Source organism: Gavia stellata, chromosome 14, assembly GCF_030936135.1.
Source record: "Gavia stellata isolate bGavSte3 chromosome 14, bGavSte3.hap2, whole genome shotgun sequence".
Lineage (NCBI taxonomy): Eukaryota > Metazoa > Chordata > Aves > Gaviiformes > Gaviidae > Gavia > Gavia stellata.
This window is the reverse complement of record NC_082607.1, coordinates 16,239,230-16,778,023: the sequence shown is the minus strand read 5'-3', so window position 1 is coordinate 16,778,023 and position 538,794 is coordinate 16,239,230. Positions and strand designations below refer to the sequence as shown.

Genomic DNA, 538,794 nt, shown 5'->3' with positions numbered 1-538,794 from the left:
ACTGGAAGCAGAAGTGCAAACAAATGGCACACAACTCTGGTGGCTTTTGTCCCCAGAAGCATATCTAAATAGATGCCTGTTGTGGGCAACAGAACTTAATTAATGCAGCTGTGCTTTTTAATTATATGTTTATCTGAAGATTTGTCTTCTCTGTGGGTTGTTGCACCATTACATGTTTCAGAATTCTCCTTTTGGTGTCTATCTGCTTTTGAAATTTCTCTTGCTAAGAAAATGAGGTAAAATTGTGGCTTTCAGGTAGGGACGTAAAAGTAGTTTTAAACTGTTTTCTAATTCAGACAATCTCTAAGGTGACTTTTGTCTTTATCTTAGAACTACTTGTTACAGAACTCCTTCCCCCCACAGCTGAGATAAAAATTATACTTCTAAATTTCAACGTGAAACTTAAAAGATTATGAAAGTATTTTCTAGTTCTGAGTTAAGGAAGTAATTTTTCATTATCTTGATGCTTCATTACTTTCATTTTGCTCTTGTGAATTAAGAAGTGGCCACAGGTGCCTGTAATTGCAGGATATAGCCCAATCCTGCAGAATTGCATGATCAACTTTATGTAGGACTGCTCGCATCCATTTTGCGTGTCCTGCACAGACTTAATTAGCCCTGACAGCTGAAGTATTTTTCTTTCAGAAGGGGCATTCCTTGTAGCCTCAAAATAAACTAAACTAGTAAAATACCTGAATGGCCTCTGAAAGGGCTTCGGTAAGAAATAGATGAGGTCCATAGTCAAAATAGTATGCATGAACTTAGTCACTCTTACTGCTGCTAGACAACAGGTACCCAGACTTGGCCATTGACTGATTAAAAGCTATGTAATGTCATTTTAAACTCGAGTGATAGCTATCCCATATGACCAGTTATTTTGCCACTAACCAGAATTGACTTACCTGTCAGTATTAGCTTGCACTGCACTATAGCTGGTTGATGCCTCCCTTCCTGCTGTTGAAACAATACCAAAAACTTCTTAACAGTATACAAGTTACTGAGAATTTAGATTGACTTAAATCTGGAGCTTCTTTTAAATATCTTGGATGGAAGAAAAAACTGTATTGCTGTCAATCACGTAATTTCAGGGTGCAGTTGTTGCAACTTACCATGGCTGTAACGGACGAAATCATCATGAAACGTTTCACTGTGTGTACACTGTCACAGTTCAGTACAACCTTTATTTTCTGCAGTGACTTTGAAATGTGATTTTTTTTTTTTTTCTGAAGAAAAATGCACACTTAATACTGTAGAGAAGTGAGACTCTGAAATGAATTGTAAGAAAGGTGCAGTATCTCAGTGTGGTGGAGCATGACAGCATGTCACTTTATTCTGTTTCAGCAGCTCTTCAGAGTTTAAAGTCCCTCCTCAGGCTTTGCTGAGAGAAGACCCCCTCATTTTGATGAGATACAGTTCTTTTTGGTCACCTGTCTGCTAGCTTCCAGAGATGATGAAATGAGGGAGGATAGTATTTCCATCTTGATCTTAGTATGAGCATGTAAGTATAAATTAATCCAAGTGATTAGATGGGTCCAGTTGCCCATCTGTTAACATTGGATGAAAAGGTCCTGGGTGCCACAGTAACTGATTGTGGTATGTTATCTCCAGCTGGGTACTTCAATCACTTGTGTGACAGTTAAAATGTGAGAAGAGGGTGGATTTCCAGGGGTTCTGTGGTAATAATTTGTAGCTCTGTAATCTTGTAGTCCCAGGATGCTTATAACCTAAGAATATAAAGCTCTGAATGTTCTGCTAAGAATGCAGAATAACATCTTGCTTACCTGACTGTTGTCTTTGCCAAGTACTTGGCATCTCAGAGAATCGGGTCTGAAGTAGCTGTGGCGTTCGAGAGTTCTCACATGTTTGGGTTTTTTCCCTCTTTTCTTTTCACACTCTTATTAGAACTAATGACACACTCATTTTGTGGAGGGAGGAGGTGTTTTTGTCAGATTCTTGTCTTTCCCTGCAATATGCTGTATGCTTACCCAGGGAAGTGATGGAGTCACCATCCCTGGAGATATTTAAGACATGTAGACGTGGTGCTTAGGGTCATGGTTTAGTGGTGGACTTGGCAGCGTTAGGTTTACGTTGGACTTGATGATCTTAAAGGTCTTTTCTAACCTAAATGATTCTATGATTCTATGAATTTGTATGGGATACCTGTGGCATTAGTCAAACAGTTGGAATTTTAGTTAAACCTGGTCTTGCCAATTTGACTGTTGGCCATTGTGGCTACTGCTTTGTTTTACAGGAAGTCATCTACAGATTATTGGGTTCAGATAGATAAAGAAGAGTAACAGACTGCTAAAATCATGCATTCTTATTAGTGCTTTTTAAAAAAAGAATCAAATCTACTTTTTATTCATAGATAAAAAAATGTCAAACTTAAAAGCAAAATAGACAAATGGGGAAAAGCTCATAGTTGTATGGCTCCATGGTACTGAAGCTGTCTATCTAGGTGCTTTGTACCCACTGTAATATGAATGTAATCAATTTACACTCTGTAACATTAACGGTTTGCTTCCATGGTGACTTTTTCTCTAAAAAGGCTTAGAAGGAGCACTGAAAGTCTGATTGCAATAGGACTGTAAACAATAGAGAACATTGTTTTCTAATATGATTTTAAATATGAAGAAGAAAGCTAGCTGCCTGACAAACCTGTCTAATTTTTGTGTGTGTATCTAATGCCATCCTTTGTCTCTGTTAAGATATTATCTATTTTTCTTTATCTGGGAAACTGATTAAAAGATGGATATGGGGTGGTTACTAAGAAGAGCAAGAAAAGCCTTTGCAAGACTTTCCTGGGCTTAACTTTTAGTTCTCATATTGTGGTTTGAAACCTGTGAAGATCATTCTCTGGGGAAAAAACAAACCAACCAACCTGCGTGAACTTATTCATATGCATTTACATCAGAGTGCATATACAATATAGAAACATAAAAATGGCAATATTTACTATTCATCTACGCTGAATGGCCTGATGCCACTTCTTTTCTCCTAACACTCTTTCAGCTTTGAAATCAGTTGATGCATTGGTCTATAAATATTAATAAACCTGACTGTTTTGGGGGGCTCTTGAAGTTCATTCTTCTCAGCCAGATTTTCATGGTGAATATTGTTAGATTTATTGGTTTAATGTTCTTTAACTTACTGATCTTGCAGTTCTTGGGCATAGGAAAGACAAGTCAACATGCAATTTTCCATTTAAGGATTGCAAAAATAGTTTATTAATCTACCAAGGGCAAATCCTAGTAATATTCAAAGCTTGTCTATTTTGGCTATTAACTCTGATTAATCATACTTGCATTCTCTCTCATCTGGCTAACTTTAAAACATTTCCAAATTACAAATTAATTCTTCAATTGAAAAAAAATAAATTGTAATGTTGAAGCCTTGAATATAGATCATAACCAAAGCAAGGGGAAAGTGGGGTTTTGTAATTTTTTTAAATATTTTTTTTTTTAAACTTTTTTGGGGGAGAGGTGGGGGTATAGATTAGAGTATATGGCACTGCTTAAATTGAGTTTTTGGGGTTTTTTTCCCAGGTTCTCTGCTAATAATATTGCTAAAATGCACTTTTGTATAGAAAACTGTCCTCTGTACATTCTGTATCTACTTTCCACGATGTTTATAGAGATTTTTCTGAAGTTGTGAAGGATTTACTGAAAGCTGCAATGCTGGTGACTGATGCTGTTGACTTCAAGTTTTCATTGTATTTGAAAATAGTTATGTGCATATTGAAGTACAGGTTGGAATTAAAATTGATGACATAGCAAAGATAGTCTGATGAAACTCTGTGGTATCTTCTTCAGAGCAGAGGGATTCATATATAGGGCTTGTGTACTCACTGTTCACGCAGAAAGTACAAATAAAGTGGCACATGTTAACTGTTCTTTGTGACAGAAAGCAAACCAGTCCCTCCCTCCTTAACTACTGTGGTTTGTTAGCCACAAAATCTGATCAGAATTGTTTCATAGGAAAACAATTATTTGTTGTGAATGTTATAACCCAAGATCGTTTACTGAAAGCTGTCTGTCGTTAGTTTTGATTTCTGTGCCAGAGGATTTTTTTATATATATGCTATATACTACATAGCTGTGGGCATAGGAAGTCTAATCACTTTTGTTGCCAGCAATAACCCTGAATCTTCTGCTGTCACCCTCGGTACCCATAGCCATGTTTAAAATCCCTAATAGGATTTATAAGCTGACAACCCACCATGCTCTTACAGTTCATCATGCAGGCACCTGTGCGTCACTATTATAAATCCAGATCTCATTTGCTACAGCAGAAGCAGGTATGCTCGAGGATTCCAGAAGTTGCAGTGATGCACACCAAGACATGCTGCACCAGCAAGGACACGGCAGTGGCAATGGCTTTGCAATCACCAGTGTTTGAGTAGGCTGCAGTGAGGACACCTGCCAGCCTGTATACACTGTGTTGTCCCTGAACCAAATTTGCCTTCTGCAATACTGAAGTTTCAGGTGTAATATTATGAAAATTCCTTTTTCCCCTTGGAATCCAGCAGAAAAATGCTGAAAACCTGAGAAGAGAATAGCTGGCGTAAGGATATACTCCTCAGTGTTCAGAAAGTCTCCTGCAGCATCTCAGGGATATAAACTGCCTTGTTCATCCCATCTAATGCTCATCAAACGATTATGGAAGTTGATTCTCATCAAACACTTACAGAAGTTAAAATTGACCAAATGTTAGCATCCCAGCCTGTTTCTGTAGATACTGAGGGATGGAGAGGGACCGATGAGGGCAGAAACATTGCATGTCACAGCAAGTCTTGTCAAACTGTTGGAGACATTTAATTGTTGTGGAGTCTGCAACTGAGAGGCTACAGAATGTAACTGCAGAACTATTGCTCTTGTGGTGGTTTGCCTTCACTTCAGCAGCCTGCTTGTGTTTTTTGTCTGTTTTCACCCAAAGGTGAGTGACAGTGCAGTGTTTTGCAGCAAAACAAATTGAAATGTTGCCAGGGACCTTGACCTGTTGTGGTGGTCGCTTGTAGTAAGGACTTACTGCTCTCTGGATAGCACCTAGAAGCTGCAGGGGAGTTGATGCTTATGCTTTCTGAATCACAGGATCTTGGTGCGCTGGTCTGCTGTGCTTTGGACTTCTGAACTTTCCCAGTGAGTCGTGTTGCAGCAGTTCATTACTGAGGTAACAATCGCATGGATGAGTTGTCGTACCTCCTGCCAAACAGCTACCTGTCTGTCAAGTGAGGTCATGTGGTCACAACAAAACACTGCATGTTCTGGATCTCTTATTATCCCTCCTTAAACATTTCTTCATTTATCTCTCAAGTGTATCAAGTTTCACTGCAATGAGAAAGTCTCATTTGATGGCCAAACACTGTTTGGGCACAAGCTGAACGAAAATTTCCACACTGGCAAAACAAATTGATAAACTTCCTTTACTAAATTGATAGGGAAAGATGGCATTGGCTATGATCTTGCTGTTCTCAGCCCTCTCTTACTACTGGCCTGAACTGTACGCTTGATCCAAACATTTCCTAGTACAGAAATAGAATTTGGTTTCCTGAGATCCTTTGTATGTGCTCCTAAGTATCCTGTGTCCTACTGGATTGAAAACATATTTTTCACCTCCTTCCAGAACATTCATCTCTTATAAATGGTTACTCTGGTGCTGAGATCGAATTGAAATTCAACTCCACATTTCTGATCTGAGACCTCATTTCGCGCTCTTTTCTACATGCTGCAGTGGCTTCCACTTGGCAGCATCACTGGTGTAAAAACTCGTTTCTCATAATGTAGACCACATTCCTGAGGCTAAAGTGTGATCATTCATCTTGGCTGTAAAGTATTTCTAATGCTGCTTCAGTTGAAGTACCTGTTGTATTGCCACAAAGTTTCTCGAAGAAAGAAGATTTATTGCTGTAGCTGAAAGTTAGAAGAGTTTGACCACCAATTTTCTGTGATTTTAACGGAAGGTAAGCAACTCACCCATGGGTGTTGTCACTAGAGGGAGCACTGTAGTCATCGTACTCCCCTTTGAGACTACAGCTGCCAACGTTGCTTTGCTACACACGCTTTCCTTTACTGTTATGTCCTACTAAAAACGTATTAGGGGGATTTTCTGCTTCTCTTACGTTGTTTTTGAAGGACGAATGTGTCTGTTAAGAGCTAGTTTTACAATAATAACATTGCCAGTGACTAGGGAAAAAATTTGCTTTTCCTGTTTGTGGTGGTTACTAATTCCTGCCTGGTACTGCTAATTGCAATTAAAAGATGGAAGTATATTCCTGTTTAGTGTTAACTTTTGTATGCATACTGTATTGCTGATCTCTGTTTCAAATCCAGCCTTCCTCATGTGGGCTGAGAATCTTGCAGTTGAAAATGTTAAGCAATGATAGAAAACAAGCACTCAGCTTTTAATGCGCTAAGTCTCATAATGCAGATACCTGTCTGTCCCTGGGAGGCACGGGAGAGAAGATGTAGCTTGACTACCTTTTTTTTTTTTTTTTTGAAGAATAACTTCTGAATTGGGCTTTGGGGCTTCCTTTGGAGCAAAGGAAAATACTGCTTCAATGGGGGCTGTTCTGTAGTTAAGTCTTAATTTTTTTTCCTCTCTGACAATTATTGCTAGCTTTTAAAAAAGCTTACTAACACAGCAGAGAACATGTGAGGAGTTCTCCCTGGAATCTCGGGTTCGTTCTGGGAAGTGAAGCTTTTAATGGTCCTGTGCAGAATTAGGAAGGCTTTCAGCACTTGTATGTGATTGTGCAGATATGCTCGTGACTGTCATCCTCTTCTATCTCTGTGTCAGTAGCTGTCATAAAAACAAAATGCAAAAGGAAATACAAGTTCTAGTCATCAAGTGAAATTCTTATTTAGTCAAATCTTTGCTCAGTGTATGGCTTGTAAGGTCTTTGGTTTAAAATTGTCACATTACTATGGTAGAGAGAGACTTTCTCACATTCAGCTGGGCAACTGCTGTTGGCAGGCCTTGAGCGTGCTGGCTGGTTGCAGGGTGATCTGAGGCAGCTTGCTGGAAACAGCGTGTCTGGCCCTTGTGTTAGCCATACTCCCTTAAGAAAAAGCAGGATCTTCTCACTTGTATGTTCTTTTCACAGAAGCGTCACCATGCAAATCCTATGACCCAGCGACATTCACCTTCACAGCATACTCGGCTGCTGTTTCTTCAGTGTTGGGAGAACTGACGTCGGTGGGCTAGTATTTGTGAAATCCTGGACTTCATAAGGACATGCACTGTGTTTCTCCTGATGGCTGCAGCATGGCCTTGCAGGAAGACTGGATGCTTCTAATCATATCAGTTGGCTAAATAGTGCCATCTGAGTTTAATAAGCTGCATTATACCAGTATATCATCAAAATCTAAGTTGCCTTATGTCTAGCAGCAGTATGCTGCTTCTGCTGTGGAGGAGTTGAGGTGGCTTGGTGCTCAAATGCACTTTTCCTTTGAAAATGGGGAACTGATCTGAAGGGTTCTTAGTTCCACTGTGACCACAGTGTAAAGTTTCTTGTGAATGCTTTGCTTATTCCTCCTTATTGATGGCTCGTAAATGGGGGAAAAATACAGAGCAAATGGTCTGAAAGCTGCGGTGCCAAGTTCAAAATAGCACTTTAACGTCTGTATAGATGCCTGTCTGTAACGTGGCTCCTGTGAAGATACGTTTCCTACTCAGGCTCTCGGTAGCAGATTCTTAAGTCGTTAATTCCAGGATACCTCCCCTAGGGAAAAAGTGTTCCCAAATAATCTCGAAAGGAGGGAGTGAAGTTTTAAATTATGATTACAGAGTAAAGAGCTTCAAAATGTGACATATAGCTGTTAATGTCTACATAGGTCTCTTAACTTGTTTTTCTTATCACCTAGTTCCTGTCTATACTTCCTAAAACAGAAAGTAGCAAGTACAACATGGCAGTTCATCATAGGAGTTGCTGAAAAGATATTTTTAATTCATTGTAGACCCTCCTAGTTATTTAGGTAATTCTTTTATCTTGGTATTTGTTTCCATTCTTAGTTAGTTTAAAGTTAGATTTAGTCCTTGCTTTCTTTGTTCAGTGTAAAAATAAATAGATTAGTCACAGAGTTTTGTTTCATCTTCCATTGTGCATAGTAGGAGCAAAGGAAGAGCTGAGACAAGTTCATTTTAGCAGCTGGTCAATTTTCATGTATGGACAGCTTCTTTCAGACATAGTTTAGATCACTTTGTAGGTTTGATGTCTCTTGCATTCAAGAGATATCTAAAGGTGTAATGTGTCAATGATTGTCTTGAGGAGCACTAGAAGTAAGCAGGAACTGTTAATGACAGGTGTATTCTTTGAGCGATAAATGCTCCACATGCAGGACAGTTTTGTGCATGTCCAAAAGTCTTGTACTTGACCTTTTTCCTAAGCCAGAGCTTACTGTTCGCTCCCTGGCGGGTACTTCCCAGCAAGAGCAGTATGAGCTGCTTAGCAGTTACTATAGATTGGTTTTGCTTAGGACCTCACAACTCTTGGGTGGTTCTGCTTGGCAACTCCTCTCTGCTCTACTAGAACACAGAGCAGCTCGGGGCCCTTGCCACCACATCCCTTCATTAACACTGCTACATTGTGGAGAATCTAACTGCATTCTCAGTGTAAACCTTGTGTTTTCCAGATGGCTATGTGATTCGTAGTATCACAAATGCTGCTGAGCAGAGCAAAAACGTTGTGTGTGTGTGCGTGTGTGTTAGGAGTGACTAAAAGCTTGTGAGTTATGGTGCTGACTATGAGACTTTCACCATACAGTCACAAATACATTTATTATATTCAACTAACAACTCCCTTCTGAAAGCATAATTGAACACTAAAGTTGATCAAATTGTTATGTATTTATTTAATGTTCTTTAAATCATGTTAGATATACAGCCAGGTCTGCTTTTGAAATAGTCTAGTAGTATAGGGATCCGGGGCCTATCATGTCTAGGACTGGCACAATCTTTTGCCCTGGAAAATTACCCTTTGTAGGCTGGAAATGATCACTCCAGAAACAATTTATATTGACAGATTAGGTAGACAGATAAAGAGATGTGCATGCGTCTATGCAAGTATTTAATTTCATTAAACTCAAGGTGAGAAAAAAAGCATTATGGTGTTAGCAAGACTTTATGAAGTTTGAAAGAATATTTTTTTTCCTGCTTAACATTTAAATAAGGTGAATTTATTTACCAAATAGAAAGTATTCACAGTGTGTGTATGACTTATAAACATGTCGCTCAACAAATCCATGCACTTCCTCCTGAAACAATTTAGATCGTAAAACTGTTTGTAGAAGTTACAAATGTTAGTCAACCGAAAATGAAGCAGTCTAAAATCTTAGTACAAACCCATTTGTGTACTGATAAACCCATTTGCAGACTGATAAAATGAGTGTAATTTATGGTCTAGATACCTTATTGGCATATGTATTAAAATTCTGGTATATGTCTATTTTTCTTAGTATTGCATTAGCTGTAATTTCTATGTAATGCTTCAATTCATTTATATATTTGCACAACACAGTATCAGATAAAAAAGTGCCAAAATGTGTATAAGGAGGTCATCACTTTAGCTTAATTGCGCACAAATTTCCTGCAGACTCTGATGCTTAAGACCAATAACGAGACTGCTACAGCTAGAATAAACGCATTAGCCTATAAATTTAGAGCTTCTACCTGCTTTGCAAAGGGAGAATCATCTCTAAATGAGCCTAGTAACATTGATTTGTGATTAATCATTTTACTTAGTGACTCATCTATGATCACAGTACAACAAAAATGTCATGTTTGCTTAGTGGCATTAACTCCATTTATCTTCTCTGCATTCGGAGAATTGCCTTGTTGTCAATGTGGGACTGGGAATATAGCTGAACAATATTGTTGTTAAAGGACTTATGATGTCAGTTTATCTAAAGCAGAGTATAGACAAAAGAGAAAAAAATAATTTACTTTTTTTTGGTAACTGTTCCCTTCCTTGAAACTTAATTACTCTACTTGGTCAAGCCAAACTATTTGCGGTAATGATCTTGCATCTGCAAAACAAAACTAATTTAGCCTTGAAAATCAGTATTATTTTACTTGCTTCTGAATTTTTCTTAAGGCCATCTCTGCAAGTTAACAAGCACTTTTAACTCTACTTTTAAGACTATTTTGCTTTACATTTTGCAGAGTGAACCCAACCCTTGCTCACTACTAGAATGTTTGGCTTTGCCATGTTAGCACTGCATTTCTAGTTGCATGCCATCAGAATGGTTTTCTAAAAATGCACTGCTAAAGAGTGTTTATGGAAAGTGATAGTCATCATCTCTAAGAAAACTTTTCTTATTTGCTTTATGTTAAGAAACAGTAAACCCTTGCAGCACCCCCTCCCCCAAGAGAAAAAAAAAGTCTAAAAGGAGCTATACTGTTCTTTGCCAAGGCTTGCATTGCTCAAGAACAAGAATCAACATGTTAGGATTATATTTTTTTTTAATAGCATCCCTTATCCAACAATGTTTTAATCGCGAGGCTCTGCCTCCCTAGTCCAGCAGACAGAGCACTAGGTCTGGAAAGGAGATGCCTAATGTCTCATGGCTCATGTTTTGTTCTTTTGCTTTATCTCTTGGCAGAGTGCTTTGTTGCTATTCTTCTTTACTATTCAGCTGTTGTGCTGGAAGTGAAGCTGCTTTCTTCAGGCTTCTCTCTACTGCAGTCAGCATTGCAGCACCACAATCTTAACCAGGGCCTCTGCTCGTTACCAAAAGTAAAGACTGAAGGTGAGTTGTACTTGTACTGTGCTTCAGAATAATAGAAATGCCCACTGAGAAGATGCCTGGAGAAGGATGGGGGTGTTAAGAATAAAAAACATTGTAAAAGTTTCCCAGTGAAACAAAACTTAGAGTTGGATGATTGCTTCTATAATAATTGGGTATTGTGTTTCATGACAGAAGTTTAGAAAGGGTTTGCTGGGGTAAATATTCCCTGATTAGGTAGTACTGATGATTATTCCAATATTGGGGAAATAACTATATAGTCTATATTTAAGCTGGTTTTGTGCCATGTAGTAGAGCAGACAGAGGGCAGAGTATAATTCATGTCTTCTGACATGTAGGAAATATCAAAATGAAATAACAGACTGCATAATGTAGGGCAGTACTGAAAAGAAAAAAAAAATGTAATTACTCACTAGACAAAGATTGTTGATTTTGTTTGGGACTCTAGAGAGATGTTCTTGGCAAAACAAAACCTGGCATATGCAGAGCAAGCCACTTCTGTAACTGAAGGTTGAAAAAGGTTAAGTTACAAACACTGATATAGCTAGATGCTGTCTTATCCAAAATGATATTTTTGCTGGTCTATGTATATTGCTAAGGTGATAAAAAGGTTGATGTTGAGTATCAGATCTGAGAAAGGAAAAAAACAACCCAACAACCCTCAGAGGAAACTTTGGTTTGAAAAGCAATATGTACAACCAGAAGGTTTAGTGAGAATGAAGAATTCACACCTGCCCTGTATAGCCTACTCAGTGTCTAAAAAGTCTGAGTTAGATCTCTGCAACAGGAAATTACTTCAAAAAAATCATTAATACTTGCATGCAGGCATAAATATAGCTGGCCTCTGGTTATGGATTTGGAGGGTATGCGTTCAGGGTTTCTTCTGACTATGGAAGCTGAAAGTTATCTTTAAAGGAAGAGACACACTCCTACAATTTCATAATGGCATCAGTGAAGCTTTAATAAAAACACTACCTACAGTGAATGATTGCAACCTTGGATAATACATCTGGAGAAGGGCATGTCAGTGTGATGAAACTTGAATTTAACAAAGAGCCAAGGACTTGTTGCTGCTTCTGTGGTAGTGTTGGGTTTTTTTCTTTAACTTTACAACTGAGACAGCCTGCCTCTGTGCAATTTAGTGATGATCAATGTGAACATGCTGGAACTGTTTACATGAAGTAAGCTGAATCATTCAACCTAATATTCATTTGTTTGACTAAAGCTTCTTTAGAACCACTTGTGATCTGATGACTAACGTGGCACAAAGATGCTAATGCTCAGTGTATACATAAATCATTAACTACTTAATTTGGATTTGGAAACCTGAGGCAACAGAATGCTCCATGGAGAAGCAGCTATATTTATCTCTCTCCATCCTGAACCACCTGTCTCCAGAGACCTGGAATGCATTAGAAAAATGAAAGTAATGACTGCACTAAATCTAGGTCCTCTGTTACAGAAGAAAGCAACAGTTTTTACAAGCAGAAAAGCATGGAAATCTAGGATCTGTTCTGCTGAGACAAGAAAAATTAACTTAAGCTGGAAGATCTAGTAATCTAGACAGATTTTTTCAGTACTGCCAGAAAAATAAGTAAAAGTTACAAAGAATCTGAGGCCAGCTATAATTTTCTTAAAGTTTTTTTAAAAAATATTTTTGGAGGTGGTCTAGGTAAGAGTGCTTGTGGAAGAGAAAAAGGAGTTTTGGTCTCTGTTTAACTCCATACGGTAGGATTTGATGCTTTAAAGTCAGACCTGAAAGCCCCACTTCAGCAATATTTCAGCCCATTCCTGAAGGCATATTTAACTACATTTCTTCAGTGAAGTGTATTGGCACTGATGAGGGAAATGTATCTTCCAAACTGATAAGCTCACCTAGCTAGATGCACATGATGTGAACAACTTCCTGTCATTCAGAGCCGACTTTTCCTCTTCTTGTCACTGTTATCTTCTTCCTTACCCATGGTTATTTATTAAAGAGCTGTGTCCCACTGACTAAAATACCATAAAGAATATTATTGATATTGGAGCCTAATGGAACATGTGCAAGGGATTCTGTCTTTGTGTTGGTGCAGGGCAATAAACTTCATAAAGGGAAGTTGTCAGATTAGTTAAATTTATATCTATAAATTGGCAGTGAGAGAGAGAAGCATTACTTAATGACATCAGTGAAAGAAGTCCATCCTCTGAAGCTTTTGTTTATCCTGTGTTACTTAAATAGGGTTACATGGGTGTATTTAAGTATGTTGCATACAGAGAGCACCAAAGCTGCTTCTGTACCGAAGCTGGTTGCTCCTATGTTCATTCCCACGTGCCCGTGTGGTGTTGCCCCCCTTTATAGAGGGGAAAACTGAAGATGCTGTGAGCTAACCAGGATCCTGCCATGTGTTGAACAGAGCGGGAAGCAGGACCCTCCAACCTTCTTCCTGACTTATTTATCGATTCCTTCTTTAATACTACAGTGCTACCACATTGGACCTTTTCTTCTTCATTTGAGTTGTTAATTTGATTCTCTTGTGTAAAGAGTATAGTGAATGAGAATCTACTGGCATGTTGCCAGCTTTTTTTTTTTTTTTTTTTCCTTTTTTGAGCCATGTTGTCACTGTGTGTTGTTAATGATGAGTGTGACTGTTTCAGGAACAAGTATTTGTTTGGTATTTCAGTAGTATGTTGTTTAACTGAGTGGAAAGCTTTGTCCACCAAATGTGAACATTAGACAGGTTTTCTATTTACTAAAGCAGACATTTCAAAAATTATTTTATTTTAAACATCAGGTGGACTCACTCATTCTTAGAGAAGCATTACTTCAACATAAGCTGTCATTAAATATGTAAGTGTTTGATCTGTCCTAGATAAAATGTTTGCTTCCTCTTTAAATATATAGCATCTAAACCCTTGTCTTTTACATCTTTATGGTAATACAAATTTGTAAAAGTGATATGCAGAAAACCCACAAACAGTGTTGGAGGGCAAACAGGAATTATCACATGCTTCAGAGAAATCAAAATCACTTCAATATAAGGATTTTAGCAGTGTGCTCTTATTTAGCTTAAAAGCTGTAAAGTGAAGTTTAAGGGGCAAGTCAATTCTCACAAGGACTTGTTTTATTTAATGATATAGAACTTGGAGATTACTTGTCAGCTACATTAGTTTTTAAAGTCTGCTTTTACAGTGAAGATATATATACTTTGGAAGAAATAGTTCTTTTTCAGGGATAGCATTTTAATTTTATTTCAAATATTGAGTGAAGAAAGCTGCAAAGAATTTAGTACAATAAACTATTGCTATGTCCAAGACAGTAATATAAGGGTTTTTTGTTTTTTGCAGTTGCTAATAGCAACTTATGTGGCGAACATAAATACAGCAATTTAAAAGGACACTGTGGTAATGTGAATTTCTTCAAGTAGTTAAATACTAATGTCTTTCCCCACAACATCAATGTCAGCTCTGCTCCCAGTCAGAAAGCAAAGGACAAATGAACTTACCATTTTTATTTGCTTTTTTTGAATGGAGGGGTTTTCAGAACACTGACAGTAGCCAGTCTAGTCAGTAATTTTAACTTGATTTATTTGAATTAGTGAAATCTTCAGTAAATACATCTCAGTACACTTCTTAAATATTTCCCCAGGGAGATTAAGCATCCATTTACTTTAACTCCGCCAGTGCTCACACACTTTAATTGCGGTGCCCGACAAACTTCTCAAGAAAGGAAAAGTGAAGAAAGAGGAAGAGAAGGTCACTCATGTATAGAGCTGTTGCACTGAGTGGGAGCACTGGCTAGCACACTTCAGTTGCTCATCTGAATGCCAGGCAAGTGTGTCCGTACAGCAGGAAGCGTAGCTGAATCATTTACACTACAGATTTCTTTTGTGTGTGTGTTGATCGGGAGAAGTATTTGTCTCCTGCTAAAGAACTTGCCTTTCTGTGTGGTGTTCCCAGCTACTTATTGTCTCTGTGTGCATGTAAGAGTGGCTGCGTTCATGTCACATCATTCCCCTTAATCTGTGTTTGGGGTGACTAGTTAATAGGAAGAATGTTTAAAGCAAAACTCTAGATAGGAGTCCCATGCATAGTGTCAATGGAGCACAGACCTGTCAGAAGAGCCTGGTAATAAAATTGACTAATTGTCAATGTACATCCTTGAGGTGGAGTTCTACCCATGTTAAAATTGATGCCAATAGTGTAGTTGATTTTAGCCTTGGGTTTATTTGCTCTTTGCTGCTGGTAACCATGGTATGGCATGCATGTTCTTAAAGAAGAGTATGTACTGTTGTCTCAGCTTGAGGCTTTATTGCAAAGGCTATGGAAGTTGTCAACAGGATTTTTCCTACCCACAGCAACGTCTGGACTTGGCAATGCCAAAATGGAAATAAAAGGCCTGTGCTCTGTCATCCTCCTTCATCTCTGCAGAATCCCCCGCTAGCTCTCTATAAGCCATCCCAGTTGAAATGGCAGACACAAGTACAAGTAACCTCCCCCACCCCTGGCATCACTGCCCTCATGAAGATAATCCCACTGGGCAAATGTCTTGGACACTTCTTGACCCAGAATTATTTGCCAGAGTTTGCCTTTAATTCTTTGTTTACTGCCATCGCTGCTTCTGTTGTCCCAGGAGTTCACCCTTTAAAGAAGCAGTCTCCTGGCTTCCTGGGACTTGCCTGTTCCCTGGTAAACTGAGCAACCCAAGTAAAGAAAGTAAGACACACTAAAGATCCCTTTTGAAACAGAAACAAGTTGCTTAAGAAACAACTCTTCCAGACTGGGGGCTTCTCTATCAATGTCACATGCTGCAGTGCCCTCTGACTTGCTTTTGAGAGGCATGTTTACAGACTGGCTTCAAGGAGTGAGGAACCGGCCTTGCTGATTCCGTGTGCTAATGTAATTGTCCTTGAGACGTTGCTTGGCTGCGATGTGCTCAGAAGTGTCTTCTCATGCCCTTTTAGTGTTTCTAAACAAATCCAGGCTTAACTGAGAACATCATTCTCTACCCTGGTAAAGTTTCTGAAAACTTTACAAAGGGAAAGGTACGGTCAGTATTTTGAAAGTTGTATGTATTTTCTGCTATAATTAGGTAGAATATGGACATAGCATTATAGGTTCAATTAAAAGCATGTCAATAAAAGGCAGTTGTGTGCTACATTAAAGATTCTTTTGTTGAAAACTGGCCTGAGTTATGACTGTTTTATACACATTAATTTGCTTTGTACATACAGAATGGAGCTGATTGAACAGCATGATTGTCTGACGAGAGCTGAAAAGCAGCACTTGCTGTAGGTAATTTAAATTGAGCCCTATTATCATTTACGGATTTATTCTGCTTAGAATCAATAAGATGAAAAAGGGTCTGAAAGCTTTACGCTAATGCTAATCACTTCTGGGTCAGTAACTCCTTGTGTTTAAGTTATGTATTTCTTCCCTGTATTCACAGAGCTGCTTGGAAAGTGAAATATTTAAAATATCTTCCACTGAAGAGAATCTTCCCACCTCTTCTACTTCACAGAGAATTCGGCATTGATAAATACTTTGTTGTACTGAAAAAGTTCCTTGAGAGGGAAGAGACACCAACCAAAAGGACAAAAGAGATGTTCTGGAAAGAAGCTCAGCACAGAGTGCCCTGAAAATTTTGTTATAAAGCAGCATTCTTGGTGGCTGGAGATTTAACTTGACGCTAGGATGCAGAGCGAAGCTGCGTTTGGGTAGCTGCAGTCATTTCACTTTCTACTATAGCAACAATTTTGTTCCTGGATAATTTATCTTCTCAGGTTAAAGAGGTATCACTGGACTCAGCACAGAAAAGACAAAAGGGAGGCCAGAACCAAGATGATTTTGGTATAGTGATGCAATTGAGAGAGAACACAATGAAAGGAATTTATATATATCAAGCAGAAAAAAAAGATAAAATGACCCCAAAAAATCAGCTCAAGAAATTTAGTTGTCTAGTAAGACGTTCATTATTGGGGCAAGGGGCAGAGGTGTGCTGTGCTGAAGGGTTGTGTTTGGCAAACTGGAGGAGAGCTGAGAAGTTCTTACGAGGAAGAAAGCTAGACACAACATCACTGAGCAAGGAGCCATGGTGGAGTTCCCAGTCCTCCAAACTTCCTTTGTTCCTTTTGAAGTTCAGGAACTGGTGCTCAAAGTATGGCTTAAAGAGAAGGTGAGGAAAAAAAAAAGACAGACCCTTGTTACAGTAAGAATATCTACTGCGTTAATTCCTAATTGTGTCATTTATTGGCTATGTGGTAGTGGATAGACTGCATCCCCTGCAAAGAGGCCAGGAAGGGTAGTAAAAGAAGTGAGCTGAACTGGATCTCTTTAGGAATTGGATTTGCAATGCCATGACAGAGTTTACCGCCATCTGAAATCTGTGACTTTTCACACAGCAGCGGAGAAGAGATGATGTATAAGTGATGCTGCTGTGAGAAAGGCTCCTTGAGTCCTGGGTCTGCTGTTTCTACTGACTCGGCCCCTCCCAGCTTTGCCAGGGAAGATCAGTTCTGCGAGTTGAGAGGGGGCCCAGGAGATGACTTCTGAAATGACTTATGTCCGAGATTGAGCTACGGCAGTGCTGAGGGTCAGGACTGGGGTGGCCCTGTAAAGTAGCAGGGTGAGCGATGCTCCCTAAGGAGACTGTGCTTTGCAGCCACAGCAAAGCGTGGCAAAAGGTTGAAAAGTCTTGCCTAAGGTGTGTGGAGCTGCAAGGGCACAGTCAAAAGTAGAATTAGTCTTCAAGTCCCAGGTGAGTGTCCCGGCCTCTGCACCCTGCTGCATCTCTGTTCAGATACAGGAAGGTTAGTTCTGAGTGATTAAACCATCAGCGCTATTACAACTATAGTCCATTGTGTATACCACTGTTGGAGCCGATTGCCAAATCGTTGTTATTTTATCAATGAAGTGGCTTTCCCTCCTTATACTCAGTTTCCCCAGATACCTGAGAGTACTACTTCAGAGGTTTAACTTTTTTTAAGTGTTTTAAAAAAACATGTTAAGCTTGTATTAAAATGGGCTAGAGCAGCTAATACAATCTCTTGCAGTAAATAGCTATAAAAACATCAAAGGTTTTGATAACTGTTAGCTGTATATTCTATAATGCCTATTGTATTTCCATTTTGTTAGTTCTATTTAAAGAGCAGTATTATCATGCCCCATTTCCTGTTAGATGGTTCTATTTGTCTGCTCTACAGGAGGCAGGAGATTTTAGGTCCAAAAGAAATTATCTCTCAGTAAATTACTCCTAACTCCATTACGGAATACTGAGCACTCTCCCCTTACTGTGTGAGCAGCTTGAAGAGATAACATTGCAATTTATTTATTTGTTTTGTCCCACATATATAGGTGACACACGAACTCATCTGAGCAGAGATGGTGATAACTGACAGGTACATTAGATCAGTCACATATAGCAAAGTTTACTTTGATTATGTAGTCAGTGTCAAGATGTACAGTAGCTGATGTCAGTTTGATCTCTCTTACGGTATATAATGGCTTGTCTTTTTCATGGTTGAATGGACACTAATTTTTGTCTAATAAGTAAGCTATCAGTTGAGTGTTTTAGAGAGTAGCCAGAGTTTTTTATCCTTCTGAAAGGGAAACCATTCGTGAAATTATTTTAAAATTTGTTTGGATTGCTTGTTGTATTCATTTTTCTCCTTCTAAAGTCCCCTGTTTACTCAAAGGTACTAAAGGTACGATATTTTCTAAGGACCTGCTGTGAATCTATTGCATTGTGTATGAGACCTTTCCATATTGAAATAGTAGCAGAGAACAGAATATTTTCTGTCTGTTTTGATGTATAGCTACCAAACTGCAAAGTCTGTATGTAACACGTTTTAAACTTTAAAGGGCGAGAAAAACAATGTTCTGTTATTACAACCCCCATCCTCTCCCCTGTGAGTAATGTAGGAATTATCTACAACTGTAACTTTGTAGGTTTGTTTTATTATTATTATGCAGTCATGATTTCAGTTGAGTTGTATTTATGAAAATAACTTATAAAAGTACATTTTGTAAGGCATAATGTAACTGATTACTACTGGACTTTAAAAACCCCAAACAACCAGAACCCCAAAATAACGCTTGCAAGCTGTGGAAGTGAAGGGTGATGTTCTGGGTTGTCTAGCATGGCTTAGCTTCCTGGCACAAGGGCAGTTCCAGGGGAAACAGATATTTACAGTGAATAGTTATTTAAAAATTTTGGGGAATATGTCAATTAAAAAAAAAAACCCCAAAAACAAAAAAAAACCCTTTCTGGCTACTACAAGTATGGTAGTAATTATTAACATCTCTGAACCCTGTACCGTTAACAGTGTACGTCAGCGGGACCGGAAAGACTCAGTTCACTATGGTTAGATCTTCTCTTGTGCTTCTCACTGACAGATTGAGCTGGTTTAGCTCTAATGAAAGTGATCCATGGCTCTTATTCAGCAGGGTGCTGAGGCCTTTGATGCCTGGTATGCATGGAGCTAGGTGTTTTCTTGTTTTTCTTGTTCTTTTGTTTGTTTTCCAGTCTAGAAATACGTCCTCATTTTAAATCATTACTAGTGTATAGGAACTTCCCATATAAAGCACTGTTTTGCTGGGGATGCCAGGAAGATTTAACAGTGAATGGAGACGACCTAGTGAAATGCAGAGTGTGAATAACTAGTTTTTAAGTAGTAACAGTGGGGATTTTGAGTGTGCTTTTACATTTGCTACAATAATCAAAGCTTCCTTTCATTGTCAGGTATGTTATCCTTAGGTATGCACGTCTAAGTCTCACAGGACTGGGATTTGTACAGACATCTGAATGGCCTGAACTGTTTTTTTATTTCTCCAGTCAAAGTCGTCTTCCACAAGCAAAACTGCTGAACACTTTAGTGTTGACGCTGTGAATAATTTCATGTATTTGACTGCAGCATAGACATGCATGTTTGTCTTAAATGTTTTCAAGAATAACTGTTCTTGAAACGGCACCTTCATAAGGTAAAATTCTGTAAGAGTCATTAGTAATGGCCATGTCTGTGCTAGAAACAATACATGAGGTTCTTTCCTGCCTTCTCTTGGACTTGGGTTGAGAAATTGAGGTGCAGATTGAGTTCTTTTTAAAATTGAGAATTTTGTGTGTGCTGTAGTAATGCCTGGAGCTGCTCTTTTATTGTTTTCAAGGCCATGTCTTGGCAGTCCTTAGCACTTGCCATCCACTCTGCTTGGGGAGGGTATTTGCTTTATGTCCAGGGCTGGGTTCAGAGCAGTGTGCTCGCTACGGTGCCAAAGCAGAAACCCTGCTGTGGAGCTGGGAACTGAGTATGGATCTCTTCCACCTGTTCCTCCATCCTCCAAATGTAGACCCCTCGCTCCTTTGCTCTCTCTCTTTGCTTAGCTCTCTACAAAGAAGGTGAACGCTTACAGCACTGCTGCTAAGCCATCAGTTGAAAACTTTATTGCTGCAGTCAACAACTTCTCTACTAGTTCAGTTTGAGAGAGCACTAAGAGGCAAGACATAGATGTTCTGATAACTTAGTGATGGGAGTGTCTCCAGGCTCTTCTCATACATTAACATTGCAGCCTGCTTCACTTCTCTTCCTATATTCACTTTGGGATATATATAAAATCAGGCTATAATAATGCTGTCCTTTTTTGTCTTCTTTCAGAAACATTAATCCCGTGATTTTTTATCAGTACAAAATAACCCTGGAGATAGGGCAGTCTGTGGATCAGCTTCTATGAAACTAGAAAACTGAAATTATTTTGTTTAATTGCGTGTGAAAGTCAACTTTTGTCAAAAGCTCTAGCTGTGACTGGGTACTTACAGAATGCAATGTATTCTTTTCTTTAGCAGATCACCTAAATACATTTTACTAGCAACCCTTTTGAACCAGATGAAACTGTAATTCAAGCTGTCTTGTCTGCTTCTGCTTTAGTTCACAATAATGTCACTGCGCTGCTCACACCAAAGACTTAAGTTTTTATCTGTAACAGCTACATCAGGTATTTTGTCCTAGTTTTTCTGCAGATCATTACTGATAAGGTAGGCTTTCTAAAATAAAAAAACCCAAACCAACAAACAGCAATCCCCCATTCAGTATATATTTTTAATGTAAAAGTTTTGTTACTCCATCAGTGTGACTTTGCAAGCTCATCCCAATCTTCCAGTGACTTCCCGCCAGCCATCACAGAGCAATTCTTCTCCAGCTGGAATATAGGAAATGTTGCTGCAGCCAGCAGATGAAGTTAATTGAGAATATTACGTTTCTTCCAGGAATTGTGCCTTGGCGTACTGCTTCACTGAACATCTTCCATCCTTGAAGGTTAACCTCACATTTTTTAGTAAACCAGATATGTTAGGGGGTGGGGGACAGCATGGCCCAGGGGTGAAGAGAGGACAAGCAGCTGGGAGAGCTGGCTTCTCGGGGGTGCTCTGCCGCTGCTGTGAAGTAACGCGTTAGCTGCTTTGTGCTGTGGCTCCTCCATCTGCAGCGGGGACAGCCCTATCCTCAGGGCTGCACGGGGCAGGAGGGGCGTCCGGAACAGCGTCCAGACCTGGAAGTAGCGTAGAGGCAGTGAACCGACAGGTTCTGTATGGGCAGAAGGAACAGCCTTAGCTGAAGTCAGGTATTTCTTAAGCCATGGGGAAGTTCCAGGTGCAAAGCTGAGCTTGTGACACATCCCTTCTTGTAAGTACTCATCACTGCACTGGGTGCCCGTGCCCAGGCGCTGGCGGCGGGGCTCTCTGAGGAGAGCTGAGGGCTGCCCTGTGCCGGACACGGCCGGTTCCAGCCGGTTCCTGCCGCCCCACCGCCGGGCACAGCTGAGCCCCTCAGCCACGATGGCGGTGCCTCGGGGAAGGCGCGTTCGAGAAAGGGCAGAACGCTGCTGGTCGGCGAGGGCTGAGGGAAAAAGTGTGAGGAACAGCCCTGCGACACCGAGGGCCGGGCGGGAGGAGGGCGGAGGGGCTCCAGGCCCCCAGCAGAGACTCCCCTGCGGCTGTGGAGGGACCCGGGGGAGCTGGTTTGCCTGACGGGAACTGCAGCCATGGAGGGCCCCCGCTGGAGCAGGGGATGGTTTTGCATAGATCAATGCAGGCTGTAACACAAGCTTGATTTCTTTGTAATCCATATGTAGAGCTCCTTGAATATAAGGTCTATAGAAATGCCCTGTCCTTAGCTGCATTTTATGCAATTTGGGGGATTGTATAGCTCAATTAAGTGAAGTACAGGTGGCACACACATCATCACATGCTTCTTCCTATGTGTATTTTGTTCATACAGCCTCCTGGGAAGCCACAACTGAGACATTTGCTGGTAAGTATAATTACATTGCTAGGGATACACTAAGCACAATCTCTCTCTTCCTTTTTTTTTTCCTTTTCTTTTGGCAGTCTAGCCTTTTTCTAGTTGTGATCCATGGTATTTAATGACAGGGTTGAAAAATGAACAAATTGTTAAATATCTCAATAATAGCAAAAAGAAAAAAAAAAGTTACGCCTTGGGGGAAAAAACATCTGAAGGTTGGGGATGTTTTTCCCTCATCTTCCTTTTCCTTTGATTTCGGGCATCTTTTGCAGGATGAACAAGTGGAGCAAAATTACCACCTGGCTGGAGGAGAGAAGAATTTTTACAGAGAAATTCTTATTTACCTTGTTTAGATTAAAGTCAGCAGATCTCTGTCCATGTGGCAGTGCATGTGGATTTATAGTTCAGAATAAGGAAAAAAAGTAACATCCCACCCTATGGTTAGCAAATTTGCAGTGAGGACCCCGTTGCAAGCTGGTGGTTTACATCTCATATAACTTGAAATAAAGGAGTCACTCACACATTCATAATCAATACAATTACTTCTACTTTACATGAATTAAGTAATTTGTATGGCATTACTGTTTGGGGCATTTGTATCCCTATTCAGAGCACTTCTTCAGTATTTCAACCCCACTGATGGTAAAGGCAGGTGCATGCCAGTTACCCACAAAACCAAGGCAAAGCTCTATGGGGAAACTCTTTTATGTCCATCTAGATTTGAATTTGTAGTCCCTTTCCAATTACTGTGCTAATTGTTTAAGAGATTGCTAGACTAAAAAAGTTTTTAATCACTAATCTGTTTTTGAAAAGAACTTATGGGCTCAAAACCTGAACTACATACTTCTTAAATTAATTTTCTTCATGAATACTTTTTTCTCAATACAGATTTGTGAGTCAGAACACCCTACTGTGCTTGTTTCTTTGTCTTTTCTTCAAACACCTGGCCTATTATTCTCCTTTTTTCCCCCCACCAAAATTGCTCTTTCTTTGTAGGCAAGGTTCTGATGATATGTCACTGGAAATACGGAAATTTACCCAATGTCCTATGTTATCAGAACTGAACTTGCGGCAGAGAACAAACTTGAACAAACCTGGCAATTCAGCCAAATGTAAGCATTCCAGTAGAAATATTTGTCAACATTTCTTGAAGAGATACCAATATGCTGCAGAATCTTCCAACAAAACACCTCAAAAATTGTGGCATGGAGGGTAATGTCAAGAGGTTTAATTTGGAGATGGAGATTTTTTCACAGTGGGCTAGTGGCTGTAGAAGTGAATGGGGGGGGTGGTGTTTTCAGATCTTCTGTGCTGCTTTGAAAATCCTTCCCTACATTTTTGCTTTCGGGAAAACCAGACAAACCCAATAAAACATCCAGGGCTCCAGGCCTGCTTTAGTTGAAACCTATGCCAGGAAACTATCTTCATGGCACCCACGGAAGAATTAGGCTGCAACTCTTCTTTATTCAGAAGAGAGACGTAGGGTCAAATCCTGCAGTCTTAATCCAGATCAGTATAGGCTTTGCCTAAATTAGGACTAAAGAATTCAGTGCATAAGGAAAGATAAAGTGTCGGAAAATAATTGCAATGTTCAGTGTGAGCGTAAAATGGCTGGCCTGTTTAGAATGTGGGATGCTGTTCTCCTTGTTGCCCTGAGAAAAGCTAGGAAAGTAAATGACCCTGCTTGGTTCGTGGTAAGAGTGTTGACCCACGTGTAGTTATGAAACTAGGCTGAAGGTTTTTCAGTTAAATGCTCCCCAACATTTTTTAAAATGTAATTTTAATTCTATGTCCATAATAGCTTGTAATTAAGCTACTATATTTAAATTTAAAATAGACTGAATAAGTAAACCTTCTTCCCTTGGTGTGATATTTCACTGTAAGATAGTAATAATTAACATAAAAAGCTTGTTGAGTTTTGGTTACAGACGCACTCTGATTCCTAAGCTGATTTCAAGTGTTGTGCTGCATATTTATTTTCATAATATCATTAGCTCTTACAGCTGGCTTTTCAATTCACATGAAAGAATGGAAATTTCTTGGAAGGATTCATTAAAGCAGAAAAAATTAAGGCAGCTTAAAGAAAACCTCTCTGCATTTCAAACTAAAACCAGATGAAACATCAGTAAGCTGTATTCTCTACCTGTACCCATTGGGAAATGCTAATGATTGCAGACATCATCATCTGCCCAAATGGCACAGGAACGGCAGCTCCTATTTAATCAGTAATGTAACAAAACAGGCAATGTATTTACCTTTGCAATTCTGTTCTGTATCAAATAGGATACAGTAGCTTGAAGCCACAGAGCCATGCATAAATATACACCAAAGTGGAGACTGCCCCTGCCTCAGTATGACGATGTCAGGAGAAACAGACCACAGCTGGCGGTGGCAGGGGACTGGTACCAAGCAGGTACTTGGCTGTGGTTTCAGTAGGAGAGGAGGGTGTCTGGGAGGAAGGGTGCCTTCTTGTACCTAATTCTTGAGAATTAGGAAATAGCCACAGCACATGAGTCTTGCTAGGGTTTAGGAGCCAACCCGGCTGTCAACCCTACAGTTCCCACAGTGGCGTTGAAGTGGCTGTGTGTGCTGGGTAGAGGCAGCAGCTCCTAGCTCTGGCATGAGTTATATGCAAATGAGTGAAGTTACTTGCCTCTCTGTGTTAACTGCTGTCCCTGAAATTATTTCTGTCCATAGCTGTTGGAAAATCTTTGTTAATAGATTAAAGTTATCTCTGACGTAACTGCTGAAATGAAAGGAATTTTACACCACTCGTGAATTTGACACCCCCCCCACCCCCCCCCCCAACGTGAGTGAGATCTCTGTGGCCAATGATGAAGACTTTGGTGATTACATAGGACCTACTATTTCATGCAATGTATTAAAAGAGCCTTCAGCAGTTACTTTTCACTTGCTGCTTCTGGTGAATTTGTCTAGGAATATAATTTGGCAAAACAAGTTGTGGATGCCCCAACCCTGGAAATGTTCAAGGCCAGGTTGGACGGGGCTTTGAGCAACCTGGTGTAGTGGAAGGCATCCCTGCCCATAGCAGGAGGGGTTGGAACTAGGTGATCTTTAAGGTCCCTTCTAACCCAAATCATTCTATGATTCTGTGAAAAATACCTAGGTTTTATTTTTATTGCAGGGTTCATTTCTGAATGGCTCATGGCAAATGCAGAATAGTTTCTGCTACTTTAAATGAAACAGTGACACAGCCTCCTTTCCTGCAGAACCTCCTTGCATTGCAAGAGAGAGGCACTGATGGCAAGGAAAGATGCCACAGAAGCTTGTACAGAATAGAACGCGAGTTGTCTAATGACAGTTTTCAAGCCATTAACCTACTTAAAAGGTTAATTTGGAACAAAACTCAGTGCTTGAGTGGATACCATGTTGTGCTGCCACTTGGCAGTCTGGGCTGTGAGAATGGATTGGTGGAGGCAAATAGCTGTTGTAGAAAAAACGCACTCAAACTTTGTGTGAGAGGTCCTGGTTACATCACTTCCCAAGTCTCCTGCTGCTTGACCCACAATGCAGGCCCAGTGTAACTTGGGTAGAAAGCTTGCTTTTCCTCACAGTAAAATACCACCACCTTCTCCTACCTGTGCTATCAATGAGATTTATGAACCCAGAAATACTTCCAGTCTTGTGATAGGTTATGACTCAAGAGCAGAGAAAGCTATTAGTATTTTAGAGCAAATAATGGAAAACTGATCTGTCTGATCCAGCAAACTGCTTTCTCTCCCATGTACCTACATACAACCTCAGAGGAGTCTACAGAAGCAGCAGTTGGGTACCTGGAGCTCTGCGCTCAAAACTCTAGCCTTGAAAACATCTGCATAATCTTAAGAGTACTCCCAGAACTGCCTTGAGAAGTATGTTCTAAAATATACAAAATCTTTTCAGTGTAAATGTAAGTGCTTGAGAATAGTCTTGAGGAACCAGGCACCATCAATAGAAGGGTTCCATGTTGCCCCATCAACCCAGGGCTTGCTTGGACTGCAGCTACAGATGTGGGAAAGGTAATCTTCATGTGTAGTCACCTGTTGGCCTTTCTTTTGTAATTGCTAAGCAACAATTAGCACATGTATAACTCTACCATTTGCACAGTGTCATGTTTGTTTAATCAGTCCTCACAACAGCCCTGTGAGGTAGGCAAGTAAGCTGCAGAAGGAGGGTTATTACTTACCCTCACTTTACACTAAAGCATCAGACCTATAGATGAGATGATAGTTGTTCTCAGTCCCATTTCCTGGATGGGGAAGTTCAGCAAAAACTTTAAAATGACCTGTCTGAGGCCAGAAAGGGAGTCCAGGATTTTGATGAACTGTAGACTCCTGCTCAGTAAGGCCTCTGTTTTCACACATTCCAACATCAGTCCAAGGAAGAATTTAACACTTCACATTGAGTTTTCACTTAAATTCTGAATCTACTCAAGGCATGAAATGTCTGGAAACATACAAGTAATCTGTTAACTTACTGGTCTGGTAAGATGTGCCACTAATCACTCTAGAAGTATTCAGCAACCTCATATTTACAGCAATGAGCTACTCATTGATATGTATATACATGCATAGAGAACCACACACAATTTACTGCACATTGATAACCTACTTTCACAGGATACAGTTTTCATATACAAAGGTTAAACTTTTTAATTATTAAAACATTGCCACCCTGAACATAAACATTTATTTTTTTGATGTTTGAAACAAGGTACTCTTTATACAAACCTAGTTCTGCATCAAAAGCCTATGCTGAAAATAGTCCCTATCTCATTCCTACTATGTCTGTCTAAAATGCAAGATTTCACTGGCATTTACACTTCAACATGAAGCATGCTCTCACAATTAATAACTGTGTACTGATTCTTACGTCTCAAGTACTGCATGTAAGAGTTCCTCCTGAGAAGTGAGTTAAGAATTGCTTATAAAACTGAAGTTATTCCTACAAAGAATTTTGAACCTTTGGACTAGCACCTGGTGACTTCAGGGATTTCAAACCTTCAGATTTATGTTCGCCTGAATTACAAAGATGAGATAGTTCCTGCTTCTATTTTTGTAGTGTCAGAAATGATACAAGCCAATTTACTACCTGATTTCATGTTGTAATGAAGGAAACCAATTTTTAGCGGGGTTATTTCCTTTCAGTCTGTTACTGAAGATGGAGGAACTACAGCTCTGTGTGTGCGTGTGTGTGTTTTCTTTCTTTTTTTAAATGTGTGTCTCTAATGGGAGCTACTTACTAGAGAAGGCATTCACTTTCCCCTCCGTGGCTGTAGTCTGTGGGAGAGCTCCTAACAAAGTTCTTTGTTAGTGTTTGTAAGACTGGAGATGAGGTTTAATTGAGGGATTTGTGCTGAATGTTCTTTCGCTTTGAGTCTTAGTGCTGCAATGCTTGACGTTTTCCTTTCAGCTGCTGCTGGATCAGTGAAGGCAGTAAGAGCAGGGTCTGACGGGGGTCCAGGAGCTTTCATTAGTACTGAAGCTGTTGTCATGAGAGGATTTAAAGCATTGAGAAACCTGTATTTGAAAGAAGTCAATATTATCCAAATTAAGAATTGTTTTGGAGAACAAGTGCTTACTGAGTTACAGCTTCCCCCACCCAAAGCATTAGAAAAAAAATGTGCCAAAATTTCCAATTTCTTCCAAATGTACATTTTGTTTTCCAGAATGTATTTTAACATTATTTTGCAGTACAGTGTCTTGCCCTTAAAAAAACAACCAAAAAACCCCACCCCAAGCAAAAAAACCCACTTTTAACTAAAATTAGTAAGAGAGATGATCAGACATGGCATGCAGATACCTAGAACAGAAACCATTTGCTTAACTCCTAATGCTAAATCCTTTCTAAACAAACCTTGGATGCTGTAGATCAGCCTGTTCTGTGAAAGCAATAAACCACCTCATAAAAAGACCCATTTATGTGGCTGTTTATGCAGCCAATTTGTTCAGACAAGTTATTCCATGTGAAAAGCGGCATTTGTCTATCTGTAAATGTGGAACTAAGATACGGGCTATAATTTCAGCAAGAGCAGAGCCCTATCTTTTTTATATATATGTATCTCTACACACACACATACACTACACACATGCTTTTTTCCTGTCTTATGGGGTGCACTAGAGCAGCAGCAGCATTTTGCTGATTAATTTCAGGTTGCCGGGCAAGAAAGCCCAGACAGCAGGTTCGGCTGAAATGAGTTGCTGGAGTTCTAGGTGTCCAACTACAGAGAAAGAAAAGGAGGCTAACTGTGGGCTTGCTCTATGTGTTGAGAGCACATCACCTGCCAAGGGAAAAGGACTGGCTTCTAGCAGGACATGTAAGAATCAGGAAGATCTCTCTCTTTCTCTCAGTCTCTCCCTCTAGAGCTGTGTCACTCTTGCATATGTAGCCAGGCTCCTGGTCTCCTGAGTAGTGTCCAATACCTTTACTCTGTCAAATCACCTACAAGCCATGTCTGTCTGCAGTCACATCTTTACGGTGTATGATGTCAGTCTGTGAGATAAGGGTGGAGCTGGAGCCACCTAGATTACAGCAGTCTGTGTGAAGACTAGAGTTCAATGAGACCAAAAATTTCAGTAAATGTGCACAATTGTTCTTCAAAGAGCAATTACATGTTAAGTTTTTACTAGCATGACTTAAAACTAAATCTTGCTATTCCTAATTAAGTGATCCTACACAGGAACTAACCCCATTTTAGTAAGTTTATTCACCAACGGGAGCATGTTTATTGAGAACATGCGAGTATCAAACTAATAAAAATGCAGCATTTTTTAACAGTTTCAAGATTTAGAAAAAAATTTAATTCTATACCTTCCAAAATGTGGATTTAAAATAGGATTTCTGAAGAGAGAAGTCCAGGTAAGGCTGCTGAGGCCAAATGGCCCTAAGGTTGAAGGACTAAAAGCTGGAGACATGGATGGCACAGCCAATGTTGAAAGAGGCATTGACCTCCACGTGTGATCTAGGAGGGGAGAATGACTCAGTGGAACATCCAAAAATAGACCAAGTGGGTGCGTTAAGGAGAGTCCTGGAACAGTCCCCAGAATTTCATTTTTTTCACGTTTCCTCCACTTTGCCCTTCTGTTTTGGAACCAGACCTTCAATAAGAAATTATAAAGGCATTAGCTGAACTTACTCTGCAGTTTGTCTTACCAGCTACTACTGCATGCAGTGATACAGGCGGCAAAATATTTACTGTTAAACCAAACCCCACTTCTTTAATATTAAAGATCCATTCATAAATGGATAAATTCATAGTCAGTTTATTAAGAAATAAATCAATTATAAATACTGTAAATTTGACTACTCTATAGCTCTGACTGAATAGTCCAATATGTTTTAAAGCCACTGCAGTATATAAACCTATCACCTGAGAACTCATGATCAGTTATTAAAAATCATCATTCTTCCTTTCATAAGCTATTTATTGAAAATTAAATTTCAACAAAGCCATTCAAGAGGTGGCTATTTCTGTACAGATACCTCAGGAAGCAATTTAATTATGACTGTAAGAGTAACTAGGCCAAATATATGGTGTGTGCTTTTTATCTTAATAGCTAGAGCATACATTTTTATACAGAGGATTCAAAAGTAAAACGAGAAGCTTTTGTTATCTACCATGAATGCAAACAGCATATAGTTACATGAAAGTGATTAACTGAATTGCAGTGAAAGCCAATACTAAACTAGAAAATCTAGTAAGCAGTATTAGAACAGGGTATCCAGCTGTTCCTAAAAGGGCTTTAGCTAGTACTGGTTTTGTGTAGTAAGCTGTTGAGTATATTGCATCTTCAAGCCTGACTAGTCATTATTTTAGCCCATTAAACATCTTTTAAAGACTTCAGTCAATTGAATCTACAGATCAGAAAACTGACTCTTCACACTGTTATTCTTTAGCATTCACTGAGCAGAACCTTTCAGACCCAGGATGGCAGCAGAGAATAGAGTGAAGAGCATCAGCTCTAAAACAAGGGAGAAAGGACCTAAACCAAGGATATTTAAAAATGGATGCTGCCGAGGTTGAACACTCAACATCCGAAGGTACTCAGCTGCTCGCGTCTTCTAGCCCCCTCTGCAGTGGAGGCCACTGAAGGTGGATTCTGAACTGGATCTGGATTTGGAAGAAAGGCATTAGCTGTGGCCCATAATCTCATTCAGCAGTCTTGCATATACTGTTGAAATGAAGCGAGCTGCTTGCAAGCACGTTCTATGTATAATACTTGAATGCACTAATCAGGATTCAGTATTTAGTAGCGAGTGGTAACACAAGGAACAAGAGTTGTTCGAAAGACCAGTTTCTGTCCTGTACAGAATTACGACTTTCTGAAATTTACTTCTGATTTAGGACAAAGGTAAACTTCAAATATGAAGGTCTTTTACTGTACAATGCAGATAACTTCTTAATAAGAATCTAGCAAACCCACTAAAACAAACTGATCTCAGACATGCCTTATAACCATTTCCAGTGATGTGACTTACCTTCAGGTACTTAAATAATATTAAGTGTGTTTAGAAGGAAAGCCCTCCACACCAGGGTGCTGATACCCAAACCCATGCCGCAGCCTTGCTGTCCTGAGTTTGGTGTTGTTCCTACATATGTCAGTAACAATTTACTCTTTTCAAAGCACTCATTATGGGGTTCTGGGGAGCCAGCTGAAGAATTACTACTCTAGTCCTTTCATTGCATATATTATCTTTACACTGGGAAGTTGCTCCTGGAGGAGGGATTCATACCCCTCAGGTTATGAACATAACACAGAATTATCTCACTGTACAGCCAGTCGGCAGAGGGAGGTGTCCTTAGAAGAAAAGTCAGAACATCAAAATTTTGAAGTTGGTACTTAAAATTCTTGAGTGCTCTGACTCATTCTTTGGCCATTTCTCCAGCAACCACAGGCTTTAAATGACCAGATGTCTTACAAAGGAATATCTGAACCGGTGAAACACCAGATAGCTATACCTGCATGATGGTGAGGACTAGACACTTGGTCTGTATTAGTCCAAGACAGGGGTCTGGTAAGGAAATTGAACTCGATTACTGGGCTCAGATTAAATCACTGTTAACCAGTAATCCCAAATATTTGTGTGTGGAGGTTAGCTGAGATCTCACACGAGAAGACCAAGAACTCAAAGGTGTTAGTGTTTTCTATGAAAATAAAATCCAATTAAAAAGGCAGTGAACTGTCTTACACTGCAGATACGCAGATAAAGCCTCTCCTAAAAAGGATAAAACGAATCCTGCAAAGGTATTAATTTCCTTACTAAACCTTAGCATTGTTCTTCAATCTATTCTTCATAGAGAAGCCTAACATGAAATGAGATGTGTGCTTTTCTGCTTTCTCTGTCCTAAAGTGAATCCATTTGATCACTCAGACATGCACTTTGACTGCAAAATAACTTTTGTAACATTACAGGTGATTTTGGGTTTGCAACCAAACTTATTTAGTCATCTCTCAGATTTTGTATTTATCAAACTGGAAGGAAACAGCAGCATAGATATCTAATAATTATCTTTGGAAAAAAGCTGGCTTTCAGTTCCTTACTGGTACAACCTCGTCAATGCAAGTGATAAAAGGAGCAAAGGCATGCCTCATACCTTACACTGACATGACAAACAGCTTTCAAAATTTAGTGCGTACATTATAGTCATTATTCAGATTAGTCATCTTGAACCTTTTGTTAAGCAGTTTTCCTTTGCTTCCAATAAAAGGCTTAACTTGCCTTTACTCTATTTTCAGACACATTTGAAGTGTGAAACTAAACATAACAGAAACTGCTATACCAGTCTTAAGATTTTTATGGTATGACTGTGTATCAGTGGTAAAATACTTTGGAAAAAATGCATTACTTAATACTCAAAGATGACTTTTAAACCATCAAGTTTGAATTATATGCTAAATATTACCCAAATTATTTTTGTAATTACTAGCACCACACACATCTGACAAAAGAAATTTAGGTCTTTTAAAAAGGTGAGCATGTGTAAAATTTGATAGCTTTCTTGCTGTAATTTTCTTTAAAAATATATCCTATTTAATTGATGTAATAGCTAATGATGATAAAAAGACACATAGATGTGACTAACTGTATCATGTTTCTGCTGTAGCTGAATACAGGATCGTAATCAGAAAAGATGACAAGGATGCTTAGATCAGTTATATTTGTAAGGTAATGTTTTAACACTGATGCAGTTTATGGTACTGAAATAGTCAAGTAATGTTTAACTCCTCACACTAAGAAAATAAAATATTCCTCTAACAACTTCTTATTTTCCTCCAATCCTAACAATATGAATTATGAGAAGTGGCATGGCAACTACAGATGCAAATGCTATTGAAAAGCATCCCAACATGGCTTCAGATTATGAAAAGGTTTTGCAGACTCTCAGACTACCCCTTTCCAAAGGTAAGGAAGAATACAAAGATTCTTGCTGTCGTCTCCCTTCCTCTATACAAGCAAATAATGGGGGGTGGGTGAGGGGGATCTCTTTGAAGTGATGCTGAAATAAGGGTAAGTTCATGGGCAATTTATTTTTTCTTATTTGTTCATTTTCATGCGAGACCTAAAACGGAAGAGTGAGGAACAATGTAGTGGCTGGTACCCATTTCAGCGGGTTGATGGAGGGTTCTCCCCAGAGAAGCAGACCTCAATTTGAAAACACACTGAGGTGAAGAAATTGTTTGATTGCATTTGGTAAGATTAGTTTCCTACATTTACGCTTGAGTAAATAAAAAGATACCACTTTTCATGTCAGCTGGTTTAGCCAGGTACCATGAGAGAGGCATGGAAGTCTTCATTTCACACAGGACACTATACAGAGCAACTGTGAGCATGGGCATATGAGGCAAGTATTTGGGAATTAAGATAGCTTAAGTGCAGTACATCACCATCTGCAGAGTAGCTGTTCCTATGCATCCTCTTCCCTGCAGGCTAAGTTGTCCCCCCGTCCTGTCCCTGTCCACCCCCCAGCCCCGTCTACCACAGGACAAGAACACATACACAGGCAGAGGCACTGGAAGTTGACCCGAAGCAAACTGTGCTGACTCTGTGCTCGTGCCCAGGAGACCTGTGTTAAGATCTGACAAGGAGTAAGGAGGTGCAAGGAACAGCTGTCTGCTGTTCTTTCCATCCACTGGGGATACATCAGCTCTGCTGTTTCGCTTGGTAATTCCTTTTTGACTCCATCAAACCGAAACATTTCCATTTCTTTTAGATGAGTCATTAGGAGAAGAGTTCCTCTTTGCCATCTACCATTGCACCATTCCTTCACAGGTCAAATGGACTACAGAGCAAGTACCCCACGAAGTGAGTGGGGCAGTAAAAGGTAAGTTCACAGCTTTTCACCCATGTCCTTTTCACTGGTAAATGCCATGTGTAATTGCCAGATCATGGGGTATTTCAGTGACTAGAGGTTTTAGTGATTGTTGGTGGTAGGGAGAGGGGAGGGCACATAATTTCCTCCAAGTCCACAAAAGCGAGATAAAAAGTGCATCTAGGTATTCTCAGATGAGTCAATTACAAAGTACCATCCATACTTCTAAGGCCTCTTCTGAAGATGGTGCACATTAAAATAAAAAACTGAAAAACGTACAGCTTTACAGATGTTAGCTAGTGCGAACCATAGCAGATCCAGTGACTGAAGTAATGACAACATATAGAAACAAGGACCTGGCATCAACAGTAACAAAGCTATGCAGGAGTAAGTAGGGCTGTCACGCTGAGCCGCTGCACCAGTTCTCAGTCTTTCACCAGTATGCACATACCCAGAGCTGCGCTGAACAGTGGTTCAGTCAATATCTGATATACAGCACAAGCCAAGTTCAGTACAATTGTAATTTTGAGCTTAAAAATACTTTGAAAGCCTTCCCACCTTTCAAAACAACATTTTTTTTTAAAAGCTAATGTTTCTGTATAAAAAGGGATTTCTAACTTACACAAGAAATGAATCTAAACAAGCCACTTCTTAAGAGGTATTGTTAAGTATGAGTGCTTAGAGTCAGGAAAAGCTACTAGGGTCATTCATAGTTTAAGAAAACTGCAGGCTACGAGACAGCATCTCTTTCTGCATGCTGAAGTTCTACGAGTGTTGCTATTGTTACAGCCCAGCTAGGCCATGAAATTCTCCTGGACAGTGACTGACCATCATATGAATGTCAAATTAATCTTTCATTTGTTTCAACCAGTCATTTAGAAGTGTGACCGTCTCACTGAGCTAAGTTAGAGCAAGAGGAGGGTGTAAGCCTCTCTCAAGCCTAGGTAAGTAACTTAGGATGCCCCGCAGAACCCCTCATTTGCCGTAAAGCATCGGACGTTTTTAACACCGTTTTTCTAATCTCAAAACTCAGGAGACAGTGCCTGCCGTTCGACCCAGGAAGACGGCAGCAAACGCGCGTGTGAAGTGCAACCTGGGAACGTTTCTACCACGCTGTTTGTTTTCCCGTCGCTGAGGTAACTTGCCAGTTTCTCTGTCCTTTAAGAACTAACCGAAACGGGCGGCCCACGGCACCCCCCACCGCTATTAACTTCTCGCCCAGCTGAGGAAGGGAATAAAGCCTTCTTTTCAACAGCTGCTCTCAGCCCTCCCGGGGCGGTTCTGAAACCCGGCGCCCAGCCCCCGGGGCGGCCGCGGAGGGTCCCTTGGCACTGGCGGCTCTACGGCCCCGGCAGCCCCGCGCCGCGGCACTCACCTGCACGCGGGCTTCCGTCAGGTCCAGCCGCAGGGCCAGCTCCTCTCTGCGGGGGCAGCACACCGTTAGCCGCCGCGCTGCCTCAGCGGCGCCCGCGGCCCCGGCCCTCCGCCCGCCCCCTCCCGCCGGCGGCCGCTACCTGGTGAACACGTCGGGGTAGTGGGACTTGCGGAAGGCGCGCTCCAGCTCCTCCAGCTGGAAGGTGCTGAACGTGGTGCGGTACCGCCGCTGCTTCCTCTTCAGCGGACCCGGCGCCTCGCCGCCCGCTGCCGCCGCGCCGGGCGGGCGCCCCCCCCGCCCCGTCGCCACCGTCTCCTCCGCGGGGGCGCGCGCTCGGCCGGGCCGCGGCGGCGCCGCGCGCTCCTCGCCTGAGGGGAGAGAAGCCGGGAGTTACCGGGGCGAGCGGGGAGCGCCCCGTCGCCAGCCCCGCCGCCCCTCACCGTGTCGCCCCGCGGCGGGGCCCCGGCCCAGGATGCTGTCGATGAAGTAGGAGGTGAGGAGGTGCAGAGCCGGCGGGGCGGCGGGAGTCGCGCTCTGCATAGCGGCGGGCTGGCGGCGGGCAGGGCCCCCGCGCCGCGCCGGGTTTTATTGGCGCGGGCAGCGCCCGGCTCCGCGCCCCGGCATTAGCATTTCATTAGCGCGCTGGCGTCAAGGCCGGGGGTGGGACGCGCCGGGCCCCGCTCGCCGCGCAGGGGCCGGGCCCGCGGCGGCCTCCCCCGGGGCGGGCGGGCAGAGAGCCGCCCGGTCGGGGCTGCCCCACCGCGAGGCCGCCCCGCGGCCGGGCCCTGCCCTCGGGCCGACACCGCCCGCCGCCCGCTCCGCTCCGCCCCGCCGCCGGCAGGCGAGCCGGCGATAACTTTGCGAAGTCTCCTTCGAGGGCGCGGGCTTGGAGCGGCTGTGCCGAAGTCGCGCCGGTGCCCGCTGGCAGGCGGGAGAGCCTCGCCCGGCCCGCCGAGAGCTGCCGCTGCCGGGTCGGGGCTCGCGTTCACCCCCGCGCTGCTGCTGGGAGGAAGGCAGCAACAAGGCGTGACGGCACCTGCCTGAGCGCAACGAGTGCGAGGGGGAGCTCGCTGGGTTACCCAGAAGGAGAAGGATCACTAGGGTTTCACTCTGTTGCTTCTGCTGAACTTAAACTTGCTGAATTCACCTTTTTAAGATTGACCTTGCAAAGTGCTGTGCGGGGAAAATGCACAAAACCACGCAAGACCGAGCCTTTTTTTTTCCCCCTGGAGATCTTTAATTCCATTCCTGCTAGAATTCTGTTGTTGGTGCTGTTACAGCAATGATTCCTCAACGGGAGGTCTGGAAACTGTTTTCCTACACAGACTTCCAGCAGTTCTGTGATCTTGCTATGGTGTACTGCTAGAGACTGATATAAATTAGATGACAAAATGACTTGATCCTGAGGTCTAGATTTTGGGGGATGAGAATAAAATACCAGTTTCTAGGGAGTCTCACAGAGAGTGCAGAAGCAAAAGGCTTGAAAAAAATAAAATCCAAAAATTGGTGGCTGAAAGCTGAAGAAATGAGGCATAGATTTAAAACTCTGTGTGTTTATAACTAACCTTTGAAACAACATAGCTGGTGAAGTTCTGGGTTCTCTGCCTGTCTTCGCATCAATGCCGGATGGTTTACATTTTAGCTGAAGACATAAAGGCTGTCAGTGTGGAGATGCTTCCTGAATCTGTGACCTGTCTTATACCAGATGTCTGGCTGAGTAATCTTTTGGTTCCTTCTGGCATCATAGTCCACAAACAAATGATTTTTTCCTTTCATCCTCCTCTCCTCTTACCTCACTGAGGCTGTGTGAGTGCTTTAGTGCTTCTATCTTTGGTTACTGACAGACCTCCTTCTTGCTGTCTCACTGCTATGCTGCAAGGCTCTTCACTGAGTCAGCCCTCAACTTTATTCCTTTTGCTACAAAAATTGTGTTTGGCCTGAAGCAATACCTTCGTGAACCCATTCCTGCAGCACCTTCCATGAGAAGCTTTGGGAAAGCACTTACTGATGCTAACTTTTGAAAAAGTAGGTTGCCTTTATGAGAGATGGCTATATTTAAGGGTAACACTTACAGAAAGTGTTTTTTTACACAGAGTTTTCTTGACCTTTCCCAGATTCTTGTCCTCTTCGGATCCTGACCTTTAAGCTTCAAACCTCAGACTGCCTTTTCTCTTTTTGGCTTTGTAAGGTCCTACTTATGTTTGTGGAAGCATGTCATCAGAGGAGAACTAAGGTCACAGAGCCCTATAATAGTGGTAAGTGCTGAGGGGATCACAGGAAGGGAGAGGGAGGTCATGTAACTGAACTCCTGCATCCCCACACATGGCTGTAGTTTTCAGCTGGGGCCATTTTAGAGGAGTGGGGTTTGGAAGTCATCTTCCCTTTTCAAGATGTGTGTGGAAAATACAAGGTCCATCTGTAGCCTTTTGGAGGGGCAGGGAGCTGGGCAAGTGCACCCCTTAAACTCAGAATGGAGAGAGAAAACATTTAGTCTTTTCCATCTGCTACGAGTTTACCTGGTGTACTGAAGGAAAACAGCATACCCTGTGTTACGGACAAAGGCTTCCTGCTGCATAAATTCCCTGGGTGGTGTGGGCCTTTGGCTGAGGGAACCTGACACTGTTTCACACAAAAGAGCTTACGTTAAGTATATGTGGTTTTTTTCCCTACATATCAAATAAAACGAAATACATAATTTCTCCATGTTCACATACGGTCAGGTGTGTATTTCCTATGGTTTTAAGTGACTGTACCATAAATTTGCTTTTACTAACAGGTAACCAGGATGTGTGTGCTATAAGTAGTGGCAGTATTGTACATGTATTGCCTTTGCCTTTTGGGAATGACTGTAAGGTGCACTGGTCCACAGAGTGGCTGAAAAATCTGTCTGAATCACATCCCTAGTGCTTTTGCTGAGTGCAAAAGTTTTCGAGTTTGGATCCCAGGACACTTCTTCAGTTGCTGCGTTTGCTTCTGAGCTGTTTATTGCTAAACCATTCTGAATCGCTGGTAAAGGTAGATGTGTTTTGTGCTTCAAAAGTAAGAAATGAACATTTGGGAATTATAAAAAATTAAAGTAGATAAACTTAGCATTTTTAAATTGTATATTTTTCAGAGTATGCACAGTCACCTGCAATAATGGAGGGATGCAATTCAGTTATAGTGGAAAAAATTTCCTGGTATATCACAGGGATATTGGGATGTGGTCTGGGAGTAGTACAGTGCAGAGGTCATAGGCCAGTCCTGTACAAGTCTAGGTTAAATCACTAAAGTTTACTAGCTATGCCTAGTACTCTCTCTTAATGAGAGAGTGTGTGTCTGTGTGGTTGTCTATGCTATGCTCCTTGACCAAACGGGCCTCTTTTCCCTCCCCTGCCTGCTCTTCCTTATGTGCCTCCAAGAATTCTCTATTTTCTAACAAACTCCCTGATAGTTCAACATCTTAGAGCACTGCCATTGTTTTCTCTGCTTGCAAGTGTATTTTTAGCAGCTTTTGGCTTCACATATCGAAGACCTTACCTGTGTTCAAAAGCTTAGGGACTCATTTGTGGTGGAAAGAATAGTGGTTCTGTGCATACTATGAACCAGATGTCTATAATACAGTTTCTTTCAATTTCAGAAAACAGGATTTGAGCGATCTGATTTCCTCTGGCCACAAGAAGCTTTGTCAGAACTTTATCAAGGAATCTGTTGGTTGTGGAATACTCTGTGATATGCTTCCTTCCCAGATTACAGTTGCACACACGTCTTTGCCCAAAGAGAAGGCCCTGAATCTTGGAGAGCAGGCCCAGGACCTCCAATGAGATCTCCCAGAGACAAAAGTGACTAAGTTTTGTTACTTTTGCATTCCAAACAAACCAAATCCAAGAACAACCCAAACAGCAGATAAAACACCATTATCTCCTTGCTAGTTGTTCAGCAACAGCCATATGATGCAGGCTGATTTTTGCAAAAAGTATTTTTGTGCATAGCCCTCAGCAGAGCTGTTTATTAGGAAGCTGGTTTTCTTTCTACAGTTGTGTTTTATTGGTATTTCTTCTTTTGAAACAGAGATAAAAATAGATTATTTTTTTTTAATATCAAAAAATAGCTGGATGAGAAGGTCAGTCCTATTTTGTGTTTTTGTGCATCACTCCAAGATGCTTCATTCTATTAGTTGGCAGTTTTCCAGCACTCTTCCTATTTTATGATTAAGTGAATAATGTTACACCTGGAAATTTTTGAGGATGAATATATTATAACCATTATTTCTAGGATACAGTATAGTCTTCCTTTCATCTTGTATTGTGTTTGCGTGGCAGGGTTTTAGTAGTGGAGGGGCTACAGGGATGGCTTCTGTGAGAAGCTGGTAGAAGCTTCCCCCATGTCTGAAAGAGCCACTGCCAGCTGGCTCCAGGATGGACCCATTACTGGCCAAGGCTGAGTCCATCAGCGATGGTGGTAGTGCCTCTGGGATAACATATTTAAGAAGGGGAAAAAAAACCTGCTGCACAAGAACAGCAGAGAGAGGAGTGAGAACCTGTGAGAGAAAGAACTCTGTAGACACCAAGGTCAGTGAAGAAGGAGGGGAGGAGGTGCTCCAGGTGCCGGAGCAGAGATTCCCCTGCAGCCCCTGGTGAAGACCATGGTGAGGCAGGCTGTGCCCCTGCAGCCATGGAGGTCCACGGTGGAGCAGATATCGACCTGCAGCCCGTGGAGGACCCCACACTGGAGTAGGTGAATGCCTGAAGGAGGCTGTGACCCCATGGAGAGCCCACACTGGAGCAGGCTCCTGGCAGGACCTGTGCCCCGTGGAGAGAGGAGCCTGTGCTGGAGCCAGTTTGCTGGCAGGACTTGTGACCCCGTGGGGGACCCACGCTGGAACAGTCTGTTCCTGAAGGACTGTACCTGTGAAAAGGACCCACACTGGAGCAGTTCGTGGAGAACTGTCTCCTGTGGGAGGGACTCACACTGGAATGGGGGAAGAGTGTGAGGAGTCCTCCCCCTGAGGAGGAAGGAGCGGCAGAGACAAGGTGTGATGAACTGACCACAACCCTGGTTCTCTGTCCCCCCTGCGCCACTCGGGAAGGAGGTAGAGAAAATCAGGCATGAAGTTGAGCCCGGGAAGAAGGGAGGGGTGGAGGGAAGGTGTTTTTAAGTTTTGGTCTTACTTCTCATTACCCTACTCTGATTTGATTGGCAATAAATTAAATTAATTTTCCCCCTGTCAAGTCTGTTTTGCCTGTGACGGTAATTGGTGGGTGATCTCTCCCTGTCTTTCTCTTGACCCATGAGCCTTTCATTGTATTTTCTCTCCCCTGTCCAGCTGAGGAGGGAAGTGATAGAGTGGCTCTAGTGGGCACCTGGCATCCAGCCAGGATCAACCCACCACAGTTCTTTTTTGGCACCCAATGTGGCACCCAGACAATGGGACTCATTTTCTCATAAACTCCTGGGCCAAGAAACACGGCATTGAGTGGGTGTATCACATCCCCTATCACCCACAAGCCTCTGGAAAGATTGAGCGATAAAATGGACTGTTAAAGACTATTTTGAGAGCATTGGGCAATGGGGCATGGAAACACTGGGATATAAATTTAACAGAAGCCACTTTGCTGGTTAACACCAGAGGATCTGCTAACTGTCCCGATCCTGCCCAAACAAAATGCCCTACACACTGTGGGAGGAGATAAGGTCCCTGTAGTGCACTTAGGGAAGTGGCTGGGGAAGGCGGTGTGGATTGCTTCTCCTGTGGGAAAAGGCAAACCTATTCGTGGGATTGTCTTTGCTCAAGGACCTGGATGTACTTGGTGGGTAGTGTGGAAGGATGGGGAGACCCGGTGTGTGCCTCACGGAGATTTAACGCTGGGGGGAAAATAATCTGTGATGTGAGTTGTATGTTGTAGGAAGTGATGTAGCAGGAATGACCTGAACTGATGAAGAGTGAGTTTCGCAAGGAACCAGACAAGTGCAACAATGACCCAAACCAAGCTGGTGCTGGTGCCCAACAATTGAACCTACTGCTTCTCCTGTCCTGAGCACCCATCTTGACAGGAGGGGCCAAAGTCATAGCTTGTTCTTACGAATATTTGGAGGAGTGGAGGAAGCCCATGGAATGGGAGAATAATACCTATCTGTTAAAGGACAGGGGATAGTAGTTAATGAGGATGTATAAATCTGTTGGGTATAAAGATTGTTTAAGTATGTAGTATAAGTTGTAAGTGTTGGTAAGAAGGGATTTCAGTAATGAGAACTAAATACAGTGGGATGGTTAGAAGATACATATATGTATTAAATTATGTGGGACCTGAGCATGACACAAATAGTATGGAATAAGGCGTGGAGATTGTATTGGATCTGGCTGAGATGGAGTTAATTTTCCCCCTAGCAGCCCTCATAGTGCTGTGATTGGTAGCTAGAAAGGTGTTGATAACACACCAGTGTTTTGGCTACTGCTGAGCAATGCTCTCATAGCATCAAGGCTGTCTCTCCAACATTCCCCCCACCTTCACCCCAAAAGGCCAGTAGCCTGGGGGTGGGCAAGGTCTTGGGAGGGGACATAGCCAGGACTGCTGACCCAAACTGACCAAAGGGATATTCCATACCATATGACATCTGCTCAGTAATAAAAGCTAACAGGAAGGGGTGGGTGGGGGGGCATTCGTTATTATGTTTGTCTTCCGGAGCAACTGCTGCCTGTACTGAAGCCCTACTTCCCGTGAAGTGGCTGGACATTGCCTGCTGACAGGAAGTAGAGACTAAATCTTTTGTTTTCCTTTGCTTCTGCCTGCGGCCTTTGCTTTTGGTTTATTAAACTGCCTTTATCTTGACCCATGAGTTTTTTCCATCTTATTTTCTCCCCTCCCTGTCCTGCTGAGGAGGGGAGTGATAGAGCGGCTTGGTGGGCACCTGGTGTCCAGCCAAGGTCAACCCACCACACATCTGTATTTTTGGATGTCCTCAGGAAAGTCACATTTACACTTCTGACTGGACTTTTGACTTGGTATTTTGGAGTTGTGTTGTGTCTTGTCATGAGCTGGACAACCTGTGTTGTAGTTGCTGCCTAATGCCATTGAAAAATACCCTAAAAAAGTGTGATCTAAATGACATTTTCATGATTTCATGTTTAACCAACCTTGTTGCTAGTGCTTTATTTGTTTTCTTTGGTTCTCATACAAAGTAAAATGTGACAGATGAATCATAAAGCTCACCTTGTCCACAAAGTGTTTAAAAGCTGAAAGGAAGCATATGTGTATGTTTGTGGGTGACAGCAGAGTTGAAACTGCATGAGGGGGACTGGTATTTGCTGTGCTTGATATGTTTCTTGGTTTGTTTTAAGGTCACATTGATTATGTGCATCAGCGTTCTTTATAGTGCTTTAAATATATAAATATAGTTTAATGAAGTTAAATATTTAGGCTTAGAAAACAAAGCCTGTCTATATTTATATTGAAAGAAGGTTCTGAGATAAAATTTATATTTGATGAGGTTAAAAGGAAAAACTTCTTGAGGAAAGTCTAAGGAGTTAGTATGACAGCTCAGCATGGATCTTTATTGGCTTGAAGAAAGAAGATCACTGCTTACTGGGATAAAGCAGAAGTGATTCCAGTGAGAGCTCTGAGTCAGCCTTGGTTGATGTTCTAGGAACCAGATCCTGAAAGATGCTGAACATCTTTAACGCCAATGTACCTCTCCAGATTGTTTCATATTTTTATTAATACAATTGATATCTCATTGTATTTCTGTTTTACACAGCTGCCTGAAGATCTGGGAGAACCTGAAGATCAACACCTCTCTTTCTTTTTATGGGATCTAGGTTATGTGTGGCAATCCTGTAAATACTGTGGAACTGCGAGACTGAATGGTGTGGGACAGCCTTAGTTGGCATAGCTAGGTTCTCTCAAGCCAATTGATACTTATTATACCAGCTGCACTTGAGTGCCGTAACTCTTTTGTAATGGAGTCACAGTATGCTGGTTTCCCATTTCAGTTAATAACTTTTGAAAATAATGTAAGTGCTTTTTGCTGATTAGGCATACCTGACTGCTTGGAAAAAAATGTGTGCACAACACATGGCAAAACAGCTTTCCTTTCTGTGCTGCATATTCAAGAGCACAATAAAATATTAGTTGGAAAACAAATGAAATAAGAATTGGGGTATTGCTGGCTAACTCTGGAGAAGCCATCGTGTTGAGATGGTGGACGCTGCTGTCATTGTGCTCGTTCTGACCAACCAGCCTGGAACAGATGCCCTTCCATTTTGTCCCCATCCAAATCCGTTTGCAGTCTTAATTTCAGATCTGTTCTTTTCTCCCTCTGCAGGCCTTTTATTTTATGCAGGCAAATAAAGTGAGAGCCTCAGTCTTCCCTTTGGTTCGTGAAGGAGATTGGTCGTGAAGGGCAGGCATGTAAGAGGTTGTATGAGGTTCCTGTTGAAATTATATGATAAAAGTATTGTGAGAGAGACCTTGAACAACCTAAACATACTGCACTAAGTGTTCTTTCAGCAGCTGCTGTAATGCACTATTTCTCAAACCCTCTAGGTGAAAAGTGAAGAGCTCTCTGCTGCGTGGATACCTCTGGCAGTGCTGTTTTGTAATATTTACTGGGTCTGCTAAAGTCACCCCTTTTGGGGTCACAATTATATGAGGTTCTCGTCTTTTCTGGAAGGTAAAGAATGTATGTTTTAACTTCTAAAAATTTCTAGACTTTGCATTTATGGAGGAAAACTTAAAAACTTGGTAGAGCCTAGGGGCCCACAAGTCCAAGGATAAATAGAAACAACTCAATATTAATTTATTTTTTCTTGGCATTCTTAAGACAAAGTGCCAGATAATAGATTAACAAGCCAGTTCATGTCTCTGTTTAAGGGTTCCTTTTTGACTCTTTCTGAGGGTTGTCAGTCCTCTACCATGGTTGCACATTCCTAGAGCAAAGATTACTCTTTTTTTCCAAATTACTTTGTATAGTGGCTAACTGGACAGAATGTTGGACTAGACTTGGAAGACCACGTTCCTGCTTTCTTTGCTGGCTCACCAGGACAAATCACCATATCTTTATGCCTCATTTATTCATATGTAAAATTGGAATAGTCATACTGCCTTTGCTAAGTATTGGAATTTGCTAATAAATTATCGCTGGGAAAGCTGAGTGTAGTTAAAAAACTTCATAGTTGATATTTACCCATTAGTGATTGTAAAGTGGGTTGTACCCATGAAATATACACTTAGCATTTTACCTTTTTAACCCCTAAATACAAACTTGGGTTTGCTTCAAAAGGAGCACTGAAAAATCTGTTTCTGATTATTCTTTTTCTGTATATGAGTTAATTATCAATACTACTTCAGAAATGAATCTTTACCAGATGGGTTCTTCAGCATTGTTCACGGCTATTCCTTAACAGCCGAGAAGTTTACTACTAATCAGATGTAGCTGTAGTGAGGTTTCTGCACTGTTTTGTGGATTGCTCTTCTGACTCATTCATGTCTTTTTAAGGATCGGAGGGCCCGCATTTGGTAACAGGGTGATTTGGGAACCCCCTCCGCTGGATTTATTGAGGTATGGAGTCTGCCTGAGCGCGGGGGGTTATTGCACACCTTTCTGACCGCAACAGTTCTGCTTCTGATTCATAACGGTGCAATGCGAGGGGAATCAGGCCTGGTCTCCATTCAACTGAAAATGCGTCATTCTGAACTGTAGCACGGTCGGTAACAGCAAGCACCCGGAGTCTGCCACTGCTGGAGTTTGTGACAGCTGCTGTCAGTATCAAAGGGAAGTAACTGTGGCCTGCAGCCAAGCTGACCTCTTGGGACTCCACAGGGATATTAGAAACAGGAGGGCACCTGTTAAATTAAATTGTGAAGAGCTTGTGACTTGGTTCCACAGATTGAAAGGATGGAAGAGATACTGGCAGTTATTAGTCACTTGGCTTCTTTATTTTATGTACCAGTTCTGAACAGCAAAGGCTGTATAAAATTAATCTGTAGTTAGCTCTGTGGAATTGAAATGGAGTGAATTATCAAAAGGAAACAACTAAGTGGCTAAGACCTGAGCTGAGCAAACCCCTCATCTGCGTGTTGGAAACTAATTGTGAATGATGGCGCAAATGCAGCCTGGATCTGAGCAAAGAGTTAGATAGCTACAGCCAACTAACCTTATTCAAGAGGAAGGTAAGTGTGAGGCAGAGGGCTCAGTTCAGTTCTCCTCTCCTCCTCTTCCTAGAAAATCTGCATCTGGATTTAGCCCATCTTTATCCAGCAATGTGTAAGGATATTTAACTTGCTGTGTTTGATACCAGTGGTAACAATGGTGTAGTTAGAACTGCTATAGATGGGAAGTCATTGGGCTTAAGCACCTGCTTGATTGCTCCACTAGAATGGGATATTAGCTGTTGCTTTTAACAGGGGTGTCATCATATTTCAGCAGCAACCTGTAACTGCCTGGATTTAAGATTAATTTCTAATCATTATAACTATTCAGTTTCATAACAGTAGAACCTAAACAGAGTTTTCGTGATTGGGGGGGAGGTTGGTAGGAGTGGGAGGGGGAGAGATGGAGAAGGAAGGAATGACCAGGGAGACCCTCTTATACAAAGAGCTTGTTACCTCTTTCTCTTTGCCGAAGAAGAGGTTTAGGGGGAGTTTTTTTTAGGGAGCTATTTTCTGATAGTGTTTTAATGAGAAATCACTGTACACTGCAGTTAAAAGCAGTATGTGCGGTTAGAAGGATGTCGTTTTCCTCATCTGTCCACTGCCCGTACACGCATATCCAATATGGTTGGAAATGTTTATCAGTTTCTTGCAAACATCCTATTCACACTGCTGCGATGAAGTTGCAGGTTTCTCTCCATCAGGATTGTCTTGATTTTACCAGCCTGTGGCATCACTCTGTGTGTCTGTTCCTCAGGTGAGCTCTGCAGCATCTGCTGGCTTTGAAGAGAGCTCTGCACAGTGTGGATGTGAGGCAACACCTTTCTCAAAGCAAAAAACTGGCCCTTTTAATTGTCTGGGGACCTGTGTGCTGTATAAAAGCATTGTAGACTCCCAGCCTGAACTTGGTCATAGGTAATGACAACATCGAGCTGCTTCTCTATACCTCTTCTTTGGAATGAAGAATTTAAGGAAGGTGAACTCTTTGCTCCCTCTTGTGGTAGATGTAGAAATGTGAAAAAAGTTTGGGGAAAAACTGCCCGTAACACTGAGGGAAGTGGAGTGTCTACGTTTCCCTTAGCACCTTGTGACAGAATTAAATGAGAGTTTTGACATTACCTCAAATGGCATGAAAGTAAAAGTTCTGAGATCAGAACACAGCCCTGAGGCAAATAGCTTTTTAAAGCAAGGCTAAATGCTATACTGTATTGTAGCTTTCAAACAGCCAGGGAACACAGAATGGTGAAATACAGTTAACATATATGCTCTGTTGATTGATTTTTACATATGCACATGAAAGAACAGCTTAGGGCTATTTGCCTAATACTGGTTAAAGTTTTTGTGTCACCTCCTGCAGATCTTCATGCCACTTGGTGTATTTTTTCCTTTGTATGTTCTTGAGTCTTATGCAGGTTTGTAATCCAATAGTAGAAAATGCATTCATTTTGTGCCCTGTTAACTTTCTTGACCTTAGAGTGTACAAAACATTTAGATAGAAGTTTGAAGATCCTTATCCCACAGGTGGAAATTATGTGCATTATTACTCTAGCAATGAGAAAAGGAATAGCAATAGAGAACAAGAGCCCACATTACTGCAGGTTACTATACGCTGTGTTTTCTTGGACTTCATAATACCGTTTTTGATAATGCTTTTTTGCTGGAAATGTTTATGCATTACAGAAGAATTTACTTTGTTTCTTTTTTTTGCCTTTATAGTGGAGCAGTATGCAGTGTCATCTGTGGGGCCAGGAGCCTGGTTTGAAGGGGACTTCACTGGCAATGCATAGTAAGCTTCATGTCTTTGCAATGGGCTGCAGTGTTACTGCGTGCATGCATACACGTGGGAGCATCCAGAGCCTCCAGGACCCCCAGATACTCTGCAGCAATGAACTGGTACAAAGCCTAACCTTGAAGATACTGAGAGGCAAGTGAGGAACATCAGACAGGTGAGCAGTTATGTAGTGGTTACAGCTGATGAGTTGCGTTACCCAGTTATAACAAAAGAGAGAGACCGGTCTAGTTTATTTATACAGAACATAACACAATAGAATTACTGCCTTTTTGGCCCAATAATAGTTCAACTGTTAAGCAATGATGGTATCACTGCCTAATTTTTTCACCTAATTAAAAAAATCTGCAGCCCTGTTTGGTAGGGGAAGACCCTCTTTAAACTGCCTTAATGTCAGCTGCCTCCTTTGCAGTGTTCAAATGTGTGGTCCAGGGTGTGAAAATGTGTTTCAAGCAGAACAGCTGCCTGTGGGGGAAGTGTTTCGGCCAGACAGACCTGCTTGGCAGCAGTGGATTATTTTCCTCGAGCCTTCTGATTTCCAAACTTCCTCTGGAGTGTTTTGAGGGAGGCATCTTGTTTTGCCTGATGTTACAACAGGGAAGCCACCTTTTGCCACTGCCTAAACAGTAGTATCCCAGGCTAATAACATCCTGCAGGTTATATCATGACTTGCCCTCTCTGTTGGCCGTAATTATATCCATTTAATGTCTGCAACCTCCAATATCACCAATAGTCTTGTGGACAATATGAACCCCTGGTGTTGGCTAGATGTAGCATGATTTTGAGAAGGTGGTGAAAGATTTTAACATTAATGAAATGCTCTGATTTTGATGTGGTTCTCTTGTCAGTTCCAAACAAAATTGCTTTGCATGTCCCTTTGCTGTGGTTTAAAGAATTTGAGTTTGCTGCAGAATGAGTATGTAGGTATCTGCAGTTTTACTGTTGGCATAGAAAAAAAAAAAATCCAAGGAATCAATAGTTGCTTTATCTGGATTAGAAGCTGGGCTTTAGGCCTAAATTGCTCTAAGCAATGCAAGCACTGAATGAGCCACCAGGACTTTTATTTTCAGGGAGTACAAGCTGTTGTAAATGTGGAACATCCTGAACTCAAATATCTTCATGTGACATGTCAGTCAAACATGTTGTCCAGGGTGCACTTAAGTGGGTAGGTGTCTCCTTTCATATTTTTCCAAGGTGTTGCTGTCATGTTGCTGGGGATCTGCAAACATAAATATTTCAGTGGTGTAAAGTTTTGCTTAATGATGGGACATGTCTCAAAACGTACATAAGATCTGCTGGAGTATTGATTACTTAAGCCATTTCACTGCATGAGCAATAGAGGATGGATGCTTGCGCTGAGAAGTGGACAACATGCAGAAGTGGTAGACAAAAGATCTCACAGGGAGTTGGAGCAAGAAAACACAATGAAAAATGTTCTACTTAATTAAAAAAAAAAAAAAAGGGCAATGAACCAGATTAAAGTTAAATAGTTATCCGTGAAAAACCTGCCTCATGGGTGCTGGTGTGTGAGCTGCTGTTTGCCGCTGTGGTGCAGTTGTTCCAGCGGTGGTCAGTGTCAGAATGTGCTAACTACAAGTTGAAGCCTATGGGACAAATGTGTTTCTTTCTCTTCATCCTTAAATGCCCTCAATGCTGATAGCTCCAGGCATTTATACCTCAGGAGAAAGGTGCCAAACGGTTACAAGAGCGGCCTGGAAACCCCTGAGATTACAATAAATAGCTGATAGCATGAGTTCCTTTTTGTATGCTTTCTGGTTTGGAGCTGTTCAGGATACGCATATGTGCACCGCTCTCAGTAACTGCAATGGATATGTCTCTCTTTCCTCTTTAAAATGAAACCTGAGATTCTGATGGGATCATGTGAGTCTAGTAATTGGGTCTTTAAAACAGACCCATGAAATAGTGCAGCACTTGCGGTGAGTTATGGGAGGGCTGACAACGCTTTAAAAAACGTCTCTGTCTTGACTCTTGCTGCCCGTTTCCTCATGAACCCTTACGTGTACTGCTCTCCTTCCTAGTACAGACAATAACGTGATTTTTGTCCCCAAAGTAGCCCTGTAAAAGGGGAGGGTGTTGTAATTATAGAGAAATGAAGCAGAGATTTATTTTTACATTAACATGCAACATAGTATATTTTATCCTGTTAGGCTGTTTCACAGTCTTCATTAATGGACTAAACTTGCTGGTTTGTCTCTTTATCATGTTGATAGACCTGTTAAATGAAACCCAGAGAGATCAGACAATTTAGTCCTGTGGCCAGTGGCAGCTTTTCACAGAGGTGATTTCTAGCTGGGTTGTACGTGCCAAATGTCCAAGCAGCTTGTGCTTATCAGCATCCATTATACTTTTTGTTGACTCGAACCATTAATAACCTGTCAGATTAGGTAATTAGGCTGTCTCTAGTAGCCAGGGGAAATTGTTTTTCCCTAACTGATGGTATGGGTTGTGCAGTTGTGCAGATAAGCGCTTGGTCAAACAGCAGTTCAGGCGATTTTTAACTGGCCTTTGCTGATGAATGCAGAAGTAGTACTGAGACACGAGGGGCAGATAACAACAGAGAGGCAGGCACTAAGAAAAATAACCTGCCCCTTTCAGAACTCTCTCCAAATAAGACACTGATTGTGGTTCTGATTCTGCAAATCTGCTGCGTGTAGGAGCTCCATTCTTCTGAATTAAAATTCATGTCAGACCTGGGGGAATTAAAGGGATTCTCTCTAGGAGGTGTCATTTTACCTCCATGAGCAAAGCTGGCTACTGCTAGTACCTACTGCTGCTCTGAGATTCTCTTTGTGCAGTGACCTTCTCTCTTTGGCACTGATGGAGTCTGTTGTGCCCAGGAAATGCTTCAGTGTTTAGTAGATGCAGGAAAGGTCTGTTTATTCCATTGAAGCTGGGATTCCAATTCTTAGGTGAATGACATTTACCTATTTCTAGGAGCCATCAATCCTCAGTGTGAAAAGGCTGAATGTTGTGGCAGCATCCATCAAACAGATGTGTCACTTCAGTTATGTGAAGACTTTCTGTTGAAATAGACAAGAAAATGAATTTTCCTGAAAAGCCATTTGGGTTTTCTATGATTAAGGGCTTAAGTTCTTGAAGCTTAGTTTCTTCACTTGAGCCAACTGGTAAGATGGGTGCAAGAGTTGCAGAAGCTACTTTATTCTGCAAGACTGGTAAGATGAATGAATTCCTGCACAGAAAGGCCTTTTAAGAGAGAATCCAACTTTATCCCCCCCCTCAAAAATATCCCCACTCCTCTGAATTGGAACGATGTTTGGGAGGGAAGCAAGCCAGCACACAAATAGCGATTCCCCAAACCTGATTGTACTGTTGTGACAGATTCCCACAAAGGGCTGTGAGATGGCAGCAGTAACGTGTGCTCAGCTGCCCAGTCCTCACAGTGACACTGAGCAGATTAGTTGTGCTTGGGTGTAGGGGAGGTTCAGGAGGTGGAGGGACGGAGTGGCAGAGAGCTGCAACAACCTCTGCACGCGTAAATGTTACAGTGAATGTCTTGAGAGAGATGACTTGCTTCTGGTTGAAACCCACCTGCGCATGCCCATCTTGCACCCCAGGTGAGTGGAGTGGAGTTGATCTGCTAGCCAGCCTGCCTCTGTTGAGCATTGTGTTGTGAGACCAGATGCATTACAGAGATTTGTAGCCAGGGGTCTGCCATCCTTTGCCAGCTGAGTGACCACTGATATATATGTGGCATAAACCTAATCACCCCAAAGTCAAAGTACTTCCTGACAGGCCAGCCCTGCCCAGGATATATAGTATAGGAGAAGGAAAGCTCCCTCCTCCAGTAAGAAGTCCCTGAAAATGGGGTATGTCTCACCAGCGGGTTTTCCTATTTCCCTGATGCCTCCTTGGGAGATGTACGCAGGGCATCTGCCAGGCCAAGGGTAGGGCTGGTCCTTGCCTTGCAGATGTAGTGTATGGACCCTAAGGGGAGCCAGGAGTTTCCTGCTCAGGTGCACATGCATCTGTGGCCAGGGGATTACCTGCTTTTGCCCTTTTCTGCAGCCCCTGATGGGATGACAAAGATCTCACTTTTAAATGTCACGGAAGAAATTTTGCTGAACCTCTGGCTGATAAAAACAGATGCATTTAAACTTTATCCTTTTGATTTACTGTCTGAACTTCTTTGGTTATGGGCTCCAATGCAGCATAAAGCATTTACTGTGGGTTCAGGGATTGGAGACAGTTGATCTCTGGACAACGATCCATTAGAAGCCAGCTTTATCCATCACTCTGAGATGGGTTAAGCCACTGCTTGGTTTATGGAAGTGGCTGGATTGAGCCTATTGAACTTTACACTTAAAACAAGATGGAAATCCCCTTGCTTTGAAGTTCAGCAATTGGAGTTAGACTCCAGCAGTTCTTATCTTTTACTTTAGGGATGCAGTTGAATTTTCGGTGTGGCTTTTCTTTAACATAGTTATAGGCTTTGACCTAACCCAATTTAAACGCAGCCTGCATTCCAGCTTCCTTTGCCTTCCCTCCTGCCCCCTTGTCATGCTTAGGCATGTACGTTCTGGGTAGTGCCAGCGCCTCTCTATCTTCAGCTGAACAAGCACAACCACACTGTTGTAAAGCTCCTTTGTCCCCTGGCTCTGACAGTGCACTAGTACTGTTCCATGGAGTGAATGGGACACCTTCCACCTTCAGATGAGAGCTCCATGGGGACTTAGGCAGGGTTTCGCCCTTCCCCAGGCTCCACAGCCCCTCTCCCTCTTGCTTGAGCAGCTGCCCACAATTGCTGGAAGCCCTTTATTCCTCTTGGCCCTTGTCCTGCTCTGCCCAGTCTTGTTACACTGTGATTCTCCTGGGCTTGCTAGTAGTCGTCACGGTCTGGAGAACTTGATCGGGTTTGTCTGGGGCAGTATTCCTGTTTCAGGGAAGCCCCAAGGAGTTTACTAGAGACACAACAGATCTCTGATATATTAGTAACACTGCCTGTGGCTGTTTGAGACCAACACTGTTGCTGAGATGGTGAAAGTGCATATAAAGGGGAGTTGAACTTACAGAATACCATTGCATTTAATGAAAATGTTGAATATGGGGATGTTTTTGTTCATCAGTAACGGGAGAGATCAGCTGAATTCAGCTGACTGAATTTAACAGCCTGAATACAACGAACTTGGTGCAGGGTAAACCTTAAGGTACACAAAGGCAAGGAGTGGCTTGGAAACTCCTTACTTCCAAGGTAATGGCCACAGATCAGCTACCTATAGTTGTCAAACAGCCATAAAAGTGCAGAGCCCTCTCCAAGTCTCCTGTAATGGGAGAAGGGGAAGGAAAGCAAGAAATATTGTTAAATATTGTTGGCCTCAGTAGGTGCTTGGTGAGTCGGGTCATTTGTTGGCCTGGCAGAGAATGGGTAGCAATAAATGAGAGTCCACTTTTTTGATACCATGGGGCAACTGAGGTTCTTAAGTGTTTTAACTTCCAGGCTGGACAACTTTTCTTCCCATAACATAGTAGCGCTCAGAGAAATTGTGAGAGGGAGGGAGATAAGGAGGCACTGTGGAGTGAGAGAGCAAGAGTCACGCTGGCTGGAGGGTGGGGGCGGGAGGGATGGAGTGGGGTTCTCCGTACAGCATGCTCTGTGCTCACAAGTGATTGCTTTCTGTAGCTCACTAATGCCATGCAGTATTAGTGAGCTGTAAGATCTTAAGTTCGCACCAGGGCTTTGACGGATTACGAAAGCTCATGGTGGATTCCCCCAGCGCTGCTCTCGGCTTCACGGCGGCAGCAGGCAGGCGATGGAGACCTCAGACAGCCCGGGCTCCCACCCTCGCCGTTGATGCGGCACGGTGCTGGCCCCGGCTCCGCTCTCCTGCCCGGGGCCGCGGGGGAGCCGGGCCCGCCGGCCGCGGGGTGTCGCCCGCCGGCCGCGCTGCCGCTGCTGCGTGCGGCGGAGGGGACCGCGGCGTGCCAAGCCCCGGATAGCCGCCGAGCCGCCGTGTCTCCAGAGCTGTCGGCGCGCCGCCTGTGGATTTGTATTTTGGCAGCGTTAAAAAAATTGTCGCTGCTGCTGCGCACCGGCTTCTTGTGATTGCGGGAGCTTCAGTCTCCAAAAGCTTTGTTACTGTTTGCTGCATCATCCCAGAAGAGCAGCTGAGATGAGCTTGTTTCAGACATCAAATATTGGCAGTAGCTAAGAAAAAGCAAGAGTAAATGGACGGAGGGCAAGAAGGGAACTTCAGTTTCCTTCCCTATCTAAATGACTTGTTACTCCGTCTGTGTGAACACTGTGTTGTATCTGGTTTCTACAGGAAGTCCAAGGAAGAAAAAGGCAAAAATAACTGGTCTAGTAGGACCCAGGTGCGAATCTTGCATCAAATTTAACAGGACCATATGAATAGCTCTTATAGAGGTGACACCTCAGACTGAGGGTGAACCCACTGGGCATCCAGCCAAGCAGACACCAAGGGCAGGAAATAACGTCTGAATCCCAGAAGCATCTGGCTGTAGATAGCACCAAGAGGCTTTGCGTGTGTATCAAATCTATTTTCAAAAATCTCTGCATTTCAGGACACTACTCATTTTTAAAGGTGACTGAGCAGTCAAGGTCTCAGCATCCTTTTGACTTGCTGCAGGAGTCCAGCATTCTGAAGGTGTGTGACCCCAGCAATTTCTGCTGATTGGTGTGAGGTAATACTTCCAGCCAGCCCTTGCTCCTCTGCAGAGACTGCATCACTTGTAGCAGAGCAGGCAATGATTCAGTTCCTGAGCCCTCACAGTTCACAGCCCTGTGTTGTAGCTTAAACCACCACTGGTTCCAGCCTGTGAACAGGTTACACTGGGAGCTGCAGCAGCCGAAGCCTCCAATTCACAATCTGTGTGGAACTGGCTGCAACAGCTGAAGAGATAACCTTTCTTGCTGGTTTATATCTGACCTCTTCAGCTGCTGCAACTCAGTCTGAAAGTGCTTGTGGATCAGAGCCCTAAATCCATATCAGAAAGAAACCTGAGGTTTCAACTTGGTGCCTCCTCATTCATGGGTAAAACAAAATGGAAATCTGTTTTATTCCTTGTTTGCTCCACTGAACAACTGCTCCTATCCCATGGAGAGCAGCTTCTCTGAAAGGTTTCTGTAGCTGAATATGCCAATAGAAGGTATTTCTCTCTTCCAGTAGGCAAAACAGCAAGGTATCCCTGGAGAACAAGATGGCAGAAGAGTTGCTGTCCCCTGACAGTGTTAGTTGACACAAACTGGTGAACAGTTTCCTTTGTTTTGAACACTGGGGATGGATTTGGGGACCCCAGCAAAAGTTATTTGCCCTCAGTTCTAGTTAGCAGGCTTGTTTTCCTTCTGTCATAAGAAATTTGGGTCCTTTAGACTGAGGAACTCTGCTAAGAGAGTCCTTGGCTACGACCAAGGTACAGTAGGATGCAACCCAATGCTCTATTGCAATCCTCTTAACTTGCAGTTTGCCACTGTTGGCACCGAGTTGGCTGTCTGCAAGGCAGCTACAGCAGGTACTCTGATGACACGTGCACTGCACGCTTTTGAAACAGCACTTCGTGCTGGGAACTGCCTTTCGTCTTGTCAGACATCAAATCTTGCAGTCTCCCTCAGGTGTATGGCAGATGCATTATCTTCCCTTTCAGGTGAGGATTCTAGGCAGAGAGCTGGACTGATGTAGAGCCCGGAATTAGGGTCTATACCTTCCTTCCTGCCAGGGTTCAGACCCTTTGCCACTGCAGGCCCCGGGTTATGTTTACAGCAAGACTTTAGGTAGTGTCACGGTGTGCAAACGCTTCTGTTTGCTGAAAGTGAAGTAGATTTGACAAGCAAGGAGTGGAAAGGACAGGAATAATGAAGTCGGAGTAGTCTGGCACTGCAGTTGTGTTTAGGCACACAGGTCAGGGAAACTGACCTTGTACTAAGTGGGAAGTAGCTCTGTGGGACAGGATGCTGAACAATGTGGTTTTTCTTTATGGAAGGCCTCACTTTGCCTATTTCATTGCCCTCCATAGTTTGGCAGTGCTTGTGGTTCCCTTGGTAGACTGTCTAGTCCCCTGGCTAACTATCCATCATTTTGCTCTCCTACCAATGTGGCTGGGAGCTGCCATTTCAAGTGGGTTCCTGTTTCATCCTGGATAATGAAATTGCTAATATGCTGTGGGTTAATAATGGAAGATTGGTGAGGAGGATTATAAACACTTCCCCTCAGTGCCAATGCTTTAAGGGAATGAAGGGAGTATCCTCCAAATGCAGCGATGGCCAGATAAGTGACTATGAGAAAAGAGCTTGTGCCCTGCCTACAGGGAACTGGCACCAGTTTATGGAGGATTGCACCCCATATGTTCCTCTGGCTTGCTAAAATGAGCCCACACTGTATAGCTAACCCAGCTGTGAAGAGACAGCTGGTTTGCATGCTGCCCCCTGCACCATCAGCCACAGGTCCAGGTTCTCCTCATCTCTGTGTTATCTTTATGACCCATGGGTGTGAGGCTGGACAAAAGTCAGGCAAAACAGAGCTAGACTATCTGATCCAGTAGCAATCTGCAGCACTAGTTTCAGGTCAGAACCAGATACTTTACTAGAAAGGTGCAGAAAAGTGTTTAACATGTGGCCCAAGATGTTTCCGTGAGGGGAAATCCCAGAGAGAGGGTCAAGATACCAGTGAATTGTCACAACATCATCTCATTTGGGAACTGGCATTCTCTCTGCTCTTGGGTGAAGTAAGATTCTCCTGAGATGGTCATAGTTTCAGAGATGTATGTAAAACTCACTAGAGTTATTTTGGCTTTTTTTTCCTGTGCCCATTTCCAGTGCACGTTGTCAGAAACTTCTCTCAGCCTGCTGCTCAGCCAGGTCTCTTGGAGAGCTTTGGAGGAAAAGCTACAAAAATTCTAGGGGACCTGAGATTAAGACTGAACCTAGAACCTAAATCCTGTGTGTTCAAGGCAAAGAAGATACAAAAGATGGTCACTTTTTACTGTCTCGGTTTACTTTTCCTATAGCTTGTGTCTTGATCCCATTGCAAGTAAGACAACAGGATCAGTCACGGCATTTCCATGGCATGAGGTTCAACAAGGCCAAGTGCAAGGTCCTGCATCTGGGTCTTAGCAACCCCTGGTATCAGTACAGGCTGGGGGATGAAGGGATTGAGAGCAGCCCTGCAGAGAAGGACTTGGGAGTACTGGTGGATGAAAAGCTGCACGTGAGGTGGCAATGTGTGCTTGCAGTCCAGAAAGCCAGCCATATCCTGAGCTGCATCAAAAGAAGCGTGACCAGCAGGTTGAGGGAGGTGATTCTGCCCCTCTACTCCGCTCTGACGAGACCCCACCTGGAGTACTGCGTCCAGCTCTGGGGTCCTCAGCACAGGAAAGACATGGACCTGGTGGAGCAGGTCCAGAGGAGGGCCATAAAAACAGTCAGAGGGATGGAACATCTCTCCTCTGAGGACAGGCTGAGAGAGTTGGGGTTGTTCAGCCTGGAGAAGAGAAGGCTCCAGGGACACCTTATTGCCAGCTTTCAATACCTAAAGAGGGCTTATAAGAAAGATGGGGACAAGCTTTTAGTAGGGCCTGTAGTGATAAGACAAGGGGTAATGGTTTTAAACTAAAAGAGGGTAGATTCAGACTAGATACAAGGAAGACATTTTTTATGATGAGAGTAATGAAACACTGGAACAGGTTACCCAGCGAGGTGGTAGATGCCCCATCCCTGGAAACGTTCAAGGTCAGGTTGGACGGGGCTCTGAGCAACCTGATCTAGTTGAAGACGTCCCTGCTTATTGCAGGGTGCTTGGACTACATGACCTTTAAAGGTCCCTTCCAACCCAAACCATTCTATAAGTCTATGATTCTATGATTCCTTCCATTGCCTCATCCACAAGATGGAGCTGGAGGGGACAACAAGGACCAGAATTTGTTAATGTGTATTTTTAGGAAGTTGGTTTGCCACAAAGCAACTGTTAGCACAGTTGAAACAGCAACAGGGCTTGGAGAAGATGGCAGAGACAAGAATCATTGACAGACCAATAGGTTACCCATGGACCCTGTTTCTTCTTGGCTTTTTACTGAGAGTTTTGTGTTGTGACAAAAAGCACCACGCTCTAATGCGTGCAGCTAGGAGCATCCTGCAGCATCCGATATTGAGTGCCAGAGTATAATGAAGCATTGATCAACTCTTCTCTCCAGCACAACGTGCCCTTACATACTGCCATCCTGAAATTATTGATTAGCCTGGGGTCCGGCTGATCTTGTGTTGAAAGCTATTTTTGTGCAGATATTCAGAGAATCGTCTTGCTCTTTGGGAAGGAGAGCCACCTTGCTTCCCTGGACACTGATTTTTTTGTACCATCTGCAGCAGCCAGGAGCATGCAAAGCTTTGCTGATCTTGTAGGGTATCTGGATGTGTTGGACCCCAGGATGGCCCAGCACCTCTTTGGAGTAATTTCTTATTTCCTAAAACCTTCTAAAACAACTTCGATGTTCCTGTATTATGCCTCAGCTACTTTCTTCATCCCTGAATGATCCTTTTGTATTAGAATGATTTACGTTGCACATAGCGCAGTTGAAGTGTGGCTTCTTTGCTTCCTTAGCCTGCCCTGGAGTAATTTATTTTTAGAGACTACTATACCTTCCTATAGCTGCAAACTTCTGATACATATTGGAGTCAGCTTCGCTTGCCTCTGGTGTAAGCACAGATCTGAAACGTAATATGTATATGAACATTTTTTGTTACTTATGGTGTTACTTGGGATTTTGGAACCTGTGGCTACTGAAGATGCACTTTGTTTCCTTTTTCCTATCCCCCGAGCAATAGGTGCAGATTTTACTGCATTGCACTAAAACAATCCCCCCTTTGTTTATTCCTGACCAGAACTTCAGCATAATTGATAGAGACCATGCCCAGAAAACGTTAATTGTGTTTGATATGTTGGGACAGGAATTTAGAAATTGTGTTGATACTCACAGAACATGTGATTCAACAAGAGTCCTCCACTGAAGACAACAGGCTTTGCACTAAGCCAGAGTATGTAATTATTTACATGCTCACACGAGTGCTTTGTTCTAGGTTGTTTCCAGTCACTTGGAATTACAACGTCCTTGTCTCTTACCAGTTTGCTACAGATGCCCCAAAATGCATGGTTCTAAGATATCACAGATTTCAGGTATGTCGGTTGCTGTGTGAAGCTTGTAGTGCAGTTCAGTTTCTGCAAAGCTAAAAGAACGTCTATAAAATGTCAACAGGAAAAAATTATCCTTGTCTTGCGTGACATTTTGCTTAGTTATAGCATTTCACATGTAATTCTACGCATACCTCTGTAGCTTAGTTTTGCACTTTTCATATCTCATCAGAGACTCACACACATGCTGTTTTAGAAGCATAGAATGAAACATAATAGGAAAGGACTTACCTCTTAGTTTAGAGGGTGATTTATTATCCTAGTCTATTTATATTAAATTAAATTGCATTATTACTCTCTCTTCTCTATTGATTACCTTCTCGAGTGTGTCTAAAGTGAGCAATTGCCATGATCTTCCGACTCACTGACATCTGAAAAGAGAGAATTCAAACACCCTTATTTCAGGCTCTTTTGCTTAAATATATTTACGGAATTTTGTAGCTTATCCGTTTTTCCCCCTCTCTCCCCCCTGCCCTTAAGTTCATCTATCTATATGTAACTATGCCTGCTTGCATTGTGTATTATGAAAATACCATGCAATGTGGGTTTCTTCACTGTAGGCAGAAAATGTGCAGCTGACAAATGAATTGGTCAGACTTGTGCAAGACGAACAGACAATTTCTGGATTATTACAGCTTCCAAGAGCTTCACTGCAAGTATGTTATCACTTGTTCAAGATTTCTCTACCTATGCAGTTAAACAGATCTTGATAAGGCTTGTCTGTAATTTCACTTCTTAATGACTCTAAATAACATTACACCTTGCGATCTCGTTATCTATGAACGATGGTATCCAAAAGTCTTTCTATGCTTATGGAAATTAAAACAACAGTAATGCCAAGTGTATATGCAGGTCTCGTTTTACTGGTTTTTATCTCAAGCTTTGAACATTAATGCAGTTCTTAAAATCTGGAAAAGCATGACAATGAATTTTGCATTCTGCTTTTTGGTGGGTTGATGCGTCCCTCTTTATTAATCAAAATTAGTTTATTTACCCCAGTTGTAGCTCTGGTAAGTTGGTTATACTTAAGTAAATCCTCTAATATCATGTCCTTGCAGGTGCAATTTCCTGCAATGGGAGTATTGCTGTTGACTTGGTTGGAGGCTGGGGGATGGAGTGAGGCCCTTGGAGGCAGTCACTAATCTCTAGGCATTCCTGCAGCAGAGAGTAGTTATAACACATAGCACAGGATACATGCATGGGTACCCTCCGTCACTAAGGGGAGCTGTTTTGTAATGGAAGTCAGTTATGAAAATGAAAAAATGGAGCTAACGTTTATGCTGAGAGAAAAACTGACTATGATCTAAATTTCATTTTTTCTGGAAATCTATCTTACATTGAGGTCCCTTCGCTGTCAGGAAGCCAGCAACCCCTTCACCCTGCAGCAAGGCAACAGGAGCTCACAGGGGCTGCACCTAGCTTGATGAAGGCCAGGTCTCCCCACTGTTAATTTCACATGACTTTGGAAAAGGCTTCTGACCTGTTTCCCTTGTGAATAATGACATGAGTTCATGCCTCAATTTTTTCTTTGCACCTTGTCTAGACATTTATACCTGTGAACAGGGAGTGTTGAGCTGCCACCAAGAAAAAAAGGAGAATTCTTATTTGGAAGAATTTCATAGTCACTTTGTGCAGGCAGAAATGAAGACATGAAGGCTGTGGCAAAGGAGAGTCAGACCTAGAGATTGTCTTGAGCTTCATGAAAATGATCAGACAGAACCCTTCCCCATCGCAGAGCACTGCTGGCACGTCTTTGGTATGTTGTCTGTGTTCATCAACTAAAGGGTTTGCCCTAGGCAGCCAAGCAGCACAGGAGGGATATATAGGCCTCGACCCCTGCATCTCTGCTAGTTCCCCTCTTTGTCACTCTGAGAATTATATGACATGTCATTTTCTGTCAGCTTCTTTTCTCCTTTGTGAGCGCTGAGGCAAATAATTAATCTAGCTTGTTTTAGAAAATGTCATTTTGCTATCTCAATAAATGAGCCTGGCTGCTGTATCCCTCTGAGCCATTCAGGCTGCTTCACTCATACCACCCCATGTGCCTTCTGGACTTGAATTTTTTATTATTATTTGTCTGAACGTCTTGCATTATCTTTTATTTATTTTACCCCTTTGTTTTTATTCTCATTTGTTCACAGCTGATAACTTCAATCTTGCCAGTCATCAGTGCCTGATGTTTTAGTGTCTGTATGCCTCTAGAGCTCTCTATAGCTTTTTATCAGTCTGTATTGTCCTTCTTTTATGCCCAAGGAAAGCTCACTTAGTGAAGCATGTCCTTACCATTGAGCCCAAACCAGTCCCTGCACATGGTTGCACACCACAGAACCTGCAAGCCACTTGTCTCTGTCTGCCCTGAGAGTCCTGTGCAGTTCTTGTTTCCATCCAATTTGGTTAGTTCTCAGTGGCATGGAAAAATGTTTTCAGCATAGCAATATGAAGAACTTGCATCTCACGAGATCATGATCTCATGTTCAGAATGGCCCTCTGACCCCTTAGCAATGCAAAATGCAAAGTCCAAGTCTTGACATTACTTAAAAGACACAAGAGCTAAGTTTTCACATGAAGATCCATGAAAACTTTGTACATTTGCTGCTCTGCTATGGCTTTGTTCAATAACTTGGAAGGCAGTTTAGCAGGTGGTACCAGTGAATCAGTAGCCTCCACTGATGGAAGATGACACGCAGGAGATAAGGAAGAGGAGAGAAAGGACCAGGCTGAGGAAAGAGGTAGGTACCAGATATGGAAGCCAGAGTTTATCTATAGACAGCTTTTAATATCAGCACTGGTTTTGGTAACATCATTCAAAGGGCAGGAAGATGGATGGGATTAGGAGCTAGTTTCAAGGGTGAGAGAATCACTGGGTGAAACAGAAGGCTTAGGTCCTGTGAATTTAAAGCATGAGGACTTTGGTAAATGCATGACTATTATTTGCACTGGATCTGTTCCCTGTGCCTATGGAATCAGATCCAATGGCTTTAGTGAGGGACTGAATTTGGACTGGATTTTGGCCATGCTAGTCCTGTGGATGAGGTTAGAGAACAGTGGTATTTTTTCTGCAGGGAGCTGTTCAAAATGCACACTTCACCCTGCAGAACCTTTGCCGAGTTTGGTTCTCTCCCCGCCCCCCCCCCTTATGAGGTGAACATGTCTGATCTGGAGTCACTCAGAGACAATAAACATGGAATCTTATGAAAAACTTCAGGAGCCACATTTCAAAGTAGATCTGCATCTTACCGAGCCTGTAAAAGACCAAAGTGTGAGTAAAGGATTGAGAAGACAGAGTGAAGGTAACTATATTCAGGGAGGTGATGGCAGGTGAGGGCTCTGTGGGAGGAAGAGAATGAATTCGTATTTAAGGATCTCTCTGACACTTCATGGCCTGATCTGTGGTGGGTCTAAGTTTAGAGAATAGTTAAGATCTGAGGAGAGGGGAAGCAGATAGAGGAAGTGTAGTGCATAGAGAATGTACTACCCTGGAGGATTTAACTCAGTGGTAGGGAGTTATGGTGCAGCCAGCAGCTGACAGCTTAAAGCAAGCCAGCTGGAGGGATCTGAGTGAACTATGCCCAGAGCAGTAACTCATTAGCATCAGCGGAAAGACAGAGCTATGTAAGTCTGTCTTTCAGGTGAAAAAGGTGTTATCTTCTAGCAATGAAGGGTTGGCTGATGAAGAATTTCTGTTTTAAAAGCTCTGCTACTGACTAAAATTAGTTCCTCTCCAGACTCAGCAATAACGGGCGTCTTCCGAGGGCTTGTAAGGCAGCCTGTGAGAGTAGGGCCAGCATCAGCCTGATTCTCCTGTTAGCCCGCAGTAAACAAGCGAGCTCTCCCTCGTCCCAGTTAAGCACGGAGAATTGCAGACTCTGTTCTCTGGGGGAAGCGGGGACTCTTCTGTCCCTAGGCAGTGGAGATGCAGAAAGCTGTGAAGAGCGCAGGGGGCTGCATCTATGGCCAACCATCCTGGCATAACGATAAGGTGCTTGGCTGGGAGGTACACACAAAAGAAGGTAGGATCAATCCCCTCTAGTATTGCTTCCTCAGCCATGGCTGCAGTAGTTTTGATTCCATTTTTAGAGTAAAAAGGACCAGGTGTTTTCTAGTTCTCTCTTTCTAAGCATTTCTCTTCCTGAAGAATCACTGTGAACAGCTTAGATGAGAGTACCTTTCCTCACAGCCTTACTTTTTTGAGGAAAACTGGGTTGTTTTATACTGTTAACCCAAGGTAAAATTCTAGCAAAAATTAAGGTGTTGCACTTTTAATGTGAACTAGTGGTCTGAATACATCCTTAGCTCTGCCACAGTCTTTAACCTGACTGCCCTAGCCCACGGATTACAGACTGTATTAGCAGTCTTGAACAAAGAACTTATCTGTGGTGTAACACAGTAGTTAAAGATTTTGACACAACTTACGAAGAAGGAGGCACCCGTCAGAGCTCTCTTTTGCCTTCGCCTGTTTTCCGATGTTGTCTCCTGAGGCCCTCCAGCTGCTGGGCTGGTGGCAGTTACAGTGCTTGCACACTCAAGGGCAAGGCAAGATCCATCTGTCTGCTACATAAAGTTGTGCTCTTACACAAGACAATTCTGAGCTTCTCTCAGCGGTGAGCATGTAACATTTTCCAGCTATTTTCTGACACTATGTTTGGGTATGTTTTGGGTGGAATAAAGAATGGGCTGAAAATTAGATAAAAAATTTAGTGGAAAATGCCTTTCTCATGTTGTATCTTTCATTAAAACTTGCAATTTTGAAGGAAAAAATAGTGAGAACAGTGAAAATTCTGTGTAGTCCACGTCACAAATCAAGTACAGACTGGTAAGAAAGAGCTGACACAGAATATTCCTGCTCATCTGAAATCTATGCATCTGCTTTAGTCAAATAGACTGAAATATCCAGCGTAGTAAACTTTCCCTTCAAGTTTCTGGGTGAGAAAATAAGGACTCGTTTGTGCAGAGTGAAATATAGTGCCTGACTATGACTGTGACCAGGCAAAAGACCTAAATTCATGAGTTTATTCCTGCGCTGTTCCTCACTAGCTAAATCCACAGTGTCATACACTCGGAATGTATGTGAGTATCTCAGCTTTCAGTATGCCAAGAATTAGGCCAGTAGCTGCTTGTTCTTCTGTGTATAAGCACTTGGCACTGAATACATTGCAGTACTCCGGGCTATCCAATGTAACGGGATTTCCATAAATTTTTTTAATGCAGATTTCAGAAGTACAATGTTTAGCTAGTACATCAAATGGATCTGACTGTTTCCCCAAGTTAAGGACCTGAGGCTGAGCAAACAGATCATTCTTAGATGCTGTAGCATCACACAGGGACAATGTAGCTCCAAGAGCAGTAACTGAAACACACAAGTGGTACAGAAATGAGATGTGAGGAACTGAAAAATAAAATAAAAACGCAATGTGCAAATTCAGACCATTTGCTTCTGATCCTACATGAGAGGTGTTTATACTAGGACTGTTTGATGCTTAGCGATGATGAGGCACAGTGTGACAGGAGAATTAGGAGCCATGAGAAGGCTGGATGCACAGCCACTTGTGCATCTGTCAGGCTGACCCCTCTAAGTTACTGCTGATGCTGTTAGTATTGTCTCCAGCTTGCTTCATTCCACCTCTGCATGGAGATGGGCGGGGGGTTGCCCAGTGCAGATTGGTAGCATGCACAGGCCAAGTTTGTCAGTAGGGGGAAAGTGATATATTTGCTAATTTGCTGATCAAACAAAATTGATTAAAATGTTTGAAGAGCTACCCAAACTTTCTGAATAGGTTCAGCCATTTGTTGTCATGGCAGCTTTTATTGACTGGCCTTATTGCAACGTCTTGCCTAACTGGACAGTTATAAAAAATATTCCATGGAAGTGATGAGTTATGACTCTTTTTGGGTGAGTTGAGGTTTCAAGGATGATTTTTGTTCCATTTGCAAACATTCTAGTGCAAGAACACACACAAAGAAGTTTCTCTTCTGATTGCTCATTTTGGAATTACATGGCTTGCTTTGCGTTAATGAGGGCTTTCTAATCTCTTGTAAGCAGTCTTATTTATGGACAAGCTGTGCTCCATGGATCTTTGTCTTTCCTCAATGAATATAAGCAAGGAGTGGAATTGGACTAAATTACTTGCTACAGCATCTTTTTCTGCTTGTTAATAATGGTCTATCAATCATTGTTAACAAAAGCTTATGAGATAGCTGGCTACCTTAATGTGAATGTGAAGTTTGCCAGCTTTTTATTACCTGTGTTATGTACATCACAGCAATTTGTTGAGTTACTCAACTGGAGCGAAGAATTTTATGGCAAGCATTGAGATAGAAATATTAGAGCCAGCATGTGTAGGAGCAGGATACAGTTAAATGTTATGCCAATATACAAGTCATTAATTTGAGGTTACTTAACACAAAACCACTGAGAATAAACTTTATTTATATGAGAGAGGTTTTGGGTTTTCTTTTAGGGAGAAGGGTATTTTATTGAAAAGTCAGAATTTGTAAACGAACATTCAAGGTGCCTTTGGGGAGGCAAATAAAATCTGTTCTCTGATTAAGCTATAGGGTGGGAGACTTTTTTGAATATAGAATTTTAATCATGAAGAACTGCTAAGGATGACATGAATAATACCTGCTGTGACTTTTCCTGGATCTCTTCACTGACTCTATCATAGAAATCTAAGCAGTTGTAGTCAAAACTTAGTAAATGAGAAAACCAAAGTTTGGAGATGACTGTTTTTTGTACTGGAATATGGCTGATGTTGTCTCAAGCGGGAGTGAGCTAAAGCTCATAGCAGAAGCAAAGAGACTAGATGGAAAGTGGACTCATTTCTATTCTGTTGAAATAACAATGTAGTTACAGGAAATAGGGCTTATTCTCAAAGAAGGAGACAAAGGAAGCTGTCAGGATGTTGTCGCGGGAGATGGGAGTCTGAGAGATGAGATGAGAGTAGGAGTAGGAATAGCCTTCCTGGAGGTAACTGCTGAGGTAACGTGTATTCTGTTTCCTTTTTTATTGACTGGCATCCTTCCCGTGGAAAAGTCGCTAGGAGGGGTAAGATGATGCTGAATGTAGCATCCCTAAAGAAGGTAACAAAGAGGAATATAAGCAGGGAGTCGGTGCACCCGATTCACTGTCACTGCCATCCTCTCTGGTTTTAGGCCATATTATGATAGGACTCAGAGATGGAGGGATGCCTGAGACCTGCAGTGCTTCCCTTCTGCTTGGGTCAGAATGTCACAAGTAGTCAGAAGCACTTGTCTCTCTCATCCTACTGGGTTGATTAAATTAGTCCTCCTCAAATGGATGGCTGAACTCCCAAGGACCTGAAGACAAAGCCCATAGCTCTAGGTCTCACCTGGAGTTTCTGGCAGTTCTTGATGCTCAGCATTTACCTGAGGATGGAACAATAAGATCTATAGTTGAAATCTAAGAATGGTGCAAGCCCTCTCCCAGTGATGGAGTGTCTCCTTTCTTGTCCATGCCTGCCCTTGCTTGGTTGAGGGAAGACTAAGCCTTACATTAAACTACTGCATCCATCTTGACTATTGTCTTAGTACTCTGAATGTCAGGCCAAACTGAATAGTGGAGAATATCTGAAGCTTTTATTTGATTGAGACCTGGGACCTCTTTTTTGGTTTGTCTCTTGAGTTTTCTGAATTTTCCTCCTGGGGGACCACTTCTAAGAATATTTAGAGTTTCTTAATCCTGGAAGTTTAAGAAATTCACACAAATATGGGTAGTCTTGGTATAAAGAGGGAAGAAAAGGAAGCCATAATCTAGCTTCCCATGAACTGGAGACAATTCTTCAAATTACAGAACCTCTGGATTTTGGGGGTACTTTTGCCATGAGTCCCAAATTGTTGACCACCTCTGCCAGGCTGTATATCTCTTGAAGATTAAGCCAAATCTAAAGTAAGCATTTATGTTTGGTTTTTTGTTTTTTTTTTTTTTGATGCTCAATTTAAACAGCTAAAATTTTGACCTAAACATTAAATTAAAACCTCGGCATCAATTGGATCGTGTATGTCTCTGCATGATTGCTTTTATATTAAGTGGTTTACATGCATGCTGTTATTTATCTTGACAGTGGGTTGATGTGCATATTAATGAGACCAGGTGTTAACTTCATGTTGTTTCTTTCCAACTAAGAAAATCTTTATATTAACTTAGGGTTTTTTACAAGTATTTCTTGTAATAATTATATGATTATACTTTGTGCATCATAATGTTCCAACATCATAACTCTCTCATTTTACTCTTTCCCTTCTTCTGATTCTCTTGCTCAGTTGTAGATGAATCGAACAGGGAATGATAGCAGATAGAGTTCAACGTAAGCTGAATACAATGATATTGAAGAACCTACCAAAATATCAATAAAACCAAATAAAGCACTGAGAGCTCAATCCCAATGGAGCCAGTACTCTCTAGCCCAAAAGACAATGTAGGTGTATTCTTGGCTCTCCTTGACTACCCAGCTTCATAGCTGTTCAGTCATTAAGATGACTTTCCTTATTTTCCCTAGTGTCAGAATATGGTACCAGCTCATGTGGAGCTGAAAAATGTTGCATTCAGGTTTCTGAGCTTGCAGCATGGATAGCTTTTATTTGTGACCTTTTATTTTAAAGACAGGTAACACTGTCAGTGATTTAGGTATGTTCTTGGACTTGTTGGAGCAGGCTAGGTAGAACATACAGCTAATCCTAGGAGTGCAAAGACACTATCAGGTTGCAGAACTGCAATTCAACTGTAACTCTTGCAGTGCTGACTTCATCCTTTGCTTGCACATGAGGTTTTTGGGGGCTTCTAAAGCTTCATTTGCCTCAGTTGGAAAGCAGAATTCAGGTGTATTGAATGAATTCTACAGAATTATGCTCTGTACAGCTCTGGCTTAGCGTGGTGAGCTTTTAGTTAGCAAAGGGAACAAGAACACCACTTATGTCTTGCCTGAGAAGAGCTCCTTGGATATGGAGGGACATAAGAAACAGGAGGGATTCTTCAAAATCTGAGCCACACAAAGCAAAGCTAACCTCTGAGGAGCTTAAGAAGGCGGCCTGTATTTCATAAATAGACCTAGCCCCTGTAAGAGTTCAATCTCAATTGCTTTGGATTTTGGGTTCTATAGAACTCTGCTTGTGATACCTGATTATTCACACATATCACAGTACTTGCCACAAGAACATCATTTATCTGCAAGGGTTTGATCCTTCAAGATGCTGGATTTCATGCCCCAAATCTGGTCAACAACTTTGGTTTTAGTTCTGAAGAGGACTTAGGCATATGCTGAATGTAAGTATATTAAGTTCAAGTTGAATAAGAGCAAAATGCTTCCCATCTTGCAAGTTTATTCCCAGGCCAACTAATGGCTCATAATGGACATATTAATCCCTGCTTATGTAAAGTATTTGGATTGGCCCTTTAGAATAAATATCTTGGTACGTTTACATCCATCCTATTTAATTATAGGTTTTAAAGGATCAGTACAAGAAGTACAGAAATAAATATGTCTTTAAAAAGAAAAAAAATTTAATGGTATTACACTTATTCAGTTCAATTTATTGCATATTGCCAAAGGACATTGTATATATAGCAAGTGTGTGTACTCAGGTTACAGAAATAAATTGATTTGTTAGTGTTGCTAATCTGAAATGGATGTAGAACACAAACATATTTTAACAGCAAGCCAAGATACAAGCAATGAGTTATGAATTATGTTTTTAAAAACGTGTTTGTTTTTCCTTTTAATTTGAAATTATGAGCTTAGTGAGCACTTAACTTTATGTCCAGTGTAGTTACAGGTACTAATGGCTTCATTTGCATTATGTTAAATCATTACATTAAACTCTCACTCAAGCAGATCTTTTCATGGGGAGTCACTAGGAGTTCTTGTGTAAGGGGACAGGACCAGAATTTACAACATGTGGGATTTGCCATTAAAATGTTAGCAACTCCTAATGGGTTGGGGCGTCAGCTGCTCCCTAGAAGACAGGTTCTTTTACTATGGTATGGGGTGAGTCCACGTAAATGTTTTGATAGAGAAGAGGCTGTGAAGGTGGTCAAAGAAAGAACAGAGAGCAGAAGGGCTTTGTGGAAATAGTTGGTGAGTTTTTTCAATGGTGGGGAGGAAGTGCTTGTCTATTTTTGTCAATGTTTTGAAAAATGTCATCAGTTCTCAAGGACTGTCAGCAGGTTTGTGAAGCTGGCACACTGGAGGGTGATAGAAAGAGAGCATTTGGCCTGTTCTTCTCACCTAGAAACCCTGCTCCTCTCGCCAACCCCCCGACAGCTGAGATTTCACTTCTTCACAAGTCTGTGAGAAGGGAGGAAAAGAACCAGACCTGGAAGGGGCCTGCTAAGGTCTGGCCCCAGGCATGGGCACAACATGCAGTTGCCGAGGGCAGGAAGCAAGCAGAGCAGACGGTGACCACTCTGCCTGCTCTGTTGCACAAAGCTCCTGGCAGAGCACTGACCCTTTCAGCCCCAGAGTAGCAAGGGGACCCTGACTCTCCAGAGCCTGTGGTTTGCATTAGAGCACGTGTGGCGTTTTCATGTAGCATCAGGATGCAGGCATTTCTCTTGAACAGAGATCCTCTGTAGGCACAGCAAGCAAAATTTGAGGCCTGACAGATTTACTGACACGCAAGAGCAGAGTAATTGGTCAACTCATGTACCACAGGCATAGGGATGTCTGAGCTGTGAATGTCCAGATGTGTGGTCACCCTGGAGGGCAGGCGGAGGCTTCCCAAAAGACTGGACTTCAGTGCATTCTGCACAGCTCAGCACATGGCTCAGTGGCTCTGGTAGGAATGGGTGGATGTGTGGCAGCTGAGCTGGGGATCTTTCTGGGGTTGAAATCCAGACATAAACTACAGCTATTCCTGCTGGCAAGACAGAATTTGTGATGTCCTGGACAAAACTGTGTTTAGTATGGAAAGGACCCGTTACTACTTCAGCTGGCTGTTCTCCTTGATTTAAACTGAAGCTCCATGTCATGACTGGGATTTCCTCTGTGAGTCCAGGTTTTCAGGGAGGTCCATGTGTAACCAGGGAGACTCCAGCAAAACCTGCAAGAACAGAATTCTTTTGCTCTAAAGTTATTAAGCTAATGAGACCCTGTAGGATGGCTCCAGGACCCAAGGGACAGAGCAGGAGGAAAGCAAGAAAGCTGATGTAAAGTTGTGGCCAAGGCAAAAGGAGCGTGATAAGTTAGGTGAAAGTACAGTTGTGTTGCCTTGGCTGCTGCAAGCTTGAAAGATTAGCAGATCAGTGTATCCCAGCTGGGGAGGATGAGGAACAAACAGACTTGTGAGTGGGCTTGTGAGGTTTGGAACCAACTGTATTAGGTATAAAAGTAAGAGTTTATCTCTTGGATTTGTAAAACTCTTACAGCTCTAATTGAGGACTAGATGAGAATTTGAACTTTTAGAAAGACTTGGGGGAAAAAAAAAGGTTTTCTGGGAATGCAGTACTGCTACTAGGACACAGATCTTTCACTGCTAGGGCAGGAAGTCCTCAAGGACACAGCTACAGAGCTGGTTGGGTCCATTACCCATGAAATGATTTTCCCCAGCCCAGCTCTGGCAAAGGTTGGGATGTTGATGGGCCCTTTGCAGGCAAGCAAACAGGATCCTAAGCACTGTCAGGCAGGGAATGTTCTCAGGCTCCATGGAGGTGAACTCTCGCTGTCCTGGGCTTGTAATGTCTGAGAGAATAAACCTTCGCTACAAACATAAGTTACCTTTTTCTGGGGGAATTTCTTGGATGGGATTGCTCATCAGTTGAGTACAAAAAGACCTCACCACTAAGTTCCAGAGTGAAAACAGCTGTTCACCAGTTTTAGGTTTTTTTTAGAGAGGTCTCCCAAATTTATGCCTGGCTCCTGCTAGAGTGAAGTGCTCCTGATACCAATAGTAAGCCATGCACCTGGCCTCAGATTTGTGCTGGGGCTACTGTGTGTTGTATATGGTTCTCAAAAAATCTGTTAAACTAAAGCATGGCATCTCTGCCTTATTCCTTAGAAGCCCATCTTGTACTTTGTGAGGTGTTTCTTTGCTATAAATCCCAACCATTGAGATGTCTGTAGCTGACACTGGGTTTTGAAAGACAGCAGAGACAGATTAGGCCTTTCTTCAGAAATTATTTGTGGTTGAGGATGGGGAGAAGAAACAAATAGCACATACTGAATGTGGGAGAAATAGTACACAGACCAAGGGATTCACTATCTGGTGCAAGAACACACACCCAACCTAAAATGCTTTTAGATGTAGTGGCAAGTTAGTATTATCACTGATTTTTACTGTTGCCCAACTTTTCTCACTGTATAACTCTGCTTCCAATTATCAGTAGCTTTTCAATCCTGTCAACATTGGGTTGAAATTCCTTCACCTTCATTCCACTTTGTCAGTGTTTGATTCTTCTGGGGTGTTATGAGTGTGTGTAGTTCTCTGGATATTGAGTTAATCACGTACTCACTGTCATTCCACTGAAGTCATCAGAAATGAAGTTACCCTTTGATTATGGAGAGGAGTGTGCCTTTTCAATGCTTCATTGACTCTTGCATTGCTGACATTGAACCATAAGGCTGTTAGGATGTCTTATTCAGAATGCCTTGGGGAAGGATTCTGGTTATTTTTATAAATACCCTTCATTTCTCCTACTTTTGAAACACTTCCTTGTACAAAATATCCCTTCTCTGTAAAAACCCACTAAGTGGCCAGCCAACAAAATTTGCTGCCATCTGCAGTTTTTAAGTGGCTGAAAGCGTGGTTAGTACATGAGCTCCCAGGGGAATGTCACAGGGGTGAGGCTGGTGTGGTAATTGCTGACCACGGGTAAGACTAAGGATGATTGCTTGGAGGAATAGTAACAAGAGATTGCTGCTCACAGCCATCCACATTTGCTCTCCTTTGCATCTTGGTAATGAGCAATTAGGACTTGCAGAGCAGCTTTATTTGTTTGCCCTGGTTCATTCAATGTACCAGGGTTAGTCTTATCTCCTGCCTTCTTATGGGGTCTTGAAGTTTTCAGGTAGTTGCTGTTAGATTTTTGCTGCCTTGGAGGGTTTGGAGGAGCCTGTTAAATCACAGTATGACTGCAGAAGAGCTGGAAGCAGCACAGTGAGGCAGTCATGAGATCTAGGACAAGGAAACTAACTTTATGGTATTAGTCCTCACTGGAGAGTATAGCTGAACTTCCAGCTGTGGTCAAGGTTGCTTTCGGGATGGCAAGGCCCTGCAAAACAGGTTTGTGATCCTGATTCTGCATCAAGATGGAGATTCTTTTGTTCGTCCTGCAGCAACTCCATGTACAGTGACAGCAGTGGGGCCATTTCAAAAGGTTGGGATTTATACATAGATATTTTGCTTTGAATCAAGTTAAATTTAACTAAAGGGAATTTTCAAGCTGGGAAGTTCTGATTAGAATTAGGCCCAGTTTTTCAAGCCTGGTGTTTATTATAGCTATGGTAAAATATCTTGGATGGTTCTTGTATGCCATGTGAATTCTTGAACCTCTGAGCTATAAAGTCACCATACACCCTACCTCTAAGAGTTATGTAAATATTTCATAAAGAAAAGAACAACAATAGGAGATTGCATCTAATCAAGCATATAATGCCTGATTTATGTTTAAACATAATGTTGCAGACTCGAAGAATAATTTCCAGTGTTAATTACAAAGTGGACTAATTTCAACAGAACTGAGTTGGTCCAGAGAGATCTTGGTGCTTAAAAACTATCCTGATAAACAGACTTGAAACCCTCTTCTGAGCTGGGTAGAAAAAGGATATGTCTCCAGACTTTTCTTTTCTCTCTAGATTTTTCTTTCCCTAGCTGAATTAGCAGATAAGATGTCTTGCTGGTTTTGTGATAGTGTGCAGCTGGCAACTTCTACTCTTTGCTGTTATTTGAAATACTGCAAAGTGAAACAAAATGACTTGGGGTTGAAATAAGTAGTTCAAGCCAAAACAGATTGTTACTAATTATTGAATATATATACATATACACATTTATATATATATGTAAAAAGTTAAAAAATAATATATTTTTTTTTTAAATTGCTTAGGTCTACCTAAAGTATTTCTTCTCTCCCCAGCTGAACCACTGATCTAAAAAGATCAGTTATTCAGACTTCTCTATTGGTGAGGGATGTTTGCCTTTGTCAGATCGTCAGGTTTGTAACGAAACTGTGGTATACTGTAATAGCTTTTCTTTGACAGTTCCCCATTAGGGCTCTGTTTTACCAGGTGTCTTAGAAACCTGACTTTTTAAATTTAACTATCCTGTGTTATCAACTTCAACCTTGACTATAACTTCACCACACCGTTTTCCAGCAAAAACTTGAATTTCAGAAAGTATCTTAAGGCACCTGCCTTGCTTCCCCTTTAGGCATGTTTGGTTTCTCCTCTGACTCAAATCAGAAAGGGAGGGGGGGGAATGTCATAATTTCTCCTTCTGTTCTCTTTTAGTAACCTTTTCATCAAACATGAGGAGCTGCATGTCTTTGTGCTTCAAATAGTGTTATCCTTAGGCGACGGTTAAGTAGAAAAATGTGTTTCTGCCTTGAAAATCTTATCACCTTGCTTTCAGATTCTTCACTTTCCTTGTATCTGTCTGTCTGTGTATCCTTTGTGACTGGGCATGTATTATAACAACATTATTTATGTAAAGTACAGGAAAAAGCTGTACATTAAGAGTTCAAAGGCAGATTGTAATTCAATAGAGATCAGGCATTTCTTTGATTGCAGCTGGTTTGAAAAATGAAAATTAAGTGCAAATAATCATCATTTCCTGCCCTCAATTATTTTGAAAAATAGAATAACATTTATGTTTTAGAGATTGATTTTTTTGTTTTTAAATCTTAAAAATATACTTAAACAGGCATGGCCTTTAGGAAACTTTTTTCCCAAATGTGTGGCTTCCAGTTAATTTGGTATAGGGAGGACACAGTCCTGGGTGTATTGCTGCTTCTGCAGGGAAAAACAGGTTAAGAGCTCTTGGGATACCAGAGGCCTCCCCAGGCCCTAAGTAATGGAGCAGTCTTTACTCAGATGTAGCTGGCTGCAGAGTCAGTCAGTCTTGAATGACCTGAATAGAAAAGCTATTTATTTTGCTTCTCCAATCTGCCCTCTGAGGAGAAGATTTTCTTACACTGCTTGGGTCTGAGCAAGGGCTCCGTAGGTTCAGACACCTCAGGACACCCAGGGGTGGTGGGGCTGTGAGGATGAGGGGCGCTGGGGTGAGAGCAAGGAGGATGGAGTAAGAGGACTGCTGGGCTGCCGGAGGAGAGCAGGACCCTGCATCTCCCCAGTGCTGAGCAGGGTGTGAGAGGGGAGGAGATGTAGGTGTCATAGTAATTTTTTTTTTTTTTATCTGAGCCAATGCGACGTTGATGGGGCTGATTTCAGTGGGTGCCATTTGGGTTGATGTGGGATGTTTCACATTCCAGGTGATGTTCGTGGGGCCTGTGTACCCGACTGGGAGATGATGGGACACTCCAGCTTCTTTAGGTTTACCTACCTGCCCCCAGCAGGGCAAGCCCAGAGGAGAAAGCAGGCACTTCCCCTCTGGGGCAGAGCCAATCCCCAGGAGATTTCCCTGGCTGTTGCTAGAATAGTGGTAGATTCATCCAGTCTCCTGCACAATTTCTGCATGGTGGGAAGCCTCCACTGAGTATGGCCAGAGGTTACACATCTCTTGCCATGTTCCTCTGAATTTTGCCCCATGGCTGATGCTGAGGGGCAGTTTGTTCCTGCAAAACATGGGGTAAGATTTCCCCTTGGTAAGCAGGCACTGGGCAGGAATCCAAAGTAGCTGGCAATGCCTTAGTACCATGCATCTTACAATTTCAGCATCTTCTGATCTAGCTTTAACACAGTACAGAGGAGGGTGACAACTGGGTACATTCTGCACCGGGACTGTCATCACTCCTTGCCCCAAAACTAAGGACTTTCGCCTATGAATACCAGAGCAGTATTGAAATAAGGAATCATTTAGCATTGAGAACCTCCTGCTGCCTCTGTTTCTCCATTCCTGCACCAAATGAAGAGCTGTCTAACTACTGTATGATGGTACCGTGAAATATTGAATTGGGGAAGCATTCCTAATGTTCCATCAGGTACTGTAAGCAGCACAGCAAAATGATTAATGAGACCTGGCCCTAGCTCTGTCAAAGCTAGATCTGTTTGGCTGCACAGTGTCTTCTTTTTTGGAATATTCTGCTCAGCAGCATGTTGCCATACAGACTTTTCAGCAAATGAGTAGCAGATGGAGCAGTGACACATTTTATCTTGCAGCAGCAGGGACATTGTATGTGCTAGGAGAATTCAGAGAAGTTAGTTTCATGCGAAGTATGTGATGAAAGAAGAGCTGCTGATCGTTTTTCTTTCTCTGCAAAATTGCAGATGGACAAACAGAGAGGAAAGTGGTTGTCTCAAGCACAGCAATAACAAAGAATGAAATGTTCAAGAAGTTAAAATTAAAACCCCTGCTATGGCAAAGACATACATCTCTGCCTCCTGTGCCCAACTGTTGCACCATGGCTTAGTTTTTGTTTCAGATAGTATCCTTTCAATCAGGGCTTTACAAATTGGTAGGTAGAGCTACTGTTCTTTAAATCCCAGATGCTGCCTGTCATCAGAGAGCAGTTAATCCATATCCTGGGCCTTGTATAAATGGATTCCTTCACCCCTCATAATGTATAGCAGATGAGACATTGAAAGTAAAATCTGAAAATGAATCTGAGCTGAGACTGAGTTTCAGGATTGTTTGGTTCCTGGGCTCTGCCCATGTATGCCTTTTCCTCCTCTAAGCTCCATGCACCATAATGTTTACTAGGATACTTAGACTGGAAATTGCTGATTGTGAAGTCCAAGCCTGAGGCTGGATCCTGAAGCTAACTAGACTGTGAGAAAGAGTAAAGCAGACATTACAAAGCAAGGTCTGTGTTTGTTCAGACAACATCTAACTCTTGAAGATGCAGTCATTGTCTGAGGTGCATGTAGGGTTTAACCTGTGATAGTCCTTGCAGTAAGATGATTTTTTTTTTTTTCTCTATTAACAGACATGTAGGGGGATGATTTCTGTCTGGTTTATGTGGGCAGTGCTTCCCTCTCATTTTCACCCTGATATTCATGCTGCGTCCAGGTGTTTGGCAAGTACTTTTTTCCCAATGATTATATTGATCTGTACGGAGAAGGCATATATAGTTGGCAGCACGCTGTGTGCCTTGCTGTTTACCAGGTACAAGGCACATCCATAGATGTCAATTTGCTGTCACAGTGCTATGCAGTATTGGTGGATTTGGGCCAATGCATGCAAAAAATGTCTCAACCCTCCCAGAGTCTAACTACTCTTGAGATAGAGCTTGTTCAGATGAAGAAAGTGATGTGACAAGGTAGTGGTAGGAGCAGGGAATGGGTCACAATAACCCAACTGCCCCTTTCAGTCCTTTATCCCAGTCCCTGTTGTGTCTTCTACAATAATGAATACCCTGTTTCAGTGCATGACATAAGACATAATTCAATAGTCTATTCTCCTCACTTGCCCTACCCTGTGACATCCTTGAGGCACAAAGGGCTGTGACTTATAACAATAGACATATCAGGAACCACGTGCTGATGTGCGAGGTATGTCGTGCTGTGCAGAGAGGGAGATTGCTGTCAGCCAGAGTCAAGCCTGACACTTCTTGAATTTAAAGGTGTGACCGCACTGCATCACCAGAGTCTGTCTGAAGTTGGCAGTGTGAAACATGGTGACTACCAGGAGAGGACAGAAGATAGCAGGAGTGGGACATGCATGTCAGCTCTGAAGCTTCCCAGACAGTAAGGATGCCATGGTGGGAAAGTGCCTTCCCCCTCTCCAGCCCAGAGGCACAAACATTGGCCACAACAAATTACCAGTCCCAAGTCCTTTGGGACAGAGGATCTTTAACCATCTACTGCTGATCTTTCTGCTGATTGTGGTCTAGTAAGAAATAGTTGGATGTTTTTTCATAGTTGAATGTTTTGTTAAAGCACCCAGCTCTGCACACAGACAGCAAAGTAGCCAGTGTGTCTACCAGATGCACATGAATGAGCTTAGTGGCCATGAAACCTAATAGTCCTGCTACAGCTGGGTAAAGTTTAAATAGATGTTTGCAAAGAACCTCAGGCCAGCGCGTAGCAGCAAATAACAAAACTTTACTGAAGAGTGTCTGATCTATATGCTAGTTGTGAGTGCTTTTGGAATCAGATCAGTTGTCATATAAAAAGTTGGTGGAGAGGAAGAGATAGCCCTTTTCATCCATGTGAACAAAGTTTAGATGTGCTCTGAGATGTACTTGCTGCTCCTAAGCCCAGATCCTCTACTAATTCTGGGCAGAGCTGCGGAGATTTCACAGTTTTACCAGTGCAGCAGTTCACCCGGTTACTGCTTCCTTCTTCCAACTCCACTGGTGCCAGTGGCCCCTCCACAGTGTCTCTATCTGTATTAGTAAATTTAAGCCTGCAAGGGAACTTTCATGGGACGTTGTTCTCTGCACTGGTACGAAGCATCACTCATGCATCTTCTTCCCAACACTGATGCAAATGCAGAATACAGGAGGGTGTTGCATGTTACAAAGATTTCCTGAGAATCCGCTCAGGTCCACTGCTTATAAATAATGTAACTCTTCTGAGTGCATACCAACGAAATCTTCGTGCTGCCCCATCATGTGTGCTTTCTTCTCCCTTCTTTTTTGAGGCGTGTGTAGGTATAGATACAGATCTGCACTTGTACACCAGCAAGTGATCAATATGATGCTCAGATATGGGAAAATTGGAAGTGATCACCTGTCAGGGTTGTTACCTTGAGGTGTGTGAAGGACATGTTTGAGAGATCTAAGTTAAGTACATGTATTTTTGTGTATGTGTTCAGTCCCTTAAAGAACAAAAGAAAGAGCATTTATTCACACTTAGTGTGGGTTTTGTTTCTGAATTCCAGCTGAAGAGAATAATGGAGCCAATCTGACCTCCTTGTTGGTAACATGCAACAATGATGCTCTAATGACATAAGCACATAAGTCCAGATATTTTCTGCTCTCCTCTCTCTTTCCTGAAGATCAAAGACCATCTAATGACAGCCGTAACAAGTGTCCCATAGTGATTGAGCTGCAGATTTTAGTGTTTTGCCAACTGAAAACAATCAGACTTTTTACTGCAGGAGAGAAAGGGAGGCAGAGTGGAGAAAAGCACATTCTGACAACAGTCAGCAATTCTACAATGCTTAGATGATCTGCTGAAATACTGGCCCTGTCACACCTGGCTGGATTGGGCAGAGCTGTAACAAGAGGACTTGTTTTCCCTTTGAAATCTTTATGGTTTTTTTTCTTTGTGAGAGAGAATAATGAGGCAATTGTTAGCACACAGAGCTTTTACACCAAAGTAAGGAAGATATGGGGGCAAAAGCTTTAAATTGCCTGTCAATTCCCTGGTATATTCTGAGAAGTCATTTCTGAGGCTTCATTCTGAGACACACATTCAATGTGGTTAGGGAAGGTCCCACTGCGTACTTCAATCACCCGCAAGCCTTTTCTGGGACACTGACTTTCTGGTTGGATGCTAGATGCAGACAGCCTCACAGAGCATGAGAGTGGGAGGAAAAGAGGGTGCTAGAGGCACACGTTGTTGCTCTTATTTATTTGACATCTAGTGGCTGGAGACCTGACTGATATGAAGAGCTCCATCATGCTTGGTTACAAAGTGGTACCTGTGCTCCTCACACCCTGCCTCTAGGCTCTTCCTCACTGAATGGTATTTTAGACTTCAGAGTTGGGGGAGCTGATTTGAGTAGCGGCAGGTCATCACCCTAAAAGAGCGGGCAGGATGAGGAATTTGTATGCAGAGATGGGGTCTGAAAGAGGAGGGAGCAAGTGCCCTGTTCTTCAGGGAGAGTGGCAGCTTCTGGGTGGTATGAAGAGAGATGTGTGTGCCTTCTGGGGAGGATGGGGAGGTTGAAGCTGGTATCTGTCACAAATGACAGGAGGGATGGGAGTGGGTGTTGTTGGTGAAAGATAAGGATAATTGGACTTCAAGCAGTGATGGCCTGAAATGCAGACTTTATTAAAAAAGCAGCACGTCTAAAGCAGCATGAAGTCCCCCCTGTATGATGACCAGGGCGTGGGGGAGAGGAGCACGTGCTGCATAAGGCTGAGGCAGCCTGAAATCAGTCTGTGAGCTGTCAGCGTGGCACTTAACTGCAACTGAAGACTCCAAGGTGGTGCCTAGTGTTTTCATCAGTGCTTTGCAATGGACTTCATGCCTACTTTACAGGTAGATAATCAAAATATCAAAAAGCAAGGTGCTTTACCCAGTCGCCAACATAGCCAAGATTACAGCCTTGACCTCCACAGTCCCAGCCCCATGCACTTCCCCATTGGCAGTGCTGCTAATAGCTGGACAGTTCAGTTTTAAGTGCGTGGGATCCTGTTGTGTATCCAGCGTGCAGAATGTGAGGCTGCACACAACAAATCACAGTTGTCTGAGCAGATGGAGGGGCAGTCTCCTTGCTGCCACCGGGAAGTCTCCAGAGTTAACACAGGCAGAGGCATTGCACTCTCTCATCTCTTAAGTTACAGCCTGGAAAGCAAACCACTAGAAACCCTCCTCTGATCGTTATGTCATATGTGCAACTCCTTAATTAGGCAAAACTCTCACCAAAAGACTTTCTCCCTTCCCTTTCTTAGTGTAGCCTGTCCAACCATCTGCTGGGGAAAGACAATTTGGTAAGTGATTTACAAAAATATGAAGAGGTCCCTTTCTACTGTTCATGAGTAACTCTCCTCCAGTGCTATGGTGTCTGAAATCCTCTGCAAAGCTGACTCCTAACATTGTCACTGATGTCTCTGGCATGGTTGGGAGGAATGAAGGATGAGCTTTAGCTGAACATTAATCTCAGATTAGTCTGGTTTAGTAAAAAAAAAAAAAAAAGGCAATTGCATAATTTCTGAAAACCAAAGGGAGACAGAAACCTATTCATTTAGATGTAAATCACTTTAAAGTGCTGCTCTGGGTTGAAATTTAGTTGGTGTTAAATTTGTCAGCTTAAAAATGCGGAGAGAGGGGGAGATGGGAGGGGGGAGACAGAGAAGGATTGCAGGACTGCTTTCAGAACTCCTTTATAATCCTATATATTTAGAACGAAGTGAAATCCTACCTTGTGGTAGTACTACAGATTTGTCTGAAGGAAGAGGAGGGAATATTTGCCTTCCAGTGCTTGCTTTGAACTTCTGAGCTTATTAGAGCTCTGAATCAATATTCAGTGCAATTGCATTACCAGTTGAGTGAATTTGGATTTTTCATTCAAAGTGATTATTTCCCTCCCTCTAGCTGTCAGAGACATTCTTAAATACCCTTTTGCTCCAGACTGATCAAAACATCAGTGGAGCTTTGTGAAGTTTGGACCTGCTACTCAGCACCAGATTCATTAATCTTTTGGGTTTCTGACAGATGCTAACTAAAAGCAGCTGTATGTTAAAACTTTCCTTTAGTGGTCAACACATTAGGAACTGGGAGGAATAACAGAGAATATATTATGTGTATATATGTATAACTGAGACAGATAAAATAGCTAGAAAATAAACTATAAAGCTACAGCCTGACATAATTCATTATAATGTTTGAGGAGTATTTAACAGTTTAATTTTCATAATGATTCTAAGTGTTTGTTCTGACTATTTCTAATAGATATTCACAGAGAATATGAAATTTAGCATTTTATATGCCGGTCTGGAATTAATTTGTACAAAATCCCTGCAGTAAAAAATAGTTTTCTTTAATACTCCAGGCACAGATGCTGCCAATTCTTTAGAAATTTCCACGGTTACCAAGAAAAATTGTATGTATTATGAGACAAGTCTAATAGATCATAGAGTTAGTCACTTAAACCTTCAGGAAACGCATTTATTGGGGCTTAATCTGTATTATTAAGCACTCGTGAGGAATTCACTATTAAAGCATAAATCACTGTCACTGATCTCTGAAAAGCAATGCATGCTGACTGTCATCTCTCAGTCTTCACTGTATGGAGAGCAGGCAAAACATGGGTTCAAAGTGAAGTCTCTTGGGAGTAGTCTGCATGGTCAGTCCTTGTCCCAAGCATCAGAACTGCTCACTTTTGGGTGAGTTTCTGTGTTTGCAGAAAGGCTTGGCCATAAGGCAGCAGGTGGGGCCAGGCTCACAGCCTGTTCGGTGAGGAAATGTGCTGTGGAGCCTGCCTGGTGGGCACTCTTGCATGGCGGCCAACATATCTCTTCCTAAACACTAACGTCCTCCACCCTGTGCTGCACGTGTGATATGACGCCTAGCCACGAAGGGGATGGGCTCACCATAACCCACGAGAATGTGCCTCCATCAACAACCCAGTGCTGTTGCTCATTATCTCTTGATCAGTGTGACAGGGGACACTGCCAGTTGGACGTGTGAGAGGCAGGCTTTTGGTCAGATATTCTGGGTTGGGGGACAATGTGCAGTTGTGAACCTTACTAAACACTAAAACACACTTCCTTGGAGCCAGGGACTCACGGTTGGCCTCACAACACGTACAACATGCCCTACAGCTAGGGTACAGCAGAGCCTCTTATGGACAGGAGTTTTTGTGTTTCAGACCTCATTCTGTGTTATAAAGACGTCATTTCAGTATTTGGAAGGCACCATTCCCGGAAAGCTGGGGCGCCATTTCCATGAGATTTTTAGTTATAGATAACCAGTAATTTTAAACCTAGGTGTTAATGAAGTATTGTATGTCTTAATAAATGTATTTGTTGGGAGGCGTACTGAGCTCTGGTCCCCTTGGACTTCTGTGTGTTAAGGAAGAAGCGATTTAACTTTTGAATATGAAGAGGGGTTTACAAGAGCAAGTAACTGGACAGCACTAGGCAGTAAATGGCAGTGTGAGCTAAGGACAAAATGCTTTGACCAGTGTGTCCTTTTGGACAGCCTTATTGGCAGGACGTGGCTCCTATTTGACAGCTGTCAAGGACAGCATAACAGGGAAAAGCCTTACAATTCTGTTTGGCAACAAGCAGACGTCTTCAAGAGGGGCAACATGGTAAATATTTTGCTGCTGGTCCATCCTGAAGGATGGAGATTGGCATGTACGTCGTGGCATTCAAACAGCACCCTGAGTGATGCTGGAGTTCTGTCCGTTAGGCATTTCATGTAAGTCATTCTTCTGATGGCAGTTTGATTTCATTCTTGTTTGTTTTAATACACTGTGAGTTCAATTCTCAGTTGCGCTAAAGTATTTTCCCCTTCTTTGACAGCATGTCAGAGGCTACAAAGTATGCTCTTATTAAACGCTCTTAGTATTGTCAGAATGACATGAAATGTCTTAGTTTGAGTGAGGAGAAGATCTTTTCTTGGTGCAACTTGATGCTCAGAAGTCACAGAAGTAAAGTCTGCTGAAGTAAATGTTTCTTTTCAACAGTGTCTGGAAAATAAATATCTAGCGTGATCACCAGACTGTGGCTGTAATTCACATTTAATTCTCCCACAAGATCCGGGGAATTGGAGACAGAGACTGAAAAGACTATTAGGTTATCTGCAGTCTTCCATCTAGAATCTTTTCATTGACGAATAGTAGGATTAAAATCAGTCTGTTACTCCTCCTCTATACACATTTCCTACAGTCTTATTAAATCTTCTTTTAGGTGGCTTTGAACAGAAAGGATAGAATTTATTATTTAAAAGAAAAAGGCTGATTCAGAGTTAGAAAGTATAAAACTACGTAATGTAAAAAATGGATGCAGACCCCTATGTCAGTCTAGTTTCAGATCCAAAGCTGTACTTCTACTCTTTCATCTTTCACAAGAAACACATGGTTTAACCTGGTAGGGATGTAATATATTGACATCAGTGGCATGTGTATAACTGAGATGAATTTGATTCCGCTCCTCATGCCACTTCTTTCTTCAATCTGTATTTCACTTGAGAAACTTGATTTGGTGTCAGAGTTGCATGTTGTAAAGGATCCTAGCGTTTTATTGCTCCTGCCTAGATGATATTACTAATGTTTCAAGGAGTGCTGTAAAGCATGAAAGCAAGACATAAATCTCTAAAGGTAGCCTAGCTGCTGTAAAACTATAAAATAAATGCGAACCTTTTGCATTTTCTGCAATCATGTTAGAAAAGAACTTGACTGATTGACTGCTAATTCTGCTGATTGAAAATGGGGGACAGACTCATATTAGCCAGATGAAATCTAACAGGCAAGCTACCCCCTTGTTCTTACAGTTGTGCAATGTAATAAGGAAACATAGAAGGAACTAACACATGCCTAGTTTTTTTGAGCTGACACTGGGCTATCAGTTAGAGCTGGCCAAAAGGCAGATTTTCCATGTTGTAAAACAACTTTTTTTTTAAACTATATTTTGTGTCAGTTTGAATCAGACTGCTACCAAATATTTTGACACCTCCTGTGAACTGGATATCCCGGCAAAATTTCATTTTGGAAATGCTGAAATATGTCATTGTAAGTTTACTCCCCTTGGCCCACGCTGCTTTTGGGCAAAATGCATTTCTCTCTTTCGGTATCACCGCTGCTGACAGAAGCCATGAAACAGGCAGGAGTAGTTGGGGGTCTGGTGATCTGGGGCTTGTTCTGTGCGACAGGCTCTGAGCCGTGGGCCCCGCAGGCTCCGTGGCGTGGGCCAGGCACATGCCAAGGCAGTGCCACTGGTGGCCCAGGCTGCCCTGCTCTGTCTCCTCCCCTGCTACCCTTCTGCCCCTTGTTTATTCAGGTTGCTACTCTTGCTGGCTCTGGTCTTGCCTGTTTGTCATTCAGGACCCCTTTTTGTGGGAAGTAGTCTTGGTTTCCTGAATGTAGACCCGTCCTCTGCAAACACCCTCAGTATCACCTTGGCTTGCCATGGTCCTTGGTTTCTGTGGCCCTGAGTTGCTCGAGTATACTGAGCAAGTTCCTCGTACCTCTGCACTTAATTGCAGCCTAACTTTAATCGCTGGATCATCTCTTTGGGTTGTCCCAAGTCAGTCAAACCTGTTTTGAAAAATGTATTTTGCCTTCATTAATAGAGAGTATTTTGGATTAAATTGGTTTCTACGGGAAGTTTCTGTCTACCTCATTGTGTGCCATTTCTAGGATTAGTATTAGTATTGCTTTAAAACCTGCTCTACTTTTGGGAAACTTTCTTTCCTGTGGACCTTGTTCCTTGAAATCCCTTCTCATCTCAGCCTCAGGTTCATCTTCTGTGCTTTGTATTATTTGCTTGGCTGTTTCCGCTGACATTTTACACTCCTTTAAGAATTAAGGGTTGTGGTACACACAGTTCTGCTTTCATTAATGTAGATGTTGCCCTGACCTTGCTAGGTGACCTGCAAAGTCTGATTTCCATGACATTATCACCTCCACTTGTGCCCATCTGAAATGTGCAGCCTGGCATATATTGCAGCTGGAGCTAAAGGGAAGGTCCCGAGCTGCAGCCCTGCGGTTGAGACTGAAATGTCTGAACAGACAGGTGCTGCACTTCCCCTGACTGGTTCAAGGCAGAGATATTGAGTCCTTACTTCCCTGGACATGCTTGGACAGCTTATATCAAAACAAAAAACCCCCAAGACAACAAAAACACCCAAAAAACATCCTAAAGTGATGCTGGATTACTTTTGGCTCATGCAACGTTAATTACATTGGCTGGGTGGTTTGGAATCTAAAAATTATGATCTTCAATCTTTAATGAGAGGCATCCCCGCCAATGACAAAAAGCAGGGAATCTGTTCACAGGTTGGCAGGTAATGGCAGGTTGACTTAAATTCTCCTAAGTTACTGAAGGATTCCAGTGCCAACCTCAAGTCATGCTCCCCATCCCCAACTGCCGCCATGCACCATCAACCTGGCCTGCAATGTATGCCAAAGGCACTAACTCATCACTAAAAAGAATATGAAAATTATCATTGAAAGGGAGTTGTAAAATAGTAATTTGCATGTTATTCTGTTTTCCTTTTTCATTTTGTTATTTGTTAGATAGTGTTGCCTGACACATTAGTAATAGTCACTGTTAATGCTTCACTAATTGTGTCAGTCTCTTCCCAGGAGGAGACACTGTAATCTTGATAAGGTGTTTCAAAATTGCTGATGATGATTTAAGGTGTGAAATCAAAATATTTCATTTACTGTAATATGACATCTCATATTCTGGAAGTGATGACTTTGTGAGTACTGTAAACAATATGAAATGGGGAATTATTTTTTCCAAATAAAAAGGGGGATTTGTCCATTCTTTTCCAATCTGCTAAAGTTGGTAGTTATGCAACAATTGAAATTACATAAATCGTCTTGATCAAACTAGTGCTCTTCAACAAAAAAAATACCTTCCAGTAGTTTCAGGACTGAGTATTTCTAGGAAGTTACATAGCTGCGCAGAACAGTTTTGAGTCACTGTAAAACTGATGACTTCGCCTCTGTTTCCTCTTTGTTTGAACCAATGCCAGAGGTTGGCAGTGTGCAAGGTGCAAGAGCTAGTTGGCTGGAGCTTCATGTAGATAATCCTGCAATGTAGTTGGGAGGCTGGGGAAAAGAGTAGAAATGGCAAGATTTCTCTCTGCCCTGCCATGAAAGATGGACACTTGCCATAGGACATGACAATTTGCTGTGTGGAGCTGTTGTAGCTCTTGCTAAGCAGGTGTTGCTCGATCTGTGCAGCAGTTTGCAGCCATGTCCTTGGATGTGCTCCTGGCTATCATTTGTATTTTCATGCATTGGAGATGCTGCTGCAGCTTTCACTTTTTGGTCTGCGGCCGAAGTTAGTCCAGAAACCGAAGCCAATAACAGGGTGACACTGTCAGTAAGCTCCCTGCCCTTCTAAACACTGTAGTGGGCATACTTTTGCTGGAGTCAGCCTTAAAAAAACCAGCCCCCAAAACAACGAAGAAAACCAACACTACCCCCCCACCCCCGATCTTGTCTTCATTTGAAGACGTATGTGCTTTGTTTCTCTTGTGAGTGGGGGGCTCTTGTGACACTCAATGTCTTTGGGCTGGCGCTGATCAGAGCACTGCTGCTTTGCTTCCAGGACCTGAGCTAAGACAGGTATCTAACCTGGGTTAGTACCTGCAGAGGTAACAGTGCTGCTGGGTTGACGAAACACTAATGGCCCACGAGCTGTGTTACTTGTCTACAGTTCTCTGGGTGGGATTTAAGGTATTGACCTTGTTCTTGTGGCTCATCTGTCTGAGACGTTGCTCCCCTCCCTGTGCTATGCTGTTTTAAAAGAGGATGGCCCACTGGAAGGGTGTTTTTGATGAACGTCACAATTCTTCGCTCTTAAGTTGGATGGAAAATGGCTCTAGCTTTAAAGTAAGTTTCAGAGCACGTGTTTTCCATCAGGTCTTGCAGTTACTCTTTTTAGGTACGGTGGGAATGTCCTGAAGAAAAATACTTCCCTTATGTCTGCCTACCTTCTGGAAGAATTTCTCTGGCTCTTTCCATTAGTTTCCCAGGCCTGGGCCCCAGTCCCAACAGGGACACTGTGCAGGGGGGATGCTTTGCATTCTGCACAGTTAGAGTTACCTGCTATTTCCTCAGCTTTAGCAATAAAAACGCATACAGTGCAGGAAGAAGCATTTAATAGGGAGCCTGACTAGTAGCCAAGTTTAGCAACAGATAAAATCACAGATGAACTTGTTAGAAGTTTCATTATTTTATACACCTGTGTGCTGGTATCACGTGATTTGTAATAAGCTTTGGATTGGAAGCACTAGTCTCTGATTAATAAACCATGAAGAGAGTGCATACATGTTTTTTTGTTGTCGTTGAAATTAAGGCATGAAATATGCATCTTTTAAAGCAGAAACTTGTGTGTGAAATAAAACTACAGAATCAGAGGGACTCTCATTACAGCTATGGTTTTGTAAGGAGTGAGCTGCTTCTATGGAACAATGTGTAGAGGATATTGTAGTGAAGAAGGTATCCCAAATGGTAAAGAAAATTAATGTCAAAGAAAATTATAGTAGTGTGAAGTGATATGAAATAGAACGAGAGTATTAGGGTATAAAACTCAATGGAGGTTAACGTTTGAGCAAAGAAGAAATATTGTTGCTGAACTGATGTTGTCTTTCTCTCTCCTTCTTGGCTAATCTTATCAAACTTGTTGGCTAACACCGACTGAAGTATATTCATAATTAATAAGTCTGTGGTCTGTTTTGTCTGTCAAGTTTGATATTTTGTAAATTCCTCTAATCCATTAAAACTGGGACTTTGGTGTTTTGTAAGCTGTGAGCCCTGAATCTGTCCTGCTCTGTGAACTCTTCTATTCCCTCCCCACTGTGGCTAGCTATGAAGGAAGCTGAACTACTTCGAGGTTTAATCAGTGTGGCTAATAGCTTATAGCAAGTGATTAATTAACACAGGATCTGTCTGATTTACATCAAAACTTGTGAGATATTTTCCACCTCTGGGTTTTTGGGATCACAGTTGCCAGTTAGCATGTCTGCTGGTTGGGATGTCAGTTCACGGTGGCTGGTCTCCGTTTGGTTTCCTTGGGACTGCTATCAGCTTTGTAGACCTGGCTCACGCTAGTGAAGCAGTAGTCTGCTATGCCAGAAAACAGGATGGCCTGCTGCTCTGCGGGATGTTGTGGCTCACCTGGGGAAGCAGAGGGGAGACGGTGCAGGGTACTTGCCTTGTCATGGCTGACACAGGCACTCTGCTCAATGGGAGCTTTTATTTCCTGGAGTTGTCAATCTGGAATATTTTGTGAACACAAAATCCTCTCTAAAAATCCCAAACAAACAAAAAAAATACCCTTAGGACTGAGGCAGACCCAAATTGCAGAAATAAATTACGCAGAGTTAGACAAGCATAAACATTTTTTAAAATGACACCAATGTTAGAGAAGGGGGAAAAGTGCCTAGTTTTGAAGAAATGAGAATTCATCTTAAGGGTCTCTGATAATAGACTTAGGCTCAGCCAGGCACGGTCCCAGGCAGCTTCACAGATACCATGTTCGCTCCCTGCCTCCAGGCTGCCTCTCATGCTGTTCTGAATGCGGTTGGGGACTTCTCCTCTCTTCTGCCCCTACGATATTCAGTTTCTGGCTTTGTTTGATAACTAGGGGAGGGCTGCTTTTATAGCTCACCATAGTTGCTGCAAGCAGTCATTTGCTGAAGGCTAGCTACAAACACCCTTCTCACCTTTGGGGTGGCTGAACCCTAACCAGCTGTGAGTAGTCCCTTCATGGAGAAGGTCATCCCAGGTTGGAGTAGGCTCACAATCACTGGCTTGATTCTGTTCTCTTCTGCTGACCTGCCCCTCAGTCAGATGGTGTCCTTTCTGGCAATGTGCAATGAAGGGGTCATTTAATGCAAATGGAATAGACAACATGTGTTGGAAGTGGAAGGAGGATGTAAGCTCTGCTTTTTCATGCCACTGTATTCCCAAGGGCACTACTGTGATTTTTAACTTTTCTTCGTAGGTTCCTTTTTTGTTTAGCTTACCCCACCTGCTACTGATTGTTGTAGCTCTACCTTTAACCATGTGCTCTCTGACTTTGGCCTGCAGGTTAATTTCTCTGGCAGGTTTGGCTGAAGATACTTGAAAATAGTACAAATTGCTATCATCACAGTCTGCTAGGACGTATCTGAACCTTGGCTCAGGTCTGACCTGAAGATAAGAACAGAAGGCTGCAGAGCTACGGATGCTTAGGAGCAGATGGATCTAACTTCAGAGTGGCATTTCCAACTAAGATAAGCATGATTGCTAAGAAAGGAGAACACTTAAGACTGCTGGACAAGGTTGCCATTAGGTGATAAGGTGCAAAGGCCAACAACAGCTATTGTGCTTGTGCTATCTAATGATCTGTACTCAAAATGGCACAGAGAAAAGAGGAAGCTAAATTTATTCATCCAAGATAAGACAATCCAGCTGACTGACAATGGCTGCCACCCTGAGCACTGCACCTTGGATGTGGCAGAAAATGAGGTAGGCTGAAGAACGTCAATTAGTGTGAAGTGGGAAGGTAGGGGTGGAAAAGGGAGAGGGGACAAGACCTAAAGACAAGGTGTGTCTTTCCAGCTAGAACAGTCAAGAGAGGAAAACGGGCGATTCCGATGTGGGAGAGGTATGGGTCAGTGACACAGGTGGCATTTTTTGTATGGAAGTGTAATTTCACACCATTCCATGCTGGATTTGGCCTAAGGTTTTTTTCTTTAGTCTTAATACAATATTTTTTAATTGGTCTACTTGGCTTTAATTAAACTATAGCACTTTTATGGCCATATATAGAGCACTAATGTGGATAGAAATGTTCCACTGAAAACAATACCTGTGCATGAGGTGGTTTGCTGTGTGTAGGGTTGGCCGTGCCCTCAGGGCATATTGTGAATCTGGATCATATAGAGTCAAATATGGACAGGTATTGAAACGTGTGAGAAGCAGAGCAGTGATTTGGCCTGGTGGGTGATGCACTGGCCTGGGAGCAAGGAAACTCTGCTTTTCAGCAGTGCTGTGCTGGGACTCATGAATTCATTACCCTTTGCATCTTTTTCCCTCTCTCTGTTGGTTTTGTCTGTTCACACAGCAAGCGATTTTCTGTCCATTGGTGCACAAAAGAGCCTTGACCTTCACTGCTATCACTGTATGATCCCACTGGTATAAATAATGCATACAGTTTTTAACAGCCCTACCTACAGCAGTCAGCAGAGATGGGCACTTTTTTAAAGCCCAAAGCATGCTAAGATACCTTCACTTAGATGGGAAGCTTTCCAGAGAAAGAAGCTGATGTGCTACTGGAGTAAGTTACGCTTTAGTAATAACAGTGGATCCATATGAATAATTTCAGAACCATAATAGGACAGTTTCGCTCTGGATCCAAACCCAAGATGTGCAGCTCTGTGTCAATTTCCATTTAGTGCTGCTTTGAACTGGACCCCAGGGTCATTACATGTGGTTCTGTCATCAGATCTCTGTAAAAATGCCATGTATAGTATTAATTTTGGTAGCAAACCTATATCATCATTGTTTAACCTCAGTGACTTTCCACAGAGAACTGCTGAAGGGGGGCTGCCCAATTTGCTTCATGATTAAGATCAAGGCTAGTAACAGTGCAAGTCTATATGCGCGCGCGCGCACACACACACATGTGCGTGTGTATACACATTTGTATAATAATCCAAGGCAGATATCTCATGAGTCAAGAAATTCAGAGAATAAAACCCATCGCATTTGTGTATCTCAGCTGGCACAGTAGTCAGTCTGGGAGATCAGCCCTTCTTGCCTAATACTTTCCAGAGGCATCTTTGGTTATTTTTGCTGTAAACCCTTGTAATCACAGGGAAGGGAAAGGAAAGCAATGGCAATTCAATCTTACCCGTTAGTATTAACAAAGGGTCAAGGGCCATTTGCAGGTTGCCTGCAGCTTCAGTGGCTTCAGGAGTTTGTGCTGCAAATGCTAGGCCTGTTCTTTAGCAGCTGGAGATGTAAACATACAGCAATCGAGCATTTAATTTAACTTTGTGGGGCCGCATAACTTTCAGATTCTGAGACAAATTGGCTGCTATTAAAGGGAAACACTGATGTTTAAATATACATTCATTCCAGCGAAAGGCTGGAGGAACTTTTTAATATTTATGGTGCAATAATTGATCTTTTACTACTGTCAAAAGCTGTTAAAGACTTACCAGCTTGCTATTTCAGCACCATATGCTCTATACAAGTTCCTCACCATGTGTCTTTCCTGCACTTTAGGGGAAGAACATTTGTTAGAATATAAAAACAGAGAACACTTCTTCAAATGGTAGTGCCTGTGTAGATGTGTGGGACTTTAGCATAAGCCCTCATTTGTATCCAGACCTCTTGAGTATGGAGAGGTCTAGGGGATGTACAGTTGGGTCTTTGTGTAGTGAAGTGTGGTAATAGTATTTTGTTGGAAAAAAATGTATTTGAATTTGCTTTAATGTTGGCCACAATAACGTAATGCAGTGCTGTTGTGAAGGTACCGAACTGCAGCCTTGGAGTAAAGCAAATGTTCTTTGCACTGGTACATTCACCTCATTTAGCTTTTATTGTCACTGCTTAAGTCCTGATCTTGCATCTTGTGCCCATTCTTCCTGGAGTCTTACCTCCCTCTTGCCCATGTATAAGGTGTAGTGTGATGGTGGGAGGTCCCTGGGGGCCCATGAGGCAGTAAGAAACAAGGTCTTCATAGACCACTGAATATACCTGAAATAAACCCTTTACTTCTTGCCTGAGTTGCTGCATGCAGATTGACACGCAGAGTTGAGGGATAAACGAATGTTACAAAATACTATGTGCCAGGTTAAGTCTTCAGCTGTTTGCTCTTCTGTAGAGCTCAGGCGTTAGGGCTTATATTGGCCAGTTAGAGGTCTCCTCTGGTAAGGAGAATTCAAGTGGGGCCAAGTCAGTGTAAGCAGTCCCTGTGGTATCTCACCTCACAAGGCCAGTGGGGAGGGAGTTTGTACTCTGCAAGTCTCAGCCTGGGAATATATGGAGCATGTAGGTGTCTGCATTGAATTTTTGCCTTCTAGTGGAGTGCAGAAGAGTCTCAGAGGGCTTCCCTGTCACCTGAGGATGTTTCCATCACAGTCCCTCTCTGCCAGCCTCACCCTCATTTTGTACATCAGAAATGCTTAATTGAAATAAAAAGCATTGAGAAATGAGTGAGAAAGAAGCAATAGTAGGGGGGGAAGAAGAGTTAATTAAATTGGATTTCTACTTATTGTATAGTGACTTTCTAGAGAAAGAGGGATGGAACGCGTTTCTGTAGTTCATTAAGATCCTGCTTAAAGGGTCAGCCATACAATAGCCAGTGAAGAGAGGAAGAAGCCGAGCCTTTGGTGAGTCTTGTGTCTGCTCATAAGATAATCATGGTCTTTCTAAAGACCCTAAATTATTGAAGAATTACAGGCCTCCTTCAGTGGTGGCCCTGTGCCATTCCCCCACCTGAGAGTTTGGGCTGTGTCCATTTCTTGAAGGTATGTAATTTTGCAGTCCAAGCTTGCAAAGTCTGGAGCAGAAGAAAAACGCATGCAGATTTCGGAGCACCCTCAGCTGCTGCCTCCACCAGGAGGGTCCTTGCAGGATTCAGGCCAAGACATCGGTGGCTGGGGCTCTTCATAGACTAAGGCCAGATGGAGCTGTTATGGATGGCTAATTGGATTCCTACCTCAAGGAAAGCTGGGAGGTGTGAGGCACTCAGTTCCCGTTGCTTTTTATCTGTGTGATTTGGGCCCATTTCTGTTTCAAGCTCCTGGGAAAAATCCCTGCCATAACATCTCAGGAGGAGGATACTGTGGCAACCTTAACTCTTGCTTTCTTGGCTGTGCAGCAGATATTGTTTTGCCTTATTATGAGACAATTTTTGAAGATTGTGGAGCTTTTACAAATCTGCTTGCTCTCCACAGGGAAGGAGAAAAGTTCTGGTGAATGGTAGTGTCTGCCCCAGCAGCTCCATCAAACTCAGAGCTCCTCTTTTAGGTGAAATCACAGCCCTCCTTCATTTTGCTGATCTTTCATCAGGTTTTTTTCCTCTCCCTAACCTCCCAGTGACCTGTTCTCTCGGAGAGCATGTAAGAGCGTTTATAGACCTCCTGTAAGTTAGCAGTGCCTTTGAAGACTAGGATGTTAAACTATGATCTCTTTTTCCTGCTGTTTTTCCTCTTAACCTTCCTCTCTGATTTTAGTCGTGTTCTCTGGATGCTGGTTTCCTCTTACGCATAGCTGGCTGTCAGAGTCAAGAGAGACTTTTGGAAGCAGCCTGGAAGTAGAAGTTACTTAGGGTAAGCTTCCTGACAACGGTGTGCTGGCTGGTTTTTCAAAGTCATGTTTTGCCATGAGGACTGTTTTGAACTAAATTAAATTATCTGAGTGTGAAACAATCTAGCATGATCCTTGATGGATAGCCCAAGGCTGGCAGTGATGGGGGAGGTGTAACACCCTCCAAAACTGCTACGTGTGTGTGTTTTTATATTCACCTGTAATTGGATGAGGTTTGCTTATATGCAGTAAAACAAGATGAGGGAAAAGCTCTGAGAAAAGGAGTAAAAGGAAAGGTCCCAATACACCGGTGTTTGTGGACTGCTTTCTAACGAGACTGGCAAGGCCAAAAAAAGTAGAGAAATTTGGGAGAAGTTACCATGGCAGTTTTGCTTCATGTTAGTTGAGGTAACACCTGACATGAAGACTGATAGGCTTAAAGCTGCAGCATCTGTGTGCCTGGCGTAGTGATGTGGTGCTGTAAGCATAGGGCTGGGAGCCAGGACACCTGGCTTCTGTATCCAGCTTCTCTACTGCAACCCTAAGGATGTTACTCACCCTTATGCTGTTATTTCTCCTCGTGGCTCTTGTCTGCTTCATCTGCTGAGATTGTTGACTTTCCTCTGCAGATGCTGTCCCTTGTATTTGAACAGCATCTGACACAATGGGGCTTTGCTTCTTATTGAAAGATTTCTTAGGTTCAGTAATGATATCTGATGCTGAAGAAACGCCACCCTTGAGTAATTTTGATTTGGGGGTGAGTCAAGCTCTGTAATATTCCAAAGGGTCACAACAAAGCAGTCAGTCCCATCCCTGCTTCCAGTGGAAGGAGTTTGGGAATGCAGGATGTAGTCAGGCACCACATTCTGGATCTGATGGCCTACTTTGGACAAATGCAGGTCTTTTACAGGCACTTGATGGGGAAGATTATTCAAGACCATGGCATGATTCTGGAAGAGAGCTAAGTCCATCTCTGAGCAGCCAGTGAACCTGTGGTGCTTGGCTGGAAGGTGGCAGGTTCAGGTTGGAGTCCCTGTCATGATGGACTTCAGGTTGGGTGTCCAGCACTTCAAAGAAGCATCTTGGATGCTGATCTGTTTCTGTTTTTCATAGCAAAAGGCAGAAACATGGAACAACTGCTGCATAGGTACATGGTGTGCATAGTGGAAATGTTTCTTATTTGTGGTTCACAGCTGTGATTCTTTCCCACCAGTCTTCAGAGGCATGTTTCTCTTTTGTCTTTCAGAGAACAGAGATTGAAGACAAAAAGAACTTGGGAAAACAGATAAGTGATCAGCACAAATAGTCCAGTGATGCTTTTATCACATGGTATGGACTCAATCTCAGACTTAGTTGTGTATAATGTGACTTGAGATCCTAAAGACAAAGCCAGTGCCCCCTAGATCGTGCATTCCTTATGCAGCTCCAATAACTTCTAACATCACAGGGAGATCTAGAAATCTGTCAAAAATGCAGGACTGAGCCTTATTTCACTGTAAGTCCTTTCTGCTAATAATTTAAAATGTCAGGCAGCTGCACGTTTGTGTAGGTAATGTATCAATGTATGTTTCAATAGCATAGTAAAATATTTCTCAGCAGTGTGTAGTGAGGGGGGACTTTAGCTCTTTGTGCCCTTTGACTAGCTCTGTTTCCTCAGGAGGCTACACATTTTTTACTTTGTTTGAGGACTTTTTTCCCCCAGAAATGGAGAAAGTGTCGACAAATCTGTGCAAGTGTGTTGAAATTAAGAGGTGCTACACAATAGTCAGAGATCACAAGCTTAATTCATTACTAATTAGGTTGCATTTCGGTACAACTCAATTGATTCAGTGTCTCATTCATTAGGCAGAACAGGAAGAGGTCTCTCCACTGAGTGCCCCACTGCAGGCACTGCCGACAAGCCCTTGGGAGGCACTAAGTAAACTCAGCTCCTATGGTAATCACCAAGATACTTCTTTACATCCCACATGGTCATTGATATTTGGAATTGCTGACTGAAAGCAGTGGTGCTAATTCAAGAACACGACACCACAAAGCAAGGCAGAAGCCATGCACATTTGGCCCATGCTTTGCTAGGGAAAGAAAAAGGTTCATGACACTATCTTAAGAAAATAATTGTCCTAGATTATAAGCTTGAGAGCATGAATTGTCTTTAACCTGCTTTTTCTGTATTCTTTACCGGGTGCCAAGATGGATATAGCGAACAAATTTTTGTGTAGGGTTGACTGACTTCTTATTTGAATTACATTAGGCAATAGAGATCTGCATAGGACAGGAATAGGAATAGGAGGTTTTTTGCCCCCCGAATATATTATTTTCTCTTATTAAGTAAAGTTTGTGGTGCTTTCCTTTTTTCTTTGCATGCCTTAGTATGACTCTGTCTCCTATATACATTTGCTCTTGCCAAACTTGTCAGAACTTAATATCTTTTTGAATGTTTCACTTTTAGCTGAATTTAATTTAAACTGGTCAACAAGTTCAGTAGTTCCTGGGTGTGGGTGGAGAGAGGGCACGAACAGTGCCTGACTTGTCTTAGGAGATGAGACTAATAAAAAATTTCATATTTTGTTTCCTGCTCTCAATTAATAATGTTGCTCATAAAAGAAAATCTGCTTTCTGAGAAGTATTGTTTTAGAATTTAGAACACAGTAGCGAGTATGACTCCCCAAGGCAATTGTTTCTTTCTTACAACTTCTTAAATATATGTTCCTAGGATGGTACTAAAATGAAGTAGAGAATTCACTTTAGACAAGGTATGAGATGATGTGCATAACATAATTACTATGGAAATTGCTATAACCAGTACAGCTAAGTATGAAGTTTGTATCTTGCCTTTGGTAATTTAGGTTTCTTTTTTTTCACTAGATTTTATGATCCTGAATTAGATTCAATTGCAAAAAAAAAAAAAAAAATCAAAAAAGAAAATAACTGTGTGCAGTTCTTTTAAAAAAAGGCAATAGAAAAATGATACCTCAGTGTTCCACCTTTTTTTCCATCAATGAGCTCTGTTACATTTGCTCAGTCTTGTAATATGTTTCAAAACTGCTGGTCCTGCAAACTCGCTCTGAGGTTTTAAAAAATGAAGGTTCTGTGCTCCTGTGCCCAGAGCATCATACATAATCAGGAAAAACTAGTGGAAGTGGAAAGAAGAGGAATTTTGGCGCTCTCATGCTTCTAGCACTGAAAACATGCCTTTTGTTTTATATTTTTTCCTCAGAGCATACTTTTTCTTCTGGACCAAATTTTAGCAATTTGTTTATTTGGAAAATATGACCAAGGTTTGGTGCTAGAAACACACTGAGTCCGGGCTACAGCTGTGGAATGAATCTCAAGAGTGATGGGAAGCAAGCTTTTTCCTCACTCTTGTTTCCAGAGTACTATAGTACATTTGGTTTTATCCAAAGTCTCTGAAGCCCATGGGAATGTCACTGATGTGGTGGGCTGTGAAACCAGCACTGGCATTGTATCAGTAACTGTACTATGAACAGATTTGGGGTTTACATCCAGTATTAAATTTCTACCAATTGACAAATCCAGTGTATTAATTTTCATCTGTTCAATACAAAGCTTTCTTGGAACTGATGGTGAATTTATTAAGACTGGTAGCTGGCCTTTGTTTTTGCATCTGTATTCTCATTCCTAAAAATACTGGCTTTGTCTGTCGATTGCAGGAGGGGTTGACTTTGAGATTTGGGAACTGATAAAATCTGTTGTACAGGACAGAACGATATTCCTACCACTGCCTTGGGGGAAAATTTGAGCTAAAAGCTGTCTGGTTTCTGTTCAAGGGCAGCAATCAGATCTATGGTATTTATTTTTGCTCACTGCATCTTTCAGATGTACTAGTAAAACCCTTCTCTGTTTAGACGTCTGGTTTTTTCTCATTAACTTGATGAGCCACGATGCTCCATTCATCCCTTTCTCCCATAAAGAGCTCTGTATCTCATTTTCCTGCTGCCTCCTTTTCATAGGATGCATGCTTATCTACAAATTTCTACTCCTTCCTAGCCTAAATCTCACCTGAAGATTAATTTCAGTCTGCCCACAGTAAGCAAAGTAATAGCAATCTTTGTGTTAGCTCCTCAGCTGGCAGATTTAATCATGGGCTTAAATTTTTTGGAGCCTTGAGTCAGGTTTGACTCTGGAAAGGTAAAACTGCTGTGCTGAGATGCTCTCAGGTAGGCAACATCAAGGGCTGGTATAAAAGGACTGTTAATTTTCTAGGTATTTTAGATCACTTGTGTCTTTGTTCTGATGGATTTGAAATCTACAGCAATTAGAATAAATTCCTTTATTTCCCAAAATTAAACCTGAATTTTCCCATGTACCATTCCATAAGGGCAAGATTTTACTGTGAAGATTACGTGAATATCTCTCTCTTTCACACACATACTGAAGCAGGTCTCTTTCTCTTATAAAACTTGATAAAAAGGACTATTATTACCCTTGCAGTCTTCAATGCATTCTGCACTTTCTTAGTTGGCTCAAATTCCACTTCTCTAATCCTTTAAAATTCTTCAAGGACAGACTGGGGAAGAATGGATAAGCATCTACTATTGTTGTGGTACTTTATTGTTCTGCATGAAATGAAGCCTTGCTACCTTCAAAGACCTAGTCCTTTTCCTTTCCAGGGCAGTGGCTCAAAATATTTTAAGAGGGACATTTTTCTGTTTAACTGTATCTGTGCTGTGCTGGTAACATGCAACACAGTGAGATTCCTCTTAAAGGTTTGTTGCATACCACATTTGGGACAGGATGTCAGCTCTGCACCGGTCCTCGGTAGCATCTGTAAAAATGCCTGCCACTAAAGTGACAATAATGGATGACAAGATAGAGCTGGGAGGCAGCAGCAGGAGCTCAGTAGTCTTCTCTGCCTTCAGTTTCCTTCTTTTTTTGCTTTGGGCTAGATTCTGAACAGATGAGGTCCAAACAGGATGGAAATGTTGCTGTGTGGGAGGGTTGAGAGGGAATGGGGGAGACATTAGAAGACACTGCAGGGGGTGTACAGACCTGGGCTGTCCCAAGCTGAGAAGCTCCAGGTGATGGTGGCTGAGCTAAGGCTACCTAGGTGGAGTATGGGCACAGGCGGAGACATGCCGTCCACCCATCCTCCTGTGGCCCATCACAGCTCTGAGGCTTCAGTGGCTTTGCCCCCAGTGTCAGCGAACCGGGAGCTCTGTACTGGAAGGTTTGGGCTGGGTCTGAGAAACCTGTCCAGCACCCGCTCAGCAAGCACTCGCTGCTGGTCTCTCCACCCTCCCAGGGCCAGCATTAGGCTTCTCAGTGCTATCTCTGCAGTGCTCCTGTTAAGATCCTGAGCGGGGTGATGGGCACAGGGGATTTTGGAGCACCAGTGGGTCTTGCTCCCTGACTAGGGCTGATGGTGCATCGGAGGCTCAGGAGCTGAGCTAGCAGCTCTGCCCAAGGACCTGAAGCCTAAGTCTATACAAGTCTTTGGGAAGTGTTGATCCAAGACTAGCTCTGCCGCTATGAATGGACCGGTAGTTGAGAAATGTAGTACCAAGTCACTCATCATCTCCTGGACTCCCGTTGCCCTCTGCTTTGACCATTCTATACCTTCACTGACTTCAGAGAAGTTACTCAGAGAATGAAGTCCCGTAACTTTGCGTAGGATTATCTGTTACTCTAGAGATGAGCATTTGTTCATTTATTCACCTCAGGATAGATGCTAGACATAAAGGCTGGTACTCCAAGATCTATCTGTGGTCTCCACAAGACATGCTGTTTTAATGGAGCCCTTTGTGCCAAATCAAACCTGGAAGTCTCCTCCTTTTTGATTTTTACCAGTGTTAAGTAGTGCCCAAGGGGGATTCAAATCACATCAAGCAAAGCTCTGGGCTGAATTCTTCCGATGGTCCATCACTGCTAACTGATAAATCTATTACATAAGCAGGAAAGCCATGTGGGACAGAGGATGTTCAACATAAGTTGTATAGATAATCCATAAACACTGTCCTGCTGGGAAACAGAACAGAAAACACTGCAGCTTTGGCAATGAAATATCTGAGGATAACACACCAAATCCTGTAATTAAATGACTTTTAGTGTTCCTAAATGTTATGTTTCATCTAGAGTTCCTAAATAGAATTAATTAGAAGCTAATTAAAAGAGCCTCCTGCTTTCTTTCAAAGTATCTTTCTGGTATTGATTATAGTGAGTTTATCTACTCACAGAGCACCATGAATCACTCCCCTGTTTAAGAAAAAATTGATTACTGTTCTAATACTTATTGAACACCTATAACAGATGTTTAAATCTCTACAAGCTTGAGATAATTAAAATAATAAATCTATGCTCATTTGACAAGACTGTTAGCAGGAATCAAAGATATAAATAATCTAGTGGAGCTGTGAGACATTATTCTGCCAAGTGTTATGATCATGTTCTTATGGAAATTTCAAGACTGATTCTACAGTCCTTATTTAGACAATGCTCCCATCAGATGTTGTTGCCATGAATAAGGCAGCGCTCAGGACTGTACAACAGCAAGGACCTCAAGAACATGGACTTCCACCACAGCGCTTAGCTGTCCTTGCCTATATCTTCTAGGAGAACTGGACGCAGATCTCTTTTATCCTTTTCTTAGCCTATGTTTTGCTTCAGTGAATGAATTATCTGTAGTAGTATGTGGGCACCTGCATTTGCACTAGCGCTTGGCTGCCAAGGTGTGTCTCATAGGCTGGGAAATGTCACCTTATACCTAGCCTAGGGGCAGAGATATGGTGAGAGGAGACTCAGCTTCCATCTCCCTTCCTTTGCAGCAGCAAACCTACATCTCCTGTTTCATCAGAAGGAGCCCCTGTGGTCTCCAGCCCTCCAGGAGCGAGCTGACACAGCCCCAAGCTGGGGTGCTGTGCAGAAGAATTCAGGAGTCACTGGGGCCAAGAAAAGAGGTTGCGCTCCTACAGCCTGATAATCGGAGCACTCCTAGGACAGGGCCGTGGTATGTCCCTGACCCAAGGCTTTTGTATCATTGACTATTTTGTGTTCAATATCTGAATGGTTCTTGAAACAGGAACTGAAAAGCATCTCTTGTTTCTTCCAGCTGAGTACCTGAAGGAGACCCCAAACCAAGGGACACTGCTAAAATACTGAAACTTCTTGACAATGGTGAGGATGTACCTGTGTCTCCATGATATCCAGCACTCTGGGAATCTCTTCCTTTCAGCTTCTGAAGGGGTGCTGAGATCAGCAAAGAAGTACCTGTAGGTTAGCTGTGGCCTTGGATAAATCATGAGGTGTAACCCTGCCATGGCCTTGCTGGCTTGGCTGGCTATTGGGCGGTAGCACTGGGGTTGTACATGTTATGTTTTACTCCCCAGTGCCAGAACCAGAGGGATATTGATCACTCTCATTACACCAAAAAAGTTAGTGAATTATCTCTCTGGCTACTGAGAATGAAAGCACAGGCAAGACAGAACATTGCACAGGCAGGAAGACAATGCCCAGCACCTCTGTGTACATGGAGAGAAGTTCCCATGGTGGCTTCTCTACCCACGGGCTTGAAAGTAGTTGGTTTTAATAATTTTGTGTGAAGCCTATGAAGAGACTAGCATGATATAAATTATTCTCCCATCCACCCAGCCCCTGACCAACAAGAACATCTAGCAGAGCTGATGAAGGCCAGGAGAAAGACACATCCATGGGGAAGCTGAACAAATGAAGAGTGATGTTCATCCAAGAGGAACCTCTAACACTGTAACACTGTCTTTTTATAAAACAGCTATGGGACTAGAGGTCTTCACAGAATCACTAAGGTTGGAAAAGACCTGTAAGGTCATCAAGTCCAACCATTAACACAAAAAAACCCCCAAAAAACAAACCACCACCAAAAAAACCAAAAAAACCCCACCACACACTACCATGCCCATCAAGCCACGTCCCACAATGCCACGTCCACACGTTCCTTGAATACCTCCAGGGAGGGTGACACCACCACCTCCCTGGGCAGTCTATTCCAGTGTGTTACCACTCTCTCAGTAAAGAAATTTTTCCTAATATCCAGTCTGAATCTCCCCTGGAGCAACTTGAGGCCATTTCCTCTTGTCCTGATTCACATAGTGAGACTGGTATGACAATAACTAGACAAGGAAACAAAAAAAAAGACGTTTTAAGAAAAAACATTGTTTGCTTTCATCTCATCACAGTGGTAGCCTTGTAGTTAGTTGTAGTTAGTTGTGACGTTCTCCTGTTTTCAGACTAATGAGTACATTAAACCGTGTTTCATATATAATTTCTGGCACCATGTCAGCTTCTTAAGATCACTTGAAAGGGAGATCAGTGGGAAGAATGCTACAGCAGAGCTTGGAAAATAACTTTACAAATCTCTCTCTTGTTTTTCCTCTCCTCCAACCTGCACGCACTCCTGCAAGAATCCTGGCTGGCAAAGGAGACGGCAGCGCTGTTAAAACTCGAGGCAATGCCAGCCACGCGCTTTATGAGTGGGTCGCACTTTGTGGTGTGAAGTGCTCAGCTCAGTGTTGCAGTTGCACACACCCTTGTTTGGGCCTGCTAAGTCCCTGGCAGCATCTCTGTTGTCCTATGGCTGTTTGCTTTACTGTGATATTTGTGCTCTCAGGTGCTCTATTTGTGCTGCAACTTGGTGCGTTTTTTTTTTTTTTTTTTCTTCTTTCCCCATAGCTCTGTTAGCAGAAGAAATCTACCAGCACTTCATTCATCATGGTTTTTTTTCTTCCATGGCAAATATATAAAAATAAATAAATCTTTGTCAAGGGAACTCTAATGCTATGCTCCTATGTGGATAATTATTACTTCCCTGTCAGCAAAAGGTTATAAAAATTTTTCTTTTGGGAAAATGCAGTAGAGACTTTTTTCCTGGCAGGTAAATATTGTACAGATGTTCTTCTCTGGATAATACAGCTGAAATGCTCCTTGTAGGATAACCTGACATAAATACTTCTGTTAGGCTGATTTCTCTGTCACTGAAAGACTGTTGACTGTTTTCCTAGGAGGAAAAAAAGCCTTCTATGGTTTCCTTCTACTGGGAAAACATTATTCAGGCACCTGGTTCGGCCAGGAAAATACAAATAAAAAATGCTATTTTTTCTGTTTAAAGGCATCAGAGTCTTGGTTCAGAAAAGCTGTTAAACACATGCTTAAATCTCTCTGTATTTACAGGGACAGATTCTTACCTGCTCAGCTACACAGCAGGGATTGCTCAGCTAACCAGTTTCTTTAGTGCTGGGAGTACAAGTTCACAAGTGAAGTGGAAGATTTACTCGCTGAGTGGAAGGATTTGCTGCTAGAGCCATGGTTTAGCTGACGCGGGCAGCACTTTCAGCTGGCTTGGCTGGATGGACTTTTTCCTGGAAACAGCTGTCTTGCACTGAATCATCCCAGGCAAGTTATCTGAGGGAAGCATCACCTTCTGGAGTGTCTGTGGTGGGGGAAGATGGAAAGCCAAACCTTGCCATGTTCTAAACCTTCCTACTTTCTGTCCCCAGCTGCAGCTGGACGGTGCTGCAATGCCCAGCCCTAAGCCCCCACGCTTAGGAGTGTCTGGAGGCAATGGCAGGTGGCACAGTCTCTGTTTGTGCCGTGGTCCCCCTGTGTAAACACTGTATTTTTTTTGGGGGGGGGGGGATTCCCTGTCTCCATCTCTAAACGTGAACTGAAGCTGACTTAGTTGCCTTGTGTCAGACATCACAGCAGCCAGAAGCAGAGGGGCCCAGAAGAGCATGTTGGTCTGGGGCAGCGTGCCTGCGTGTGGTGGCTGTCGTCTCCGACGCTCGTTTCTGACCCTGGTTTTGTCTAAACTTGTAGAAATATATTTCAGAAGGTGTTTTTTTTTTTTTAATATTATTCTCTTCCAACCCTTTTTTCCTGCTGGGGGGGGGGTGGAGAGAGTGCTTTGGGCATTTCAGATACTTTTGACTTTCAGCTATATAATGAAAGCGTTTGAGATGAAAGAGTAGGTCTTAATTGCTGACGTGAATCAACGTGCTGCGCATGATATGTGTACAGGAGAAAGAGAGAGCTACTCAAGAAAATTACTGCTTTTCACCCTCTTAATTACTGCTGCTCTCAGGTCTAGCCTGAGGTCTGAGTACTGTTTCTCAGCTGCTTTGTGTCCAAGACAGAGTAAAACGGTTCTGAGAATTAAGAGGAAATGGAAAATTATTTGTAGTTCAGACAGGTCTAATTTTGTCTCATTCCTTTCTGTCAGCCTGCCCCCTCCTTGTGAACTACCCGTGGAGTCACGCATGCAGATGGGTGGTGGCATCTCTGCTCTCACAACAGAGCAGAGCAGCTGCATCTGCTCTGGGGAGATTGCTGCAGAGCTGGACTGAGCAAATTTGACATTGTTTTTTTTCTGTAGGACAAAGACTTGGGTGTGAATTTGTGAAAACTGCTGTCAAAGGTGCTCTGCCTCAGCCATGTGTTCTGGTGCTCAGCGAAGGTAGTAGTTGCCCCAGAGGAAAGTTAAAGCATGCTGCTTGCTCTCTTCACCATGGAGAAAGAATAGTGTGAGGAAATTGGGCAAATGTTAAAGCCAGTGGAGCTCACCTAAGGCAAAAGTAACACACCCTGGATGAGCCATTTCCTGGAAAAGCAGACAAAACAATAGCTTGTTTAAAGGAATTGGACACACTGCATGGGTCTCATCGTGTAACAAAGATATTTCTCTGTCCTCTCATATAATTTTTGGTTAGTTGGTTCAGAGAGAGGGAGGAAGTGCTGAAATGGTGATCTTTGCGCAAAGGCACAAGCAGGAGTGAAGCGTGCAGAATTAGGCAGAGGGCATTTGAGCAGAGCAGGCAGGATTCCTGAGGCTGCTGGGCACATGTGGTGAAGACAATGACATGCTTGAAAAGGAAGTGGGAAAATTAGCCTTTAAAGAAGCAGCATGCTAGGGAGAGTGCGGGAGGTTGATGGAGTCATATTGCTTTCGTATGAGTACAAGGAAATAAAATCCCTGGAGGCATTGGTGCTGTAGGGACTAAGAGGCTGTTGAAGCAAATGCTTCGGAGGGAAAACACGGTGTTGATGCAAAACGTAAGTATGAGTTTGAGAGTGACCATTGCTAAGAGGAAGCACAAAGACACCTGATGGGCACAGGGACTGGGAATAGGACATGGGAGTTCCAGTTTGCAGATTCTTGCTCCACCCCCAAAGCTCTGAATGAATATAAACTTATTCCAGACTCGTATGTCCTCCCCTTGTAAGATCTGTCTTCTCTCTCTGCCTTTCTCACGAGGAATACCTGCCTGCAGACCAGTATAGATTTTATCTATGAATCCCTGACGATGTAGCATCTTTACTGGATTAACCTCCTCCAAACCAGCAGTGACATATGGGAGACTGCCTCGTCCCCTCCAACTCATTTGAGTTGTTACAAATGAGTAAAGCTGAACTTGGAGGAGAAAAACACCTCCTAAATTTCAAGCAAATGGGGAATTCAAAGTAAAAGATTTCCCCAAGGTTTACGCCATTACTCCTTTGATGGGAAGTCACAACTAGGAGTTGTTCAGGTGCCGGGGGATGTATTTAAAGTACAGCTCTGCGCAGTGTACTGTGAAAGAGGCCTGCTAGCATTACTGTTTCTCATCGTCTATTAATGAGAAATGTTTGCTTACAGAGCAAGAAGAGCACTCCGACTGTCTGCCCAGCATGATACCCTGACCACCAAAATGCAGGGTCACCTCCCTCTTGCTTGTGTGTGACAACCCCCCTTTTCAGAGCTAGGCTTGCACTTGAAATCAACTTTCTCAAGGTAATTGTAGTTCATAACTTGGTTTTGGAAGAGGCGTTCAGTATTCACATATTTCTTTTCAGCAGTAGATGGCAGCAATTTTCTTAGTCCTAATTGGATAAGATCTATACGTTAATTACTGTAAATTAATGTATTTTAAAAGATAAAGACTTCAATTGCCCTTTTCAGCAGTCATTATTAACTAAGATGTCATCCCTGCTGTTCTCCAGTCAGTCCAGTGCTGGGCAACTGCAGAGACCAGGGCCTGAGCCTGAGCCTGCCTGTCCTGTGCTTGTCTTCTGAAAAGCCCAGCCAGCACCAGGGATGCTCCCTGCCTCAGCCTCCCCGCTGGCGAGGCAGCGCGGGACCAACAGCCAGCCGAGCTGGCCCCCCGGCCTCTCAGCCATCGGTGGTGCCACCAGGCACCAGCAAGAGGTAGACCAGCCTCCAGCTCCTTGGGGGTTGTACTTTGGGGATAACACAGGTGTGGGAAAACGTGGGCCCACATCCTTGCCTTCATCTGGGAGAGCAAGTAAATAGCTTGGCAAGTAATGAGGTACAAAAAAGCTATGATGAATGACTGGTTAAACAAAGTCTGGAGAAAAAGAAAAGAGCAGAAATGATCCGGCTCAGAAATAATCAATCTGTGTGTATTACTCTAAGCTGACTTTTCCCCCTCGTGCACGCTGTACATGTATTTCCAGAAGACGGTCATTAAGAGACTCATTTTTAAATTAAATGTTCGTGATCAGTATAAAGGTTTTCAACAGGAGATAGAAAGTGTGAGAAATAAATTGAGCAACATTGCTACATGAATCTAAAATATAATGGCTGCTGTTATGTGTGCATAGAAATAATGATGTTGAAATTAGGGAAGCTTCATCAACTTTAAAAGAATAACTGATCTCCAGTGGACAGAGAGAAAACTGATTTTAATGATTGTTTTAAACTAACATTTGGTGTAATAAATGTTTAATGCATTTGTTCTAAAACAGCATTAACTGCAGTGCCATGTCTTATTCATGGCACAAGCACTGCTTCTATTCAGCAGTTTCTCTATCCTTTCTGTCTCCCAAAGTCTACAGTAAGTTGGGATTCTTAAAGCTGATGATGTGTTTCAGAATGTCTGATAAATATACCCCCCACTACTGCTTTTGATGATGTGTCTGGTTGATTTGGCTGTGTCATGTGAAATACAAGTGCAAGGCCAAGAATCAGACAAATTTATAATTGGGTAATTGTGTTAAAACCATATTAAGCTCTGCTCACTCTGAAACATTGCAGGAATTATGACCTGCAGCTTTGCAGTCACCTGTGTTCCATTTCTGGTTGTGTATTAGGAACCCATCTGCTATTTCACGTTTAAAAATATGCCTGTGGTATAATACAGGCAGGTGAAGGAGACTGACCTGCCCAAAATCAGAAAGATAATTAGAAAGGGATGGGCAGGGGGGAGGAGAAGGATCCTTGAATAACCTGGGCATTGTCACCGTCACAATCATTGTGGACAGCTGACCTCTCTAGCAAGGGAGATAAAACCTTTTCCTTAATCATTAAAGGAAATCAGGTGTAAGATCTGAGCTTGTGGGAACTGGTAAAAATGCTCTTGCCTGCATCTTGGATAAGTGTCTGGTTCTAATATTATGCTCTTTATCAAAGAAGAACAATCAAGGACTGGCTACTGTCCTCTAATGCCACAAGGAGCTCCTCCATCACTGTTTTTGCTCTTTTACTCTGGCTGCTTTTGTGTTCTCTTAAGTGTACTCAAAGGGCGAGAGTCCTCATGGGACTGGACATTCACTAGTGAAGCTGTTTGTCTACTTCCAAGTGCTCCTTTTGACCTTGCCCTGTTTCCCCTGCTAAAACGATCACGTACACAGGGAGCAGAGCTGATGTAGAGCCACCTTTATGCCTATATAGCAAACATCCTGCCTTTTTCTATGGTAGCAGGGCCATTTCACAGCAAACTGTTGCCAGCAGAGAAATGCAGGCAAACAAATATCCCTGTCCACTTCCAGCGGCTCTCGCAGACTCTCCAGCTTAGAGCAGGGAGGTGAGCAGGCGGCAGCCCCTGCGGCACAGGGCGAAGGGGCTCATTTAGGAGGAGGTGGCTGGGAGGATGCAGAGCAGGAACCATCTGCCAAGTGGGAGGAGAGGGATGAGCTCAGGCACTGAAATGGCTTGTCCTGCCACTTGTACACAGCTGCTGCGAGCAGAAAGCAGCAGAGGTTGTGAGGACCAGGTGTTGTGCCAAAGTCAATTAGGTGCTTTGATTTTCACCTTCCAAGTGAGATTTAGACTTCTTATTTATCTGCTTGATGCTTCCGAAATGTTCTCTCCTTGACGACATTACCAATACGGGCACTTGCATTTTCTGGAAACAGACCATTGAATACCTAGTACATTCTCCCCAGGGCCTGGATTGGAGTGATTTTGGTCACTGAAATGGTTCATGCTTTAAAGTGACTGTTACATGGGGGTGTGGGGTCTGTGCTTGTCTTCTCCATGACTGCTCAGCAGGCAGGTTCCTCCCTGGAGTCCTAAGCTTTTCTGTCCCTCGCTACTGCGAGCACTGTAGTTCTTTGGTATGTGTGTTTTTTGTGCTGTTTTTTGACCATATGTAGATGCTGTGAAGGGTTTGTTTGTAGCTTCATGGTAAAGGTTGCACAGGGATCTGTGACAGCAGGGACCAGCTCCCTTTGTCGGGGATGAAATGTAAGCGCTGTCATTATCAAACATGCACCACGCTCTCACTGAGCGCAGGCTGCGTCTGCTGGGAAGTTGAAAGGCAATAAGTTTGCATTAGACAAGTAAACTTGCAATATGAATTCCCCCTCTCTGAGATCCCTATATCCCTCATGATGCAGTGCTTTGAGCAAGGACTGTCATGTACTACATGGCTGTGTAGCTTATCACAATAGCATAAGCTGGCTGGCTCGGCTGATGCCTCTAGATAGCAGCATGAAATAAATATTAATAACACGGCAGCCTCCCTGCTTACTATATTCCTTCTTATTACTGCTCCTTTGCAGCTGGAGAAATGGATGCAAAATCATCTCCTCCTTTCAAATAAGGCTAGAGCTGAAAGTGAAAAGGGGCCAAAAAGGGCAGCTGAAATAATTACAGGCATAAGGGGACTTTCATTTGAGGCAATATTAGGCAAGATAAAACCCGCTTAATTCTAAGAGCAAACTAATAAACAGGAGTGTGACAGAAGGACGTATAATAATGAATGGCACAGAGAGGGTCAACAGGGTTATTCCTCACTGTGTGTTTGCAGTATACAAAAGGGATGCTCAGTGAAACTCAAAGGTGACAAGCTTGAAATGGATAAATTAATTCTTTTTATACTGTGCAAAACCTAACCTGTAGATCTCAATTCCACAAGATCCTGTGTTGTTATAAGATCTACTTAGATACAAAACTGGTGAGGATTTTACATGCCACACTTGTTAGATCTATTCAGGTCATTTAAAAGCAATTTAACTTCATGTTTTAGCTAGAAATTAGAAGAGGCTGTGTTTCAGAAGCAGAAGCAGGCAACTTCCTTCAAGAATCTTGTAAAACATAAAGTGAAGACTATACCAAGAACAACATTTGGCTTTCAAAACTATATGTCTTTCCCTTATGCCTGCTACGAGGTGCTAAGCAGGGTAAAGGTTGATGAGGCTTGTTAAACCATGTGCTCCAAAATGACTGTGCAGGCTCAGAAATGCTGAATTTGCAATTGTTTTTTATACTTCCCTTGGAATCAGCTAGCTTAAGAAAGCAAGGTCCCTGTTTTGTTCTGATATAGCAAGTGTTTTACTCTCTTTATCAGAGGAGATTGTGCCTATCTAATGGAGAGCGTATTTGACTTATATTTGGGGTACAGATGATGAAATTCTGATTCCCGAGGCAAAAAAGAACCTGCCTTTCCTCTAGTTCTGCTCACTTGATGGAGTTGCCAAAACTCACCCTTTCCCCTGTTGGAAAGGGAGCTGACTGGAAAATCTGTGCTGAATGCAAATGTACTGTACTAGGTGGATTTTTTTTTTCCACTTTTATGATTGTTGTTGCACTTGATGTTTATTTTTGCTTTCTAGTACTTGCTAGAAGATTCTCACCACTGGAACAAAAGTGATGGAAATATTTAATGCATGACATTATTTATCGTTAGATATTAGTGGAAGTAGGATAAATGACTGCAGATTTTACTTTGTTCTAAAATTGATTACATCTCTTTTGCATGCTTCATATTATCTGGGGGGATTTCAGTCACGCATATGATTTCGTTATCTTATGGCACTGAGTCGTACCTGCGACGGTGGAGCCTGAGAGAATTGGATAGGTTTAGTGCTAACTCAGCAGAATAAGGATGAATCCCATATAGATGGAGAAAAGTAGGTCGAGCCACTTGATGCAGTTTGCATTGACTCTGACAAACCCAGGGTTAGATTCTGATCTCGGTTACGTTAGCACTGACTCCACTCAATAGTTACCAAGGAAATAGCCAGGCCTACCAGGTGTATTCATCTAGGCAGACAAAAACTATTGCATCCTTTTGGCCTATTGGTTTAGGTGATCATTATCACATGTTCAGTAACATGGACTACCAGACATGAGACATCCTGGACAGATGGCCACTGTGCATGTTAAGCAACTCTGTAGCTCAGATAACTGTGCTGCATGGACTCGCTATGTCCCATGTGGAATATTGTGAACATACTGCTTTGGACTGCCACTGTTGGCAAATCTGGACTACAGTCTGATTCAAAGCCCTCCTCCATCAACAGCACTCCAGCAGTGCAACTGGGCTCTGAGTCTGGCCATTTCTAAAGGTACCTCTGCTGTTTGATAATGTTGATAGGCAATTCCTCATTGCACTGAAAAGCAGAATTGATGGCTGTCTTCTTACATGTGGAGGACCTGATTTGCCAAGAGCATAGCCAGTAGTTCAAGGGAAGTGATTATCCTTTTCTGCTCAGCCCTTGTTGGATGGCATTTTGAATACTGTGTCCAGTTTTGGGCCCTTCAATTCAAGAAAGACCGTTGTGAGTTTAGCAGAGGGCCCCCAAGATGACTGGGAGCTGGAGCACTTGCCCTGTAGTGAAAGGCTGAGGGAGCCAGGTTTGTTCAACCTGAAAAGAGATGGCTTTGGGAAAACCCTATAGCAGCCTCTCAATACCTGTGAGGAAGCATCAGAGAGACAGAGCCAGGCTTTTCACAGTGGTGTGTGGTTGAAGTATGCGAGACAGTGGGCATAACTTCAAATAAGAGTGGATATAAGGGAAGCCTTTTTTCCCCATGAAGACAGTGAAGCTGTGAAAAAGAGGCCCAGGGAAGTTGTGCACTCTCTATCCTTGGAGTTTTTCAAGACCCAACAGGATCTTGAAAGCCCTGAGTAAACTGGTCTGATCTCATGGCTGACCCTGCTTTGAGCAAGGGGTTGGACTAGAGACCCGAAGTCGCTTCTAGCCTGAATTATCCTATGGTCCTAAGTGATTTACATTCCTGTAGGGTCTGCAACCCTGGGAGTCTGTGTCACAGGGGGCCAGGCTGTGCTCGGTGGAGGGCAGGAATCTGGTCCTGTCCGGAGGATCTGTGGCATTTGTAGCTGTGAGCTGTGTAGGTGTGAGCTGCTAACATCTCAAAAGTCTCTGGTCTCATACCTGTGGTGTCACTAAAACACCAGCTAACGTGTAAGAAGAAAGGCTGTACATCCTGACCATATATTGCATAAACCTTATTCCTAAATCTTCTTTCTGGGGTGCATCTTACGCTGGGGGTCAGAACCATTAATACGTCTGGTGAATTTTTCCCTGGAGTGTTTGGTACTAAATTATTTCCAGTGACGTAACACCTTTGTGGCTGAGAAGACACAAATAATGATCCGGAGATATTCACTGTAAACTAGCAGTTTATTTAGCTTCATCCCATTAATACAATTCAATTTGAGATGATGATCACTGATCACTGCACAGCCTCACAGGAATGCCTGGGCACTAGGTAAGGTAAAAAGTTTATTTTCTCAGACAGGGTTTGGACGGATGCAATAAAACTGATTCCTGTCTGTCTCTGGAAATTTCTGATGCGATCACTGAAATCCATGTGTAAACCAGTAAAGAACCTGGTCCTCCAGTTTATTTTGTGTGAGGAACTCTAGCTGCAATACTAGTGGGGTGCTTACTCTTAAAGCTGTTGTAGAGCTAAATTTGGTCAATGAGACTCCTTCAGTCCCATAGAGACCTTTGAACAGAAAGTTATTTTATTTTCTGTAGCTTTTTTTTTCTTTTGTAAGGGGGAAGTATTCCCACAGGTGCTTAGGAAAATAAAACAAGAACTAGATAAAGAGGAGGAAGGCAAAATGCCAAATGTCTCAACCAATCCTGCTTAGTACTGAACACGGGCATCTATTGAATACAGAAGGCAACAGAAATAACTCCAGTGTTTGTTCTACAGTCAGCTAGTTTACACAGAGGACCTGCAGGGGAATTCAGTGTGCTGGCATTGTTGGCCATTTTAATTTTCAAATGCAGCTGAATGATGAATTTTGGTCATCAGTCCCACTAACATTCTTACTAAATACAAATGAAGTCATTCAAAGGCCTTGGGTTTGCATCTAATTATTAAAATCACTGAATTGGATGCCACTTTTCACTCCCAGTTTTGAACCTTTTGCTACACACGAGTCATGTCACCCAAAACAGCCATCCCACAGAGCATTCATCTAATCCATCTGGTAGTGCAAATAGTTGAGGGACTCAAAGTAACAAGAAAATTGTTTACCTTTCTAAATAGGATACGGAATGACTTTTTTGCCTCTTTACAGCAGCTCAAACATTTACGCAAACTTGTTAAGCTGCTTAGAGAGAGGACTGTTTGTCCAGGTAATGCTTCTTTCAGTAAGTTAAGCCGCAAGGAAAGCAGATGCTTGACTTCAAGGAATTTGGGGGATTCTGGAGAAATTGGCTCTGGGAGAAATTTAACTACATTAATGGAGAGCTGCTGATTTTTTTCCTTCTCTGTCTTTATTTTGAGCAAGTTATTCCCTCTCTACGCAGATGGGTCTGTGCAACACCCATAAGGAAGTCATTTAATTATGTAAAGCTGCTCCAGGTAAATATTATTTACAGATGGCTGAAAAATCTTGGATTATACTCATTTGCCAAGAATAACCTCCTTCTTTTCAGTCTTGGTGGAGAGGTGGTTTTAGTTGTCATCAAGGTAAGCTGCAGATTGTATACTCCTGTCTGCATCTTTTTACCCATTTTGACTGTTTTCTTTGTGATTTTTAAATGGTAACCCTGCAGGCGCTGTGCACATAATTGAAGTAAGCAATCTGCTTGTTTATCCCTGTTTTCCATTAATTAGATATGTGCAATCTAAATTTCCTACTGAAAAACATGAGATGACATGCTAAGGGGCCAAATCTGCTTTCCCTCACGAGGCTGAACTGCCAGCGTTAGAGGAGACGTCTCCAGAGCAGGAGCACAGCAGTGTTTGTAGCCATCTCAGCTTGGGCTGGACAGTGAGCGGAAGGCGAACAAGTCGCACTGGAAGAGACTGGAGGAGTAACCCGAGAGGCCCCTACCCTCAGCAGTGCCTGGCTGAGCCTTCATGTCCCTGGGATTTGCTGCAGGCTGGATGTGCTGGAAGGCGAATGCACGTCCAGAGGACACCGGGAAGCCATGGCGTTGTCCCCGGGCAGTGTGAAACAGTGCTCCAGGAATTTCACCGCCTGCCTGAGCCAGGCTCGCAGCTGCGTTGATGTGGCTCCCGGATGCTTTTCTGTAGCCAGGTTTCTTTTTTCCTACTTTCTTCACTGCTGACCTAGTGGCTTGAATCTTCACTCTTATAAATAACCAAGGTGCAACCCCTAACCTGAATAGTTACTTCTGACCTACAGCAGCCCAGGTAAGGCCTAAAGGTACTGCTATTTGCTAAGGGATCCCTGTAGTCCCCAGACACAATTTTATTCCGAAATGGCCCAGCTCTGCAGTGGCCGCGTATTCAAAACGGGCTAGTGATCAGCTGTCAGGTTCAGCCAAGAACTGGAGAATCTGCCAAAAGTGAACTTCCTAAGAAGAAATCGAAGAGATCTTCATGTAACAGGCAAAAGCAAACTGTTTTCAGCCTGCCCACAAATGAGACGAGAGGAGAGGGAATAGCCTCAGCGCTGGGTATGCAGAATGGCAGGTAGGTGGAGAATTTCATAAAGGAATGGGTCAGTGAAAATTGAGCTCTGATTTAAGTCCTGAGGCAATCATAAAGAAAATCTTTGGAACTAGAAGAAACTAGTCCTGTTTTTTGTGGTTCTTCTGTTGCAGCAAAAACCCCAAACTCCCAAGGTATTCTGGTGCCCCTGGAAGTGATAGGAGATACTCTCTCCTTCTCAGTTTGTGCAGGATCAAGTGCTGTTTTAAGCATCCTAGCTGTTGTAACTGAGTATCCTCCCCTTGGTCACCGGTGTCTGGGTGAAGAGCCTGTAGGGAGGGGTCTCACCCATGGAGCAGACCTTGCTGCCTCCCGGCAGAGCCGGTGGGCTCGGACACTTCCTCTGGATCCACTGACAGACAAAGCTGAGCATGCGCCTATGTGCTTTGTGAGCTCGGGCCCACCGCTTTTTACTGAAAGGGATAAATAAGTGGTTCTTTGAAGCTAATGGCCTCTTTTGTCTGAATATATATACCATAATCCCATTGCAATCCTGTAACAACCTCCCTGATGTCAGACTGGCCTTGTACACGCTCCCATTAATTGAGCTATCGCATACTAACTCCCTGCGCAGCCCACACCCTCGCCTTCCCTCTGTTGCTCTGAATCATTTTTCTTTTGCTTGCTTGTTGCTTGCCTGCAGTGATAGGTGTCTGCCCTTTTGCTCACTGGGAGTCTGGCAGTAAATCATACGTTTGCTTTTTTTTTTTCTTTTTACATTCTGGAGCAGCTGCTCTGTTTAGTTTGAAGCAGAATAAAAGACCTATAAATGGGGAGAATCCTGAAGGTAAGTACTTTACTGTGGACTTAATGTCAAGGTACGGTACACATAGTAGCTTTTACAGGGACCATTTAAAAACTGTTATCCACTGTGTATTTTAAGGGCAGGACATAATTCAGACATCTGATTGACTGCCTTTGAACGTTGATTCTTGCTCTACAATTTTTTTTTTAATAAACCTTGATCTGAGAACTTTTGAGAACATCACATATTGTGTTCATCACCCTTAGTGGATTACTTCTGCTGTCTGAGTTGCATCAGATTTGTGGTGACAATAAGGGAGAAGAAGGAATGGCAAGGTCTATCAGAGGAGCAGCGGAAAAGTCACTTCTGTAAATTTGAGGACCGCTTAAGTATGGTCTTCCCTTTTCACTGCAGAAAGTGTTATTTCTGATATTTCTCCTGGTTCTGATTACTCCAGGGAGGACATGATTCAGTGATCTCAGATCCTTGCAGAGACCACGACCCTGTCTTAGTCCCTCTCTCAGGAATGGGGAAATGACAGCAACCTCCAGGGTACCCTCGATAGGCAAAGCATTGCCATTCTGAAGCACTGAGTCCAGGGATTTAACACAAGGATTTAGGAAGGGAACTGGACTTGAAATGTACTTCAGAAAGCTGTCAATCAGTGGTCTGTAGCTTTGAAGTCAGACTTGCTCTTGAATGTATTGTTTCAGTAGTCTTTAAACTGAGTCTTCCTCACAGCATCTCTAGTAAAATTATGGTGCTTCCTATAAACCTTTTCCTGCCCCTGTTCCCATCTGCCCCCAGACACACTCTCTGTGTTTCCCTTGGTGTTTGCAGAGGTCAGTGTTTGACCAACTCTGTCTTCATCCCTCCAGAGAAGTGGTGTTGGGTTTGTTGCATGGGGTGGAGTGTTTGAGCAGCTCCTACAACCTGAGGGCTTTTAATGAACAACCTCTCTGGGGCTCTCCAGATATGCTGATCACCAGAATCCTCCCCAAAAGCATGATTTTCACCCAATTTTACACCTAATCTGCTTCCACTCCCCCTCTCACAGTCATGAGAGATGCTGACCAGGGTTTCTCCACTGGTATGCACTCTATGCTCCACTTTTCAGTTGTTTTTATCATGTCCCCATCACACCACCATTTCACACAGATGCTTTGACTCCTCTTCATGCTGTTCCCTAGCTCAGCAAAGAGCTCCCTGTTTCCCAGCCCCTGCCCTTTTCTTGAGTCTTGGGACATGTCCCCCTCTCAGAAGGTTTTGGACCATGGTGTTTACACTGCAAAGGGTGTTTCTTTGGATCTTATGAAGTGCTTGAAGTCAATGCTGTGACTCTACTACTTGAGCTAAGGCTATCTCTGATGTGCCTGCTCCAAAGCTGTGGTTATTTAAATTCCAAGACAACTGACATGTCTGCTCTGCTCAGGCGACTGGTGCCGTACATTGGTTTCCAAATAGTGGCTTCTTTATTTTGGAAGTACAAGAGGTACGTCTGGCGCTAAGCAGTTCGATGGAAGCTGCACACTGGAGGTTTGATGGAGGTGGAGGCTGGGCAGCACGGTCAGTATGTGCCTGCGTGGAGCAGACATACCTATGTGCTTATCTTCCCCGTTTTCTGCCAGGGAATATTAATACTCAAAATAGAAATTAAGCAAGTAGTTTCAGTATGCATGTTCTGTTTCCTTTAAGACAGGGTATGACTCTAGTGTGTTTGATATTTCCAAGTACTGGCATTTTTACATAGGTAAGAAACCTTCAAGTCTGATATACACTAAATGGCTTCTTACAGAAATTCAAGCCAATTTTAGAATATTACCGTGTTATCACAAGCCAAAAGCATTGGCAATCAAAGGTGTTTTTGAAGCCGTTAGCTCTAGTTCCACTGACTTGTTTTGGTTTTTTTGTCTTTGATAACACTCATTGCTTTTGAGGAAATGAACTCACCGACAGCTTGGAGGGCAGGACTGGCTTAGGCGTAGTGAAAAAAACCCAAAATGCTGTATCTAAAGCCACTGTTTAGTCTTTGAATCTGAGATTAAATCATATCCCTTTATTTCCATAAATGTTTCTCTTCGCAGATGTACTGGGAGAGGGGAATTCAGTGCCTTAGAATGCATGGACAACAGAGGATGACAAATCCTGGAAACGAATGTCCTGAAAAGTGTTTATTACCAGGATTTAAAACAGGTAAGGCTGGAAAAAGTATTTTAGCATATCTGTGCTTTGTTGACTGCTGCCAGTATGTTTGACTACTTTTTTTTTTTTTTCCTCATCTTGTTCATAGGATAGGGTCACTGATGCTTAAAGAGACCTTGAAATATTGACATCAGAATTAAATTACTGATGTGATAAATTAGAGGACTACTCGAACAGGTCACGCTGGAGCAGCCTGCCAGGTGAACGGGTGGATGTGCAGGTATGTAAGTGTGGAGTACGTTTTTCTTGCCAAATGTATTTCATGTATGTACACCTCAGAAAAACAAAGGAACCTCTTTTCTGCCAAACACTATATTGCGTGAAAGCTAGAGGATCTTTATGCCTATGTTTGCCCTCAAAGTGAAGCGGGGGCTTGAGAAAGGGTCTTGGCACGTGTGCCTCTTCGCCATGCTTCTGGCCTCTGAGGGCTGTGCTCAGAGGAGCCAAGCCAGGCTCCTGCAGCTCCTCTCTCCAACCCTCCGCACCTGGAGCTTGGCATGGGCTAGCCTAGCTGGGAGCTGTGCTGCTGCGGCGGCTATGCAGCGCGGGTCATTTAACACGCTTGGCTCTTTCTACACTCTCTGGCAGATCCATCAGTGACTGCAGCCTGTGAGTGTGCAGAGCCAGGGAGCAGACATAAGTGGGAAGAGCGATATTCTCCTTTTCTGCATGTGAGGCTAGCCCGGTGCTTCTGCTTGAGTTGAAGCCCAGTTATCTTTTTGGGAAGCAAAAGAATCAGACTCTAGAATTTAACCTTGAACTTTACATTTTAATAACGGTGCTGGTCAACTTGAAAGAGAGACACTTGTTTACAGTATGATCCAGGTATGTAGGTTTAATACATGATTTATCTATCCGTGAACAAGGATATGAAACAACACTTAAAGTTGATTATTATTATTTTTACCACATTTCTCCCCTGCCCTGAAACTCCATTTCATTTTCATCTGAAACAACGTTTTTCTTTTCCTTTTGCCAACTGACCTGGAAAATCCATTATTCAACTAAATCTAAGCTACCCCAAATATGTGTAGCTTCTGTCCAGAAAAGTAATTTGCCTTTTTTTGCCATCAGTCCAGAGTTTCAGACCATTTTTTGTACCCTTTCCTTCATTGTTATGATTTGCTCTGTTTTGTGGCCTGAAATATGATAATCTGAGCAGAACAGAAATGCGAAATAGGATGATTTTTACAACCAGATTTAAAACGTCAATTGTTTGCTACAAACACAAAGAAGTAAACAAAGTGCTATATTAATTTCTTCTTTTCTAGAAGCACCAGCAAAAAATGGAGAGGGGAAAAGAAATCTGTAATAGAAAAACATAGAAGACCAACATCAGTATTTGTTGATTTCTAGGGTTTATTTCCTTTTTAAACTAGTTTTTTCAAACCATGCACTTGCAGAAATTTGCATTTTATGAGAACAAAGTTACAAAATATGATGAGATCGTTTTAGGTAACTTACCTCTTTTTCCTCAGCTTGTGGCATCTAAAACTAACCGTGCTTGTCATCTTCTCAGTAATTTCTTATCATTGAAGTTAAAATATAATCTAAGTTTGCACCAAATGAGCTGTTCCAAGATGAGTTTGCCAAACTGTGTATTGCAGTGGGATTTCTGCAGTTATGATTAGATACTGCCAAACAAAAATGATCTGTGGAGTACAAGTGAATCCAACGTTGATTAGCTTCTCTAAATCCCGTAAGAGGTTAGAAGAAGCACAACTTGCATTTCATCTTTTGTCTCTGTCTGTGCCAACCACAGTTTTGCTGGTAGATACTGCACAACTGAAAGGGGTTGAAGGGAGGAGAAATGAGGGGCTGATGGAGGACTTTTCTGTTATTAGGGACTGATCTGCTTTAGGACGTTGTTGGTGCTTACCAGTCAGAACTGCTGGATCAATTGTTTGTGTAGCTATGTCCCATCCAGAAGACAGAAATCACTACTATGAGAGTTTGTGTGTGTTAATTATTTTTACTCCTTCCCCCCACCCCCCGTCTTTTCCTAACTGATTATTGGTTTTCCCACTAAAAAGTGAAATACACAGCCAAAGGCAGCATTTGTCTTAGTCTTGTCTGAGAAATTCCTAATGGGAAATGGAAGCATATTTCCACTATCTGTTAGTGGATTTTACATTCCTCCTCCGCAAACTATTCTGCACGTGAAAAAAAGCTCTCCATTTGAACAGTTTCCCTAACAAGCTTCATAGCTGTTTGCTGGATTAAGGCAAGGTTAGGATTTGTATCTGATTGTAATTAATCCCAAACAGTGCTTCCATTTCAGCTGTTGGCCAGTCAAGAGAGACAGGTAAATAGTCAATATGCTGTATTTTTTTACTCTTTTACAAAAATAGAATGCCTACTGCATGAAGATGTTGCCTCCGCTGTAAGCGTGTTGTGTTATTCTTTGGGGAAGGGAATTCTTATTTTCCAATCCATATACTTATGCAGAGCAGTCACTCCTCTTACACTCTGTACATGCAAAATGCTTAATAATTTTATCGTCAGCTTTCAAGCATAAAAGTGAGAAAGTTACCCTATTCCAAACTTAACTACTTGCTTATGTTGTTGGTATCAAATAAGATTACTGCTTGGAAGACAGTGCATTTATCTTTCACTTGAAATAACCCAGGAGAATGTCAGATGCAAAATTATTTTTGAAATCTTGGCATTTACTGCTGCTTTACACTGTCTGTGTGCAACTTCAGTCAACAGCAGGGACATTATTGTGTGAGTCCCTTCAACTGAAGGTAATTGGCACCCTATTAAAAATCCCTCTTTGCAGAGCTGAACTGGAAATACGTTACTATGCAGCTCTGTGTTTATCTCCTGACAAGTGGTGATCAGAATCATGGCTGCTGCCAGCCAGGCAGGATTCTCTCCTTGTCAGTTTATTCCTTCCTGTAGCTAATCCTTCATCCGGTCTTATCCAGCCGCTGATGTCCTCCTCATTCCTTTCGCAACAGGCTCTCTTTGCTTTGGCTTTTGTCCCGTGTAAACGCAGCCCTGCCAAGTCTCTCTGTGATGAGCTCCCTTCCGTGCTCTGCTGTTGCAGCATCAGCATCTCACACCCTTGTGGATCAGCGTTTCTGCCTCTCTCTGCTCCAGCAACGTGGGTGCTGCTGGCAGAGCAGCCCATGGAGAGCGCGGGGTCCTGGGCAGCGGGATGCAGTGGGGCTGGAGATGGTGGATGCAGCAGGGGGGTGGGTGATGCTCTGCAGCATCTGCAGGTTTGCAGCCCTGCAGGTCTTTGTCACCTGGTCTTAGGGAAGCTGGATGCTTGTGCCTGGCTGCAACGGGGTTATCTACCAGCTTTGCATCACTGCATGCTGAAATTAATTGCTGGGAAGGGTTGATGGTGTTTTTGGAGAGATGGACTTAAGCTTTCAGCCTTATTTCCTCTTGCTTATGCTGGTCATTGCAGGGTCTCTTCTGAGCCAGAGCATACACACACACATGCATAGTTTCCACATGTGGCCGTACTTCCCAAAGATCAGACCTGAGTCTGTGCTGCTATATACCAAAGACTAGACATAAAGTCAATAAATGGGACTTTACACAGCTGTACATTCTCTCATCCTGTCATCTTCCCATTCAGGTAAAAAAGATGTGAGAATCATGTAGATTCAGAAGCAGAGGTTCGTGGCAAGACTGGGGGTCTCCTGACCACAGTTACGGATGATGGCCCCTTCTGGAACTAGCCGTGTTAGTGGTACGGTTTATTAGGGCAATTTATGCCCCCCAAATTACCCTATTCCTGCTGGACACTGCACACTTTGTACCCCAGCTCTGCCAAGCAAGCTGCTCAGGTTGGAGCTCTTTAATTTCTGCTAGTTAAAGTCAAAACAAACCTATCTTATTTGACTGAAGCAGGACAGAGTCCAAGGCACCCTACCAGCAGATCTGCTGATCCTTGGCAGGCGAGAAAAGAGCAGCTGAGAGGACTGCCTCTGCTGGTGGCAGTCAGAAGAGGATGTTTGGCCACAATCTAATTGTAAGGGATGTGGGTGAGTCCACACGTAGATTGATTAAAATTGATTAAGAAAGTGTGTCTGGGGACTTTTCCCAAGCTAACTGAAGTCAGTGGAAAAGAGTCTTTTTCACTGAATTCTCTGGCATTGGATTAAAACCCTAGAATACCCCACCATGGAATATTTTGATTAGCAGAAGGAATAGAGAGATTTAACAAATCAAGAATTGGATAACTAAATGGGATTCGAGGTGATACATTCAGTTCCTGGCTCTCCACAGAGTTCCTGCTTGACATCGCCCACATTCATCAGTCTCTTTGGACATCCCTTCGTAGTATGGACAGGTATGACAATGTGAATAATTTCCCTCTCTTCCATTTTTATCAGTGTCCACTGCATTATTCTCTGTTCTTTCTGTGTGTGTCTACAACACACAGTATACCTGGGATCTCTTAGCTGGGGCCCCAGCCTGCTTTATCACACATATTAAAAAAAAAAAAAAGGCAGAAACAAAGGCCAAAACAGGTCTTATTACTTCTTTAGTGGTACATCAGGAAATATTGTAAGGCTTGGTGCATGGCAGGCTGCTCCTAGAGTTTCTCTAAAGGCTGATCTCTTCTGCTTTGTATTCATCCATTAATACCACGTTCCTCTTTTCACTCCTACTGAGCCTACCTAAAGACTGACAGCTGTATGTCATATTACTCTTGTCTGTGAAATGGATTATTCTCCACAATGGGCTGAGACAAGATCAGAATAAGGGAAACAAAATTAGTTTCAAAAAAATTCAGTCAGTGGTATATTTCCCTCTTTTTTATGAATAATGTATACATTCATATAGTGTAGCATAATAATTAAGGGTTTTTGACTTATTATAAAATGCTGAAGAATGTCTAATGATACTGCTTTATCCATTTAAATTTCAAATATAAATCCAAGGTATCATTAAATACAGCTCCACCTAACTGTATATTTCAAAGTCTATGGGATGTTTTATTTCTAGGCTTTTCATCTTTTAATTCAGCTAAAAAGTGACTTTAGTAAGTGACTTGATAAATAATTTAAAAAATAGCACTTTTACACTGTAATCATGCCAGGAGAAATGAAAGAGTAGCTAAGTGTCAGAGGTTATAAATTGCAGCAAAGGTATTAGCATCTTGGTGAAGAAGTCTATGTCACACAGAGAAGCAAGGTCTCCTGGCAACATATTGACTCTTTCTAATTAGTTAAAAGATTTATACAGGCAGTAAAAATGGGCTAATTTATTGATTTTTGTCACATTCCTGCATTACAATAGTTTTGCTCATTTACTGTATGTAAGAATACCTTGCGTGTGCCTGAGCCCTCCCCATGGCTGGGACTGGGAAAAGTCATCGCGTTTGATTGTTCTTGGCCTCACCTTGCAGAACAAAGCGGCTGTACGCTGTTCGTCCCCGGCAAAAGAGGTTTTAAAGGATGGTTATACTCAGAGAAATGACTAAAAATGCTGCTACTGTTGTTGTCCCTGTATGACATCTGGTTCAGATTTGCTTTGTTTGCAGGTAACAAGACAAGGTTTCTAATTGTCAGCTCTGCATATGCAATAAAGACCTCAAAGCAGAGCCGAGTGTTTTCTTGGCTTTGACATCAATAATTGCAAAGATGCTGACACTGATGCGTAGCTGAGGTGGGCCGTGTGTGACTGAGCAGGATCTGGCTCTTCTCAGCTGCCCTGGCTCGGGGGGAGGATGCTGAGGGGACGCTAGCTTCTATGGTTAGTGTCTCCCGAGGAAGAAAAGACGTTTTCCTGTGACTGGCTGGACGCTGCTCGCCTGTTTAGGTTATGAGCTTGTCGCTGCTGTGTTGTTCAGTGTTTGCAGCCTTGCAGGGGTCACGTGCAGGAGTGATGATTGCACACCCTGTGACACAGCACAAGTCAGTCCAAGCAATGGCACTGTAAAGTGGCGTTGCTTACGTGAGCGTGAAGTGCGCTTGCAGAAATTTGGCCCATGGTTTTGCTGCCTGTATCGCAGTTGCCTCACAAAACGGGGTCCTCCTATGAATCTGAGCAAAATGCAGAAATAGATTATATTCTGCGTGGAGCTATTCTAAGATATTTAAAAGCGAATAAAAAGCAGCACAGGGAAACTAAAAATAACACTGCTGAGCTGTAGGAAGCATGGATGTGCCATGTCAGAAGCAGAAATGCAGCCAGAGAGGGCACGAGAAGAGTTACTGAGTTAGGGAAGAGAAACTTAACCTGGTCCAGTTCAAGGCAGTCTGGTTAAACTGGTGCTAACGATGGTATGAAAATGTGCAGTGGGTTTGAAAGCGGCTTCTCCCAGTTTAGTGCAAATGCTGTATAACCCCTGGGATGAGCTGCACCTCTCTCCGCTGCAGTGAAACTGATGCAAGTCACGCAGGCAGCCCGAGGCCAGAGCAGCGTTTGAGGACAGTGAGAGGAGCGGGAGAAGGGCACCGGGGCTGGGGCTGTGCTGCCCGGGGCGCCTTCCTCTGCCCCCCCAGGGGCCCTGACCCCAGGCACGCTGGTACCAGCGCGGGGCGGGTGCGGTGCCGCCTTGTCTGGTCTGAGCCTTGCCAGGCCAGGTTTGAAGGTACCGGTCCTCCTTATATTCCTACAGCCCTTTGCTGACGCTCCCTCTGCTCCTCAGGACGTTCCTTGGCCGTTTCTGCTGCCGAGTGGGGGCCGACGCGCCTGGCCCCACGGGCCCCTCGCTGGTGCCGACGGCCCGTTCCCCGTCTGGGTTTTACGGGGCACTAGGGGCTTTGGCGGCGGCATTTTGCCACCCCAGCCCGCGGTGCAGAGCGGGCCCGGCGGGGGCTGGAAGCACAGCGCTGGCAGCCGGTGCGGGCCGGTGGGGAGGCCCCGGGGCCCGCGGCGGTGCCCGGCTGGGGGCGGTGGGCGGGCAGCGGCGCGGCGCGGCCGCCAGGGGGCGCTGCGGCGTCTCGCTGCGCGGGGCGGGCGGGCGCACCTGCCGCGTGCGGGGCCGTCGGCGGCGGCGCGGGGGGCAGCGCCGTCCCGCTCCGCTCCACTCCGCTCTCCTCCCCTCACAGCGGCTCCGCCGCCCGGCTGCCCCCCAGCTGCCCCGCCGTAACTCGACGGGGGACAGCGCCCGCTCCTCCGCGGCGGCGGGAAGCCGCGCTCCGCGCAGACTGGCGGCCCGCGCCGCCCCCGCAGCGGCACCGCCGGCCGCAGCGTCCACTGCCTCCGCGGCAGGGGCGCGCCCGCAGCCCGCCGGCCTCGGACGGGGTCGTGCCGGCATGGAGACCTAGAGGGGAGCCGCCGAGGAGGTAAGCCCTGCTGCGCAGCGCTTCTCGCGGCAATTGCCTTTAAAAAAAAAAAAAATCTTCCCTCAAAAAAAGAAAAGTTCGGGTGTAGTCACTATCCCCTCGGTGCTGCCCCCGCCGCGCGCGGGACGGGGCTGAGGGGCGGCTGCTGCCGTGTCCTTCCCTCAGCCCCGGGGCGGCGGTGTCGCGCGGAGCCGGGGCGGGCGGAGGGAGCCTGGGAGCCCCAGTGCTGCCGGGGCGCTCCCGAGGGGCTCCGGCTCTCCGTCCCGGGCGGGCGGCCGCGCCCGCCGGGTGCCGCCCCGCCGCCGCCGCGCGGGTCGCGCTCCTCCCGCAGCGCGCGCGCGCCGGTCTCCTCAAAGAGCGGCTGCTCGTGGCCGGGGCCGTCCGTGTTGGCGCGGCGGCTCCCCGGATCGGGCCCCGCGGCTGTGGAGGCGCCAAAAGTGTTTTCTCTGGCGAAGGGAGATCCTCGGTTGGTATCGAGGGGCTCTTACTCAGCGCCGCGAACGCGCGTGGGGCTTCCCGGGAAAAGTGTTACTGCCGGGGATTTAAAATAAAAACACGCGAGGACTTGGTTTTTGGGATGTTGCAGCTTGGCGGAGCCTGTTGAAAAGGTGCCGGTTCTTTGGAGGCTTGGCAGCTCTGAGGTACCGCGGTGGCATCCTGAACGTTGGGCGACTCAGAAATCTTTAGCTGCCTCTGAAAGTTTTGTGGTAATAAGGCTTCTCTAGTTTCATTTGGGGTCTGATGGAAACCTGCTGAAGGGCACGAAACCTCTCTCGAGCACTTGATTAAGTGGCTGTTTTTAAAGAGCCTGTCCCTGGACCGCTGTCTCTGCTAAGATTCAAAGAATCTAGAGTTTCTGGTGGAAAATGCTGTAAGCTGCAGTTTCTCAAAGTTAGGGTATGGTCTGTTTGGGCAACCTCTGCTCCTGCTGGGTTAAGACTCACACATAGGTTTGTACCATGAGGAAAAACCCATCCTGGCAGGAACTGGCACTTTCTCGTGCTCCTCTGCAATGTTTATACTCTCTTGGTTTTATCCTGATTATTTTAAAAAATATTTTTAGAGCGTGTGGGGGTTTGTAGCTGTTAGGATACTACCATCGGCGTGCAGGTAGCTTTGAGGTTTTCCAGAGAATTGTTAGAGGTCAGTGCAAGGCGAGGTGAGCCGCTGCCTGCACGGTAGCGGGGAAGGGTGGTGGGGAAGGGCTGTTTCAGGGTGCCCAGGCATTGTGTGAGTGTGGCTGCATTCACGCCCGAGAGAGGCACTCACCCCAAACGCTTGCTGTCGGTGCTTAAAAGGGGACGTTATTTCTTAGCAGGGATAAAACCGTACAGCTGCCTGGCAGTCTGTGGTATCTGTCAGATATATCAGCTGTAAGAGCAGGTGACTGCCTGCCCTGCTTCTGCGTAGTGCATGGGAAGGGGCTTCTCTCCGGAGGGAGGTAGGAGCGGGCCAGCTTTGAGGAGGACATGGTGGCTGAAAGGCTTTGCTCATGCCAGAGCCGCGGCAGGAGGTAAGTCTGGGGAGGAGGCTGTTGGACAGTGAGTCAAGTTCTTGCTTTGCAATAGACAAGTGGCTGAGGATGAGACCGAGGGACAGGCTGGGATTTGAGGTTTTGGGCTCTGTAAGCCAGTGGGGTGTAATGCATGCGCAGCGCACATGAGAAGTGAAGACTTCTGGCAGTTCACCAAGGCACAGGCGGTGCTCGTCAGGATTTGGCGAGTCTGTGGTTAAGCAGGGGTTGTAATAGGTGATGTGCAGGATGGCTTTCCAAGAAATTACTAAAGATTGCATCCTACTGAGGGTGTTTCTCTATGCATAGGAGACCTTTGCAGTGGGAGGACTGGGGCATGCTTCGACCTCCCTGCAGAGTGCTTGTGTTGCTAGGCAGCAGCTTGCACCTCCAGTGTGCTCCAGATCTGAGTTTGCGAGGGGAGACCTTCCTCTACAGAACTAAAGCTTTCTAGCTGGTGACCAAGGATGTCAGAAATCACATATCCTGTGTGCATGGGTGTTCATGTGCTTCTGGCCTGCTCCTGGGTACCGGGGAGGGGTGGTCAGTTGGGAACATGCAGGGATGCTAGCTGATAGCCAGACTTCCTTATACTCACCGCTCTGCTTGAGCTGCAAGTGAGCACAGGGGAGAGATAGGAGTCTTTGGTTGTTCCATTTGTAAGGCTCAAGAGTTCTCTGCAGACCACTATTTTACTTTCACAGTACCTGAAAGCTCATAGGAGGTATGTTTTCAGATTGTTTGGTGATTGATGCTTTAGCAGTGAAATGGGGGGGGGGGGAAGGGAGGAGGATTTGCTTGCACAAGAGGTAAGAAAAAAGACCAGGTGTGCCGCATTAATACACTTAGCCAACTTTAGTCAATATTAGTGGATGCCACACAATTGCTGGAGCCCCTGTGCATACATGGCGTCAGCCAGCTTTGTCTGAATTTCTTCGTATCTCGCAGAGCAGAGCGATGGAAAGCCTTTTAATCTCCAGGGCTGCCAGTCCAGTGGCTGCACTTCGAAGCAGTGCCGTAGCCGAAGCTGTTGGAAACCAATGTGGGGGGACTGGCCACTCTCCAAACAGAAGTCAGACCAAGAAAGAGCCTGAGAGGGTCAGGAGGGATTCATAGGCTGGCGGGGAGAAGGTGAGCTCAGCAGAAGGGCTGTTCCTGTGGCACAGATCACTTCTGATCAGGCAGGGACTGGCAGTGTGGGAGAGGGAGGAGGAGGTTTCCTGGTTTGATGGAGGCTGGAGGCCTGGGCCTCAGAAGAAGCTGGGCTTTGCAGCCTTAAGCCCAGAGGAGGCTGCAGAGGAGTGAGGAAGCGGAGGCAGGTACGAGTGTGCTTGCTGGGCTCAGGATCTCATGCATGTTGTGCCTTGCCACCGTACGATAGGCTCAAGCCATGGAGGGTTTAAGAGTGTGTGTGCCTGGCGGTGTAGCTGCTGGCTTCAGTTCCCCGCAGAAGTAACGGGCAGCTTGTGTATGGAGGCGGTGCGTGTGAGGAGCCCAACAGAGATGCAGGTAGGCTGCTGGAAAGCAAGGGGGAGGAAGTGGGGACAACATGCGAGGCCTATGCCCCTCGGGATGCTCTGCCTGCTTGGTGATGGCAGGAGCATCCAGGTGAGGCTGTCTGGCTGGGATGGGTCTGTAAAGGGATTTGGTTTGTTTGCATAGGCAGAGTAATTTGTTCTGACTGTCCACAGCTGTTTCCTGGGGAGAGAAGGATACGTATTATGCAGTTAAAGCTACAGAGAACAGTGTCTTCTATGTGGCATTGGGAGAGAGAGGCTGTTTGGTCCAAATGTTGTATGTCCTGGGTTGAGATGCCCTCATGGGGCTGGAGGTGGAGGAAAGGTTCCAAGGGGTATGTCTGTGCCCTGTGCAGCCAGTCATCCCTGCTGGCTGAGGTGGGAAGCTGTCAGGGGTGGCTGGGGCTGGTGGTGATGTTGACCTGTGCATCTGAGGGAAAGGGCGGAGAATTTGTACTCACAGTAAGAAGTACAAATAAAGCATTTATAATGTATGGACTTTTCCTGCTCTCCAAAACATTCAGCCTCTGAGTAATCTCTCACTTCAAACTAAGGCTCAAGCTGAAAATATCAAGGGATGCTAAATCGTGAACAACTATTAAACAGCCTTAAAGGGCTGTATGGGAAACCGTGTCTGCTCTCTGTTTCTAAGCCTTCCTCAAACAATGTGAGTCTGAGCTATTTATCAGGAGGTCTTTAGTGCTGGAAAGGGAGGTGAACATTTAAACTGTATCACAAAATAAAGAGGCACTTTAAGAGGCCATTTGCTTTTCAGGGTGTCCAACTAAAAATAAATCTTCCTTTAAACAGTCTTGAAAAGAAGACAAAGGGAAGAGATGTTGCCCTTGCTGAAAATAATGAGAATCATTTTGCTAGCTTTGATGATCAGGGTTTCCTCTGGCATCTGGTACTTGACCTAGGTAAGCCCCCCTTGGAATCGGTGGAGGACTGAGGGTTGTGTTATGTTCAGTGACTAAGCTGGTGGGAGAGAGACTGCGTGTTAGAAACTTCTTCAGGGTTGTTTGGCTAGTCCTTTCCTTTCCAGTACCTTTCCACCCCAAAAGCACTACAGGAAGAGAGTTCCTTCCACCCCTCTTCCCACTGCTCTATGTAACAGTTAAATTAACAAGGTTGTCTATTTGGCAGAGCAATTCCAGGGTGCATAAACTACATATTTTAATTTGATTTTGGCCTCCTCAGAACATAACCCCATTGCTTACAGGATTTCCACAAAATATCTGGAAGTAATATTCTATAAGCAGTTTCTCATGATTCTCAAATTCTGGAGGGTTTTGCTTGCTTGCTTGCTTAATTAAATTCTTATTTTCACCCAAACAAATCTGGCAAAATACATATAGGTAAAGGCTAGCCTCTGGTTATGTAAGGGAAAAAAATCCTCATCAAGAATATGTTTATCACTTTAACGTACTATGAGATGGTGCCAAGTACAGTGAAAGCAACTTGCCTTTGCTGACAGCGAAGTGCCCTGTCTCGCTTCCCTAGAACTGTTTTTTCTAAGTGGAAAACTGTGGAATAGTATTTTATAAGAAGCGTAACAGCTGGTATGTCATCTTTTTCTGTTAATTCTACCTTCTTTGAGCATTATGTATTAGTTAGGGAAGCATGTGGCCATGAATGAGATCAAGGAATGAAATTCTAAGCACATTGCATGCGAAGTTGTGTTCTCTCAGTGCTTGTTTCATTAATGTGCAGGAGCGAATGTGGACCAGATTTGCTGTGAATAGTGCAAATACTGTTATTGTGTAAATATTGCAGAGGTATGAATGTAATATAGGAGCAGATATAAAGTCAATACGGCTGACACTTGTAACAACTGCAGTCCATCTTCTATGTGGTCCCAGAAAGAGGACTATTTTAAGATGCTGTAAAAGCTGTTTCTCTATAAAAGCAGGGAATGTTTCAGCATGCAGATGGCAGCCCAGTCTAAAATCTAGTTCTGTTTTGTGCTGAGTACCTCTGTAGCGAGCCTTGAGGAACACAAGGGGAACGAGAGAAGCAGCGTAGGGGGGAAGAGAAGGGATATGCTATCTTTTGAGACCTCTCTTTGAACTGTCTCTCTCTCTCCATTTTTAATAGCTTTTCTACAAAAGCTGCTTGGGGAGCAAGGTTGGTGTGAGTATGAAAGAAGAAAAGCATCTAATCTTTTGGCTTAATAATGCTCTTGCGTAGGCTGCTGCGAATTGGGCAGAATTCCTTATTGATGCAAGAGCGGTGAGCGAGTTTTGAAATTGGTGTGGGTGAGAATGGACTTTTCTGATCTCTTTTAATCTGTAATGTCTTCTCCTATTGTGGTTGAGGCTCTGTAGAGGAGACCTGTGATCACTGGCAAGATTGTCTAAAGCACTTAGGAGGAAAAGGCCATGACCTGAACAGTGGTGTTTGCTCTGGGTGTCAGTCACTGAAGAGCCAGAGTCAGGTGAAGCCGTGGGTTTTCTGGAGTTTACAGGGTTTATGAGCGACTCCGAAGCCTAAGAGTTCTGTCAGCAACTTGGTTTTTTTCCTCCAGAGAGCTGAAAAGCAGGGTTCAGAGTCCTTTTTTCCTGAGCGGAGCTTCTCCACAGCCCAGGGCAGGCTGGCTGGGCTGGGTCTGAGAGAGTAGCCTCTGAAGTTCATCTCGGCCCCAAACTCTGCCCTCCTGAGACAGCGCCCAGTGGCCTTCTTGGCGTTGGGAAGCATAGGTGGTCATCCATGGCTGGAACTCCTCTTTCCCCTCCGGTGCCTGTGATTACTGCTGTGGCTTACTCTGCTTTGGAAACTGTCTTGCTGTAACTGCGTCAGCTCTAGGAATTAGGCTGTTTTAAGCTGATTCTTAAAATCACTCCCCTTTCCCCAGTACTAGTGTACATGTTTAGCTTTCCAAGAGTTGACCGTCTTCACGTTTTCTTCTCTCCCCAGCTGGCTTTTCTGTAATCTTCTAAGCACTTCTGTAAAGTGGTAAGAGGCTAAGCCCCACTCTGTAAACCTAAACCCTCTGGATCTGACAGTCTTTACATTGCTGTACTTCACATTGCCTGAAGTACTGTATTGATTAAACCACAATCTGCAGAAGTAAATATATGTAGAATATTAATAGCTCCCACTCTAGGGGAAAAAAAGGCTGTAAATTAATAGATCCATTATGTTGACCTCATAAACCTTGAGGGCTTGAAGTACAGCTGTAATCCTCCTCCCATAACACGTATTTCACTTTCAATGTCTGTAAAAGGCCTGGACTACTCAAATTTAAAAGCTGTAATACTGGACAAGCATATCTATATATCCTGGGACGTGTAGTTAGAATATTGCAAAGCTAAGGCTGGAACAGTAGTTCTCTGTAGAATCCAGGGCAGTGCTGAATCAGTGCATCATTGATGGTGCAGCTGGGCATGAGGCTTAAAAAATAATAGCTAACTTTCTCACTCCTTTGTTGTTTTTATTGTTTCTCCTTACAGTTGCCTTCTGCATTTCCAAGTGCAGGAGTTGCTGCAATAAGGGAGGAGTATGATTCAGGGATTTAAAATCCAATTTGAAGATACAATGAACTTGAATTCTGTGTGAGTGAGTTGCTTAGGGAATCAAGGTCAGTGTGTGGTGTGAGCTGATAGTACTCGATCTGCTAATCAGTGCCGAGTAGTTCTAGTTCTTTTGGTTCACAAATCTGTTAAGATGGGCTGCTTGGGTTTTTGTTGAATTTTCTTAGTAGAGATTTAGGTGAGTGCCTGTATTGCATGCTCATCACTAACCTCTCTGGTTAGCATTTTGATTCTACAGATATTGGAATCTTTATCTGTATTTGGAATATTTTAGGGGATTTTTCCATTTCCTGCTCTTCATTTTTTGGCCATAAATGAGGACCGGTTTAGCCAGCTATTGGATCAGAAATTTCTTGCAGAAAAAGGTTCTTGTGTTAATGCTCGCAGGGTTTTCTCTCTACGGGGCAAACAAGTAGTTTGCTCATAGTGTCGAGTCTGATTGCTACTTTAACATGACTAAAATCACTTCTACTCTTTGCAGCTGGAAATGTTAATGGGAGAAGTTGTTGTGTGGAGGCCATCCACAGTTTTTTTTTTTTTTTTTGTGCCTGCCACTGAAGCCTGTTTTTTTTGTTTTGGAGTTACACTGTAAGATGCCTTCTGAAGCTCTAAGATGCTGCTCTTGGTATCTTCTGTGGTTGCTATTTGGAAGGTATTTAACTTTTTAATGGAAGCATTACAATCTTCCAAGCAAAACCTCAGTGTTAACACCTAAGTTTACCCCCTTCACATCACAAAAGACCTGTGGGTTTACAGTTTGTTCCTTTTCTTTCGCACCCAGACAGGCACCCTGTGGAGGAATCATTACAGATTGGTGTTATGACCTTGTCAGGTGCTCTGTGTATTTAGTTGTGGTTCCCTTTGCTTCCTGAGGATAATAGCTTGGTCTTTGCTTGTTGTATTGCTACCACACAGCTGATGCACTGTTGAGCCAGTAATAATCCCAGACATTTTAGATGTTGTCTTATTGTTGCTGGTTACTTTCAGTTCACGCAACACAAACACTGCCAGGTTCCCTCCGTGCTTACCCCAGTTTTAAATTTCTCGTAGAATTTCAGCTGAACAAGGAGAATTAGCCAGATGTGAATTTAGTTAAGGACCTGAGCCCAGTCGAGGCTTAAATCTGGCAAGGCAAATGCCGAATGCACGCTGCCTTGTAGAATTAATGTTCATTGCATATTTAGACAACTTAAGTGGCTGGTTATGATGGTGAAGATGCACAGTGAATTAGGCAAAATGAAATAGTCTTAGATGCTCATTGAGCAACAGAGCGAAGAACGCTGCATGACCCATATCAAGTAGAGCTGAAGATACAGTATTTGAACTAGCATGCATCTCTGATCTTAAATATATATTTGTTTGTGTTTGAGGTATCAACAAAATGGGGCTGGTGCCCGTTGTGGATTGCTTCCATCCAGTATATTGTATAGACTGAAAATCTTTCAGTAATAAACAGCTCAAAGTTTGGTGTATTGGCAAAAGAAGAGAAGACCAGAGAGTGAGTTCATATTAAAATTGAAAACCTTAAAAAGTGGAGTGGGGAAATGATTTGAAAAGAAATGAACAGAAGTCACCATCTAGCATACTGTAAAGACAATGAAAGAACTACTGTTGCCATTTCATCCTTTGTGTGAGGGGAGAGAACCGTAATTTATTTCCCTGAGATTTCTGAGCAACAAAACCTTACAATTGGAAACCACTAAAGAGGTGGGCTGCTGTTTTTAATGAGCACCTTCTGCATTGTGGCTTCTGTGGAGAAACTAGAGCCTACAGAGCCTCATGGTGTGGCAGCAAATCTCAGGCTGTGCACAGACGTGTGCCTGAGTGCACACATGCACCACTTTTCTTTCCTTGCTTTCTCTTTAAAAGGAACACTGTATAAACAAAGCTCGTGGTAGAAATTAGAGCAAAACTAAATTATATCTAAAGCAGGAACTTGGGAATCTCAGTGCTGGGTTTTGTGCAGAATATTAATGCTTCAGTTTCCTTCCTGTTTCTAAGTGCTTTCTTCTAACCTTGTCACTTGAAATTCTTTTGAATCTTTATGTGAGTTGAAGTGGATACTGGAAGGATAGCAAGCAGTACACAAAGAAAATGCAATACAATTTCCCAAGCCCTGTTTTCCGAGGAGTCAGAAGAAAGAACCAAGTTTGTCAACACAGGTGAAGGGCATTAGGCAGCATATGGGACTCAGGGTTTCTGTTAGAGGAACAGAATTTGTGCTGCATTGCAGCCTGGTCCCCTTGTAGTTGCTGGGCGCTTACAACAGACTGGGAAAGCTGCCTGAAGTCTGTGGTCTGTAGCATCGAACGGTATGAGGAGGGAAAGGGTGGCCTCGTGAGCAGTGGAATGATTGAGAATAAAGTTGTTGCTTCTCCTACATTTCTCTGTCTGATGGTAGCAACCTCCCTTTACTAATCTCGATACAAACGCAACCTGGCAGGTCACAACACGGGCTGGATTAACTTGTTGAGCAATCTTTCAGCCTTCTCAATAAGCACTTCATTTTGTGTCTCTCTTCCCTCCCCTCAGTGATCTTGGGCAAGTTAGCTGTAATTGGTATTTCTATATCCTTATTAAGTACGACGTCTTCTTCACTCTTCTGGGAATGATGCTAAACTTGGTTCCCCTCTTGTGAGGTGTATCCAGTAGAGTACTACGTTCTTACTACAGCCATGAGCCCCTACTCACAGCTGCTTGGAGTTGGCAGCGTCAGAGTAAGCAGCTCCCTCAGGGAAATGCTGCTCAGTGCCTGTGAGGGGAAAGTTTGTAAAATGACAAAATCAGCCCTGCTTGGAGGAAAATGCCTAGATTATAGAAAAATGGTATTGAATGTTAACTGGTTTATCCCATCTCATCTCTCTTCAAGCTAGCACAGTTTTATACATGTTCTTCATCAGATCATAGGCACTCTCCCATACATTTATTTCCAGAAGTGCTAGTAGGTCTAGCACAGGGTTGTCTTGCATCTCTAGTCCGTCCCACTGCTTGATACGTGAGCGAATGGCCGAGAGAAGGGAGTTGTGAGGCTGGTCCTATTGGGAGACATGATGGGAGTCTTGGCAGGCTAAGCCCCAGAAATCTCCTCCTGAGCAAATTTAGAGACTTTGTCCTGGACACGTACAACCTTCCCTCTTCTGGCTGCTCCACATTCTTCTGGGGGAAATACATCTTACACTGTACCTTGTGTTCTTTGTCAAATTGTATGTTAAAGAAATAATCTGTGATACGGCAGTTTGAACAGCCTTGTTGCCTATAGCTGTCTGCTGTTTCAGGACAGTAACCGCCTGACCCACTGGTCACACTGGTGCGACTGATCCTACCTCCTTCTGGTTGGATTTCTAGGATGGTGAGGAAGACGCCTCAGACTCTGACGTGTATTTTCATGCCACCTTCAGTGGGGTTGCGTCAGATGTGACAAGCTGAGGCCCTGGGCTAGGCTGTGAATGACTGGGTGGTGGAGTAGTTTCTTGCCCTTTTCCTGCTGTATTTTCCTAATTTTTTTTTTGCAGGTACAGAGACTGACTGTCTTGGTGAGGCCAGGGCTTCAAAAAGCAAAGCTCCTATCAATGCTGACAGAACTAAGAATTTTCCCCTCTCTCTAGCATCAGTGTTGGCCAGCAGAACTTGCTTTGAATTTTTAAGTGTATTTAAGGCAGCATAGCTCATTTGGGGTGGGAATAGAGCGACCCACATGAAAAAAGACCTAGGAGTTACATACTTCAGCTGTAATAACTGAAGGGAGGAAGGTGGAGAAAGTAATTTGCAAAGCTACACTTGAAAATCATTCTAGCATAACATCATCATTACAATTATCTGTCAAAAGATTTAGTTCAATTACTTTTTTTTTAAGCTTTCTTGTCAAGATGGCCTTGCTTGTTTCAGGATTTGGGTACTCCAAGGAGAAGTTAAGGAAGAATGAATACTAATTCCGCCATTAACCACTGTCAGACAGCCTTCGGCACGTATTATTCCTAGAAAACTCCTTTAGCATCGTTATCGTGGGGAATCAATAGGCATAAAGTGCCCACGGGAACATAGAATTCGGGGGTGTGTGTGGGGAGGGTGGGAAATCCACTGCCTATTTATAGCTTGCAGTACAGTAAGGTGAGAGGGGGAAAACTTCAGTTGTAAGTGGTAATTGAGAAATAATTGAATAGCAGTATAATTGCCATTATGTAAAATATTATACATGGTTCCTTACATTTTATTCACACAACAGTAGGCTGGTAGTAAAATTACAAGGGAAGAATATTTGATGTAATAAACTCAAATTAAACTGAATAATTTTCAGCGAACTGCAGGACGTTGCACCCTCTTACTGGTTTATCACATTGAGCAAATGTTCAGAGCTGCAGGGGTCTGGGCTGGTCCCGAAGTTGAGGGTGCCTCTGAGCAGGCTGGGTGGGCGGATGTGGTACAGTGTTTAAGGAATGGTTCTGTTTTGTTGGCCTTCCTTTTGACTACAAATGCAGGTAGTTTTGTGCATTTCTGTTTGAAAGAAACTGGTATAAAATATTTGCTGAATCTTTTGGCACAAATAATAATTTCATACTGATTTAGATAACTGCCCTATTTATTTGAGAATAAGGGTCCTGATCTAAAGTCCGTATGTGATACGGAGATGAATTCCTGTAGTCTAAATATATCAAGCCACTTAAAGGCCTGTGACTGCAAGCTAAGCCTATATTTGAGGACTCTAGCTTATAATTAAGCATCTCTTTCTCATTTAGAGAGAGAGATGGGCTTTGCTGAGTTCAGATTCGTTCTACGTGGTTTTAAGTGCAGATAAGGAGCCTCAATTTGCTCTTGCTATGTTTTCTTGAATGACCTCGTACTTGTAAATGGAGACAGAATTAGTTCTAGTAATTATATAAAATTAAAATTACAATTTTAAACTAGATTTTTCTTTTTTTTAAATGTACATAATAAAAAGTAGGTAGTAAAGTTCACAGGAGAGACTAATTTTATATTTTTAATAAGAATCCTGAGACTTGCATTCATTGATTTCTGAATTTTGTTCACCTGTCTTTACCTCATTTTATAGGACAAATCTTTGGAATAGTATTAATTCATTGTAGGAGCTTTTACAAGGTCACCAGTAGGAAAATAAGGTTGCTAAGAGAAATTGCATGAATAACCTACTCTTTGTCTTTTCCTGAACAATGTGAAGTTTTTTAAGTGTGTGGTCTGTTTGTAGGAGCCAAAACTAATCATGACTGTCAGGGTCTCCCCCTTAAATAACATACAAAAATCTGCCAGATTAGACGTATACTATTTTCAAATAAACAGTTAAGTCTTGTGGTTTTTTAAGCAAAATAATATTTTCAAAGTGTCATTTAAAAAAACCCAACCCTTTTGTGTGATAGTCAGAGATAAATTATTCATAGACAGTTACTTTGAACCATTATGTTTTCCTACCTCTGCATAAAAATAAACCCAGAAGTCACTAGATTAAGCCATTGCCCTGTAATGGTTCTTTGAGAAATGTTTAACTGTAGCTGCTGCTTTGTTGTAGTGAAGAGCTGTGATTCAGACTTCATACTATGTTTGCATTTCAGCTGTCACAGAAAGTGAAAGATGAAGCCTCTTGTTCTCTTGGTTCTTGTGATCTGTACTGTAGTCAGCATGAATTTGAAGCTCGTGTCAAAGAGAAATTCTGGTAAGTCACAGAAAAATATTTTTACTTTTGAATCTGGACCTAGTGCTCATGCAATCAAGCATTTTAGACAGCTGCTTTTTGTTTTGTATATATACTTACTGCTCTCTTCTGCAAAAAAAAAGTCATAACCAATATGGTTTGCTTACCAGATATTACAGCATGAATTTTCTCACTGTAATGTTCTGTTGATGTGACTTTAAGCTATTTGAAAATGTCCTTATGTTTTCTTTTTATTAAAAAAAAAAAAAAGAAAAAAAAAAGTTGATCTGATTGAAAACCCACAAAGCTAATCATGACTTCAGCATTGTTTTAACATACCATCTTTTACTCATGCTAAGGGATTTTCTTAACTGTGGATGTGGTTTGTGGTAACTTTTAAGTCTGGATGATTTTTTTGTACATTAGAAGGGCATCTTCCAAAAAGTCATGCCAACCATATGTGTGATCAGATGTAGGGTTAACTGGGAAGAGCTTTCCTGGGTAGATAATCTCTGATTGTTCTGGCAGTGGAAGGGAGTGGGACTTGGTTTATGTTTACATCTGCTTTTGAAACCCGCTAATAGTAACAGAACACTTCAAAGCATCATTAGAGTATCTCCTTCCAGGATAGACAGCTGATCTGGATAATGTTTCATCTATATTAGAGCCTGAAGTGACTTCTAGTCCATGCAGCTCTCCAACCTCAAAGGGAATGATTTCATGAGACTGCCTTTCTCAAGTAAGCTGCGAGTTTGGAAGGGCTTTCGGCAGACAAGTAGGTTAGCTGCAGTGTTGCTTAGTGTTAGTCTGCTAGAGCCTTGTGTATGTGGGCAGGTAACTGATGCAGGATAAATGTACTTTTAAACTTAAACGTGTTAACTTACTCATTTTTCCACACTAGTTGTGTGCTATACATACAAGTGTGAGGGCTTCCATTGATCTTACTGTCCTCAATGTCTTCAGTCAACAATTTTAGCAATGCAGGTACAAACAGAAATTACGGACTTCAGTTGGTGTGGTCAGTTTTAAGTTTAATTTCTGCATTTCTTGAAAATGGAGGAGAAAAGTTATTCGTCCATCTGTTGTAAAGAATTAGATGTCACATCCCAGGCTAGGAAGTGTTAAACTGTGGGAACCACCAGATGCTGGGCTGAATTATTTCTGCTGGGCTACAAAGTATAAATGAATGTGGCTAAATCGAACTAGTCTACAGCCTTTTGTTGTGGTGGTTGTGCTGTGAGCCCTGTAGCCCTGTTTGCCCTGGTGAGAGCAGTCACGGATATCGGGATTTGGCTATAGTGGAGCTTGATCTAAACTCTGCTAAGCGCCGTGGTGTTCCTGTTTTTTGAAACTGCTATTACTGGCCTGGATGGGAACCCCTATGAGATCCATAATCTGTATAATTGAGCAGCCTTGATTCACTGATGCCAGGCAACACCACCTGCCTGCAAGGAAGGGCCTTTGCTTTTCCTTTATCAGAAGTACACATCTGTACAAGTAACATGCCTGTGGTTATGGCATCATTCAGCTGGTTGTTTGCCTTTAATTATATTTTAGTGTTGTGTTTTTTTTTTTTAATCTGCTTTCTTTGACTCTGCAGAATATCTTGTGTTATTGGCAGCTGTTACCAATTCAGGTTGAGTACTGGTGGGAAAAATGCTTTAATATGTTAGACTGCCTATTGCTAAATATAACCCACTAGTGGATAGCTGGTGGTTCTTCTTTGCATTTGATTGAGTTGGCATATGTTGAGTATAAGATGAAGGGGAAAAATGCGCATAAAGTAAAATTATAGTTTCTTTGCAAATTACATGATCATGGAATTGGTTTTCACCTTTAATATTCATTCTGTCATACATGCTGATTTTTAGGTTGCTGTGTGGAGCAAACTATTGATTTCTTTTTTTTTTCCTTTTTCCACTATGTTGTGTGTGAAATACATTTTCTGTTTCTGTGATTTCAGCACTTGGAGCAAAATTGATAATTTGACTCCCTTTCTGAAAGGGGTCTTCAGATATGAAGGACTGTTGTTTGATTGTTTGGGGCTTCACTAAGTGTTAGATGTTGTGAAGGAACAGATGCTCCAAAGGCTTCTGAACTTAACTATTTGTATTGTTGTTTGAGTTCAAGATCAGAGATAGTGGATGGATGCAGCCAGGCAAATGCATGAAGAAACAATGAGATCATGTTGCTCGATAGGGTGACAGTAGCTGTAGCATGCTGGTGCTGTAATTCAGGGTCTTTTTTTTTTTACCGGTGTCTTGATAAAGGAGAGTGGGAAGGGGAAAGTAATGTAATGGTTATTTGTGGGCAGCTGCACTGCAGTGTAAACAGCAGGATGTCTGAAAGCAGGAAGACTGTTTTAGCTGCAGATGAGAGCGAGGTGGGGAGTGGATGGGGTGCCCAAATGACACCCTGTGGACAGGATCTCTGCAGCAGTGTTCTGGATGGATGCTGTAGTTTTGAGTCTTGCCGGCTGTTGGTATGGGGATGTCTAAGCTGGTGAGCGTCCTTAAAAGGCGAAGAGAAATGGTGCAGACAGTTATGTAGAGCTGTGTGAAGCAGTGCACAGAAAGTGCTGACACTGATGATAAAGACAGATTTGGGCTACTAGGGCAATAAACCAGCAAAATCAGGGTATCGGTGTCTTTGCTGACTTACGTAGTCTGGCATTTTTCCAAGCAATACATAGAATTATTGCATGAATGGCCAGAATAGTGATTAGTGTTAAGTACAAGAGCACTTACGAAGTTGACTAGCACGTGTGTAATATCATATAATAGAATATATCTTGTTCAAGGGGTAGGGAGAATCTCAAGAGAGCTGAGCTGAAGAGGACTTGGGGTGGAGCAATGAGAAGGTGTGGTGGTGTCTTCAGGTAAGGCAAAAGCATCACTAAATCCGAGGCAGTCAAAAGGGGGACAGAATGTCCAGAAGGGCATTATCAGTGAAACTGAAGTTGCCTTAAAGAGAACAGAGGTTTGGCTAGGAAGGCATCTTCAGAGGGTGGTGGGAAAATACTCCTTTGAAGCCAAGGAGTGGAAACCCAAGGGGAGAAAGTGGAGGATGAGAACACCAGACAGCAAATGCAGACAGTGCACAGGGGCCGGACAACAGGCAAGAGTCATTAAAGAGAGGTCAGGAATGGAGGAGCTAAGATGTCAAACAGAAGGTGATGAAATGGTGCTCCAGTTGCAAGCATAGAATTAAAGTTTGCTGAAGAAACAGTCCTCGTGGAAGGGGAGAGAAAAACAGAACAGAAAGAGATTTGTCTCATGTCCTTTACTTGCCCTTTGTTACAGATTCAGGTGTCCGTATTTCCATTTGGAGAAGACAAGCAGGAATGCATGTGAGGGCTACAGATAGGTTTTAGAGTACCTTGCAATGCTGCAAAAATTACACAGAAACTTGTAGCAAGACAAATTTGTGTGGCTGCTTCTCACTTGAGATGTGGTGCCAGAATAATTAAAATGGGTGAGCTAATTTAATTATGCTAGTCAGATTCTTCGTTACTGGCAGCAACTTCCAGATGCTCTAGAAGAAATCTGTCATGTCTACAGAGTAATGATTGCTGTTTGTGGTGGGAACAGAACAGTTTGCCTTAAGCATCTGTGTGAATGTAATGTTGACTTAAATTTCGCAAGCATTTCTTAATATTAAGAAGCTTTTCTGAAAGCTGCAGGTAGTCCTTTTTGCCTGCTTTAAGAAGTAAAACTGAGCAAACAGCTAATGCTGGGACTGCAGTTCCAGCAATACCCTAGAAAGGGTATTTTACAAGTGGAGGTTATACAAATAAATTGAGGATGTGGGAGCTGCTAGGTTCCCAGCTGGTAGGTGATTTCCTTTTAATCTGATTAAGTGACTTCTTTTCCCAAGCCCTTTGTATATAGTGCTTTGAATAATCATAGCAGGGAATATAAAACCAATTTAAAAAATCATTGCATTTTTTAAGCAAAAGATTTTTCAGATTATAGATTCTGTTTGACTTACTAGACATAATTCTATTAGTGAATAATTGATGCCATTTATTGTTGCTGTATTTATTTGCTGAGCTGAAATACCCTGTGTCAGCATGCTAGAGCTCCGCAGGGCATGCCAACCTTGTGTGGAGGAGCATGGGCAGACATGCCCAAGGTTTCTATGAGGCTGCTTGGTGTCGAGCTGGTAGTAGTCTTTCTGCAGGTTAACAAGACTTAATTATCTCAGGCCTGGCACCAGTATGTCCTCCAAGCTACAGAGCCAGAGTCTCGTGTTGTCTTCTCTATAGTATGTCAGATGGATGTGCTCTGGGATTCTGGCCTTCCTTCTCCTCCTCTTTATTTTGGGACCACCCAAAAGGTAGTCATATGCCAGATGAGCAAGTGTGTCTCTGATCCCTCACGCACCCCCTCATTCTCCACCTGCATCCAACTTTGTCACCAATGGCTTGGGAGAGAGAGGGCTTGACTTAGCATCATGCCTTGCTGTGTATAGGCATAGCCAAATTGTCTTAAATTCTTTCACTGATGTTGCAGTGGTTGGGACGTAGTGCTTTAACACATTCATTTAAAACCTATTGGCTTGATATTTCATGCCTTTTAAATGTCACGCAACAACTTACTGTGGTCTGCTATAGATGTTTCAGGAGACCTTCACTTTCCTACTAGTTGTCACTGCTCTAGCCTAGGATTTCCCTCTGCTCCCTTCCGTGAAGCTCACCCTTCCTGTATTGTTGCCTGATCACTTTGGCCACGAAAACTGTGACATACATGGAAGTGGAGGTGTTTGTACGTCAGAGGTGACTCATGGATTTGTGCCTGGTGGGATATCCTAGAGGAGCCTAACTCTTAAAAGTCTATTGCTCCTGCTGGAGCGGGCCCTAGAGGAGCTGCAGGATGAGCGCTCACAGTTGCCATTTGCTTTTTGTTTGCAATTGCATCTGCCTGAAGAGCTGACTTCTGGCCCTGATGTAAAATGCATGGCTATGAGCCCTCCTAATTTCTGAGATACGAGTGATGCAGAAGAGGCTTTCAGCTTTTACTTCCTGCCAATAACGTGCAGACATAGAGGAAATGGGAGCTTGGCACCACTAATGAGCGCACACTGATCTCTTATTTCTCCCAGATGATGTTAAGTTATTCACAGCCCCAGCAAACAAAAAAAAAGTCAAGATCATCGTTGTTCTAAGCTGTCATTGGTGCGGGAATGTACAGTCCCTTTTGCATATGGTTGTGTTTGCTCACAGGTTCACGGCTGCTCTCCATCTGTTCAGTTTGGATCAGCAGGAAGTGAGGAGTCAGGTCTCGGGGGGCTACCAGCAAGTAGGCTGTGAAGCACCGGTAGTCTGCGCACCTCATTATGGGAGTCTCAGCCTTGGTTTCCTCTCCTCTAGACAGAAAGTGGCATTACAGCTAGACAGACCTATTGGGGAGACAGCTGGCGGTATTTAGACATTCTCTTTGCTGGTGGGGAGGAAGGGAAATGCATAGAGAAGAACAAGAAAGGAAATAATCTGCTAGAGGTTTGGGGTTTTTTTAGTAACCTCAACCTGACAGGGCTTAAATATTGAACTTACTTAAACACTCAAATTTTTAGATATTACACTCGTTTAAAATGAGTTCATGTATAATTTAAACAATTAAAATATTGAGCTGATACTTAAATATTTAAGCTAGACTCCTTTCCCAAAAGGGAAACCACAGTTGTATCTGAATAAAATAAATGAACACAATTAAATTGTTCCAAACTGCAGTAAATCACAAAGGTAGGATCTTTAGGGGTAGGAGGAAATAAGCAAAGCATGAAAGAAATGTCATTTCCTCAGTTAAAAATCTGTAATCTTCCACTTTTGCAATGGGCATCATGTCAGCTGTTTGGATATCTGTTCTACATCTAGCTGCAGCATGTAAGAGTTTATTAATAATATCTGAACCTCTAGTAGACATACCGTCATGATTGAGAAATCTTCCAGCTCTATGCCTTTAACTGGATAATACTTTTTCCCCTCCCCAAAGTGGGGCCTTTTGAAATGAAAAAACTAATGTATCAAGGCATCTTTGCTTTTTTTTCTTTAAGATCCTAAATAGAAATTAAGAGAGATCTTAATTTCATTTCTAGCATGCTCACTTTGAGGGTGTATGTCCTAGGTTCGTGTCCTTACTCTGAAACTGACTGTCCTGAGGGACAGGGAAAGTTGTTCTGCTGTGTTTTGTTTTTCATCTTGTTCATGAAAATATTTTTGGAAGCTCTGTCTTACCTAATGTTCAAATGAAAGTATAAATAATACAGCCGCAAACTTACCCAGAACACAGTCTTCAGGCTCAGCATGTTCACTAGTCCTACAGATGAGTGTCTGCTCAGTTTGGGACATCTGTTGGTGACACAGAGGCTCGGAGGTAACTTAGGGGGATACGGACCTATAGGGCATCTGTGATGTAATGGCTTAGCTTTGGGTGAACTCCTGACCAAGAACAGTTCTGAAGTGTGCTTGGGTTTTTGTAACCTGAATACGTCTTTAAGGAAGGTTTTACAGACTGCTGTATATATTTGAAGGAACGTAAATAAGGCTCCTTAGATTGAACTAGGTACGAATATTAATACACATTCTCATATATCTGTCCACTGAATTTAAAGAACTTTTTCTGCTTCACTTTCAGAACCTTGCTTGTTGTTTGAAGTGCGTTTCAGTTTTAAATTGCTAGTCCCTGTGACCCATTGTATCAGAAACTTCTTTTTACTTGTTTTTGCCCTGAATGTAGCTGTGAAAAGTGGCAAGCAGTAAAATTGTGAGGTAGGAGATGTTGGGATCACTATGAGAAATAGTGAGAGAAAGGAGAATTAAGGTGCATTTTTGGTTATTTTTTGGCATTTAAGTTTGGAGAAGTTGGTTTTACAAATAATAAAGGAAACATCAGAGGTTTCCCTTTTCCAAGAGGTGCAGAGTTAAGTATTTCAAGTTGTTAACTGGTGAAGAAGGAAGGAATTCTTTTTAGTGCAGTGCATGTATGTGCAAACATTAGTATATAGACCTGCGTGAGATTGTTGTGGTACTGCTATAACTTGCTAAAGTAGAAATAATTGCCTATCTATGAGTTGAATGCAAAATTGATCTGAGCTGCAGTGTCACCTCTAGAGTATACATTTTATCACTTTATTAATCTCTAACCCTTTCAAATCCAATCGATTCTTTCCTACAAGAAACATGATTAGTACTTATAATACATACTGGTATGAAAACATACAGTGCTCCGCTGCTGAAGACAAAGACTTAGATGAAAGTTAAGCTTCTGACCTGAGCGCTTTGCTTTTCCGAGACACGGTAACCAGGCTGCCCGTGCCCACCAGCCTCTGCCATCAATTCCTTCTCGCTTGCCCTCCCCGTGTGAGGCAGGAAGGGAGGCAGCATGAGGGTATTTGTGTTAGCTTGACTTGCTTTAAACCTCCTCCACCTTTGAGATTCACAAAACTGTAGCTCTGTTGTGCTGCATATGACCTATGGAAACTCACCCCCAGTCACTTTTTTTTTTTGAGGAAGGTATGTTGACACTTCAGTTTAAGACAGGTACAGTTGGTTTGCAACTTTGAGGGATCAGTATTCCTTTAAAAAGGTATCTACTGAGACTTCTGCATCCATTATTCCAGATGAGAAATTACAGAGTAATTGGATAAGTAGGAGACTGTTTGATCCAGGCAGCTGTAAGCATTGTTTGCTGTTTTTTAATAAAGAAACTAGAGGCAATAGCAGTACCTGGCATGAGCTTTTTGTATCTGGTTATCTCATTTCTTTTGATGTAATGAAGTGGGAGGAATGGGAACCTGCATCAGACCCTGATTGCTAACCTGACCTACCAGCCCCTCTGGGACAGGAGGCACCAGTGAATCCCGAGGGATTCAGCTCCCCTTTCAGTGAACAGGCCTGAAACAGGGCAAAAGGGAAAGCCTGAAGTTGCCAAATTCCTTTCTAATTTTTAAAGTACAATATTTTTTATGTCACTCTTGCTTGTGTCTGGGGGACATGCTGCTGTTTAGTCATCTGGTAACCATGCATACAGTTCAAACGTTTCTTAGGGCTGTGTAGCAGAGGCCTTGAAACATGATGGTAGTATTTTTTTTTTGGGGGGACTTCAGTATTCTAATTGTGCTTTGTTACCTTGGCAGGGCTTTTTTTAAAGTCTTATGGGACTATTTGGTGTTTTTAGTAAACATCTGCTACCATGATATTTAATACAAGTGCTTCTTGTCTCTAATGTTTGCATCATAGTTATTCCCATTTTACAGGTGGTAGAAAATCATCCAGAGACGAAGCAATGTTCAGGTTGCCCAGCACACTGAAGGTGATGTGGAGGAATAACACAAATAAAATGTTTCTGTCTGTTCTGTTATGTTGCTAATGCCTTAGGCAAGGATGAGGAAACAAGTACTCTCTCCTAGACAAGTGTTGAGGCTAAAATAAGCATGTGTGTAGAATGTGCTTTTATGTCCTTGGATACATGTGCTAGGGAAAAGTGTTTGTAATTTCTGTTATTTTTCAGTAGAAGATAGTAAGTTGTGTCTGCAAGAAAGGGAGGAGGAAGAGGAGAGAGATTATACTATACCAGGTTTTGTGCACTAGTTTTAGGCTAAGAGCTTTTGCCTTTGAATGTTAAGTCTGTTGTGTGTATTGGCTATAAGCTGTCCTCCCAGTCTATAGTGGGGGGCACGGAATAAATGCTTAAGACTGTAAAATAGCATATGGAATACCTGAGGGACCATGAGCCTTAGAGATGCCAATCAAGTCTCTTGGGTAACCAAGTTTATAGAAAGCTGTGCATATACTTACTCCTCTGACCTGAAGAACATTTGTTGATTGTAAACTGCAGCGACTCTGCAGTCAGTCAGCTGTGTTTGAGCCACTCTGGGCTCCATCTGTGCTTACCTCGTAGCTGCCTTTAGATTTTTAGCCATACCAGGAACTGGAGTTCTGTCATCAGATGTGTGAATAGCTTAAAACAGGTTTATCCAAGGACACCTCAGTGTATAGTCTAACCAGATGTTCATGTTAGTTTAAAGAAATGCTGGTCCTTTCATCCCACTGTACAAATACATATAAAAATTTGAGTGCAAAGTTGTTTCACAGACTTTTTTTTTTAATTATTTTTTTATTATTTGAGAGTTAATGGATATTGTCTGGTATTTTGAAGATAAAAGTGACTCAATATTTGTGAAAACTGATCATATAGCAGATCAGATTTTTCACAAGATAACAGGAATTGTTTGTTCTTGGATTTAAGCATTATGTTTTTGTTTTCCTGATGTGCTCTGTGACACTAAGGCTATTTGGATCTATGTGCAGAGCCACTTCATGCATGCTTTTGCTGTCTTACATGCTCAGCAAAACATGGATGTGGGTGGGCCTGGAAGGGGAGGCGTAATGTGACATATAATCATTCCGGTGTCTTTGAGCTAATGGTAAAATGCAGAAATATAATCAAATTCTCCAGAATAGGGCTCATCAGAATTTCTTTTTCAGTGACACAGTTTCATTTTGAACAGTAAATTCCCCGAGATGGGTACATTTAATAAGCAATGGAAAACTGCTGGAACTTGAATCAAAGGCAGGATTATTCACAGGCTCTGTATCTGTGGGGCATTCAAGAGTCGCAGCTGAAAGCTAAGACTTCTGAGGTCCTTGATATGGATGTCGGATGAAGAAGCTGGAAGACTTTGAACACATAGTGGTCAGGACCCTACTGTTTATGGGCTTCCCTGCTGGGAAGCAGTTGGCCATGTCAAATCTCTCGGGTTGCCTGCAGAGGGGATCAAAAAACTGAGAAGGTGAGAGTGCTTTAGTGGAACCAGGTCATCCTGCAGGTTTCCTTGGCTCCCAGGTTGGAGGTGGATCTATGGCCATCAGCACTGCTCTCTGGCAGACCTCCCTGGTGAAGAGGGACCACCTTCTGGACCTGCTTCTTCCTCTCTAGTTGCAGGCTCCTATTACAGACTATGTTTTGTTGAGAAAATAAATCAATTTTAAAGTATTTCTGAAACCTGTTTGTTCTGGTACTTGTGGTTTAGAAAAGCAAATTTGAAACTCCAGCCAAAAAAATAATTATTGTAGATTTGAGCCCTTGAATCTATTACTTATTTTTTATGTGACCTTGCAAATCTCGTCCCATTGTATAAAGCCAGAGAGGTGTGAATAATGGTGTGGTTTTAGACAATCAAAAATAAAGGAGGAGATTAAGATGTGTATCACTAATGACTTTTTGGATGTAGTATTTCCATTCAAAATGATATCTGTAATTTTAGGCAAATCAGGGGACTACGGTGGAAGCTGCACTTCAGAGCAGAGCGTGTCAGCTTTATTGAAGCAGATTGAAAGCTGAAGCTTTTTGGCTGACTTCTGATGTAGGTCAACATAATTCTTATTCACTGTGACTTTACATCATATTATTTACAGCATTATGATTTTTTCATCTGGATTGGGTGATTAAATTTGCTCTTTACCATTCAGTGTTTATTGCAAATGGTTTTGTTCCAACTGCAAAACATGCCTCTGACTTAGTGCATGAGAGATGAAACCTAACTCCAGCCACCTGGGATGCCTGGCTGCAACTGTTGTGGACCTTACACAGGGAAACTGTAAAGCTCAACCGATGAAGAAAGGATCTTTATTAAATCCTGTTTCAGAAATGTCTACAAATTAACTGTTCCATTTGCTGTCCTTCATAAAGAGCTGTAATTGATGGCATTCTCTGAAGGACACAGATCCCATGTGGACAGTTGGTTGTCCAGCATGCTCTTATGTGAAGTCTCTTGCAGAATGTGTCACCGATATGCTTCATCTTGTAGTAAGGAAGACCCTTGATGTGCTATAGTAATTAGTTGTTGTCTTTTGGAACAATATCCCTTTTTTTTTTTCCCCAGCAGTGAAATGCTGGGTGCCTTTGTCATGAGAACTTAAAAAATACAAATTCCACAGTGTGATTGTAGACTGGCTTGGTAATGTCAAACCAAGTTGAAATGTTACATTAAGTCTCTTATCGGTGTGTAAATATGAGCATCCTCGAGGGAGGCCAGTGTTTTGTTTGTTGGGGGCTGCTGTGTAAAAGCTCTTCTGTAATAGTTTCACTGCTATGATTGGAGTTGGCATGTTTTTCGGGTTTGTGCAAAACAAGCGCATCCTTTTCTGCATGTAGGGTTGCCCTTTCAGAATCATGATGTGTAATAAACTTGTAAAAATCAGATCTCCTTTAATGGTTTTATTGTGCACATGAAAGTCATGCATTATCAATGTAATTACTGAGATAATTTAATACTCATTCTATGCTTTACTACAGCGCTTTCCAACAGGGAGCTGTAAAAGGTAATTTTGATCTCCTTAAACTTTGTTTAGGTTATTAAGAAATATTTTTACTGGCAGAATAGGGAATTCTATTTTTGCATAATCTAATAGCCCCTTAAGGCTCACCTTTTAAAATCGCTTCAGTCAGATAAGGGACGAGATGGGAGCAGTCAGTCATCTTGCTAAGTGTTCAGTGATTCTTGGGCACGCAGCATCTATGGTTGGCGATCCCCAGCTGTGGAGCTGTGCAGCATTTGGTGATAGTCAGTGTCGGATTTTTCCAGATGACTGGGAGGTGAGAGGGAATAAAACCATCAGAGGTCTTGTGTAAGCATGGTACTGTCTCTTCCAGTTTGTCCTTTGAGGTTTTATTAAAGGTATCTTAGTGCCCCAAACAGTCTAGAGCGAGGGAGAGGGCTGAGCTACACCCTTTGCAGGATGCTTTTCCCCATCTTGGCTTTGTTGGGAAGCAGTGGTGCAGCTCCTGCTCAGGGGGGTCCCAGCAGGGATTTCTCAAGCTTGTGTCCCATACAGGGGGTTTTGTCTCTGCTCTAAGGAATTGGACTGGGCTGTGTCATGTCCCTCTTTTTCATTTTCTTCTCTGAGAAACTTTCTTTAGAATAGGATATGCCGTAATATGCCAGGAGAATTAACCAGAGGAAGCTTCTATGTAGAGTGAGAGAGGAGCTCATTAATTGCCTAAAAATTAGGCAGTCTCTATCTGAGTAATTGGTGTTGGCTGGCTGGCCTTCCTCAGTCTAAGAAGTAGCTCATTAGTAGAATACACACAGATGGTACTGTGCTCTAAGGTATTTAAAATATACCGGCAGAGAGCTGTATTAATAAGGCAAAACTGTCCTTAGCCTCCGTGATGGAGTTTGCTACAAGCAGCAGAGGGAACAGTGTCATCTGGTAAATATTATTAGGTAAATGCATTTCCATAAATTTATTTAGTTTTCAGATTTTTCTGCAGATAACAGATTATGATAAATACTCAAAGTAATTTACTGTTTCTGGAAAAATTGTATTGCAAGAACAGACTTAAAATAACTATTTCATTTGTTCAGTACCTAATTTAGCCATATAATTGCCTGGAAGGAGAGATGTATTCAGAGCCTAATTTTTATTTGGAATATATATAGGTTTTTTTGTTCTTATGATGTTTTTCTGTATGCAGTTTGGTAACAGTTTATTCAAAATAAGACTTTTTCTGAATGAGTTGAGTTCCTTCTGCAAGTGCTAGTGGATAGCAAAATAAGAAATCGCCCACCAGAGAAGACAGAAGCTCAGAGCCTGGAGCCCCCAGCACTGCTGGGGGAAGGAGCCACCCTGCAGCGGGTGAGCAGAGGCACTGCTGGCTTCCTTCCTGACAAACCTGCTGGCACAGCTGGGGCCGCGAGCCATGAAGAGGTACTGCCCTGGATCTCCAACTTCAAAGCTGTAGGGTGAATTCGGAGGTGATAATCATGGGTTCATTGTCAAATGGCAGACTTGCCCTCTGCTCCTCATCCCATGTGTCTCATTGAATGGAGAACTGCTCCATCCCTCCTTTGGGCAGTCTCTTTTTTGCCTGAGCAGGGTCTGAGCCCATCTTAAAATTACTGTTGTCCATTAGTGCACCCGACTGTGAGCAGTGAGACTCTCTTTCTGCACTCCATCTGTGAATTCATAAGCGTATTGGCTTTCCTGTTTAAGAGACTTTTACCATTAAGACAGGGCTGGGGAGGAAATCAGACTCCTTCAGATAATCGTTCTTCCCCAAATAGTCAGAGTTTGGTCTCGTATGTAGTTACACTTTATTTAGAGCTACTTATCACATCAGTGCCTGAATGTCTATGTCATGAACTGTGATAAACTCTTTCTAATGAAAGAATTTAATGTTTCCTGTGTTGATTCTCTGCAAACTTGGTGGATTTCACACCTTCCTTGAGAGGGGGTTCAAATAGAGCTGCTAGTTACACCCTTCGGGTGCATGTTTTTTCATCAAGCCCTCCACAGAGCTGTTTGTGGCATTTTCAGCGGATATAATTTACATTGTTGCTTCACTCTTTTTCATTTCTGATAGATTGGATGTCTGTTCTTTGAGTGTGTGTGCTGTTGTTGAAAAGAATGGTTCTGCATCAGCCTGATTAGTCTTTGCGTTGTTGTGTGTGTGCAAGTTATAGTGCCATTTTGGTAGATCTTTTTGAGTTAACATTTGTTTTTGAGGAGTATATTTTAAAAATGCTAGCCTGGACTAGGTAACTCAGAAACAGATGTAGTCTGTGAAGAATATTTTAATAGTTACCATGTTGCTTTAGTGATACACAAGTGTGTTGAATGATGCTGATCCTTTCTGAGGAAGAGTACTATTCAGTTTAGGTCCTGCTTTGGGCTTAGGTTCAATCCTTGGTAGCGTGCATCGTTTCCACAGCCTGCACTGGAAAGAGCAGAACTATCATGAAGCAAGGTTTATTTTGTGAGACTCCAATATCTGAACCTGAAACATTTGAAGAAACAGTGGAATGTACTTACTGCCCTGGGGTAATGGGATTCAGTGTTTCCAAGGTAATTTAAGGATGGCTGCAAGTAGAAATGCAACTTAGTGGTGTATCGAGAGATGAGAGGGTGGGATAGATGCTGTGAAGAGGGAACTGGGAAGGCTTTTTGCAAGGATATGTGTAAAAGACTAAGGCTTTAGAAGAAAACTCTTTAAAATCTTTACTTGATCATAGATTTGGCTTGATGGAGAAGTGGGGAGGGTGTGGGGTTTACAAGGACAGGAAATAACCAGATGACATGATTTCCAAGGAAATTTCAGGAGTTTGGCAGTGGGATTCCATAAACTGTTCACAGTGGCAATGTATGCATCCTGGAGGCGAGGAGGGCTTTTTAGTGAAGGTGTTGAAGAAGGAAGAGCAGTACTTCATTTTAGCTTTCAAATTGCAGGGTAATTTGATAGGGTTTACTAGTAACCCTAGGCTGTGTTTTTCTTCTCCTGCTGTAAAGCTATTCAGGTTGGTGGAATTAAACTAGGAATTAGCAAACATGACTGTGTAGCAATGGGACTGTTTCTCCCTTCTGTGTGCCAAGCTTCTGCTTATTTGGAGTGATTCTGCAAAAACATCAATTGATTTCAGTTATTCAGAAGCTAATTACCTCGTAACCCACAGGATCAAGCAGCAGAGCTGCTTATTTAGCCTATAACAACACAGTTCTTATTATGGCGCCCAGTTGCGTTGGCACCTGCTGCAGGGAACCTCCCATTGACCCTGCCTGCGAGATGGCTGCAGAGCAGGTCCCCACACACGTATCCTGCCTCTAGACTGCGACTATTGTGCATGCAAATGGACGGCAATTATCATTTAAGTAATGAGTACTTAATGGATGTTTGTACTCTGTAAATTTGAAGCATTTTGAAGCTGAAATTTCCCTGCTGGTGTAATTTGATGTGTGCCACAAATTGCTGAGGTGAGAACACAAACAGGAGGAAACCAAGCTATCAGTGAAAGTAGACTCTGACAGCTCCCTCTCCTGCTTCTACCTCAGGCGTTGCAATGGATAAGTGGAGAGAGAAGTATAAATGTATCACAGTAAAAACCGAGGAAGAATCTTTGCCTTTTCTAGGTAGTATCATGATGAAAATTGCACTGCAGTGGATTTTGTAGGGACCTGGCTCTTCATTAAAAGTAAAGTCAAGCCTGTCAATATGGTAGGTGTAGCAGCAGAAATTCCCCTAAAATGATACCTTGGCTGTAGTTGGACTAAACAATCAGCAAATAGTTTAGTGCAAGCTGAATTCAGGCATGCTGTGCAGATTCTTTCAGTACATCTACTTGAAAAGGCCTTTTAATGCTAATCCATTTGGATACAGTATTGTTTCCAAATACAAAATTTTAATTTTAATTGAGGTTTTGTAGCCCGCAAGAGAAAAGTAATACATCACTATTGTTATTTCAAAGACAAATCCTTTGGGGGGAACTCCCAAGTGCAATTCCTCAAGCATCTTTAAGATTCTCAGGAGCAACTCAGTACATTTCTCAACAATGATTATCCTTGGAAACCTCCTCAATTAGATATGATATAAAGAAACAAAGCTGTGGTGGTCTCCAGTTGAGCTTTGCCCGTGAAACTGCCTTTGCAACTGGAAAGCTAAATGAAATTGTAAAACAGAGCTTGACTATATCAGTAAGCAGCTATCTTTTGTCAAGTACAGATGATGATAAAAATTACCTCTGAGGGTGGAATTGTTGACTCCTTTAAACTAAGTTCTCATGGACTGGCATCGTCTCTCTTCTCTAGTTGACTGGAGTTCTTGAGTACTTCAGCTCTATGAAGGACCAGGAATACTTTAGTAGTGCTAATGAGAGGGCCATAGCCTGTCCTAGAGTGCTTGTTTGAACTTACAGAGATAATGATAAAATATTAATCTCTCTTAATTAAGATTACTTACAGACATTGGGATCACTTTGTACAGAAGAGCAGAAATGCTGCAATTCCTGGCAGGGCTATTTTCCTAGAATTCAGAAACAACTATTTTACTGATATTATTTGTGATTAACTTTTAATGGACTTATGGTAATTTGAGTGGCTAAGAACTACACCATGGATCAAGGTTGCTTGATAATTCTTCCGCTGTGAGTTGGGTACCATTCTGCAGCACTTGCCTGACTGAACGCACAAATAAACTTCTTTCTGCAAGAAGAGACATGGGATTGCCTGACCACCTGCTTAGCGGACATCTCAGTCCTGTCCTGTCCAGTTTGCAGCAGCAAATATATATATTTAAAGGTACTTCTTTGAGAAAAACAGTTTGTTGGGATGGAAGGACCCAGTGCTGTGTAATGAGTGTTTGTGCATTAGTTCTTGAAGCATCATGGTTGGATGCTGCTAAAATGGTAGCGGCATCTCCATCTCCCTGTATAAGACAAAAGCAGGAATACTCTTAAGTAACTAGAGCAAACTGGTTTTGTCTTGAACAAATTCATCGTGCTCAAACATGGGTGTGTGAAAAGATGCCTCTGCCTAAAAAGCTGTTAGTCTGAGTTGTTGGGGGGAATAACAGGCTGAAGATCTCCATCGTCTCCCATCGTCACTGTAGCCAGCGAAGGCCACCAACAGCTCTTTGCCAGGTGTCTTAAAGCACACACTGAGACTGAGGCTGCAGAACAGTCTTCTGAAATCCATGTTTGCTCCATCTCAGGTTCATTACATCATTCAAGCTGTTTTGCTGGATCTAAACGGAATAGTCATGGGAGCAGAGGGTTTTTAATAGGATGTGGGAAATTCAGGTTCATGCTTTCTGAAATTACAGAAACATAATTTTCTGTTATTTTCTGTTACAAATTATCTTCTTGCATTTAGTCATCTAGTCTGCATTGGTTACAACTTTCTTAGTTTGACTTCAAGTCCATGTAGTTTGTGTTGCTAAATGGCAAAATAAAATATGGCAGCCTCCTACCGATAGTAAAGGACCCCAAAATCAGGAAGGATTAATTAAGTCCGTGGGTGAGACTGTAAATTATGGCTGCTTTCTGCCATAGTCTTTAATGGCACAGTCACACATTACTACTCTCAAGTGCTATTCCAAAAGCACCACTAATATGCTCCTTTGGTCTGTTAACTTTTATGTCTCTCTGTACTGACGACAGTCCATCAAGCGACGTTTCTAAGAGGAAAAAATGGGTCAAAAAAAAGTGCATATGTTTAGTGCAGATGATTTTAAAATGTCAAAGTTGAATTCTCTGGCAGTGAACTGTATTGGAAAACTGCATAAGAAAATCTCTTGTGCAGGGGATCACAGAATGATGATAAAGCACTTGAGGTCTCCTTGGACTTGGGGTCTCTGGCATGTTACACCTCAGTGAGCATCTACTCTGCTGTGTTTGCTCAGAAAGGGTTAAAGACTTTCTGGCAGCTTCTGAATACTAGAGCAGTTATTTTCCCTCTGTAACAGTGGAAGAATCACTATGCATAATGTAATTTTAACTTAATTTAGTGTACCTCATAGATTTTCGTATATATAATAAAGCCGGAAGAATTTGAAAAAGCTTTTCTCTTCCTGAAGCCTCTCTTAAAACTCTGACATCAATAGAGAAAATATGTTGATTCAAAGAGCTTTCAAAAAGCCCCCCCTTGACTTCTGCATTTGATGATTTAAAACCACATTATTTTGATTAATTTGTTGTTCATAGTAAAATCTTAAGCTCTCCTTTTAATAAGATGGTGCTGATAGCAAAACTTCATATGCTGGTGTGATTTCCCTGTATGTTACTTAATAGCTACCTAATTAGAAATGTGAAAGTAATTCTCATTGTGTAAACAAATAGACTTCAAAACCTCTTAATGGATAATGCAGTTCTACTATTTAATTTCTGCAGTGCTGACAAAGAGAGGACTTTACTGCTAGAGAGATCTCACAATAATAAAAAAAGATGTCTGCTTCTAACTGAACTGATTCTTGAGAGAGGGGATAAACTGGGGTTTTGAAATGGTCAGGTGGGTTCCCCTCTCCTGTGGGAAAAGGAAGCAAATGAATAAACATTCCAGAGAGACTGTGGGTTTTCCTGTGTTTTGTACATTTTCCTGAGGCTTCCTGCACTCTTTGTGTTCCTTTCCAAGCACATATTTTGTTATATCTTCTCTTTTTAATTTCTGTAATGAAATGGGGGTCTCCAGTGTTCCTGTCATCTTTTCTGAACCAGAAAGCAAAAAATTAAGGAGAAAAGGAGAAAAAATTCACAATGTGACTTCTGAGAAGTGCTGAAGGCCTTCGTACCCTTCAAAGAACCATAGCTCCCAATTCTTGTTGACTGCAATACATTTTAAAATATCTACGCTTTAAAAAAAAAAATTGGCCTTGAGTACCTACAACTTGCACTGCAATTGATGAGAGCTGCAGAACCTAAGCACCACTGAAAATCAAACTATCAGTCACGCTCACTGGCTTTCTTTGATGGAAGCAACAATACGCCTTGGGGAGTTTCAGAGCTTTACTTAAAATTCCAGCACCTAAATGAAGAGAAGTTTCTGTTCATCTGTTTGCTTCTGGGGGTTTTACTTTCTGAGAGCAGAGCTGGGGCTCTCCTACGACAGCAGGTACCGAAGGGTCACCTGGAAGCCCCTTCATGGTCCCTGAACCCACACATGCCCCCTCTCCCCAATCCCGCGACGGGACGGGCAGCCTAGAAAGTGAGCACTGTTTATAATGCACTCATAGCTGCTGCTGGCAGTGAGTTCAGATTTGTTTACTGATTGCTGTAGCTTATTGTTAATGAGGAATTATTTTTTTTTTCTCTGGAGAGGAAACAAATGTGCTATTTTTCTGGGCAAAAAGAATTACTCAGGATGGAACGTCTTGTCCTCATTAAATTAGTGGGTTGTAGAGCCTCCTTTGCCGATCTGTGTTCCTAAGCTTTTGAATAATAAAATGCACCATAGTGTATAGGGCTTTATTAAACCATTGTAGTTTCTCTATGCTGGAGGATGCTAATACTTGAAGTGTTGTGTACTGGAGTAACTAAGTAAAAGAAAATCAGTGGGATGACTTCTTTAAAAGAGACAGTGGCATGTGTGTGTATGCGTCCAGAATTAGAGGTTTAAACTTTTAATGGGGTGGGTTTCTTCTTTAATTGTAGTACTAACTGGAAAAAAAAGACTAAGTATGCAGTATTACATCCTGGTACATATGGCATATGTTGAAAGGCTGATACCATAACAAGTGGAATATAAGAGCTTTGCGGCACCTGTGTGCATGCTTAGAGCTGCACCTGGCTCATTCACAGCCTGCCTCTCTCTGTGCTGTAAGCTCTTTCTCAGGAAATAGGGTTTCCTGGGCTCCTGCACACGCGCGCTGAGCTTTGGGAGTGTAGATGAACTTCACTGCAACTATTGGAAAGATGAACCAGTGCATAGCATAAAAATAGGCATGCTATAGACTATATAAAAGAACGGAGCTGAGGTTCTTTGCAAGAGTGTGTTTGCATGATGGGTGAGGGAAGGAAGGAGGAGGAGAGGAAAGTGAAAAGTTTTGCAAAGCCACTATCTTTGCCAGGACTCAGAATCTGGATAGAAGAGTGCTGCTGCATTTGTAGAGGGTGGGTTGCTCATTCAGTGCGCTGTTCCTCACAGCCTGGGTTTGAGTCTTGGGCTGTGTCCTCATGACGCCTTGCGAGAGGAGGGGAGCTTGCCTCTGGGAACACAGGAGCTTTGGCTGAGCACAATGCTAACTAAGGCAAACAAACAGCTCCCAGCTAGCCTGGAGCCTGGGCTGCGTACTATTTTTTTTTTCCCCTTTTTTTCCTTGAAAAACTTTGTGGAGAACTGCAGAACAAGGAAAATAAGTAGAAGTTGGGGAAAAAAGCTGATATGGCAAAACTGTCAAGCGATGACCAAATTCCTTTGAAACTTGTGGAGGCCTTGATGGCTGCAGAGCCAGCCTCTCTTCATCCAGGCGCAGCAAACTGGGGCTGCCACAGTTGTCCTCCCATTGTGTATGGGGCTCTGGTTTTTACTGGGAGACTCAGCAGCTTTTGGGGCTTAAAACAGCCCATATAACACCTGGGAGGTGACTTGTGTCAGAGAATCAGGCTTACTCAATGAAGAACAAAGAGATGCTGCGGAGATTAGAAGTGAAAATGTCACGCAGTTGGGCAGAGAAAGCTCTTTTCTAAATACAGAAAGGGGCTGGGAAAGGAACTGAATTCCTCCTGTGTTTCCAGCCTACATTCAGACCATTTAAAAATTTGTTTTTTTACTCTGCAGAAGCAGGGAGTTGGCTCAGCGTGAAACCTCGGGATGTAGGCTGCCGGGGGCATTGGGGCAGAACTTCTCCAGTTGAAAGATGCTGTAGTGCCTGCAGAGCTTAGGATGCTCCAGAATCCTGCCTTCATGAGCAATGTTGTATGCCCCCCTTGGGCTGTCAGCAAACACAAATAAGGGGCAGATTACAATTAAAAATGCACAGGGTTGTTGTAATATAGCTGAAGAGGCTCTCTGGGATTGTACTCCCATCAGTCTAGTGCCAGTTTCGTCTCAGCAAAATGTACTGAATATGGAAAGCAAAATGCTTTCTGGAGAGCAGCTTTATTGGACTTCACTCTGTCATCTCTGACTTGCCTCAAAGCAGGGCTGAACTCCTGAAGTTTGAGCTGGCAGCTCTGGCTCCAAGTCTTCATGGCCTGCCCTTGAGAGGGGCCGTTTTGCTGCTGGGAAGAAACAGGTATAATGTGCTGCCAGCGGTGTCTGATCATCATCCTGTGATGGGTGCCAGGCAGGGCCATGGTGGAGGTGGGTCTGCAGCACTTGAGAGCAAAGGTCTCGCCACGTCGCTCTCACGGGCAGCACTGCCAAAGCCGAGGGACTGCTCTCAAGGTAAAGAGGATTTGCATCAGCAAAGCAAGGATGAACACTGGTTCTTTGCCTCAAGCAAGCTTCCCTTGTGTTTGAAGACTTTGTGCTTGATGCTGGGAGGTCATTTGACTGACTTGCACATTTCTGCAATACCTGAGATGAGTGCTTGCTGAATTTCATTATATAGCTGCTATTCAAGGCAGAAACCAAAACCAGAGTATAATTAATATATAAAAGCCTCTTTTCTTTGCCTCAGGCTTGCTTCTAGTTTGTTTGTTTCAGTACATCTCAATGTGTATTTCTCCTGGCTCGCTGACTCCAAGCCAATGGCTGGCATCGATACATAAAGCCTTGCAATCACTTTTGCCTCTTTTGTGTGTGACTGCCTCAGAAATGGTGGCTCAGAGCACTGGAAATGTCAGCTACGAGCAGTTGTGGGGCTTACAGCTCTCCTTGTTGGGGTAGAGCTGTAAAAAAGCTTTAGCAGTAGGATGACTTTGTTCTCTGAGTGCAGGAGACTGTGGTGGCGGCTGCAACTATTTTGAAATAGGGTTATCTCCCAGACTTGATCCTTTTGCTGTCTGTCACTCTGGTTTCTGAAAAAGAGGTGTATATTACTTGGGTTTTTTGGGTATTTGTATAGAATAAATAGAGGGTTCTTCACACGGGTTTGATTAAAAAGAAAGATGAGGTTGGCATTGCTTTGAGAACTGTGGAGCAACAGGCTTAACTAAAACTGCTTAAACTGAGGGAGGTCTCAGGATGTTGAGAAGTGAGGGGGATTGCTGATAAATGGAGAGTCTCTGGGGTTATCTCCCTCCCCCAAAGTAATCCTGTTAATAATCCTCTTGAATCATGTGGAGTATTCAGGAGTGGCAGCTGCACAACCCATTTTGGACCACGGCTTGTTTTATTTGTCAGTGCATTTAAATTAGTGCTTGGTCAGAACTTCTCTCTTCCAAAACTCTGTCGCTGTCATGATATATTTGTATTTTTTCTTCCTGTCTCCGAAGACCTTAAGTTTAGGATGCTGAGGGTTACCAGTAAGGATAGCAGCCTTTCCCCACCTGCAGTCATCCTGGTTGAGACCACCTTTTTTCAGAGGTTTGCAAAACCTTGTTGTCTCTTGCCTGAAATAATGCCTTTGCCCAGTGGTTACTTATTTATGATTTGTCAAAAGCATGAAATTATATTCCATTTCCTTCCAATTTCTTGTGCTTTATGTGAGTCCTCTTAGCAGGTCAGCCAAGCAGCCTGTCCCCTGTCCTACACCTCCTTAAAGTCCTGAAATTTTGAGTTCTACAGATACTGGTAAATACATGTTGTGATGTATTAAGTGCACAATGGCACAACTGCAGTTCCCACGTTTTTCCTTTGAAAGTGCTTCTTGTCATGGAATGCTTATCTAAATGTGGGGGAGCATCCGAGTCTGAGAGTTTGTGATTTTATTTAGAAATATTTCACATGAGTTCACACTTGGTTAACTTAAATACACCTGCCCCGTACTTTGAGATATAAAAGATTAGTGAGGTTCACTCTGATTTTTCTTCTTGACTTTGTTAAATACGTAAATGTAGCTTAAAGGCATCAATCTTAAGTAGAAACTCGATGAAATGAGATGCCAACAAGAGTGGATGGGGATACTGGTGGTTCTGCTTTATGGAAGCTTGTAGGATCCGAGCTGGGCCAGTCCAAACTCAGGATTTCTGTTTAACTGGAAACTTTGCACACTTTAAATTTAATTTCTATTCCAGTTCAAAACAAAACCTCACCTTTCCTCTACTTAGAACAAAACAAAACTTTCAAAGCTTTTACATAAGGGTAATGTGTTCCTGAAGGATTTCCAAATGAGGGATTTCCAAGTGTTGAATTTTCCTTTATGGCTTTCCTTTTGTGTGTGTTGTTTTTATGTTACATTGAAAAGAGGCCCAACATGCTACAAAATAATCTTTTAAACAAGGAGAAAGACCATAAAACAAGATTCTAAATTGAATGTGGAAATGAATAATTCTTTTTATGACCCAAAGATTTCCATAAATAAGAGTCACTTGCAGGTGGTTTTCTCAGTAGAATTAAGAAAACCGTGATGGGTTGACTCCATCAGCAATTTCAACCAAAAACGATGTAAAAAAGCCGTCTGCCTAGCCCTTGAATCGCAGTCTGTGTGATGCTGCCGTGTTTCAGCAGGGATTGGTGTCAATGTGAGGAAGGGCTCCTGAGTGAAAGAGGAATGTGATATTAAGAATGTCAATATTTCGCTTTCTAAATTGAAATTCTTGGTAGTGTTGAGATAATCCATATGTCTTAATCAACTCTTGGTGTTTGAGTGGGAGGAAGCTAACACAGTAACTAGTGAGGAGGAGGAGCAGTTAGTCAAAATAACTGCTTTTCTCCCTGAGGACTTTTGGGTCCTGGAAGTATTTAACAGATGAAATAGCAAGAGCAGCTGTCCTAAGGGAACTATCAGAGAGGCGTTTGACATTGTGAATCATATAGATTGCTAAATGAATGTTTTGTCTGCAGAGGGCCTGAGGTGTGATAGTGCGGGAGCAGAGTTGGGGGATTTGTCTGGCTGCTGTGATCTCCAACAGCAGTGTGCCAATGGCAGCTCCAACGGTGTGGGCTGTGCCTGCCCGCCCAGTGCTCGCGAGAGGTATCTGATGGGGCCCTGCTGCTTGCCCTGCCTTTTGAAATTACCCTGCGGTGCAAGTCTCCAGAGCTGGGGGTGAGGGATGTTGTCTGCAGTCCAAGGTGGTCGTGCCTCTGGGAGGTTTTGCTGCCCGTCACTGGGGTAGCAGGAGGGTAAGCAAGGCACCCCGTGCCTGTCTGCTGCCTTGCCTCGGCTGTCCTGTAAGGGCCAGATGTGGGTGGAGATTGAGATGGCTCCCCAACACTGCAGCCCATTGCCTTCTCCTAGGGAGAGAGCACCCACGTGTCCCCAGCTCGCTGTGGCACAGGGGTTGCTGGCTGCTCCTCTCCTGGGGCAGCTCCACTGCTGGAGTGCTTCCCTGCCTGCCTGGGGATGGCCTGCTGCCTCAAAATTAATAATTTAACTGATTGTGAAGGCACGTTGGCAGATACCGTAGTACCTGTCAAATCTAACTGCCTGTAAATTTAATTAGTGTGCAAAAACCAGCTTTGGAGTATACCAAAACTTAATTAGTCAGCAACTTAAGGTTGTTAGCATACTCTCCAGGGTAATAATATCCAAAAAAGGGTATGTGAAGGCTGTGATAAAATAATTAAAAGTATAAGATCCTCATGGCATGTGTTCTTTAGCACTCATCTCTGCTGTGTATAAATCAGGATGGAGGAATAAGAACAGCAGCATCTTGAAGCTGGGCTCTCATAGTGGGTGTCTTCCCTCAGTAGTGGGAGAACAATTAGTAAGTACGGTGGCTCAGGTCTGCTCAATCCTATGCAGATTGAGCCCATCTTTAGGAGCATCCTGTGCATTTTGCCATGAGGTGTCTACCTGCTGGTGGGGAAACCCACAGTCTTTAGAAAAGTATGGGCTATTAATGAACAACTTGGGGACTGTGGAGTGGCTGGGGGGCTTGTAACTGGGCTGATGGGGAAGTCGGTAATTAATGTATTAAGTCCTTCAAATGAGGTAATTTGGGAGAGAAATTAGAAATTCTTCAGGAGTATTATGAGCAGCCTGAGCAGTGGTGACTTGTCCTAGGCTTGTCCCCATCAGAATGAAGCACTTCGGGTATCTGAGTTGCTTCTGGGTTACCGCAGTGGCTTTGCAGCAAAGGACGATGGCTTCCTATGCAGAAAGGAAAGCTGTCTTAATGTTTGTCTGCATACTCCTGCCATGCAGTGCTTACATGGAGAGAAGGATGCGTGACTCGTAGCCAGTGTTACTACAGAGAGGTTTTTTTACACTGTGATGGGATGGCATAGTGTAACAGTGACTCACTGCAGGTTGTTTGAAAGGAAGGAAATGGGATTTAGTAACACTGAGTGTGCCTCGTCTGTCACACCCCAGAGATGTACACACTTGTCTTCCTAATGTTCTGCTTCAGCCCTAAGCTGCTGCAAAATGTTTATCCCAATGACCTGTATTTTTGTGGGAATAGCCTCTCCTATGAATGGAGTGTGGACCAAAATGAAAGCAACAAAAATTTCTTAGAGCAGCCCTGGGCCTGACTGCGGTTTGTTGCTAGATGCTTGCCCTCGGAGCGCTCCTTGTCTCTCGTTATCCCCATGCATCACGGGGAAGGAAGGAAACAATGAACTTTCTGATCCCTGAAAGAATATGTAAAAGTCAACAGTGACTAAGAAATGTCTGGAGGCTGAAATCATTTATCCACTTACATTCAAAAATGAAAGAATCAATAAAACATACTTTGGCTTCTCCCTATCTTCCCCAGAGGATGGTTTGTAATCCCATTCCCTCTCCCATTTACAGCAAGACAGTGAGTTCAGTTCTTGCGCCTTGCAAACCTGACAGAGGAGGTATTTTGGAGGCACCCGGAACTCCTCTAGCTGCCAGTGCCAAATGCAGGTGCTGCAGCCTCTGTAAGTACTTGTGCCATGGGTCTCACCTGGCCAGCTGGGTGGTCCTGCCTCCCTCCCAGACAGTGCAGAACAGGGGTGGTGGGAGAGGGAAAACAGATTGTCTGTCAGTACTGGACTGCCCACCTGGACTGATGTCTGCAGTATTGCCTGGAGATACTGTTCAGAGCATGGGACTAGTGAAATTATGCCCTGGGAAGGGGCCTGGGTCCATAGTAAAGAGCCTCTCCAGGGCTGGTGTTTCATGGAATGGGACTGTGTTTCACAGTATAATGAACAGGGCAGTAGAACCTTGTTGAGTTTTCCTCTAAATCCTTTGTTGTCACTGGGCAGTGTACTGACGTGAGCTGGCGTTTGGCATTTGGGGAGCTGGCATAGGGACAAAATGAGGAAGGGAAGAAAGGCTGGGTGCTGTGTGTGCAAACATCTTTTCCTCTGGATTTAATATGCATCTCTTGAGTTTCACTTTGGTTTCTAGTGAACCTGAAAGATCAAAACAGAATTTATTGGCAAAGGCTCCCTATCACATGCACAAGGTTCACTTGCAACTCACACTGGACCTGCTGAAGATTCGAAGATTTTTTGACAATCCTCTGCAGAATTGGGTGCTTGTAATGGCACCGGAGCAGAATTGTACTTAGCTCTGGGTTTTTGCTGTGACTATCTCCTGTAGCATCCAGCAAAAGTCCAGCTACCTTAAAATCTACGGAAATTTGAGATTTACTTTGGTAAAAGCCGTATTTTAAGTGGTGTTTTCATCACAGGCCTGTGACAAAGTAAAGAATGACTGACAGGATTCAGTAAACTACCAGATTTCTGAGAGACAGCCTGCATACCGCTGAGTGGGCTTAGTTTAATGAACTGAGGGATGCCATGTAATCTAACCACTTATTATGTTAAGAGGCAGCAGATAATCTAATGATCCACAGGTGGCTATTTTGATTTTTACATGCTTAACTCTACCAAACTGAGCAGTGTTTCTTTCAGTGCTAGAAGTGGTAGAGCAGTAGATGTCACCTCAACCGGTCAGAGGCATTTGGTCTTTTGGCCTGACCACACGTGATGTAGGACAACTCGTCTTAAGCGATCACACAAGCTGTGAGGCCCTTCCTGGAGCGGGCAGGACCTGGGGTTTGCCTGGCAGCCACCTCCCCACATGCAGAAGTGGGGGGTGGCAGTGCTGGGGTGCTGGCAGAAGCCCTCCCAGCTTTTGGCCGGCTGGTAGGGTGCTGTGTGTGCCTGTCAGGACGGAGCAGCCTCAGGCTTCTGGGGATCTTAATTTTTGTGACCAAGAGCTCCCTGCTTTAGCAAAAGTGATGGTGAGGATGTGCCCAGGTTTCTTACTGAAAACCAGCAAATGTGATTTTTATTTTCTATTGAGAACACCTGGTAATTTCCTGCCTTCATATGCATGTATAGGTGCTCTGATCAACTGCAGAAGTGCACGTGTTATTTGTTATTTATTTTTGTGGAATGCTTACGTATATAAAAAAAGTACCTATTCACAGCCTGTAATCAGGCTGTAATCATGGCCTGTAATCACAATCAATAAATTAATATATTAATGAATAAATTAATGTCAATGAAATATGATTTTTCTATTGATTATATGTGTGTTTATAGATTTTGGTGCCTGGAAATGCCAGCCTCATCTTTGGGTGTATCTTCAAAGGAGCAAGCTGAATTTTAATGGGATTTGTGTTTAGCACTTAAGAACACTACTCTACTGGTGTGTGCCCTGCTCCCCCTTTCTGGCAGCATTAATGTTATTGATGTAAACTGTTTCTAATCTTTATTATAAAGCTCAACTTTACTTTTAATTGGTTTTGGTTCTATTCAATCTAACTGTAATACTTCAAGTTTTTGTTTAAAATTTCAGTCATGCTGACCATATGGTGAGTATCATTTATACATAAAAGCTACTCGCTGTTTTACCTTTAGAAATCGTTAGGGCCTTCGCAGTAAGAGCTTCCTAACCATCTGCTACCCTCTCAAATCTCGTGTTAATGTAGACATCTGCAGTTGTGACTCCAGGGTTATTAAACAGCGATGTCCAGTCGAATGCCCTTGTGCCTGGATTTCCAAAAATCAGCACTGCAGAAGGTGATTGCTTTAGTCGCAACAAAAGCCGTTTAATTTGCACACACGGTGGGCAGGCGCATGCCCCTCCACACACCCTCCAGCAGGTCCTGCTGCACAGGCAGAACGAGTGGATTTGGCTGAAGGGACGCAGCCATCCCAATTAGCTGTGAGTTCAGATTGGTGTCCTGTAATCCTTTAATGCAAGAGAGGCTCCAGCGTTAGACCCCGTACTAATCCGTTTTTAGAATGTGCATTGTGCACAAAGGAGATTATGCCGTTTTAAAATGAGCTAATTATTTGTAGTTAATCAGAGTATCCCTCAAATTACAGAATAAAATGCTGTAGGTTGAAATCCTGGCCTCGATTAAGTCAGCAGCAAAACTCTCCCTGGCTTCGGTAGTGCAGGATTGGAGTGCTGGAGCACGCTTACCCTGTCACTTCGCCGGCTTGGGCTGCCTCACAGCATACTTTGTATTCTGGAGTTTTTGGGGAGTTTTGGTTTTATTTTGCTTTTTTCTGTCAAATTTTTGTATGCAAACCTTTGTCAATGAGGGGGAAGAGGTGGCTCCTAGTAACCTCCAAACTTGCAGTAGCTTAAAACAATGGAGCTAATTACAAAATTTAAATGTCTAATGTTTCCAGTGTTTAGAGACTTGACACTCTTCATCTGGATGCTATGTAAATTGCAGGTGAAGACAAACCGATAATTTGAAAGCCATACCTTTATTAAAAAAAAAAAAAGAAAAAAGAAAAGGAAAAGCTAATTTCATTGTGTCGTTAATAAAAGTCCTCTTAAGGATTTTTTTTTTAAACAAATACTGCTTCCTAGAGCTGTTAAAGTTGTTTATATACAGTTTTGACATTGTATTCAACCACAATGATGAAAATTAGACTTAATGCATTCGTGTTAATACTGGTCTGTTTTCCCTAAAGCAGAATGCTTTTGAACATGTGCAATAATTTTGCTATTGAATAGCAGTGTGATGATCAGTAAAAGTTTTATCTCGGTAAATGATTCAGGTAATATGTCAGTCTAAAACTAATTCTTATCCACATTAGTCCTTTTAAATAATAGAGCAAGAAAATTGTTCTAAAATGTATTAGAGATTAATGGATTAAGTATAGCAGTTAAATGCTGGGATTTCTGATAAAAGTTATCTGTTTTTAATGGCCCGGCAGCATGTAATAAATCTTGATGAGGTGCTAAGAGTCTGGGGGAAGAAATTGTATCCTGGGGTGGCAGGTACAGCCACTTAAGTGTTGTGTTTCCCCAGCCCGTCCACAGCCCAGGGACAGGGTTTGGTGTCTGACCCACAGAGAAATAAATAACATTTGTATTATTTGGTGGTGGTGATGAGAGCTTTTTGGATTTGTGTGTTGTTTTTTGTTGTGGGTTTTTTTTTTAAACTATCCAGTCACATGGATTTGATTTCTGAAATAGATTATTTTCTGTGATGAAAGTGAAAAATGTTGTCCTCTCTGTGGCGAGTAGATAAGACAGTCACTGTCTGCAGATGGGCAAATGACCAATTTAGGTTACTGTTTGTCCAAGTCTATGGAGAGTAAAAATTAGGCTGAAAAAGTGCGTGCATTCTCTGAAATGAGATCAGTGAAGTGTCTAAAATGCATTTTCATTTTATATTCTTGACCAAATTCCACAAATGTTTTCATACAAAGTATTTGGTTTTCAGTTACCTCAATGTATGGATTTTTTAGGAAAGTTGGTGGCGATATTTGTGTTTCTTGGGAGGTTGTGGGTAGGAGGGGGGTGGCAGATGGGAAAGTTAGGAGAGGGTTATGATACGCTTTTTAAAGGAAATGCAAATAGAAATGTAATTAAAAATGAAAGGAAAAAAGTGTTTCTGGAGGGATCTGTTGGGTGAAGCAGGATGGCTATGCTGGTTGAGCTGCGGAGTTTTAGCTTCCATTGCGGGTCCAGAGCCTTCCTTGCTGGAGAGGAGTGAGTTTTGATTTCAGCCTGGCAGAAGCACGAACGTGAGCTATTTGTGCTTTTCTTCAGCCTGGTGCAAGTCCTGCAGCCTGGCTGTGGCTACGCGGTTCGTTAGGGAGTGTAATTGACCTTGAAATGTGCTGTGAGTGTGGAGGACAAACTCTCTCACACTTTGGGGAACTTGTTTATTGCCAGTTGCTGCTTGTTCCTAAGCCTTAATTTAATTCCTTTCAAATTCCTCTTTTCAAAATCCCTTAAATAAACTCATGTGGAACAAGGAGAAATGGCAATTAAGGAGTTACGGTGGTGGGTGCTTGCCTGCAGGGAGGGTATAGGGGAGGAGGGAGCCCTGTGAGCAGGGGTGTCCCAGGGCTTTGCTCCTGTGGGAAGCCCTATGGACCCCGTGCTGCTGCTGGAGACTGGGTCTGCGGGGACCTTCTTTCCTTTCCTTTCATGGAAAGGACATAACCAGTAGTGGAGCTGAATGGGAAGTGTAGCTGCGTGTTAATTTTGCTGTAGTTATTTTATTTAAGCATCTCTCTTGCTGATTTGCACTTGAACTAGGGTGCAGCCACTCTGCCTTGCTGTTTGTGCTGCGTAATAGGAAATGAGCAGAGTGTGCGTTCGAGATGGCAGCATGCTCATAAAATTTTTGTGAGTTTGAAGATGAGATCGGTGCACAATGTTCTCTTACATGGTGAGGCAGATGTTAAAATGATCTGCCTGTGATATAGTATCCATATCCGTTCAAGTCTTTGTTGCTTCTGCAGCAGCTGTTCAGGTGAATGCACTACGATTCCTTTACTCCAGCCCCATGGTCATTTACACAGATTTTACAGATCTCAATACCCATGTTCCTTTAGCTCCTGGGACGAGGAAAGATAGATTTGCCTAAAACTGTGAGGTGGCTGGGTGCGGCATGATAGCTGGGGGTGGGATGGGCGAGTGGAGTGCCTTGTACCCTCCAGGGACTCCTCAAGTGCTCTGTATCCATTTCCTTCCTCAGCCGCTGGCCTTTGCGGTGTGGAGGAGTGGACTCTGGAGGTGATCAAGCCTTCTGTTCAAGTTTAGGTCTGAAATCACTTCGCACAAATTTTTAACTGCTTCTCTCCATTATTGCTTTCTCACTATTGTCCATGGTGCTTTTTGAGCTGGGGCTATAACCATCAGCTGCTCTGATGTCTGTGCTGGCTGAAGGGTGAGGGCATGGACAGGAGCACACATGAGGGAGTAGATGGATTGATTATAAGTCATCCGGATGGACACTGTTGCCTACTTCAGGATGACATTTTCAAGTGGTTGTGTCTTTTACATTTTGCTTCAAAAAAACCCCTTTGTCTCCACCGGCAGACTTGTTTCTGGACTAGATCCTGCCAATTGTACTAAGAAGTCATGCCAGTTTGTGCATATTTATTTCATTGCAGAGTCTTTTTTAAAATGGTTTAATACAATTTCAGCAGTGGAAGGTGTGTGCTTTGTCTTGTTACTTCCAGAGTAAACTGCTTAATATTACCTAGCACTGTGTAATGTGAGCGCTGGCAATTTAATTAAATGAACTGTTTTTCCGCCTGAGGTTCAGCTCCTCTTGATGCAGCTACTCACCTTAGAAGAAAAGATGGGTTGCTTATTGCACAGCCAACAAAATGCAGGTGTAGGGAAGCCAAGAGACTTGTCCATTTCTATATTGGAGGACGGATTTCGATCATAGTCTACCAAATCTCAATTGACTATGCTAGGGTTTAGGTGAGGAGTTCTGTAGAAGCCCCTTCTAGGTCCATCCTGTGGTGGAAACCTTGATTTAATCTTTCTGCAGAAGGTAACGCTGGCACTTTGTATGCGGCTGATCCTGATCAGGCTTTGACCATGAAGCCGAAGAGACCCGCACCTGGTAGTCCTACTGAGTAAATGTTCCTGTTCCCAGGGATCCCTGGAGTCTGCCTGAGTGCACCTTTGTGCACAGTTGCTCATTTTTCATTAGGCAGTGATTTGATTAGATAAAAATAAAAGTTGCTTGAGCATTCACTTTTGCAGTGATGCATAACAAATTTATGCAGATTCGAATAGGACTAATCTGCATGCAAAATATAAAAATATGATTACTAACCCATATGCACCTGTACTGAAGTTTAATCGGGTACAAATATGAACAGGAAGAGAGAAGCTTAACAAAATGCACAGCCTTGAATTTGGGTATGAATTAGTGCAAAGAGATCCTTATAGTGTTAATGATGATTCAGGTGTTTCCAAGTAAATTAAGTCTTTCAGTAATTTAAGAACACTGTTATTCTTTAATTAACTTTGACTTTACTTAAAAAAAAAAATAATCCTACTTTCTGTGGGCTTTTCACTGTAGGCTTCCTTTAGCTATCCTATTCTAATGGCATTCGGTTTGTGTCCAGGATCACCCTGAAAACAGGTGATTGATTCTGATCACGTGTGAATCAGTTTACAATGAATGTAGTTTCCTTGACAGAAAGGAAACTTTATCAGTGCTAACAGTGCACTGGGAGGTCAGGACTTAAAGTCAGGAGAGCTTTAAAGAACACATTATCACTCGTTTTCATAATAATTTTGGTGTTGTTCAGCGATTGATCCATCTAACCCTGCAGCTTGTGTTCAAGTTCAGTACTAAAGTGTATCACTTGGCTGTGAAGGTTTTCATGGTCCAGGAAAGTTGGATGTCAGTGAGAGTGCATTTTTCCTGATGTTTCTTGCTTCCAGGACGCTCTGAGAAGGCTGTTAATGGTTGAGCACAGGAGAGTGAATCCAGGTTGAAGAAATGAATGAGTAATGAGAAGAAAAGCTGAAAGTCAGTTACCATCACTTGCTTTCACGTGCTTCTCATTCTTAGGGCATGTATCTGAGGGGAGACTCCAGCTCTTGCAGTACCCATCTTCACAAAAAAACCCCATGTCATTTTTATGATGAAGCAAGTGAATGGAAAGTATTGCTGCCTGGTACTGTTAGTGCACTGAAAAGCTGGCAAAGCTTGAGTGAGGTTTTTGTCACACACTGAAGTGAAGTATTTCCCTTGTAAAGGGTACGGTACTGGGAAAGTAAACCCTCTGCCTGGCTGAGGAGGCCTGAGCAGCCAGCAGCATGGCCAGCTTGCCTGCCTCATGCACAGTGCGGGCAGCCCCGGTCATTGGAAATGCTTCCATCTAAAAGCTATCCAGAATGGGTTTCTTGAGGACCAGACTTGTTCCAGTGAGAATGAGGCTGTGATGGGGACAGCTGTTCCTGGAGAACCTACCAAATAAACATTGCACATTGTGACCACCAGCAGTTGCAGCTGGGTCCTGCTATCCCCTTTGCATTAAGAATAGTTCTTACTAAAAGATTTCTGACACATTTTGATGCAACGCAAATGCAAGTAGTGGGAATGCTTTAAGTAAACTGAGCTGACATCAAATAATCAAAAACACTTAACACTGTGACACAAAATGACAGCAGCACAGAATTTCAAAATTAAAGTTGACACTCTGTCCTGTGCCTTAATAGATACAAGAACAACCATCACCGTGGCATGGGTTAATCGTGGAGCGTCAGGATTTCCTCTGAGGGGTTGCAACACAGAGAAGCTGGCCCATAACCCCAGTGTTGTTTTAAACAGAGCAGTGGTTTTGTATACAAATGAACAAGCCCTTGAAAAGGTAAACTGCTTAAAAAGTACCTTGTACAGAAGGCTCAAAGCGGAGCGTTTTGTGGGAGGAACAGCTAGGGTTATTTGCTGTAATGACCGCTGCGTTTGTTGAAAGCTGTGTGCACTGAGTGAGGGATTGTGATTGGAACCTTGATAGGCAGAGCCTGCCCTTGGTTAATAAGAATATCCCCAAATAACTGTAAGGGGAGCCTTAGGGTCAGATTCCTGTTGAAGTTATTCATCCGACACCTCTCCATTTATACATATTTCCCAGAGGAAACAGTCCATGTTATTTCCTTTAAGCAGTTACGCAGGGTTTATGCTATTCACAACAGCTGCTGCTTGCAAGAACCTTCGTTTTGTTAATGTTACCTCTGCCAGAAAATATTCAAAACTGAAAATAAAGTATCTGTAGCGGTGTGTTCAACTCAGCAGGAGGCTGCATTGGAAGGAGACAGAATAACAGAATTCTGTAGCAAATAAGGTATTAATCTTTAATGTGCAAGAAGAGGGACCGTAGGAAAAAAGGATGGCCTGACTTGGCATTGCTTGCAAGCCACCTGTGAAGGCTTTGTGAGTCTTGGGGCTGTACTGAGTTTCCAAAAAATATCTTCATGTTCTAGGCCCTTAAGAAAATAATAGACAATGAGGGAACCACCTAACCTGTTTATACGCTAGCATGCACAGTGCTGGCTTTACCAATGCCCTGGTAAATCTTGGTTATCAACTGTTTGATCAGGCAGATGGGAAAGGGTTTTATCCTGCCCTGCCATCCACAAGGGCTCAGAGTTCATAGTGAGCTGAAGACAAGGATAAGTTGTTCCACAGGCCCTGGAAGATCTCATAATTGCTTATCAACAAATGACTAAATGACTTGAAAGCAGGCAAATGAGGATGTCCAAGTGTTGTAGGTGAATAGGCTTCTGAGAGGTCAACGTTCTGGGAGTGTTCGTGGGGTCTCAGGTTGCTCTGACAGCACTGGTCCTTTCAGAAGGCATTTGCTAGTGTCAGAATGGTATTTTAGGGAGGTTAATGAGCCCTTGAGGAGGATGGAAGGGTTTCTTAATAGAAAAGCGGGAGAAAGTATACTGGAAAAAAAAAAAAAGAAGGAAGAAGGCAGTGAGGAAGGCTTGTGTTTTTTGTAGTTATTCCATATTTAGGTGGACTCTGTGCTCTAGTATCTGCGAACAGCCTGTGAGTATAAATGCTCCAGGAGAAGGTGGTATTTCAAGAAAAAAATACTCTGATATTCCAGGCTGAAGTGAGCTCATGGTGTATATATAGCAAAAGATAGCTTTGACTGTGTCACTGCCACTGGTTGGATGACGTGGCATCATCCGGCATTGCCCTAGAACATGTTCAGGCCATGGAGGTGTGATGCGTGGGTATACAGTGAATGCGTATTTAGAGTTTGACTTTACATTTGGGTATAGAAAAACTGAATCTTCCATTTTGGTTTACCTAGGTTTTGGGATTGCAGGGTGGTGTGGGAGTACCCTGAGCATTTGGGAAAGGGAATCCAATGAAGTGCTAGAAAGTCACCATAGAAACATTCATGTGTTGAAAGTATGACAGAATTGTTTCTGTAGATAATTCCTGAGGCTTTAAAGGCTGATACTTTTCAGAAGTAGTGGAGTGCAACCAATTAATTGAAATGGGGAGAATCAGAGTATTAGACACTCGGATGCCCGGGTGTGTGGAGGGATGGGGATGCTTTTGGTTCAAGTCCTCTGCTGTAGTGGGCAAACATGTCACATACTCCCCTAAATTTTATTGAGATGTATTGTAAAAGCAGTTGGATCCAGGCTCCCAGTACTGCTGTTCCCTCAGAACCACTGGACTCTGATGACTGGAGACCTTCTTCTCATTCCCACCCCAAAGGCACCCATGGTTACTTGGGGCTGTGTAAATAGCTTTTCTTCTTCCCTCTGATGTACTTAGGAGTCAATTATTTTGCTGCCTTCATCTTGTAAAATTGAATCTCAGTTTGCCTGGTCTATTAGATTATCCTTCTCAGCACTCCTTTCAATGAGAATTTCTCAGTCATGGGTGACTGGAACTGTGCAGTTTCGTGGAGCCTTCCTCCCATCAGCTTGTCATGTCCACAGATGTGTGAAGTCTTGCAGTGGACATGTCCAGGGGCCAAGGATACATTTCCCTTTAGCAAAAGTTTCAATGTGGTTTGATTTTGAGTTTTTTGTAAAATGATCGTGTTGTTGGACACTGAATTCTTCTCTACAAGAGGTCAGAATTGTTCACATCTCCAATGCTGCGAGGGAATCTTAGGCATTAATTAACTGTTAGGTCTGTTTAAAATTCACATGCCAGTTCTTGGTTGCACAACAAATAACCTCTTGCTCACTGGCAGTTTCTCTAGTTAAATGATATTTTGCCTCTGTGTGTCTTCATTTTGTTTCTGAAGAGTAGAGAACTAAAAGAACGAGCCCTTGGGTGTCATTTGCACATGACAACTGCTTTGTATGTGCTGTTGGCACTGCTGTGTGTGGTTGGCTCACCAGGACATCTGGAAGCTCTGGTAGGTGCTTGGAGCGCAGATGAGGAGCTCAAAGCTTCCAGAAGTTCTTTGCTGCGCTGCAGTCTGACAGAGCAACAGGCCTTCCTGAGGCTTCTGCCTGTAATAATGTTGCAGGTAGAAGTGAAATGGGGTAGTACAGCAGTAACCGTTGTTTGGCCTTTCTGTTAGATGATCTGTGGAGACAAAGAAGCTTTGTACCCGATTCAGAAGCCACATTTGGTCAGTGTTGTTTTTAATCTCTGACTGTATGTGTTTGTAACAGTATGCTTCTGAAGTTGTGTTGACAGTAATGAGTCTTCAGGTTCCTGCTGTTTATCCAGGATTCTTGAGCATTCAGAAAAACCTTTATAGAAACCATAGGGTGGAAAGAATGGTCCTCAGGTGAGCTGGTGAACAAGTATTACTTGGACCAGTCCTAGCAGAAGGTAATGCAACTTGTTCTTAAAAAAAAAAAAAAAAAAGAACAAATTCCTTAGTTTTAGATAACCTGTACTGCTCTGATGTTTCAGTGTCCTTGCAGAGGGATTTCTAATGCTGAATGTCAGTCACGTGTGCTGCAAAATAATGTTGTGAAGGTCACGATGATTGCTTGGTTTTAGGTCTGCTTTCTGGCACTTTTGTGTTCTAAAAGTGTTCTGTATTCCTTTTGAAAATGGAACAAAAGTAAGGCCATATGTATAAGAAATGTGCAAGTGTGCTACCATAACAAATGGAGGACCCAAACTAGGTTGAAGGTTCATGGTGTTTGGTTTTTGGCATGTCTGTTAAGATGTTTCCCATCTTACAGAGCTTTACCGAGAAATTAAGAATAAGAGCTGATGGAAGAAACTTAACTCCTGCAATGAGTAGAAAAGTGACCATACAGAAATGGTGGCCAGTGTCAAATTAGGGAACTGAATCAATTTGTCATGAATTTCTATCCGTATCTGATAGAGGATGATCTTAATGGTGCTATGACTCAGAACTAGTCCTCAGCAGGGCACTTGGCTGAGGAAACTGGAAACATCTGACTGGACACTTGGTGAGAACTGGACTAAGGTGAAGCCAGTAGGGATTTTGCTTCTGACTTTAGAAGCATTGGAATTTCATCCCCCCCACCCCCCTTTTTTTTCCTTACCTGGTCAGAGTAGGATTCTGTCGGGCCTTTGGTTGAGGTGTGTTAATTGCTCATCTTGATGGTCCTATCTTTGATGGAGCTGGTCATCCTCCAGGAATTTATTATTTCATAATAAAATATTTAAGACACCATTTTCATAAAAACTTTCACCAATAAGCTGCTGCTTTTCTTGGACAATCACTCTCAATTATCCACCAGGCTCCCAGTTCTTTTCAGAATTAATGGCTTGACCCAGTTACACAATTCATTCCTCATTCATTTTTCTTAGTATCTTGGATAGTCATTTATTTCTCATCTCATTGTATATCGAAATGACCCGTCCTATATTTTTCTAGTTATTTAGCTCCTGTTGGCTAATGGGAGTTTGTAGGTTTGACTTTAAGTACCAAACAGGCATGTTCTAGTCTTTTTTGTCAGTTCTCACAGGAGCTGTTTGGTAATGGCTTTTGTGTTGTGCAGGGACTGGTGCTACAAGATGCTGCACACTTAGAAATGTGAAGCAATCTTCACCAAATGCCTTGGTTTTGAGTAATCCCTGAACAACATTCTGAAATTAGCTTACAGTGTTTTTTTTTTCCCCTTCCCCATCCCCAAATATTACTAAATTAATGATATTATAACTAAATAAATTTTTAGAATTTGCAGCTGTAATTTCATGTTCTCTTATTGCTAATACTCACTGTAGATTGTGTTTTTCCTCACCAATACTTTTGCAAAACAGAAGTAGGTAGGTTTCTTTGTGCAGTGTTAATTGAATCAGTTGAAGTGAATGGCTGTGGGCTCCCACTCTGCATGCCGTCCTTGTTGTGAATTTTGAAACAGCACACATGGTTCTAATACAAATTTTGTCTATGCTGTAATTTTAGTGCTATTTTTTAATATAACATTTACAAAAACATTGGCAATCAAAGAACTTGTTACCATTTGTGCTAATTTCAGGAGATGATCACAGGACTGTGTAATTAGCATTGATTAAACAAGGAGCTGAACAGAGAGAGGCTACTTATGAGATGGGAGACCAGGACATTTTCACTGCTAGGCAAGGAACACTTAAAGTATTTTAATGAATCAAGACAGCTGGAGAATTCATAAAGGGCAAATCAGATATGATTGCTTCTGTTACAAGGCAATAGGTAGGTCACTGGGTATTATAAGATACTTAGGATGGCATCCTGTTGTACTGTGGGGAAAGTAGGAGATTTATGTAATGGAAATCCTGTTTCACGGTTCTAATAAGCTTGTTAATAACAATTCAGCGTGTCATGGCATTTAGTAAGGATTTCAGATTTTGTCATGTAGAATGAGGAGAAAGGTTCAAGTGGAAAAGGAAGAAGACTTTGCAATGAACATTTCTTTGTACAGCAGCGTAGGCTACCATCACCCTTGGAGAGGCTTGCAGGGACTGCAATTTAAAGTCCAGTTGCACAGTGCGAAGAAAGGGTGATTCCACTTGTGTTGCCTCTGTGCCACCTGCCTGCCTTTAAAATGGGGCTACATTAGTAGAGGATTTGGTGGAGGGAATTAGGCAGGGACAGTTTGCTTTTGTCAGTACAACAGGCCATTGCTGCATGAAATGGCACGTGCTAAAGGCTTTCTGAGCTCTCACGTGAAACTCCTCCTCATGCAAACAACTCACAAAAGCTTGTGTTCTTCCTTCCCCGTTTTGCAGACAGGGTGCTGTGGGCGAGAATTGATAGGTGCAGGCTGTGTTTCTCACCTTGGTGTTCACCCACCTGCATGAGCTAAGCAGGTTGATGCTACCACCTGGAAAAGGGGCAGAAATTTAGGGTGTTGAGATCTAGGAACGAGTTTAGTGAGTTCTGTATCCCCTTGCAGTGGAGTTCATGCTGTGCAATGGTGTACCTCTCATTCATGCAGTAGGTTTGGATGCTTGGGTGGGTTACCATTTGGGTGAATCTACGCTGGATGTAGTGGTCTGGAACCCTTTGAAGAACTCTAGTTTATCACCCGAATGAGCAGAGTACTTAGATCATGCCATTTCCCATCTAATCATCTTCGGGCTTGACTGCCCCTGTAATTCTTTGGAACGGCCATTCAACTTCCCTACTCTGCCTTTTTCCTCAGACCCAAAATCCCAATGTCAGGGCAACCCCTAAAGTCTGTTTCCTCTTCTGTAATTGCCACTTGGCAAGTGGCATTCTTGTCCACAAGGATGGGTTTTGCTAATGGATATTGCTTCTGGAACTGACCATTTGTATATTCTACACCAGTGTAAAAGTCTTATGTCATTACCATTTGGCATCGTCACTAGACACGACAGCATCTGTATGAATTTGCACAAAACCTGACTGCAGAAGTTGCTTTTATTTTGCCTCCTCACTCAAAAAAGCCCATTTTGATTCATGTGCATAACCACAATTCTGTCCATTTAAACGCTGGTTCAACAGTTCAGTGGTGGTTTCAGTTTTTTACTTGTTGGTCTGCCTGGGATATGATGCGACATCTGTGAAACGTGCATCCTCTAATAACTGGAGAGCAGCCTGAAGCAAAACCCTGCATGTCTGATCAGCTCCGCAGCTTGAGAAGAGGGGAGGGAATGCAGGTTTTTTGATCTAGACTTTCTGTGGCTTATTCTTTTCTCATGATTAACCCAGCTCTTTGAATCTCGGCACCAATTTTGTGTGTCTGAAACCCCTTTCTAGACTTGCCTACAGAGGGCAAGGGCCGTGGTTTTTGTTAGAACCTGACTTCAGTGATGTAACACAGAATATCTTTGCTCTTGCTTCCAGATCATCTGTTCATTTGTAGACTGTACAACGTACTGATACAGGTGAGCATATACGAGCTTATTCCAGATTGCTTGTGCATAGTTGTGCTGTGTTTTCTGCCTTGGATTCAGTTAAAGGAAGAAGGCTCGGAGCTGTGGAGGTAGTGTAGTTTTTGGTCCATTGCCAATTCCAAGTAAGGTCTTTTCGCTAGGAAAAGTCATGCTGGTAATAGATATTGACTGTCAGCCTCACCTTCTTTCTTCCTTTATTTCTTCTTTCTTTATTTTTTATTCTCTCCTTCTTGAAGGAGGATGATCAGACTAATTCGGGCTGTTCCCTAATTGCGGTAGAAGCATGGGTGGAGGTATACATTAAAGAACGAATGAACAGGAATCTGCTAGATAAACATTTAATTTCTGCCTACTTGCTTCAATTTTAAGTCCCAGAAGACCAACTTCCTATTATCACTGAACCTCATTATAGTTTTATCTCTGGTCTTATAATAAAATCAAAGGCATTAAGTAACTAGAGCTGTCCTAGGCTATTTATGATCGATTCAGGTAACCACTAATTGCAGTTTGTCTCCCAAATGCTGTGGAAGTTGAAGGTCTTTTGCTATATGTGGCGGTCAGATATCTTCTGAGATACTGCATGAAGAAAAGTTAATAGCGACCAGGGTTATTTAATATCCTAAATAAGGATACAGAGGAGGAAGTGGAAGGCAATCTGGCAATGTCTGCTGTAGCTGCTGGCATGGTTTTGTTACAAATTAACTGTGTCAGAGTGAATTAGAAAGTGGAAAAAAGAGTTGCGAATGTTCATATGATTTGGAAAGTGAATTTAGATTTGCTTGTGTATGTGACCATTTTCATGTTTTCCGTGGAACTAGTTCATGTGGTTGTTCCAATTATTCACTTAAGTCCCATATTATTATTTTCAGTTTCCTGAGCGCATGATTTATGTAACTAAGAATAATAAAGCCAAATGCGCAAATTGAAATTCACTGCACATTGATTAAATTGGCTGTATGCATTACTTAAGTTAAATAAATTACATATGTTAAAAAATAAACAGCAAACTATGGCTATAATAGTTGCAATTTGCAATTCGAATGACCTATAAACCAAGAATTATTTGCCGACAAAATGTTTGAATAATATTGAATAATGAATACATTGGAGAATTTCATGATGTGTTCATCACAATTAATGAATAAGGAAAAGATACTCATCAAATATTATGTAAGTATTTGTTCAGTGGCAAATCATATTCACAACAGTTTATTTGGAAAGCCCAGCTGAATGTAAAGGTTGCAGGAATGGGTAAGGTCTGATGAAGCTGGTAAGGGGCAGTTTCAGAAGCAGGCTCATTGTCCCAAATACCTTACTGGCTGTTGGATAATCTTGAGAAAAGCATATATGAGGAACTCATGGTCACCTTTGTAGCAGTGGTCTTGCACATAATACTGTTTTAAGAAGGCTGGCTTTCTGCATGTATGCATCTTATTTCTGTGGAAGGTCGTAATGGTGTGGTTAAAGTGCTCACTCCTCTCTTGCTCCAGAATTTGAACACAATGCAGACTGAATCTTGCCTTGAGGGTGCTCCCCTCTTCTCTACAAACATGTTCATGTTCTTCCTATGTTTGTCTGTCTAAGTGCTGGTGGGGCCTGGGACTGCTTTGCTCACCAGTGGGAATGCGTCTCTTCTGGGAAGGAGAAACTTCTGAGTTGAAGCTTTTTAAAAGTAGCTGGTAGCTAAGGGGCTTGGGCTCGTTTTTTCTGAAAGTCGTTCTCTGTTGAGATATTTCAAGTTCAGGATCTGCAGTCAAAGTGAAGTATTGGAATGCCCGGGCAAATGGATAGGTCTAGCTTCATAGAGCTCTTCCTTCATTGTTTGCTTTAGTCCTGTTGAAAACAAAATAGTACCCTAAAACTGGTGGTCTGTTGAGCTTTTAGTCTGATGGAAAAATTGTACAACAGACAAAAGCAAGCACAGACTGCCCCCCCAATCCAACCCAAGCTATTTTTATCAAATACAAGCTTCTAAATGCCAGCCATCCATCAATTTACAAAACCCTTTCTAGCCTTCTCCTAGAGGAACCTTGCTAACAGTTCCTGTATATAGTAATAACACTAACGAAAGATGTAGACTTTTATTTTAATGTATAGTCAAAGCAGCTCTATAGCAAAAGATTTAACTGGAGGACATATAAAATAAGATACATTAACAGATGAAGTGCTCAGAAGAATTATCAACAGATTGTATGGGGAACTTGAAAGGTCACACCAGTAATGATTGCATTAAGGGAGAAAGGGCATGTTAGCAAGGAATGGGCAAGTATGGATGTTAAATCTTGGATGGTAAATTGTTTCATCTTAGCCTGGTAGAGGAATCTTTCTGAATTACTGAAGATATGGTGTTCCTCATCACCTTCCATCAGTCCTCATTAATTTCTGGGAAAATGCAAAAGACAAGGTTAGTTCCAGTTGGTTGAGGGGTGGTGCCTTCAACATTTCTTTCCTACTTAATGCACATTCATCTTGAAATTTATTCATTTACAGCGGAGAGACAGCCAAGTACGTTAGTATGTTAGTTGTGTTGGGGTTTTTTAGGTGGGTTTTTTGTTACTTCTTGGTTTCTAATAATGCGCAAACTGCTTTCTTAACATTTTAAAAAACCTTCCCTGTATGTTTGTTTATCTTCTTCCTCCTGGGGGAAAAAAAAAAAGATTCTGAGTTGTTGCAGTCCTGGATTTTAGATAGTGCTGCAGGATTGCCTATAGCAGCCTGGGCTTGCGCAGCTGTCCAGGAGCAAAAGGTACTACAGTTGTGTTTCCCCCCACTCTCTTCTGCACTCCTAACATTCTGTATTCCACCCCTACCACAGCCTCTACAAAAACTATTGTGGCAGGTCTAAAACCCAGTTTGGTTTTTGGAATGGTGCTTGGAAATGTTACTGAGTTCTGAGCTTAAAGAAGATCTGAGATGTTCATACAGAGAGCACTAACTGAAATACGTAGTGCAGTACATTATGGGTAGTGTTTTTATTTTCCGTTTATTTCCATTATTTCCTTCAAGTAACACTCTTGTGGGGGGAGTGGGTTAAGTGCTTGTTTTTAAACTTTTCTTTAGAACTAGAGTTTTGCTGAATCTGCAAATCAGGCATTTTTAAATGCTATTGCAATCCTCTTATAGTGAGGTGAATTGTATTTCTATCCTGTGAAGCACCACATGCCTGGCTCTATTTGTTATCTTTCACCTTCATGAAAGTACATTTGAATAACAGAGTCTGCAAATACAGCTTAGGAAGAAGAGAACAATATATGAATATGAACAATTCTGAAAAAGCCCTTGTAAAATAAATAGGCAATACTATTCTTACTGTAAAGAAACCAGGGGCCTGATATTATCTGGTGTTGAGCACCCTGTATATCAGTGGCAGTCAGCTCCTCTGAATTTCAAGTCATGAAGTGACTCGCCAGTCAGCAGCTGGTCTGTGTCAGGACTGCCAAAGGACCTTGTTCCCCCTATTATATTCAAACTGTGCTACCCTGACAGTAATGGCGCATTGTGAAGATTAAGCAGGCTCAACATTTGAATTTGAAATTAATTTTATTTGTTACATTTAATTAACTGTTACAATATATAAAGTGTACTGTGTAAAACACAGAAAATGAAAACAAATCACCATCTGTGGCAATTTAGCATCTCTTCTGTGATCAAAAAAATGAAAGAGGCACCTTTTTCTTAAAAAATTACCCTCGAGGTAAAAGGTAATTCTCCAAATCTGGCTGCCAGATAGGAAAGTGTAAACCTTCATGTTTGTGTCCTACACAGGGCTCTTTCTCTAATGTGGAACTGCTTTCACTGTTCATAAGAAAAACGTGTTAATTTTGATGAAACTTCCTGTATTAAGGTGTAAATAAAGATGCTTATGCTGAGAAGTACTACCTGGTTGCAAGGGTGGTCTTTGCAGAGCTTACTGGATTACATGGAGAAGCCTCTCTGGTGTTTTTACTTTGCTTAGATCGTATTCTGGTAAGTGTTCAAAATATAGATGTGTCTGAGTTAACAGAGGACAGCAGATGCATGCTCGGGGTGAATCCCATTCCAGGTAGCTGTAGCACTGACAGGAATCCAGAAGGCGCTCATTAGAGAGAAAGCTATTGCTGTGTTATTTCTGATCATAAAACAGGTGATGGGATCCATCCTGGCAGAAAGAGATCTAGCTTATGCTTGTGCTTGTGCTAATTTTATAGCAAATGTTTTGCTTTATGTAACAGAGCTTCAGGTACTGCAGGTTTTAAAATGGTCTCCAGCCAGATACTGAATTGCTCATGTCCAGGAAAGTAAGAGAGAAAAGTCTGGACTCTACAAGAGGTGGGTGGCTTGGGGGTCAGATGTCAAGACCAGATCTCACTGCTGGCAAGGATGCAGGGAACTGTGCTGAGGATGAGCCAGTAAGTCCTGCCTGCATGAGCCCTGCACCTACTCTGTCAGGTAACCTCCTTGTGTGGTGGGGTCAGTCACTGCCAGCCAGCCTCAGGATTTAAGTGGCTATCTGATACAAAACCCATTGAAACGAGCCTTTTCACGACAGGCAGTGGGCTGCCTCTCGTGTTTTTATATGTTCTGGAGATGTTATAATCTTTTAAGCTCTGTATCAGATTTAAGGGTAAGGATAAAGGATGTTTCGGTCTGTTGGTTTCTATAAAATACAATTTTACTTCAACCAGTCAGCTAATCTAAGTTGCTTGAGACTGCTAAATCTTCATGTGGTTGGAAAGAGCAGGCAGTTTAAATCTCTGAAAGAACAAAACCCAACTTGACGTGGAAGTTATAGAATTCATTGCACTGTCCAAAAGTGGCACAGTAGTAGTGAAAAATTGCTTTGCATTCTGATGCTTTCTAAGCACATCTGCTCTGCAAGTGTCCCTCTGTGATGACAGATTTGAAAAAAAAATGCCTTGCCTTTGGAGGATTTTGTAAGCGGGTGGAATATGTTGAGATCTGCCCCACTCTGAACAAAGTGTAGCAATGCTGGCACCTTGACTGGGCTGTCACATCCATTAGGTAGTGTGTGAGCAGAGCAGTACAGGAATTTCTGGAAACTTTAGCTTAAGAAAAACATTAACGTTAATGTCAGCAGGACCAAATCTGCCCATCTATTAACTTGCCTGAATGCTGGTGCCGGAGCTAAATTTAGCTTGAAGTCCATGTGCAAGTAGCTGTCTGCAGGAGCGGAATGCCCCTTGCTTGGCTCTCTACAGACCTTCCCCCTGGCAGGGCTTGTGATGTGTGCCCAAGGGGTGCATGTCCTGTCAGGCCAGGGCAACTGTGCATCCTGTTCCTTTCTCCTTTGGCTACGTTTTCTGAAAGTGTCGTTGCTGGTTTGCACGGAGACTAACTTCTGTTGTGTTTGGTTCTTCATACAATTGTTTCTACGTGTTCCGCCCTTTGCCAGCTCTCATAGATTTTCTTTTGTATTTGTTCATCACTGGCAAGATCTTTTGTTTCTTTAGTATAAAAAAAACCATATGGGTTTTCAAGTAATTGGAATAAATGAAAAGCAAATGGACTGCAATGCTTGTCACAAAATACATGATTTGTCCAAAGGCAAGCTGGATGCTTCATTTTTCTCATCAAAATTAACTATATTTCCTGACCTAAAGAGCTGGCTGTAATGTTTTAAGCTCCTACTCATAATAGATCCAGCTTCTGCCTGCTTTGCTCACACTGTATTCATAGCAATTATTTCTCATTTTTTAGGAAGGCTAATAAAATACCGCTTTGAGAACATTCTTAACCTTATAAGAGATACCCTCTTGTTTCCTCTTCTACTGTGGAGAGGCACCTCCTGTGCCTCTCTTGAGTTGTGCTGGTTTTTCCAGGTTTGGTAGATTGAGGTGTGAAAACGAGAGCAGCTCTGGGCAAAGCAGAAGGGTGCTCAGGCAGGGGCAGCCCCAGCAGCTGCTGCTCTGCTGCCTCCCAGTTGGTGCCAGAGCCCCGGAGAGCCGGGCTGGGGTCTAAGGGATGGGGCATGGCATATGTGCGATGGGGGAGATGGCTTGGTCCCGGCACCAGTTGTTGTTGACTGTCTCTCTGCTATCCCATCTCTGGTAGCAGGAACAGCAAGTCTGACTCCTCATGTGTCTCCCACCAGCTGGAGCAACCCAGGCTTGATCCATAGGCAGCAAATTCAATTTTGCCTGCACAACTGGAGGCCTCGAGCAGGGGCGATGTGGCAGCTGCTGCCCTCCCTGGTGCCGGTGCGGGCTGGGGAAGGAGGTGCTCTGCAAGTGCTGCTTAATTGCTACGTCTTGTGAAGCACAACCACATTCAAAAGGGACTTCATTGGAATCTGTGCAAGACTGCAATCCCTTGTCCTCACTTTCTTATGAAAGTGTGCTGTTCCTCCCTTTTAATTTTTCTAGACACTTTCAGGAGAGGAGTTGGGCTGAATACCAGGTGGCCAAATGGAAACGAAAGTGCTGTTGGCCATTGAAGCAAGTGAAAAAGCTAGTTCTCTCTTCTGGCTCCACTCTAATGTGATCGCTCTGGGAAAGCGCATGTTCAGGCCATGACTTAAAGAAGTCCTTGAATGGGTTTGTGGTCTGCAGGGCTCGGACGTAGCTCAGGAAGAGACAACTTTCTTTTTACTTTTGTGTCTTTTTTTAAAAAATAAATAATAAAAAGAATTCCTGTTCTCAGCTGCAGTTTATGATAAACTCTTGTTGAAATGCCAGCTGTATTCACTTGTGTTTTCCCTCCTGTGCTATCTCTTCAAGCAAACTTTTTTCAACTGTTGATTGCACAAAGACGGCAGACATAAGCTGATGTGCTGCTGGAGCTGCTGTCTTATGCTGATGGGTATTTTGGTGCTGTAGCCTGTTGAGTGTATGTGATAATTGGTTTCTCTTTTGGTCTTTGAGGACAGAAGATGCAATTAGCGTGTCCAGCATATTTTCTTTTATAAGTTCTCAAAATTGCAATTCTTTTAGGAACACCGAGGAGTCATTAAATTGGGACTTGGTTCTTACATTGTAAAATACCTTTGCTTTCTGAGCATCAGAAGAAATTGCTTGCCCTAGCTGCTGCTCTGTTGGTATATTTAAATTCAGTTGTGATGGCACAAGTGCAAGTACAAAATCCTACTGAAGTACACCAAAAACATTAAGGTACCTCTGCAAAGCTCTTGAGGCTTGGAGCTTATACCAAAGGGCAAGTGTCGGCCCTCAATTTGTCTTTCAGGCAAGGCTTGAGAAGCTTGTAGGTGGATGATGGGGGATGTTTACATGTTAAACTTTAAGTAGGATTTCATAGTGTAATGAAAACAACTTGCATTGCACTTTAAAGTTTACCAACATCTGATTTCTAGCACCTTGCCACTTCTGAATAACCACACAGCCAGCCTACACTGCAATCTGGCTACCTGGATGAAGGCTGCATCTGAGGAGGAAAGAACAAAACGTGAGGGGCATACAGTTTCAGGTTTGCATATGTCTGTGTATACAGGTCTACATGAATATACTGAGACAGTTTTCCCTACTAGAGATGACTGGAGACTTTCCCGGCATGCTGGACAGCAGCTGGACAGTGGTAAGATGAAAGGCTGTATGTCCTTTTCCCACACGTCCCGTATCAGTTGTCTGCTGGCTCATGGTCATATGTGGATGTAGGTTTATTCCTTGCTGGGACAGAAAAAAAGTGTATTTCTTTTTGTTCCAATGAGAAATGGTAGCACACTGAAATTTCGAGATTTTGCAGGCTAAGAAATATGTCTGCTGATAAGAACTTACTGGGATTATTCCGATCTTGGAATAAATGACCAGAAAAGGAGAAAGGATGGAGCAGGAAAAAAAGCATGATTCCTCTGACTTTGCTTCTTCAGGAATGCTGCTGAGGAAATATGTGACCAGCTGCCAACTTCTGCAAGAAAAGAGAAATATCTTCATTTGGGTCTGTAGGATTCCTTTGCAAAAAAAGTGACTTAAGTGGGTAAATAATCTTTTGGCAATATCTGCCTTGTGTAAAAAGTACAAATAAAAATGCAGCCTTGATTATGAATTGGTTAACTGATTCACATGTCTTTTTCACTGATCACCTATTTCTGGTTTTTGGGTTTTTTGGTTTTTTTTAAAAAAAAAAAGGAGGCTAGACTTTATCACAGTGTTCTTGTTTTGGACAGACCTGGGAGAACACCCCAAAACCTTGCTCTTCCAGACTTTGGTCTCTTCAGTAACCTGCCTTTAAAATGCCACTGTTTACCAACAGCTACTTCAGATTTACAACAGTTATTGTCCTAATTACAGACAGAAACTGTTGTCTGAGAGGTAACTGTATGGAAACTGTCAAATGCTGACACTTAATGGCAACCATGGGAGCTGGAGATCTATTGTTTTGGAGAGGATTCTAAAAATACTCCATAAAAAGTAAGTTTAAGATCTGTTACTGCTATATGTTTTAAAAATCTTCCCCGTTGCTGAATTTCATATTTCATTAGAAACTAAATATCCTACAATAAAATAAAATTTAAAAAAAGTAAAAATCCCCAGTAAGAATAAAATATGGCATTTGTGTTCATTTGGCTATTTCTTTAGAGTTATTACTAACAAAGCAAATTGGAAACAAACCCTGTTAGGATTTCTACTCCTGCCTGTAGAGCCCTAAGCCTGGCATACAGCCATGAATTTACCAATTTTGAAAGGATTTTTATCTAATAAAAAGAGAGGTGCACTTCATTGCAGAGACAAAGATACAGTTTTGACAATGTTATCTCAAGCCCCTGTGATACAGCTTTGACGCTCAGTGGAGAGGAACAGGCACGCAGGGCTCTGCTCACCGAGCATCACCGTGAGCCTGCTCTGCTGTGCCGGCCATCGTGCCGGGGAGAGTAGCGGGTTGAGAGCTTGAGTCTGGCAGCGTTGGCTGGAAGGTTTACATGCACAACTCCTGCCTGGGCTAGCGAGAGCCAATGCTTACAGTATCAGATGTGTTATTGAGAAGGATGGGAAGGAATGAGGGATGGGGTGGGGGGAGCCTTTGACTGCTGCTTAGCAATGCTTGACAGACAGAAGTCAGTCACAGCTGGAGGTGGTTCATCTCTAGGTGCACATGAGGGCTAAAATCTGCCAGCAGTTAGCTAAACTGGGACTAGGTGTGCTCCAGGGACTGTGGATTGCCTCTGAGGGATGCCAGAGTTACCAGGAGGGCTTTGCATTGCACAGGTCTCAGCGAGCAGATCCAGTGCAAATCCAGGGGAAGTGATGTGGTTGGACCCAGGAGGAGGATGACAGTGATGCTCTGTATAGGCTGCCTATTTGAACACCATCTCTGCTTGTTGCTTCTGTTTTCTGTTAGTTTGGCTTGGAAACAGGGTTTTAAGCAAGGCAGGCACTGAGCATCAAACTGTGCTGTGGAGGTGTATGGTGGTAGGAGTGTGGGAGTCTGGGATTGCCTTGAGCCAAGAGGAGAGAGGACAGATCCCATTAGGTGTCACAGTCAAGGTGCATGTCAGGGAGCAGCGAGTATTGGGTCTGAGGTGGTGTCTGGGAGAATCTTCCTCTGTCCTGGAAGATGTTGAGATGGTCAGGAAGGAGAAAACTGGGTGGTGGTGGGAGGATTCAATCCAATTTCTTCTACTTAGAGAGAAGAATGTTACTAAATGGAAGAGATCGGGTAAGGAAGGGCAAGTTGTGTCAGAAGAGGGGCTGGGGCTGCTGCTGTGCCCTGGGTTTCATGACTGATCTCAGTTTAGCACAGGTCAGAGGCAGGGGAAGAGTCTCACCCCTGCTGGGCACCCTGCGGGTCATGTCGGTCAGCTGGGCCGTGGTCAGGCTACTCTGGTGCTGAAGATGTAGCACACGCGTTTTTCACCTGTGATAAAGAGCATGCATGTCCATGCTGGGCCATTTTTAAGCAGAGATAACTTTTGCCTTGTGTGTTTTGTAACCTTCTGGGGGCAGTGGTGTTGTCTGGTAACAGCGTGTGCAGTGGGCATGCGGGTGCTTGGTGTTTGATGGCCGTGTTCAGGTGTTAGCGCTTTTGAATAATCTCTTCTTCACTTGAAGGGTTGATGAACCGAACTGTAGGTCACACATAGGAGAAGATTAAGTTCTGCCATTTGTAACATCAGTGTTACTGTTCTAAACTGTGCTTCCCTTCCTTGCAAAGTGGTTGTTGTGGTATCTTCTTCCCATATCTCAACTTAAAAAAATGGATCGATGTTCAGTTTAGTTGGCAGAGGGTCAGAGTTGTAGCTGAAGGGCTGGAGAGGGAAAGGCGGTTTGGGGAAACCAGCTTTGTGATGAAAAGAAGGGCAGTGACTCTGTGCCGGTGCTGGTCGAGCAAATGCTCAAGTTGCATAAAATAGGTTAAGGGTGAGAGGTAGTTAAAGGCATCTTGAAATCTCCTTTCAAAATTTGCCAGCCCTTAGAATGGTGGGATTAGCATACCAGTTCTTTCCTAATAGAAAAGGATTGGGATTATTTAGCTTTCATCAAGATTGTGGCGTTGTTTAGACTTCTTTTTTTTCCCCAGTTTTTGTGCCTTAAAAAAAATCTAGCTGTGTGGGCTGGAATAGCTCTGAAATGCAGCCAACTGGCAGGCCATAAACTAACTTAAAGCAGTAATTTTATAAAGCGAAAATAATAGAAATCCTGGGAAAAGCAGTGTTTTGCATGCATATCTTGAGATCTGTGGAGTGTGTGTGTCCGTGTGCTCATGCTTGTGGTGGGTGAGGTATTTGTCAGAGTACACCTGCCTGTCTTCTGAATTAGCTAACTGAGGGTTTGGTTTCCAGTGAGATCTGTCTGTCCATCCGGCAGGCCCTGCGGTTGCCAATTACTACCTCCGCGAACGCTGGCAAGCCACTGCCATGGCTGGCAGCGCTGTGCTGTTGCTGATGCCTTGGCAAGCGTTTTTTGTGGCTTTTTCAGCCAGCATCGAGGCATGCCAGCGACGGTGGCCTGTCGGCAGAGGTTGGCCCGACCAGTTGAAGTGTGTGAGTCAGCTTCTGCCCCTGCCCTGGCGTTGTGCGGATGGTCAGTCTGCTGGTGAGGCCCTGACGCTCCTTTTTTCCCTGGCTGATCCCTTCCTCTTGGTGGAGCATTTTCCCCTGCCACTTCAAGTGTTGTTTGGAAACATCTTACCCTGTTTATGCTTTGAGATGCACCTGAAGATCCTGCCACTTACATATATTCCATAAATTTTCTTGTTCTGATAAGAGTGTGACCTTTTAAGGTGCAGATCATTCTTGCCTTTATTGCAAAACATCTTTTTCTTTCTTTTCTCCAATGTTTCTGAAGTTTTCCATTTGTACTAATGACTTGACATCCAAACAGGTCAATACCTTGCTGATTTGTTCTGATACGTGTATTCAGCACTAACGATCTTTCCCTAGAAAAGAGGTGGGGGGGAGGAAATCCTACACCTCTTCAGAGGAGTCTTGGCAGGCGTAATCACAGGATTTGTGATTCATGTCCAATATATGTGAGAAGAGCTGACATCTTAGGGCAAGTTGCAGATATTAAGGGGATAAGTGAAACCTGCTTTTGATGTTTGTGGATTCCTCTCTGCTAGATCAAAAGTCTAGTTGTTAATTCAGTTGATCAAACCTTCAGTCCCTTTTTACACTACAGTTACTGAGTTAAATGCTGTCTTAATCAGCTCAAATCTCTACGTTTTCCTTCTGCAAGGCACCACAAAAGTCAGACCTGTAACATCAGTCTGTTTTAATGAACCTGCAGATAACGCTGAATAGGATGGGACTGCTGAAAGAGCTGTAAAAGTTGAGGTAGTAATTACATGCAGTCACATCATATTTGATGATGAAACCTGGCTATAGGTTTGTGTATGTGGAGGGTTTTCAGGTCTGGACTACTGGTGCTCTGAAGTGTTAGCCTCTTCCTGTATTGGCCCGTTGCATTTTCTGGCTGGTTTCTTCTTTTCTGTTGATTTTTCTCAGCATGTCCTTGCTGGGTATTCTTTGCCCGAATGTGGAAGGACCTGCAGGACTGGGTCTGGTTCTGTGTTACCATGTTTTGTGCTGGAGTTAGTCTCTTCATTTTTGTTTCTCTGACTCATCCAAGCTTAGAAATCATCAGTACCATAAAGAGGTAATCGAGGGAAGGGTTCTGGAGTCCATCTGCATTGCTGAAATTCAAATCCCCATGGGGCTCATTTCTTAGCAATGCAAAACTTGCCTAAACAGTAACAGGAGTCTTGCCTGCATTTAAGATTGCAGGATCTGGCCCTAAAACATCTGGGGTATTCAACTGCAGTGGTAGCACAAGGTCGTAGAGAAGGGGGGAAACCTTTTGATGTTGTGGAAATACAGAGCAGCTGCTGAAATGGAGGGGTGTGTTACTTTTTGGGGGCCTTCAGCTTTGGATGAAGTCCAGCTCTTTTGGCAGAGGAAACAGGGTGAGGGTCCCTGACGAGGTGCAGGAGTGGTGACTCTGGGGTTGAGGGACCGCATTTCAGTGGAAAGTATCAGGGTTAAGAGGGCTAAAGGAGAGGGGATATACAGAACAGTCTTGGAGGCTTTTCTAGAGAGCAAAGGTGTAAAGCCTCAAGTTCTGCTCCTGGGATGTTTTTGCAGACTCACTGAAGCAAAAGAAAAGCCTTGAAAAATTTAGGATTCAAGCAGTTATTGCACCTCGTCCAGCAGGAGCAGCAGCATTTGACAATTCACAGATGCAGGGCTGTGCACTGCAAACCCCCTCTGTACAGTGTGCGTACTCTTTGCCAGTGTGCCAGCAGCAGGAGCCGTCCCCTACATGTACCAGTGCGACTGCCGAGGCAATGGGCTCGTGTGCCAGAGTAGGGCCAGGCACTGGCTGAGAGTGTTAATTACACATTAGAATTTTAAAACAAGTTGTTTATAGCATGCTTTTAAAGAAAGAGCGGATAATACACACCAATGCCTATTTAATGTAAAGCTTAAGGTAGTCTGTGGTATGACCAGTTTTTATTCTATTTTGGTTTAATTATTTTTTTTTTAAACATTAATGCTGTCAGATGATGCATTATCCATACGTAGATGCCTACTGTTCACAGTGCAGGTTACCTCCACTATGACAGCTCTGTATCTTCAATGTCAGATACACTGCTCTTGAGTCAGAGTAGATTTACAGATTCTATTATACTTCTATTGAACAGCTCTTAATCTGGGCAGAGGAAAACATGCTGCAACCAGCGCGTTTTATCCCTTGCCTTTAGTGTTAGAACCCTTTTTGGCAGGGTTGGACATTGTGTTACAAATAGTCCAACACCAGCTCCATCTCCAACACTAAAAAAACCCGTAACCCTGTAAATGCTGGAAGTATTGGTTTCTGTCACTCCCAAGCATACCTGAGTCTGAATGTACCGCCATTAATTGAAGGTCTTTGTCCGTGTAACCTGGGTATAGTACACAGGTCACTTAATGTTGCTTTCTGCTCTTGTGCTGCATTCCCGTATTACAACCTTCATGTAAAACAAGAGAGTTGTGAGTCGGAGTATAGAAGCTGTCTTCAGCCCCTTATTGTTTTGGCAGCTTTAGTTTTGACATCACAGTTGCTTTAATAATTGAAGATTATATGCGTGAAGAAATGTAACTGCTCTGTGCATGAAAAATGACATTTGTTTTGCTTGTATGATTTTGCAAACAGAGTTACTGCATTATTTAACCTCTTTTGAGCAGCATAAGACAGGATGCTGCCCTTGACCTGTAAGGAAGAGCAATGGCATTGCTCTGTGTATGTTGCACCTTGTTATAATTAGCAGTGTTTCTTTCCTTTTTTAGTTGTAAGCAGTATACTATAAATTAGCAGTAAGTAGGTAGGAGCATACCAAATACTCGAGGAATGTTATGAATATGAATAGTCCCTGGTGGATTTTTTCTTTTTTTTTCCTTCCCCCTCTATTGCCCTGCTTTCTCCCACCAGCTGCTTTGACCTTGTATCTACCTTGAGATTCACACTCCTTACTACCTTTCTTTCAAATTGATCCCTGCTGTTAGTGCTTTGAATGCCATTGACTCTACACTGTGGTTATTCCTATAGCTCAGCAGTTCCACCTTGCTTCAGTCCATCTCTCATCTTTCTTTCCTTTTTGTTCATTAAAGAGAAAGGAAGGAAGAAGGTGAGTTGGAATCCATCACTGGGAAGTACACAGTTTGATTTGATTCTGTTTGAGGAGGGGGAGAGCCATGGCTCTTCCTTATGTGCTGATGTAGGTCATGAAAATGTATAATCAGCTTACACTTGTATCCACACGCTGCCAGGAAGTAATCCTGCTTAGCATCACTTTATGGGGTTTGGAGTCTTTCTGAACCTTCTAATCCCTGGTGATATTTAAATAACATGTTGTGATCACCGTTTGGCTTAATTCATGTAGAAAGGATTGATTATACAGATATATCAGCATGGAAATACGCATGTGCCTAGACACACACACACACACACATGCGCAGAATGTATATGTTCAACATGCAGAATAATTTTCAGTTGCAGACTATGGGCTAAACCCTGGAACGTGCTGGGGCAGCTTTCTAGGCAGGTGCTCTGGGACAGCTGTGTCTCTGGGAAGGTGGAGATGTTAAAATGGTGATTTGCCATGCTATTTATAGATGGAATTTTTTTTCTAAAACTAAAGAGCTGCTTAGATTGCCCCATTTCTGCAAATAAAGCTCAAAGAGCATTTGCTACTTCAACACTCAGGATGAGAGAGGTGTGTGGGGGGGTTCCCCCCAGTTAGCTGGGTCGTTAGCCACAGGGAGTCTGCCCTGCAGATTTATGATTTGAAAATAGCTGTGAAGAGCTGCTTGGTGAGTCATGTGCAGAAGGCAACAGAAAATTTCTCAATCCATGGCATCCAGCATCTACACAACCTACTCCTGCTTCCCACGTGCAGACACCTTTTCTGTGAAGCATTGAACCCTGGGGAGGCCTAGAAGTCCTGCAGGCACCACTGGCCAGGGCTGTGTTTGGCCTTTTTCTAGGGGAGGAGCTATTTGTGAAGCTTCACCAGAGTCAAAGGGAATGTCGCTGGCCAGAGTTCCTCCCTTGCTTGCCATCTCCGGCAGTGGAACTGTGAATACAAACGTTCCTCCTCCAGCTCCCCTGTGTTTTGAGCAACCATCTGTGTTTCCTGCATCAGCCGTGGTGTGGATATAGGACATACCACTCTGTACCTTTGGCTAAATACTTCCTGAGGAATTCACCCAACATACGTTCCAAGCATGGGTCCAAAGGGTAGCAGTTACTATTCTGAATTAAGCGGTGGTCCTGTCCTGGCTCGCTCCAGTGGTCAGTCACATACCAGTAGGTGAACACAGTGTGCACAGGAGGTGCCAGCGCTGACCCCTGTAAGGGTCTGGCTTTGCAGGGCTCGCTGGCAGCGTGTTATACACAGATACTGCCCGTAGCCCTGCATTTGTCTTTAATGTAACTCACAGAAAATGTGTGATTTCCATTGCCAGAGAGATGGACTTTGATCTAGCAAAGCATATAAATGAGTAAATAGATCCACCTCTTAATGGAACAAATGAAAGTGCTTAAACTTCAGCCCTTGCACTTGTGTACGACTAGCTCTGATGGCAGCGTGCAGTTAGCACTACTGGTTGCTTTTGGAAGAAATGTCAGAAACAGGAACAGTATCCACAGTAGAAAGCCAGGTTGTGATTCATGAACGCCAATTTCAGATGCACGGCATGCCTTCCAGATTAGAATCGGGTCCATACAATGGTGTCATTATGAATTTATATTAAAAGTCCTTTCCACCAGCATGAGAAATTGCTATTGTAAAAATGCCCATTCTATGGTTAGTAATAATTGAAATGCTTGAAATAAGAAAATACTAGCTGATATTTAAACTACTTATTATCAAATCAAAGTTCCTTAGATAAAATCACTTAATTAAGCTGCATTCTATTTGCTAAGCATCTAGATCAGTATTCAATAGAGGTAAATAACACTCCTATGATTTCTGATACCAGCTAGCATATTCATTTCTTGAAGCATTACTACAATAGCCAGCATTTTGGAAAGCTGTGTTGTGTAGCCAGAAACTGATCTGCTGTGCAGTTGAAAAAGGATTATTAATCTAAATCAAATGTTCAGTTACACACAGAAAGTCTTTGAAAGCCTCCAAATACTGTTTTGTGAATCAAGGTTTCCCTTGTCTTCTGAAGTTATTATTTTTTATTGCTATGGGTATTGATACTTGGAAGCTGAGATGATTTCTTTGACATGCCCAAGCAGATCATTAGCGTGCATTAAACGTAAATTGACATTTTTGCTTTTTTCTTTTCTTTTTTTTTGTCTTTTTTTTTTTTTTTCTGTAAGACTTTTGTGACTCTTGTCCTGCTTTGCACCGAGAACTATTCAGAGAGGTAACTCATGTCACCACGATAAGCACACTGCAGCCTCCTTCATTTTTCATTGCTGCCTGAAGGACATTTGGGGAGGGAGATGCTGTTAACCTGCAGAATTTTTATCCTGAGGAAGTGTGATGATTCAGTGGGTCACCTTATTGAACTGTAATTCAGTCATAAATACAAAGAAATGATGTTTAAAAGATGTTAAATCTCTGACACACACTGACGAGATAGAAGTTGGTGCTGATGACTAGGAGTTGATCCTAAAAATCCTTGATCCTCCAGGCAGTCTAGCAGATTGTGATCTGCGAGTAAATAATTGTTCTCTTTCTCAGCCCTGCAGTGCAATGTGCACGGTTTGATTTCTGCACCTGCCCAGAAATTCACTGTAGTATTTGGGGTTGCTGAGATCTGCAATGTATTTCAGGTTATTCATTTGTGTCTTCTGCATATGGAGAGAGGAAAAAAGCTTTGGCACAAGTGCAAGAGGGATTTGTTGGGATGATTGCAGTGTTCTTTGTAGTATCCCAATAATTAAAAAAAAATAATTATATGAATGTCATTGTGAAAAGAGAGTTATGTTTCGAGCATTTAAATCCCATTGATTTCCTGTGGAACATGATCTCATAAGTCACCGAAGTAATTTTTGGTATTTTACCCTGTCACCTTTTCTATGCAGAACTCGCTAATGGATTCCAGTACATATGTTGTCACTAGCTTTTAAAACTGATAATTAGGTCCAATTCAAAAACAAGCATATTTTTATTAGATGTTTATGATCTTCTAGCAAATAATTATTTAAGAAGGCATAACAAACGTAACCATTTATTAAAAGAGCACTGTTTACAATAGAAACATTTAGTATGAGTACAGAACTGCTTATTTTAGTACTTGTTGAGCACGAGTCATGAGGTACCTATTCCTGGTAATGCTTGTTGGCTTGTAATTTTAATTACTCTAAATTAGTATTGAGATTGGTGAATATAGGGGAAAAAGGTAACTTACATCAAATATTCCTTGTTCTACAGTATTTTGAGGCTATTTTACTCTGCAATTGCGTACATGTGTTGTTTGATAGAACTGATCTAATTGGTACATTAGAGAGTTTCTACAGAAGGCACTCCTAATTCTCGACTCTTACAGAAGGTGCTTAAATGATCAGACTGATACATTTCATGCTAATTAGCAAAAGAAGTGTAATTAATTGTTAGAACAATTGTTCAGCATCCTTCAATATTAAGCCTTGCAATTTGCTGAACAGCGAAGAAGTTTAAATGATTAAATTACAGTTTCAGTGCAAGAATTGGCAGAGTATAACACTTCCTGAAGGAGAAGCTGTGCTTTCTGATGAAAATAATTTCTGATTTATCTGGCCTCCTATGATTTTTCTGTCATTACTCCTAGACCTGGATCAGAAGAGAATCCTGTGATCCAAATGCTGAAAATTTGAGAGAATTTGGACAGTGATAAATATTTTGCAGCTGGCTCACTCTGCTTATGAATGAGCTCCGCTAGAAAATCTGGCTCCCACAATTAAGTGATTTAGAGACCTAATTGCAAGGCAAAAGGGAATTGTAAGCTCCTATTTTTGTGGCAACCAAGGTAATTTTAGATCCTGAATCCAAATGGTGGAACATATGGAAATTATGGATCCAGACTCGGGCTTACAATGAGCTATGCACAACAAAAAACCCAAAACCAGTGATGGAGAGAAGCTCATCCACAAGAACGGAGAATGGCTGAAACGATGGTCGCTGGTGTTAGTGCAGTGGAAGACACTGTGCAACTGCAGAAAATAAGCTGCAGAAATGAGAGGGAGCTAGGAGCAACAGTATCACTTAATTTTATGCTGTTCTTCACTGCTCTCCTAAGTAATTAGTAATTATTTATTAGATTGGTAGCCACAGGCTACAGCTGAGATCAACTCCTGTTTCTTAGTTTGCAGTCTTAATACAGAAGATGAAAGGGTGAAGGAGCAAGGAAGACGTAGCAAAGTGAAGTCATTTGCCTGAGGTGGTGCGGCACGTGGGTGATTGACTGCACTTGGGCAGCCAGCTCGGCTCGGCCGCTGCAGCCGGTGGGATGGAGGAGAGCAGGAGGAGGATGCAGCAGAGCAGGGAGAGGACGGGAGCGCAGTGCCACTGCTTGAGTCTCTGGAGTTGCAGCTCAGTTATTCTGGCCATGAGAATGAGTTATTTATGGCTCTGGAGGGTGAATTGTAATTTGGATGGGGAAGAGAGGTAGGAGAAAGGAGAGGAAGAAGGGAGACGTGGGTTGGGGTTCGCCTGCATCAATGTACTGAGAAGCAAACACCCTGCACAGGGCAGAGGTGACAGGAGACCAGTGGGTATACTGAGCCCCGCTGGTAATTCTGTACTTGGCCACTTGTTAATTCTGTTGATTTTCTTTTGCTGTACAGTTGTGTAACACTTCAGGGAGCAGAAGGCGCTGAAGGGTGTGTAGGAGCAGAATGGCTCCTGCCAGGAGCACAGATGGTTGGAGAACAAGCCACCCTCAGCAGCCACACTGGGGTTTTGCTGTTAGGGTTTTGGTTGGTGTGGTTTTTTTTTTTTTTTTTTGCTTTCAAACCACAGTCTTGAACCGGGAATAGCTTAAACAGAAATAATCTGATCCCTCCCACTTCTTCCTGCGGTCTGCATGTGTGTGTGCTTGCTGGGCATGCAGTGTGATGACAGCAAAGCCAAGTGGTGTTTTGTCAGAGGAGGGAAGCTCTTGTTTTGCCCTTTATTCAGAGAACTGGAAGCAGCTCTGCCCTGAGCAATGGTACGTCGGATCCTTTGGGGTTGTCCACGTAGTTGTGGATGTTGTTCTTGCTGCTTTTTATCATTGTTGTAATTTATAGAATCCCTGGCAAGTATAAAAGTGTGGAGGTTACTTTAATCTTTTCAGAAACTGCATAGACCTCCCTCTCCTTCCCCAAATATTGTTGTCATGGCACAAGGCTTTGGACTGTCATAGGACAGCATTAAAAAAGACATAGCTCAGACTCTTTCCACCTGATGGGAACTAGGAGAGCAGATTTCTGAGGACAAGCCCTGTGCCGCTGCGTGGAAACAAATGGAAGGGAACAAGAACCGGTGAGCATGTGTTGCTTTGCCAGTGAAGCGAGGAACAGGCGTGGATGCACATGTGTTTGGACGTGTTACTGTCTCAAGTGTGGACCTACACAGAGAGAGTCTTTCTAGTGGAAAAGGGTTGTACGTGTTCACGGAGAGCCAAATGCCATGTGATTATCCCCTCAAGGGTTAAAGTTTTTTCCTGTCCGTTGACAGATGTATTTGTGCAGGTTGTTTTTCCATTAGTGCTTAGGTAGATGGAGACAGCAGTACCCCGCACGTTTGCTCGTGGAGGTCTTGCTGCATAGCTGCTGTGTACATAAAATAACTTGGAATATGTATGATATATCCCTGAGTTAAAAGGAAACGTGCTTATGTAAGATATACAGTTAAACATGTTATTTTTGTAAACTGTATGTGCACATATGTGCATATGTGTATAAAGTTGTAAAGATTTTTTTTATTTTCTTGGTGGTGAATGTTTCCATATTGCATTTGTGTTACTAGACTGAGTAATTAGGAGGTCTGACAAGGAGCTGAGATTCCTGACTTTCTATTTTTTTATAGCTGTATTCCTGATTTCCAGCACTCCTTTTGCCTTGCACCTGAGGCCATTAGTGCTCTACCCTGGAGCCGTGTGCTGAGCGGGGCTCTAGGGCTCCTCCTCCACAGAGCAACCTTCTCGGAGAGCTTGGGAAAGGCTTTGCCTTTGGATGTTGTCCTGCAGCAAGCTGCTCATGGGTTCGTTTTTGCTGGTGAGTTTGGATGCCTGCAGATGGCAGTGTCATGTCCCGATGGGTGCAAGTGAGCTGTGACTGCTGTCCTGTGCAGTGCCAGGGAAGGCAGAGGCTGCAGGAGCCATGGGCCACCCTCTGATTTATCCTTCCTGCACCGCAACCTCCTGCATGATCCTGAGGGGCCATTAGAGCTGCTGTGTGTGTCCCACGTTGAGTCCCTGCCGCTCGTAAGGGTGCGCACGAGCTCTGCCCTCTGGAAAGGTAACCAGCAGATGTTGGCTCGAGCAGCAGCTGCAGGTACTGGGGGCGAGGGGTGGAGGTGCCCCAGTGTGATGGCCACTCTGTTCCTCTCTCGGCATGACTTTGCGGTTACACAGTGACTCATGAGAATGATTATGCGTTTCTGGAGTGAGAGTTGAAAGTGGAACGTGCACTGTTCCTTCGGAGGGGGCAGAGTAGAGGCAGACAGTCCACGTATTGACTCCAGCCATGATGTACAGGATGGGAGGACACGGACCGGGGATGGGGGAAGGGAATTCACCAACAAATATGCAGACAGAAAGACACTGTGGCTGGGCTTACAAATTAGTTCTGCATAGCGTTCATTCCAGTGCTCTGTGACTTAATTTTTAAAAAAGAAAGCCTCATTGACCTTCGTTGTGGGGTACGGAGTTCACATCCAGCCCCAGGGCTGGAGCCAGGCACAATGGCAACATTGCTGAACCCGGCTCGGAAAATCTTACCATTCTCACAGTCTAGAGGAAATATTTGCAAATAATTTGGGGTTGGCTTTGCAGTTGCACCCGGGAAGTGTTCAAGGCCAGGCTGGATGGGGCTTTGAGCAACCTGATTTAGTGGAAGGTGTCCCTGCCCACAGCAGGGGTGTTGGAACTAGGTGATCTTTAACGGTCCCTTCCAACCCATTCTGTGATTCTCTCCTGGTGTTATGGAATTTAATCAACACATTTTGAGGTTAGAAGAGGAGGTAGAGTCTAAGGAAATTCCCTTCTGGGGAACTAGATATGAGGAAAAGATATATACATGCTCTTTCCTTAGCGTGGCATAGAGTCCCTTATTTCAGCTCCCAGATGCTTTGTCATGCTGCCAGAAGTCCTTCCTGAGCTCTAGGAAGACATGGAGGGGCATACTGCAGTGGGAATAGCTGAACTTGCATTGGTAGAGAGAAAACATCTAAGTATAAAACGTTCCCCCCTTCCTACCCAACGTTAGGAGGTTTCCATTTCAGGAAGGAAGTGTGGGTCTGTTCTGTCATGCCTGGGGGTGAGAGAGCCCGGTGGCTTAATTAATGCTACATGCCTCTGCTCCACAGTTGTAGACTGTAAACAGAGCTGATCAAATGATGGTGTGGGAGAGGAATTGTTTAAAATAAATTTTAATAAATTATAAATAATATATGACTTGCTTCTGTTTAACCATCTCTAGCTAGCCAGTCGGTATTTCCAAGCTTATGAAACACAGCATCATGTCAGTAATACTCATGTGAGTAACTAAACTGGTTGTTGAATGTGTCTCATCCGTGTTGAATTTAACTGTAGTGTACAATAATAAGACCTAAAGTCCCAGTCGAAGATCAGGGTTTTATTGCTTTTGGCACTCAGTAGAGGATGACTCTTATCTAGCTGTATGTGGCATTCTGCAAAACCAAAATTCAATGGCCTTTCTGTTCTTTGGATGGGAGGGAAAAGGAAGATTTCAAGTCCTGCTTTTAACTTCTTTTGTTGGTCAAAGGTTTGGGGTATAAAGGAAACCAGTTTTGACATGGGCTCTATTGCTCTGTCCGAATTATCAGTGCATATAGTAAGGTTTGCTCCATGCAGATTCACAAATGGACCATAAAATAAGAAGAGATTAGGAGGTCTGAGGGGAGTCAAAAGCCATTTTGATGAAGGCATCTCTGCTGGGACTTGTTATGCTCCCTCCCTTGGCTGTCCCAGAATGGCACTGATTAAGGGGCCATGTGGTTTGGGGCCATGGCAGAAAGGACTGGAGTGAGAGTAGCTGGGATTGCATTAGATTCTGTGTTGAAGTTATGACACTGCTTCATTACTGAACTTAGGAATTCTGTTCACAGGTGCATAGGTGTTGCTCTCCATTTGTTGCCAAGGATCATGAATACTCTTAACATTGTGCTGTTGGCTAAGCTCTTGGGATAGCTGGAGTCAGAAAAAAATGGTATGTTATTTAGCTATTGTGGAAAGGAGCTAAATAGCATGAATCAGAAATTTGACTTTAGTGGAAGTTAGACATCTAAAAATCTTTGTGTCTCAGCCTTATGCCTCCACATTTTCTTCCAGCAGGAATAACAGCACTTCCCTATCCCCAGGGTTGCTGTGAGGATAAGTACGTAGCGCAGTGGAAGCCGTTTAGGTAAGCAGACTGATTCAGTGGGGATTTCTTTGTTGTTCTTTTATCCTAACAAAATCAGTATCAGACGGAATATAGTACAACTCACTGAAGGTGGGAAAGCCAAGAAAGACCTTTTTCATTCCTGTAGACAAATGAACGCCTGCTTATTTTTCTTTATTTAAGAGGTATTCGGGAGGCAGAACAAAGCTCTGCTATCACTTCCCAGCAAGTGACCTAAACCATTTAAGCTGAAACATATGACTTGGAGGAAGTATTTTGCAAAAACAGATGCACAGAAAGTCAATTTCCTATTCATATTTTGTTATGGCAATTGGTACTTTAAAGAGATGGCAGACTTAAATTAGCTGGAAAAGTGACATCTTTAATTAGGAAAGCCTCTCTGCCAGCACATTGAACAGTTGCCAGTTTCTCAGCATTTAGGGACCATTGATTGCCAACAATGGCAGCTAAACTGCTTCTGGGTAGAAACTAATTGAATTTTCTCAAGTTAAAATGAGGATCTGAAGTTAAAGCAAGACAAACTCCTTTGCTTGCTGTCACTTTACTTACTGCTGTGATATTCTCAGCAGTCCAAGGGCTCTGCTGCATGTTGGCGAATGGTGCTGCCTGGAGCCTAGCTGTATAAATGCCTCCAGCCTCAGTTGTCCTGGGACTCTGCTGTTGCCCTTCACAATATACATCCATGTCTGCCCTGTTGGCCCTCACATACTATTTTGGCGGTTGTGTTCTGGAGGGAGTCTTTTCCTGGGTCAGGTTGCTTTTATTTAGTCTGGTGCTGCCATGATGGGGGCTGGTGGAGCCAACCTGAGGAGCTGGGCTATATCCCATTGCCTAAGCATCCTGGCCAAGCCAGTGTTGCCTGCTCATTCAGGATGGGTGAATAGCCAGCAGTTGACATGAACAAGCTGTGAAGCTGGGTTATGGATCTGTGGGGAACTTGCCAACCAGACTTCCAGTGGCACATGGTTGGTGTTGGTCACAGCTCTGCTCCCTTTCCTGTGAAAGCTGAGGGCTGAGCATACCCCGAGGTGAAGCCTTGTCAGACTGGCAAAGACCTGGGGTTGGAAGAATTGCTGCCTTTGCTTGGCTGCAGTGTACATGCTTTAGCCATGCTTCTGTTCCTTCTTCGGTTGTTCCGAAGGTGCAGCTTCTCTGGAGCAAATCTTCAATTTTAGCAGTTCCTGCCCCTGCAAGCCCAGGGAGATTTGTCTTCTCTCCGAGCAGTTCTCCTCCTACTGCTCTTAGTAACCATCCAGGCTGAAGTCTGGCCTAATGTCAGTTCTGCTCCCATCTTATCCTTACTCTGTTGCTATCGCATGGTCTGAGGGAGCAGTGCGATTATCGTTCCCTGACCTATGCTATAAATGCTGCCGAAACCTTTGGCTGCATGGAGATCCTGAGGGTACCACTGCTGCAGTGGGGTTGGCTTTTTTCTTCTTCTTCTTCTCCCCCCACCCCCCCAAGACACCTTTTTGCTAAATCTGAAAACTTTAGGGTTAGCTGCCTAACTTGTGCGGAAGCTACAAATGCTTTGCCTGAAGTGTCTGCCTCTGGTCTATGCTTGAAGAGGAACTCAGAGACATAATTATCTATTTCCCAGAGGGCAACTCAGTTTCTTATTTCCCTCTTTACCTTCATCTTGATTTATCTCCATTTGCCTCCCCTTTCCCTTTGCAGGGGTTTTGGAGGATGGTCTCTGCTTGCTTCCTTCACGGTTTGAAATATAACTCAAGCTCAAGTTAAAATATGAGGCTGGTCTCAGGGGAAGGAACCTGCTGGAAGATGATCTCGTTCTAACCGTACGCAATGTGTGTTTATTAAAGCTATTCAGCTCTTGGTAGACTTTCTTAGTGCTGTGAGAAAATGATTGGGTTTTTGGTCTGTCTCCCATGTAGAATCTAGGCAAAACTTAAACTTTGGTTTTTGATCAAAATGGAAATATTTTTTTTCAACCAACCTATTTTACCCCCAGGTATTTCAAGGACTTTGTTTTCCTGTTAAAACATTCAGGAAAATTTTGGGGAAGGGTGGCTCTTGCCTTCCCATGTAGCCCTTCCTCCCTGGCAGAAGACAAGCAGCAGGAGAAAGGAAAGGCTCCTCAGGGGCAGCTGCAAAGGAAGGCTTTCTTCAGCGTACTCAAGAAAGGCGACTTTATGTGAGGCATCAGCTGAGTCTCTGGTGGGTGATGGCTTCCAGCTGTTGTCTGCTTTAGAAATCTGTGCTTAAAATCTGGCCTAGAGGTGTGGGGTTCTCCCATCAACCCAGCCCTGTCTTGTGTCTTTTTGTTAAAAAAAACAACTTGTGCAGTGTGTCTTGTCATGAATTATCTACCTTTGCTGTCTGTAAAAGTCGTCTTATTAAAAGGAACAAAAAAAAAAAAAGCAGGAGAAAGAATTCAGTTAAATATTTTGTCAGAAAAAATCCTTTTTTGAGCAGCTGAAAGTAAATTATTCAGCTTCCCCCATTATCCTTCGGTGTTAATCCAGAGCAGAAATATTTTGCTTATGAAATGTACATTCTGCTTTCAGGTACTTTACAAGTGTTTTATTCCTATTACGAATGCAGTGAAAGGAAAAAAGATCTTTGCACCTTTTATAGGTCCACCGTCAGGAAGCCACTCTTCTTGCCTCTTTTTCTAGTGGTAGGTGGGAAACATAGGGAGACTTCAGAAAGGATGTTATCTCTGGAGATATTAAAGGAGATTTTCCCATTACTGTGTAAAATGACAGCAAACATATTGCCTATATTTGGAAGAAAATGTTAAAAGAAGAGAAGGCAAAGATGTGGGGAAGATAGGTTGTTCACTTGAGAAGTGTTGTGGGAATAATCTGCACGGAAAGCAAAAAGGACAAATTGCTGGGGAGTGTATGAGGGTTTTAAATGAAGGCTGTGAAAAGTCTACTCGGCTGTTACCAGGGAATGGCAGGAACAGACGAGTGCCTTGAGGAAACTGAGATTTCCTGCGTTTCTGTCAGCCCAGGCACCAGGATGTGGAAGGCCATATGAGGCTGATGCCATGTGTCCTGCAGTTGCACTGAGGAGGGAGGAGAGGACGGACAAAGAGGTGGCTGCTGACACGGCGGTTGGACTTAGCTGATGTTGAAGGGAGAGAAATGAATACTAGGAAAAAGACTGTGAGGAAGAAATCCTGGGGAATGTGTGAAGTGTTTCCTCAGGGGAGTAGAGAGGTCCTGGAGCAGAGGATGGTGAGACTTCAAAAAACCCCTATGATAAACAAAGTTGTGTGTGTGTTGTGAGAGACGCAAGCCCTGACCTGTGATGTGGGTCTGAGGAGTTTCTCAGCAAGCAGCAAGGCTCTAGACTTCCGATTTATTTTGAGATTTTTACTGCTAAAAGAGACACTATTTTAACTGTTGAAAGGGCAGATTTCCAGTAGTCAAAGCAAGCAAAATGGCCCAAGTTTCTTAATAAAACTGCAAAGACAGGGGAGATGTGAGTTTAGCTGAGAAAGGGGGGTGCTTTCTTCCTCCCATAAAAGACCAGAGGTTTGTTCAAATAAGCTGCAAAACCCAGCAATAGTATCAAAAAGCCTGTGGTGCTGCAGGTGAAGCCTGCCCTCCTTCCCTCGTGGGCAGGCACGGCTGTTCATGCTTCCCGATTCTTCAGTCTTTTGCTTAATTCACTTGGTGTGTACGGCGTAATTCAGATTTCCATAAAGCAGCAAAGTGATTTGGTGTAGTCAAAGGCAGGGGCCTTGGAAATAAAGTATGGAAGAAGTGGTAGTAAGGGGTGGTTTTGATACATGTTTTGCTGTGCTGTGAAGCTTCTGAAGTTCATTGTGTGGTGCCATTGGGGAGGGAAAAAACCCCCAATAATCCTAAACGTTGAATGAAATATGGACAGGGGCTTTAATGTCGAGAAACTGAGAAGGCATCTGGGGCTTTGTGGCTGAACAGCTCTTGAAATTGGCTGGTGATGAGGTAAAAAGAGAGCTCTTGCTAGAATTTGCAGTCAAAGCTGTTTTTCCACAATGCTGTGGAAGATTTACTCATTTCTTTTGCCCATTACATTTTGCTATTTGAAGATGTAGGATTGGTGCAGGCTTTTAAGAAGCTTGCTCAGACTTGAGATAAGTAGTGCAAAGACATCACCTGGATGGACAGCCCTGGGCCTGTACAGCCCCTGCCTCTGTCTCTGCAAGGAATGTCCTGTCCAGTGCGTCTCTACTCAGTTCTATCTCTGCTCGTTGTAGGAGAAGAGGCTGAGCTTTGGTGTCACATTAAGCCTTCCTGTAGCTTGCATCCAGCCCCGGAGCAGTCCTTTTACCGTGAGGACAAGGCTGTTTGGATGAGTGAAGTTTTCCTCCTTACCTGCACATCTTGTGCATGACCTGAGAGATGGTTAGTACTGCAAAATTACCTGCAAAGGTGCAGGCTTCCATTATCCTGGCAGAGTTGATGCTTGTGTCGGGAATGCAGCCTTGTGAACGTACCCTTTGCCTCCTGAGAATCACTGTTAAGTGTGACACTTTGAGAGGAGGTTTGCCATGCAAGAACCAGATCCTGTTTCAGCATTAGGTGTAAATGCTTTCAGTCTTGCTAATCTTTTCCCTTGGAAAACTGCTGATTTGTATTGCAAATGTGTTTGTATACTTCTTTAAACTTTGGTTATTTTTCTCCACCAAATGGTATTCTTAAAGTAAAAATGCAGTTGCCTCATCAAGAGAAGTTGAGCAGTAGAAAGTCAAGGAACTTTCAATCAAGAATAGATTTTAATAAGGTCCCAAGATCCCCAATTAATTCTCCTTCTTTATTATTTTTTTATATACTCATCAATTCTGGTCCACCAATTGCATTGAGTGTCCTTTAAGAATAATTAATACTGCAATCCCTTAAGTACTTTTAAGGTAAATAAGCTTTAATGTTGAACCACATTAATAGTAAGGAGATAGAAACTGCTATTTTCTGTACTTGTCATACATAACTGTAGGCCCATATAGCTAATCAAACATTTCTAGGCAGATCTGGATTGATTTAGAGATTACAGCTGAAGCAGGGGTTGAATTGCAGCTGGATGTTGTTGAAATTATACAAGCTGTCGTCTTGACATTTTTTTATATTCCAGCTTCCTCTTGCTCTTTTCCTCTTCCCTATGAAATCTTGTGTTATCTGCAGGTTTTGAAGACTTTTTTTCTAATCTGGATTGCTTTTTTTTTGTTTTACTCCTTAAATAGAGATTGAGAAAATATGAGAGTAGTAATTGACAACCAAATTATGTTGGAGTGAAGCATGTTGACTTTGTTGCATGGAGCTGGATCAGCTGGTCTTCTGGCAAAGTACGGTTCAAGAGGAAAAAGTAATAAATTCTCTATATTTAAACTTACGGGGAAATACTGAATGTGGCCTGGTTGTTATAGTGAAGTAATCTTTAGAAACTTTAATAAAACCACATTCTTTCTGTCAGCATTTTCAGTTTGGATCAGAAGTGTATTTTTAAGTGAATCTCCTGTGTCCCTGCTTGCCAGGCTTGGTCTGCACTGCAGGGTGGTCTCAGTGCATGGACTGAATTCCTTTCCAATGAAGATCAACATGAAGATGGGTTCCCATTGCTTGCATGGTTCACAGGAACTGCTAGCAGGCATTCAGTCTGCATGACCAGGTTAGTGCTGGTCTGAATGATAATGGTCAGAACGCATAAAATGTGGGGGTTTGGTCCTCAGCACCCGCTGTTTCATTCCACAGACCGTCCCTGTTGCACTGTCCTGCTTGGTAATGAAGACCAAGCTGCACTTGGGTAATTTGTTCCATCAAAGTCATGGACTTCGCTTTACCACTGGGATAAATAGTTTCAGTGTCTTCTGGAAATCACGTCCCAGATGTACAGTGTGCTTTGCTGAGAAAAGTCTTCTAACCATTTGCGGCATCCTACATGTTTTGTAAGTAGGAGTCTGGCTATTAAAACCAGCTGTTATGAACGTCTAAGAAGGTACCTTGTACAAAAAAATGTGTGCTGTAAATATTTAACATCTTAATTACTTGTGGAGTTAATTTGTTGTTTTTCCTGTGAAGTCCAGCTTTGTTCTTCTCTGAAACTTTAGTCTGTCTTGCTCTAGGAGAGTCTTGTTACTTGTACATATGCTGCAACCTAGAAATGCGCACATTAGAAATTCATCTATAGATGAGTGAGACTGGATTTCTGTATTCTGCAGAACTAATCAAAGCTCATTTTAATAATGTGATTTGTCTTAAATTTTCAACCGGGTCTAAACCTTTAGACTTTTCAATCTGCCTTCCAGTCATTATAGAGAGATTCCTGTATGAATAATGCATAGTTTTGCTTTAAAAATCAGTCTACACAAAACCACTTCATTTTCACTTGTTATTGATTCCAGCCTTGGTGACTTACATACATCAGAAATTTCACAACTTAAAAACATGCCTATCCCTACAAACGAGTCATTGATCAAAAAAGGCTAATTTGACTCCCTTGAATTTTTCATTGTCTCCCCTTTTGGTTTGTATCTAACTAGTAAAAACAGTTTCCATTTAGAAACTTCAATGTTCAAAAGGTTAGGGATTCACTTTCTCTGCTGAGTATGGGTGCGTACAGTGTATTCGTTTAAGGAACCAGTTCCAGAAAATTTGAACCCATCACAGTGATTTGTTACTGCAGGAATGCTTAGGTTATGCTTCCCTCCCAAACGGATTCATCCATTGTTAACTGCTAACATTTTATTCATCGTAAAGTTTGAGTACAACAGAATTTGATGTTTCTTGAAATGGTGAAGAAAACATTTTTGACCTCAACGTCTGCAATGAAATAGCCAGCAATAGACTTTTTTCTGCTTTTTTGTCCCCTTCCCTTGATCTAATTTCTTTTCCCTGTTGAATTTCCTTAGAACTCAGAGCGCCTGGATACAGGGAAGATGTCATCTCAGTTCTTAATTACTTATTTCCTTTCTGAGTTGGATGTAGGAAGGACCCAAATTCTGTCTTGGAGGTAACGGTGGGAGCCCCCGTGGCTCAGCCCCATGGGCTGCGTCCTGGCAGGCTGTGAGTCCTGACCTGCAGAACTGGACGCTGTGTCTGTCCTGGTAGGCTGCGATGGTGTGGACAGGGCTGCTCCTGGGTCTTTGCTAACCTGCTGCGGTTGTTCGTGATGACTAAGGTGTAGTCTTGAATCAATGCTCTGTGACTGTATGAATTAATAATTTTAAAACAGAAAACACACCTCAGCTTACATGAGGGAGAGATCTCTCTGTTTCACATTGGCAAAAGCCACTTCAGGATTTTCCACTCTTCTGGAAGGTGACTGATAAAATCCACAGAGGAGTTTTGCTGGAGAGGTCACAGATTTGGGTGCAAGTCGCCCTTCAGAGTCCTCAGTAGGAGGTGAAGGAGAATTTCTGTCGTTCTTGTAGGAAAGGTGATTTCTGTAAATTACCTGCCCTTCAGCATGGAGTTTGAAGATCTTACACGGAGCACACGCAGTTTTACAGTGCACATGGCAAAACTTGCTTGGGCCGTAGCAGCCCCTTCTGCGGGGAGGCAGGGACCTGGTGCAGTTGGGCTCCCTCAGAGCAGTACAGATGCTGCTGTGAGGAGGTGCTAATGTTCGTTTGCTGCTGCTGATAGCTTTCACCCACGTTGGCATAGACACTTGGAGTACTTTTTTGATGACAACTGAATTATTTGCTGTCTCAGAGGTTTTACTGTACAACGCCTTTTTTTTCTAAACCCAGCCACTGTGTGATCTGCGTATTCTTCCCTTTCTTTGTTGTTTTTAGTGCTCCATTTCATACTGTTGTAATGTGAAGGGCAAAATCCTGTAGGGAACAGCATACTGCCACACCGCTTTTCTGTGCTGCCAAACGCCTTGAGGTGAAATGCCTTAAAAGCAAGACTGTCAATATTAAGCTGTTAGCTGAGGGACAGAGGTGCTGTGCTGACCACTTGTTAGATGCTTGGTTAGTTGTGAAATGCCAAGTGGTTTTTATCCTCACCTGTAACTCCCCTGAATCAAACATGCACATCAGGACCCTGGTTCTCATAAGGTAGCTTTAATTAATGTACAGATTCTTTCATTAACATCAGGAGACCGAGCAACATCAAGGAAAGCTCAGGCAGTATGAGAGAAGCACACTGGAGCGGGGCAGTGATGACATGGTCCGCAAGTGCTGAAGGAAGTGTGAGCTTTCCCATTTCAGTCGTGGTCCATCTGGGGCTGGGCTGTTACGATTAATTACCAGCATGCTTGCAAATGACAGTGGTATGATAAAAACCTGTTTTCTGTGTGCCAGGTTTTGTTTTCTTTATAGAAAAAGTGCTTGCTGGTTGGACACTGCTTGCATGTTGCTCCCTGGCTGACTCGTGCATATCCCCGTGTACGTGCTGGTATGTGTTACGTGCGTGAGGGGCCAGGAACCTGCTTGCCCATGGCTGCCCAGCCCGCCCAGCACATGCACCCCGGGCATTTCTTTTCTGTTACTTTCTCTCTCGTTCTGCTTGACACCTGCGTGAGCTGGCACTTAAATATGCTCCGTCCAGCCCGGGGCACTTGTGCCACTGATGAAGTTGGCGATTCAGACAAAAATAGAAATTGTTCCTTTCCTTCCCATGGTGGTTTCAGCCTTTCTTCTGTTGTTTCCTTAGCAGGTCAGTGGGTTCTTTGGAAACCAGTGCCTGAGCTGGCTTAGTAGCCGGCTCCGCACTGAAGCGATGGGACAAGCAACCCCATGTCCCCATAGATTGTCTGCTTTGAAATGCTCTCAGCCGCCGCTACTGCGGGGCCCCGGTCTCTGTGGTGCATCTGTGGTGAGCTGCCTGCCTGGCAGCCTGCTAACACATCCTAGAAGTGGAGGTTCTCCCTGCTTTGGAATTTTATATGCATCCCATGACAAAGAAATAGCAGCGAGGATGTATTTATTCAAAGCATCAAGGGAAGGGGCCTTTAGCATTCTGGCTGGCTGTACGACATTTACCTTCTCGTGTCTGTCAGGAATTTCATTGCTAAAATGAGGCTTGCAAACTGCTCCTCTCAAGACTGCTTCTTCAGCAGGGGCAGAAGCCATTAGGGATGCGAGATAATAACTGACTGCCTTCATTTTATGTAGTGAGGTGATGTCCCAGGTATTTGGGACACTTCTGTGGCTTGTCTGTCATCATTCTTCATCACGTGTTCTTTGGTCTTGTGAGACTGACGAAAGAATCACTTAAGCATCTGATTACATGTACCCTTTTTTAGGACAACATTTGACTGGTAAGTTGATGTATATATTCAGTCCCAGTTAAGGATTTTTTTTCCTGAACTGGGCTCTAAGAGCTAGCTGTAACTGTGCACAGACATCAAAAGACAAAGATGTCCCATCTCAGTAACTCAATGAATTATTTATTTGTTCTGGCAAGGTCAAAAAGATGAAAATACAGGGCTGGATTTAAAACTTGTTGTCGTAAGCGGGAAGACGTCCATTGCTTCAGTGGACTCAGTCTATTGAGAATGCTGGACTTCAGGCTTCCTTACGGGCCCTCCTGGCTGTCCCCCATGTAGGCTGACCGGGGAGGCAGAGGAGAACCCTGGGCTGGCTGCGCACGGGCGGAGAGGCGGAGCTGGAACACTTAGGGATTTTGTCCCAGCTGAAGATGCTGCTGTCGTGAAGCATGAAAGATTTGGCAAGGCACGGGAAAGGCTGTGGTTTGGAAATACTCTATGGTGAAATCCCACAAAGGATGCTTCCTAACTTTTTTTTGGTTTAATTTCAGTGCATTGGTGATGAGCACAACAACAGTAAAAATAGCTGCCAGGACAGAATGACAAGGAGGACTTTTTTTTTTTTTAATTAACATATGGGAGATTGCTGTGCTGTTTTTATTTTGCTTTTTTGTTCCGTTTCCAGTATTAATCTGCATCGTCTCACTGCTTGAGACTTCAGTGCCTTAGAGATGTGATAAACAGTTGCCAGATGTTTCATTCTCTTTCTGCTCTTCTGGAGACTACCTGAATGTGCAACATGCTACTTGTTTTCTCAAGGTGTGGTTATAGTAGGATTTGTTATTGTTTCTCCATGAGTATTGTCCCAAGCATTGGAGAGGACTCCTAAATTAAAAAAGACCCTTTTAAAAATGAATGTGGCAAAAGAAGTAATTAAAAACAAGGAATAAAGCTTAACATGTAGGTTTGATATAATTATTCTAAAAACTTAATTCTTTTCCTTAAGCACTAGCAAGTTTGTTTTGCACAAAAGGAAACACCGCTAACATTTTATTAGCACCGTTGTTAACCTGGCCTTTTCAATCTAACAGCAAAGAGTAGCTTGGGGAAGGGTGTTACAGCTTGTTTTCTACTCTTTTGACATCTTGTCCAACTTCATGACAAAGCCTCATGTGATGTGCAGAGTGAAAATAAGATTTTGCTGGTGCTTGAAAACCCTGTGCTAAAACTCAAAAATGAAAGTTCTCTTTTCTTGAGCCCAGTGACTGAACCTCCTCCTGTGAGTGACCAGGGGGAAGGTGGGAGGAAAAAAAAGGGAAGTCGGGAAAGAAAAAAGAATTTTAAGTTTTTCTGAGATTGTGATTGATTCATACTTTAGCTCTCTGGAATGCCACGAGACTTTTTTTAAGCATCCGCTATTTGTTTCTTGGCAGAAAGAGGCTGATAGCTTGAGACTTGAATTGTCATTTTAGGTACAACACACTGACAGATGAGTGCAAAAACAAACCTACCAGAAATTACATTTTAAAAATGTATAAAGACACCAAATTAACTAACAGAGATCTTGCAGACAGTATTCTTAATTCTGTGATGCAAGACAGGGAAGAGGGAGCTGCTGGAATTGTGCCTCTTGTATTTGCACTAATTTTATGTACCTGGTGCTATTGCTTTCTAGTTGTTCTCTCTTTAAAGGGAGCAGGCTTTTCCTAACCTCAGGTCAGGGTGGGGAGGAACCCAATTTTTAGCTCTTTGGAGGCCGAACAGAGAATCCAGCTATGCAGGGAACTGCCTGAAAGCAGAGAGTGATCTCCCTTATTGAGCAAGGTGTCTTGTCAATAATTTGCCGTCGGTGTGTCTAAATTTGAATATGAACTTGCTTTTGGGCGTGCCAGCACTTTTTTCTAGTCTGTGTCCACACACAGTTGAAGGATTGGTTTTTGGTTGCATAAATGTCAGCTTGGATGGGTTGATGGTTGGACTTGATGATCTTAAAGGTCTTTCCCAACCTTAATGATTCTGTGACTCTAAGAAACTGTTTTCAAAGTGATCCTTTTCTAACAGGGATCAGCCAAGGTATATTAGCGCAGAAGGAAGAAAGGTTTCATCAAAACCCAGTTGTCAAAGGAGACGTTGCAATGTGTGGCAAGATAAGGAAGGGTTTCACTCACCTGTTTCTTTGCCCAATGCTTCTGTGAAAGTTTCACAATGTTAATTTTAATTTCTGTAGCCCAGCTATGCATTTTATTTTAGCCCACTATTATAAGGACAATACTTTGTTCTATATCTATCCATGAGGTATTAGAAGCTTTTTTTTATCATGCTTATACTTGCTAGTGCAGATGTTTGCTCTGTAATTCACTTGTTCTGTATGACTTTTGCAATAGTCTGATTGATTGCTTGGGAATTGAACACTCCCATGCAAGTACTCAATCCACCACATCTCAAAGTGGAGCTGTGCTTCAGTGGCAGGTAATTCTGTTTTTCTACAGTCAATAGGTACTGTTTTTCTTGGAGTAGCACTTAAAGGCTTCATTTAGAGATCAGGTCTCTCCTACACTAAACTAAACATCTAGGCATATTGAAAAAGAGGGTTCCTGTTCTATAGACTTCAGAGCTAAGTTACACTTTTACAGGGAAAAGGAAGTCTTCAGAAAACTAGTACTGAATACCCGTTTCAGAGGAGCCAGGGAGAAATTCATTGGTCATTCCAACTACTTCTGGATAATGCATTGCCTTGAATTTGAGGGGGAAGAGCTTACCTGGCCCTGTTGTCAAGGGTGCACCAAATTGAGTATTAAAAAAAGCCACGCTTTGAAGTCAAGCTGTGGATACACAGTAGTGGGCTGTATACACTGACTTGACATGTTGACCCTGACTGTTGCAGATCCCATGGTAACCCCTGCAATACATGTGCATGTATATGAGAGGACTGAGCAGATCTCTTAAATTTCAAGAAGAGAAATCATCGTATCACTACTTTCTCTTTGACCTTGAAAGGTCTTCAATTATTAAACAGTCTCTTAAAAGTGCAACCTAGTTTCCAAGCTCTGTAACTTTTAAATGGCATAACCATTATGAAATGTAGTTCTGGAATCATTTAGGCAATTTTTTCTGCATCATTTTAATTACAAAAATTGGATGTTTCTCTTGCTTCAGAGTGTTTTATCATCTTAATTAAAAATAATAATTTTATGTACACTGCAGTGCTGTGAATTCAGGATAACAGAAGTTTGAACAACTCATAATACTCTTGCAAAAGTATCTCGAGTAGCTGAAATACTGGGGGAGTTTCTGATAGCTGAGCAACACCCGACTTAAGTATATACTTAAGTTATATAGGGTTCTAGGTAGCTTTTAAATACCATTGGAGTACAGAAGTATTGCTTATGCTGCCCGTGAGCAGAAAGCAGTCTCCACTCTGAGAACTGGAGATGGACCAAACTTGGAACTGCTTAATAAAACCACCTACATCTGGGCAGCTTGGGCTATGAATGAGAAGATTTTGAAATAGTTATATAAAGATGGCACCTCTGTCCTTTTCCTCGGGTTAGAAGTTTTCATACAAGAAAAGTCTCCCATGTTTGTATATGATGCAGGTGGTGATGGTATCTAGTCTCTGCCCCAGACTTGCCCTTGACACAGTGAGGCAGAATCAGGACTACAGCTATTTACAGCTTTTTATTTATATCTCATTTATTAACATCAAAGAAGTGACACATCTCCCTGATTCCTAGGTCTGGGTTATTTTATGTTCTCTCGTGCATAAGTGAGCTTTGTATACTGCAGGAGAAACTTGCAACGGAAAATTCATCCAACCCTCCCTCCTCACAGACATAAACTTGTGCCCATGTTTCAGCTGGTACCAGAAATGGGTTCTGCTGCAGGAGCACTTGCAGGCTGTGGTCGAAGCTGAAGCCTTGGCCATGGGACAGCTTCAGGTCTTGCAAATCACTTTGAGCTCCATCTAACAGTGAGGCCTTTGAATTCTGGGTTATTGTCAATGCTTACAGCAGTGTGTGAGTAGAGGCAATTAGTGACTTGTGCTTTGCATGTGCTGTAATAACAGAGATGCTGTTTTCCCACTTTGCTAAATTGCCACAAGGCAAGCAAACTTCTTCCTGGCGCTGAGGAGGGAGCCAGTAGTGAAAGACAAAGTCCCCTCTGCATCTAAGACCAACCTCTTGCTGCTGGGCAGGAGTACCTAAAGAAAGCAGGCATGGGAACGTAGAAGTGTGTGCTGAGAGGAGAAGCAAGGCAGGTTTATTCGCTATAGATGTGGGCCAGGGTCTGTCACTGCATATTCATTGTGGTTCCATTGGAATAACAGTGAGATGCAGTATTTTGGTGGCTGTTGTCAGCCTTGTGCTAATATAGATGCATTTGCTGCTGTATAATTCGTGTCCATGCAGAGCTGCTTCAGCAAAGGTTGGGGGAAATGGAGAGAGGTGGAGAGCAGCAATTAATACTGTCTCTTCAGAAAAGCAGCGTCCTGTGGCTGCTGATATGATCACATCCAGTTTTTATGCTTGTGCATTTGTCACAGATCAAGCCCTGCTACCTCTACCTTTAAATGTAATTCCTTTAAAAGGGGCACTTTCCAATTCCAGGCTCCTGCACCGTGCCGGAGCTGCACAAACATCCTGCAGGAATCTGTCCTCTGTTGCTCAGGTACAGAAATGCTGCAAAGAAGCATGACCTGACCCTTTTTCTTCCTCCATCATAATAAAATAGAGACACCTTTCAAAGTTGATTTCAGAATATTCTTTGTTGTCAGAAGTAATTTGGTGGCCTCGAAGGGCTGAAACCTCCCATGGACAATCAAATGCACTTTTGGATGTTTGTGACGTGATTTGCAATGTGTTAAAATCTCATTGCAAAGCAACAGACAGCTTCCAGACCCCTCTCTCTCCTTATCTGAATCTGTAGACTAAAAACAGTGTGGGCTTTAATTAGGAGATAAAGTTAAAGCTGTTCAGAGACGAAAAATTGAAAAGAGAACTGCTTGCAATATGCATATGCATTCCTTTTTCTTAAATGTGCTCATGAGCACACACGCTCATGGTGACCAGGAGCTCCAGCTCCGGCTCTCTCCATGGGGCCGGGCTTGGCAGAGCTGCGGAGCCTCAGCCCTGAGGATTTGGGTTAGGGGTGGCTGAAGGTGCAGGATCCTGCCACCGAACGATCGCTCTGCGTCTCTGCTGATGCTAGGGACCGGGACCATCTGTCTTTTGTTGGAGGAGATGTAGCTGGGGCAGGCAAGTCAGCCGCTGTGGTCTGTAATGAAAATTGTGGAGCCGAGGGCCGTGGCCCCAGTGAGGCCGTCTGCTGGGGAAGCGCCGTGCCCTCGGGACTGCGAAGCTCTCCCTGCGTGGTGCGGGCACGCGTGCAACTGCCAAAGGGTTGGAGGGTGTCCGAGCTGTGGGAGATGGAAGGAAATGCCACGTGGCTCTGGACCCATCTTGTAAAACTTGCACAGGGAGGGTAAATAGTAACAGTTGGTTTCCGCTCTGCAAGAGGAATTAAGCATAATAACGTGTTAGCCTAGACTGCTACCTGCCATAGTTAGACAGACTCAAGACTGGGATAAAAAAAGATTGTCATCTGATTTTTCCATCTGGATGAGACTGCTCAGTTTGCCTGCAGACTCTGTCTCTGGGGGCCGAAGAGGAGTGACTGCTGCCGCACTCCCTGCCTTGCAGGAGGAGGTATGACCACTGATAAGGGGTCCTGTGGGAATACAGATGCCCTTCTGGAGCAAACCGAGCTGTAGATCCAAACAAGCTGATGGAAAACATCCTGAAAAAATGCACATTGACCAATTGGTGTCTCCCCCAACTTGCTGCTCACAGAACTAAAGTGATTTCAGATGCTGGACAGATTTATATAAAATATTTTCATCCTGCTTGTCACCACTTTAAAAATATATTAGCAAGGAAATGAAGCGACAGTTGTAAAGTATCCAGCATGTTAATGTTAAAATGATATGACCGGCATCCCATAAAAAGAGGATTTCTATTTCACATCTAGAAATTAAACTATGCAATTATGATGTGACCATTTATCCTTTGTCCAGTCTAGCTGTCCCTGCCTGTTCAGTCAAGCTTCCCTGAACAAATTAGTTTTATAGCAAAAACACAAATAGTAATTAGCATAGAAACAGTATTTATTCCAATTATCCTCCAGTGACTAGACTACTGCAAGAGTTAAGCTTCATTTGCATCTTTCTGCAAACAGATGTGGCTGTACAGAGAGCTGTCGTATCACAGGTACTAAGGCTAACGTGTAGGGTGTGTGATAGGTCAGCTTTCTGGTCTGGCTGCTTATAATTCCCTGCCAGTTTATAACGGCTTCTGGTTATTTGATTGTAAAGGGGAAGGCAAGCACTTTGGGGCTTAGGCAGCAAGGGAATGACTTACCCGAATGTCCTTCATCTCGACGTGATTTGTTCATTTTAGATTTAAAGACTACACTGGTCCTTTATTTATGTGCTTAAGCCTATAGTTTGCTTCCTTGTATGTTTTATTTTTAACTGCAAGGTTTTACATCCATATTAATAAGTCATCCAAAAAGTATTGTAGCGCTAAATAACCTGTGCTTTCCCGGTGAAATACTTGTACAGTTTGCACAAATAGAACTGTCTGGTTTGCTGCAAGTGACACAAATGTAATGGAGCGTAGTCCAGTGGTAGAGACAGTCTTCAGAATAGGTTTTCAAGGATTTATTATTGCTTTGCAATGTATTTTTTTGTGAAACAGGCAACCGGACTATAGTTCAACTTACAGCCTAACCTGCTGGTCATTATTTAAAACATCAAGTAATTTTTAATATCCAACTCTTCCTCTTCATGAGTGGCTTTTTGGATGGACAGCATGTCAGCTGCTAACTAAATTTCAGATTTTTGGAAGGCCTTTAGTCATATAACTCAGGATGATAAAAATCCTATTTAATGGGGAATACTCCTTTGCCATGGGCTTGATCAATAAATTAAATAGATTAATTAAGTTAAGCTGTCAGGACCAAGGACTGTCATGAAGTCAGGCCAGCGGAGTTGGCCATTTATCAGAGGCAAAAATTTGTCGAGAAAAGGCAGCCTTTAATGGGTAATTCTGGAGTGCATGCAAATGAGCAAGTACATAAAAAGTCTAGCAAGGAGTGAGTGCCTGTCATCTGATCACAAGCGGTATAAAAGGAGGTGGATATGTCTGTGCAAAGTCATTAAATTTGCTTATCAAACTCCTTTCTGTGAATTTTTGAACTTCAAGTTCTGAGGAGATGAACTGGCTTGTGATGTGGCTATATAGTCTTAAGTATTTCCATTTTTTAATCTTCACTGAGAAATTAAATTGGTTTTATGTTTTGAGATATATATATACACACACACATGCTTATACATATATATATGTATGAAGTGATTTAAAATGCAAGCTTATTGAAAAATAGGAAAGCTTTTATTGCTTGGAGAAATTGAGCTCTGCAGGTGGGATCCAGAGCAGAGATTGGAGCCAGACCAATGCGATCCTGCCATTTCAGCGCAGGAAACTTCTAGTGTCAGTTATGCCGGGTCCCGTTACCTGCTCACAGGAGAGTCCTGTCGATCCTGGTCTGGGAGAGTCGCACAGCTGGGTGCTGGGGGCATCTGCACAGGTGGCCCTGGTGACTGAACCAGGGTCTCTTCCTTCTCCCCCAGGACCCATCATTGGAGAGGGACGGTCAGGAGAGTTTCAATGCCCACTTAACAGAGGTTCAAGAGACAGAAAGTCATAGGAGCTCCATAACCTTCATTTTGCCTTGTGTACCTTGGGCTGCTGAAAGAAGGTGATAGTATTTCTCCGGCAGTTCTGGGTGCGATGGCTGAAGGAGTTCCATTAAGATTGTGTCACCTGAGGAGCCCCACGAGGCCAGCGTGGTGCGAGCGGCAGAGCAGCAGCAGCTCCTGCCTCTCACAGGCAGAGGAGCCTCTTTGCCATGGAGCTCTTTGCTACCATGTGTTCCTCTGCGGATGCAGTGGGAGTGAGGTGGTGTGTGCTTCCCAATGTAGAAAGTGAAGCAGTGCATATAATTGCATGAAAGTTGCATCTCTGTTTTGGTACTTCCAGTTTTGCTGTAAAGCCCTGACCATATGGATGTACTCCTACAGCCGCTCTGGAGGCAAGCTGAGAATAAAATGAGCTGTGTGCAAGTGCTGCAAGCCTGTGTAAATGAAACCTGCCTGACAAACCAGAAACATGCCTTTTTGGTGTATAATAAAAATAAAATTCTCTCCAGGCATAGAACCTTACGTATGTTCAATTCCTGTTGATTAAATAGTTCTGAGCTCAAAACAGCAAGGGAGTGAGCCAGGGATGCTGGTGCCTGGTTAGTGATCTGTCAGGAGAAACGTGGAAGAAGACAGTGCTAGAAAAACGTGCCTGGCCATGCAGGAGAGGCCAGGGTCTTTGCTGGAGTTCTGAGAACAGACCCGTTTGCCAGGGCGAGAAAGTGCAAGGAGGAGTAAGGACTTGCTCTCTCTTTTCTCGAGGCTGTTCAGGAAAGGCAGAGCTGGAGAACAGGAGCATGCCTGACTCTGGCTCACTGAAGTGCAGCTGGGGTGGAAGAGGATGAAGATGAGAGACTGTGACTGCTGGTAACTTCTGGATTGCCTCCCCACCTTGTTCAATGAGGTGGTGGGAATCACTGCCCCTTGCTGTAGTCCAGGATTTTGTCTTGGGGACTTCAGAGAGAATTGAAAAATGCTCCCAACTGGTTGAAGCGCCTCAGTCATGGTGTGAGCTGGGCTCCTGAGAGGGTAATTCATGTTACTGGTCTGTAGGCTCTTGATGAACATTTTAAAAACAGCCCTGGTACTTCAGCTGTAGGAAAGCCAGGCTTTCTTTACTTTTTTTCTTATACTATTATCAGCAGCTGTGAAGAGTGATGCAATCCATATGCCGTATGGAGCACCTATATATAAAAATCTGACATATGGATGTTGTGAAGTTCTCGGAAGATTCCACACGCTTGAGATCACCCACGTTTTAAAAACATTCTGTTTGGGAATTAGTTGTTGAGATGTTATGTTGAATTCCCCGAAGTGAAACCAGGCAAATTGTGCTGGGAATGTTTGTAGCATGGAGTCAGGTCTGAATTACTCTTTTTGGTCCCCGATGGAGCACTGCAGGCTTTGGGAAGGATGTGTTTGGGCTGAATGTTTTCAAGCTGTCTGTCCGTATGACTTTTAGTGAGTCTGTTGATGTAGTGGATCCGAGCCGTTTCTAGCTCGCGGTTCTTCACTGTTGTCTGCTGCCCCTCACCTAGTTGGGAGGCTCTCTCTCTGTCGGCAGTATGGGAAGGGAGGATTAGGCACAGTATCACTGAACACCTGGTTTCTCAATTAAGTCTTCAGGACTCTTGCTGCCGAAAAGTGTTGTTTTGTTGCATAGGAGTTAAGACAGCCTACTGGCTGCTGTTTATGTGGGACTTCAAGAAGGTAGGGCATTCAAATGGAACCAGAAGTTAGTAAAGCACACAGTTTGCAAGAAGTTACTGCCTTTCCTAACACTGATTTGCCATGCTGTTGTAGCTCATCATGTCAAAATGTTTATCTGGAAGTTCTCCATGGCTAACTAGCATGAGTTGGCCAGACCTATTTTTTTTTTTTTTTTCATTCTTTTTTAATCCACTGAGATGGGAGGCCATCCTTCCACTGCTGATTTGGCTGATGCAGCAGTGCTGGCTGCACTAGGCTCCCCGGGGAATTTGCTGTTGGAGCATGTGAGTGAGCGGCAAGGTGGGCATAAGGCATGGTGGGCGTGTCGGCTCCACACAGATGGAGACTAGGCAAAATCAACGATTGAGTGAGCAAATGGTAAGGAGGAAGGTACATATAAACTGAAAGACTTTTCAGTTTTACTCAGTGTTTAAGAAGCACATAGCAAGCGCTGTAAAAATACAGATGAATAATATGTAGTTGGTTGATCATCCCCTGGCCTCAACAAAGGCAGATAGAAGTGGGTGCATCTTATCTGCTGATCTGGGGGCTTGTTCAGAGTGAGTGTGAATACAAACTCTGCCTGTACATGAGGATCATGATCTGGGCAGGGCTTTGCTCCTCAGATACCATCTTCTCCCAGCACCTGGGATGTGCTGTGCCCCCAGATATTTGTACCAGTGCCTTAAGTTTTCGTGAAAGGCACCTCAAATTGCTGCTGTCCTCTCTGTCAATTTTGTTCTTGTGGGATGGCAGAGGATTGACAGTGATTTGGATTCTGCTTTCTGAAATGCTTAGTCCAGGGCTTCAGTGATGTGGAGTAGCAGCAAGCAGCAAACTCTGGGACTCGGTTATTTAGGAGCTCAGGTTATAGATATACATAAACCCCTTCCTCCCCAAAGAGCTGTCAAGGTGAATTTAATTCCTCTACCAATAAATGTTTGTTGTAATCTGTGAAGCAATAGCAGGAGAGCAACCCTACAATGGGTGTCTGTACAACACTTTAATCTGTAATCAACCTGTTATGATTTCTAGCTCATAGCTATGTCTTAGTTATTTGCATGTGCTGTGCTACAAGTGATCCTACTTGCTTAAAATCCTTTGCAGGGAAGAAACATTTTTCTGGCTTTTATTTGAAATGAAAGCTGTTCCCTAGAGCCATGTCAGGTGCAGAAATTCAGGCTCCAGCACAAGTGTCTGCATTAAAAACTGGGCTTTGGGCTCCATTAAAATACTGTGACTGCACATGTCACAAACAGGAAGGCAGCACAGCAGCACAGGCACTTACTTAAAAGATTGCATCCCTGCTTTGAAACCGAGGGGCTTTTGAAACTGAGGGGCTGCAACCAAGGAAAAGAAACAATTATCTCCTCTCTTCGCCTCTTCCAGCCCCCTACTTCCAGCCCCTGTCAGCTCTTGGCTTTAAACTTTATTTGAAATTATATGCTTGTTTCTTGGTAGTCTTCCCCCATATTTTAATTGGGGATGGCAGGTAAGGCGCAAAGTCAAAGAACTGGAAATAACCTGTAAAACTAAAACAGTGGAGCCAGAAAGACAGCCCTTCAGTTAAAGGTGGTGATGGTAACTGCTGAATTTTTGGGAGTGTTTGCAAACTCATGATTAGGTCATGCAAAACTGTATAAAACTTTTAAGGCCTTTGAATATGAACAGGGCTGGAGGACTCTGTGAAAAGAATGGCAGGGCTCCAGTAAGAGAGATGTGTATTGTGACAGTTTACTACACACTTTGTAGGCAAAAAGCCATGCTGATGGGTTAATACATCTTTTTTGCATTTAAGAGAAAAGTACATGTTGTCTTACTCTTTGTACAAGATGTTGCATGTGGTTATATGTGTATGTATGCACGTCCTTAAAATAAATATGTAGTGTGTGTGCCATTCATCATCCCTAAGGGAAGTATCGATCTCCCCTGTTCTGTATAGGTTTTATAGACAGCTCATTGCCATCATGGAGCAGTGCCTTTTATTTCTGTAGCAAGCATTATGGCCACTACCCGTTTTATATTAGTCTGTTTTCCCTTGATTCCTTCTGGGGGAGGAGGGTTGGAGCAGAGTGTTTTGGTCGGCTTTGCTGCCCTGTTTTGTTGTGGCAGCATCAGTGCAGGTGTATCTGTTATTAAAGAAGGCTGGATCATAGAATCATAGAATCGTTTAGGTTGGAAAAGACCTTTGAGATCATCAAGTCCAACCATAAACCTAACCCTGCTAAGTCCACCACTAAGCCATGTCCCTAAGCACCTCATCCACACGCCTTTTAAATACCTCCAGGGATGGTGACTCCACCACTTCCGTGGGCAGCCGTTCCAGTGTCTGACAACCCTTTCAGTGAAGAAATTTTTCCTAATACCCAATCTCCTCCTCTTCTCCAGGCTAAATGACCCCAGCTCTCTCAGCCACTCTTCATAAGACTTGTGCTCCAGACCCCTCACCAGCTTCGTCGCCCTTCTCTGGACGCGCTCCAGCATCTCAATGTCCTTCTTGTAGTGAGGGGCCCAAAACTGAACACAGCATTCGAGGTGTGGCCTCACCAGCGCCGAGTACAGGGGCACGATCACCTCCCTGCTCCTGCTGCCACACTATTTCTGATACAGGCCAGGATGCCGTTGGCCTTCTTGGCCACCTGGGCACACTGCTGGCTCATATTCAGCCGGCTGTCAACCAACACCCCCAGGTCCTTTTCTGCCGGGCAGCTTTCCAGCCACTCATCCCCAAGCCTGTAGCGTTGCCTGGGGTTGTTGTGACCCAAGTGCAGGACCCGTCACTTGGCCTTGTTGAACCTCATACAATTGGCCTCGGCCCATCGATCCAGCCTGTCCAGATCCCTCTGCAGAGTCTTCCTACCCTCAAGCAGATCAACACTCCTGCCCAACTTGGTGTCATCTGCAAACTTACTGAGGGAGCACTCGATCCCCTCATCCAGATCATTGATAAAGATACTAAACAGAACTGGCCCCAATATTGAGCCCTGGGGAACACCACTTGTGACTGGCGGCCAACTGGATTGAACTCCATTCCCCACAACCCTTTGAACCCGGCCATCCAGCCAGTTTTTTACCCAGCGAAGAGTGCGCCTGTCCAAGCCATGAGCAGTCAGTTTCTCCAGGAGAATGCTGTGGAAAACGGTATCAACGGCTTTACTAAAGTCTAGGTAGACTACATCCACAGCCTTTCCCTCAAAAGCATATTCTTACTCAGTAAAGCACTTTGCTGAATCAGGGCCTACAGGTAGTAAGTGCTCTTAGGCAGAATTAACAGTTTTCTCAAAGATTTTTCCAAGGTGTTAATCCCAGTAACTGGGGTAATGCTGCGGAAGTGGCAATTAACTTCTCCTTAGTTCTTTGGCAGCCTGAGAAAACTCTACTGCAATTCTCCCCTTCCCATCCTAGTTGGGAAAGCAGAGGCCGGGGAGGTTGAGTCCCAGAGTATCGTTACGTTCCTGCAGCTGGTGCTGATGGGATCATTGGAGATGGCAGACGGGGCCCTGTGGTCGCAAACTGAGGTTGTGCATTAGGAACACCAGAAGGTGAGTGTGTGTCTGTGAAAGTCTTGGTTTAAGGATCTTAAACAGCGTCATGAAGAAACCCAGGGGCAAAGAAAAGGGTAGAAGCTAGTTCTCCCAGGCCGTGCTCAGCTGCCTGCATTGGGGAAGGCGTGAGCCGCTTGCTTGCTCTGGTTCCCTGCTTCGGCACCAGATTTTGTTCGTATTTTCTTCCGGCCCCTGCAGGAAGTGAAGCAGGGCTCATGCAAGCAACTCTTTGATGTCTAGAGCAACTGCGGGAGCAGAGGAGGTGTGTTCCGTAAGGAAATGTCCTTCTGGGAGTAAATAGTACGCTGTGAGGGCCAGCACAAGCGATCCAGACAGCAGTCTGGATTTGGACGTACTGAAAGGCTGTATGCCTCTCTCAGTTCTGGACACCTCATTTCCAAAAGCGTTAAGAATTTCCATACAGCTTTAGTCTATCTCCAGATTCCCACCCACTCAATCTCTAATTAAATGAAAGAATTTCCACTTTATGATTAATCCTTGTTTTCAGGGCAAGCTGCGAAATAGTTGAAAAAGTAAGACTTATCTGTCTGCTGCTTTCCTTCTGCCTTTTTAGTGTGCAAATGAATGTAGGGTCATCTTACATCATTTGTCTTCTTAGAACTTTCACCAGTTTTAATTCAGTAAAACGCAGTAGTCATTCCTCATACTTATCTGAAAATTGCATTGAATCTTGTTGCAGTCATATTAGGTGGTAATGATTTATATGCCTTCTAATAATTTATTTGATTATGCCAGCTATGTTCCATTTTTAAAAAATTATCAAATTAATGCTCTGTGTAGGGAACAAAGAGAAATACTTTCCATAGTTCTTACTTTGCTTTTCTGCAGTTTGGTACAGTGCTGCATATTTTTTTCATTAATATAGTGGTATGACAATTTATTACAGGTATTTAATATTGTTAGACTTAAGGTTGCACAGAAGCTGCGTATCGAGAGGGCGGTTTAAACGTGGCGTGTGTATGTCAGTGTTTGGGTTGTTCTGCCATGTGCGTGTCCCCAGATTCTGCAAGTCTGTGATGGGAGTGTCTGTGCGGGGCCCAGAAGGGGCCGGTGGCTTGGCTGCACAGGGTGGTGTGAATGTGAAGGACGAGTGACACTGTGTCAGAAATCTCAGTGGCGAAATGCGTTGGCTCGTCCTCTCCTTTTCCTTGTGCCCCAGCAATTCTTCCATGCGGAGTGTAAGGAGCTCTCTCACCCCCCTCATCGACAAAGGGCTGAGTTCAGGGAAGTAGTTAAGCACAGGTTTAACTTTAGGATTAGAATTACTCCCACTAATTTCTGAGGCAATTGTTGTCTCAAAAATAAATAAATACGAAACGGGGCTGCTGAGGAGGGGCAGGAAGAGAAACACTCAGCAGGACTAAAGGAAAGTGATTCTTCTATCTGGTGTGTCGCATGTGTTTGAAACTTTAAGTATCTCCTTTCTTGATGGACTGTCTACCCTGTTTTCTCTCCCTGTTGGAAATGTGTGCCTAACTCCTGGATAATATGCTTCCCACACCAGCTGACAAAACACAACGAAGTAGGAAGAAGCTTCAGGTCTAGGGGGAAAACTCTTCTCTTCATGAAAAAATGTTGTAGTTTTTCTTTTCTTCTCCTTGACTGGCATATTTAGAGAGGAACAGGATGGAACAAAGTCATTGCACAAGTGCAAATAACCTCCAACTTTTTTTTCCTCTAAAATTCCTCTTTCAAAAATGGGGAGTTTCTTTCTGAATATGTTGGCATAAAATACCAATTTTTGGCAGTGTTTGAATGCTGCTTTTTTGCCATTTAAAAGTAGTATTAAGCTGCTGAGACACTGGACTTTTGAACAGGATGAAGTGTGGTTACTTCTTAGGGAAATTGTTTGTGATTACTCCAGAAGCAAAATTGTTGCCTTTTCCAGAGTTTGTGTACAGGCTGGTACTGTGGGAGTCTGAGAGGAGAGACCATGCAACCCAAAGGGACAGAAATGATGGGTGGAAAAACAGGAAGATATTTTACCCAGTGTACAAACACCTGGAAACATGAAGAAAATCAAACAAGAAACGACTTCCTAGCAAGAAATTAAAACATCCAAGCAATGACATGAATAATGAAACAGACATATGATATTCTCTCCCTTTAAACCAGGTTTTTCTTCTCCTGAAGCAGTTGAATTTTTGAGGAGAATTTGAGTCCTGACCCTGTAAACAGCCCAGCTCTGCTCTAGAGTGGCTCAGCCCCTGCGGTCCATTGAAAGTGGGGAGCCAGATCCACAGCCTGGGTCACTGCATCCGCCCCCCTGGTTACAGAAATACACTCCATGTTCCCTCATCTCACATCTTTGGTTTTTCTTTTCTATGTCCTTCCTTATTCCCTTTGCTGATACTGGGTTCATTCTGCCCCGGAATGTCACTGTATTTGGGAACAGGCCTCCTTAACGTCTATTTGTGTGCTTTTCAACAGTATTTGCTTTTTGACATTATTGAAGACAGCTCTAACAGCACACAGTAACGTCTGGGGTCTGCTGTACTATAAAACCTCCTGACATCAATGTTTAATTTACGTTGACGTATTTTCACTTTTACGTGATACCTGTTTGCAATCTTGCATGTATTCTGGCTCTTTACTGTTTTACAAATGACAAGTAGCAGAGAGCCGAAACTGAGGAATACCCTTGGTTTCCTGCAGAGCTGTGGTGTGTGAATATGGGGTTGCTCCCAAAACTGTTCCTGTGGCTGCTGAGGAGTGTTGGTGTTTAAACAGTTGCTTGTTATTGCTGATACTCTCTTTTTAAATGTTACTGTTTTATGATGGTCATTTGCACTTGTACAACCTCTTTGTCATGAGAATGGTTGATAGTTTGCTAAGAGGCTGATTTCAATCCAGTCTTTTCACAGACGTGGTTATTAGGGAATGCAGCAATCTTCTGCTAGATTTTCTACTCTATTAAGCAGCCATATCGTCTCCATGAATAAAAGTGTCTGCTTATATAGGAGTTGGCTTTGGCATGTTGAGGCCGTTTGGGTTTTTACAATCATGAGTTGAAACGCAGCTGATCCTGCATGTGCCGGTTCTGTGGCTATCCCTAGCTATTTTTTGGTGCAGACCTGAAAGTACCATGTCTGGAAAGTCTCGTTCCTTCTTTGCTCCTGGGGCAGCTCCATTATAAAGACACAGTAACATGTGTAAGGTAACATGCATCTCACAGCCTTCTCTGAACCTGTCAGATTTGTGCAAGCAAGGAGGTGGCCCCAGGGCATAGCTAGTCCCCCGGAGCATGGCTGCCCGACCAAGGGCACTGCTTTGGGCCCTTCCAACGGGAGCTTCTCGTTTGCCCACAGCTTCCTCCCGAACCATTGTGTTTGCTCGTTGACCAAATCCTTCTTACTTCCTTGCGTCTGTAGTGACCCTTTACTGAGGTTAGTGCTATTTTTTTTTCCAGAGATGTGAAATATTTGTTCCCTGCACACGCTGGCCTTTTGCTTATTCTTGAAAACGTGATGTAGAGAATTGCATTGCTGTCTGTTTCTGTTCAGTTGCTGATTAATCTGTTTTTCCACTAGGGCTCTGTTATGAGAGAAGATTAATATTACAGAGAAGATACATGTTTGTTTCAAATATTTTGTTTCCTTTCTCTGTTGGGAATACTAGTATAAACACCAGGCAATCTGAATTTAAATAGCTAAAGTATTAGTCTTACGATTCCAATTGCTCGTCATTACACTTGAGGATATCGCTACAGCTGATTATACAAAAATACCTGAGCCATACATTTTACATTCTCAATCAGCATATTATAGATGAACTGTGAAAATTGGAGATAGCTTTTTATGATAATTGGGAGATACTTTCCTTGAAGTATGCAAGACTCTTGAGAGAAGTTGAATTGCTTGTCTGTAATTCTGTTATGAGCTTTATTGGTATTTATTTAATGTGCAGTTTATGGCTACTGAATATTTTTCTTATGGCTCTCTATCAAAGGCTGCATATTCAGAAGGTTGCTCTTGGTTTTGATATCCTCTGCACAGCAGCTTGTTCATTAGACCAATTCTGAAGCATCTTTCACGAGCCTGACTCGCACGCAAGGCAGTGGTGCACTTACATGGAGAAAATGTAAATTGTTGTTGCCTGAGCAGCCCCCTTCAGCTCCCCCTTGACGTGCGAGGGTAATCAGCCAGCCTGGGGCCCGAAATATGAACTGGCTTAGATTCCTCCAGCCCTTCAACTGGGCTCCTTGGGGCCACCCCAGACCCAAACTGCTAATTGCAACAGACCCCTGGTTCTTGGCTTTGGAGGCTTGAGGTCGGGAGCTGGTTCTTGGGTCACTCCTACAGGTCTGGGCTGCCTTGTCCCCCGTGCCAGCAGTGTAGGCGACTTGGATTAACCTGCCCTTGGCTTGGGGATGTCAGTACCTTACAGGTATCCCCCTGTAAAGCTGTGTGGTGCAGCCCCAAGGTGCTCCCTTGTAGTAGAAAACACGCAGTTCTGGCAGCTAAATGCTTTTTAAGGGGATAAGGGAATTTCACATGCTGGAACTGTGCAAGCGAAGGCCAAAAGGGACATTATATTTGACTGAGAGGCTACTCACCCAGCACATCACTGCTTCAAGCCCTTCAGCTGGGAAACTGGCTGAACCCACAGCTTTTTCTAGCACCAGGAGGCCGAGCTATGTTGGGTGTGGGGGCTGATGCAAGCGCATGGGACAGCGAGGTGACTGTTTGGAGACCCAGCTCCCAAGGACAACCTGGCCACGGCCTCTTGCATCTGCAGAAGCTGGACTTGACCGGAGATGCTGCTGGACTCTTACAGTCCATTGCATGTCTTTCTGTTCAGCTCTTCCTTGCAATTATTGCACATAAAAGAGGAGTCATGCTGATTGCCTTGTTGAGATTCAGGTTAAATTAATTTAAAAAAAAAAAAATTACAAATTAAGTTCTTCATTTAAATGAAGCAAATGAAGCACTAATGCAGCAGGCTGGAATTTGTGAGATTTTGCTACAGAGGGTTTAGCTTGTCCCTGGGTAGATGAGGTGCAGACTGGAATCCCAGGCGAGAAACAAATTGCTTTCTGCCTAGATTTATGGTAATGCATGTAAAGTTACAACTCTTGCTTTTCTTTGTTGGCATATGTGAACAAGGTTACTTTAGGCTTGGCTATGTTTGCTGGTCTTGGCTCACAAGGGTTAGTTTCCCTATGGCTTTAGGGTACACTCTCATTTTCATTAGCCTGGGAGATTGCTGCTGCTTCTGTCCATCCCATCGGCGTTTTAGTAGAGGTCTTATGTAGCTGGAGATTGGCAGGCAGCATGGGAGAAATGCCTCCATGAAGGGGGCAGTGTAGGTGACATAGGGGCAGTGGGGCAGAGCTCATGCCTCAGCTAATGCACAAGGATTTGGAGGTCGGAGTGCCCAACTGAGAGCTGGTGTAAAGCACTTAACTCTGGTTTGATCGGAGTTACGTTCAGCACAGTGTGTCTGGATTCAGCCCGTTCAGCTGTGCTATCCGTTTAGCGTTTATGGGGTCGACCTCTGGGGTATTAACTCCAGAGGAGATTTTTGTCTGTTTACCAAAATGGAAATTGCCTACTTCAGGAGTGGGCTGCAATCCCTTCAGAAGACTCATCTTTAATATATTTCCTGTAATCACAGTTTAAAAACAAACCCACATTTCCAAAATGTTCTTCAATTTTTCACCATGCTATTTCTTGCACAGGCATTAATCATCCACTTCTCCATTTAAGTACAGAGCACAGAGTATTGCAGTGAAGAACTGACTTCTCATGCCTGGTGAAAAAAATGAGTGGTTTTAAGGTGAGATTCCTATCGCTTTGGGGGATGGTGATAGTGACAAAAAAATGTGCATTGACCTGTGTGACACAGGTGCCCTATGTGTCAGGATTCCAGCAGAGTTAACCCCTGATAGTTCACTTATAGAACATGCTATCTTATGCTGCAAAGGTACAGTGCTGCCTTTTGGGTTGTTTAAACATAGCCTGGCTTCGTAAATCATTAGATTATCAAGCATGTGCTGGCTCAGGTTGTGCAGGGCATGACACACTGGAAATTCGGGGTGCCAATTTTTTGCCTACTGTAGTTTGGTGAAGACAGTGGGGTTTATCCCAGTGAGCCCATAGCACTGGGTATGTTTGGTGTAACTTATGGTTATGAAAATGCAGGTGTTCCCACAGCATCGGCTTAGGGTTGAGTGAGAAAGAGATGTCTAAATCCTTATTTTCCTCTCTCTGGAAGGGGTTGGATGGGTGTGTGGATGGGGAGTTCAGCGAGGTGGGAGCGTTGTGTCCTGGCAGTGCACTAGTGCCCTGCTCCATCATCTGTGCTGCTCCCTCTTGACCCACTTCCCCAAGCCCCTTCTTCCACCAAGATCTGCCTTTCTGACTTGAGCCCTGCTCACCCCTGGGTCTCTCAGGCCCACATGGTGAGCCCATGAGCAGCAGCAAGCTGAACTTGAGCTTTGACTTTGTGTGCAGCCCTGGGCTCAGGCACAAGGGCTTGGAAAGGAAAAGCAGCTCCTGGTGGGACTGAACTGTTTGGCTCATCAGGCTGTGGTGGCAAAGTCAGAAATCTTGAGGAGGCTGGAGCAGGATTCGGTTTTTGTACCTCCACGTGTTGCCACAAGTTACCTCTGTGTGCCATCAAGCAAGAGCTGTTCTTTTTTGTCATTGGATTTTAAACTGTGCCGGTCAGCTCTCACAGCAGCGGGGTCAAACACAGCATACTGTTCTCTTCGGCTGCTGGAGCACCTTCGTGCTCCTGGGCAGCCTCTCTGTGTTTCAGCTGGAAGCTTCATACGGAAATGGTCAGGGCTGCTGAGCCCTGTCCCCTTCTGCATCTGAGCCACTGGGCTCGTGCATGTGGGAGAAGTGTTTGCAGGCAGGTCACACCCAGTCCAGGAGTGGGATCTGTGCTAAGAGTGGGGTCTGGGGCCTGAGCTCAAAAAACAGCCCTCCCAGCCCCGGACTTGCCATCCAGCAGCGCGGGCGCGTGCTGTCAGTGCAGGCAGCAGGCTTGTGCAGCTGCCCCTGCCTTTGTGTGCAGCGAGCCTGACCTCCCTGCACCTGGGAGGGAGGGACTCCACGCAAGCCCCGTGCCCATGTCCCCTGCACAACCGAAAGCAGGCTCTTGGCAATGAAACAGCCAAGGAAACCACCCCAGTGATTTGAAAATGTGTTGCTCTGGAATTTACTGTGTAGTCTTACATTGTTCTGCAGGAACCCAGCAAACCAGCGCCTGCTGGAGACCCCGCTTGTAGGTGGTGCCTATTGTTCAACACAAACATTGCTAAACAGGAATTTCAAGGTAGCAGGTTTGTAGCGGTGGGGAGGAAGGTCGAAGTGGATGCCGCGGGCTTAAATTTGCAAAAATCTTTGACTGCAGTAAAGCTGTGGACTAGGATGTTTAAAAATTTAACGTGAAAACAACAGGCTGGCAGCCTGTGATACCAGAGACTTTTAAAAATTAAAATGCCACCATGTTTAATGGAGTCACCAAAAGTAATGATAAAAATGTAATTGCTTCTGATGAAACAAATATTCTATTAAGTAAAGAATATGGTAAATCTCAATTGGCTTGGGTAACCTAGGTAATTTAAAATGAGTTATATTCCTTAGAGCTCAGTATGCAAGTGAACTGGAGATTACATATGGTTAATATTTGCAGGATAAACAGCCAGTAATTTAACTTGATTATGAACAAACCCAAATCCTCTGGGTGATCACGGCCATGCTGCCGTTTGAGTTCAGTTTAACTCGGGTTTGATATTGAGACCGCAGTTCCAAAAAGCACTTAACTGTTAGGTGACTGCGGCGTAAGTGCATCTGCAGTTTGTTTTCGGTACCTCTTCTGTGGGCCGAATGCATTCATGCTTTGATTCCACTGGTACATGAGTGCAGTAGGAACAGTTTATTTTTCAGGTTTAACACAATTTAATGACACAATTTAATAAAGACCTTATTTTTCTACTGAATTTCAAACTTAAAATTGAGAAGACAAGCCTCTTTCAAAGCTACCATTGAATTTGATGCTTAACTTGAGTCAAGAACCAGCTTGTTTGTGAAATAGAGGTGACGTTACCAAATGATCAGTCAGCTGCCATGGTGGAAACAAAACAGCGAACAATCCTCCATAATGGGCTTGGGTTTAGAGCCCACCATTTCTTCAGACCTTTCTTCTCTATATGCATGGTTTAAAAAAAATCAACACCCAATCCCCCAAAAAACCCAGAAAATAAAAGTAAGCGTGCAACACTTATTTTGGCAGATCTTCTTAAAAAGAAAGATAAGTCTGATGTGAGCAACACTTATTTTGGCGGATCTTTTTAAAAAGAAAGATAACTGATGTGAGGTAAAGCAGGATCAGATATGCTATGCCAGTTTCAATCAACAGGTGTAACTGGTATTGAATGCACTGAAGCTGTGTCTGTTTGTACCAGGAATGAACTTGGCCAGACGATTACACTGCATGTTAATAGGAGATAATGACTATTGATTAATGCTGTTGCAGGTGTTGCTGCAGCCTGAAGCAGTAGCCAGAGGAGCTAGAGATACAGCAGGAAGGCAGGACCACCTGCTACATACCCTACTATATTGGCCAAGAATCACCAGCGGCTCGTGGTGCTGTTCTGCCCCAGGGTTCAAACCAGGCAAGCAGGGCTTGGGGCGAATCGTGGGGCTGCTCTGTGCCGGGGCTCCCCCACGGTTCGCGCTGGGCTGCCCGTGGAGCACTGCCTAGATGCTCAGGCTGCGAAATGGGCACGTCCGGGCCATCTGTGTGACTGAGGAGGAGGTTCAGTGTAAAAGGCTGGGTTCTGTTCTGGGTGGTAGAAGCAGATAGATCAACGTTTGAGCTGTCTGTATAAATTGTAAGAAATACCTTATGGGAAGACTAGAGCACTTATAGTTTGGTAGCAGTTCGGCATCCTAGCAGAGGTTGGTTTTCTAATGGACTTGGGCATTAGTAAAGAGGAACCTGTATGTGTCTGCTATGGAAGTGCTGAGTGTGGAGTACTTATGTACTATTGTTAGGCGAGCTATAATCGGAGCTACAGAGGGTTTAAAAATAGTATGGCCTGCTGGGAGGAAACGTAAGGTAATAGTATGAATTAGTATGTTGTATTTATACTCACAGCATGCTTTTCTTTCAGGCAGGGGAGTTTTAATTATAGTGTATTACACACATGGCATGGATCTAAGAGACCCCTGTGTGGCTCTGGGGACAAAGGGACAGAGTGTTGCGGCTGTGGAGGTGCCCGGGAAGGTGTGGGAAGGCCAGAGGTGGCTGTAGGCAGGGAAGGGGCAGTGGGTCCGTATAAGGCAGACGTCACTTGCGCTGTAACTCAGTGGGGTTTAAATTTAGAACTCTTACGTGACCCAATGTCAAGTCAGAAATGTTGAAAGTGTATAATCAGCTCCAAGTGGCTGCCTTGTAAATCTCAGGAGCGGAAACTGGCCTGAGGCTAGCAGCCGCCTCTGCCGCATCTTTGCTCGAGTGAACTTTAATTTGACTCTTTATCAAGAAAAGCACTGAGAGAAAGAGGGAAAAAAGATGAACAGAGAGGGAGTTTCACAAAACAGGCTTTGTATGGATAAAGGTGATTTTGACGGAGACTTTGCTAAGACTTCTTTGTGCCCTCCAAGAAAAGCAAAGTCCCATTACAAAGTGTAGGGGAAAGGGAAGCTCAGAGAAACGCTCACATTCTGACTTTGAAAGCTCCTTTTGACTTTACTAGGTTGAAAGCATGCACAGCGCTTCCAAAAATGAAGTGATTTCAAATTTAGCTGTTAAAATCTGGGGCCAGTCTGAAAAGCAGGCCATATTTGTGCGTGGCTTTGTTTGCTTAAGCTGCTGACAAAAAAGAAAGGAGCATCTCTGCGAGGAACCGCAATGGTGCTCATCGGTGTGCTGTTTGTACACAGAGGTGTTCAGTGAGGGAATCGGGGCTTTAACCGCTGTCTGAAATTTTGAGCAGCTCATGGCTAGGGAGTTTTTTGATGATGTTATAATGTGAAGTCTACATTATGAAAAGAGATTATCGATGTTACGAAACTCTGCAAACCTCATCATGTCTTCCTTGATTATACGTGGGTATATTGTCATCTGCCACGCTGGAGACGGGAATATTTTGAGCCAGCAGTTTTTCACAAGTCTCAGACAATGTAAAACAAAGAAAATTTTAGTGAAGAATGGAAGTTTAATCTCAGGCCAGCTTATAGTCCAGGAGCAACCTGTTACTAATTTTTGGAGGAGATGATTCATTTTGTGGGTACTAGGGATAGACTGATTCAAAGGAGCTAGTACACAGAGTATGTGGACTAACCAGGATCTGAAAATCAATTTGTTCTTAAATGAGTTAAGTCACATTTCAAAGCTGTGGTCTAGAAATTTATCTTTTTACCATTTTTATGGGTGAAATATTTGATATTTAGCAAACCATGAATTTTACACATGTCCATATGTTGACAATAAACATAAACATTTATATGAAGTAACACTGAAAATCTGTATTCTTCACACATTGGAAGGGTGTCTGAGTCCATTCTATTTTCCCTGGAGAAATATCAAAATAATTTTATAAAAGGAAATGTGATATAAAAATAATGCTTAGTACTGAGTGTTCTAAATATATAGGTCTACTAGAAAAACTGCTATTTTCCTTTTTTTCCAGGAAAACAAGGGTGACATAATCTCACTCTGTGTTTATATACAGCATACGTGGCCTAAAAATCAATCATGGAAATGAATAGTCAGAAATTCAAGTAGCTCAGTTTGTTCAGCTTGTTAAAGAGAACGTAACTTGTAATACCGGCCCAGAGAATTACAGTCTGATCAATGCTATAATCTTCCCTTGGATTTTTCTTCTCACGTAGAGTTTCATTGTTTTTTCCTTCCAGTCACTGAAGTGCTTGAGAAGGCAGAATGTATTGAGACTTTCTAAAAAAGTAGGAATACTTTGTCTGCTTACCTTGCCTGGCAGTCTGGCAATTTCAGTTGAGTCCTGGCATGACCGTTCTTGGCTGGCCTGCAGTGGAGAAGCCTCCGTACTTCACTCTGCCAAAGTCATAAGCTCACACATAGCTGCATCATGTCTTTCCTGCCCTCCTCGTTGATGCATTCCATGTCTGTAGGTTCAAGCCTGGGCACATTCACATTTTCACACCCTAGAACAGGAAAATAAACTGGCACAAAACCAGCCATAATCTGTGAAACCCCAAAATATCAGGAAGGAAGAAGCGTGAGTTATTTTTGCAGCATCTGCTACCACCTCTTTTGTTAGGGGAAAAATCTTCTGAAAGGTGCTCTGGGAAATGCTGAAGCCTGTCGTAAAGCTCTTTGTTCAAAAAGAAATTTTAACTAATGTAAACTATTTGAAGAAGTGTTTACCAATAAACTTAAAAATAGCTTGAGCTATCCTCTGATCTTAGAGGCCTCCCTTTTCTTCCAACCCTGGCTATTTACAAAATCTTCTTGTCTTGAAACTAGGTGAATGGTTACAAAAAGCTTTTTTTCCCCTTTGACATCCATGTTGAAGGGAAAAAAGATGTTAAATCCCCTTTAGCTTAAAGCTAATTAGAGCTAGTAATGAAGTCTTTGGTCTTGTATGCTGTTTCTCTTATGACTATGATAATTGCATAAGGATAGCAGCATCTGTCTGGGAGATTGGCAGGCTGAGAGGCTTGACAATAAAGCTGAGGTCTGTTTGAGCCGTGGATGAAGTCGGGTCTGTGTGGCTCCAGTGCCAGAGCCAAACTCTCCCGTGGCTCTTGTCTTATAAACAGGCAGAGTCCGGTGCCCGCGGGAGGACACCAGCATGGTCAGTGCATCCAGAATCATCATCTGCCTCTGCGTGTTGTAGGGTGAGCCATATTAATTTTCAGCTCGAATGTAAAGTTTGGAAAAAAGATGTTGCTGATAGGGTGAAAAGAGGTTAAAAAAGTCTCGCAATATATAGTGTTTCTGGGCTCTTCACTTATTTAGCTGTGTGGGCCTGCCTGAAGGTAAATGAGCCCCTGAGCTCCTGGTGGGAGTGGGTGAAGAAAAAATAAAAGGGTGTAGTGGGGTGAATGTGTATAGACCATGTACGTGTGACTGTAACAGACCACCAGGCTTCAATCTTTTGAGTCCAAGTTCAGTGTTTATGAAGGAAGGTAATGGATCTGAGAACCTGCTCCCAGATGCTTCTTTTACTCAGTGAATGGGAAATGAAATGGGAAATGAACCTGCCACTTTGAGCAAGTTATTTTAAAGCTGAAAGCTTTGAAGGTCAGCCCCACTGGAGTGACATTTTAGCCAAGGGGAGCAGAGAGGAGATCATTCCGTGAGTGAAGCAGAGATGGTTGTGACCTTGATGGAGTTATGAAAGCAGAACAAGACACTGTGGAAGTGAGTTCCCAAATCCAAGGAAGGGTTTTATATTAAATCAGGAACAAAACAAGCAGTGAAGAAAGGAGTTTGAATGCTCCCCTCTTTTTTGTCAAAACAAAAGCACAGTTTTTGCAATTGACTTTTTTTTTTTTTTTCCAAAATAGTTCCTGTTTGGTAACCATCGTGAAAATAAGCTCTAACTTCAGGTACTCCAATATGTGAACAAAATTATCTCTTATCCCTGAGGATTTTCTGTTCTCATCCAATTACTTTCTTTGCAGAGGTAATTCAGTTGTTTGTAAAGAACCCATCAGAAATCTGTAAACTTCTGGAGGGATTGACCACTTATTAGAGTTTGCTCAAGGCAAGACTGTCAGGACGTTTAAAAATCTGAATATTGTACTTGAATTTCGTGCTCTCCAGTAGGTCTCCTATGCAATTTGTTGATGACCAGCAAAGCCCAGTAATGGATCCTACTATCTTATCTGATGTTAGCTCCTTCAAGTGTGCTGAAACTTCTCCGGGGAAAGGTGGTGGGGGAATTCACCGTTAAAACAGTGCAACAAGAGCAGCAATGCTCCGACAGCCAGAATCTCTAAACTGAGATGTCTTCTTTTAAAGACCTTTTAGATGAAGCATAGATGTCATGTAGGAACTGTGGAGCACAGCTCATCATGGATGCTCTGGAAATGCAAACAGCACACCAAAGGGATACCATCCCTGGGTGAAACTAGATTGCATGTGCTCAGAAACATCTTGGTCACTTGGGCACAGGTAGAATCCCCCTTAATCCCTCCTGTTTTACTGTAGTAAAATTTATTTAGTGTAGCTTGCTTTCAATTTCTTTTCTATTAAGAAGATTGAAAAGATTTCTCAACTCCTACCATGTTTAATTTTTGCTTCTAGCTGAAATATAAGCCCTTTAGACACATGGCTTAGTGCTTCCAAAACATAGGTGATGATTTTTTCAGGCTTTTAAAAAAATCCTAAATTATGAATGTTGTTTGTATGTCAGTTCTTTTATACCCACCTTTTCATATTAACAGCCAGGGCCATGAGGATGTGAGAAACATGGATCACGATGAAAAGAACTAGCTTATTTCCCTAATACAGATCAATGCACCAGCTATCATAACACTCTTACTGGTCTACAGGAGGAAGCAGAATGACTTTGGTAGACTGACCAAACCTCTTAATTGAGCTTAACCTCTATTCCTTGTTCCCTATGCCACATTTCTCTCACAAGCGCTACTTGCTTTCAAGGCTCTGCTCCTGAGCCTGTTACCTCTTTGTGTAGCAGAGTATTGAATTGTGTTTTCTCTCTGTGGAAATGGGGCCTTCTAACAAGGCAAGCAAAACCAGTGTTATTTAATACCTATGCTTGAAAATGTGACAAACCGCCTTCAAGGTAACAGCCACTACTTGAAAGGCTTTCCATATTACTGATAGCCATCTTCCTTTGGTTGTAATTGCTGCTTGGAGAGCACTGTATTGATTTGTATATCTAATTATCTTAAAATAAAGCAAAAAACATTATTGTAACAAGAATATAAAATCCCGTGCTGCAGAGCAGAGAGGTTAATGCTTTGTCTCTACTCAGAAGTAGGGGACTGCCTGTCCAGGCATGGAGAAGCGCTTAATGATGAGCCTCAAAGAGTTAATGAAACATCTGGGAAATGGGAAAAGCTTGGAATCTGGGTAGTGGCTGGTTGCAGGGGTCTGGAGACGAGGTCAGATGTGAAAGAAGGGGGGGGGTTTCTTCATCCCAGTGTTGTGGGACCTCCTTGGAGGTGACTGAAGAAGCTTGCTGTTCGCAGGCTGGACTGTGGGGATAGCAGGGCCTTCCCATCTGTGTCCACCAAAGTCTGCTTGACCACGGTCTCCTCTGCATGGGTGAAACGGTTGTATTTGCTGTTGCTATCTCTTGGTGTAGCTGGTCATAGAACATGCCATATGAAGTCATGTAGATCTTGGAGAGTACTTGCTTGTGATTTCTTCATCATCTAAGGGAAAGGACCCGTGTCCCTTCTCATAATCGGGGTGTTTGAGCATGAAAAATGTACCTCCAATAGTCTCCTAATAGCTTGTTCTGTTTGGAATAGTTCTTTAATATTTGCTTCTTGTAGGATTAATTATTAAAACTCACTTCATGTTCCTGACTTGAGTTAATATAAGCTATTGTCTTTGTGTTTCACCCAGCCACTGGGCAGGTCCTCGTGCTTCGAACGCTGCTCTAAGTTGAAAGCAGCCTGTTTCAGGGCATTTTGGACAGAGGGAGATAGTTGCATGCTGTCTTCATATTGCTTCCTTGCTGGCTGCTGAGACCAGTTGCTTTCAGGGCTGTACAAAAGCCTGGTTTCACATGTTCTGCTCTGGGTGCAACTTTACATTGTCTAATAGTAAAGCAAGGACAGCATGTGAGATTGTTGTATGGTGAGAAGGAGAAAAATCAATTTTAATCGCAGGAGTAGAGGGCTAGGGGGCTAGAAGGTCATTGCTGATTAGCGATTGTGCTACAGCACTGAACCTGGCACGGAGTTCCTGGAAAAATAGAAAACCACGAGCTGTGGAACAAAACCTGTCAGTGTATCAGTGCTCTGGCATATTGTTAAGGGACAGATCACTCACAAAACCAGCTGGACTATGTAGAGCTTGAGTTCCAGCGGGAAGGGGAATTTGTTTTGCACAGCATTTGCTAATTACCTGTAAAATAGGGAGAGAATGGGGATTTGAGATAAAAACAATCGGATCCTGCCATAGTGCAGCATTTTCAATCTTTACACACATGCATCCTCACTCCCGTCAGCAGCTCTGTGGGAATCTCAGTGGGAATGGTGTGTTTGTACATGTCCTGCTGGAATTGAGAATGGATGTGTTAGCCTACGTGGGGATTTTGAAAATGCGTAGGAGGTGATGCCCCCTCCGTTAGAAATGTGTGCCTTCCCGGATTAGTCCGTTTTGTTCGAGGCCTCCCCCTTCATTGTTCTTTGCTTTGACTATTTCCCCTTTACAAGGGAATGCTGATGATGAGCAAGCTTTCTCACATGATGTCTGCTTTAGGACACTCGCAGGAGTTTCAAGATCCTAATATGGGCTTTGAAAAGAGCCAGAGACCCAATTGCTCGCTGTTTATGCATGTAACCTTGCACAAGAAAGGCTTGTGGGGGAAAGTCAAAGAACTTAAAGGGAAATTATGTACCGGCTTAGCTTTAGAAGCATTAGACAGCTTTCTTCTTCCTTATCAAAGAGTGATAATCAACTTTCTTCTGTGTGACAGAAGTAGCTGTAAAATAGTTCTTTTCTCTCCCACCCTGCCTTTTTTCTTCTGTCTTTCTTTAAAGTTTGTTTTCCTTGTACATACACACCTGCTGCACTATGTGAGTTGATGGAGAGACTCTTTCATGAAATAACTATTAAAAAAGTCTGTAAAGTTTTTCTTGTCACACACAAAACTGCACTTGCTTACTGCTTTAATATTTAGCTAAAATTCTGTTTTCATTTTGAAAGAGTTTGTACAAATAAGATATAGGATAAGGAAACTGAGTGGCAAAAAATATAATCCTGAGAGATTATTAATTCTTACAAAGAAACAAACTCTTGAGAGTCATTTTTTTTTATCCAGTGTGTTGGGAAATGATACCAAGGAGAAAGGTACAAGGTGCAGCAGCTCCTTGTCTAGATCAAACGCAGATCACTTCCTTGGGACCGAGAACCAGCCTATAGATTTCTCTAAATAGAATATGTTTTCCTTAAAGATAGTGTCTGTGTCAGATTAAGAAAACCAAATGCATTACTTACTTGATTTCCTTACTTGATTTCCAAGAGCAGAATATGTTGAGAAATCTCTCAGATCTCTTCTGAGACCTATTTAGGTGTCTTAACTCCCATTGAATTCTCACTTCAATGAAATCAATGGGAAATAGGCACCTGAAGAGCTTTACAAATCTGGCTCTAAATTTACTCTTTACGCAGGGGAGTGAGGGGTTGGTGCGATGGGGCAGGTCCTTCCCTTTCAGTTTTGTTCCTAGCAGGTTCGGGTGGGAGCATAGATACGAGCCCTGCAGCTGCCTTGGGAGCTCGGGGGGTGTGTATGTGTTTTAAACAGTTGTTTTCATGTTACTTTTTTGTTTGGAAGTAAACCCATGAAGTGGGGCATGCTGGATGAGTCCCTGCGCTTGACCTCCCATACAAGAGAGGGTATCTAGTCTATTTTGTGCTTAACATGGGAACAGGACCGAAATTAAGACACATCTTGGTAGCTGATTTTAATTAAAGTCCAAATTGCTGTAAGGAATTTATTCTTTTCCGATGGAAATGAGTTCAGCTGTTAGAAAGTGACTGCATCAAGCTAATTGCACTATGAGAATGAAAATGTTTCATCTCAAGCCTGTGCTTCAGCACTCCGTACCTCATTGATTTTTAGTGTATCAAAAGCTTACAGCAGAAGTGTTGGGTCACAGGCACAAAATAATCTGTATGAATTATGAATCTTTACCATTTCCTTTTTATTAGTAATAGGGAGACCGTTTGACTCAATTACTGTTGCAACCAAGTAAAGAACAAGTATATTACTCATTGATATATGATGGGAGTTAGCTGCTTCTTGGTATGGGTTAAATGTCATATTATCGTTCTGAATATTAACTCCTTTAACAGTCTTGTAACACTTGTGTACCCCTTTGATCGCCACTAGTGCTATCTCTGATGACCAGAATGTCAAAATGGATTCATTAAAACACAAGTCCTGTGTGTAAATAAATTGAAAATAAATGACGCAGATGTATCAGGTGGCCTTTTTGCTGCCCCGTAAGGTCATGTGAAGGAGATAATCAAAGATAAGCATACAACATAGCCTTTAGCAAGGAAGAATACAGCAAAACTCAGCTCTTCATCTTCCACAAGCCTATGGTGTCTCAGAGAGAAGTACGAGATGATCTCTTCTGTAATCCTCTATAGGGATAGGTGTTTATTTTGCTTATGTAACCTTTTTAGTTTTCCTTTCCATTGCATCTTTCCATGCAAGGAGAGGGTGTTTTGCAGCAGTTGTGCCTGAAAAAACCCTACATTTAATTTCCTGTTTCTCTTAAAAAGAGTAAAATGTTTGGGCTGACACCCTGGCTTTCAGAGCAGTCAGTAAGGTTTCACCTGTTGACCAGAAAGAGAAATGTGTCAGCCTCTGTATTTGTTTTTGTTTGAATAATAACCATGGGGTTTCCTTGTCCCTGATAGTTGGGGGAAATGGGAATGTAAAATGATGCTAGAAGTGGTGGCTGCTTTAAAATAGTCCTGTACGTAATCACAAGTATTTTTGCAGAGGTGTAACTTGTATACAAATTTTCAGTGTACTATGGTAACTGACAGTCTTCCATCCGTACTAATTTCTGTTGTTCAGCAGTACTGTCTCATACTGCTCCCGATCCCTTTGGTATCTCCCCTGGATTTTGACCACGCACAAGGTCATTTTTGCTGTTATTTACACCCATGTGTCCTCCTTTACCTTAGTGTAATAGCAGACAGAGCGGTCATCTGGGTCTCGCACTGTAAACTAGAAATAAAAATTAGTTACATCCATTGGTCTGACATACAGGAGAATAAAACAGTGGCCTTAAAATTGGTGTTAGTGGCTTCATCTTCTAGAATAGGTGGGCCGGGTAGTACTGTTTTGCATCTGTCCTCTGTTGCGGGCTGCAGTTGACAGCAGTTGGTTCCAGCTGAGTGGAAGAAGATTCCCCAAAGATTCATCAGTCAGTCTGCCTTTTCATTACCACCTTTGCCAGGAGAAAAGATATCTCTGGGATAGCTTCAGTCACATCAGTCGGGTTACTGCACTTTTACGATTTATCATCCCTCTTCCAGTAGTCTAATGCTGAGTGATCAAAGCGTGAGTGGAGAAGTCCTGCTATGGAAATGGTTTTCCTGCAGCCCTTCTTTGAGAGATGATGGGGAACAAGTTGGACGTGCTGAGCAGAGCCGATGTAGCATATGTCTATATACCAATCAGTTTAGACTACTGATGTTTTCCCAATCCAAGTATGTTTTTTGTTCACCAGCCAAACATTTTATATTACTGTTTTTGTTGTTGGCAGTGTTTTATCTATGTCTTTATCTGCTACGACTCCAGGTAGTTTTGTTTGCTCTGGCACGTTAACTGGTGTGGATTTTTGTGCAGCAATTCTTCATCTGTTATGACATGTGTATCTGTCATTTTTATCAATTTTTGCCAAGACCAGACTGGGAGAATCTTAATCACAGTATTTGTTCTGGAGTTGTCTGTGTGTGAGCCCCTTCACAGGAATTCTCTTTCTTAGTGGCTGAAGGTCCCTGTGTTTTCTGAAAAGGAGGGTTTCATTTTCTTATACACTGATTGACCAGTTTATTAAAATGCTGGCATTAGTTGGTCACTTGTTAATTGTTTTTATTACATTCCAGTGCAAATACCCTGATTGAGATCACGAGCTGGGCCATGTGGTGGGCAAACAAAGAGAACCCCTGCTGCGGTCCTTGCAGGGCAAGTAGAGAAGGAGCAAGCAAGACCCGGAGACCCAGAAAAGTCCAGTTTTTTTGCTTGTGATCACATATGAAGACTGTATAAGAGCTGGGAGTGAAACGCAGGTCTCTGACTTTCAGCCCATAGTATTGCATTTGTTCTTTGCTCAACCCTCCTGATTCACAGACCCCCTCAGTCATCATGCTGATTTGGGTTACGAAAGGGTCTATTAAATTTTGTAAACTGTTCTGGTGTTCTCTTCTATAAGCTTTTCTGCCTCGGTGAGCCAAAACTTTCCTGCTTTTGTTTCTGTTAGAGCTGGCTAAATAAGATGCGTGGATGAGTTGTTAGATGGCACAGCCCAGCCAGATTTGGTATTAAGGGTACTTTTCTTGACTTACTGTTTTTAGTCCATTCAGAGTTTCTTTTAAATTCAGTCCCTCCGGGACAGCCAATGTCTCTAATTTTTCCCATTCTCAATGGAAGGAATTAGTCAGTCTGAGGCTTTGTCTGTCCACCAAATAGAGACAAAGGACAGCAGCTTCCCAAGGTGGGATGCAGGCAAATTGTGTGGGATACGGGATGGTCACCCTTGGAAAATATTCTGCTCGGTTTACTGCTGAGCCACTGGGAAGGGTATTCTCTGTTTCTTGTAGGTTTATAGAGATACCCACTGGTATAATCTCTGTTAGGTCTTGGGAGTTAATGATTGTAACCTGACTTGATGAAGCTGGACATTCTCTTTACCTTTTTAATTTGCTTCCAACAATTGTTGTATCATGCAGTACTCAATCTTTAGCACTGTGCTGCAGGGAATAATCCAGCTAATGCTCCTGCTGTTTGTTTTGGGCTTCTGCAGCACACTGAAAGGTTTTGTCCCACGAGCAACACTAACGTTGCCGCCCTGCCTGCAGGAAGGTATCTGTTTACTTCCTTAGATATGCTCCTTCTTGGAAAGGAAGAGAAGTAATGATGTGAGACTTTCTCACCCTCATACAGCCCTACTGTGCTCCTTGTTCATGCCTCCCTCACCTGCTTCCTTCATCCTTTTGTCCGGAGCTGCTTGAGATTTGTTTCATGTCCATCTTCCTCTTTGCTTTCCCTCTGAGGGGGCACTGAAAGAATAATGGGAGTTGCGGAGTAATAAAAAGCGAAACTGGGAGCAGAGGCTGGGGGAAAAGGGGAAGTTGTAGAAGGGAGAGAGGAGATGTAGCAGGACAGAGCATGAACAGAATCTGAAAGTTTCTTTTCGGCTTACATCATTTAAACCTATGATGTTTGCCACGACTCTAATCTCATTCAAATACTTCAATGCTTTGGACAAGCTATGTGAATTTGTGTATGAGGAGTCTTTCTCTCTTTTGTTCAAAGTTATTATTTGGAAAGTCCTAACAAGCCGTGATTGTGCTTTAGGCTAATAGCTATCCAAGTGATTCAAAATTGTCGGGAACAATTATTTGAGTGCATTACTGCTTTATCTTCATTACTGCCAAAATCTGAAGGGTACTATTACTGTAAGCTGACTATAATAAGTTGTGTCTGATTTTTATTTAATTAGTGAAATGTTACCTTTTGAAATACTGGTTAATGCCAATTAAGAAAGCATTGTGAGATGTGTCTGATGTAGTACTGTTGGAATTCCTCTCTGTCTCAATGAAGGGAGGGGGAAAAAAAAAAAGAAAGTTTGATCTTGATGGTTTTGTCTTCCTTACACGCTTCTTCATTTATTAAGTGTCCAGAGTGATTCAAATGCCATGGTTGCTGATGGAGGTTACTCTGGGACAGCTGTTCCTTAACCCTCAATAATTCTTCCTGTTCGAAAGAGTGCCAGGCTTGTAAGACTGAGTGCTCTGTTAAGCAAAGTTGTAGGTGATGGGGAACACTGGAGTTTCTACGTCAGTCCTGATGACAGCCCTCAAAGCCCCAGAAAGCAATGAAGCAAGAAACCATCACAGGGGTTGGCTTCTGATGCTGAAAGAAAAATGCAAACATTAGTTGTCTTTGAGCGTACTTGGCATGGCCGGTGGGATTTTTTTCAATGTTGGACGTGGCGTTTGTGGTTGATGACCTTTTGGGTCAATAAGTAGGAGGTGGGAAGCGGGGCTTCTGGAGCTAAATACAGTAACTTCAACAGCTTGAAATAAGATGTTTGACCCTAGCAGAGTGATCTTTATACTTCGGAAAGAGCAGGCCTTGTAACACATGGCAGTGGCTTATGTAATAATCAGTGAAAATAGGTAAAACATACATAAATAAACAAACTGACGTGCGATTGTCATTATTTTTACATGCAATTTGAAAGGCAAATTATGTTTCTATAGTAATTTCCTCTGTTCTCTGCAGCTTTCATTCCTGGCTGTCAGTAACTGGTTCATTAAGAGCTAATATTAAATTCGCTAGCGTATACAAGGAATGGGCCCCTGAGCCACTGATTAAAAAGCAAGGTAGAGAAGGCCAAAGCATTTAATTGGAAGCACGAGAGCTGTTAATCCTTTTGTTTTCCTCCAGTCAACAAATTTGGTGTTAAAATGAAAGAGGGAGAAGGGCTGTGCTTTTTCAGAACACAAAACGTTTGCGAAGAAATCCTTCAGCTCCTACTGCCTTGGCCCCGGCGAATGCAGGATAATTCACTGGGAGAGGATGGTTGTGACAAACCAGAAGTGCTTCGAGTATTGCAGAGCGTAAATATGACAGTTTGAAAATGAGCAAATGACAGATCATGCACACTTGTGACCATGTGCTCGACTCTAAGCAGTTTTTGGTAGTGACATTAATGTTTTAGGAAGCATTTAGCAACATGTCTTGAAGTGCTTTTGCGGACAACTGGCAGCCAGAAAAAATGGTGAGATGTTTTTCACTTCTTGATTCAGCCTTCCCTAATGACATTGTATTTTTGTTGCACCTTTTAATTCAGAAAGGATTGAAGCACCTTCTCGAGTTAATGACCGTGCAGGAGGAGAGAGCAGTTACTCTGGTTACTCTGGAACAGAGTTCCCAGAGTTTCCAGCAGCTTTTGAGCAGTACCTTTGATAAATGCCCCCTGTGGCAAAATGCTCCCGCGATGCTAAGGCTTGCCCCATCCTCTTTCAATTGCAGCACGCTCCATCCTTGACTCCGTCATCTGTTGTTTACTGTGTCTCTTCTCTGTGGAGATCACAGTTGGGATGGGGATGGGCTTTCTAATCTGCGTAGCTTCTGGCAGAATGGTGTCAGCCATAGCTGGGCCTTTAAACATTAACTCCATACAAATCACAGAGTCACAGAATCATTAAGGTTGGAAAAGACCTTTAAGATCATCAAGTCCAACCATCAACCCATCCAAGCTGACATTTATGCAACCAAAAACCAATCCTTCAACTGTGTGTGGACACAGACTAGAAAAAAGTGCTGGCACGCCCAAAAGCAAGTTCATATTCAAATTTAGACACACCGACGGCAAATTATTGACAAGACACCTTGCTCAATAAGGGAGATCACTCTCTGCTTTCAGGCAGTTCCCTGCATAGCTGGATTCTCTGTTCGGCAGCATAAGGGATTGAACACAAACAGATGTCTGGGTAAATGAAGAGAACCTGCTCTCAAGATTTGTAACAAGGGACCCCACAGGAAGCAAAGGAACACTGAAAGGGCATCCTTAAAACAGTGACTGTAATGAATAAGCTGCTTGTATATGGTGTGTTGGGCAAAAAATGAGCCTTGGGCATGGCAGGGAGATCCATTGAATAGTTCATCTCTGCAGACTGTTTTGATTAAAAAAAACCAGAGAGAGAACATATAAATATATAATAGCTATAAATCACTGGGTTATTCAATTATTCATATCCATACAAAAACCCTGCATTTATTTTAAGAGAGGGAAAACCAAAAGGGATTTTTTCTCCTAGCTGTTTTTTAATATAAGCAATGGAGGAACAGTGGGAAATGATCTTTGTTTTGTGTCCTTTCACAGAATTTGCAGTGTTCGTTTTTTTTCGAGTGCTTTACTAAGTCAGTTCACTGGCAAAATTTTTTAAACAATAGCATTGACCTTCCAGCAAATGGCACAGAATAATGGTGGGAAACAACTTTTGCTTTCCAAATCGTGTATTCCTGGTGGACAGAAACATGCTACGTAACCTTGAGGACAGGTCAGAAATTCTCCCATCCTTCTGCGGACACCTCACAGCGGTGTCATGGGCAAGGATTATTCAGTGAATAACTGCAAATAAAAACAAGAGAGGAACTTGGCGCCTGTTAGCATTCATGCTGAAAAATTGAGATTAATTAGATAAATGATTCAGTATGAATTATTTGCTTAGATCCTTGTAATGGGACAAAATTTCCTGCTGATGTAGCTTCATTGACCTCAGGGAAGGTGAGTCACTGCAATAGAGAATTTGGCCTGTTATTTCTTTATAATATAGTATTGGCTCAGATTTAGCACCTTTTTTTTTTCCCCATTAATCCCAAATTAAATGCCTGGCAATAACGATTATATGGTAATGGTTGACTTGCCAAGTTCAAAAGTGTGTACAACACCAGCTGTCTTGGTGCCGAGCTGACCCCTGTGCTCTCGGACGTATGCAGCCTTCAGAAGCAGTGCCATCTCTGCAGAGAGGAATCTGCTGCTAAACCCGAAGAATTAATTTCTCCCCACCGGTAGCAAGGGAGGCTCCCTTGCCCTCCCAAGCAAGTCCAGGCTCCCCACTATGTTTAATTGTTAATCGCACGGTATCCTCCAGCTGATGTTTCCTTGTTCTTGTTGCTATGAGAGAGCTCCTCTCCTCCTCGTGCTGCTAAAGGCAGTCGAGTAATGTTTGTAATGATGTACGGTGTGCGCTGGAAATGCATGCCTGCGCCTGCGAGGGGAAGCCAGGACTTGGTACGTATGCTGAGCGTGCTAGCACCCATTCTGTAGGTCTTTGCTTTTGCATAAGCAGGATCTTTAATGCTATTTAATGTAGCTTTCTATTTATGAATTATGTAGGTCTACGTTTCACACACTCTGGTTACAGCATGTGAATTTTAATCAGCCCTTTCTAACTGCTGCTGCAGGTTTTGGTACTGCATCAAATACCTCCAGCTCCTTCTTCTACAAGTAGCGTCAGTCTTCATCTAAACCTGGGACACGTGTTTTCCCCTCGCCGTTTCACTCATCTCAAATAATATTTAATTATCTTTGCTAAGAGAATATGGTGCTTGGCTAAAATATTTTTGGTTTTGAAGTGGCCTTTTGTTAAGAGTTCTTCTTTCTCTGGCTTCCTGGGGAAATAGCCTTTCCCTTTAGCATCCCTTCAATATATTTATATGCCTACTTAACAGCTTTATATATTTACTTTTGAGTAATCAATTTTCAACATAAACTGCATCTTTGGAGTGTTGTTAATAGGCACTAAGGGGACTGGTTCCGAAATTTTTGAGGTCAGGTGGACTCTTTCAGTTGATCTCTGTGAGCCTTAAGTAAGATTGATAGAAGTGGGAGAACACTAAGTAACTCCCTGTCCACACTGCTGTCAGTCTGAACACTAATTCTCTTTGAATATGGTTGTAACTTGTCAACATTTCTAGGAAAAATTACTGTAATGGCCCTTGCAGCTTGGGAGAAATAATTCCGAATTTGTAACTAAGTAGTTACTCTGGGAAACCTCCTAGTTTGAACCTTTCTGTACAGCTCTTCCCTGATGCCATGAAGCTGTCTCCAGTTGATACTTAGCCTGAGTTTCAATCTTTTATTCACAGCTCAGTGAAAATAGCCTAGAGACGGAAAATTGGCTTTTTCTTCATTTTGTATGTTACTTTGTCTGTTACGCTGTTGTTGTACATAAACTGTGTAGAAAACACTCTCTGGACAGGGACTGGCTGCATTATTGAACCTCACAGGGTTTAACTCTGAGAATATTGAAGAGGAGCTTAAACTTTGAAGATAAGTGAGCAGCAATGCAATTGCTAGCTAGGTGCTTAATCCTGCACGATTTAAGTCTTCAGGCAGAACATCAGTGTTGGTAGCACTTCTGCGGTGCTGAGCCCATTCTTCAAGACCTGCTTGTTCCTGCCAATGATTGTTTGAGTAGATGCGAGGGATCGTGTTTTCTTTCAGGTTGAAATGAGGAGCTGTCACATGAGTATACAAACACAGCCTGGTGTATCCTCTGTGTTTTCTTCTGCTCTTCTGTGTTGATACAACTAGGAAAAAAAATAATCCCATTATTTACCTCTGTTGACTTCCATCACTGATGCTGTCTCAGAGAATGCAGGCAACGTTGTTTAAATAGGATAAGGAAGGACTTCTAGGCTGCCCCTGTAATCATTACTAAAATTTTCAAAGCTATTTCCTCTAAAGTGCTTTGAAGCCTGGTTCTTGACACTCAAGTTAAATATGATATTAATTTTGTAGATGGCCTCATCATAAAAAGCAAGATAACATCAGTTCTATGAAGAGTATTCCAGTTAGTACGTTAATTTTAATTATATGGAAAAAAGATCTGTTTTACCCTGATAAGTTAGTGCTTGTCATTGCTTTAGATTTTCTTGGATGTTCTCCAGAGCAGGTAGAAGGTTAGCTAATTTTAACGTGTGAATAGAGGAGAGAATATTATTAATACCCTCCCCCTAAACAAAACTATTTAACACTGCTTGGAAGAGAAAATTATAGGCTGCAAACAAATGATACTGTTCACACCTAGACTTTACATGGGTCTTTGAATACAAAATGGTAACCACTTTCTCTTGTATTCCCAGAGCAACAAGAAAATAGTAACACAGATGTAAAGTGATATATCAGTGACATTCCTGCTATCTTCTCCTGTGGATAGACTTTCTCTTCCTCTCTGCTGCCGTCAAGTATCTTCTCTCCTGTTCAAAGGCTCTCTAGCTCAGAGCTACTGCAGGATAGTCACACGTCTCTGTGTGCCTCTGGTTTCTGAAGCTGCTTCACCATGACGGGCTGTCCGCAGCCTCACTAACTGAACAAGACGTTGTTTCCAGACCTGAGAGGAGCTCTGTCAATGCAGTGTCTAAGTAACTGCAGGCTGAGGATGAGTCTTCCCCTGCCACCATGGGCATGAGGCACTTTCTTTTCCTGGCGACAACCGTGCTGAACTCCCCGCTAAACTGAGAAGAGTGGAAGATAGGCAAAGTTTACTTCCATACATTGTTTAAAATCGGCTTGTGCCTTGAAGTGTATTATATTCACTTAAGGAATGAATGAAAGCCCAGTATCTTGATCCTTATGGGTCCCTTCCAACTTGAGATATTCTGATTCTATGATCTCACGGAGGCCCTGTTAGCTTTGTAATAGAGATGCATTGCCAAAACAGGTGCTGTTAGTATGCACCTTTTTTTTTTGTGCTTGTGTTTGCAGTTAATTTGTCTGATACTATTTCAGTCTGTGTTCTTGGCAGTGTGGGTTATTTTCATACTAAAGACACACTGAAAGCATTGATATTTACAATATTATAGAAAGGTGCTAGCTGAAATGGGAAGCTTCACTTCTGAAATTCCAATATTTATAAATTTATTTTCCTCCAATGTAGACCACAAAGACATTTAAAAGCTCAAGATGAGGTACACGTATTTTGTCATGGAATTACTGACACCAGTAAAATCAGAATGTTCTGTTTCAATTTCTGTTGTACTGTGATTTATGACTGTATAAAAAGTGAAGTGTTTTTGGTTGCCTGCTAAACTGAAAATGAAGTATTCTTGACACTATCAAAATTACAGTCCAGGGAATTTCTCTTCTAAAAAACTAAGAAAAGGGTTTCATTTGGACGGATGAGAACATCAATTAAAAATAAATTAAAAATGCCATTGGAATCTGTGCATGGATAACCCATCTGGCTTTTTTACTCAGCCTGAACTCTTGACATTGATGATATCACGTACTCTTAAGTTCCACAGATGGATAGTGCGTTGTGTCAATTTTGCAACCCTCTGATAGCGTTGAATGTACCCTTGATCTTGCTTTATGAAAGAGACTGAATGGTAGACCTCGATTTATCTTTGCTGGACCTTTTATCGTATTGTCGTCTTTGTTTTCACGTTGTCTCTACCTTTGCTTTTGTTTCTCTGATCTAAGAAGTGCCAACTTCTTCAATCTCTACTGATCTGGAAGAATCAGCATGTCTTTAATAATTTTTATTGCCCATCTTTGAAACTTTTATAATTCTGCTACGTCCTTTTGGAAGTGGTGTGACCCGAATTGAATAGGACACCTCATCCTTTTTTATGTGCTCTCCTCCCCTTTGAAGTACATTTTGAACTTAGTATATCTTCTTTCTTTGGTTGCAAGAAAAAGATGCATTCAGCTGGGCAGAGACAGTATCTGTTTTGAATGGGCAGATTTATTTTTCCTTGCAAAGACTTTGGGCATGTCACTTGAAATCAAGTGGAAGACAGTGCCAGTAGCTTGCAAGTATTGTACCAAATGTGAAAGTACAAGTTCCTCTTGAATAATGTATTATTTATCATGCATTAAGCTATTAATAGAGTGAAGAGCCTGAGATTGCCTAAGACGAAAGTTGGGAATTTGGTTGGGAGGAAAAATGCTGTTATTAAGTGAAACTTTTTTAATGTATTTTCTTTGACCCACATTTGTTCACATTGGAAAATGTACCTGATTTTGCTGTGTTTCTAGTAACTTGTTTGAGCTTCATGTTGAAGCATGTTCTGCAGAGGTCCTCAGCTGACCTTTTTTGAATGCCGATTAGCTGTACTATTTGTGGGGATTTATCATATCATTGAAGTTAACAGAGAAAAGTGAAGAAGAGTAGATATTTAGGAAGAACTAAAAAGGTTGAAGTAAAGTCTTACTAACACCAATGACAATGAGTCAGCCTGGAACAACTCCTTGTTCAGCAGGGAGGCGTTGTCAAAATGAGACCGAGGAGGAAATGAGCATCCAGCCAAACTTAGGGGACTGAACTGTGATGAGTATCATAAACCCCTGTGCTTACCCTGTGATTTATCTAGTCAAGTCTGTGAATGCTACAAAGCTGCTTTAATTTTCCTGTGTCATGACAGTGAGGAGGACAAATGATACAGTACAGGAAATACCTATCTTCCCCGTCTTGTCCATTTTATTCAGGTGCACTTGTTTTTAAATGGAAAAAAGATAAAGACAGAATTTCTCTTTTTTCATTAAGAGCTTTTAAGTGTAAAGATTTCACTGTGTATCTTTTGGTTTGCTTGTTTTTTAAATTTCCATTAACTGGATCCAGCAGCATGACTGATGCAGTCAATGCATAGTGTCCGACAGCACCGTCAGACATGTTAACCGAGGAACTAGTCTGCACCATTGACTAACCTAATTCTGGGAGCTTTAACTGGTCTAAAAGGGCAGGAATGGAACTGTGAAAACTGTCTTGACACTTGGTCATTTCTTTTTGATTCTAATGGGGTTAACATCCTCCTCTGCCATCATGAATTAGAAATTTTCCTCAGTTGGCTTTTAGCCCACAGGGCTATTAAATGGAATCATCAGATGCAAATGAAGCCCCAGTAAGGTCTCTTGAAGTTTTTCTCCTAGTAAAATAATGGCACAAATGTATAAATGAAAATGTAGATCACTGGAAGGTAGCAAAACCAGGAACAGGAAATAGCACGAGGGATAGAAGTAGAGGTCATGGTGGGTACATTATCTGCTTTCTCTAATGGTGTCAACCTAGTAAGAAACTGAATGTTCCCAGAATGCTTGAATATTTAGATATCTGGTGTTATTACTATATAGAGTTATCTCCTGTAGGAGCCACCCCAGGTAGTCTCTAGTAGACAAGATGACAGAATTAAGATTTTAAAAAACCAACCAAACCAAAGAACCCCATGTAGAACCCCATGCTGTTCTGGCAATTTGTAGCTTGCAAGTGGTTTTCTCAGAAGCCTTAACTGGTCTGTGTCATGGAAGGCGTCTGAAGGAATTTACACTAGCTTTGGGAGTTGGACTTTGTAGCACCTGCACTTCCTTCAGTCTAATGATTTCTGACTCAGTCTTGGTTAAAACACTAACAAATGCACATACAGAATCATAGAATCATTTAGGTTGAAAAAGACCCTTAAGACCATCGAGTCTAACTGTAAACCTAGTACTGCCAAATCCACCACTAAAGCATGTCCCTAAGTGCCACGTCTACAGTCTTTTAAATACCTCCAGGGATGGTGACTCAACCACTTCCCTGGGCAGCCTGTTCCAGTGCATGATAACCCTTTCAGTGAAGAAATTTTCCCTAATATCTAATCTAAACCTCCCCTGTGCATATACACTCATCCATACACAGATTGTTCAGCTGTACAATGTTAAACGAAGATCAAGAATTTGATGACACAACCCTGGTTTGATGGACTTTGGCTAGTACCCTATTTATCTTCTAGTTCCAGTCCTGTTTTACGTTCTCAGTTGGTATCTTACATGCAATGGAAAAACAAGGTAAAATAAAATACCAGCTTGCACTTGACCAAGAAGTTCAAGTGTTTAACTCCACTCTTGAGTGCTGCTTTCCAGGTACCTCTTACATTGATTAAATAATTCAGTCTGTCTTGCACAGGAATGACTTGGTTGTTTTTTTTTCTTGAGGAGGGGGTGTGTGTGTTTGTGAGTGACAGTTTATTAGCTTGTAACGTTGCAGAAAGTAATCCCATTTCCACCGTTCCCCGCAGAAAACAAGCTCAGGCGTGTGGTGCTGACCTCACTGCAGGGCTTCTTCCAGCGCAAAGGCAGCTTCCATTCTTGGTGGCCTGTAGGTAATCTCTCTCCGGTACTTCTGCCTCTAGGGCACTCTTCAACATTTTGAGCTTCATGTTGCAATTTGGTAAATGCTAATTACCACAATAAAGATTGCTCTTGTATGCTGATTTGGATGTCTTTTTATCCCTAACCAAAGTAAGATTACGTATCATTGTCAGAGTTGTTAAGCCCAGTGAACTTGACTGATCATTTCAACATGTCACTTTGTACCGTAAAACATTTTAGTACGCTAAAGTTGATGTAGATGACTGTAGAAACATGATGAGTAGGGCTGTATGAATCTTTCATAATGAAGCATGAAATAAGATGGAATTCTCCTGGACTCCATTCTTGCAGACACTGATTTAATGGAACTATATCCCCTAGTAAAAGAAAATTGAAGCCAATAATAAGCACTGAAGCTGACTCAAAATTTGTCGTCAAAACTGTTTTTGAATTGCCAAAAAAAAAAAAAAAAGAAGAAAGAAGTAGTGTGGACAATATGTATATTTGTCTGTGTGTATATTCAAAAATAGGCATCTTTCCAAGAGAGGAACTTCCCCCTATGTTTTGGCTTTTATGATTTAAAGGATTCTTTTGTGCTTTGCAGGAGTTATCACAGGAGGGGAAAAAAATAGCGACTGATAAGCACCAAAACAAGTAGGTCCTGCAATCCTAACCTATGAATGAATCAGTGGAGGGTATGGGCAGATACCACGTGCCTGAAATGGTGGGGTTGAAGGTGAAATCCTCTGCTTGTTCATCTCTGGAGTTTGAAGGAGATATGGAGGAAATCTGAAGTTCACTCAGAGGCTTTGGAAGGGCTAAGGAAACTTCAGAGCATTAAGCAGAGAGAACAGACAAATTTAGGTGTGATCTGAGAAAGCCCTATAAAGTAAAGGAATAGAATAGGGAATGAGTACTGTTGCTTGAATTCTGCAGATCTGGGAATAAGAGAAGACTCTGGGCTGCATGTCAGCAAAGGTAATTCTGGCTGAGGAGAAGCTGGGGTTAATGGAGAGCTTTGAAAAATGTGGAGCGCTCTATACTCTGGAGCCTCATGTACGCTGCCAGTTACCAAGTTTGAGAAAGATGCCTTAAATCTCGGAAGGCGGAGAGGGCAGTGGGAAGCCTTACTATTGAGATGAGAGAATAGCTGTCTTTGCAGCAAAATGAAGCCTGTAAGATTTAATTGCCGTTGATAATACTTAGGGGAGTTAACATCTGGGAGTGAAAGAAATACCTATTTTGGGAAAAAGGGCAGGGTTGCTGTAAGAATAACAGGCTGTAACTTGGTTATGCACAAACTAGAAGAAAATTTGTAATTACTTAGGTGGGAGGTTCTGGAGGAGTTTTCTATGAGAAGCAGTGAAAGTAGAAAGCATCTAGTTGTAAGGCTGAGCTTAATCAGCTAAGGAAAAAGATTAGCTGGTGTGTTTGTGGGTAGCAGTGGTGTAGTTCCATCTTTAAGCAGTACCTGTTGATGCGTTTGTTTTTCCCCTTCCCCAGATCGAAAATGGGTTTGACAGACAACTGGAGAATTTAAGCCTTCCCTATTCTTTGTCTGGCACCTAAAATAACCCCCCTTTTGGCTGCCTGCCCTTTCCCCAGGTTCAGAGGGCTGTTGGGGAGGGCAGGGAGGCAGAGGAGAGACTGAAGTGGAGAAAAAAATTGTGACTAGCAATAAAAATTGGCAACCAAACAGGAAGAGTCATTTCCTCAATGGTTAGTTTTAAACAAAAAAATTCAGAATCCAGTAACAAGTCTAAGTTTCCCAAGTTCTTGTTTTCAATGAAATTGGAGTCAAAAGTTGATCGCTAAAATTCCCACAAAAAGAAACTTGAAAACATATTTTGTTTTAACCTTTCAAAAGAATGACTGGAAAGTTATGTGGGTGAAAACAGTTGGTGAAAAGAAAACTGAAGTGTCCTTAATAGTATGAGTTTTCTTGAAATTTGTATAGATAGTTCAAAAATTTCAAACATAAAAAGACGCATTTCAGTTTAACTGTTTGGAAGTAATTTGTGGGAAGTATATTGCTCTGAAACCTCTCAATTTTTATCAAATCAGCATTTTTTTCAGTAGAAGAGTCTGAATGTCAAGTGAGTCAGCTTCTGAACTGTGTGCCAGACTGTATTATTAAGTCAAAAAAAGGAAATAATAATTGCAAGTGTCTGTGGGTATAAATAATAATCTGCAGTGTCTGTGGGCATCGTACGTGCTTACACTTGCCAGTCATCCTTCTTGATTAGGAAAACATGAAAATAATTGGTGAGGTTAAGAGAAACATGACAGCTGAAGATCCTCGAGTTTATGGCAGATCTGGAAGGCTACATCTTGCGTATCTTCTCAACCACAGATGGGGAGAAAGAGTGGTATTGTGGTTTGTCCTTATCCCGACACTCTCCTAGCCAAGCAGCCCCACCTGGCTCCCGGGATTCCCGCTCCACAGAGTGGCTCCGACTTTCAGTGCAGGCTTCTCTGAGTCCCTGCGGAGGGGCTGGGAGGTAGCAGCATGGAGAAGGACCAGGGTGTATTTTCATTCACCTTCCTTTTCATGTCCTTCCTACTCTGGCTGAAATATGACCTCTGATATTTATACAATAGATAAACAAATTTAAGGCAGGAAAATGTTTTATTTATTTTTTCCTGCCTGTATATCAGTCCTGTGAATAAATAGTGCTTCTCTTGTCAGGGGTTTTATTAACATCTATAAACCGCTCAGTCTGTATTTAAAAAAATGTCAAAAATCTTGTTGTCTTGTTTTTGCTGACCTTCCTCCTAAAACTGATGTGACTGATGACATAATAGGTAATAGGGAGAGATGGTGTATTAATATTTAATAGGGATAGATAGGTTTATTACTGAAACATGTCAAATGCTCTCACAGCTGTCAGCTGTAATTGCTGCCTCTGTCTAAAAGGTACATACACATTTGTGTATTTATGGAATTAAGTTTAGAAAGTCAAGATGATCAAAGTTAAGCGCTTAAATAGCCTGTATTTGTCAGAATTAACTATTATGATTGTAGGGCTTTAAAAAACAGACCATGTTTCAGTGCATAAGGAATTTAGTTTTTAACCCTTAATCCATCGTGTTTCATGAGATGGATGGATCTTCCTGCAGCTTTAAGGGTTGGTGCTGATCTAGGAGATGAAACAGGTTTTATAGGAGAAGCAGCAGAACTGTCTCCAGGGGAGCTGAGTATTGCCGTAGCAAAGCCCATGGTCAGGAGAGCCCGCGCTGACCCTGGTCTGTGTCTCCGTGGGTTGGTCTTCAGCTGGGGTTTTCATGCCTCTCAGCATCGGATCCTGCTCGTGCCTTGTGTTCAGGTTCTGGACTTCAAACTCCAGCTGTGCAGGTGGTTTGACACAACTTTGAGGTAATGCTGCTATATTACTTGGCAGGTTCAGAGTATTTGGATCCCCAAAGCAGAAGGGAACTCGTGACATGTCTGAAGCAGAAAAGCCGTAAACCAGATATTATTGCAATTCACAGTGGAAATAGATGGGGTTTTTTCTAGCGGCTGATAAAGTTGGCTTTATTTGTTTTTATTTGATATTCAAGTGACAGATTTTATCAGCCTAGAGGTTCTCTTCAAGTATTTCCATTCCAACAAGCAAATACTAAAAGCAAAGCTTCCCCAGCTTTCTGTCACTTCTGCTTTCTGTCAACATATACACAGTCCAAAACTGTATCCTGTTATTAAACGAGTGAGAAAAGTGTGCTGGAAGCATGGTTATCCTCACCCAGACAGCAGAGATCTTATGAAAAAGTATGTATCTTCACCTAAAATGTTGTTTGTTTGTTTTGCTTTCCCTTGAAATCCCACTGCAGTGTTAGAAAGTTAATTTAGTTGCTCTTGCTTATAATACGCACTTTGCAGGAATGTATGGTAAGGCTAAAGAAACAGCTTTTGTGCTTTTTAAAGATCAATTCAGTCTTCAAATAGGAATTGTATTTTGGGGGAAAGAATAGGAATTGTATTTCAGGGGCTGGGAAGTTTCCTTATTTCTTATCAGCGATCAATAGGTCTTCTCAAATCATATTCAGAGCTGGTACTGAGTTAGCTTTTCAGCGCCATCAGCTCATGATGTCCACTGCTTGGCTGCTGGGTACACTAGGGTGATGAGGACTATTGCTACTTCATCCTTTCTTCTGTTTTCTGCTTAAAGCGAGGAAAGTTTTAATATACATAGACTGACAGCACTTGTGATAACAAGCACATCCCCTGGACTGTGCGAGTGAGGCAAGCTGTGCTCAAGTCAGCCTGGCGCAGCGCTCAGGCATGCAGCTCTTGAGATGCTCTCTCAAACAAGTATTGCTGTGGATTCCCAAGGGATTTTTTGTTTGTTTGTTTGAAAAAAGGCCTTCAGAAGTGGGAATGACTTGGGCATCTGTTCCCTGGTTCCCACAGGTTCGCGGTCCCCAAGTTGCACATTTCAATGGGTCCCAAAAGAAAGCTCAGTGAACTTTTGCTTTTTTAAAATTCCCCAGTCCCCTATCTTAGCCCTTGTCATTTGGAATGCAGCCCAGATGTGCTACAATGCTTGTACACCTTGAATTTCTCCTAGTTTTAGATTTTCTCAGGAAACATTCATTTTCTTTGCCTAGTGCTGGAATATGTTCTAGTAATGTGAAAAAGCAGACCTGATGAATGCTATCTGGGTAAAGGACTGGTCTGGAAGGATATGAATTTTGGAGGTAGTCAGTTTAAGAGTTGATCTTTGCTGATACTTTGTATATACAAATACAGTATTTGTATATGTTGCCAAAATCTCTCTTGAGACATTGAAAATTCCCAAATATAGAGGAAAGTCAGTATCTTCATATGGGTCACAACCTCATCTCAGGTGAATTGGTGTATTCCAGAATAGCTGAAAGTACAATGTCTCTCCAGTTCCTCTTAAAGCATTAGAGGAGGAAAGTCTCGCCCTTCACGCACCCATCACCTTCCTGGGCTCTGTGGCAGACCCACAGCCGGCATGCCGGTGGCAGGGGTGGGCTGCGGGGCTGGGCAGTGCTCGGGGGCTGCGGGGGACCGGCTGCCAGCCCCACGGGCTGCGTCCTTGGCGGCTTCCCCTCCTGCAGCTTAGAGGTGTAGTATTTGCTTAATTGCTGCTTGTGTGTATTAATGTAATAATTACGCAATTATGACAATTGTGAGACTGTATTTTCTGCATGGTATATGGAAATGATATAATGATTATAAAATCATTATACAATATAGCTGTGTGCCTGTAAAATCCAGTGCCTTTCCTGCACTATTGATAGGTACCTGCACTCTATAAAAGACTGGATCTCCCCAGAAGGTTGGTGAAGTTTATTTATTTTTATCTGCTACCCTTTGCTGTGAAAAATTTAACCAATTTCCACAATTCAAGCTTTAATGGTTTCCTCTAACTACTGGCCATCTGTTGTAGTGCGGAAAGATTTCCTACAGGGATGCCTGCTTTAACAATTTTTTGCCATTGCTGTCATATCAACTCAGTATTTTCCTGTCATCTTTCTGTTGCGATAAACGATTTCTGAATTGACAGCTGTCACATACGTGCTTAGGTAGCAATTGGGAAGATCCACGGATGGACTAAAGCTGAATTCTTTCACTTGGACATTGCATCTGAAGACGGTAGGAGCAGATAAAAGGTTTTCTTCGGCGTTTTAAAAAGAACTCTAGAATTTAATCTAACTTCTGTAATTTATCAACATTAATATATAGCAAGATTCCTATTGTAAGATGTCAAAGAGAATCATTGTAATGCACAATCCTACCAGACATGGTCATGCCTAATTTTGCAGACACGGAATTTCATTTATTTCAGTAGGACATCACTTATGCATAAACTTCAATCTTTTTACAGAAAAAGTTTTCAAGATGTATTTTGTATGAAAGATGGTAATTACTTAGTATTTGCCCATTTCCTGAATTAAGATTTTCTGATGGTTTTACTAAAAACAAGCCGCTGCTGTTTGGAGCCCAGTCACTGTTTGGAGACTTCCAGAAGTGAGTCCAGAAAGGGAAAAATACAGTCTGGGCTGAAAAATCGTGTCTTTAACAGTGGCAGCAGTCCTATATCTAGAAGAGACTCTCCAGTGTGAGGACTGCCTTGTCTATTACACTTAAGGGGGAAAAGAACATGGATGGGCATGGATCTACTGAGGGCAGATTTTATTTCAGCCTTGGTGAAGTTTTGGAGCTTAGTACCTTTGGGGTTCGCTGCTGGCAGGTGGGGGCACTGCTAGAGAAAGTGCTCTGAGGAAAAAGCACACGCGGAGCCCCTGCCTGGTTGTCGTGTCCCATTCAGGACGGGTCCAGCCAGCACCACAGCCTGCACAACCGGGGCCCTGCGCGAGGGAGGGTTGTGTCCCATGTTACGATAGCGTTGCTTCCAGGACATTGCTGGTATGGTTGTGTGGATGTGGCACCTGAGAGTCTGTGCTACCCATCATGACGTGTCTAAGGAAACAGTTACTAACACGAGTGAGACTTGGGTCTATAGCAGACAGCTCAGTGAAAATGTGGGTGCTAGACTTAGTAGCAGGCAAAAAAGCAAATAGACCTTTATGGGTTATTAAGAGAGAAATAGGGTACAAACTGGAGAAACATCGTTGTGTCACCTTATAGATCTATGCTGTTCCAGTACAATGAGTATCTCCTGTGGTTTTGGTGCCTTTTTATCAGAAAGAATAGAATAGAATAGAATAGAATAGGGAAAACTTATGGAGGGGCCACGAAGCGAGGTTGGGGCAGGCATGGGCTGTCCAGGAGGAGCACAGAGACATTGCCCAGGCAGGCAGGGAGTGAATTAGAAAAGCCAGAGCCTGGCTATAGTTGAATTGGGGCGATAGATTTCTTCCTGCCATTTTGTCTGTACAGCTGTCAGGTCCCTCTCCCTCATTCCCAGCTGCTGCGCTGCAGGGACGCTACTGAGAGTGCACTGGCTCTTCATAAGAAACCAAACTGCCCTCTCTTCTCCTTTTGTTCTTTCCCTCCCTACAGCGGTTTCTCCTCCGTGGCTCCTTTCCTGCCCAAACCTCCCCTTCATTCAGTGCTATGCACTTCCAAGATCTCCCTCTTTATCATAGCCCATGATTTTGTCGGGCCATTCTGGGGTACCTGACTGCAGAGCAGCGCTCCTCACCAGCTCCGTGCTGCCCCGCAGAGTGCCGGGGCTCTGTGCAAACCCACCCAGGGAACATAAAAAAAGCAGTGCAGGTCCACACACCACACGTCTGCCGTCAGCCCGTCAATGACAAGAGCAGATCTTTGTTTTCACATGGCACAGATGGGCTCAGATGTCTTTGCCAGCCACCCTCAGGCAGAGTCCCACCACGCTCTGGGGGACAAATCAGACCCCAAGTGGGCAATTTGGCATTTTGCAATGGTGCATTTTTGTGGATGGTCAAATATACTTTGGAGAAGAAAATGCTTGTGGAGAGTCACATTTTACCCAAGTTTTATAATTGAGTTATTACGGAAGTGTGTAAAAACTAGGGTTTAGAATAGAACTGCTGACACTAGAACAGCATGAACACAGCTGTTATAATATAGTAAATTTGTAAAAAATTGTATAGCTAACAAAGTAGGTCAACTGCTTCAGAGGAAAAACTGTTTCAGATGGCACGCTACTCTATCTTACGAGATCTTGATGTTTTTTCAACATGAGAACAGAGATGTTTTCCCTTCTGTGCTAATTCCTATCATCTTTGTTTTTAAAAATATTCATGCTGGAAGGTGGGGCTGACCTCCAAATGTGAGTAAATATAAATCTAGCCTGTACAGGTACAGCACAGTGGAGCACAGACCAGAGAACATGAGGATGACTATACCATGCCAGGTCGCACTTGCCCAGTATCCTGCCTGTGAGGGTGGCCAGTAACGGATGGATGTGAACAAGGGTGAGAAGGCAGATGACATGTGTGGCAGTTTTTCTGGAGTATTCTCCTAGACACAAGCAACTCATGCATTAGAGAATTCCCAAATCAGAAGGGTTGCCTTTGTATGTAACAGTCCTTATGGCATTTCTTCTTCCATGAATTTGTCCAGTCTCTTTTTGAACTTTTTTAGACTTTCAGCACACTCCCGTGGAAAGCAATCCCAGAGTTTAGGAAGAAACATGAGACTTTGGCTTTTCTAATTCCCTCCCTGCCTGCCTGGGCGATGCCTCTGTGCTCCTCCTGGACAGCCCGTCCATGCTAGTCCATAGACTAGTCCATCTACCTGTAGTTGGGAAGTCCTCAGGTCCCTAATGCACTCTGAGGGACCTGTCACCCAGCTGCAGTGATTAGGAGAGCAGGACATTTCCCAGTATAACAGCAGATGAATAAGAAAAATCCCCACTGATTTAGAACTCGGAGCAAATTATTCTTTCTCTGTGTCTCCCTCGTTCTTGGAAGGATTTACATTGCTGTCAGTGACCTACCCGACATTAGATTTTCATTAGCTCATAATGAAGTTGAAGACTTGAACATCTTGCTCAAATACATTTACTGCATCTCTGGTCCCGTCAGGATCTACCTCAAGTCTCTACTTTCCACTTCGCTCTTCCCTCCTGCCTGTTAACCCCTGCTAACCCATCTGGCTTACAGCTCCGCATAGCTACTTAATCTAACCCAGTGGGTTTGGATATGAACATTACCAGCCTGTAAATGATAGTGCCAAACTGTTTTAGGGGACAAGGTTAATCCAAGTACTAAATACAGCCATTAGACTTTCTGTAAACACTTCGTGTTTCCCTGAACAAATATTGCTGCACAAAGGTGGCACTTTTCAGTCTCTCCATCCATCCACACCTCTGTTTAAATTCCAGTAGCTTAATCTCATCTTCCTTGTTCCATTTTTTTTTTCCCTTTACTCTGCTCCTCGCAAAGAGGTTTTGAGGCTTTCTTCTCTCCCTCTTTCTCCCTTGTTGCTTTGGGGTACGCTGCTGCTGTTGGGAAGGTTCAGCAGTGGTGCCACCTGGCTCAGAACAACATACTTATAGGCACAGTTGTTCTCAAGAACCTCCAGTTCTGAAAACATGTAAATACCGGTGGTTCTTTGACTGACAAGCGTATTGCTTAATGGCATAGTTTCCATGAGAAAGAAATCCTGAGTGCTAAAGTGATAACGGGTTTGGGACCAATGGTAACATTTTTCAAGAAACTCTATGTTCCCTTCTCAAAAGTGATCTATTTACTGAGGAGGCAAAATTGAACTGGTTTTTTGATAAGTCAAAGATTCAATGTTGAAATCACTCATGACAGTGGCTCTTAATTGCTCTGTGGAGCCCAGGATCTTATTTTCAGTGCAAGTAACTACCCTGCCCTAAGTTTTCTTCTGGAGCTTTCAGCAATATTGATAACCAGCTTCACATTTTAATCCTAATGGTTTGGGGCTTTTTAAGCAGCTTCCTGTCTCATTCTAAAGTTTGCTTTTTATATGCGTTTGAAAACATCCAGTATTTTATGACAGAGGAAACAACCATGTTTGTTGTCTTTTCTGTATTGTGGCTTGAGTATGTCTCATGTCATTCGTGAACAATTTGTTTTCAAAACAAATTTGTCTCCATTTTTTTAAAACTTCATACTGTAGGATTTCCAACTTTTATTTCTTGTGTTGGATGTCCCTTGACTGCTTTCCTTCCTACACAGTTATTTTTTGGACAAACTGTAAGCACTGTAATTTTGTTATGAGCTACCAAAACTCTATTCTCTGTTGATAATATTCCTACTATTTCTTGGATGACACCACAATCTAAGAGCTGAATATTTCAATGAAATGTATCTGTTCTTTGCAGAAGCTAATGCTAATATTTTTTTTGTTTGGTAATAAACATGCATTTTTTGCACAGAAATGGACCCAGACGTGACCTGCGGTGCCAGTCTTAAAATCTGAATTCTTCCATGTTTGAGTCACTTTATTTTCATGCTGACTTGCAGTTAGATGTTCACACTATTTTTTCCCTGGCTTATATAATCCTTATCTAGGCAGCTGACACTGCAATCTGAGTTGCAGCGGTACTTAGCAAGGAGTGGAAAAATGATTGGAATGATATGTTTTCACATTTCAGAGTCACAGGATGTTCAGCTTATGCTTCATGACGGCTGAATAACCTTACTGATAACAGGAATGTTACTGAAATACTGACCTTCTTTTTAATAATACATCAGAATTGTGCTATTATGTGCTACTGTGTTTTACCAGTAGAGAATTGGAAAAAATATTTACTCCTAGGTCTAGTAAATAGGTACTATCTGTTATTCAGACAAAATCGAATACGAAGAGTTGAACCTCTTCCTTGCAATGAAATTAATGTTGCATTATCAGCTGTGTTTCAACTTAATGCTGTTTGCTTTAATTTCACATTTGCAAAGAAGTTTGTTCACAGAGGAGTTAATTTTATCTACATGATGTGCAACAGGTAATGAAAGACCGATATTCAACAAATACAGTAGGTGGATTCATTCTTCAACGTGAACAAATATTTTGGTCACATGCACTTTTTAAAGGCAGGCAAACAGGGGCTAATAAAGAGCTTACTACAAGTCTTAACAAAGTCGCAGGTGATTCAGTAAACTGGGACCGTTCTTACCCAGACCATCTGGGTCAGGGGCTATGAGCAAAATGAAATATTTGCTTTTGATCTAAACGCTCGTTTGCAGTCTGCAGACTATGTACCCTTTCACGTGTGAAAGCCTTGAGCTCAGCCTTAATCATCCATCACATTATGCTGCCCAGCTGGAAAGCAGCTTTGCATAAAAGGACCTGGAAGTCCTGGTGGACACCAAGTTGACCATGAGCCAGCAAATGTGCCCTTGCCACAAAGAAGGCCAATGGTGTCTTGGGCTGCATTAGGAGAAGCATTGCCAGCAGGTCGAGGGAGGTGACCCTTTCCCTCTACTCCACACTGGCCAGGCCACACCTGGAGTACTGTGCCTGGTTCTGGGCTTCCCGGTGCAAGAGAGACATGGACATACCGGAGAGAGTCCAACAAAGGGCCACAAAGATGTTGAAGGGACTGGAGCATCTCACATGAGGAAAGGCTGAGGGAGCTGGGACTGTTCAGCCGAGAGAAGAGGAGGCTCAGGGAGATCATATGAATGTATATAAATACCTGAAGGGAAGGTGCAAAGAGGATGGAGCCAGGCTCTTTCCAGTGGTGCCCAGTGACAGGACCAGAGGCAATGGGCACAAACTGAAACAAAGAAGGTTCCCTCTGAACATCAGGAAACACTTTTATAGTGTGAGGGTGAGTGAGCACTGGCACAGGTTGCCCAGAGAGGTTGTGGTCTCCATCCTTGGAGATACTCAAAAACCATCTGGAGATGGTCCTGGGCAATCTGCTGTAGGTGGCCCTGCTTGAGCAGGGGGGTTAGACCAGATGACCTCCAGAGATCTCTTCCAACCTCGACTATTCTGTGATTGTGTCCCTTGTGGGCCTTCACCCTTGTGACCTGAACAAAGCCCTTGGCCAACGTGGAGCATGGGCATGTGTGCAGGGCTGGGAAGCGTGTCCTCTGCTTTTATTTGCTGTGAATTTTGCCATTTTTTTGTTTTTACATTTTATAAGTGCTCTTTTGCAGTGGTGTCAGCTCTGTTGGCTGCAGTGAAGTTTCTCGGTTACATGGACTTGTCAGTCCTTGGCCTTCCAGACATTTTGGAGAGTGCAAGTCATAGGTTTCCCTGCCGGTAGCTCCAGGGCTTTAGAGTTCAGATTAGTGCCAGGTGTTAGAACATACCAGTTGCTGCAGAAGGATAAAGGAAGGGTAAAGAAAGGATCAAAATGTTTTCAGCCATGAGCCTGGGAACAGGAGAACGGAGGTGTGTGTATGGGAAACATAAAGACGGGGTAGGAACTGGCTTACTGCTGTAGAAGGGACAGAACTAAAGAGTGGCTGAGAGGCTCAAAAATAATTTTGAAATTGTGAATATCACTGAACAATTTTATGAAACTAATGAAGCCCAATTGCTTGAAAAACTGTACGTGTCAAGTTAGAACCTACTTTTGTTGCCGTGGCTGGAGTGTGTGTTAATGCTGCAATGGGCACTCTGCTCATCTTCTGAATCACAGATATTGCACTGAATTGAAGTGTAGAGTTTGAGTAGTACTTAATCAGTAATAATCACAATCAAGATTGAATTTTAATGCAGCTTAGGATAATTAGTCATTTATCAAATGGATTTGGTTGGGGGGCATGTGAAACGCCTGACAGCACGGAGCTATGTTCTTCTAAGTTTCATTCAAGAGCATTTGCTAAATTATTTTAACAAGTAGCTTTTGGCCTGTAGCTCATTTGTAAATGGGTTTTGTGCAAGTCTGTGATGGGGCATGTGTAGGTTGTGAAGAGTTGGTGTTGTCGGTGGCCGATATGTTCCAGTCAGAGCTGGGGTATGAGATGTTCAGTGCTCTGAACTGATGATGTGCTGCAAAACTACTCACACTTTGTTTCAGAGAAGCTGTGTCCGGGTGATTTGCAGCCCTGAGGTACTGAGAGGAGACGCAGCAAAACAAAGGAGACCCATTAAGCATTTTTGAATAATCGTTTGGATCTACTAGTTGCTGCTAAAATGAAATTTTACAAATAAATTTTTGTGGGACAGATGAAGTTGTGAAAATGATTGCATGAAATCAAATGAGAGAGTGCCACAAAGGACCCAGGTGGGAGTTGGAAAAGTGTTCAAAGATGTTTGAACAGATGCCTAGAGGTCACCCACATTACCTAGCAATAAAAATACTGGGAGTTAAAGAAAAAGGAGAGTGTATCCGAGATGCAAAAAGTAACCAAGGACAAAAAGATGCTTATTTTTAAGGAAGGAACATTGAGATTATTGCAGAGTGAAAGCAGTAATGTGAGATAACTGTATGCAAAAAGGTGGACAGTAAAGTTGTGGTGTGTTACTGGTGTGGCGTTTCCAGTGTCCACTGGGGAATGGATCTATTTGTTGGGTGAGACGTTACATGCAGTCGTCTCTGCACTCTTTCCAAGAGAAAGTTACGCCATCTTTCAAAAGAAAAGGAATGCCGTCTAACAAGCAAAAAGTGAAATTGTGGTTTCAGCACCTCAGAAATGCTCATCTGCTCAGCTTCTGGTCTGCTGCAATGGAGTTTTTGGGAGTTTTCTGCACTGGCTAGAAATGTAGCTGAAAGCCCAAGTGAACATTCGCTGCAAACATGAGCTTATGCAATCCTCCTGGGTCGGGGAGAGGGTAGATAGACAGTGCTGTGAAGAGATAGGGGCAGGATGCCTCTGCATGGCCCACAAATCCCATATTATTCTTGAATCAAATACTTGGAAACAATGATTCTGTAAGGCAGGTAGAAGCAATAGCAAGAGCAAGGGAAAATGGGAATCAAGGGGGTAACATTTGCTACCCTGCTTTGAAAGGGTATTTCTTCTATTATGGGGAAAAATTTTCAAAGATTTTTAACTTTTTTTGTACTCTGCATAAGATCAAAAACCAGTAAGAACTGTCTTTGCAAAATAAAACCTATTTTTTTTTTCTTTTTTGGAATATTTGATTTGAGTAAACTTCCAGTGTGTTCTTCAGATTTTTATTTCTCTCATTTTTCTTTAAAATATTTCATATAGAAGTTTAGTGGATTGAATAAAGTCCACTTGAAATGAAAAATTGAAACCTACTGCTAGATAAATGCAGAGAAGTGGTGCTTTGTTTGCATTTTCCAGATATTTTTCATTTCTTCTAAATAAAAGTGTGAAAGTGGATCTGATGCTGTGAAAATCAGATGTTGTGCGTTTGTTCATCTGGTGGAAAATGTTACGGTGGAGTGATTTTTGACCTGTTCTGAAGGAGGGGTGTGGAGGCAGGCACAGAGACGATTTGGAGCACGCATGTTTCTGAGCCATCTTTCAGAACTGGCTCCAGAGAAGGCTGGAGCCTTTCCCTGGGAACCAGCTCTTCCGCTAGAAAAAACACTGGACTCTTTGATTGTGTATTTACATGGTGCTTCAAAGGACCATAGAAGAAATGGCTGTGGGTTTCTAGGATTTTTTTTTTTTTTTTTTTTTTTAAAAATCATGCTCAATGTTATTCAATTTGTCTTACTCTGTCTTTGGAGCCACATAGGGCAGAGGTGGTGATGTGGGGTAAGGCAGGGGGTTATTAAGTCATCTCTCACTTAAAAGTAGAGATATAAAATGCACAGATGTTTTTAAATCACATTTAAGCATGTTATTTAATTTTTATGGTTAGTCATTACTGTAACTAACTCAACAGAAAGGAAAGAGAAAATTGGTATAGCTTCTAAAATCAATGAGCCATTAAATAGGTGACAATAATCTTGATATAAACTTAGAATATTTAATTGCCATGCGAAATACCTCTAGAGAGCATTACCATTTCAGGCCGTTCTCTAAATACCAAGTGTTTATACCTTGCCCGTGAAGTTCAAGGCAAGCCAGCTCTCTGATGGGGTCACCACAGCCCTTCTCCAGCGGTACGCGGATTTCATGTCTTCTCTCTTGCATTTTGCGTGTGTCTGTGTTTGCTTTCATGGTTTTCTGTCTTTGGTTCTGCGTGAACAGATGGGGCCGCAGAGGTGGCAGTGATGCTCGGCCAATTTATATCCACTGAGGGCTGAGCCCTTCATTTTGCCAAGCGGGATTGATGGTTTCATGCACTGCGTTTTTGAGTGTGACTTCCATTCTCGTTGTACATAACGCAGATAACGGGATCTCCACTGCTGTCTGGGAGAGTGGTCTTTGTAGCTTGGCTGCGAGTAACAGCTTGCAATTTGTTTTTCTGGTTGGTTTGCTTTCATTTTTCCCAGTTGATGGTGGTCTTTTGTCCCGAGTGGCGCCTGTGATAATATCTTTTCCTTTTTAGAGTCAGTGTGTTCAGCCATGGGCTGGGAACTGCTCAAAGGAGCCGCTGCTCTTTCTCTTCCCATCTCGGGAAGGGCCCTGGGAAGCAGCCGTGCCCACAGAAGGTGCTCAGCATCCCTGCAGGCACTGAGCGGGGAGCAGGCAGCTCCCGCACCCTTCCCTGGGCTGACTGGGGGTCCCTCCACGTGCTCAGCTGGATCCCTTCCCGAGAGGAGGAGAGCCCACTGCCCTCACCTCTCCCCTCAGTTGAGGGCTCCAGAAATGCAACTTCTTACTGGCTCTAACAGCTCAGAGTTTTCACCAGCCCTATGGGTGCCGCTCTCCTCTCTCTCTGCCTTTCCCATACCCAGAGCCTAAGTGGGACCCATTCTTAGCTGCTGCCTTGGGCTGAGCGTGCTTTGTAGTTGTACGTGTCAGGAAATTGCCGACCCCTCAGGAACCTTTCAGGCTCTTCACCAGATGTCTTACATTATTTTTTGGTTTATGGTGTAGAATGTGTTTCCACGTTGTATTCGATGTTTCAGGGAAAAAAAACAACTAGAGAAGGAAAAATAAGACAAACTATTGAGATGGCAAATAGAGGCAGAGAAGCGTAGCATGGCTTGTCCAGACTGAGTCGGTTGAATTGAGGGTGGATCTCACGGTACTTGAATCGCTGTTACCTGGTGGCCTGGCCAAGTAGGATTTTGCATTGTGTTTGAGAGCAAGTGCTCTCCGAGATTGTTTTCTGTTCTTGATTTTTGCATTGTTCCCATTTTACTCCCAGTTTACAAATTAGTTTAATATTAATAGTAATTGTGTTTTTCATATTGTTCTTATTTGTAATATTGTGAACATATATTATGGCACCTAATCTTCTAGAAATGAGGCAAGACAACGTAAACAGGACTCAAAGCTGAAATCACATGCAATTGAGATTGATCCTTCCCCCCCCAAAATGAAGAATTTAAACTTCTTGAAAATGTTTACATGAAGATAGACAAAAATACTTTATGGAAAAAACAAATCACATAACTGAAACATTATATTTAATTCTCCTATGATGCTAAATTTTCAAAGCCTTTCCCCTTGCCCTGAAAGCATTTTCTCATGTGTTTGTTGTGCTCTGTTGTTGAAAATCTACCCTGGGAACATGCAGCACCCCTTTATTAAGTTGCCAAATGATTTTAGCAATCTTATTTTCCACATCTGGTTTTGAAACCTCTTTGAAAAGCAGCCAGGCCTGTGAAAAGAAGTCATGAATTGCAAATGTATGTGTCTCTGAAAGTTACCTCACATTTTTAAACCTAGCACTGCTGCTCTGGCGCAGTGCAAACAATGACTCCACTGAGCTATTCTGGCAGCAGCCCGTGCACAGCTGTAGAGTACTGCGCTGTGCGACCAGACATGGCTCAGGTAGGAAAGTTCACTGCGAAGGGCATCTCTGGTTAAGTGCCCGTGTGCTGGAGTAGCCTTGCAGACTTGTTGCTTTTAGCATTTATTTCTCTTGCTTCTTCTAGTCTCTCTCTCTGTTCAGTCTTGGGCCCCTCACTACAAGAAGGACATTGAGGTGCTGGAGCATGTCCAGAGAAGGACGACGAAGCTGGTGAGGGGTCTGGAGCACAGTCTTATGAGGAGCGGCTGAGGGAACTGGGGTTGTTCAGTCTGGAGAAGAGGAGGCTGAGGGGAGACCTCATCGCTCTCTACAACTACCTGAAAGGGGGTTGTGGTGAGGTGGGTGTTGGTCTCTTCTCCCATGTAACTAGTGATAGAACGAGAGGAAATGGCCTCAAGTTGCACCAGGGGAGGTTCAGGCTGGATATTAGGAAAAAGTTTTTTACTGAGAGAGTGGTGAGACACTGGAATAAGCTGCCCAGGGAGGTGGTGGAGTCACCATCCCTGGAGGTGTTCAAGGAACGTATGGACGAGGCATTGTGGGACATGGTTTAGTGGGCATGGTGGGGTTTGTTGGTTGATGGTGGCACTTGATGATCTTACAGGTCTTTTCCAACTTTAGTGATTCTGTGATTCTCAGGGAAGCTTTTTAACTGCTTTTTCTTCTGATGCTTGGTTTACAAATGTTAAATGTTTAAAGTAAAGCACCAGCTCAACAATATTTTCAACTGAGTCCTTCACGCCTAACAAACTCATTTTCTTTCCGTGTCGTGAAGATGTAGGACCTGAAAACCCCAAACTTCAGCTGAAGTGGCATAGTGACCACCTCCTGCTGCTCGCCCAGGGCCCCGTTCAGAGCTCAGATACGCACAAGCCTCCCTCCTTGCAGAGCTGAGTGTTGTGCCTTTTTGTACGTTAGGACAAAGAATTTGCTTCTCCACTCACTGTGGTCTGTTGTGTAACATAAAGCTGTGCTGTGGCTGGTAGACAATTCATTAAGCTGCATCCATAAGAACCAACACTCTTAAGGTCTGAAAGAAGCTTTGTCCTATTTATTACTGTACAGAGGTTAGTAGTACTGTACAATTAGTAGTAGCATGTACAGTAGCAATTAAGTCAGGGAAGTGTAGACGTGAACAATAGACCATCTGTTTGACAGAAATAACTATTAAGATCAGTATGAATTTAGATGCTTCTTTACTACTTAAACCGCTCTAGTGACTGACATTCTTATGGTAGAATTGCCTCGTTAGCTAATGAAAATTCTTTGGGAAACCCCCACGAAGAACACTTGTGAAGTACTAGGCAAAAATTAAATATTGATTATTTTTAATGCATCAAATTAAACTTAATCATACTCTAGGAAATACATAATGTTTCCCAGAAATAATTGAAATCCCACTGCTGGTTTCTGTACAAGGTGATTTCATACTGAAATGAGTTGCAGTACAATAGAAGCTACCGCTAACTTATAATTTGTGAAATTCAAAAAGTGTTAGCATATCATTTAGATAATGAAACCTTTATACCCATCTAGATTTGTAAGTACCAACTTGAACGAAGGAAACGCTATTTCAGTGCTATTATATTAAATTATATACATTTGCTGGGGGGCTTTGATGGCTGTATGTTTAATTTACAAGCTTTTCATTCCAAGCTTCTAATTTATTCTTAGCAATTTAGGAAACCATAGTTTTAAAAACTAGTGATAGTAGTGTTAAAATCAAGTGCACATTCACAAGTCTGACCAAAGTCTAAATGATCAAAGTAGTCAATAAATATGAAGTATTTCCTAGACACGTTTAATAGGTATTTTTTCTGAATGTTTTAATTGCTCTTTTAATTCCTTTTCTCCATTTAAAATGGAACTATTTGATTTAGGAGCAGCAGCCAAATGTCTCACTGCAAGTGAAGGGAAGAGGGAGGAGCGGAGCAAACAGCGGTCTCTGGCTGTGGCAGTGCTGGCGAGAGGTGTGCCAGTCCAGCCCCCGACACGTAGTTTTTCATGGAAAGCTAAACTGTTGGTACCATTCAGCTCCACCATCTGTTGAGGACTTTTTGCTTGTAGGTTGCCACAGAGCAGCTTCATGGTCTGACTTACCCATCCTGCGCTAGGATGGGTCCGGGAGGTGCTGCCCAGATGTTGCAGAGGGGACACATCTGGCTCCCGGAGGCCACGGCAGTGGGGCTGTGGGGCTCACAGCCACCGAGGAGCCTTTGCAGGGGGCACACGTCTCTGGTGCTGCCATCTGCCCCGTCCCAGCAGCCAGCCATCTCCCCATCCTGCCACGTGGCCTGAGGCATGGGGTCTCACACGCTCAGTAAATACAGGATTACTGGGGGTGGATGACACCGTTTTGATCACATATTTTCAGCACGATGGGGTAGTCTTACAGGCAGCTTTGGAAGGGATCTGTGAAAGATGATACATTTCCATATATTGTGTGTGGAAGTCTGTGCTTGGGAAGTATTAGGAACTCAGAACCTAAAAAAAAGTATTTAAAATTGAAAAACACTGTTTTGTATTTAAAAGCCTTCATGGTGTTTACACTGAGCCGAGAGTGTCTTGTTGCTATTTCCATTTAAGTGTATCCCTTAGCGTAAGTAAGGCAGGTTGCAAAAGCTTCATCCCTGGTGTTGGTACGTGCAAGGGGAAGAGCTGGAGCTGGGTTTGCAGGAGAGGTTGTTAGAAAACCCCTGCTTCTGCTGGCAGTCGAGCACACGCTATGCCAAGTCACTGGCACAAAATATAAAGCACCTCTTTTATAGTGCCTTTTCTGAGAAACACTGTCTGTCTGCAGCAGCCGAGAATGTGGCCCCATAGATCTGCCTTTTTGGATCCTGAAGGTTTCCTCCCTTCGTCACAGAAATCTCTCCCCGGTGGCAGTTTTAAAAGACTCTGCTGAGCCTTTCCCGTCTGCTTTGTGGGATTTATTAAGACGCACTTTGGGGCTGTTTGGTTTTTCCAAGCATTAGCTCTAAAGTTTTCTAGGTTCTGGCTTCCTTTTTTCTTTTTTTTTTCCCCTCTCTCTGATAGGTTTGTGTGTCCCGCTACCTGTAGAACGAGGCGTTCTGATGTACTTGTGCAGCTGCTTTTCATTGCTGGAGGCTCTGCAGTTGTGACCAGTGAAGGGGCTGGTCAAGCACAGCTCTGAGGGAGGGCTGTCCGGATCCGTAAACTGGAATGAGAGCTCGCAGGAGAGGTATCCCAGGAGCTCACAACTGCACCTCCGTGTTACAGCGGTTTAAAAATGCTTTACCGCAGCTCTTGAGCTCTCGGTTTGGCCACATTAAGCTAGAAACAAAGGCCAGACAGAGCCAGCGGGACACAGGAGGGGCAGGGCCGCGGCACCGGGTGCTGCTCTGATCCTGCTCAGTGCCAAAGGCAGCTCAGGCCGGGCGGCTCTCCCTGCGCCAGACCGACAGCACAGGCAGGGCAGGCTTGTCTGACCCGGCAGTAGTTCTGTAGGCTGCAAACGCAGGTTTATGTCTTAAAATGGGAAAAAAATGATGACTTTAAAAGCAAGTCAAGAGGACCTGCTTTAAAGCCACAAAGATCTGCTTTGGAGTATCGGCCCCTTGTTTTACAGCGGAGACGTCTCAGCGGCCTAAGGCAGGTACCAACAGTTTCCCTGCTTAGCAGCACCATGACGTGAGATGTTTTGCACAGCTGTTCACATAGTATCACCTTGCTAGATTTCCTTTCTAGTCCTTGTTATGAAATCTCAGGCAAACTGTTAGTTTTTCTTATCTCGGTTTTCCCTTCTATAACTTGTTGAGTGTTTTCTGTAACTGTTGGATGCTTAAATATCCTGGTGATAGATGCCTAAGGAAACCAGCCAAACAAAGGGTACAGAAGTTACAGTCTGCAGTACTGTTTGTAAAACGCTGGGAGATTCTCGTATGCAAGTGCAAAGCATTTGCAGCAGATTTTGTTTAATTGTAAGCAAGCTGTTTATGGCTGAGTGTATTTTTATGGAGTTGCTGCATTATTTGGTTGTCGAAAATAGTTTCAGAAAGCAGGGCTGAGGCTTGTCGGGTGGTAGAAAATTTTCAACCTAGGGAAGGAAGGAGGCAAGTTTCAGCAGTGCTCCACCACCCAACTCCTTTGGCTTTTCAAATGGCTTTTCAAATGACTGGCCGGTGTCCAGGGTCCTGGTGTCAATGCAGACTGGTTCTAGGAAACTTTAAATGTTTTTGAAATTCCTGCCCTAATTTAATGGGTTTTGTGCACATTGAATGTCACTGAATGTGAGTAGTGTTAGTGTGTGTTCCAGCAGAACTAAGAGTTCAAGATTGCCCCCAAATCAAGAAACTTTGACAAATTAGTGCAATAAATTTTCTTGCTCTTTTAGTACCAGAACTGGATGTCACGCCTATACCTTCCCATATATTGGTGCTGTCTTTGTTTTCCCAGGCCAGTAAGAACCCAGTTTGCAGGTATGATGACACTTCGGAAGCTGCTTGAGCAGGAAATGGACTAAAAAAAGAAAAGGAGCTATGGATACCATACCTTTCCATAATCCTCGTGAATTGTCAATTAGAGCACTGTTATTTGTGTCATTATCATTGACATGCTGTCAGCATTTTTTAAATCATCCCCCCTTCTAAGGAGGGATTTCCTTCTTTATAACTGCTAAAATAATTTTGAAACTTAGCACACAAAACCCACAGCACTTAGTTTGAGGCCATTTATTTTTATTGTATTTGGAGGACCATAAGGTGGTCAAATGCTTGAATCATTAAAGCAAACAGAGTGCAGAGATATTTCAGGAAAGGATTTCCTGTTCCTGTAATTTCATGCTTCCAAGGGAAAAGGGGTGATTTACAGGGATTTTACACTTGCCTTTTCATACTCAAAGTTAATACATTGCACTGTTATACTCAAAGTTAATGCATTGCACTATTCCACAATGGGTCATCAGTGCTCAGTGTCTCATGGAGAGGAGAAATGTTGGGAAACAAATGTGGAGAGACAGTCATTTGTCCAAAGATGCAGTGGGTTTGAGAACTCTCCTGGTCTATAACCCAGGCCATGAACCCACGTGTTGGGTTTTATCTGACAGAGCTGCATAGACTCGGCTGGGCTTGGTCCATCCCCTTCTTCTCTTCTTCCTCCACAGCTGCCAGTGAGCTGCGGCTTGAAGCCAAAATCTGGCTGCTGACGCTGCTAGGGCAGTAGGAGAGGGAGCTGGGGACTGGTGACTATGGAGGGGAAGAGAGAGCGTGGAGATGCCACATGGGCAGACCCACACATGGCTCATGCCCTCACGGCTGTGGGGCTGGACCATCCCCTGCTATCAGAGGTGTTTGGGAGGACTTATCATCCTGATTTCTCTATTTGTTTTTTGTTTTGTTTTTTTTTTATTTATTCTGTGTGTGTGTGTGAGAATGAATTGGGGAATAAAACTGGCTCCAAAACAAGACTCCTGCAGAGCACCGCTGAGTACATCCAACCTGTCTGGGCAGGGCACTGTTGATAACTACTTTCAAAGAATGATATTTCACTTGCTTCTGAACCACCTCTGTAGTTAGTCATAAGAAGTTTTTGACCTTATGTCAAAATCCACCTACCGAGCTTCCAGCGCTCTCGGAGCAATGGGCTCTAGCAATGGAAGAGGAGGAACTTTAAAAAGGTCTTGAAAGGTTTTTATGAAATGCATTATGGTGGATCGTTTGAAGCTGTTAGAACTGATCTTTAATAGTTAAACCCTTTAAAAGCCCCTGAAATCCATTCATGTTTACAAGATGAGACATGATTTTCAAAAGTCTTTTTCATCATCTTCTTTTTAGTTACTGCATTAATGGCCATGGTTCCTATGGGGAGATGAGCATTGCTGAGGTCAATAATATGTCTTAAATGTGAACTGTCAGGATAATCATCTGTGCTGAAATTCAGCTTGATGCAGAGGGAGTGTGCAAAGCCCTCCCTCAGTGCCAATACCCTAATCTTCTTCAGGGTAAGACAGTGCGAAGGGCCTGGAGTGGGCTGGGGAGGCATCGCTCTGCTAGGTTAGAGTCAGGCGGGGGACCGATGCTTTTGGATAAACTGCAAGGTAGTGTTACTAAGAGAAATGATAAAGATCTCTGCAAATGGGGTATCTTAGAGCCTTATCGCAGTTTTGGGCTGGGTCTGCCAAGAGAATAAAGGAAGAAATTTGTGTAAGTTTAGGTTCATTTACTAAAACTTTGTGGAAAAAGAAGTCATCCTTTCCTACATAAAGTTTTCAGTATTTTTCCAGTATTAACTGAAGATTGCTCATGTAGCTTGCTGGTACAAACAGACCAGTGTGAAGTGGGTTCCCTAAACTGTAGGAAAATTACTGAAAGTAAAATATATGCTATTTTAAAAATTCATTACAACTTTCATACGAGATTTAAAAACCCCTTCAATAATCTTAAACTTTTGACTTCAGCTATTTGACAGGTTCAGTTGAGCACGTTTTTAAGCAGGTATTTTGCACGTTTGTCTTGCTATCATCATTTGCAAATGAATAGTTCAAATCCGTTTTCTGGTATCGGCGATTCATGAAATTTCTGTGCCCTTAGATAGCACAGACAGCTCTTAAGAAGGTAAGGTGTGGAACCCATGTTGCAAGAGGAAAGCTAATTAGGTTTAGTTAAAGGTAGGCACAAATCATGGACTTCAGGTCATAATCTAACAACCTCCCCAGGGCTTATGTGGCATTTTTGTTAAAATTAAGTTTTAGTAAGGCGAAACTGATTCTGCTAAGAAATCTGGTAGTCTTATCTGTAGTTCCTCAAGCAAAATTCTCATTAGCTTCACTGTCACAAGCATGCAGTCTGTAGTTCATACACTAAAAACCTGTAAATATTATTTGCTTTAAATTATTATCCTAGATCTAGTAACTTTGACACTAGGAATAACTGACTTGAGAAGGGGACTAGAGAGCAAGTATTTATTATTCCCCATGATACAAAAACTAGAAGGCACTTGATGAGGACTGAGACAACAGATTTGAAATAAATAAAAGGAGTATGTTTTAGACGAGACATGAAATTAAATTGTGTAACTCATTGCCACCGTGTGTTACGAAGACCAAATGTATAGAGGAGTTAAAAATTCATTGGCTAAGTTAATGGAGGATAGGTCTGTCAAAATCTGTTAAACATGGTACTCTGAATCCAGCTCCCACTTCAGGGAGTCCCAGGCTACTTATTTCTGAAATCGAGAAGACCGCATCAATCTCTGCCCACCTTCTCCTGGTTCCTGCCAGAGCAAGGTCCTGAGCAAGGGGAACCTGCGAGTCGGCAGCACGTTCCTCCTGCGGGATGGCTGAGTACTGCAAAGCTCAATTCACGGGTGCAAAAGGTTACCTTATAACTTCAGATCATGTCTTCACCCGGCCTCTTACCGGAGTCAGCCGTGAACGGCCGGCTGGATGCCTGCGGGGGGTTTGCTCGCAGCGCCAGCCGTGTGAACACAGCTCCTCGCTTTGAGGGGATGATTGGGGGGAAGTGTTTCATTTTGAATTGATGTTGTGAAATGATATGTTCAGCTTCAGCTGAGACAGTAGGCAATTTTTAATTTCCACATGTCCTTAATGTTTTGCAAAGATTTGCCGTTATGGAAAATGTTGACATTCTGGGAAAAATAATTTTTGGACAAGTGTGTCACCTAAAATGTGTATTCTGAAATAATTAGCTTATATATGTGTAGGAATTTACCTCTCTCTACAAACCCAAATAATCTGATTATTTATTGGTGGAAGAATAATTTGACAAGCTGTCACAAGGATTTTAGCTTTTTTAGATGTCTTCTATTTTGGTTGCTTCTGTCAAGAGGATTTTTTTTAACATGAGAAAAATTCAGTTCAATGGGACAGATTTCCTTCCAGAAGATAATTTTGAATGTTTAGTTAGATGTAGTGGTTTTCCTCCAGCTGTCACTGCCTTCTTGTTCCTACACTCTTGAGAAAAGATTTTCAAAATCATTACCTGTGAATGCATCTGTATTAGCCTTTCCTAGGAAGAGCTTTTGTTTATTTAAATTTAGCAGCTCCTCGTGTTTGTACTGCGGACTCATGCCCCATGGGTCATGGACCGGAGGATTATTATTCGATCCTCACCCTTGGAGCATGTCTTGGAGAGGCAAAGAGTGGGGCTGATGATTAGAGGTAGACCACAAAGTCTTCAGTGCCATGTACGGGATTGTCAGAAGAGTAGTGCAAACTATCTCCTCAGCTGCTTTGGAGACGTAAGGATAAATCCTGACCTGGTGTCCAACAACAAGACCATAGGGAAGTCACCCGTGGCCCTGATGAAGCTAATGGATTGAGGCTGATAATTCACACATGGGGAATGTGCTCCTTGGGGTAGCAACTAGCTATTGAGCTGTGGTATCTCATAACAAAAATACCTCTGATGGAGGTATCCATGGGCACGGAGCTGTAATTCAACAGGGAAGAGGATCGACAGTGGTGAAGCCAGGTGCTTAGCATTGAGGTGATCTCCTCAATGTTTCCTGATTTCGAAAACCGGAAAAAAAAGGGCAAACAGTACAGAAATTTCAGTAGCAATATTGTCAGTTGAGAAAAAGTATTTCATTTAAATCCTCAGGAACCATTTTATCCACCCTTTTTCCCCCTCTGTGGTGGGACTTGGCTGCTGTTCCCCCCAGAGCTCCCAGGCCTCCCGGGGAGTGCGTAGGCAGTGGCACATCTGCTCTGTCCCCGTCCTCGTGCAGCCCCCAGTGGAGAGGTGGTCAGCGCCAGTGTGAGATGTCACTGCCGATGCTGACTCCTGAGCTGCGCTCCAACTCTGTGCCATTCTTCGGCTCTCCTGGGGCCATCCACGTGGATGGGCGGAGGTGTTGGACCCCGCTGCTGGGGGCTGGCCATGCACCTGAGGGTCTGCCCGGCTCCTGGCTGGTCTCTGCACGCCTGCCGCAGGGGCTGCTCCCAGGAGCTCTGCCTAACCCGTTCCAGTCGAGCTGAGTTGCGTGAGCTTAGAGGATTTAAATAATTGACCTCTGCACATTTTCCTGGAGGGATGCAGCGGGAGCACCCCTCGTCTTGCTAAATCCCACAGCAATCAAAGCTGGTAAATACTCCAGGGACTCAGCAGGCGGCTCGGAGTCACGGGCTTTCCCCGCAGCTCTCTGCAGGCACTTCGCTGCAGGAATTTGGCTGCCCCGTCCTTACCCCCGTCAGGAAGGAGCCGACCTTTGGGGCGAGGACTGGAAGGAGCAGGGAGGGCACTGTGCTCCTTGGCATCGCCGTAATGTCTGGGGTGCGTGCAGGTTTTGTACCATGAAAGAACAGTGTGTTTTCCCCATTCAGCAATAGAAGAATATTTTCCTCCTGGTGCTTTTGGCACTGTTTGACTTGGCATTTGTGAGCCAGGGGCCCGCTGTGCAGGGTGCTTTGGGAATTACGCAGGCGTGGACAATTAGTCTTTTAAAAGGTCTGCTGCTTGGCGATGTGCCAGTGAAGCCGGCGTAGCCCCACTACATAATATCAATTTTTAATGATGATAACTTTGCTAAATTCAGCCCTTGATAAATCTTAGAGTTGGGTTCTCAAAGTTTAAAATCAAACATAACCCAATTACTTCAGTATTTGATTAAACTGAACTGCCACTTTGATAAAGTGTTTAAATAAATCAGTATTAATATACTTTTCTACAGCAAATAAAGTTATGTCTGTATACTTCAAATATCAATATTCACATGGAGCTCTTGGAAATGAAGCACTGGCAGTCTGCATAGAAAATGTATTAACTTAAGGAAATAAATATTTTATTGATCTTTAAAGGCTGAGATTATGATTTTGGGGTGGTGATCGAAAACACTATTTTTAGAATGGTGAAAACAATATTTGTAAATACATTGTAGGAAGGCCATTATATTTTATTCTGTTAACTCTGAAGACCACCTGCTGTAAATGCCTGAGGACTGACAGACTTTGGAAGGTGATGTCGAATGGACTTTGTGGAGGCTGCAGCTTTCACAGGGACGTGCTCCGTTGGCATTAGCTGCCGGGTGGCACTGCCAGGAGACACCTACCTTTAAAGTCAGTTTGCAGATGCAGAAGAGGTCTTCACCCAGTGAGGCTGCCTGGCTTTAGTGCTTGCAGCGCTCTTCCCTGCTTGCATGCAAAGATGCCCCCTCTCCTGCGGGGCCTCATCCAGAGCCCTCTTACCCCAGCGGGAACCTGCTCGCCGGCTGGGACAGCTTTGAAATGCGTCTTTGTAAGAGCGAGCTGAGCACCAGGGCCTTAATATGCAGTTGAGCATGCTCTTGCACATCGAAATAATTTCAAGGTGTGAGAATTAGGGCTGATGAGTCCCTCTCAGCCCCCTGCGCAGTGCTGGAAGCCTGCGCTGCCAGGAACCATTGCCAGCCAGAGATGACCAAAGGCCCATGCAGTTTGACCTTCGCTGCCTGTGGAGTGTGAGAGGGTACAACCGGTTGAACTCTGCGTAGTGATTTCCGAGCTGTCAGTAATTCACACGATGACCTGCTTTCAGTTGCTCGTCTCTCAGCTTGTTTCAACAAGTCTTACTAAAGACGTGATCTTCTTCTTGTCAAGCAAATTATAGGCCTTCTAAGAAATGGTGCAAAAGGCCAATCTGCCCATTCTTATGGATGATTTAATGTTTCCAAGCTTGTAAGATTTGGGAAATTAGATCCTTAATTCCAGATCTTAGTTTTTCAGTCTTGGTAAGCCTGAAGAAGTGGGCTTTGCTTACTACCTTCCACTTGGCTCAGGAATGCAGCCATCTGCTAAAACAGACAACATAAAGACATTACCCCAAAATGTGAAAGCTACCACTGTTTTTGTATCTATCTGTCTTGGAGCCCTTATCTTTATTGTCACAGCGCATGTACATATTCCCAGGAGGTTTATTCTGTGCTTTTCCTACCATCCAGAGGTTCTGGGTGTGTTGTGCTTGTTTGGGGCTGCAAAAGTCTGTTCTGAAATACTTCAGATTTCAATCTATGCTTGTTTTGAGCTGCTTGACCTGGTGTAATATCCAGCACACCATGGTGCTCTGTTCTCTTTTTATTGTGTCTGAAGTTTCCCACTGAAGTGGGGAAAGAACAACCATCTTCTGAAGCTGGACATGCTTCTCTGTAGATGCCCATTTGAAGGGCCATCTTTATCCCAGGGTGCCACTGGGACATTCCTTGAAAAGAGACCAAATGTTTGAGAATATCAAGACGGATACTCAGTGAGCCCGCTAATCAGAGTTGACAAAAATTACAATTAAGTGAAACTGCACAAATCCAAAAAAATGGATCTTTCTCTCATTACCTTTTTTCAGAAGGTGAAAAAAGCATTTCTGAGAGTGGGAGTTCAAGTGACTACTGTGTTGTTACATTCAGTTAAATCAACTCAAGAGTGAAAACTTCATGTTGCTTTTCAGAACATTCAATATTTTAACATTAATTTATGGTGAAAGAACATGCTCAGACAGTCTCAGCTCTTTTCTTATGTAGGCTTTTATGCTTAATGCCTGTTTTTAAGGCATTTTTTCCCTACTGGTTTGTACTACTACTTTTACTTCCTTGAGCCATCAGGGGTAGGCACGCTGGGTGAGTTTTCTTACCTGGCCTCCTATGCTGTGGGCAAGCAGCCATATGGACAAGAGGATTTTTACCCCAAAAACCTATTGATTCCTACTTAACTTTGCAGGAGGGAGCAAAAAGACCCAGAAGACTAAAGCATGGGACTGCTTGTTTCCCAGATGTATCGTTGAAAGGATCTCCTGAAGAAATATATAACTTGGCTTTTTGTGGTTAATTTAGGAAAATTCAGCATCTGAAGTTTCTATGAGACTTCCCTTATCTAGTAGCAGGGGACCTGGAGATATGTCTGGTTTGGATACCCATGAGATCACCTGTATGTGCTGCTTTCCTATCTTATTTCATTCTCTGCACCTCTTCTTTTTCTTTCCCCCATCCTCACATACGCCTGTTCTGAAGGTCTCTGTGATAGGTTTAAATCTATTCCTGCTAGAGGAACATGGTTATGCACCCAGTTTCCCAGCTGTGTAGCATCTAGCACAGCTGGGCCGTGCCTGCATGGCACTTCTGTGTGCTCTCATAATAAAAATAGCAGTTCTGTATTGCTGGCTGCCATCCCCTGCCTGATCAGTCAGTCACCTGAAGCTCCTGTTCTTCTTCTACCATGGCTCACAATCAGTTAAATTAGTGGAAGAATTTTTAAATAGCATACACAGCCCTGCAAGGCCAAGGCGTGGAGACAAATGTGAAGTCTCTCTCCATCAGGGGGAAGGTACAAGGTAGAATTAAATCAATTCACATGAAGGCAATGATGTGTAGAAGTATGTTTCAGTATAAGACCAACAATGGCGAGTGATGGCCTGTCAGCTTTTAGAATGGGACTTATATATGTATAAAGACAGAGGACCATGTGGACAGTATGTTTGGCTAATTACTGCAAATATTAAAAAATACAGTCCTGGCCATGCTGTCTGCACTGGGGGGTCTGGTAAGCAAGAGGAAAGATCTTTCTCTGCTTGACAGCAGAGATTTATGTATTTCATAAGTAAACACAATAGATGTATGATTTTGTTCCCTGAAGAGCAATGCAAACGTGGCTGTGATTTGCAGCTTTCCTAATAAGCGTGTTATCAAGGCATTGTTCATTTTCATCTATGGCAGACATCAGCAGTATCTTTTCAAAAGGAGCTCATCAGTGTTTATACAAATGAGTGGATCTCCTCTCCGCAGCACTGAAGCATGCATTGGCTTTAGCAGTTGAACTTGAGGCTTTGAATCTGACTTTAATGTTACATTTGACCTCGGTGCCAGGGAAGATTATGGAGAGGTTCATCCTGAGGGCGCTCACAGGGGACGTGCAGGACAACCAAGGGATCAGGCCCAGCCAGCACGGGTTCATGAAGGGCAGGTCCTGCTTGACCAACCTGATCTCCTTCTATGACCAGGTGACCCACCAAGTGGATGAGGGAAAGGCTGTGGATGTTGTCTACCCGGACTTTAGTAAAGCCTTTGACACTGTCTCCCACAGTATTCTCCTGGAGAAACTGGTGGCTCGTGGCTCAGACAGGCGCACTCTTCGCTGGGTAAAAAACTGGCTGGATGGCCGAGCCCAGAGAGTCTTCGTGAATGGAGACAAATCCAATTGGCGGCCGGTTACAAGTGGAGTCCCCCAGGGCTCAGTTTTGGGGCCAGTCTTGCTTAATATCTTTATCGATGATCTGGATGAGGGGATAGAGTGCTCCCTCAACAAGTTTGCAGATGGCACTAAGTTGGGTGGGTGTGTTGATCTTCTTAAGGGTCGGAAGGCTCTGCAGAGGGATCTGGACAGGCTGGATCCATGGGCCGAGGCCAGTTGTATGAGGTTCAACAAGGCCAAGTGAAGGGTCCTGCACTTGGGTCACAACAACCCCATGCAACACTACAGGCTTGGGGACGAGGGGCTGGAAAGCCGCCTGGCAGAAAAGGACCTGGGGGTGTTGGTTGACAGCCGGCTGAAGATGAGCCAGCAGTGTGCCCAGGTGGCCAAGAAGGCCAACGGCATCCTGGCCTGTATCAGAAATAGTGTGGCAGCAGGAGCAGGGAGGTGATCGTGCCCCTGTACTCGGCACTGGTGAGGCCGCACCTCGAATACTGTGTTCAGTTTTGGGCCCCTCACTACAAGAAGGACACTGAGGTGCTGGAGCGTGTCCAGAGAAGGGCAGTGAAGCTGGTGAGGGGTCTGGAGCACAAGTCTTATGAGGAGCGGCTGAGGGAACTGGGGTTGTTCAGTCTGGAGAAGAGGAGGCTGAGGGGAGACCTCATCGCTCTCTACAATTACCTGAAAGGGGGTTGTGGTGAGGTGGGTGCTGGTCTCTGCTCCCAAGTGACGAGTGACACGACAAGAGGAAATGGCCTCAAGTTGCACCAGGGGAGGTTCAGGCTGGATATTAGGAAAAAGTTTTTTACTGAGAGAGTGGTGAGACACTGGAATAAGCTGCCCAGGGAGGTGGTGGAGTCACCATCACTGGAGGTGTTCAAGGAACGTGTGGCCGTGGCACTGCGGGACATGGTTTAATGGGCATGGTGGGGTTGGGTTGATGGTTGGACTTGATGATCTTACAGGTCTTTTCCAACCTTAGTGATTCTGTGATTCTGTGTGATTCTGTACCGATACAAGAGTTCTTTGTGTTTCTCAATTTTATTGTGGGCTAAAGCAAATCAACACAGGATTTGAGCCAAAGCTGATTATGGTCAATGCAAGTTTTCTCCAGTTGATTTCTAAAACAATTATTCTGTTCATGCAGCAAGGGCTGTATTCAGGAAAAAAAAAATAAATCAAATAACATTCTGTAATCTGCAGAAGTGGAAGGTCCTGTTACTTTAGTAACATTAGTCCCATTGCTAATTTGTATTTGCTGTCCTCCCAGGCTGCCAACAAGTTACGAGAATAACCAGTATTAGGTAGGGTTTTTTTTCTGTTTCTTTGCTATGGCATAAAGCAAAAAAAGGAATAGGAAGAATATTGCTATTATGATTATGTTTTTTATCTACATAAGATATCAATGCCAGCTAATTGTTTAGATAGTGTTAGAAATATGAAGCGTTGCATACTTGTGTTTATTAATTTGGTGCTCTGTATGCTCCCAGGATTAATAATGTTATATCAATACCTTCACAAGTGATCCTGCTCTGATGAAACCACGTTGCAATACTGAAGTCTTGCTTCAGTGTATTCACTAAATTAAATGTAATGTGACATCTTTGCCGATGTGATGTCCTGCATGAAGGATTCTTTGCTGTGGTTAATTTGCGAAGTTCAAATTAAAAGTTCTTTCAAATATATTCTTTAGATTAATGGAGGACTGTGTTTCAGATCACAAGCTATGTGAAATGATTTAGAGATGAAAAAAGTGCTAATGCTTTGCTTTTCTCCGAATGGACCAAAAGTTAATGGGCAGTAACAGTCAGCTGGGATATTCTGCAGGGATCTGTGCTTGTGCTACCACTCTTCAGTTCTTCAGTGAAAGTAAAATAAAATATTCTTCCGATTAAGTTTGTAAAAGGATTAGATGTTGGCAATGTGGTAAATAATGATTGATGCGAGGTCAGTCAACATGGTAAACTGGATTAATTTCTTTTAAACTAGTTTGGAGATCAGGAGATTATAAGAATGTAGCTTGTGCTTAACTGGATGGTGAGCTGTGTCTGGAAAGCAGCGGCTCTGAACAGGGTGTAGAGCTCACGTTGGAGAAGCTGTTATACATGATCCCAAGATGTAGAGCTGTGGTTAAGAGGAATAGCGTGAATATGTAAGCACTGAAATACCAAGCGGGGAAAAGCAGCTTGTTCACTGTATACAGTACTAGCAATTACTGCAATATGTCCCATGCTGGTGGCTGAAAAGAACTGGGAAGAATTATGAAAATAATTTCAAACGAATAAAGCTGCCTTATAAAGGGTTATTAAAGGGTCTTGATTTATTTATCTGGCACAAGAAAAAAAACCACCAAAGCTAGAGGTGTCTTCATCAGGTTATGTATTCGTTTATTTGAGGAGATATTATCTGATTATTTGAAAATTACTGGTAGATCTGAATCTGGTCCTTGAAAAGCCTACTAGAAGGCACTTATCTCTGCTCTTTTACCACATCAACAATTTTCCACCCATCCTCTCACATAAGAATCATATTGAATTAGTGTTAGTTGTCACCAGTAGGGTATGAAAGACTGATCATATTAGAGACTGTCACACCGTATTAGCCAAAATTAATGCTGAATGAATATGATAAAAAAGTATCAGTGTTTCAAATGCTGTATCTTATTAGCACGGGAAGCTTTCTCCTCGTAAAGCCAGTGTTTTCTCCCTCAGTCCTGCTTGTTGATGGGAGATGAAATGCCATGCTCCATTTACACAGGATGCTAATGCTCTGCAGAAAGGACTTTACCAGAGGAGCTCAAGTGACAGTAGGTTTCGGAGCCCGGTTCACCTTGGACCGCTGTCCACCTTAACTTTATAAGGTGCAAGGTAGGAATGTAGTTATTACTTACAGCGCCTGGCATGTCAGTTTACAGCCTGACTTGTTAAGGTAGGGCAGCATCAATTTTTTTCATACTGTATCGGACTGTAGTTCACAGCGGTTCAGCAAGTGTGACATGGGGGCTGAGGCAGAGCAGGGGGGACAGCTGGGAATAATGAAACCCTTCATCCAGCCTGGGGTAATATAAGCCAGAGCTGAATTACACTCCGAAAACTGCATGTGGTAGCATGCCTGGCCTTTCACCCCGCTTTTTTAAAAGCAAGCCAGCGTGACCTGCTTGTAGAAGGGAAAGCAGAGCTTCAAATAAAGTTGCCACCACCTGCCTGGCTGGGGATGGCAGCTCCTGCCTGCAGCCGGCTGCCTGGCGCTCGGCAGTGCGAGTCAGTGTTCCCGTGTATTTTGCACCCAGAAATCTCCTGTCTCTTTGGGATGAAATTAATTGGGGTTTTTTCCTATAAACATCACTTAAATTTTGTGGTAATGACATGGTATTATGCTGTATTAGCTGCATAGCAAAATACCCTGTCCTGTACCTGATGCACAGTTATTGTTTTAAAGCTATCAATGTTAATGCAGTGACCTGAAATCGTGTTCATCTTCAAGAAGCTCTTTTCTCTGAGATGCTTTGCATTAATGAAACACATTTCAAAGCTGAACAAAAAGCAAAAAAGTTTGAAATTAATTTGTGTGTGTGTGTGGGAAGCCCTTAAAACCCAAGGCGGAAAGATTTCTAGGCAAAAACTGGTTTCAGGCAAAGTGGAAGAGAATTTGCTAGCTGCTTAATCTGTCGCATGGAAGCTCCTGTGAGCTGATTGCTGAGACTGGGGACTGGGATCTTTGTTTGCCCCCATTGGGAACTGGTAGCTCCCCAACTTCCTTCAGCTGCTCCGCATGGCTCTGCGCGAGCCAAGCCCTGCTCCTGCTCCTGCTCCTGCTCCGACTCCAGCTCCTGCTCCGACTCCAGCTCCAGCTCTGCCTCTGGTGTTACAGAAAAGCTGTTGTCACTTTTTTTGTTTTGTTTTGTTTTGCTTTTTCTTGGAGGAAATGGTGATTTTGCAAAATGGTGATTTCTTTTGGAATGCCATGGTGCAGAAAGCTTCCCACCAGCTCTCGCTTAATCCCCCATATCAGCTGTGCCGTGTTACCCACAGTGAGCGTGTGGGAAGGGGTATGGGAAGGAGGCTCCTCTTAACCCGCAGGCGTGCAGCGCTGCGGTGAGGGGATGCACTCGTCTGAAGTGAGGATCTGGAAAGAGACTTGAAAGAATGCTTTTTCCAGGAGCTTTCTAAATAGTTTCTTAGTAGAGGTCTAGATGTAGTTCGTTTGAGGTCAGGCCCTATGTCTGTCTGGTCTGTGATGCATTTGTCTGTCTTTCAGTTCAGCTGCTTTCCAAGAGCTGCAGAGAGGATTTGCTGGGTGCTTTGCCGTGGCTCGGAGGGGGACGGGCAGCTGCGTTGCTCGCTGCCCTTGGAAGTGAGCGGCTCTGAACTGTGCTAAAAAGGGATCAGAAGCAAAAACAGGCATCAGTGCATCTTGTAAGAGGAGAACAACTTATATACAAAAAGCATAATTCCTGTAGACATCACAAAAGCTCTGTTGCCTGTTTCTTACCTTTCACTAGTCAAAATCAAACAGTGAAAGGAGTTGGATTTCTGTGTCCTATTTTTGAGTAAATTGGGTAATACTGTAGGAGTCTGGTTATACTTCAGCAGTGACATCCAATTAAGATGAATAAAGGTATTCCACCACCTAATGGCCAGCAGGAGCAGGGAGGTGATCGTGCCCCTGTACTCAGCACTGGTGAGGCCACACCTCGAATGCTGTGTTCAGTTTTGGGCCCCTCACTACAAGAAGGACATTGAGGTGCTGGAGCGTGTCCAGAGAAGGGCAACGGAGCTGGTGAGGGGTCTGGAGCACAGTCTTATGAGGAGCGGCTGAGGGAGCTGGGGTTGTTCAGTCTGGAGAAGAGGAGGCTGAGGGGAGACCTCATCGCTCTCTACAATTACCTGAAAGGGGGTTGTGGTGAGGTGGGTGTTGGCCTCTTCTCCCATGTAACTAGCGATAGAACGAGAGGAAATGGCCTCAAGTTGCACCAGGGGAGGTTCAGGCTGGATATTAGGAAAAATTTCTTTACTGAGAGAGTGGTGAGACACTGGAATAAGCTGCCCAGGGAAGTGGTGGAGTCACCATCACTGGAGGTGTTCAAGGAACGTATGGACGAGGCATTGTGGGACATGGTTTAGTGGGCATGGTGGGGTTTGTTGGTTGATGGTTGGACTTGATGATCTTACAGGTCTTTTCCAACCTTAGTGATTCTGTGATTCTAATTCAGCGTTTTTGCGGCCGGGCCTCTGCAGGCTCTTGAATATGCTTGGGCTGCAATTTATATTGAATGTCTGATTAAAGTTTACTACTTGTAACACTTTGGTCACTGAGAAAATAAGTACCTAGGTTAATTCAATGTATTGATATATCAGCCTTCCGTGCAAGCATCTACCTGCTGTACTGGCTACCTCCTCTGCTTAAACCATTATGGACTGAGGCCAGATCCTGTGTTTGTGCAGCCCTACCTGTGTAAGGTGATGTTAAGCCAGTACGGTTTAAAAGAATCATACCTGCCATGTGCAGGCCTTGTTGGATCTTTCAAAACGTAAAGTGACATGAAAATTGTCGTCTGTTTTATGATTGTTTAACTGCTGAGGCTTGTGAGTGGATTTTCAGAGGGACTGCGTGGTATCATGCAATGCATGATGCATCTGTGACAAGCACACCAAAAGAGATTCCCATCAGCTCACAAACATGCATCGTTTCATTTTTAGGATGTGCGTGTCTGTGCATGTCTGTGCTGAGGATCAGAAAAGAGAATAAAATGCTGGAGCTGATCTTCAACAGTTGCAGCACATGTAAGCAGATTATGCAAAAATGTTAATTTTTTATTATTAAATACCACTTTAGGGAGAATAAGCCCTTAATACTCTGGCTAAAGGCTCTAGTCACACCAGATTAGCATTGTTGTACATTAATAATAAAAATAGTTGGGTCTGATTAGTGTCAGTTAAAGTTTTCTGAATGAGAGATATAACTCTTTGAATTAAACTGCTTGAATAGCAGCTAAGGATTCCCGAGGAATAATTTGTATTAAAAAGTTAAGACCTTCACTACTTTTCTAAAGGAAAATCTATCGCCAGTGTGGGAATTACATACCATTCACGTAACAGCATGAAAAGAAAAGGAACTTCACAGACCATAAAGTGTAATAAAGGAACATCTAAAATTGATTTTCATTTAACTAGATTACTTATGTTTTCCTCTAGAACAGGGAAAGCACACTCTAGTCTTCATCACTTGTCACAAGTACACCTACTGGTTTGATCCAGATATCCATCATTAAATGCACCGAGCCACTCTCTCCAAGTACATGCTTCCCTGAAACCTGCATCTTTGCATCTGAGGGCATTGTGTCGAAAATAATTTAAAAGAAAAAGAAGACAGGACTCCGTAGTTATTCCCATCTTGATGGTTGATTTGTAGGTTAATTTGGGGTACCTAATTTAATTCTTCTGTCCTAGAGGATCCATTTGTTGGAGGGATTTGGGGTAATGTGCTGTTCTCAGGCTCGTAGCAGATAAGCAGTTAAGCTGTGGTAGGTTCTCCGTGGGAGCTTAGCACGGCGCTGCAAGCTCCTCAGGCATCTGCTCCAGCATTTGTGTTGGTTCATCACAGGTGTTTTGAGTGGTGTCCAGTGCATGGGTGACTACCCTGTGGTCTGTGTGGTTTGGGCCCAGAGCGTGTCTGTATTTGTCAGTAGTTGGGAGGTTCTTGCTGAGGGCTTTGGGGTTGAAAAACTTGTGCTCTCCACCAGAGTGTTTCATGTGAGATATCCTGACTTTGGGGGGGGTTGACTTGGTTTTCTGCCCCTGCCACTGTGCAGAATGCCTGACCTATAAAGTATGAGCTCATATATTTCAGTTTGGTTTGTCTGACCATTTTTAGCTTGCTTGGGGAAGTGAGGATAACGTGATCACCTTGTGTGTGTGTGCGCCCACACGCTCACTGCTCTGTCTTCCCCTGTTCCCAATGACTTACGAACCATTGCTCCAATTTGACAAGGGAGATGTTATAGGCAATTACAGTTTTGTGAAAACGAGTACCAGGTACAGGTATGAATGGCAAGTATGGAGGAGGCTGAAGGAGAATCTTGTTTATTGGACTTCTGGGAATTGGAAGGAGAGAGCGATTATGGACACACCAGCCACATGGAAAGCTTTGATTCAAGCTAGCTCCTTCTGGAACACAAAGGAGCCCAACCACAAGAAATAAATCCAGAACAAAGCAGAATTTGTTAGATATGCTGGTCCCAGAACAATTTGTTTCTTTGACTAATGTGGTTTTTTTTGACAAAAGAACCCTATTTTTTAATTGCACTCATTAGAAACACCATTGTGTCAGTGATAGATGATAGAGCTGTAAATAACTGTCAGTGTCCTCAGTACAATGGTGCATGTTCTGTCCTTAAATTGTAATGTTGCCTCAACAATCCAGGCTGTTTAAGTGAGCAAGTCAAAGATGAGACATCATTCCTACAGCAGGCAGCTATGTAACATCGGAGACAATAAGGTTGTCAAGGTAACTTTTGAGGCGAGTTGTTGCAAAAATGGCTAGAATAATTTGCATATGTCTGTACTGATTCATTTGTACAGAGTAAGACTGTGGCCTTTCACATGTATCCACAGTTTTATTGTAGCTCAAAGGCCACAACGTGTTTGTAAATTAGTCAAATTCTCCAATTTTTCCCAGACTTCACAACCCATTCTGGAAAGAAACACTTGCAGGTCAAATTGGAGCAGAAATAAGTGGGTTTGGACTGTATTCTGTGGTTTTGGTCATTATTATCATAATTTATTTCAGAGGTTACCTTGGCACCTTTTGGTGTTGTCCCTTTCAGGACCATGTAACATTGAGGTCTTGACCCTGGCTTCTTGCTCCTGGTGTGCAGGGCTGCGGGGGATCTGCTTCCCGCAGGGATGCTGAAATGCAGCAGCTCCTTGCTGTGTTTCAGTGCTTGCCAAAGCAGCTATTAGTAATCTCCCAAGAAAGTCTGGTTTTACAAGATTTACAGAGCTGCTGCTGCCAGACAAGAAAGAAAGGCTATGGTGGAGTCTGACGTACTCACGAGGCAAGGAGCCCCTTTAGCTGAGGCTTGTACAGCAGGACTTGCATCGCATGCACTCGCCATTAGCTGGCTCTAGACCTCCCTGGTCTCGCTGTCTCAGAGCACAAGGTTCGCGCTCAGTGCAGAGGCTGTGGATGATCCTCATGGTGACATACAGCTGGGAGGAAAAATACGAGCTGAGGTGACATAGTCAGAGCTGGCTGAAAGGTGACTGCAAATTCAGAGCAGTGTTGGACCCCAGCCAACCTATTAAGAAAACCGGGTACCTCTTGTCTAACGTTCAAAAGCTCTCCTTGTTAAACTGGAAGAGGTCTTATTTTGACACTATCTGAGCCCTTCCTATGAGCTATGCAGAATATGGCCCATCACAGGATCCCCCCACCTGTGACTTTGGACAGAGCCGGTAGGCTCTGCCAGACACGGGCTCTCCTGTCCCTAATGGGAATCCAGAGCACCTGGAGGGAAAAACGGCATGGGATGGGATGCTGGCAGGTTTGAAGGGATGATGACAAACCAGGTACTAATCCTGATTTTAGGTTCTGTTAATGTTTTGTTGAATTGTAGCTGAATCCAGCAAGCAGTTGCATGCTCAAAGCTGTGTACCTTTGCAAATGCTTTTGCTGGCTCATTCGTGTTTGGTTTTAGACCACAAAATTAGGCCCTTTCATATGCTAGCCCCTTTCTGAGGTTGTTCACGCTTCGTCTTTGACAGGTCTTTCACTAAACACAAACGTCTTCAGATGCTGCTTTTATCACTGTAATGATGACGATTGTACTGGCTGTGCAAAGAGCTGGAAATAACACCGTAGCTATTTCCCTGTGCACGAGCAAACAAGATGCTGTCCGCAAGAATTTTTCTTGATCACTGCGACACATCTGCTGTAGGCATGTCTTAACAAGAGACAGTTTCTCTGTGATTGTGCATAGGAAACCAGTTTGTTACCCCATCAAAACACAACAAAGGAGGCTAAAACCTTTGCAGTGAGGATGCTTCCGTAGTAGCCAGAACATGCCAAAGAAAATCAACAACTTAAATGGCATGTGTTCATACTATTTTAGAGGTAAGATGTAAACAGTTTTCACTTGGTGCTTGTAGTGGCAGGATATTCCAGGGATGATGGCAGTTGGACCTCCTGATACTACGAATTCCCAGTTCAAGAACAGCTGTAAATGTTTATTTGATGTGAAAGAGCTAATTGTACAAATCATTACCTCCAGCCTGACATGCCTCTGCTGTTTATTCTGTGGCAGTAATTAATTCTATAATTAGAAAATGTCCTGTTAGATAACTTCTCTGGTAACTCAGCCTATTGTCCAACGCAGGAAGCCTTCAAGAAGCTGAAGTGACTCGGGGATGACCTTGGCAATTTGACTACTGTTATCAGCAAGGACTGGTTTGCTTCAATGTGAGATCATTACTGAAAAATTTAACCTTTATGAGTGGGGCTAGAGATGAGTCTCTTGATGCTGAGATTCAGTGCAGTAGATGGATGGATTTGCCCCTGGCCCTGCCCTTCTGCAGAAGTGGAGACCTGACCTACCTGTGTGTTTGCATCTGCTCTTGATCTGCCAGTGTCTGCCGTTCTATGAGAAGTTTGCATGAAATGAGTGAACTTCATAAGGTATCAGAGTGAGCACAAGAAAATCAATAAGCAATCTGTGTGATAATTAATTAGTGTGCCAGGATGAATTACTATTTCTTCCCCTCCTGATTTAGGTCACAGTCACATCTGATTTGGGAAGTTGTCAGTTTTTCAATTATAGCTTGGTCTTTGTTGTTGGTATGTTTTTTGCTTTTTTTATTTGATACGACCAGAATGAAGGACTGGCAGATAGAGAACTACACTGTGCAAACTTGCTTGTCATGGGAAGGAGACAATATTGAGCTCAGCACCCAGCAGAACCTGTTGACGAGGAGGTGTACTGCGTGCTGGTCTGGTGCAGAAGAAGGGTTATTGCTTATGAATGTGACACAGTGCAAGAGGTTGACCAAGCTCTGCAGCTTTGGTGTCCATTTTCCTCTCTGAATTTGGAAGTTAATTATTTACTGTAGCCCTTGAGAAGACTGGCATGGTGCTGTGGATCGGCAGGGGTGATGCCACAGGCTGTGGTGGGTAGCAGTTCCCTGCTTTCTGGGCCCCCCAGCTCGGCAGCAAGCTAGTTCCTTTCTCATGTAGGGGCAGAGGCTCTCTGCCCTCTTTCCCCTCGTGTTGCCCCGTGCATGCTCTGCGTTGGCTGGTGTTGACTTGCCTCTGGGCTGCGTAGCCCCCTGGTACTTGCGCATCTCCACATCAGAGGCTGAAGAAGCAGCTTGGGGGCCAGCAATGCCAGGTCCTTACTACTGGAAACCTGCTCTAGTTTGCAGGCTCCCATCTCTTCAGTTTTCCCTGGGACTCAGATGTCATTCCTGGGAAACAGAGCCTCCTCAGTCCATATATTCGTGCATACTCATCCACCACCATCCCAAAATACACATGTAGTTTGGCCTGCTTTCAACTAGACTTAACAGGGGAGTTATTCTTCAGGGTCACCTCCAGGCTTTTTACTCCCTTCTCTGGTGAGGGCTGGTATCGTGAACTTCCCAGAGATCCTGTGAAAGTAAAGCAACTTTTGGTGTAAATTCCTACCCTTACTATCCTGTTTCCTTTCTGTAGTCACATAAAAGACTAATTATACATGATAGATTAATGAACTCATTTTGTAAATACACCAGGTAGCGAGATAGATGCCTGCTTAACTTTCTCAAAGAACTTCAAGAGCCCAGATTACCCTTCTTTACAACAAATTGGCTTCTATCAACAGAAAAGAGCCTCTCAAAGCATCTCTGCCAAGCTTCTAATGATAACAAATAACTATGCTTTTTACTTGATAGTACACAAGACAAAAGCACTCTACATCTAACACGCTGAGTATTTAGTAAGGATCAGAAGTGAACTGGTGATGATCACCTGGAGCTTTATAAATTAGCATGTGCAATTGAATGGTGGCTCCGGAATTTTCATAAAGAATTACTATATTTATGAAAGGCAGTTTTATTTTTCTCCGTCCTAACCCCTGCATTTTCAAGGATTTTTCAGCTTGCTTTCTCTTGAAACTGGCTTTCTTCCCTTTTTGTTTTTGAAACCTTGGAGAATATGGAATTTATTTCCTATTTGTGTCACCATTTCCAATACAGCTTTCCGGGCACATGAAGAGCTCATCTTTATTAAAGGTCAAATATTGAGAAGCACTGAATACCTGACATTTATGCTAAGGAGAGTCACCAGGGAGGTGTAATTACTTGAGAACAGTTTTGGTCTGAAACAGTTTGCTTGGTGTCTAAGAAGTTAATTGTATTTATACAGGAACTTTAAGCATTTTTATGCAAAAATAACCCTAATAAGTAGCTGATGTTATTATTGCCCCTGCTTTAAGTCTATCTGTACTAGTTCATGTGATTGCCATCCTTGTGGTGTTTTAACCACCTATGCTTTAGGTGGACCAAACATGGTTTCAAAGATATGACTAGCATGTGCGAGGAAGGGAGAGCTGGTTCTTCTTTATAATTCATGGCATCAAAAAGAACACCTTGTGCATACAATAAATATTCTGAAAGACTTCTAAACACATTCAGTGTTTTCTGGCCGTATTACGATAGATTTGTAGCATCAAGTTTAAAATCTGCGATTTTTCTTTAGATTGGTCCAAATGCAACTTTTGAAAGAAGCCCAGTGGAGGAAGACCGCAGTTGATGGCCGTCGGAATAATTCCAAAGGGTCTATAAGTATGTTCAGGGAAAAAAACCTCCAACCCATTCATACTCTGTTTCAGAATCACAGTGCCATTACAAGGAAATTGAAGTTTGGCCCTCGACGTGTTGTGGAGGCAGTGGCTTCTTACTCAACGTCTGCCTGTTATGTCTGTCACATTTCCAGGAACTGAAAGCAGGGAGTCACATGCTGCCTACTCAAACCCAGCTAAACTGCTGCTCCGTTTGTAAGGAGTCATTTGGTTTTAATTAGCAGAACCTTTTGGATGAGTGTATTGGTACAGTTGAGTATCTCCTCTGCTTACGTGGAGTCATGTTTTCTCTGGTTCCTGTGTGAAACTCTTTTTCTTCAAGTGCAAGAGTACAAGGTTTATTTATAAAGCAGCTTTTGCCACAAGTTTCTTATCCAGCCCCAGGTTTAGGTTTTTAAGCAAATTGTATTTGGCAGAGGTTGGCTGGAAGGCATCAGCTCAAATGTGATGTAACTTTTATTGTAGAACGAAGCCAAGGAATTGCTCAGTATCTCAATGTTAAGAAACAGGAGGTGAAAGACCTTAATAAGTGCAAAATTGTGGTATAAGGTACTATTGTGTGCCAGCTTAAGTGATCGGCAAGAAATATAGTAAACCTTCTAGTTTTTCCAAGCAATGATAGACTAATTATCCTCCAGTTGTCAATAATTCAGGGCGAATGAAAGGGTCTAAACAGGAGCCGAAAATTGGAAATAGTCCAGAATGACGGAAGTGCACATCCGTATGGAGTCTCCCTGCCCTGAACTCTAACTGCTGTGGAGAAAAATTATTTTTGCTTCAGGCACTGTGTCCCAACACAGTAATAAAAGTAATGGATGTTGGGTAGCTCCTTAACTTCAGAACACCTTCAATGGTCAAATTATTCACTTTAAATCACGGTAGTTACTTGTGAGAATGAACCTGGAGTGCTTTGAACTCAGTAGTTCAGGCATAGTTGTTTTTGGACTGAAATGGGGGTGCTCTGAGTTGAGCTCTGACTGCAGTCCTGAGAGTCTCCCGGCATGGTCCTCCTCCACCTGAGCTTTCGAACCCTTCCAGGCACAAGTATCCACCTGAGATTTTGCTCCCGACACTTCACATCCCAGCCTTTACTCATCACCACTGTATCAGCTCACTCTGCCAAAGTGAAGTCCTGGTTTTGTTTTGGGTGAGGATTTCCAAAACTTGAGCAAAAACTGTGTTTACAAAAAGCCACTGAATAGGGTTTTGATGGTGAAAAAGTGTGTAAAGGCTCTTGGAGAGCTGAGTTCCTGGTCAGACTGGTAGCAGCTGAGTAACAGCTGGGAGTTGCAGACCATCCTTCATCCTCGCCAGGCAAATCTCTGGATGAACTTATGCCATGCATCTGAACACTGCAATAGTTTTAGAAAGGTTGGGTAAGCATTTGGGTACAAAAACTCAAATTGGAGACCCAAGTAGGAGCATTAGATCTTTTGGAGGATCAAGCAAAAAATCATAGAGGAAGCAGTGCTGATTATCCCCTCTCCCTCCCTGGTCTGTAAACATTACAGGCTGCATCAGACCCTGAAACATGAGTGTTATCTCCAATAGTCTTCCTATTAACATGAGCTGTTATAACTTTTGTTACAGAATTGTTTTCCTTGTGATCCTTTAATGATAATTAGGCAATTACTGTTAATCTAACATTAATGCTGAAAATCCACCGAAGTGAGTGAATTCCTCCAGTTAAAGATACTGATGGTTTTATTTGGCTGCACTGTGTAATATGAAAACTTTGTGCTCTTCATTAAAAACAACAATAAATGACAATATGCATGTAAAGAAAACAGGGATAGAAAATGCTAGACTTTTGCAGAGCAGTACTCTTATTATCATAGAATCATAGAATCCTTTAGGTTGAAAAAGACCCTTAAGATCATAGAGTCCAACCATAAACTTAACACTGCCAAGTCCACCACTAAACCATGTCCCCAGGTGCCACATCTACCCTTCTTTTAATTACCTCCAGGGATGGGGACTCAACCTCTTCCCTTGGCAGCCTGTTCCAATGCTTGACCACCCTTTCAGTGAATTTTTTTTTCCTAATATCCAATCTCAACCTCCCCTGGCGCAACTTGAGGCCATTTCTTCTTATCCTATCACTTGTCACTTGGGAGAAGAGACCAACACCCACCTCGCTACAACCTCCTTTCAGGTAATTGTAGAGAGCGATGAGGTCTCCCCTCAGCCTCCTCTTCTCCAGACTGAACAACCCCAGTTCCCTCAGCCGCTCCTCATCAGACTTGTGCTCCAGACCCCTCACCAGCTTCGTCGCCCTTCTCTGGACACGCTCCAGCACCTCAATGTCCTTCCTGTAGTGAGGGGCCCAAAACTGAACACAGTATTCGAGGTGTGGCCTCACCAGCACCGAGTACAGGGGCACAATCACCCCCCTACTCCTGCTGGCCACGCTATTTCTGATACAAGCCAGGATGCCGTTGGCCTTCTTGGCCACCTGGGCACACTGCTGGCTCATCTTCAGCCGGCTGTCAATCAACACCCCCAGGTCCTTTTCTGCCGGGCAGCTTTCCAGCCACTCGTCCCCAAGCCTGTAGCGTTGCATGGGGTTGTTGTGACCCAAGTGCAGAACCCGGCACTTGGCCTTGTTGAACGTCGTACAGTTGGCCTCGGCCCATGGATCCAGCCTGTCCAGAGCCCTCTGCAGAGTCTTCCTACCCTCGAGCAGATCAACACTCCCACCCAACTTGGTGTCATCTGCAAACTTACTGAGGGAGCACTCTATCCCCTCATCCAGATCATTGATAAAGATACTAAACAGAACTGGCCCCAGTATTGAGCCCTGGGGAACACCACTTGTGACCGGCGGCCAACTGGATTTAACTTCATTCACCACAACCCTTTGGGCCCGGCCATCCAGCCAGTTTTTTACCCAGCGAAGAGTGCGCCCGTCCAAGCCATGAGCAGTCAGTTTCTCCAGGAGAATGCTGTGGGAGACAGTGTCGAAGGTTTTACTAAAGTCCAGGTAGACTACATCCACAGCTTTTCCCTTATCCACTAAGCAGGTCACCTTGTCATGAAAGGAGATCACGTTAGTCAAGCAGGACCTGCTTTTCATGAACTCATGCTGACTGGGCCTGATCGCCTGGTTGTCCTGTACGTGCTGTGTGATGGCACTCGAGATGATCTGCTCCATAACCTTTCCTGGCACCAAGGTCAGAGTGACAGGCCTGTAGTTTACCAGATCCTCCTTCTGGCTCTTCTTGTAAATGGGCATCACATTTGCTAACCTGCTAACCATTTGCCTCTTTGTAGTCTTTTCAGAGGTTGTTGACTTTGTGCATACAATTATACACTCTTTCAAACTGAATTCTGCACCAGTATTTTGTTGTTAGATTTTTCTTTTCTACGGTATGAAGGACCCATGTCCTAAGTGGGACCAGAAGAAACCCCCTTTTTCCTTGCTTAATCAGGAAAGTTTGAAATTCTATGACCTTAGATCTTCAGTTAAGTGAACTGAACTCCCAGAGAGTGGGAGAGTTTTTGACCGGTAATTCAGCCATCCTCAACTGTCCCCTTATCTCCAAAGTAATCTGACCAACTTCGTCTCTGGACCAAACTAAGATGCAAAATTTAATCCCTCAGTTCGTGAGTAATAAGGAGAAGGGAAGATCGGCTGGATGATTTAGTATGGACAGAAATCAGATTACATGTATTTTTAATTAGGAGAGGTGTCTAAATTATTATTCGTCTTAGATTATCATGGTTTAAGATTTACACAGTCTATAATTTGCATAATGTAAAAATGGGGAAAATCAAACTTTATCCAAAATATTCATGTAATGCCAACGTATTTGCGGTGATTTTCTCCTTATAAACTTTTTCCATCTGTGAAGGTTTTTTGTTAATATTGAGCCAACCTCAATAATGTGCTTGTCTTCTGCATAACCTACACAGTGAGCTGAGAGCAAGAGTGTAGGCTGACAGCTCCAAAGCGTCTCCAGCCTGGGCAAGGCCTCATCTTGGTGGCAAGAGCAAACTTCCCTTGGCTTCCATGGGAGAAAATTAAGTGAGACAGTTGATGATTGACATTTAAGTAAGTTATCTAGATACTTATCTTTTTCACTAGGAGGAGGCTTTGACTATGATCTTTTTTCTAAAGAGCAGCTGGGAGATTTATTATTCAATGGATGTTGAATGAGGTGAGCTGATGGCATCTCTGTGTTCACATGCATATTCCTTAATCAGGTCAAGTCACTCCGAGTGAGGAGCTGAGTCTGTATTTGGGATGGGTTTGACATTTGAACTGTTGCTTTAACTGGCAGTAATTCTATTGTACTATATAGATCCTTCCTGTTCCCAATGGAGACTGGACTAAGATACAGAAATTGATTTTTATCCTAACAACTCTTCAAAAGAAACTGCATTTTTTTGTGATAAGCTTAGTCTAGAAAGGTTTTCATCACTGTTGAATAGATGCAAGAAGTTGAAGACAGTTATTTTATTTATTTGTCCTGCTTCTCTGCTCACTACTTTCCCAATTGCATAGATTAGTGGGTTGTCTCTGAGAATATCATGTCATATCTAAAGAGGAGATAGTTTTAGAAGACCATTTCTCTGAATTCCCCAGGAGTGTGCAGCTTGGTTGCTGCTTCTGATGCCGCTTTGTAGAGTTCCAGTTCCTGTGAGCCGGAGTTTATGAGAAGAAAGAAATATCCAAAATATAGTTACTCCATACATGAACTTCTCTTTATGCATGATAATGCTGCAGTTACAGAATTCTTTTTGCATTTTCCCCAGGAATTATGTTCTCCTCGGAGTCTGGAGCAGGGTAAATTAGTCTGTCGACAGTGTACCTGCAGGAATCTGTGCCTGCAAGAAAACCATTTATTATGTTTAAACTGATTCTATGACAAATGCTGGAGATGACCAGTTTCTTTTCTGTTCCCTGCTCCACCCCAGAAAAGCCTCTCTTAAGATGAAGCTAATGACTACACATTTTTTCTCATTAAAGATACACCTTTGGGTTTTATTGAACTGTGTGCGGTTTTCTAAGTTGAGGGGATTTGGATACTTTAGGAATTTGTTACCTGAACAAAGTGTCTCTTCTGTTACATGTCAATTAAATCCACCTCGCTGCTTTTTTTTTTGTTTGTTTGTTTGTTTATGTATTTACTTTTTAAATGGGCATTGAAAATGTTATAGTTAGAGGCTTCAGGAATATTTCATTTAACAATTCAGTGGAGAATCTTGTTACGACTCCGCTGGTTGCATGTTCAGTCATACCATCGTGTTGGCATCTTTCCTTTGGTTTTTTTTGCAGATGGTATCAGAGTTGCAACATCTTTATTTTTGCATCCATAAGGCAGACCTTGGGCATCACACCTCTGTCACTGCTGCCCAGGTCACCTCCATGGGGGGACCCCGCAGCAGACTGGGCACTGCTGAGCTCGCCCGCAGGCCACTGCCGGGGGCTTCACCCTGTGCTGCTCCACGTAAAGCAAAGTGGTCTGGTTCGGAGAGCCAACACCAGTTCTTCTGTAAATATTTCTATTGAGAGATAAGGGTCGATTTTGCCTTTTGTACCAATAAACAAGTTCTTGTCGGACAATGTAATTTAGGCCATACGGAAGGAGGTGACAGGACCAAGGTCCTGCCTGTAGCAGCAGAGCAGATAACCTCATCTTTTCTGTCCCATGCAGCCTGTCTTCCTTGTTGCGAAGGATGCAGCACAAGCTAAATTCTGTATTTTGAAGTGTCAAGCTGAGTTATCTAAAACATCATTTAAGACCTAGGCGGGCATTTTTTTCTTCTATGTTTTTTTTATATTGGTCAAGTAGAAACATTCCAATTTTGCCTTGAAAGTTCATCGTAGTGAAAATGCTGTTTGGTTTCTAATCGTAACAGCTAGATGTTAGGTAGAAGCAATACATTTTTCTTTCATAAATAGCCCCCAATAATTTCTATTTTAGGTTATCTAAAAGTCTGTTCTGTGTTCCCAAGTTGAAGGAGGAATTATTTTTTCTTGGGAGATGCAGGAAAAATTGCCTTTCACCCGTGCTTTTGTGTTGTGATTGTAAAAGCACCTCTTAGGAGATCTCTTTCAAGTGTCCATTTGCCTGGGGGAGTCAGGGTGTGGCGGATCACTTCTGGAAGGTGTGTCTGTAACTTGCGGTGCTTGCAGCTAACTGAAGGTTTACTGCTGTGGTGTTTTGTTAATGTGTGGCTGTGGTTTGTCTTTCAGATATGCACTTCATTGTGCAAAGCCATTTGGATAGAAACAGGCTGATTTAAAATTATTCCAAGACAAATGTGAGTGAGAAATCTTCTAAGTTTTGTATATGCAAGTTTGATAACCCTCACATGAACATAGCATTTTTTATGTCAGGAAGCATTACAGAGTGAACTAATTTTATACTATTAAATACTGGATGTTAAAAATATAGCTAAAATATGCATGTACTAAGGATGCTGAAATGTATGATCTTGTGAGGGTGGAGTGCAGCTCTCTGTATATAGCACTGGATTTTGTAGGCTCAGAATTCCCAATAGTATTCGGTTGCCTAGATCTTTTAAAAACCCCAGCCATAAATATCTCAATTTCTTCTTCTTTTTTCCTCCCTGTAATCCTTAACTATGTTAATGTAAGTCAAGTAAATCTTAGTGGAAACAGAAAAATGGATCAAAGTTACAACACCGAGTAAGTAGTACCTCCAAAAGTTGGGGCACTTTTGGATTTGAGTTTCAATACGAGGTCACAGGTGGCTGGAGTTACAGAGAATTTGTTGCTGTCATGAGATTTGGGGGTTGAGATGGTGGCTAAGATAGGACCAGTCATTTTGAATCCAAAGGCTACTCTTGCTGGGACCCAGAAGAGAAGAGCTCCACATCCCCTCTCTAACAAAAACATAAGTCTTGAAACTACAATTCCGGGTTGTGTCAGGATGGAAGTCAGAGGTTGTGGTGTTTGTGATTGCCACAAGCAACTGTTAGCTTTGGTTATCGCACTTTTAAGGCAAAATTGCAGCTTTCTTTGTGTGGGATAGCAGCTCCAGCATTATGCACGGATTCCATGGATACCAGAGTAGATACAGAGGGAACAGTCAAAATTGACCTCTGCTTCGTCAAAAAAAACCCAAACCAAGAGGGGACATTTCTGTGTTTCTGAATTATAACGATACAGGAGGAATTTCTCTTTTTTCTCAGCGGGGCTGGAGGAAATATTAATTTGCAGGCTTAACATGCATTTGAGACTGAGTGCAGCAAGAATCAAGTGAGACAGAGAGTGCCTTGTGAGGAGCATCCATAAGTACTCATTTGATTCCTTTTTATTCCGCCACGCTTGTTCCTCATTTTCTTTCCCTGTTTTATATTCTTCTGTCAGTGGTACTTGATCCTGGTTGCTCTTTGCAGCAGGGCTGTGCTTGCTGTGGATTCCGATCCTGCCGCTCGCCACACTGGTCTGCAGTGGGTCCTAGAGGTGAGGTGCACTGAAAACACTGAGAAGGAATTGAGAGCATCTGCAGACAGACTCAGGGGCACCTCAGAGAGCTTGTACCTCCTTGCCAGTTGGTAAAATAGGGTCTTTTTCTTGCCCAAGAAACAAATGAAGAGCCATTAACCACCATCCAACTTTTTTCACTGAGATTATAAGTGTAAGTAGTTAAACTGCAGGTTGATGGAGATCATTTGTTAATGGGGCAGTGTGAGAAACCAGCCTCTTAAATCAGGCATTTTAGTGTTTTAGGCAGTGGGAATTTTCCAAAACTGTTACCTTTTTGGTGCTATGTTCTTTTGTCTTCTTCCACGCTTATTTTTTAATTTGAGTTGGATTTGTCTTTAAGAAAGGTGAAGTGAGGAACAAAAGGTGTCAAAGATGTTACCGGGGTCCTAAGTCAGCTTTGGAAAGAGGTTCTCAGTGGGAGATCCGACAGTCTGCTTTGTCAGAGCAAGTTGCTGCATTAGGAGTCTTCTGTATTACAGCTAAGAGCTGAGAGGTGATTAAAAATAACATCATCTTGTTCGAAAATTGGTTTTTCAGAGGTGACATTTTTACAAGAAAATCTTTGGTCTCTTTTTAATTGCATGATGAAATTTCAAAATGAAGCTTTTTCCTGAAAGTTCCGTTTAGAAATCATAGAAACCCAACAGTTTTCTTTGTGGTTGTTGGTTTTTTTCCCCTGCCTAATTTCAGACAGCTGCCTCCTTCCATTCTTGCCCAGCAGGAAAAAGCTGAACTGCTTAGAAAGAGGGCAGTGGAAATGAACCACTCTCTCTCACAATTTGACAGCTCTGTCCTTTTCCCATTTCCTCCTTTTAGGAAAACAGGCAAAGGCTATTAAAATAATTAAGTAGGAGCTGGATTTTCCTGCTTCCTGGTTTTGATACATTTGGCAGTGATACAGGATTCTGTACAACCCAGTGCTGCAAAGCACCCTCTACGTGATAAAAGACCTTGGAGGAATTTTAGTGATAGTTGCAGTCCCGTTAAAATATGCCTTTCCACAATGGCAGGTGGTTCTCATATTTTATCATGTCAGCACCTACAACATACCCTGATATCCTATCTGAAGCTTGAACAGTTTATCAGTGTTGCAAATGGAACTGTTGACATAGGTAACTGTTATAAAAACCTACATAACCGCAGTATTTAGAGGACTGGAACAAGAGTTTTCAGTTGTATTTGGTTTTCACCTTTCCTAAAAAATTTCCAACAGAAGATCAGTCTTAAGAATTTAAATCTCTTGTTGATAGTGGTAACTTTGCAGATTTGAACATTGCAGTGATTTTTGTAAACCAAGGATATTGAAATGGAGCAGTGCTATGCTAAGATGCTAAACCATCCTGTGCTTCCAGGTAGTGCGTTAGGGATTTCATCTATTCTGCTCTTCCTACTGGACCTATTTTTGCTATATTTGCATAGCACTGTGTTGTGGGTGCGTTGTGCATATGGGTAGGCATATGCCATGAGATGATTCTTTGGGGGGTGTTAGTCTATGTAATACAAAGCCTTTTTGTCACTAGACCAGTCTGGCATTGCTTGTCTCTGAGCAATCACAGGATAACTCGAGGGATCTGACACAATTAGCGCTGAAAACAGTTGAAAACAGTGAATCAGTTTAAATACTGATATCTTGGATAGGATCTTGTACTTGATAATTTAAATTCTGTGATTCTTTGAACATTAGTGTGGATTTACAGCTCTTGTACTTGCTAAGAAAGCTTGACCTAGTAATGCACAGGTAAAAATAATTCAGTCGGAGGGAATGTGCATACTGAAGATCAAGTAAAAGCAAATGAAGCAGATCACTGCATTTATGAGAAATGAAGTTATTGGATAAAATTCTACGGTACATACCAACTCCATATGCTGTCTTAGTAATGCTATAATTAAGCCAAAGAGTCATGTCAAACTGGCCTTTTCCATCTGCTCTGTGATGTGCTCAGGGAGCAATTTGGAAAGAATGACAGCTGACCTCAAAACCGATGCGTTCCGTTAATGTACGTTCCGCCAGGGCTGATACTTCAACAGAGCTCATCCACTTTCATGTACAGGTACGAATTGTTCTTCGTTTAATTGGAAAAATCAAAATTGGGCTTGCTGTGAAGCAGGCTTGTTCAAAATTTTTGTTTCAATAAATGCCTCTTGGTATTAGCTGAGCCATTTGGTGGCTCATAAAAATATTCTTCCATTTTATTGGCAGCTATGTAAACTGCAGTGTGATGGCACAAGTTTAAAATAGCACTGTTGGGTTTTTCTGTTCATTTTTATAGCTTTTGCCAAAACAAACCTGTTAATACTGAAGTCTCAAAAGTTCAGTATAAATAATTGACATGTGAGACATGTGAAACTCAGCCTGTATTTATAATACTAATTGATTTCATTTATTTTGCATCCCCTGTGAATTTCTCACTGCCAGTCTTGCCATTATCTTAATGTTGTTGTTTCCAATAACACTCAGAAAAGTCATTTTAAAGGCAGGGGGTCTTTCAGCACAGATGCGTCAGGTGTAAAGCTTCCTTTCCTCAGAGGTGATCAAATCGGCTAAAGGAAACCCCGTGGAATGGTGCAGCTTAAAAACCAGGGTCTGTCCATCTGTTTGAATCTGTGTTACCTTGTGAAAGTCTGCTTAATGCTCGCTCCCATGAGTGTCTGTATTCAGATAATGTGAGCATGGTTTTTTGTTGTGACAGGGAAGTGTGAAAAATGTTAATGCTGGAATCAGTGCTGTATCTGGAAGGTCATAATCGTTCCTACAGAAGGATAGCGAGACCTGCTTGCCAGTGGCAAGCTGCAGTTAGACTTTCTGATTAGGAAGAAATAGTTCCATCTGCACGGTCAGACTGTGGGGAACCTCGAAACCCAGCCCATGTGTTAAAGCTGGAGGCAAACATCTGAGCTTTGGAGACATTTAGATCCGTGTCTGGGCTTCATATCTGGCAATGCTACTGTGCCTCGAGCTGATGGGAGTCTGCAGGGCTTCCCACGAGCTGCTCGCCCTTCAGTTCTTTAAAGCTAGAGCCATCCACCTTAGAAATATGGATCTTGCTCTGTAGTTAGTGTCTGGCTCCAATTTCTGCCTTCCCATCCAATGGAAAAGACTTACCAAACTCTTACTTCTTTGCAGTCAGTGAGAACTGATCAAGATAGACAAACCTAATGCGCCTGCTTGTACATACTGTCTGCTGGCCTGGAATAAGAAAAGCAGTAGGTAAACACTTTGATGGAAAAACCTAATTCCTGAGACTATTTGATGAGCAGAGTAAAAATATAAATGTCATTGAGAATACTCTCAGCTAATTGTGTATTGCCTGTCTGGCTGATGGGTTCTGCCTCTGTGTCTGCTGGGCAGAGAATCCTGTAAGAGGCCGTTCTCCAAGAAACACACTCTCAGTCATCCACAGATTTTTAGCACCTGCCTTACTTCAAAGTCGTCTTTAAAACAGAAGTTGAGTCTTTAATCTGAGCCTTCCTGAAGTGTCCTTCCCTCCCCTCCCCTCCCCGTTGCTTTTTAGCATCTCTTTGGCTTTGCCGTTTATGCTGTAGCCCCAGTGATTTTGCTGGAGAGAAGAAACGCAGCTGGCTGTAGGGCTGGTGTCCCGGGCCAGCCGCAGTGAGTCGCGCTGTTGCCTGCCCGCCGCTGCTCTTGGCGTCTCGGAGAGGAATTTTTCCAAACTCTTCAGCAGCTCGACTTTGGATGTTTCAAGTCACCGCACACCATGGGCTTTTACCAAGGGCTTTGTTCAAGCTGAAAGTGGTTCCAAGGTGAAATTCAGGCAATGCAATTTGAATGAAGCATGGTCACATTGTTTTTTCTTTTTTAACTTCTGCTGTGTTTTATTGCACAAAACTGTGTTTGTGAAACATTTTTCACTTGTGTTCTCTCTGCTTTTCCTGCCCCCTCTTCTGAAAGGTGAACAACTAGACATCACCTGCTGTATCCCAAAGTGTCTGTGCTCTCCCCGGTGCGCAGCAAGGCCCTTCTCTTCAGCCCAAATGGTTGTCTTCTTGCAGAGGTGATAGAGATTCTCTGTGTGTAAGCAAGTGCTACCTCAGAAATCAGGAAAATTAGAAGACAGTATATGAGGACCACCAAGGAAGTCAGAATTAGGAGTGAGGAACCTCCTGATGTGTTCCTGTTTTAAATACCAAAATGGGATAATCCTTTATACTTGCCTGCATGCCGGGCGTCGCAGGCTCAAGGGATACGGGAGGTGTGGCACTCCTGCAGTGATCGAGTGATGGGCAGAGCGTGATATGTGTTTGATGCTGCCCTTCATTGTGTGTTCAGAGGGGAAGGGCACTTTACCCCAACCATAATTACACGGTGAGCCTTGGAGCCGCGGTCTCTCGGAGCAGCTAGCATAACACTTCCTCGTAACACAATTTCCCACCTCCGCTCTTGGAAAAGCCATATTGTGTCTCGCGGTGGAAACGGCTTTAGCAGTGTCATAGGTAACGTACTGTGCCTTTTAAGTAACTACGGATGAAGCGGTATGAGTGGGAGTGAGTGGAGATGCACACCTGGGGTGACTTGCTGAGGCTTTCTGGGGGAGGCTGCAGGTTTGACTGGTCACAGGCTGGTCGCAGCAGGGCAGCAGGCAGCACCTCGGTGCGGTGTCCGGCTGCTTTGCTTCAACATTGACATGGGAAGGGAAGACACGGGCATCTCAGCTTCGGGTGGCTGTTACAGAGCTTTTAATTCATAGTCTGTTAATTACACTGCGACGGAGCTTTACCTGTCTGGGGTGGCAGATTTGCGCTGCAGACTGTTGTCGGGGGTATTACGCAACGGTCTGTTATTTCAATGAAGTATTAAATAAAATTGTTTCCACATCAGGAAATAGGGAGATGACCTGCCACAAAGCCTTAGTTAAACTTTCAAACATGCCTGAACCTACTGACCTTCAAGATACAGTACAAGGCTCATCTTTTCTTTTTCCTTCAGACCTTGGCCAGGTGGGATGGCTAGAGGCACCGTATCAGTGCGTGGAGGAGGGCCTCTTAATGCTCTCACTGTCATTTAAATATTGATCAGAGCATGCGGAGGGACCCTGTAATGGCTGCTGTGGGAGGTTAGTGAGCAGAGTCCCTGAAGGCTTTTTTCCGCTTCGGCGAGCAGAAGGAGCCCATCTAACCACTGGCTGCTCATGGGTCAGTGCCTGTACGCAAGACCAACCTTGCACGGGGCTCGAGCTGTGAATCATCAAGCCCATGCAAGGAGATTGCTCTGCATCTGGGGAGGGGAAGACTCAGCCTTCCCACTTGCTTAGTGGGGCCCGGGCTGACAAGGTGTGCGGGGACGTGGTGCAGACGGCGCTGGACCCGCTGCAGCCCAGTGCCTTGGCAGCAGTCCCAGGCTCTGCTCTTTGTAAGCGCAGCATGGGCATTTTGAGCCAGAGCTGCGGCAGGTTTTAACAGCTTGCAATGTGGATCTGAAACACATGTGTGTGCGGTCTGGTGCTCCTCTATAAGGCTCAGTATCTGTATGTCTCTCTTGAGACTGCTCATTCCCTCGAGATGTTGCTCGGGGGCATGCAGCCTCCTCGCTGCTGTGTGCCCACAGGCTGCCGGGGCCGCGCAGTGGGATCTGGGCGGCTCAGCTAAGAGGCAGCATGTGTTTGTAGTGGTGATGCTGCTTTGAGGTCCTGCTGAGTGCCCTCCTACTCATACCTGAACCCTGCTGCTGGAAGGAAGAGAATTAAAGAGAGGGTTGTCTGCACTGATGTTTCTCTTTGCCAGCACCAGTCCTCTGAAGTGCCTTTGAGGAGACTGGGTCCTCCAGAGGAGGATTTTTGCCCGCACGGTGCCACGCTGTGGAGGTAGGCACAGCATGCCTGGGGCACTCTGCCAAGTGGGGTTCACCGTCTGCACAACTCGGAGATTCACGTTCCCCCCCAAACCTGTTGCAGAGGAACTTGCCCAGGGACCCCTGCCCCGGGGCTGCCGTCCCGGGAAGGAATGTTCTCCCAGTTGCTGCTCTTAGGTACTTCTTGCAGGAGGTAAAAGAAAAAAAGTGGGTAAAGTAGGAGTAAGAGTAAAGATCTTGCCAGTTACTGTAATATTCTGGAATGTGGCTTTTATGTGTCCCTTTACACTAGCTCCTGGCACTGCATGACCGCTGTCATATACTTCAACTGAGCTAAGGTGAAAAAAAGGCAATTAAGCTTCAATCAGGGTCACGAATCACTTCAGGTATACATTTCCTTTTAAAAAGTGATTTTTTAAAAAGATTCATTTTTTTCCTTGCCTGCTCTGAAGCACAGGCGAGGGCAGCGCAGGTCGGAGGAGAAGCAAGCCGCAGCGGGCAGCTGCGAACCTGCAGGGCATGGCCAGGAACCAGTGACGGCCGAGACAAGCCAGCACTTCTCGCTCGCTGGTGCTGCAGTCTGATAAGGTAGTGAGAGCAATTGGTGACGCTTATTAGGTTTCCTCCTCCTCTCAGATGAAAGCGAAGTTTTGCAAATAGCTTGCTGTGAAATGCGAAGAGCTGGCTTGCAGCCCTTGAACTCCACCGTGATAAATGCGGAGATACAGCAGACTGTTTGGAAGAAGCCACCCATTCGGTACGGCCACAAGTAAAATTTTTGGCAACCTTTGCCCTGAACCATAAACTTGACTCTGTGGGATTTATGAACAGTTGTCTGGAGTCCTGCAAGGCGTCTCAGCTCTGTGGAAGGTTTGTACCACAGCTGGCTTGCCCACTAGCTGCATGAAATGTGCAGATCGGTGATTTTCCACTGTGGCGTGAAGGATCTTTTACAGCACTTATAGAAAAACTTCACCTTTTTTGAGCTATAACTTCATGGGTACAATGCACTCCAGGTGGAGGTGGAATCCAGTTGCTATTTTTTTAAGGGACAGACAGTGATGCTTGGCCTTTGATGTGATTTGGGGTTGAAAGCTTTAAAATACAAATAAAAAACATAGTGTGAAGAAATTGGTCAAATACGTAAGTTTCTTCTTTCCTGCTGAACTGACAGCCTGGAGATTTCAGGGCTCTGTCTGTTCAGAGAATAAAAGCAAGTACCACGCTGTCGCCTTAATGAGCATCACTCTCAACATGATGCGGCCATATGGCACTAAACGTTCCTCGCTGGCTCACGTGTGGGTGACAGCACCATTAATCTCTGTATGGGCTGGCTCACCGTCGAAGCTGCAGTCCAGCCCGCAGCGTAGTGTTTCTTCTGGTGATGGTGTTACGGACATCTGTCCATTGCAGAATGGTTTGGAGCTATGTATTTGAGTCACATCACTTCCCACGTGGTCCTCACCTTGTCTCCTTAGAAACAGAAATGCTCAGGATCTTGCTGAGCCAATGGGGCAGGGATTGTGTCAAAGCTGAGGCCGAGTGGGATGGAAGTTACAAGCCAAGAAAGGCAGCACCAGGTCTTTCCAGGGAGAAAAGAATGTTATTTTGAGTAGAATCAGGAGCAGGCTTTTCTAAATGAAAAGGAAAACTGAATTCAGGAATCACAATAGCTGTTAAAGAAAGCAAATAGATAAATGATGCAGAGGTGGTTAGCGATAGCTTCTTGTTTGGATTTTCTTTAAAACAGTGCACTTGAAGTCCTCAGCCAGTCCCTCTAATCTAAATGCCTCTCTCTTCATCTGTATTTTAAAAGTAGTTATAAATTGGCAGACTTGGGTAGCCAGCCGTCTACAGAAGCAGACTGGGGTGTTGAAAGTTCAACTAGAATATTCTTGTTCGTAGATTGAAAAGGAAAAGCTGGTGGGGAAAAAGTGGGGAGCCAAGATAGAAAAAACCCCCAAACCCAACGCTTTAAGGGATCATCGCGAGTGCTCATAGCAAACCCACCACTTCAGAGAGCTTGAGGGTGGTGTGTGGGGGATGCTGATGGGGAGGGGGCCCCGTGAGGGGTGCCAGGAGCACACAGCTCCTCTGAGGAGGGCTCTAGCAATGGGCTCTCACAATTTGGGCATCCTTCAGTGCTCAGGACTTAGCAGAGACGTCTGTGGTGTAAGTCTAACTTGTGGCCTCTGCTCTTGGACTCTGACAACTCTTCCACAAGAATGTGGAAGGCTGATGATTTCAGTCTAGGTTTAATTTTGATTATGATTATTATTTTAACCTGGAGACCGAGCAAGCCATGAGCAGGATGCTCATGCAGTGAAAGCTGTGGGCTGCAGATTTGCGTTTAGATCCCTTCACTACAATTACCTTCATCAGGAACTGCCTGAACAGTGTCTTTTTTAAAGAGTTGCTGTGTGTGAAAATGTTTTCTTGCCTTGGAGCATCAATATTTCTGTTTTCTTTAGGAAACGGGGATAATTATTACTTCCTTTTATCTACTTTTCTTATCAAGCTTGTATATTCCGGGGGATAAGCCTGTTTTTTGCGGATTGGTAAACATCTAGGCGTGGCCTGTGATTTTTATTCAGCACACTGAGTGGTGAACGTGCAGAATAATCACACAGAGGAGATGACCAAGTGCTGTGTGGCTAAACCTTGGTGACTCTACAAGTACCAGTTTACTTGCGTGCTTGAATTGCAGAATTGAGGCTTTTTGAAAACTCTTGTGCGTTTTAAAAATGCTAGTTAGGAAAGGATGGCCATTTTGTCCCCTTTCTAAATGTGGTTCCAGTGTCACAGCAAGATATTATTTGTTGAATTGCCAGAGTTCCCCAAGACTTTCCCTTTTCAGCTTTGTTCAGGTTTCTAAGCTGAGACTAGGAGTAAGAGGTGCTCTGTGCACACAGCTGCTCTGCGTGCTCAAATGACTGCCAGGGCATATTTTGTATGAAAGCATGAAGATGTTGCATGTGTAGAAATGAACTTTCCCCAAGTGTTTTCTTCTAGCGTACTAGTTTGCTAGTATAATAACCATTTGTAATAAACCAACATTGTGTCAACAAGGCTGTTGGTCAGATGGCACGTTTATTCAGGTTTAAATTGCAGGTGTACTCTATGTAAGTAATAATAATAATAAATTAGCACAGTAGAAGTAATAAAAAAGTGACCTCCCACATACTCATATAGCCAAATATTAGGGGTTGGGAGGGAATTGCAGTTCATTGCTAAGTGGCATAAAAGTAGAGAACAAGTGGATGGAAAATGTCATATTAGCATAGTTGTTTTGCAAGTGTTGGTGTTAACAAAGCTCTTTTGACAAAGTCTATACTAGATAATTTTTTTCTAACAAAAGAAAGTCAGAGTTGCAACTGCATCTTCAATGGCCAAGGGGTTTTGTTAGCATATTAATCCTGCCTCTGAATGGTGGGCAGACTTCGTCTCCTTGAGAAGGCTGTCCTAAGATAGCCTTCCCCACCTGGGGGGATGTAAGATCGGAGAAAGCCTGGCCTTGGCAAAGCTGGAAGAAATCATCTTCAGATACTTTTTGTAGGAGGTCTTCTTCCATTTGCAGCTTGAAGCTTAAAGAGCACAACGCTTGGTCTCACCTGACTATGAAACTTTTTTCAAAGCTCAAAAGAGACTTCTTAAAGTTGCAGACATAACAAATGGTTGAATGATTCAGCCACCTCCTTGTGAACACCGTCTTTTCCATCCACAAAGAAATACATCTCTCTTGTACATCATTCCACTAGGGAAGCTTGGGTGTGTATGGCCAGAGTATTTTTAGTTGTTGTCGCCCTGCACCGAAAGCAGCAATCCTCATGCAGGCAGAAAGGAAAGGGCAAGGTGCTTGTAGGAATTCCCACTAGCATGTTTAAAACAGAGCAGACATTCATCTGAAGGTTCTTGGGGAGGAAGGCAAACTTTAAATGTCCAAGTTACGAAGTTTTTACTGGTGTGCAGAGTGCATATGAACCTAGTTAAACTCCGTGGGGTGAAATAATGCAAAAAACCCCAACCTGTAGGAGACACAAGTCGAAAAAAAAGCTTGTGGAAGCCTGTTACTTGTGAAAGGTTTGGAAGCCAGAGGTGATGTGCTAAGCTTTCTTCATTGAATGTAGGCAGTGGTGATTAAAATCTAGAGGATGTTAACAAGAAGTACAAGGTTGCACACTGTCAAAGGAGGCTGAGCTGTGTACAGACTGGTTTGCTGGGAAGCAGGCTTTAAATCGGGGTTTCTTGAGCTGTGGTCCATAACACATCAGAAAGTGACCCCTGCATCAGCTGTGAAAAGACTGAAAAGAAACAGTGCGGCATAAAGTGGAATCAAATAAAAGCAAGAGAAACATTTTAAAATTTAGGCTTATTGTGATGTGAAAATCACTATGGCAGCAGGGTGAGTAACAGCTGTTTATTGCTTCCCTCAAATCTAGCTTAGGTTATTCTTCAATTTAGGACTGTTTCAACGGCCAGCTGATGCCCTCTGTCCACTGGTAATTCTTAGTCCCTTCGGCTTAGGTCTAAACCAGAGCTGGGGTTACAGAAGTGACTGTTCCCGTCCGTATCGCTCTCCTAAGCTGTCACGGTTTTTCTGTGGTGCATCTCCAGTCACATTTGCATGGGGTAGAAAGGACTTCCTTATTCAAGGAATTTTATTGAACATCACTGGAATATATGGTTTAAAGAAACAGGCTATGATAGAGTAGATTTTATTAATTATTTCCCATAAGATCCATTTGCAGTCAATTTTTTTCGTCGTGCCTTAGGGAATACCACAGTTAAAAACAAACACATTGCTCACAATTATTAATTTACTTTATAATTAAAGAAAGGAATAACAAAGTACAAAACCAACCTAGTGTACTTCAGTTACAATTTCCTTCTCTTCACCGAAAGTTCTTCTCAAAGATTACGTATTTGAAAGTTGGCTTGCCTCTGGGAGCTCTTCTTTTAATGCATGAAGTCTGAAGCATATCACTTTCAAAATGAATAGAAAGTCCCGTCTTAGGGCACCCTGGGCTAGATCTATGTTGGTATGTAATTTGGTGCAGCGAGAGCTGATCATTAGAACAAAGGATTTGGGGCAGAAGCGTCCACACCTGAATGGTATGTGGTTTGTGGGGGGTTGCTTCAAACCAGATTGAATCCTGGGGTTCTGCTGATCCCTGGGATTGAATGTCTTCCAACCTCATGCCTGTTTGGAGCTGTCTGAAGAGCAGCCGTTGACTTGGACCTGTCTGTCTCCATTCGGGGCGGGAGTGCATGTGTGTACCTGCAGCGGAGCCTCTGAGGTAATATCCTCCTGATGAAATGTGGTTTCTATACACCAAAACCCACTTTGTGGATTGAACTGGGAGGGGTAAGTGAGGACAACAGTAGGATTTGACTCAGAGCTGCACTACTGCTCTGAATTGTAATGATAATGTGGATAAGATGACCAAACTCATGTGAAGGTGGACAACAGCAGGATGTTGAAGGTAGGGGAGGAGGTCTGCCAGGGATCTGTAAATCGGCTCGCAAATAGGCAGGTGTAGTTCTTAGTTCTGCGAAACAGTCAGATTAAGTTTTATTCAGTTACTTTAAATAATGTCTTCAAGGCACAGTCTTGCAGCAGGTGGAATTAATGTGTATGAATGTTTTTTATTAAAAATAAATGCATCTCTTTGCAAATCTATCTTTTGCTTTAACAAAGCAAAAATTAAGTCCAACAGTTTAGGAATGCTTTGACAAGCATCATCTCCCCTGTGAAATGATGTCTTGGTGAACTGCATTGCAAAAACAGTGCTGTCCTGGGATTGTGGTACTTAATGGTACTGTATGGGGGACCTTACATGTTCTTTATTATCCTGGCATGCACAAGCTTCGTTTGAGACCTAAGAATGTGTTGCTTGCTTTATTGAGAGAACTGTAGTTACCTTTCTTCCTGGTTTTGCTGTACATAGGAGAAATTTCATCTTTAGAGTTTGTGAGGCGTTACACACTACACTTTGTCATCAATACTACATGAAGGTCAGTCTGCCCAGAGGTAGCACCATGAGGTGTTTCTAAACGGCTCTGTGGCTTGAGCAGTGAATCTGAGCAGATACCTACCAGGGTGGGAGCTGGGGAACCCGGCTGGGGGCTCAGGGCTCCCCCAAGCAAGCTTGGTTTTTCAGCAGCTGAGGTGGAGGGGATTTGACCGCTTACAGAGTTTAAAGCTTTAGCGCTTCCAGGTGTCTCAGCAAATTAACTGAAAGTTCCTTTCGTTCTGATGGGTTTTGTCTGGAGCTTTAATTATGAGGTGAAATTCTGTTTGGACGGGGTCCAGGTGTGCTTACTTTTTGTATAAGTAGTTTAGTTTTAAAAGCAATTTGAAACCTGCTTGCAGGACCTTGGACTTTGTCTCTTTTCCTAGCAGTTCTCAGAGAAGTAACTGCATTTGGTAAGCTGACGAAATGCAACCAGATAATTACCTGTGCATGGTCACTAGTGTTCTATATTTAAACGTCATAGGATCACAATATTATATTCCTGAACTCTACTGACATGATGGAGTATCTTGCTATTGTATAAAATTGTGTTTGAATGAAAATACATGAAAACCAGCAGCCTGACAAATTTCCTACCTATTTAAGGAATTTACAAAGAGTGCATATATATACCCTCTCCTGGCAATACTCATTTTTCATACTTACTGTATAAAAATTGCAGGGCATTCATAGGAGGAGAATTTTTCCAATAATTAGTTACTTGAGCTTAAAATAGAAACATTGTTTAATAAAGAATAAAGGGAAATAGTATCCATTTCCATTTTACAAATGAAGAATAGGTTATAAACCCCAGAGTTGTGTAGGTGTTTAACTCTTGCAGGGAATGGATACTTAATTATCTTTGATGGTCTGGGCCTTAGAAACTGTAATTTCTTTACTACCATAAACAATTCACCCAAAACTGTGATTAAAGGCTTAAGGAATGTGTAGTTAACTCATAAAAATATGTACATAACTTTTGCTGATTCATTGCACTGTAAAGCACATCCTTATTTATTATTATAAATGAATCTCTAATGTAGCTCATGCAAAGTCTAAATGAGTGCCATTCTTTTTCATTAGGTAGCTCTTTAAAATCGATAATGTTTTCTTTAAGGGAAAGCTTTGGCTGTTACTAATTTAAATCTCATTAACTTTTGCCTTTTTTTTTCTAAGGTTCAATTGGAGCTACATTTTTCATTTAGATTTGAAGCTGCAGGCTACATGTAATTCCATTTAAAAACCCAAGGTAGGCAGGAATAATGTTGGGTTAACAGTAATTTAGAGAACTAAAAATTCAGAATATTTTGCATGCAGCCTACACTTGTCATTTAGAAGTAAATGGTCTTCCCAGCACAAAGTTTGGACATGCATGGGCGTTTGAGAAATTTTTTCCTAATTAATGTAAAGTTTGCAAAAACAGGTTGAAAGTCACTCTTTCCTGCACCATATTCTTTTGATTTATGTGCGTGTATGCGCGGTGAAAGTTTGTGAATATTCTTGAGACTCAGGGTTGTAACCCCAGCCCCCTCTGTCCATGCCTGTCTTTGCATGTCCGTTGGTTTGGGTCTAGTGGGACACTGCTGTCATTCCTCCCATCCTTCCAGTGTGTTATCTGTGCTCTATAGAGTGCCAAGACTATTTTTGAATATATGCAAATAGAAGCAAAGAAGTGCAGGGTCCTTTATGCCTGCTGAGTAGATTTGTTTCTTCTAACAGGAGGCTACTACACAGAGAAGCAGTCCAATAGCAACTGGGCTATTAGTGACACTTTTTGTTATCTCAAGTTTGTAGATCATTAATGAGGTTGTATTTGTTTATCTTCCTTGCTGAAGACACACTGATCAGTCCCAGGGAAGAGGAAAAAAGATCCAGTTCTCATCATTTTGATGACATACTTTGGAATATTTAGTATTAAACAATAGCAAAAAATTGCATTGTAAAGGTTTATGCAGCCCTGGGCAGTTTGGAGATTGAAAACTTAGGACAGCTTTTCAAAATAGTGGTTGGCTCAAGGGTTCTGGCACCATGTTATTCACTGCGCATCAAAATTAACACATTACAAGCAGTGGTTATTTTCAATTATGTAAAATCAGATGAGTCTTTAGAGAGATTAAAATGAGATTTGTAATGGCTTAGGAGAATTCTTAGAATTGACAACTTGACACAGCATGATTTCAGATTATGTGAAATCTGGCATGAGGATATATTTCTGTTTGCAAAGATTCTATTCAAAGTCATCATGATGGAAATATTTACAATGAAGACATAATAATGTCTTTAATATGCAAATCATTCTAATTGCATTTCTTACACTGTCAACCTCACAATGAAATATCATTTATTTCACAAGTGACACATGAAAAAATACGATTGCATTTGTGATACTCTTATTTTTAACAGAAATACAATAGTAAGTGTCTTCATCTTTGAAGAACTTCTCTTTATCAGCAATTCCCTTAACATACTCTGTATGACATCTGCATCTCTGTATTTCTGATTCATACCTGTGGTTCTAACACAGTCTCTCTCTGTTTTACCCTCCTTCCCCTTTCACAAAGAGGGTTTGCTGTAGGAATGTGCTCCCAGGAGTATCAGCACCCAATGCTGTAGGGTGCGGAGGTTGTGTAGGGTGCACTGACCTCCATGGGAGTTGAACGCCATCAACACCTCTAAGGCTGGACCTTGCATCTTACAAAAACAAGACTGGTTTGTTGCCATCAAATTGTGCTTTAACCTTGATGAGAGCTGATTCAAAGTGCTTTTTCTTGTGCCCCGGGAACACATGTTATACTGTCAGAGGCCTCTCACTTCACATCCCTGTCTGTAGCCCAGAATCCCTACCCTGAGGTCACATGCCTCCGGTGTGCTTTTTCCCCTTTGGCTGGGAACAGTCGTTTTCCTCTTCCTTCAGATGTAGGGCTGGACAGATGACAGTTCTGTCATCTGAACTGAAGAATCTGTCATCGTGAACTGAAAAAAATAATAAAGTCAGAATAATTACAAAATTGACTAGGTTGAATTAAATAGAACATTTTTAATTGACAATGCATCCATTCACAATACCGTTTGTCGAACTTAATCCCCACCATCCCCAGCTTTCTCCCCGAACACTATTTGCTGAAGTCAACTTGCACTTAGCAGGGGTGGTGAGGGACGGATGGGGAACTGGGGGGCAGGAGAGCCCCAGCCCTGAGCTGGAAGCCAGAAGCCCTCCCCAAGCCTCCCGAGAGGAGCGGGGACAGCACCCCTGCCCCGAGTAGGGACGGGAGTCCCCAGGGCACTGAGCAGTTGGAACCCCTCAAACTCATTGAGATAACTGCAGCCAGGCTTGGAAATGAGCACCCTCTTTGTGAAGAAGATGGATGGAAGAAAGTGGTATCCAGCTTCGTATTTCTGGCCTGTCTTCCCTAACCACTGTGAGTTTTTTCTGTTTAAGAATTTAAGTACTGATTTTCCATATTTTAAAACATGGTTTCTTAAGTGGAAGACATACTGGGTTTTTTTGGGGTGACCCCTACAGAAGCCAATCCAGGTGTAGCCACCTCAATGCTTTGTGGTATTAATAATTTTAAAATACTGCTTAAATACTTGTCCTCAAACTGTTACGGCAGTCAGTTCCCAAAGCTGGGAAAGTAAATGACAGCTGGGGGTTAGGTCAAGAAACTGGGACTGAGCAAGAGCATGATAGAAAATGAGCAGTCTCCACATTGCTCACTGAGTGTTGAGTCGCCAGTCGGTACAAGTGGGGAGACATTAATTAAAAAAGTTACTCCAGTTATGTAATTCTTCTGGTTTATCAGTAGCTCAGGTGGAGGCTTTAATGATTATTTTTCAGAGTTGTCTTTTAGCATTGAGCTGTGATGATGTAATAATGATGAGCTGATGGATGGTGGGGCTGCAGGATGGTGTCCCAGCTGGAGGACATGGTGACATCTGAAGAAGGGCCTCAGGTGCCAAGGGCTTCCCAGCTTCCCTCCTGCATCCTGGATCCCAACTCCCATCTTTGCCCGGCCTCAGCCTGGAGCTCAAACATCTCTCCATCTTCCCGTCCCCTTCTTGGGCGCTGCTTGGTGAAACAGGCGGCAGCCGCGTGTTCTGCAGAGTGAGTTGGGGCTGTTGAGGATGACAGGAGGTCCATGAATAAAACACAGACCTGTTTGTTTTGTGCCATTCTGAGCAAATGATATATTAGTAATGAAGTATTTGCAGTTAGTCGCTTTTGCCTACTAATAAATGAAAAGTTCCTGCCGTCAGTTTTGTTTCTGGCTCGTGAAGTTACAGGGAAGTGTGAGGAAGAGGCTGTAAACTGGGCTGGTTTGGGGTCTGTCTGCTTTATGATGGTTCTTACTTAAATAGCTGCTGCTCTGCGTCAGCTCGAAGCAGTGCTGGTTTCTGTGGGGTTTCAGTTGGCCGTTGGCCCTGGTCTGAGTCTCCCCAGTCAAGTCTTGGGAAAATGACTGAAAAGCGGATGAAGTCCCTGGGAATGTGCCCCTGTGGGGGGCTGCAGCCCCGGTGATGACAAAATGGCCCCTCTCCCCCACCAAGGGGCCGTCACCAGGGCTGGGGCTGGGGACGACTGCGGCCCCGGGAACGGGAGCCCGAGACGGGACCGAGAGGACTCGCAGTGCTGGTGACAGGGCCTGCTCAGGGCTGCTGCTCACAACGGATCTGGAAGCAGGTTGGAATTTTTGGGGATCTGGCAGACTGGGGAGGGGCTGCCATCACAGCCTCTTTTCGCAGTCTGTGTTTGGGAAATGAAAGTGCCCGTGGTCCCATAAATGTGGCCTTTGTTTTCACTGAGATCCATTACTGGGCTGTGTGGAGCTGGCGATGGATGCAGTGCTGCCGGACGTTGCGATAGGCAGGTCTTAGAAAACGTATACGTAAATGGTGAAGGTGTACCTAAACAAACGTGCAATGCTGTGTTATGGAGCACAGCGCTGCATTATCACTTGCTGCGGTAGAGACACGTCTGTAACACAGGTAGCTCTTGTAATGGTTCATTTTTCAATCATCCTTCATTTTTCTTTCTTGCATGTAATTACAATAGCTTGCAATAAGGATAACTCTATGTTTGTTTATTTTAAATAGAAACAAAAGTCTTAAGAACGATGTTTACTGTTTAAAAATATCTCATTTTGAAAGCACTGCATAATTCATTAGTTGCAGACACATTTTAGTCAAATAACCCTCTAACAATTCTATTCATGGTTGTTCTATAAAAGCAAATATTGTTTTGATTTGTGAGTGTTCATTTTACTGAAATGAAATTCGGTGTGTTCTGCAGTCAGGAGAGTTTCCTATTGAAATTCTGCTGCAAGCATGCGGCTAATGTATTAAAATGAGAGGAGGAATTACAACCTAGGTTAGAGTGTGGGTCTCAACCTTTTCAAACAGAGGTCCACCTGTCATGCAAGTGGAAATGGTAATTGGCTCACTGCAGCTGAAATTGTCTGTGCCAGATAACAGGAGGAATGCCGTGGCAATTGTAAAAGGGTAAGTATGTCTAGATATCCAAAGGTAAATCGGTAGAGACAAAGCAAATGACCAAAGCTGGTTATTTGTTGCAGGTAAATTCAGATGGACTTGACTTGTTCCTTTCTATTCATGTATTCACAAGCATGTTCTGATTTAAAGTTGTGCAGTTGTGCATTCTCTCTTTTCTTTTTTTTTTTTCCCCTAACATTGCGATGTGTTCATAAAGTAGTTTGCAAATGTACAAGGCCCAAAACATTCATTCTACCTAGTGTGTTTATGATGGGGACCTAGTTTTGTAAAGCATTTGGTAATCTTCTGATGGACTGACTGCATCTTTGTAAGCTAGAAAATAAATGATTAATGAGTAGGGTAGAGAGCGTGCACACCCAGATACAGGCATTTGTGCAAAAGGCTCCCTTTATGTGTCTGAGAACTGTGACCAGCAAGGGCTGTGTTGGTGGTAGGACCAAATCATTGGGGTCAGGTAGGTTGGAAGAGGCCTCTGGAGGCCCGGAGTCTGGGCCTTGCGCGATGGCATGGTTGGCTGTGTGCGCAAGGCAGGTACATTGGTCAGGCATGAGTTGCCCATGGTAGATGGGGAATTTGGACTACCAGAAATGTCCCTGCTGAGGTCTCCCAGTGAATAATTGCTTAAACCTTGCACAAATACCATGTAGCTCATCCACAGGAATAACCGGGTCCCGCTTTCTTCTTGTGGTGGGGTGTGATACTATGCCAAGGCTCTTCTGATAGTCTCCTTGCTCTCTTCTTCTATCGAGCAATCTACCCCTGCCACAAGTGAGATGTAGTAGGAGCCCTTACAGCAGACCTGTGTCACTCGAGGATTCCTCTCTGCAGACAGTAGAGGAAATGAATTTAGCCTGGTGTATTCAACAGGGAGTCTGCCTTCCTAACCTAATCCAAACTCAAGAGGACTGTGCCCTCAGAGCTGATAATCCAACTCAAACTGTCCACATACTTGAAAAACAGATGGAAAATAAAATAATCTTGTCCATGTACATCAGTCCCTCAGCCCCACAGGGACCAGAAAGTTAATAGAGTTTCATTCTCTTTAATTTAAAATTCTTCTTATTCACAGCTTTTTCCTACAATTCCCTCTGGGGAATAACAAGCAGTGGATATAAAGTTTCCTAATTGTGTGATTACTTGAGACTGCAACTACCTGATCTGGGATCTAGTTTCCATTTACTTTACCTTCAGTAACTTTATTCAAAGGAACTAATGAAAAGAGACTCATCAATTATTGAAATGAATTCAGCTTTGTTCCCAAAGTTTGCACGGTGCTAAAGACTTGAAAACAGAAGTGTGTGAAAGTCTCCGTGGGTTAATGTGGTTGGATGGAGAATATTAAAACAGACTCAGAGAGTGTCCTTAAAGAGCTTGTGTATAGTCAACACCACTTACAATATTAATTGCATATACCTTCTGGTATAAAGCATATTTCCAGTGTGTTGCTCCTTACCTGAAATCTTCTTAGAATAAAATTTTTATTTATAAATGCAATGGAATAGTTTCAGTCTGTTTTACTTATTACTTAAATCAGTTATTATTCTGCCTTTTCTTAGATACTGATTCATCTTGTTTTCTTTTTCTATCTAATTTGTCTAAAGGTATTTCTGTGCACCAAAGAAGTATCAGAGATGCTCGGAAATCTCTCTTTGTGCTTTTCTATTGTTCATTGACTTCCTTAGGAATCCAAAGAGCTAATAAAAATGGCAGTATTCATTGTGGAATATGTTTGAAAAAATTATTTTTTTTCCCCTTTCTGGAGCTTAGAAAGGGGAAGTATTTTTATTTACTAGATTTTGTGACATTATGTGAAAAAAATACTGGGGTTCAGATGGGATTCAGAGCTGGGTGAACAGCTAATTTACAGTCTTTATTGAGTTCATACCTGTGTTTGCGCTGAGTTGTTGGGTGCCTGAGTTGTTTGTTTATGGAATTTAAATTTTAGTTTTTAACAGGAAAGTTTTGTTACTTGTTCAGTCCAAGAAGCAGATGTAATGCCACGTAACTGGTCCGGCCACTCCAATCTACAGCAATGTACTTTTTGTTTAAAATAATGTTCCCTTGCTCGCAGGATAAAGAAAAAAGGGAGATGTGCTAATTTAATGACGTTATTTCATGGCTGACTTTGAAGAAGTGGGCATTCATTTATAGATCCACAAACAAGAAAAGAGGTTTAATTGTGCAGATAACTTGTTCACTGCAGGTTGCCCACCTGGCTTTTCTGTGGGAGCAAAGACAGAGGCAGGAGCTTTGTAAATGAACTTTCCCACAACTCTTCCAAATCTGCCTGCCCCAGTGCAAGGAGGGGAACCGCAGGGGGAAGGGCAGGGGCCAGGCGGTGCAGGAGGGACTGAGAAAGCAGGACAGGCTGGGGCACAGTCCTTGAACCCATGTCGGGGACTTCACAAAATATATGAAAGTATAAAGCCATGAAGTATGATTTCTTTATTGTTCCTGTCCTGGCTCTACTGCAGTTGATTTTCAAGGTGCCTTTTACATTGTTTTCTAATGTGGTGACAGCCATGGAGAATTGCGGCATTACACTGAATATTTAAAACCAAACCACTTTGTAAGTTCCAATTTCTGTACTGTTTACTTCAACACAGACTCTTTAAAAACCTGCCACATATTGAAGTGATTAGGAGATCAAGGTCACCGAACACTCATTTTTAGGGTAAATATGCTGCATTTTAAGCAGTTCCTTTATTGCCCTCCTCTTCTCTTTCTCTGTGCTCAGCAGAGCAATCCGCTCGAAGCAAAGAGCATAGGTTTGGAAGGGCACTTCAGTTCAGGTCCATCTGTCTCCAGGAACATCTGACTTGGAAGAGGAAGCAAAGAATATGATGAGACCAGAGATTTCCTTTCCATCACAGAATGTGTCTCAGAGCTTCCTGTCTCCAGCAAAATCTAACCTGCCAGCTGTGATTTTCTCTCTCTCCATCAGCAAGCATTCCCAAAAATCCCTGTGATAAGATGCCACCTGAAAAGCTGGCTCTGACAAGTGCTACAGGATGAAATGCCCCTGTCCAGTAACTTCTACTGACACTACTTCAGTGTTTTTGTTCTTCAAGTGTAATTTCTAAGTTTTGACCTCATTAATATGCCATCGCTCCTGGAAGCTGAGAATTTGTTCAGGGTCCAAGCTGTTTTTTTCTCTCCCTAGAGAATTTTGCAGATTGGTGATCTACTAGTATGTTCTTTCTTTTACATTTTCTGTATAAGACTAAAATGCTTCTGGCCCCATATGCATATGTAAGTCAGGACAGAGCAATCCATTGTTATTTGGACCTCTGGCAGTATATATTTACAGTTTGTTTGACCTCAAAGGAAATTATGAGTGTTCGGCTGGAATATTTGACATTTGAGTTGAGTTGTTTAGCTGTGGCTCATAAGAAAAGCTGGTCAAAAAAAATGAGGCATATACAAGTCTTAAAAAGATTTTAGCCCATCTTACAGAAATTTGAAGCTTTGATCAAAATTTGGAAAAAATTCAGCCACTGTATCAGGGTAAGTAAAGGCATTTTTCCTTATTTATGGGCCAGATTTGGAGAAATATTTTCATGTTGCTAAATCTAATGAAGTTTTTTTGCACTCATCATTATTTGATTTAGGAATTTTGGAGTATTTGCACTTTTACATGTCTTGAAAGTGCCAAACTTTTTCACCAGTAAGTTTGAATGGTCTAAGTCTAGAATGGTCTAGGTGTTCAAGGAACGTGTGGACGAGGCATTGTGGGACATGGTTTAATGGGCATGGTGGTGTTGTTTGATGGTTGGACTTGATGATCTCACACGTCTTTTCCAACCATAGTGATTCTGTGAAATCTTGCTAGAATACATTCAGAAAATGGAGATCAGAGTAGAGAAACTACAAAGTCTGTGAGTGATCCTCGTCTTAGATGTTGTGTTTCTACAGCAAAATAGTCTTAGCTGGCAATTGCTGAATCTAGATGTTACTGTGACAGAAATGAATTATTTAAAATCGTTACCAGGGTAGTAGGAGAAACATTGCAAAATTCACCCAGCTTGAATCATGATAAACTTGTTTTTTTCTCAAGATCGAAGGTGGTGTTCTAAGTGGTTTTCATCTTTAACAGATTTTTTTGATTTACTGTATCCCTCAGGGGAAAACTATTTGGTATTTTTCTAAAATGCAGTTTAAAATATGAGCATAGTCAGAGTCAAAAAACTAGTGTTCCCTTGAAGGGTAAAACCGTAACTCACAGAAAAGAAATATCACAGACACTTTACCTGAACTTCCTTCTCCTTTCCTCCCTGCTTGCTATGGGAGATCGGCTGCCCTGCTGCTGGTGAAGGCCACCCTCCGCTCCCTTCTGAAGTACCGCCAGCGTAGGCTTCTCCTTCTCCCCTGTAAAACTGGGTAACTTGCTCTCCGTGTCAGAGATACCAGCTCAGATGTCTTTCAGTAGAGTGGATTTTTGTGAATTGTTATGAGAGTGTCCTTCGACCATCCAGTTTGGTAGGTCAGCTAAGCTGAGGGAGCCCTACAAGCAAAGATCTTACCTTACTTTGGAGGTGACATCCATGATTTGGAAGAGTGTGCAAAGTGGTTAGTAGACTGTTTTGTTTGAAATGTGCTTTCTGACCAGCAAATGTATCTCTGAATATTGGAGTATTTAAAGAATCACAGACAGGGGTGGGGTGGGGGGGGGGTGTGTGCTGTCAGTTTTTAGGTGGCTCAGCTCCCTGACTCGGCTCATGGGGTGGGGAGCCGGGAAGGGCTCTGGGAGAAGGGAGGAGGCAGGGTGGCAGGGGACCACATGCTGGGCTCAGCTGACGGACAGGTCTCATATGGCAGCGCAGGGCTGTGATAAGATGCTGGCAGGGGTCTGCAGGGCCCGTAGCAGAATTAGCATAGCACAGCCAGAAAGCCAGAGATGTGAAACCAATTATGTATGGGGAGCCTGATCTAACACCCTGGCCCTTTGGGAGGATCATGTCAAGCCAAAGCCATTCAAGGCATTACTGTGTTTGCTGAAATGTAGGGTGTGTTCCCTTTTCTCCAGAATCAAGATCTGAAAATACCAAGTTGCCTAAAATTCATGGGCTGTAACTGATTTATCCCCTTTAAGAGTCTAAAAAAATTGCATCCCTTTTTGGACTTCCTTAATGGAGTGCATCTGTCATTGCTACGTGTCTGCAAACTACGAGCAAGATGTATATCAGTTCCTGGACTCTGCTGTTCTGTGGCTAATATATAAATAAAAATATAACTCCTGTATCAGAGGAATGATGGAGGTTTTTTCCTGACTATGTGTTTACAGTCACAAGCATTGTTTGCTTTGTGGAGCAATAAATTGAATACATTAGCTAATATATTATTTTTTAAATTATTTATTTGTAGATTATTTCAATTTAAAATGAGATTTTCAGGTAACAAGGTAGGCAAACATGTTTAACAGTGCTATGATGTAAATTGCTGTAGGTGACAGATCCCTACAAAAATTATTACAGGCAGATTTGCAATGCAAAAAATTATTTATATGACAGCAAGCAGAAAGACAAATTACTCAGAGACTATGCACATGCTCTTCTGTAATTGCTCATAAATTATTATGGTTCATGTTAAAATGCATCTAGACTCCCTAGACAACTAGATTTATTTAAAATAAGAACAATGGGAAATTGCCAGGAAATGTTGGGGAAGGAGATGCAGTACACACTTTGGGTGATTACTGACAGAAAAGTACAGTAACTTACTGTCAGCCAACTTAATCTATAATTTGCTTAATAATTTTGAAACCTTTTTCAATTCAGGTTGCATTAGCCTGGATAGATAACTGGGATGGGCCCTGTGGGGCCCCACTGAGATTAACTGGTGCTGTGTTTCCCTGCCCGCGGGGGACACATCGGGACTCTCTCCTGCACCCAAGTAGGGTTCTCGTGTACCTGAACACTTTCCTGTTCTACGAAATAGGATTGAATTTAGTCAGTTGGGTCAGAGGTTATGCTAACGGGGTGGGGGCACTGACAGATAGATGGGCATACCTCTTTTCCTTAGGAGGCTGGGTTAAAAATGGGACAACGTTTTCCATATCCTCTCAATGCTCCAAATTTTAGAAAATATTTCAAATAATTGTCTTTATTGAAAGTGTCTAAAATATACCAACAATAGATAGGATTTAATTTGAATGGGCTTTCAATCAGGCACTTAATAAGGATCAGCTGATTATTGCATAGCAGAGAAAAGAAGTATATGCATTTATTATATAAGTGCCTCTCTCTAATGCCATTATTTTTCTCTTCTTACCACCCTGATTATATTACATATTGAAAGCCAGCCCAACAAAAATGACAGCAAAGTTTGTTTTGGATAATGGAGTGCTAAACTCCACCTAAGCAGCTCCAGTCATTTGTAATGACAGCTTGGAGAATACTCGAAACGAATCTAACAATGCTCACGCTCCAGTGACTGACAGAGCGGCGAGAGGAAAAATTCCAGCTTCCATGTGAGCGCAGGGAGCCTGACCTAGATTTTAGCCTCTACAGCTTCATAAGAGGAAACATTCTTGACTGTGTATTTAACAAGAAAAAAAGAGCAAGGGGAGAAAGTCACCTCCTGTTTGATTAGCCTTTCTTCAATAATTAAGATTTAGTCAAGGCGCTCTGTGAGACTTCTCCCCTCCGCAGATGTCATCAACCCTATAATGAATGGTTACTCCGTGCTCTCCTCTCTGTAATTACCACCTCCTGGCACGCTGTGGGGAGCGAGCTGCTGCAGGGGAGCAGCGGTGCAGGCAGGGGCGATGGGCAGGCAGCCTGCCTGCACCTTCCCCCTCCGCTGTGCTCGCTGTGTTGGGGTCAGCCTTGCTGCTGGCTGCTGAAAGTCCTCCATTCGGATACTGTTAGTGGGAAAAAGGTCTCCAGTGTAAATCTCCTTTTCTTTCTTTTCTTCTTTTGAGAAGCAGGTGCTGGGCTGGGGGCAGGTCACCGTGCCCGGTGCCTCCACTGCAGCACTGGCCATTGCCAGTGCTGCACCGACCCCACAGTCTTGCTCGGCTGGGGGCAGCTGGAGAGGGGTTTTAGCCACTCTAATGACCTGGCTGTAAATTACCATTCAGATGTTTTTCATCTATTCCACTGTGCTTTATATACTTCAGCAGCTGTAATTTTGAAAATAAAATAGTAGAGAAGTGCACACTGGAAGGGAGAAGGAATTTTCAAATGAAAAGTGGAAGATGAGGCAGATTGAATGACACTGAGGGATGCTTAGTGTTTGTTTGAGCTGTGCTTTGACAAGTTGTTTGGTGTGGATGTGCTAAAGCACAGGAGGAAGGGTGCCTTTGAGAATACCTGTATGTCCTGGAGAACGGGGATGAGCCATCTGGAGAGCTCAGCGTTGCCTTTCACATCCCTTGCTGAGAGAAGGCGGCTGTAAGCTCTGCACTGCTCTTTAATTGTAAACTCACACCAGCCTAAAGGGCAGGGTTTAAAAAAGGCACAGAGCTTTTGTGAGGAAGCTCTGTATGGAGTACATTGATACCCGCTCGATGGAGAAGCCCTCAAAGCCACTGATATAAAATAATTTACGATGTCAGAAACAGGCTTTAATGTAAAAGTGGGTTGGATGGATTTGTAGGACTGGGAGATTTGGGTTCTTTTTCCAGCTCTGCTGCTGGTTGCCCGTGTCTGTACAACACCATCGCAGAGAGAGGTGAATGCAGTGTTTCATGGGGTCCTGGCAAGAGAATGAGTTACACTCTGCAGCTTTGGTCATGATGAAGAATGTTATAAACCTGGAGGGGATGCACTGGGAATGAATACTTCAGTACATGGTTTCAAGTAACGATTATCCAAACTTGTCCTGTTCTGTGTGGCACTAAGCTATGAGAGGGAGAAGACAGAGGAAGAAGTGATGCTGCAGCAGTGAAGAAAAGGAAAGTCAGTAAATTGCTACCAGCCTTTCATTCTATGCCATTAACAGTAGCCGTTAAAAGCAAGAAGCAATGAATTTCAATTTAAATCAGCAGGATGTTTTCAGCAAAATAAGTATGGAAATGAAAATTGACGTTAACTGAAACTGTGTGTACCTAACTTCAGATGAGTGTTTTAGTTTGGGAGCTTTTTTTGTTGAAGTAAGAAGTCAGTTGGCACAACCAGCTGCTGCGTTTGCATCTGCCTGACGGTGGGTGGCCGGAGCAGGTAGCCTGACCCGCACCACTTGGGGTGAAAGTATCTCCCTTCGCCTGTCAATACCCTCATGACAGTAGATACATTAGAAGTATAGTTCTGAGTAACGGGTTTCCCTTCCCTTTTGAGCCTATGTTAGTTTGTTTTACAAGTGAAGTTTGTTTTACAAGATGTTACAGGGAAGTTTATGTATTAGAAATGTATGGAAGTGGTCAGTGTCAACAGGTTTAAAATATGGTTCAATTGCATGGTTCATGTGGTCGCAGTACAATTAAAGCTGATTTACTGCAATGGGGAAATTAAAACCTTCCATTTATCACAGTTAGCTTTGAAGGGTTCAAGAGAAGCCTGAAAAAATGGTAGACATAATTTAAAGGCAGTAAAAGCCACTAAAAAAAAGGACTAGATCTGATATTCTACCACATGTAGAAACTTTGGCTCACTACATTTGTTTAGGAAGTAAATTTAAAAAAAAAATGATTTAATGAGTGAATGCTGTTGAAGATGTATATGAAATGAAGAGTGTATGAGAATATCTAACACTTAGAGTTTGAGAATTGATACTGTAAATGCAGAAGGGGCAACCTGAACCTTACTTGGTTGAATTTGAGGTAGCTACATCAAGGGTAAAGATGTTCCACTTACATGTGGCTGGATATGATCAATAAATTCTAAAAGTTACACATTTCATCGTCTATTAATTTTAGGTAGTGTACTTGCCTATTGACGATTGCCTTTGCTGTCTTTTTCTTTGTTTATATTCTTGGTTGACTTTCACGCTTACAGTTTTTCCAGCAATAAAAAAGATTGAATTAAAAGGTCTCTGATATGTGAGGGGAAGAAAGTTTTTGCTGAACAGAGCATCAAAAGATCCCTTTTCATATCTGTACAATTCCTGTATTAAGCTTGATTGCATAGGTAGCATGTTGTAACTCTATCTTGTTGTATATAATACATATCTCTACAGTCTGCGTAGGCTGTAGGAAAAAAAAAGCTATGTGGAACTGCCTTGAAAAGAAAATGAGAAATGTCACATCTGTTATTTATTTTTTTTATGTAACATAATTAGCAGAGGTGGATAGAAGAGTTTTAAGGGAAAAGATTGGGATAAGATGCCAATGTACACTCTCCTCCAACAAGGAATTAAAGAATTCAAAACTGGTTTACTGGGGCAAGTAGTTAAGGTGAAAACACTTGGTTTCTTTATTAAAGAATTAGTGTTTTGGGGACGAAAGTAATGATGTTCTAAAGAAATGGAATTAAACAGGCCCAGTGTGCTCTATTTATTGCCTGCACATTCACATTTACATGTAAATAAAAAAGGTATATAAACCCCCTTAATTGCCAATAGCTGCTTCAGATTTTTGCTATGAAACAAAGGTTCTTTTCTTTTAATTAATTGCATTGCATTTCACAAGCTGTCTTTCACTGTCTTGAAAAAATATATCTGTATCTAATATTTCTTTATTATTGTTTTGCTTTCAGTTGATGGTTGCATTGACTGGTCAGTGGATCTCAAGACATACATGGCTTTGGCAGGTGAACCAGTCCGAGTGAAATGTGCCCTTTTCTACAGCTATATCAGAACTAATTATAGCATGGCCCAAAGCACAGGTCTTAGGCTTATGTGGTACAAAAACAAAGGAGATTTAGAAGAACCCATTATATTTTCTGAAGTTAGGATGAGCAAGGATGAAGATTCAATATGGTTTCACTCGGTTGAGTTGCAAGACAGTGGTTTCTACACATGTGTTCTAAGGTGGGTATTGTGTTAAAGTCTAACTAAGAATGTATGGATTATCTTGGTTAAAAAAAAGTTTAAATTTACCTCTCAGGATTAAGGTATTCTTCCAGTTAATATATACTCATTATTTTTATTCTCATAATTATGTATGTCACATGATGCTTTGTCTCAAAATTAGTTTCCCTAGTAATTATAGTTACCTCTTCCAATAGCTGTAATTAAACATATGCTTTCACTTAATTACTTTTTTTTTTAAGTCCAACATTTGCAAATTCTCAATTTGCCATAAACCTTCAGAACTTGATGCTTCTTAAATCATCAAGTATTTTGGTTAAGTAATGCTCTTTTTCAAATGCTGTGAGTTATTCAAGAGTTAGACACAGTTTGAATTATTGTGATGGGGTTAGGCCATGGGGAGTTACAGTTCTGTCTGGTTTTGAAGAAATGTTTATTTTGATATACAGTTATAAGCAGACCTTGTTTGGTAAGGCACTGAAATGCATGTCTCAGAAGTATTTTGGAACTGTTGGATGAGACTTAAATTAAGCATGTGCTGGAGCTTGTGATTTCCATCATGTGGATGTTGATGTCAGCTCTATGCCTAAAATGATAAAAAAGGAGGACTCCTTAAGAATGGATGAATAAATATCCCTTAAATGATCCAGTTTTGAATTAGGAGTTTACAGATACTTTATATAATTCGGTTTTAAGCTGTTTAGTTTCCAAGAATGAAGCTTGCTTTGTCCTTGTCTGCAATTCCATACTGAAATTGTACACAAGTTTGATGAATTTAATATCAAATATGTGCAGCAAAATAATAGCACTGTTCAGAGCCCAGAACTGCTCTCTTGCCATCTCTGCTAAGTCTTGCTGCCTTGTCTCAGCTGCCTCAGTCCATTTTGATCCTTAAGAATGCTACTAAAATCAAAGATTGTGCTGTGGTGCATGGTGGTTTGTACTGGGGACCAAGGACCAGTTTAAATATCAGATGCGTCTGCCAAACTCACTGTTAAATCTGTGTTGCAGCCTTTGGAGTTAATTATTCTTTTATTAGCTGCTCTGTCACAGGTTTGGTGTAATGTGAACTCCATGATTTTGAACTGTTACGGGAAGATAGTGATTTACATATTTCAAGGGAGCTAGACTTTTTTCATAAGAAGTCGCTGATGTGATGATCAAGTTACTAGTTTAATACTTTGGAAATTTTAATGCGAATCCTATGTGAACAATGAAGAATTGATCTTAGATCAAATTCTGGGACATGCTTTTTTTCCAGGAAATTTCAAAACTCTTTGCTCATTCACATGGCAAAGTAGTTTTGGTAACAAATGGGTGAGTTCTTTAATAATTCATGCATTCTTCTCATTTTCAGATAAAAACTGTATGGCATGCTTCTTGGAAGGCATTACACAGCAATAAGATCTTCCTTGTCAGTTATGCAGTTTTCCTGCTTTAGTTAGAACTTTCTTATATAATTACAGATATTTTTTCTTTTTCAGATTTATGTTGGAGTGCAGAATATTATATATAGTGGTTGCACATAAAAGACTGTATTTCTTTCTTCACTGAATTAATTTTTTCTTCCAAAAATTTGGTAACGTATGCTTGCTGTTATTGTTTATGAAATCATAGGTGGCTTGAAATAGCTGAGGAATTAGCATTAGTAATTTATTTTAATTTCATTAAAATTGGGCTAGATGTAATGTTCTGAAATACGATCACACGTTTGTGGTAGACTATCCACGCCATTAAGTGTGTAATTTCAGCTTTATTAATCCATTTTTTTTGGAGGGGGATAAGCAGACGTTTGTGTTTTAGTCATTAATCAGGATCACCTGCTTTGTGAGAATTAAGAGGTCACAAATGACAGCAGTAATTCTAGAATATGATTTTGTTTTCTAGAAACATTAACAATTGCTGTTACAAATGCCTTCTTTTGTAGACTGAATGAATAGAGACTGGTGGAGAGACCCCAATGCAGTGGAAATGAAGCAGTGACTGTGTCCATCAGTGTGCAACACTGGATTTAGGGTTGCATGCGTGATTGAGTCTTTTGGTTTGGTAGCTGAATGAAACAAATTGGGGAGGAAAATGGTTTTGGTTCAAGATAAAAGTAAAACTTTGGAAGTTTTTTCTCAACAACAAGTTTTCATTTAATTCCTCAAATGCAATTCAAATCTAAATTGATGTCCTTCTAGCCACTCACCAAGGACGTGGGAAGCCATGGTGCAGTTCCCTGTGCTGCTTGAAGGGTGAAAACCCACATTTGTGTGTCCCAGTGGCCAGTGTGTGCTGCGTTCAACCGCTTCAAGTCTCTTGCCTTAGAACCCTTCTGTCTGAAATTCGTACTTGTCTATGCAGGAGGTCGCAAGGGGATGAGATGCTTGGATGTGGTGCTAAGGCGAAGTGGGGAGAAGGGGTCCCTGTCCCAGAAGAAGTTTATGGCTTGAAAGGCAGGACATGCTCTTGAGCTGGGAAGTTCTTCCCTGATAGAAGGGAATTGAACACCAAGGCTTTTTAGCAAGCGGTACCTAAAGGATGTCACAGGCAATAGTGAGAGCTATACTAAATCACTGTCCCGCAACTTCTTACTGTTTTCCCCAGTCAAGACAACGTGGCAAGTAAAAAAACTGTATGGGGAAAATGGCAATTGCACATTTCACTGTATTTCCTATTTGTTGAAAAGGCTCTTCACAATTCTAAAAAAAAACCCCCTGTTTTTCAAGAAGATGCATTTTCTGTTTGCTTACGGGTGCTTGTAGGATCAAGGTGTGAGTATCTTTGAAGTAGTTGGAAGGAATTTTTCAGAAGCTGCTTCAAAAGGGTGGGTATGAGCAGGTGAAGGACACACTGAGACGACAGTGATTTGGAGATGGGTAAAAATTAAATGTGTCAGTGAATTCTTTCTTACTCAGAATTGTCATTTCAATAATCATAATGTCTGTTTTGTAAATGAACCCGTAATACTGAATAAAATTAAGGAATATTAGAGCAGCATTAATGAAGGAGATTGCTTCTCCAGGCTGAAGAGGTCTGATACCATAATTTAAATATTGCCTCTCCTTTATTAACCAATTAGATGTTGTTACATGGGCAGGTGTGGGTATGTGTGTATAATGGGAAATTATTGTTGCATTAAAATGTACTTCTCTCTTCTCACATTTTGACATTGAGCTGACACTCAGATGCAAACCAAAGTGTGGTATTTTTCTCCAGTGTTAAGCATGGCTGTAACATATTAAGGGGTCCTGATTCTGCAGGGGCTTTTAAAAGACTGTGGAGTTGAGCAGTGTCAGCTAATCCATGTGAATTCCATGGATCTGCTTTGTTCTCAGGTGCCTTTTCTGTGCCAAATCAGGGATATTACGACAGCAAGATCTAGTGACATTGCAAAGGGATCCTGACTAATGGATAGATGGATTACCGTTCCCAGATAAATGCTGGGACATTTGTATTGTGACTTTACTGCCTGATATGAAAATGCTGCATTCTGGAGGTCTCTTTGCAGTACAGGCCCCAGATATGCCATTAATCTTCCAGCACCCGCCAGTGCTACTTTCAGATAAAGCTGTCAGCATTTCTGTTACAGAGGTTTGGTGTTCTGGGATTTTCACATCAGCACTCTGGATCGAAGAATCTTCACTGAAGGATTCAGAGATGACAGCACCAAAAGCAAACATGGAAGCTAAAATAGATCTAAAATGCATAGGGTGGCCCTAAAGTTCTGAGTATGTAAGACAGTCATTTGCCAGATCATGTGCTGCTTTTGCTATCTGAAAAAATAAGTTTGTTTTTCTTTGTTAAAGACCTCTGTTTTTCAAAGAGGAAACAAGACTGGGCCTACTTACATCTTCTTAACCTGATGAAAGAAGAGAAGATGAGCTCAGGGAGAAATCTCAGCGAAGTTTAGCAGCAGCTTTGCCCTCAGGAAGGGACTGCTCCTGGAGCCCTTTCTTCTAACTGGGCCCAGCTCCGAAATAACTGAAGTACTGAATGAATGCTTTATGAGCAAGATCAGTAAAACATGAGTGCATCTTTGCTGTTAGTTGGCTGTTGGTGAAATAAAATAACTCAATTCCCATCAGTTCCCGTAATGTGAATCAGGAGGGTAGAAAGTCTGGGCCTTGAGGGGGTGCAGGGAAAGGAGGAGGTGGAGGTTTGTGGTCTCCAGGCTGGCTGACGGAGCTAAGCCTCGATTTTTGTACAAGATGCAGAATAACAAGGCAGTGAGGGCCTTGAATGCCTATGAGGAAATAAGCCTGCAGATCTTTAATACCAGCATTTGATGCCAGAGAACTGCCAACAAATCAAGTTGGGAAATCTGCGTATCCTTTTTCCCTTACCTTGTCCCTGTCTGCACAGTTCTTAATGGAGAGCAGCATTGCTATGGACATGCACAGAAGAATCAAGCCTTTGCCAAGCCATTGGTGAAATACTGAGATATTACTTTCTGAGCAGTAATAAAATAGACTGATAGTAGATTTTAAGCCTTCAGGCTTCTGAATGTCTGTGGAGCGCATGACCAGCAAATCAAAATCAGATTTAGACAGCTTGGAGGGGCTGTCAGTAAAACTTCATTTGAGGCATAACCTTTGTGCTCTTGCTTCGTGTTAGGAGGAGCTGAGGAACCTGGATACTGCAGTATGCACCCATCACCCCAGGAAAAGTTGCACCACTTTCTGAGCACTGAAAGTTTGGCTTCCCAGTGAAAGGAGAGAGTAGTTTTTTTCAGTTCCAAACAGGAAAGTTGGACTAAATCATGATGCGAAAATGTGTAGGGGTTAAGGTCGCTTTCTCGGCAGACATCTCTCATGGTTCTTACAATATGTGTTTTAATACAATCATTCATTTTGTTGGTGCCAATATCTTCTAATTACAAAATGTTTCATGTTCAGGTGCTTTGGCTTTATTCAGTGCTCAACTGTTCATGACAAAGGTGATTTTGTATCTCAAATACCTTTGAACACAGTGTTATAATTCCAGTTTAGTCAAGGAAAACCTCCTTCCATATGCTTCAGTGGCAAGTGCTTTTTTCTCCCGTAGACTGACTCTGAAAAGATCCAAAGATGATACTTTCTAGTGTCTTTAATCATCAGATGTCCAAGAGGAGCACATCTAAGTAGCTGATGGATTACACATCTCATAGTTACCTCTCAGAATTGCACACTGGTACGTGATCAGCTTTCATGGCTGTACTGTCCCAGGCATGTCTGTAGAAGTTAGCCAGATTTCACACTTTGAGCAAGTGCATGGATTTAGCATGGCATAGTCTTTCCAGGCTCTCTATGACAGTAACATTAAATGTCACACATTAAAAGTGTGTGTGACATTTTCCGCATTAAAAGTGACTGATTCTGTATAAACAAAATCCCTGTGATATATGGTATTCAATACTTGAATACCGTGTTAGAGCGGATACAATATAAAGTCAGTATGATTCATGATAAAATTTAACTTACTGAGATATAATGTTTTGGCATTATCAAAGTGCAGGGGAAAGTAGAATCAGAATGCTTCTACTTTTCTATCTAGAATTGTATAAAAACTGATGGTGCTCCTGCAAATCATTTTGATAACATTGTCTTTATTGAGAGAAATCACTTCTATCTGTTCTTTTGACACTTACACTTGCAGAAAAACAAAGATTTGTTTCTTTTCCCTGGTGATATGTATATTTCCACTCACTCACCTTCCTTGTCTAAAGCTTTAAAAGAGAGAATACCCATCCTCTGTCTTTCTGAAAGCCAGTGTTTACTGTTGATGAGAAGCTGCAGGAACAGTCAGGGCTTCAAGCAGAAATGCCCACGTTGCTCTGTGGTTGGAGAGCATCCAGCAACTTCCCTGTTACAGCAGCATGCACAAGGAGGAGAATATTGTGTATCCTTCAGTTTTCCTAATAGTAAAATCCCAGCTTTAGATACCTTTAAAATGACTGGCATTACCTTCTAGTCCCAAAAGATTGTCATAATGAAAGCTTAATGTCCTGCAGTGCATCGGTAACATTTGAGCTCACTGTCACTAGTTGCTCGTGGAAGAAGTGCATTCCCTGGTGGGCTTCAAACCTTGCCTGGTGGAGAGAAAGGATGCAAAGTGGAGTGACTGCTTCCTCATGCAGTCAACTTTGCATGCAGGAGACCTATTGCCGAGATGTTGTTGTTCAGTCCTCCTCAGCCATCTCCTCTCCAACATGTCAGAGAGTTTTCATTTCCCTTCTGTTCTCCAAATAACAATGGAGGAGAATGTGCTTACCCAGGTACCACTCCTGTTGAAACCCATGTCAAGCCAGCTGTAACTATAACACGTCAGTAGACAATGTTGTATGTGTCCTGTGAGTGGACAGACAAATGGAAGGTTTCCTGAGGACATCTATCATGCCCAAAGTACAAGGTGACAGAACCATAGGGAGTTAAACTGGTATTTGGTAATAATTAATTAATTTCTGGCAAACACGTAAAGGAAGGTGCAGCCAGGAGGACTCAGCTGCAGGACTCAAACAGCTCTCAATGCAAATTGGCATAAGGACGTTCACTTCATGATTCTTCATGATAGCATTCCTTGTATACACTATGAGATAATAGCTGATCCACTGGTTTACATGCTCAGTTGCCCATATACAAACTGAGGAGGGCTTGCCTTTCCTCATTGCATCTACAAATAGGACTTACATGCATGAAGAAGGATGTGCTCCACAGGTTTTGTTGCCAGAGGCAACAAAATCAGTGAGGTTTAGCAATGCAGACAAGTCTGATGGGTATCCTGAACGCAACTTTCGTTTTGCGTGCTAGATGTCTAATAAAAAAAATAGAGGAGTAGACACACTAATTCACCCACTGTGTGGGTTGGAAGAAATAAAGGAGAAAGTGTTCAATGCTCTCAGAAACACAGTATTGCAAATACAAAATTATTTGAAGGGGATTTCTTAATACTTCCCTGGGAGCAGTTGTCCCTGTGCCTCAGATTTATGTCATTTGTAATGGGGCTTTTCAGTAAGACAGTATAATTTAACAGTAATATCCAGAGTTCTAATAGAAAATTATTAGGAATTAAATGAAAAGGGCTTAGTCATTTGCAATAGCAAACTTCAGGGCAACTTGCTGCCTTGCAATTCTTCAGGGCAAGGAAGAAATTTTCCCTGAGAGCAAACCCAGCCAATTACAGGATTTCTTCTGCTGTAACAGGATGTGCTGAAGCTGATAGAGACCAGATAGTTCATGAACTTAGGTGTGATATGCTGAGATAACCTGGTGGTTTTTTTGGTTTCTGCATTTCTTCTATGTTCTGTATTATATTTTCATATATTCATTTCTAATGACTAACATTTTTGAAGGCTTTAAAAAAACCAAAACAAAACAAAACCAAGAAATATGGTTGACCTGTGTGATTCAAATTAAATGCTAGAAGATTTTCCCTCTGTGCCCGAGTAGTCCCTGTTGGAATGACTGACTGCTGATTTGTTTGTTTTTCAATTGCTTCTATCACGATGCAGAGGTCAGCAGGACCAGTGCATGTGTGTGTGAAGACAACCAGAGAAGAAATAGCTCCTCCTGACCCCTAACCATGTGCAAATCCAGCTGGCTGTCACTTACTATTCTCAGAGAGACTTCAGAAACATTATAGTAGAGATTATCCCTGAATTTTCAAATCATGATCTTGCTGTTGCGGGCTGTACCACTGACTGTACTAGGCACATCCTGACATTTTTGTGTCACATTTCCCGCTTACTGAGAATGTTAGCTGAAGCCTAACTTTAATTTAAACTTAGATCTAAGCTTTGGTGAGAGAAACCCAACTGTGAGAAGCTCTACCCAACTGCCAGATCCGAACATCTTTTCTTCTCTGTCCCAGTATCCAGGAAGCCCAAAAATTCCCTAAATAGGGCTAAACTCACAGTAAGGAGTACAGGTCTTGCTTTTAAGTCCCTCTGGTGAGAACTGTATTCCTGATGGTTAACTTGAGGAGACATCCCTGGCTATCTGTTTTTCAAGCCTTTTAAAATTACCTTTCAGTGACTTTGCTCAGAAGTTGTTTCATTTGAATAGTGATGGTATAGCCGTTCTTCATTGTAGAACATGGGCCTCTGGGACATCTAGTATGTTTTAGTCAAGCTCAAATTGTCATCTTGTTTCTAGTGAGTCTTAGGAGAAAAGAACTACAGAAAGAATAAAAATTCTTAAAGAGTGATGTGTTAGCTCAGCACAAATACTTTTTCTACTTGAAGGGAATGTGGCCCTGAATGGTACTTCTATCTGGATTCACAATGCAGCTCTCTATTGGAGAATCAAAGAAAGCAGAGATGATGCAAGAACACTGGATTTGTAACATCGTACTGTTTTAGCACTTCATTTTCTGAGATCATACTTTCATGATGTTGTTTTCTTTTACTAGTAGGATCTTGAAAACCAGTCAGACATTAAAGGAGAGGTAACATGGGATTAGGATTTCTCCTTATCATGCATAGGAGTTGGTATTAGAATTACAGTTATAACAGCAACGAGCAAGCAAAATACAAGATAGGAATGTTTGGAGTTGTGCCAAGGCCAGGTACCACGCACACAAGCTGCAGAATCACTGCACCTCTTGGCCTATGGTTCAGGGAGCAACTACAGCAGTGCCAGCCAACTGCTGAATTGTTCCTCTTCAGGCATTGCTCCCTCACTTGGGAAACTGATAAGAAGAAAAAATTCAAAAAAACTTTGAAGGATCTGTGATTCGTAACCTCTGAGAGTGATTTACACAATAAGTGGGAATTTGATCTTTGCCAGACAATGACCCCAGACATGTGGCAGTGGTAGTCACCGAGAAATAAGTTAGCACTTGAATGAAACCTTGGAAGAGTGGGTAATAATCCATTTGTTTTTAGGAAAGATGTTACGTTTGTGTGATCTGAAAAAAACCAATTATAATAAATAACTAATTTTTCTTTAAGCAGATCACCAAACCATGACCTCATTGATCTGAGCAAAACAAGCTCAGATATCAATGAAACTGCTTGGTAACCATTATGTGAAGTGTGAAATTTAGACAGGAATAAATTTATAAAATTCTCATGAAGAGAGAGGAAAACAATCAAATGCTCAATTAAGTCTGAAAGCTGATAACATAGCACATTCTTATAGCAGCTGGTAGTGGGTCTGGTAGAGCATTAGTTGATGTGGACCTTCAGATGGACAAAGATGTTTTGTGGTGTAGTTATTACTGTTATTGCTTTAACTCAGAACGAGCAAAGATGAATGTAAAGGTTGACCTATACAGTCCTGCAATCAGTATTTCAGCGAGCCAATGAAAATGTCATTAAACCAGCCAGAGTGTTTAGGTACACTGGGAGAGATTTGAGTCTGAGCTGTGCTGTTCCCTGAGCACTGCTTTGATAAATACACTTCCCAGCTTTTGGATCTACCACCATAGTCTTTGTTCTAAGACCAAAGTCTTAGAATGTAATAAAAACCCCAACACTTGATGAAAAATGAACCTGCAGGGAAAAAAAAAATTGCAAATCCTCTTGTATAAATATGCAATTCAAATTTAGGGATCTTTTTTGATCTAGTAGATATAAAATACTCAACCACTTTGCTGCCTCCTTCCTCTTTATAAGAAAATCGATAAACGGGGCGGGGGGGAAGGTTCTGTACATACTAGAGACAAAATTGTTTTACTTGACCCTTTTAGCAAACCACCCTCACTTAGCAGAAACACAAATGCCAAAAAAGTTTTTTCCAAAGTAGTGAATATTTCCTCTAATTTGAATTCAGCCTTAGGGCTGATGCATTGTCTTTAATCCAAAACAAGATGAAAAATAATTTAGGGATTGACACTTCAATTTCAAATGTCCTTCTTATCCATTTCTTTATATCCTGCTTTTTTCCCTCTTGTCCTTGCTTCAAAGTCAAGCCAAACTCACAATTTTGCTTGCTTTTGTTTTGAGACCTGTTAAATTCCCTTGGTTTTCCGTGTGGTTTTCTATTGGATTCTAAGCTGGCTTCAGTTTGTGGTTCAGAGCCAGTTCCAGGTGGCCTGGGGATTACAAGTGCCTTGCCACCAGAGCAAAGGAAACTGCTTTGCAAACTCTGGCAAAGCTAAACCCTTCTTCACATTTCCAGTCAAGCGAGTAGGCCCAGTTTATAACTAGTCCCTTGAAATAGGGAATTACAAATCTTAGTTTCAGTGTGAAAACATAAGACACTTAATATTTTTTTTTTGTACTATGGAGTGATTATTTCTTTTCTTCCCTCTTCCTGTTCCCCATATGACCACTACTACCTCCTATAGAAATGGATTCCATTGGAAATTGACTCCCCTGGAAAATGAATGGTTTGGAAACCTTTCAGAAAAGACCCACTTTCAGACTCATGGGCTTATATCTTTTACAAGTAGAAAGTGGGCTGTCTGCAGTCTGCCAGGTTCATTTGGGTTCAAATATTCTCTACTTATATACAACTCTTCTTACCTGGTCTCACAATACTGAGATCACTACTGCAAGCCTTCCAGCATCTTCCTCATCCACTGGGAAGTTCCTTCCTCAGCCACCGATTATGACAGCAAAACCCGGGTTACCAGCTTTGCCATTGTTATCTATTGTTCTTCTCGTGTTCCAGCTTTCCTCATTAAATATGGTCATATAACCTTTCCTGCCAGTCTGCAAACTGCTGGGAGCATTGTCCTCCTCCACCAAGCTCCATGATCATGTACTGAAAATGAAAGTGGATCCTCCTTTTTATAATTCATAGGCCATCTGTTTAGCTTTTAAAAGAAGAAAAGCAATAAATGTAGGATTCATGCTAGTCAGTCTCCACACCTTTACAAAAAAGAAAAAAAAAAAAAGACCCTTACTATGAACAACACAAATGTAGCTCATCAGGGAGAGCCCTTGTGGACACAGAGGTCCTGAAAACAACTGGAGAGGAGCGCTGTATCCCTCCCAGCACAGCAGCTCTGTGGGCTTCCTGAGGGACCTCTGTAGCTGAGTTCCCATCACCTCAGTGACCTGCGTGGTGGCCAGCACCATAATATTCCTGTCTGTTTACCCAGGTGGTAAAAACAATGCTGTAGTGACCATTGACTGCTTTGTGATACCCTTCCTGAGTTCTCCCTCAAGCTGTCACCTTCTAGAGAGCCCCTTTACGCCCCAGGCCCCACAAGGGAGTGAAGACAGCACGTTCCCATGTGCCAGTGAAACCAAATGCATGTTTTTCGCAAATTACAATTCAAATTGCAAGGTTTTTTTTCTGTGTGGGAAAATTAACAGGTTCATCTACTAATTCCCGCATAGAATGAACATGGTCAATTCCATGGTAATCTTCTGGTTAAAACAAAGAAAATGTATCTTTTTAGGAAGCTCTGTCTCATAACATCTGAGCTGACAGAAAAATGGTAGCTGTGGGGGTCTCCAAGAAAAAGTCAGCACGGACCCATCACCTGCTCAGAGGACTGAGTGATGAAATCCATACCATCCTGGGGAACAGCTTGCCTGGCGCAGGGAGGAATGGCTCACATCTTCTACAATCTTCAGCTCCCAGACTTCTGCCTCAAAGTTGAGAAAAACAGCGAGGCTGATCAAACTGCTGTTTCCTTTTACACGTGACTGAAACGTAACTGTTATCCCAAACTGACTAGGTTAAAGGAAGGCTCCTGCTTCATTCACTGGAATTGTTGCCCTTTTCTGAATTACCAGCTGTAGCACTAACGTGAGTGGCTGATGAAGAAGCATTCATAAAGCTTTCAAGTCTATTGCTGTTGGCTTAGTGAGGGTTTTCTTCATCATCAGCCTGAATAGATTTATTGTCTTAGTCATGGAGTGTGAACAAAAGTGATAGTGCTCACCAGGCACTTAGTTTTCTCAATTCTACTCAATTCTAATTGTAACTAATGAACAGAATACTACATTTTTAGGTCATGGTTCCAGGAAGCATTTTAAATAGAAGTAGCCTCCAGCGCTGTTCAAAATGCAATCTAAATAATGCAAGATTGTTAGCAGAAAATACAGCACTATTAAATAACACCAAGTAACGGACAACTATTCTAAGTCGTTATTCTTGATTAGCCTAGATCATTATTACTGTGTGCATGTGACCTTATTTGCACTCAGTAATACTTGTAATCCTTCAGGAAAGTTAAATAATGATTACTGATTAATTACTATTGATTATAGTGAGTGGTTGTATCCATATTTTGTGTATTTTCAGTGCTGTATTAGGAAGCATTGAGACTTTCCAAATATGCTTTGTTGTCTTCCTACAAAAAAGGTAACCCTTTTCAAAAGCAAGTAGTTTGGGAGAAAGTTGACTTATGTTCCCTAAATCATATAAGTATTTCTGAAAAGCCCACCCAAAATTATGCATTTTTTTCAGTCCAGAGAACTTTTGTTTCAGGTAAAATAATACATTTCGTGCAGTTTGTGAAGATGAGACTTTTTTATAGCCTCTCAACTGAAACACATTGTGGCAGTGTGCAAAGTGAGCCTTTCCACTCTGAGGTGAGGGACAGAGAAAATATCCACCGACTTTACTACATAAATGTACAGGTGGCATTTTGAAGAGAAGGGAGTAGGAAGGGGGAAGTCTGTGGTTCTGCTGAATACTTAAGACTAACAATGCTGAAAACGGGAGGTTTCTGAAGATTGCCTGTTGATTGGCCTTGCAAATACCTCATTCTGCAAATACCTGCTCATGGCACACCTTTGACAAGAAGCTGTTTCCACAGTGGTTTGCCAGCGCTTGTTTAGCGTGGAGCTTAGTGCCGTGATGAAGTGTCCCTACAGACCTTTTTATTTTCTTCCTAACTACAGGCTCGCTTGACAAGGTGACATGTTGTTGAAATGTTGCGCAAGAAAAGATTTGTTGTGGAGCATGTTGGAATTTGTTTGTTTGTTTATTTTAAATTAGAAGCATTGTCATGAGTCTAACTGGAGGGAGTAAACAGCCGGTATCATTAGTGTCGGGGTTTGACTGACGGATCACGTCCCAGGCGCACAGGGTAGGTTTTGTCTGCCCCGCCACCCTCTTGCCTCAGCTAAACCAGTTCGCAGCAGAGCTGCGATGGAAGAGGCAGCGGCAAAGCGGCACTATCTCCTGCAAGAGCTCTCCACAACTCCCTTTGATGGGGGTAACCACCCAGCACGTCGGTTTTACTCCAGGCCTTTTTGGTTGTGGCGCAGTCAATTAAAATGACAAAATGATGCATGATGGGAGGAAGAGCCTCATTATATTGTTGCTTGTATTTTGTAGTTTGCTTTTAAAGGACTCTGTTTGCCATCACACCTGATGAAGGGCAGAAGCTGACAGTCTGGGTTGCAACGATCCTGTGCAAAGTGCAGACGCTTCACAGTAACACCACGACAAACACCAGTTTGGGGTTTTTTTATTGTGTGTCTGATAGCTCTGTTAAAGGTGCAAGCCTGAAGGAATTTAATTGAATCCTGTTTTCATGATTGTGAGGCATGAGAGCTGGACTGGTTGTGTTTATTCTACCCTGATATTAAGAACAACTAGGTGTAGCTCACAATCCGCTGGCCTGGATTTAACTCTGCCAGGGTTCTTTGGTGATAAAGCAGGCAATGGTTTGAAGTGCTAAGGGATTACGTTTTCCAAGATTTTAAGTCCAAAATGTATCCGTGTAATCACCAGTCTGACTTCTTGCGTATCTGCACTGGGTGCCCGTGCCCAGGCGCTGGCGGCGGGGCTCTCTGAGGAGAGCTGAGGGCTGCCCTGTGCCGCACACGGCCGGTTCCAGCCGGTTCCTGCCGCCCCACCGCCGGGCACAGCTGAGCCCCTCAGCCAGGATGGCGGTGCCTCGGGGAAGGCGCGTTCGAGAAAGGGCAGAACGCTGCTGGTCGGCGAGGGCTGAGGGAAAAAGTGTGAGGAACAGCCCTGCGACACCGAGGGCCGGGCGGGAGGAGGGCGGAGGGGCTCCAGGCCCCCCGCAGAGACTCCCCTGCGGCTGTGGAGGGACCCGGGGGAGCTGGTTTGCCTGACGGGAACTGCAGCCATGGAGGGCCCCCGCTGGAGCAGGGAACGTGTGAGGAGGAAGGAGTGGCAGACAGGAGCCGTTATGGACGACCACAACCCCCATTCCCACCCCCTGCACCACTTGGGGAGGGAGAGGTAGAAGAGTAGAAAAAGGTGAGGGGAATGTGTTTTAGCTTTTTTGTCTTTCTCACCATCCAAACCTATTTTAATTTGCAATTAATCAAAATAATTTTTTGCAAGTCAAGTCTGTTTTGCCCATGATGGTGATTGGTAGGTGATATCCTTGTCTTTATCTTGACCCACAAGCCTTTTCATCTTATTTTCTCCTTCCCATCCTTTTGAGGGGGAGTGAGAGAGCAGCTGGGTGGGTGGCTGGCAGCCGGTCCAGGTCAACCTACCACAGTATCACATGTTGGAGGATTTTATGTAGCAGTTCTTTCAGGGGGAGGAATTCTTCCTGCATGATGTGCTTTAACATCCAGCACATAACCCTTCTTCTCAAATGTATAGCACTGTCTCCTGGAGTGAAATCTCCTGAAGGTGGGAGAGGAGGAGTGTGTGTGACACACAGAGGAAACGGGACAGTGTTTCCTGACCAACATTTGAGATTCCAACAGGTTACTGTGTTCGTAGATTTGCAAGCTCAAAAGAGCTGCTGTGCTGCGTTAGATCACTTGTCAACAAAATTTCTACAGGGTTCTTCATAGTAAATCAGAAATGAGCCTTTACATTTTCTAGTAGTACCTCTGTGTTGGAAACAAACAGCATGACAGTCACTATTTGAATGTGTCGCTGAAGTGTCTGTGAATATGAGAGCTTAACAAAGAAACTTACTGTGCTGAAACAAACATGGTAAAAAGGAGGTAGGATAAATGAAAACATCTTTCTGTTCCTGCAGAAACTCAACATATTGCATGAAGGTGTCCATGTCTTTGACGGTAGCTGAGAATGAATCTGGGCTTTGCTACAACAGCAAGATCAGATATCTGGAAAAATCAGAAGTCACTAAGAGAAAGACAATCTCCTGTCCTGATATTGAGGATTACAAAACAGCCAGTCAAGAGCCAGATGTGGTGTGGTACAAGGTAACTATTGCTGTCTTGCTGCTATTGTGCTGAAACTATACAAAACTTCCACTGTTTTCACTCTGAGGCATAGAGATGGCCTTTTCTGAGCCTGCAGTGGTTTGTGACTGGTCTGAAGCATGCTTTCCCAGTATTACAGAAGTAAGACTAAAGTACAGGGAAAACTCCCCAGCATGGTCATTGTCCAACAGAAGTCAGCATCAATGAGGATGTTCTGTGCAGGAGGTCGCATGATTCCTCCGATAGCAATACCATGCTGCCAAACCACTGTGCCTCTGTACCAGTTCCCACCTTGGTGGGATGTCTCCCTACCTGATAGTGTAGTAGAAACAAAGGGAGGCAACCTACAATGGAGCCAAAGGTGTATCAGCACCACCAACTTCAGTAGCGTTACCCAATTAATTTTTATGAAGTTTGTTGAGTAATTTTGCCAAGACTTGTTCATTTTTACCGAAGTCTGCTGGGTAATTTCACAGAGATGCGTTTACTTTTGCTGAGGTTCATTGAGTAAATTTACTGAGGTCTGGTAATTTTACCTGAGGTCTGTTAGATACTTTGACTACTTGGCAGGTAGCTTGGGTGGCTGTACCTTCTCCAAGGACTGTCAAGTACCGCACGCCACTTTCAGCAGCAGATATATAGGTGATGTGCTTCTGTAGCTCCCCAAGAAAACAGGAGAATGACTAAAATATGGGTTGTCAGGCAGACATCAGGTACTAAAACCATGGCAAGGTCTGGCAAATTTTACCCTTGCCTGGACCGGACTGAAGTCTGATATTTGAAAAGCCCTTGGGTACGAGTTGCTGCAAGAAACAATGGAGAAGAATAAAGAGCTGAGAGTCAGAGGGAACAAGAAATAGCATGGCCAGCAGGAGTAGGGAAGTGATCGTGCCCCTGTACTCAGCACTGGTGAGGCTGCACCTCTAATACTGTGTTCAGTTTTGGGCCCCTCACTGCAAGAAGGACATTGAGGTGCTGGAGTGTGTCCAGAGAAGGGCGACAAAGCTGGTGAGGGGTCTGGAGCACAATGAGGAGTGGCTGAGGGAGCTGGGGTTGTTCAGTCTGGAGAAGAGGAGGCTGAGGGGAGACCTTATCGCTCTGCACAGTTACCTGAAAGGGGGTTGTGGTGAGGTGGGTGTTGGTCTCTTCTCCCATGTAACTAGCAATAGAACGAGAGGAAATGGCCTCAAGTTGCACCAGGGGAGGTTTAGACTGGATATTAGGAAAAATTTCTTTACTGAGAGAGTGGTGAGACACTGGAATAAGCTGCCCAGGGAAGCGGTGGAGTCACCATCCCTGGAGGTGTTCAAAAAACATGTAGACGTGGCACTGTGGGACATGCTTTAGTGGGCATGGTGGTGTTGGGTTGATGGTTGGACTTGATGATCTTAAAGGTCTTCTCCAACCTTAATAATTCTGTGATTCTGTGAAGAGGAAGAGCTCAGTGGGGTCTGTGGAAAAAAGAGTTTGGGTTGTAGGGAAAAAGGCAGAATGAGTTTAGGGCAAACTTGATTCAGGTAATGAAGACAGACACACACAAACTAGTTAAATCCTAAATTTTGAGTGCTTGATTTGCCAACCTTAATAACGTTCTTTAAAGATAGTTATTTTATGTGAAATAAGTCATATGTGCAGAGCTGCAGATTTTTTTCCTCCTTAGCAGGTTGCGTCAGAAAAGAGCAATTATAAAAGTTGTCATCTACTTCTATTTTTTGCAGAAATCTCACATGTTCTATCTTATAGTAACAAAACGTGTGCCCACTGTTAGTATAAACAAAGTTTTTCTTTCAGCCATTGAAGCTGTTTCTTTCAGCCTATGGGTGGATACCTGCAGTACTGTTCATACATAAAATATATGTATTCAGTTAAGTCTGAAATCTTGGAGAAAAGAAGGTACCAGAGAGAAGGTGTTTCTTGCCCTATCTACCTAGGTATCACTGAACACCAGATCACTGAAGATCTCATTTTTTTGCAAGAGCACACTGCAAAAATAGTCTGGCAGGAATAATCTTCAGCTGTCATGGAGCAGAAATCAGTCTAAGGACAACCCCACATCAACGATGCTTTGTGCTGACCAGGAAAGGGAACGAAAGGGTCTTTGTTCCATATACCCACACGTGTTATCTGGGTTGCACACACAGATGTGTGACACCAGGCTGGAGTGTGACAGCTGACTGACAAGTCATCACTGTGGTGAAATTGAACAGAATTGATGTGGTTGGATGATAACAGTGAGACAGTCAAAGTTGACAATCTTTAGTCTGGCTTCATAATGAAAAGAGACATTAGTGGAATAACCTACAACATATACCTCCTTATCCATAACTAACAATAAGGTGCTTTCAGTTCAGTTCTTAGACAACACCTATGTTATCTGGACCTGAGTCAGGAAGCTCAGTAATGTGAAATGTCAATATTAATGTTATGCGGAAGGTATATATGTCAGGTTATCCCTTGAAACTTATTCCTGAAACGGGGTTTTGGAAAAATATTCTAGAGGGTATTATGGTACTAATAGTTATTAGAATTCTGCCTATTTGAAAGAGTGTAAGTCCAGTTTCTAGAAAATATATAATTACTTGGATTTCAAAATAATTTGATGAGTACTGGGGCAACCCCTACAAACCTCAGTCTGGGACTTAAGATCGTGCTGTGTGAGGCAACGTGTGTAACAAAGAGCCAGTCCCTTCTCCCGAAGAACACTGTAAAGTGATATTCCACTTTAGGATCTGACCCTCACCTTCTGAAGAAGGCATCTGTTTCCAGTCATAGCACACTGGATCCTCAAGATTTTCCCTTCTGCCTTTGTGATTGAGTTTGACATGTACATGAAGGTGTAATCGGCCATCTTCTTGTGTAAATCTGCCCCAGAGGCATTGGGCACAATTCCTTTTCATTATGCTAAAATATTTAGAGAAGGTCTTCATCTGCGGGAGAGCATAAGTTGTCCAAAATAGAACAGTAAATAAATAAATATGAGGAAGTCGTCGAGGTTCCTTCTTTATACCTTTGGCTGAAAAGAGAAATCATTGTGTTCATGAGAACCTGCCAGTTCGCTGGTAGTTGGGGAGTTTGGACTTGTGACTGATAAAATACCATCAGACAGGACAGTAATGCACACACCGTGTGCAGGACTTGCCCTGCCTTCTGGAAGGCTTCTCTATGTGGAGGGATTAATGAATCTGAGCCAATAATTGCATCAATTTACAGGCAGCTAACTGTAATTTAAACACAGTCTTAAAATAATTATGCCTGAATAGATTTCCACATACACACCTGATAAGTAATAAAACATTGCCATGAGGATTTGTTTTAACAGTAGTATGAACTTCACTTCTGGCTAGAATTACACTGCATGAAATATTTATTTTTAAAGATTTCCACAATTAATGCCATTGATATACAGGCAGCTCTGTTACTCCTCTTAGAACTGTTTTGACAGGAAGTATAAGGATTTTTTTGAAATAAATGTATGTGTCAAGGCATGATTGAATGAATGGGTTTTAACAGTAAGAGCAGTTTCATGAAAAATCAGCTGACAGAGGAAGAAAGGTATATTACATCTAGAATGGGGAGTCTTAATCCATTTCCACCATCTCTTTTCTACTTCTGGGTTGAAGGAAGGGCTGTGAAAACAATCAAATGTCAGGTGAAGGACAGGTAGTTGTTATCTACCCTACAAAAAACAGAGTTGTTGAAGTGCTGCCACTTAAATTTCAAGGAAGAGAAAAAGAAGCATAATAGTGCTCAACTTAATTATTGGGGGGAAAAAACCCAAAATATTTAAGATGTCTAAAGAGAATAAATAGGCTAGAAAAAGAAACTTTCAGATTCTTCTAGCAGGTAAACATGGTGCAAAAGCAGAAAAGATCAATTAATTGGTTAAACAAGCAACAGTCATACCACTGAGCACCTAACTTTTTAGAGAAATTAGCAGACCTCTGACAGTAAAATCTAGATTGTTTCCACAGTATGAAGACTAATTAGATTTTTTTTTTTAATTGGTTTGTTTCTCGGCCATTTTTGATGCTTAAAATACAAATTGTTATGATTTTCCAGCTTCTCCCCTTTATTGCTTTTAGTTTTGTGGATTGAACTAATCTGTTGACTAGACAAGATTACACTTTCCTTACAACTGTACTTTGGAAACAGAAAGATAACCTGAACACTCAGTTGCCTGCAGTAGAATTGCAGTTTTGGTATTCAAAATCTGACCACATTGTAACTGAATTTGGCCTGCTAGGGGTAGGGATAAATGCTTCAGTGCTCCATTTTCAAGTGCAAGGCCAAAAGCTCACAGTCCCATCTTTTTATTTCTTTATTATTATCCTTTAATTTAGAAACTGACACTGTGGATTTGGAATGAGTATGGAGTCCCATGAAAAAATAATGTTTGTGTCATTCTGATCTTTTGCTGTCATGCAATATATTTGCATGTCAATGTATTGTCTTGTTTGGTTGTTTTCTTAAGAGAAAGCTTTGTTCTATTTTGTTTGCTGTATTTCTGGCACTGCTGTTGCAGACCAGCAGAAAATGGGGCATAGGTCTGGGCTATTTACACAAATCTTTTGAAGTTGCTGAGCCTGATGTAACTGGTGCGAGATTGTTAGCTGCAGTCTGAGAACTTATTCCATGTTGCCACCTTGAGAGAGAGAATAGAGGGGCATTAAAGGTACTCAGGCCCAATGTTGCTTTGTGTGCTCTGGGTAGAGAATTAGCCAGAGCCTCCAGAATTGTTGGGAGTAACGACTGTTTTAGAGACCTGAGAAATGTGTGATTTTGTTTGCAGGCAGAACAGGCTTGATGTTAAAGTTATTGAGAGACAATAAAAATATAATCTTAAGGTATCATTTTAAAGAGACAATGATCACTCATGCCTGTGCTTTTAGTTCAGAGCATTCCAAGAGGTATTCAATCATGAGTATCATTAGCATAGAAAGTGACTGACCTGGCTGCAAGGACACAGTATGTTAGGAAGGGGAGAGCCTCTTCTGGCACTGTATCACACGCTATACAGAAGGACTCAAATGCTGTTCCAGTAGGACCACAATTCATAGTGATGAACCTAAATCTGCCAAATAACAGCTAAGGTCTGCCTGGCAAAGTCAGTGAGAGTTGCAGGCCATCAGTACCATGTACTCCATCAGAGGATGCACATGGGGGTGATGCTACAAAGAGCCCAGTCAGGGGCAAAGGCTGAATCACAGCTCATCAGGTGCCAGTGATAAGAACAAGAGCATAAGGAAACAAGGCTTCCTGAATTCTCTTGCTCACAAAACTGCTGCTGTTCTCCTGTTTTCTTCCTTAGGTAAATGGTTCTAGCCTGAGGCTGGGTGTAAAGTTTGCCTTCATGCTAACTGTTAACAGATATTGTCCTTACTCCCTTCAAACAGAGATGTACTTTAATGGTCCATCCTGAACTAGAGGTCTTGGCAGTTAACCATTGCTTCAGGGCACCATGTATTAAACACGGCCCATGGGAATTACTGAACCTTAAAAAACATTTGTGTTTAATTTCTGTCTTCAAATTAATTCCAGTTTCAGATCTCTGTGCTTTCTGAAAATATATTTGAATTTGAATTGCAAAATGTATTGAGATGGTTGTTTACTTGTGTATAATACTGAAAATCTGATCAGGCAACACTGTCTTGTATCATACAAGCTGGGTAATTTTGGCAATGGATTTTTTTCTGCAGGAATGTAAGCCAAAAATGTGGAGAAGCATTGTAATTCAAAAGGGAAATACTCTCTTAATACAAGAGGTCCAGGAGGAAGATGGAGGAAATTATACCTGTGAACTGAAGTTTGAAGGCAAGCTTATACGAAGAACAGTTGAATTGAAGGTTACTGGTAAGAATCTTCGTTCTATGCCAATAGAAAAAATAAAGCTTTGAAATAATACGGAAAAGTGGTTTACACATGTCAGTGTGTCTATTTGAGAGAGGTAAGTCATAGCTGAGCAGTCCCAAACTAGGGGAAATTTATATCAAGATCTTATAAAATTCCACAGAAGACTACTTCTACCTTTTGCTCTGTACAAAAGCTGGAAAAGCTGGTTATAAAGCAAAAGGTAGAGAGGACCTAAGTCCACCCCGTGTGCTGGAAGTAATTCAGACTCCAGTTTTGTCTTCAGTGCTAAACAGAGGAAATGTTGACTAAATCTGTAAAACAGGCTTTTGGTGAGGTTTGTCCTAGAATAAAACACAGCCAAAAGAGACATCTTGAGTCATTAATTTTTTTTTTTTTTGAGCGATTGTTCCATATTTTTAAGCTTTGGTTTAATCTGTGATGATCAACTTCTCTAGTCTAGGGTTTGTTTTAGTGAAGAGTGTGGCACAACCTATTCCAAGAATGAAGTTAGGAACATTGGATTGTCAGGGGGGAAGCAACCTGCTTATCAGGAGATCATACATTGTATGTTTCTGAGTCCATGTAGTCAACAGTACTTTTCTGTCTCTTTTTGTCAAGTACCAGAAATGAATGGGTAAAATAGTATTTCCTACCAATATATTCCTGATCCCTTTCCATTCCACTATACTGTATGTTATCTATAATTATTATTTTGCCTTTGGTGTCTGTGGAACTTTGCAAGTATCTGAAAACAATTGACTTTTTTTCAGCCTTTTGCACAAAACCATATAAACAAATGGTTAGGTATTTTCTGCCTGTGTTTCGACATACTGATTAAGATGGGGTCCTACTTAAAGCGGTGATAAGTAGAATTTTACTTTCTTACATCACACTGAATTAGTCCATATATTTCTAATGTGTTCTTGAAATACGATTCTTTATTTTGAGTGAAATCCATTTTTCTTTTCTTATCATTATTCCTCATTTTAAATGAGTTCTTTTCCCTATGTGCCAGATTCATACATCATGTGATTCTTTATTGTCCGTTTTTGACCATGGACAGATCTCTAAAATATTGATTTGACCTACCTGACCCCAGACCTGTCAAATGAAGATATAATATCTGCCTTGTGGATATCCTAGGTAGCATGCTGGTCTTCAAACAGAATATGAACTAAGTTTGACAAAGTGAAAATGAGATGCACCTAATTCAATTTCCCATGATGGATATTCTTTAGATAACAGATACTCTATGCTCTCCCTCTCATCATGACCTTGCTAGAACTCATGTGTTCTCTTAATTATTTGAACAGTGTGGTATATTCATACTTCACAATTTAATGAATTTGTCCTAAACTAACTGTAGTATGTATTAAAGTTAATTGTTTTATTGAAATGTTTATGACCTGAATTATTAAAGATGTAAATACGGAATATGCAAGTGTTCTCCTTTTTGCAAAATGCTTGAGAACCAGGAGATGGTTGCCCTTGTAATTTGGTGTGAAATTAATGTTAAATTAAATTTCCTTTAGCTTATAAAAGCACATATGTTAGTAAACACCTTTTCCAGATTTAAGTGTTTGGGAGACATATCTGATGTTATGTGTTTGCTGGTTGAATCTCTCTAGATATCTGGAGTAGGCTAGTAAGCTTATGTAGATGACTGTCTGAAAATACGGATTAGAACTACGAATGTAATACATAGAACCATGTAAGCATATTATCTTATAGCTTGGTGCTTCACCAAGTTTGTTCCTCCTGTTTCTGTTTCAGTTTGTGAATTTTGTGTGCATGTGGGTTTAGATCTTTCTGGGCGAGAGGTCAAAGAAAACTCATACAACAACCAGCAGAGGATTACTTGTGTTGTGTGGCTGGCCACGGCGGGTGGAGGGTCCTGAGGCAGATCAGATCACACACTGGGAGCAGGTGCGTGACATACTCAGGGACCTTGTTGAAGATTATATCTTATGGGAGGCAGGAAGAAAACTACACACTGGTGTAGTTGTTGACACACATCCTGAAAGTTTGCTTTCCCTGGGGAAGGTGCAGATTTAGGTTGGAGGCACCTCTGGAGATCATCCCATCCAACCCCCAACTCAAGCAGAATCAGCCACAGCAGGCTGCCCAGGCCTGTGTCTGGTCAGGTTTTGATTATATCTGAGGATACAGACTCCACAACCTCTCTGGGCAAGGCTGCCACAGTGTTCAACCACCCTCACAGTAAAACAGATTTTTCTTACGTTTAAACAGAATTTCTTTTATTTCGGTTTGTGTGCCCATTGCCTCTTATTCTTTCACTGGGCGCTGTTGAGAACAGTCTGGATCCATCTTCTTTACACCTTCCCACCAGGTGTTTTATACACATGGATAAGATCCCCATGAGCCGCCTTTTCTCCAGACCAACCTACCCCAGCTCTCTCAGCCTTGTAGGACAGGTACTCTAGTCCCTTAATCATCTTTGTGGCCCTTCACTGGGCTCATTCCAGTATGCCCATGTCTTTTTTGTGGTGGGATTGGTGTTGCACTGGGCCACATTATTCACCTGTCTGAAAATTGAGTTCTCATCAAAATACTGTACCAGGAGGAGCTAGGGAGGGACCAGGGCTCAGATGGCTGAACCTGCTGATCTTTATAAATCACTGTTAGCAAATACTGCTGAAGGCTTACCAGCAAAGCTGTGGTAGAATTGTCCCTGCTAGCCTGCAATGCAGATGTGGAGAAAAGGATCTTGCCTACTGTTATTTTCTGCAGGAACTTTCTAATGCTGTTACTTATTAACATGCCTGAATTGGTATTTATTGTCAAGTGCCTGAGTTCCTCTGACAATACAGATTTTGAACAGCAAGACCCTGTTGGCCGCTGCTAGCAGCCATGGTAACCTGAAATTGTTATTAGAGTAAAGAGTTATTCTGAAAGTGAAACAGGCAACTCCACATCTCCCTCGAGCAAGGAGAGCTGCACTGCCATGAAGAGAGAGGCGGTTGGGTTAGATTCCCTGTAGTCTTTCAGGCATTTGCTAAAGTACACGATACTTGAAATACCAGTCAAGTCAATTAAGTTATTCACTTTATCTCTTGATTGTAAAAGAAGGATCTTTGCTTTATTGAAGTTGCATCAAATCTGGTACATGAAGGTTTTAGTCCTTTCTGGAGATTCTGGTAGTTATGGAAGTGGCAATATGAAAAAACTGATATTCATACATAAGTGCAGTATGGGCATCTAAAGATTGAAACTTGAAATCGGAATAAATGCAGTGCTGACATAGCAGAAGTTGGAATAACGGAAAGCTTCGGGAAAATTTGAAGGTGCAGAAGCCAGAAGCACCATTTTAACTTGCTGTTGGAAAAGGTAATCAGAAGAGTTAATGATATCCCAGGACTAATGCAACAGCTTTGCTGAAGATGTGATCCCACAAGGCAGCCTGATCAAAGTTAATTGCAGACAAGAGAGCAGTGGTGGACTAAGTGAAGAATGACTGTGTATTTGGTATTCATATTAGTGTTGCTTAAGCATTTATTTCAAGTAGAGTCTGCTAGGTGAGACTTTTAATTAGGGTCAAAGCCCTGCTCTTATTAGTTAGTTATCCAGTTGTCGTGTTTTAATCCCAGCTAGCAACTAAGCACCACACAGCCACTCACTCACACCCCCCATGCCCCAGAGGGATGGGGGAGAGAATCGGGAAAGTAAAAGTGAGAAGGCTTGTGGGTTGAGATAAGAACAGTTTAATAAATGAAATTAAATAAAATGAAGTAATAATAATAATAAAAATTGTAATGAAAAGGAAAACAACAACAACAATAAAAACCCCAAGACAGACAAGTGATGCATATGAAAACAATTGCTCACCACCCTCCAACCAATGCCCAGCCTGTCCCCAAGCAGCAGTCTCCCGGCCAGCTTTCCCCCTGGTTTATATACTGAGCATGATGTCATATGGTATGGAATATCCCTTTGGTCAGCTGGGGTCAGCTGTCCCGGCTGTGTCCCCTCCCATCTTCTTGTGCACCCCCAGCCCACTCACTGGTGGGGTGGTGTGAGGAGCGGAAAAGGCCTTGACGCTATGTAAGCGCTGCTGGGCAATAACAAAAACATCTCTGTATTATCAACACTGTTTTCAGCACAAATCCAAAACACGGCCCCATACTAAGTACTGTGAAGAAAATTAACTCTATCCCAGCCAAAACTAGCACACCAGTGGTCATTTAAGCAAAATTCCAGTGAAGTCATCAGAGTTATTAGAAGGTGCTGCCTTAACTTTTTCCTGTGCCAGAGTGTTGGGACAGTTGCCTGAGTGGCCGTGGCTGTGCAAGGGAGCTGCAAGGACAGCATGTGCCAGTCCTCAGGCACTGCTTTCCTCAGATCCAGTCTTGCCTTCTCACTTTTGCAGACCCAAACAGAAGATCTTACTGGCTCAGTTAGAGGTAGAAGGTGAGTTCCTGCTCCATTTTTTCTTCCTGTGACTAAGCCATGGTATTAGCTACTATGGGATAATTTGTAAGAAAAAATCTCTGGAGTTATAGATGGAAGCGGAAAGCCATCAAGGTAATGCCTGGCCACAGTAAGAAAGACAGAGATCTGAGTTGTATTAGTAGACAAGCAGAGCACAAAACAAACAGGTAAAATGGCATTTATAGAAAGGGGTAGTTGGACTACACATGGAGTACTGTAGGTGGCTGGCAATGTTATCGTATGGCTTCGACGGTTAAGGTACGGGCAAGTGTGATTAAGATGATAAAAGGCTTCAGAGGCTATAGCTCTTTGGGGTTGTAAGGAAAAGGCTTGCAGCCTAGAATATATTTGAAAATTATTTTGACACTAAGTATTTATAGGGACAAAATCCTGAGCTACAATACAGCACTAATGAGCAATGCCTAAATCTTGGTGTTTGGGTGCATTTAACAATAATAGATTGTCAACAAAACAGCGTTTTCATCACTACTTCTTCATGGGTTTGTTATATTATGCAGACAGATGTGAAACAAGTCTCGTCAGCCTTTTTTGCTGAAGAAACATGACAACAACGTATCTCTTAGCAAGTGACATGTAACCCTTCAGTCTATGTAAAAAAAAAAAGCTTTTTTTTTTTTTTTTTAAATTTCACTTTGCTTCTTGGTAGTTTTGTTGTGGACAAACAAGTGAGATTAGCAACTGTGATCCAGGGTTCTAAAGCCTAAAAATGTAACAGAAACTCAGTTTTTAATTAGATAATAAATTAGAGTGCACCCACATGGAAAAAAATGGACATACTAATAAAAAGTTACAGATAATCAACAATATCAGAATTTATAAGTTTTTAATAAAATTAAAGCATTTTAATTAGTATTGTTAAATGCCAGTGTTTATTGAAGAACAATAACAGATTAAAAGAAAACCCCAAACATAGAAAGTCCTGTTGTTTTTGAAAGGCAATTCAGGCAACCTCCTGCTTTCCCCAGCCCTGTGATCCAGTTCACTCTGTCTTGATACATAGCAATGTTTCCATAGCTTTTGGGATGAAAAGGTGCAATTGAGAAAAATACCTGCTATGTTTACCTGCTGCTTCAGCACTCTTTTTTTGGTTTGGAACACTGGTTTGTAAGGAGAGAGGCTTAGAAGAAGATGTAAGCAAATGTACGTTGGAGGTTGGGGAAAGGGTGACCCCCCTGAGAAAGGAGCAAGTCCTGCTCTCACAGCGTGGCCAAGGTGTCCCCTGGCAAGTGGGGCTATATTGCAGGGATGTGCTTTTCCATGGCCATGCTAGTGGGAGAGGTTGCTTTGTTCTTTCTGCTCCTCGTGAAAAGAGGTGATTTGTGAACTTGTACTGGTGAATTATTTTCCAGTTTGACAGCAGAAGGTGGCCATCTGACCAACTTCCTAAACTGCTGGTGATGGATTGGACTGACATGCAGGAATTACTGGATCACTCTGTCCAGCAGCCCCATCCTCCAAGTTTCCTTCAACCTCTACTCTGTCATATTCTTCATAGGCTGTTAAAATGCCTGGCGGTTCCTAAAAGTCATTTATGCAGCAATATTTGTTTTGACCGTTGTAAATGACAAATTATTCCACATGGCTACATGAATTGAATGATTCTGCCTGAACTCACTCTTTGCTCATAGTTTTTCAATTAAATTCTTTCAAATCACATTACACTGCCCACTTTTCAAATTACACCTGCTGCTGTTGCTGGATTTTGTTTGTGTGTTTGGGACCCCTTTATTAGCACAAGCAATTGATGGTGATTTGCTATTGTTAAGCCAAGGAGGTGAATTGGATTTAAAAATGCAAATGATTAGTCATGCTCTCCAGCAGCGCTAGGGACATACAGAGACAAAGTACCACAGAATAAGTGAGGATATGAGCTAAAAGTACATCCACTATTTGGTGGTAGTTGCTTTTATGCACATTTTTAAGCCTCTGTAAACTGGGTATGCTTTTTTACATTATTTGTAGTGGAGTCTAGTGACACATTGGCAGGAATCTATGGCTGCTGATCAGTACAAATTTACACGTGTAGTAATCTGTAAGTGCACCCTAAGCCTTATCAGTTTATAGTAGATAAAGTGTTAGCAACAGAATCATACAAACGACATGTTGACTGACAACATTTTTGGCTGTTGACAATTTCCAGAACAACTACAGCAAGAAGTGTTAAGATAAATTAAAAGCTTATTTGAACTGAACTGAAATATGTCCTTTGGAATTCAGATGATTATAAGGGATTTACTTCTATAATGTAAAATGTAAGAATTGTTATTTGCTTAAAAATCTGAAAACATTTAATTACAATTCTATCCCAAAAGCATTATGTTTTGGCACAAGCAGTTTAGTAATCTGCAATGAATTTATGAAATGTTTCAGTATTGCTTAAGTAGTTACTTATCCAAAAAACAGTTTAGCTCTAAAAGGTCACTGAGCTCTGAATATCGTTGTGCAGATGGGAATTGGATATACATAAAAGCAGGGCCAGTGTAAGACGCAGGGTAAAAAAGCAGGTGGCTAAGGAATAAAAGTGGATGAACTGAAAGTATTCAGCAGAGTTTTCTGCAGCAAGAGGTGCTGTACTAAGGACATGCCTGTCACACAAAGCTCTGGTCTGTGGGGATTCCTAAGTCAACTCTGAAGGAGCTTTTTCAGCAGAGCTAGTTAACATGTTTGTATGGCTTCTGGTACCCAAAGTAACTCTGATGTCTCTGCCTGTCATTGCACTCTGTAGAGAGGGCAGAGCCTCTGGGTCCTGGTGGAGGCTGGATGTGCTCTCACCCTCCCGTGATTGCTTCAGTCTAAGTGCCTTTTCTTTGGGGATGGAATGAAATAGCTATTGTTACCACCGTTTTATCATCAAATAAGGCAGTAACGTGTCAATTGGAGCACTGTGTGGAAATAACATCCATTTCAGTTTATGTAATTTTAACATCAAAGATCATATTGCAACATTTTGTATTTCTTATTTTGTTTTGTCAAATTACTTCTTTTTTGTGAGCCAAGAGATACTAATTTGATTTATGGATGTATAATTTTTAATAATGCATGTAGCTACTAATGTATATTACTAGAATCTTTCAGCATTCCTGAAATCAGATGTTTTGATATTTCCTATTAAAATTTTTTAATTTATATTTAGAAAAGAAATTAAATTGCTATTTCATAGGAAGTTTCTTGTGAAATGCCAGAATTTTCACCAAATGCAGATGCTAGTTCCTGGCAGCACTAGGCATCTCACCTAATCCCTGGGATCTGGGAGTTGCTTGGAGTGCAGGGGTATTTTCATTGCTGATTTTGACCAGTAGATCTGGTGAGAGCTGCTAGCTCCCCTCTCTCTTATTTATTTGTATTTTCAAACATGGGTCAGAGTGGCTGTTGTCTCAGATAAAGCAGAAAACATTTCAAGGAAAGCCTAAAGCAGCCTGTGAATTCTCCTGACGAAACAGACTGAAAAGCACTCCAAGGTAAAACGTGGTGATGTGTGTATGGTGTGAGTTAGCCTGGCCTTCAGGGTTTACTCCTCTTTGCATGCTTGTGTCGCCAGTGCTGATGGGGATGGGAAGTGGTTGCTGCATTTGGAGCTGTTTCCCTTTTCCTGGAAACAGCTGCTCCTTCTAGAGAGCTCTTTTTTTAGCTCTACATATCAAGTGAAAAATTCCCTCTCTTTAGGGTTCAACAGGATTGTATTGCATCTGAAGTGGTGTTGAAGCTGTCAGCAGCTGTTGGATCCGGGAACATGCTTTTCCTTCTTTCCTTTCTCTCCTGGCTTGGCAGCTTTAGCCCTTCTTTCCCCACCATGGACAATGTTCAGTTCATGCTCAGTGCTTGGCAGTCCTCTCCACTCTCGACATATGGCCTAGGGTGCCTGGCCTCCGTCATATCCCATGCGAGTGCTCTAGCTAGAGCTCTCTCTTGGCAGGAAATGTGCTGTTTCCAGCCGAAGGCCCAACTTCTGCTCTCCCTAACTTCACGGGGAGCTGCTGGAGTGCAGTCAGAGAACACTGGCACTTTCTACTTTAGAGCCCAATTTTGTACTTAACAAGATATTTTTATCCATAAGCAATAACTCCCTCCCATACTTAGTGATATGGACAGCAAATCACTGTGCAAAATGCTTCCGGAGTAAGGGGGTGATAGATGTTTGCACCCTGTTTCCTTGGCTGATGTGAGGCCATATCTCACGCCTTGGCCTCAGGAGGATGCAGGGAGGAGGGGGCTCACGCTGTGACTTCCCTGACCTCTGCCTGTGTGCCGCATCGGCCTTTAGGTATCATTCTCTAATCATCTCACAAGATAAGATATAATGATTAACCAACCAGAGCTGCTGAGCTCAAAATAAAGTATGCATTTTCAGATTTTCATCAAACATAGCGTAAGCAGTTAGGGTGGATAAGCAGCTGGTAAGATTTTCACAGTGACTTATATTTCCTTTTTAAGTCATGGCGTTAGCACATGCCATTGGCCAATGGACTATATTTATAGTTGTAGAGGCAGCAGGGCCTTCTTTCCTTCTGGAAAACACATTTTAACATTTTTTTTGTGACAGAACTTTTACCAATATTTGAGTCCAAAGGAGAATAAATGAAAAAAATGTAGAGAAACCTATTGTTGGGGGGAAAATATTTACAAAAACAAAAGGCAAAGAGAAAAGCAGCTTGCTTGTGACTACAGTTTAATCACTGTGGAAAGGAGATACTTTTTTAATTCAGAGAGAAATCTTGAAGTGAAGAAGTCAAATCTGCAGAAATTCTCTACTTCTGGGAGGGATACTACAGATTGTTTGGGAACAGAAAATCCTTCCTGTTCCCTTCTAATGTTGACATGTTAAAATACATAACATTTGCATCATATCTGAAGTGACATTTTCTTGCTGCTATAACTTACACATTTCCATAGCAAGACTTCATCTCTTCTCCCTGTTTGCAATATCTTGACACAGTTAGGGAATCACTTTTTCATTAAATGCAAAGGATAGGAAAAACCTGCCCAAATTAAGTTTTTACTGGGAGTCCCAAACTTTAAAAGACCTTTAGTAGGAGATACTGTTCTTAACATTTCCTCTGCTGCATTTTCATATAAATGATGCATTGCATCTTCTAGAATTTTTATTTTCTAAAGGAAACCTTCCTTTTTGTGACAGAAACCAAGCCAGAAATGGGTTAAGTGCTGACAAATACAGTACAAAAAGACCAGGAAATGAATTTCACAGCTGGGTTCTCAAACCATTGCTGAAATAACTGTCTATTTAAAGCTACATATAGGAAGTGCCAAAAATTAGAGTTTTCTTTTGATATATTTTATGTGATTTGTATTAATTTTTATCAAGGTCCTTGTTTTGTAAATATTAGGTTTCTTTTTCTTACAGTAAAGTATTTATCTTAAACCTCTGATTTGGATTCTGACTTGTTACATGTCTGGCCAGCAGCATCCCATTAACTGCTGTAGACAGCTAAGCATGTTTCTGTGGTCAAAGCACACTTAATAGCCACTAATTTCTATAGCGACTTTAATTTTTCTAGCTACCTCAGGCAAACCCAGTGTGATCCAGAAAGAGAAATGTGGCCATTTGCTTTTTACCACATTTGGAAAATGGAGCAATTTCTCTGCCTCTTTCAGAGTGTTCCTTGTTCAACCATGCAAAAACCCCAACATAAATCTGCAGGAACTTCTGTGTCTGTGGAGAGTCAACAGGAAAATTCAATCTAGAGTGAGGTATCAGTACAATGCAAGTGCCCATTCACCTGGAAGAAGTGACACAGGCAGTCATGTTCTGTCATTTAACATCTCCTTTTCACCTGACACCCAGCAAGGTCCTGATAAATTGACCTAACTCTGCTGGTTTCAAGAGCACCTCATCAAAGTCAGTAAGCTGAGGATCTGGACAGTATCTGAAGGATGCACGTGCCCATTCGCGGTTGCTGTGTGAACTGTGTCACTGTTGAAGTGACAACGCAATATATCCACAAGGATAAAAGCTCCTTCATTTTTGGTCCCTCAGATGATCCAGATTGATGACTTTCCCATTCACCAGAGTGACCTGTTAATATAGGGCTCATGAAAAACGAGTTTGGAAGATAAACATTAAGTATTACCTCCATATTTCCTGGAGAAAGTACAAGTTCTAAGGGCAATGAGAAATGTAGCAATATGCTGCAGTCTATGAATTATATATAGTGTCAGTACTCTTGGCACTTTACTTACAGCTTCACAAACTGCCTTCCTAGCTCATGAACATGCAAAGTAATTAGAATGGCAAATAGCATTAGTTTTTTATTGACCTGTGATGCCCCTTAGTTCTCTGTCATGTTCTTGAACATCATCTAGGTTTTTTCCTTCAACCCTAAATCACCAGTTTGCAGTTGATAGCATTGATTATTTGGTATTGTCTAATTTATTGATGTGGACAACCAAGGCTTCCACACTTGTTACGGTTGCTCATTTATCCAATGATCCGTCATTGTGCACAGCAACTGCAGCTTGCTGAATCACTTACTATATACTGTAACTGTCAGATATGAGCTCCCACTTTAAGAATTGCCTTTTATTCTGGGAGCTGCTGAGCCACATTCTCTAAGTGTATTGTTCTTTCAGTAGTGGAGGTGATTTAGTATAAATGATAGGATTGTGGGTTTTTTGCCCACAACAGTGAGGTAAAGCACAGCCACTGAAATAAACCTGTACATTTTCATTTCCTATATAAAAGAGGCTTCCTTCATCATGAAAGCGTAGGCTGGATGCTCATTCTTCTTTATTAATAATAGATAGGCAGATAGATGCACAGACATGGAGTAACGCTGCCCCTGAAACCATTTTGCTAATGGTAAAATAGATACACATGAGTGAGCAGATTGCTTTACCCACTAAAAATGCAGTCTTCCCACCCTCCCAGAGAAACATTGCAAATTTTGACTAATGTTTTGTCTCGTAAGAAAAGCGTGAGAATAGGAAGCAATGACTATCTAGTTCTTTTGAAATGTCTGGAGAAATTTTAACAGGTGAACTGTAGTAACTTTAGCTGGGGATTAGGGTTATGTTTTCTCAGCACAATGTTGACACCTTTCAGAGCTGGTTTATGCTGCATAGCACTTGTGGCTGAGTATATGGGCTGAAAAGTTCTGCTGTGGAAGGAATAGTGCTCACTACTGAATTGTCAGCATTATTTTCTTGCTGCACTTACGTGATCCTCAAAGGTGCCTTATTCAAGTGCCTGTTTGGCCTGACCCTGTTTAGCTTATGAGATCTGACAGTAGTAGTATTGCTTCAGGCTCTGATGTTACCCTTATGAAGTTCACCAGAAGACTGAAGCTAATAACTTACCAACGTTTGTTCTGTGCCTTGGAATTTTTCAGTTGAAAGGACATACAAAAATACGGTTGGTGTGTTAACTACAGCGTCTGTCTTTAATACCATGGAGCAGGCATGGAATGTATGTTCTTAATTTTTATCAGGATCAACCAAGCTATTTTTTGTCTTTGATAGTATTGATTGACCTCTTGTAAGCAGGAGAAAAATAAACGTTCAACTAAATTTGTATTCAGGTGTTTATGACTCCAGTCTGTTTCAAAGGGATAGGTAGCTACTAGGTTACATTAGACTTTCATGTAGTGACTTACTTACTGTATGTGTTGAGTAGTTTTTGCAATGCAAGCATGTTTCAGTAAATAAAATCAATTTGCAACCAATGGGAGGGGAACAGTAAGTGATTTAACTTTTCATCTTTTTCTTTGGCTTAAAATGAAAAGCTCTCAGAGGTATTGTTTATGACAAGCCCTGTGGGCTGAAGTACTCTGAGAAAGTGCAGGAAATATAAAGCGCAGAATTGCAAACCAAAATGATTTAACAGTAAAATTAATAAACAATATAGTTGTAATTTTGTAAGGCAGCTTTGAGTTCTTATCCTCTATTTTTTTCTGGTATAGCCCAGCTATGGACCTAAAGGATTGTTTATACTAGTAAAGGGCAGTGTGGTCTGTGTGGTCTCTGATTTTATTTTATCTTGGCTGGTGCTGGTTCTCTTGTGTGGGTACCGGTCTTCCAGGAACTGGTCTGAGATAATTTCATAATGGCTTGAGATGATAAAAGGCCTCCGGTTATGTCGAAGCAGACTAGATTGAAGCATCAGATGACTTTTCATCTTTATAGACTACATATCACATTAGTAGTTGTGGACAGTTGAGTTGCCCATCGTGGGCCTTGAGTGATTACAGTTCCTGGCAGGGAAGAAACCAATTTGCCATAAGCCATATATGCCCTTATGACTTCTCTGGAATACACTAACATGCTTCTTTTTCTTCCTAAATGGGAAAAGAGGTGCATCTGGAACAAGGGAGGTGTGACCCTACCGGGGCTCTGACAGCTCTGTAACCTCTAAGTGGCCGTAGCAACTGTGTTTAGGCCGATGTTTTTAAGGAGAATATTGTTATCTGAATATATGTATGTACATGTGACTGTGCATTAAAGTGACCTGATTTAGAAATGTTATTTCAATTGTGCTTCTCTTGGGACAGAGGATGTTGCAGAAATACAGGCAACTTAATTTGTAAATAAAATAGGAATGCGGGGTACTCAAGTTTTTCAGCATGGTGTGGATGACAATATGAGAGGAAGGGGCCTCAGAATTACTGTGGGAAGGATTGGATGGGCAGAGAGGAAGACCTTTGGTACTTCGTTGAGTTTTCTGATGTAAAAGTCTGTTTGAAACTGGTGAAAAACCTAACCAGAGCATCAGGTTGATGAAGAAATGTGAGTTTTCTGAAAAAATCATGAGTTGTGTCAAAGAGGAATGTTAGCATTTGCCCCCTTTTTTCATTCCATAGCAAAAATTTCATTCTGGTATAAACTGCAGCTTTTCTGTGGTGTTCTCCAGAGGGAGAGAATTCATTGTTTTCCTAACTAAAAGACTTTTTCCATCACTTGACAAAGAAGCTGTGCTAGAGCTTTGGGCAATGCTGCACTCAGAGGAAACAGTCTGCAGGTGGGAAGAAAAGACGGTAGAGAGGTCAGTCTGGAAAGGTGGTGGTGCGCAAGGGTTAGTATTGTGGTGCCTACACCTCCAGCAATGACAAAGCCTGTTACGTCCTCATCTTTAACAGGTTTCATACAGCCTATGCAAAGAAGTGTTTCATAATTTACTCATATACTGAAGTTAATTCACTTGTGATTGTATATTTTAAACAAACTTATCAAAGGTAAATTTCTCTTCCATGTTAGTGGCTTCCCATACAGGACAATTCAAGTTCCTATAGATTATGCCAACATGACTGAAACAGTATAGTAAAACATGGAAGTATTTCCAACCATTCCCTCAAGGATAGTTATCAGTGCATTCATTCCAGAAAAGCAGTCACGGAAGCTGGGCACATCTAAAATGTAGATGTTGTATTGTTCTACTTGTAGGGAAAAATGCCCTTTTTTGGGGGTTTTATTTTTGATTTCTGCTTTTTCTCCACTTTCTAAACATGAATAATTCTATTCCCCACTATCCACTGTTCTGGCATCGCAACTGGAATTGTCTATTTCATAAGCAAATACTTAGGTTTGTTTCAGCTGGACCTCATGACGTGGGAGAGGGGTTAATGTGATCCATCATACTCTGAAGATAAGGAGTGGGAATTATATATATTAGTTTAATGTAGAGGATATTGACTGGAAAGAATTAAAGATGCTTCCTTTTCATTAAGTTGTGGGAGGGTCAGAGCAATGGCTTTCAGCACCTCCAAGATCTCTGGCTATCCACAACTGTATCTATATTCCCCATCAGCCCAGACCTCATTTTAATATTTAAAATGGTACCTGTTTTCTTTTTCTAGCCCTTGAAAGGGCTTTAATTCTTTTCCTTGTTCTGCCAGTGCTCTAGCTGCTACAGCTGTTGCTGTCACATTTAATAAGGACTTTGTAGAGTTTAAATATTGCATTGCTGCACCAGCTTTCTTTGGCGTAAGAGAAGAACTTTGTTCATTAAGATGAGGTGCTCCTCACTGGCTCTGCTGCTGACATGTGGATTTCAGCTGAAGGTGACAGGAACTTGTAACTTGCCTCAGTATGTAAGTAAGTGAAGCTCCCTGCGGTGCAAGTGCTGCCTGACACTGTAATGCAGCCATTGATGGAGCTAGGGGCTTGCCGTGCTGTGTGATAGACTGTCCAGCACTGAACCCTCACCGATTTGTCCCGGGACTGTGGTATTTGCAAACTTATGTCTTTCAAATAAGAATTTTAAATTGACCACATTATAGTTCCTGACCTATAGTTGTGCCATTACTCCCACCTCTGTGGTCGCGTATTTCTCATTTTAAAACCTCCAGTGATACTGTGGTTCCTTTTATGCAGTAAACAGGTAACTTTCCCTTGCTCACTTGCAGACTAGGTGGGAAATAAGGCAACAATGTGGACAGTAGCTTGACATTTTAAAATGTCAGGGGGAGGAGGAAGTGAGACTAAAACTTGATGTCCTCATGCCTACAGTAACTCAGCTGCTTATTGAAATATTCTTCTCCCCAGCCTTGAGCTCTGTATGTGTCAATCCAGCTGAATATAATTGGGGCTGTTTACTTTGAAAGACAGTCAAAATTCAAGAAAAAACATGGAAGAAAACACTCAGCCCCCAATCTGCAGTGTACTGCTGTATACACTCCTGTGTACATTGTATCTCCTCCCATTCTCCTCCACAAACTCCTCCATCCCTCTGCACAACCAGGCTAGATATTTACATACATTCTCAGTGTTAAACTGTGCATTAAAAAAGCCTGTTTCCTTCCTGAAGCTATTCATCATCTCCCAGGACCTTTGATGACATCCCCTTCCTTTGATTCTGAATCATTCTCATGTTTCCAATATGACAGAGAGTGATTTTATTATTTTTTTCCCTAACATTACAAAAAGACCACCCTCTCTTTTTAGGATGTCTTTTGAAGTATCCGGGTTGAAAAGAGCTGAGCTGTGGGATAGAAAAGTATTGCTAAAACATGACTTTTTAAAAAATTCATAATAAAGTCTAGGTTGAAAAAAAAGTTACTGTGGAATGCATATATTTTCATCTGAACATTACAGGCTGTTCTTTTGTTTGAATTTTCTGGGTGATGAAGGAAAACAGATGCGTGCTTATTTTGGAAAAATACTACATTTCAAAAATATTATCAATTATATTTGGACACCTCGTGGCATGTTTCTATCCTTTAAATAGGATTGGTTTTGGCTTAGTGTGCTTGCACTGCTCTGATTCTGCTTTAATTCACAGACATTTGCATTTCTCTGCTTTCACTGTTGGTAGCATGCTTGGTGAATAACAGCTTGCTGGGTCTACATTATGAAAATAAGTAAAGGAAATGAAAATGCAGATCCTTATCTTCAAGCAAAGATGCCTAAGTTAGAGCAAATCTTTTTGTTGTTCCTATGTTTGCTAAATATAAGGCATAGTCAAATCCCAGAAGCTGACATGAGAAACATCTGCAGTATGGAAAGTGGCAATTTGAATTCTCAAATCCATGACATAGCCATGCCCGTTAAACCTGAACCAAATAAAAGTTAAACTGAAGCAGAGTTTGTTTCCATGTTTGCCTGTGAGGTTCTCCTTCATTCTAATGCATGCTTTTGTGTCTAGCTGAGAACTTACAACCAGGCTGTGCTATATTGTCGTGGAGGGAGAAAGAGGGATTCTCCAAAAGGCAGCTGCAGTCAGTGACCCAGCGTCAGTAGTCCAAATCAGTCCAAAGACTTGGTGGAGAGGTGGAAGAAGGAGGCTAGAACAGGTGCCTAAAAGCAATCCAGAGCCTCAACTGTCACAAATCAGCCGTAAAAATCTAGGAGACAGTGCTGCTTTGTATTGACCGAGGGCTTATTATGGAGGTGAGTTTAAAAAGTTGCTCCTGTTCATTTAGATTCAGCTTGCAGCTTGTCGTATATGCCAGGGACCTTGCCACTGGAGAGGGCATTGCAAGATAACACAAGTAACAGCAAGAGTGATTGTTCTTCTCTCATCTGAAGACCTAGTGTACCAATTACTATTTGAAATGATTATTTAAAGTGTTTGTCATAAACCCTTTCATGGCAGGAGCACTTTTGAAATATTAAATGCTATTTTCCTTTTAGCCAGAGCAAGGGTTGGGGGAGAGATGGAGTTACTTGAAAGCATGTGGCTGCAGTTTCTTGTATGAAGCTCATTTGTCAACGTAACAGATGATGCACTGCTGTAGTGATGGGTTGTTGTCGTGTGTGCTATATATTACTGCAAGGGTTGTCCTGGAGGCAAGATGCGCATGTAATATAAAGTGGTGGAGGAACGTAGCTCTATTCTGTCTCTGTCAGATGGCATGATGACTGTCCGAAGGGAAAGGGCAGATGCCACCATGCTGACATGGTGCCGCATCCTTGCATCACTGTGCGGTGGGCTGGCTGGCACAGCTCCGACACCCTGGCTGCCTGGGCTCTTCTGAGCTGCTAATGCAGACACTGCTTGCTGAAGGCTCTCTGTGCTGTGGTCCATCACATCGTGTAGACACACGTATAGTGTGCTCGTTGTCTGAGCAGCTGCTAAAATTAAACATGTAAGTGCAAGTTGGATTTTACAGCCTCGTTTTGATTTTCTCAAGGAAGTCATTTGTATTAGAGGTGGGAGGCTGAGATTTGACCTGCAAGGGGGCTGGCTGTGGTATCCTTTATACTGGTTTGTGTGAAGGACAAAGTCAATGAAATTGATAGTTACATTGGTGTAAAATTCTTGGGAAACTGGTTCTAGTCTTTGAATATTTTCAAAGTATTTTTTTAAAATTTGACCTTGACTTTGAGTTTCTGACCTTCAAAAGAGGAAAAGAGAGTCTGAACAGATACTATTTTTGCAACAAAAATAGCAACAGCAAAATCAACTCCGGCCTCTGATCAAGCCTGAGAAATTTAATCCTGAAAGGGCAAAATTTTTAAGTCACTGACTTGGCACGAAATTGCAGCCTTGTATGTGTACTTACTTGTATGTGTAGCTGTAACTATTGTAAGAAGGGCTAATGTGTGCCTACCAAAGAAAACTCAAAAGGACAAAACACGATGTGAGAAGTGTAGGAGATAGAAAAGTAACCAAGTGGGTAACTAGTACACGGTTTGCAAGAAATCCATTGCAGCATGAAACTGAAGGAAAAGTGCCAGCTTCCTGAGATGAAGGTGATTGTGCTCTAGACAGTTAACATCAGGGTAGTCTTTTTGATCTAATAGCAATTAGATGGGTGTGCCATTCCTAGACTCACTCCCCTGTGTCACTGGTGGGGCAAACCATCTGAAATAAACAGTCTGGCTTCTATTAACGTTAATCAAAGTAACTTGTGTTGTACTCAGTTGTCTTCCGCCAGGGTTCAGTTGAGCATTTTGTCCGTTGCAGACTTACGTGGCGATGCTGGAGAACAGCTGTTCGGATGCATAGGCTGAAGAGTTAGAAAAGTAAGAGCTGAGGGGGGCAGGCAAAAAAGAGCTTTCATTTCTATGGAAGAGAGTGAATTTTTGGTGGGTGTTAAGTTTCCTTTGCCATGGACAGCAAGCTTTTCAAGCCATGCCTTGTTCCCATCTAAAGAGAAACATATGCAGTTCCAGCTGTGAAAATTATCATGCGGTCAACTAGTCTCAGATGACTTTGCTGCTTCATTTCATACTTATAATTGTGGAAGCATATCACAGCAAAGGCCTTCACCCAGGACTAAGTTCAAATCAAGTTTTGCCTTTTGAAATTGAAGTCAGTTGTGAAATCCCCAAGCATTTAAAAATGCCCCTGAATAATTTAACAGATGAAAAATTTATTTTATGTTAAACAGTTCATTCAAAAGGTAAACAAAGAGGAGGAGGGAGGAAACAGTTGTTTGTTAACAGCAAAATAATTTATTCACTTGATTTTTGGATTGTCTTCTTACCTCTGCAGAAAAATGGGAGGCCCTTAAAAAAAAGGTAGAGGTGGAAATGCATTGATACCAGGAGCAGGCATGCACATATGTCTTGCTGTGTATTGTGGAAATGATGCTACATACATGAGTTTACTCAGAGCTCCTCATTCTCTACCTCCTCATCTTTGTGATGGTTTAGCTGCATGTGTGGTGAAACACTTTGTGAGCTGCTTGAGCTTTCTGGTCTGGATTCTGACTCTTAAGTCCCTTACTCAGAAATGTCAGGAGGGTACTCATGGACCTTAATTGATTTCTGTGGGACCAAGGTTAAGCATGAGGCTATTGCCCATCCCTTAACCAATTGTCTCTTGCTGTTCAGCAAAACATAAGTGTTTTATTCTCCTTGAAGTCAATGAGGTTTAAGCACAATGCTTAAGGGCAGTCACATAGTATAAGACCTTGGCGGAACAGGAATGGATTTTCAGAGAAGCGATGCATGTGAAAACCTTTGCCGGGTCCTTCTGTCTCCCAAGGCTGCCTCTGATCACCTCCAGCTTGACTGTGCGAGGCCGGCACATGTCAGAGCACAGCTTTTCCAGCTGTGACAGCACTGCGACTACCACTGCTGTTGTAAAACATCCAGTCCCTTTCTCTAATGCCCTCTAATCCCAAACACTTGAAAGTATATATAGGAAACTTATGCTGAATCAATACCTTATGAATAAAGAAGCTTTTCTTACAGAGCTGATGATAGAAATGACTGTTTGGCTCTTGTATTGAACAAAGTGTACTTGTGCAGCAGTTTCATCTCCGAATGGCATTTTAGCTGCAGCTACTAGAAACATAAATGGCAAAAAAAAGTGCTCTGTTGGGAAGGCCATGTTGAAAATAAAACTTGTCTTGTACTCTTGTACCAAGTAATAATGATAATAAAAAAAGTTGTTCAGAAAGTGCTACTACTTGAATTAGGCCTGTCTTCACATCGTTAAAATAAATGTATTTATTAAGTATGCATATCTTTATCTCTTATGTAATGAGAAGAACAGAGTCGTATCACAGATCTGCAGTGTCTTTTGTGCTCTACAAATTTGGTGTGACAGTCGCCAGACAAAACGTGATTTATACTGTGTCTTGTAATGGGTGGAATAATTAACAGTGGTGGCATCCATCACTTCTACAACATGCTTATCTCAGAACATTTCCATTGATTCAAGAGAAAAGCAGGAACAAAACACAAGAACAGAACAATAAAAGTCAGTTACATACTCGGCCCTTTAACTTTGTGTGCCTAATTTGGACACCTGATGAATAAATCTCTACAGCTTGAACGAAGTGTTGCTTAGTAATGTGAACACAGTCCGGGTTCAGTTTGTTGGAAATTAATTTGGCAAGGGTTAGAACAAGGGAAAAATAAGCCCCACAACTGTTATGGAATTTGAAGGCTATTGAATGAGTTTCAATTTTGCTTTCTGCTGAGACACTTTCTTCACTGGGAGCATATGATAGCTAAAGATTTTGGAAAAGTCTCCTGTCATTCTAAGGCATGTGGTCTTGGATTTGAAGGAAGAGAGGATATCTTAACTAAATAGTACACATGAGTAAATTGTTGCTCAGCTCTGGAGTAACTTATTTCTGATTTCTAACACCTGTTCACTTCTTCAAAACTTCAAGTTTTTAAAAGTGAGACCGACTGAGAATCTGACTCTGACTTTCTTCTTCATTCTTCTGGCACAGGCATGCATGGGGGTTGCTGTATCTCTTATTTTTTTTAATACCTTACCCTCTGACAACAATTTGGGAGCAAAGGAATGTTGCATTAGATATGGAGCATGTCCTAGTGTAACCCACACTCCTCCTGTGCATCTTCCTGCAGTTCTTTGCTTGTTTTCTGCCATCAAGAGCCTTCTGATAAAAAGTAAAGTTTATTTGCTAGCTTTGTTGGTTTTGAAAAAAACAGGGGAGCAATAAGACACTGCATGGTTCTGTACAAGACGTGGAGATAATGGCTTTCAGAAGACAATTGTAAAAATCAAGATCACTGGGATTAGTCTTTTTTCAGTATAGAAAGTAAAACACAACACATCATAAGTATGGGAGATGTCTGGGAAGTGTTAGGTACAAGATTTATGAGAAGCTTAAGTACAGTATGAAATTGGCTGGCTAAAGATAACACCAAGGTTAATAAGAGGAGGAAATAATTTTCTGACTAAAAATCACATTTGTAATTATGCAAAGTAAGGTTAAAAGGGCATTTGGATCTTGGGTTCCATCACCTGAGATGGTTCCCTTAGAACTGACGTATTCCTCAGCATTGCATGATGCTACGTCATTTGTTGTGAGGTGAAGGAGGAAAGAAGAGTTGGTTAGCATGAGTATCTAAAACTAAATCAGATTTACAGATTTTGGAGATTTTACACAAGTAGATCTCAGTTTAAGGACGGGGCAGTTGCACGCTTCCTCTCTAGGAAAGGAAGAGTGAGAAGTTTGTTAATTTACAGGAGTGCCTGTGAGAGCTCAGAGGAGGAAGTGTGGTTATCTCTAAAGCACACCACGAGTTCTGTCCAAAGAATACGTTCAGAAGAGGAGGAGGCAATAGTACAGGTCATCGTAGAAACCATTATGCATTGATATGAACCAGTAGTAGAGAATTCAGTCTGGAAAATCACAGTATCTGTTTGAAAAGGAAGGAACCCAGGAAGGAACCATATTTTGTTAACTTTTATTAAAATCGCACATTAATTTGCACGATTTGGGGGTTCTTTCCATTATGATCTGAGCAGAACAAAAATTCCTTTCAAACAAGAATCTTTCTGGCTGCTGTAACTCAGCTCACATTCAGATGGAAAAGGAAGAAAATTTTTAGTTCTGTTGCCCTTGAAAAACAATGGCCTTTAATTAAAGAGGGATATTCTTAGTGAAATACAAGACAGCTTAATGAAATAGAAAACTTTTCTAGTGGTCATTGAAACTGAAAGCACTCTGAGTTCTGGCATTAGTGCAGAAAGAAATGTAATATAAATATGTACATAATGTCTGTCACTGCTCTCATGACATATTGATTGTGTTCTTTGAGCACATGCAACTTTCTGTGAATTTGCTGACTGCTAAATAATAATGTCATTTACTGAGTTCCTTTAACAGCAGACACATAATCATCTGTTCAAAATAATTATGTAAGATTCTAGTTGATCTGAAGAAAGTCGTATAGCTTTTTAGGCTATAATTAACATACATACTTGCCAGCTTTGCTTTTTCATGTAGAAATAGGAGCAGTTGTGTATTTTATTACTTTTTTTCTTTGCTGGGAGTCTGCATTCCAAACTCTACAGAAAGCTGTGAAAGATTTACACACTTGGTGCTGTAAAACAGAGCTCGAAAAAACATACTGAGTTTCTATGCAAGGGCCTGTTGCAGTAACAAAGCCTGCACTGCATCTACCTAAATATTCTTCTGATAACATAAAAAAAAAAAAAAAAAAGAACATGAACATTCCCTGAGGGTGCAAGTGCTTCTGGTTTTAGTGGACATGAATCCTCATCTGTTACTGAGGTGCTTGTGATCAGTACATTAGAACAGATGTAATCCACGTTGGTAGAGAATGACTCTTTGTCCCCCACTAGTGGTTGACCCAGGATGATAAAAATATATCACGGCTGGTTGCAAGTAGCCGTACTCCCTTACCGTGGTTGATATGTGTCTCTGCATGGAGATCTGAAGCTGCCAAAACTTAAACCTTCAGAGATTCAGCTCTGCTGCTCACCCTATTCAACTCATGGCTTTGAACAAGTTATTAAATTCAGAGTGTGTCCTTTTCCCCTCCCAACAAAAGCTCGAGCACACATACTGTTTCTGCAGAGTGTAGGATAATTGGTGAATTCATGCTTCCAATATTCTGTAGGTTGCAGGATAGAAGCAAAAATAATTGTTGTTGTTATCTACTGGGGCTGCAACTCCTAATTCTTCCTGCACTTGGCTTTGGCGAAAAAGTTTTCACATGTTCGGGAAGTCATCATGTAATCTCAGAGGGTGTTTTAGCTGGGAATGTGGAGCTGATTGTAAGAAAGCCTATGCCCCAGCAAATAACTTTTATATAATTGGTAATATGCCAGCAGGACAGCATTCAACTAGCTTAGATTCACACCATTCCTAAGAGATAGAAGCTGGGGAAGAGTCGCGGCCATATACTGCTGTAAAGTGTTAACAGTATTTGTCCTGCGTCCATCCATCCATAAAAGGGATCATACCAAATTCAGGTATCTCCTGAAATCAGAAACATGGTGATGGATTCAGAGATGTTAAATCAGTCACCCGGGACTGTGAGGAGGATTGGTGCAGACCTTCCAGTTTTGGCCTGTCACTTCGGGTTCAGAAATGAAGGGGTACTGTGCTGCAAAGCCCAAAGATCTCGGGCTCCCCCAGCTTCTCGGTGGTAACACAAAACCCAGGGCTGTACACTATGGTAAATAACAGCAAGGAGTCTATTCCTCAGGGTATCTGTGACATTAGCACTCTTGTTAGAAAGGCAGCTCTATTCAGGTAGTTCCATATTAGCTATTTTCTTCCTAGGGAATAAAAAGATCTGGGTGAGAACCATATGATTCAAACCTACTCAGAAGTTATCCACCACAACAGGAGCAAAAATTTGCTGGAGAGTCCTACTGGTGTTAAATCTCTGTGCAGACAGCATCTGGTATCATTTTATTAGCAGACTAGATCTGCTGTTAAAAATTATATCTATTATATCCCTCCCAGAGGCGTTCATTCAGAAGAGAGTAATAGAGCTCAGCTGACAAAAGGGATTTGTCCATTCGGACATGCTGAAGGGCCTTGAGATAAGAAATAATTCTCACATAAGCAATTCCTGAGTTAAAATATTAATTCATAGGAAATACTTTAAAAATAGCTCTTTTGAGGAGATTTTATATGGCTCGAGTTTCTCATTTTTAGAAGCTTTAGAGCTTACCTCACCTGGTAAGTTTGCAAATCCAATCACAGTGATTTGTGTGTCCATATTCACACTTTTCAAGGCATAATAACTTCCTGAGCAAGGACTATGTTTTGCTCAGGACATAGCCATGCTATGTTTTTTGGGATTAGCTCAGGGAGCTCTTTCCTCTGGCAGTTTCACTGGACAAACCTTTGCCCTGATGGAAGCTCATTCGCCATCCCTGTATGGCGCAGTGGGGATGGATGGGCATGACTGCAGAACCCTGCCCTTTTTATTTACTCCCTGCAACCCTCCCTGAGCAACTGGGTTGCAGGCAATTCTCTGACAGGCTGAGCTGTCGTTTTTAAAATTACTTGTAGACATAGGAAGTACAAAACCAATACCTAACCAACTCTACTTTTCTCTTTGGAGGAGCTCTTCTTCCCTGCTGCTGTATGCCCCACTCCACGCACTGTCTCCGTAAGGAGCTGTTCTTCATTCTGGCAGGTGGCAGAGTTTGTAACTCCCCTTTTCCATCCAACTTAGCAGCTGGATTTAAGTTTACATGCCAGCATGCATTCCTTGGGATGTTTCTATACATTTTCGTAATCAATTTGTAAGGTGCAATATCAGGTACTTTGCTAACATCTGAATTTATCACCTGTGTTGCTGCCTGCCTTTACTGTTATAATTCTGCCAAAGAGCAATCCGTTTGTCTGGCATGGTTTATTCTTTATGTGCCATGCTGCCTACTGCTTGTGTATCCATTACCCAGTAGATACGTAGAGAGTGGTACTTTGAGGGGTGGAGGAGGAGGTGCGGGGGTTATTTTGCTCTCATAGTTTGCTAGAAATACTGAAGAACTATGAAGCCTATTGTGCTTCTGTTGAGCTCATTCTTTTCTTGGTGTAGAGCTTGCCACTCCTCTAAATGAGCTCAGAGATTACATATACTCTAGCTACTAAAAAACCTGGGTCAGCAGTGTACAGGAGGGGAATGTATTGGTTAGCCCTTTATCTGTTTTTGTGATTATTTCTTGTTAACTTCAGGAAGAAGTCTGGTTCAAATAATAGAAAAGATATCAGGAATGTAGCTGCTAGGAGAAATTGCCCCTTTTCAAGAACTGCTTTTATATTAGTAGATTTTAAGACATTTGGATTATCATCTTTTCAGTGGAAGAGACAGTGTCAAAGCCCCATTTGTGCCTGCTTGCTTCAGATTGCAGATTAAGAGTGCTTTTAAAGCTGTGTTTAAAAATACCATTTGTAAGAAAATGCATGAAAATTGGACTGTGTAAAAAATGGACTTAACCCAGTTGTGAGGAATGAAGTGTAGAGGGCTTGGAGACATGAATTGTAGTGGGCATCTCTCTTGATCTCGGGGTTGGGAAGATCTGACATTAATCTTGATTGCACAAAATGAAAGAGAGCAGAGTCCCCCTGCCCCTAGGGTTACTTTTGCATTAATTTCATTTACAGGGATTGAGAATAGTTTCCTTAAAGGTGATCTGTGAAATTAAAGGTTTCTCCTTGCTTAGACACAGTTAAGAGGCCAAAGCTTGTAGAGACTCAATGAAGCATTCAATGAAGTCCAATTTTTTTTCTCTGCTCCTGATGAAAGTGCTATTGCATTTGGTGAGACATTCCCAAGTAATATCTACTGTTTACTAACTGTTATTTGCTATTGTCCAGGCAGAGTGTACCTACCTCCCCAACCTGCAAGAAATATGAAATTTGCCTCTGGCCCTTTAGATTTTATATTAACCTATTTTTCAGTCTTCAGTGAAGAAAATTCTTTTTCTTACTGCTCTCTCCGCAGTGCTGGAAGTGGCAGCAGTCTGGTCCTGCCATCTTGCAGCCTCCCCATCAGCACTTCTCTGATTACTGTGAGATTTTTTTTGTTCTTCACTGTGTGGCTCAACCAGAGACTCCTTGTCAGTCCTAGCAGCCTGTCTGTAATGTGCAAGAAGTTGTTATTCTCTGCAATGCCACGTACCGTGTTTTGGGGTGTGTCTGTCTTCTAGTTGCATGCACGGTACGATATCACAGGTGCATGCAGGACTAAATCCTAAACCCGATAAGACATGGAAGCCTCTTCTTCCTTTGTACGCAGGGTGGTCTAGTGAAACAGACTAGGGAGGCCAGGCCTGGAGATGCGGGTGTTGGTGGCTGGAGCAGCTCATCAGAGCCGCTGCTCATTTTTAGTGCCAGAAATCTTCTTACCCTCAGATGATCCTGCCTTATTGTGGCAGCAGCTTTGTCTGCTTAGAGCTGTCACAGAGCTTTCCTGCGGCTGCGAGGGGGATGGGGAACAGGAGAAATATGGAATTAGGAGTGGCAGCAGGTTTTGGCGGTAGCTGGAGAAGGCGGGCTTGCCTGTGAATCCCAGCAAATCTTACTTCTAGCTCTGAAATGAAAATGCATGATAAAATCTCAGTCAGGGAGCACTTCACACAGCCTCAGAAATGGGGAGGCAAGCCAAAGAGAAAGAGGGGGGCATGTTTTCTTTGTTGTCTTTATGAGTGAACTCCCCCAATATCATCTACCCATGTTTTTTTCCCAGGCATTTTTCACAATTCTGGATTTTGTTTTGCTTTTTCCATTTCCCTAGATGTTCTCTGCAATTGTGTGAGCAAGGAGAATAGATGCATAATTTCTTCACATCCCCAGTATTTACCTAGAGGGGAAGCTTCATGTATGTGTACAGACAGACACACAGACATAGGTGTGCAAAAACATGATAACTAAATACTGCAAGCTTAGAAATGGGCATCCACAGTGGAACTATTTCCACAGATACAAGCTGTCAGCCTACACACGTTCTGGCACCTGCCTAACTTTACTCAGACAGAATACTTCATTATTTGCCGTAAGGAGCAGAGGCTTTTGAACCCAGGTATAACGCTTTTTAGAATGAGCTCTTGCATGCAGTGGCACGTCTCTGTGTTCCTGTTTGCAGTGTGGTCCCTTCAGGTGCTTTTTATCTGGTGAGTTTATTTTAATTACCTTGCATTGACTGTTGGCTATCTCTGTAGTTACAGAACTACCGAAGTGATCTCTCGTTATGCAATTTGGTGTATGCATAATGATGAAATTATAGTGTGCAATTTATTAATTTTGAGACAGACCTATGACAAAATCCACAGCTGCTTCTTTCTCTAGGACACCCTTTTTTTAACTTTAAAGGTTGAGTGGGAGGTTCCACAAAGCAGGCGAGGAGCTGCGTTTGCCTGACAAGAGTGCACGTCACATCAGTGCCGGGGCACAAGAGGCCAGAGCGGGTGACTCATGGGCAGACAGCACGAATGGCACACAGAGACTGGGGCAATTCTTTCTAGCCAGTGGGCTTGAGGGCCTGCAGGATGTGCATAGCCAGTGTGCAACCTTGCTGTGCATGGGCACCCTGCACTTCTGCGTGAGGGTCGGTTGCTGGCCTGATCCTTCCAGAGCTTTTGTGTCTTTGATGTGTGCAGCACCAGCACAAGGCACTGCTGCCCACTCCATCTGTCCCAGCTGTGAACAGGGTGGGGAACAGCTCTGCTATCCCGTGCAATCAGATAATTTATCTGTCTTATAAATAGCCCAGGTAAATATTACATCAGCAGTGGTTTTGCACTTTCCTAGCAAATGGCAGCAGAGTTGGCTTCCATGCTGCCTGTTTCTGCCCCACCAAGACCAGGCAGGGCAGGGAGGAGGGTACGGCAGCAGTCAGTGATTGCTGCATTTTTCTAGCAGTCAGTATGGTTTACCAGAGATCTGACATATCTTTCCACACTTGGGTCTTAATGCAGGTTTAGCAAGCAGATTGCTGTAGAATTCATTACAGAAGCCAGGCTGTTAGTGTATTCAGGTTTTGATAGGGAAATGGAAATGTGAAACATCTTTTTGGTGAAACAAAAGCAGCTGATAAAGTATGTCCTGTGAATTGAATGTTAATACTATTACAGGGCAAATACTTGAAGATTGAGATGTTCTATTGAGAGCAGATCTGATCACAGTGAATACAGTGCCTTTTAACTCCCATCTTATTTCCATTTAGAAGTAATTAAATGACTTTCAGATTCAAATGTGAATTATTTTGTGGTGATTTAGATTTTTATACAGACAAGGTATGAAAGTATCCCACTTTTTATTGTATCTACATTTTAAGAGAAATTTGTAATAAAATTGAAATGTTGCTTTTTATAGAAGCTTTAGGTATTACTCAAAGAACTCTTTACAACTGGGATCGTTTTAGCTCCTAACATTAGCAGCTGTGTTTTAACCCAGCCTCATACAATTACACATGATTAAAAGACAGAGTTAATTTAAAAAATACATATTTAATTGACAAGAAAATCTATCAAAATCTTTTAAATAAAACTTTTTTTTGTTTGTGAAATGCTCTCTCATCAATATGGACCTGCCCATGGAAATGCATGGGTATTGGTGGAAATGCCAGGGTATTGGCAAAAGTGAGTCCATTACAGGAACAGTCAGGAAGCTGACTGTCCATGCAGTCACCTCGGGGAGACTGAAGTTCTCATCTCCAATTAGCTGTTTGCCCTTTCTACCAGACCATGGCTGCTTCTATTCTGGTGTCTCCTATTCACTCATTTGGGAAAGACAGATCAGGATTTGCTTATAGATTAGAAGCAGTTTTGGAAAAAAAATTTCCTGCCAGATTGAATTGCTGTTTTCTGATTGTCCCTAAATCATTGCAATTGTAAAGAATGGAAAAAGGACATGAATTATGTTTGACCCAAACTCAGAGTCTTGGCTTGCACACTCTACACACATCAGCCCTTAGGGTATTCCTTGGTGTCATAGCCTAAATCATTTCAAGGTCTGAAAATCATTCCATTTAATGCTGTTGTCACAGGTGATTAACATCATGAACATCTTCCCATTGCAGTGTTTCATTATCCGCTCTCAGCAGTGGAAGGAGAATTGCTTTGTGCCACCCCTGCTCCGGGTCGGGTGCATCTTTGAGCGCTCTGCACGGCTGAGCTGACTGCTCCCCGCACAGCTCAGAGCTATGTGGAAAGGGACAAATGCCTTCTGCTGTGATTTGCATTGTAGCCCTGGGAACCGATATAGGAGCCCGCTGTATATGCCCTCTAGCTTGTGTGTACGGTAGTATAATACTGGTATATTATGTCCCCTGGCAAATGAATTAGCAAGTCCCTTACTGGTGTTGGATGACAACAGGACAAAGATTTTACCAGAGTCCAGAAATCTCAGTAACTCAACACAGCTCTCAAATTATCAGAGCAAACCTTGCCCTATCTTGAACACTTTGAGTGAATATTTAAAAATATGAAGCAACCAATTAATTAGGAAGAAGACTCCGCTATGGCTGGATATTTCTTCTCTTGCAGCATATTTCTCTCTAGTCTGAGGCACTATTTTGTTGTCTTTAATACCTCTTGATTGCATCTTGTTATCATCTTGTCTTGATTGGCTTTGTGGCTTGTTACACAAAAAGGGTGCTAATCTTTGTTAATTAGTTCCTTATTAGAGTCAATTGAGATTTGTAGCACAAGAAGTGAGCTGTATTCCTGATGATAAATAATTGGCTGCTAAGGAATTCTTAGTGTGAAATCGTGTCAGTATAAGTGATGATACTTTAATATTTTATGTGGGTTTGTATGTGTTTACTGCAGTACTTCTTGGGTCTTCTAGCTGCTGTTCCCAAGGCTTCTTTTTTTGTCCTGTAGTTGTGTTACTAGTTTGAACATAGCTAACCTTTCAAAGATATTTCTTTTCATATTACGTTCTGTGATTTCATTACTTTGTTGCTAGAAAGCTATTTTATTCAGAAAATTGTCTTGTGTAAATGGCAGGAAGTACTTTTATTGCTTTTCACACTTGTCTTTATTCTGTCCTGGTTTTTGCTGTGTCATAGGATTGGATATTATAAGGTCTTTGGAGCCCATTAACACCTGAAATGTTTTCTGGAGAACTGTTAATAGGAAATGGGATGTAAGATTGTAGCACTACTTTAAATCAGTGGGGATGCTCCTGTATTTCACCAAAAATTCAAGTCATTGCTCTGTACCTGGTCCCACTGGTGATGACCAAGGTCCCATGTTGTGGTATCACTCACAGCTTACCTCAGATGCCCCTCCTGGCTGAGGAGGGAGAACCCATGGGAACTGAGTGTAAGGAGTAAATCCCCACTGTGCTTGCTTAGCTCTAGGACGTAACCGAGGAGATGAGGCTGAACCCAAACCAAGCCTTTTGCCCGACTTTCTGATATGACACAGTGCTTTTTCTGGAGGCAAAAGAAGATATGCTTTACAGCATTCATCCATATCCGAACAAATAAAACCTTAGGAGACCAAGCATTTTGAGACCTGTGTTCCCACCCCGCTCTGCTACAGCTCTCATACATTGACCTGGGCAGTGCTCCTTTCTCCTCTGTAAAATGGGAATACAGACACCCTTGGGAGTGTAGTGATGAACTGAACTGCAGAGAAGTTGAGTCTCAGTTTTTCGGCCAGTGCTAGTGGAGAATGGTCTCAGGCCAGAGTGGGCACCTCTGCAGCAGGGCTTTGCTGTCCTGGTATGTTTGTATAGAGAAAGGCAACTATCATTGTATGCTCATTAAACCAAGCAACAAGAATAAGTGGAGGAGGAGAATCTATGTAACTAACTTGGTTTTTAATCTATTTGTAGCCTAAATACTTGTATCTATTTGTTTTGATAACATGCAGTGCTCGGTGAGATGCCAAACATCCCTGCTGCTGTGTCACGGTCAGCAGTGTTGTGTGGAAGCATGGGATTTCCCTGGGTGCATCTCCCTGATGGAGCCAGGCACAGCCTCTTGCAGTACTCTGCCTTGCCGTAGTGCATTCATTTCAGTAGGACTCCTCATAATTACGTAGTTTACTGCTTTGCAGAAGGGGTAGGGATATTCTTGATATGGGTATCCTGATGTGGGAGATACTCATGTCTTGGTGAGAGCTTTGATTTAACATGTTTCTTTTCCCAAGAAGAAGCAGAGAGAGCATAGTATGGGTAGTCTTACATATTAAGGGTGGTTTGCTGCATGAAAGAGAAGTGGAGCAAAAAGCCTGAAAAAAGTAAGAGAGAGAAGTGTCAGTTTGAGCTATACTTGGTTAAGAAATCCTTGGGTTATATGTTCCTCTCAAGTACTGTAATGTTTTGTATATCATTAACATACATTTTGCAGAGCAGAAAAGTAAGTCAATTATTTTAGTCCCCATGGTAAATTTTGAAGTAGTTTAGCTTACTGCCTGTTTTCTATTTCCTTACATTATGGAAGGGGCCTAGAGATGCCCCCCAAATATATACTTTATGATTTGCTTTTTTTTGTCAAGCTGTACATTAATTTTATAAAACTACCAGAAAATTTCTTCTGTTCGAATAGCATCCATAGAAAAATTATTATTCTGACTCTCCCCAGAATCACATTTGTTTTGAAGAGTGCTTTGGAATGGTGGAGGGGCATTCTGGGGCAGGTTAACTCTATGAAGTTATATAGCTGGACTTTTTAATTTTGCAGAAAGGTCAGATCTCTCTCTTGCTAAAATCTTATGGGATTTTTACCTTCAAGGGGCTAAGCTTCAGTTCTCATATTGACCCCTCTAGCTGCTTGTTCTCTGAACAGTAGGATTTATCTAAGTAAATATTGACATTCAAAGACATGGGATGTGGGAATCACGCTTGGTATCCACGGGGTGTGCCTGCCTCACTACAGTTGCTTAAATATTCCCGTGCTGGGCTGAACTCCACTCGTTTATCCGGTGCGTACCCGCATGAGGGAGGACACTTACCAGTCAGATGCTGACATCCCTCCACAGGCAAGTGTGCCAGCAGCAGTATGGGCTGTGCTACAGTGTTACAGTTAGTTCATATGGCAAAGCATTTTTAAAAGCATCCACTGTACCTGCAACTGATATTGATCATATTGTGTACAAATCTGTAGAGCCTTGTGATACAAAATCCATCCTAACTTTAATCATAAAATTACGTTCTTTCACTGCAGAGTACATAACCTGGTTTGTACAAATTTATCAGTCTTTCATCTTACCGTTCCGTCTCTAATCTCTCTAATATACTGTGTGAACCATGGTCTGGTCGTGGAGCTTTAAATCACAGTTTGTAAGTTTTACCATTTCTTTTGAGCAATATAATTTCACAACGAACAGATTTAAAAAAAATAATAATACAAGAAATCAAATGCTTGTAAACAGGCTAACCTCTGGGCATTCCGTTTTACTGTGTGGTGGTCAGAACTCATCTGCAAAATAATGTTGTGTTATTTCTCAAGGATATGTGTCAAAGTCTAAAATAGTTTCGGTATTTGAATTACTGAAGAATCACAATACATATCAAAACTATTTTTTGCTTTTGAGATGCTACATGCGGAGTGATGCAGATTTCAGTAGTGCATACGGTATTTTGACAATGAAATTTTTTTAAGACATAAGATGAATGTTTGTGAGTTATGAGCTTTATCCTCAGTAGTCAGAATAATGCATTTATTCCCATTAGTGCAAAAGAACTCATAAATCAGAGTGGCAAGATACAATGCTCGCAAATGCTCACATGTATGCAGATGCGTGTACTCTTCCTATTCTCAACTGGATAGTTGTATTTAGTTCATTATCTTAAACCATGCTGGTGAAAATCAGTGTAGCTCCCATTACAGTCTAGTGAGATAAGCTGCTTAGCTCCAGCTGACTCTCTAGCCCATAGCGATAAATAAGTCGGGAATCTTAGGGTCTTGAATTCTGTATTAATAGGACAGTTTGTGGCAATTTCTCAAAGATTATTTCTGTGCTACAAGTGGGAAGTCCCTAACTGAATGAAGATACAACCCAGCCTGGGCATACTGACTCTTTCCAGTGCTGAATATTCCAACTGCGTGTGCTCTAGTGAGTGCTGTCACTGCTGAAGCGCAGTATTTCAAACAAAATGAAAAAAGAAAAAAAAAAAGGGGGGGAAAATCAGTGTGGGGTAGCCAGTATCTTCAAGAAATGTATACATTACCTGTGCTTTTTAAGCTTTCCTTTGAAGCTTTCTGTGAGATGCCTTCGGTAACCTGGTTTTCAAAGTAAGATAAACCTCTGGCACTGAGCAGCTTCAGCCAAACACGGAAAATGCCATGGAGCCAAATGAAGCAGTGGTTGGAATAGGGTACCGCCTCCGTTCTCTGCGTGTTGTTCTTTTGCTGGTACTTGCTGCATGAGTGTAACTTGCTGCAGTTTAACAGAAAATGTCACTGAAAGATCCTGTTAATCCAGGAGTGATTGATAGATGATAGATGAACTTGCAGAATGGGCAGACTGGTCCTATGTATCCCTTCTGAGTCTCTTTTCTGTTCTGGACATGGAAGTATGTGCATAAAATTAACATTATAGTTTAACATTTGAAGCAAAGGTGTCATCAAGGGACAATTCCTGTCAAAGGAAGACTCCTCATCTTAATGATTGCCTATCTAACAAGTTAAGAACATTTTTACAGTTAAACTAAGGAATTAAGCACAGTGCAGGACAAAGTCACAGTCTTGTAAAATAATAATAAAAAAAGATTATAAAAGAATACATTAGCACCTGTCGTTTAAAAAATGATGAATCCTGAACTGAAGACTGTTGTGAATAAGATAAGGATGCAGCCCTCCAAGAAATACTTCAGGGGATTTTTTTTTAATAAGACCTGAAAAATATGCCTTGGGCATAAGACCACAGAACAGACATATGAAAGCCTCAAGCCAACTTTCTCTTTTGCCATTGTAATTTGACCCAGCTATTGTACTTAATCACTGAACATGAGCTAGCTACAAGTTCTCATCCCTCAGATAACTTCTTAGAAGTTCGATAATTGGAAAAGTTTCAGCTATTTCCCATCATGGCTAAACAGTTGGAAAAATACAGTTGAAGCCCTTTTTTGAGCATTTCTAACGAAGAAAGGCACTTAACTGGGAACCTCCCATTCCCAGTTGTTCATTAGTGGCATGCGAAGGGGACAACGGATTTCAGAGCATTAAGACATTTCAGTGAGGTGCCTAAGGGAAGGTAGGGAACACCTGACGTGCAGTGAACCCAAACTTACAGGAATCTGATACCCTCATCTCACTAAAAACTTAAATAGTTTTGTGCCAGTGGGAATTGAAAGTGCTTAGCCTTGTGTGAACAATCTCAATGCAATTTACTCCTTCATAAAGGGCTGCTGGAAGGGGCCTGGTGGTTACAGTGGATGCCAAGTTGAAAATGAGACAACAGTGTGTTTGATTGCAAATAAGGCAAACCACACACGCAGATACATGGGGAGGGGTAAAGTGGGAAGATAAGGGAAGAAGGTAATGAATGTCCATTCTGACTTTGTTCTTGTTATGGGAGAATCAATGCTGACCTAAAGATTTTTTGGTTTTGATTAACAACATGTATCTGATTCGGAGCACGTTTACTTGTGTTAGCGCACTTGGAGTACTTTAGTGTAGGTTAAATACCTGAGCTCAGTTTGAGAATACTTGAGCTTTGCTTGTATAAAATGTATGAAGTATTAAAGAATGGGCTTCCAAAGCACATTTCAGACAGTGTCTCCATGTCGCCTTGAATATCTTACTGTAATATTGAAGAAAAGGTTGGATCAACGCTTTTCAGGAAAGCAGTGGTAGTAGAGGATTGTTGAAAGTGGAGCTGATCCTCCCTTGGATTGAGGGAATGGTAAAGATGGTCTCTGTGGGTAGCTTGCCAATTTCTGTTGAAGAGATTTGTCAGCCCTGAGTAAAATGTAGCAATGATAATATAACTAGCTGCTTTTATTTCTCTGTCTGTCATTAGTTCTACTCCTGAGACCCTTTCAAGCACTAAAGGTCCCTGAAGCATGAGGAGAACTCCACCATGTATGAAGATTTGGCAGTGTGTGTGTGTGCAGTCTGTGATCACATCAGTCTCATTTAATTCTTCATAATACTACGTGTACTGAGTTGCCCAGTTATTTGGCAGTTACAATTGTGACCAGCAGTTGTATAATTGATTTTAATATACCTTGTTCTTAGAAATTTGAACATCCTGTTAGTTGTTTACAGTGGGATCCTTTGAAAAACTTGCAGATTAATGTACCTTTTTATTGTAAAAATCTTATTAACAGGAATAACATCCAAATGCACAGTTTGTTTGAGAGTCAATAATGTCATTCTCCATACTCTCCTCAGGCAAACAAATGACATTTTGAAATATTAGATTTTAAAATGTACAGAAGACCCTGCACCCAAAGTATTGCAGAAAATCAAAAACATTGTCTGTTACATTAATGTCTTGATTCCAGACTCTGTGAAACTATTTTATGAAATTTACAGCTGCAGTTCTCCTGCAGACAGTCATGATCTATTAAAAAGTTCATGGAAATAGACAGGCTCTGTGTGAACCTTCAAAACAAACCCAAAAGGATTATGAGTCCAAGTTTGGCTGGATAACACATTAATCATCTTTTGGAAGTTATTGTTTAACAGCAGTATGCAGGATAGTCTCTTAGAATTTAAGTCAAACATATTTAAAGAGGGATTTATTTATTTATTTGCAGTTTCACTAGGGGAGGCAACACTTACGGAAGGCACTTCTGAAATTGTGAGGTTTTTTCATTCTGAGTTTTGTCCTGTGTCTGTGGGAGGTGGTTGGAGATAGCAGAATGACATCTTCTCAATATTTTTAGTCTTCTGCTGCTTTGTAATACTGTATTTACACCAACCATTGGAAAGGTCACTTTACAAATTGGCATAAAGTTGCCCACTATCACAGCTAATAGGGCAGCTGTTACTGGATATTACGTGTCTTCAATGTTCCACCTATTCCATCATTCTAAAACAAAGCCAATGAGGGAATTCACATTTGTCTTATGCTTTGAGTTAAAATATATACATTTGAATGATGTGAGTTTCCTCAGTTCAGTAACATCTTTCATCTGTGGGGTTGAAGAGCATCTAAGCCAACTACAAATTATTTTGCATATATGCTATAACACTTACTATGTTGTGCCTAAGAGCCCACTAGAAAAGGTGGGCTCCACTCCTCAAACTCTGTTTTCATGGGATAGTTTTACTCCGCCTTACGTAGCTGTGTTCTCCATTGGTCTGCAGGGAGGTTAGCTGTCATACTGCAGTGTGCACCTGAACTTTGCCATTTTAAATGGCTTGAGAGAATGCCTCCCTCCTGAGTGCTTGTGTTTGTGGAGTCTCAGGATAACAGTGAGGAACTGTGAGAAACCAGGCTGAAGAGATAGCCTTTCACTTACAGTTGCACAAAAATGGGAAGAAAAGCAGGGCATGCACTTCAGTTTTTCAGTTTTGTAGCCTTCATATTGACAATATGCCGATTTTCCTCCCTCCTGCATCTAGAGTGCTTTGAACTCAAGGAGATGCATTGCATCTTTACAAGGACACTCCTCGTGCTATAGAAAATACTTGCTCAGCACTGGACTCAGTTGTTTTCTTCCTAAGATTTGAACGTGTCATGCTTATCTCACCCACTTTTGTGGTAGATTCTTGAAATAAAAACTTCCTTATGGTTCAGGCTCATACAGCTCTGGTGTAGATCAATGCAGCTTGTCTCCCAGTTAGAGAAAACTTAACATTTGGATTCTTCAGGCTCTGCGTTAACATTAGTGAATGCAGATACCTCCACTCCTGGAAAGACATAGAAAACAGTGAAAATACAGAGTACAGTCCTCAGAAGAAATCCTTTCTCCACTCATTTTGTTAGTTTCTGAATAAAAGCTAGATTCTAGAAGGGACCTCAATGTAAAATGGAAATGAACTTAGGCTGCATTACAAGCAGGTTTCAGATTTAGTGTAAATCTAAGAATGTTGGAGGCTGCTGGCTGGGCTTTGCTTAAAAAACAAGTTTTCACATAGCTTTGATGCAATTGCTCATGAAATGAAAATGGAAACCACTGCCTACTGACCAGTATGGATGCACAGTTCAGGGCTGTGCAGTGGAAATTTATTGGGGCTAAGATGTTTCCTCCTTTCACCTTTACCTTCTTCTGAAGGTCTGCAATTCTCATTTAATTTGGAATATTGCAGCAGCTCGCGTGCACTGTGTCATCAGTGATTCCGAGCTCCATAGCCTGACACTCATTATACTTCATGCAATGTTCTTTGTCAAAAGGGCAAGAAGGGGCATGTGCTCAATATGGATGAAGCTATCTGTATGGAAGGAGCTTCTAAGTCTGTATCTGCACCAGTGAAGGATGAGGCCATTTGGTAATCAGAGCTGAATTTTGGTGAAGTCAAAATGTTCACTTGCCTGCATGTTTCCCATATGCCGGTGAACAAACATCAGTATAATCAAGCATGAAATAGGAGCCCCAATTCTCAGATGAAAAGGTGAAGGCAGGTTTGCATTTATCACCCACGCAGGCATATCATTACAGAGTTTGATCCTTATCTCTTGAGATACTGCGGAATATGTACAAAAGCTTCTGCAAACCGTTGTGCTGCCGATTCCTGCACAGACCTTAAGGACTCATTCTCTGCGTCCCCACGTAAATCAGCACAGGGACTGTGCAGTGCTCCCTTTACAGCACAGGGGTAGGCGAGTGACATGTTTTAGTAAATTTTGCAGTATCCAAAAAGCAAGGCTACCATGTGATACACTTCCACTCAGCAGGCATTAGTTTTTGCCACAGAATTTGTGTTTCTCAAAGGAAAACATTGGTCCATGCCTGTGTTGCATAAGCAGATTCAGGCATTAGAATTGCTCCCCACTTTGGTGTGGTTTTTTTTCCTGTTTGAGTGAGTTTTCTTTCTCAGTGGAAATCCCATTTAACTTAAGCTTGTTTTTTTTTTCCAAAGTATAACCTCAAGCTTTTTAAGCCTCTTTTGCTTATGCTGCTTTTTTTGCAATGGTTTAAGCTGAAGTTAACCTTCCCATTAGCATTTTAATGGAAAAAGAGATTCTACCGCTTAGCAATAAGTTTTGTCTGCTTTCAAATGGCAACATGGTAAAGGTATGAAATGCTGCTTTCCAGTGTTTGCAAATTCCTTCTTCTCCTACAGCAAGACTCTTTTCTCTTTATTGATATAAATAAGAACAGCATTTGGCAGGGACTTCCCAGGTCACCTGTTTCAGTCATTTCCTTTATAACCACATCAAATATTTCATGTTATAAGCTAGTCAGTCTTGTTTTAAATGAAATTGTGGTTTTTTGCCCCTACTTTCTTTAATCAAAGCCTATTCTAAATGCTTGCTTTTCTGGTGGTTAAAATACCTCTTCATAGCTTGAATGAATTCATGGTCAGTTATAGCCACTTGTTCAAGTGCCAGTAATGCCCTTTAGCTGAAACACTGTTCTTTTAGATGAAGATGACTTTCCAAGCAGGATTTTGTTGCCATAGTCCTTCCTTACAAATGTCCCCATTGTGTGACACTGTATGGGGAGCCCTTTCCTTAGTGGGGATCTGAAAGTGGTCAGGGCATTGTGTGCCTGAGTAAATAATATTAAATGTGCTGCCAGCTTTCCAAAGGTACTGCAGCGTCTTTCTAACATCCTCCCAAAATAGTGGAGATTAAGCCATGTGAAAATCGAAGGGCAAGCAGTAGATTTGTTATACAGGCAAGAATTATTTATTAAAAGTTCCCAGGACAATAAAGACTTTAAAGTAAGGGTTATAATAATAGCTTTGCTCCTGGCTTGCTAGGGTTTCCATTAGACGTTAATTCTATTATTAAAAATTAAATTTGTTTTATTTATGATCCTGTTTTCTTAGAAAACACCTATTGATCAAAACAGGCCTCACCTTATTAAAATTTCAGAGCATTATCCGGATCAGTTGTCAAGCTGGATATATTAAACCAGAATGTATTTTAACACTAGCAGGTATGAAGTGATGTGCCCAAGAAGAAGGAGAGCCAGGCACACCTACAAAGTATATCCCAAAAACCCGAAGCACGCTCAGGGGTCCAGGGGTGAGAGCGCGTTGTGGTGCTGTGCTGATGGAGCCACAGCGGTTCCTTGGTGCGTGACCAGGGCAGTTGCTGGCAGGAGGAGGCTGGTGATAAAAGCCTGTCAAAAGGGCTTAATATTGAGAGAATTTAATCTCTCTAATGATAAAAGTACTGGGAAGGTACCTTTCTGATGGTGTATTTGGTGCTTTCAAATAGAAGAGCTCCCTGGCGGTCCCTGAAAAAGGCAAAACAGAAGCTAGAAGGTGTCAAGTGAAGCCAGATGGGTTCGTGCAGGACGCAGTAGGGAGTTACTAACACTGGAGCGAATTGTCCACGTGACGGTGATGGTGCTGTCTCCATCCCCTGGCCTCTCCTGGCTGGAGGGGGAGGATGAGCATCAGGACATGCCGGCCCCTGAGCTCCAGCGAGGTGTGGCATCTGCAGTGTGCACTTACATGGAGGTAGTATGAGTGTCTTGGCTTTTACTATGCTGCGTGGGAGACCAGTTGATAGAAAGCTACGTTTTTCTTGTAAATTGGTTGAATAATGGTGTATTTGGGGAAAATGTTGGATCTTGCACACAGGTATCTGATGAGGTTATGTTAAAAGACAGAAACCTCCATCTGCTGTATGAGAGCAGTTCAGCATGTCAGAACAGCAGGTCATCGGGGCTTGTGTGACTTAACTATGCCCAGAGTTATTTATATTCTTTTATTGAGAACAAGGTCTACAAAGCTGCTGTCCTGAAGAATCAGAAATTTGAATACAGGAGGATTTCCAACCAAAAGATGAATACTGAATCAGGAAATTAAATTTAGTTATAAGAGGATAAACATACATTGTCAGGCTCTACACCTTTTCCTCTTCCTGCTTTTTTGGGGTGGGGTGGATTGGTGATGTTGCATTACATTAACATAAAAATCTTTTGTGAGGCAGGGTGACTGCACCTGAGATTATCGACTCTTACAGAGGAGAAAGTAGCTGTTAATGTAATGTATTTTCTGATGAGGATAAACCATTTTGTTTGGACAGACAGATTTCAGAGTTTCCAAATCGCCTTTCCTTCCTTTTAAACAAAAAGTCATGAGGAGAACAAAACCACCAATACCGTATGTTAGGTCTTGAGATCACCCTAACTGCAAAGTTAAATGGTTTGATTTTAATAACAATAATAACAATAATAACAATAATAATTTGAAGTTACACCATAATTAATATTCATAAAGAGAATTTCAGAAAATGGTGATATCTTTGCCCATTCAGCTTTTCAATGGTAAAAATTTTGTCCAATTTTCAAAATGATTCATTTTAAAGAAGACATTTACAGATTGTTGGTTTTTATGTATGTTCTGTTAAAGGATTGTAAACACAGGCAGGTACTTGAAATTCCCACATATAAAACTATCATTTTCATTTGAAATAGCTCAAAAGTACCATCTCAACCACTTGATTCAGCCCAAGTTCATCTTACTTGGGGTCAGGGTTTTGACCTATGAAGCTGGCAATTGTGTCCTAATTTGTACTTGTTTGATTTGTCTGTGTTCAGGAAGCAAAACTAGAGGCACGTAACATGACTTCATTGTGTATCATTTACACAAGAGGAATGTTGTTAGTATACAAGTGCGAAGTAACTGGTGTTTGCCAGCTGCGGCTCTCTGACTCTGCTGTGCTAACAGACTGTTGACTTTGTGTATATGTAATGATTTTTTCAAAGAATCAGTGATTGTTGAGGCAGCAATAATTGGCACTGGGGAAAACTTTTAGCAAGCCTTCTCTAGCAGTTACCAATGTGTTTTTGAATAGCTAGAAAACGTGCTAATTTTCAGTTGTGTAGTAACCCTTAATTAAAAATGTTACAGAGACTTGGAGGGGTGGGCTTAATGTTGGGCAAGATCTTGTCAATTGGGCAGTGTGTGCTGATGAGACTGAGAATGAACTATTGTCTCAGACTAACTGGGAAGTGGAAGAATAGGAGGCCTTGTTTGTAAAGAAGAAGCAGCATGAGGAGAAAAATTCACAGCAAAAGTCATTGTAATGAACTGAGAATGGAATTACATGATACAAACTGGCCAACTTGGATTAATTTAGGAGCCAAGCATCCTACCATGCTGTTCAACAAGAAGCACTGGGCTTCAAAATGAAGATCCACTAGATTCAAAGCCCAGGCTTGGGGTGTTACCAGTTTAAGGGCATGTTGGGTTCTGTGCATGCATGACATACAAGGGGCATCTGGAAATGTTTCATCTGACGGTGGGATTATATTTACTTATCACTTGCAAGCCTGGCCATCATCATTATTTACCACTTAGGGCATCACAGCCCCCAGGCACAGAAGCCAATGTCATTGATTACGGCTGGTGCACACCAGGGTCAAGAACATTGCACTGAAAATATTTCTCAACCATCTTGCAGTATTTCAGTGTCTGGAATGACTATGGAGAGCTGCTGACCGGAGCTCTCAGTAGGGGGAACATTTATGCATTTTTCATCAGAGTAAATGCACTCAGCTGTGCGGGTCTTGTGCCTACCTGCCATCTTCTGTAGCATCAAGACTGGATACCACTTCTCGGGCAGCATTCAAACCAGTGCAGGCTGGAGATGACAGGCACCCTGATGAATTTTGGAACCCTCTGTCAAGATCCATTTTGGGTTTGCGTGGCAAGGTTTGGTAGTGGGGGGGCTACAGGGGTGGCTTCTGTGAGAAGCTGTCACAAGCTTCCCCTATGTCCGATAGAGCCAGTGCCAGATGGCTCCAGGATGGACCCACCGCTGGCCAAGGCTGAGTCCATCAGTGACAGTGGTAGTGCCTCTGGGATAAGATATTTAAGAAGGAGAAAAACTGCTGCGCAAGAGCAGCCAGAGAGAGGAGTGAGAATATGTGAGACGAACAACCCTGCAGACCCCAAGGTCAGTGAAGAAGAAAGGGGAGGAGGTGCTCCAGGTGCCGGAGCAGAGATTCCCCTGCAGCCCCTGGTGAAGACCATGGTGAGGCAGGCTGTGCCCCTGCAGCCATGAAGGTCCATGGTGGAGCAGATATCGACCTGCAGCCTGTGGAGGACCCCACGCTGGAGTAAGTGGATGCACCCGAAGGAGGCTGTGACTCCGTGGAGAACCCACGCTGGAGCAGGCTCCTGGCAGGACCTGTGGACCCATGAAGAGAGGAGCCCACGCTGCAGCAGGTTTGCTAGCAGGACTTGTGACCTCGTGGGGGACCCAAGCTGGAGCAGTCTGTTCCTGAAGGACTGTACCTGTGGAAAGGACCCACACTGGAGCAGCTCGTGAAGAACTGCAGCCTGTGGGAAGGACTCACATTGGAGAAATTTGTGGAGGACTGTCTCCCATGGGAGGGACCCCACGCTGGAGCAGGGGAAGAGTGTGAGGAGTCCTCCCCCTGAGGAGGAAGGAGCGGCAGAGACAAGGTGTGATGAACTGACCACAACCCCCATTCCCCGTCCCCCTGTGCCACGTAGGGGGAGGAGGTAGAGAAAATCAGGAGTGAAGCTGAGCCTGGGAAGAAGGGAGGGGTGGGGCAAAGGTGTTTTAAGATTTGGTTTTATTTCTCATTACCCTACTCTGATTTGATTGGCAATAAATTAAATTAATTTTCTCCAAGTCAAGTCTGTTTTGCCCGTGATGGTAATTGGTGGGTGATCTCTCCCTGTCCTTATCTTGACCCATGAGCTTTTTGCTATATTTTCACCCCCCACCCTGTCCTGCTGAGGAGGGGAGTGATAGAGCGGCTTTAGTGGGCACCTGGCATCCAGCCAGGGTCGACCCACTACGGTCCTTTTTGGCACCCAACATGGGGCACAAGACAACAGCAGTTTTGTGTTAAGCGTGCTATAGCTATAGTGGTTACTAAGTCGCCAGCTCCTGTGTGGGTCACGGAGTTTGTTGCTTATCTCTTTATTTTGCTGAGCTTGGGACCATGTTAATACAAATAACGGCTATGTGCTTTGCCCTGGCATTAATGGCCTTGCTGTTCTGGGGGAGCTATCTTGTGGAGAGGATGAGGGAATACATCTCCCTATTCCTACCTGGGATTGATGTGAGTGGGTTTATTGTGCAGGTTCCCAAGGTCCTTGTTCACCCTTATGTGAGCTCTTTAATACTACTAATTAACACTTTTAGCATATTATGGGGTTTGTGGAATCTGGTGTTGTCCTGGTGTAAGAGAAGACAACTTTTGGGTGAGGCGATACTGAAATGTGCCCTGAGGCGGCCGGTCCCTGTGTGGTAGGGTGTGTGGAAGGATTTGGGCAGGTGCCTAGGGCGGTTATCACCTCCCATAACCTGGGACTTTACACCTGAACAGGCAAGCAACCCTGGCAAACTGACACACCACCTGATAGAAGGGTCCCTTGCATACCCCAATGAAAACCAGCAGCTTCTAGCACTGTACTGGGGCTTGGCCTGTGCCTACCAAGCCACAGGTCAGTACTATCAGAGGACTGTGATTGAGGCAGGGACCCAAACTGCATCTGAGGACACCATGGTTGAGACAGGGACCCAAACAACAACTACTACAGTAATTGCCCCAGTGGTGAAAAAGAAACAGTGGACAAGGAGAACAATGGGCCCGTATCATCAGTTAGTAAGGGAGGAGGAAGAAGAGGAAAGGTTTGATCAAGAAGCCAGTCCTTCAACAGAGAAACTGGAGGAAGGAGTGAGGGAATTCAGACAGGAGGCGGAAACTACCCGGTCCCTGACCTTATCAGAACTTTGAGACATGCAGAAAGATTACAGCTGCCAGCTAGGTGAGTCTGGCTGCTCCGATGCTGGGATAACAGGGCCAACAGTCAGCAATTGGAAGGTAGGGAAGCCCAACAGCTGGGATCCCTTGTTAGAAACCGGGGAATTGAGAGAGGAATTGGAAAAGAGGCAGCAATTTGCAGTCTCTGGAGACTGCTTCTCTCAAGTGTGAGGGCAAGATAGCCATTCAGGGAAGATCTTGTGAACTCCTCAGGAAAGTGGACTACTGCAGGCAAAGGCATCCAGTACCTGAGAGAATTAGCGGTGCTGGAAGTCATCTACAGTGATCTAGACAATGATGAGGTCTCCAAAGATCCAGAGGATGTCCTGTGAACACGGGCCATGTGGAGGAAGGTGATTCAAAGTGCCTCAGCGTCATATTCTAACAGCTTGGCAGCAATGTTTTGCCCGGATATGGATAGACCAACTGTGGAGAGAGTGTCTTCTTTGCTCCAAAACTTTGAAGAAAATCTCTGTACCTCCTCATTCCTACAGGCCAGTGCCTTGGCTGTCAGGGGCACCCTAAGAAATCAGTCCTCTCCTGCCCCAGTCAGAGGGAAAGGGAGCCCCAGGTGCATGCTGCATAGCGTACTCTGGTTCTTCCTGCGTGACCAGGGGGAGGATGTGAGGAAGTGGGATGGTGAACCCACTTTAAGCTGGAAGCCCGTGTACCTGAACTGAGAGGGAAGACAGCTGTTAAGAAGGGGCCACCCAAGAAGGCTGTCAGCTTAGTTGCTGTAGAGACACAAGAAGGCAATCGGCGATCTCCCAGACATAGAAGAACTGAGATCACCTCCCTTGATCCTGGTGAGGGGACTTCTGGTCTGGCACTACGAGGGTCAGACAGTGAATACTCTGACCAGGAGCCAGAATAGAGGGTCCCTACCTTTGGCCAAGTGGAGGAAAGGGATGACTGGGTATACTGGACTGAGTGGATTCGATGGCCTGGCACATCACACCCACAGAAGTATAAGGCTTTGGTAGACACCGGTGCACAACATACACTGGTGCCGTCAGGGTGTAGGGGCACTGAACCCATCTGGATGTCTGGAGTGACGGGGAATGCCAAGAATTGTCTGTATTGGAGGCTGAGGTGAGCTTAACAGGGGACAAGTGGGAAAAGCACTCCATTGTGATGGGCCCAGAGGCCCCTTATATCCTTGGCATAGACTGCCTCAGTGGGAAAGGGTTCCACAGTTATGTCCTTTTAGGAAATAGACATAGACATTTAAATAGAAAGCTAAGCTCCCTTTCCTAGTGAAGGTGAACATGATTTGGACCATCCTTGTGACCTTACAGTTCCATGTGAGAGAGAGACAGTTGGTTTATGACATGCTCATAGCTCATGAGTGACACAAGCTGACGTTTCATTCTGCTTCTGCTCATTCTGTTTGGTCCACAGGGGAATTAACAAGCAGAAAGTAATAGCTTACATTGGGGAGAGATTGTGGATCTTTTCGGATGATCCTGTCTTTTGTGCTCCTACCTGTCACCCAGATTTACAGCAGAGCTAGGGTGAGTTAATTTCCTACCTGTCCCCAGATGGTTTCACAGAGCATTGTACAGCATTGTTGGGTCTAATTCTGTTCAAAGTAATGACCTCCTTTACCCCATAGAAATGGGCCTTATGCCTTTTGTGTGATCTCATAAGGGAAATAACACTAATGAAGAGGAGAATGGTGAGTCTGGTTTTCTTTAGTCATGCCATGCTAGTATGACGTGCTAGTGTCAGAGTCAAACTCAGTCTGCATACGGGTTTATTATAGATGTGCCACTTACAATAGCTTGACCTGGGATTTGACACATGCATATTTCAGCCTGGGAGTAGTCATTTACTTGCCCACATTTTGGAAGCTGGTGATCTATAAATTTCAAATGTGCAAAAGAATTAAAAGAAACTAAGAGAGTCACCATTTGGGTGCCCCACACATTTCAGCAGTACGTGAAGTGCGTGTCCAGCCCAGCAAGGTCTTTGCAGAACAGAGAAGTGATTTACTCTCATGCTATATGTCAAGCATATGCAATGGCTGCAGGTCTTTGAGATAAGGCTCAACCAAAGATTGGGCTTAGGATTTGGATAGGGTTAGGACAGAGACAAAGCCTAATGTTGTAGCTGGAGTGGGGCTGAGGAGGGGCTGCCAAAGGAAAACAGCCCATTCTTCTGGAGCTTCCATCAGAAACTTTCTTGCCAGAGCTGGAGCTTTGTCCTTCAGCACGTACCAATGACTCCTTTCTCACAGAGGCTGTGTTCTGCACAATGCTACATGGCAGGCAGTCTTGGCTGACATTGGCTCACAAGCTGGTTTTGTTGCTTATTTTCTATACAGAGTCCATGGAGGCTGCAGTTGCAGCTGTAATCTCATTTCAGCAGGTATGAGTGTGGAGCAACCCTATGCATGGTGTTCAGGATCAGAAATTATCTGTCAAGTGGTGTCACTAAGTATAGATAGGAAGTGCTCCCCTTTGTTCCAGTCTCAAAATACTACTGCAGTTGTCTTACTCCTGCTTCCCCTGGCCATAGCTTTAACACATAGTAGAGTAGAAGTTCACCCATTTACCTTAAATGTTGGTATAAAACAGGTTGTACACTTGGATGAGTGAACGGGGAACTCTCAAACTGCATCTCTGCACATTTTTTCCATCTTCTCTTTCAGTTTAGGCGATACTTCAAATTAATGTTGTATAGGTTTGGATTTCAGCATAGGGTTTTGTTGAGCCTCATTCACGTAAGTATCATACCTTGCAAGACATCCAATCTTGAGCGGCTCTTCCATTGTCTTAGAGGCCTTGGTCTGCCAACCCAAAGGAAGCCTACTTGTGCAGGAACTGACAGTTCACGTAAAAAAGAATACCCACAGCTGAGTTCTGCGAGGGATGGCATATTCCTCCTTTGAAAGCTGCGACATGGGAGATACAGATAGTAGTTTGGTTTTCTCCAGATTACTCCAGAATTTCAGGGTTTTTTAAAAAAACAAAAGCAAAAGTTAAGGCTCTAGCTGCTGCAGCTGTGAAAGAAACTTTCAAAACTAACATGAGTTTAAATTAGGAAGTTTTATCTGCCTGAATCTGAAGCTTGAAAATGTAAGAGTAATTTCAGTCAATTCAGTTGCTTAATGAAATAATGAAAGCATCGTATGAAATTATGCAAAACCAGGGGAAATTCAATATCCTGAAACCCTACACCCAGATTAATCAAATTAATGGCAAGGTATAAAAGGACACATTTGGGAGATTATGTAGAAACTCAGCTGTGTAGGGTTTTAAGAGCCTCGGAAAGGGAAGATGAGCCTTTGCTAAGTGCTGTATGGCAATTTTCTCAGTACAGTATTTAAATCTAATATTTTGGGGAAAAGAAGTTACATGATTTTTTTTCTTTTTTTTTTTTTTTGCCTACAAACCTCCTCAACACATTTGTTTTAGATTGGAGGAAGTTAAATATGCTTCAAAGATACTGTCTTAATTTTCTGAAGAGAAATATGTAACTATGTTTCATATAGGAAAAATGTCACATCAAGGTGTTCCTATTTGGGGAGAAGAGGTATATTATTCTTCCTTTTTTTTTTTAATCTAAAACTGAATTTGACATTAATTTACAAACAGTTTCAGGCAACCAATAAAACATTTCTTTTCCTTCATAAACCGTTACAGGTCTTTTCCAACCTTAATGATTCTGTGATTTGTCTGAAAAACGTAACTGGGCTCCTACCTTGATTATTTGAGAACTGCTCAGTGTTCAAACAGTGTGAAAATATAATTGGGATCTCCTAGTTTCTGCTTCTTCTCACTATCATATTTTAAATAGAACAAACAATATGTAGAAGTGAAAAAAGAAAGGAATTAAAAACCTGGGAGGGGTGAGGTCTGGGAAAGGATGTAATACACCCAAAACTTGTAATGAAATTTATGAATTAAATGTGCTTACCAAGAGCACCAGCAAAAATGGAACACTAAGATACCTTACTGCCGAACTATTACCCCCAAAATTTGGGAACTTGGAATGCAAGTGCCAAATGTACTCACCTCTGTGACAGGCTGCTGTGCCAGCACTGAGAGTCATCCCACTCACACCACAGAAAGTCGAAAGAGTCTAAAACCATAAAGGATCAAGATAAATAGCAGCATGACGATAATTAGCCCAAAGCTTCTGCTTGCCCTGAATGTGCTTGCTTGTGAGACTGCAGCCTCATCTCTCAAAGGAAACATCTCCAGATGAAATTTACTTCACTAGAGGGATTCAGACTGGAAAGTTTTCTGCTCTGAGGGTTTTTCCCTGCTCTTAAAACCACGCTCCCCCTGCAGCAGTCCAAAATGCACTGATAAATACAAGACTAGGCCTTTACCTAGGGCATGAGGAAAAGCACTGCTTCATTGGTGGTGGAAAGCTTGCTCCCATAAGGGTGTCTTGTCAAAGCCCACATCTCATGTCTCAGTTTCCTGTGCAGCGTCCCTCAAGGAAATGCTCCATCCCCAAATCTGTATGCTTATCTCAGTGCATCTCTGACAGTCCCCATGGCTTGTACTTGTACTGTACGTGCCTCTCCTGTTCCCGCCTAGGATCCCTCATGCTTGTTTCCCAAAGGAGACATTTCAGTGTGTGGTATTGGTAAATCATCTTTCTAAGAGGCAGAGGGAAGAGGAAAGGGGCTTGTGTGCTGTTAGAAGGATGGAAAGAGCACACTCCCTTGTGCTGTTTGCTCCCACAGTAGTGCGGATTTGGAGATTCTGAGCATTCCCCAGCGGATGCCACTCACCCCAATCCAGATTTTCCAAATACACTGACACAGCATAGATGAGCACCAGCGAGAAACACGTGCTCCTCTGAAAACACTTCATCAAAGCCCGTTTGTTACGACTAACAGCGATCAGTGTACAAAAGAGACAGTGACATCTCTTGTGTTAAGGTAATGTGAGGAAAGAGAGAGAATGAGCAAGTTTCCTCAGATGCAGCCTAAGCTCCTACCAAGCCAGTTTGCCTGCCCGGGCCACCTCAGCTTGGTCATGGTAAAGAGCATCTGCCTCAGCCACCACCGCGAAGGCAAGCCCAGAGACTCCTGACCCTGAGCTGCCTGCTTCTCTCACGACTCACATCAGACTCTGTTAAGTCAGGTTCTTTAACCTAAAAAATACAGCTATTTCCATTTCAAGTAAGCATAAATCCTATTCCTAAGTCCTCTGTCATAGTGCTGTGGGCATTGTGCTGCGGGGGGCTGGGTCTCGGGGAGAATTCTGATTGCCTCAGAGGTAGTTCACATATTATTAAAGGAAATGTCAGGCTGCCAGCCAAAGATGGAGAGATGGTAGTTTGTGATAGACATGTTTGTAAAATCTGGGAGGAAAATATTGGGGAGGAAGAAATGGGGGGGAGAAAATTTACTCTGTTAGACATCTGTGTATTGAAATGACAACATTTAACATTACTAGCAGGAAAATGTGTCATGTATTAAATCAATGTACTGTATTATGGGGTGTTTTTATACAGCAATTTAGCACTATTGGTGAAGTTTTGTATTGAGGAGAAATAAACAAAATTCCAGTGTAAAATACGCTACCTTCAACATTCATAAAATGTGTCATACTTTCAGGGACCCAATCCTGTTCAGATCAACAGAAATGGAAGCTTTGCCATTGACTTCCGTGGAAGCAAGGTCAGCTACAAAATGATCAATTAAATAGGATTCCAAGAATGATTTACTGTCCCCACGATAATAATTTTCATCCCATTAGTGTTCCTTTTTGTTAGTGTGACCTTCAGTCTTGCATATTGAAATGCTCATTGCTCCAAACCATGACATAACATGATGAGAATACAACTGATAAGGCAATGATCTGAATCAAACAAGATAATACCAGTGCACAGGAACTTTTTGTACAGTACAGTGGACTCCTGGCCCACACCTTGTAGTGGGTTTGAACACCCTGGAAGTATAAAATCTGTATAATTCTAATAAATTAGTTAATGTGTAGGTTTGAGGAATTAAAATATCTTTTATAAGATCCATTTGATTGCTGATTATTTTTAAAGTACTTCAATGACTAAACTATAGCATCCAGACATATTTTCTTGGGGGAGAAATCAGTGTTGGTTTGATTTTTCAAATAAAAATATTTAACTTTGGATCTATCAGACAAATGGAAAACAAAGGGCTAATCCCACTGGAACAGGAATTCAGTTACGAACCATCTATATCACAGGCCTTGGAAATCTTGACTTGCAGTTTCCACTGAAAAATAGAGATGTTTGATGTAGTGACAGATGATATACTATACTGTATTTTCTTTTTCTATTGCTGTTGGAATTGTATATTTAGTGAATTAGTCGTGATTGATGATACTGTTTTAAGGACTGGCTAGTTCTTCTTGAGAAAAGATGGCATATTTTAACTATATTAATGGTTTGAGACTTAAGGATAGCACCATATATTTTTGTAATCTTTCAGCAGCAAAGCCACAATTTATACAAATGGATTCACTCTGTCTTTAGCTCAAGCAACTCTGACAAAAGATGTCATCTGAAGTAATGTTGCTCATCGTTCATAGACACAAAAGCTTAAGGCTCCATTGCTTTGATATGAAACTGTGTTGGAGTTTTCAACTCCTTGCAAGATCAGTATATGGTGTTAATGATAATTTAACCATTTTATGCAGCTCCAGATTAGACTACTTTTGAACACGAAGGTGCTTATTTACCAACAGAAAGAGATACACTAACTTGAGAGTATGTAGGAGGAGAAAAGAAGCGTTCCAGCCACAACTCAGAATTCCCTAAATGTGAGCTCTGGAGCACTTAAAAGTAGTGCTACCATGCATTCAGCCAAAATTGCCTATTTACAGTGCAGTATATTAGATCCCTTTACAGCACCTTGGTAAGGAAGCACATCATTGCAGAATAATACCAGGGGCTGGGAGAGGTCTCTGACTTTTACTTTGGTGTATTAGCTGAAATGGAGCCCAATCCTGCAGTTGCATTTGAATACTCCCTTTTGTTATGATATCAGTAATCCCATCGTTTGGGATTGAAGTATTATAGATGGTCAGAAATTTATATTTTGTATTTGGGAGGAAATTTGTGGGGGGATTTCTCAGATTTTGCTTTCATTTTACATTGGAACAAAAGCCAAAATTCTTAAAATTCCCCTCATAAAGGCACGTCTGAAGAATGCCACTTGAGAATACTGTTTCAGAAAGAAATGGAAGTTTCAGGGTGGCATTATTGGAAGATTTGGGGGAGTATCTTCTTCAAATGACTTTGTTACTTCAACATTGTTCCATGAGCCGGGGAAGTAGTACTACGTAATCATAGATAAGATACAAAATGGCAGTCAAAATAGTATGTTGAGTTTCATTTGAATGATGTAGTTTAAAAGTAATGGCAGTTACTACCTATAACAGATAGAATCATCTTGTTCTCTTGTTGAAAATGTCAAAGCAAAATCTTAAATTGCTTCAACACATGACAAACAGAAGATACTTTCAGCAGGAAAATGAAGTGTCAAGCAGGTTCGTTACAACAAGCTGACACAATTTCATGAAAAATTTCTCAGAAATTACATTCCTGGTGCAAAACTTGTATCTGGCTGCTGGAAAAAAGCAGCAGAAAGCCTAAAAGCTGGGTAATGAATGGTCCTCTGAGAACAGCAGAGAAATGTAGAAGCTGAGGAAAGTGATCTCTGTTTTGAGCTGCTTCACCAACAGTGTCCCAGTGGCTGAGGGGTAGGAACAGGGCTGATTTCTGTCCTGGCAGTCGGATGGAGAAATTGCAGAACAGAAAACCCCTCACCAGGAGCCTGTGTATGCGCAAGTAGTTCAGGCAGAGGCAGGCGGAGTATCTGGGTGTTCGGGCAGCCCGTTGGTATCGTGTCCATGCAGTGTTCACAGAGAGCTGCTTCTGCCTTGTTCACCAAGGGTGGGGAGAGCAAGTTCCCCTTCCCACGCACTTTGTGTGTGTAGCCCTGGCTGAGAGGAAACTTGGCGCTGATTTGTTAATGAAAATAGGGTGGGTTCCTTGCCTCACCTCGCCTCCTCTTTTTCTGCTTGATGTTTCTTGGCTTTTTCCATTGTTTGTTTTTTTTTTCCTCCTATTTTTTTCTTGATTTAAAGATTATCTTAATCTTTTAATAAAGGATGGAGGAAATATACTGAAGGATTAATTCCTTATCTGCAGCCATTTGAAGCGCCTGTGGGACTGTTTAATGTCACATTTCAGGGGATTTGGAAGTTAGGCCCTCCTGTAGTTCCTGCTGCATACAGTATAACCTGTGCCCAAACTGACCTGTGGGACAGGTATAATCCATCGCTTACTCTGCTGTCAAGTTTATTTTATGCTCCTCTGATATAAACGTCTGGTGTGTAAACAGCCTGCTTAGCAATGGTCACATAGACTCAAAACAAGTACAGTCCCAAAGACCTTCTTTTGGCCATGTCTTCACTCTTTTCCATTGCTTTTAGTGTTGCCATAAGGTCTTTGAATTGTTTCACTGGGAAGTTAATTTGTTCCTTTCAACTGTGCTGCGTGTCACTGGGCTTGGTAACAGGGCTGCACAGAGATGCATCAGTGGGCACTGGAATGACATTTGTCCTTGTGCTTTTTGTACATACAGCTCTCTATGCAGCCTTTAATCACGTTCCCCTTGGAGGTTTGCTTGCCATTCTTTGCATCTCCACTGACCATTAAACATTTTCAAGTTCTATGTTAGTCTTAAAATATTACATGTTTATTGCTGAGTAGTTGCCTCCTGTAAACCTGATGCACGGGGGTGAGAGTGTGCCCACTGACTTAAGATGTGAATCATTTATCTGGAACTTGTTTTATCAAAGCTATGAAGTTTCCCATAACATCTTTCTTTGAGGCAGTGCTTTGCATGTGTTTGGTGTATTTTTGTGAAAAAGAAATTGCATTCTCAGATCAGAAAACTTCCCTGTGTGTGATAGTAGCTAATACTGAAAGACCCAGGTCCCACGCTGGTCACCGGGGACTGTTCTGCTTCCCATCATCTGGTGTAAACTCAGATAAAAGTGGTGAAAGGCAGCACTGCTGACTCTGAAAATGGGTCATGCCGCCAGAGATTTCTATGGATGCTACTTTTTTTGTTAATTCTTTTAAACCCTTTGCCTCAAATAAGAAGACAAATTTCATGGGATAACTATCTCCTACATTTCTTAAAGCATTGTCTTTCATCAGAAGATTTACATTTTCTTGATCTTCGGTCATAAGGCAGGATAAACAGTAGCGAGTGTATCTATGATTTCTGTACATGCCTGTATTATGCCTGCTTTTATTCTTTTCCTGCTCATCCAACCAATAATGACGTGATTCGGCCCAATTTTTTCTTAACAATTCTACATGTGCTTAGTGAATAATACAATTCAAAACTTCTTCAGTGGTAAAATGAAAAAAATAATAGCAAAACCTGGTGGAATATATTTTGCAGCTTTTGAAGGCAGATTAGAGGCAAAGAACCTGCATAAATATTGCATAAACATTTTGCGAAAAGGTTTTCCTTGTCAAATATAGTAACATTTTTCATCATTGTAGTAAGCTTTGGAAGCCAGGGTGCTAATCCAAAGAATGCATCAGAATTAATAGGCTGGATGGGGCAGGGTGAAACCTATTCATTAACCCCCTACAGAGCGAAAATCAATTGGCAAGAGATGACTTAACAGAAGTTCCATGTTTCTTACTTGCGAATGTTGTTAATCTAAAAACCTTACAACTGAAATTCCATCTAAAATTGTTTGCGGTATGGCAGCTTTGAAATTGTAATGGTCCTGCTGAACATCAAAGCAGGCTGAGCTGTTACACTGTGCAACATCTAATCATGTCCAAAGTACGAGTTTTAAATGGTCTCTTCTGCCTTTGGGCCTTCAAGTGAAATACATTTTTAATGTTGATCTTCAGTAGCTCTGTCCTCTTCTTTGAAAAACCGCACAGTAATGTTTGGTCTGTAACACAGGTTTTGACTCAAGGCTATCTCAGGGCACAGGTAAGCCATGCAGTTGCCTGAAACAGCAAACTAAGAGAGGTGGCAAAATGGCACCGGCTCCTCCTTCGCCAGGTTGTGGTGTGCACTGGCTGGAGGCTGCTGTTGAGTTTGGAGATGGCTTTTCCCAGCCCCAAAAAGAGCACCCATTGTTTTTCCTAGATATAGTACCATAGGTGCTTAATACTTAGTTCAGCTGGCATTCATTGTCCACAATAATTCTCTTTTGATACTCTATCTGTATTTAATACAAGGTTTTTAGTTTCAGAGAATAAAGGATTGCTTTGAGTTTTATTAAAACAATGCAGAAAATCCACTCCACGATAATTCATGTTGCTGGGGTTGTGCTGTGGTGCAGTAGTTCACTGTGCATGAGTGGTCAAATTGATCATGGAATATTAATTGGTTGTGGACTGCAGGCCTTTGGTACTCTGGCTTCAGGCTGACAAGAATGATAGCTTTCATTTGCATGCAAAGTTTCCAGCTGTCCCTTCAAGATGGATGATGGGATCTGGCTTCATCCGTCACCACTTCTTCACTTTTTTATAAGACAGAAAGAAAAAAGAATTAAAAAAGTCAAAAGATAAAATGTCATTAAATGTTCTTTGCAGATCTCCTTGAAATAGACGGTAATTTGAAGCATCTTATTTCTGCTCAGAGTCCGAGAGAAACATTTTGAGTGCAGATGAAATTATGTGTCCTTTGTGTTAAATACACTCCGTTCACTAAATAAAAAGCACACTCCACGTGAGATTTTAATGAATTATATTGCAGGGAAATGTAATTTACATTTAGTAACTATTTATTACACTTTTTTCTCTGCTTCAGAGGAAACTCATGCTTGCTTCATAAAAGAAAGCTGCATGATCCACATTTAGGAAAGGAATAAAATGATCATGCATAACCTAATCCAATCTGTGAAATCTAGAAATGCAGTGAAAAGAAAGGTGTGTTGGCAACCGTAGGAGTAAGGAAACTTGATAGCATCAGTACAGTGAGAGCCCTGCTAACACAGAATTGTACTTTCCAGCACCCACCTTGCAATGACTCTAGTGACAGCACTGATAGTAACCCATACCATCAGTGTCACTGAGTGTTTCACATCAGGAGATGCGTAACAGTCAGCTGCCACTGGCATTTAACATGTATATTGCAGTAGTGTTAAGTGTTCAGCCCTGTTGTAATTGCTTTGTGATGGGCACCTTGTGGGATTTTGCGATCTGTGCTTCAGTATTGTGCAGTCTACGCTCTTGTTTCTATTGCACTTCACCAGAGTCCTCCTAAGTCATAGTCTGTTGCATAAGTTCCACCAGAATCTCACCATTTCGTTTTCTACAGCCCTACATGACTTGATAGCCTTGTAAGAAGGGGGAAGAAGGTCCTGCACAAATCTGAAAACTAGAAGATCCCACACCAAAATCTATCATTTCCATGAATTCCACAGAGTTCATCTAGTACCTCATGCTCCTGCTCTTCTCTCCAAAGCAGTTTGGCTATCTCCATGCACTCTGAGAACATCCTGTGTGCAGTAGCTGAAGACATCTTAGGTGAGAAGACTGACAGCAAGACTTCTTCAGAGATGATTTCGCACATGGAATTGGCAGCTGCTGTTACTAGTTTTAAACAGTTACCATGGGCTCCAAGGTCATGCCTGCAGCAGAAGCTGTTGGAGCAGCTGGCAAGAACAGGACAGACACAGGTAGCTGTGTAGGATTTTGACTGCTCTCAAAGTCAAGGGGGCTGCAGTCATGGCCAGCTTCTTCTTGGTGCCAGTAGTATGACCTGTTAAGCATGGGTCTGTTCCAAGTCATTGAGGACTTAATTAGTTAGAATCAAAACCACCAGTAATGATCCAAGAGCATTTGAGTGCCTCAAAATTCATTTCCATTGCAAGCTGCATTTCAGCATGGACACAGCATCTTCCTTAAAACTGTGATTGTGTTGTCCTGCTTTCAATGTTCTGAAAAGAATTCATGTGATGAATTCCAATTATTTACTGCTAATATAAAAATACTAAACTCCTCCTTGCAGAAAATTGTCCCATGGAGGCAGACCAAACAGTGCATTAAGGCACTCTTGATCCTAGGTAGAGTTTTCAAAAAGTGATATTCATGGTGATGGTGGCAGAGGGGTAGGCATCCAGCTGTTGTATCATTTCACCTCATTGTCCCAAAAGATGCATTTCCTGCTCGAATAGTAATACGTAGAGAAACACTCTTTGACCCTGGTTAATGACTCCTGGCTTCCACACAAGTTCTGAGTTTATTGAGTTTGAGTTTATTGAGAATAAGTGTTCAGTGTTTATTTTCAAAGGTGGAGACATTTATCCTTTGACAACATTTTGTTGCAGTGGGTTTATTTCTGTTACAGTAAATGACGGATGGAGGTGCAATCATTTTGTCAGCTTGATACTGTGGTGAAGGAAAGGCAGCACAATAGCTGAACGCTGAAAAAGTGTGTTTTGACTGACTGGTAGAACACTCTACAATACAGCTAATCAGGGAATGGTGTCCCCATATAAACACAATTCACAAAGCTGCAATTTTATGAATGAGTTGTTTTATGTGGTTTTTCCACTGCTTTTCACCTTGTGTGGTAATTTACTGCTGTGCCAAGAAAATGAAAAGTGTTTGTTCTGATCTGGTAGTGGGACTTGCTGGTGAATTTGTGTTAGAGGCTCAGTCCACAAAGTATACTTATTACAAGTCCAGGTGGGAACCCTTCGCTCTTTAGACAAGCTTTTAACTCACCAAGTGCACAGTTCAGTCCCTGGCAGCCAAGACTATAGCTGTCACATTTACATTCACATCTGCACAGTTGACTCACACATTTGCTTAGGTGTAAGCAGCAACATAAAAGATAAAGCAGTAGCAGGTCAGGCCTGAAGCATTTACTGCCAGCCATTGAGAAATCTGTTGGCACAAGCTGGGATTTCAGATGAGCCGAAGGGAGTTAGGTGCATATTTTTTAAAAGGTGTAATGCTGAGCTTCTCTTAGCAACATGTGCCCTCTGGTTAACTTATTGATTTAGCGTTTTGCACGCAGTTAGTTCCATGCTCATCTATGGTGTGAAAGTTCCAGTGAAACTGCCAAGATTTTTAGATGCCAAAGTAGATCTAAGCCGTGCCTGGAAGCATGTGTATTTGAACCAGGAGTGAACAAAAGCTTAACTTTGGGTATGAGCTAGTTTCAGATTAAGGATTTGGCATGCTGTTATTTGCCCCAGAGGATGCTATTCAAACAGATCGGTTCTGCTGTCAAAAGGTTAGCCAGATTCTTGATTGAATGATACTAGAGGCTCTATGTTAATTAGTGGTGGGAAAATGCCAGATCCTTTGATTGAAGGAGGTAGCTTGGCATGTAATTGTCTCATAGAAGATTTCAAACAATTTCGTTCTATTCCCTGCATTCTGCTTCATATTTGGATAATTGTTCCTTTCATCACTGCAAATTACATGAACAAATGTCCAGGAGGTACATCAATAGCAAAATTATGGAACAGCAAATGTACTTCGGGTGCTTATCACAAGAAGAGGAAAAGTCATTATCCACCCTGAGGAAGGAGAAGAAAACCCTTCCCCAGCATTTGACCAGTTCTTAGCCTCATGTGAATTAACATTTTTAGCCTTCTGCTTTCATCTCCCTTAGAAGAGTTATCTGGTCTGGCAAACACTCCAGCTGTGCTGAGTCACAAGAAGGAGGCCCTTCAAATCATAAGCAGCTGGATTTCAGTGCATGACCCTGGTGCTGACTGGCTTCACACTGGTAGCAATTCAGGTCCTTGGAGCGCAGGTGGTGCCAGTTGGCTTAGAGCATGCCTTTGCATGGCACAGGGGGAAGGTGATCTGCGTTAAATTCAGAAGTTATGTTTAGCTGAGCCATTCAAGAATTGCAGTAAGAGACTTGTGTTTATTGTAGCAACAGCTTGGGCTGTCTATCTCTCACTGTGGTTGCTGTAAAAGAAGTCTGACTGGCGTGGGGAGAGTACTGTGAGGCTGCTGCAGGGGGAAGGTAAGATATACTGTAGGGAAATAGAGCTGTGTCAAATAACAAACTGTGAAGGAACTGGTGCTTATGGAGATGTCTGGTAGTTTTTCTCACTGGTTATCATTGCTTATCCCTAAGTAATGATATCCTAAGGCTGTTTGTTTTCAACTGCTTTGTGCTTTTTCAGGAGAACTCATTAGTGTGTCAGATATATGTTTGAATATGGAATGAGAGATTCTTGAAACAGTAAAGCTATGATAGGAAAAAATAAGCCTCTAAGCTCTTATGCTGCACTGGCACTTGGAAGCAGGAGCTGCTCCTTCAAGGCTGTTGTCTTCTTCAGTTGGTCCTGTGGGTAGCTAGACACTGCCCTGTGCAGCAAGTCACGCTCTCCCTTGTCTGCTAAAGATCACAGTATAACTAATTGGAGAGAGCAAATCTTTTGCAGGTCTCTTCTCTGCTTTTCTGAGTCACTTCTCCTGGGACAGCATATTCCTTGTGCCTCTGAAAAAGAGAGAATAAAAGTATCATGTGTTCTGGGAAAGAAAATGCACCTGGATGAACAGTTGCAGTGGATCCGATCAGCTTACTGATTTGTAGAACACTGTGCCTTTAAGTCTCCTATGGAAAAAACTCATGACAAGTGTTGTTGAAATCACAGCAACTTGTTTATTGTTTTAAAGTTTGTGTATTACTTTCTAATGGGGTTATTTTATAAGCCTAGGAGGAAACAGCACTTCAAGCAGTCTCCTAGCAGTCTGGCTGCTAAACAGCCTCTGGCCATGTCCACCAAGCTCTTATGGGAGGCACATGCATTGTCAGGTGCCTCTGGGTAAAGAAATGTCTTTCCAGCTTGTCATCCAGCACCTGTGACTTCAAGCAATGCCCCAGGTAGTGTGCCTGGTGTTACCCTGGGACAAAGCACAGAAGCCCTATGTGAGTTCTCCTCTCAATCTTAATTCAGTAGTGTGCTGTATCAGCTGATACTTCCATAAACAAATGCAGCCAAAGCTGTCCCAGCCTGTTCGTGGGATGAAATCCTAGAATGGCAAGTAAAGGCAAAGAAACCCCTTAGTGTGCTGTGTTGTCAGACCTAGTATCTTGCAAAGGGAGGTCTAGCGGTGTGGCTGCAGGAATTGTTGCTTTGGGGAACTATCATCCTTGTTATAGTGGCTTCACCATGTAAGTATTGCTGCTTGGAGCAGCCCAGGGCATGGTGTGTTCTGAGGGCTTTAAAAAAAAAAAACAGTAGACAGGTCTATCCCAGCTGTTCCTGTGACAGTTAATGAGGTATATTCATAATTCTTTGCAGAACTACTGCTGTACTTTTATAAATAGGAAGAGTGTTTGCAATGCATTTAGGTGTTTAAATTTAAAGTGGTTTTCTGGGAAGTGAAGTACCTTAGATGAGAATGCATAATACTGATAGCTTTATTAAAGACATGTTGATACAGTAACAGCATTAACTTTTTGTTTTGCTTCCCCTTCTAGCAAGGCTGGAAATCAGAGTGCCGCACATCTAGAAAACTGTTTCGAGAATTAAAGAAACTTCTCTTAGAGGAATGGGCATTTGAACAAAGGTTGTTTGTGGACTCTGTCAAGTACAGAGATCATGAAAGATTAGAATCCCTTGTAGCTGAGAATATCTTGTACTGCCTTACTGTTTAAGAAGGACCAAAAGTGAATTTCATAAGATGAATGGGTGATCTGATGTCTGACCTCTAAAATAAAAATGGCTTTTTTTTTTTTTCTGTAAACACATATGACATTGAGGAGCCAACAGTTCATTGCCTTCTAGATTCAAAATCTCATTTGGCTGTTTCAGTTCCTACATAAAGAGCTCCAATAGGCTGCCAGTTCATTATAATGATTACTCTCCAAGAACAAAATGGCAAAATACAACCACTTAAAATGTGACACACTAAGGGAAACAGGGGGAAGCCCTGGTTGGGCTGCAAAGGGTGCAGGTGGGAATGAGATATGAAAAGAAAGAGCATTAAGCAAGGAAAGCCTGAGCACACTGCATGGCATGGGTGCGACTACCCCAGCAAGTTTTCTCCATGTCTACAATGCACACAGAGTACAATTTAGTACCAGAGATGAAAAATAGTAATATAAGAAAAGCCTGAAGGTAGCAACAGAAGTCAGAAATCTAAGGAAAAAAGCTAAGAAAAAAAGTGTTGGTAATGTACCAGAAAGTGAAACTCTGTTGATGCTCTTCACATGAAGTACAAGGGACCACACTCAACTGGGATGCAAGGTTTTGGGTGGTTTGGACTTCTTCCTCCCTCTGTGCCCACCCCCTCCCCCCAATGAAATTTCCACCCCAAACAAAATTTACCTGGTATATCAACTTGTTTAGAATTGCATTCTCAAGCTGATCTCTTTCTCCATTTCAGCCCTCACTTTACTTATGAGGTTGTGTGTGTGTGTGCTGAGCTTTAAACACATCATAATGGCTCCTGAAGGAGTCCTGTAAAGGGTTGGTGAGAGTGTTGCTTGTTCTGACCTAGTCTGGACAAAGGGCTTGATTCTGTTAGTGCAGCCACTGTGACCTTTCCACTCCCTCCAGCATGTTTTGCAGCAGGCCTGTGTGGAAGCTGCAGCAAATAGCTGCATGTCTCTGGCAGTAGCCGTTCTCTCTGTGCTGAGCATCTGGGGTACTGCTGCATTTAGATACAGGCCAATGTGTTACCTTCCTAAGAAGTCTGAATTGTGCACTTCCTGGGCCAAAATGCATTTTCTAGAGATTTTTGGCTTATTTTTTTAAGAAATTACTGACCTCAGTTGCACAGAGGCAATTAAGAACATTGTTAAATTGTTAATACCTATGCAGTACTTCCTTTTCCTGTCTCTTCTTCCAGCAGGTGGTCTGAGGAAGTCTGCCTAGACAGTATAAAAGAAACCAAACCAAAATTGCAGAAAAGCAATGTCGTCAGGTTGTGACTTGAGAGATGAAGTTCCCCCTCAGCAGATGTCAGGGCCAGACAACACTACCTCTGATTTTCTGTGATGAGTTGAGAGAAAATGGCAAGCAATACCTGTGGAGAAGTCCTTTTTATGGCTGGCAGTGGGTTACAGTTCAACTAATGTAATTCTAGTCTAGTGGCTCTTGCTTCTTGCTAACTTATTTATTGAAAGGGGGTTTTCCTGTGGGGAATTAGAATATAAGAAAAGCAGAGCTCTTATACATGTTGAACAGAAATATGTCAGTACTGAAAATGTACTATCACTCTCATGTTCCCTCTTACCAAATGTTCTGGCTGTTGGCGTATTGGGACTTCCTGGAGAATGTATGTTTTTCCTGGAGTGTTGGGAATGAGCTTTACGCGAAGTAGGTGTGACCTTCAAGTGAGAAACCTACTGTTTGAATTAGGGTGGGATTTGTGGAGAAGCTGGAGCAATAGTGATCCATCTCCTCTTGGATGCAATGGGATTTTATGAGGAAGAGCGTCTCAAAAGCTTTTAGCAATTTAAAAGCATATGTTGCTTAAAAAATCATCAGTGGAATGTGTTCCAAAGTCCCTTGGGTTTAATGCCCAAAACTCCTTCTTAGAAGTTTTCAGCTCTGGTTAGGATTGAAATTCCTTAAAAAGCAAGTAGTTAGACCATACTTACACATGTAGGTTTGGCAGTACTTTCTTCTTCTTCTCTAATGACATTCAGATGACTTAACTGCATTAGCACAGCAAATTAATTATTTGTTTCTGCCAGAAATTTTCTACTCGCAGGCTAATCCCCAAATAATGTGATTGTACAGGTAGCCTTGATGTTGCTTCTGGGTCGATCTTGTGACTTTGCATTGGACGAGCATTTTTGAACTGCTGAATTCTCATTAACAGAATTTTCCATTTATCTTTCATTCTGAGCCCTGCTTGTGGCTTTAGTCTTAATAACATGCTGTTTAAATCACTTTGGAGATTCCTCTGTTGTCCTTGTGGGTAAACTGTGCAAGGAGTTCTTCTTACAAACACACATGATTTTCATCTGAAATGTTGGCTGCTGACTTGTTACCAAAATGCCTATTTTGTGGTAAGCAAAACATGGCTGTAGCATCAGTGGAAGGAACTCCATTGTCATTTAAATGGAACTGGGGAAGTGAATTGTGCTGACAATCACTTCTTAAGGAGTTTAAAATAATAGTGTCAATTGTAAAGCAAAATCAAACAGGTATTTCTTTAATACAGTTTGTCATTTTCTGTAGATGTGGACATAAAAATGTTTTGTAGGTTGATGATTTTTTTTTTAACGCAGCTGTGGTTTGATAGCTGGTTATCAGAGCCACATTAGTGAAATGTGTGACTGCTGCACCTCTGCTTCAGCCACTCAGCCAGCTTGTTTTAAAGCCCTAGGGAAGGTGTGTTGAACCATTGACTCATGCTGAAGCAGATTGGGGAAGAGATGTTCTTCCAGCTTGCTAATGGTGCAGGCTGAGCTGGGAGCACAGGCCAGGAGCTTGCAGAGCTCAGGCTCCCTCTGCTTGGTTCAGGGAGACCTGCTGCCCCAGCCATAGGCAACTTTCAGCCGGAGCTACCAAACCACTGGGTAGACTTGTTTCCTATCAAATCAGTAAGTGCTGAGGTTTCTGAGGAGATCTGGGCAATTTTGCCATAGTCTTTTATTGAAAAATGCAAATACATTTTACAAACTCAGATCAAATAATTTCAGGTGATGAATTTGAACAGGAAAAGTTTTGAAGTGATTTTGAAATGTTTAATTTCAAGATGCTGTATTTGATTGAAAACAGTTCTCCCCATCTCCAGGAATACTCAGTCATTTATTTCAAGCTAGCCCCAACCTAAACCTATTTGCACAGCCTGGCACTAAGCTCTCAAAGCGGGTCATGAAGGCTACATCCATAGCCATGCTTTTCAGTAGTAGTGTTGTCTGTGACTGTCTGTCCTAGTGGCTGGAGCACTCACCTGGTAGGACCAGGCTGGGGTAATGTTTCCTGCTCTCAGATAGAGATACTTCCGTATAGCAGAAGGCAGGGTCCCCACTTGAGCTTTGAGAAGAGCATCCACGTGCCCTGCCCAGTTGGGTGGGAATGTAAGCTAGGACTGAAGCTGCTGGGGTTCATCAGACAAAATTCTGTGCAAGTTTTCTTTGAGCATTTAAATACTGTTTTGGGCAAGCATAAAGACATGCTGGGACTGGTCACACTGAGATAGATTTGGTTGGCATTTCAAATTAATTGTGTTGACTTGGCAAGGTGAGGATCTAAAATGCTTGATCTAGTTATTATATGTAGGTTAAAAGTGAGAAATGGAGTTTGTTTTGCTGCTTTATGTTAAAAATGAAATTCTTGAAATAGCTCATTTCCATTGAATCAGTGGGCCGCCACAGCTACTAGGAAAGTGCTAACACATTGGCAGTGTAACAGCCATATTATGTAATAAATGTTTACATGCCATCAAGTGTACAAACATTTGATTGCTTACATGACAGAGCTTTTCTTTTGCAGTCATTGGTCTCAATTTTTCCATTACATTTTCTCGTTTTCTTTTCTAGCTTTACTCACAGACAAACCTCCAAAGCCATTGTTCCCCGTGGAGAACCAGCCAACTGTTATAGATGTCCAGCTGGGTAAGTCCCCTTCTGGGAATAATAGATCCTAAACTTCCACTCTGGTAACAGATGGGAAAAATTGAAAGTGGTAAGAAAGGTTTAGTGGTACTGTTATTACATGTAAATCAATTTGCAGCTTCTCATTTATAACTGTAGAATTTACTGCCATGGCAATTTAAGGGAATGAAATTGTGTAACATCAGGGGATGGCAGTACTAATTGGTTACATTGGGTATTAAATATAAAGTGCTGCTGCACTTTTTAATATATGATTGATAAAGTAATATATGTCTACATCCGTGCTGTATTGATCAGTTGATGTTCACCTTAAGACAAATATTCTCATAAAAGAAATGCTGATTCCTTTAAAAGTTAATGTAAACCAGTACATTTTCAGGTTGTTCAGAATGCTTACCAGAAAGAGCTTTTGACTAAAATGCTTGTATGCTTTTCTCACTCCTGTTATATATTCTTCTGTAAATGCACATCTCCGAATCTCAGCTGGCAGCCTGTATTTTCTCTCATGTTGAGAAACTCTAATGTTAGAGAGTTCTGCTAACTTTGGGGAACTGTGGGGCATCTTGATGCTGAAAGAACGGCTCGGCTTTGAAGTTCCAGAGGTTTTTTTCAGTGACTTGAAAATAGATTTCTGATTTTCAGAGGCAGAATTGGAGTTGCTGTTGAGGACTGTGGTGACATGAGCTTAAATTACGGGAGATGTGTTGCAGATGGGGATTATTCACTCCGTGCTAAAGCTGTGGCATTTTCCTTCTCCTGGAGCTTGACTCTCTTCTTCCTTTTATACCAAAGTTGGCTAGGATTCAGTGGTGGAATGGTGTTTAAAGGCAAGCAGGGTCAGAATGAAACATTTTAAGCAGGCTGACAACATTGTGGTAAAGCTGTTTGCTTGTTTTTGTGAAACCCTACAGGGTCCTACTTGATCTGAGTACAAAAGCACATCCTTGTTCTTAAACCAGGTGCCCAAGAATTACAGTGAATCACTTAAGCTGCTATGAAATATTTAAAAATGGGGCTTGAATTCTTGAATGTGATTGTTGAATTGTGGTGAGAATATGAATCATTTGTGACCCTAGCTAATCTTAAAGGTTAGCTTTCTCTCATATACCTGAATTGACTCAAGAGTCTGTAAGGGGTTGCACAGGGAAGACAGCAGTGGATTTGGGAAGCAGCCAGTGCCAGATGAATTCTGCAGACAGTTGCATATGTGCATGTTCAGGTTTCTCTCCACAAGACTCGTGTCTGTAGCTGAGCAGAAATTGGCACTAAAAGGGGAAAATAGAAAATGGGTCTGAAGCCATAGTAAAAAGCCCAGCAGAATTAACAGCAAAATACAATCATCAAAGTTTGGATCAGTCCAAAAGGCTGAATTGAGTCTCCTGGTCCAGCTTCTTAAAAATCAACTTTCTAATGATTTCCTTTGGGAGCAAACTGTCCCTGCATACATCTGTGTAATAAAGGCACTCAAAGAGTGCACATCTTTGTTTCCTGCATTTTTATTCCATCTTAATTTTCTCTTCCAAGTTCCCCCATTCCATCAGGACTCTGTTGGTTTTGCACTGAATTTCTTCTTTTTTTCTGCGTGAAAACATTTTGTTCTGACAGATTAAAAAGAGATTTGATTAAAAAAAATGAAAACAAACAAACCTCCTCCTCTCTTTAGAGATTTGGCTCAGTAATAGGAATTTGGAATATCTCTAGAGGGAAATATAAATCTTGCATCTTTATATGCTGGAATGTAATCCATTAGTTGTCCCCTAAGATCAGGGAATTTACATATGGTCCTTTTTTTAATATGTTAATGGGTTTGGTTATTGCCACTAAACCATATTCATATTATGTGTAAAAGATTAATGCTTATGGAAGAACCTCAACTTATTTCTTTAACATACAATGAAGTTCATTGATTTCCGTCTTGATTTTAAATGGCGAATAGATAGAGCCAGGAAGTTCTCAGGGAGCACCTTCATCTTGTGGAGACCACCTGCAGCTTTGGGCTGGGAGGCAGTGCTGACCTCTGCAATATGCTGCAGACCCTCACTATGTACTAGAGCTTTACAGGAAAGTGGATCATTTGATTGCAGCGAAGTAATGGAGGAGAAAGCGGTAGGTGAGGTCATCTGCTGGAATACTTTTCTGAAATCTTGTAAAGCTCCTAGGAGTTTTGAAGAAGTGATGTTCTTCAGTATTTTATTAGAAATAAAAGCAAAATTTCTGTGTTTTACAGGGCCTTTAGTCCAAGGAATCAAATTGCCCAATATGCCTGCTTTTTCAGTAGTTGTGCAAGTATGAATGTGCCACTGAACTACAAAAGAAATTGAGTTTAATCCATCTACTTGTTCTGCAGAGATTATTTTAGATTTCTATTGGAAAACTAATCTTTAAAGAAATAGCTGTCTTTGCTCTATAAGCAGAGGAGATTAATAATTATTTACTGTCTTTATCTTTAATGATTAGCACAATGCAATGCGAAATCTTCCTAGAACTCTAGGCAGTGGCCTAACTACTAAGCAGCTTATTTGACCTGATTGCAGACTTCAGTATTCACCTTTTGGCTTTCAGCTTTTATAAGAAGATTCAAATGAAAATAGGTATGTGCAAGTCTTATTGACAGTGGATGAAAGAGTTCCTTCAGGCTTCAAACATGGCCCAGAGCCAGCCTTGTTCTTCTTAAGGAGCATGAATGTACTTTTTGCTTTTTCCGTTTTCCTTTGGAATGTGACAGAGATCAAAAACAACCCCGTCAATCAAGGTTAGAGAGAAGCAGAAACTGGAATTTGCTTCTTTCTTGTTTTCTGTATTTTCTTGTGCTGGAGAAACACAGCCAGAGAGAGGAGAATTGACAGGAGGACAAAAGACCATCCCAGAGGACTAGAGAAGTAGTCCAAAACAATTTCACTGTCTCAGATGCTTTATCAGGTCAGATAACCACTTCATCTCTGGGCTGACCTAGAAAATAATGACAGAATTTTTTTAATTGTTCATTTGCTGCTTCCTTTTCATAAAAACAAGACTAAAGAAACCCTTTTTATTTGTTTTTTAGCTCTTTGCATTGGGGTCAGCGTAGTAATAGTTCTTGATTGCATAGTATTCAGCACATTTAATCATATTATATCTTGGTTTTAACAAATAATGTTTATTTGTACTATATAGTATATGTTTTTGCAAATATATGACATTAATCTGATAATAGCATGTTCTTCCTGAAAAAAGATATCCTTGAGTTGTCTTCATGACATTAAAATCAATTTTATAGTAGGAGCCAAAATACATATAGGTCTTCTGCCCAGGAGGTGGTGTGGCTTTAGCAGAAGGCCCTTAAGATTGCATTTGAAGAGTTTTGTGCCATAACTCTGTACTCCTACAAACTCTGTTTGTTAAATGTGACCGCAAAGCTCTGAATGTGAATTTATTAAAGCTTATGCCAGTGTGATTCAAAGTATTTGTTCAAAGACCCCTTTTTTTTAGAGCAGGAACTTGCTGTTGCTTTGATTGACCATGTAAACTTAAGCGTATATGTGGATTGTTCATACCAAATCCCTGAGGTTAGACAACTCCTATGTGATTTATAAAAATAAAGATCAAAACCCCAGTTAGAAGTCTTGAGGCTATGGTGCAGTAAGTTTTAAAGATCTGTTATCTATTTTCACATACAGCTGTTCTGACAGTAAGTGGAGCATGCTGTGCTGTAAGTCTTAAGATGACTTGTTGGTACATCACTCTGCTGGCTTCTTAATTTATTTTTTAAATTCTTTTCCGGCTAAGTTTGTTCACTCTTGGTGCTTTGAGAACATGCAAAGAAAGATAACCACTCCTTTGTGTTTTGATTACATGATCACAGAGTAGGTTTTTTCTCTGAACTAGCTCCTTTGCATAATTCTGGTAGCACCAAGGAGCCAAAATCTGGCTGATAGATAGGTAGCTGTGAGTTATTGCACTGCCAGCTCTCAGCTGGTGTAAAAGCAGCATGGCAGGAGCATAAGCATTTGCAGAAGAAAGGATGGACAGTTGTGCGCTGCTGATTCTTGCCTGGACAAGGATCTGTAAGGATCTTGTTGGACCTGTATCTAGCTAGTCTATGTATAAGCAGCTCCCAGAGTCATCTAGCTTGTACCATGGCCGCTATTTTATACTTGTGTCCTCTGCAGAGTATTAAAACAGTTAAGAATACAATATCAAAATAGAAGCTAAGTCTGCCTGTTAATTCTGTACCAGGTATTACAGTGACTGCAATGTTAAGTTAGTCTTTTCCTTACGAATGAGTTAGCTGAGACTGGAATGAATGATTGCATGTTTGTGTCTGTATTAATTGAATATGTCATTTATGTATCATTTGCTTTTCAGCTATGTACTGGTTTTGTTTTCAGGCATTTACTTAAGGAATGTAGCAGTCTTAGAAAACAAAACAAGAAACATCTATATTAATTCACTTACTGAACAGGGAAAATGTCAAGGGGTTTAACTCACTTTTGTCATGATAGTTTCTCTGCTTCTAAAGATGCTGAGGGAAGAAAACGCATAGTTTATGAGGATTGTCTTTTTTCCTAATAGCTGACCTGTTCAGAAAGATTTTCTTCCTAGAAGATTTAACAGTGCAATTCCTTGGGACTAGTTATTAAGCAGATCAATAGAGCTACTGTAAAACAAGTGCAAGGGAACATACAAAGTTACATCTGCTGACAGGTATGGGAATAGAATAAAAATCATTCAAAAAACAAAAAGGTCCTTTTTGTTTGAAGCGCTGGCTGGAAGGAATCATTTGGGAGGTGAAAATCCATGCATTTGCTGACATTTTTAAGACACTACATTCACTGTCCACAGTCTTAATTTTCATTAAGACCCCACTTCTCTTCTTAAAAATAAATATTAATGATTAAAAAAAAATCTGCAAGATCTTTCAGAGACATCAATTTCATACCAAGCCTGTCTATTCAAGACAGTCCAGCAGTGTCTGTCACTACTGATTGAATGATTAAATCATGCTTTCTTCATATTTAAATATACAGGTATTTGATAAACATCTTAGCTGAATAGGGTGGTGATCTTGGACAAAAAGCAATACGGAAATTTTGAACTGTAAAGTAATTCAAACAGAGAAAGTGATTTGAAAGCGAACTTGGGAAGGAATTCTTGTTAGTGTGTTTGCAGTGTGAAAAGAGCACTGATACTCTTCCGTGGTCAGGCCTCCAAGTGTTGTGCGTGTGCCTTTTGATTTACTCTTTGATTAAATGATCACATATGACGACTACTCAGGCACATATGAAAAAAAAGATATCTTAGATGTTGGTAGCTACATGCTACCCTTCTGCCTTTCTTTCCCTCAGCTCCCACCAGGCATTCTCCAGCCTGAGGCTTAGCAGGGGCTCTCAGATGGAGATCTGGGTTTCTCTGAGCTGGGCCAAATCCAGAACTTTGCACCTCTCTGAGGGCAGTAGCCCTCTCTCCCTGTGCTGCTCCTGCTCTCTCTGCTCAGCTGGGACAGCACAGAAGAGACAAACCTTGAGGAATCAGAGGTGACCTGGCCCAAATGGGCCCTGAGTGAGCGGAGAGACTGAATTGGGAGAAAGATGAATCTGTGACCAAGAAGGGATGTCCGAGGAGGATAAAATTTAAGCTTAGAGGGCAAGGAGGAGACGGGGTTGCAGATTTTTTTTTCAATTTTTTTTTTCTCCCTATTTTTTCTGTCACGATTTGGAGCTCTTGTGACTCTGTATGAAATATGGTGGCAGCCCAAATACACATTTGCGAGGAGTTCTCAGAACCCAGTGGGAGCAAGGTGTGGGCACGGAAGTGTGCTGGGCTTCTGCAGCTGGTGCCCAAGTTGCCACAAAACATGTTCACACTGACTCTTCTGAAAGTTTATAGCCTGATTAGGCTCTGGAAGATTTTCTTGGGAATGTCTTGTATAGAGACTATTGCCATCAAATTGGACACATATTCTCTTAGGGTGAAAAGAAAGGGGGACGGAAGGAAGGAAATATCTGTTTTGCCCATTCTCTTCACTCATTCTGTGAGAATGTGTGACATTTTTGATGTAGATCCCTCCCCCTTCCTGTCTTCCAAAATTAAAGAGCTCTAATTAAGATAATTAACTAATACCTCAGCTTTGATTTCACCTAACAGATCAGTCAGTACAAAATCATAAGCATATGAAACCAGAGCTTTGTAAAAACCAGCCTTGATAAGAGATGATACTACCTATATGTGCACTATATTCCTTCTGGTTGGGAAAGACACTAACAATCAGCAATACAATTTCTTTTCTGTTGAATCCACCTTTTCAAGATACAACTCCTTTCCCTGTCAGAATAGTCTGTAAATGTTACTCCTGTAGTATGGTCTGTAAATATTATTAAAAATAATAGTACTTTAAGTGGAGTAGTGGCTTATGGTGCCCCATCCAAGTGGTTAAATCGTGCACCAAGTGCCCTACAGAGAGGAGACTGAAAGTTGTCCATAGAGACTCAGTTGCTCTTTCCTTGTGCAAGGCCCGACTGTGGGATGTGTGACAGTCCTACCCCAAATCATATCCTACTGCCTTTTTCTGTCTGGGTGGAATAACCCCTACCCCAAAGCAGGGATATAGGTCTGTGTGCACTGAATAGCAGAGGGCTGATGGTCCTAAAAGCACAGAAGGCATGTGGTTGGTGTTCTCTCCACCCCAACACCAGCAAAAACTTGATCTCCTCCATCACCCCCAGTTCTCCCCACGCTGCACCTTCATCTCACAGCCATGTCCCCCATGCACTGTTGCTGTCTGGAGGAGCGAGCTGGTACCCTCACTGTTGTCTCCTCCACAACTTCTTTCAGCCATCCAGGGCTCTCCACCGCACCCACCTCCTCCCATAGATAAGCTGGGAGATCCCCTTTCCACAGGACACCAAAGCCCACACACTTGGTCCTTTCCCTTCAAGAGGTTACAGACTCGCTGTGTAAATGACCCCAGACTCAGTGCTGGAAAATCATTTCCTCCCAGCAGTGCAGACTGTAATACCAAAAGCTTCATGTTCCTTCATGTAGTGCATGAAGGAGCAATTTTCACTAGGAAATGAGGAGAAACAGGGGGTATATTCTTTAGGAACTGTCGTCTTCTGCAGCGCAAGGGATATGGCTCCACAGCTAATTCAGCCATACGTGCCGGTATGAAAGGAGGCAGGATTTGCATCTATTACAGTCATTTTGTACTAATCTGCAGGGAATATTAGAGACAAATTGTCTGACATTTAGGTTTAGAAGTAGTTCCCTAAATACCCTAAGTGCATTACCGCTAATGCTTTGATGCTAATTTGGTACGTTGTTAATATCCCTGCTTCTCTCAGGGATAATGGTGAAATGCTGTACTTCAGAGACTTGAGGCTGGGATCTGTTGTTCGGCTGGTGTAAATCCACAGTTGTCTTGCCTTTTGTGTGGTTAATCCAGATTTACATCTGTGAAGCAGAGAACTGTTTATTTGCACACTTCTTTTGTTTTAATGGACTTGGAAAGATAAGGCCAAATTTTGGCTACTGATCCATGGTTTTTACATCCATTGGGATCTATGAGATTCCACAGATATGTCAGAAAGTAAGATTTGGCACTTTCCAAATAATTCTTTTGTACTTCTATAAACTGTTTATTGTTTAGGTTGATTTCAGTGGTTGTTAGATCAATCTTATATATTCTGAGGAAAAAATAACACTGTCTTTATAGAAAAAACTGATGACTTGATGTCGGATAGATACCCTTGCAGTTAGGTTTGACACAGGAATACGTTAGATAAATCTGTTGTGTTCTTTTTTTATTACAAGAAAGTAGTGAAGAAGAAACACTCCAGTATGTCCTGGCTTAGTTATTCAACGGCATTCATCCAAGGGCATTAGCTAACTTAGGATGATTGAGGGATGCCTCAAATCATCTTGCACCAGTAAAACTTTCTCTGAAAGTGGTGATTGTTGTGTGGGGGTGTCCAGGGCATGCATCTTTAGTACTTCACTAGGACTAAGCTGTCATTAACAAATAGAACCATTACTTCAACTGCCACAGACATGCAGCTATGCTGAAGTTGGCTAAAGGATCTCTTGTTTGGTTTCTAGATTTACTGCATTCGACTTGTGTCTGAGAAATGGGCACAAGTTTGTTTCTGCAAAAATGTAGTTCAGCCCACAGGACAGAAAGTAGAAAAGATGGTCTTAGTAGAGATCAGGGGATTAGGGCTGTTGATTAGGGCTGTGGGGTTTTTTGTTCTGCTGTAGTTCTGACCTTGGCCAGAAGTCTACATCCTCTTTGAAAGTGAGGATAGTACTTCTCTAGTTTCCAGGAATGTTGTGACAATAAAATCACCTGGTATTGGGGAAGTGCTCTGAGAAGGGTAAGAAGGAGCACAGATAGGGAAGGCTTTGACCAGGATTTTTTTCCTCAGGGACCTTGCCTTTGGGTTCTGAGCCTGACTGCAAACACAGAGACGTTTGACTACACAGTCCACAGACGTATGCTGTTGTGTATTGAAAGTCAGGCAATATTAATGTTCCAGAAAAGAGAACCATAGGGCAAAGTTGCACCATTTTCCGTGCTTGTTAGAAACGCTGTCACTGGAAGGAATTCATGTTCTGCCATTTTATATTCTCTCTACGGTGTTTGTCACATGACTGAGTTATTAGGCTGTGAATGCCTCATATATTCTGTAAATTACAGAGTAGAAACATTCGGCACTACTATTTTGACCTTTTCAGCATTCTGTGATTTGCTGGGCATGCCATTCCACATCTCTTGTTTACGGCCTCACTAAAATGTAGGGATGGAGCTGAGCGGGCAAACAGTCAAAATATACTGGGCTGCAAAAGGTCAGGGTCATGCATCACAGTGCTGCTGTTCAGTGGGCAGTGACCATGAAAATCTAGACTAACTGTTCTCACGATTTTTCCTTCTTCACTGAAAAATAATAGAAAATTGTACTTTGTAATCTGTTCCAAAGGCAACAGTGCAGAAAATGAAGAGTGATGGTATAATTTTTATTTCATAAAGTTTCAACATTGTAATGTCATGATCTCAGAGGCCGTGAAAATCAAAGCTGTCATAGTCCTTCAGAAGAAATGTGATGGAATCCTACTCACCAAATCTTTGCTTCATTTAATCCATGTTTGATAAATGTTGTTCTTAACTTCATCCTCGATACCCTTGCATTTGTCTCTATCCTACAGAAACAAATAGCTTCTATTAGGTAATTGAACTTTGTTAAAACTAGGTTGATTTACTGTACTCATATTAGACATTTCCGTCTAATGAAGATCAAATGAGAGAGAGTCAAAGCAAGATTTAACTTGAAATAAAGAGATACCTTTATTACCTACTGAAGACATGTCACATGACTTCTCAGTACCCCAATCAGCTGGAAAGTAAAAATATAGAAAGCAGTAATCTGTGGAAAGGCAGCAGAGGCACACTGTTTTCTACCACACATTTTCAGTTTAACAAACCAGCCTCACAGTAAATGATGATTTTAACTTTTTAGTACTGAGTATGTTTTTGTTATCTGCTTATACTATATGGGAAGCTTATTAATTTTAACATGCTTGGCCCTAGTCCTGTGAACAAATGAATATGATTAGTCATGAAAACATCCACTGAGATTTCTTTGGTGCACAGTCAGGGGTGTAGTTGCTTCAGCTCAGAGGAGCACAGGATTAAGCACTTAATTCTTTAAGCAATGCTTTATATTGCTCAAATACAAATTTCAGTGATGGTCTTGCACACTGCATTAATTAAGGCATAAGTAAATTTCATTTTATCTCTAGCAGAGTCTAAAATGTAAGTGAACTGCATATGCCACTGCTATAATCTCAGTGCTGAATTTTCCAAATGGTGCTACATGCTTTACTGGTCAAGTGTTACATAATTCTTTGCAAACTCAAATCATTTTTCACATTTCCCTGATCAAGCTTGGTGGTTTGAGTTGAGAATTTAAATACTTCAGATGCAGTAATTTTTATTTAAAAAACTCCCCACAACTAGTGTGTTAAGTGTGCTTTTTCACTACTAGGGAGCTGAGTAAATAACAGCAAATAACGTATTCTGTGAATTTTGTCCCTTTTTATGAAGGGAAAGATTGTCCATGTGGATCTTTCCTTGGATACATTCTCTAAATGCTTCTGGACTTGACACACTATTTTGAATAGTTTGTTGCTAAGCCCTGAATATGCAGGATTTGAAAAGTAAAGCTGCTTTGAATTGGGCAGGCTGATCAAATCAAGCTTTCTGTTTCCTGATTACATTACTGTTAAGTCTTTTTAATGATTTCCTGATCTGCATTGATGAATTTGAAATCAAATTTATAGATAATATTCTGCAGCCTGTCATTCAAATTGTTGATATTAATAAACATTGCAGGCAGAAAACTGCTTTGCTGGAACATTTGAGCATTTGCCTCGATGAAGTGAATACATGTAGAGTAAGCAGAGGGTTTCATTTCTAAGTGCAGTGGTTTAATATTTGTGGTTTAATTTTATCTGAGTTCATCTGCCTTTCATGCTTTACTCACTTTGGAAACTAAGTTGTAGAGACTGCACTGTGTGCAATAAGAAATCTGCTTTACTAAGGACCATTGACCAAGCGCTTTTATTTAGGATTGTGTTTTAGCTTTTCTAGATATCATCTGGCAAAGCGAGTGGTGTGTAGATATCAGATTGTTATACACACTGTGGGCACATTGCCTCTGAGAAGGGATCTGTTGCATTTGAGCAGTTATTCAGATGCAGGCAAGCATACTACTTCTCTCAGTTTCAGGATTTCAAACCCCAGCATCTCACAGTCCAGCACATCCCTTCACAGCCTGACCTCTCTTTTATGAAACGCCTCTTCAGTCAAAAGACTCTTAAACAAACTTATGATTTCAAACACCTAAATTTTCAGCAAACATTGGGGGGTTATGAGCTGTAGTTTTGCCTGTAAAAAAAAAAAAAAAACAAAAACAAACCAACCCACAACAAAACAAACAAACAAACAAACCCCAAAAAACCCCCAAAACCCCACAGGAAATCCACAGGCGAATTTCAACATGTAGTGTATAACAGATGTGGTTGTCTTAGATTATTTTAGAATAGCTCTTTAAGAAGAGACATCAATAAGCCCTCCCTGGGAATTTGTGAGCATCTTGTTTTCTGTGCTAATTTTGTATCAGGTCCTTGGTTCACACCTGTCTTGTACAATATTGTGTGCCAACTGTGTAGTGAGGTGTTTTACCAATCTTTCTGCAAAACTGAGCTGCAGGTTCTTTTTTTCCTGTGCGATGTAAGGCTCCTCTGTAACTAACTTGTAAGTATGGGTGTATATCATTGTCTTTTTTTCCTGTTCCACAGTTATTTACCTTACAGTCTAAAGCACTGAAGTCGCCTTCAGAGTTTCCATTCATCTTGTTTCATCATTAGTACTTTTGAATTGAGATACTGTGATCCTACATAACCATTTCAAAAGTGCATCATGTTCAGAAACATCTCTTTAAATGTTTAGGGAGGTGTGTTATCAGAAGTTTGGTGTATGTCAACTTTTGGCACAACAAAGATTAAGTGACAAATGGGAGTAGCTGAGGGCCTAAATTATGAATAGAGATGCTAAAACAGGATTGAGATACCCAGGCCCAGTCTAGTTCATGGTGTTCTGTTATAAGACAAGCCAAAGGTATTTCTGTCTAGAGAAGGTGTGTTTGGTCATGTGAAGAAGCACCCATCACTAATGTTTGCAAAAGATGTAGAATAACTGTTGTCTTCTGTTGTGTCAAAAAATGACATGACCTGATACGTTTGGCATGGTATTACACACTACTGTCACTGTGGCATATCTTTTAAGTAAATAAATAAATAATGCAATGACGTAAACTTCCCAAATGAAGATTTTTTTAATTTTTTTTTTTTTTTTAGACTAATCTGGTGTAGAAGCAGGTCAGGAAAAGGGCATGGCATATTCTTTTTACTGGAAGTTCAAGAACTTTTTCATTTTGACTCATTTGACTGGTGGGGTTTTTGTTGTTGTTTTAATGGAAGCCAGAGAAACTTTTTTTAAACAGTTTTTTTTAACCAGACAATAATGAATGATTGTGAGATCAAAAGTGGGCAACAGAACAGCTGGCATGAGTAAAAACTTGTATTTTCTTGCTATATCCCTGATTGAAATCACCAGTTTTCAAAGCCGATGCTGACTCTGTTGAATCTAATTTAGTTCCTGCATCAACTCAGTTGAGGCATAAGTGTAACTGGGAAGGAAACCGATGTTCTCTAACGCGATCTCTCAGCAGAATGCCACATCTGCAGTGTCAGACACGTGAGTGCCCACAAACACCTGTTTTAATAAACAGCCAATTTGCTAATGCTCAGCTATGTATACAAATAACATCTGTTTCTGGACAGTTGTCTACCTGAATATAGCATCCTTCTTAATCAGTGAAAGCCTCTATTGCATAACTAGTCTGACTCATTTTCCACCCAGAGATGGGAATTACCCGGTCTGTGCTCTACCCTTAATATCCTTCTTGAGGGAGTTGGTGGAAAATAGAAAGTCTGCTGGAACAGTTCCGCCCTCCCTTCCAAGCAAATAAAGCAGTCAGGGCTTTGATATGTACATAAAAATAAATAGATTTTTAGAGCTGGGTGTTATTAAAATACCACATTGACTGAATGGTAAATAGTGAAGGATCAGCCTTCATCAGTGAGGGCTCAAGCCACGCCGCCCAAGTTGCAGAAGGCAAAGGCAGGGACTGGGAGAATGAAAAACTGCCCACTGTAGGAGGAGATCAGGTTTGAGACCATCTAAGGAACCTGAAGGTACACAAGTCCATGAGACCGGGTGCGATGCATCCGCGAGTCCTGAGGGAACTGGCAGATGAAGTTGCTAAGCCACTATCCATCATATTTGAGAAGTCGTGGCAGTCCAGTGAAGTTCCCGCTGACCAGAAAAGGGGAAACATAACCCCCATTTTTAAAAAGGGAGAAAAGGAAGACCAAGGAACTACAGGCCAGTCAGTCTCACCTCTGTGCCTGGCAAAATCATGGAGCAGATCCTCCTGGAAACTATGCTAAGGCACATGGAAAACAAGGAGGTGATTGGTGACAGCCAACATGGCTTCACTAAGGGCAAAATGTGCCTGACAAATTTGGTGGCCTTCTATGATGGGGTTACAGCATTAGTGGATATGGGAAGAGCAACTGATGTCATCTACCTAGACTTGCAAAGCATTTGACACTGTCCTGCATGACATCCTTGTCTCTAAATTGGAGAGACATGGACTTGATGGATAGACCACCCAGTGGATAAGGAATTGGTTTGATGGTCGCACTCATAAAGAGTTGTGGTCAACGGCTCAATGTCCAAATGGAGACCAATGACGAGTGGCGTTCATCACAGGTCGGTATTGGGACTGGTGCTATTTAACATCCTTGTCAGCGACATGGGCAGTGGGATTGAGTGCAGCCTCAGCAAGTTTGCTGACAACACCAAGCTGTGTGATGTGGTTGACACACTGGAGGGAAGGGATGCCATCCAGAGGGACCTTGACAGGCTTGAGAGGTGGGCCCATGCAAACCTCATGAAGTTCAACATGGCCGAGTGCAAGGTCCTGCACATGGGTCGGGGCAATCCCAAGCACAAATACAGGCTGGGCACAGAATGGATTGAGAGCAGCCCTGAGGAGGACTTGGGGGTGTTGGTTGATGAGAAACTCAACATGACCTGGCAATGTGCGCTTGCAGCCCAGAAAGCCAACCCTATCCCGGGCTGCATCAAAAGAAGCGTGACCAGCAGGTCGAGGAAGGTGATTCTCCCCTCTCTACTCTGCTCTCGTGAGACCCCACCTGGAGTACTGTGTTCAGCTCTGGGGCCCCCAACATAAGAAGCACGTGGACCTGTTGGAGCAAGTCCAGAGGAGGGCCGCGAAGATGATCAGAGGGCTGGAGCACCTCACCTATGAAGGCAGGCTGAGAGAGTTGGGGTTGTTCAGCCTGGAGAAGAGAAGGCTCCGGGCAGACCTTACAGCAGCCTTCCAGTACCTGAAAGGGGCCTACGAGAAAGCTGGAGAGGGACTTTTTTCAAGGGCATGTAGTGATAGGATGAGGGGTAATGGCTTTAAGCTGAAAGAGGGTAGATTAGGTGTAAGGAAGAAATTCTTCACCATGAGGGTGGTGAGGCACTGGAACAGGTTGCCCAGAGAAGCTGTGGATGCCCCAACCCTGGAAGTGTTCAAGGTCGGGTTGGACGGGGCTTTGAGCAACTTGATCTAGTGGAAGGTGTCCCTGCCCATAGCCAGGGGCTTGGAACTAGGTGGTCTTTAAGGTCCTTTCCAACCCAAACCGTTCTGTCATTCTATGAGTGTAGCACCCAGGCCATTCCCACAGTGGATATCACTTTAATGTTGGCTCCAGAAAGTGCCCAAACCTTTTAGTGGAGTGGGATGCTGGCAAGAGAGAAACTGAAACACCTTCCTGACACCTGGCAGTCAGCACCACCTCGTCAGCTGAAAGGAGCCTGGAGAGCTGATCCATGCAAACCTTGCATTACACATTGCCACTGTACTAAATATGTGCCTTGCGCTGTTTGCCTATGGGCTTTGAAGAAAGCCTGGCATATGGGCAACAGTAAAGACTTACTGCACTCACTGTTCTTCCTCAGGAAAATTTTGTATCTTTAGATTGAAATTCCAGATCTAGTAATAAATTCTGTGTATAAAGGCCTGTTGCTGTGTGTACAGCCTTATGGTGCCAATAAAGGAGTAAATAAAAATATTACACTATGTAATCTCTAAATAATATCCTCCTTTCTCCTTTGAAGGAAACAGCCTAGTGGGGAGAAATAATAGTGATAGAACTAATCCTTTTTTCTTCCTTCCATGTCCCACTACTAACTATAGAGATGCAGTAGAAGTGGATTCGGTTATTAAACTGTTTTATTGCTTTTCTTATTAAACATTCCTAATGTGGTTACAACTAGAGGCCTCAGACAAGAATAAAGCAACATCTTCTGACCTCTGCCCACACATGTAATAAGTAATATGTTGTCTGCTATGCAGTTATTACAAGTAATAATAAACTGATGATACAAATAAGCGGGCAGGAGTGAGGGACTAGAGAGACAAAGCAATAAAATAGCAAGATTTTTGCAATTTTAACCTTTCACGAGCAGTAAAGCAGTTAACCATCTACCCAATCCAATAACCTGAAACAGCATAATAATATAGCCAGGAAGAAGCAAATCTCTAACCCAGCAAAAGTGAAACCGTGACTTAAACCCTGCTGTAAATTTTTGTAAGCCAACCTGTGCTGCTTGTTAAGAAGATAGAATTCCCCAATCTTTCATCCTCCATGGTAGTTCTGCCCAGCAGATTGTATTTGATGGTGAGTCAGATCACTGGAAGCCAATCCAAACTGCTTGTAGCTTGATTTATGTTTTATGGAAATCGACCTACCCGAAGTGCTAGGAAAACAATGTGGTTCTGCGTCCCCTGATTAAAAAATGTGATGGAGCTGATTATTAACCACTTATTCATTCTTACATTACGTTTTCAAAAAGAAATATTCATACAGTGCAAACTGTCTCTGCTTAGTGAGAGATGAAGCAACCAGACCCTTCAGCCTCCTCTGTAACTGAGCAACCAGCAGTAGTAGATGTTTGAGTCCATAATGCACCATGACAAGGGAGGTCACTGGATAGAGGTAGGCAAAAATAAAATTAAAATTGAATCAAAACAACTGAAGCCCTGGGACAAAATTGCAATGTTCTGTTTTTATTTTTGAGACATCTGGGCTCACTGGGATTTTCTGAATGTCTCTCACCAAAGTTGCATATTAAGTACCTTGAAAGTAAGTGATGCAGCACAGAAGGGAGTTGGCTACTCGCTGTGCATTGAGCAGAGATTTTTCATTTCATTTGTCATTCACAACGTGCTGCAGTACTTCCAGAACTTACTGAACTTATCTAATGTAGGGTGGAACAAGACCAAGAGCTCCGTTTGCAATGTGTGCTCTGCTATCACTCTACCTCTAAACTGAATGTGATAAAGTGGTTTGTGATTGCTGGTTTTAGTAGCATGGTTAATCCTGTAGAATATTGTGTGCCTGTGCACACTGCTTTTTAGGATACAGAGAATTATCAACTTTCAGAAGTCATGAATTGGGTATCTGTAAATCACAAGACTGACTTGCATATCAGACCCGAGGGTTTTTTGCCTTTTGTTTCTTGTAACTGTAGATTGCACTCTACCTGTAAGTACATCATTAGAACTGCACTTTGAAAAATAATATCCAGCTTCTCCATTTCCCACAGTATATCCCACAGTGCTTATGTTAACGGATTTTTGGCTTTCCAGGTCATCCCACTTCTCACTATCCACACAATAGAGAACGGACTGTATAATCATTTACTCAGAGTGGCAGTAGAAAAATGGAGCTCAGTGTTGCTAGCTTACCAATAATTGGCCAGTCTTGGGAGCTAGGGATGGGTGAGCTGATCTCTCAAGACCCTTCCTGGTTCAGTATCCATTGTGTTATGATTTAAGAAGCTGGAGATTTTAAAAAGATTGAGACTCATGGTAAAAATCCCAAGATGTTGATTAAATTGGCAGTGTACGTCATCTTCTCTCTCCCTGTTTTCTGTAGATCATTTAATTGCAGTTAATTTGAATTCTATAATCAAATTATTGGAATGGTTTTCATTTGTCTGCTTCTTAAGTACACTTCTGATCTTTATTGTTAGCATGTATCAGTGTGTGTGTGGTCAGAGAGATGTAATCACCTGTAGCGCTCAAAATCATTGAATCTTTTTTGATTTCCCTCCTTAGGTCCCTTAAATGTTTAAGATCCCTAGGAGTACAAGGAAATCATGAAACATGTAGGTATGGCTGGAAACTTTTCAACCTTTGAGCCAGTGGAATTTGGGTCATTTAAGTAATTTTGCATTTGTCTTTTACTAGTGAGTGAAATAGGAAGTGGCAAATATAGTTTCTGGTGTCATAGGGTTTGCCTCTGGGGACTGGGTGTTTGGGCTTAAAACCTTTCAGATGCTTGGTTTTTCCAACATTGCAGTTCCAATCATTCATAGGAGATGGACAAAGCAAACAGAAGACAACTACTGTTCAGTGGCCTAAAAGAGAAAGCTGTCCCTGTGCACGAGCAAGGCTTACTGGTGGTGCATGTGGCTGGTTGGGTTCGTTGGTTTGGATGTTCATATCTGTTGCCCAATGAACAATGTTGACATTGCTTTTAACTGCACCAAACGAAAGGCCTGAAACCAATTTACCTTTCTATCACTGTGTTATTCAGACTGTTCATCTCAGACTGTTTATGCCCTGCTTTTCAGAGCTCTTGCATAACAGAGCATTTCTTTTTGTCGTACTGCAAGAGGGCAGGGAAAGGGCAGTTCCTAGGAGCAGAAAAAGCTCACTTCAACAAGCTTCTGTTTGTTTCAGTCTTCTTTGAACATCCCTTTTTCCTTCTCTGCTTGCCATTTTCAGAGAGGAGAAGTCACTGAGTTGTAGATCTTGCTTGCAGAGGAAAAGGTGAGGATTTGCACAGCTGCTTGGCACCCTGGGTGCCTGCTCTGCCCTGACCAAGCACCTGAATCACTGCAGTCATGTGCACAAGGGTCTCCTTTTATCTTTTGTAAAGTAGATGGAGTTGTTGGTACAGAGAATGAGGAAATAACCATTTTGTCCAATGACTTCCAAAGAGTCACTTGCGGGCCATGCTCAGGTACAGTCTTGCAGCCATGGCAGGTTCTTACAGCTGACGTAACTATATCAGTCTCTGTAGTCTGCTCTCAATCAGCATGTGTCTGGATTATCTAAGTTACTGACAGAGAGAACTAACTTTGACTTATTTGATGGTTAAGTTTAGGAAAGAATCTACAAATTAAGATTTTTTTTTTATGGAGGACTATGAGGACTACAGTCCACAAATCCCTTTTCTGTCACCTCTTCCTGGGGGAGTGGAGGCTGGGCAGCCTGTTGGCCCGTGTCACAGACTGGCTTCCAACATTCACGTGAAGCACTTCTGGAAAGATAGCTTTGTGGCACCTGCGTCTTATTGCTGGAGCCATCCTTTAATCTTTTAGTGTCTGACTGACTCCATATGTCACGTCAACCTGAGTTTTGAAAATCATTATTCCTTGCAGATTTTGTGCTCACCTATGAGGACAGTGCCTGTAGAAACCCAAAGGGGCAGGTGCCCTTGCAGCACGTGCAGTAAGGAGGTTTACTTCAAGATTAATTTTATCGCAACTTCATTTCTCTGCTTGCTGTTCCCATGCCTTGTGAGATTAAAGTCAACCTTAAAAGAATCATTTTCTGAAATAGAAAGCAAACAATGATTTAGCAAGTCCATACCCCATCATTCACCATTCAGACTTTGGACAATGGCAGCATTATGTCACTGTCTTAACAGTGAATGTTGCCTCTAAATTTGTACGTTCGAAGGATGGAAAGTGAAGCAGCTTTTTTCCGATAAAAGAAAGGCTGGTTGTCTTTGATATCATAGATAAATGCTTGGATAGTTTCTCTTTAATTGCTTTATTGCCAGAAGTTTTCAATGAAGCCATAAAAGAGGAAAAAAATGATCAGCCTAATTGCCTCAAGATGGATATGTAATGCATAAATCTCTTGTTTAATGGATCTAGTAATAGACCACCTGTTTCAGTTGCCTTTTCCCATTCAGAATATGAATGAATGCTTCTCTCAGATGTTCACAAAGAGAGAACACAATTGCACCATCAAAAACTCAGTGATTTTTCTTTTTACTTACTTCCTTGATGTTCATTTATTCTTGTTCTGTGTATCAGCCAATCTTAGTATGTTTAACCTTGGAAAAGTAAAACCATTTGGTATGATGCATAGTGTCGCACGTATTTTTGTTGTCCAATTATGTTTTAAATGAGACTTAAAAAAAAAATCAAAATGAGACATGCACATTAATAAAACATTGACCGATGCCCAGAGTCAGACCTGAGTTGCAAGTATTCCTTCATGATGTGGTCCCTGTATATTCCTCAATCTGGATTCCGCCCCCCCGTGTCTGGCATCTTGATGGGATCCGTACAGCAGTGCAGTTACCAGGTCTGGCTGTTAGCACTTCAGGGAAGCTGAGTACATGGAAAGCAATCAAGGGAGACCCATAAGAAAGGCTAAAGAACTGGGAAGAGTAAAAGGTCTAAGAACTCTGTCTGCCATGTTCAACACAGTGCCAAATAGCTTAGTCTGTGAATTACACATAGAGGGAATTGAAATTTGGTGATGGAGAGCTCTTGTATCTATTAAGCTGAAGTGTATAACAAGATCTGATTACTGTGTGTTGAGGCTAGATGAATGTACACTAGACTTATAGCACATGCTTTTACCAGGGAAGGTAGTAAAGCAGTACAGCAATTTCATCAGCCTGTGACTCTCTATCAGTGTTGATTCTCAAATCAAGAATTGGGCTTTGCCTGATTCAAGATATGCTGCAGTCTGAACTCATCCTGTGGCTTGTTTAATGAGGGAGTTCAAAGTGGGAGATCAGTGGGCTCTTCTGCCTCTGTCACCTCTGAAGAAGCTGGATACCCAGTGTTAAGCTCTTGAGCCTGTAGTTATATAAATGACTTGATTTTCAAAATGTTTTAAGCATCTGTAGCCCTTTCAAAGTCAACAGGATCTGGGCCTTGGTACATAGCCAGAGTGAAATTACTCGTCTAAAATTGTTAATTCTGTTGGAATGCTCTATTATTTACAAGTACGCTCTGTAGAGGAACAGTACATGAGAGAAAATAGCCTAATTCAGGCTAAAATATCCTGTTTCTACTAACTGTTCAAACCAGAGTATGTTTGAGATGTAGACCCCAGAGGCTGAGTGACTGTCTTACTCCAGAACAAAACAGGGCTCATATAGCATAGGACTCTGACCCCAAAACACCTCCTAGACCTCCAGTTTTGTTTGCTGCAAGCTAACTTGTAATAGCTGGAAATCTGGGAGATGCACCTGCATGACAAAGATGTGATTTAATAAGTATTTTTTTATTTTTTTAATTGAAATAGTTATGCCAGTGCATTCCCTGCTATATAGTTATGCTAATATAAAGGTATCTTATAGTCCAAGATAGTTTCTTGTTCTTAGCATTGATTGTCTGTGCTTGTACATGAAGATTCTGAGGTAACGTATAGTTTTAATAACTGCCTTTGATGGTCTGAGTTTACACAAAACACATACCAGATTATGCTTGCTTTCTATGTGCTGACTCTATTTCTGGTTTTATTTCTCTATAAATAAAGAGCTAAGCTCTAGTTACATATGCCTAAATGCCTGCAAAGAGCGATTTGATTCTAGAAGTTGTTGTTGTAATGCAGTTAGGTCTGATTTTCTGCTAGCAAATTCCATTTTGAATTGTTTTAATGTAGGAGAGGAAAATAGACTGTGAAAGTTAGCTGTTTCTAGTGTTCAAAATAACCTGCTTTTTTCCTCCTTTCTGTGTTTTATGAAAGAGGGAGTCTAAAAAGAAAATTTTTTTGAGCTATTCCCAAGGAAATGGAGGTGCATGGTCTGATTCTGCCTCTTACAAGAAAAAAGTAATATATAAATCTTGTGGTTTGCCTAGGAGCCAATAAAGCCTTATCCTGTTTAATAAATCTCAAGTTTGGTCTGTATTCCCTAAAAGACAAATTCATAAATAGCTGTACCAGGGATGGATGTGTTCATTGTACCTGATGGTTTTACTGTTGTCTGCAACTTCAGGTGCTGAGATACCCTGATAAAATGAAAACAGATGCTCATAGATTTTTACCTGCTTTTTCCTCGTTTAGTCCCTTGACTTTTAATTGTTGCATTTTAGGCTGTGGCTTTTTTTAACATATATTAGTGTTATCAATCTTTCATGTCTCTGGAGGCAATATGCTTTTTCCCCATTTCTCAGAGGTAAAGAGCCAAATTTTCAAAGGTATGGCAAACTGCCAGGGAAATCATTAAATCTGTACCTGGTATTTTATCCAGGGCTGTTAATGACCCAATTTTATTGGCTTCAAGTGAACTTTGCCCAAGGTGAGTTGCTGCTTTTCCAAACAGTCCTCTACCACATCCCAACATTACCATCCGTTGGAGAAAATGATGCAAACTTCAGCAGAGCCATTGCCTTATACAAACAACTTGTCCCTTTGCCTGCAATGTGCTGTCATTGAGTATACAGACAAAAGGGGTAATTCATTATGACCAAGTTGTCGTTATTAAGAATAAATTAGAGCAATTATGCTGTTATATAGACCCAGAACATCCTACATCCGTTGCTGTGTTGGCCATGAGTTGTATGATTCAATGGAATTCTCCCAGTCCAAAAAAGGAAGAACCAGTGATGAGAAATTAAAGCTTAATAATTATCTACAATCAAATGTTTAACTGTCTTGAAAGGGATTTAGTTTAAATATAACCTGCAGTTCCAACCATAAAGACAATGGCTAGTCAACCGTATGTTCTTCAGGGACCTTCATAACTGTAGTTCTGTTCACTTCTTTTAGGGCCACTCTCCATTTGCTTATATTAGTTGTCAACGTTTCCACATGCTACTCAGAGAATAAATAGGCTTTGATTCGCATGAAGAATTCATAATGCTAGCATTAAAACATCTAAATGTCTCAAAAAATCATGATGATGTTTTAAAAGTTGTGAAAATGACGGGGTTGGGGGATTTGTCCTTTTCCAGGGAATCCAAGAAGGGTTCTGCACAGGGTCTCTTTGGTATAATTTAACTATTCTGAGATGAATGGCCTATAAAAGGTAGTGAAATGAGAATGATGTAACAGCAGCAGAGAAAGAGAGACATATGAGGAGATACAATAAGAAATGGGGCAGGGGTTGGAGGGAAGGGAAGAAAAAGGGGGGAAAAGAAAAAAGATAGCAGAAAGACAGGAGGAGAGAAACAGAAAGCTACAGAAAGAGTCATCACATATCAGTGAGAAGAAAAGCAAAATGAAGATGTCCTGGTGGAGAAGACAGGGTCTTTTTTATTAAAAAAAAAAAAAAAAGAAAAAGTAAGAGAATTAAGAAAGGTCTCTACCTAGCACCCAGCCCCAGGAGAGCTGTCCTAAAAATGAGGTACGTAAATAGGGTACGTCACTTCTCCTGGCCATTTACTCAGATCTATATGTTTTATTAAAGTCTGAATAATTTCCTATGATTACATTCAAATGCTGGCATCCATGCTTGCCACTCCCTGAAGCCTGGCAGCATTACTTTGAAACTCACAGCAGACCCTGACTCTTTTTCTGTTACATACTTATTGGCAAGTATGTATGACTGTTTCAATTAATCTGTATTGGGTGTATGTGAAGGGATGAGTCTATGCATACATGTATCTTCAGGAATGCACAAAGCCATGCCACAAATAGGGCAGCAAGAGTTTGTATGGTTGAGTTACGTAACTCTCTTCCTAATGTGCACGGATTATCTCTCCAGTTCTTTGCCTTGAATCATGCAGTATTATAGTTATCATTGATTATTGCCCATGAAGTTGAGCATATGGTCCTAAAAGGGTTCTAAATGATTTTGTTTTCTATTTTATTGTTATCCATCTGATACATGCAACCAGGCAGCATAAGGCACTCGATTCTCTTCACCAATCCCTTGTGCACAATATTGAAAGAATTCAAAGCAGTGCATATTTTAGCTGTCCTTTAGAGATGAATTATAGCTGTTTCTGCTTCATGCAGAAGCTTGGAAACAGATTTCTGCATATATATGATATTTTGCTTGCAAGTAAGTGTTTAAAACTACAGTTACATGAGATTTAAATCTAAATTATTCTCCATTTGTTTAAATCTGAGATGAATTTTTAATTAGCTATCAACAGTAAATCTGAAGTGAATGAGGGAGATACTATGAACTTGGCTTTTTAACCATTTCAAAATCTTCTCTTAACTGGAGAAAAAAGTCAAGATTCGGAGTGAGAAATATCTTTCTATGTGGAGGTGCCCACAACCCTGAAAACATTTTGCGTAAGAGTTCATGAAACTTTCTTAAGCTATTGTCCTCACCTTGATTTAGGCTGAGAATTCAATGTTAAAGGTGAAATATTGGCTCTGAAGAAGTCAAGGATAAATCTGCTACTAATGGAAACACCATTTTACTCCACTGTCTGTGTGTCCAATAGGGACAGCTGAGCAACAGAATTCTGCTTTTGGGCAGATAGTAAGTCAACATACACAGACTGACCGTACCTGATCATTGTCTCACATACATATATTCATACATGTATGGTGCACCCCTGGAAAGTTCTTCATCGATATATACTCCAAAGTGAGGTTCCCAACCTGTGCTTTTTTTTTTCTTTTTTTTCCCCCTCCTGTAATCAAATGCAGATAGTGGTTAAGGCAACTGTATGGATAAATCACAAAAAATAACTTCTGTCCCTCTGCCTTCATAGGGAAAGTCACTGCAAAGCCATTTTTTTTTTTTCTTATGTTCAGTATTGTGTTATCTGTGTCTTTTCCTCACTGTAATCTCTTTTTCTGTGTCACTTATTAAAAATTCCGACTTTCAAACAGCTACATAAATTTCTTTAAACATCTCCTGACTCAATAAAAAAGGGAGGAAGGGATTAAATTGAACGCTCAAGCTTCATTCCATCGTCTCACTCACAAAAGTGATCAGATAAACTATGAAATAAATCTTACTGTCCTGTCAGTTCATTTCAATAGCTCTGATATTATTTACGGTCTCATCTGTATAATCCTCACTCAGAAGTAATTGGAAAGTTCCCCTTCATGCTTCTCCCTAGCCAGTCTGCATGATCTTTAGAAGTGGAAAGTGCAAATGTTTATACTTAATTTCAACTCAGATAAGGGACAGGGATCATGCAATAGGAGTGCATGGTTATTCTCAAATGATATTAATGTTCAATGAAATGAAAAATTCTGGAGATGATTCGCCCCATTTCAGTTCTGTAGTAACAAAGCTGGAAGCGGGCTGCTGCTGCACAAGCTTTTCTGGAAAAGGATTCTTAAATTTCTTTTGCAAATGTGATGGTTTGGGGAAAAGAGGTCCATTGGGGTTGTCTGGTTCCCGTTCTGCTTTGAGCTGTGAGATTTCAAAAGGCTTGGGGAAGGGGGTATTGGTTCAGTTGTTTTTCGCTGTATGGGTAGGCTTTTTTTGAGAGAGAGAGATAATTCCGGAGCAGCTGATAGTCCAGAGGATAGCACGAGGGAAAGGAGGAGGAGAGCCTCCAAAATCTGACCTGCTCGTTATTGACCTTCAGTGTTGGTGCCTCCTAGCCCAGACTTGGGCTTTAACCAGAGGCCATTGTTTCATTTTGAAAGAAAAGGCGTAGTCCCTCCGTATACCCAGGGGAAGCTCGCACCAAAATCATCTCCCACACCCTGCTGCCTGCTTTCCCATCCCCTACAGGCATCTCATCAGAGGCAGAGACACAACTCTTAGCTGTAAAGACAGGGGTTTTTCAAAGTAAATGTCTGGCTATAAAGAAACCCTTGGAAAACTATTGGCATATGGTCTGTGCCACAGCACATCAATACACCGAAGAAAGGCGAGGAATTTGCAAACATCATTGCACTGTGCTCAGAATGCTCTCTCCTTCTGTGTATGCTTTCAACAGCTCCTGGTGGAAGAAAGTGATACTGGCTTTATTTTCTTCAAGTCTTTAAATGCTTGTAAGATATGGTTTTTGAGAATTGGACTATTACTCCTTAAATTATGTGTACTAAATAGATTATCTGTATTTCTAAATACAGACTTCTGTTTTTTTCAGTCCCCCATTACATAACTCAGCACCACTGAGTTTAATACTACAGCAGCATGAGAAAAATAGTTATGTTTTAAAATAAGGCTTCGCTACAGGTAATGGTTGGAAAATAGATACGTACTACTTCTTCTGGACTAGCTCTGTGTACTTACAGCAGATATTCTCCTCCATGCCTAAAACAAATTATTATAGGCTGCTGCATGAAAGACTTTCATTGTTTTTAAATGTAAAAGTCTTTCTTGCAAATAGTTTAAAAATTGTATCTCATCACATCTGTTTCATGCAGTTTAGAATACTGTTAGGCAGCTTTTCTGCAGGTGTTTGCTGATTGTTCTGCTTTTATTTCAGTTGTCCTAGTTTGATTCTATCTGAAAATCTTCTGGTTTGATGTCATCCCATACATTGTGTTCCTGTCATAGTTCTGACGGGCTGAGATGCCACGGTGCCTAACCCTGTTATGCTCCATAAAGGCAGAAGTTAGAATCCCTCAGTATAATCTTAGCCACTAACTCTTTTCTAAGCCCTTTACAAATGGACACAATATCACTTGTCATGTATATTACACTCCGACAGATCATGAGAGAGAGATATCTCTCGTACAATCATAATTTACAGTAAACTGCATTTCTAAGTTATTCTTCTGGACAATAATGGGAAGGAGGTGTTGAACACATGGAGTTTTGGTTCTGTTTAGAGGGTTTGGTAATACACAGATTTAAGGGGCAAATTTTAGGTGTTAGTTATTTGGTGATACCCTAGTTTGCATCATTCTTTTTTAAACAGCGTAGTTCCCTGCTTTGCCATGTAGTAAGTCAGATTCTATCACTATTACTCCAGCAGAATCCCACAGTATTATGATTACAAAGATCATGCATGTACCAAAAAATGCAGATAGGTTTGGGGGTGGATGGGTGCAGCTCATGTGGCTATATGGAAGAGTCTGCCAACTGTTAGCAATTTATGGTGCATGCTAGGTGCCTTGCCTCCTCAGACATGATGTATTTCTCACTGTGCACCTTTCTACTTATGCAAATCAGGCCACTTACTGAAGAAAAGACAATCCCTTTGACATCAGTGGGGCTAAGGTCAACCCTTAGGTTATTGCAACATGAGTCAGAATTTTGTCCTATAAATAAAAAGCTCATTCTTTATTTCAAAACTAAGTGGAAACTTTGAGTATGCCCAGCTGCCACCCCTCATTTAACTACTTCTCCCATTTACTTCACAGTGACGGATAATTACATAGTTCCTGTTCTCTTCTCTGGCATCTATTTTCCAGGATTTTGCATGAAAGTGGTAGATAATATGGTATGTGTGTCTCCTTGGAGATTTGGCACTTCAGAGAGCAGAGTTGTAAAGGGATTTGGTGGTAATCCATATTGTTTTGAATAGTTTATGACATTGGTAAAAATAGTTGTTACGCTTTCATAGAAAATTGCTGCAGGATTCATGCAAGTGTGGAATTGTCTTTTGCAAACTCTAAGGAGTTGTTTTGGGGGAGGGAACAATTACTTCATGGCTCTGATGATTTTCTTTCTGATGCTAAATACATTTTAAGATCGCAGAGTAGCATTGATGGTGTCAGCGTTAGTGAGATGAGGCCACTCTGAAGAAGCAAGCTCCAGGTTCAGTCAGTTGCAAAACACCTGCAGCTCAGCAGTCACTCCAGGTAGCAAAAGATCACATCCCAATGTGGTGGTTTCCTTCACTCAGACCCACTTTTGATGCCCTTATGAAGGTGAGGAAACCTTTGGGCCCATATTCATAGCGTTTCCTTGGAACTAGGACATAACTGTTACACCGCTGCTGCTGTGCCCTTGCTGCCAAGGGTGGTGTGGTAGAGCTGAGATTCCTGCTAAGGACCTGGGCCTGGATCTCTGACTTGGTACAGCCTGATCCACAGACGATGAAATTCCTTGGGGAAGGGGACGATAGCTTTCTCAAACTGTCTTTGAATCATCTGCAATGTCTGACAAAAGACTTCTTGGAAAAGGCACAAAAAGACTATGTGAATTTAGAAGTGCAGCCAACTCTCAGGATAATTATGACTGTGTCTTAGCTGCCATGTTTTATTAGCCTGAAGGAACAAAGGAGACTGACGAATGCTGAATGACTTTCAAGGAATCAACTGTATCAACCATTAGCTACTGCCAACATCGATGTTCCAGCGAGCTGATGTGACAAGTAACAAAAAGTTTTGGCTATAATGAGAAAAGGCAAAGGCAAACTACTGATGTGTTACTTTGATCTCATTTTAACAAGGTGCAAAATGCTTGCAGATTGGATGCATCATAGTGTCTTTAAGTATTTATCTTAATGTGAAATTTATCAAAGTCATCAGTACCATTAGTTGAGAAAGCTAGAGATTTCTGTTTGATTTAATCCAGAAAGAGATTTTGATGGTTTAGGTATTTGAGAACTATATTCAAATTGAGAAAGGCTAAATCCTCACCTTCCTTGTAATGAGGGACTGAGAGAAAGACAGTCTTTTCCTATGCACTCTGCCATGCCATCACCCCTGTGCAAAGCCTACAAGTTAAAGTAGCATTCTACACCCAAGAAGTAAGGTGTGGCTACTTGAAACCATGAAAACTCTCTCATATATATATGTGTGTGTGTGTGTCTGTGTGTGGCTAAGAGGAAGTGCTTCTCTTCAAATAGTCAGCATGATGCACTGTGGAGCATGTAACTACTGCTAGTCTTCATGAGCCATCCTCCTCCTTTAAAACCTCTGCCTTCTCCATAGGAGGGTTCCTCCTGCTTCCGTGCTTCTCATGGCCTTGTGGAGTGGGCAGGTTTTGACTTTGGTTTTCTAGTAATGGTTATAGCTAGCACCCAAAGACCTAGGGTCCAACATCCCAACTTATGAACGAACAGATTCTTGGAAATTTATGGGATCTTTTCAGTGTGTGTGGGGTGTGCTCTGGGGCACTGGATCTGTGACAGATTGTGAGAACTAATGACGTGAGTTTAGAGACTGCCTTAGCCACAGAAGATGCTTGAGTAAGTATATTGCAACCCAAATAGATATTACTGATTTTTTAAAAATCCTGGCCATATCCACCACACAAAATATGTGTTCAAGACAATTAGAAATATTAATACACTACAGAAAACTGGCATCACATTTCTCTACGTTCCTTGTACCAAAATAGATTTCCTTCAACATTAAAGTGGTAATCTTGGAGGTATTTGTTACTTCCAAAGATTTAATGATCATTTAGTCAGCTAACAGCCCAAGGCAAAGCAGAAGGGTTTAACATTGTGCCAAGCGGTAGCTTCTTGTAGGAACGACTGCTTTCAAAGAATTAGCGTTATGCAAAATGCTTTCAGGATGTGCCAGTCAGCTCAGTGGTTTACGGCACTAATAGTCTGCTTGTTTTTCAAATCATTTACCCTAATGGTCTAGATGCTGTAAGTTAGATTTACAAATCTAATCACTGCTTATAGATGAACCAATAATTATCCGACCAGTAAGTATGTGAGCTTACTCTCAATCAAAAAAACCCCCAGAGATATGTATGGTTGATGTTGGAAAGCATGCCTGAGGATTGAGTCCTGTAGATAAATCGAGCCTCTGGGTAGATTTTTCGGAAAGCTGATCTAACTCAGGGTCCCCTGAAATCAGTATTTCTGCTTTCACACAGAGCGGCAGAAGTTCCTCTTCTGCATCTCTTGTACTTTGTGGGTAGTGCCAGGACTGTTACAGAAAACATTGGTGTACGTTATTCAGACAGAACTTTAAAAGCCTAAGAGCATTCAGAAATCCCATTTTGAAATACCTCCATGCCACAGAGGCACATTATTTCCATATATTGCAACATCACTGGGAATGCTATAGCTGAAGAATATCTTCAGACCTTGAAAGTTTAAGGCTGTTTAGAAATACTGAGGCTGCCTGATCTAAAGCCCTAATTTCTACTCACAGAACACTACCTCAGTTCATGTTCACATGAATACGGTGTTATATCACTTATTATCTGCCTTTATCTGAAAACTGCAAATGGAGTATAGCTTGTGCTGTCAGGTAACAGTCCAAAACATGACTTATCTGCCTCAGAACTATTTATTTGTGTGTGCTAAAACCCAGTTCTATGTGACTCCTGTGGTCCAGGTTCAAATTTTGTTAATGAAAATGACAATCACTCCATAGTTTTCCCTCACGTTCTATGGGTTTGTTGGGGTTTTTTTTCTGGTATCCACAAATATGGTAGGGACAGTTCATGTAAAATTGATGTTATCAACACATTTACACTGATAGCAAAGAAGGCATATTGTACATTTGTAGCTGTCTGATTTAAACTCCACATTTGGCATTTGCAAACCAGGACAAATTCATTACTTTAAATTTGTTAAACTTGTTTACGATCTATGAGGGCAGCACAACCAGTTTTATGGAACGTGGCTCATTTACTCGGCTCTCAGCCTTGGGAACAGGAGTGTATCCTGGCTTATTTCACAGAACAAGGACTGTCCAGCATGACCTGACAAAGTGATGAATATCCTCTGACCCCCCTGCCCCAGGGCTGGAATCAGTCCTGGACTGTTTTTTTTCAGATGTGAATGAACAACATGAAATCTTATACTTTTGTTACTAGTTCTTTCCAACTACAGCATATTTGGCATATGCTTTGTGGGTGTTCACTGAATGGTGCTAAAAAGTGATAGTAGACTTTCTGCTTTATAAGCTCATATTGTTGTCTTATTAAGATTGTTGGACACTCTCCACTATAAAACACTGGTTTCATTTGTCTGCATTTAATTTGGGTAAAATGTAACCTTTGAACTCAGATTTCCCATTCTGGGGGAGTGTGCCTCGGACAAACAACTAATTTAAATCCAAGCAACTCAGATGTATCTGGGAGCAAAGCAAAATAAAATACTCTTTTTAACTAGGGCTTTGTAAACAAAAACTTGCTAGTTTGGAGAGGAAAGTTAACATGGATTTCAGGAATGTATCATCTGGCATTCCCTAGAAAATCTGTTCAATTTGACCGTATTATAAGCCTTCACAGTGCAAATGAACATCCAGCCTCTCACAGGTGTTATTTTTGCTGTCATTATTTGGGGCTTGCCTACATGGACAAACACAGTTGGATCCGAGCTCTCTGAGCCAGCTGGCCAGGCAGAGACCGGCTGTGGTCTGGGGCACAGACAGCCCTGTTAGTCCGCTCCAGAGGTGACCTGTAGGAGAGAAGAGGTTTAAACTTTTGCTTCCACTGACTGTAGAAAAGTACTTCATCCTAGCATCTGACCTATGAAGAGGACAGCAAACAGCTAGTGCTGGTTGTGATTTATCTCACCAGTGGATCTGTTGTCTGGAGCCAAATCAAGATACCTCTTAAAAAACCCTGATGATCCCAGATAAGGACAAACTTGGGGATGTTGCTTTCTTTGCCAATGTGAATTTGCCAAATCCCACTAGTCTCCGGGATGTTTCTGTAGTGCTAAGAAAGTATGTGGAGGGTTCCCACTGGCCATGTAAAGAAAATTTTCGTGATGAGGAAATGGGCTTGTCTTCATTAAGGGAGAGATAAATTGTCTTAAAAATAGCCTTGAAGTGGAAATGGGCCAAAAGCCAAAAACTGTTTAAAAGTTGGATTGAGGGCAGACAGCCTTGTGTTTAGTTGAATAAATTCCACAGCTACACAGTAGTTGCTAATCCTGAGCTGGATTATCTGTTTTTTCAAAAGCACTCTTTTTGTGGCTGCTGCTCACAGTTGCATCATGAACCTGGCTCCACTCCACTGCGGGTATCGCAGCGCCGCAGGCTCGGCTGGTTTAGAAACACCTCCCAGGGCAGGAAGGAGACTGTCCGGCAGCGTGGAGCACAATGGTCCATTTTCCCTTCCTGGTAAACACTGATCATTATCCTGGGTCAGAGTTGCCTGTAAACTTCAGGATGATATTTGCTGTGCAGTTATACTTCCTCCAGCTTCTTAAACTGAAATCAGTTCCACAGCAGTTAAATATCATTCAGTGGTTTGCATTTGAAACTTTCTTTTATTGCTGTGCCAAGAGCGGATGTCTTCATCGTGTTATTAATCTTAGATATGTCTTCATCGTGTTATTAATCTTAGATATTTCCTGTGTACAAATGCATCATTTAATTTAAATGTCTAGGACTTCATTTAGAAACAGTACAATTTTAAATGGCATCGATCTTTCCTGCATTTTTACCCTTTAAATACTAGTTGAATCCCATGTGAGCAATTTGTTTCTCATCTTTTTGTTGTTTTCAAGTCAGGTAATAATCACCTTTGGGTTTTGTCTTTCCAAAGTGGGTACTTTTCATTTGAATGAAGCTGGGATGTCTTGAAAAGACTGTTTATTATCTCAACAAACATATTATGCATTGATACAGAGTCCTGCCTCCATTGTTGAAGTGAGTAACAACAGCATGAAGCACCTCAGCAAAAAGAGAAATGGAATTAAATAAGAAAATAGCTGTAGACATCCAGTAAGTAGCTGATTCAGCTCGTGTATCAGAAGGCAGCAACAGTACGCTACTCGGCAGGAATTGGTTTTAGCTAATGATAGTAAAAGGAAAGACGGGACTTGTGGAGTGGAAAAAAATCACAGACTGTGATCAGAGAAACTCACAGGCTGAGAGGGATGGGATTTTCAACGCAAATCCAATTGCTGTAGAAGTATGAATATCCCTGATTTTTTCAATGGAATCCAGAGTCTTCAGATTGCATAGGTGCTTTTTGAAAATCCTCTTATAAGACATTTACATGGGACACAAAATCATTTTCCCTGCAAACTGGTTTTTTTATTTATTGCAATTTAATAATGTAAGGAAAGGTCTTAAAAATTGTTCTTTGGTCTTAGTTAGACATGCAGATTGATAGTACAAACTGCATTTCACTGGTGCTGAATAAATTTATGTTTATTAAACAGAGGGGAGACACTGACTTTTCTACTGATTTCTTTTTACAAGTTGAAGGTTCCTTTATTGCAAAATAGACATGCTGCTAATGCAAATACAGCTGAAATATATGTTATAGTATTATTACTGTTGTGCATACTCCCATGTACAAGTGCTGAGACAATAGCTAACACGGCCTAATACTTTCGGTGACTCACTCAAAGCCTATTAAAATCATAAGATCTTTCTTTTGACCTCAGTGGGTTTTGGACCTGGCCTCTTCGAAGGGTTAATGGTAAAGCCCTATTTATTTAGGCCCCCATACTTCACTTGAAACACTGAGTTGCCCTATATGATTTCAGCAGCACTGCTTGCTGAGCATAAATTAAGTGCGCCTTGTACAATAAGTGAGCTGTCTGGCAGTCTGGTTAGCAGATGCTTTTTGTAGGACCTTATTAGTTCAACCAGGCATGCGTTGGGGGATGGTGAGCTGCAAGGAAACGTAGGTACAGAGAGGAAAGAATGGGTCAAGATTAGTTTTCCTCAGCAAGCTTTTGTGAGTTGTTAATAGAAAGCCCAAACTGTGGTGTTTTCAAGGTTGTATCTACTCCCAGCTGATCTAAAAATTGGTCTTCTCTAGGAGTGCCCTAGAAGTGCCCATGCAGAGCAACTCAACAGAGCAAGGGGTCTGGTCCCACCTCTCCTCCACCCAGCCAAAATGGGGCTCTGGGACTGCAGTCCCTTATGTTGTAGTTCACCACACAGAAGCATGCCTAATACTATAACTGTGGTCACCATGCAGAGCAGAGCTATCTCAGCTCTGTGATGGCACTGAGCAGCCTGGTAGAGTCATACGACCACCACCTAGAGAAGTCAGGTTGAATTGGGGAAGCAGCATTAGCTGAGATATTAAACCATGCAGTGACAGCTGTGCTGCATTCAGTTCTGACCTATCCGCATGGTGCTTCACAGATCTCTGGATGCTACTGCATTGCACAGGGTACGCATGCCCCCCGTGCACCCAAAATGTTTGCCAGTCAAGGCCTTTTTGAAATTTTTGCTACAGATAGTCCCTGTGGTGGAGAGCTACAGTTTAATTCTGGTAGTAAGTTGATTTCATTTTGGTTTAAATGTTGAAAAATATTTGGAGCAAACCTTCTTTTTCACTCCCCAATAGACATCTAACTTTTACTGAGACCTAAGAAATCTTCTAATTATGATATTTGTGCATGTGTATCTAGATTTGTATAGTGGTGACATGTGCTATTGCCTAATCAGCTTCTAGAGAATAATAACAATAGTCATGGAAAACGGATTTAGGATATCTGTACTTTAATTAAATCTGCTAAGTGTCAAGTTTTCTTATAGCACTTTCACTCACTGGCTGTAAGTTTTGTCTTTGTTCTTATGACAAAACTAATCATAAGCTGGGGCAGAATTATACCTTACATTTGCTTTACTGTGCTCAGAGCTACTGACTCAGGAAGTACTTTCATTCTGCTCATAATCAAACTTATTTTTTACTAAGATTCATAAGCCTTCCCTTTGGAATCTGTGCTGCCTTTCACCCACAGTCTCAGCTACATTATAAAACTCAGGGAGAAACCTGGTGTAAAGCTGTTGAATAGCTATATGCATTTTCTTTCTAGAGGAAGAATTATGTTACCAGTTTTTTTTAAAAAGGGCGTTTCTGTGTTAAAACAGTTTTCTTAATATTTAACTGTTCTACAGTGGGATGGGACCTCTAAGCACTGCTGTAGTGCACCGTATTTCAGTGCTTCCAGTGTCCTGAAAGCCTCACACAGGACTGGGATGCCAGCATGCAGGGTACGGCACATACCCGTGGACGAGGGCAGAGAAAGTGCTGCCCTCTCCATTTTAAAGGAGGGGCTCAGAATTTTTTGATACAAGGCATGATTGGGCTCTGCATCTGTTCTTCCTGAGCTCCTACCCTTTTGGAACAAGACCTTCCCAGTTCTTGATATTACTGTGCAATGCTGCCTCCTCTATTCAGGAGGAAGTTGGGTTTAAAAGCCTGGTTTTTAAAAATAGTTTCTGGGCGGGCCTGACACTGGGTGTCACCTAGCTCGTTTGTCCCCAGGCACTAAATCTGTGCAGCGGGCAAAAATAAATAAATAATTTGAGTCTTTCTGATCTATAAATGTAACCAGCAAATAGATAAGAGTTCAGTGTCCTATAATAGGATGTCTTTTCGCTGACTAGCAGAAAGGGAGTGACTCAGCCTGACTGTGTACACACACTGAAATAGACTTTTCAAGTTTGGAGACAAAGGCCTTTACATGCATTTATAAAATTGTCTTTAAAATGCTTGTGAATGAGTTAATCACACAGCCATCTGATTAGACATGAACAACCTCCCTATTTTTTATACGATTAGGTCATCCCAAGAGAATCATAAAACAAAATAGACTTGGATGTGTCATCCACGGGTGACTAATAAAACATAGTTGAAAACAGCGCAGTTAGGAAACAGTGCAAGTAGGAAATTTTCAAGCCAATTTCACAATTCTGTATCCTTCATCTGCCCCGCCAGAGCCTGCTCTTGAGGAAGTTGATGGAAAAAGCTCCCCTTGGCTTGCACAGCTCTGGACTAGGTCTCTGCTTTCTCCTTGCTCCTCTTCATTCCCCCCTTGGGGCTGTCTTCACTTCTGCAGTAGCATTTTGAGCATCTGAGCCTGACAGAGTCTCTCCACTTTCATGTGCAGATTGTACTTCCCCATGAGCACGCTGAAGTGGGAACTGCTGCAGTGGGGATTTGGGAGAGATCAGATGACACTCAAAATCAGAGCTGTAGGACTCTGGAAAACAACAGAAACGGCACAACTGCTGCTGTCATAAATGTGTGTCTCAGTAGCAAGAGCAAGCGCACAGCTGTACCCTTTCCATATCCTTGCAGTTCTCCAGAGCAGTTTTGTGCCCACTCTTTAACAGCGGCTCCAGTCCTGACTTGATCTTCCTTCCCCACAGCTCAGCCTCCACACAATAACTCCCCAAAGTGCCCCATTCTCCGGCCACGCTGTCATTCCCCAGCCTGTCTGCAGACTCCCAGCTCCCTCCTTTCTTGAAGTTTCAAGGCAAAGTGAAAGGCAGCCAGTGGTCAGCTTGCTGGGAGGATGCTTCATCAGACCCGCCTGGGCTTTGCCCCTTGTCGTCACAGGCTGGTGCCTGGCACTGTGGGATGTCTTTGCCCAGTCCTCCTGATACCTTATCGCCATTTAAAGGGCAAGGACATGGAGAACGTACAGCAAATGGGCCAGGTGGGCTCTCAGAGTCAAGAGGAACATGTACATAAAGGGCACTTCAGCATTTTGTAAAGTACAATAGAGGAGGATCTGAACCTTCTTACTTGCAGGCTTTCATCTTATGCTGAATCCCAACATCGTGAAGCTTTTGGTAAGCTATCATCATTGTCTAGACATTTGTAAACTACTAAATGGGCTTTCATTTACAAGCTCAGAGAGGGAGAGATAGACATCAAAAGAAACATGATCTTTATAGTTTTCCTGCAGCTTTAATTGTGAGTGGCACCTAATCTCTATCAATCAGCTGTCAGGTGCAATGCTGGGAAAGGAAGAAGCCTACAGACAGCTGAGACTTAAAAAGAAACATGCAACTCACTTGATTACTAGGGTGCACCAATCTTTGAGGTGTCTTTCTCTTTGCAGTCCTAAGAACCTTGTTTTAACAGCTGTCAGCTTTAAAGAATGAATGTCATCTTTCCTGAGCCTCTTTTTCTAGTGGTGGCAGTTGTCTGGGGAGATAAAAACTACACAGACTGACACAACTGCTGATATGAAGAGGCTTTAGGTGGCTCTCTCACCACTGCAGTAATAAAATGAAGAGGTACTGAGTCCAATATCTCTTGTAGCAGATCTCTAATATGTAAAAAAGCTTCCCAGAGTCAGATGTGTGCTAAAAAATAAAAAGATGTTGGTGGAGGAAGAGGTGAGGAAGTGACTGATTGGTTCCTACCTTGCAATATGTTTTTGTACTAGTGGAAGACCTAAACTAGGTCTGATTATTCTGAAAAGTATCCTTTACTGTTATGGAGTAGCTTGTCGGTTCTGAGTGGTTCTAATGTGAAAATACTGGGAACTTTTACTACTGTGCACTTGCAAATAAAAATTGCATCTCCTCTAGAAGAATTTGCCATTATATCCTGTCAGGAGGGAAGGACCTCGCCAGCTGTAATCACAAAAGACTGACAGCAGTCACAAACTACTCCCAGGGCATAGCCCATCACTCAGTACAGCTCAGGCTCCCAGAAGACAGGACAGCTTGGAGAAGGTAGTGGAACATCCTTCATCTCTGCTATGTAATACAGAATTAGAGGGGAAGGCAACTGGCACCTCATTTCTGGTTTTGGAAGACCTTCAAATATCAAGCCAGATGCTTGTCCCAGTATTAGTCATCCTTCTCACACAGTTCATAATTTGGGGATAAGAACATAGGCAATCCCAAGTGAGTATGCACTGATGTATGAAAACATCATAAAATTGTTATTTTACCAAAATGCCATAAAACCCGCGTGCCCTCAAATCAACTGTTTTACCTCCTTTAGGATTGCATGTGTGACCTGACTTCCCTCCCGTTTTATCTGTTCGTTCTAATGTATCCAGAGGGACTCCCTGACAGTCAGGAAAGTACTTCCCCGCTCAGCAAAGGTTGTTAGCACATGTTTAACTTCTCTCCTCGAACAGATTTAAAATCAGGCACTCTCAGCTGCTTGAATTGAAAGCACTAACGGGGTGCCTGGTGTTTTACTTACTCAGTGTTGGGATGTGTTAGCCACATGGTGTTTGGCAATATATGTTAGTGATTTAGACATCTGTGGGAAAAATCAATGGAACACCAAGTACTAATTCACTCAGATACTTTAACAAATGTACCCTGGAGTTGTTCAGTATGCTCTGTTTTGTTATGATGAATCTTAGAATTAGGCTGGCCCAAACCTTTATAAGTGTTATTAATAGCACTGCATTAATATTGTGTACTGGGATGTGCATAATCAGGTGTTGCTTAATTTAAATCTATGTTAGAGTAATGTAAATTAATTCCTACCTTGCTGGCTGGTGGCACTCCATAATTCCAGTTTGTCCATGTAGTGTGTCACTGTTTTGCAAATTAGGGATTCTGGGAGCTTGAGTTTTGATGCTGCCAAAATTTATCTCAAAAGTGTTGAGATGCGCTGTAGTTAAATGAATAAGGAGACTAAAGAGGAAAAAGACTCCTTCCTGGCTTTTTCTTCTTTTCTAACAAGTTTTCTACTTTTTGGAAGACATATTTAAGTTCTTACTTTATAAAAGGTGACTATGAATTCTTATTCTTGCCAGGAGTGTAAAGGTAATGGGTTCAGGTCTTAAACATTTGTTCTCCTGTCAACAGCTCCTCTGAAATCATTCCCCCTAGAGAAATACATGAATAATCTTAAAGAAGAAATCTGTAGGTGGAAGAGAGCTGCTAAATAAGTAGTCCTAAGAAAAAGAAGTGGTGAGCTGCAGCCTTCAACAGCTAGAAAAAATATTTGTACTAACTGTACTAACTATGGTGTGCTATTCAAAGGGCTGGAAGGAGAAGGGAGCTAAGGCTGTATAAAAATCATCTCCTCAGAGATGTTGCCAGAGCTTAAGGGAGAACTGAAAATCTCATGTTTGATTCAGAAGCTGCGGAAAAGAAGAAAAAGAATAGCTTTGGATGTAGGGTCTTTTCAAGAACTCATTTGTTAACATCCCGCTGTTCTTGGTCAATAAGGCACTGACCCCTTCTTGGCATAAGTAAAAGCAGGAAGTGACCTGAAGAGAGACTATGGTGGGCTTGATCTGATCCTAATGGCAGTTAAAATAAACCCTTTCCCTGGTTTTACACGGTGCAGGACCACATCCTGTAGCCAGAGTGGTTAGTGATCTGTGTTTGCTTCTCTCTGCTAGAGAGGAACTCAAATCCAATTTAAACCAATTATTCTGTTGGGCCAGGTTATGCTCTCCTGATGCCTTTGTGTGTGCTCCAGACCAGAGCATGCTGGAGAATTGTGTGCTGTGATTGTGTGAACAGGGCTGGTGAGGTAAAGTCAGTGGCTGGGCATCAGTAGTACTTCCCCTGCAACAGGATTCAGGAACAGGAATTCAGGTGCTGTTTGTGATCTTCCATGAATGTGGTGCCTTAGCAGAGGGCAGAGCCCTGGGTGACTCTGGTGTGTAATTAAAGAAGTGGTTCAAAAGTGCCTCAGTCCACTAATGACAAATCCTGTAATTGCTGAATTCATCTTCCTGAGTGACCAGTAAGGCAGTTTGAGATGGCACGTTACAAGTAACCCAAAAAAACCAGGCTGTAAGAAAAAAACAACTTGCAAAATGCCACAGACAATAAACCCATTATTTCAGAAGCAAAAAGGGGTTGGAAGTTGATGTGTTCACTTGGAAACTAAGCCAGGGAGGATTTGCATGTTCTAACAAAAATAAATAAAAAATAACAGAACATTTAAAAGAAGCTTATTTATGTAATAATATAAAATGTTAAGCACAGATTTACAAGCATAAATAAGAACTGAAGTCACAAAATGGGTAGAGACATTATACCAGCAACATTAAATAGATGAAATAGCAGCAGTCAATCTAATAAATAGTTTTCCTTTGCTACCTCTGAAGCCAAAGAAATTATACTGCTTTAGGGACGCGTTTGAAAAGAAGTCAGAGATGTATCTGCTCTATCTTCCTGCCACTGCCAAAATGGACCATCTGAGGTCACAGCACTGAACCACTTTTCACTATTGCCCTGGCCATAGCACACATCACAAAATTCAGCTTTTAAAGGGCAGTGAAAATGATGAGGAAGATACGATGGCAGTGACCAGGGAGTTTAATTCGCATCCTGCTGAAATCAATGTCTGTTTGAATTGTAATTGCTAAATTTATCTGCCTACTCCAGGAATTTCTGAAACTCACTTTCTTTAGTCCAACTCCCTTTTAACCATCTGGGTACTGGTTTGCCACCATAATTCCTCCAGAGGAAAAATTACCCCCAAGCAATGATGGGATGTTGTGGAAGTACCGGTCATTTTGTAGCTCTGTGGGGACATCTGTTGTTTTATCTGCTCTCTCTGTGAGTTAGTGCCAGTGAAACAGCTCAGGTCAAATCCTTTTGTTCTGTTCTAGTAAAACCAGCTTGGAATGCTAGTTCTGATTATCACCTACTTTCAGAACCAATCTTTTTTTTTTTTCCCCTCAAGTACCAGGCACTGATAATTTCCAGTTACCTAGAAATCACATAGCTGTGCAGGTTTACAGGGAGAGCATACAGAGCTAAGGAGGGACTGCGAGCAGACTGCTGGTGATGTGTGTGATGCATTAGGCAATCTGTTAGCTCTTTGCTGTAATGACGGAGTCAGTAAAACTTGAAATACAAAACGTGGTCATCTCCAGCCAGGACTTTGAGACACCGTAGGGATTTCACCTACTGCTGCTAATCCTTCAGTGGGCTGTAATCGTTGAGGTCTGGGTGGGGACTGAGAGACATGTGCACCCACAAGAAGGGGCTGCCTGCAGAAGAAGAGTCTGGCCTTGCAATCCCTTATTAACTTCATGGAAACAAAAGTTCTTTCTGACACAATCAGCCAACCAAACTCATAGCTTTTCAGGGCTGCAACCTTCCCCTGATAGAAGAGGAGCTTCCACTGTTTGTGGTTTAGTCCCCAAAAGATGGAGGAGCTCTTTTTTTGTTGCAGTTTCCTTAATGATTACATGTTTTCCATTTCCAAACCCTGCCGTTATGTTATACCGGAGGCTAGGCTGGATGATGATAGTGATGGCTAGCTTCAGCACTTAAAAATCTATTAATTCATTTCATGAACTGCAGACTAACCTCTTGTTTGGAAACCCATTTGTATAAAAATAAATAAACTCTGCTTTTTTTTAATACAATTTCACTAGAAACATACCTTTTTAAATACATAGCCTCCTGCTTTCCAAAAACTCATATGCTAAGGTTTTCTTTGACAGAGAGAGTCAGCAGGTGCCTATAGTACCTTGTATTGAAGGAGTACCTCTCCACTTAGAGTGCTAGGTCATGTTTGCTGTAGAGTGCTCTTCACCTTACTTTAGTTAAATAAACTATAGCTTTGGCTTCTGTAACAAAAGGCTAATTCTGCTCTGCTTGAGGGATAGAGGAAGAAATGTTAAATTAGCACAGAGCACCATCATTCTGGTTCTTCTCATCTGATTCAGTTGTCCCAGTAGTTACTTAGTGGGGACCAGGATCACGAGCGTTTACGATTCAGGAGCTGCATGGACTAGAGGAATTCTTCGATGTCACTCTCAGGTGCTACAATGACAAGTGTGTTGTGAAAGACCAAACCCTGTCAGGTCCTGTGGTGGTGTCCTCAGTGGCACCCTTCCTATGCACATAAGGTGTGAGGGATTTCCACCTGGCACTTTTCCACTCTGGCTGTTGACCTGCCAGAGCCCCTGCATCACTGAAATGCACTCTGGGGAGTTGGCATGGGACATGTTAAGCTTCGTTCAGGCGCTTCACCCAGGGGAATGTAAGCACTCCTCAGGAATTTCATGGCAAAACACATGCTGCAGTAATCCTGGGATGGGGAAGCATGCCATACCGCTGTCACTGCAGTGACTCTGCTTACCAGCAGCTGATACGGGCATAGTAGCCAGAGAAATGTCTAAGGCATGTTTGAGCAGCTCCCCTCTTCAGGTTTTAGATGTAATAATAAGGCAAAATGAGTAAGCAAACTCTCAGCTTGTCTTACAGATCTCTCATGCCAGCTTGTTACAATTCTTTTTTTTTTTCTTTTTTTTTTTTTTTCAAATGGAGCTAATTCAAGTGAAATCAGCTAACAAGCCTTTGGAGACATGACCAGAGCTGGAACATTAGAAGATATTTTATGTTGCAGAGACAATGCTGTTTCATTTAATTTCTTTTCTCTTTCTGCAATGCCTCATTTAAAAATGAGTGTCTGTTTCCTATTTCAAGGCCTGGTCCAAAACCTGCCTGGATTTTTCACTCACGTAAAATCATCTTTAAGTCCATAAGGGTTTCATTGGAGAAATTAAAATTGTTGAGGAGAGGTAATTTAGGGACATCCCTAACGATTTACGGAAGCAACATGGATATGAGTTAAAAGAGTTCCCAACACAGTGAGGTGCTGCCTAATATATATGCAGAAACAAGTCTTTCTTTTTGGGTCTTTCATAGTGTTTGTCACAGACAGGCTACCCAAGTAGCCTGAAGTACTGAAGCAGGTTTTCCCAATGTAATTTGTTGAGCTTTTAGACTTGGGATTTCCTTCTTTTCTACAGTGGCATGCTGGAGATTTTGTCTGCACTTGGCAGTATCATGTCCATTGCTAACTGACAACGGAGCCAATCTAGAGTAGTATTGCAAGTCTTCCGGCGCACTAAAAGTGAACTGAACAGCTTTGGGAAGCCCCTTAAGGGCTCCTAAGCAGAACTAGATCCATTTCAGAGAAAAGCAAGAAATTGCCAATGAGATATTCTGGGAAATATCACCAGAGAGGAACTAATAATACTAAATGAGCTGTCCTTCACAGCATAATATTAAAAGTTTACTAATATAACCTGTCCCCTCAGCAGCAGTGATGGCTGACCATTTTCATGTCTGGTTATTGTGAAAGGTGTCGCTACCTGTCAGTAGCAAATTTGTTCCCACCACTGCACTGCAGTGTTTGATGGTTGAAGGAAGCTATTACATCTCTTTGACAGTTGCAAAAGGTCTGTGTACATGGATAAATTTGTTTACTTTAAGGTCAGAAGAAACTGGAAGATCATTGTATTTGATCCCCCGTATGTGAGCTTACTTGGTACTCTCAGACTGAGCCCAAGAACTTGTGTCTGTGCAGTGCTTATTCTCCGAAGGCATCCTCCAACTGAAAAGTAAAGAAATGGAGAACTCACTATATTGCTTGGCTCAGCATTCAAAAGTAATGCCTTGTTTCCCAAATGAATTTGTCAGGCTTCAGTTCCCTGCCATTAGTTCTTCTTGTGTAATTTCCCTGCTAGACAAGAGAGACTGTAAGTACCCAGTGTTTGTTTTCTCCCTGGGAAAGTGTTTACACTGTATAAACTAGTCACTTGTCAATCTTCGTTTTTATAAACTAAATGTATTGAGATTTCTGTTGTCTCACTAGATGGATTTTTCTCCAGTAGCCAAGTTTTTGGGGCTGTTTTCTATATTCTCTCCAGTTTTTCCTAGGACAAGACATGAACACGCTGTGTGCTAACACAAGGTCTCGCAAGTACTGTATACACTTCCCTACTTCTTCTTGTTGCCCTTCGGTATTCAAATTTAAGGAATAAATTAGTAGCATTTTCATATGGCTAAGATAATACTGGGAGCTGGTGCGTACGTGTAGGTATCTGTGTATAGTTCTTCAAAATAATGCAGATCCTTTCTGGCATCGCAGAAGCATTCCCCTTCCTACAAGTAGATTTGCATTTCTTGTTTTTAGAGGCCTTGCATTTGCCTAAATTAAAATGTACTTAATTTGACTGGGCATAGCTTGCCAATGATCCCCATTATTTTCACTGGCTTGTCCTCCTCACGATGTACCACTGAGCCACAATTTGTCACCTGCAAGTATGTCAGCAAGTGTGTTTGCTTCCAGGTCATCGACGAAAACATACAGTAGCATGAGTATTCATCTTTGCAACTCCTTCTGTTGAGCACCCACTCTTAAGACTCAGTCCTAGTGACAAAGCGTTCATGCCCATAGTTGACGTCCCCTTGCCCTATGATTTATACAACTCTGTCTACATGTTTTAAACCAGTAAAGAGTTCTTTCATATTCAAAGTTTTGCTTTTAGCTTTTGCATTTTACTGAAAGAGAGGAAATAGTCAAAGTCCAGATCTTCAGAGACTCGTGAGTTTGTGGCACAGGCTGTTCACAGTGGCATGAACAGACAGACACGTCTGTCATATTCCTGTTGCAGCAGGATGAGTGGATAATGGACAAGCCAAAGCCGCTCACCAAACCTACCAAAACATAACTGCTCATCTGGCAGAACTTACAGAATTTAAGAGTTCCTTTTCACAGCTGGACTGTTAATCTCATTATTAGATTCACTTGTCAGAACATGTTAATATAACCGAGCGAAAAATGTTCCTAGATACATGATGTTGAATATTTAAAATGAAGAATTAAGTGTGACTTTCAGAGCATCTAAAATATGTGATGCTAAATCAAGGTGATCTTTAAGGAAGGGTTGGCTACCCTTTGTGTGTTTTGAGAGTCCACCTAAATATAAACCAAATAAAAGTCAGTTAGAAATCAATTGATTAATGAGGACATATTATAATTTTCTTTAAAATCTCCATTTTTATTGGTATGGTAATTATTTTTGTTAGTGATTCATTAAGGATTGAAGCAGAGTGGGAAATCTGCACATAAAAGCTGAAAATCTGGTCAAGGGAGCTATGCAGGCAGGAAGAAGAAATTAAGAGATTAAAAACTTGGTTGGTGAGGCCATGCTGAGTTTCTGTGCCATATTCCTGCAGATTTAAGCCCTGAAGTTAGTAGGAAGTTTGCAGCTACTTTCTGTAAGTGCTCAAACTTTTACTTAGTTAGCACACAAAGGCCCCACTCATCTATATGATCATTTATTTTTCTCCATAAATATTTGGTTTTAATTCTTTTTAGGTAGCAAGAGCCAGGTGTTTAACAACTTCTAAAACCATCAATAAAACAAAATACCCAAATGTACACAGGTTCACTGGAGACTAATTTGTTGTAGTCAGTGAATAGAGTCCTTGAAAATGACATTCTCTTTGCTTCTAGCTTAGTAACAGCAGGCCAAATCTTGTCTGCCTTATTGATTTCAATGGGACCACTGGTATGAATAAGCAAGAAGGCTTTGACAGAATACATTTGGATGTAGTGTACGATACTCGGGTTCTGAGACACTGAAGAGAGATTCCTTCCTCTAATATAATAGCTCAAACCTATACATCTCTCTGATGGCATTTGTAGGGCTCAGCAGGAGGAGGTAAATAATAACACGTTCACCACCGTTTATCTGTGTGGCAGGGAGGCAGAGAAATGGAGCTGGGTCTCTGGTTTGCCTGGGCAGGATGCAGTCTCACTGCTTTTGTGCAGCACAGAGTTGAGGCATGTGGTGAGCCAGCCTGGGCTTTTCTGCACTGCGGTCCATCAGTGAAGAGGCTGGGGAGGTCTAGGGTGGACACACTGAATGCTTCTGCTGGGGATAGTGCAGATTTTGGGATCTTCCATACAGAGTTAGAGCTATTAAGCCCATCTGGATGTAAACATATTTGCTCCCTAACCATCCAGGCTTCAGAAGAGCTTTCTAGCTCGGGAGCAGCTCCAGATTCAAGCTGGTCCTGCATTTCTGTATTGCTCAGCCCGCAAGATGCCATGCCTTCTGCTGGGACCCTTGCAGAGCAGGGCACAGGGATAGTCAGGCAATTCTGCAAGGGCAAGAAAAATCCAGATGGACATCATAGTTCCAGCTCGGCACCAGCTGTGCTAGAGAGAGGTTAGCTCAGGAAAAATCTGCTCCAGTGTCTCCAGCTCAAGGCTTGATACCAGGGAACCCAGTGCTGTACAGATGGGGAAACTGGCACCCACAGACTTGTCCAAGGACACACAGCAGGCTGGTGGCAGAGCTAGGAATAAAACCCGGACTTCCATTACTCTGTCTTCCTTTATCCATTAGCCCATGAGACACATTGATCATCCTTCTGTGCTTTGCTTGTGTCGTTTCTTAAGTGGGAAAATAATCACCAATGTTAGTGGATTGTGAATTTCCCAGGTAAAACATACACACACACACATATATTTAGGTGTTTGTATTATTTATTACTACCTTTCACAGGCAGAGCCATTTCAGATAAATTCTTACCACTAATTTAGTCTACATTTATACATGGTGGTCCTTCTGGCAATTGATTGTAACTCTCATGATTGAGTTTCCCTTCCTTCCCCCTGCCCCTTGAGTATCAGTGTATACCCACACAATCTATTGTACATCTGTTTATGCGGGTATACCAGCACACTGTAGTATCTTTACAAAATAAAGTTATAAATTAAAGGAAACATTAAATCTTTACTGGAGTTGCATTTTCCAGGGAAAAAAAATGATGTGAAATTAAATGCTTAATGAGGGATTTCTTAAAATTGGCAAGATGGTCCTGGGAATATTAATTATAACTTCATTGAAAGTCATATGTCCCACTTCCCTTTTGGGGTACACAGGTCCTCCTTTCATCACATTTAATGTTTTAAGTAATCAGCCATTAAATAAAATGTCATGGCTTCCCAGCAATAATGCAGCAGTGGTTTGGTCCAGCCACACTCTTGTAGGAAACATGCAGGATGGATCAGCCAACTGTTTGGTTCAGGTCAGCGCTGGCCTGTGCTCGCCTCGTCCCAGCATGTCAGGGGCAGCTGCAAGCAGCATGCATAATTCAGAGCACTGTAGGACTGTGACAGGGGAGCTTTTCCGGCTGTTGCTTGGACAGATGGTAATCAGCGTACGGAGCAGAGAGCACGCAATAGATTGGTGCCAAGACTGGGACTCAGTTGCCAAATCTCATGTGAAGTTGGGCTGTGCGGATGAAATAGAGACATGAATTATAGTTTGTTAATGTTCATTAAAACTTTTGGTGCTCATAGTCCTGCTGAGATGAAAAATTCCAGAGCAAATAGAAATCCTTAGGAACTCACCACGTTTTCTACAAACGTCTCCTTCAATCTCTGATTTACATTCGCCTTCTTTCCCAAAAATGTTTAATTGCCACATGTTTGATGGCTTCAGGCTTCTGACTGTTATGAAATTGAGACTGAGCCTTTAAGTGTAACCAAAACCCTCGCTACAGTAATAAACCTAGAATTATTTCTACTGATTCCACTTCGTAGTGCTACAGCAGTTTTTAGTAGGTACAGGGTAGTTTGACAGATTGTGATAAAAGCAGTGATAAATATGTTACTATTTATACTGTAAAACTGACTAGATAAAAAAACAAGAGCATTTTCCTAATCTGACTTCCAATATAGAAAGCCTCTCTCCTTTAAGCCTCTTTTTTGGGAGATTCTGGCTGGGAACAGAGCTCTGCTTTTATAGGCAAATTGCAAGATCCTCCCCAGGCACTGAGGGATGCAGGAGGGCATTTGTGAACTGTTGGCAGAACTGGTATGCTCTCAAGAAGCTGGTACTCAAGGAAATGGAAAAGCCTCAAATATTTATGTTGAAAGAAATTGTTCGCAGTTTCTTTTTACCTTTTGACTGTTGGTTGCACAACCCAAAACACCACAGTGTTTTGCCTAAAGTGGGATTCTGGCGCTCAGCAGTTTGGGGTGAAATCCAGACAGTGAATTCCATTAAGCTGAGCTTCTCAACGTTGAGATACTTACAAAAAAGGCAGTTTGGCCCTGGATAACAATTAGGTCTCAGCAGTGGTGGTCTGTCAGTCATGATGCAGATAGATCCATAAGCTGAATAAGTGATAATGCTTTGTGGAGTTTGTGCAACATGAACACGATATGCCCTGTGGTAGGTCTGCAGTGAAGAGGGAAAGCATGTATTTTCATTTTATTGGTATTGCTTCAGGTTACATAACTTCTTTTGGTAGGTGGTCATGGAAGAAGTTACCCAGAGAATAATTCTTCAAATGCAACAAAGTTTTGCAAGTAAAGCACTGAATTTCTTTAAGAAGCGTGATGCATAACCAGGAGGAACAATAATTTCCCAATTTGATTTGGGAGCTCAGTTGCACTGGAGATCATCATCATTGGCAGAGAGCGTCAGTCCTTATTGTCCGTTTTAGTAACTTACAAAACCAGGTACCTTTCAAAGAACTGAAATGCAGCTGGTTAAAAGGAGACTGTTTTGTTGTACACACAAAAACCCTTTGGAAATGTGCACCATGTGTGGTGTCCAGGGATGAATTCAATCCCTTGCTTTTTCTTTATTTGTTATATATGTTATACCACAACAAGTGTCATTTGAAATTGGCTCTGCCTTTTCATCTTTAAAAGTAACGAGGCTTTCTTGGCTGCTAATGCTGGCGTAGTTGTAATTTTTTGCAACTTGTACTAAACACATTTCTACAAAGCTTTTCCTAAGAGGTAAAGTGAGTTTTGGTTTTGTTTTTGAAATCTATGTGCTGCCTGCTTTTCTATTGTGCTTATGAGCTTTCTTTGTTTTAGCATTTAAGTCTCAATTCAATGGGAATACTTCCCACCAAAGCAACAGAAATGAACAGTTATCTCAGCTACTGTGAGAACCATTTTAGAGGTTCGTATGTTCCAAACAGGCATTTTAAACCTCATGGAAAACTATCCAGTAGGGTTCCATATTCTAAAAACGTTACCATTTTTATACAAAAATAAGCTATTCTTTTGCTTTGTTGCCCTGCAGAGTTCCTTGGCAGGGAAACCATTCTGTGTTCAGTAGGGATAGTTAAAAATATTACAGATTGGAACTTCAAGCCAGGTTTTGAACTGTTTTATGTTTACATTTCATAGAGGAAATATGTTGGGTTTGGGTTTTGGCGACATAGCAGAAGACCTTCAGGTACAGGGGATTGCAGTGAAATTTCCTTAACTGTGAGGCAAAATGAAAGTCCCAGTTTGCTGCTTCACATTGCATTAAGTCCAGTAGTGAAAATACATATAACAGCTGCCTTTTGTTGAGCTAATTCTGCTGGAATTTGCCACTGAGACATTATTACAAACAGCACCTGAAAATGCTTTATTAACTCCCTCTCTGCCCATACTAGCCACCAGGAAGAAACCATTGCCCACAGCTAGGTCTGGTAGAAAAAAAGCCAGTGACTGTTTTGGGGACCAAAATTTTCTATGCTGTGTATCATTCTTTCTAATTCGCTGCCTTATTTCTCTTCTGTCAGCAGGCATGATTCAGGGCATGGCTTGCTTCTTGGTTGTGAGTGACAATTAGAGCTCTCTTTGTCAAATTCTGAGTTTTAGCTGTTGATGCTGAGCGATTGAGGCTCTCCGGTGCTGGAGATACAGCCCACAGCAAGAGGGGAGAGAACAGCTTGTGCAGTTCACAGCCTGTATTATTAGAGTAAAGGGAAGCTGGTGGCAAGTGAAAGCTGTATGCCAGGCTGTAAAAGGTGATGGAGAATTACAGACTTCCCACCTATTCTGTCGTCTCTGTTACCAGGGTACTAACATCTGCCTGATGGCCAGGCAAACGTTTAGGGGCTGTAACCTCTTAAAGTGCCCAGGAGTTGTGGATGTTAGACGGGTATCTATGATTCTGGTCACAGCAAGGTATTAAATTCGTTTATGCAATGATAATTTTGTGCCCTCCTGAAATCAATAGCAAATTTCCTCTGGGATTTAATGGGACCCAGAATTTTGTCCTGCAAAAGGGAACAGTGGTTAAGCAGTGGACTTCAACAATATTCAAAAGTACTGTGTCATGCAGGAGGGAAAGGGGACTGCAATGACATTTGTTTCCATCCCACAAAACCAGAGTGTCCCCAGACTAGGGCTTCATCCTTTATGTGCTAAGTCAATATTGCTAGTTTCAGAATGTCAAACAGAAACTTCCAGGAGCATTTAAATATACAAACATTTGCCTATGTGCAAATTGTGAATTGTTTGTTCAAAAGAAGTTACACTTGTCATTACCTTAGGCTAAACCAAATTGCAGAGTAGAGTAATTTATTGCAAACATGGTCTTTTGTGGCAGTTAAACCCATTTACCAGCTAATCTGGAAAGCAAAATTCTGTAATTGCACACCTGGTTGTTTACAAAGATCTTGGCATAGAAAATTATTTTAAGACAATAACTAGTAAGGGCTGAATAGTACTTGTTGTGGATCAATATGCATCGTTAAATAATGGGTGAAGTTAAATTAGTGGGGCCTCTCTAATTTAATCTCATCTTCCAGTAAAAGAGATACTTAGCTATAACTTCAACTACCAGAAACAACTACTTTATACTGAGAAAAGACATTTACTACTCATTTAATCTGCATTCAGATGAAAAGACACTTGCCTTATTATTTTTAATTCCTTCATAAATTTGGAATGATACTGCTTTCATGACCTTGTTATAATTAGCAGTAGCTATTTCTTGTTAATGAGCTATTACCTGCAAATCCATATAATTCATCTGACAAGCTGACAGCCTGACTAATTAACAAGGTTTGACCAGTATCTCAAGCCCTCTGCAAAAGATTTTCTCCTCTGACATTAAAAAATGTTCTCTGAGGTTTCATATATAAATATATCAAACACTGTAAATGATTTCGGCAAAGAGGTTACAAAATCACCCTACTGAGAAGTTTGTCTGTAACATTCATCCAGAATAGAGGCTGTTACCTAAAAATCCTGTTTTGCACCACATTTATCCTGTAATTAAAACTGTGCTAACACCACTGATATTTCTAAATCCTTGACAATCTATAGCATCATTTCTATGTGGCTTGCAAAAAAGATTTTAAAACAGAGAACACCAGGCTGTCCTGCATAAAGAAGCCTCTAGACCTCCCCACTAGCCGAAAACACACTTTTGAAAAGAGGTTTGCCTGTTTTCAACAAAAACTGCACCGTTATCTTTTAGGGCCCGATCAGTCTGTCCTCCAGAGAGTGGGCATTCTTTGCACTTCAGTGGGATTTGGATCTGGCCCTGGCCCTTCTTGGCTGTGCATTACTACCTAGCCCATCTCCACCGACTTGTCTGTACCCATACAAGTAACAGGAAATCATTTCTCATTTCTAGGAGGTATTTTTTAAATGGTATTAAGGCAGGTTTTTGTGGCACGATGTTCAGAAAAACTAAGACATCTTGTAATGTTACAGCTGCTCTGTATGGATTTATTGATACACATGGCACTTTACCATGAAAAGGAAAAGTCAATGCCCAAGGCAGTTTTCAATCCAACATGCAGTGATCTTCTGCATAATGCATGGAGATTTTATGTGGACCAAATTCAGTGCACACACACCCTGCTTCTCAGAGTTGCTGTGAAAATTAGATTTGTTATTGTTTGTGAAGCCATTAGAAACTAGAGACATTAACTCCGTAGGGAAGATGAGAAGGAAATTAATAATTCTATCTTCAGAGTAGTGCTTGAATGATGTGAAGTAAATAAAACATGGGACCACACAATAAACAAAGGGGAGAAAGCAAAATATTTAATAGCTGCTGTTTACATGGACAGCATTCGTCCTGTGCAATGCATGAGGCGCTGGTTCTGTGGAAAAAATATGATGTGTACATGTAGTTAGGCTGTCTGGTGCTGCAGTTGCACAAGGAGGCTGTATTAAGGTTGCAGATAATTCCTAGCTTTCAAGCACTTGACTTTGCACCCTTCATTTCTTGGTGGTGCTTTCTGTGACTGCATTTAGTATGTGTTGTGGGAGTATCTGGAAGCTCTTCTATGATGAATCAAGATCCAATTACAAAAGATGTTGTCCAAATCCATAAGAAGATGCTGTCCACCATGAATAATTGACCAAGTAATTTTTATCTTTTTTTAAGGTTAGTAATTAAAGCAAAAGATAAAAGGAATTAATTTCAGCTCAAATTCAGTGACTGTATTTTTTTAGGTTCATGAAGGAAGTGAAAAGGAAACCCTTGGAAAGCTTTGTTTCACAGCCAGCTGTATTAAAGCCTAAATGACAGATCTCATTTTGGACACTAAGATGTTTGTACACAGAGAAGGAAGAGGTACAGTAGACAAGACTGTCACAGATGTGGCAGCAAGGAGATGTGGGTGCGCAGGCATGGGCCTCGTTAGTGGAGCAGCCAGGATGGGTGGGTGCTGCTTCAGGATCGTGTGTCCATAAAAGGCACCAGAAACCTCCGTGAGCATCCATGGCACTCTCCCGTAGTGATTTGCAGGGTGAACGGTGTGCTTTTTCCGCATGTGCATTCCTTGCTGTTTGATGAAAAGACTTTCCTTTGTCCTACAGAATTCCAATGAAAATAAAGTTTGTTTTATTTAGATTTCAAGTGATAACTAACTGGTAAATTCAGGTGGATTTCATTAATAGTTTCAGCTTTATTTTTCCCTTGAGGAAAATTCATCCATCTCTACCTACAGTTTAAGTGAAGATTTACATTCTGATTGGAAGGGAGGAGCTTCCATCTTTCTTACCCTGTTTTCTCTCTTTCTCACTGCTGTTATACCTGTCTGTTATCCTATTACAATACAGAGGAGATCTGTAAAATTCCCTACGATATAATTTCTTATTTTTTATTTCTGGAGGAGAAACTTTTTGACAGACTTTTGATTGTGGCACATTCCTTCCCTTGTTAAATCAGTGACAGACGATTTTAGCTACTCAGTCTGCTTTCTCTGGTGAGGGGCATTCTCACCACAAAAAGAAATAACAATACGCTGCAACCCTGCTACAACTGGGAACTGTCTTATTGTAGTAGCGTCTGTGCAAAATCCCACCAGAGTTGATGCTTTCTTTTACCTCAGTCCAGATAGTTGCAGTGTAGCTCATGTCCAGAAATAAGGTGACCTCTGTTCATTACAGTAGCATGAGAATTCCTGTACCATATCACCAGCAGCATTAATGTTGAGGCAACTGCCCTGACACAGGTGTCTTGATGTAGAGAGAGACCTACTTTTGCAGTGAGACATAGCTGAAGGCCTCTGCTTAGCAGGACTTTTAAGCATGCGAGTACTCCATTGATGTTAGCACTTAAATTTACACACCTTTAAGCACTCTGGTGAACAGGGACTTCAGGGGAAGCTGTTCTTGTGTGGAACAGAAATCACGTGAAACCCTGAACAGAAGGTATCAGCAAAAGCATTTATACCTTTCAAGGCATTTCTGGTTTTTTGATTGTATTTGGCCCTTGGAAGGACTTCAGCAGAGCGTTTGGGCTTTTAGACTGAATAGCGTTCTGACCTTGTGCAAACTGGGTGCTGCCCTTGCTGTCTGATGGTGGGAAGGCTTCGTTTTGGTACACTGCATCATTCAAGAAGTTTAGGTCTTAGTGTAGACATAATAAATTGCCTGCATTTCAAGGAAGAAAATGAGGAACAGCACCTGGGACTGTATGGGCTCTCCACAGATGCCACTTTAGCACAGCAGCGTGTCCTGTGTCAAGAATGCGGAGCTAAACACATAGCAGCTGTCAGCCTGCAGAGATAGCAGCAGGAGCGTGTTTCTCTGCGGGAACCACTCTGTCCTCAGTCGCTTAGGCTCCAAGTATTGCAAATGACATGCAGATTAACTTGAATGCAAGCAATGGCAGCTGTCTGCTAATGGAGGTAAGAGGCAACAAACCTGTCTTTCACTGATGATTTCCAATAGGTAGAGTGCACGCTTAAAGTACTACTAGGTTATTGTGAGATAGGTGAACTTCCCCTTACGACAGGGGACAGCATGATGAATGAGAGACTCGCCACTGATGGCTACGGATGCTTCTTGGACAAATATGCCATTAATCTTCTCACAAAGCACGTCTCTATTGTAGAGCACCATCCATGTCAGCATAGGAATACCATCAAAATCCAGGCAGTAAAAGCTCCGAGAGACAGGCAAGCTTTGGTGCTAGCATGGTTTCCACCTTCAACAGTACCCACCTATTTGGTGAGTTATTGTTATTGTATTTGTAATTAACTCTCTGCAGACAATTTACATCTTAACCAATGCAGCACATTTGCTTTGTGACAGCTTTAGCACCCTGATTACATATAATCTGTTCAGGCCGTAGGGAAGAACTGTTTCTCTTCTTATTCCCTCATCACTTACATGTGCCACTCCTGTCTCTCGCCCTTGTCTGAGCAGGCACGCAGGAAGCGGGAGGGGAGGCGAGGGGAAGCAGCACTCACTCCCCTCTTCCTTGGCTTATTAGGGAAGGCGTCCCAGATTCATGGCATGACTTAGAGGAACCACAGGACCCACACAGGGTAACCTAACCCCACTTCATCCCAGGGTTTTACCCTCAACCAGCTCCTTTGCTGTTGAGGCTGCCTGGGATGCTCCATTCTTCCCCAGTGCAAGGTCAGTCTCTGAGGAGGTACTTTGTGCGGCAGAGCTCCCAGCAAGGGACGCTGTGTCCACCCCAACTATTCATCAAGAGAGATGTGTTTTTCTAGAGCACTACTGTCTGTTCAGGCAGGACACAACCCTTAGCTTTAAAGCTACATTTACAGAGGATGAGGCCGAAGTAGCGTTTACCGAGCCCCTGGGTTCACACTGAGCCAGAGCTCTGGCAGTTCCAGCTCAGCACTGCAGGAATTCAGCAGCCCCATCAGTGTAACAGTGCCACAGGAATATCACCATTTACTCAGTCCAGCAGCGATTAGCTGTGTAATAGCCCACAACTCCAGGAGTGCCTGTCCTGCAGAAGGCTTAAGATATCCACTTTATAAAACATGAAACAAAACTTAGTATTCTTTCAGGCAGCAAAACACATATCAAAGATACCTGGATTTAGGCTCTGGAGAAAGCATGACTCTCAGTCTCTGTTCAAATAATTGCAGTCTAATAAATTTTAGCACAATTAAATAGGTCATAACAAGGGAGATTAGTATGCAAATAGATTTTGAAGCACCAGGAAAAGTTTATTTCTGTCTTGTCACAAGCTGACTTTTGTGTGTGACAAGATCAGAAATATTTTAGTGATTATTGTGCATCTGTTATATAAGCAGGGAGAATGATTGTTGTCAAAGCTAGTTTCAGTTGCGTGATACTATATGCTGTTATTGGCATTTATGTGCAATTGATTGCTCACAATCTCAGATGATAAAATTATTCTGCTCCTACACACTATTATGAAGAGGCTCAGCGTGTCAGAACAGGTTGGGACAGAGGCTGTATGACCATCAGCAGCTGTGAAATGCAATGCAACCTGCAGCTCAGGAAGTCCTTATAATGCTGATTGCTGAAAGGATGAAGTGGGTTTCAGGGGAAGGATCATTATTTTCCCTTGGCATTCATCCCAGTCACTGTCAGAGAAAAGATAGGAGGATAGATGAACTTCTGGCTTGATCCAGTATGGCTGTTTTCATGTTGCAAGGATATTGTTAATTATTCAAGAGCAAAGAAGAAAGTCTTTAGAATAGTATGGCGTCAGTGAAAAATGGTAATAGACAACTGCACAGGTTATGACTGAGGTGCTGCTGATTTAATAAGCAGTCGAGACCCGATAGAGTTCACTGTCACTCCAAACGCATTTTTAAAGTGTGGCTTTAATTTTGGAGTAAGATCTCTCCAGGCTGAGAACTGTGCACCATATCATTTGTTAGCAAAGCGCCACGTGTACTAGTAAGTGCATCTGTGAAGAAACTGATGTGGAAGTGAAAGATGGCAAAGGCTTTAAAAGCATTAATGAGTTGGAAACAGGTCAGCAATAGAGTCCTGGCTCGTTAAAGATGTCCTCTTGGTTCAGAGTAATTGCCAGTGTAAGTTGGACTGACATTCTCAGGGCAGTACAGCAGACTCAGATGAACTGCAGAATTAGAAATGAAACACAAAATGTCCACTACCTTCTGCTGCTAGGGGGAAGATGGGGAAATGTCCATTTTTAGCATTACCAGCCAAAATGATGCTTTAGTATTTGCACAGGCTTTTAAAATGTAACCCTCCCCTTTAAGAACTGGTTCTTCTATGTAAAATCCAGATTTGTGAAATTGGGCTAGACCCTCAGATAATGTAAGTCCCAGAGAATTGTCTATATGCAGTGAATGAGAATCTGTCCCGTTAATCTTATTGCTCTACTAAGAAAGCAACCACATCATTCTAGACCTTCCCTCAGGCCAAAACTGCCAAGAGAACACTGAAAAGGGGCCAGTTTACGGATAAGCAGGTTTTCATTCAAGCCTGGGGATCGCTTTTGTATTTGCTTGTTTCTCTTCTTAACCTAAAACTAATTTAAGGAATTTCATGTTTTGAATAAATGTTCTTCTGCAGATAAATTGCTAAAATGACCTTTCCCTAAATCCTATTAGTGACCTCTACATTTAAGGGGTAATAGGGTTTCTTCCTATCCGTAAAACAGGAAGAAAATCAAACAATGTGTGCAGAGTCAGGAGAAAGATTTTATTAGATGTGTGAAATTCTAAAGGTGAAAAATGTGCTGAGATTAGATTTGGACAACAGCACTTCAGTAGTCAAGTCTGCAGAAAACAAAAAAAACCCTGAACACCTAAGAAATTATTTGGGGGGGGGGGAACCCACAAACTTTTTGCTACAAGTCTTCATAGGTCCCCTGGTTTTTACTGTTTTACCTACATTAACATGTAGGTCATCTTGCATCATTGAGATGGAGTATATCCCATAGATGATATCTGTTGGGAGCAGTTTTCACTGGAAATTGACCCAGTCGTGCAAATTCTCATTTATTTGGGTATTTTAGATGCAAGTAATCCCATCAGCATTAGTCCATAGACTCACAGAGCTTCAAGAGGCAGGATCATTAGTTCACCTGATTTCATATCGTGTACATTATGGGCAATTAAATTTTCGGTCACCCCCCGTGTTGAGCCCAACACAGTGTATTTTAAAAAATTGTGTAGTTTAGGAAGACGGCTTGCCTCGATCTCAAGGTGTTGAGAGCTGGAGAATTCACTGTTTCCCAGAGTCGCCTCTTTGGGTTGCTGTTTAGATTCACTGTTTCAAATTGGTGTTTTATTTGCAATTAAAACTTTTCTGGCTTCCCCTTTCAGTTCTTGAAATGCCTTTTCTGGTATACTAAGAAATCTTCCACTGTCTTGCATTTCTTCCCAGCGAAATCCTTGTACACTGTAACGTAGGCACTTTTCAATCCTCTTATTGACAAACTGAACATACTGGTACTTGAATTCTTCCTCTAAGGCCTCTCCCTGGCCCTCCCAGGGGCTCTGCCTGCATCCCTTTCTCAGCTGGTGGCAAGACCAACATCTCAAGACTCAGTGACTGTAACAGAACTAGCTGCATAATAAAGGAAATTTTCACAAAATCATGACCAAAGATGATAAATCGATGATTTGGCTGAATAGGTAAAAGGAATTCACAGTCAATGCTATATCGGCTACAATGGGAGCTGGACTGTGCCTTTGCACAGGCGTAAAGAGAAGTGTTGTTCAGCACTGGATGCTGCCAAGTAGTTTAGTTAAATTTGCTGCAGTCAGCCAGTCCACATTTGGCATACGAAGAAATTGCACACAACTTGCTGAAGTGTAATCACTGAGTCACATCACTGAGTGCTTAATCTCTAGGAAAGTTAACTTTTTCAGCACAGGGTAGATCACATCAGCAGGATTCTTTCTTATTTATTCCCAGGTGCAGATAATGCCTTCTGCTCCTCTTGCAAGAGAGATTGTGGGCAATGCTATGGGAGCTGCTTTGATATCATATCGCGTTGCTTTTACACACACATCAAAAATGCAGTAGCACAGCTTGTTTACTGTAGCTCGACAAAGGGGCAAGTACACTTAAATCAAAGAACTTGCCAATACCAACATCTGAGTGTGTAGGCTTCATTATTAGACAGGTCTTTGGGGGCTTTAAAACATGGTGCCATCTAACGAAATCCTCAGACACCACAAATGGGGCTATTCCCCTTAACTGTACTTGGAAGGAATCTGTTAAATTAGCAGCTCTTCCTTTGGCAGCTGTGCCGGTAGGAATAAAATGAAAAGGTTGTGCCAGTATTTACTGACCGCACAGCTGCATTCACAGGCAGAGTTACAAAGTCATTCCTTGACATGCCTCCTGTGACAGTCGGGCTCCTGCTCAGTGTTCTAATTTCCTTGATGCCCTCTTCCCAATGTGTGATGTTCCTTTGAAACATCACTATTTATTCATTTGACAGTTCCAATGTCAATGACAAGGAAAGAGAATAAGTAGCTGTAGCTTTGCAAAAATAAGTTGGAAGTGAGAAAGTCAAAGTCCTTGTTGAGTTTTGAATCTTCAGCTCACTGTTCTACCCCAAGAAGTATGGGGTTTTCCCCCATCTGAAGACCCCCAAAATGACTTTGTGTATTTCCATCGTGTACATTAGAAGATCATCTTCTATCCTTCAACATTAATGCTTTTCTGACAAATCAGCAAGGAAATGGGAAGACTCTATAGCCTGTAAGGCAGCAGTGGTATTTCTGCTTCAGTCACTTGATTTGACATTTGTTTTTCAAAGGCTGTGTTCAAAAAAGCATCCCTGCTCCTCCCCTTAGCCTCTTTTGACTCCAAGTAGAGCTTCTCACCTGTATTTCTGTTTGCTGTCTTTGATACCTCTAAAGCATCACCCTGAAAGTGAGAATAGGCCTAATGGAGGAGTTTCTTGTCTGTGATTCTGCTTTGGATCTGAAGAGCAATAATGAAGATTTTTTTAAATCCCTTCTTATCTCTGTCACTTAAGCCACTCTCAAGCTAGCAATGCAGAGCACTTGCAATTAAACCCCAGGCAGAATTTCTGACCGTCTTCAGTGTCCATGGGCGTTCACTAGTCTGCAAACCTCCTCCAGCCTATTCGGACTAAACCTGGAAGAAGGTGAGGAGGGAATGAGGAGACTGAGCAGGTGTGACTTAGACAACTATAAATGATCATAGGAGACCTTTCATCTTGTTCCTCACTGTCGGGACTTGCCGAGTTTTAACAACCAAAATGGAAGCAAGGGGTTCTAAACATAGTTGAGAGGTTTGCGTTTCACATTTCTGTTCACCTGCAACTGGACGGTCATTATCTGCTTTCAAAATACTGGCAGCTAAGCTAGCTAATGAGTCTGGCTTTTTAAGAGAAGAAAAGGAAATCAAGCTACATTTTCTACATTCTTAAATCCTTTTGAGGGTTCTATTCTTAGAGTAAGACCTTGATGAAATGCAGAATTTTCAAAGTACTGGCAGTTTAGAAAGAGGAAATCAGTTACAATCTAACAAGTAGCCAGACTGGAAGAACATACAGGTAATCTCATGGACAGCTTTGTGCTTACTCAGACCCTTCCTGCCAGGGAGGCAACAGGGGTTTAAAATGACACGTGTAAGTTGTGTGACAAAAAACCCCCATTTTCCTTCATATGGGTGGTAGTAGGGTTCTGATGGCAAAGGTGCATTCTGAAGACGCAAACACAATTGAGTGAGAAATGCTGTGCTTTCCTGGACTTCTTTATACTTCAGATGGATTAGTTCAGGACACTAACACAAACATATTTGATGTTATTTTGTGTTTTGGAAAAACAGCAATTCAGGATTCTCTTTTTCTTTTGTCCCCTAATGATTGACTTTATCAATTTTCTTAATAAATTGGCTCCTGAAGCACTTGTTAAGAAATGCAGCTGCTGAGTGCTGCTGGTGCATCCCTGTGTATCCCAAGGAGAACATGTACAAGCTTATGATGGTGCTGAGATAATAATAGTAATGTTGGGTCCAAATCACAGAAGGGATGAGACTCTGGAGCAGCTGTGCAAGTCAGTGTGAGCTTTGTGCATCTGTTGAGGGTACAAATAGCCCATAGATGATAGGTATGTAAACACAGTATGTGTATCTGTGAGTGCATGAATTCGAAGGGAACTTTCAAAGAGTGTCAGTGCACCCTTACTAATAGCCTCCTAATTGTTTGATGGTTTCTATTGATCTTTAAATTGCATAAAGTCAAGATCAATTTCCTGAGTAACGCCTCTGATGTTTGTAAGCAGTACCCAATATAATAATTGATCTTAGGTCATCTTGTCTGGGACTGACAACATTGTAAATGTCCACTGATCAATACATTCCCAAATAGTGCTTTAGTGATACCTCTTGGAAGAAGCTGTATGTCTCATAGAAGCTATATGCACTACAAGAGCTTTTCTGAAAGCACAGAAAGAAGGGCCCTCTTTTCCTTCTCTGACCCTCACATGTATCCAGTTGGTCCCTGTAGAGTTGTTTTTCCCTGGGCCTGTAAGAAATGCACTGCCTATATTTAAGAACTAGAGTCATTTAGGAAAACAGTTTGATGGGATTTCTAATGAAGTATGTTCAGAAAATCACACATTCCGGTTTGGATTCGATAGTTGTCGTGGTTTAGTCCCAGCCGGCAGCTAAGCACCACACAGCCGCTTGCTCACTCCCCCCAGGTGGGATGGGGGAGAGAATCGGAAGGGTTGAGATAAAGACAGTTTAATAGGTAAAGCAAAAGCTGTGCAAGGAAGCAAAGCAAAACGAGGAATTCATTCACCACTTCCCATGGGCAGGCAGGTGTTCAGCTATCTGCAGGAAAGCAGGGCTCCATCACGCGTAACGGTTGCTTGGGAAGACAAACGCCATTACTGCGAATGTCCCCCCTTTCCTTCTTCTTCCCTCAGCTTTATATGCTGAGCAGGACGTCATATGGTATGGAATATCCCTTTGGTCAGCTGAGGTCAGCTGTCCCGGCTGTGTCCCCTCCCAACTTCTTGTGCACCCCCAGCCTGCTCGCTGGTGGGGTGGGGTGAGGAGAAGAAAAGGCCTTGGCGCTGTGTAAGCCCTGCTCAGCAGTAACTAAAACATCCCTGCTTTACCAACATTGTTTCCAGCACAAATCCAAAACACAGCCCCATACTAGCTGCTATGAAGAAAGTTAACTCTATCCCAGCCAAAACCAGCACAATAGTAAATTGCATTACACTTCAGTGTGGGTTGCTTGTGGTTATTTTCCCAACCAACACTGTCTTTGCATGAATCCCTCTAGGACTTCCTCATCCTCAGCCATCCAGTCTGGCAATGAAGAGAGAGGGATCAGTCATGATTCCTTCCTTAGATCCATTCCCCAACCGCAGGCTGAAAGCACCTGGTCTGATTCTCTGCCAGTTGTACTTCCTTGAATGGAGCAGAAACATGTATTATTCTTTTCTACTATTGCCAACTCAAAGAGTTAAAAAAAAATGGAAGTCAGGTTCCAAAAATCCATGAGATAGTTTTAAAATATATGTAAATGCCAGAATGGTCTTCAGGCATTGTTGGGCACTTCATCATACTTGAATTAGATCACTGAACTTCAGTTTTCTCTATAACCATTGGTATAAAACCTAGCATTCTCATCTAGATGCATGCTGCAAGGAGGCAAGGCATTAAAGCACCAGTCTGTGCAAAACCTTATACAGCAGGGTCCGACAATACAATTGCAAGAGTTGACATTGTCACTTGTCCATCTTCAGAAGCTTCAGCACCATCGGCTGCTCAGCAGAGAATATAATTTAAAGCAGAGTTGTTTCTGCCCTTCAGCTCGAGCTGTTCCCCTGCTCTGGCTGGGTTGGTAAGGTGGATGAAGGAGAAGGGTGCATGTCTGAGGTACACAACAGCACCCAGGGAGGATCTAGGCACAGTGCTGTTCCAGTCTGCCTCTTCCCCTTATTCTCTGCTTTGAGCACATTGGTTTCTGTTTCAACTAATGGGAGAAGTTCAGTAAGATTTGCAAATGGAAAAATGACTCCAGCCTGTCCTGCGTGCTGTTATTAATCACAAGCTATAGTATAAACTCAATCAGACACTGTTCTTGTAGCAGAAAGTTGTTCTGGTTTGAGAGGGAAGCTTTGGGGTGCACTGAGGACAGGGTCTTGGTTCTTGGTCTCCACTTGTTTTTTTCAGTCCCCGTTGAAGTTCTTTCGCCTTGTGTCTTTCTTGCAGTAAATATCAAAAGCCAGTGTGGGATTTGACTGATATCATTAAGATAAGCGATAAGCAGTTGTATGCGGAGCAGCCTCCTGCTCCCAGCGGCCACAAAGTAACCTTAGCAGCAGCGTGCGCTTCACTACCACTGCTTGATTGACTGACTGCTGCTATCACTTTTAATCCCTCCTGTCATTTGAATAACCTTGCCAAAGCCAACAGATTTAGTCATGTCTAGTTTGCCTCAGTATACCACTTGCACTTGTCCTCTTGGGGTCAGCACTGTGGAGATTTGGGTCCAAAAAGAATCCCATAAAATGGAGATGGAAATGCCCCCACCTGCTCCCAGGGGGAAGAACCCTGCTGAGAAAAGTCTATGTGAAAATTTTGCACCAGCTATGAAGAACATCATAGCAATGCATTGACTCTACTAACCTCCTGAAGTGGTAAAATAACAGCCGTGTGCGTATGACAGGGAGGTAAGACTAAAGTGGGTCAAAACATACTGAAATGGCTTGTTTTCCTCAATCTCATGCAAAGAGAAGCAACTCTCAAAGCGGTGGTGATTTGCACATAGGCCATGTTCTCTCTAAATGAGAATGTTTTTTCTGCTTGCCTTTTTATTTCGTTTTTTTTAAGTCCTAGATGAGGCTGTATTAGCCTCCTGCACATCCCACGCCAGCACCCAGTTACAGAATCAGAGCCTGGCATTCTGACTCCTCATTGTGACAGAAGTGTTGCCGCCATACATAACGGAAGGCATGAATGCATCAAGAAAGACAAAGCTAACTTACTTGGACTTAAAGACTTACCTCTGGGAAATGCTAGAATGACAGAAATCAGACATACTGCAAAAGCAGTAAGATCCTTTTCTTTCCCCCTTTTCTTCCTTCCTTAGAAGCAAATTAGGTTTCAGAAAACAAGGATCATTATAACTGGTTACTGGCCTTTGATTTTGACTGAACTACCATAACTGCTGGAATTGTTAACAAGGGCTCTGACAAACAGGAATAGCTAAATACTTGGAAAATTCCCCTAACAAGAAGTTAATGGATACTAACAATAACTATGAAAAATAGTATGTCTTCTGGTGACACACTATGTGCAGGATTGGTTTCTCATTACTACAAGCCAAGTCATGTAGAACTTGCAGTTTGCCCTTTACCATAATTTATATCCACTAGCGCTCTAAGCAGATTCATAAAAAATGGCAACCAATCCATATCTATCATGTTTTATGTTTGGGTGAAGAATATGGGTATTACTTTCATTAAATTTCCCGAAATATCTGCTCTTATATTCAAAGTGATAGATGACTCTGACGAAGTTTTTTTTTAAGGTGGCTTAGGGGTAGTGGACAGAAGGAGGGGGTCCTAAAGGAGAAAAGAGAAGGATCTTGGGTACAATTTTTATCTTACTGAAGACAAAGAAGCCATAAACCCTTCTTGCCTTGGGGAAAGTACATGCAAGAGACTTTCTGGCATAGCCAGAGCTATCTATAGCGATATATATCAGGACAATATTTTCTGCAAGGCTTCTTAAAACATATTTTGCCAAAGTAAATTGATCCTGACAGAAGCCGTCTTGTCACCGCTACGTTCTCTCTTGAGCAGAACCTGCCAGCTGTGCTGAGATTTGCCAGATTTACAAATCTCTGCTGGGGACTGGACAGGGTCTTTGTGATATTAGATGTCCGAGTATGTGGCTGTACCTGTCTTCCAGAGTATATTTACTATCGAATACGGGGACTGCAGATAGCTTGTATCTTCCTAATCACTACTTCAAAAATATAACTTTGTCACAGAAGTATTTTCTCCAAGAACAGGTAAAATAAGCTAGAAGGTTTGCATTTGATTACCTTACTAATCTGGCATTGTCTTTCCTCTTTTAAAAAATTGGGTGTATACATAGCGAGCACTTAAAAAATCTGCAAGCCCTGGAGAAGATGGTACAGATGCATTACTTGCAAGCTTCCTAAAATGAGGAATCATAGGGCTGAAAACAGGTGCTGATCTCCGTAGTGGTGCCAAGGGATGCACAAGGCTATCAAACCAGTCCACAGAGGAGGAGGTGGGATAGCTGCTGAGGGCACACTCTGCTCTCTTTTTGTCTTCAGTTTTACACCACAGCTTTTCTGAGCAGTGGATCAGAGATTACAGAGCATTTCCCATTCCCAGACACACAGATACTTAGCCTCTTTCCAAATGCACTCTCACCAAAGCAAAAGTTAATGGGCACAGTGTAAGGATCAGTAAGAACACTATTATGAGCGGGGATAAGGAGAGATGGTCCTGATGACCCATTCTGGCCTTAAAAATCTATGATGCCTGCAGAAAACCCAGTGCAGCTAACAGAGCAGCAAACCAGCATTAGACAAGTGAACTCCTGGTTGTTAGTAAAACAACACAGATTAAATAGCAGGAGAGACATTCAATTTTCAGCTTGAATCATATTGGCTTAGAGAGGCAGCATACTATGTGGTAGACTCCTGCAGATTTCCAAGACCACTTTTTTTGAATCAACCTGAGCATCAGTATGCTCAATTCTTGTTCTCTACCCATTGTGTTATTTCACAGACTGTTGCCATTATTCCCATTTTACACCACAATGTGTGGAAAATTCAGGTCAGTGTCTTACGAATCGCAGCCGTAATAGGGTTGCTCTGTCTGCAGTTGTTTAAGGAAATAAGCAAGGCAACATGCAACATCAGTGAGTGTCCTAACACTGCTGACATTGGGAATGTGCAGAACAGCCCAGTATTCACACAAATAAAGCTCAAATTTGTGTTTTCTTGCAAAATACAAGGTGAATAAATAAATCACTAAGTGTTTTTTCAAAGTCATAAAGCACTATAGTATCTAGTGCCCTAATCTGGCAAATGCATGTATGTGTACTTAACTTGGTCAGTGTTTCAAACCGCTCATGTGTGATAGCATTTGGAGTACTCGCCTTAAACTGCAAAGGGGAAAGTGCTTGATAATTATAGAGATTTCCCTGCATTCTTGGGAAAGTACTTTCTGAATCATTTACACATTGGGTCACCTTTGTTAATTGCTTGGAAGAGACATAGTGCAGGTGCTCACTGTGTATTTGGGCCATCCTGCAATATCAAAACGATTCGCATTGTTGAAGGAGATTTAGTTGTGCCTAGTCCCCATTCTACAGCTTTTTTGAGGGAAGGCTACAGTCAAAAGCAAGTTGTCAAGTATGTTCTTCAAGCTCCCACATACATGTTTTTGTGTGTTGCAGATGTGTGTGTGTGCATTTAAAAGGTCTATACAAAATTTACTATAGTAGACTTGGGGCCAAGATCAAGTGGAAAGCCTTGCAAGACTTTGAAGGTAATCTTCAAATCTTCTGAAGCATGTAGCATCTGCTTTATGAGCTGGAGTGAGACTTTTCTCACATAATTTTATCTTCTTTAGTAATTTTCTGCAAGGCATCATTTAAAGAATTGAGGGATTTACTAGCTAAATCTATTAACTGTGTACTGCTCTGGGATAAATGCACGAGTTTACTTGGGACCAGAAGTAAGGAATGGTGCATTGTTCTGCAAGATCAAGACAGAAGTACAAGGCCAGGTCCTCTGAGGCTGGACCTCTTGCTCTAAGGAGAGAGTACATTTCATAGAGTAGGTGGGTGCTCCTTTGGAAAGATGATAGTTGCAAAACCTCCCACAATGGTGCCAGAATTTGCTTTTCCTCGTTGCCTTTTAAAGCAGCTGTTAGAAGCAGTCCATGGACCAACAGAGCTAGGCAATTGCTTCTCTCTTTGAAGCAGAGCCCAGAACTTTCCCCTTCTTTGCTCTCCTGCGTGGATGAGGGGTAAGAAGCAGCCCTGTGATAATGCTGATACAGTTGGCCATGCAAGTCCATGCCAGATCATTTCTTGGGCATCAAGGAATATGACAAGATGAACCAGAAGTGGTGATAACATACTGGTGCTTCAGTAGTTTGCTTGATATTCTCTGGTTTCCAGGGACTTAAAGAGCTGTTTCCACAGCTCTTGAAGTCGCTGTTTTCTGCGGTACCTTGGCCTCCTTTCTTCTTGCGTGGTAGAATTGTTAAACAAGAATCGTTGGTCCTAAGTCTCTTCGTCACCTCTTGGTTTACGGTTAAGAATGTTTACTGTGTGATTCCAAGCCTGGATATGTCCTGTCCATGGAGGCTGGTTCTTTCACAGGTTTGGGATACATCCCTGAACTCCTCTCTGATTAATCATTTCCTCAGACTGTGGCTTGTAAGCAAATCCATGCCTGCCTGCTGAGACACTGTGGGGAACCCTTCCAAAACTTCATCAACAGTTTGAAGGAGGAAGGTCTCTGGTGAAAAATGAGGAGGTGTAGAAACATTGGGTAAAGTAGAGACAGTGTCCCACAAGAAAGCCTGCTTGCTTTTGTCTTCCATCTCTCTCCCATAGCCAAATGGCTGTAGGGGTGAATCAGATGTTGTGTGCTTTGGTGCTTTCAAGTGCCCTTGAACACAGGCTGTGTCTTTAGACCTGTATCCTGAGATGCCATTTTTAACACTTCAAAATTTTAAATACTAGCAATTGGCACAAAATGGAGTTTTGGCTAGTGACCCTCAATTCAAGAAGGCAGCAGCCTGATTTGGTCTGCCTGGGTCAGGACTGGGGTTCCAAATCCCAGCACTAGTCACTACCTTTTAAAATTTAAGCATCACTTGTACTGACAAAATTGCTTTTTAAAGTGAAAATCTGGTTTGAGAGCAGCTTGCTGGAGTTCCAGCAGGAACAGGGGAAAGAGGTGCGTCTCGTGTGCATGTAATAGAAAAAAACTGAGGGGATGATTCAGGTCTTCTAGTCATTGCTTGTTGTAAAACAGATCTTGGTCTGCTGGGCGGTGTGGAGATGTGCCTGTGTGTATACCTGAGGAAGATCTTGGGGGCAGAATGGTGCTTTTGTGCTGTTCAGGAGGGTGCTGGGGGCTCTCAGGTTGGCACCCACCCCAGCGCTCTTCCTTTCTCTTTGGGAGCAGATTGTTCAGTGGAACAAACTCGAGAGGAAATGGAGAACAGCAGTGGGGGAGTCTGTGTGCTCCTGTAAAGCAGGTTCAGATGTTGAACCTAAAGAACCTGGCCAGCCCTGGGAGAGTGGTTTCCATGGTTAATTTTCTCTTTTGTGTTACTGATTTTTTTTTTTCATTATGTTTGAAATTGGCAGCGCTTTGTTCGACATTAGTAGCCAATGGCAATAAGCTGTAGAGATGAGACTTTGCAGAGATACAGAGCAGGGGAAAAGAAGAGGTGTGAGAAATTGAAATGACAAGGTCGCACTGGTGACTAGTGATGTGGAGGAAGGAAATTTTTACCCAGTGTGCTTTGATGAGTAGTTAGAAGACGAGACCATAGTAGGCAGGGAAGTCTTTAGAGACCATGATGGCACGTCTGGGGCACATCTGGTGTAAAGCAAAAGAAAATTGAATCATTTCTGTTTTAAATGAGTGTATTTGGGAGATTGTTATTATTCTCTTTTTCAAGATGGAGACATCTAAGCATATTTTCATTTGGGAGGGACCCAATATCAACTGCCAACTGCATCTGTGTGTCTGCACATGGGAAGTAAAGTACTAGCATGACTCACAGTGGTTCCATCTGTCACCTGTGATCACAGCAGGTCTCACTGCTCAGGTTTTTATGTGGAGTCGAATCCACTGAAAGTGCAATCATGCTTTTGAGATCTTACCATTCAAAGTCTATTTGCAACCAAAAGCTTTGTTGCCTCAACTGTCCTCATAAGGCTTCTCTTCCTTCCCATTCAGCTATGGTCCCAAAGTGCAAACAATGTATTTTGCTGTTTGGGAGAAAACAAGTATTTTCATTTTATTAAGAAAATACTTCACCATCACTGAAAAACTAGACTTTTCCAGAAATTTGGCATATTGAAAATGAAAATATTATGGGGCTGTGGGGGAGTTAAGGTATTTTTGATTGAGCTAAAATGGGTCACATCATGCTCTGGAGTGACTTGTAGTATCCTTGTGCTTCTGGCATTTCTCTCAGTTACCCCAGCCCATATTTCATCGGCTGAGGGATGTATTAAAACAACTGTGCAAAAAGCCACCTTCCATTTACACGGGGGTAGATGAAGAAGGAGACTGAGGGAGAGAGGCTGGGCATGTTTGCATGGACAGTTACAAACCATCAGGTGCCTGTGGTACCCGCTGCAGCTGGGCGTGACTTCGTTGCAGCCCGCCAGCCATTGGCAAAGCTGTCAGCCCAGCAGATAAGCCCTGCTTACACCTGCCAGATGCTCAGGTTTCACTGCACATTATCAGAGCCTCTGAACCAGGGCTGGCTCGCACAAAAGGCAGGTGACCCTCAGGGTTGGTGAACTCTGCGTAGTAAACAACCCTCCCGAAGCACTTCAGGGTGGCCAGGAACTGAAGAAGGAAAAACAAAGACAAAAGCAGGCCAGCAACCTTCTGTGGGACCATTCACACTCCTTTGATTGCTTTTGGGTTTGAGGTTACATAAACCTTGTCTTCATTTAGTCCAAAGTGATATTCCTTTCTGTGAAATAGCCTTTCCCCAGGCACTGGTGAAGCTCATGGCCTCAAATTAGGAGGAAGTGCTACTCTGTGGCTCTCCATTTGTTTCTCTGCACAGTAGTGCATGTCACCCTGGCTTTTACTTCATTTCCATTTGAGCAAGCAAAAAGCACCATCACATAGGCTATGAGCAGCTTGCAGATGACTTGACAAGACAAAAGCAAAGTGCACGGTGCCAGCAATCAGTAGCTCCTGCAAACTGCCTGTCACATTGTCCTCTCCTTTGCATCTAAAGCCAACCAAAAAAGTGGGCCAGGCAGTATCAGGGAGTGAGGCTGGTCAGGACCCCAGACCCCTGGGTCCTGCAGACCCCTTCTCCCCATGGGGCAGGCCTACTTTAGCAGGGGTTGTGCACGGTGGGGCTGAGGTTTCTTTAACCCCCTAAGAAAAGCCACGTTAGCTTGAGTGCCTGCCAAGTGTGGCGACAGCAGAGGTAGCCCAGGGTCCATGGATAGTGCCAGCTGTGAAGACGGGAGGCAGGAGATGGTGGCTGGACTGAGGACCATCAACCACCCCAGGCTGCTCCAAGCTTGTGGGCAGCAGAGACGGGGGTGCCAGCCCCATGGGGGCAAGCACGCTGCTGCCGTTGCATGGCTAATCCTGCCAGGCAGCGACATCTGGGTTCCCCTGGCTGTATCTTCCCTTGCAGGCCCAGCGTAGAGCGAGTGCACTGCCAGGCCATGTGTTTGCATTTCTATTGGCAAGTGGGGCAGATTTTACTTCTCTTTTTCTCTTATGAAACTACACCTTGCTGTCACCTTTCTCTAGCAGCTGAAGAGAACCCCTCCCCAGCCATCCTGTCTGGGGAACCCTGGCTTCTGTTAATACTACCCCTTGCACTGCTGAAACTGAACTTGAGATTATTTTGGTGAAGCACAGGCAAGGACCTCCACTGTGGCAGCCCCACACCTTGGGAACAGCAACACTGCTGTTCAGGCACGGCAGGCATAGTGCCGGGGCGGCCGCACTAGGAGCTGTCCTGTCTTTGGGAGGCCACAGCCTGTCACTTGTATTCTCCCAGTTGGGTCTTCCACTGCCCAAAAGGGTCGTTCCCTGTCCCCTCGCATATCTGTGCCAGACACAAGGGAAACATTTGCCTATGCTGAGATTTAATTTCTCCTTTCGTTGAAATGCCCTTTTACTACTCTTCTGTTTGAAGCTGTTTCTCTGAAGCACTGTTCTGAGAGAGAGGTTGTTCTTTGCCTTCCACTGCTATCCCCAGTAAACTGCTACGTGCACTCTGTTACCTCAGGGAACACAGCACTATGTGTACTGCTGTCAGGTAACTTCACAGGGCAGTGGCTGGTAACTCCAGAGCATGGCAGATTGTTCCTCAGGGCTCTGAAAGGAAGTTAGGCTGTACCGCTATGTCGGTGGGGGCAAGGGGTCTCTGGGAAGGTCAGCAGCTCCAACAGAAAATTAGTAGGGGTCAGTAAATCTAAAAAAGGGTGAAAAACTAGTGCTACAGGAGTCAGTACAAAAGTATTTAATGTCTTCTCTGTCTGTTGGGAAAATGAGAAACATTCAACAACTCACTGGAAAGGAAAGAAAAAAACCCAACTTGTTAGCAAATAGAACTATGTTTCTGTGTGGAGCTGACTCTTAAAGTGGGTTTTATTAGGCGGACTGAAGGGAGACAGGAGTGTCTGTGTAGCTAATTTGTTTGGCATTTGGGAATAGTGAATATTATTTGGTCTGTTTGGCTGATAACTACCCAAGGGAGCCTGTTTTTCAGCACACTGCAAGGCACAAAGTACAATGTGCTGCAGGGGTCTGTGCTTGTTCTCTGAGCCGGGCTGTGAGCTTATCCTTAGTGGGAAATGAGGAATGACACAGGTACAGGTAGCACAGAGCACAAATCTGTCCTAGCCTACCCAAGTGAACGCTGCTTGGAGGCTCTCCTCAATAAGCCTCGAGTCAGCCCTGTTCCCCATGACCAGAGCTGACAGCATCCTTCCTTTACCTGTGAAGATTCAGCCTCTTTCCTCACTGCCCCAACTCCCCCGCTCTTTAGGCAGCCCTGCGCACAGTTTGAGTTTTGCAATGTGGGGAAGATTTTTCAGGTGCTACATCCAGCCCGTCTCCCTCCAGGCAGGCTTTCCGTCGGGGACGAGTCCACCTGGCAGAACTAGGAAGTGCATTTTGCCCATTATCTGCACAACTCAGCAGAGGGGAATGTTGCTGAGAAATACTAGACTGAAATGCAGCAGCAGTAGCATATAAGGCAAAATATTAGAGGCATTCAGTGAAATCCCAGAGCACATAAACCATACCCAAGGAAAGAAGCTTTCTACCCATCACCAAGTCAGCACAGATGTAGTGATGGAGATTCAGGCTTTAGGAAGGCTGACTCTGGAGCTGAGCATTGAGGGGAATAGAGTTCAGTCAAGACAATTCCTGACAAATTGACCTGAATTAGTGTCTTTTTCTGAGCTCCAGCCCAAGGAAGAATGAATCAGCTAAGGAAATAATGATGTTTTTGACAGAGAAATGAAGGAAATTAGTTCAGACACATTGGTCCTCAACAGGGTAGCACAGAAGATAGTTATCCAAACAGAGGGAAAATTTTACCCAGCCTTTTCTGTCTCTAGTACTCAGCAGAGTCAGCAGAAAAAGACCTAGAGAAAAACCTCTCTGACTTCAAAGTGCAACAGCCCCCTCAGGCAGCTAACAACTCTGCACAGGTATCACCCAGCACTCGGTACCCTCTGCCAGTATTCCTCTGGGTATTGGAGTGGGAAATAAAAGCAAAGTGCTGCCATGTTCACATTGCCCTGTTCATGGAGCAATAGTGGCTTGCCTGAATTTGAAAATCCATTCTGGACTACAGCAGGTTTTTTCTGTTGTATTTGTCTCTGTTTTGTATTGCTACATGAGCTTTCGAGAACATATGCAGCATCCCTTTAAATATCCTTAAAACAAACATTCACAAGACTTTGGGGGCAGGCGTTTTGCCTCAGCCTGTTATCAGCTGCAGGCACAGCTTTAGTTAGTGCTCTGTGAGGTAGCAGATGCACATCTCTAAAGGGCAGTCCTTTGGTCTTGCTCCTGCACATCTGTGTGTGATTAGACCATCACACTACCAGATGATCGTGATTACCTGGGTCCTTGCTTCATTTTGGATGGTGGCAGGAGCTGTCCCAAGGGAGGGAAGAGCAAGTCTGTAACCTTCTCTGGTTAATTCAGAAGTGAATGCCAGATAAAGGTTTCTGGCACTAGAAAAAAGCTCAAATAACAATCGTGACACTGAAGTGGCCATGGTTTCACATTAGATCCTGCTGGGAGCGGCTTAATTTCCTTCTCGGCACTAGCACAGCTAAGAAAAGAGATATGCAATAAAGAAGAGCAAAGCTTTTCTCTCAGGAGGGTTTTTTTAAGATCCTGCTCTGAGCTCCTAAGGTACTGCCTTATATCCAAACACCACCACAGGCAAGACACATGTCTCAGATGGGTGTCTGAGGCTCCAGGACTGTATGAAATCAAAGTTGCTTTCTGTGGGAGCCAGCTTTGTGTGCCAAGTGCTCTTGCACAGCTGCTCACAGCTTGCTGGAGTAAAGGGCAGGCTTGAACCCTTACCTGGGCCAGACAGGAGCTCACTCATGCTTTGCCTGCTGTGCCTAACAGGACTGACAGCCCTGCCCACATGGTAGAGGAAGGGCTCCTATTTCCTGATTCCTCTTTATTTTTGAATAGCAAATGGTCTTTTTAAGATCGATCACGTAGGTTCACACTAAATTCTCAGGAGGTTGCTCTGAATTAACTCAACATGGCTTTCCCAAAAGTAAGGAGTTCACACTGAGTTCTCCACAGCTGAGCTTCCCTCTTCTCAATATATTTCAGATTCAAATTCATAACAACTTCTTTTAAGTCTTGAGAAGACATGACATCCCTCTCCCCAAGACGTAGGGGGTGGAGGTGAAGGTCTTTTATTTATTTATTATTATGGTTTGTTTTTTTAATTCTTTCAAAAAGGTTTCTTATCCTTGCATTTGCTTTGCATATCACACGGAGGTCTGAGGATCTCTTGCTCTGAGCCCACTTTCCTCTCACAGTATGATCTGTTTGTGCCTTTTGCCTTAGCTGTGGGGAATCTGCAGCCAGGCGATGTGGCCACCTGGGAAATCCCCAAGGCAATGGGACCACCTTAGGGTGAATCCATGCTCCCCTCTTTCCTAGTGTAGTCCCACAAGCACATGAGATGTGGGCTTTGCTGCATCCCATGCTGGTGGCAAGTAGGGTAAAGCTGGTACCATCCAGAGTGGTCTGTATCTATAGCTTACTCTGGTGACAGTTGCCCCCTTTCAAACCTGGAACAGGAATCCACGGAAGTTGGCCTCTGCTCCTCTGATGCTGTGAGCCAAAGGCAATGTAATCCTCCTTCAAGGGTGCTCTGCTGTGATCTGGAGAAGGCCAATGTTAGTCCTTGCAGAGACAGCTTTCATTCCCTGTTTACCCAGCAATCCTTGGATGATTTCCCTGCTAAATCTTGAAATTCCCACTCTTTTCTGCAAGCATGTGATGTCTCGTCACCGTGAATTTAAACAGAGTAGTTCCCCTTTGCAGGAGTTTCTGCTTGGGCCAGCAAAGTGTTTTTTAATTTTTTTGGAGTGTTTTTAATCATCATCAATCAGCAGTGTTGAGAATGAGGGTGAATTAAGTAGATTTGGGAAAGGTGAAACCACAGGCTGTGCCTTCACTGTGTGTAGAGATTCAGGGAAAAGAAGTGATGGGGCAGAATTTAGGAGTTCTGAGTTACAGACTTCATGGTTTGGCACTCACCTCGGGAAAATTGAGATTATTAGACTCCTGTGCAACTAAAATTACATTTAATATGTGGTTAATGTGAATGCTATCAACTGCATGCAAGGCAAGAGACTTAGAGTAAATCTGAGTCCTCACTGCTAATAGGTTTAGGGCAATTAGTCTATTGACTTCTGTAAATCACATCTGTCAGAGAAAAAAAACAAGGTAATTTTCAACAGGCACTTACCTGAACTGATAGATTATGGGTCCAATTACTGAGCACAAGGGGATGCCACTGTATCTCTTTAGGAAGGAGTAGTTTTAACTCTGAGAAGTTGTCTGAATTTATAAAATTTCTTATGACCCTTACATCCTTAAGTGCTTGCTAAATTCTTGCACCCAAGATATAAGTCCCTGTTGTCTTGTGTCTTGGTTAAAAGATTCTTAACCCAAGGCTTGGGGGGGGGGGGGGGGGGGGACACGACAGAAAAAAAAAGATGTAAAACAGGGAGAGTTTTCTGTGTGATTGACTTCTTTTTAAATACTATCCACCCTAATGTTACTTGGAGTTTTTTTTATCATGACATTTTTTTTAACAATAAGAAGGGCAAATAAAAATGTTTCCTTTAATTTTTACAAATTAGAAGAGATTAAATTTCCCTGTAAATTCTTTATTGGACAACTGATGAACAATATTGATTCACTCAATAAGCAAAATACAAGTTGTATTCATTGAACTGTGTTTTACTTTCCTACTCTCCCTCAATGTTATCTCTAAATTTAAGTAAATAATAAATGGGAATTATTTACTGGAGTTAGCTTGGAAAAAATGTTGCTCTGTGGCTGTTGTTTTTGTATCTTTTTTGTAAATACAGTCTTTAATTAGAACTCACTGTTGTCCTTATTCAGCATAGCACTTAAATATGTGCTTAAATTTAATCAACAGGGAGCCCTCTCTCTATTCAGCAAAATGTTTGAGCATTTGCTGAGTTTTAAGCACATCAGTCAGTTGTAGATTCTCATTTGAGTACAAGCTGATCTTGGTAGCTGTGTCCTTTTGTGCAGGGGAAGTGGGAACTTTCTTCATCTTATCACGAGCCATGGCAAATCCTGTCCCCTGTGGATGAGAGGCCACCTGCATAACTGAGGCCAAGTGAGGTGACAGTTGTGGTTACATTCATTACCAGAGGTGATTGACATCTGTCTCTTCATCCCCCTGACCAAGACCCAGCACTGCATTTGATTTATTTTAGGAAGTCTAGGAAGAAAGCTGGAGAAATGCGAAGGTTGCAGCAGTTACTGCCTCTTCTGTCTAGCCCCTTTTCTTAGCCCTCCCGTCCCATTCTCCTGCACTGTGTAAGGAGTATGGCACCAGACAGAGGAAAGGACTTAGCTAACATCAAAATACATGCATCAAGGTGATATTCTGGACCGTGTTAACTGCTAAGATTTCTGGCCCTGCATGCCTGCTGCAGGGCACTATGGAGATACTAGGAAGCTGTTCAGGGACAATTAGGTTTTCATGAACGTCTTTGTACAAAACTGATGTCACAGTCCATTCGGATCTTTCAGATTTACAGGACAATGTACTCTGTGATTTAAACTTTATTTCATGAGCTAATTAAGAAATATAATAAACAAGAATGACAAACAGGGGCTCAATCCCCTTTTACCCAGACTGGTCTTACCACGTGAATTCACTTTATTCACCACTCAAGTCAATAAGGTTTCAGAACTTGTAACCCATAACTCTTAATATTGTGCACCTATGAGCAAAAGAAAATAATTAGTTACCTAGCCGACGGTGAGGGTGCTCATCCTTCCTCCTCCATCAAGTTGCGGGTGTCCCCTGTATCACACCGGGAAGCATGAAAGCCTCAGCAGTCCAGCTGCTGTTGGATCTGCTTCAAAAGCTTTTTGGGTAAACTGATGTTTTATACCCTCCAGCTTGGAGGTTTGGTCTATACTATTTCCATAAGTTAGTGGATTCTGAAGAAACTGCCAGGCAAAAGATAATGGCTGCTGGAGACAGCAGGTTGCAGGTGGTAATGGTGCATAATGGCCCTTCAGCTCTGCCTGGCCACCTGTCCTGCCTAGGTGGTGCGCTTGCTTTGACCTAATGGCACGGCTCCCAGCATACCTCAGGCCTTAGCATGAGCGGGGTTAGCCAAAATCTAAGCTGGACTTGAGTGAACAGTTCCAAACTGGGTATGAAAATACCCCAGTTGACTCCTTAGATTCAAGCATACATTTATTTCAAAGTCTCACCTTGTTTATAGGGCAGGACATCCATAGCATGAAGCGTAAGTTCACATTTGCTTTGTTCTTTCTAAGTGAAGAAGAATTATCCATTCTATAGTCATTGTCTTAAGAAGTTCTATCATTTGTCTTAAAATCAACACAGAAGTTGGAAGAGGTTTAGCTTAATTTCTTCAGTCGGTTGCAGCCTGCAGCTGGTTTCCTTAGGAACCTTGAATGTACCCTCTGTGTACTAAATAGGAACTCGCTAAGATGTACAACTGGATACCCATTACGTACTGTGGATACCCATTACATACTTATGTGAGTAAGGTTCAGAATTTGGCCACGTTGATGGTAGCAGATCTTGGTTAGGTTGGTCCTTCCATGCGCTTTCTTCACATGAAGCCAGATTACTCTCTAGAAAGAGATGCTGGATTTCATCCTCTTTCTCCCCTGAGAGAAAAGATCAGGATGTACTTGATCAGGAAACTGAAATGTAAGATATGAATGCCCATAGAAAATTTTATGCAGGGGCAAGTTGGGGAGTTGGAAAGTCCTGAAGCTGGCAAGATGCAGCAATGTGTGGTGGAGGACCCTACCTTCCCTTTGAGCCAGCAGATCTCTGGGAGGAGACAGGAGCATCTCTTCATGGTCCATCTCTTTGTAGCTCAAAGAAACAGTTGGCTGTTTCCCCTTCTCACCATGGGACAGTGATCTGAGGAAGCAAGTGTCCCTCTGGATAATTTTTCCCTTCCTGCTCTTCTCTTGGAGCAACACACCTGTATGTTGCCACCTATTTTGGCCATGCTAAAAGTGGTATCAGAATAGAGATTGCTGTGACAGCATGGGGCCATACCCATGCTCTGGCCATAGCGAGGTGATTTGTTCCATCTCACTCCCTGCTTAGTTCACCTTAGTCTGGATGTCACTGCTCTGTTGCTGTTGGGCAGCCCCAGCCCTTGGAACCCTACCACCAAGGGGATGTTTTTTAAGTACCTACAGGCCATTTCTCTTAAATAATATTTCTGTGCCTCAAAATGCACAGAAATTAGATTTTCAGAAGGACCTCAGCATTGAGCACAAGTTAAATTCAGCACAAGGCAGCTGTCAAGCTGCTTCTGGAAATCCCACTAGGCATCTGTCTTCATTGAAGGTGACTAACTGAAAAGCTAAAATCCTTGACTTTCAGTTACACCTGAGCTCTCAATGACTAAGACTTCAAATTCTGACCCCAAGGCAGTTCTGAAAATGGGATAAAGGACTTTACAGGATTTAGGTGAGGTTTACTTTGGGGGGGGAGGTTGGAATGTTTTTCTGGGTGTGTTTCTGGAAGAAAGTTGCTCTAGGAGATTTTGCCTTGATTGATTCATTTTTGGAACATCCGATAAATTTTTGTCAGCAACATTTCAGCCTTGTGTGTATTTTAGTTTTGGTTTTCCCTTTTTGAGAGAGCCACGGTCAATAGCCAAGCCTACAAGCAGCACTAGCAGTGGGTCATGATTGTGGTGTTTAAATTACAAATGGTTGGGGCTGTATGGAATGACAGCAAATTCATTGACTTGTGTTCTTGGCAACGAAGTGTCTAGAGGCTTAGTTGCTTTGTTTCATGTTTGGGGTTGTGCTGCTTGCTGTTAGTGTTATTTCTATGCTACTTTTTATATATGCCATTTGCTCACTTGAGTGAGACAGAAAAGCACAAATATCTCATGGCCATGTGTTTTGTGATGTCTCAGGGCATAAGAAAAAAGAGCAGAGCAAGAAAGAAAGTTAGTATTAAGATCATAAACTACAGAGGACAAAACAAGACCAAAATATCTTTTGCATTTTTCTTGTCAAAGTTTTTACAGGGCTCTTTCTTACTGCCAAAGACTTGCCTCAGTCAAAAAGTTCTTATATGAGTGAAGAGCCAACTTAATGTATGTCCTGTACCGCCACCATTTACTTTTCCTACATATCAATACAGCTACCAGAATATTATTTTAGTGGCTAGCATATGCTGTTCATAATGTGGGGCCTTACTTAGGGGAAGAGCACCTCCTTTAGTCTGTTTCTTTGTAGAAACGTGGAGAATAAAACAATCTAGTTTTATATATATATATATATATGTGTGTGTATGTGTCTGTTTTTAAATGCTCTTAAACTGATTTGGAATGTCTGGAGGCTAGTTAGGTTTGATTTCACTATAAATTTATCTTATTAAAGCAATTATTATCACTACACAGAGCAGGTTTCTTAATTTTATTTAAAATGCTTTCAGTTCATTAATTCCTGGCTGATCTTTAATTATGCAAATGTTTGGAAGGATCATATCCAGTCATGAATCTACTGGCTGCTGGAATAGAGTTTTGAAACATTATAGGATTTTCTGTAAACTTTTTTTTTCCTCAGAGAAAATAATTTTTTTTGAGCATGTTTTACTTTCACTGGATCTAATAATGCTCAAACTAGTCACTGAACTCCATGATACTTTTACCTAAATAGGGGTAATATGGTTTAGCACACAACTAGGCTTGTGTTCTCCAGAATAGCCGAGTAAAAGAAGAGGAGAAAGAAGCCGAGGTAGAGTAATTAGCACTGACTTTATAAATCTTGTTATACTAAACAAAACATGGAACCTTTGATCAAATAATGCTGGGAAATGGCCAAGGAAAAATAAAGGAGGGCGGTGAGAATGTACGTGAGGTTTTTGTGGGGTTTTGTAGCTTTGTCTAAATTCATTAGTGGATAAATTTCTAGAGAAATTCAGTGCCGCCTTAGCAGATTATAGGACCAGATGCTGAAGACCCTGATGTTCTGAAGTGGTACTGCAGTCCCTTGATCTGTGCTGAGAAGGGACTGGGAAACACAGGTGACCAGCTGTGCTGGGTGACATGAGCAAAACCCAAGCATATCCTCAGCTGCCTCTGCCAAATGCCTCCTGACTTCTTTAGGAGGTCATCCCGTTGCTGATGAGCCCTAGGCAGAGGTCTAGGGATCAGCAGCTCAGCCACGGGATTTTGTTCTCAGATTGCAAGAGTGGCCTCAAATGGGCACCATTTGCCATCCTCACATCCCTGGCAGCAGCTCAGCCCAATGTTGAGCATCAGCCAGCTGAGCCAAACCCATGGTTTAACTTGGGCTGCACCACCTCAGTGTGCTTCTGGGTTCTGCCCATTATTGCTGAGCGTAGGAGAACAGCTAAGAGGATGTCCTTGCAAGGAACGTAGAGAAAATGGACATTTTCTGCAAACTAGATAGAAGCTACCACACACAGAGATTGTTTTTCATGAGTCAAGGTCTGTGTTGCCCCTGGCATTTGTTTTGTAGATAAATTGCAGGCATAAGCTCTGTCTCCCATATCTTCTTATCCAGGATGTCCTTCTGAAGGAAAAGGAAAAGTGTTCTTTGCTTCACGGTTGTATACAATCTAGCTTGCCTTGCGAGAGGAATTTAAATCACTCTGCTGCTCTTTGGCCGGTTTCTAGCACTTGTAAAGCACATTAGAACAATAATGTTGTTGTCAGTGACATGATGATTTGCCTTGCAAACCTCACAGCCTGGAAAGCCAGATTCGATTCTGCAGGCAGCCTGTAGAACACACTTACTGAAATGTGATAAGTAACCTGCCTTTCTCGTCCTCTGTCTCAGCAAACTGAAGAAACAAAGCCTGTGAAGTGCCTGCATAACATCTGCATGTGTCAAGAGTGGGAAGCTGCTCCTTTGCAAACACTTCTCTCTGTCAGTCTTACAGAGAAAGAGACACAAGCACCATTATCAGAGAGGAGCTACATGATGCATATGCATCAATAAGAGAGACTTGGAGTGATGGAATGATTTTTTGGTGGTAGCAGTGCACTTGTCTTCCCTTCTATGCGTATACAGCATCGAGCCCTGAAATAGATAAAAGCAGTGATATTACAATCAATGGTATTAACACCCAGGTGGAGCTGAAGATGTAAATCCAACTAGCAACCTGTGCAGGATTGACTTTTGATGTTGCTTGGTACAAAAGCAGGTCTTCCTTTGGCACATTCAGTCAGTTCTGCCACTAGCTTGGAAGGATCATCTGCTTCAATTCAGGCTTGTTGAGAGTGGTGTTGTATCTGGCACAAAAATGGGAAAGAATTGGAAAAAACACTAATGTTTCAAGTCATAGGGGGGAAAAAAAAGGCACCCAAGGAATCACAGATGACTGACTTCGGCTGTTTATGGGGTTGCTCTGGGATGATTTTCTCTGGGAGTGAAAGCCTGATTTGCTGGAAGAACAGAGCGCCAGCAGAATGTGGACATTAGAGAATATGGACTCTGTGTTGCACCCTTGAATGGGTGCTCACAAACAAGCCACAAAATACACCTACTTGTGCAAAGTGAGTGAAAAAGAACAAATCATCAATCCTCATTTTCAAAAAAATCCCTGAAAATATGCCTTGGCATAAGCCAGAACTTATGATCTGTGAACAGCTTTTCTCTTCTGTGCTGGTCAGTCATCTGGCTTTGACATTTAAGTTTTTAAAAGACTGAACAACTTTCAGGTATTTTAAGCTTTGTTTACTTGATGCTTGGAGTGTGCCTCATTCAAAAGAGACTGTGCTACAGGATTTGTCATTCTCTTTCAAACCATGTCAGACCCGCAGTAAGCACATTCAGAGTCATGCCTGGCTAAATTCTTTTGCAGACCCTTTTTCCATCCTTAGCCAGTACTCCTACCACCATCAGGCAGCTATTTTGCTTGAATAATTGCATTTCTCTGGAATTGTCATTTTCAGAAAAAAAGTGCTGAAATGTTTGGTAGAGTTCACACAGATTTATTGTGAAAACGGTCAGGTGAAAAATGTACAGTAAGATTTAGCAATAAAAGTAATTCCTGTTGCCAGCGGTTGTGTCTTATCAGCTGGGAGTTTGCAACAAGCCTGCCTGATTGACAGAGTAGGGAAAAAAGCTAAAGCAGAGACTTCTGCTGGAACCTGAGGCTTTACTGTAACAAGGTGACCTCAGCAAAGCAGTAGACTCAGTGACGTCTACAAGCATGCTCTTCTACTTTCTTGCCTTGTTTCTTAAAACAGTTTCTTAAGTGTTGATTCATTAGAAATCTCACTAATCATTTTCTCTGTTTCTTAGCAAATTATTTTATTAATCAAAATTGCAACTGAAATGTCTATCTGATTTAAACAGAAAACATTTATAAACGGAAAACTTTTAGGGTACCATTCATTCTAGGAACTTTGATGATGTTAATTAAATGATGCAAGGGGAATTTTTCTTAATAAGAACAGTTAGTAATGGAACTACTTAGTGTTGTGCGGAATAGCAGTAATACTATGCAAAACTTTGGGCCTTACATAAAATGAGTTGTTGGAGTTACAAACTGCCTGTTAGTTCCTTCTGGCTGGAACTGTGACTCAGTGTGATACCACATGGCTTGAAGCCAGCCCCAAAATCAGGACCTGCAAAGGGCACTTTCCAATGCTTAGTGCCTGTTTCTCCCCATATTCAAGGGTACATTTAGGAACCAGGGAATTCAGCTGCAGTTTTAGGATCTCAGTGCTTGGGGAGAAATGCAGTGAGACATGCCATGCACTTTTCTGGATAGGAATTGGTTGAAGTTCCGTGAAAACCAGTAGTAACAGGTTGCTGCTGTGGCCAGCTGTGTCTTAACATAGCAGGAGAGGAGAAACCCCCCTTCCTTTCCTTATGGAGGCTTATTTGAGGAGGTAAAGTGTTTCTTCAAGGAAAAGCCAATGTTAGCTTTTCTGACTTTGTCCTACTTCCAGAGTCACAAAGGAGCGATGAGAGTTATAAACCAGAAGCTGCTTCAGAGAGCTGTAGAAGAGCAAGATGTCCTTACCAGCTTGAGGAGTAGAAGAACAATGTGTGAGAGTTTGGGTTTGGATGGGACCCTGAGGTGTCATCAAGCCCCAAGCTCTTTCCACCCCAGGACAGATCAGCAGACGTGCATCATTCTGCTACTGAGATAAAAATTAGTTGTTCCATGAGAAACAGTTGCTTATACCTCTCTCTGATCAGTGACGGGTTTGCAGATGAGATGGACCATGGTTTTTTTCAGGTGTGGCCAGGCCCAGACTTTGAGCTGAAAATACTAATTCGCTCTAAAGTTTGCCATTGACTGTGTTAGTTTATTCTGCTGGTTTTCTCTGGTGGCCAAGCTGGGAAATAGATCTGCCCAGGCATGTTCAGAGCATGCAGGCTGCCACAGTAAAGGCTACTGATGCTTTATATTGAGTTTGTTTATTACAGAAGTTGTGTACCAACAGCTAGGTTTTTTAGGTTTTCCTATTTGTATAGAAAACTTCTTATTTCTTTGGACCAGATGTATTACCTCAGGATATTTACTCTGCATGTATATAGATCTTAGACTCACCTTGGAATATTCTCATTTCTTCAGGGTTTGTTTTTTAAGTAAAAATCTGCTGGTTTGAGGAAGAGCACACCCTGTAACATATTTTGCCTGTAACACTTAATGCCCAGCATGGTGTGCTAGGAAAAGGGCATATACTGTCTATGCTGATAGGCCATGTCTAGCCCTTTTCTTTTTCACATTGCTACAATTGTCTTTTTCCATTAAAATCAAACATGGACTGAGCAGCCACATGCTAGGAATCACTAAGTGATATTTAAATACATGCGTATCATGACTCTGGGGCAAGCGGCACAAAAGACCTCACACCACGCAGGCATTCAGCATGTTAGGAAAACGTGAGATGGATATAGCTGGAGGCTCCAATTCTCCTCTCCCGTGGAGGGCACACAGCACTTCAAATGGCTGGGGGAACAGGTTAGAAGCAGAAGGAAACAGACTTATCCAATATTGTCTTGTAGTGGAATTAAATGTCTGCCTAGAAATGTTTCTGAGTCTTCATTAGCTAAAGAAGATTGGAACTTTCTTATGATGGTGGTCAGTGTTGTGGGATGTACAGATAACTGTGAATATCCACCCCTTCTTATATTTTGGACATTTGAGCTGGTTGTATATAATCTGTCAGCATCAGCACGTGTTCAGTGGCCAGCTGTGGTACCAGAGTTCATAGTGAATATGGAGATAATAAAAGATTCTGTAAAACATTTTCAGGATAAACATTTTCCATTTTTGGCTTTTGCTATTTGAGAAACGGAGACTGAAGTGCAGTCTTTAAACCTTTTCTTGCTGCATCCTAATGTTTCAAAAGGACTTGTAATTTTGGATCTTGACTTGGAAACGATTTAAAGGCGGCTGATTTTCAGTGGCTGGAAACGCTGCACTTCCTCACTAATCAGACTCTTTTGACATGTCTTAAATTGGGCACTGAAATAATGGATAGACAAGCGCAAGTAGTTGACTTAGGACAGCTCTGTTGGGGTTTAGGCAAAGCTGCTTTAACACAGAGCTCTGATATGCTCTGAGTATGCACACAGCGAGTTATCACTGCTGAGCAGACAAGAGGTAACTGATTAAGGCACAGTAAGTCAATCATGTGAAACCATTAGCCCATGCTCAACCAAGTGACGTGCTCCAAATGACTAGGCCTTTTGAAAAGTGTACGCCTGTTCTATGTCTGTGTCAGAAGAGTCTCCCACTGCCACTGAAAATGGTTGGCATAATAAAACATTTCTTCCAAATATAGTAAAATGCATTATTTGGACTTTCCACGCTTGATCCAAATCCTGGAAGATTCAGCAGGAGTCTCCATTGACATTAAATGAGGTCTGTTCTCCCATATAAGTCGGTGACTCTACGGCTGCTTTGTAACCTGGACCACCTCTGCTGGGTAAAACAGGCAAAGAAAAGTGGGTGCAGCAGCTGTATTTGTATACTAAGGGAATGGGCATGCTTCTCCTGAATTTCCTGGCTTGTTTGGGGGTTTTTTTGTTCTTTTTTTTGTCTTCTGCAGGCAGACAACCATCTGTCCTGGCAGTGTAAGCACAGTCCTGGATTAGCTAGTACAGCTAAAGCTGTAGCCAAACAAAAACCCATCCAAAATGTTGAATTCTTGGAGAGAAAAGAAATCTGATTAGTTTACAAGTTTTATTTTCTTTCTTTTGGAAGTATTTTTGCAGAGCTGAAAGGGAGAGTTCGTTACTCTATTGCTTGAGTAATGCTTTGAAGTCTGGTCCTTTGCCAAAAGCCTGTTGACAGTAACATGAGTGTTGTTGGTGCTCACTGGAATCATGTATTACTTGGGGATCTTTAAAAGCTCTCTGAACAACTTACCAAGACTTCATTAACATTTGATTTCTATCTAAGTGAGGAAGAAATTATTACTGTGTCTTTTTTATGGGTAGATAGGCAGCAGTAAGCAAGTTCAGTGATTTACCTGCCTCTTAGGGCACACTTCGTGGTCCTGGGAGAGATCCCAGGAGTCTGCAAAAAGGTCACCTCTTTCGTTTAAACAACCGATCTGACATTACCTTATGTTGCCACCATTTTCATACTTTCTCATTGTTCACGTAGTATCTTTCGGGGAAAAATTAAATGATGGATAACCTCAGAGTTTATTTAACAGCTATTTCCTGTAGATGCAAATCAACATCAGCCTTTTTCCTATGGTTTATAGTTATTCTTTCTTTCTTTTTTTTTCCCTCCGATTTTAAATGGGGAGGTTTATCTGAGGTGTTGAGATTTCTCATAACCATGGTCTCACTAGTAGCCATGACGAAGTGTCTAACCCTCTCTTTTCTTCTTGTCCTCAGGAAACCCGCTGACTGTGGCCTGCAAAGCTTTCTTTGGATTCAGTGGAGAATCAGGCCCCATGATCTACTGGATGAAAGGGGAAAAATTCATAGAAGAATTAGAAGGTCACATTAGAGAAGGCGAAGTCAGGTACTTTCTGGAGTATTTACTCTTAAAAGCATGGTATATCCCAAAAACCTGTTGGGTTTTTTTTAAGCAGGTTTTTAATTGGAAGTGGGTATAGTTTTCTGTTTAAAGAGTGATGACTGACTTGGAACCAGGGTAGTGTGAGTTGCTCCCTCTCCTTTCTAACGAATAAACTCCAAAGACATAGTAGCTAGCTATGTGCCTGAAAATCTGTTATCAAATTCCCCTGATGGTAGCTGAAGCGTCTGAGTGTTCTGGGAGTTGATTTTAGCCCTGTGGGGAAATGATGCTGTCCACTGCAGCTGCCCCTTGTGGCAGTCTTTGGCAAGATGACACTCATTTCAGCATCAGTGTTAATCTTAAAGATGAATGGTCTCCTGTCAAAGTCACCATACTTTTTCTCTTCTACTGAATGTGTTGTCTGCCTGTGATAGAGCTCTCAGAATGCCTTAATCAGGGCTTTCGAAGCATTTGATCCTCCATGCTTAACACTTAAGGGAGAGAAGGAAGTCGCTGTGTGAGGATGTCCGATATCCAACTTGTGCTTGGCTTGTTCCAGATGCTGCTTATCATTTGCTGTACCAGTTGTAAAGAAAACAAACACTTATATTGCCATGAACTTTCATGGAATTTGTACCTAACAGCATATTTTGTCTTCCTTGTTTAATAATTACCTGATTAATAGCTCTTTGAGCAAAGACTAAGCTATGGCTATACTATGGACAAGGTGGTCCCAGCTCCTATAGGCACAATGAATATAGATTATAAAGAAAGCCAAGGTCTTTGCACCTTCCATTGCACATTTTTTGGGCCTCATTTCTGAGTTGTTTCTTGTAAAAGTGATTTTGGAGAGCAGGCAGAAAAAGCGATTCCTTTGCTTTATTTCTTGATCAATAATTTGCAGTTCAGCCATTTAGGCACTAGTTATTAAGATATGCTAAAATAACTGACCTAACAGTGCACCTTAATTGCATGCGGATGAAATTTATCATATATTGCCAGAATGGCTTTAAGTGTACAATCCTCTTTTGGGCTTCTGACCACAAAATACAATTATTGGAAACTTCTGCCATTGCAAGTAATCAGCATTTAACGACATTGTGTCCTCTCTGGTGTATATATGTATGAACAGAGTGATTTTGATCATGTTCTTCCTCTGCATCAGAAGGACAATTTGAGGTTTGTATTTAAAGAGCTCTCCAGCTCTAGCACAGTTCAAAACTTTTCCTTTATGTGCATTTGTTAGTGAAATTGAATTTGAAAAAGCTGTATTTGGCCTTCATTGTGCCATCTCATTACACATTCATATTTCGAATTAATTTTGTGACAGCTTCCTTTTCTCATTCTGTTAAAATGCTTTGACTCAGTTTACAGACCTGTCACAATTCAGCGAATCTTCTCTTCAACAAAGCTACCCATCACGTACCTAATCTCCTGTGCATCACAGCCAGCATTAAAAACATAACCAAAACCTACTGCATCATTACCAGCAGTGCCACAGTCCATCCTTTTTTTTCATTTAGAAGTAGCTATGGCAACTGCAGTAGTAACGTTTTGCAAATGATTTTTTCACAGTAACAGCTCTTGTTTATGTGTCCCATTACAGGTATGCTGCTTCAGGGAAACTAAGCAGCACTAACTGTTCTGTCAGGGCCCTGAGCCAGCCCACGTCTTCCACCCAGTCGTATTTATTGATGTATTTCAAAAAATGTCACGTATGTTTCAAATTTGATGAGCCACGGTGAACTTGCTGGTTAGATGCTTTTCCCATCAGTTTGCTTCTATATGGTATTATCAGCACATTTCTGTTAACGTTGAGAAACTACAAGTAACTGGGAATTGTTACAACCAGGCCAAGATACTCCATGGGTTGTTCCTTTGGCAAATATCTAACATTTTAACTCTGCATCCCCTATCTTAAATTAGTTCACAAATTTAGTAGCACTCTGAAATTTTGGTGCTGTCCTTACCCTGGACTGTACCCATCCGTTGTGTCACTGGATTTGCGGTATGTGATGAGAGTTCAGGTTTGCAGATCAATGCGGTGTGGGAGTACAAAACACCCATCCCTAGTTTGCATCCTCTAGCGTGCGTACTTACCAGTCAATTAGTCTGCTTTTATGAAAGCACTGAAATAAGGATGCATGTGACCTGAGCATTTCTGTTAAAATCAAACCCTTGGAACTGTTTTTTGGTAAGCAGACTTCACCATGAGTAATGTATGTGTAGTTCTGGGCTTCTTGTTATTTATTAGACCTTGTTACAGAGCCTTGTAATAAAAAGTAACTAATCAGCATTGCAGGACTCGGAGATGACGCCCTCCTCTCTAACCTGCCTCCTTGCCTTCCCTTGAATTAAGATCCCCAAATGTTAGACATCCATAGGGGGAAAAGGAGAAAGAGACTTTGCTTGCTAGGTGGGTTTTTCACAGTGGTAATAAAAATGTCATGTAAATTGAACCAGGGCTATTAAAGAAGGAATCAGAGTCTTTAAGGCTGCCTGCAGAGTTGTCAGTTGTGCCTAATTATCAAAGAACCCCACAGCAAATTTCAACACTGGCTCTCTGCCATGGCAAAGAAGTCTTTTCAGGCATAAATCTTACTCTCCCAGCCACCTATGAGTTGCTTCTTTTTCTTCTTCAGGCAACACTGCAAACAGGTTGCAGGTGCCTCATAATGCTGAACTTGTAGAGCATGTTTGTCCTTTTTTTTTCTCTCTTCTCCATTTTTAAAGTCGAAATAGCTTAACTTGTTCTAGAGGCATGAAAAGAGGTGAATGGAGACATTTTGAACTGCAGCCTTATTTCTTCCTGCTGATTAATTTAACATTCTGCCTTTTCACCCACAGAAGTCAACCGATGATTGTAAAACGCTCAGACAAGATGAGCGTGTTGTGTTCTGTTAGGAGGGGATGCTGAGGGAGGGAGGCAGAATTACCATCCCTGCCTGGCTAATGTACTGGGTACTTTGCAGGGAAGTATGGAAATGACAGCCCTCTCCTGAAAAGCTTATACTATTCAAGTAGACAATTTCTGGGCAGAGAATGAGAACCATGATTCAGGAAAGTGAGAGGGAAGATTGCTGTGCCATGTTGTTAGTTGAACTACTTTTCTTTGGAGAGGTTCTTATGTACACACATATCTGTCCTTTCGTCTACAAAAGAAATCTTCTAGAAAGATGGGACTAGAGTTTGTATCCCTGTTCACAGTCCAGATCCTCAACTATATAAAGAATAATAGTTTCCTTTTTGATAAGTCCCAACTCACATGCAGGTTAGTAAAAGTTTGGAATTAATGCCTTGGTCTTGCAAAGAGTCCCAGGTAAAGCTTTCTTATGGCCTTTACATCTGTGATCACACAAAGCCTGAAAATTTTAGGAAGAAGTGGTTTCCAAGGAAAAGTATTTTAGCTTCAGATTCAACTTAGCGCATAAATGCCTAGGAAAAATAGGGCAAAAGATTTGAAAAATCCAAAACATCGGATATTTTTCAAAGAAAACATTTGTATCCTGAAATGACACTTTTGTTTGTAATTCATATTTTCTTAACTGAAAAATAATCAGTAGACAAAACGTTTTGTTTCAGATCAATTAAAATGCTTCAACTTGAACAAAAAGGAAGCAAGCCTGAACAAAAATAAAGCACTGGGTGTTTTTTTTTACTTCACCCACCTCTTCTCTCTCTCCCTCCATCCTGTTTGTTGTGAGTTGTCAAGCGCCATTGATTTACCTATGTATTAAATGATGTAATTGCTCTTACAGTTTGTTCATCAAACCAGAAGTAAGAGCTATTATTTTCTCAACTTGTGGGAGCTGGCATTTGTCGGCGGTGTTGCTGGCAAAGTTTCCCCCAACTCAGATAGGGAAAAAGGTTCATCTTCTGAGTGTGCAGCAAATACTGTTGCAGCTTTAAGGTCTTACTTATTGATACTGTATTCCTTTTCTAACCCAAAAATATTGTGCTCAGTGTACTCTGAACCAGCTACAAAATGCAATCAATTAAAGGCCGCACACATGTTTAAAAAATGTAGGTGACCAACTTCGTATTTCTGTGGCAATAATGAACCACTAGCTGTAGAGTACTGGTTAACAGAAAAAAAGAAGAAAGAAAAGTAGGAATGAAAGGTTTAACACCACTAAGAGCTTTCTACACTTTGCTACCAGCATAATGCTTAAGTGTCTGTCAGCATTTTCATGATAGATCCCATTCTAAAGAGTTCTCTTCCCAAAGATTGCAATTAGCATGAAAATAAGTGGAAAAAAATTCTCAGTCCAAATGCATGTTCTTTTTTTATGAAAGCTCGTTTTTAGCTGATCATGTATTATTTAAATTTAGGTTAAGGGTTGATTATTTTATTTTAAATAGATTCAGAATAATAGTTTATTTTATCTTAATTGTAATCTGTCTTCATTTTTTTCTGCATAAAATATGCTGATTATAGTAAACACAAGACAATCTGAACATTCACAGAGTGCTCCAGATTAGCGTCCCAGATATCTTCTCTGTTAATGATTTTATTTGTTCCTTGCAGCATGATTTGTAGGCCAAAATTTGTGGAGCATATTGTTTACCAACAGAGAAAAAAGACTTCCCTGAGTTTAAAATATTTTGCTATATATACATATGGAATATTAATAGGTAAATGAGAATTGATTTATCTGACTCCCAGTGGTTTAGACTGATGTGAGTCTGCAAACAGATCAGGCTGTCTTGGGAGGTTTCTTTTCTGGCTAGAAATGATGCAAATTCAGCCCTTCTTGCATTATTTTCAGCACTTCGACTCAGGGCCAGAATAAAAAAATGCAAAAATACACAATAAATGAGAGTGAATTTGTAAAAAAGATGCAATCCAAGTTTCCAAATGCAACACACTTGCCTATTCTTAAACTAATGTTTTTCCACTTGATTTTCGCAAGTTACACAGCCACAGTGAAAGAGGCGGAATTGTTGTGGATGCTCTGGTACATCTTCTGAGTTTTGTCAGATCACGCAAACCTTTAAAGGCTATGTGCTGTATGAAGTCTTACTGTAAATATGTGGTTTAAAGCAGTCAGGCTTGCATTTTTGATTGTCTAGTGCAATGTCCTCAAACGTCACTTCTGATTGGTTTTAAATTTGGAGTTCCATGTTCATTATATGAAATTATGTACATAAGAAAATGTGTGTGCGCATTGGAAACCCCAAAACAACTTTTGTTTATAATAGAGAAGTTTGAGGCTTGTTGTTGTTACTGAAAAATTTTAAGCACTCCAGAAGCGGTTTCCATCCAGCACAAACAGCGCTCTGCTTAATTATTTAGTGCCCGATTGCCTCCCTTCAGTCTCCAGAGAAAATATTTCTTCTATGTTGAACCTGGATCTTATCTATACCTTTATCTCTTAGTGCTGTACGCTATCTTTTCAGAGAAAAGACTCACTGAAGTACTACATGCAATGATGAGTTCACAGGCGACTGCGAGGGCATCACACGTTTTACGTTTACCCCCTTACACATTATGCAGCAGTATGCTAACAGCATCAAACAGATCTGGTAGATTTTACTTGATGTTACATCTCCTTGTTCAAAGGACCAGCAACTTTTTCTTGAGCAACTGATAAAACGCCTTTTGAGAGAATAGGGCATTGTATTTTTAGACTTAATCTCAGCATCAGAAAACACTTGTATTTACTTTGCATTCTTTTTAATGTTCACATTAGAGCAATGACATGGAAAGACTGTACCTCTGGCCTGAAAGTCTGCTAGAACTTTCTATTCCCTTTATGAGGATTTTGCATGTCTCCTCTGTCCTCTCAAAGGAGCAGAGAGCTCTTGTTCTTGACACTGATCCCCTTTAAAGTCAGGATCTAGCCCCCAAAAATAGAGGAGAATTCCACAGAGTAGCACAGCTCCTTTTGTTGGTTTTCCAGGCTGCATTAAAATGTATCACAATACCCAGCCTTTAAAATATTGCCTTATAATTTGTTCAGTGATGGCTTAGTAGTGCATATTTACTTCTCTGGAAAGTGAATATTTATTGCTTCTTTTAAAAGAAACACTGCTTTTAGCATTTAATTCTGGTGGAGCCAAGGTAAACAAGCGACATGCAACCATTGGACTTATAGCCACTCTTCCTGCACTTGATTCAACTCCTCGCTACAGACATGGCGGGAGAAAAAGGCTTTCGGCTATTATGGAACATGCCTCTGTGAAGTCTCTTTCAGGCAACTCAAATCTCCTTCTAAGTCCTTCTCCAGCAGTGAAGGAGACCAGGAACACTGTGTATCTTGTGCTGACAAATCATGGTTCTTTCGGGAATCTTCCACCCGTGTTAATTCAGTTAAGTAAAGACTGTATTCTTCCTTTCAGACTCCTCAGAGAACATCTTGGAGAAAAAGAAGTTGAATTGACATTGATCTTTGATGCTGTAGAGGAGGCAGACCTGGCTAACTATACCTGTCATGTGGAAAACAGAAACGGACGGAAACATGCCAGTGTTCTTCTGCGCAAGAAAGGTAATTCTCGTTATTTAATTATCTGTACTCTCCCCTGCCTCGGCAGCAACAGGTCAGCCAGTAGCGAAGGTCCTGCTGACCTCTCTGAGCCAGGCTGGACTCCTGTGTGTGTACTTGGAGCTGAAGTATGTTTGTGTTACAGCTTCAGTTTACCATTTGTGAAAAAAAAATCATGAATTGTTTTTTAGTGTCTAGTGAATCAGCCTTGCAGATGATACACTTGCCTGGAATACAGTCACCCATAAAGCACCAATATAATCAGTGGAAGTATTGTGGTCTAAACAACCTATGAATTTGACCCAGAGTTGGCTGACTAGACCAGAGGTAATTGTGTGATGGAGTTAAAATATACATTTCTTAGAATAGGTACCTCAGCAGTGAGGTCAGATGTTCTTTTATTTCTCCACTTCCTGGCTTTGCTGTTTATTTTGAAAACTTTAAACAGTTGCCATGCATTTTGATTGCTACCTGCATTGGGAATGAACACATTGCAATGGGAGCTACAAATCAATGGCGAATTACCCCATCATGGTTGCTTTGCTTGGTACTGTACCTTGAATTGGGAATATCACTACTGACAAGTTATCTGTAGCAGAAAGGAAACCATTTGGGTTTGAATGTTCCAAATTAAAAGGTGATACTATGCTCTGCTGTTTGTAGCAGTCATTATCATAAGGAGTGTAACAGTATCTCATTACAGTTCTTATGTTGTTTGTTGAATCACCTGTCCTATTCATAAGCAGGGTGACATTTAAATTTGATGGTGATCTCTCTAAGATACAGCGTATTAGGTGGTATGAAAGCTATAAGACAGTAACTGTTGGGAAAGCAAAGGAAGGTTACACACTCAGGATAAAGACATAATGTGAAACCACAGAGCCATCAGCACAGGAGATTGACTAAAGAGTTAATACATTGTCCAGATCTCTGCCGTTATTCTTGGCTGTAAATTAATTTACCAAAAGAGGAGGAGAAGAAATGTTTTCACAAGGCACACCTGCGAGTGCTGCTCCAGTCCTTCATGTGCTTTCAGACCAGTAAGGCAAAGGAGGTGCTTCTCAGCAGATTGTGGATTGCAGTGTTAGCGTCAGTTATAAAAGCCAGTGCTCTCCATCGTCACACTCACAGCAAAATCCCACAAAAGTGTCACCATTTGGAGAAGGTTTAAATATACTATTAGTACCTGAGCGTGCTGCAGATTGACCTCTGAGCCTAGGGTAGACATCACCATTGGACAAATGAACTAAGAGCCAGGTGGAAGAACAGGAAGACCAGCCAAGGCCTCTCTAGATGGGGCACCACAATTCTGGAAAACATCCATAGTTGTCGGTTCACCTGAAGGTATGCTGGATGCTAAGTGCTGTGTTTCATGGCTATGATCTCTATAAAATGAAAGGTGAGGGAGGGGTGGTATTGGGACAAAAAAGGGCTACTAGGGAGAGGAAACTTTGGGGTCAATGTCCTCTTTTTTGCTATTCATTTATGTGACCCACAGGTTATATGTGTGAAAGAACAGTATGCAATCCTGTTAAAATCAGTTGAATCAAGTCCTACTTACACAGTTTCCTCTATATGTGAGAGTTTTATGCACTCCTAGAAAGAAGGGCATAACACAGGTTATATTTTACGCTGAGTGATAAGAATAAAACACAACACGGAAGGTGCAAACCACTCTGAGAAACAAGGGCCCGCAGTTGTAGTGTGGAACACAAACGAATGTATATTCAACATCTGAACTGACAGGATGTCACAACTTTAATTAAGGAATCTGGTCATCATGATGAAGGATTAGCCTCTTTAGTGCAAAAAGCGTTCTACCCTTCCATCCACTGAACCTAATAAATACACAACTGATAGTAAGTATATCTATGTTGACACTGTTAAATGTTCAGCTGTGTTGCATATATTAGAATAACAAACTAGGTTTATTTATAACAAGAAAATGCAGACATTTCAGAGCTCTGCTGAAATTATGGAAGAAGCACTGCTGAATACAGAATTTGGAGGTGGAAAGGATCACTTCTCAGCTACTATGTCATATCTCTCCGCACTGTGGCTGTAGAAAGCTTATATTCCCCTCAGGCATTCTCAGTAGTTGATTTTCAAGCAATTAAAGTGTCATTTAAAATAACCACAGTATTTTCACTGTGTCCGTTGACTGCCTGTCCCAGTGCCCTGTTTATTTATTAAGTTCTTACAAACACTCAACCAAACTTTTCCTTTCTGCAACTTGATGTAATTACTTCTTAGCCTAGCTTTCTCCAGCTTGGATTTGACTGTAGAGTATTCATGAGCCAGGAAACACTACTGTATTTACTGACCTGTGACAATATTTAGGGTAGGACTGGTAGAAAGCTGTTGACCAGCATCCTTTGTGCATGTCAAAGAGGGGATGGTGGATTCCTATTGTAATGTGCTGCAGCTTTCCAGATGCTGGGGCACTTGGGAAAGGCGAAGAGGAAGCACAGATCTCTCAGCCAGAGAAATCCCCCTCCCTCCAGAGTCCTACCTGCTAAAGGCTGCATTATCCCTGTTGGCAAGGGGTGCTTGTAGCTCCGTTTTGTCTCCAGGTTGTCACAGTGCTGTAGGTTATGTCTGCCCTCTGTTTAAAGGTGTGATTGCAGCACATCAGGTATACACAAGCTAGCATAAGTCATGAGTCCTGCTAAACTAGGAAGGCTTGGATAAAAAAACAGGAATAAACCCGAAATCCAAGTTATAGCTGTAGTATAAGAGTTTCTAGAGTTAGTTCTTGTTTTGACATCAGGTGGTTATTTTTAAGCACATACTTGCTTTAAGGAAGCAAAAGGAACCGTTCAAGTATTTAAGGTGAAATATGTTGAAGTCGTTCGCTGTATTAGTGGTACGGTCCTCACAAATGCTTTCGGAGAATACAGGAGTGCTGTCTGTACAGCACCAGTGTACTCATAGCCCCAGAGCATGCATCATCATTTAGGATTTTTTTTTTTTTTAAATCTGAAAAAGAACCAAATCCAGTTTCAAACACCCAAAGCTACCAATGCAAAGACAGAATCAGGCATGGTCCTGAGGCCTGAATACCACTGCCTGCTATCACATTCTTCTTTACTGACTTTATTCAAGACCATGTTGTTACTTGTTTTCAAGTAGTTAAAAAATAATTTCTGGACAATCCAGGGTTTGCTTTTCTTTTTTTCTCCATGCTGTCCTAGCGCGTTTGGTGCTCAAATTACATGGAAACGCAATATACACTCACTTGTCCCTTAGTTGTGGAAATAGTTCAGGATTCCCTTCAAATGATATGAAAACAGTCCAGTATTTTAGTGATTGAAGTCTACATAGTCTTTAACATAACTGTCCTGGAACATGAATAACTTGTCAGGAACTGCAGAATAAAATCAAGCTGTGCTTTTAGTGGAAAGAAGCAGTGAATTTAGATAAAAGTAAATATTATAATGATGTTTGCTCACCATATATTTCAAGGAGGCTGCCTTTATTCAAGACATGCAGGAAACTAATTTTTGGGGGAGTTTTGATACTGATATAGTACTAAATGATGAGGAACCTTCTAAAATATATTTGTCTCTTGTTTATTGGGTGTTTATGAGACTTGTAGTATTTTAAAGACCATAATCCTCTATGCTACGTATTGGCTAAGTCCTTCTATATTCTTTTACATTAGAAACTATCAGAATATTATTATTTACTATTTTGCAGTCACTATTACAGCACAAAGCCCAGATTAAACTCCTTTCCTAATGTCAGGTGTGCTGCCTTCCCTATTAACCTCAGTGAGGACCGCTTGAGGAGGAAGGCATTTATCAGAGGCAGAGACTGAGAGCTGGAGTAGGCAAGAAAACTGAACATTATAGTTTTTTCTCCATTGCCTTCACCTTTGGATGGAAATAAGGAGCCCAAAAGCCTTGGCTTTCTGACTCCTTACGTCTGAACTCCAGGAGAGTTTATGGAGCAGTAGGACAAATACAGGACATGCAAAAGCAGGTTGATTCTGCCTTTTGAGTTGGACTTTGTGTTTTTGCTCAATAACTTGCCATTCCCCCAGCAAGTGAACACAAGTCTGTGCTCCTTTGTGGGCTGCAGGTGATCAGGACTCAGCATTTTCTCTCCTTTCAAGATGGCAGATTTGCCATCATCTCACTTTCCTAGCAAAAAAGATTAAGTACAACAAAAAAATAGCTTTTTCCCTGAAAAGTGATTTTAACCAACTTTGTTCTTCATTTGACCAGGTTTATCCCCAGAGCATATGCTAACTTTATCGTGCAGTGTAATAAAAGTCCCATGAATTCCCTGTGTTCTCAGAGAGATTAAATAGCTATTATAATAAGACTTTTTCCATCTATTAGTCCATGACTTCTTACCAGACAGACATCAGAGATACTGTAAACTGGGAATAGCTTGACATCCGATGTTAATTATTGAAATACAAGGCATGGCAAGGCAAGAATAACCCCAAAAGATATACAACTAATTTGCTTTGTATCTTGAAAATTACACAAATTACATACCAGTAATTTTTTCTGACCTAAGTTTCAGAAGCGTAAAGGTCACAAAAACTTTGTCTTGCCTGTATTACAGTTTTTACATCTTCACGTTGTATTTATCACAGCAGCAAGTATCTTCATGATGTCTTATCTAAACCAACATAGGGTCTTAGAGGTAGCTATTGTCAAATTGTCATCTTCTGTCTTATGGCTAAGTAATATGCCAAGTGGTATTATGAGCAATATGGTGTTCAGAGGACATTTCAGGCTAAAGAGCAATACTGTTAAAGTTAGTGTCTTACATCAGGTAGAGCACTGGACTGGTATTCAAGTTTTTTTATCCCATTCTGGCATTGGTTTGCTGAAAGACCTTGAACATGTTGCTTCACTTTTCTATGCCTCTGTTTCCCCAGCTGTAAAAGATGGATAATTGCATTTGGATGAATTTGTGAAGTTCTTTGAGGCAGACTGCTTGTGATGTCTCCTAAAAAAAGTGTCCCAGTAGGAAATTTTAACTAGCACTAGATCCCATTAAAGTATAATGTGTAGTAAACAAACTCCGTTAGTAGCCATCACAACTCAAACAAAGTGGCTCTTAGCAGCCTGATGTGTGCTCCTGGCTTCTCACATTATCTTGGGCATTCTGGATGCACAATTCATTCTCCAGTGATTCAGCTGAAGTCGTGGCTTGGCAGGTCACATCAGCTTATCCACTGGCTTCACAAATATAAACCCAAAATTTAATATTATTTGAGGGACTAGAGCCTCCCAAATGGGGTACAATATGTCTAGTATATCTATTCTCACATGCTGCATACAGCATTTCATGCACTCTGCCAATACAGAAGTTTCAAACTCCACAAGCTAATTAAAAGTTGATTAATCCTCTGTGTAAAATTGCTCATAATTCCCTTGTAGAAGAATTATGATTATAGCCTCAAATGCATTCTGGATGGTGATTTCAGTTGGGCAGTAGATGGAGTAAATGGGTAAAGTTAAGTAATAGGTAACGAACAAAAAAATTAGGCTTCCTTAATGTTACACTGGTTATAATTGGAAGCTGCACAATTTTATGTGGAATTGTGCAGTGGATTAGAGCAAATAAAGCTCGAAAAGATCATAACCTTTTCATCCTTCCTTGCTAATTTTAGATTTGATCTACAAAATAGAGCTTGCTGGAGGACTGGGAGCCATCCTTCTTCTGCTTATTTTGCTCGTGACCATCTATAAGTGCTACAACATAGAGTTAATGCTGTTCTACAGACAGAACTTTGGAGGAGACGAAGCAGCTGAAGGTAAGCAGGAAACTCAGTATATGCAATGGAAATATTTCAGAGACCCATAGTGATGAAACTTCTAGATTGACATGAATCCCAAAAGATACCTGCTGCCAGTTTAAGTTCAAACTACTAAGCACCCAACAGTGTAAAGCCCTAAGACTTTCTCCCAAAGCCCCCTGAAATCAATGAGTCTTTTCACTGAAATGTCACTGGGCTATGCCGTAAGCAAATGGGAGTCAGAAGAATTGTTTGTGAGTCTGTTACAGAGGCTTGAATGTCATTTGTGAACTGATTCCTCATGAGAACTCTTCACGATCGTGTGTCCCAGTGCCACATATGCCCAGGATCACTTCTCCTGAGATCCATACTGTATATGGGCAGCCCTTTCACCAGGTATTTTTCATTAAACATTTCCAGTGAATTGTGTTCAGGCTGCCAACTAATGCCAGTAACTACTGAGAGGCAATTGTTATTGAGGCTAACTAGTTACCTCAGTTAATTGGGAGACTGTAAACAAATTAGTGGAAATGTACAGCTTGCCTGGAGAGTATGTTTAGGAATAAACTAGGCTGGTGGTCAATGTTCTTCTCCCCCCTTCCCTCTCACTAGCATATATTCTGTTTGGTGCCTAAAGCTAAACATGTATTTTAAATAGAAGCTTTGATGCTTCTGAGTATAGAACATTCCTGCTCCTATGAAGCTGGAGTAAGCCCTGGTAAACTAAATCCAAGTGCTTTAAATCCGGTTATTAAATTCTTAACACTTCTATTATAGCATAATTAATATGATATTAATATGCATATAACTGGTATCTGCGAAATATCTGAAGTACAGTATTCAAGTACAGGTACTTTTCATAGCCCACTGCCCACACTCATGAGTCATGTAGGCAGTCTGGAATGGTATCTATAAACAGTAACGTATTTGAAAAAAGAGCAGGGAACACATTTCCCCTATTGTGCCGAAACAATGTGCAGTTGCACAGACCTGTTACTTCCTGCAGTTAGCGTTACTGTTATCAAAATAATAAATACATCTGTTTAATACTGGATAGATATGGTGTGAAAATGTTTTGCTAGAATGAAATCCATAGGAGTTTTAGAGAAGGGGTGGAATGACATCCAGGGGATTTTACAACGTGGAACGATAAATAGCAGGAATGGAAGTTAGGAAACTTCCTCCTTCTGGATCTTCATGTGTGAGTGGGAAAACCTAAAATGATGCTTTTTTCATACTATACAATACTGCACAATATTTATACTGATACATAGGAGAAAGTGAAGGGTGAGATTATGTGGTTTTGGAAGTAATTTACCTCTAACACCTTGGGATTATACCAACATAACATCTCTGGTTCACACCAACAAAAAGTGACTCAAAGTGGTAACTTCCTCCAGATTGTTTTGATTCATTTATCTCGTGTTTTCTGTGTGAAGCCACTGCATTTTTGTTCATGTAACTTCCTTGGTTCAATCACTTTTTAATTTATGAAACGGTATTATTTTCTAGTTGTTTAGACAAAGCCCCATGAGCACATAGGGGATTTTGTGTGCATGTTAATTCTGAAAACAACCTTTTATTTTTCCAGGGCATGATTTTAGAACTATTGCAGCTTTGTGTCTCATTCTGTTCCTGCAGAATGAAAGATGGAGGTAGAATATTCCTGAAGTCAAAGCATATACCGGGATGTGTCTTTCTACTTGTGTAGGCTATAGTGGGAACATACAGAGCTCCCATGAGCAGTCAGCTGTAGAGATGCAATTGCAGGGTCGTTTTCCATTTATACATGTATTTCTTTAAAATAGAACATTTGGAACTCAACAGATTTGTTTTATTCCTATTTCTAAAAATATCCTAGGTAAGCAATGTTGGATGCATTCACTTCCTGTGTTGTGCATAGCATTGTTTGTAGAGAAAATGATACTGAGGATTAAGAGAAGCCATTTAGAAAATGGCTCCAAACAGTGCTGCACCCAAAGCACACAGGGCAAGCAGTGGGCAAGCTTGGATAGGTCCTTCTGCTACATCCTGTCGATGTGAAGCTTGTGAAGAGGGAGTTGAGACTGTAGAGATGTAACACAAGCATACAGACTCACAGGAGCCCGGGGGAACTGGTTCTGTCTATGTCTTGCTTACTTGTATTGTGACTAGAGGTGACTTGAGAGGGCAGTTGTACCCACACAGCTGGAAGGGGCTGGACGCTCAGGGACTGCTTGCACACAGTCCATGCACGGCTTTCTTGCCTCTTTGTATGGAAGCTCAGGGACTGCTGCACACAGTCCATGCGCGGCTTTCACGCTGCTTTATAACCAGGCATGTCAGTGCTCTGGGGTTTGCTTTGCTGCCTTTATAGAGCTCTCAAATGTTTGCAGGGATATTTGCCTCCTGGATCACTTGGTGACTGGCTTCTCTTAAAAGGTTTTGGCAGGCTTCAATTACGGACAGGGTAGCAGGTTTTGGACAGACCTCCAAAGCTGAGTGGCCTTTGTTTCTTTGCTGTTTGTTCTTCTGTCATCTTTCCATCAGTAACTACTATTTTTGTGTGCTGTTGATTTCAAAGAAATATCAGCAAGCCAGGTGGACATCCTCACATACAGTTATGGTGACACTAGGCAAATTGCCTTTTACAAACGTATAATTATTCACATGCTTTGTCTGTAGCTCTGACCCTCATGGGTCTGGCTTTTTGTCAAGAATTATAAGAAAGTAACCATCATTTCAAGGTCATCAAGGAATGTATTGTATTATGATTAGCTATTTTTTCTTTTTATCAGTATATATTGATGATTTTTAACTGCTTTAATTACCTTTCATGTGCGCTACTCTTTACAGATAATTGGTACTCAGCAGTCCTCCATTCATGCAGTTTTGTCCTCACAACATTAACTATTTGATTTTTCATTTTCTGTACATAATGGCAGCTGTGCTCTTCCCTGGATACTGAATTGCTGAAGGTTGACTTTTTCAATATACTATTTTCCATTACTGCAGAGGAATAGCAAAGAGAAATGTCACTAAGGCAGTCTGATCCCAGCATGGATCCCAAGCTCGATAGTGGTGCCACTTCTGTTCCTGGCACAGTCACCAGCTCTTAGCTCCGTGTTTCAGATGCAGAGAGCTGGAGACAAGCCCCAGTGCTGTGCGGGAAGAGGAGGTGTGTGCTGCCCTTTCTAGCCAGACCACTGTGTTGCAGCCCCACTGTCCTCATGTGGCGTTGCCTGGGTCCCCTGTGTCACCCACTGCCTGCCTCCACCTTTTGATGAGGCTTTGCCTCCACCCCTGAGCTGCAGGCAGAATGGGGGGGCAAGTCTCCCCCTGCACCCCATTTGCTCTTGGAGTTATTTCTTTCTCTCATACTGTGAGCCCCAAGTATTTAAAATGTCCTGGATCAAGTGACCTCTAAAATTATGATATTGGTTTTACAAACTACAAGATTTTCTGAAAAAATGCTTTGGACCGTTTGTATTTGTCATTGTTTTCTGCATAATTGGTATTCATTTGAGTTAAGTCAAGTATTTTCTCACAATTACTTGTGCGAGGGAAGTTTTTCGTGCTCAAAACTTCCCAAACTTTCCAGGCTCAAAAACTTTTCCAAGCTCAAAACTTTCACATAATCATAGCATTCTTGAGGCATAGAAGTTGAAAGATTTCCACTAACAATATGTAAAGGATTAAAATAAAAAGTTCCAGCTTTAGTATTTGTATCAAAATTTTGCCCACGATCTTTTCAGATGTGAAATGTGTACATTGACCACATGAAGCAGAGTTACTAACTAGCTCAACATGCAGAAGAAAACTGAAAGGATATCCTTTGTCCAGATCTGAAAAATTTCTCTGTGAAAGCCAGATTATATGTTCCTGTGAAAAGTCCCAATTTTGTTGGGAAATGCTTGATCGTTTCAAGGAATAATATGATTTCCTAGTACTTTCCTGTATTCTTCCTATTGCTCTTGCAAACAGCAGGCTGAACATGAATTTGTTTTCCTACAGACAACAAGGAATATGATGCATATCTTTCATACACCAAAGTGGATCCTGATGCATTAGATTGTGATAATAATGAAGAGGAGCAGTTTGCACTTGAAATTCTGCCGGATGTTCTAGAAAAGCACTATGGATATAAGCTCTTCATTCCAGATAGGGACCTGATCCCTAGTGGAAGTAAGTATTTCTGACCTTTCAGTTTGAATTCTCTCTGATGCGTCATGAAGGGCTGGTGTGATAAGTATTAGATATGGGAAACCTCTCTTTGTGAAGTGGTTGTGAGGACTGGGAAAGTTTCCTCAGTACTGCAAATTTGAGCTCTAGGTTACAGCTTGTTCCTGCACGACTGAAATCAGAAGGAACTGCCATTGATTTCAGTGGAGGCAGGAGCTGGACTTTCCTTTCAGGGAAGGCTGCAGCACTGGAAGCAACTCTGTAGTCCAAAATCTTTACATCAGACATGGGTAGCTATGCAGAAAACTTCCAAAAAAGATTTTGTAGTCTCTGTTTTATCATTGAAAATGGGATTATTATTTTTTCCAATAATTATTTGTTTGTCTACAGCAGCTTCACAAGTAAAAGTCATCTTTCCCATTGTCTTTTGGGTTTTTTCCCTAACTTTGAAGTCTCATAAATAGCTACAATAGTTTCCCAGTTAATGGTATAGGTGCAATTTTTTCATTGGAGTTCTGACCAAGTGTTGCATTTCTGAGCAGTGTTGGTATTGTGTAAGTAATACTGATTCTTCAGAGGACTATGTACAGCCCAGTGATCTGATGCTGTTTTCCATGCTGATGGTGAAATACAGTTGTCCATTTCAAATCAGTTTTGCTGCCATGTCTGAAGATTCAGCAGCACCTTTGGATGTCTGTACCAACAATTAATGCTTTCCTAGCTGTAGTTATGGCATCTCTTCTTCCAGATTCATTTTTGGAAAAGTCAAAAAAGACCATGAATCATCTGCATCATGTTGATGAATTTTGAATGCACAGTATGTTTGCTTTAATATCACATTTATTTGAAATGCTATCCTTGTGAAAAATAAGCTTTTTTACAAATTCTGTCTGCTAATCACTTCCATGAAAAATATTAGAAGAGAATATGAACGTCTCCCTGTATGCTACTGTATAGGAAATATGAACAAGAAAACAAAGCAATGGCTGTGCTGGAGCAGATGTCCCCAAACATGAAACAGCTAGAACATGGCTGCATTAGCAACCTGCCTGCCAAAAAGCTTGAAACTGCTGCCTTGCTGCTGCCAAACCCTGGTGTCTGCCCCAGAAGTTGGAGCCTCCTTCTTCTCTGACATTTGAGGGAGCTGGAGGGAGAGCTCTGAATCCTGTACCATTGGGAAAGAGGAGTCAGAGCCTGGTCAGAGATCATGCAAAGTCCCATGTAGTGGCTTGAATTTATCATGCACGTTTGCAGCTCCTAGGTTAGAGCTGCTTCCCCTATTCCTTTTGGCCTCCCCCTGCAAGATGCGAGTTTTACTCCCTTAGTGACGTATTACAGAAAGGGGACTTGGCTCGTAGCTGCCTTATTTCTGACAGCACAAGCAAGTAGTACTGAATTTTTAGATATTATTAAGAGAAAATACATCTTTTTTGTGTTAAAAATCACAGAACTGTTGTAAATAGTTGTTTCATATCCAACAATATAGCAGAGTTATACATAGCAATTATACAAGTGAATTAAAGAGTTTAAAGCTAGCCCTTCAATGATAACTATACTGAAGCACAGATTAATCTGAAATGAGAGTCTTCTTTCCACTTGCTGTACCAGCCAGCATGGTATTTTATTTTTGTCTATTTTTGTCAGTCAGACACTCAGCAAATACTTGTCATCACTTTGGGTATTCATTTAACCTCTCCTGAAAATGTAGGGTACCTGAAACTGTCAGTTCTCATTTATGAACATTCACAGATTTAATACCTCATTTTTAACTCTCAACCTCACTTCTTCAGTATTATGAAAGGGCCTGATTCTAACACATGGAGCCTTAAGAACACTTAATCAGACATAATGGCAATGCAGAATAAAATGTGGAACTGAAATGAGTGCGATTTGCATGCTTTAGCTTTGAAAAAGATATGGGGAAGGCACTTTATTTTGAGGGGGCAAGAGGGAGGGAGAGGTGATGGGGAAGGAGGGAAGACTCAGACTCCTGTATTTGTAAGGTCTCCGTGTGCGCTGGCCAAGTGGAACGGGGCTGTGTTCTGCCTAATGCTCACCAGTCTTACAAGGACTTGCAGTGCTTAGTGAAAAGAGCAGGCAGTGTGATGTGGTATGGACCTGCTAGAAAATTCAGAGGTAAATGTAACATATTTTAGAGTGACTGTCACAAGAAGTGGTGGATGTAACAAAATATATAGCTCTTCAGGGTAGATTTCTATAGAAAAATGGGGGTTTGATCACAGTTATCTGTTTTATTTGAGGAAATATCTCTTCTCAAATGTACTGCATTTCCTCGTCTTTTGGTGTAAATGACTTTCAGCATAATGGAATGCTTTCCCACTCTCCATTCTGATGTGTTTCCTTCTATATCTTGTGTATTAAATGTGTGCCATTCCACCAGTACAGCAAAGAAGGTGTGTTTTGTAAGGCTGATTGTTTCATAGAATCTCTGCAATTTTAAGGTGCTGCCACAGGAGGGTGTGCATTATTGCGCTTGCTTCCTGGCATGAAGCAATACATACAGCTGCTACTTGGATTTGAGAGCAAGCAAAAAATAGATTTGTTAAATAGTATTTCATTAACTTTCTTGCATGCTTCTCTGAACAAACTAAAAGCTGACTTCAGAAAAAATCAGGGACAAATTTGATTGTGTTTCTGTCCAGCTGGTTCATCTCTAACCTCTGGGGAAAAGCTATGATAGGCTTTGCATGTCCCTGTGCAGCCGAGGGAGAGATTACAGCCAGATGTGCCTTAGCTGGGACGCGCACACCCAGCAGTGAGCTCCTTTGCACTGCATATCCCAGCTCTGCATTTTGGCTCTGCGCTGAGGGCCATCTGTTTCAGGGATGCCCATGGAGCAACTGTTGTTGTCCCTAGGAGGACAGAGGTGATGGCTGTGGGGACTGAGGCCACCTCTTCACTGTTGGGAAGTAGATTCTTGGCATCCAGAGTTCAGGTCAGATGGGACTGAGTCATATTTTGCAGTAGGTGTTGGTTTCTGCGCCTTCCCAGGATACAAATGTTATCCCAGTGGAGCGTTTTGTCCTAGTGGGAGAACCACCGTGAAGGGTGCCAAGGGCTTCAGTGATGCCCACCTCGCCGTGGCCAGCAAGGACCTTGGTGCTGCCTGAGAGCAGCACAGATGGACCCGGCTCCCCAAACTGGCGAGGTGGAAACAGGGCTCAAGCAGCCACTGCTTCTCTGCTCTCACTCATGCAGAGGCCCATGTGGCCATGCAGGCTGGAAGATGAAAGAGGTGATACAGCAGGGAAACGTGACACGCAGTGTGCTGTGTAAGCAGCAAGACCAAGTTTGTAACCCAGGATTTGAGTTGCATGTTATAGGAAGTACTGTAGCAGCTATTCTTTTCTTACAGAATATTCTTTGGTCTTAACAGCGTGAGTGTTCTTCATTCTGTCAAAGCTGACAGCACATATACCTTTCTGCCTAGGTAACTAAGGCATAATTGGACATGTTAGCCTTTATAACGAGACTGTGAGCCCTAAAATACAGTTGCAGTTGTTACTAAAGTTTCTTAGCAGTTACCATTTTTTCCACCCTATTAGTTTTCAGGGCTTTTTTAACAAACCCTTTCCCACAGCAAGCAGACTCTCAAGCCCTGTGAGCTTTTTAATTCAGTGTTAGGAGACCTGAGGAGACTGAGTAGTTGGGGGAGAAAAATAGAAATAGTTCTGTTTTTACCTGAGCCATTTTCTGTCTTGCTAAGGATGATGTGTCTACAGAGAGAAAGATCTATTTGCACTTGACTCTTCTAAAATTGGGACTACATCAGAGGAAGATATTTTTCTCACATGGTTTCTGCAAATTATTTTAAACCCTGAAAGTGAAGAGGTCAAAACTGTCAAGTTGGATTTTTAATACCAGTGATACAAGTCTATTAGAGCATCATCTAGTTGCTCTCTAAGCATATGTGCATTTGATCTTGACAGGATTGAAAAAACACCAGCAATTCTCTCCAGCTCAGCCCAGGGTATAGAGATCAGGCACTGAAAAGAACAACGGTGATGAAATAAAAATCTTTGCTTTTACCTGAAAAATGAGAGGTTGTCAGCACAACAGGAGAGCACCTAAGGCCTGTGATAAAAAGTACCCAATAGTCAATATTGCACTTCTGGCACTTTGTATTTTTGTCTGCCCATGTGTGTGGTTTTTGCCTGGCGAATTCCAGCTTCCTGGATGAAGAAAATCCACTTGGACTGCGTGCCTGCGGTTCCCAAGGAGCCTTAGGTATGGGACACCATTTGTATGGAATGGGAATAGAATACCCAGCTCTGCAAACTCCTTTCAGAAGTCCCTGGTTGTCTACTCTGTATGAATCTTACACTTAATGCCAGGCATGGGCGGTGGTAGCAGGGATACAGAGGAATGACAGTTGAAAGTGGAAGAAATATGAACAAAAGCCAGAAAGGCTGGCTACCCTGTAACAGTCCACTGAAGGCCACCAAGGTGGTCAGGGAGCTGGAGCACACAGTTCAAAAGGAGCACCCAAAAGAACTATGTTTCTTGAAGAAAATGCCAACAAAAACAAAGGCAAGGAGGAATCTTATTGTTGCCTTTCCAGTGGAAAGCAGAAAGATGGAGACAGACTCTTCTCAGAGGTGCACAGTTGTTGAACAAGATGCCACAGGTATGAGTTGCAACACTGAAAATTCCATTTAAACATTTGAAAGATTTTCCTCACCATGAGGGTGGTCAGACACTGGAACAGAACCCAGAGACACTGAGAAGAAACCTCCAACTTTGGAGGTTTTCAAAACTGTACTGGACAAGGCCCTGAGCAATCTTCGCTGGTCCTGCTTTGGGCAGGGTATTGACCTGGAGACCTCCAGAGCCCCTTTTTAACCTGTATGAATCTATGAGTCTTTGATTCTAAATATCCAGAATTTTGATTCCAACATCTGTCGCCAAAACAATTTCACCAAAATCAACCACTTCAGACACTTCAGTCTGCAAGGAGACATCCCCAGAGCCGCCATCTTTTCCTTCTTCTCCTTTGCCATGTCAAATGCAGAAAGTCTGATGATGGCTATGAGAGTGGTATGTGGAGAGGGCAGTGAGTCATGTTGATCTGCATTATTTGTTTCTTTATGTTGAACTCATCAGTGGTCCCTTAGCTTATACTGGGATTGGGCTCTCTCTGGAAAGGGGCCATCACTCTGCTCTGTGTTTCAGCAGTTCCAACTGCATTGCTGTTCTGGTCTGAGCTAAAAGAAGCAACAGATACTTAATAAATAGGAAAAGCACGACATGCAATCATTTTTGTTATAATAAAGTAATCCAGAGTTAGGGTTTGGGGACTATTCAGTTAGGAAAAAACAGGACTGAATTATTCTTCTATAAATAACTTTCTCAAGTGATAGTCACATTGTCAAATGCAGAAAGGCTGGTTATTTTCAGAGTGCCAGCAACCAGCCAGTATGGCGTTGATGGTAGATACTCTTTGGTTCTTGTGCTGCTGCAGACCGTGCTTCCCAAAAACATCCATAGGACTTTGATACGTTTTCTAGTGTCCTTTCCCTCTCCCTCAACTGCTTCTGCAAATCATCCGAATCTGGTTAGTCAGTCATTTCTTTGTGTAAGCAACTCTGTGTCCGTGGTATTCATTAATTTCCTTGCTCTTAGTCTGCTTGCATATTAGGTTGTCTGGGTTTCCTTCCAGCCTGTGGTTAATGTAGCTCATTCAAGATTCAAGAGGCAGTTATGCATGATTTAACTGCAAATGGGATGCATGTGTTGGACTTCTCCAGCGCTTCAAACTACAGTTCAGCATCGTTACATGTTGACAGTGTTTGGTGAGCGCATATTTGCTATCAGGTGATTTGTCTTCATTACTAAAGGGCAACCATGCAAAAACTATGTTTGTTTATGGGTCTAATCCATACCTCCTTGGGCATTGCATTGGACATGATGCAAGTAAGTTAGTGATAGAGCTATTCATAATTCTAATTTTTTTGACCAATGGGAAATGCTAACATTTTGAAAAAGTTTTTTGTGCCATATTGCAAAATGGTGTTTCAAGGGAGGAAAAAAGGGTCAAAATTTAAAATGTTCTTTTTTGATAAAATCAAGTGGGTTAATTCTAATGCTGACATTTTATTTTTACATTCTTGTTTATGATAAAATACAGTCTTTGGGAATTAAAACCAAATAATTCTATACTGACTTTGTCAAGACAATTTTTTTCTCCCCTCACAATGAAATGTCATTGAAGTTGACATCTCCTGCAGTGAAAGTGAAGTTTCAGCAAAACGATATTTATCTGATGGAAATATGTTGGTCTGGAATCTTATAGTTGATCCTAGTTGGTGATGTCATTCCTGAAATCCCTGCTCAGTTTTTTTTTTTAAAGTGAAACAGAGCCATTGCCTGACAATTACTTCTTAGTTCACTGGAAAGGTGAAAACAACCCTTTCCTCCATCCTACATTGCAATATAGATTGCTTGGATTTAATACCTTCTCATGGGCTGAACTCTTAAGACAGACAATTCAACCTGCAGTATTTTGAGCAGTCTCAAATTCCGAAGTGAAAGGAGGGTGAGTGATTTAGCAAGTCACAGGTTTATGCAGTCAGTTTGGTACCACTGGAAAAAATAAAGCTTGAATTTCCGCAGGCGGGAATCATGCTTTTGCTCCCAGAAATGTTTACGTTATGCACGTTGGACGTACTGTAGAGTGCACCCAATGGAACCATGTGCTCCAGGGAAGTTGTCACCTACCTTTAGCAGTAGTCCCAAGCTGAAGTTATTGGGAGTACTAAGTACTTCTGGACCAGATGGCTGGAAAATGCGTTTGCCTTTTCATTTGGGTTTCCAGTTTCCTACAATACGGTGCATTTTATCCTCAGTGCATCAGCAGCCCCCCTGTACATTGGCCATGTCTATCAGTGAAGCAGCTGCAAACTTGGAATTTGAAGGAGCACCTAGTAGTCATTTGTGAAGGTGTCTGTGTAGTCGTCTAGAAAGCTCTAACTTGTTGCAATACCCAGTAAGTAAGGTGGGCATGCCCGAAGTATGGGAGAGGCACAGAGGGGAGAAGTATCCATCTGAGAAAATAGGGAATTTTTCCTGTCTTCTTCCCACATCATTCCCTGTTTGACTAAAGCAAAGTCTGGTGAGTTTTTGATTGAGATGGTATAATGGATTATTGCTGGGTTGTTGCTATTGAAATTATTGCCGCTGGATATTTGAAGACGTGAAAGTGGCGTGATTTTTTTTTGTTTTGTTGGTTTGGTTTTTGTTTTTTTAATCGGATGCATATAGTATATGCACAGCTGTGCTTAGCACTAACCTGGATATGAGGTACTGACCAGTATTGTATCCTGCAGAGAATTGTCTTGTGCATAGCAGTGTTCTGAGTTGTTTGAAGGAGAGATGAATATGTCTCAGGAAAGATGCATGATAGTTTGTTGTTTTACTGTATCTTGCAGATTCAACCTCTAATGATGAAGCTTCCCACCTAAATTCTTTCTTTTTGGGAGCAGAAAGAAAGGAAGAAAATGAAGAGTCTGAGCTGTTGATACATTGGGATAATCTCTTTCCATTGTATTGAACATTTCTACCTTTCCTTAAGTTTTGTTTCACCAGTTCTGCTTATCATTTTCTCATTGTTGCTGATTCTCTCCCCTCTCCGCTGCCTCTCCCATGGATTTTAATGTTGAATTTTTTTCATTAATGAGTAACTATTTTACACAGAGCAATGTAGGGGTTTTCCTCGTAAAATATTTTAAGGAAAAAAATACAAAACTGTAAATGCTGCATGATTAAAGAGTCATAAAACATTAACTAAAAGTCAGGATTGTTGCATAGACATTTGTAATGTATGTGTATGTCTTAAATTTTTGTGTGTCTGTGGGATGTTTGCAATTGCCTCTTTTTTCCATTTGTGAAAGAAATTCTTCTTGCTGCTAAGTGGTGAAATAAAACATTGGTAAAGGCAGATTTGATGCTAACTATGCCTTCAGTCTCATGAAAATAAGCTATTTTAGAATGTTCCTGTTGGCCTATTTTGTAGCTATTTACTTTACTGGAAGTGGTGTGAATAAGCATGCTGTGGTATGGTGCCTGGGACTATAAAAATGAGTCTTGCAGTAACAGATGTTGATTAATGATGTTATTTGTAATCGTTGTTCCTGCTAGAGGGCAGTGTGTGTAAGTGAGGCCCTGCCCTGTGCTGAGTAAAGATCTGTTCTGTGCAGCTCTTGTGTCCAAGTCTTCATTTATAACACATGCTTCTCCTCTGTTGTCAGGCGGCACATTCTGAGTAGCATGGTCAAGAGGTTCATGTAGTTTAAAAAAAAAAATTATATCCTGTCTCACAATCACAATGCTATGCAACCAATGAACACTTTTCGGCCCTTAATGTTTTTTTTTTTTCAATTTAATTGATTTCTTTTTTCTGGTCTTGACCCAAAACCCATTGAAATTTGTTGAGGTCTGTTCATTTGAATGGGTTTTGGATCAGGTCTGTAAGTAGATCTCTTTCCCATCCTGTTCCATGTCAGACCAGTGTAATTGGCTTCTTTTCCCTAGCATCCCTGGGACAAGAAAAACTCAGGGATCCAAGTCTATCTTCAAGAATATTTTGTAGTTCAATAAGCTGACATCATGGAGCTAATGATGGGGCTGGCATTTCTGCTTACACTGATCGTTTGCAACTACTTGGCATGCATGAACAAAAGAGTACTATTTTCTTTGTCACTGATGTCTCAACAAATAAACACCTCCAATATGTTTAAATTTTCCATTTGTTCCTGTCACTTGTGAAGTTTCTGTTAATACCTTGGGGTACATAGAAGCACAGGTTTGTGATATTAAAACAGACCATTGGGCCACAAAGAATGTTGTTGTGCTTTTGTAGTCAATACCTAAAGAAGAAAGAGCTACCGTGATGCTTTTATGCAATAGCACAAGTTCTGCATGTGATGAGGGTTGATTTCTTTTTGAGCTCTTGAAAGTTACAGTTCATACACCCTGCAGCACTCTCACGTCCTTGCATCTGAAACACAAGAACTGCTTCCCAGAGTGTGCTTCCCTCAATGCGATGTTAATCATAACAAGCGTTAATGTTAAAATTTACACAAACATTACATTGATCTTGACCTATATTTTTTCAGTAAGTGAACTGTGTATTTTTAGACGCTAATGCATCTACACAGTGATGATATTATGTAAATGTCATTCTGTTGAGATGAACAGGGTGGAGGGTGTAATTAAGGAGTTTTCTATATGTACTTCATAAATAGAAATACGTTGTGATACACAATCCTATTTTTGTTGCAGTATATTGTGAAATGCCCCTTGTCTTAAATGTTGTGGATCAGTAAGCTGTAGGATTTTGTTATACGTGATTGTAAGCCTGATGTTTTGATACAATAGACTTCTTTATTCTTTACTCTTTCTCTCTTTCTATAATTTGTAGCCTACATTGAAGATCTCACAAGATGTGTTGAACAAAGCAGAAGACTCATTATCGTGTTAACTCCAGACTATGTTCTCAGGAGAGGATGGAGTATTTTTGAGATGGAAAACAGACTCCATAACATGCTAGTCAGTGGAGAAATCAAAGTTATTTTGATTGAGTGTACTGAATTAAAAGGGAAAGTGAATTATCACGAAGTGGAATCTTTAAAGCACACCATCAAACTTCTCTCAGTGGTCAAGTGGAAAGGACCAAAAAGCAGCAAACTGAATTCTAAGTTTTGGAAGCGCCTAGTCTTTGAAATGCCAGGGAAGAAAAAGGAGGTGGTGTCTCGACATCAGGTCCTGGATTCTGCAGAGCAGGGCCTTTTCGGAGACCTCCAGACTGTACCCTCTCTTGCTGTCACAGGCACTTCTGCCACCTTGGTAGAATCGCGGGCTGATTTAACTGATTACCATCAAGCAGACTCTGTGCAAATGAGACATTATTGCAGAGGATATGAATATGATGTGTCAGCAGCAACATTGCCAATAGCTTCCATAAGCAACCATCACACATACTGTAACATACCTTTGACACTACTAAATGGACAGCTACCTCTTAACAATACCATGAAGGATCCCCAAGAGTTTCACAGGAACAACCCATTGCTACCTTTATCAGCAAAGGAGCTTAGCTTCACCAGTGATATTTGGTAGTGAAGATCAGGCCTCTTTTGAGATGCTTCATGACCGCCGTGAAGACACGTTTTTAAAGAACTTTGCCCTAACGCCGTGGGGGGAGAAAACATATTCGAAGCAGCAGCACACTTGTTTGCTTTTCTACTTGAACTTTTTTGTTTACATTTGCAAATTATTGACAAAGGGGGCATTCTTTTGTAACTCAGCAATGTCCTTCCTGTCTTTTAATGTACAGTTTTATTGCTTCTTTAAAAAGGAGGGGATAGAAAAAACATATCCCATCATTTTACAGTAGGTTTACAATCTGGGATGGATAAAAGGTCACTGTATATGATCTCCAACATCCAAACATATTTAAGTAATAGTATTTGAAATACACAGAAGTTGTTAGTTTTTTCGTATAGACTTCAGTACAGTTTGAAATTCTAATCATGCTATGAAAATTATTATCTCCTGCACAGACCACAAGGGGTGAATCGTTCTCAAAAGGAAGGAGGAGGAAACCTTCCCGCTAACATTGTCTCACAAATACATTTTAGAAAATGACCAGCTGAAACAATGGAGATGAAGCTTTACCAATAAAGTGCATAGTAACAGTTGCTGCAGAATAAATCACCTGCTCACATCAGCATCTCTTCATTTTATTATTGAGGCATGTTGTATTCCTAGTCAATGGTTAGCAATGTGGTTTTATTAAACAACTTACTAGAATATCGGAAGATGTTTAGAAGGATTTTAAACAATTTTTCTGTCGATTATAGATTATTTCACAATTTTTTGCAGATTTTTTATGACTTTTTTTAAACAGTTTAAGTGTAAATTTACCTGTCTGTCGATCAATTCATTAATTTGAAATTTCTTAAGATCTCTTGAGCTCTTTTAAGATTTGTAGTAAAGGCAATGTAATTTTACATAGGATTTTTTTTCCAAAATCAGTAGTTACAATGTCAAATTAACCTTTTTGTGAGAACGTCAGCAATAGAAAATAATTACTACAGCAATATTCAGCGATGAAGTGCTAAATTATTCAGGTTTACTAGTAGTCTGACTTCAATTGCAGTGATAATCACCTGAGACAATTCTCTCTCTGTTTATCTACCTGTCAATTTATGTACCTTTTAAATATGGCTGAAGCAGGAATATTTCTGCTCGCTGTGCAACGAGTGAAAAGTGATAATTTTAAGCAGCTGGTAAGGTCTTGCATTTCTCACTTATGTGAGTGATCCCATCAGTCAAATAGGATACTGTCATTTATCTTCCATGAAAAGCATTCTTGCTGCTTGTGGATGAGACGTGTTATACAGGTACTCAGCATCAAGCATTGCTACTCAGCGAGTTGAGTTGTCTTTGGACCAGTATGTTTCATGGAGATTTCCATACTCAGTTGATTAAGGGTTGCAGAGTCAGACCATGGAGGCAACAGTATTCAAGGAAAAAGCTCTAAATAATGAAGGCAGAAGCCAATTTTGCAGTTTTTGGCACAGCTTTAATGAAAACACAGTAGACATGAGAGTTTTGTCTCAATAAGATCTGCTGGAGCAAGTTCCCAAAAATATTTTTATGGCAGGCAACCTTGCCTGTATTCCAGTATGTTTTTAGCATTGTTCTCTTTGACTGCATGAATAAAAGTTAGCACTCTGCACTCAGCTGCCTGTGGTTTCATCAGCAAACAAGTTCAGTAAATCCTTGACATTTTGCAGTGGTTCCTAAATTGTACCCTACAGTCAAATGGAAACAAACACTGACCTAAGACTTAAAAGTATCCAGAATTGGCCCAAAGGCCATGAGAATGATCTCAAATGTGCAATAATTCATAGAGGTCGGTATTTTTCCATTGCTTCTTTCCCCAGTTCTTTATTCTGTGCCCTCTTACACCAGTTATTATCTGTAAGATTTTCATTAGGTTCTAAACCATACATGTTTCTCTTGTTTTTTCTAGCATTATTATGCATTTGACACTAACACCGAAAATGGAAATCTAGAAAATATGTTAATTTATTACACAGTATAGGACTATAACTTGCTCTTTTGTGAAGTTAAGTTCCAAACATATAGGTGTTTAATATACGTATTTTTCTACTGAGAAAGAAAGTGATTTTACCTCCATTATAAATATATGTATTTCAACCTCCTTCCAGAAATTTACAAAATTTGCACTGTTTTATAAGTGTTACAGACTGCGTTTACACTGGCTATGTTCTTTAATGCAAAGTGTAATTTAAAAAAAGGAAAAAAAAAACCTAAAAGAAAACCCTGCATGAAAAGAGCTGCATATGTTTAAATGAAAAGCTGTACTTTTCATTATTTTCCTTTCCACATTACTCTAGAATCTGGTTAATTCACATAGAATGTTCAGTGAGATCTTAAACCTACTAGTTCTGTATTAAGCATGCAAACTCCAAAAAAAGAAAAAAAAACATATGCAGGTTGGTCTGCTTCTTTTATTTACAATGACTAAATATGGGTAGCAAATTCATTTACCTGATGATAATATATCTCTTAGAGCAGTAGCTATTAAAAAGCAAAATGCAGTCATGTATGCATTGAGGTAACATGAAAAGAACAGTTTTTCTGTCATTTTGCAAAAGCACATTATGTGTCTGTGTATCGATATCTTTTAGTTATAGACGACAAGTCACAATCTGCTTTAAGATTTCAAAGTGTGTATTGAGTACTATGACAATATATACATGAATCGGAACGGCCTGTACCCCTCTGCTTTTAGTGTGGGGATGGGGACCTGAGCTCAGGAGGCCCCTCATTGACTCAGTGTCACGTAATACTGGTATGACATGCTAGAGGCCAAGTGTTTCCGAGGTAGCGCTTAAGGGTCTGGAAAAATACAGTCAAACAGTGAAATGCATCCATCGGTGGGACTTGGGTGGCCCAGAGATCGGGAGCTTGTCCCGCTGTGAAAGTCGCCCCTGTAGCGACCCTCCAGCGGGGTCCCTCATGGCGGCAGTGACAGCTGGATCAGGGCCTTGGTGGCAAAAATGTTCTGGCTCATTCATGTGAACTTCGTTAGCTGAACTAGAAGGGCAGAAGGGCATTTTGCGTTCCTCTCTCACCAAAGCCATGTACTTACTCAGCTGGATTTATCGGGGAAGCGGCCAGGGCACTACCCTGACAGTGCTTGGAGCAGCATCTCGCTTGTGCAGCTGTGCAGCCCTCGCCACCCCTGGCTTGTCGGGCTGTGCTTCCCCAGCGACAAAATCACCAGCAGCAAACATCCTTATTGCAACCACGTAGGGCTTCTGATTTGGGGCACCTTCATTTTGAAGATGGTTTATTATAATGCTTGGAAACTACTGTTTGTATACTTACCTTTGTGTGTGATGTGCTTCAGAAGCAATTACGGTTTGAAGGTTGTATATAAAATGAGCTAGAAATTGGAAACCTATTCAGCCTCTACAGATTTTGTGCTCCTAAAGAAAGTTCAGAGAGAAAACAGGGTAATTTTAAATTAAATAACAAAGTAGAGTGAATATTGACAGTTCTTGGGGGCTGTGTGCTGGACCAGTGTTTTAATAATTGATATTCCTTTCTCTAGACAGTGGATGAGAAACCTGTATAAAGATGTTGTCATACTCTACGTACAGGTCTGCTCCAAAACCCATTCATGCCAACAGAAGGAGTTCCATCAAGATCAGCAGACTTTGGATAAGGCCCTAACCCCTTAGATTTACTGTGTACAGAGGAATAAAAAAGACAAAAGGGAGAGAAAGAAATCAAGAGACTAAGAAGCGTTTGCTTATTTAATCTGCCTGAAATCAAGCTTATTTTTGTCCCTGTTGGGTGCGGATATGCTCCAGGACTATTCAGCCTTGGGAAAGGAATTTTGTTCATTCTTTGTTATAAACAAGATAAGGACTTGGGAATAAATAACAGATACTTTTAGGAAAAAAACCACATGATTTTTAAGGGCTTCTATTCTGCTGTTAGTAGTTCCTTTGATTCAACAGGCTTTCTCTGTTCATCCAAATGCATAAGCACATACTTAAATTCCCCTTAATTCAGTGAGAAATACTTTACTAAGCAGGGGCCTGGAAGAGTAGTTCAGTGCCAGAAATCACAGCATTTAGCAGCCTTTAGAATTGTGCCCTTATGGAGAGCCTCAGCAGCTTTTCCGATTTCGCTCTCTGAATAGATGTGAGTATCATGGCAGAACAGCCGTCAGGTCTCACGGTCCTGGTTACAAGAGAGAAAGTCTTTAATGCTCATTAGCCTGGCGGTGACATCTCCCTGGGAGCTCAATGGTAGACAGGAGAACAATGGCTTTTTTCATTGTGTCCCAGTTGGGCAACTGGGAGCTTACCCCATGGGCAGCGGCCATGGGACAGCTTGGTTAGGAACACTATCTGCAAGAAACCTCTACCTCCATGCAGCATTTTGTGCATCTCCTTTTGTGCACCCTTCTTCTTTTCTGCACCCTTTGAGGTTCATGCTGGGGCTGCAAAGTTACTGGGACGCTAAGAAATAAGTGGAGAGTGTGAAGAAGGAGGAGGAAGAAGAGAGCAGTCAGAGTCCGTGGGTTTTCCAGGCAGAAACACTGATTCAGCATAGCACAATGACAGCTCTTGCATGAATGCATCATGTTTGTCCACTATTCAGTGGATGTTGGGCAAAGTTCCCCAGAAAAATATAATTTCTTGCCAGCTCACTTGCTTCAGAACCCTTGTCTTGATAATTTTAGAATTAAATTTCAGTTTCCTGTTGGATGAGAAACTTTACTGGTTTCTTCCACAGAAAAAAAAAAAAAAAAGCTGCTTCTTTATGCTTGTGGAAATTCCCCACAAAGTAAAAACTCATGCTTTCTGCTGGTGCTGTGGGTTTGAAACTCGCATGTAATGCCAGAAGTGTTACTAGATCACCTGTGGTGAGGTGGATGAGGTGACCAGTTTCTGCAGTGCAGTGGATCCCATCGCTGGAGAGTACAACTTCTGGCTCTGGCATTTCAGCAAACCAAACTGCTCGCTGTTGCCATTGCCCCGTTCCATCAGATGTACATTTCCAATAAGCGTAGTCCAGAGTCAGGAGGAAAGCGGTTACCAAACATTACTGTTTAGGACTGTCCCAACAGCAGTTCTGCAGCTCTTGCAACATGTAGTTGCTGGGTGCTGTATCAGTTTGCATTGGTACTGTCCCCGGGGGGTCTCACTCTTGCAGTCTGCTGAGCAGTGCAATCAAAGCCAGAGCCTGTTGGTCCAAAGCAGTTAAGCCACACAGGAGTCAGATCCTATCAAAAGTCCATGGGAATTAGTCCTGGTCCTCAGTTCTTGTATTACCAACGTGAGGACTGCGAGAAATAACGACTGCTCTGAGCAGCAAAGCTGGAAGAGCCGCACCAAGGCGGCAGTGAGTCAACGGGCCCTTCCTCGCACAGGTCAGGAGGAAAATGGGTACCTGAACAGTATGATGATATTCATTTAAGTAATCAATATTGGTCTATTTGCTTACAAAATAATGAAAAAATAAGAAAAGCACCTTCCTCCATGGTCTTGAAAGTATTTAAGGTTTTGAAATTTCATAAATAATAGTGATTAAAACAGTTCCATTTCGGCACTAGTTAGCACAGCAAATGTTAAAAATACAGAATTTTGGAATACTTTGTTACAGGAGGAAAGCAAAATTTGAAAATGAAAAGTAATGGTACATCACATTCTTGCAAACACTAAGAACACTGTTCTGAAATGTACTTTGCTTCCCTAAAGAAACGACGTGAAGTGTTTGTGATGGTGAAGGAAGGACAGCTTTGCAATGCTTACCGCAAGAAGCCATTTGATCATTTCAATGACACTGGAGAAATTCAGAAGTTAATAAGGCTGCTCCAAAGAGGCATAAAACAATGTCTGAAAAAAGGTAACATAAAGTAAAAGTTACGGAGCTTTGCCAGGATATTTGTCATTTAAATATAAAACAGTAACACTGCCAATAGAAGCAGAACATGACTTGTCAGCATTTTCTCTTCATTGCAGTATCATTGTACAACTACCGACCAAGCAGGAAAGCAAATAAATAATAATAAAAATACAGTTTGTTAAGCTGAGCCAGATTCTCACGGTAGGTATTCTATAAACAACTCCTCTTAATTCATTTTGATAGAGCGTAATTGGCTTTACAAGGTTTTAAGAGCTTTCTTCAGGACAAAAACAAAGACAAAAAAATGTATTTTATACTAGATGAGTTTTGCAATTTCTTTTAAGACTGTGAAATAATTCCTTTGTACACAGCAGTGGGTGGCAAATGTTTTCCTGGCTGCAAGTTTCCGCTGTGGGCATGCAAAGTGGTTTGCTGGAGTGAGAGCACCAACAGCTACTGCTGAAGCTGTCGGAGCTGGTAGACCAACAGGGCTACATTTATGTGCAGTGGGGTACCCGCCGTGCTCACGCATGACAGGGTGGGCTCAATATCTGGCTGGGCAATGCCTAGAGAATATAGCACCAGTTCAGACTGTGCTCATACAGTATAGAGGGATTTGCAAAGTCTCTGGTGCCCTCTTTTAATGGAGAAATGTGGGCAAGCCAAGGTGGGAATGAAAATTGTCGAAGGTAGAATAGTGTGCCTCATTTCTTTCTAAAGCGAAATTATTTGGGATTCAGAGCATGCCCTGGGATTTATGATGTGGAGAAGAGAATTAGTGATTCTCATGCAGAGAGCACAAGGGGCTTTGCTTTTACTACCAAGACGTATTTTCATGAGAAATCCAGACCCTGATACGGCCTAGACTTAATGTAAATCAGCCTCTTATGAGTTGACTCAAGAAGAGAGGGTCTAATGAGATGTGAAGAAGCTTTTAAAGTACAAAATACTCTAATCAGTGTGTATATGTGGCTTAAAGGTAACTTCTGCAAGCACCTAAAAGGGAACATTTAATACTTAGTCCCCAAATAACATTAAAGAGTCCGTGTTCTGTGTAGTCTGTGCACAGAAAATTAACATCTATTCCGCAAATTATAGCAACCTTTAAAACCCTTAACAGCTCTTTGATTAAAAGATATCAAAGGCTTTATGATCATGAAACAATTAATCTAACACCTAATTCTGCTGGGGAAATGTTTTCATCCTCCCTTTAGCAGATGAAAAATGGGGTTAGGATCCATTTTGCCCAAGATCCTACCAAAAAACAAAGGCGGACCTGGGGCCATGCCCACTGTCTCCCAGTCCGGAGCTCTGCCCAGTAGGTAATATTCCCTCGACCGGACTGACACCTTCACAGCAGATTGCCTCGGCCTGGCTCTGTGGCTGCATCCTCTCTTGTCCAACAGAAAAAGATTGTTCCAGTCTGCGCGAACAACCTCTGAATGTCTCCTAAGTGGGTCGTGCCGCGGCTGTTTTGGGGGACACGGGAGAGCTCTCCCAAAGCGAATCGTGACGCTTCCCTGTGGGATCAGCAGCTCACCGCAGCGAGGTGGAGACAGAAGCTAATCATCGGCAGTGAAGTGACTTTGGAAGGACGCAGAATGACGAGATGACAGGAAATCTCTGTGCTGTAGCAAATTATTGGCAAAAGGAGACAGAGGGGGAAAAAATGGGACTGACAGATAATTTGTACCTAACAACCAGCCTGAACCCAGATCAGAGCTCTGGCTCTTACACTGCCAAACTCGGGGAAAATCTGAACAAAGTTCAAACTTCATTGCTAACACCCATCAACATAATGAACAGAGTAAGCATCTGTGATATGACAGCACCAGTCTGTGAGGAAGGCTTCAATCCAGGGCTGGAAGTTTTCAGTTACTCTTCTGAACAATTTCTCCTTGCAAAATGCCTAAGACCAACGCAGGTGTAGGTATATCTCAGTGCACGGACAATTCAAAGCAGCCCCTTCATTGTGGAACAAAAGAGAGGAGCCTGAGACAGCAAAATAAAGGAGGACGTTCATGAACTTGGTTGACCTGGCTTGTCCTTGGCAGACTCCCCCAGCTGTGAAATACGAGCAGGAGTGCCCTGTGAGAAGAGCGGCGTGGCAGAGGCAGTCGGGCTGGGTGAGTGTATCCGAGAGGTGCTACGGAGCGGCGATTCGGGGTGGAGAGGGGCAGGAGATGAGTGCGTGAGGGGCTGGAGCCCCCCGCCGCCTGCCTGGAAGACATGCCCATGCCAGCAGCTGGTGGGGATGTGTAGGGCATGGGCACTGCTTGGACGCAATGGCTTCAGCATCTCGTGGTCACTGCAGCCTGCTCCGAGGTCCATGAGAGGACTACCAAAACTATTTACGGCACTCAATTCCTGAGCTCCCCAGGGTCCAAAGAGAGGTAAATCCTATCCAAACAGCTCTGCCCCCAGGAAACAGGCTAATAAGGGGCTAATAAAGAAAACAATAACAATAGTCATTAATTGAGCAATCTGTTTTAAATCCCTTTTTTAAACCATTAACTGTATCTTATAAACTCATCATCTTACTCGTCTTTAAGATACTGAAGTCCCTGGAGAAGGTGTAGAAATAGCATTGCCTGTGGCAGAGAGTGTTTTATGTGCAGTATAAAGCTGGTTGCAGTCATACAGATTAAGTGGGAGATGAGGCCTCAGGTGGCCGCTTGCAAGGTCTGGGCACCGCTTGCAAGGTCTGGGCACCACTCGCAAGGTCTGGGCGCTGCTGTTCATGGGAGGAGGAGAGGACACACACCTGCAGGGCAGCGGTGGAAATCTCCAACACTGCACCACGAGCACTGGGATGGAGAGCTGGAGCAGCGCAGCCAGACGGGCAGAGTGCCCCTGCGCCCCGTGGGCAGCCGAGCATCGTGGCAGCGCATCTGCAGTCAGCAAAATAGAGGCAGCCCATGACAAGGGCTTCTCTTGCAAAATACAGCAATGTAACCTTTGAGCTGCTAATCATTTTTCCTTTTTGGCAGCCAAACAAATGTTACGAAAGAGTAATTCTCAGCATCCATTGTACCCTGAGGGTTAACAAACGTGTAAGAAGAGCTCCAGATAGAGAGCTGGCAGCCTCTGCTTCTCCTTTAGTGTGTGGAGAGCTCTACTGAGACTTGAGGGATGACGGGAGTTGTCTTTTCTTCTTTTTTTTTTTTTTTTTTTGAGAAATAAGGTCACAGAAATTGTCAGAGGAGCATGTGGAGCGATTATAGCAAAAGCACAGAAGCCTGTCAGAGACATTTCCTGATTTTAGAAGCCTGATTCTTGTTATTTTACAGTAAGACTATAAAGCACAAACTTTCCCCAAGAGCTGGGGGAAAGTGCGGTGCAGGATGGTGACAGAAGTTGAGGCAGGAGTGGGCAGAAGGGCAGAAACCAGCGTGTCCACGTGAGACGGCTGACACTAATCTCACAGGGTGCCCTGCAGCGACAGAGCTGGCAGCCTCCATACGACGGGGAGATGCAGCGCCCATCACCCTGCCACGGGCTGACTGCCCAAAGCTGCTGCCATCCAACGGTCACTTCTCTGTAAGGCTAGTTGCTGATCTTGGGGAGGTTTCCAGTGGACAGGCCTTGACTTTCCTTTGGCAGCCTTTTCCTTTTGCTCGGCAAAGAGGCTGAGGCTAGAGCGAGCCCGAAGACCGGATTATTGTCTGGTGTCGGCAGGGTAGGGGTACGGTGTTCAAGGGGTGGCACGGGGATGCCCATCTGGGGCCAGCATTCAGGTCACAGGGTTCACACCTTCCTCAGCAGAAGGTGCAACAGCATTTCAATACACATGTCCACCAGGCGTCAATGGCCCCGAAACCTCACCGAAGTGTCTGATTTCTAGTACTTACTCCCCCTGAGCCAGCAAACACCACAGGAGTAGCACTGGTGGCAAAGCTACAATGTCAGAGTGGGACTAAAGTATCACCAGGTAACCTAGTCAGGACCAGTTTAACTTGTAGCAAGTTATTAGCTTCTTAAATGGTACTTAAAAATTGTGATGTGGAAGCCATGTTTTCACAAAGTAGCTGAAGCAGAACAAGCTCAGATAATCATCAGCCTCAACATGTCCATACAGCTCTGCCTGGCACCACTGGGAATGAAACCTCCCGCTGGGCTGACCTCCCTCGCCCCAGCCTGCTCTGCTTTTCCCCAGGTTTACCGTGCGCTGAGGGCATCACTGCTGACCCGTCAGCCACCCTGCACAGACACTACACCATTTTCCTGATGATTTCATGTTTAACTCGTACTTTGCACTGAGCCACACGAGACGATTCCCTGGCTGCGGGAAGGGAAAGGCTCCTTACGGGCAGCTTGAAATGCAGCACTGGGGCAGTGAGGCTCACTGTAACATTTAGAGATTACATTTTATGGTACTTCGTTAATTCAGGATCTTACCAGGTAGCACCAAGAAACCAGGCGAAGGCTCTAATGGCACCACGATCAGACCCTAGCCTGCAGTCCGGGCAGTCTTCATACGGAGTAAGATGAATTCAGTGTACATGTGAGCAGTGAGCCACTGACCTTAAGCTTTGTTAGAATAGAGCAACATTCCTTTAACTTTGCTGTCTTCCCTACAGGCTGTGGAGGAAGTGACTAACTCCTGAGCAGGCAGTCATGGACCTGGTGAGAGATTTCAGGTATGTGTTGGAAGGTAAAAATGTTCTGGTGCCCTGTCTAGTCTTGGTGATATTAGTCAAGCGTAAGTCACAGCGCTACACCTAAGACAGACTTCCCCAGGGAAATCACAGACTGCTAATTTAGAGGGAGGAAGCAGTGGGGATTTTTTTACACTAAGATGATAAAATAAATGTCTCCAGCTGAGATATCCATTGTGGAAGATGAATGATAATTTGCCAGAACAGGGGACAGCTGAAATTAATAATGATATTCTGCTGTAATTTGTGCTACTCAAAAGCCAGAGTCAAATCAGTGTAGTTGCTAGGGGGTCTGTACCTGATCTCTTTGAATGAGAATTTGTTCCATTAACCTGAGCAGCTTAAAAGGAAGACTCTAATAATGCTCAGCATTTGGCTTCAGTTGATCCAACAGCTTCTACCGAGGACAAAAAAAAAGACCTGTGAGTTACAAGGTCTGTGTTTTTGTAACTAGACTAGTTAATGTGATGTAGCTTGGCAGAACTTGTGATTCCTTCTAACACGGAGGGGAGTTACCAGCCGTATTCTCAGTTTGCCATCTGGAGTACAAAACCATGCCCGCTCCCCCCCCCCCCCCCCCCCCCGTTTTACATGGGTAAGGCATCAAGGACTTCACCAAATTTTAAGTGAGCTGAAACCATACTCCCCACTCAAACCAACCAAACCCTCCCAGAGTCAGCTGTACTGTAAAAGACCACAAAAGTCGCAGCATAAAGTTAACAGTGCCCAGAGGCCAGAATTGTCCCTCCTGACCCCAAATGCAATTGGGTTTCAGCTCAACTAAAATTCAGTTACCTTTCTCCTAGCCCGCGCCTCTGCGAAGGGCCTCAGCACATCTCCAGTGCAGAGCCACCCTGGGGGCTGCTGGCCCCCGGTGAGCCCTCCCTGCGCCTCTGGTTTCCTATCTGATCAGCTGGGAAGGCAAAAACTGCAGAAAATGCTCTCAAAAGGTTAAAAAGAAAAATGCGATAGAAATGCTGGCCAAGGAAGGATCAGCCCTGGAAGCGTTCTAATTCTCAGTTTGAGCTTGGACATGTGGAAAAAATAATAGTCATGAAAGGACTTGCAGGCCCTCCCAGTCTAGATGAAGAATAAACAATACAAAGGGACGCAGCAAAGAGAAAAAAAAGATAGATAAATTCTGATTATCCTCCCAGCAGTTGTAACATGGAAATTAGGACAGGATAACAGGGAATTTAATGCCAGCATCTGCATTGGAAAAGTGGAGGTGGCCACAAAGGGGATTAAATATGACTGGAAAAACAGCTAGCATCACTATGGGAGAATCATCAAAATAAGCCAAAAAAAGAAAGGGAATGGGGATACACAACACCAACCTTTGCTACATTGTTCACAGAAATGTCAAGGGAAAACACAAACCCTACAGCCACACAAAAGTAAAGCAAATTGTTATCTGGCTGAGCAGGAAGACATGTCTGGACAAGAAAGAAAACAATTGATCTCTGTGGGGTAACCTAAGTCCAGCAAAAAGAACAAAAGGGTTCAAGTATTGCAGAGTTAAACTGAAAGTTTTTCTGGTTTGGCTTTTTTTTAATTATAGAAAAAAACACCTAGGAAAAAAATGGAAGTGCTATTGCTGCTTCAAAGCAAGAAGTGCTGTAAAGCATGCAGCTCAGAAGTGTGTGAGTACCCACAGCGTGTGCGTGTGTATTCACTCACCACAAGGAACATCTCTGGTTTTAGAGAGCAGATTAAAGAAGAGAAAGTGCACAGAGCACGGGTGTTAATCTGCACCAGGGGAAGTCTACAGCACGGCCAGGCTGGTGAGCCAGCCTCCGCTGCATCCCAAACGGCTCAGCACAGCTAGGGTCAAGCCCAAGGGGGAACGGTGCTGGGCTGGCCAAAACCACAAATAACTTGTCACTGCCCTCCCACTGCTGCATCACAGTCTGCTGCGCGACTACCTGTCTCTGCAGGAATTCATCCCCGTGTGGGTCGGGAGCTCGCGAGGTGTTGGTGCGGGCTGCTTGCCAGCGCTCCACTCCGAAACGCAAGCGGGTGAAGGAGGTGGCTCTGGCCAGGGCTGTGCGGGGGACAGCTTGCCACACACAGGGCTGTGGGAGCTGTGGTGGTGGCGTGAGGGTGGAGGAGGAAGGTGGACAGCCCACGGCATGAGGTGTGCTCTGCAAAGGCACCGGGGTGTGTGGCGCCCGGTGGGCACTAGTTCCTGAGCGAGAGCGTGCGCGGAGTGCGGCACGGCTGCAGGCTGGGAGTGCTTAGGGCTCCATTCCTGCCCTGGTTGCTCAGGGTGAGCACAAGCCTCCTCACAGGGCAGGCGGGGTGCAGGAGCTGCTCCTCACACAGAGGAAGAGAAACTGTCCTCCAGGTAGCAGCTGGGGTGCCCTAAAACTGATGGAGCACAAAGCTCTAGAGGAAGCGTGATGGACCACGGTGCAGGGCATTGCTGTGCGAGGCCGTGACTCCTGTTGTGCTGCAGCAGACCGGCTGCATTGCAAAATGCAAGCAATAGCTGCAGTTGCTGTAGGTCCCCAAGTTGCACAAAGACACCCCCGCTTTGTCTCGGCAAGGAAGGGGCACATGTGAAAGTTTTATCAAAGAGGCAAATACAAAATCAGTGCAAACCAGCCCCACTTGTGTTCACCTTCTCTATCAGCCATGATTGCTGGCAGCTGGGTCCCTGCCTGATGGGGTAGTTCAGCTTTGGGCAGGGGGTTGTATGTTCCCCCCCGGAGCTCGAGGCACTGGGAGAGTGCTGCTGGCTTTGTGATGAGGAATGCACAGTCTGAGCTGGTCGGTACAGTTATGCTGGAAATGCTTTAGTAAGAGCTGTGTGGCCTTGGGGAATTTTGAATCAAAGGTGAGGTAAGTTTTTGAAATAGCACCTGTGTTTGCAGGAAACGCTGGTGTTTGCAGGGAGGGAGGAACTGCTGAGATGCCTTCTGTTGGGGGGGGCGGCGCGGGGGTTAGGCTGGGAAGTTTCATGGTTAGAGCTACAGTTGGACCTGTTGATGAGCTGGGTTCAGGTGATGAATTGCACAAAGTGCCTTATTGGGGCAGGGCTCACCTTGGAAAGCCCATGCAAAGATCCAGCACCCCCAGATCTGCTTCAGGGTCTGTGGGCTCTGCCTCAGTGCCACATCCCCCTCGGGTGAAGGTAATGCAGAGGGCACTACCAGGGTGCTGAGCAGGCAGAGCTGATGGATGGGGCATTTTCTGGGATGATTTGTCACTGTTCTAAAAGAAATGGAGATGGTGACCTTGTAAGTGAGCAACAGCAGTAGCAGCTCCAGAGCAATGGAGCAGGTCTGCCCTTCACATAACGCTGGTGTAAATGCTGCTTTTCAGGCATAAGCACATGACTGACCTCAAGTGAGTGGGCGAACTGTATTTTTATTGCTATAAAATGACGCAGAGTTTACTGACAAAAGCAGATTGGGCAGCTGGTGGGGATTTTTAATCACAGAGAAGATTCAGTGGTCACTGAATGTTAATCCACAACTGTTTACAGAATCACGTTGTTACCGCGGCATGTTGTTTTTCCTGTGCAGGAGTTAAAAACTGTATTTTAACACAACATAATGATGTATGGTTATTAACTGACTTAAAAAGAGCATCTATGAAAATTACAGCATTTAGGAGATAAGCAGTATAATTTTATTTATGTATATATATGGCAGGTCTATATACTTTATATATAAATACATCTAGCTATGCGGGGTATGTCCTACAGGAAAGAAAGGGGGCTGGTGATAGAGGCACATAAAATTTTATGATGTGGTTTTCTGGCTGTCAAGATATTGCTGATTTGTCTATTTAAAAAAAAAAAAAAAAACAAACAAAAAAGCCCAAAACAGTACTTCAGAGACTTGGTTGTAAGCTTTCATATTCAAATATCAAATGACTGTATTAGTGTTCTCCTTCCTTTAGTATTAACTAAACCAAAGGAAGAAGACAGGAAGGGCAGATAAGGCGTTGGGATGGGGCTCGAGGGGGTGACACACCAGTTATGTCTGTCTGTACTCCCGCAGTGGATGTGTAAATGTGGATAATAGCTGGTTTACTCCCACTCTTAGCGTGTAAAGTTTATGAGCTCCTGGGCCATCTATTACTTTATAACCTAGAACTGAGGCTTCTGGAAAGCTGAGAATTAAAGGTGACGTTGGCCTTTTCCAAACCTGTAAGAATTTGCTTGCAGAAATGAGGCCACAGCAGTGCAGCACCACAGATTTGGTCTGCAGAGGATTCCAGACTCGCTGACTCTGTTTGGGATTGCTCGCCCCGTGACCTCATAAGATGCTCAGGTCTCAGCTAGATGAAATCAGCTTTCGCCCTTTAAAGCAATGTAAGCATGCAAACTGCTTGGAGAAGGTATGAGAGCTCCAGGACTTAAAGATGCTTAATTGGTTTATGGAGCTAAACTCCTTAAAGAACTTAAGCTGCTGTGGAAAAGGAAGCTGCTTTAAATCCCCGATTCTCCCTGCTGGAAGGCTAAGCCCAAATGCGCTACAGGGTGCCAGTTCTGGGCTTGGCTGTGACTCAGCTACTGTAAAGCAGCCGGGCAGCCCTCCCTCCACAGGGGACGGATTTCCTGGGTGGCACAGAAGCTGCAATGGTGAGGACATCTTGTTCACCCGTTAGTTTGGGCTAGTGAAACAGTCTGAGCGACTGCTGAAAGCAGCTGTAATCTGGGGAGGTCTGAGCACTCTTGCCCTTACCCTAGGAACCAGAGAGCAAGAGACCCATGAGAAATGGAAACCAACAGGTCTGTTAAGAGGTGGTGCCTTTGTTTCTACTTTGTTGGGTTTTAGGTTTTTTTATTGTCTGGCTTCTGCTTCAGCTACTGGCTCTCATTATGTCTTTTGTGATTAAAATGCCCACTACTTTCTCCTTAGGAGAAAATACAAAGTCACTTCTCTTTTTAATAAGGTAAGAGCTGTAGCTATTCAAGGTGGGCACACTAAGCCATTTTGTCCTCAGTTGTTAATTTTTGTGCCACTTCCTTGCACTGAATCCAAGTCTTTATGTCCGCTCTGCGCATTATCAGAAAGATGTTGGAGCTGCTGTTCCAGCACCCATCTCAGCAAAGCCGTACGGGCGGTAAAGTCCCTTCCCTAGTCTTCCTTCTCTGCTTATGCAGCCATGATCCCATCAGCCCTTTTGCCACAGTATTGCACCAAGACATTCCCACAGATTCACTCTGTTTGATATAGTTTGCGAGTGCCTCTGGGATTCAGCGCTCTGGGCAGCGTCCAGGCCGTGCTGGGTGCAGCTGGGCTGGCGTGGGAAGGAGGGTCTGTGCCCCAGCCCTTCCACTAACCACGTGCAAGCTGGGCTTGCGCGTAGCCTGGTACGAGCTGCTATTAAGATGAATATTGTTTAAATGCGTATAGGTTACTGAGCCATGCATGCTGTATAGTGCAGCCCAGTGCCACTTGCCGCACTGCCTCTTTGTGCCCTCTCTGAACTAAGCAGCGATTATTTGGTATTTGCTTCCAGGTTATCGATAAAAACAGTGAATACACCCGGTCTCGGACCTGCACAAACACATTCCTTGCCCACAAAACTTCCATGACTAAATATCAGTGAATGACTGGCGGATGTACAGAGACTTCCCGTTCTTCTCAAGCCACTAAACAACTTGTCAAATTTAATTTTTAAAATGTTTATAGTCTCAGCTGACAGCTGTGCTGTGCAGCAGCAACATCAAGGCGAGCGCACCTACCCACGGCTTTCCCAGATGCGCTGTAAAGTGCAACGAGAACACTGACAGACCCTCACGAGAGCCGTGTTGCCTGTTACCAGACTGAGCGTGGTGTTACAGACATAGTTGAAACTTGGCTGGAAGTTGTATGCTGGTTATTAATATACAAAGATAGAGAATGTTTAGATAGGACTGGCAAGGATATGCAGGAAAAGGCATAGACTTATTCATGAGTTAGTGTTGGAAGAGGACTCTGTTGCTCAAGGCTCAAATGAGCTTCCCCTTGCCTTTCCCATCCAGCAGTCACACACACGAAAAAAAATAAATTGGGCAACATCCCAACGACGGGATACACTTCCCTTGAGGAAAAGAGGGGGATTTAAAAGGCTCAGGCACTGTGCTGGGACATCCAAATGTGTTTGAAATGTTCGAAGTTGACAAACTACTGAGATGAAAAGCAACTTGGAACTAAACAGAAATTGGAGTGAGAATAGAGGAGGCTTCCCTGAAGATGTTTAATAGGTCACAGAGGGCAGGTTTTGTTCCAGAGGGCTGGATGGGGGCTCATAAATTACAGTTCCTCTTTTGCCTTTTTTTTTTTTCCCTCCTCTAAGAAAAGGAGAAGCAGGGGGCCTGGGAACTGCAGATATGTAACTGGGACTTGAGCAACGAGGTAGGCTTTTTTGTAGCTAAAGACAAGGTTAAAATTGTGTAATTTTGTGAGGCACAGGTTAGGCTTGCAACACGACCGAAAAAATCTGTTTAATTTACTGAGAATGTACCCAGACTGACACATGACATTGAAAAGGTTAAAAAGATAGAATAAAGTTGAATTTTTAATTTTTTTCTCAAGTACTTTGAAAGGTGTCCCCACTTCTAAACTTGTTGAATTTCTTTTTCTTTGGGGAAGAGGGGGACAAAAACCCCAACCAACACCCTGCCCCAAAACCCCACGCCCAAGACTTTTATCTGACAACTCCTCTAAACCAAGGGTGATTCAGATACCAGTTCCTTCTTGGCTAACCACCAAACTTTAGTGGTTTGGATAAAAGGGAACCGTGGTCTGAGTCATCCAAGGTTAGCATTTGGTTGGCAAAACCAAAACCATGCCTGCAAGATTTTCTAAAAGTCAAAAAAACCCTCTGCCTCTCTGCCAGAAAAGTTACCACAACTTGTCTTGCTTTCACAAAAAAAAAGCGTGTGCCACATTATATTTTGAGTGATAAATTTAATGTGGTAGCGATTAAACTATGCTATGTCAGTTTTCTTTGTATTTTGGGTTTTCTACTGAGAAATCTGCTTGTGAAGAGGCAGCAGCTATTTTTTTTCCCCATAATTGCATCTGTTTCAGAGCAGACAGATGTTGGGCTGAAATTCATTATGGTATTCATAAACCCCATTGGGATCTGATGACCTAGTAACATATAGCTACTGTTCCCTGCAAAACGTTTAAAATGGTTGCCACTTTCAATGAAGAAATAACTTTGCAGAAGATGGGAGGGAAGAACTTGCAGCTAGGCAGATGGCTGCACAATAGTAATATACAATAGTGATATAAAATGTGTGAGTTCAATTTATTTCAATAAATTACCTAGCTCTTAATTTTGCAAAATTGCCAGCCAGCCTGTAGGCATACAGTCGAAGTGAAATACCCGGTGACGTAGAAAAGAAAACCAGAGCAGGAAAAAACTTTTGTGGGGAGACAATGTGATAGAAATAGTTTTCACACAGGGAAACAGTTATCTGTATGATTCGTGTATTACTGCACAAAATCACAACTGAGGATTCAATCGGCGCTGGAACAGAGTCTAAAAGCCAGAAGTGCAAAATATCATCACTCTGCAAAATACAACTCTTCTCCCTGAAAGTGTTTGTGTGGCTGTTAGGGATAGCAGGGACGTGTGCTGGGCTGCCGGGAAACTTCCAGCAGCAGCGTTCTTACTTGAGGAACTCCGAAGGGCTGTGCTGAAACAATGCTGTGAAGTCACGGGTCATGCACTGAAAGAGGGTTATCAGTCCCGCAAGGCCAGGGTTCCTCTTGCTCTCTGTGTGCGAGTGTATTGGGACACGCTTTCCTCGGGCAGGCTCGTTTCTGTGCAACTGAAAAGAAAATACATTTCTGCAAGAATGCCAGTGAGTCCCAGCATTGGGACTAATGCAAGTTTTGTGGGAGACCTTTATTTTAAGCTTTACCCTGGGAAATGAGGTGGACATCCTGGCTGTGATTACAGTAGTGAGAGGCACTTTTTCCAGCTTGCCTGTCCACTCAGGAATCCTTTGGGAAGGAAGCTGTTTGGTCTCATTTTGGATATCCTGTGAAACTAAACTAGCACTGCTGCCAGGAGCTGAAAAAAGTTATTTAATTTTTAAAGAGCTGAAAACTACTGTATGTGCTATTGAGTATTGTATGGGAGATGACTGTTTTGGTTTGTTTGTCTGGATTTCTGGTATTCCCAGTTTACTCAAGGCAGTAACCCCGTCTCTCAGTCCTAATGCAGCAGCCTCTGCAAAGTGCAAATCTGAAGACAGATTCGAGTTTAAATATGATTTTCTGGCCCAGCCTTAATGTATTTGGAATGAAGTGGAATTTTCTTTAGTTCAAAGGAGAAAGCATGAGAAATATTCAGAGCCTGATCCAACAATCCATTGAAAACAAAGACATCTTACTGTGATTTCCAAGCACTGCAGGGACGGGGCGCAGAAATACTGCAGTTATGGAGTGGATTGGGTTGGGGGAGGGGCCGGTGGTTCGTCTCTTTTAGCATCTTTTAACTAAATTGGAATGTAAGTAACTGGGTGTCCACGGCCTGAAACTTAAATCTTTGCCCTGCAATCCAAAGAATTTTCGCAGCAGTTGCGCTGAGTTGTACTGCATTTTCCAAGGTGTGACCTGATGAAAGTATTCTCTACTTTTCTGTGTTCACCAAACAGTACTCATGGCATTGTGTGGCTGCCACCAAGCTAGCATGAAGACATACCCAGGCTGTATACAATCCTAGACAGTTTTTAAATGTGTGATCTTGTTCCTGACAGCCTAGCAAAGCCACCCACGGTACTAAACCATGCTATAATTGGAAACGGAAGGGGACAACTTTAAAGTTAGTGGCTGGCTTAATAAATCAATTTTTTTTTTTTTGTACCCCAGGACTTCATAAAAACCATTGGTAACAATAAATCGCTTCCAGAATGATGCTGTAACTGGTAATGAATTCAAGCGGCAGCTAAGAGACCCTACTCATGGATGAATGTTGGGCTTAACACCATGCTGGCCATTGTCACCCATTGACTCTCCTGTAATTGGCATTTAACAGCTGGTAATCTTCTGGTTCTGGTGCAACTACATGAGGATGAAATGGTTTCTGAAAGCATTTGGCAAAAAGATGGGCCTGCCTTTTCGAGCAATCCCGAGGGAGCTTCTGGAAGCGGAGGGTGAAGTCTGTAGTTACAAGCAGATTTCATTTTGTGTCACTTAGCTGCCTCTCAGCTAAAGGTTGTGCCCCAAAGAAACACTAAAGAGATGTCTAAAATCTCTAGTTCATATAAAAACCAAAAGTCATGGGGAATTTTATAAAGGATTCTTATTCTGGGAGAAAGGTGCTGAGGTCTGAGCGTTAGAGTCTGCGTCAGTCCGGTCAGGCACCTCTGGCACTGGCAGAATGCCGTTTCCTTACAGAGGCTGAGAAAACTTCCAGCAAAATAAATCTCTTGGGGAATGCTTTGGTGCCAAGGAAAGCTGGTGTTTACAGGGATCCTGTCTGATGCTGGAGCAAGTGCTGGGGAGGGCCGGCACGCTGGGGTCGGGCTCTGGCTCTCTGCCACGAAGCTCAAAGCGGGGGTTTTGCCTCCTACCTCTATAGCAGAGAGCCGAACTTGAGCTTTGGGGTTTCTGAGCTCCCTGTTTGAAGCTGGGATTTGGATCCTGAAAATGCCGGGAAGTTTATGCAGAGGGTTGGCTCTGGAGTCACGGACGTGGCATGAGCTGCTGAGCCGGGCTGTTCCCGCAGCCGTGGAAGCGGCAGGGATGTCCGTTCCCTGAGCAGCATCAGTTTCAAGGAGTAGATCCTCTGTGTCTGAGTCTTTCTGAGTGGTAATTTCTCTGAATTTACAGTTCTGAAAAGAGTCAGTTTGTCCAATTCAGACTGAAACCACATTTTAAGAAGCTGTTTATTTCCTGCAGAGCGGAAATCCTGTTCTCTTATGAGTTATCTTTTGGGGTGGTTTTCTGCCAGCTTCACACCTGTAGCTGAGACCCCAGCGTAAACACAGCTAAAGGAAAGGAGCCAGCACGTCAGTTCGAGCCTCGACTTTAAACGCTCTCTTCCTTTGCTGAGCGTCACATCTGGCAGGGGCAATTACTATTAGTAGTACTATTACGGACCCAAATCTGAGTTTGGGGAGGGAGTGGGGTGGGATGCAGACAGAAGAGCTCCGGGTTAGCCCCGTACTTCTGGGGTACAGTGGCATTTCCTCTGCTGAAACAAAGGAAGTTCTTCCCCCTTCATGCCTGCGCTTCCCTTCTAATACAAAACATCCTTTGCGTGCAGATAGACATTTGAAAGGTTTTTATGTTCAGGTCTGCGGTTGCTGAATTTGGCTGCAGGGGTTTGACTACGGCTGTTGGAGAGGAAAGCTGTACTGACAGCATTTATTTGTCTCTTGTGTTTGTTGTGTTTTGGGTTTTTTTTCTTTTAAATGGAATTTATTCTGAAGGGATCCTGTTCACTTTTTATTACTGATAAGACGAATGTGGGTTTCTAGTTTATTAACAGTCAGGTTGCGCTAAGGCAGTGGATTTCCTGATTCCTGGGAGTTACTCTGCCATGTGGCCTCATGCAGAAGAGCAAGGTGTGACGGCCCGCTTGCAAGTCAGCAACAGCACAAACGCCGCGTCTGTGCGGTGCTTTGGGGAGGGCTGGAGCGGCAGCAGGGCAGGAGGCCGCGGGGGACGCTTGGAGCACAGTTTCTGTTTCTGCAGGACCTGTCATCAGGCTGGTGATGAAGAACTCAGGGCTCATAAATCTGGTTCTGCTCTGAAAATTTGCCCTGTCCTGGTGGTGTTTTCACCCGCAACAGATCTGCTGTGAATATCAGCGACAAAGCCGGCTGTTGCTGCTGTTGGACCTGCAAGGCCTTTATGGGGAAAAGACGGGAGGGAAGAATCGCTTACAAAGCTCTGCCCGCAACAGTGCGAGCGGGACCGGAGCGTCCACAGAAACTCTACCAGCAGCAGGGTTCAGTGGAGGGAAGGCGGTGAAAGGTGGTGATAAATGCCCGTAGCAAGGAGGTACTGAGACATGCCTGCAGAAATACTACAAGCCATATTATACTTCTAAAACCAGATTTTCATATCATTTCTGAGTAGAGCTTTCTGTCAAGTGGAAATTAATCCTCAGGTTGATGCACTCACCAGGGGCAAGCAAGGCAGGTAGGATTAATTTCGGCAAAGAATCTTAAGAGATGGAGCAAGAGAGAGGGCGTCTGGTAGACAGCAGCCGGGAATTTCACATCAGTTCTCACCAGGGAAGCAGGAAGGAAGTGGAAAGTGGCAGGAGACAAAGGACAGCCCGAAGGTTAGAGAAGAGATAAAGAGGATTGTGAGAAATAACACAGGCAGAAAGGCTAATGATGGATTTATGTAAGGCAGGAAGGGAGCAAAACTGTGTGCTTAACTTTGTCAAAGGTGACGTGAGGGCCAGAATTTTCCAACCGCTGCCCAGGGGAGAGCGGGTGGCCGGCCTGGGCACGGAGAGGGGCTTGGGCTGGGCTCTCACGGCGTGGGGATTTCTGCCCCGTCGTGCATAGCTGCATATCGCACGTTTAGTTCTTCAACAACCTTACGCTTTAATGCGGCAATCGGCCTCAAATGTGTTAGCAGCGCATCAATACGTTGGCCTACAGACGGACGGAGACCAAAAAGACAGGGTCGCTTTAGCAGATAAGGTACCCAGTGTGGGCTGCTTTAAAAGAATACTTTGAAGTTGAACGATGCATCAGCATTTCTTTCAAGGAAATTGCCAAATGCTTTTATTACAACACCGCCGCTCCGCCACTGGCATGGCATCCGCCGTGGTGTGCTAACAGGCACCGAAGATGCTTTGGCCACTTTGTCTTGATGTCACCTCTGTGATTGTGAAAATACCAATGCAGAATTTTGGCCCCTTTGCTCGCTCTCTGTGAGGGGACAACGTCCCAGCCCTGAGCATCGTTTGGGAATCTTTAAGGGCTTTATCTCAGTAACGTGCGTTTCCACTGATATTTTTTTTTTGCCTCTAAATACGAGGCCCAAAAATATCCACCAGTCCTTCCACCCCACTACACTCCAGTTGTACGCTATGTTCTTTCCGCGGTCGTAATTACAGGGCGAAAGCTGTAATGAGCAGCAGAGGTTGTGGTAACGCGCCGCCCTCGAGCTTCGACGGGGTTGCCGTCCTGCCCCGCGCCGTGGGGGACGTGCCGCTGCCCGTGCTGGGCGCGGGGCCGGGCTCCCCCCGGGGCTGCCGTGGGCAGCGCGAAGGCTCCGAGCCCGGGGCTGTGGGCAGCTCTGCCGTCGCCCCCGTGGGCTCGTGTGCGCGGTCACCTCGGGGAAAGGGTCCAGAAGCGTTTGTGCGCGGTGCTCCTTTTTTTCCATGCAGTTTGTTGGGATTTTGGAGGGGGGCTTCTTCGCGTGTTGGGGATTTTATGGCGGGTGGAATGTCCTGCAGCCCCGTGGCACAGACTGTGCTCCGGGGGCTGTCTGGGAGCGCAACCCCCGGGGGGGAGCGCGGGGGCTTGCAGGGTGTCGTCTCCCCGCTCCCGGCCCTCTCCCTGCCCGCGCGCCACCGGCTCTGGCGGGGGGGGGGGGTTTGGGACGCGCGTGGGGCGGCGCGTGCACACGCCGGCTCGCGGGGAGGGGGAGTGGGGGGGCAGCGCGTGCCACCCTCCCGCCACGCGCGCGCGCGGGAGCGCTTGCAAATCCCCCCCCCCCCCCCTTGCCACCCCCGTGGGGGGGGGAGCGCGCGTGGGGGGAGCGCGTGGCGGCCGCCCCCGCCGGCGGCAGGTGGCCCCG

The 538,794-nt window shown here is 42.4% G+C and overlaps 1 protein-coding gene across 1 annotated transcript; it reads left to right on the top strand.

Annotated features, from left to right (window-relative positions):
* The first annotated feature begins 133,790 nt into the window (after nucleotides 1–133,790).
* Nucleotides 133,791–515,618, top strand: IL1RAPL2 (interleukin 1 receptor accessory protein like 2). Its single transcript, XM_059824474.1, has 10 exons — nucleotides 133,791–133,872; nucleotides 322,943–323,216; nucleotides 338,061–338,247; nucleotides 343,944–344,097; nucleotides 406,465–406,539; nucleotides 488,897–489,026; nucleotides 495,366–495,511; nucleotides 501,144–501,287; nucleotides 505,263–505,433; nucleotides 514,870–515,618. The coding sequence occupies exons 1-10, from the start codon at nucleotides 133,791–133,793 to the stop codon at nucleotides 515,565–515,567; spliced, it is 2,061 nt and encodes a 686-aa protein (XP_059680457.1). The 3' UTR covers nucleotides 515,568–515,618.
* The last annotated feature ends 23,176 nt before the right edge of the window (nucleotides 515,619–538,794 follow it).

What these genes read in the sequence shown, in the direction of transcription:
- IL1RAPL2 (XM_059824474.1), top strand. Translation starts at nt 133,791, where the DNA reads ATGAAGCCTCTTGTTCTCTTGGTTCTTGTGATCTGTACTGTAGTCAGC. An exon ending in TTCTACACATGTGTTCTAAG is followed by an intron (nt 323,217 to 338,060) that starts GTGGGTATTGTG and finishes CTGTTCCTGCAG; the next exon opens with AAACTCAACATATTGCATGA. An exon ending in ATTAGAGAAGGCGAAGTCAG is followed by an intron (nt 489,027 to 495,365) that starts GTACTTTCTGGA and finishes TCTTCCTTTCAG; the next exon opens with ACTCCTCAGAGAACATCTTG.